Here is a 576716-nt window from a genome sequence, read left to right on the forward strand (position 1 = left end):
ATGTTACCACCCCTTGGCCTGAGGGAAGAAAGTGGTTACTAGAACCACATAGGAGAGAGTTCTGTTGAGCAACAACCTTGGATGGAAGGGCACAGCCAGCCTGAGGCCACCCTACAAAGAGATACCTGACCTCACCTTTCTCCCTCTGATCTCCCTGAAGGCTCCCCATTGGCCAAACCCAACAGGAAACCATTAGGCAAGGAAGTCAGTTTCCCTGACTCAGAGATTAGCCTCCCAGGGAAGGAAACAGGGTGGAAAAGAATGGAGAATTATGGCGAGGAGTGAATGAAAGGGATCCAGCAGACCTACATCAAGCTGGTATTCACCAGAGAGAGCTGCTGTGGGTCCAGGGAGGTTAGATTTACTCAGAAATAAATTCTGAAGTCCAACAGGTAGCTGCAAATTGTCTGTCCAAACCCCAAGATTCCTTAATACTTACCATCTAGTTTGGTTTTATCATCTTTTATCCACAAAACATCGATTTTGTAAGTAATTTTGAAGAAATTTCTTCCTTCATGCTCTAGTCTAAGACCTAAAAGTCAAAATGGTATAGTTTTTCCTAAGAACATGGTTTAAAATTTTCAATGAAGTAACCAATGCAACTTTCATCCCAAACCCACCCCCTCCAACAGATCCTTTACCAAATGACAGGGTATAGTAATTACTAGTTTTCTCATTAAAGTACTGAAAAATTTTAAAGAAAAAGAAACAATAATCTGCATTCTCATGGCACCCATCAAAAGAGCACCTTGGGGCTTCCCTGGTGGCGCAGTCGTTGAGAATCTGCCTGCTAATGCAGGGGACAGGGGTTCGAGCCCTGGTCTGGGAAGATCCCACATGCTGCGGAGCAACTAGGCCCATGAGCCACAACTACTGAGCCTGCGTGTCTGGAGCCTGTGCTCCGCAACAAGAGAGGCCGCGACAGTGAGAGGCCCACACACCGCGATGAAGAGTGGCCCGCACTTGCCACAACCAGAGAAAGCCCTCGCACAGAAACGAAGACCCAACACAGCCAAAAATAAATAAATAAATAAATAAATAAAATTAAAAAAAAAAAAAAAAGCACCTTGCAGCTTCGTATCCTTTCCATTCAAAGCACCTTTCCATCCTTTTATTAGCGATTCCTTTCATTATTGATTCAAGGTAGAGCAAGGTTTGTTTTATTCTGTTCTGTTTTCTCCAATTAAAAAACCTTAAGGGAAGATGTTTAGGTAACTGCCTAAGATCATGCAGTAGAACAAAGGTGGGAGATGGAAGAAATCTAGGAATCTAATTAATGTTTAACAGCAATAACATCTCAAACAGCAATTTCTGACTCTGAGGTCAGGAATAAGGGTAATAGAAGAGTTTCTACTGATTCAGAAAACAAACAGAATTATGTATAGCCAGAGAGCTCTTTGGTTATAGAGCTTGTATTATTTAAAATAGGCCAAGGTAAGCTGTGCTAATAAGCAATTCTAAAATCAGAGTGGTTAACATTTAGAATCTTTTTTTTTTTCTTGTTCTATAAACTCCATTGTCCATCCAACCACCACCTTCAGGAGCTTGATCCTGTCTCCTTTATCACCAGTGTCTTATTTTGTACTGACTCCCTCCCATCATCATTTAAACATGACCAATTCTCTCCCATCTTTAAGTCTAAATAAAATGACTCCATTGCAGTCCTTTGTCTTACCCACTCTCCTCCTTCTCCCACCATCCAACCTTCAGTCTCCATTTTATTTAATCTCTTGAAAGTATTTGATCCTTTTTAAAGCACCCCCTTCCCTTTGCTTTCATGATATTGAGCTCACCTGGTTTTCCTTCAACCCTTTCAGTTGTTCCTTCTTAGCCTCCATTATAGGTGCCTCCTTAAATGATAGTGTGTTCTGTCTGAGGCCCTCTTCTTTCACTCTACTCTCCTTGGGCAATCTTACTACTCACGTGGCTGCAAATTACCACCTGTGCTGATGGTCCCCAGTACATAACTATCTCAAGCTCCAATTCCCCTCTTGAGATTCAGACTCATGTATTCAACCATGTCCTGAATATCACTAACTGGTTGTCCCACTGGTACCTCAAGTTATTGTGATGATTGTGTACTCATTACTTTCCCCCAAACCTGCCCTTTCTTCTGTAGTCCCTGTCTCGATGGATGGCAGTACAATTCGCTTCAGTAGAAATCTGGATATCATACCCTCATCTCTAAGCTCCTTAAGGCAAGAATAGTGTCTATTTGTTCACCACTGTATATCAAGAACCCAGGACAATACTAGGCACATAGTAAGGATTCAATACATATTTAAGGAATAAATTAAGCACTCCTTATTCTCTTTTACTCCTTGCATTCAATAAATTACCAAGTCCTGTCAATTCTTCCTTTCAAACACTCCTTCAATCCTTATTATGGTCACTAACCTAGTTCAGTCCACTGTTATCTCTTTAATAACAGTCTTTTTTTCTTGTTTATTTTTTAATTGACAATTAGTTGATTTACAATGTTTCATATGTAAGCGAAGTGATTCAATTATACATATATATATTTTTTTCTTTTTCAGATTATTTTCTATTATAGGTTATTACAAGATATTGAATATAGTTCCCTATGCTATACAGTAGGTCCTTGTTGTTTATTTAGTTTATATGTAGTAGTGTGTATCTGTTAATACCAAATTCCTAATTTAATCCCTCCCCCCATTTCCCCTTTGGTAACCATAAGTTTGTTTTCTATGTCTGTAAAATAATAGTCTTTAAATTTATCTCTTTGCCTCCAGTCTTGCCCCCTATAGCAGAGACTGCTAATTATACCTAATATCCATACTCCCTTCTTCCTTTCCGTAGTAAATTGAGCACCATGCCTCCCAGCTGGAGACTGCATTTCCCAACTTCCCTGGCAGCTCCATATGGCCAAAACTACAGTGTCACCTCTGATGTAAGTTCTGGTCACTAGCCTGAGAATGAAAGTGACGTGTACACCTTCTGAACCACATCCTTCAAATAAAGTTGCTTGTCCTCTCCCTTTTCTTTCCTCTTTCTGCAGTCTGGATGGTAATGAGATGGTGGTGAGTTTGACCTTGCAGGAAAAAACCGCACAGTAAGGGATGATGGAGCCACAAGATAAAAGGAACATTTTCCTCCTGGACTGTTTGCCACCTCAAACGTTTATGTAAGAGAGAAGTAAATCTTTCCTGTGGAAGCCACTGTTGTTTTTCTTCTGTTATAACCACCAAACCAATACCCTAACTACTAATCCCTTCTCTCTCTCAGCCAGAATCCTTTTTCTGCAATCCAGCTAAACTGATCTTATTACATTGCAAATCTGATCAGATCATTGCCCCATTGCCTTATTTATTTTTGTAGCCTTCCGAGGGCTTAGTACATGATCCTGTTTATAGCAAGCATTCAATAATTTGATTGTTGATTGATAAATTATGACGCTCATTTTCTTTCTTTTTTTTCCCCCAAATAGGCTTTAGTCAATCCTTAGATCACACTGTGACAGATACCTGAAATACAAGCAACCAGAAACAAGGAACAATTCAGTTTCTTGAATTGAATTGTTCAATTCACTACTGCTTCCAACATATGATCAAGATTTAAACAGCAATAGAGAGAGCTAACCTGATCACATTTGTTTCTGTGAACATATGTCTGTGGTTCTGAGACTCTGTCCTTAGTGAAAGAAGCTCATTTTCTAGTAGTATCTAAATTATAAAAATTAGCTTTTAATTGTATGTGACATCCTATGTAATCAGTGGATGAGATGACAGCTTGAAGTTTCCTTGGCTTCTGAAATCACCCTAGATGGGCTTCACCCCCCAACTCCATTATCTGATGACCAGCCAGAGGACCAGTAATCTTTCTGATAATGAGGTTTATCCAGAAAGTATGGAATTCCCATGTGTGTCACTGGCCACTCTAAAGAAAGAGGGGAATATAAAAAGAAGAGGAGGAGAGAAAACAACACAGAAATCTGTTTAGTGAGAGGCAGTAGAAAGTCATTAGAAATGTATTCATACCGTACTTGTGACCACTACAGATTGTCATAAATATGGCTTTAGGTGTTATACTTCCGCTAGGAAGATCATCATTACAAATTTAGATTTCTATTCAGTTAATATTTGTTAGGCCCCTACTATGTGCCAAGAACTGTGCATGAGAAAATCTCAAAATATTTCAGAAGAACTTTTGTTTGTTTTCAAAACAAACTTCTATTTGTTTTGAAGCTCCACATGCCCTCCAGAGAGAGTTTCTAGACTACCTGACACTTGGCAGGATCTCCGAGAACAAGAGCATAGTTGAAGTTCCCCACATGAATCCTCCCAAGTTCTACTCAAACTCAACTCCTAGAATTGGGTCAAAATGGGGATGGTGTTAGAAACTCCATCAAGTTCAGAGTTGACTTCTCCCCTAATATGTATGTTTTTGAAAGCTTTGTTCATTTTCCACCTAGTATAGAGCAACTTAAATTTTATAACCATGAGTTGTCAGTGAAACTGTATCATAAATTGCCATCGATAATGCTGCTGTTTTTCACAAAGCACTCCATTATACTTGTCATCTGGAAATGAAAGCCACATTTTTGTGTGACACACAGAACAAATTGCACCAGACAAATAAAGGCACCTGGGCAACTGATGCCTTTAGCTGGGTTCCTGCCATTTCTCATTATTTTGTATTCATGTTCTGTTTTTGTTCTTTTTTTTTTTTATTTAAATTTTGCGCCTTAAAGAAATTAATTAATCTAGATGTTAAAAGGCAATGAGGATCATTTGAAATGCAAAGTGGCCTTGGTCACCGTGAAGTTTTCAAGTGATACAAGTTTTTGTTGTTTTTCCCACTGAGTGTAGTTCACAACACAGAGAACAAAGCCACAAGTTTTAAGGCAACGTAAATAATCTAAATTCACCAATTGCTAAAAAAAAAAAAAAAAAGCAGCAGTATGCTTTCAAAAAGTGATCTAAACCCCATTAAAGTTTTGAAAATACCTGTTGTCTTGAACAGAAGAAACACCTGAAGCCTTGAGGCAGAGTAGCTGTCCAAAGAAAAACACACATAAATATTTCATGTGGGAGGAATTTTTCAAGGTACATATCAGTTCTCCAAACCAGTGAGATAGCTCACATTCATCGCCAGCATAGGTCGTTTGAGTTCCATCTGGCAGAAGGGTGTCAGGTAAATTCTAAACATTACACACATCCTTGGTCAGCAAAAGCTCTATATTCTGAAAGACAATGAGATCTCCATGACTGTAAGATAAGAGAAATAATAATAGTAATAATAATAATAATAGCTGCCAACATGTCTTAAAGGCTTACTGTGTGCTAGGCTCTATATTAAGCACTTTATCTGGATTATACTATTTTTTATTTTATTTTATTATTTTTTTGGCTGCACCTTGTGGCTTGTGGGATCCTAGTTCCCCAGCAAGGGATCGAATCCGAACCCTTGTCAGTGAAAGAGCAGAGTCCTAACCACTGGACCACCAGGGAATGTCCATAAAAATTTTTTTAACATCAACCCTTTGAGATGGATGCTTTTGCCCTATATTACAGATGAAGAAATGGAGGCCTAGAGATGTTGTTAATGTTGTACAACTAGTAAGTGGTGAAGTAAAGATCTGAACGTGATTTTTTAAATTAATAGACTTTCTTGTAGGTTCACCACCATTCTGCTGTGGCAGGGCTGACGACCATGGGCATGTTGTAGGTGGGGCTGGCCGCTGACTAGTTGACTGCTAGGCCCTGCCTTGTGCAGTGGCTGCAGCCCACTTATGGGTGGGGCTGGGTCCCAGCACAGCTGGCTGCATGGCCTGGGGAGTCCTGGGGCTGATGCCAGCCTCCTGGTGGGCAGGACTGGGTCCCAGGGAGGTGTGCTTTGGGGCCCTGGCAGGGCTGAGGCTGGTGCTGGCCTGTTAGTGGGTGGGCAAGCCCCCAGGCTAATAGGCTAGAGGGAGGATTCCAAGATGGCACTTGCCAACACCAGTGTCCTCATGGTAATGAGCTCCCCAACGTGGCTGCTGCTAGTATCTATGTTCCCAGGATGAGTCCCAGTTGCCTTCTGCCTTTCTGGGATGCTCTTCAAGATTAGCAAGTGGGTCTGACCTAGGCTCCTTCCATATTACTGCCTCTGCACTGGGACTTGGTGCCTGTGAGATTTTGCGTGTGCCCTTTAAAAGCAGAGTTTTTGTTTCCTACAGCCCTCCAGCTCTCCTGTATGCAAGCCGCACTGGTCTTCAAGGCCAGCTATTCTGGGGGCTCATCTTCTCAATGCAGGACCCCTAGGTTGGAGAGTCTGATGTGGGACTTGGAGCCCTCACTCCTTGGGAGATTCCTCCCATTTGTGGGTCATCTCCCCAGGGGTGTGGATCTTGACTATACCATGTCTACATCCCTCCTACCATCTCATTGTGGTTCCTTCTTTATATCTTTAGTTGTAGAAACTCTTTTCTGCTAGTCTTCAGGTTGTTCTCATAGATAGTTGCTCTGTAACTAGTTGTAATTTGGGTGTGCCCATGGGAGGAGGTGAGCTCAAGGTCTTCCTACTCTGCCATCTTGGCCACACCTTCCCTAGAATGCAAGATTTGATGTATAGGTATTCTATTGCACTGCCTATGTGTCTTTAATAGTAAAAACAAAAACAAAAAGCAAAAGCTTTTGTTAGTCTTAAGGTTTTCACACTCAGTTGCTTTGATAAAGGAAAACTGGCCTAACCCATCCTGGTTTAGAGTACAGGGCTTTCAAATCTAGTATGGTCAAAGTTTCTTATGAACATCTTCAAAATTATGTTTAAAATATAATCTTAGACACTGTCTGTATTTACTTTGAAATAGGTGTTGCTGGGTTTGTGGCCAGAACTATTATATAGTAGACTCACTTATAATTTTTGTTTCTCTCCTTGAAGTAGAATTATCAGCAGCCTTTTAATTGTGGTCTGAAAGGCAGCCAAAAGAAAGTTGTATGTAAGTACAATATACATACAACTAGCCTTTAAATGACACCATTGATACCAATGATTACACAAAAAGCACTTGTTTTATGCAGGGCACTTGAAATAAGCCTGACTCTAAACCTACAACTTGAAAATAGAGGACACTTTATACAAACTTAGCAGCTCATTTTAAAGCAGTTACATTGCATTGATGTTAGTGTTCGTCATCATTTTTTTTAAAAAAGAAGCAGCTTTTGTTGTTTCTATTATATATGACCCTTCTCTCTTAAGGGAGGCAGTTATAATGAAGGTGTCCTACTCAATTCGCCTCTATATTCTGGCCTTTCCAGTTTGAGGATCACGGAATTGCCCTTCTTGGTAGTACTAAACTTTCCTTAGGAACTTGTTTTTTTAAAGAAGTGTTAAGTTCTTATACTATTAACTGGGAGAAGTCTCATTTCATCGTTTATGATTTTTATAGATTTTATTTTCTCTCGAAGACATTTTTAGAAGTTTGAAGGTTAATGGTTAAGTGGGAAGTCTTATTTTTCAAGATAACCCTTAAAATAAAATGGTTTATTAATTGATTTCCACCCAAAAAGACTTCACTAGTCTTAGAAATATATGGGTGTCACTGGCCGCTTGTAATTTTTTTAAAATATGTTAAATAAAATTAGAAGCTAAAGTGGTATCTTTGAGTGCTTGGTGCATAACCAGTGAAATCATGGCACAAAATGCTCTCTCAACTGCCAGGAACCCCAAAGTATTTGAAATAGGGTCTCAGGCAAGAAATGAAAGAAATGTGTTTAAGAAAAACTTTTGTTTTCCAACAACTATCAGCTAATTTAACAATGATTTTACATTTCAGCAGCTGCTGGGAAAGAGCACTAAAATAGCAGCTCCCACAGAGAGGGGTAAACAGCTTGCTTTGTAGACAGCAAGCTAGTGAAACAGGGCATCACTGTCCTATAGTGACAATGGATGCTGTGGTTCTTAGCTCTCTCCATGGCACCCTGACTTCAGCTTTACTTAGGATGCTGGAGATGGACAGGTGGTGTCAGGTCTGTGCTGAAAGAATTCTCAGGAGGCTCAGGGAAATAATTAAATTCACAATAAATTTGATTTAAGTTATTAAGTGGCCAAAAATGTACTTCCTGCCTATGGATGTTCTGAAGACTCGATAGGAATCTACCTTTCAACTTGTTCATGTAAGTTCACTTTCCTTCTGTGAGTAATAATTACAACAATCCTCATTAACATTTCTGGACTTACTCTTCACTAGATTCTGGGCTACTAGCACAGCCTGCATTATTTGTCATTCTTCATGCTCACAGGACTCTGGTGCTTTCATTATCTCCATTTACAAGTACGGAAAATGGTTTGGACCATTCCAGTTTCACACAGTGACTAAGCGGCAGAGGCCAGTGTTGAACCCGGGTCATCTAACTCTACAGCTCACCCTCTTAACCACTCTTTCACCATCCACTCCATTCGATAAAGGAAAAGGTATTCATCATCCTTACCAATTTTACCCATCAAATCATGCCAGTGCTCTATTCGTCACTAACTAACTAGCCATATCATATTCTCTAAGATCTTCTCTGCGCTCTATAAAATGTCTCGTTCTTGCCCTAGGCATAAACAATGGGAAGTGGGGAGGGGTGCAGAAAAAAAGGGTCTTCTCACCACTGAAGAGCTGATTAATTCACAATTAGCAAAGGGTAAAAGGTCCTTTTCTGAAACTTTTGCTTGGGGGCCTAGAATTAAAAGTTAGTCACTGAATCCTGTCTCTTTTTGGGGAGAAGAAGATCCATCACTGGACAAACGCTAACTTTCTAGGTCTCAAGTCTCTTTTCCACAGCTCAACTGAGACAATTCCCTGACGTGGAATTTAAGTGTGGAGCCTCTGCAGGCCATAAGTACATGTCTTTTGTGCTGACCTCAAAACTTGATTTTTTACTTTTTCAACTGTATATTATGAAAAACATTAAACATGCAGAGAAGATGAAAGTATTAAAAAAGAGTATAATGAACAGCCATTGACCCATCACCCAAATTCAACACCCATATACCTACTACATAGATATGAATATATTTTGGCATATTTGAATATATCTATTTATTTATCATGACCCTTCACTACTAAATGCTGCGGTGTACATCTTTAAGAATAAGAACATTCTCTTACATAATCACATACCATTAACACATCTAAGAAAATTAACAATGTTTCCCTAATATCATATTATACTCACTCCAAATTTGAATTTCTCCATTTGTCCCCAAATTGTTTTTTATGGCTGATTTTTAAAACCAGTATTAAGATAATATATGGGCATTGCATTTGGTTGTTGTATCACTTTAGAATTTTTTATTCTACAATAATCTTGCCCCATCCCTCTTGGTTTTTTTAAATAACACCAATATTTTGAAGACACCAAGAAGTTCTTGTAAATGTTCCACATTCTGTACATGTTTGATTGTTTACTCCTGGAGTCATTTTAACTTGTTCCTTTAGCTTTCATATTTCCTGTAAACTAAAAGTTTAAGGGCTCAAATAGATTTTGGTTCGACATTTCTGGCAAGAATACTTCATAGGTGATGTATTCATGCTTGGAGTACACAACATCAGGTATGTCATTCTTTCTGATCTAAGTTTGACCATTGGTTACGATGGTGACAGTGAGATTTCTCTTTTACAAAGCTATTTCTTTCTCTTTGAAATTAGAAAATTTGTGGGGTTATACTTTGGCACCATTAAAACATATTGTTCCACTACATCTTTTCACTTAAAGGCTTTATAATCAATTGATGATCCTTCCATTTACCATTTCACCTTCATTGATTGGCTTTCATTCTTCTGTGAAAAGCTTGAAATAACTATTTTTCTCTGTGTGGTTATGATACCAATTTGATAGCTTCATGTGTTTTCAATTTGGGGGTTTGATTTTAATTTTAGAGTTTTTCTTTTATAGTATTTTACTTTTTTATATTAAAAAAACTCTTATAGAGTTCAAAGTTTAAAGTATATGAAAAGGTGTATATCCAGAAAGCAAAGACTTGAACAGATAGTTGTATGTTTGTAACAGCATTATTCACAATAGTTAAAAGGTGGAAACAACCCAAGGATCCATTGATGAATGAATGCAGAAACAAAATGTGGTCCATACATACAACAGAATATTATTCAGCCTTAAAAAGGAAGGAAATTCTGACAAATGCTACAACTTAGATGAAATTTCAAGACATTGTGATAAGTGAAATAAGCCAGTCAGAAAAAGACAAATACTATATTAGTCCACCTATACACGGTATCTAAAGCAGAAAATTCATATAGAGAGAAAGTAAAATGATGGTTGCCAGGGACTGAGGGAAGGGGAGAAAAAAAAGTTGTTTAAATGGATATAGTTTCAGTTTTGCTAGGTGAAAAGAATTTTGGGAATTGAATGCGCAACAATGTGAATGTACTTAATACTGCTGTACTGTACACTTAAAAAGGATTAAGATAATGAATTTTATGTTATGTGTATTTTATCACAATTAAAAATTTTTAATTGAAAATAAAAGTATATGAAAAGAACCCAAGACAGGATGGCTTCACTGGTGAATTCTACCAACCATTTAAAGAAGAATGAATGCCAATCCTTCTCAAACTCTTCCAAAAAATTGAAGAGGAGGGAACAATTCATTTTATGAGGCCCAGTTCATTTTATGAAGCCAGCATTACCCTTATACCAAAGTCAGACAAGGATACTACAAGAGAAGAAAATTACAGGCCAATATCCCTGATGAAGATAGATGTAAAGTCCTCAACAAAATACCAGCAAACTGAGTTCAATAACACATTAAAAGTCCCACCCCATGATCAAGTGGGATTTTTCCCTGTGATACAAAAATTATTCAACATACACAAATCATCAAATATGATATACCACATTAAAAGAATGAAGGATAAAAATCATATGATCATCTTGATAGATGCAGAAAAAACATTGGACAAAATTCAATATCTGTTCATAAAAAAAAAAACTCTTTCTAAAGTAGGTATAGAAGAAATGTAACTCAATATAACACAAGCCATATATGACAAGCCCACCACTAACATCATATTCAACAATGAAAGCTGAAAGTTTTCCCTCTAAGATCAGAAACAAGACAAGGATGCCCACTCTTGCCACTTCTATTCAAGATAGTGCTGGAAGTCCTAGCCAGTAAAATCAGGCAAGAAATAGAAATAAAAGTCAACAACATCAGAAAGGAAGAAGTAAAATTATCTCTGTTTACAGATGATATGATCTTACATATGGAAAACCCTAAAGCCTCCATCAAGTAACTGTTAGAACTAATCAACAAATTCAGTAAAGGTCCAGGATACAAAATCAACATTTTAAAAAATCAACTGCATTTCTATACACTAACAATGAACTATCCAAAAAAGAAAGTAAGAAAACAATCCCATTTATATTAGCATCAAAAAGAGTAAACTACTTAGGAGTAAATTAAACCAAGGAGGTGAAAGATCTGTACACTGAAAATATAATCTTTGATAAAAGAAATTGAAGACACAAAGTAATTGAAAGTTATCCTGGGTTCATGAATTGGAAGAATATTGTTAAAATGTCCATTCTACCCAAAGAAATCTATAGATTCAATGCAATCTCTACCAAAATTTCAATGGTATTTTTCATAGAAATAGAAAAAATTATTCTATTGAATAAAATTCATATGGAACCACAGAAAACCCCAAGTAGCCAAAACAACCTTGAGTAAGAAGAAAAAACTGGAGACATCACACTTCCTGATTTCAAATTATATTACAAAGCTATAGGAATCAAGCCAATGTAGTATTGGCATAAAAACAGACACATAGACCAATGGAATAGAACAGAGAGCTCAGAAATAATTCCAAACATATAAGGTACATTAGTTTTCTACAAGGGCACAAATAATACAAAATGGAGGAAGGATAATCTCTTCAATAAAAAGTGCTGGGGAAACTGGATATCCACATGCAAAAGGATAAAATTGGACCTATATCTTACATCATACACAAAGATCAGCTCAAGTGGATGAGACTTAAATGTAAAAATTGATACCATCAAACTCCTAGAGGAAAACATAAAACAAAAATTCCTTGACATTCGACTTGGCAATGATTTGTTTTAGATATGACCTCAAAAGCAAAAATAAGCAGGTGGGATTCCATCAAACCAAAGAGCTTCCACACAGCAAAGAAAACAATCAACAAAAAGAAAAGGCAATCTATGGAATGCTAGAAAATATTAGATCGATGGAAACAATGGAAGTTACACGAAACTTCTACAGTAGAATCTCTGGAGGTTTTTATTTGCACTGTTTCTCAACTGGAAGAAAATTGTTCCTGCTGCTCCCTCTCCTACCCGAACACACCCTCACCCCCCCAACTCCCCCGCCACACATACACTATACACCTCAGTGTGGTAAAGAGAGTAGACTTTAGATTTTGATAACAAGTGCCATCAGTTCCTAATTGTTATTATTCTCTTTGTCAAGATCCCTATTTGTGTCTGATTTTTATACCTCCTAATAACATTGACAATATAACCTTAAGAAAACAACAAATGTTTGTATTCAAAACTAATGCATAGCGGACTTCCCTGGTGGTCCAGTGGCTAAGACTCTGTGCTCCCAATGCAGGGGGCCCGGGTTCGATCCCTGGTCAGGGAACTAGATCCCACATGCTAAGAGTTCACATGCTGCAACTAAAGATCCCGCATGCTGCAACTAAAGATCCCGCATGCCGCAACTAAGACCCAGTGCAGCCAAATAAATAAATAAATATTTTAAAAAACTAATGCATAAAGCCCCAAATACATAAAGCAAAAATGATAGAACTGAAAGGAGAAACAGATGAATCTATAACTATAGTTGGATATTTCAATACCCCTCCCTCAATGATTGATGAAATAGGAAACTTATACAGAATCACTTGAGTTGGAGCTAGCTAGGCAATTCTTATTAATGGTGACTACCATTTCTCTACTTAAGTTCTAGTTGCTTTGACTATCAATCCTATTCCTTCCCTGATGTCTGGCAATGGAGTATGCTTAAAGTGGCCTTTCAGCTTCTGATAGGTTAGGGACTTAGAAAAATGAGAGTATAAAAGTTGAATAACTAGCAGTCCAGGAGATTGAGGGTATTGAGATCATGTTAAACAATCAAACAGTTACTCTCACTGATACTTGTAGAATTTCCAGGAACTGCACTGATTTAAGAACATTTCAAGCAACCCCATCACCACCATGGGAGGGCCACGTAGGGCTACTGTGCTACAAGGACCTTAAAGGGCCTCTTGAAGAACTAGAGTTGCTCCCTCCCTCAATGTCCTGGTAATCCAGGAAATCCTGGAAAACCAAGGTTTCTAGAACCCCATCAAGAAATGAAAACCTTTGCCTTTCATCTTGCAGGAACTTACACAGTAGCAACAATGCCTGCAACCATACTGGAAGGATGTGCCCTAATGGAAGATCTGACTCTGTAATGATTAGGAAGTCTAAAAGCTCTCCTCTAAGTCACTCTGGCTCAAGTTCTTACATCTCAGAGCTATTCCAAATTTTTAGGAAATATAGAAAACTCATGATACATCTTCTCTTGTATCTGCTGATTAGAAAAGATCAAGTATTAGGCCTAGAAGAAATATGGTGAGAGTGTGTATGCTAGCATATGAGTCATCCAGCAAAGAACACCTGACCCATGGGTGCTATTCGGCAATGAGCATGCAGACGAACATCACAGCCATGGGTTCCCAACAGAATTGTTTACAAATTGTTACAAAGGCTGGCCTGAGTCCATGACATAGTCAACACTCAAGGCAGAGTAATTCATATGTTATACCAGCCATGAAGGGTTTTTGAGGAAAAGGGATAGAAATTACACAGGTCTGGCTATACCCTGGAAGATTAGTCCAAAACAGAGAGGACCTTGAAGGTGTAAGTGGGAAAGTTTCTTGACTATTTCTTAGAGACAAGTCTGATTCACTGGTTTCTAGTACGTGACTTATGCTCTGAAAACTCACTGTAGACCATTTTTGTAACTTGTTTGCATAAGTTTTCAAGCCTCGGATGTACTAACTTTCTTAAACGTCTTTGGAAGCAGAAATCAGGAGGCTGACACATTTCCTTAAACAGAATAAATGACTGGCCTTTATCACATTTAATCAAATAACTTTTAAGGTAAATACATAAACACAAAACTGAGTGAGTATGTAAAGATGTGAAACTGAGACTGGGGAAGGTCATCAGGGGCTGCTCAGACTTCTAAGCCATTGGGCTTCTTAGGTTTCCTTCTAAGAATGTGACTTTTCTAGAAAACGGTGAGATCCACACCTTCTACCACATAGCAAAGACCCCCCTTTTGGGTGAACTAGGAGGTTTAATTTTTCGGTTAAGCTTGGATAAATGAAAGGAGATTAAAGACCTCCTCAACTGTGAGGCAGAGCCCTTGTTCAGAATGGAACGTTATCACTGGCTGGGATGGACTGCCCTCCGAGTGCTACCTTCTCCCTTCGGAGATGTGCGAACCACAGTACATAGAGAGCAATAATAAAGCCTAGGAGATCTCCAACTAAGGAGGCTGGGAACACAGGGAGGAACTAAGAGCTTTTCACGGTATTTGAACCTAAACAACTAAGTTTGCCAGACCAGATTGTAATACCTGCTACCTCCCTCCCACAATAAAAGATTTTATGTTTTTCTATTGTTTGGTTCAAGTGTACACAAGTCTACAAAGTATGAAAAAAGGAGAAATCGAGGAAGGAAGCCAATACACCGATTTTGTCCAAAGGTTGTGTTTATACTCCACGCTTACTAGGTTTGGTGCTAAGAAAGAGTTTGCTAGCAGTCAGTCTGTGTTATACACGAGGCCGGAGCACTTCATTTTGGCCTTGGGAGATTAACCAGCCACTTGAATGCTGATTTAGTGCTTAAGGGACTAAAGACTTTAAAAGTCATGGGGCTGTAGCTTGCAGAGTTTTCAAAATAAATCTTCCAGGCTGTAATGCCAGGCAGTGCAGCTGCATATATTTTTAAAGGGCAAGGTCTGTATCCATCTCAAACAATTTCTATGAATTTCAAAGAACGTAAGACTTCGGTATCTTCAAATTATAGTATATTTACCTTCTGCAAACTCTCACCCCCCAAAGAAGCTATTTATTGGACATTTTTTAAGCCTATCACTTTAATGTGAATATATTTGCTTCATATCCCATTGGTACAGTGGACACAAATATCATAGTTGGTTATGGGGCAAGAAATTTGATTGAAAAATGACATTTAAGGAAATATTTGCTAATGATGTTGAAGTTAAAGATCATTCTCCTTTCACCTAAGAAACATTTCTGTTCTAGGCTTTGCTGACAGTAGGAGAAACCTAGTTAAAATCTCATTAAAGAACCATTCCAACATCACAGGGGCTTAAAAGAAAGACTTAACATATTAATTTGCAGAACAAAGCCAGCCCAAGCCTACAAACAATCTATTAGCACATTTGGCAATGCAGGGCTTTAACACCCAGTTATTCCTACAACCTCAGGAAGCCGGGGCCTTCTTGCAGGCTTCCCTCATCCTCACCCCTCCCCCAACTCCTTTGCACCTGGACCCTGGTTTTTGTGTGTGTTATGAAGAGGGTTATTTTGCCATGGAGGGAGGGGGACTTTCATGACTTCAAACATGGACATTAGATCAAGTTTTTATCTTCTCCCATAATCCTGTCTTTGATGTCACCAGACCGAAACCTCTCAGAATAGAAAGAGGGAGATGTGAAAAGAGACCTAGTTAATTTATATGTTTAAGTGCTGCTGCCCTAATTCGCTCGGGTAGCATTTTCATTGTCTTCTGCTTTGCATCCTAAAGGCAGGCTTACACCAGGCAATTATGAATGGCCCCTCTGAACAAATAATTGAAATTCACAAGTTGCGGAGTATGGTTAAACAATGTCTGGGCTGGAGGTGTGAGGTCATACATATTCCCTTGGGCATTATTAAAGTTACAGGCACTCTCCTTACAGGCTGAGTATTTGTCTTACATTAGCTTTAATGGCAACTAATCAGGTAAGCTACATGTGCTAAAGACTAAATCATTTCGGAGAGTCACTCTTTACAAAGCAATCAGGGATCTAAGGCTCCTCTGCTCTGTGAAAACAGCAAATTCTCCAGGAAACACGGGGTTCCAATATGGCTATCCAGTCTCAAAAACAGAAGTGAGTATAAAATGGATTGGATTCCTGAAAAGAAATCTTTTGAGGGTAAGAAAAAATGGTGACTTAAGGAAATAACTGAGAGTTCTACAATGCTACGAGTTCACTCTTTCTCTTCCACACAGCTAGGCTAGTGTCATCTACAAAGGAGGCTCAGGGTAAATATTCGATGACTAGTATATTTGCACATGTGCAAACTCACACACCCTTAGCTGACTAATTACAAATTAATTACTCCCAGCCAAATTCTACCCTCTGCTGTGTATGTCCAAATTGCGTATTATAGCAGCATGCTCTCCAAGAAAAAGATTGATACTGGCCTATAAAACATAATAGTATCTTGCATGATCACAGGTACTTGTTCTAAAGTAGGATTCAGCATAAGCCATCACAAGCAGCAGTTTTAGAATGGGCCTGTTCAGTGAACTTTTAAAGGCATCTCTTTTAAAGGAATCTCTTAGTAAGGTAACACTCATTTCTGAGGCTGTCCTTTATGCAAGACTCCAAATTAATGGCCCGTCCCACATCCTAGTGAAAAAACCAATGGATCGCAACAGAATGTTGTAATAAAAAAGTTGATGAAGAGTTTTGCCCTTCCTCCTATTTCCTCGTATCTATGGGCTACTGTGTGGTGTGAAAAGGAAAACATGTGAATTGGAAAGTATGTAATAATAGTATCTACTGCTGAAAATGGTGAGTCAAATTTCCTGGAGGACTCCAAATTCCATCAAATATACCTGTGCAAAAAACTCTCTAATTTTTTCTACCAAGTACAAGGAGATTTGTTGTGTTCTCCCAACAAGATTTCCTAAAGTTAAAAGTTAGAGCAATAAAAGAAGGAACTGTCCCCTCTTTCCAGAACCTTAGTTAATACTGTGATCTTCTCATACAAGATCCTGTTTCCTCTTTCTTCTACAAAGTGTTTTAATTGTCAAGGAAATCCCAGAATTAAAGATTGGGGATTGGACTTGTAGGAATTTATAGCTGTTTGTACAGATGTATGCAAATAGGTAAGCAAAAACAAACAGATACAGAGATAGATTATTCATTGCAGCATTGTTTGTAATCATAAATTGGAAATAATGTAAATAGGGACTGGTTAAATAATATCTAATTCCAATTTAAAATAAATATAAGCCACAAAACTCAAAACTCCCTGCAAACTGAAATCAAAATCCCAAAAGGCTTCAGCTCCACTTCCACTGCTATATTGGAACCAGCTATGTCACACCAGCTCGCAAGAGCCAGTTAAATTTTTAGGAATTTTGCAAGCCAATTGTTAACACCATTGGTAGGTTGAAATTAGACATGGTGGGAATATTTACACCACAGAAACTGGCAAATGCTACCAATCAGGGTTTGTGTTTTTCAGAGAGCCAGTTTATCAGAAATCACCTCTGATTTCTGCTCTCAACCCTGAACCCCACCCTGCCCTGTCAAGCACGCACCCAGAATACTATGAAGAACCTTTGGTCCTGAGTGGGATTTGTGGTGGTGGGTACTACAGAGGGTAAGAAGACAAGAATCTCTAACCAGAAATCAGTGAAGAAATACAGGGATAGGTGGTGTTTGTTGTTATTATCATTATTATTATTATTTATTATTATATCACTATTAGTTATTTCATTCTTGAAGATTTATACTGCAAAAATATTTCAAAAAAGCAAACCTATACATTATAGTATTATCTGTAAAAGCAGAAAGAATGAATTATGCATCCATTAAACAAAATTATTACTAAGCCTATAGAAATGTATAAAATGTGTATAGATTATGGTAAGCAGCAAACAGCAAAATACAAACATGGAATTTGTTATTTGACTGTGGGTTTATTTCAACTATGCAGAAACATGCACACATATGACAAAAACAGGAAGGAATGTATACAAACAAAAATAATTGTGTTACAGTGTTAGCATTAGAGGGAATTTTGAAAATTTTTCTAATATTATTGCCTTTACAAAATAAAACATAACAAAGCATTTCAACTAGTCTCATTATATTACATGGTTGTCGAACAATGAAGCAAAGTCAGGAGAAATATTAATAATGCTTAATGTTTATTAAGTGTTATGTGTGAAAGGTACTATTCTATATTCTTTATAAGAATTAGCTCATTTAATCCCCACAACCAACTACAGTCTAGCAACTGTTCTCACTACCATTTTACTGATGAGGAAACTGAGGCATATGGAGGTTTTGTAATTTTCCCAAGGATATACAGCCGAAAAAACACACAGAGTTCAAACCCAAGTCTTCTTGACCTTGGTACATTCTTGGCCTTTGTAAAATAGTTTTTATAAAACTCTTTAAGGATCAATAATCCTGTCTGGGACAAGAAAGATTCAGTCATAATGGCTTGTTTGTCTGTTTGTTTGCTTTCGAGAAATCTACTTTGGCCTGTGAGTAAATAGTACAAAACTAAAGGCAATTTGTAAGAGATGTGACAGGCACTCTCTTTTTTTTTAATTTTTATTTATTTATTTATTTATGGCTGCATTGGGTCTTTGTTTCTGTGCGAGGGCTTTCTCTCGTTGCGGCAAGCGGGGGCCACTCCTCATCGCGGTGCGCGGGCCTCTCACCATCGTGGCCTCTCTTGTTGTGGAGCACAGTCTCCAGACGCGCAGGCTCAGTAATTGTGGCTCACGGGCCTAGTTGCTCCGCAGCATGTGGGATCTTCCCAGACCAGGGCTCGAACCCGTGTCCCCTGCATTGGCAGGCAGATTCTCAACCAATGCACCACCAGGGAAGCCCGACAGGCACTCTCTTGAAGTAACCAGATCTGTAATGACTGAGGTATGGAGAGGCTTCCTCAACCTCCAGGCAAAGATGAGCTGCAACCAGGGTCTAGATTGTCCCCTAGATCTCTCCACTTCATGCTTCTTCTAGTAGCCAAAAGATATGTTGCACAGTTTAAATTTAAGATGTTGGCAAACATCTAACTTCTCTTTCCTCATGCTCATCATCTGCTAATGGGGACTAGTAGTATGCTATTTGTCCTACTGCCCACATTTGGCAGGAAGAGTAATGGACAATGGTTAGTCATTCAACAAACGTTTGTTAAGATCCCAAAGTATAGGAATTCTTAGAAAATGGGTGATATAAATATAAAGTATAATCCTTCTCATATGAAGCTATACAAACAATTTTGTTCGGTGAAATACCACTAATTTTACTCTGACCAGCACAAAGTACCAATTGTCCTGTTAAATATGATGTTCAAAATTCCTGGCCTTATGATCCAGCAATCCCAGTCCTGGGCATATATCTGGAGAAAACCATAATTCGAAAAGATACATGCACCCCAACGTTCACTGCAGCACTATTTACAATAGTCAAGACATGGAAGCAACCTAAATGTCCATCAACAGAGGAATGGATAAAGAAGATGTGGTATATATATATAATGGAATACTACTCAGCCATAAAAAAGAATGGAATAGGAGGGACCTTCAAGATGGCAGAGGAGTAAGACATGGAGATCACCTTCCTCCCCACAAATACATCAAAAATACATCTACATGTGGAACAACACCTACAGAACACCTACTGAACGCTGGCAGAAGACCTCAGACTTCCCAAAAGGGAACAGACGCCCTCAGGCGACCTACACGCAGAGGCGGGGCCAAATCCAAAGCTGAACCCCAGGAGCTGTGCGAACAAAGAAGAGAAAGGGAAATCTCTCCCAGCAGCCTCAGGAGCAGCAGATTAAATCTCCACAATCAACTTGATGTACACTGCATCTGTGGAAAACCTGAATAGACAATGAATCATCCCAAAATTGAGGCAGTAGATTTTTGGGAGCAACTGTAGACTTGGGGTTTGCTTTCTGCATCTAATCTACTTCTCCTTTTATGTTTATTTTAGTTTAGTATTTAGAGCTTATTATCACTGGTAGATTTGTTTATTGATTTGGTTGCTCTCTTCCTTTTTTTTTTAATATATATATTTTGTCCTTTTTCTCTTTTTGTAAGTGTGTATGTGTATGTTTCTTTGTGTGATTTTGTCTGTATAGCTTTGCTTTTACCATTTGTCCTGGGTTCTGTCTGTCCTTTTTTTTTTTTTAGTATAGTTTTTAGCACTTATTATCATTGGTGGATTTGTTTTTTGGTTTGGTTGCTCTCTTCTTCCTTTCTTTTTTTTTAATTACTTTTTTATATTTTTATTTTTAATAATATTTTTTATTTTTTGTTTAATAACTTTATTTTATTTTATTTTATTTTTCTTTCTTTCCTTTTTTTTTCCTTTTTCTTCTGAGCCGAGTGGCTGACAGGCTCTTGGTGCTCTGGCTGGGTGTCAGGCCTGAGCCTCTGAGGTGGGAGAGCTGAGTTCAGGACACTGGTCCACCAGAGACCTCCTGGCCTCACGTAATATCAAATGGCAAAAGCTCTCCCAGAGATCTCTATCTCAACGCTAAGACCCAGCTCTACTCAACAACCAGCAAGCTACAGTGCTGGACACCCTATGCCAAACAACAAGCAAGACAGGAACACAACCCTACCCATTAGCAGAGAGGCTGCCTAAAATCAAAATAAGGTCACAGACACCCCAAAACACACCATCGGACACTGTGCTGCCCACCAGAAAGACAAGATCCAGCCACAACCTCCAGAACATAGGCACCAGTCCACTCCACCAGGAAGCCTACACAACCCACTGAACCAACCCTACCCACTGGGGGCAGACACAAGAACAACGGGAACTATGAACCTGCAGCCTGCAGAAAGGAGACCCCAAACACAGTAAGTTAAGCAAAATGAGAAGACAGAGAAACACACAGCAGATGAAGGAGCAAGGTAAAACCCCACCAGATCAAACAAATGAAGAAGAAATAGGCAGTCTACTTGAAAAAGAATTCAGAGTAATGATAGTAAAAATGATCCAAAATCTTGGAAATAGAATGGAGAAAATACAAGAAATGTTTAACAAGGACCTAGAAGAACTAAAGAGCTAACAAATAATGATGAACAACACAATAAATGAAATTAAAAATTCTCTAGAAGGAATCAATAGCAGAATAACTGACACAGAAGAATGGATAAGTGACCTGGAAGATAAAATAGTGGAAATAACTACTGTAGAGCAGAATAAAGAGAAAAGAATGAAAAGAATTGAGGACAGTCTCAGAGACCTCTGGGACAACATTAAACACACCAACATTCGAATTATAGGGGTCCCAGGAGAAGAAGAGAAAGAGAAAGGGACTGAGAAAATATTTGAAAAGATTATAGTTGAAAACTTCCCTAATATGGGAAAGGAAAGAGTCAATCAAGTTCAGGAAGTACATAGAGTCCCATACAGGATAAATCCAAGGAGAAACATGCCAAGACACATATTAATCAAACTATCAAAAATTAAATACAAAGAAAAAATATTAAAAGCAGCAAGGGAAAAGCAACACATAACACATAAGGGAATCCCCATAAGGTTAACAGCTGATCTTTCAGCAGAAACTCTGCAAGCCAGAAGGGACATATTTAAAGGGATGAAAGGGAAAAACCTCCAACCAAGATTACTCTACCCAGCAAGGATCTCATTCAGATTTGATGGAGAAATCAAAAGCTTTACAGACAAGCTAAAGCTAAGAGAATTCAGCACCACCAAACCAGCTTTACAGCAAATGCTAAAGGAACTTCTCTAGGCAGGAAACACAAGAGAAGGAAAAGACCTACAATAACAAACCCAAAACAATTAAGAAAATGCTAATAGGAACATGCATATCGATAATTATCTTAAATGTAAATGTAAATGGATTAAATGCTCCAACCGAAAGACATAGACTGGCTGAATGGATACAAAAACAAGACCTGTATATATGCTGCCTACAAGAAACCTACTTCAGACCTAGGGACACATACAGAATGAAAGTGAGGGGATGGAAAAAGATATTCCATGCAAATGGAAATCAAAAGAAAGCTGGAGTAGAAATTCTCCTACCAGACAAAATAGACTTTAAAATAAAGACTATTACAAGACACAAAAAAGGACACTACATAATGGTCAAGGGATCAATACAAGAAGAAGATATAACATTTGTAAATATTTATGCACCCAACATAGGAGCACCTCAATACATAAGGCAAATACTAACAGCCATAAAAGGGGAAACTGACTGTAACACAATCATAGTAGGAGACTTTAACACCCCACTTTCACCAATGGACAGATCATCCAAAATGAAAATAAATAAGGAAACACAAGCTTTAAATGATACATTAAACAAGATGGACTTAATGGATATTTATAGGACATTCCATCCAAAAACAACAGAATACACTTTCTTCTCAAGTGCTCATGGAACATTCTCCAGGATAGATCATATCTTGGGTCACAAATCAAGCCTTGGTAAATTTAAGAAAATTGAAATTGTATCAAGTATCTTTTCCGACCACAACGCTATGAGACTAGATATCAGTTACAGAAAAGAAATTTGTAAAAATTACAAACACATGGAGGCTAAACAGTACACTACTAAATAACCAAGAGATCACTGAAGAAATCAAAGAGGAAATCAAAAACTACCTAGAAACAAATGACAATGAAAACACGACAACCCAAAACCTATGGGATGAAGCAAAAGCAGTTCTAAGAGGGAATTTTATAGCAATACAATCCTACCTCAAGAAACAAGAAACATCTTAAATAAACAACCTAACCTAACACCTAAAGTAATTAGAGAAAGAAGAAGAACAACAACAAAAAAGTGAAAGTTAGCAGAAGGAAAGAAATCATAAAGATCAGAGCAGAAATAAATGAAATAGAAACAAAGAAAACAATAGCAAAGATCAATAATACTAAAAGCTGGTTCTTTGAGAAGATAAACAAAATTGATAAACCATTAGCCAGACTCATCGAGAAAAAAAGGGAGAAGACTCAAATCAACAGAATTAGAAATGAAAAAGAAGTAACAACAGAAATACAAAGGATCATGAGCGATTACTACAAGCAACTATATGCCAATAAAATGGACAACCTACATTACAAAGCTATACTAATCAAGAGACTATGGTACTGGCACAAAAACAGAAATATAGATCAATGGAACAGGATAGAAAGCCCAGAGATAAACCCATGCACATATGGTCACCTTATCATTGATAAAGGAGGCAAGAATATACAATGGAGAAAAGACAGCCTCTTCAATAAGTGGTGCTGGGAAAACTGGACAGCTACATGTAAATGAATGAAATTAAACACTCCCTAACACCATACACAAAAATAAACTCAAAATGGATTAAAGACCTAAATGTAAGGCCAGACACTATAAAACTCTTAGAGGAAAACATAGAACACTCTATGACATAAATCACAGCAAGATCCTTTTTGACCCACCTCCTAGAGAAATGGAAATAAAAACAAAAATAAACACATGGGAGCTAATGAAATTTAAAAGCTTTTGCAAAGCAAAGGAAACCATAAACAAGACGAAAAGACAACCCTCAGAATGGGAGAAAATATTTGTAAATGAAGCAACTGACAAAGGATTAATCTCCAAAATATACACGCAGCTCATTGCAGCTCAATATCAAAATAACAAACAACCCAATCCAAAAATGGGCAGAAGACCTGAATAGACATTTCTCCAAAGAAGATATACAGATTGCCAACAAACACATGAAAGGATGCTCAACATCACTAATCATTAGAGAAATGCAAATCAAAACTACAATGAGGTATCACCTCACACCGGTCAGAATGGCCATCATCAAAAATTCTACAAACAATTAATGCTGCAGAGGGTGTGGAGAAAAGGGAACCCTCTTGCATTGTTGGTGGGAATGTAAATTGATACAGCCACTATGGAAAACAGTATGGAGGTTCCTCAAAAAACTAAAAATAGAACTACCATATGACCCAGCAATCCCACTACTGGGCATATACCCTGAGAAAACCATAATTCAAAAAGAGTCATGTACACAATGTTCACTGCAGCTCTATTTACAATAGCCAGGACATGGAAGCAACCTAAGTAAGTGTCCATTGACAGATGAATGCATAAAGAAGATGTGGCACATATGTACCATGGAATATTACTCAGCCATAAAAAGAAACTAAATTGAGTTATTTATAGTGAGGTGGATGGACCTAGAGTCTGTCATACAGAGTGAAGTAAGTCAGAAAGAGAAAAACAAACACCGTGTGCTAACACATATATATGGAATCTAAAAAAAAAAAAAAAGGTTCTGAAGAACCTAGGAGCAGGACAGGAATAAAGACACAGATGTAGAGAATGGACTTGAGGACACAGGGAGGGGTAAGAGTAAGCTGGGACAAAGTGAGAGAGTGGCATGGACATAGATACACTACCAAATGTAAAATAGATAGCTAGTGGGAAGCAGCCACATAGCACAGGGAGATCAGCTCGGTGCTTTGTGACCACCTAGAGGGGTGGGATAGGGAGGGTGGGAGGGAGACACAAGAGGGAGGAGAAATGGAGATATATGTGTATGTATAGCTAATTCATTTTGTTATACAGCAGAAACTAACACACCATTGTAAAGCAATTATACTCCAATAAAGATGCTAAAAAAAAAAAAAAAAAGAATGAAATAATGTCATTTGCAGCAACATGGATGGACCTAGAGATGATCATACTAAGTGAAGTAAGTCAGACAGAGAAAGACAAACATCATATGATATCACTTATATGTGGAATCTAATTAAAAATGGATACATACGAACTTATTTACAAAATAGAAGCAGACTTACAGATCTCGAAATCAAACTTATGGTTACCAAAGGGGAAACATGGGGGGAAGTGAAAAATTGGGAGATGGGGATTAGCATATACCCACTACTATATATAAAATAGATAACTAATAAGGACCTACTGTATAGCACAGGGAACTCTATTCAATATTCTGTAATAATCTATATGGGAAAAGAATCTGAAAAAGAATGTGAAAAAAAATGTGTATATTATGTACATATATATTTATGTATAACTGATTCACTTTGCTGTGTACCTCAAACTAATACAACATTGTAAATCAACTACACTCCAATTAAAAAATTTCTTTTAATTCCCAGGCTTTTTTCTTTAAAAATGTAGCATAGTAAAAGTATAAATAAGTGACTTTGTGCTAACATATTATGAAATGAATTAGAAAATATTATGATTGCATTACTTTCATTTTAAGATCAAAGGGATTTTCCCCCTTAGAGAAAGTCAATATTTGATTTTACAAATACCTTTAAATTGGAACGAAAAGTAATATTATTACAATAAAATTGTATTCAAGCATTATAAAATAAAGAGATTTTATAATTATCTGGTTGCATTTCATTGTCCGTTGAACTAGAAATTCAGGGTAAAAATCTTTCTCTTCAAAACATAGTTTCATTGAGTTCAAGTTGGTTTTTGCAAACAAGGCTTTTTCATTTTAAAAACTGTTAACCTGAATTGACCATCTTTGTAACTCTCCAGCTCCAAAATGCAAATAAATAGTCCTCTAGGTGCTCCTTGTGTATTGTTACAAAACCTACCTCCTTTTCACCTCTTTTATAGTCCCTTTTATGGCTATTAATTTTTAATTCTGGAGACATAGTCACTGTGTTTCTGGTTCTCTGGTGGGAGATAAATGTGACTTAGATCCTGTTTTATGTACGCTTGGGGTTGATGGTTCTGATTGTAACTATTCCTCAAGAGAAAAATTGCTGGTTTCCACAACCCCTTCCTGGCTGGTCATAAAACAAATATTAAATAATGACAATAAGCTATGAACCTCCTATAGTGCTCCAATTTTTAATTAAATGATTGCTGATGAAATATGGCTGATGGAAAAACAGAGTGTATAAAGAATTCACATGATGTACCCAATGTTTAGACCATACACATTGCTTGGGCCCTTGAGACCTACTAGTACATGTACAAAACGTCAACGACTATTTCTTGCGCCATATTTTTGTAACTTAAAAAATATGGTATGCTGATGGGAGCACAGAGGCTACCCAAGTGGTATTCTCTCAAAATTGGATTTCAGATTCCCAAACAGAACTGGTTTGGACACTTAAAATAAACAAAACCTATAAATCTGTTACATTTAATATTTTGTGTACCCCCCTCCCAACAGCCATTTAATGTGAGATTTGTGGAGGAGTAAAAAGCTTTTAAAACCTTCAGCTCTTCCATTATTTTTAGCAAAGACTCTACAGAAGAGAGCTGGAAGAGTGTTAAAACGCAAGTCGTCATGATACACTGGAGCTCATCTAAGTATACTCTTTTTTGTTTAATAGATTTATTTCATTTATTCATTTATTTATTTATTTTTGGCTGCGTTGGGTCTTTGTTGCTGCGCGCAATCTTTAGTTGTGGTGAGCAGGGTTACCCTTCGTTGTGGTGCGCAGGCTTCTCATTGCGGTGGCTTCTCTTGTTGCGGAGCACAGGCTCTAGGCGCGCGGGCTTCAGTAGTTGTGGCACGTGGGCTCAGTAGTTGTGGCTCGTGGGCTCTAGAGCGCAGGCTCAGTAGTTGTGGCTCATGGGCTTAGTTGCTCCGCAGCATGTGGGATCTTCCTGGACCAGGGCTCGAATCTGTGTCTCCTGCATTGGCAGGCGGATTCTTAACCACTGCACCACCAGGGAAGCCTAGTATACTCCATCTTAAGATAATCACTGATAATTTTGTTTACAGAAGTATCATCCACTCAGTGCTGTTATTGTCAGTCCACAGATTTTGGAAAGGTATCAGCTAAAGTATATAGGATCTGTCCTAAAATGCTGCAAGGAAAGATGTTTAAGTAAGTTTTAGGATCAAATAATGTGTGTGCATGAGCATAACCTTCTGCTGTCTCCCCTCCTACCCTCCTGCCAACACATATTAAGTCAAATACAAATACTTTCTACTTTTTCATGTATGTTTTAAAAATCTTTTTTTTTTTGGCAGCTCTGCGTGGCATGTGGGATCTTAGTTCCCTGATCAGGGATCTAACCTGTGCCCACTGGAAGTGCAGAGTTTTAACCACTGGACCGCCAGGGAAGTCCCATTTTAAAAAATCTTTTTAGGGAACTACTGTATGTGTCCTCATTCTTCCTAAACCCTCACAATTTATTCCTACTCCCAAAATTATGTTACATTTTTCCTTTGTAGCAGCAAAAACATTTATGAACATGAATACATATTTAAGAAATAAGCCAAAGATTTAACTAGGGATCCCTTTACCAATTGCTACAGTACTGAGTACTCATTTAGCTGATCCCAGATATGCACTTAGTCTGTATCTATATAACATCAACCAAATGATGTACATTCACCAGAGGCAAAGGCCTTTCAGATGGATTCAAATAAGTGATTTGTAAAGAAGCATCCAACATTGATCTGTTCAGAGCTGTGCTACATTAAATGATTGTGGGATTCAGTTATGAGAAGGGGGAAAATATGTGCTTTGACTAGCTCTATATCATCCTTTGCCAAGAAAGAGAAAGAAAAGAAAGAAAGAAAGGAAGGAAGGGAGGGAGGGAGGAAGGGAGGAGGGAAGAAGGAGGAAAACCTTTAAAATCTTATAATGAGGCAAAAGAGAGCTGGATTGGGATGGGGGAGGTGTCCAAAAATTGGTCCTGCTGATTTTTACTCCATTTACTAGCTGTGTCACCTTAGGAGAGTCAGTTCATTTTTCTGAAAATCAGTTTACTCCACTGAAAACAAGAATGATGTTACCCGTATTATAGGAAAGGGAATGAGAGTTACATATAATAGCTTTGGGAATCATATAACCACATAGTCAATTCAGTGCGTAATTCAACTTCTAAATATTTCTGTTACATCTCCCAGGTGAGAAGTGAGAAGCTTTGTATTCTCACTTTAGCTGAACTCTGTTTGTGATATGATGTTTCTTAAATCATGTCCTAAAGAGTTGGTGGCTTCAGTCAGATCTTCTATAGATCAGTGTTTCTCAAGCTCCAATGTCCAGACAAACCACTGGAGAGGTTGTTAAAAATGCAGGTCTGGGGCAGGCCTGAGATTGCTCGTTTAACCAGCTCCCAAGGAAGGCCGGTGTGTGCTAACCCCACTTGGTTCTTGATAACATTCGGGGCTGCTTCAACAGTTCCACACACTGAGCACACCTTATTTATTGGATCAGAGCACAGAGTTGTAAGTGCTGCTGCTGATGTCATTCGGGTTTTTTCCACGGTGATAAATACATCCTCTGGGAATGATTGCAGCCAACAAAGAGGACTGTAAACTGAACGACAGGGTGAAGCGAATAGGGGGCAGAGTGATGGAAGAATCTGCTGCTTCTTCTCCTTTTCTTGGCTGTCACTCATGATGAATAGCTCTATGCAGAAAGGTTGGACTCAAATGCAGTGATGACTTGCAATTAAACTCCCCATGCATTCTTTGCCATGCCCGTTATTAGCATACTGTCTATAATATGTACCATAATTACAGTCCATAATACATACCATATCAAGATGGAGACAGACTTTTATTTTGGGGGTTTGTGATAAACGTAAGAGTCTATCTCTCTTATTAGGGAATTTAATTTTATGTCTTAAAGTGTAAGTTTTGGCTTCATAACATTAAAATGAAGCAATATAAGAAATACAGATAACAAATTAGAATGAATAGTACAAAGACAAGCTTATCTTCACTAACATCATTTATACATTACAGTCTTCATTCTTTAACTAATCCATTCATCCAACAAATATTTTTGAGGCCCTACAACATAAAAGATATTGTTCTGAGCTCTAGGATAAAGCAGTAAACAAAATAAACTCCCTACCCTGATACAGCTTACAGTTTGTATAAACAAATACAACAGAACATGCCAGGTAGGGATAAATGGTATGGAAAAAAAAAAATAAAGCAAAGTAAGGAAGAAAGGGAAAGCATATGTAGGGGGGGGTTATTTTTTATGAGGGGCCGGGATGGGGCAGAGGAGACCTAAAGGAAGTGAGAACAAGATACATGGATACGTAGCTAAAGAGATAATGAGGCAGAAAGAATGAGAGGACTCAAGAAGAACTCCAAGATTTTTGCCCCAAGCAACTGCAAGAATCAGGTTGCCATTTTAATGAGGACCTTCTGTGGGCAAAAATGAACCAAGTATTAAAATATTCTGGGCACCATTCTTCTAAATTCAATTTTAAATTTAATTTTAAACTGATAGGGAAAAGAGAAGAAAGAGAAAATGGGCATTGTTGTATTTGAAAATTCGATAATAAGCAATCCTGTTTAAAATATATGCCAATGATTTTTTTTAGAATTGAAGGATACTATTTCATATAAGCTATTTTGTACATAACCACTAATTATTCTTTTAAATATACAAGACTTCTTTTTTAAAAAGTTTATCTAATTTGCATACACATAGTCCTATAATCTATTATATATATATTTTTTTAAACTAGGACTATGTATTTATTTCAGAACATCTGTTAATGAGCAATAATATATCAACAGGTCAAATCAATACATCAAAAAGTCAAAAAAGAAAGATCATCTCAAGAGATTTTTTTTTTTAAAGCTTCTGATAAAATTCAACACTAGGGAACTTCTGCTTCCAGGAATATGGAGTAAACATACTTTTCCCTATTTCTTCTGCTAAGTATAACTGAAAACTCTGGACATTGTATATTAAACAAACTTAAGAAGATTCTGAAAGATGGAGAGAAGAAGGCAAACTGGATAGGGATCCTGGGACCCAAGGAATGACATAGTGATGAATCCCCTGGGTTTTCTTTTTACGTCATACCAACCCAGATTTACAGCTGAAGAAGATGGTAAACCTGAAACATCAGTGGGCACAGACCCAAGGAAATCCCGACAAAACCTGCTCTTTTTAGCCAAAGGGCCAGGAAATGGACAATCTAGCAAGATGAAAACTTTTAGCTAATAACCACCCTACTCCAACCAAGCACCACAGAAAAGACTGTGACGCATCCCTACACTCAACAGCAAAGACTGAGTAGGAAGCCCAGATTTCCACCCTTGTAAAGTTATAACAAGACATCTCAACACCATGCCATGGTGGTATCAGAGAAGGCCAAATAAGGTGCTAGAACTTTCATCCCCACTGTCTGGTAACAAGGCCTCCCCCACGCCTTTGCTATGTCATTGGAGATGGTGGGGAGCCTGGGCTTCCACCCCCACCTGGTGGTAATGAGGACCTCCTTCTCTCCCCAGTGGGGTGATTCAGAAGACACTAGTAAAGAGTCAGGACTTTCACCACTGCCCAGCAGTAACAAGGCCACCTCCACAGTGGTGGCAGTGGAGACCACATGGGGAGCCAAAACTCCACCCCCCTCGTGGCAGTAACAAGAAATCTTGCCAACTCAGGTATCAACTGAGGCTGAGTGGAACTGGATTTCTACCTTCACCTGGTAGTAATGAGACAGTGATCCCTCCACTCTGATGGAGTAGTGTCAAAGAAAGCTAACTAAAACAGAAGTTGTAAATAAGATCCAGAGTCTTACAACATAATACAAAAATGTCCATGTTTCGACTAAAAATCATTCATCATACTGAGAACTAGGAAGATCTCAAACTGTATGAAAAGTCAATGAATAGATGACAACAGAGATAGGATTAGCTGACATATTTTAAAGCAGCTGTGATAAAATATTTCAACAAGTATTACAAACATGCTTGAAACAAATAAATAAAAAGCTTCAGCAAAGAAATAGAAGATATAAAGGAGACCCAAGTGGAAATTTTAGAAATGAAAATACAATAACTGAAGTAAAAAGCTCAGTGGATGGGCTCAGTAGCAGAATGGAGGAACAGAGCAGAAAAGAAATCAGTAGACAAAAAGACAGAACAATAAAATTGCCCTGAAGAACAGAGAGAAAACAAACTGGGAGGAAAAAAGGGAAAAGAACATAACCTCAGAGATCTGTGGGACTAAAATTAAAAGATCTAGTATCATGTCATCAGAGCTCTGAAAGAAGAGGGAAAAGAGGGAGGGGCTGAAAAAGTACCTGAAGAAATAATAGCTGAAAACTTCACAAATTTAGCAAGAGACATCAACCTACAGATTCAAGAATTTAAGTGAATGCCAAACAGGATAAACCCAAAGATATCCATACCAAGATGTGTCATAATTAAACTTCTGAAAACTAAAGATCAAAAACCACTTTTTTAAAAGCAGCCAGAGAGAGCTTCCCTGCTGGCACAGTGGTTGAGAATCTGCCTGCCAATGCAGGGGACACGGGTTCGAGCCCTGGTCTGGGAAGGTCCCACATGCCGTGGAGCAACTGGGCCCGTGAGCCACAACTACTGAGCCTGCACGACTGGAGCCTGTGCTCCACAACAAGAGAGGCCGCGATAGTGAGAGGCCCGCGCACCACGATGAAGAGTGGCCCCCGCTTGCCACAACTAGAGAAAGCCCTCGCACAGAAACAAAGACCCAACACAGCCAAAAATAAATAAATTAATTAAAAAAAAAGAAGCAGCCAGAGAAGAACAGCACCATATTTACAGGGGGAAAAAACAGAATTACAGCATATTTCCCATCAGAAACCATGGATGCCAGAAGAAAATTATAAGATATATTTTAGGTGCTGAAAGAAAAGAACTAACAATCCAGAAGCCTATGCCCAAAGGAAGTTCTCAAGAAGTTCTCTAAACAGAGAAAAAAATGATTAAAGAAGGAACCTTGGAATATCAGTAGGGAAAAAAGAAAAAGAGGCTTAGAAAAAATAAGCAACTTGTGAAGAGTTGTGTCAGGCCGGTTAATCTCAGAGAATATGGTTGCAACTATTTTTTAAAACAGTGTTTATTTATTACAAAAAGATTCTGTGGCTAGCAGTAAACAAAACAACAAAAAAAGAATAAATAAGATATTTGTGAGTTGATATGAATATTCCTAGATATATTAATTCTCAGATAAAGCGGAACAAAAAGGAGTTAAAAATATATATTTTGCTACATTTTGTGTAAAAATGAATGGGCAATATATTTTCCTAGTTTTAAAAAGGAAACAAAAAAGTATAAAACAGAAACTAATGAAAATGGGTACCTATAGGTGATAAGTGGGGATGGAGTAGAATGAATATGCAATAGAAACAGTTCTTGAGTATACCTGCTCATACAGTTTTGACTTTCGACCTATGTAAATGGTTTACACATTATTTAAAAATCAAATTAAATTGAAAAAGATTTTTTAAAATAGGAAGTCACTAATACTAAAAACAGAATTTGACCATATATAAAATTGATAATATAACCAAATAGAAGTAAGAATTAATTCAGTCAATTTTTATACATGGAACTCTGGCTGACAATCCTTAGTGAAATATATTCTAAGGGTGAAAATAATTACAAAGAAATTTTGAATTTGACTCAGTCGTTGCTGGTTGTGTTGGTAGAATAATTCTGTAACTTTCTGTGTATGTGTAAGATGGAGCAAATGAGTAAATGTTTTTCAAAACTAGGTTTCTTACTGTGGGAAAAGGGAGATACAGATATGGAATAAGGGAATGTGAGGGACCTTGTAATGATGGATTTGAATTTGCAATATTAATATAAATTGAGTTCCAGTAGCAATAAACATTCCTAGAGCCCAGAACTTGGTTTCTAAATACCTTCCACACAAATAGGAACTAGGGCTCCTTGGGGAAACGGTCAATCCCAGGTCTGAGTGAGCCTGGAAAGTCTCACACAAAAAAGGAAGGAAGTGTACCAAAACTTAAGGAGACAAGCAAAGAGAATAAAGGAGCCAACTGGCCTAATCTGGGATAACTTGAGCATCATAACCAATAATTTTTAAAATAATCATTTATATGATCCAGCAATCTCATTTCTGGGTATCTATCCAAAGGAAATGAAATTATTAACTTGAAGAGCTATCCGCACTCCCATGTTCATTGCAGCATCATTCACAATAGCCAAGGTATGGAAACAACATAAGTCCCTCAGTGGATGAATGGATAAAGAAAATGTGGTGTATATAGACAATGGAATATTATTCAGCCTTATAAAAGAAGGAAATCCTGTCATGTGCAACATCATGGATGAACCTGGAGGGCACGATGCTAAGTGAAATAAGCCAGACAGAGAAAGACAAATACTGCATGGTATGACCTAAATATGGAATCTAAAAGCTGAAAAAAAAAGTCAGAGTTGAAAAGTGTTTTTCAGAGGCTGGAGGCTGGGAGAAATAGGGAGAGGTTGGAAAAAGGGTACAAACTTCCAGGAATAAGATGAATAAGGTCTGAATATCTAAGGTATAACATGATAATTATAGTTGGTAATACTGTATTATATAATCAAAATTTGCTAAGAGAGTAGAATTTAAATGTTCTCACCAAAATTAAAAAGTTAAATATGTGAAGTGATAGTGGAAGTGTGTTAATTAACTCAGTGGGGGGAATCCTCTCACAGTGTGTACATGTATCAAATCATTGTGCTGTAGGGCTTCCCTGGTGGTGCAGTGGTTGAGAATCTGCCTGCCAATGCAGGGAACACGGGTTCGAGCCCTGGTCTGGGAAGATCCCACATGCCGCGGAGCAACTGGGCCCGTGAGCCACAACTACTGAGCCTGCGTGTCTGGAGCCTGTGCTCCGCAATAAGAGAGGCCGCGATAGTGAGAGGCCCGCGCACCGTGATGAAGAGTGGCCCCCACTTGCCGCAGCTGGAGAAAGCCCTTGCACAGAAACGAAGACCCAATAAATAAATAAATAAATAAAAATTTTTAAAAAAATCATTGTGCTGTACACTTTACATATCTTACAATTTTGTTTGTTAATTACACCTCAATAAAGCTGAAAAGCAGAATCTGTTAGTCTATGGTGATAAGCAAAAAGGAGAGATAAGAGGTGAAGAACTCCTTTAGAGAGAATGCCAACTAACAAATGTAGAAAGAAAGACAGAATTAGCAAACCCCTATTATGCACCCACCTACATAATAACTGAGTCACGCAAGGATCGTGAATGAATGCTACAATTTGGGAAAGGTTCTTGGGGAACAGGAGAGTCCTATAGTCTCAAAGTATCACCCTATAGAGTCCTTATTAATCATAAAGGAATATATACATATATATAGTGCACATCATCTTAATCACAACTGAGAAATCTCACGCATGTCACCTTAATCAAATTATTAAGTTTATCAAGCATTATTGATGATGGGACAAATTGGCATAATGGGCCTCCTCGTATGATATAATGGGAAGTGCATATCACCTCATGCTGCACTCTTATCAAAAATGTTTAACCCTAAGATAATCATGAGGAAATAATTTTACAAATCCAGATGGTAGGACATTCTGCTCTGGACTCCTCAAAACTATCAATAACATGAAAGACAAAAAGGCAGGGGCTTATTGTAATAAATTAAAACAGGACTCAAGAAACGTGACAACTAAAGGCTACACATAATCCTTCATTAGATACTGGATTTTTTTTAAGCTATATAGTTCACACTATATATTAGATAATATTATTGAATCTACCTTAAATATCTTGAGAGTGATAATGGCATAGTGATTATGAAGGAAAGCTCATGCTGATGTATTGAGGTGCACGGTCATGATATTTGCAATTTATATTTAAATGATTCAGGGAAAGAGAGAGAGAGCATGCAAATGTGGCAAAATGTTAACAGTTGATGAATATGGGATGAAGGGTGTGGAGGCGTCCTGATTACCTATCGCCGCATACCAAACAACTCCAAAACTTGCAGCTAAAAAAGTGGCCATTCATTATATTTCACATTTCTTGGATCAGGAATTTGAGAAGGGCTTGAATGGATAATTGTTCTGGCTTTTATGTGGCATTACCTGAAGTCACTCTGTGGCTTTCAGCTAATGAATGGGCTGTTACAGAGAATCCAAAACTTGCCTGCTTTCTCTTTGGGGATGAATGAGAGGCTGGATTTGGCTGAAATCCTCTTGCTCTCCGTGTAGACTCAAGGTCTCTCCACAGGATAGTTGAATTTACATGGTGGCTCAGGGCTTCAAGAAAACATACCAGAAATAGTCAGTCCTCCATAGAGAACAGACTTGTGGTTGCCCAGGGGGAGGAGGGATGGGGGAAGGATGGATTGGGAATTGGGATTAGCAGATGCAAACTGTTATATATAGAATGGATAAATAACAAGGTCCTACCGTATAGAACAGGGAACTATATTCAGTATCCTTTGATAAACCATAATGGAAAAGAATATGAAAAAGAATATATATATATACGTATAACTGAATCACTTTGCTGTACAGCAGAAATTAACACAACATTGTAAATCAACTATACTTCAATAAAATAAATTTTAAAAAAAGACATAGTCCTCTTAAAAGCTAGGTCCAGAACTGGTACTGGGAACTTCTGCAACTTTCTATTGCTCAAAGAAATCAGAATAGCTCAGATTCAAAGGAAGGGGAAAGAAATCCCATGTCTCAATGGGAAGAGTGTCAAATAACTTGTGCCCATTTCTAAGTCTTCTGTGATAGGTTTCTATAGTTTTGAATATTTTCAAAATCAAAAATTGAGGTGGGGTGGGGAAACCTTTAATGAATATATTTGGAAGATTTCTGTGAGTTTGTCCATACTCTAAAATCCTAGAATTTCCAGGTTGCTCTCCAAATAGAGTGTACCAGTGCGTTTACCTACCAAAAGTGTATGAGAGTGACAGTATTCTACACACTTTGTGGTAGTTTAAAACGTATTTACAATTTGACACTCATCCAAAGATGGAGTCTAAGTCTCCTAGTGAATGTGGGCCAGACTTAATGACTTGCTTCTAAAGAGTAGATTACAGCACAAGTGAGGATATGAGAGTTTCAAGACAAGGTCCTAAAAGGAAATGTAACTTCCACCTGGCTCTCTCTCCCCTGGGACATGTACTTTGGGAGCTTTGGACTGACATGTAAGAACCCTGGCTAGGAGGATGAGCAACTCTTTAGAGAGCCAACCCAGGACACATATACACCAGATTAAAAATACCCCAAACACAGTAAGAGCGTATAATAAATATTCTCAAATGTGTTATTACTTTAACATAAAAATATGAAAACAGGTGTTTACTTGGTATATTCCATTTTATTTTTATGTTAAATGAAAGCTCTTATTTAAACAAAACAAAAATAAGCCCACTTAACAGTAATTAGAAGTGATTAACAATAGGAGTAATTAAATAAATGTGTGAGAAAATGTAACAGAGTATTGCGGTGTTTCTTTTTTTTTCCCTCCAAGATCAGACCCCCTGCCCCTGATCCCATGGCCTTGGGTCATTCTTGCCTGAGGCGGGGGGGAGGGCGGGCGGGGGGGGGGGCCTTCCCCACCCTCTCTACTCCTGCCTCACACCCCCCTCCTCCGGAAGCCCTCCAGCAAGCCCTGCAGCGCCCTCTGATTGCTTCTCCTCCTACATGACGGTTTTCTCTGGTCTGTGAGTCCCAAAGCCTGCCAGAAACAATGGTTTTCAAAGCCCTAACTGCGGACTCCATTTCCTCCCGACCACACCTGGCACTGCCGGCCCAGGTGCCCCCACCCCCCAAAGATGCTCAGGGCTCCGGGTCATCTTTCTGGGCAGAGGCTCAGCTCCTTCCTGACCCATGTGACACTCCGGTGCAGGCAGGGCTTGCAAGTCCCTTCTCTAGACTCACCTTTGTGATGAGACGGGGACACTTGCCTTGGGTCACACAGCTTCACAAGGATATCAGGGAGGGGACGGTGCAATTAGCGTTCCTCCTGAGGATCATAATCCCGACAGCTAACATTTCCTGAGCACCTGCTATAAGCCACACCTACCACCTGACTCTATGAGGGAGGAGCTACTGGGGAGAGGAGAATTACAAGACCCAGCCTACCCAGAGCTGTAATGCCTGTATGTCTGTTTCTGTCTTTTTTCTTTCTTTTTTTTTGGCTGCGCTGCACGGGTTGCGGAATCTTAGCTTCCTGACCGCGGATTGAACCCACCCCTGCCCCCAACCCCCGCAGGGAAAGCGCTGAGTCCTAACCACTGGACCGCCAGGGAATTCCCTGTTTCTGTCTTTTGATACAGAAATTTAATTGGACTCTTTTTAAAAAACTTTTGATTGAATTTTTAAAAATTTAGATTATATTATTGAACATTCTTAAGATATATACATAAATTTTTAAAAGAACATAAATACAATAGGAAAAATAAAAGATATTACTTTAGTTAATTAAAAAATGATGAGACGTTTCTCTCTGTCCTATGATCCAGTAGGATATTTTTCGTCTTTCTGTTGCCTTTTCCAGTAACACTTCTCTGAACTGCCTGCAGTCTGTAAGATGTCCTTTTTTTCTTTTATGTGGTGGTAAAACTGAATACAGTCAAAAGTAAGATACACTTTGACTTGCAGTTCTTCTTTTATCAAAAAAGCAGATGCCTGGTATCAGTCAAACTAAATATCCTCCCAGCAAAAGCATTTGAACATGGAATACTTAGGCTTTTACTTACTAGCAACTGCAGCATTTAGACTTCCTCTGCACCGACAGGCTTATTATGGGGATCAGCTCATTGTCAGGTGCTTTGCATCTATAATTTCATCATTACAGGCTATCCATATCTATTTACATTGTCCATCATTTTTAAACACTCTGAAGCACATTAAATGTCATCATTAATTAAGCCTCTCTTTTTCAGAGCAAATGGTTTTAAAGCACAAAGCTAATTTGAACTTGTAAAATCAAAGGAAGGTCTGAAATAAAGTCACAGTTTTAGTAAAGAAATTAAAAAGGTCTTGTTTAACTCGGCTGCCTTTTTCTGGTGGCAATTTTTTCTAGTTCTGAGGCAGTCTTTTTCCATAAAAGAGTCAATTTTTTTCTTGCAACTGACACGTAATTTAAAAAAATCAGGTGACAAAACAATCAGTTTTTCCTTTACATGACTCTTTATGACCTCTTTAGAGATGTTCATTCTCAACGTATTTCCAAACGAGATACGGACTTTCTGCTTGTCTCGCACCTTGAAAATCTGAGTTTTACGCCAGGTCAACATTTTAACATCTTTTCTCAGCATCAGTGATGGCCATCTTGCAGGCATGTGTCTCAGGAAGCTAACTCCTTTCATTTCTATAAAGTCAAAAATCTCATTAAGTGCTTCTGCAGGTTTTGCAGAAAATGAAAAGTGACCCAAAGCTTTCATTATGAAAGTCTCAATATCACAGGTAAGCAAATCACACCTCTTTTTAGCAGTGCTGTGTCAGGGTGTGCATCTAACCGGTAAAATCTCTTCATTTTCTTCGGTAAGAAGTTTATAGGCTGAATGTAATTTGCCAAAATATACATTTGTGCTGACTGCCAAATACACAGATGGATGAGCAAAGTCTACAAATAAAGTTTGTATTTAGACATTACAAAATCTTTTACTTAATGTTCTCTGCAGTTTTATTAATATTCTTCACTGAAATTAAAAAAAGACAGTTTGAAACTTCATTTATCAAAGTACCTAAGAGCTAGGTGGAGTATATTTTTGCTATTGTGATTCAACATGTTCATCTAGAATTTACAATGATATTAGAACTTAGGCAAGGATTTGGGGGTTTTTGTTTACAGTTGCCTGGACAGTTGTCCCGACATTATTTATTGACTAATACATATTTTACCAAGTGTGCTGGCTTTGTGCTGTTTCAACTTAATGAAGTTAGATCTGTGAATTGTGCTTCTCATTACTCTTTTCCTCAACAAAAGAGTTAGCTTTTTAAGTCTTTCAGTTATTAAGCATTCAAAGATCTAGACTACACAGCTTTAAATCAGATTTTTGTAAAATTTATCAGAAGATCATGAAGCACATAGGACTTTGCCATGTTTCCTAAACTTTGGCACTTTTGCCATTTCGGTACTTATTAGCTCTGACTACAAAGGATTTGTAGAAGAAATAAAAGAATTTGATAAAAAAAAAATCAATTGTTGCACAGTCTGCCACGTAGTAGAAGCTCCATATTTACTAGCTCTTCCTTTTTTTTTTACTGATCCATACTTTTTACCAGATTTAGTAGCTTTATTGTATTTATTTACTTATTGGCTGCATTGGGTCTTCGTTGTTACGCACGGGCTTTCTCTAGTTGCGGCAAGCAAGGGCTACTCGTTGTTGCAGTGCACAGGCTTCTCATTGCGGTGGCTTCTCTTGTTGCGGAGCACGGGTTCTAGGCAGGCAGGCTTCAGTAGTTGTGGCACACAGGCTCAGTAGTTGTGGCGCACAGGCTCAGTAGTTGTGGCACACGGCCTTCGTTGCTCTGCGGCATGTGGGATCTTCCCAGACTAGGGCTCAAACCCGTGTCCCCTGCATTGGCAGGCAGATTCTTAACCACTGTGCCACAAGGGAAGTCCCACTGGTTCTTTTTACTTACTTGAATTTAGAGGAAAGATGTGGGATTTAGGGAACTTGAAAATGATGGTGAATGAGAAATTTTGGTTTATCTCTGGCATTTGATTTCTCTTTGTTTTGCATGATTATGGACACACCTAAGTTAAAGCTGGCTTGTTCATGAATGATAACCAAAAACCTTATTGTCAGTAAGAACAGATAGCTGTTGATGTGTTGGTTCAAGTGATGTAATTGCCACTCTCATCAAAGGAATTGCCTCTCATTAGATTTAGCCTCATTCTCGAATAAGACATCATCATAAATATGATATAGGATTCATTTCAAAAGATCAGACCTATTAAATCAGTACTGGAGACTGCTAGAAGATATAATTTTTAAGTACATTAAACACTCAAGCATATGACCCTCCTTCCCTCAGATATCTCTGAGAAAATGTAATTAAAATGTAGTCTGTTTTGCAGTATTTTTTTTTAAGGGAAAACTCATCAGATCTTTGCAACATTCGAATATTGCATACCTGAGTGTTTGACTTTATTCCACTGAATTCGACAATAAGTGCATAGTACTTATCTCTGCTTATAATGGAGAACCTGAAATGTGTGAAGACATGCTTCAAAAGATGAACAAAATGTAAATGCATCTTGTTTAAGGGAAAATAGACTATCTGCTAATTGCTTCAAGAATTGAGTGATTTGGAAGACCCCAGGAGAGGGTTCATTTCTCCAATTTGCATACACTTCGCTCATACTACCTGGCTTACTACAAATGCCTTGATGATGTGTGTGTGTGGAGTATTCCTCATCAACACCAGAGAATGAGAAGGATCCAGTGGCTCTGGGGACCAGAGAGCTTCTTCCTGCTAAAGAAGCCGTCCCTCCATGATACCCAGCCCTTAGGAGAGTACACTTCATGTTTGATAAATGATTTGGTTTTCTTCCAGTCCATTGTTACTATTATTGTTATTATTATTGCCCAAAATTAATTGGCTTAATTTTCATGGTGACTCCAATGAGCTTATTAGTTAATGTAACACTTTATACTTACGTAGAGATTCTCTTAATCTAATTTTTAAAAAGAGTAGAAAAATAAGTAATATTATTGTTTTTATTTCCTTTCAAAGCTTTTAACCCCTGGTGTGAATAATCGAGGACTCTTAAAACCACAAAAATCAAATGCAAAGGCGGGTTATAGCCTTTTATGAAAGTGGAGAGTATGAACTCCTTTGAGGGAGATGAACGGGGCTAGAAAGGAAAGGATGAGAAGGAAATAGGACAAAGAAGAGGATGGAAATGGTGAGAACACATCTGTAGAGAACAGGGACAAAGGAGAACTGCAGAGAAGGGAATAAAATGAAGATGGAGAAAAAATTAAAAGACAAGGGAATAAAATGGGGACAGAAATAGGATAAAACAGAAGAAAAGGGAGAAAAGTAAGTAAAAGAGGGGAAAAGATATAAAGGAAGAAAAGAAGGAACTAAAAAGGAAGAGCTATGTGACACATAACATAATATAATGTGGAGTGTGGATTATATTGTACCACTAAAAAAACAAAAACAAAAACGAACAACAAAAACCTCCTTATTTGCCACAATTTATACATAGACTAAAATGAAAAATCTGAAAATTTTAATGCATGATTCTTTGAACTTCATAAAACTGTGTCTTCCATACTGAGAATGTTAGCAGTGCTTGAGAGAATTAAAGTAGCTCTTTCCATAGGATACAAAAAATATTTTTAAACACTGCCTCAGAGTAGCAGCTTCTAGGTATATTTGAGAATAATCAAAATGTTAGGATATTTCATTTATCTTGAGTACATAACCATGATTTGAAACAGTATAAAGGGTTGAAAATCATGTCAAGGATAAAATGCACTTTAAAAATTAAAAGATTCATAAGGTTAACTTTCAGAGAAATCTGTTAAATATGAATGTAAAAATGAATAAAATATAAGGTCATAGGCAAATCATCCTGTTTTCATGAACCTTGATCATACAATAGAAGTTACATTTGCTACTGAAATGTGAATGAAGATGGAATTCAAGATAAGATATTAATCATAATTAGAATGACTATGACAGGTCTGTGGTGACAAATACTTAACAAGTAGTAAGAATGCTTATTCATAACAAACCTCTTAATTCATTAAATTCTTCATTAAAAGGGCAACCTCTTAATAAGTTCAACATAAAGTTGGTATAAGATGCTATTAGCATTTTCCCTCTTTTTATTTCCATTTTAGGGGTGTATTGTTAACAAATTGAGATAAATCATTTAAAACATATAATTACTTGGATATAGTCGCATAGTAATTCCCTAAGCGATTGTACGGTTATAAGTTGTCAGTGTGCATATTAATTTATCATACCCACCAGCCTCATCTTCATTGATTTGTAACTAGCTGTTAGAAAAACAGATTAAGAAGCACATGCTGCCCTTCTCTGAAAGTTTCATTGAGGCACAAGTAGGGCAAACACTGCTTTCCAATTAGAATCCTGCTGTTTGCCAGGACTTGACAATGACTAATTACAGTCCTAAATGACTTAATATGTTTGAATGCATGATTATTTATAAATACATTTTAAGATCTGCATAAAATAATCATTCCTGGTTTAAATATGAAAGGCTACTTTTTGTGCAAAGGGCAAAAAGACCTGTTGAACACCTGAGGTCAAAGGAAAAAAAAGATGTTTTAATGTCAAGGTTAGTGTTTGCTTAGGCAACCATTATCTTAAAAGGGAAAAAAAAAAAGAGTGAGTTGCTTAAATCTCAGCTTTACTGACTATAAAACTTACCAACATAGGATTTTTAGAGGAATTAACCGTTTTAAAAATATATAATTTCCTCCTTAGAATAGTTGTCAGAATTAAATAGTCAAACATGTATAGCTCTTTGACCAGTGCCTGGGACAGAGTAAGCACTCAATACATTTTAGTTTTTATTGTTATTCTGTACCTGAGTGCCAGTGGCAATCATTAACTACGTGGCACGTTCTGACAGTGTAAAGCTGGAGAAGAATTTGTGGATATATAACTGATTTTGTTTGAAACATTTTAGGGAATTTATTTGATTATCAATCATTCGTTGATCAGCTCCTATGAGTTGGGCACCATGCCAGGCATGGGAAATAAGATGGACACCATGCATGACCACTGAACTGGGTTCCATTGCACTGCAAGTCAAAGAGATGACGAAAATAGAGCAACGTAGAGTTATAAGTTGTTCTGTCAATAAATTACTTTTAAACTCTAAAATATTTGAAATATGTATAAGTGTAGAGAAACCATCATGTTTAACACCACGTTTGCACACCAAGGTTTTACAAATGTTAACTTTCCCTATATTTTTTGTATGCTTCTGAAGCAGACAGACCCAAGGTGGCCCCCACTGATTTCCCACTTCCTGCTGTCCATGTCTTTGTGTAATTCCCTTCCCTGGGTGTGAGCAGGACCTGTGGCTGGCTTCTAACAAATAGAATATGGCAATGGTGATGGACTAGGGCTCCCATGATTAGGTTACGTTACGTAAGACTCCGTTTTAGCAGACTGAGGTGAGGGATTCTTCCTGGGTGGATGAAGTCAGAAGTCATACTGAGGAAGCCCACATGGCAAGGGACTTCAATCAGCCTCTTGGATCTGAGAGCAACCTCTGGCCAACAGCTAGCAAAATGTTGGTGCCGTCAGTCAGACAGCCACAAGGAGATAAATTCTGGCAACACCAGGATAAGCGTTGAAGCAGATTTTTCCCCTTGAGCCTCCAAATGAGAACACAGCCCATCTGAGGCTTTGATTGCAGTCTTGTGAGACCTTCAACAGAGGACCCAGCGAGGTAAGCCATGATCAGACTCCTGACCTGTGGAAACTGTGACTTAGTAGATATGTGCTGTCTTAAGCCACTAAGTTTGTGGTAGTTTGTTACATAACAATAGAAAACCAATACAACTTCTAATGACATTACAAATGCCTCCAAAAATAATGTGGTTTTTAACTGGGCTACATATTGAAAAAAATTTAGAACTGCAGAAGTGTTGGTAAATCCTTCTTGCTTTTAAAAGGGGAAGGTTTAAATAATCTTCAGAGAAATGTATCAATATCATGAGAAAAGGCCCAATACCTTTCCAAGGAATCATTTAAGTGTTTAAGTTTTTACTGTGTCTTGCTGACATATTGTCATGCTCTCTAACTGACAGAGTTAAAACCCATTTTATTTATTCCAGAATTTTTTAAAGTCCACAGAACATAGCTATTTTCTAGTCTAGAAACTTCATACTCTAGAAATTATTAATCATTTTGTTCTCTAGGATTAAGAATTTTGATTATTTTAACATTTTATTTTCCTTTTCTTTATATTTCTCTATGATCTTTCCCATTTTTCTCTGAAAATTCCTTCTTCTCTTTGCTCTTTCAGATTCAGCCTTTATCCCTCTCCATTTTACTACTCTGGGCTGCAAACATTGACCTGGATGGACCACAGTAATGGGTGGCCTTTCCCAGTGATAGTCATTTCAATTTCTTTAACTCTTTTTTCTAATATTTCAGTCTTTAGGTGTTATCTATTGACATCCTACAGATTTTTATTCTCTTACACATCACTTACACACACACACATACACTTCTATCCCTCTATCCAAATACATTATACATAGATCTGTTTTTATTAAATATTCAACATTTACATGATCATAACTATGTAAATATTATTCACAGTGGAGTACATCAAACACTGTGTTTGCTTTCCTACCTCACATGCTTTTTTCCCCTAGACTTAATGATTGTCTCATCTTTTTTGTCCTTTTTTTTTTTATTTCTATGAGTCAATTACCAGTCATCCCCAAATTCTGTAAAGGAGAAAAAAATCTTTTGATATATTCAAATATGTCAGATATATAGAGTTTATCTCTTTTTCTTTCTGGGATATGTTCCTCCTGGAGCTCACTTTCCCTTGCTTCACTCTGGATTGCTGCTTTCCAGCTGCTTTCCAGCTGTCATTCTGGGAATCTTCTCTCACCAACATCCTGGGGATTCCTTTTACCCTTCTATGTCTTGTATCCCCTGTTTTTTGGATCGCATACTTTTTTGTTCTTGATTTGCTTTTTTTGTTTCGGTGGAATACATCCTCTAAGAGGTTTCTGAGAAAGGATGTATGAGAATAAATCTGGGGGGACATTAAATACCTGCAACCTTCTCATATGATGGATAGTTTTTCTAGGTATAGAAATTGTTTTGTTTTGTTTTGTTTTTTTGTTTTTGGGTTTTTTTGTATGTAATCTATTTTATTTTTTTTAATTTTTAGTTTTTATTGGAGTATAGCTTCTTTACAATATTGTATTAGTTTATACTGTACAGCAGAGTAAATCAGCTATATGTATACATATATCCCCTCTTTTTGGATTTCCTTCTCATTTAGGTCACCACAGAGCATTGAGTAGAGTTCCCTGTGCTATACAGTAGGTTCTCATTAGTTATCTATTTTATACATAGTATCAATAGCGTATACATGTCAATCCCAATCTCCCAATTCATCCCACCCCCTGCCTTTCCCCCTTGGTATCCATACATTTGTTCTCGACATCTGTGTCTCTATTTCTGCTTTGTAAATAAGATCGTCTATACCAATTTTTCAGTTTCCACATATATGCGTTAATATACGATATGTAATTTTATAAGCCTGAGCACATACGTTTCCTTTGTTTTATTATACTTTACCATTGTATTTAATTAACAGGAATATGCACAGTATACATAATATACTTCTACCGGTTTAATTATATCGATTCATGCAATTTGCTGTTCAACATCTGTGATTGGCTTTATGTGCATTGTTAGTTTGACTATTCAAAAATCATTGTGGTGCCCTCAGTGACACTAGCAAGTAATCAATGCAATCAGTTCACTAATGTGATTCAAATAGACATCAACTGGTCAAGAACTCAGAATTCAATCATTACAGAAGTCAAAACAAAGGTAAAGAAGAAAGGACAAATGGACTCATCACATAGACACAGCCTTAGTTATTCTGTGATATTGTTGGACATTTAAAGTCATATACTTACTTAAGACATTTAGGTGCTACTTCAGCACCTACTATATTATAATGGAACACATCTTATCTCAGCTATACTAAGTTTAATTAATCTAATTTTTATTAAGAATCCCACCCCCCCCTCCAGGCTTCTGCAAGACCCCACCTTAATTTTCTTATTTCCAGTATTTCTCAGGAGGATGGGAAAAACTTGCAACTATTCCAAGTTCACATTTAATCTCATTCAGTTTAACCCCTTTTGCAAATTAAAACCTTTCCATTTCATTTATTCACATATACAAATACCAAAAAAAAGAGATTTCTTAATGATTTAAGTATTGTCACTTAACATTAACTTTAAAATTCCCAAACTTTTTTCTTAATATGTCTGAAATGACAGACACAAATATCAATAAATACTTAGAGTAGTACCTTTCAAGCAACAAAGGTGTTTAGAATTTTACTGTCTTAAATTAACATACTGACATATGTTAAGCTCTAAAATCTCAATAAGGTAAATTGGCCTAATAGGTCAGGACAATTGAGGTTTAAAGTTAGGTAGGTTTTTGTTGTTTGTTTTTCCTAAGAAAACCAGCAATGTGGAGTTAAGGAAAAAAATGGACCAGGTATCTTAGGAGCTCATTAGGATATTTCAAAGAATCTCAAAACTATTTTACTCATGGCTTTGGAAACTATTCTTTTCTTCCTTCATAGAATAATTTCTTCAATCCCAAACTGAAGTTCTCACTGAATTTGACTGTGAGATTGTATAAATAAAATTTGATGAATTGCATTCAAAGAATAAGTTAAACATCAAAAGCTGCCTTTAAGAATGTTCATTTTAAAACAAAGGTGATTTGTAATCCCACAATACGCTATATCCTGCAAATTTACCTTTGTTAGAAAATGGCCCAAATTTGGCTGGGCACAGAGTGTAACTGTAAAGTGCTGCATTATTAAATCTAGTTACTTAGGGTTTAAACTTTATTGGCAATTTCTAGTAAACAAGAAAGCCTTCTATCTGGGATTCTGTCCTTTAGTTTAGGGAAACATAATTCAGTTAACAATTCGACCACAAGGTTGCATTCTTTGTTCTTTTCCTTTTTGCATGATTAGTTAAATCTCAGTTTTTACTTTCAAAGAGGAGAAGTTTTGGGTTTTGCAGCTTTGCTATGTGACTTCAAGAAGCTGAGGTAGAAATGATGAACATGTTTGGCTTCAGCTGAAGAGGAAGAACTCAGAGTTTATAAATGGCTCAGGTATTTCCAATAAATTGGAGGTCACCAGAAAAGATGTTAGGATAATAAATCTAGCCTCTAAGTATATACTCCCTTTATCCAGCGGGGAGCCTCCTGGGATCATTTGTCTGCTGTTCATTATCTTGTCTGCATTATTCAACAGCTCTGTTCCTGCTCAATGGGCTTCAGAGAGCTTTTAGCAGCTGCAGCAACCTCCAATTTTTACTTAAGTTCTCTTTCTCTTTGTAATAGCCAAAAAAAAAAAAAAAAAGCCAAAAAAAAAAAAAAAACCCTCAAAGAAAAGGAAAAGAAAGGAAACCTGTCTTTGATGCCCAAGACCTACTTATGTAATTGAACCCATGTCAAAACTGAGCTTATTTGTTTTACATTAACTGTATCAGTATTATAATGTAATATTTGGGAGGCCAAATGAGAAATCTTACATTTAAATACTAAAAATATGAGCGTTTAAAAAAAAATCCCAAACCATCTAAATGATATAATGAAAAGGAAAAAAATTTTTAATTTCTTAGAAATGCTAAGATTACGTTCCATTTTAAGAAAAATTGCCTTTTGTACATGACAAACCAAGAAAGTTTTAAAAATCACAAAAAAATCTACTACATGATTGGAAGAGAGAATATGCTGCGAAGAAAGAAAAGAGACAATTTACTAGCTTACTGAAGTAAAAACCTCCGCATTTGATTTGTTTCAATTAGGAGATACTTAGCTGCTTTCAGGTGAGTTGGTTTTCAGGAAGGCTGACATATGACCATGATCTGACTTAATAGGACTCTCTTGAAACTGACTACCCTAAAGCTATTATGGTAAAATAAAATATAGTATTATATTTATCAACCAGATGATGGATAAAGTCAAATAGTTTTTCCAGTGGCCAGAAGCAGGGAATCTACTTGAAAATAAAAATACATGATGACGAGAACTGCTCAAAATGGCCAGAAGGTATGGGCAGAGCAAGCATTAAACTCTTGAAGAAGCTAATGGAAGCACTTCAGGGACTTATCAAATGCTGACTATTTCACCTAAGTTATGTGAGATTCAGAAGACTTATGACTATTTTCTAATCAAGACTATGAAGAACCACTATGATCAATTTGTACTGGTCCCAACATCTAAAGGCTGAGAATAGAGAATATAACTGAGGTCTGAGGTGAATGGAAAGGTTATCAACAAAAAAACATTTAAAAATAAATCTAGCACATGTCATTCGTAAGGAATTATTTAATTATCCAACAATATGTGATTTGTAATTAAAACTACATGAACCATCCATTTTTCTATCAAGGCTGTGCTTTGGAGTCAGATGTGTTCAGGATGGGAGTGGGAGGAAGGATACTTGTGGACAAAATAAAGACATTTAAACTTGCTCCTGTGGCCCCAAGATCCTCTGATCTTCAGCAAGAGAATAGGTCTGCAGAGGTGACAGTCTATGTCCAGAATGGAATGTCTTGTTCTATGTATAGAAACAAGGGACTGCAATTTCCTAGCATTAGATCATCATATTAAAAACCAAGGGAGCTTTTCAGCACCACCATTTGATCAGATTAAGATTCTTAGTGCTGTACAAAACAGCTTGTTAGCCACCCAAAGTCTGAAAGCACCTCTAAAGTGGCATAGAAATGCTAAGTAGCCTCAGACACCTGGACAATGGCTGACATCGAGGAAAACCCAAAGACCTCCTCAATTACCAGGATATTTGTTACTGGGAAAAATCTAGATAGTAAGCTGACTCTGTGATTAGGAAGTATGTAAATAAGTGCCTGAAACTTGTATCCAAATCCTTGGTGTAGTTTTATCTGGGCCTCCCAAAGCACATTATATACCATGAAAGCAAATACGACTTTTGTCACTTGCCTTGTAAAATATAAGAATAGCGGCACAAGAAAACTGTAAAAGCTTTTATATGACTTTCAAAATTATTTTCTGAATTATTAAACATTCCATAGCTGAAGCTACTTCTTTAAACTACCAGAATTCATTATGTAAAAGTCACACTGGCTCTTGAGTAATAGATCCAATTTTGCATCTGCTTTATATATTAATTCCCTTTCTTAGACAAACTAGACAGTCGCTCTTGCAATTCAGTGGATTTGATTCTCATCATTACCACCCTTTGGTATGCAGTCAGCACAAAATGAAAGGTTTAAAATGGGACAGCTTTAAAGCAGCTCCAGTCTCACTAAGGGGGCACCCAGATTGATTTTGTGAAAATAAGTCCAATGTTTTGGACTTTTTTGTTTGTTTTGTTTTTAATTTCACAACTGCTAGAGTTAAGTCTCAGGTTTCTACTCTCAGGGAAAAGATAAATAATTAATCAGTATATTTTTTCGGCCGATTTCCATATTGTCTGCCAAGACAATTTATATAACAATAAGAAAAAAAATAGACTCTCCCTAATATGTCATTTATAACCAAAATCTCTTTTTAAAAACTTCCAATATGAGAGAAGTTCTATTAATCAATTATACATAATTCGGGAGAAAAGAAGGCAGTAGGTAGACTCAGCATTTAAGTAGAAACCAACCATATGATATTAAACTAAATTTTCAGTTTTGCAGATTTACAAACTGCTCTCCAATCTTCACCATTCCCTCTCTTTAAGAAGGTACCCTGGCTTCAGAGTAACTGGAAACATCTTTATTCAGTTGCAATATTCTTTATATCATATCTGACTATTATATCTGACTTCCAGATCAGTCCAAGAAAACCAAAGGGTCGTTTTTTTTGTTTTTTGTTTTTGAAGGGGCAGGGTGGGAAGGTGGGGAGGAGTCCTTGAGATGGTTCACGCTTCCCTTTATCTATTAACTTTGCCCAGATAGTTTTCTGTGTGTGGAACAAATTGTTGACAAAAACAGACATCACTATGTGTAGCCCAAAGCTCAAAGACTCTGGCATGAAGCACCGACTAAAGGCCCTGCTAAGTATGATTCAATTCCTGCCCGTATAGGAGGCTCATCCGTGAGACATAACTGTTTTTTAGAAGGGACTCAGGCACAGACATGGAGCATCTACCATGTTTAAACCTGGCATCAGCAAACTAGGCCTGTGAGCCAAATCCAGCATACTACCTATTAATTGTACAACACACGAGCTAAGAATGAGTTTTACATTTTTTTTATTCATTAATTAATTAATGTTTATTTATTTATTTATGGCTGCGTTAGGTCTTCGTTTCTGTGCGAGGGCTTTCTCTAGTTGCGGCGAGCGGGGGCCACTCTTCATCGCGGTGCGCGGGCCTCTCACTGTCGCGACCTCTCTTGTTGCGGAGCACAAGCTCCAGATGCGCAGGCTCAGTAATTGTGGCTCACGGGCTTAGTTGCTCCGCGGCATGTGGGATCTTCCCAGACCAGGGCTCGAACCCGTGTCCCCTGCATTGGCAGGCAGACTCTCAACCACTGCGCCACCAGGGAAGCCCGAGTTTTACATTTTTAAATAGTTAAAAAGAATTAAAAGAAAAATACTATTCATGACATACAAAATGATTTTAAAATTCTAATTTCAGTGTCCATAAATAACTTTTACTGGGACACAGCCATGCTCACTCATTCACATATTTTCTATGGCTGCTTTTAAGCAATGCCAGAGAAGAGTAACTGCTACAGATACCATTTGGCCTCCAAAGCCTAAAATATTTACTCTCTAGCTCTTTACAGAAAGAGGGGCTAGACCCTATGCTAGGGGTAACATGTACATTATTCAATTTAAACAACTATAGTTCTAAAACATTTTAGAAATTGAATTCATTCTTCACCATTGTTTAATCATTTGTATATTTTCATTTAAGGAAGTTTCTTCCTCTCAAAGAAATATATTGCCAATGTCAAAAGTTTTTTTAAATGTGTGATCGCTAGCACAAAGGTGAAAGTTTTTCCTTTATTTCTTGTCTTTTAAAAGGTTTCTCTCTTCTTTCCTTCTATCTCTTTATAAATTTTAGAAAATTGACCTTTATAATGGTTGGAAAATTCCACAACCCTTAAAAATGAATAGAAAAATACTAGCTTCTTCTCAGGCAGTGCCAAGAGTCCTGTAATGTATACACTTTCCCAAACAAGGCTGCAAACGTGGCCACTGAAGCAGCTGTGAAAATGGAAATGCAATCACAGAAGGAGTTATCAGCCTTAGGAATTGAGGTGCCTTCCACCACTTGACGTTCATTCTCAATGACCAAGTTCAGGCTTCTCGCCGTTATTGAGCAGCACTACAGAGCACCTCACATAAATGAGTGGGTTCTGGGCAGCCATGATGGTGTAAGTAGCATGCTTCACTTTTTCAAAAGACTTGGGTCAGCCAACAAAGCACTAAGCATTAAATTATTACTGACAGCAGCCACAAGCTATTAGAATGTACCCACCTCCATCTTTCAGATGTTTATCTTTGAGGAAACCACTCACAACTTTATTGCAGTCATAAAATCTGTTGTAGTAAAAATAAAAAGACATTTAACCTGTACCTACACACTGGAGCAAAGATCTGGCAGTATTAATTGCCTTCTCTCACACTTTCTTCACTTCTAAGTTATAAGGTAAGACTTGTGGAGAGTTCAAAATGGAGAAAGGTTGCTATGGAGTCAACAGGACAAGAGTCAGGGATGTATCAGATACTTGTCTCCCAAGAATATGGATGAAAATGAATAGGGAAAGTCGAGTTTTGTCCAGACATGGATGTTTCTGTGGCAAAGTGTTTATAGTAACCTCATGAATTATAAGATATAGAAATGTCTATAGCTTCTTTAGAATTTGACATTTCATTGTACAATATTAGAACCCAAAGGAATTTATATTTTATATATTCAGCTCTGTATTGAATGTCTAATATGTATCAGACATTGTGCCAAATAAATACATATGTGACTACCAGTTGTGTTCAGTGCTAATAAGGGAAGGATAGAGTACTCTGAGAGTCTAGTGAGAATGGTCTATGTCAGGCTAGGAGACAGGTAAGTGTCAGGCAAGCTTTCTCTGAGAAAAGGGCATTTAAACTGGAATGTGAAGGATGAGAAGATGCCATGCAGGGAAAATGTTCCATGACAAATGGCCAGTGGTAGGAAGGAGTGTAGTCCTTTCAAATTAGTGAACAGATCACTAAGGTTTAGAGATATATTCCATAAATTTTGATCCTATCAACACGAATGATGATTCCACTTCCCAGGCAGATTTACTGATTGAAATTGAGAGTTTAATTTTTAGAGGGAAAAAATGTGTTACGAGCTAAATTATCTAATTTGTAATTATGCACTAAGTTCACTAAATCATGTAGTTAGTGGGAAAATTAAAGTTCTGGAAAGTGCCTGACATGGAATCAATGAAATGGGTTCAATAACTGAATTTTCTCACTTTTCTGATATTATCCTAGTCATAACAAGAGATTGTAAGGTATGGGGATGGAAATTTGCTTCCTATCTGTGCCCACATTACCAGACTAAGATGCTTTGGTTCTGGAAACCATTTGCCCAGGAAAGTGTTCAAGAAGACCCGAGAATTCCAGCGCCATTTTGCAACCTTGTCTCCTATAAAACCACATATTATAAAAGACTCATTCCTCTCTTTTATGTAGAGATCCGACAAATAAATCACTAAGGAAAAGGCCAGAAATCCAATGGGACAAAAGTGGATAAGGGATTTAAACAAGAAATACTCTTGTTTAAGTATTTACAAGAGAGTAAATACAAGTATTTACTCTCCATGAAAGAAAGTCAAGTTAAAACTATATTGAGATATCATTTTCCATGACTCAATGAACAAAGATGAAAACATTTGATAATGTAGAGTCATGGCAAGGGTTTGGGGGGATTTCACATATACTGTTGATGGGAGGGTAAACTGGTACTGTCTATCTGTGGAGCAATTAGCAATATCTATCCAAATGAAAATTCACATACCTCTTGACTGAGTCTCCATTATAAAAATTTATCTTACACCTATCTTTCCACTTGTAAAAGAAAGCACATTTATGAAGATATTATTGTAGAATTGTTTGTAAAAGAAATAAAAAGTGGAAGCAGCCTAATTGTTCAAGAATTGGACTCTGGAAAATAAAATACACTATCTAGTCAGACAATGAAATATTATGCAGCCATTAAAACAATGAGGTAGATGTAGCCCTGTTTGTTGATGTGAAAAGACCATCAATATATAGTAAATAAAAAAAGCAAAGGGCAGTGTGTATATATGTGTGAAAAGACCATTAGTATATAGTAAATGAAGAAAACAAAGGACAGTGTGTATATATGTGTGTGTGTGTGTGTGTGTATAAACTCTAGTACCTCAGACCATAACTATATTTGGAGATAGGGTCTTTAAAGAGGTAATTAAGTGAAAATTAGCCCATTAGGGTAGGCCTTAATCCAATCTAACTGATGTTCTTATAAGAAGAGGAGGTCAGGACATAGAGAGAGACACCAGGAACACAAAGGCACAGAGGAAAAGCCATATGAGGATACGTGGCCGCCATCCACAAGCCAAGGAGAGAGGCCTCAGGAGAAACCAAACCTGCTGACACCTTAATCTTGGACTTCCAGCCTCCAGAACTGTAAGAAATGTTTCTGTTGTTTAAGCCACCCAGTCTATGGTATTTTGTTACTGCAGCCCTAGCAGACTAATACAACATATGTACGCATATATGCACATGGGACAGTTCTGGATGTCTCTTACAGTCGATAGTATTTATCTTCAGAGAGGGTAACTAGAGGTGTGAGGAGGAAAGGAGATTAACTTTGGTACTGCTTTAACTTTTACCATATACATCTGTGGTTAGTTTGAGAATTTCAGGGCTGATCAAGAAAAAGCCAGGACTAGGAGATGGTAGTATTGCACAACAAGTTTCATTGGGCAGCACTGGAACAAGCTTGCATGACAGAGGAAGCCCTCACAGCAGGAGACCTTCTAGAGACAGTGGCTCCACTACCCAGAAAAGAAAGAGAGCCAGAGAGTTCTCAGAGGAGAAGGGAATTGGAGAGGGGAGTCACATGTTTATGCAACACTGCCAAGCAGCAAAGTGGGGAGTCTTTGGGTCAGAGAGCTCCAAAGGGCAGCAGTGCTTTGGGGTCTTTTATAGCTACAAGGTGTGTCTTATTTATGGCTAACAGATGTTAGGTGCAGTTTTGTGGGGTATGCAAAGCAATTGGCTCTAAATGGCTAAAAATCTGTCTAATGGGGCTATATTTTTTTTTTTTAATTTATTTATTTATTTATTTATTTTTGGCTGTATTGGGTCTTCGTTTCTGTACGAGGGCTTCCTCTAGCTGTGGCAAGCGGGGGCCACTCTTCATCGCGGTGCGTGGGCCTCTCACTATCGTGGCCTCTCTTGTTGCGGAGCACAGGCTCCAGACGCGCAGGCTCAGTAGTTGTGGCTCATGGGCCTAGTTGCTCCGCGGCATGTGGGATCTTCCCGGACCAGGGCTCGAACCCGTGTCCCCTGCATTAGCAGGCAGATTCTCAACCACTGCGCCACCAGGGAAGCCCCTAATGGGGCTATATTTAAAGCAGATAGTAAAAATTAGAGTTTGGCATCAGTGGACTTTGAACTAATAGTCCTAGCCTGCTGCAAAGAAGTAAACAATATAGGGGCCAAGATACATGAGCCATCATTAACGCATTTATATATCATTGTCGTCATCATCATCATCATCAAGTATTTAATAGGAAAAAAAAAGAGATCTGTTCATGTAGAAGTTTCACTCTCTGAAGAGTAAACTATTAGGAGTTTTCACCTCTCGTCTTCTCCACTGGGAGACCTTAGACAAAAGATTCCTGCCATCCATCCATTAAACTTCCTCCCTTACTCTGAATCCTCTATGCCATGCCCTTTACCTAAAGCTGACAAGCTGGTGTGTTATGAACAGCAGAATTTTTATCTTTCCTGGGAATTCATTTTACATTTTCTAAAAATGAGTTGATACACATTTATTGGCAATATCGCAGAGCCAATATGTCTAGAGAAGAAAATGATATCTGAAATATTTGCTTTGTTCGAACAGAATGACTGTTTTCCCAAGTAGAAGAATTATCCCAATTAAGGCTTGGTGAGGAATGAGAAAAAGTGGAATCTTGCACAGTGTAATTTGACTAAATGACCTCTAAATTTACTAAAAAAAATCTATCCTGTAATCTAATGCCTGATGTGATACAGGTGGGTATTGTAAGAGTCCAAAATGAAAAAGATCAATGGTAGCCAATATAGTAAAGGTAGGAAATATTCACAGAATTTTTAGAACTTGAGCTGAACCTTGAAGGATGGACAGCATTTGTATAAGAAGCAGAAAAATTTGTAGGCAAGAGAAGCATAGAATCATAATGGCAAGCTCCCACTCCTGCCAGGGTAAACCTGGCAAAGGCATCAGCCCCAAGTGGTTCTGCCAAAGGTGAAGATCTAAGACCAGACATGTGGCCAAGACAAAGTTTTTACGCATAGAGGCCAAAGCAAAGAAATAGTGGGTGACGGATCACTTGGAGGGAAATCAGATTTAGTGTTAGAGGAACAGACAAACATTTCTGGTTGAAGAGATGGGGAGGCAAAGCCAGAAATAAAACAAACCCAATAGTCAGAAGGCAAAGGGATTAGCACAAGAGTTTGGAAAATGGAATGCTGGTCAGTTTAAGATAAAAAGTTCAAATGGAGGCAAGGAAAATCTGAGGGTGCAATAACTCCATTTTAATATAATGCTCTGGAACAGGGTCCCAAGAGTAAGGGGCTCTGTGGGGGTAAAATATAGCATTTCGCAATCAGATGAGGTCTTTAAGCAGTTGTTTTATAGAAGAGAAGCTGATGCCCAGAGAGGCTGGCTTGCCCAACATCATGTAACTTGTAGCTGATAAGTTAGCAGAGCAAAAATAAATAAGATGAAACCATTGTTTCGTTGTTTTTTGTTTGTTTTGAACATAATGAAAATTAGTTGAACTACAACTAGGGGTGTGTATAGGAAAATAGTAGGAAGAAAAGTGGTTCCTGATTTGGGAATTGTGAAAGATGGCAGAGAGCCGAGATATGATGTTATATGAAAATATCAATTACTTCAAGCCTGGAAGATGAAAATATCCGAAAGAACAGAGAGGAAGATGCAGATTTGATATTTGTTGTGTGTGTATTTTTATGTGTATATGCGTATTTTTGATGTGGCAGTGTGACACATTCTCTGCCAGAGACAAACTCCTGAAGAGGGAGGATGGGGAGGGTAGAGAATCCCTTAGTCTCTGTAAGCATTTCAATCATTTCATTGAAAAGATCATTAAGATTATACTGTGTTACTGTAACTGTATTATTATGATGTGTGTGCATGGGTATAAAATGAGTTGGTACTTTGTAAAGAACACATGAAAATATGAGCTGTAAGTGTATTTGTATTAAGATAGATGATATGACAGGAGTCTATCTGTAATGCCATATTGTTTCAATGTTAGAAAAATGAAGTAATTCTTATGAGAAGAGGCCCTTGAGGATATAATACATATATTTGCCCTAAGTAAAAAACGAGATTGTAATTGACATAGATAACTCAAGTTGTGGGGTTTTAAGGACAATATTGCTTTTTGGTGATAAAATGCATAGGGCAAGATTTGATTTATTTACTTATTTATTTATATTTATTATTATTTTTTTAAATGAGTTTGGTCTTTTATTTATTTTTTTAAATTATTTATTCATTTATTTATTTATTTTTGGCTGCGTTGGGTCTTTGTTGCTGCGCGCAGGCTTTCTCTAGTTGCGGTGAGCGGGGGCTACTCTTCATTGTGGTGCGCAGGCTTCTCACTGCGGTGGCTTCTCTTGTTGCAGAGCATGGGATCTAGGCGCACGGGCTTCAGCAGTTGTAGCTCGCAGGCTCTAGAGTGCAGGCTCAGTAGTTGTGGCGCACGGGCTTAGCTGCTCCGCGGCATGTGGAATCTTCCCGAACCAGGGCTCGAACCTGTGTCCCCTGCATTGGCAGGTGGATTCTTAACCACTGCGCCACCAGGGAAGCCCCAAGATTTGATTTAACCCTTTGGGACAAATAACACTGTCTTAGTCCTCAGTCTCTATAAGGTATTCAAAATTGTCTTTACTACTACAAGTACTACTTCTGTCCCTAGTGCTATTCCTAGAAATATATCCAGATATCTAGATATACAGTACATATAATTATATATATAATATATAGGCATATTGTTATCCAGAGATGACTGTCAAGTACTTTTTAAATGTTGACCCTGATAGGTGGTCCATATAGTGAGGTAACAATTGTACGAGTTTTTGAGCATTTGCTTAAGTAAGTTTTCTAAAATTAAGTTCAGAGTTTTTGTAGTGTGCAAACTTTAATAGATTGCAAAAATTTTTTTGAAGAATTTGCCTGCACTTCCCACCATCTACTTAAACAACATAACTTTGTGGTGCTTTTCAAGCATTTGCAAAGTAAATCAAAAGTTTGAAGGTTTTAGAAGTTTTAGAAGTATAAAACTGCTTTATCTGTGTATAAAGACCCAGAGAATCTATAGTTGACATGCCAATGAAATCGCAAAACTCCATAGGATTAATAAAATGTCAGCACTATTTGTAAATGTTCAGCAAATTATAATCAGCCCTGGAAGAGTCTAACATAGGAAATATGTGTCTTAACTCTGAGCCTTGTGACCACATGTGGCACATGCTTCTTATTTCACTGAACACAAATATGGCTTCTATAGGGAATTCCTTGGCGGTCCAGTGGTTAGGACTCGGCGCTTTCACTGCCGAGCTAAGTTCAATCCGTGGTCGGGGAACTAAGATCCCACAAGCTGCGCTGCACAGCCAAAAAAGAAAATTATGGCTTTTATAATTAAAGAAGACAACTTCGTATACATTTGGCAGTTTCAATCATTCACAATTCACAGGGACAGATTTCTGATTGAATCAGTATATATCATCTGAAATCTGCATTATTTAAAAAGTCAGAGTTCAGTTACTAGACTTATTAAGTGATAGAAGTGAGAAAAACAAGAATTCTTATTGTGTCTACAGCATACAAGGAAATAAATAAAATACGTTAACATTTCATTAATGACTGTTAAGATCTTTTGGATTCTGTTGTACTCTTAAAATTTCCAGTGTTTTCCCAAATGTATTGTCTCATTCTTTCAATAGTTTATTTTTATCGATCTAGAAAATAAGACTCAGTGGAGTTACGTGGCAAAGCTGGAACCAGAACCTATGCCTTCTCTTTGCAAACCAAATGTGTTATTCATCAAACTATGCTGATGTCCAAAAAATCAGGGCTCCCTCAAGTCTGTTTCTAGACGCACATTTTCACTTCCATCCAACGTGGATATTCAGGCCCTACACTCGAGTATGGCTGTGTCTATTCTGCTTGTTCATTGTCTCTTCTGACTCACTGAATTTTTAATATTTTAAATATGACCCTTGTTTCTAGCCAAACCTATTCAGGACCAAGTTTCTAAGATTATTAAGAAGACAGGGAATAAATGCATTCTGAAGATTAATTGCATAATATAAATATTAATCAGGTGACTGTTACTGATTTTTGTTTAATGAAAGAACTGTTGAATTACTGAATAAACATTGAACCTTAGCCACTGTTTAGATTTATTACACAGGAATTTTTTATTGAGAAGGCAATATAATAGCAAGATAAAGAAAACTTAATTTCCAAAATAGAAGGTAACTATTTTCATTGGACTTTACAGTTAGGCCTGTGATCATGTTTTAATATTATGCCTTACTCACTTTACATGGTAATAAATATTTCCTTATCTCTACATAGTTTTTCTAATCATATTTCAATGGCTGCATACTATGTTAATGTAAATAGTTTTGATTTTAACTATGACATTATCACTTTAGGATTAGATGTAATGGTAATAATGTTTTTGGCACACCTCATATATTTGAACTTATACAATGCAAGCCACTAAAAATATTTTTTCAGTTAGTTATTATTTTAATGATTTAGGCTCTTGAAAACATCGTAATCCTAAGGTGTGAACTAACTTAATTCAACTTGGAAAATGTGAAAATGTACCTTGAAGGTACAAATTACTTTCACAATAAATACCAAATGATTTTATCTAACATAAAATTTAAATATGTTATGTGCTTGTTTAGGGGATTTATCCATATATTATTTTTGTAGAAGATAAGGAAAAGATATCAACTTTGGTAAAATTAGAATATAGTGAATTTGGAATAAAAAGAAAGGAGTCCTGTTTATGACATTGTTATTATAATATGGTATAATAGTAACATATCTAAAAATACCATTTGGTTATTCATGCTATCATGGTTGTTTAATACTTTGCTGCCACCCCTGCTTCAGTTTCTACGGCGATGTGATTTCGTTTGCGGTCAAATCCCATGCGAGCACAATTTATTGAAGCAAATTTTCATCTCACCAAAGCAGAATGCATTCTGCCAACCCTGTTCATGCCAACGCAGATCATTTAGGATATAATTGGCTGCTACTGGCACTCGCACAAGCTGTGACATTTTCTATCAGCAATAGGGTAATAGCTGTAAAGCCAAGAAATCAATTACATGCTGCAGAAGATAACTTGATTTGGGAAGGAAGGAAATATAAAACAAGCCAGCTCTTTTCCATTTCAAACAGGTAGCGGGAAGCTACAATAATGGGCACCCTCCCCTCTTCTATAGAATACGAGGCGTCAGGGAAAGAGAAAACACTGACTTGAATAAGTCATGGTATGAAATCATTTGGAGTTTTCTGTTTAAAGAAGGCAAATAAAGAGAAACTTAAAGGGACTGAGAGACAACCTAATATTAAGGGAAGATGGAAAATGACATTGACTTGTAAAATATCAGTCAAATGACAAATCAAGGAGAAAGAAAATTAGAAGGTGAATGGAAGAAAAAGATATGAAAGGAATAAGGTAAAAAAGGAAAAAAATTATTGAAAAAGAAGATAAACCAGGGGCATACAGGAAAACACAAAGCTAAATTAAAAAACCAAGACATAAATAGATTATTTTAATATAGCTAGATTAATATTAATCTATCTATAGATTAATATTTAATATAAATAGATTATTATATAATATATAATTTTGCCTAGCTCATTAGCAAAACTTGAGGAAAATATTAATATCCAGTTTGGGCAAGTATGTAGAGAAACAGTCTTACACAATTTGTTGACTTATTGTTTTATTTATTTATAAATAAACTGTGGAGCTAATGGGTAAAAATTTATTAAAATATTCATACTCATTGACTCAAAAACTCCCTGTACTAGAAAGACATTTATACAAATATGAAAAGATATATGTACAAGGATATCCCCTGAAGGATTGTTTATGATCATGAAAAATCGGGGGAAAAAAACTAAATATGTGTGAGTAGCGTATTGGTTACATAAATTATTGTACATCCATATAGTGAAATACTATATATAAATATACAATAATTAAGAAAAGCTTATATTATTAGAATGTTCAATACATATTACATGAAAATGCCTATAGTATGAGCAGCTTTAGTAGTAGCAATTATAACAATAATAAAAATAACTGTAATAAAGTTAATATTCATTGAGAATTCATTTTGCATGTTGTATTAAGCCCTCTACTTTATGATGTAGGTAGTATTTCTATTTGCATTTAATGGATAGGAAGACGTGAGACTCAGAGGGTTTAAATAATTTGACCAAGGATGCCAGTAAGGACCAGACGTGGGATCTGAACCCAGATAAGCCTGGCTCCCAAATGCAGGCTCTTAGTCTGGATTCCCAAAATAATATGATCTAATTTTTTCCGGAAAAAAATAGCCTAGTAAATGCATTGGAAAAAATACAGAGTATTCATCAAATTGTTCACATCAGAGGAAATTATGAGGTTACATTACACTCCTTTTTATTTGTACAATGTTTGTAATTTTTATACTAACATTTATTGTTTATAACAAAAAGAAAAACAGTAAGATTAAAAAATTGCTTGCTTTCTGAAAGATAATTGCAAAATAACACTCTAAAATCACTGACAATGTCTTTAATCAATGTTCTCATAAGTTTCTAACCCTAATCAAGGATTCCCAAATGGCAGTCCATGAAGTGAACACATCACAATCTCCTAAGGAATATTTTATTGCACATACATATTCCTTGGCCCCAAATGCCCCATCCTACCCAGTTCAGTACATCTGGGATGGGGCTCTGGAATTCACATCTTTTAAAACTCCCCAGGTGATTCTGATACCCAGCCAGGTTTGTGAATCGCTGTCTAATCTAAGAGAATGTGATTTGTGTAGATCAAAAGAGGAAAGAGAGAAAGCGGACCATATGGTATGTTAACTCTCTCTAATTTCATTTTAGAGGTGGCTTCACAGAGAAAGGGTTTCTAAATCAGTACACATATGCCTCACGTATCTACAGGACTGAAAGTGTGCCAACAACTTTGTCCATTTGAAATATGACAATAACTCACATTTACTGTGGAGTAGGGGGAGATAATGTTTGAAAGGTTTTATAACTGAGTAATTAAAATGGCATGGCATTAGTGCAAAGATAGACATCTAGCCCAATGGAACGTAATAAAGAGCACAGAAACACATCCAGGCATGGGGGAGGCCTTAGCTTATTGTAGGAGTAGCCATAGATCAGTAGAAAGGATGGCATTGGGCAACGGGCTATCCATATGGGGGTAAAATAAGATTAACAATTAGCAGAATGCCTGGGGTTTACTGGGCATTCCAATTTTTCTTAAAAGAGTGATAGCTTTTTTTTTAAATCCCCCTGAGTTCTATTTCTCTAACTTCCTACGTCAATTGCCTTTATTAACTCTTCCTCCTCTTCCTCTTCCCATTTCCTTTATTTTTTTATGTTTATTTATTATTTATTTATTTTTCTTATTAGTCATCCATTTTATACACATCAGTGTATACATGTCAATCCCAATCTCCCAATTCATCACACTATTCCCTTTAAATGCTAGTGTTCCCCTGAGTTCTTTCCTTGGTTGCCTTCCATTTTCTTCACACACTCTGTGCCTCCTCCAGGTGAACTCGCCCATTCTCATGACTGGCTACCAAGGACAAAAATTCCACATCTATTATTTCCAGTGGAAGCTTCCATCCCGAATTTCAGACCCATATTTCCAATGCCCAAAGGAACTAAAAGACACCTTACACTTAACATACCAACTCAGTATCATCTCACTGCTTCTTCTTCTATAATTATCACCTAATTTAATTAAATCACCACCCAACCAGTCTCCCAAGGTAGAAAGAAATTTGTGAGTCATATTTCACTTTGCCTTCTCCCTGTCAACTGACTACCAAGTCCTATAGTTTATACCTCAAAAATATCAGGGGAGCTCCCTGGTGGCCTAGTGGTGTGGATTCCAGGCTTTCACCGCCGTGGCCCAGGTTCAGTCCCTGGTCGGGGAAGAAAAATATCGCTTGACGACTCTCCATCCCTACTACCCCTGTTTTAGTTCAAGTCCTCACCATTCTCACGTCTCCAATTGCAAGTCTCCTATCTAGTCTCTGTTTCTTCTGTCTCTCCCTGGTCCAGTTTATTCATCGTATTCCCTCGTAGACTGGTTTGCCTTAAAATAAAAGTAGTAAAAATGATAAAATAAAATCATTCTGTTACTCCTATTGCAGAAGTCTACATAATTAAACCCAGATTCGTTATCTGGCAAGTGACAATAATAACGGTAATACATCGAGTGCCTATTTTACATATGAGCCAAGTGAGGTCCCAAGAGAGTTAGTATCTTTCCCAAGGGGGCACAACTTACAGGTGGCAAAGCTGGGATTTCAATTTAGACTAAATCCAACCCTAAAGCCGTGCTCAATTCAAATGTCACTTCCCTGACCTAACTCATCTGTTTACAGATCTATCCTCCCAGTTAAGCTGTGAACTCCCCAAAGAGAGAACAGTGTTTTAGTCATCTTTTCATCCCCAGTGTCTAACACTGTGACTGGCACAGAATAGATGCTTAGAAAATGAATGAAGGGACAGAGAGAGGAAAAAGTAAGGAAAGCAGGAATTGAAAAAACTAGTGAGGTCGTTTTAAGAAGAATGCGATGCTGTTTTAAGATTCTGAAGAATTGTCATGTAGAAAAGGCTTTATCCCCCCTGTAGTAGGGATGCTTTAATCTGAACTCTGTGAATGAATTTAGGGAATGCACTTTTTCTAGGATGAAAGTCCATAACCTTCATAAATCTCACAAAGCTGTTTGTGACCCAAAATAAAAATATTTAGAACTATTCCTCCAGAGGAGAACCAATGAGCAGATGTTAGGAAGACTGGTTTCAGATCTCTGTAAAGAGGAAATTTATAACAAATCTTTACAGTAAAATGTCAAAAGCTCTGGATCAGTGGAAGCAATCAAGCAAAGGCCAGATAAACATGCCCAAAGGTACAGAGAAAGAAATCCATAGATTTCTGGCAGGCTGAAAGCTACGCTAGGAAAATTTCCACATTCATTCAACTTCTGTGATTCTGTAATGCTAAGATGCAATCCACAACAAATTTGTCTGTTTTTTTTTTTAACTTCACAAAAATTTGATTATTTTAGAACTATCACAGCATCTTTCTCAGTCTGTTGCTTTTCCATGCACTTACCTTTAACAATTATTTTTAGGTTTCATTGCATCTCTTAATAAACTCAAACAACTTAGATGTAAATGCTGTTGACATCTGCAGGCACTGGTAATTCCTACTTCTCACGTCAAATCTCCTTCTTTCTTTCTTTTTTTTTTTTTAATTTATTTATTTATGGCTGTGTTGGGTCTTCATTTCTGTGCGAGGGCTTTCTCTAGCTGTGGCAAGCGTGGGCCACTCTTCATCGCGGTGCGCGGGCCTCTCACTATCGCGGCCTCTCTTGTTGCGGAGCACAGGCTCCAGATGCGCAGGCTCAGTAGCTGTGGCGCACGGGCCCAGTTGCTCCGCGGCATGTGGGATCTTCCCAGACCAGGGCTCGAACTCGTGTCCCCTGCATCAGCAGGCAGACTCTCAACCACTGTGCCACCAGGGAAGCCCCTCCTTCTTTCTTGTTGGGTAGCCTGATTGCTCCTTTTTCGTATTCTTTTCTTCATAGATTATTGAGATTTTAGTTTACATTGTATAAAGTTTTGAAGCATGAAGCAAGGAAATAATTGTCCGGTAGACCTAATCCCCTCTAATGCCTGCATTACTGTATTGAGTATGGTTTTCTTTTCTTTTTTAAAAAAATTTATTTATTTTATTTTTGGCTGCATTGGGTCTTCATTGCTGTGCGCAGGCTTTCTCTAGTTGCGGCGAGTGGGGGCTACTCTTCATTGCAGTGCGTGGGCTTCTCATTGCGGTGGCTTCTCTGCGGTGGCTTCTCTTGTTGTGGAGCACAGGCTTTAGGTGCGCGGGCTTCAGGAGTTGTGGCTCTTGGGCTCTAGAGCGCAGGCTCAGTAGTTGTGGCGCACGGGCTTAGTTGCTCTGCGGCATGTGGGATCTTCCCGGACCAAGGCTCAGACCCGTGTCCCCTGAATCGGCAGGCGGATTCTTAACCACTGCGCCACCAGGGAAGCCCTGAGTATGGTTTCTGTTTCTCCTCAAAGACATATATTTATTCCATAATCACTGCTGATATAACAAAAACTCTCAAAAATTGCTATTCTCCGAAAGATAATATAACAAGAGTTTAATTTAATGCCGTGTAGGAGATTTTCTTAATAACTTTTCCTGATGTATATCTCATTATTTGCATCTCCAGGTGACTAAAAGGATGCTGTACATTTTAAAAGGGGTATTTGGGGACAAATGTGGGCATCATTGATAAAATGATAATAGTAAATATTCATGTCCTGAAGTGGTTGTATTCTACTTAGACACATAAGAAAAAAGTTTATAGTCTTTTATTAAGAGCAGCTCTCAGAGTCAAGATTAAATAAGTAATCCTTGTTTGGTAGTATATATTAAACTTTATATCCTTGTATTACCAAGGAATAAATTAAGACCTTTGCTCCACTATTTCATGTCGACTTTCATGACAATCCTTTCAAAAGGATAAATCAGGTGTAAAATGGATTAACCTTCTTGCTTCTCAGTGAGAGAAGCAAAGAGTGAGGCAAATGTAAATGACATTCGTTGTTTTTATTGACACAAGTCAAAGAATATGCATCAAAAATAACATCAACTATTAAGGTGTAAATTAGTACCCAAATCCGGTCAATATTTGCTGCCATCTGCTGGTCAAAAGAGAAAGCTGCAAGGAACAGACAAATGTGGGAATTGGATCAGACTTCTGCCACAGCACTTCCACAGAGCTGGCAGTAGTTAATTATCCAAAATTGTGCGTGTAAAAATACGGTGCACCCCGGCTTCACAGCGAGCCCCTTCTGAATGTCAGAGGGGAGATGAGCTACCTGCTCACAGATTAAGTATAAGTGTTTGTCCTGGTCCAAGTATCTGGTCACCTGCAGCTTCATTTCAAGCTACTTCCCCCGCACCTTTGATTGCCAATGAATAGAGTTCATTTCTTTTTTTTTCCTAATTGAGGTATAATTGACCTGTAACATTATATTAGTTGCAGGTGTACAACATGATTAGCTATAGAGTCCATTTCTTATTGTGTTGCATGACATTTCCTAAAATGTTGCCCCAAGGAAAATTGGCTTTTCTTAATCAGAGATTGCAAAATGAAGGTAAGATACAGATTACAAAATTTAGACATAGAATCTTATTAAAATGTGGGTGTTGATTTTATTTTATTTTATTTTTTAAAATAAATTATTTATTTATTTATTTTTGGCTGCGTTGGGCCTTCATTGCTGTGCGTGGGCTTTCTCTAGTTGCGGCGAGCGGGGGGCTACTCTTCATTGCGGTGCGCAGGCGTCTCATTGAGGTGGCTTCTCGTCGCGGAGCATGGGCTCTAGGCGCGCTGGAGGGTGTTGATTGTAAAATAAGGAAAATTCACATAAAAATCTGGATTGCTAAGTTCTTTTGCAAAATTCAAACATCAGACCAAACTGGACTCCATTCTCACATGGCCAGGCAGGCTCTGCTGTGCCCGTTAGATGAGATGTGTCTCCTGCCCAACACAGTTTCCATCACTTCCTGTTATCTCCGTGCATGGAGCCCAAGGGTAAGATGCTACTTACCATTCTTGCTCTCTCTCTATTTTTTTAAAGTAGAGACTTTTAACCTGTGTGAGGCATAGCCTGCTAGTTGCGTTCTCTACTCGTGCATTTTCCTCTTTTTTCATTAGTAATTCTCCCCTTTTTTGTTAGTAACTGATGTCTCTGTTATCAGGGATGGCATGGACCCAACTAAAAATTATATTTCCCCTCCTCCCTTGCAGAGAGTAATCACCAATGAGATATATGTGGAAGTTTATGGAATGGACTTCTGGGAATATTCTTTAAAAATGGCTGACAACTACAAAGAGATAACTTTTTTTAATCCTCTCTTTCCTTTTCCTGCATGCAGACATGATGGCAGGACCCTCAGCAGCTATTTTGGATTCTGAGCTGACATGAGGATGGAGGTCAAAGGTTCAACATGGTGAAGAAAAAAGAACAAACTTAAATCTCTGATAACCATGGCACTACCATCCCAGCTCTGGACTCTCTCCTGTAGACTTCTTTTACTAGAGAAAAATCAAACTTTACCTTGTTTAAGCTACTTCTTTGGATTTTCTGTTAAAAGCAACTAAACCTGACAATACCATAATTTTAATAAAACTGGGAGTATGAAAATTAGCTCAATAAAATTCTCTTCGGAAAACAGAGTTTGAGGTGGAGATTTACATACGGGAGTTTTACAGGAAGGCTCTTGGGAACAATCCCCACGAGGGAGTGAAGGTAAACAGGATTGGGCCGTGGCAGAAGCTGAGCTGCAGAGCAGCTGCAAGAGAGAGCTCAGCCGATTTTATGAGAATTTCTGGAGCTGAGATGGCCTTTCAGAAGTTTTCCTATGTCAAGACAAGGGGGCTGAGTCATTGTACCCCTGCATTAACAAATCACTGGATGTGGGCAGCTCCTGGACAGAAAGCATAAACTTTCAGGTGAGAGCTCTCTCCTGCCCAGGGCAATGCTCAGAGAAGGACTCAGCTGTGAGCCATCTGCAGTTATCAGAAGCTGAGGGAGTGAGTCTTGGTCCTGAAGGGAAGCAGGACAGTGCCCTATAACATCTCCTAGCTATATGCATATCAGGGTGTAATTCATGTATTTTAAGTTTTACATATTATTCCTATTATAATCATTTTCATTTCTCAATGAGTCAGAACTCAGAATATTCCTGGCCCTTCATTGTGTGATCTTGGATCAAACGCAGGTTTACACCATTACTAGGATTAGTGGCTGTGTACAACCAAGCTGAGTAATAAATTCAATGTGCTCTGTCCTTTGAGGTGAAGAGAATAATGGCTACAGGAGTGAATAAACAAAGATCATTCTAGTACTGTATTTGGAGGGGCAGGTATTCAGGGCAAATGGATACCAGTAATATGAAGCAACCAGGGACAAAGGAGCAGGTCTTTCCTCAAGGCAGGTGCCTTTCGTGTTGCCTCCCTGCAGTTTCCGTTAAGACCTTCCTAATCCTTGACATGTCCCTTACCTCCCATCAGTGATGACTGGCATGGCACCCCTCTGGCTTTCCTTGCAATGCTCTCAGCTGCTCTGCCATCCTGCTGCCCTAATGATTCTGGTATCAAGATAAAAATCACTATTGACTTTCATTAGTTTTGAGATCAGAGCTAACAGAAGTAGCTTGTCTTTTAAGCAAGGTGAGCTTGCCCACCAAATGGGTGTTGTACACAGATCCATATTAGTTCATTGATTTAAAATGAAGGCAATTGAATATATCCGTGCTTTCCCCTGATCCCACACAATGCCTTTTAATTGCTTGCATAGATTAATTTAGTGTCTTCTGTAATGCTGAAAGCAAACCTTTAAAGTAGGTCATTTAGGAAAATAGAAATTTAGAGATTGAGGAGGAAACTATGTCTGAGTTCATAGTGACTGAGTACCCAGTTTCTTAAATAGTACTGAAAAGGGAAATTTCAAAATTTCATATATTAAAATATATATATACAGACTGTATACATATAATTTAACCCTTTACAAAATTTGGGCTCCAGTAAGACTGAAAAATAAACTGAGTTGCTTTATACCAACCAGGTGCAAATGCTTTCTCCAATTGACATGGTGTTGAATGAAATTCTTGAGGAAGAAAATATCCATATTGGTTAAGATGTATTAAAATAATCATAATTCTGACAGCATGTTTTATCTTTATTAGTTCTTTTTAGGTACACATATAGAAATGTATGAAAGTTAACTGAGCAATGTGGACAAAGAATGTTGCCTGCCATCAAGGCATCAGCCAGTGCCGCAGCCAGGACGGTGCACCCTAAGGGGGATTCAGGATGGAGAAAAACAGGATACTGACCCTAGATAGTTAAGATGCACATCAAAGGAATAATTTCAATGAGCCCAGATTCTTGCATTTTCCTACACAGAGAAAAGCACTACAGTCATTAACTCGAGATGGCTGTTTGTTGTGATTAGCAGTAACCTTTTGATTTTTTTCTTCAAGCAAAAACTCCTATATATCCAGGCTCCTCCCTTACCTCTTTGGAACAGTTTCTCAGAGCAATCTGAGAGGCTGTCTCCTGGGCTATAGTCCTTGGTAAGGGCCCCAAGTAAAACATAACTCTCAATTTTTAGATTGTGCGTTTTCTTCATTCGACACTTTTGGTGACCAACGGAAGGACCCAGAGCAAATTTCTCTCCTTCACCTGAACCCTACGAGGATCTGGAGCCTTGGCACCAGCAGAGAGGCCTCTTGTGCCCGTTTGCCTACTTGGAGAGTTAGATGACTTTGGGTGAGCCTCTTCTGGGTCTTGGATGTCCTGTATTGGCTGATGATCCTAAGTTTTATTTGGTGGTGTTAAGGTCCTCTCTGGAGGAGTAGGTTTTCCTTGAAACTTAGTTTCAAGGAGTGGGTTATCCTTAGTTGAAAGACACTGGGAAGATTTTATTATATGCGTAGAGAATTCATTCTTACAAATAATTACTCAATTGGGAACTAAAGGAAATCTTGCCCTAAAAATGGCCAAATTGGGATTTTTTTTGACATTCCAAAATTAATTTGTGTGTGTGGGGGTGGTGTGTGTGTTTGCACAGCTAGAAAAAGCTGGCTTGGTAAAACATCTTCAGAATTCTGACCTTAAAAGAACAAAAACCCTTCTAGGGAGAACTTGCATTTCTCTCCCTGTGTCTTTGAGATGTAAATGTTCAACCTGATCTTAGGCTGTCTTTTCTGGGTTTTGAGAGCTTGGTCTCTGCCATCCAGAAGGTACGCATACAGCGTATATTTGACAGCCAGTCAAATAGACTGGGATTCTGAGCAGTCTTTTTGTCTGGCTGTGCCGACTCTCAAAGGCCTTTGTCACCTTAACTTTGATCATGTCCACCTGTACAACGAAGGCCTTTACTTTCCTGGACATTTTTGAGAGTAAACTTTCTAGATCTTGTGGAGGCTCATACTCTGCACTCGCTTGTGGAGGTGCCTCTTGAGTTTATTGATTTGAGGAGCTATTGAGATAATACTCATCAGTGGCCAGATGATGGATTCTTTAAAGAGGAGAAACTTCTAAATTGGTAAACTTTTAGAGAGCTCTCGTTATAAACAGCTGTTTTATTGGAACCTATAAAAAAAACAAATTAGAAGGTGGATAAATTATATATATATAAAACAGCTAACCTAAGAAATCGCTTTGTCTAAAACAAACAAAATGAACCAGTTTAGGAAGCCTGATTTGTGGTCTCAGCTTCATCTAATAAAAACATTAGGTTAATTAATGTTTAGTAGGTTGCTTAACAAAGAAATAAGAAAAAACTGAGGGGAAAGTCTAGCCGCTTCTTCCCAACAACGTGGAAATTTTAAAGGGAATCATCCCAAAAGGATAAGAAATCTTTAGATGGTCATTAAGAAATGGGATAAATAAAAATGGTTGTTAATGTGATTAAAACAAAGGTTTGATACAACACTACCTAAGGTTGGATGGGCCAAAGGGACCCCCTATTGGTCCCCAACATTAAATGGCCCCAAACAAATCCGTTCTATTTACCCCAGTTTAGATATATATAGATATAGATAGATAGATATAGATATATATAAAGTTTAAATACATAAACTTATATATACAAACATATAAAGTTTAGGAATTCCCTGGCGGTCCAGCGGTTAGGATTCCATACTCTCACTGTGGAGGGCCCAGGCTCAATCCCTGGTCAGGGAACTAAGACTCCGTAACTTGCGTGGCACGGCCAAAAAAATAAACAAATAAATAAAGTTTAAATATATAGAAAGTTTAAATATATGTGTGGGTGTTTGTTTGTTTATTTATAAAGCTGGAAGAAAATTACACTGAGATACCTGAGCAGCAATTGCTTAGGGCAACAGCTAGGCCAATTAATCAAGTTAAAAGATTGACAAAGGGGCCTGAGTCCTTTGGCTCAACCCCTCACTGGGGTCCCCAAACCCTATATACAAAAATAGGCAAAATCACGAGGGTATAAAAGAAAAACTTCTGGGACTCCTTTTAAGACCAAGGCTTGTTGATGGGGTCCTAAAGGAAACTAAACTTAATGGTATAAAAGTTGGTAGAACTGTGATGAAAGTTTATAAAAACTGGTATATTTAAATGGGCTTATATAAGATGGTTATATCTCTTTGCCTGATTATGTTGTGGGATAGACATTATGTCTCACTGGGAAATGCTTCCTCTGCCTGGTATTATAAGACAGGGCATATAAATCTGCCCCCCAGGCAATATTAATTATACTAAAGAAAACCAGTAGGGTTATCTGAGCCCACACAATATGAAATAAAAACTGGGAGCTAATATTCAGGGGCTAATAAAAACAATAATGGAGATTTTTGTTCTGGGTTTAACTTGTGCACTCAGAAAGAGGGTCTTTGTTGAATACCTTGTGCAGACTTTTGAAGGCATGATAAATTGAACTCTAAAGTTCTAGAACACAGAACTCTTGATTTTCAGTTTAGTTGGAAATCATCTCACTGATATAAAAAGGAAAATTAAAGAAAAGGTAGCTGGAAAAATCAATCTTTTAATATCGTTTAGGTGGCAGACGAGTTCTTTGGGGAATTAAAAGCAACTGTCTTTGTCTTGCAAATCTCTACATATCAGAAATGTAAATACAGTCCACAATGACCTGAGACTGAGCCTAATTAGCTCAATCAGGTAAAACCTGAAACCAAAGTGGGAAAAGAGGGGGCAAAAGGCCCTTTTAAACTCAAACCACTGTAAAGGCTCTCTTACCCAAAATCTAATTCATAGCCCCCTTAAGGATTTATCAAGGACGAATACAAATCTTAAAAGTCTTTTCCACAAATAGTAAAGCCTTAGTCATCTGAGTAAATAAATTTAACTTATTCCAACTGTTATTTATATACTAGTAATATTATATTATAATACCTGCTTTATAACCAAGTTTTAAAGTGAAGCTATGAGATCTCTAGTTATGTCTGTTTTTATGTCTGTGTGTACATTACACATATGGTATGTCTTTACCTCAGAATTGTATTATCAAAATTAAATTATAAAAGAGCTCTATTTAATTGACTTTAAAGTAAATGCTTGCAAATTAAATATTTCTAAATATATAAAATTAAACTGGCCAGAATGAATTTCAGGTTCACGTGGTCTAGGAAATATTCAGTATTAAATTAATATTTGGTATTAAAGCTAGCTTAAGCTTGTTGGTTTAATCAATACAGATATGTCTTACTTTTATTGTACCTAGGTTTACTGAAGGTCAATAAGTTCATATTATTTATGTTGCAGGGTTTGTCAACAAGAAAAATTAACTTGGTATGATGATATTTTCATAATTTATAAAATAGAGGTAAATGAGGTAGAAGTTTTCAGATGAACTCATTAGGAATAATTATGTTTGGGGTATGTTTATCTAAAATAGTTTCTCCAGATATTTTAGTAACTTAAAACTAATTTAGAGTTTTGCTAAATTTAGTTAAATGATGAGAATTCACTGAATATCTAAATCATTTCAAGTAAGATAAAATACTGGAACATTAATTGCTAAATGGGTCTAAGTTTGCCTAGTTTTGTCTTCTCGTGAGAGGGAAACTAAAGATGTTTGGGTTTATTAGACATATGTCTTATACCATATTGAAGAAAGAAATTATACAAGGAGAAGATTTATGTTTCTAGACGTTATGTAATATTCCTAAGTTTGCCAGTCAGGAAATACTGATATGACAAACAGTTCATAATTACTTGTTTTTTGATTTTCACTTGCTTCTTGGAGATTAAGGTTTTTAAGGGTTAAAATTGTAATATATGTTATTAAAGCTACTGGGATAATTAGGGAAACATTTCAGCATGCGAGGAAAGTGGGGTGTGTGTTTTCAGTAAAAGAAGGTATGAGGAATGGAAATGCATTTTGCTTAGGGAAAAGAAAGTGGTTTTGTCCTAAAGCTGGTTATTTCTAAATGGGAAAGAAAAATGAGAGATAAACTAATATAGATACAGAAAGTTGTGGAAGCTTTGTAGAAAGAGAGCCCTGAGAAAAGAGCTTTGTGCATGATCAGGCTGGGATTGGATTGAATTTAATTGGGTAAATGAATTTTGTTATTGAGGGTGAGCTGGTACAGGATTGGAGTTTGGTTTTCTCTCTATTAAGACCACAGAGTTTTCTTGGAATGTTGAGCTACTTTTAATAACAGATTGTGAGTTTCCTTGCCTTCTAAATGATCTGCATTTGCCTTAAAAACCTTTTATTTTCATTTTGGCTAAATGAATAAGTAATGTTTCACAGTGACCTATGATCCTATTTAACCAAGTGTTTTAAAACTGTTTGCTATGTAACAAACAACCCCCAAATGCAATGTCTTAAAAAATAATCATTATTATTACAGTTTTCAAAACACAAGGCTGAGAGGCAGCTTAACTAGGCCAGTCGGGATGACTGGGGCAAGCCCAATGACTTGGCACACCTCCATTCATTGCTTACCCTTTGGTAGCCTAGCCCAGGTGTGTTCTAATTGCAATGGCTGTGAGGGAGAGAGCAAGCCCAACTGTGCAAGTGCTTTTCCGGCTCTGCCTGTATCACACCTGCTAATATCTCACTGGCATAAGCAAGTTACACAATTGAACGTGGAGTCAAGGGTGGGGCTGAATATCCCATCCACAATGGGAAGGCCCAACAAAGTTAAATGACAAGCTGCATAGGTGGGTAAAATAATGGAGCCGATGTTGAAATTACTACAGAGGGAGACAGAAAATGAACATATATTATGAGAAGTAGTGATAACTACATAAGAAAAAATAAATAGTGTATGGAAATAATGTTAAGGTGGGGATAGGGGTGATGGAGGGTGCTACTTTTGATAGGATGGTCAAGGAAAACCGCTTTGATTAGGAGATTTTTGAGGAGAGACCTTAATGTGAAGAGGGCCCATTTAGGGAATTTGATGAATAGAGGCTAAAAGGAACAAAATTTAAAAATAATGAAATAAAGGAATAAGCAAACAAAAGTGAAAAGAAAACTCAGCTGGAAACTATGAACTTGTATTCCCATCAGCCCATATGGTTGCATGATCACTTTTATACATTTATTTCATGTGTTTTCAGGATTGAAAAGATCCATGAACTTCATTTGCTGCTCATGTTGTTTACAGGACCTCTAGTCTGATGATGAAATCAGTATTTCAGACTGAGGCAGTCACCACGTTTGTCTTTTTTTTTTCCCCCCCTGCAATATCCTTTATTTATCATTTTTGTCTTTCCCTCAACTTGCTTTTTTTCCCTTTCTAGTTTTATTGAGATATAATCGACATACAGCACTGTATAAGATTAAGGTGTACAGCATGATGATTTGACTTACCTACATCACGAAATGATGACCACAATAATTTAGTGAACTTCCATCATCTCATATAGATACAAAACAAAAGAAAAAGAAAAAACATTTTTTTCCTTGTGATGAGAACTCTTAGGATTTACTCTCTCAACAACTTTCATATATAATGTACAGCAGTGTTCATTATATCTATTATGTTGTACATTACAGCCCCAGTACTTATTTATCTTATAACTGGAAGTTTGTTCCTTTTGACCACCTTCATTCAATTCCCCCTCCCTCTGCGCCCATACCCCTGATTTGGGTAACCACAAATCTGATTCTTTTTCTGTAAGTTTGTTTGTTTGTTGAAGTATAATTGATCTACAATACTATGTTAGTTCCTGGTACACAAATAATGATTTGATATTTCTATACATTTCAAAATGATCACAATGATAAATCTAGTTACCATCTGTCACCATATAAAGATATTGTGTGATTATTGACTGTATTCCCCACACTGTACATTTCATCCCTGGGACTCATTTATTTCATAGCTGGAAGTTTTTACCTCTTAATTTCCCTCACTTATTTCACTCATCCCCTACCACCCACCCTCCCCTCTGGCAACCATCAGTTTGTTCTCTGTATTTATGACTTTGTTTCTGTTTTATTATGTTTGTTCATTTGTTTTATTTTGGGGGTTCCACATATAACTGAGATCATACAGTATTTGCCTCTGTCTCATTTATTTCACTAAGCATAATACCCTCCATGTCCATCCATGTTGTTGCAAATGGCAAGATTTCATTCTTTCTTATGGCTGAGTAGTATTCCTTTGTGTATATATATATACACACACACACATATATATATACACACACAGTGTCTTCTTTATCCATTTATCTATCAATGGGCACTTGATATGTGTATATCCGTGTCTTGGCTATTTGTGAATAATTCTGCAATGCATAGAGATGCATATATCTTTTTGAATTAGCATTTTTGTTTTCTTTGGAAAAATACCCAGAAGTGGAATTGCTGGATCATATGATAGTTCTATTTTTAATTTTTTGAGAAATACCCACACTGTTTTCCATAATATCTGCACCAATTTACATTCTTGCCAACAGTACTCAAGGGTTCCCTTTTCTCCACTCCTTGCCAACACTTGTTATTTTTTGTCTTTTTGGTGGTAGCCATTCTGACAGTGTGAGGTGATATCTCATTGTGGTTTTGATTTGCATTTTCCTGATGATTAATGATGTTGAGCATTTTTCTTGTATCTGTTGGCCATCTACCATGTTTGTCTTTTCATACCAAATGTATTAATGGATTTTATGTAACTAGGGAAAAAGTCAAATAGTTTGTATTGGGCATAGCCACTGAAAGATAAATTGGAATCCTATACCTAAATTTTTTGAACCTCCTCAAGACCAGCTCAAATGCTTGAAATAGTGAGTAGAATTAAAGCTTCCTGGCTTAGGAACTGCTCCATTAACAAAAAATGTTGGGGAAAAAACAAAGTCAAATTTGTATTCAATACCTTAAAATTGCAATCAATTACATTTCTTTTTTTAAAGATATGAATCTGCATGAAAAGTAAGAAAGTTTTTAGTATGTCATAATTAACATTCAAATGGGACCTCTCTGTTTCCTGGTGCGCGAGGAGAGGGGATTCAGAGCGCCGCTTAAAGGAGCTCCAGAGACAGGCGCAAGCCGCGGCCATCAGCGCAGACCCCAGAGACGGGCATGAGACACTAAGGCTGCTGCTGCCGCCACCAAGAAGCCTGTGTGCGAGCACAGGTCACTCTCCACACCGCCCCTCCCGGGAGCCTGTGCAGCCTGCCACTGCCAGGGTCCCATGATCCAGAGACGACTTCCCTGGGAGAATGCACGGCGTGCCTTAGGCTGGTGCAACGTCATGCCGGCCTCTGCCGCTGCAGGTTTGCCCCTCATCCGTACCCCTCCCTTACCGCCCCCCCCCCCAGGACTGAGCAAGCCAGAGCCCCCGAATCAGCTGCTTCTTTAACCCTGTCCTGTCTGAGCGAAGAACAGATGCCCTCAGGCGACCTACAAGCAGAGGTGGGTCCAAATCCAAAGCTGAACCCTGGGAGCTGTGCGAACAAAGAAGAGAAAGAGAAATCTCTCCCAGCAGCCTCAGGAGCAGCGGATTAAATCTCTACAATCAACTTGATGTACCATGCATCTGTGGAATACCTGAATAGACAACTAATCATCCCAAATTGAGGAGGTGGACTTTGGGAGCAACGATATATATATTTTTTTCCGTTTTTCTCTTTTTGTGAGTGTGTATGTTTCTGTGTGTGTTTTGTCTGTATAGCTTTGCTTTTACCATTTGTCCTAGGGTTCTGTCTGTCCATTTTTTTTTTTATTACTTAAAAACTTTTTTCTTAATAATTATTTTTATTTTAATAACTATTTTATTTTATTTTACTTTACTTTATTTTATCTTCTTTCTTTCTTTCTCTCTTTCCTCCCTTTTATTCTGAGCTGCGTGGAGGACAATCTCTTGATGCTCCAGCCAGGCGTCAGGGCTGTGCCTCTGAGATGTGAGAGCCAAGTTCAGGACACTGGTCCACAAGAGACCTCCCAGCTCCATGTAATATCAAACAGCGAAAATCTCCCAGAGACCTACAACTCAACGCCAAGACCCAGCTCCACTCAACGACCAGCAAGTGCTGGACACCCTATGCCAAACAAGTAGCAAGACAAGAACACAACCCCATCCATTAACACAGAGGCTGCCTAAAATCATAATAAAGCCACAGAGACCCCAAAACACACCACCAGACATGGACCTGCCCACCAGAAAGACAAGATCCAGCCTCATCCACCAGAACACAGGCACTAGTCCCCTCCACCAGGAAGCCTAAATAACCCATTGAACCAACCTTAGCCACTGGGAACAGACACCAAAAACAATGGGAATTATGAAACTGTAGCCTGCGAAAAGGAGACCCCAAACACAGTAAGTTAAGCAAAGTGAGAAGACAGAGAAACACACAGCAGATGAAGGAGCAAGGCAAAAACCCACCAGACCTAACAGATGAAGAGGAAATAGGCAGTCTACCTGAAAAAGAATTCACAATAATGATAGTAAAGATGATCCAAAATCTTGGAAATAGAATGGAGAAAATACAAGAAACATTTAACAAGGACCTAGAAGAACTAAAGAGCAAACAAACAGTGATGAGCAACACAATAAATGAAATTAAAAATTCTCTAGAAGGGATCAATAGCAGAATAACTGAGGCAGAAGAACGGATAAGTGACCTGGAAGATAAAATAGTGGAAATAACTACTGCAGAGCAGAATAAAGAAAAAAGAATGAAAAGAATTGAGGACAGTCTCAGAGACCTCTGGGACAACATTAAATGCACCAACATTCGAATTGTAGGGGTCCCAGAAGAAGGAGAGAAAAAGAAAGGGACTGAGAAAATATTTGAAGAGATTATAGTTGAAAACTTCCCTAATATGGGAAAGGAAATAGTTAATCAAGTCCAGGAGGCACAGAGAGTCCCATACAGGATAAATGCAAGGAGAAACACACCGAGACACATATTAAACAAACTATCAAAAAATTAAGTACAAAGAACAAATATTAAAAGCAGTAAGGGAACAACAACAAATAACACATAAGGAAATCCCCATAAGGTTAACAGCTGATCTTTCAGCAGAAACTCTGCAAGCCAGAAGGGAGTGGCAGGACATATTTAAAGTGATGAAGGAGAAAAGCCTACAACCAAGATTACTCTACCCAGCAAGGATCTCATTCAGATTTGGTGGAGAAATTAAAACCTTTACAGACAAGCAAAAGCTAAGAGAATTCAGCGCCACCAAACCAGCTTTACAACAAACGCTAAAGGAACTTCTCTAGGCAGGAAACACAAGAGAAGGAAAAGACCTACAATAATAAACCCAAAACAATTAAGAAAATGGTAACAGGAACATACATATGGATAATTACCTTAAATGTAAATGGATTAAATGCTCCAACCAAAAGACATAGACTGGCTGAATGGATACAAAAACAAGACCCATATATATGCTGTCTACAAGAGACCCACTTCAGATCTAGGGACACATACAGACTGAAAGTGAGGGATGGAAAAAGATATTCCATGCAAATGGAAATCAAAAGAAAGTTGGAGTAGAAATTCTCATATCAGACAAAATGGACTTTAAAACAAAGGCTATTACAAGAGACAAAGAAGGACACTACAAAATGATCAAGGGATCAATCCAAGAAGAAGATATAACAATTGTAAATATGTATGCACCCAACATAGGAGCACCTCAATACATAAGGCAAATGCTAACAGCCATAAAAGGGGAAATCGACAGTAACACAATCATAGTAGGGGACTTTAACACCCCACTTTCACCAATGGACAGATCATCCAAAATGCAAATAAATAAGGAAACACAAGCTTTTAATGATACATTAAACAAGATGGACTTAATTGATATTTATAGGACATTCCATCCAAAAACAACAGAATACACATTCTTCTCAGGTGCTCATGGAACATTCTCCAGGATAGATCATATCCTGGGTCACAAATCAAGCCTTGGTAAATTTAAGAAAATTGAAATCGTATCAAGTATCTTTTCCGACCACAATGCTATGAGACTAGATATCAATTACAGGAAAAAATCTGTAAGAAATACAAACACAGGGAGGTTAAACAACACACCTTAATAACCAAGAGATCACTGAAGAAATCAAAGAGGAAATAAAAAAATACCTAGAAACAAATGACAATGAAAACACGACGGCCCAAAACCTATGGGATGCAGCAAAAGCAGTTCTAAGAGGGAAGTTTATAGCAATACAATCCTACCTTAAGAAACAAGAAACATCTCAAATAAACAACCTAACCTTACAGCTAAAGCAATTAGAGAAAGAAGAACAAAAAAAACCCCAAAGTTAGCAGAAAGAAAGAAATCATAAAGATCAGATCAGAAATAAATGAAAAAGAAATGAAGGAAACGATAGCAAAGATCAATAATACTAAAAGCTGGTTCTTTGAAAAGATAAACAAAATTGATAAACCATTAGCCAGACTCATCAAGAAAAAAAGGGAGAAGACTCAAATCAATATAATTAGAAATGAAAAAGGAGAAGTAACAACTGACACTGCAGAAATACAAAGGATCATGAGAGATTACTACAAGCAACTATATGCCAATAAAATGGACAACCTGGAAGAAAGGGACAAATTCTTAGAAAAGCACAACCTTCCGAGACTGAACCAGGAAGAAATAGAAAATATGAACAGACCAATCACAAGCACTGAAATTGAAACTGTGATTAAAAATCTTCCAACAAACAAAAGCCCAGGAGCAGATGGTTTCACAGGCGAATTCTATCAAACATTTAAAGAAGAGCTAACACCTATCCTTCTCAAACTCTTCCAAAATATAGCAGAAGGAGGAACACTCCCAAACTCATTCTACGAGGCCACCATCACTCTGATACCAAAACCAGACAAAGATGTCACAAAGAAAGAAAACTACAGGCCAATATCACTGATGAACATAGATGCAAAAAACCTCAACAAAATACTAGCAAACAGAATCCAACAGCACATTAAAAGGATCATACACTATGATCAAGTTGAGTTTATCCCAGGAATGCAAGGCTTCTTCAATGTATGCAAATCAATCAACGTGATACACCATATTAACAAATTGAAGGAGAAAAACCATATGATCATCTCAATAGATACAAAGAAAGCTTTTGACAAAATTCAACACCCATTTATGATTAAAACCCTCCAGAAAGTAGGCATAGAGGGAACTTCCCTCAACATAATAAAGGCCATATATGACAAACCCACAGCCAACATTGTCCTCAATGGTGAAAAACTGAAACCATTTCCACTAAGATCAGGAACAAGACAAGGTTGCCCACTCTCACCACTATTATTCAACATAGTTTTGGAAGTTTTAGCCACAGCAATCGGAGAAGAAAAAGAAATAAAAGGAATCCAAATCAGAAAAGAAGAAGTAAAGCTGTCACTGTTTGCAGATGACATGATACTATACATAGAGAATCCTAAAGATGCCACCAGAAAACTACTAGAGCTAATCAATGAATTTGGTAAAGTAACAGGACACAAAATTAATGCACAGAAATCTCTTGTATTCCTATACACTAATGATGAAAAATCTGAAAGTGAAATTAAGAAAACACTCCCATTTACCACTGCAACTAAAAGAATAAAATATCTAGGAATGAACCTACCTAAGGAGACAAAAGACCTGTATGCAGAAAATTATAAGACACTGATGAAAGAAATTAAAGGTGATACAAATAGATGGAGAGATATACCATGCTCTTGGATTGGAAGAATCAACATTGTGAAAATGACTCTACTACCCAAAGCAATCTACAGATTCAATGCAATCCCTATCAAACTACCACTGGCATTTTTCACAGAACTAGAACAAAAAATTTCACAATTTGTATGGAAACACAAAAGACCCTGAATAGCCAAAGCAATCTTGAGAAAGAAAAATGGAGCTGGAGGAATCAGGCTCCCTGACTTCAGACTATACTACAAAGCTACAGTCATCAAGACAGTATGGTACTGGCACAGAAACAGAAATATAGATCAATGGAACAGGATAGAAAGCCCAGAGATAAACCCATGCACATATGGTCACCTTATCTTTGATAAAGGAGGCAAGAATATACAGTGGATAAAAGACAGCCTCTTCAATAAGTGGTGCTGGGAAAACTGGACAGCTACATGTAAAAGATTGAAATTAGAACACTCCTTAACAGCATACACAAAAATAAACTCAAAATGGATTAAAGACCTAAATGTAAGGCCAGACACTATCAAACTCTTAGAGGAAAACATAGGCAGAACACTCTATGACATAAATCACAGCAAGATCCTTTTTGACCCACCTCCTAGAGAAATGGAAATAAAAACAAAAATAAACAAATGGGACCTAATGAAACTTAAAAGCTTTTGCACAGCAAGGGAAACCATAAACAAGACCAAAAGACAACCCTCAGAATGGGAGAAAATATTTGCAAATGAAGCAACTGACAAAGGATTAATCTCCAAAATTTACAAGCAGCTCATGCAGCTCAACATTAAAAAAGCAAACAACACAATCCAAAAATGGGCAGAAGATCTAAATAGACGTTTCTCCAAAGAAGGTATACAGATTGCCAACAAACACATGAAAGGATGCTCAGCATCATTAATCATCAGAGAAATGCAAATCAAAACTACAATGAGATATCATCTCACACTGGTCTGAATGGCCATCATCAAAAAATCTACAAACAATAAATGCTGGAGAGGGTGTGGAGAAAAGGGAACCCTCTTGCACTGTTGGTGGGAATGTAAATTGATACAGCCACTATGGAGAACAGTATGGACGTTCCTTAAAAAATTAAAAATAGAACTACCATACAACCCAGCAATCCCACTACTGGGCATATACTCTGAGAAAACCATAATTCAAAGAGTCATGTACCAAAATGTTCATTGCAGCTCTATTTACAATAGCCAGGACATGGAAGCAACCAAAGTGTCCATCAACAGATGAATGGATAAAGAAGATGTGGCACATATATACAATGGAATATTACTCAGCCATAAAAAGGAATGAAACTGAGTTATTTGTAGCAAGGTGGATGGACCTAGAGACTGTCATACAGAGTGAAGTCAGAAAGAGAAAAACAAATACTGTATGCTAACACATATATATGGAATCTAAAAAAAAATAAAAAGTAAAAATGAAAAAAACCCCACAAAACATTCAAATGGGAGAAAAACCAATATGGTGGTTAAAAATATTGGGTGGGCCAAAAAGTGCCTTCAGTTTTTTAAGTAAAAATAAAAGACACATTTTTCATTTTCACTAAGAAATTTATTGAACAATGTAGTCACCCTTTTGTTCCACTACTTTCTGCCATTTTTCAGGCAACTTCATAATTCCATCTTCCCAAAAGTTTTTATCTTTTTGAGCAAAGATCTGTTCCAGGTGCCTTTTACAGTCTTCCATGGAATTGAAATTTTTCCATTAAGAGAATGTGTAAAGACCAAAATAAATGGAAATCCAAAGGTGCAATGTCTGGTGAATGTGGCAGATGAATCAGAACTTCCCAGCCAAGCTGTAACAGTTTTTGCCTGGTCATCAAAGAAACGTGTGGTCTTGCCTTATGCTGATGCAAGATTATGCATTTTCTGTTGACTAATTCTGGACACTTTTCGTCAAGTGCCACTTTCATTTTGTCTAATTAGGAGCAGTACTTGTTGGAATTAATCGTTTTTTGGGGGGGGAAGTAGTTCATAATAGAAGACTCCCTTCCAATCCCACCATATACACAACATCACTTTCTTTGGATGAAGACCGGCTTTCGGTGTGGTTGGTGGTGGTTCATTTGTCTTGCCCCACGATCTCTTCTGCTCCACATTATTGTACAGTATCCACTTTTCATTGCCCGTCGCAATTTGTTTTAAAAATGGAACATTTTCATTACATTTCAGTAGAGAATCCCAAGCGGAAATATGGTCAAGGAGGTTTTTTTTGCTTAACTTATGTGGAACCCAAACATCAGAGCAATTCACATAACCAAGCTGGTGCAAACGATTTTCAATACTTGATTTGGATATTTTGAGTATGTCGGCTATCTTCCCTGTGGTATAACATTGATTATTTTCAATTATTGTTTTGATTTGATCACTATCAACTTCAACTGGTCTACCTGACCATGGAACATCGATCAGTGAGAAATCTCCAGCGTGAAACTTCTCAAACCACTTTTGACACAGTTGATCAGTCACAGCACCTTCTCCATACACTGCACAAATCTTTTTTTTTGCATTTCAGTTGCATTTTTACCTTTCTTGAAATGATAAAGCATAGTAGGCTGAAAATGTTGTTTTTCTTCCATTTTCAATAGTAAAATGGCTACATAAAAATTCACCAATTTTGATGTCTTTTTATAAATGCACACAGATATGACAGCTGTAATATACAATCTAACAAAATTGTTTCAAATGAAGTTAAAGACAACTAAGTGCTACTAGAGCCATCTTATGGAAAAAACCGAAGGAACGTTTTGGCCCACCGAATATCATAAATAGTATAGATTTTAATTTTCTAATCCAAAGTTTAGTTGAAAATATTTTAGGACTTATTTTAGAAAGTACATAAAAATTAATTTATAATCACTCTCACCCACCTCCTAGAGAAATGGAAATAAAAACAAAAATAAACAAATGGAACCTAATGAAAATTAAAAGCTTTTGCAGACAAAGGAAACCATAAACAAGATGAAGAGACAACCCTCAGAATGGGAGAAAATATTTGCAAACAAAGCAGCTGACAAAGGATTAATCTCCAAAATATACGTGCAGCTCGATATCAAAAAAACAAACAACCCAATCCAAAAATGGGCAGAAGACCTAAATAGACATTTCTCCAAAGAAGATATACACATTTCCAACAAACACGTGAAAGGATGCTCAACATCACTAATCATTAGAGAAATGCAAATCAAAACTACAATGAGGTATCACCTCACACCAGTCAGAATGGCCATCATCAAAAAAATCTACAAACAATAAATGCTGGAGAGTGTGTGGAGAGAAGGGAACCCTCTTGCACTGTTGGTGGGAATGTAAATTGATACAGCCACTGTGGAGAACAGTATGCAGGTTCCTTAAAAAACTAAAAATAGAACTACCATATGACCCAGCAATCCCACTGCTGGACATATACTCTGAGAAAATCATAATTCAAAAAGAGTCATGTACCACAATGTTCATTGCAGTACTATTTACAATAGCCAGGACTTGGAAGCAACCTAAGTGTCCACTGACAGATGAATGGATAAAGAAGATGTGGCACATATATACAATGGAATACTACTCTGCCATAAAAAGAAACAAAACTGAGTTATTTGTAGTGAGGTGGATGGACCTAGAGTCTGTCATACAGAGTGAAGTAAGTCAGAAGAGAAAAAGAAATACCGTATGCTAACACATATATATGGAATCTAAAAAAAAAAGGTTCTGAAGAACCTAGGGGCAGGACAGGAACAAAGATGCAGACGTAGAGAATGGACGTGAGGACACAGGGAGGGGGAATGGTAAGCTGGGATGAAGTGAGAGAGTAACATGGACATATATACTCTACCAAATGTAAAATAGATAGCCAGTGGGAAGCAGCCGCATGAGCACAGGGAGATCAGCTCTGTGCTTTGTGACCACCTAGAGGGGTGGGATATGGAGGGTGAGAGGGAGACGCAAGAGGGAGGGGATATGGAGATATATGTATACATATAGCTGATTCACTTTGTTATACAGAAACTAACACAACATTGTAAAGCAATTATACTCCAATAAAGATGTTAAAAAATAAAAAATTTAAAAAATAAATAAATAAAAAGAAAATTTGTTTAAAATATTGATTACTTCAATTTGAAGATTAATTTGGAAGGATTTTATGTCAAAAATTCCACTAGATGGTGCTCTTTTAACTTCCTTAAAGGAAAACTGACGAAGTTTGAATTTGTAGCTGATGCCTGACTCAACTAATTTAACGGTAACAAAACCAAATTAGTGCATCTGACTCAGAATTCCCTTGGATATAAAAAGCACAGGATATAATCTAAGAACAGTATAATTGTGATAACTAATTGATGAAGACTACTTTCGTTAGCAGTGGAAAAATACCATGATTACTCTCAAGGAAGAGATTCTGGGAATATTATGTTGTGCTCTTTAGAAAAGAAGACTTTTTTTTTTCATAATTTATTTTATTTATTTATTTATTTATTTTTGGCTTCGTTGAGTCTTTGTTGCAGTGCGCGGGCTCCTCATTGTGGTGGCTTCTCTTGTTATGGAGCACAGGCTCTAGGCGTGCGGGCTTCAGTAGTTGCGGCTCGTGGGCTCAGTAGTTGTGGCACACGGGCTCTAGAGCACAGGCTCCGTAGTTGTGGCGTATGGACTTAATTACTCTGTGGCATGTGGGATCTTCCCGGACGAGGGCTCGAACCCGTGTCCCCTGCATTGGCAGGTGGATTCTTAACCACTGTGCCACCAGGGAAGCCCTAGAAAATAAGACTTTCTACAATGTGAACATTGGGAAATTTTAGACACTATCAGGTTTTACTTAATAAGTAATTGCTGAATTTATAAAATTTAATAAGTTTAATAAAAAACACACTACTGATATACATGAGGCTCAAATTTGCCAATAGCCTTTTTTAAATTAAAATCTATCCTCCATCTGTGACACTATGAGTGAATTATATATGTAATATAATATAACGCAAAAATGAATTGTATATATAGGAAGCACATACACTATCTCTACATGACACAGACAAGGTTACTTATTAAAATATTGGAGCATACTACAACTTCTATATCACATTCATGTGCGTGCATGTGTATGCAGACTGAGAGGCAAGGGAATTGTTTGCTCATAGCCCCACATACATGCCTATGCTGTTAGTAACAGCATATCTTATCAACATTGATAGAAGTACATAAACTTAGAAAACAGGTTTACATATAGTTTGTTAAATATCCATTTATAGGTTAACATATTTCCAGGCAAGTAGTTTTAAATAAAGAATGCCGAGACAAACTGTGATTAAAACAGCAAAAAATAGAATATGTGGAGGTGACTGGTTGGTTTATTTATGGATCAGTTAAGATTCTTACCAGGAATTATGTTACACTGTGATGGTAAAAGCATATACTAGAACAGGAAGCATTCATATACTGCAAAAGTACAAAAATAATGTGGACATTTGTTGAGTTGATGAACCCTCATTAACAATGAATCTTTATTTTAATATTGAAGCTGTGTGTGTTTAAGTAGTTGTTAAGTGTTGACATGAACTTAATTTTCTAAATAAAAGCATATTACTGGTAACATAAGGTTCGAGTGTGATAGTAACGCTTTTGTTATTAAAATCTATTCTATCAAAAAAACAAACAACCTAATCCAAAAATGAGCAGGACTTAAATAGACATTTCTCCAGAGAAGATATACAGATTGCCAACAAACACATGACAGGATGCTCCACATCACTAATCATTAGAGAAATGCAAATCAAAACCACAATGAGGTATCATCACCTCACACTGGTCAGAATGGCCATCATCAAAAAGTCTACGAACAATAAATGCTGGGGTGGGTATGGAGAAAAGGGAACCCTCTTGCACTGTTGGTGGGAATGTAAATTGATACAGCCACTATGGAGAACAGTATGGAGGTTCCTTTAAAAACTAAAAATAGAACTACCATACGACCCAGCAATCTCACTACTGGGCATACACCCTGAGAAAACCATAATTCAAAAAGAGTCATGTACCACAATGTTCATTGCAGCACTATTTACAATAGCCAGGACATGGAAGCAACCTAAGTGTCCACTGACAGATGAATGGATAAAGAAGATGTGGTACATATATACAATGGAATATTAGTCAGCCATAGAAAGAAACAAAATTGAGTTATTGGTAGTGAGGTGGATGGACCTAGAGTCTGTCATACAGAGTGAAGTAAGTCAGAAAGAGAAAAACAAATACCGTATACTAACATGTATATATGGAATCTAAAAAAAAAAAAGGTTCTGATGAACCTAGGGGCAGGACAGGAATAAAAATGCAGATGTAGAGAATGGACTTGAGGACACGGGGAGGGGGAAGGGTAAGCTGGGATGAAGTGAGAGAGTAGCATGGACATATATACACTACCAAATGTAAAATAGATAGCCAGTGGTAAGCAGCTGCATAGCACAGGGAGATCAGCTCAGTGCTTTGTGACCACCTAGAGGGGTGGGATAGGGAGGGTGGGAGGGAGACGCAAGAGGGAGGGGATATGGGGATATATGTATACATATAGCTGATTCACTTTGTTATAAAGCAGAAAGTAACACACCATTGTAAAGCAATTTTACTCCAATAAAGATGTTAAAAAAAAATGACTTCAGTTAGATATCTCTTAATAGGTGAATCAAAAGACCTTGCAAGTACTCACCAATAGCTAAATTTCATTGAGTTTTCTCAGTTTTTATCTTTCTTAACATCTCTACAATTTTGATATTGTTGACCACCTCTTCTTGCTATAAATCCTTCTTGGATTTCTTTGTCATCCCACTCCAAGCACACTGGTTCCTGTCCTAGGCTTCCTACCTCATGTCCATTTGGCTCTTCCCTAAATGAGAACGTTTCCTCACTGTTCTTTTCTTGGCCTGCTTTTCTTTCTTTACATTCCTTTACTCCTGTGTCATCTTCACATTGAATGTAGATAATTGCTTCTGTGTAGGAAGCTCTTAAGTGTTCATCTTTTGTCCTGGACTCTCACTGGGGTTTCATTCCTTAATTTCTAACTATTTCCAGACAAATTACACTGTGTCCTGGATATTTCCCCCTAGATTTCAAATCTCATGGAATCAAGCGGAAACTGAACTCCTTATCATCTCCTATAAAAGCAATGCCTCATTTTTATATTTCAGCTATTATGAATGACAAAATCTTGGAATTATTTTATTTATCTTATCCACTATAGTTAGTTTCCAAGGCTCATAAATTCTCCGTTTCATCCATGCCTTTCTATTCGTTTAAATTGCCGTGACCTAGTTGAGATCCATAGTTGCCACCTGCTTTAATCTCAGCAATGACGTCCTGGTGCTCTCTAACTCTGGACTGTCCCACCCCACTCCATCCTGGTCAGTGCCTCCTATCTGTATGTTTCAGGTTATTTGCATTAACAGATAGGTTGGGTAGAGTAGGCAAGACAGAGTGACAGCGACTGGCCTTAGAACTGCACACTGAGGTGGCTTAGGCTCTGGGAAAGGGCTTCACAGAAGCGGCAACACACACAGGGTCACACAGCCTCCAATGCAGCCAATGGTTCACAAAGGGAGGATAGAGAATAGAAGCAGGAAATCGAGATGGTGGTCAATATTCAGAAGTCCAGAGAGGCAAAGAATTCATATCTGGGAGGTCTTTCCAATCCTGTCTAAGGCTCAGGAATGGAGATGCTGCACTGAACAAAGGAGGGGAGTGGTATCATGTGCTATCATGTGGCCCCTGTGCACAGGACCATTAAGAGCAGACCCCAGCACTTCATCTGAGAAGCCTGTCTTCTGCACCTTCATCTTGACCCACGTCGCACTTCACTGCCTGACCTGTTCTTGACTAACCTTGATCCTTGGACTCATTACATATTTATAGACTGACAGTTGCTGCCAGTCCTGACACTTAATCTGATCTCTGGCCCTGAGTCTGGCTTCTTCCCTCACCCACAGTTTGCATTTACTCCCTTTGATGATACTGCTTTCCTCTCTCAGCCAAACATCTCCCTGGGCACAGACTCAGCTGCAGGCCCTGACTCAGCTCTCCGCAGAAAGAGATATATACAGAACTGTTAATTAGATATAAGATTGTTAGGTAATGAAAGAGAGAAAAGAGAGCTCTAAAGTATTTCGGAGGTAGTTATTCCAGGAAGTGGATATAACCCCAAGGATTGAGCGAGCAAAGGGACAGACTTGGAAACTTAAGAGGAGTCCTCGAGATGAAACACGGACCTCTGAGGAGGCTGTGTCTCCAAGTTGGGAGAAACATACTTAGGAGGAGGAACGATGAGGTTGTTTCTGATGTCTCTGAGATGGTGAGATGATACTGATTCTGCAAGTTGCGGAAAATGCAAGGCAGATTCAGGTGCTGCTGTTGGCTGAAGAAGGGTTGCTGGGGAGACAAAACAAAAGGAGGTAGCCGGGCAGCTTCATGGGGAGCAAGTCTCTTCTTCCCCTTCCAGCCCCTCTAGGGACCCCTTTTGGCAAAACCTAAATAGGAGCCAGCTGCCAATGCCCAATGTGGTTTGCAATGTGCCCCAGCATCATAGAGCTGCAAATTGAAGGGTAGGTTTGGAGATGATTGGCAATAATTCAATACCGGGCAGGTATGCCTTTTCTTCCTTCCACAAATATGTGAGTGTCTACCTTGTTCTAGGCACAGAGGATAGAACAATGAACAAAACAATAATAATATTTTCTCCTTGAGTAGCTTACATTATATTATATTATATTATATTATATTATATTATATTATATTATTACATTATAATGAGAAAAGATAGGTGGACAAAAAATAAGTTAAAACCATAGCATGTCAGGTGGTAAGTGCTCTGAGGAAAGGTAAAGCAGGGAAGGTGATAGGAGAGCTGAGGGGTGGGAAGGGCAGGTATCAAGGTTAACCAGGCTGTTCAAGGAAGGGCTGAGAAAATGACACAGAGTAAACAAAGATGGAGGGACTGAGTCACACAAATATGTGAGGAAAGAGCTTCTAAATAAGGGTAGGGTGGAGGGGAAGGCCGATTGTGTAGGGCCTTATCTGCCATCAGAAGGGGTGTGGCCATTATCATGGGGATATGGGCAGCATATTAGCAGCTTTGGAGCACAGAAGTTACATGATCTCATATGTTTTTTTTTTTTTTTTTTTAAATTTTATTTATTTATTTATTTATTCATTTATTTATGGCTGTGTTGGGTCTTTGTTTCTGTGTGAGGGCTTTCTCTAGTTGCGGCAAGTGGGGGCCACTCTTCATCGCGGTGCGCGGGCCTCTCACCATCGTGGCCTCTCTTGTTGCGGAGCACAGGCTCCAGACGCGCAGGCTCAGCAATTGTGGCTCACGGGCCTAGTCGCTCCGCGGCATGTGGGATCTTCCCAGACCAGGGCTCGAACCCGTGTCCCCTGCATTGGCAGGCAGATTCTCAACCACTGCGCCACCAGGGAAGCCCTCATATGTTTTTGAAGGATCCTTCTGGGTGCTCTTTTGAAATTAGATTCTCCTCCCTGGATTCATCTTGGCCCAGCCATCAGGAACCTAATTCTGGGTCTAGAGTCTGGCCTTCCAAATGCATCCTTTTTGTCTCTCTGTACCTGCCTTTCATAGTACTGCAGCGGGCGCCCAGCCGAGGTTCAGCTGCCTCTTCTCCTGGGCCTGCAACTTCACTCCACAATCACGGTCTCTGTTTTTTGTACCCTCTGAATAGCCTCTCCTCCAGTTGGTCTCGGTATATTAACCTACTTCTCTGGTGGTATGCTCAGCCTTGTGAGAGCTGGGGGTGGCTTCTTATCCAACATTTGTTCATTCTTTCAACAAATATGTATTGAAAACCTACTATGTGACAAGTACTCGTGTACTGAGGATAAGACAGTGAACTAGATACATCAGTGCCCTGTTCTAGAGGTAGCAGTGATGGAGGAGACAAAAATTTTAAAAACCTGTAAAGAAGATAATTTCAGAGAGTGATAAATGACATGAAGATAACAAGTTGGCTATGATAGAGTATGACCGGCTGGCTACTGGAGACTGAAAGGTCAGGGAAGGCCTCTGATTAGGCCTTAGATATTTGAGCAGAAACCTGAATGATAAGCAGTCAGCCATGTGAAAATCTGGTGTCAGCAAACACTGATGGGCGTCAGCATTTGGGAGTCCTCTTAATCTGGGAAGTGGTCTGTCATTTGAGATATTTAGAGCCAGAGGAATGTGCTTGAAAATCCCTTATCGTACATCTCTCTCTCTCTCTCTTTCTCTCTAGTATTTTATTGGGACCACAGAGTAATTGATATTTTAATGCTTTCTGATAAGGCATCACATTCAGATACTTTTCCTTCTCAAATATATGAACTAAAATATTACCTGCCATATCAGTAAACAAAGGATGTTGCAGCCATTAAGCCATCACATTACAGCCACCCAGGTGGTGAGCCCTGAGGGAACTCAGGATGGAGACAAAGGGGCTGTCCCCTGCCAAGTCCATCTAGCAGTCAGCTGCTGCAGCTATCCCCTGACGGTGCACCCTGAGGAAACTCAGGGTGAGAAAACACAGGATACTGACCCCAGATAGCTGAGGTGCATATCAAAGGAATGATTTTAGTGAGCCCAGACTCTTGCATCTTCCCATACATAGAAAAGTGCTAAATTCCTTAACTTGAGATAGTTACTTTTCTTTTATTAACAGTAATCTTTTGATGTTCTGACTACTTGGTCTTTTGTTGCAAAAACTCCTATATATACTGGCTCTCCCCCTTGCCTCTTTGGAACAGTTTCTTAGTATTATCTGAGATGCTGTGTCCCAGGTCTTGAAGTCTTCAGAATGTCTGTCGAATTCTTAACTTTTAGGTTGTGCACTTTTTTTTCAGTCAACAAATATTTTACCAAGTATCCTGTGTAGGGATATTAAAGCACCATGTGGAATCTCTTAACTCAGGCTCATCTGATCCTCAGGTGTATCCCTTATTGGACCCCAAATTAGCAGAGCGTTTTAAAATATTGTTTCAAGATAGTTATATTGATACATTCATAGAAAGTTGCAAAAATATTTCAAGGGGTTCCCACATGCCATTCACCCAGTGCTCCCCAAAGGTAACATCCTGCAATACCAAAACCAGGAAATAAATATATGGGTACCATTCATGGTACCAGTGCTTATTCAGATTTCACCAGTTATATGTGCCCTCATTTGTGTGTGTGTGTATAGTTTTATGCAATTGTATGTAATCACTACCACAATCAAGATGCAGAAGTGTTCCAAAAACATAAGGTCCTTTCCTTCTATCCATTTGTAGCCACACCTATCCCTCCACCCCATACCCAACCCTTGGCAACTTCTAATCTGTTCTCTATTTCTATAATTTTGTTATTTCAAGAATTTTTTATAAATGGAATCATAGTGTTCACTCAGCTTAATTCTCCTGAGATCCATCCAAGTTGTTGCATGTATCAATACTTTATTCCTTTCATTGCTGAGTAGTATTATTCCATGGCATGGGTGTACAACATAGTTTGTTTAACCATTCATCTGTAGGAAAACATTTGGGTTGTTTCCAGTTTTTGACCATCATGAATAAAGCTGCTATGAACATTCATGTACGAGTTTTTGTGTGAACATATATTTCCCTTTCTCTGGGATAAATGTCCAGGAGCATAATTGCTAGTTCAGATGGTAGGTGCATATTTATTTTATTATTATTTTTTAGAAACTGCTAAACTGTTTTCCAGAGTGACTATGCCATCTCACTTTCCCACCACTGATGCATAAATGATCCAGTTTCTCCACATCCTCACTAACATTTTGAGTCATCACTTATTCTTTTTATAGCCATTCTGATAGGTATGTAGTGGTAGATCATTTTTGGTTTTACCCATTTCCCCGATGGCTAATGATGTTGAGCATATTTTCATGTGCTTATCTGCCACCTGTATATCCTTTTCAGGAAATGTCTGTTCATGTCTTTTGGCTGACTTTTGAGAATTCACATATGTTTGTATATCAATTCTCCACCAAGATTGGGACCTTGCTTACAAACTTCAGTTGGCTGTAATTCTAGGAAGAGCAATTCATCCATGTGCATATGCAGTTTCCCGAAGCATCACAAAAGAATATCCACTATAATGACATTTCCAGTACACCCCTCTTCACCAGTTTAGAAGAATAAATTAAATTTACATCTTCCTTTTTTTTAATGTTCCAAGTATACAGCATATAGTTGAATGTAATGAAACTCAGTCTCCTTGGTTCAAAATCTCCAAAGCTGATTTGTTTTAGACTAAAAGCATTTCCATCAGTATGAGTAAGAGAAGTGTTATTATACTTGGTTCGTAGTTATCTTCTTACTTTATTTAGACAGATTTCTTATTTAGGGAAAAAGATACATGCTCACTGTAAAAAAAATTTTTTTAAGCTTGAAAGAACAGAGAAAATACATATTATCCAAAGTCTCATTGTCTAGGTAGAGATAATCACCGTTAACATTTGGTGAGCATACATCTAGATTTCTTTCTGTATATATATTCTCTGCATACTTAAAACACATCCACAATTTATATAATTGATATATTATTCTGCACCTTGTTTCTCATAAGTGTATATCACTGACTTCTTTCCATATTAGTATAGGTCTTCATCATTTTTAAAACTTGTATAGTAACTCATTGTGTGTGTGTTTACTTAACCATGTTCCCTATAACAGACATATAGATTGTTTCTAATTTTTTGCTATTATAAGCAATGCTTTAATGAATGTGCTTGTGGGATAGCTTGTTGAGTATTTATAATTATTTTCTTAGAGTAAATCTCAAGAAGTGGGATTGCTGAGCTAAGTCATATGCACATGTATGTGTACATATATATATGTCAGTTTGTATACGTTTACAAACTGCCTTTTAGAAAGATTGTGTTGATTTAAATTTTCACATACACTACCTGGGTAAGGTTCTTGTAAATTTCTCAATCTTTTCCTTGTGTCTCCCTTCTAACAAATTTCTCTCTTTTATTTTTTTCTTAAGGATTGGAACACATATATCCAAATAACTTTTGATCGTTTATAATTTTTAAACTGTTAACTGAGATAGGAGTGCAGGGCTTTATGAGGCTAGGTCAGGAAAAGTCCTGTAGAATGGCCATCTTCTAGACCTTTCCTCCAAGAAACCTTTCAGGAACGTGGTGTACTTCAATGGCTTTGTTATCTGAACATCTAGCTTAGTTCCACAATACTGACCTCACATGGGGAATGATAAGGTCAAGCAGCATGGCAATGACATTTACTTGTGGACAGAGGAATTACAATTAGGAGGAAAAAAAGATGTCCAAGATTACTACCAGTATACCCAAACTTCAAAGATAGAAAGCTGTAGCATGTAGACTAAACACAATATAGCAAGCCCTACTTACAAAGTTAGAGATTTATTGCACGGTTGGATGATATTGCAGTTTGGGGTCACTCAAACGCTTTTTTTTTTTTTTTTCGTTTGATCAAACAATGAAGTATAGCATTTTTATTAGTATCTGGAGGAAAAAAAACCTTCCACTGGCACATTCCCAAATTTGAAACTTCAACATCTTGGTAGTCCTTGGGCTTATTTTTCAAGGTTCAACAGATAATTGGTTTAATGGTTTAATAAGTATACCTATCTTTTATATGATGATATTAATATTCTTTTGCTTACAAACTTCCTCAGACGGATTAAGCAACAGGAGGACTGTACCTTTTAGTAATTAGGAAACGTGTTCATGATACAGCCCCTAACACTAGATAAGAATTCAGTTACAACATGTGTCTTCTTTTTTATTTCCAACAGTTTCTCAGAATTTTTCTCATTGTTCTCTTTAGCAAATAAAAGCTGATACTTCTGAAATTTCAGCAGCACACTCTCCCTCACCCAATTCCACAGTATTTTCATGGATTGTAGAAAACTAGTGTGAAGTGTTTGCAAGATACTTAAAGCATATTTTTGGAGTGAGTTCTAGAAGTTCCTGTACTTTAAACTTATGGTGCTAGATATAACAGTGGAATTTTCTAGCTACTGCATACCTGGCTTCTTATTAATAATAGCACAGTAGCAAAATACCTGATTATAGAAAGCTTTTCCTTTTTCTAGGCATTTTGGCTTCTATTAATTTCTCTGTTCAGGTGTTCTGAGGTGGATTTCCAATGTCATTAGCCAAATGAAAGAGGAGCAGGTGGGATGGTGGAGTGGAGTCAGCCAGAAGTAACGGGTTCCATCTGTTTCTGCAGAAAATTAGTTGTGTCACCTTGGACGAATCTCTAGCATTGCAGCTTCATGATCTTAAAGACCGAGAGATTGAATTGTGACATAATAAAGGCTCTTCAAATATGAGATTATATAAAAATAATTCATAAACTCATGTAAATATAAGATTTTACACTATATTTGCCAGGCATTCTACTTGCAAAGGAAAACCTTTAAACCTTAAAAAATCTGGATGACTATACACAAAATGCGCTAAAATGATACAAGAGTTAATAGAACTACACCCCTACATCTTAAATCCTTAAGAGGGTTATTAATTATAGTTCTCCAAACTTCACATCCAGCGTCTCTGTGACCTCAGGCCTTTGGCCCTATTTCTATATAAGACCAAACGCGGGGGTGGGAGTGGGTCTGAAAGCGCTCTAATTTTTGTTTAAGGTTAGCCATTCTGTGTAAGCTCAGGGGTATCTAAGTATTTTTTAGAAGGCGCTCCGCAGCTTCCGGACCAGTTGACTCTCTAAAGGATGAAAGGCGGCTCCGTCTACATAACTTGACCAAAAAAGAGCGTGATCTCAGATGCAGGGAAGGGGGCGTGGAATTACAACCCAGAGTTTACTCTTTACTTCCCTCCCTGGATTTGCAGCCCGGAAAGTTAAGACACCAACGGCGCGTCCTCGCCAAGCGCTCGGAGGACCGGGCGGGGCAGTTACAGGCACCGGGACACTCGGGGGGGTCGGACCCAGGAAGCCAGCAACGCCCGGGCTCTGCCTGTACCTGCGAACCTGTAATAATAAGTGGGTGCTCCCTGGGACCCCCTCGTGACGCCTCCAGCCTAACAGGGAAAAGTCTAGAATCGGACGCCTGCTTTACTTAGGTTTAGGACCTTACTCCCACCCCCCACCCCCGCGTGGGGGCGTGTCTCCTCGGTTAGGGGCGGGGCGTTCCTGGCCCGGAGTAACCGCTGCGACCCCTGGCGCCCAGTCCTCGTCTCCACTCCCGGCTCCGGACTGCCGGTGGGGGCGGGGTAGTAAAACGCCTGGCAACTCCAGGTACCCGTCCCGTTGCCAGGCGATGGGGGGAGGAGGAGGGGCTGAGGAGAAAGAGGAGCGGCGCTCGGCCCGACAGGGGCTCGCGTAGGAGAGGCGGCCGCGCAGCCGCCCTACCACTCTTCGGGGCCTGGCGCTCCGACCCAACCCTGGAGCCTGAGCTGCGCATGCGTCGCGCGAGCGGCCGCCTCCGCCTCTAGTAGGGTTCGCGGCGGCGCTGAGCGTCAGACTCCGCGGTCGGAGCCGCCCAGGAGCCGGGGAACCGAGCGGTCTCGTCAGAAGGGCGCGGGAGGGCAGGCGCAGGAAGAAGGAGCGCCGCGTCCACCGCGGCTGAGAAAAATGGTGTTCGAGTCGGTGGTCGTGGACGTGTTGAACCGGTTCTTGGGGGACTATGTGGTGAACTTGGACAAGTCCCAGCTCAATCTGGGCATCTGGGCAGGTAACGAGACCGCCGCTGCCCCTCCATCTCGCCTCCCTCCCGGGATTCCGTTGCCGGAGCCCGGCCCTGCCTTCGTAGGGCCTCGGGCCCCTCGCTGCCACCTGCCGCCGCCCTCGTTGGGGTCAGATTACATAGAACCGGGCGGCAGTTGCTGGGCCTCCGCCGGCAAGTTATTTTTTTGGCCGGAGGGGAGTGGGGTCTCGGGTGCGGGATGAAAAGGGCCCCCTTTTTCCGCTGAGGGGACCCGCAGTGGACTCCAGGGGTCTGGAGTTCACATTCCACAGAGGCGCCCTTTTCTGCCTCTCGCGGTCCGGTTTCAGCTGTGCTGGGCGAGGGGCGGCCACGAGACACACCTGGACTTGGTCTGGTCCCTGTCATTTTTCCCCCCTTGGGTTGCGACGGAGGCCCCGGGCAGCCCACGGAGTGTCGCACGCCGCCTCGCACGTGAAAGCAAGGCGCTGTGACCGAAGACGCCCTCTTCCTTCCTCGCCCAGTCTCCGGGTACCGCTAAACCGTGCTGGTTTCTCGGCTCCCCTTTCCGGCCTCACCACCTGGAGTCCCGGTGGCTCGCCTGGGTGCGGCTGATAACACAGAGCGAAAACTCCTGGGAAGAATTACTCGAACGGTTGGTTGTGTGTTTTCAATTCACGACCTGGCCCAGCAGGGTGTCACGCTTGTTAAGGCTTTGGGGTTTTGTGGATCACAGTGAGTTACTGAATTTTTTAAGAAACTAGGTGCGCTGTGCAGCATCTCAGACCTACAGAAGACGGGAATGAACCTGTCCTTAGGTTGCTGAGATGGTGAAGGACCGACGCTTTACTTTGTGTCCGTTTATTCTGGTGCGCTTCCTTATTTGGAGTTTCATTTTTAGTGCTTCCACTGTTTTTGTATTATACCTTTATCTATTTTAAATACCCATTAGAAATTAGATTCCTTTTCTTTATGAAATGCGTCTCCCAGGCCAAAGCTAGAGTTAATTTTTGTGTGTGAGTAGTATATTGTTTCTTTTTTTTTTTTAATTTTACTGTTCTTGAATATGCCCCTGCAGCCTTCTTCTAAAGTACTTATATATCTTAATATTTCTCCTTTATGAAATAGTGTAAGTAGATAATTTAGTTTGATAAAGAAAACCTCTTGTTACTACCGTTGGCATCTAGTACCTTGATAGAGAGTGGGACTACAAGAGCTAAGGACATAAATGCTAGCTCATCACTCTGACTAGTACCAGAAATTTGCAGATAGTTTAATCTGTGTTGCTTCTCATTTGCAAAATAAAAATGATAAAACTGGTCTCCACCTACCTCATTAGGAAGCCTTGAGAACATTGTGTGGTGCTTTGACCTATAGTGGAAAATGGCTTCTACATTCAAGGTGGAGGTTTGTGTGGAGTGTGATTTATCAACGGATTTGTTCATTTAAAATTTGCATACACTATATTCATTTTTGTGATGTACAGTTCTGTCAGTCTTGACAAATGCAGGGAAGCAAGTATCCACCACCACAATCCTGATACAGCAAAATTACACGAAGACCTCAAAATTTCCTCTGCTGCCCCTTTGTAGTCTCCCACCCAACCCCCATCCCTTCTCCTGGCAACCCCTGATCTGTTTCCATCCCTACAGTTTTGCCGTTTCTAGAGTGCCATATAAATGGAATTATGTGGTATGTAGCTTTTGGGGTCTGATTTCTTAATTTCACTCCTTTCACTTATACAAATGAATTTGAGAGGCATCCATGTGTTGCATGCATCAGTATTTCATTCCTATATTTTTGAGTAATATTTTATTGTATCCATGTCCTGTAAATGTTTATCCGTTCACCAGTTCAGGGACATTTCAGTTGTTGGTGATTATGAATAGAGCTACTATAAACATTCATGTATACGTTTTTGTGTGGACATAAATTTTTATTTCTTTTTGGGATTTCGAGGTTCCATGGTAAGGGAATACTTAATTTATATGAAACTGTGGAACTGCTTTTCAAGTGGCTATACCATTTTGCTATCTCACTAGCATTGTATGGGTGTTTAGTTGCTCTACACTCTCACTAGCACTTAGTATTGTCATTTAAAACACTTTTTTTTAGCTTTTCTAATAGGTAAATAGTGGTAAAGCATTGTGGTTTTAATTTGTATTTCCTTAGTGATTAAGGGTGTTGAGCATCTTTTCATGTTATTCCTTGCTGTTTGTATATTTCTGTTGGTGAAATGTCTGTTCAAATCTTACTCATTTTAAATTGGATTATTTTTCTGTTGAGATTTAATTCACATACCATTAAATTCACCCTTTTAAAATGTACAATTCAGTGTTTTAGTATAGCCACAAAATAGTGCAACTGTCACCACTATCTAATTCCGGAACATTTTCAACACTCCAAAAATAAATCTCATACCTATAAACAGTCAATACAGATTTATCCCCCCCCCCTTCCTCTGGCAACCACTAATCTACTTTCTGCCTTCTGTGGATTTGCCAATTCTGGATATTTCATTTAAATGGAATCACAGGGGCTTCCCTGGTGCCGCAGTGGTTAAGAATCCGCTTGCCAGTGCAGGGGACACGGGTTCGATCCCTGGTCTGGGAGGATCCCACACGCCACGGAGCAGTTAAGCCCGTGTGCCACAACTACTGAGCCTGCACTCTAGAGCTTGCGAGCCACAACTACTGAAGCCCACGCGCCTAGAGCCTGTGCTTTGCAGCAAGAGAAGCCACTGCAATGACAAGTCCACGCACCACAACGAAGAGTAGCCCCTGCTTCCCGCGAGTAGAGAAAGCCCACGCACAGCAACAAAGACCCAACGCAGCCAAAAATAAATAAATAAAATAAAAAAATAAGTAAGTGGAATCACAATATACATGGCCTCTTTTTCTGGCTTCCTTCCCTTAATCTTATATTTTCAAGGTTCGTTTATATTGTAGCGTGTATCAGTATTTCATTCTTTTTTGTGACTAATATTCCATTATATGGATATAACTCATTTTGTTTATCCATTCATCAGTTGATGGACATTTATTATTTTTCCTTTTATGAGTAATGCTGCTGTGAACATTCATGTACAAGTTTTTCGTGACCATATATTTTAAATGCTCTTGGATGTATACCTAGAAGTGGAATTTCTGAGTCATATGGTAACTTTTTTAGACTTTTTAAGGAACTTCCAAACTCTGTTCCAAAGTGTTTTCTTATTGTTGAGTATTGAAAGTTCTTTAAATATTATGGATACAAGTCCTTTGTAAGATAACGTGATTTAAAAATACTTTCTCCCAGTCTTTTCCAGGTCTGTCTTTTGCAAAATAAAAGTTTAAAATTTTGATCAATTCCAGTTTATCAAAAAATTTTTATGTCATGTTTTCTTAAAAATTAATTTATTTAGTTTTGGCTGTGTTGGGTCTTCATTGCAGTGCATGGGCTTCTCGTCGCGGTGGCTTCTCTTGTTATGGAGCACTGGCTCTAGGCGTGTGGGCTTCAGTAGTTGTGGCTCGAAGGCTGTAGAGCACAGGCTCAGCAGTTGTGGCACATGGGCTTAGTTGCTCCACAGCATGTGGGATCTTCCCAGACCAGGGCTCGAACCTGTGTCCTCTACATTGGCAGGCAGATTCTTAACCACTGCACCACCAGAGAAGTCCCAATGTCATGCTTTTTATGAGTCAGTTGTGTCTGTGAAATCTTTTCCTAACCCAAAGTCACAAAGATTTTCTCTTATGTTTTATTCCAGAAGTTTTATAATTTTATATTTTACCTTTTTGTAAATGTAAAATTTCTGATCCTTTTTTGTATAAAGTGCAGTATAGGTTGAAGGTTGGGGTTCCTTTGTTTGCATGTCGATACAAATGTCCAATTTTTCTAGCACGAGTTGCTTAAAAGAATATCCTTTCTCCATCGAATTATCTTTGAACGTTTGTAAAAAAATCAGTAGACTTTATATTTTGTGGGTTTATTTTTGAATTGTATCTGTTTCAATGATCTGTGTGTCCATCTGTTCACCTATACCATGCTTATCTTGATAACTGTCACTTTATAGTGTCTTGAACTCAGGTAGTGTGATCCCTCTAATTTTGGTGTTCACCACATTTTAAAAATAATGTGTCAGTGTTTTATGTATCAAAGTTGGTTACATTTTGTTAAATGAAGCTTTGAATAATAGCTAGAATTTAAAAAAATTCTTGGAGAATTTAAAAAGCAATAGTTTTTTGATAAACTTAGAGGATTAAAAAATTCTTTGAAAATTTCAATAATAGAAGCTAGATGCTACATAGGAAAAATGTTAAGATGATGGGCTTAATATTTTATGGTCTAATATCAGAAGGATCTATTAGTTTTAAATGTATGGTTTTGCTAGGTTTCTGTGTAATAATCCAGCCAATTTCACTATTGGCATATGAATAGTATGAATTAGTATACAGGAGTTAAATGGATGGTTTCATATCTAATAATGGAAAATTTGTTTCAGAGATGGCTCTTTGGAAATTAGAATTCATTTTTCCATAGAAACATTGTTATATATGAATGGAGTTTACAAAAACTAATTATAATGCAGCAGAACAGTGCTACTATACTGGGTCCTGTACAGTATGTAGACTGAGTGCCAGAAGCATCTATTTGTGGAAGGAGAAAGACGAATTGAGTTTTTTCTCAAACTCTTGGCAAATTCTGATGTTGGTAAAGTATACTTTTTATACAGTGTTATTTACACCCTTCCACCCTTCCTATGTATCATCTATTTAGGGAGGTGGTAGTATTGATACTTCATAGACTTCATCTGAAGTTCGCCTCCCTACTTTGCTAAACCATCTAGCATTTAATATTTCCTTCAAGAGCTAGGCTGCATCGGAATCAGTCATACATGCTTGTTAGAAATACAGATTTTTTTGGAACCACTTCCCAGATATTATAATTCATTTATCTAGAGTAGGACACCAAAAAAGTTTTTTTTTAAAACAAATGACCCAGGGGATTGTGATGTACAACTGGGTGCATTTGAAGAGCACTTTCAGGGCAAAAATACTAGAAATTCAGGGGCAGAAGTAATAGTAAGTGTGGCTTGTATGATAGAATTATCATTTGTAACATAGAGCGTACCTCTTAATGTTATAGTTTTCCTTCTCACTTCCTCTTTGTTTGCTCCAGAATTAACAGTACTTGGGCAAATTAAAAAATTTTGTTATGTCTGACATCTTTATGTAACATTAGAAACTCAGATTTCTTCTTCTTTTTCTTAAACTAACTTGCATATTCTGTTTTTGAAATGTTAATCTCTCAGTTTTCTCTTTATATATAGTCTTATATTCAGTGGCCTCTTAATGCATACCCCCAGTATAACAGTAACTCTATAGGAAGATGAAGATTCAGCCAGGGCACAGTTCCTGATTTTTAAGAAGTCATTCTTCTGTGATAGGAATATACTGGGAAACCAAACAAATGATTGTCTAGTGGAATTACCAATTAAATATTGGTTTTTCTTTTATGTTCTTGTTACCGAACCAAATTTCCGTCTGCTTGCTGGCATACAGTAAAGTCAATCTACTGACACCGGATTGTGGTAAAAGAAAGTGCAGCATTTATTGCAGGGCACCAAGCAAGGAGTCCAGGACGGCTAGTGCTTAAAAGACATGAACTCTCCAAAGGCTTTCAGGGAAAGGTTTATAAAGACAGGGTGAGGGAGGGATTTGTGGGGTATGTGAACAGCTCGTGGACATTCTTCTGATTGGTTGGTGGTGAGGTTATTGAGAGTCAGCATCATCAACCTGGAGGTTCCAACCAGTCTGGGGTCTCTGTGATTGTGGGCAGCATACAGTTAACTTTTTCCACCTGGTGGGGGTTTCTGTATCTGCAAAACAGCTCAAAGGACATGACTCAGAATATTATCTATAGCCCTTGAGGAGGAACTAAAAGTCCTTGACTTTGTTAATGGCTAACTATTATTATTTTGTCTTGCTTGACTGTTTTCCTTTCTTTCTGCATTTTCTCACTTCTCTGATTAAATTTATTCTTTGACTAAAGTTTTTCTACAGACAAAAGGCAGGCGGAGGACATGGGTGGGTGTCTATCCTGGGAAGGCCTCATAGGGTCCTGCTTGGTTACATTCTAAGATACTTTCATAAAACTTTAGAGTTGAAAGGGAACATTTTATTATGACAAGTAGTCAAACATACATCAGTGTTACAAGATTTTACAGTCTATATCCATATACCCACAATCTAGATTCTACCATTAATTGGATATTAACAGTTTTATTGAGGTATAATTGACATATAGTAAAATGCACATATTTAAAGTCTACAATTTGATAAATCTTAACATATGTGTTCACCTAGGAAATCATCATCATGATCAAGCTAATGAACATATCCATCATGCCCAAAAGTTTGCTTGCCCACACCCCCAGAGACATCCATTATTACTACTTTTTCTACCGTACATACCTCTATTTCTGGTATGCTGAGAGGTTCTGTTCAAGAATGTGTGTTGGATTTTGTAAAGTGATTTTTCTGCATCTACTGATATGATCATAGGATTTTTCTGTGAGCCATAGGATTGCATTGATTTTTGAATGTGAAACAAGGCTTTAATGCCTGGAATTAATCCCACTTCACCGTAGTCTTATTATTTTTATACATTTTTGGATTCAATTTTCTGATATTTTATTGAGGATTTTTGCATCTGTGTTCATGAAAGGTATTGGTCAATAGTTTTTCTTTCTTGTAATATTTTCATCTGGTTTTGGTATCAGGGTAATACTGACCTCATAGATGAGTTAGAAATGTTCATATGTTATCTGGAAGAGATTGTAAGGAATTAGTGTCATTTTTTCCTTAAATATTTGGTAGAACATTAGTGAAACCATCTGGGCATTATGCTTTCAGTTTTGAAAGATTATTATTGATTCAGTTTCTTTTATAGATATAGGCCTATTTAGATGATTTTCTCTTGTATGTATTTTTGTAGAGTGTATTTTTCAAGGAATTGGTACATTTCATCTAAGTTATAACATTTGTGGGTGTGTTTATAATATTTCTTTAGTAACCTTTTAATGTCCGTGGGATAAGTAGTGATGGCCCTTCCTTTCATTTCTGATATTAGTAATTTATGTCTTTTCTCTTTCTTCTTAGTTAACATGGCTAGAGAGTTACCAGTTTTATTGATCTTTTCAAAGAACCAGCTTTTGGTTTCATTGAAATGTCTATTGATTTTCTGTAGTGAACTACATTGACTTCTGCTCTAATTCTTATGATTTCTTTTCTTCTTACTTAGGATTTACTTTGCTCTTCTTTTTCTAGTTTCCTAAGGTGGAAGCTTAGATTATTGGTTTTAGATCTTTCTCCTTTTCTAGTATATGCATTCGATGGTATAAATTTCCGTCTAAGCCCTGCTTTTGCTGCAGGTCACAAATTTTGATAAGTCATATTTTCATTTGACTCAAAATATTTTATGAATTTCTTTTGAGTCTGCTTCTTTTACTTACGTGTTATTTAAAGCTAGTGTTTATTTAATCTTCAGATATTTGGGGATTTTCCATCTTTCTTCCAGAAATCATTACGATTTCTAGTTTAATTCCATTGTGTTCTGAAAGCAAACTTTGTATGACTTCTGTTCCTTTAAATTTGTTAAGGTATGTTTTATGGCCCAGAGTATGACTTATCTTGGTGAATGTTCTGTGTGAGCTTGAGAAGAATATGTAATCTGCTGCTGTTGGATGAAATGTTCTATAAATTTGTTATATCCCTTTATTTTTAATTTGTCTGTGTCTTTATATTTAGCATTGGTTTCTTGTCTTGCCATTTGTGACAACATGGTTGGACCTTGAGAGTATTTTGTTAACTGAAATAAGTCAGATGGAGACAGACAAATGCTATATTTCACTCATATGTGGAGTAAAAAAAACAAACAGGGACTTCCCTCACGGTCCAGTGGTTAGGACTGCTGCAGGGGGCATGGGTTCAATCCCTTGTGAGGGAACTAAGATCCCGCATGCTGTGTGGTGTGGCCAAAAAATTAAAAACAAACAAACAAAAACAAAACCAAAGTAAATGAAGAAACCAAACCAATCAAAAAACAAATATGTAGATACCGAGAATAGAGTAGTGGTTACCAGAGGGATAGGGGTTGGGGGGAGGACAAAATGGGTAGATGGGATCTACTGTGTGGTGATGACTGGAAACTAAATTTTTGGTGGTGAGCAAGCTGTCTTGTATACAAAAGGGGAAAAATAATTTGTACACATGAAACTTATATAATGTTACAAACCAATGTTACCTCAATAAAAAATAATTTAAAAATAATTTAAAAATAAAGTGGGTTTCTTGTAGACACCTTGTAGTTGGGTTTGTTTTTTTATCCATTCTATCATGTCTCTTTTAATTAGTATGTTCAGACCATTCACATTTAATTTAAAATGATTATTGATATAGTCGGGTTAATGGATTTATATTTATAATAGTTGTAACTCTTTTTGTTGCATGTCTGTCTTTGCTTTTTAAAATCTCCCCCTCGTTTTCTGCCTTTCTCTGGTTTTAATTGAGCATGTTATATGACTTAATTTTTTTCTTCTCTCCTAGCATATTAATTATACTTCTTTAGTGTTTTTTTCTTGTTGTTGTTGCCTTAAAATTGCAGTATACATTTAAAATTTAGAACTAATCCAGGTCCACTTTCAAATAATACTGTCCTGCTTCAGGGACAGTGGAGGTATCTTATAACAGTATTCCATTCCATTTCTTCTGCTCCTTCATAACATTGTTATTATTCATTTCACTTATCCATAAACTGTACTCAATGTACTGTTGCTATTATTATTTAGAACAATTTTCCATTAGACCTTTAAGAATAAGGAAAATAAAAGGCTTAATTTTACCTTAATTTATTCCTTCTCTAATGCTTTTGTAGGTCTGAGTTTCTGACCTCTATCATTTCCCTTCTCTCTGAAAACTTTTAACATTTCTTGCAAGGGAGGTCCACTGGCAACAAATTCTATCAGTTTTTGTTTGAGATAGACTGATTTCTCCTTCACCCCCATCCCCATTACAGATTGTGGTTAAATACATACAATATGAAATTTATTGTAACCATTTTTAAGTGTACAGTGGCATTAGGTATATTCTCATTGTTGTGTAACCATCACCACATCCATCTCCGGAACTCTTTTTGTCTTGCAAAACTGTGATACTGTACCCATTAAGCAGTAACTACACATTTTCCCTCCCCTCTGCCTTTGGCAACCACCATTCTATTTTGTGCCTCTATGAATTTGACTATTCTGTGTACCCCGTGTAAGTGGTATCATGCAATATTTGTTCTTTTGTGTCTGACATATTTCACTTAGCCTAATGTCTTCAAGGTTAATCTGTTATAGCTTATGTCAGAATTTCATTTTTAAGTGTGAATTATGTCCCATTGTATGTATATACCACATTTTGTTTCTCCATTCATCTGTCGGTGGACACAGTGGTTGTTTCCACATTTTAGCTATTGTGAATAATGCTGCTACAAACATGAGTGTACAAATGTCTCTTTGAGTCCCTGCTTTCAAATATTTTTGGTATATACCCACAAGTGAAATAGCTGGGTCATATGGTAATTAATTTTTTCAGGGACCACGATACTACTTTCCATAGCAGTCACACTGTTTTACATTCCCACCAGTGGTGCACAAGGGTTCCAGTTTCTCCACATCCTCAGCGAGTCATTACTTTGTTTTGTTGATAGTAGCCATCCTAATAGATGTGAGGAGCCATCTCATTGTCATTTTGATTTGCACTTCCATATTGATTAGTGATTTTGAACATCTTTTCTTGTGCTTATTAGCCATTTGTATATCTTCTTTAGAAAAATACGTGTTCAAGATCTTTGGCCATAAAGAATATACAAATCAATTTTCACTGCAAAGTAAAGGAGCTGTTACAGTGGAGGATTACTGGACTGAATGTCAATATTATGACATAGTATGAGTGTGTTTCATGTTTCGTAATTGCAATCATTGTTGCTTTTGTTGTGGTCATCCATGTACAATGCTTGGTGTCAGTCGATTTATCTCTTGTAAAAATAAAATACAGTGTGTGTGTGTGTGAAAAAAAAAAAAAAAAAGATCTTTGGCCATTCTTTAATTGGGTTGTTTGGTTTTTTGTTGTTGAGTTGTAGGAGCTCTTTATATATTCTGAATTAGATGTGTGACTTGTAGATATTTCCCCTGTTCCATGTGTTGCCTTTTCAATGTTGATAGTGTCCTATGATGCACAAAAGTTTTTAATTTTGATGAAGTCCAAATCTTCTATTTTTTGTTGTTGTTGCTTTTGGTGTCATGTCCAAGAAATCATTGCCAAATCGAGGTCATGCAACTTTTCACCTATGCTTTCTTTTAAGAATTTTATAGTTTTAGGTCTGACATTTAAGTCTTTGATCCATTTTGAGTTAATGTTTGGATATAGTGTTGAAAAGACAAATTCCAAATTGAATGATCTCAGTGGCCTTGTCAATAATCATTTAACTATATATGTGAGGGTTTATTTCTGGGCTTTCTATTCGATTGGTCTAAGTTTTGTGTTCCAGCACCATGCTGGGTTTTGTTTCGTTTTTTACTGAAATAGAGTTGATTTACAATATTGTGTGAGTTTCAGGTGTACAGCATTCTGAGTCATTTTTGCAGATTATATTCTGTTATAGGTTATTACAAGATAGTGGGTATAATTCCCTGTGCTATATAGTAAATCCTTGTTTCTTATCTATTTTGTATATAGCAGTTTGTATATCTTCATCCCATACCCGTAAATTGTCCCTCCTTCTGTCCCTCTCCCCTTTGGTAACCACAAGTTTGTTTTCTATGTCTGTGAACCTGTTTTGTATATACATTCATTTGTATTATTTTTTGGATTCCATATATAAGTGATATAGTATCATGTTTGTCTTTCTCTGACTTTTTTCACTAAGCGTAGTATTCTCTAGGTCCATCCTTGTTGCTGCAGATGGCCGTATTTCATTCTTTTTTATGGCTGAGTAATATTCCATTGTGTGTGTGTGTGTATGTATGTGTGTGTGTCACATCTTAATCCAGTCATCTATTGATGGGCATTTGGGTTGCTTCCGTGTCTTGGCTGTTGTAAATAGTGCTACTATGAACGTTGGGGTGCATGTATCTTTTTTGAATTAGTGTTTTCTTTTTTTCTGGCTATATACACAAGAGTGGAATTGCTGGATCATATGCTAGTTCTATTTTTAGTTTTTTAAGGGCCCTCCATACTGCTTTCCATTGTGACTGCACCAATTACATTCCCACCAACAGTGTATGAGGGTTCCCTTTTCTCCATATCCTCTCCAACATTGTTGTTTGTAGACTTTTGATGATAACCATTCTGACAGGTGTGAAGTGATATCTCTTTGTGGTTTTGATTTGCATTTCTCTAATAATTAGCAATATTGAGAATCTTTTCATGTGCCTATTAGCCGTCCATATGTTCTCTTTGGGAAAGTGTCTATTCAAGTCTTCCACCCATTTTTTTTTATTGGATTGTTTGTTTTTTTGATATTGAGTTGTATGAGCTGTTTGCATATTTTGGATATTAACCCCTTGTCAGTCACGTCATTTGCAAATATATTCTCCCATTCCATATGTTGTCTTTTTAGCAAGCACCATGTTGTTTTGATCACTGTGCTTTTGTTAGTACATTTTGAAATCAGGAAATGTGAGACTGCCAAGTTTCTTTTGAAGGTTGTTTTGACTGTTTGTGGGTCCTTTGAGATGCCGTATGAATTTAAAGATGAATTTTTCTATTTCTGCAAAAAACATTGGGATTTTAATGTGGATTACATTGAATCTGTAGGTTGCTTTGGGTAGTACTGATATCTTAACAATATTGTCTTCCAGTCTGTGAACATGGAACGTCTTTCCATTTATACGTGTTTTTACTTTATTTCAACAATGTTTTATAGGTTTTGGGGTATAAATCATTCTCCCCTCCCACCCCCTCCCCCCCATTAAGTTTATTACTAAACATTTTATTATTTTTGACGCTATTGTAAATGGAATTTTTTTTCTTAATTTCCATCTTGAATTGTTCATTGTTAGTGTATAGAAACAACTGATTTTTGTGTTTTGATTGTGTACCCAGCAACATGCTGAATACATTTATTCTAGCAGTTTTTTTGTGTGGAATATTTAAGTTTTTCTTCATATAAGATCATGCTGTCTGTCAACAGAGAGAATTTTACTTCTTCCTTTCCAATGTGGATGCCTTTTATTTATTCTTCTTGCCTAATTGCTCTGGCTATGACTTTCTGTGTTGAATAAAAGTGGCAAAAGTGGGCATCCTTATCTTGTTTCTGATGTTAGAGGAAAAGACATGTCTTTCACCAATGAGTATGATGTTCATTGTGGGCTTTTCATATATGGCCTTAATATATTGAGGAAGTTTCCTTTAATTTCTAACTTTTTGAGTGTTTTTATCATGAAAGAATGTTGAAATTTTTTTGAATGCATTTTCTTCATCAGTTGAGGTGATCTGTGTTTTTTCCTTCATTCTGTTAATGAGGTGTATCATGTTGATTGAATTTGTGTATTGAACCATCTTTCCATTCCTAGAGTGTTATACTGAGTAATGGTATATAATTCTTTTAGTGTACCATTGAATTTTGTTTGCTAGTATTTTGTTGAGGATTTTTGCCTCAGTATCCATGGGGGATATTGATCTGTAGTTTTCCTGTGGTATCTTTGTCTGGCTTTGGTATCAGATTAATGCTGACCTTGTATATTGAGTTTGGAAGTATTTCCTTCTCTTCAGTTTTTGGGAAGAATTTGAGGAGGATTGGTGTTCTCTTTTAAATGTTTGGTAGAAGAAACTATCTGATCCTGGGCTTTTGTTGTTGTTGTTGTGGGGAGGTTTTTGATTAATGATGAAATCTCGTTACTAATTATAGATCTGTTCAGATTATGCATTTCTTCATGATTCATTAGTGGTAGGGTGAATGTTTCTAGGAATTTATCCATTTTATCTAGGCTATCAAATTTGTTGACATACAGCTGTTCATAGTATTCTTACAATCCTTTTTATTTTTGTAAAATTGGTGGTACTATCCCCTTCTTCATTTCTCATTTTAGTTACAGTTGATTCTTGAACAACGCAGGGGTTAGGGGCATTGAACCCCCACACAGTCGAAAATCTGCATATAACTTTACAATTGGCCTTCCATATCTGTGGTTCACATTCTCGGATTCAGCTATCTATGGATCATGTAGTACTGAAGTACGTACTTATTGGAAAAAAATCCACATGTAAGTGGACCCACAAAATTCAAACCTGTGTTGTTCAAGGGTCAATTGTATTCGACTCCTCTCTCTTTTTCTTGGTCAAGCTAGCTAATGATTTATCAATTTTGTTGAACTTTTTTGTTTCTTGTAAGAGCTTTTGACTTAAAGTCTGTTTTGTCTAATATCAGTATAGCTATTTCTGCTCTCTTAGTTATTATTTGCATGGGAAATCTTTTTTAATCCTTTCACTTTCGAGCTATGTGTGGTTTCGAGCTTTTGGTTTCATCAATTTTCTCTTGGTTTTCTGTTCTTTGTTTTGCTTATGTCTGTTCTAAACTTTATTATTTCATTCCTTCTGGTAGCTTTGGGTGTAGTTAATCTTTTTCTGTTCTTTAAGATGCAAATTTAGGTTGTTGATTTGGGATTATGTCTTCCTTCTTAATGTAAACATTTACTGCTATAATTTGTCTCCCAGGACTGCTCTTGCTGCATCCCATAAATTTTGGTATGTTGTTTCCATTTTAATTTTTCTTAAATTGTTTTAAAATTTTTCTTGTGGTTTCTTCTTTGCTTCATTGCTTGAGTGTGTTAATTTTCATATATTTGTGGATTTTTTAGTTTTCCTTCTGCTGTTGATTTCTGGATTCATTCCACTCATTCCATCAGAAAACGTAACTTATATAATTTCAATCTTTTAAAATTTATTTAGATTCTTTTGTTGCCTAACATAGACCTATACTGGAAAATGTTCCCTGTGCACTTGAGGAAATGGTGTATTCTGTTGTTGGGTAAGGGTGGTCTGTATATATTTGTTAAGTTCAATTCATCTATTTTCTTGTTAACCTTCTGTCTGGTTGTTCCATTCATTACTGAAGTTGTGTATTGAAGCCGCCTACTAATACTGTAGAGCTGTCTATTTCTCTCTTCAATTATGTTAGTGTTTGCTTCATATGTTTTTTTTTTTTTTTAATTTATGTTTATTTATTTATGGCTGTGTTGGGTCTTCATTTCTGTGCGAGGGCTTTCTCTAGTTGTGGCAAGCGGGGGCCACTCTTCATCGCAGTGTGCAGGCCTCTCACCATCGCGGCCTCTCTTGTTGCGGAGCACAGGCTCCAGACGCGCAGGCTCAGTAATCGTGGCTCACGGGCCCAGTTGCTCCGCGGCATGTGGGATCTTCCCAGACCAGGGCTCGAACCCGTGTCCCCTGCATTAGCAGGCAGATTCTCAACCACTGCGCCACCAGGGAAGCCCCGCTTCATATGTTTTTGATTTCTGATGTTTGGTGCATATATGTTTATAACTTTTATATCTTCTTAGTGAATTGACCCTTTTATTGTCTTATAATGCCCTTTTTTGTTTCTTGTAACAGCTTTTGACTTAAAGTCAGTTTTGTCTAATATCAGTATAGTTATTTCTGCTCTCTTTTGCTTATTATTCTCAAGGGAAATCTTTTTTAATCCTTTCACTTGTGAGCTATGTGTGGCCTTAGACCAACATAGAGGGATCCTGTTTTTGTTTTTGTTTTTTTAAATCCCTCTGTCCATCTGTGTCTTTTGATTGGGAAGTTTAAACTGTTTACACTTAAAGCAATTACTGATAGGGAAGGATTTACTATTGCTGTTTTGTTAATTATTTTATGTTATGACTTTTTGTTTCTCTTTTTTTCTTATTGCTTTCTTTGTGTTCAATTTTTTTGTAGTGATGTGTTTTGATTCCCTTATTTCCTTTTGTGTATAGTCTATAGATATTTCCTTTGTGGTTTCACAGGGATTACATATAATATCTTAACATTATAACAGTATATTTTAAACTGATACTGGCTTAAATTCAATTGCATACAGTAACTTTACTCCTTTACAGCTTGCCTCCCCATCTTTGTTATTGATGTAAAAAAAAAAAAATGACATCTTTATATAGTATGTATCTAGTAACATAGCTTTATAACTTTTTAATCTTTTTGTCTTTTAAACCCTGTAAAAGAATAAAAAATGGAGTTAAAAAGTTGAACCGCAATAGTACTGGTTTTTATATTTGCCCATGTATCTTTGTTTATTGGAGAACTTTATATTTTTATATGGCTTCATGTTAGCACCTAGCATCCTTTCTTTTTAACTTGAAGGACTCCCTTTAAAACTTCTTGTAAGACAGCTCTGCTGGTAATGAACTCCCTCAGCTTTTGTTTATTGGAGAATATCTTAATTTTCCCCTCATTTTTTCTGGATATAATGCTCTTGATTGACAGTTTTTGTTTTTGTTTTAATTCAGCACTTTAAATATATTATTCCCCTGTTTTCTGGCTTGCGGTTTTTCTGCTGAGAAATCTACTGATAATCTTATTGAGGATCCTATGTACATGTCAAGTTGCTTTTCTCTTATTGCCTTTAATAGTCTCTCTTTGATTATTGTGTTTCTTGTTTGAGATTCTTGAATTTATATATCCATGTCTTTCTTCAAATTTGGGAGGTTTCTGGCTATTATTTCTTCAAATAAGCTCTCCACCCCTTTATCTGTCCTCCTTGTGGACTCCCATGATTAACGATATATTGACCCACGTAGTGATGTCCCATAAGTCCCTTAGCCTCTGTTCACTTTTCTTAATTTTTTTTTTGTTTTTACTCCTAACTGTATATTTTCAAATGACCTGTCTTCAAGTTTTCTGATTCATTCTTTTGCCTGTTCAAGTCTGCTTTTGATTTTCTCTAGTGAGTTTTCAATCCAGTTATTCCTTATATCTCTGTTGGTGTGTGTGTGTTTTCTACTGTCTTTCAAGACTTGTTGTAGTTGATCTCATGTACATACAACATTGAATAAGTTTAAGGTGTGCAACATGTTGGTTTGATACATTTATATATTGCAGTATGGTTGCCACCATAGCTTTAGCTGACACCTCTATCAATTCACATCAATATCGTTTCTTTTTTGTGGTGAGAACGTTTAAGATTTAGTTTCTCAGCAATTGTTGAAATATATAATACACTATTTTGACTATAGTCACCATGTGCTGCATTAGATCTCCATAACTTGATTATCATTGTTGCAGGTTTGTGTCCTTTAACAACATCTCCCCAATTCTCCCACATTCCAGTCCCTGGTAGCCACCATTCTACTCTGTTTCTACAAGTTTGGGTTTTTTAGATTCTTCACATAAATGATGTTGTACAGTGTTCATCTTTCTCTGTCTGGCTTATCTCACTAACCATAAGCCCCTCAGAGGGAGTCCATCCTTGTTGTTTCAAGTTTGTTTCTTACTCATGGCTTAATATTCCATTGTATATATGAACCACATCTTCTTTATCCATTCATCTTGATGACACGTAGGTTGTTTCCATATTTTGGCTATTGTGAATAATGCTGCAATAAACATGTGAGTGCAGAAATCTTTTTTCTTTAATCTTTTTATTTATTTGATTGTGCCAGGTCTTAGTTGCGGCAGGAGGGCTCCTTAGTTGTGGCTCACAGGCTGCTTAGTTGCGTCTCACTGGCTCCTTAGATGTGGCATGTGAACTCTTAGTTGCATATGCATGAGGGATCTAGTTCCCTGACCAGGGATCGAACCTTGGCCCCCTGCATTGGGAGCGCAGAGTCTTAACCACTGCGCCACCAGGGAAGTCCCGCAGAAATCTTTTTGCTATCCCATTTTCTTTGCCTTTGGATGTATATGAAGAAGTGGATTTTCTGGATCATATTCAAGATTTTTTCCTTTTATTTTCTGCAGTTTGATTATGGTATGCCTAGGTGTAGATTTTTTATTTCCCTGCTTGATATTTTCTGAGCTTCCTGGATCTGCAGTTTGGTGTCTTTATCATTAATTTCAGAAATTTCTCAGCCATTATTGCTCCAAATATATGTGTATATTTTTGCTCCTCTCTCCTTTTTTGCCTTCTGGTATTCCCATTATGCATACGTTACAGCTTTTATAATTGTCCTACAGTTCTTGGACATTCTGTTCCATTATTTTTATTTTACTTTATTTTTCTCTTTGCATTTCAGTTTGGAAGTTTATATTTACATATCCTCAAGCTTGCTGATTTTTTTTAAAGTATGTAAAATGGCTTAAACTTTATTTAAAATGTACATTTCAGAACTGTTCAGTGTTTTAAATTTATGAACAGACCCAGTGAAATAAGATAGAAATTATCACATAATCACTCACTTGTATTTTATTTTTATTTATTTTTTATTTTTAATTGATTTTTTCATTGAAGGAAAGATTTTTAAAATCCAATAGTGCTTTACAGTTATCAAAAGTTTCACACATACAATTTCATATAATCCCATAATAGCCATAATAATCTTTTTCCCCCCAACCCCTATATTGTTTCTTTCCCCTTCCCTCTCTCCACTGGTAACCACTAGTTTGTTCTCTGTACCTGTGAGTCTGCTTCTTATTTGTTTTATTCACTAGCTTGTTGTATTTTTTTTTGATTCCACATATAAGTGATATCATATAGTATTTGCCTTTCTCTGATTTATGTCACTTAGCATAATGCCTTCCAAGTCCATCCATGTTGCTGCAGATGGCAATATTTTATTCTTTTTTATGGCTAGGTATTATTCCATTGTATATATATACCACATCTTCTTAATCTATTCATCTGTTGATGGACACTTAAGTTGCTTCCATATCTTGGCAATTGTAAATGATGCTGCTATGAACACTGGGGTGCATGTATATTTTCTAATTAGTGTTTTGGGTTTTTTTCAGATATATACCCAAGGAGTGGAATTGCTGGGTCATCTGGTAGTTCTGTTTTCCATTTTTTGAGAAACCTTCATACTGTGTTCCACAGTGGCTGCACCAATTTACATTCCCACCAACAGTGTACAAGGGTTCCCTTTCCTCCATATCCTTGCCAACATTTGTCACTTGTCTTCTTTTTGATGATAGCCATTCTGACAGGTGTGAGGTGATATCTTATTGTGGTTTTGATTTGCATTTCCCTGATGATTAATGATGTTGAGCATGTTTTCATATGCCTGTTGGCCATCTGCTTGTCTTCTTTGGGAAAATGCCTATTCAGTTCTTTTGCCCATTTTTAATCTTTTTTTTTTTTTTTTGGTTTGTTTCCTTGTTTGTTTGTTTTGCCACACCATGCAGCATGCAGGATCTTAGTTCCCCAACCAGGGATTGAACCTGGGCCCCATGCAGTGGAAGCGTGGAGTCCCAACATCTGGACCACCAAGGAATTACCCGGGTTTTTTTTTTTGATGTTGAGTTGTATCAACTGGTAATATATGTTGGATGTTAACTCCTTATCGGTCATTTCATTTATAAATATTTTCTCCCATTCAGTAGGTTGTCTTTTTGTTTTGTTGATGGTTTCCTTTGCTGTGCAAAAGCTTTTAAGTTTAATTGGTTTTTTTTGGGGGGGGGGTTTGCTTTTGTTTCCTTTGCTTTAGAAGATGGATCCAAAAAATATTGCTGCAATTTATGTCAGAGTGTTCTGCCTATGTTTTCCTCTAGGAGTTTGATAGTATCCGGTCTTACATTTAGGTCTTTAATTCATTTTGAGTTTATTTTTGTATATAGTGTTAGAAAATGTTCTAATTTTATTCTTTTACATGTAGCTGTCCAGTTTTCTTAGCACCACTTGTTGAAGAGACTGTCTTTTCTTCATTGTATATTCTTGTTTTCTTTCTCTTAGATTAATTGACCATAAGTGTGTGGGTTTATTTCTGGGCTCTCCTCTTACCTTGATCAATGTGTCTGTTTTTGTGCCAGTACCAGTACTGTTTTGATTACTGTAGCTTTGTAGTATAGTTTGAAGTCAGGGAGTGTGATTACTCCAGCTCTGTTCTTCTTTCTCAAAATTGTTTTGGCTATTCAAGCTCTTTTGTGTTTCCATGAAAATTTTAAAATTATTTGTTCTAGTTCTGTGAAAAATGCCATTGGTATTTTGATAGGGATTGCATTGAATCTGTACTTTGCCTTGGGTAGTATGGTTGTTTTAACAGTATTAATTCTTTCAATCCGAGAACATGGTATATCTTTTCATCTGTTTGTGTCATCTTCAGTTTCTTTCATTCGTGTCTTATATAGTCTTCTGAATACAGGTCTTTTACCTCCTTGGGTAGATATATTCCTAGGTATTTTATTCTTTTTGATGCAATAGTAAATTGCATTGTTTCCTTAATTTCTCTTTGATACTTTGTTGTTAGTGTATAAAATTACAACAGCTTTCTGTATGTTAATTTTGTATCCTACAACTTTACTGGGTTCGTTGATGAGCTATAGTAGTTTTCTGGTGGTGTCTTAAAGATTTTCCATGTATAGTACCATGTTATCTGCAAACAGTGACAATTTTACTTCTTCCTTTCCAATTTGGATTCCTTTTATTTCTTTTTCTTCTCTGATTGCTGTGGCTAGGATTTCCAAACCTACATTGAGTAAATATGGCGAAGGTGAATGTCCTTGTCTTGTTCTTGATCTTAGAGGAAATGCTTTCAGCTTTTCAGCATTGAGTATGACGGTAGCTATGGGTTTGTAATCATATATTACAGACAAAATGGATGTTGAATTTTATCAAAAGTTTTTTCTGCATCTATTGAGATGATCATATGGTTTTTATTCTTCATTTTGTTAATGTGCTGTATCACACTGATTGTTTTGTGGGTATTGAAAACTCCTTGCATCCCTGGGATAAATCCCACTTGATCATGGTGTATGATCCTCTTAATGTATTGTTGGATTTGGTTTGCTGGTATTTTATTGAGAATTTCTGCATCTGTGGTCATCAGTGATATTGGCCTGTAATTTTCTTTTTTTATGGTATCTTTGGTTTTGGTATCAGGATGATGGTGGCCTCATAGAATGAGTTTCGAAGTGTTCCTTCCTCTGCAATTTTTTGGAGTAGTTTAAGAAGGATAGGTGTTAACTCTAAGTGTTTGGTAGAATTCACCTGTGGAGCCATCTGGTCCTGGACTTTTGTTTTTTGGGAGCTTTTTAATCACAGTTTCAATTTCAGTACTTGTACTTGGTCTGTTCATATTTTCTATTTCTTCCTGGTTCAGTCTTGGGAGATTGTACCTTTCTAAGAATTTGTCCATTTCTTGTAGGTTGTCCATTTTATTGGCATATAGTTGCTTGTAGTAGTCTCTTATGGTCCTTTGTACTTCTCTGGTGTCCATTATAACTTCTCCTTTCTCATTTCTAATTTTATTGATTTGAGTCCTCTCTTTTTTTCTTGATGAGTCTGGCTAAAGGTTTATCAATTTTGTTTAACTTTTCAAAGAATCAGCTTTTAGTTTTATTGTTCTTTTCTATTTTCTTGGTCTCTATTTCATTTATTTTTGCTCTGATCTTTATGATTTCTTTCCTTCTGCTAACTTTGAGTTTTGTTTGTTCTTTCTCTAGTTGCTTTAGGTGTAAGGTTAAGTTTTTTTAATTGAGATTTTTCCTGTTTCCCGAGGTAAGCTTGCATCACTATAAACTTCCCTCTTAGAACTGCTTTTGCTGTGTCCCATAGGTTTTGGATTGTTGGTTTTTTTTCATTTTCATTTGTCTCTAGGTATTTTTAAATTTCTTCTTTGATTTCTTCAATGATCCATTGGTTGTTTAGTAACATACTGATTAGCCCATGTATTTTTGTTTTTTGCAATTTTTTTCTTTCAGTTGTTTTCTCATCCCATAACGTTGTGGTTGGAAAAGATGCTTGATATGATTTCAGCTTTCTTAAATTTACTGAGACTTGCTTTGTGGCCCAGCATGTGATCTCTCCTGGAGAATGTTCTATGTGCACTTGAAAAGAATGTGTATTCTGCTGCTTTTGGACCGAATTCTCTATATGTATCAGTTAAGTTCAGGTAGTCTAGTCTGTCATTTAAGTCCAGTGTTACCTTATTGATTTCTGTCTGGATGATCTGTCCATTGATGTACATGCGGGTGTTAAAATCCCTTACTATTATCATGTTACTGTTGATTCCTCCTTTTACTTCTTTTCTTAATTTTTATTTTTATTTATATATATATTTTTGGCTGTGTTGGGTCTTCGTTTCTGTGCAACGGCTTTCTCTAGTTGCGCCAAGCGGGGGCCACTCTTCATCACGGTGCGCGGGCCTCTCACTGTCGCGGCCTCTCTTTGTTGCGGAGCACAAGCTCCAGACGCGCAGGCTCAGTGGTTGTGGCTCACGGGCCCAGTTGCTCCGCGGCATGTGGGATCTTCCCAGACCAGGGTTCGAACCCGTGTCCCCTGCATTGGCAGGCAGATTCTCAACCGCTGCGCCACCAGGGAAGCCCTCCTTTTACTTCTTTTAATGTTTGCCTTATATATTTAGGTGGTCTTGTCTTGGGTTCATGTATATTTACAATTGTATCTTTTTCTTGGTTTGATCCTTTGATCAGTATATAGTGTCCTATTTTGTTTTTTTATAACAATCTTTATTTTAAAGTCGATTTTGTGTGCTACAAGTATTACTAGTCGGGCTTTCTTTTGATTTTCATTTACATGGAATACCTTTTTTCATCCTCTCACTTTCAGTCTGTGTGTGTCTCTAGATCTGAAGTGAGTCTTTTGTAGACAGCGTATATACGGGTCTTGTTTCTGTATCCATTCAGCCACTCTCTGTCTTTTGGTTGGAGCATTTAGTCCATTTACATTTAAGGTAATTATTGATATGTATGTTCTTATTGTCATTTTGTTAATTGCTTTGAACTTATTTTTGTAGGTTCCCACTCTTTCTCCTCTTGTTCTCTTCTCTTGTGATTTGATGAATATCTTTGTGTTTGGGATTCCTTTTCTTTTTTGTGTGTATATCTGTTGTAGATTTTTGGTTTGTGGTTACCATGATGTTTTTATATAGCAATCTATACGAAACGTAATAGCCAAAAACTTCCCTAACATGAAAAAGGAAGCACTCACTGAAGTCCAGGAAGTGCAGAGAGTCCCATACATGATAAACCCAAGGAGGAACACACTGAGACACATAGTAGTCAAGCTGACAAAAGTTAAAGACAAAGAGAAAAATATTAAAAGCAACAAGGGAAAAGCAGCACATAACAAGGAAATCCCCATAAGGTTATCAGCTTATTTTTCAGCAGGAATTCTGCAGGCTAGAAGAGAGTGACACAATATATCCAAAGTGATGAAAGGGTAAAACCTATAATCAAGAATATTCTACCTAGCAAGGCTCTCCTTCTGATTTGATGGAGAGATGAAAAGCTTTACAAACAAGCAAAAGCTAAAAGAGTTCAGCACTACCAAACCAGCTTTACAACATATGTTAAAGGAACTTCTCTAGGTGAAAAAAAGAAAAGGCCACAATTCAAAGCAAGACTATTACTAAATGAACAGGCTCACAGGTAAAAGGCAAACATATAGTAAAGGTAGGAAATCATCCACACACAAAGCTACTAGTAGGGAGGTTAAAAGACAAAAGTAGCAAAATCATCTATACCCACAATAAGCAGTTAAGGGATACACAAAACAATTAGATACAAAATGTGATATCAAAAACAGTCATTGTGAGAGGAGGAGAGTACAAATGCAAGTTTTTAAAAATGCATTTGAGATCAGCAACTTAAAACAATTGCATATATATATATTAAAAAATACATATATATACACACACACACCCATATATATATATATATATATATATATATATATATATATAATGTATGTATATGCTGCGTTGGCCAAATATATATATTGGGTTGGCTAAAATGTTCGTTCGGGTTGTTCTGTACATCTTACGGAACAACCCAAATGAACATTTTGGCCAATCCAATATATATATATAGACTGCTATACAAAAACCTCATGGTAACCGGAAAAACCAAAAATCTAAAATCACTTGTACTTTAAATGGTACTACAAACATCTAAAGTTAGTTTTATATGGAAATATTAACTTCGTTGGACATTTTAATGTCATTATCTCTTAATCTTTTTTTTAGTGTCATGTATTTTTCATTTTGCTGCACTGTGAGCCCTTTTTTATTTGTTAAGAATATTTGGTAGAAATATTTCTATCAAATTTAATTTTTTTAACCAGTATGTGGAGATATTGTATAACATTATAGACTTCTTTAAAGATGTTTATAGAAGATACATTTTAATGTAAAATAATGTTTTACAGTATAGCACTTCTTTTCAGTTGTACTCAGTAATTCATTTGATGTCTGCATAGTATATTGATTCAAAAAAAAATTCAGAGCACAACGTATATTGAAGGCTGCCAGTACAAAGAATTATCCATAAATGAAAAGTTTATGCTCTACATTTGAACATTACAGTAGAAAAAACAATAAGTGATACTCCATGTACCTATATCATTCACTGATTGGTCACTACCACAATGGATCAATAAGTTTGTCTAATTGTACAGCTTACCTTTATTAGATGTTTACTGATGTTTATTTCTTGTTCTTTTCCCCAGACGTTATGTGAACATCTAGACAGCAGTTACTCATATTCAAATTATTGCTTAAAAGTGAAGGCATTCATTTTGTGTAGCAGAATTAAAACAGAGCAAGATATGACAACATTCCAGTATCTCTAGGAAATCCTTGTTAACCTCACATTAATGGATTAAAAATTTCTTTGTAATTGTTCATTACAAATATATTTAAATACAGTTCATTTTTTCCTATATTTTCTTACATCATGCTGTGTTGGTAAATTCATAATATTTGTATAATTTTGATGAAAATGTATTCATTAACAGTGAGCTACAACTGTAGAGGTCAGAACTTAATAGTAAATGATGTTTTGGTCAGACATACAAGCTTAGACTAAGTTGAAGGATGAAGGTGAGCCAACAATCATAGTTGGATTCTGTTTCTGTTATGTACATTTTTATGATTATTTTCCTTAATATGACATTTAGGAATGAAGTTTACCTAACTTGTTAAAATAAAAGTTATTTGAAAATTTCAATTTTATTTTTTAATAATCTTTTCTTTAGGAGCTGTGGCCCTGAAGAATCTTGAAATTAAAGAAAATGCCCTGGTAGGTTTTGACTATAAAAATTGTTGTATTAGTGAAGTTAGCTACATAGACTTCTTCCTGATTTACTTTAACATCTTAAATTATTTAAGTTTGAGAAAAATTTTAAAAAGTAATTTTTGTAAAATGTGAATTTTGCAAAATGGACTTTTAATCTCCATAAAAGTACAAACTGACAGTGTAATTTTCCCCATTAAAAATATTTCTAAAATTTATCTCTTCCTATATGGTTGCATTTTAGATTGTTAATTTACCTCTCCATTCATCTTCAGGTGTTTTTTGTCCTAATACCATTTTAATCATTTTTTACTGTAGAATACAGTGGCATGAATTACAGTGTTGTACAACTGTCATCAGTATGTATTTCTAAAACATTTTTGATACTCCAAGGGGAACCCTGTAACCAGTAAGAAATACCTAACTCCCCATTCCCTCTCTCCATATACCCTGCTAACTTCTACTTTCTGTCTGTCTTAATTTGCCTATTCCAGGTACCTCATATAAATAGAATAATGCTATGTTTGTCATTTTGTGTCTAGTTTACTTAGCATAATTCCTTCAGGGTTCATCCATGTTGTAGCATTTATCAGAAAATCACTCCTTTATCTGGCTGAATAATGTATGTATATGCCACATTTTGTCCATTTATCTGTTGATGGACACTTGCGTTGTTTCTGCCTTTTGTCTCTTGTGAATAATGCTACAATGAACATTAGCATACATGTCCCTTCAAGTTCTTACCTTCAGTTCCTGTGTGTAAATACTTAGGAGTGAAATTGCTGGATTATTTGGTAATTTTATGTTTAGCCTTTTCAGGAACTGCCACACTGTTTTCCATAGCAGTTGAACCGTTTTACACAGGCATGTAGATTTTGCAGTTTCGTTTCCAGTCCACTGCAATAAAGTGAATACTATCACAATAAAGCAAGTCACATGAATTTTTCGGTTTCCTAGTGCATATAAAAATTATATTTACTCATACTGTATTCTCAAAAATTAGTTTACATACCTCAATTAAAAAATAATGCTATTGGGAAAGTGGCGCTGATAGATTTGCTTAACACAGAATTGCCACAAACCTTCAATTGGTTAAAAACAAACAAACAAACAAAAAAAACCCCCCCCCCCCGCAGTATCTGGGAAGCGCAACAAAGCAAAGTACAATAAAATGAGGTATGCCTGAATTCCCACCAGCAATGCATGAGGGTTCTAATTTCTCCACATCCTTGACAACATTTATTTTCTGGTTTTTGATAGCAGCCATCCCAATGGGTATGAAGTGGTATATCGTTTTGGTTTTCCTTTGCACTTCTCTATGACTGGTGAGGCTGAGCATCTTTTTGTGTGCTTATTGGCCATTTTTATATGTTCTTTGGAGAAATGTCTATTGAAAAACATTGCTGATTTTTTTTTTTAATCAAGTTTTTTTTTTGGTTTAGTTTCGGTTCTTTATATATTTTGGATATTTCCCCTTATCAGAAGATATGATTTGCAAATACTTTCTCCCATTTTGTGGGTTGTCTCATGCCTCTGTTAACAGTGTTATGTACAAAATTTTTTTATGCAAAAAAATTTTAATTTTGATGAAATTGACTTCATCATTTTTTTATTGTTGTTGTTGCCTGTGCCTTTCATGTGATATCCAAGAAATCATTGCCCAGTCCAGTGTCCAGAAGATTTTACCTTTTGTTTTCTTCTAAGGTTTTATAGTTGTAGTTCTTATGTTAGGTATTTGGTTCATTCTGAGTTAATTTTTGTATATGGCATAAGATAAGGGTCCAACTGCATTCTTTTGCAAGTGGATATCCAGTTTTCCCAGCACCATTTATTGAAAAGGTTGTCCTTTCCCAATTGAATGGGGAGAAATTTATTTGAGGATATTTTTTGCAAAATGGAGTTTAATCTTCTTACAAATACAAACTGACAGTGGAATTTCCCACTTTCTTTTTCCTTTTTTCAAGCAGTGTAAAAGCTGTAGTGATTCTGGTATGGGTAACTTAGGGGTCAGTATTGCTGTAGAACTTTTTTGTAGTTATTTTAAGGTGATCAGTCTCTGAATTTTATGGATTTGAAGATAATATTGCAATTATGTATTTATAAATTTAAATAACTGTTGAGGGTAAAGAGAAGGTGTAATTTAACTTAAATCCCTTAAGTAATTTTGGGAAGAAACAAATAGTCATCTGTTTTGTTGAACTGTATATGTACTAATATTTTACATATGTGTATTTTTTGTAGAGTCAACTGGATGTACCGTTTAAAATTAAAGTTGGCCATATAGGTAAGCTGTCCTTATTATTTGAATGTCCTTCTTGTTGGACATGCAACCAGAATAATATGTCTAATATCTCTATAATGTGATATTTATGTTTCTGAGCATAAATTAAAAGCATTATGTGTTTTCATCTACGTAGAGCTTAGTTCTGTAACTTAAAAATGTTGTCCGTGAATCCCTTGTTCAGTACTGGTGAAATTATGCATATTGTTAAGTATTAAAATGAGTTGAGATCCAAAGCGTTAAATCTAATAGAGAGCATGATTGTCTCAGTTTCTTAGGTTTCTGACTAGTTATCCTTGCTGTATTCTGATTGGCCATGGATATGTGGTATAAGAAGTAGGGTCTCGATCATCCAGGCAGTATGGCTAGGAACCAATCAAAAACCTAGTTTCCACTCTGGAAGTTTTCTAGTTTCCTGGGGAAACACTGTGCTATCTTTCTTGTTTTGTATTATTTTTCCAGTTTTTGTAGTTTACATATTAAATGTATTGGTTGAACAGAAATAATTGATTCAAATATGATGTTTTAACATGTTTAATAAAGACATGTATGTTTGGTTTCTTAAATTATTTTGGTTTATTATTTTAACTTTGTTGTTTAAACTTTATTGGTTTAAGTATTGTGCAAGATGATAGTGTTATTATTTGTGACTTGGAAGCTTTTTTGTTATACAGATAATTTGTGTAGTAGAATTTATATAATGTTATTGCAGTGTTTTGGTATCACTTGGGGGACAAGGTATTCTGAAAGCTTATATAAATTACATGATGAATGTCTCCACAATTTTGTGCTCTTACAGTTGGTATTAGACTGTATGCCAAAGAAAGTTTTTATCATTTACATTTACATTGCTGAGACTCAAATTCTGTTTCCCTCCTTTCCCCCACCCCCACAATTTAAAGACTAGTATAGATAAGACAGGAAAAATGTCACCCACCTAATATATTTATCTCCACCTAATATATTTATTTTTGCAGATTTTTAAGTGATTGTTTACATGTGAACATTTTGACTTCCTATAATCATGGTATATGTATGATTTTATATTCTATTTTTAAGTTGATATTTAATAAAGATTGCTCATAATCCATGTTAATTAGACCTCCCTTATTTCTTAAGGTAGTGTAATAATCCATTGAATGCATATTTGGACAATGTAATCTTATATTTCTATTGGTACAAAAATATTACAGTAAACATTTTCACATACCTTTTGAAAATATTCTAAAAGTCATTGAATTTTATAACTATATTCATTGTAAATCAGTGTATATAAATTTAACATCAGTTCAAGAAAAATAAAAAATATATATATAAGAGCAGTAAATCGACCTGCTTTCATTTAGAACCTACCTTCTTTCCTTTCTCTCTCTTCTTTTTTGACCATGTTTAAAAATGATGATAAGGTAATTTTCAGTGTTAATATAAGGTGGTAGAAGGTACACTGCGCTAATACCTAATACATAAGATAATCTTGAGACTCATTTAAGGTGTCGTTTGCATATCTCTATCATAGAACCTGACATTCTTTAATATCATTATTTATTTTTTCTTCTAAACAGTAAGTTTTTTGAGAAGTGGATTTAATTTTAAAATTTTATTTTAATTTTATTGTATCCTCACTTAGCACAATACTTGGCATATAGTAGGAACACAGTTTGTTGAATGAAAGAGGTACACATTTCCAAATGAGTGGTACAGTAGTACAGCCAGTTTTATAAGAACATATTGTCAACCCCCTTGCCATTAATGGGGGTTGTTAATCTTACTGATCTTTCAAAGTTCTCCTCATTTAGCATGCAGAATTATATACATATCAAATATAAATACGTATTTTCAAAGTAATTGTTTTCATGTGGAAGATTTTTGAAATTACCTTCGTTTATATTTTTTCTGAATTTTCTAAATTTTCTATAAGAAGCCTGCACTTCATAAGGAGAGGAAAAAACAGTTTGGCTTTAAAAAGAAAAAAAAAAAACTGAATGGTAAAAATGGTACATTGTTTATGTGTTTCTTTGCATACTTAATGCTATTGTGGCACTGTTCTATGTCCTTTTATTCACTTACTTTTTTGGATTATTAATGTATGTGTGTATATGTGTATAAGCAGTCTGCTTGATACATTTATAAGTAAACTGTCAAATTCGTCACAGTTAGTTTTCCCAATTTGCTCACTTCATTTTGGTTATATTTTGGATAGTATGGAAATTGGAAATGGTCACTATCTTCTCTGATTTTAAAACTTAGAAAGTTATTCCTCTTTTAGAAATCAGATACTTTGTTTTTTTCTGAATTGACTTATTATGAAGAAATCTTTTTCTCAATTTGGGGTTTTTTAAAACATGGATTTTCGGGGTTATGTAATGCGACATGTCTAAGTATGTATTACTAACCAGTTAATGCAACACTGGTGTATTTAAGAAGTCTTTCCCTTCCCCAGTCATGACAACTATTTCTAAATCTAGAGATTCATACTTTGTAAAAAAATTTTAAAATATTGAAAAAAACTATTATAGAAATTTTGTAAATACATAAAACTAGAATTAATAGTATAATCAGCCCCTTGCATAGTATTTTTTAGTTCTAGAAATCTAATGCTTTTTAAAATACTTCGCTATTGGGTTGTAGTAAAATATTTCCATTAGTTGGAACGATTTTCTAATATTGCCTAGGATCCTTGATTATTACCATAGAAATTTGTTAGTACATACACTTATGATAATCATACTTATGTATATACTATATATATACCATGTAATATATATGTAAAATCTATATATAAAAAATACACATATAAAGTATGTAACCTACCTTTTTAAAGTATGAGAAAAATATTTCTTAGAGATTTTGAGTAAGAATTGGGGAAAATCAATATTATAATATCAAGGGTTGTTGATTAATGGAAGAATAATATTGGTATGTTTGTGGTACATATCACCAGAAATAGAAATTTGTAAATATTTAGAATATGGTTTAGTAGATTTTCCAACAATACTAGTACAAATAATTTCAAATCATCACTGTAAAGGCTTTTTGTTTATGGTTGTAAAATAGCTTTCTACAAAGTTAATGAGCTCATAAGGTCAAAGGCTACTTTGTTATCTCTTTTAATGCCTGACAGAAAATAAGCTGATAGTAAATCTAGGTTGAAAGAATAATATTTTTTGTCTTTTTTTTTTCATGTAGGTAATCTTAGTCTTATAATTCCATGGAAAAATCTTTATACCCAACCAGTTGAAGCTCTATTGGAAGACATTTATCTACTCATAGTGCCTTCTTCTAGTAAGTCAAATTTTAAACATTATCATTTCAGTTACTCTTTTTTGTGCATGGAAGAGTCTTTATATTTGATAATTATGTTTGTTCAAATAATTTTGGTGAGTTTTTGGAGATTTTTTTAATATTTAAATTTGGTATTTGATAATACAACATAAATTGGTTTTTACTCTAATTATTGCAGACTTTGAATTAGTGATTATTTTCCAGGATATTTTTTGGAATGAGTAAATTTAAGGTAATTAAGATTCTTCCTTTTTTATACTTCCTGTAGGAATAAAATATGATCCTTTAAAAGAAGAAAAACAACTCTTTGAAGCAAAGCAACAGGAACTGAAAAGGATAGAAGAAGCAAAACGAAAAGTAGCTGATCAAGGTAAAAACAAATAAGAATGGTAATAAGAAAAGTGGAAAAGACCTAAATATTTATCACATTTGAGTATTATTTTCTTCTGGAAGCACTGAGATTACTTTAAAAATATGACAGAATCTTATTACATGAGGAATTTTAATGTGGTTTCTATGTTTTATCATGTTTACAGAAATTTTACCTTATAGAAATTTATCTTAGTGCAAATAATATCCCTAGCTTATAAGAGTAAGTTTAGATTTTAACTATAGTAATTAATTTCATCAAGTATATTTTCTTACCTTTCTTGTCTTCTCTTTCTTATTCCAATTGTATCAATTCCTCACCTTTTGGAGTTACTTAGTCTCTTGATATATTTTCCCAAATCTGTTTACCTTCTGGCTCACATCCATTCCTATTCAGCCTAGACCAAAATGGTCCATTACTTCAATCCACTTCTTTTGTCAGTGACAGAGATGTCCTGCAGAAATCTAACCCCTTTCCACTTATGCTAGTGATAGTAATGGTGTCACCATCAACACCTACACTCTATACTCTGACTCTTAACTTCTCCTTCTAGTGAATCTTTCTCTTTGGCATATAAATATAATGTAGCCTCTCTTATCTTTAAACATAAAGTCATTTTCCTAACCTTGTCATCTGCTTACCTTATGCTCCTCTGTCCTTCATTTGATAGCTAAGCATCTTAAAAGAAATATATGTGTACTGATCAAAATATCCTTGCCATGCATTTATTTTTTTAAGTTAAAAAATGCAATAATAAACAGTTTACCTGCTGACAAACAGGTAAAAAAACATTAAAGGAGATTTAACACATTTCCTGGCAACACTTCTTGTAATTATGTTTTCCTCTCTGTTGTCATTCATTTCTCCCCCCATCCTCTTTTTAAAAAAAAATTTTTTTTGTTGTGGCATACATATAACAAAATTTACCATCTTAAGTACTTTTAAGTGTACAGTTCAGTGGTATTAAGTACATTTATTGTATTGCAACCATCACCACCATATCTCTTCATATCTCTTTCATCTTGTAAAATTGAGGCTTTACACCCAATAAACAATAACCCACCCATTCTTCCCCCCTTACCCCCAGACGCTGGCAACCACAATTCTACTTTTTGTTTCTATGATTTTGACTATTCTCAGTACTCATGTAAGTGGAATCATGTAGTATTCATGTTTTTTCAAGTGGTTCATTTCACTTAGCATTATGTCTTCAAGGTTCATCCATGTTGTAGCATATGTTGGAATTCCCTTTTTAAGGCTGAATAATATTCCGTTTTATGTGTATACCACATTTTGCTTATCCATTTATCCATCAGTGGACACTTGGGTTGCTTCTGTGCTTCAGCCATTGTGAATAATGCTGCTCTGAACATGGGAGTACAAATATCCCTTTGAGACACTGTTTTTAATTCTTTTGGGTATAGACCCAGATGTGGAGTTGCTGGATCATATGGTAATTCTACTCTATTTTTAATTTTTTGAGGAAATGCCATAATGTTTTCTACAGGGACTTGTTCCATTTTACAATCCCACAAGCAGTGCACAGGGGTTCCATTTCCTTCACATCCTCACCAACATCTGTTGTTTTCTATATTTTTGATAATAGGGTCCTAATGGGATGAAGTGGTATCTCGTGTAGTTTTGATTTGCATTTCTGTAAAAATTAGTATTTTAGCATCTTTTCATGTGCTTATTGACCATTTGTATGTTATCTTTGGAGAAATGTCTGTTCAAGTCTTTTGCCCATCATTTAATTGTTTTTTTTTGTTGTTATTGTTGAATAGTAGGAGTTCTTTATATAATTGGATGTTAATCCGTTATTAGATATATGATTTGCAAGTTATCTTCCATTCTCTGGGTAGCCTCTTTACTCTGTTGATAGCATCCTATGATGTACAAGATTTTAAAATTTTCATGAAGTCCAATTTGTCTACTTTTTCTTTTGTTTCTTGTGCCATTGGTGTCATATGCAAGAACTCCTGCCAAATCCAATTGGCATCTTCATTTACGGGCATTTAGGATCAGATTTCTTCCTCTGTCATGTTATCTAAGGCCGTCTGCTTTCCAGCTTCTAAATTTTTGAGGTTCTCTCTTATTCATTCTTTCTTCTACACTCTTTTTCTTTTGGTCTTGGAGATTTATCCATTTTTCCCCTTTACTTTTGTCTTTACTTTTACTGAGGAATAGAAAAATAGATGCAACTCATGTTTAATCAGAAGTCCCTCCTATTTATACTTAAATATAAAATATAAATAACCATGCTTAAATTACATCAGTTATACCTTACTGTTATCAGGTAGAAGTTTGAACTCTTCAACAGGATACATAAAAGCTCTTATGATTTGAATCCTGTCTACCTTTCCAGCCTCATTACTGGCCCCATCCCTTTCATATCTTCTCTGTTCTTTGTTCCAGCCATACTGACCTTTGTAGTTTACTGAATGTACCAACTTCTCTGTGATTATATCTCACTTCCGACTTTATCCAGTATACTTTTGATAGTTGTCAGCATTAGGATGATAGTTCAGGCTATAAGGTGTGAATGAGATTCCCTGCAGCAACAGTACAGCATGAGAAGAGAAACATTTCTAGGACTGAGCCTGCCATAAGGAAATCCAACATTTAAGGATTGTATAGAGGAGGAAAACAGCCAAAAAAAAAAAAAGAGAGATCAAGAAAGAGTGGTTAGATAAGGAGAAAGAAATTTGGAGATTATATCGCCATGGGAAAAGAGTGTTTTAGGAAGCAAAGAATATGTCAGATCCTGCTGAGATATCAGGTAAATTGAGGATTAAGAAATAATTATTTATGACATGGAGGTCATTGGTCATCTTAAAAAAAAGCTGTTTTGATTGAGTGATGATTGCAGAAAAGAAACTTCTATTTTTTCCATAGTTGTAAGGTCATTTGCTAAGAGTAAAGAGAGCAGTGGAAGGGTTGTTGGACCTTTGAAGAGTATCAAAAAGAATTTTGTAATAGTTATTCTGGAGAATGTGAACAAGTTGACCGGAGAAATGTAGTAAGGTTGCTGGTGAGTTGAAGTTGGTAATGATTAACTTACAGTAGCTGCAATCTGTTCGGTTGTAATTTTTCTCCTCCACTACTCACCTGGCAAGGCATACACATGATTATATAAAAAGTAGACTGTTGGTTTTATGCAGGGTTGGAGCTTTATTGACAGAGGAAAAGGAGAAAAAAGAGAGCACAGAGTTTAAAGTGTTGGTGAAATAATTTATTATGGAATCAGAGCCAGATAAGGAAGTCAGAAAGAAACTAGTGGATAGGGAAAGAAAGATTTAGCATTTAATTGACTGACTGAATAAATTTATAGAGCAGAGGATTTTATTAGGTAGTGGTGGGATTCATTCAACATTTAAAATAAAATGTTCTGTCTTCAAATAGTTTATATTCTACTTTCCACTTTTTAATTCTAAAGTCCTTTTCAATATATTCAAATATGTTCACTTATCTCTTGTTCACTCACACTTGTCTTTGATGTACATATGATATCTTCAACTTTTCTTTATCTGAGACCTTCTGGGTCAGCTGAATTAGGGAGTAGTAGGTCATTAGAGGAAAAGATAGACAATATGTATATACAGGTGGAATAGGACTAAAAATAGGAAAGGAGATCACCTTCATTGGCATTTTCAAGTGGGGGCAAAACGTTAGTAATTAGTGGTTATCACAGGCATATTAAAAAAGAAATTAGGAACCTCAATTCTTTATATTTCCCTGGAAAGTATTGAAGAGATAGTTAATGTCATTTTGGAAAATGAAACAAATGATGAACTTCCTTCATCCTTGCTTAAAAGGAGAGAGGGAAAGGATCTTATATCTTCCTATTTTGTATTCACTGGGGAAGGAGCATATTCAGCTCTTTTATACTTCTAACCACAGACAACTTATGATGATAGCATAAATTTTAGCAGAAATTCATTCTTTGCTACTGTTTCTGGCTCTTCTAATATAAGCCTATTATAATTCTTACCTAATAATCTTTATTGTTTTCTATGTCCTTATGTACTCAGGTATAGCTAACAGAAATTATAAAATTTGATCACAGTAAATTCTACATGTTTGGCTTTAGTTTGATTGGATAAGAAAGTGGCTTTTGAAAACTGTGTGCATTTAGTCACCTGTGAAAGTCTTTTGGTATGTAAGACTTATGGAAAGCAGGCTTTTAGTGTTCTGTTTACAAGTACAGATGTATTTCTTTAACAAGGTAACAGTTATGTTACGTCAATACGTGTATACACATAGAGTGTATTTTTCATTCAAATTAAAAATGGATATTTGCAATTGTAGAAAAACATCAGGTGGAGAAACAGGACACTTTTACAGAAAAATTAATTACTCAGATCATAAAAAATCTTCAAGTGAAAATTTCCAACATCCATATTCGCTATGAAGATGATGTAAGTATTTTAATAGGTGATAACGGTTTATATTTATTTATTTATTTTATTTTATTTTATTTTTATAAATTTATTTATTTATTTATTTTTGGATGTGTTGGGTCTTAGTTTCTGTGCAAGGGCTTTCTCCAGTTGCGGAGAGCGGGGGCCACTCTTCATCGCGGTGCACGGGCCTCTCACTGTCGCGGCCTCCCCCGTTGCGGAGCACAGGCTCCAGACGCGCAGGCTCAGTAGTTGTGGCTCACGGGCCTAGTCGCTCCGCGGCATGTGGGATCTTCCCGGATCGGGGCACGAACCCGTGTCCCCTGCATTGGCAGGCGGATTTCTAACCACTGCGCCACCAGGGAAGCCCGGTTTATATTTATTTTACTGTTTGTTGACACCTGCTCTGTAGTGGTCAACTTATGAGATGCTGGGAAGTGGAGGGATATAGAGCTGAAGATGACATTATGTTTATTTTTTTATTTTTATTTTTTTTAATTATTTTTTATTTTTTAATGCTATTCTTGTCTGCTTACATTCTTTTTATTTATGTATGTATGTATGTATGGTATGGCTGTGTTGGGTCTTCGTTTCTGTGCGAGGGCTTTCTCTAGTTGCGGCAAGCGGGGGCCACTCTTCATCGCGGTGCGCGGGCCTCTCACTATCGCGGCCTCTCGTTGCCGAGCACAGGCTCCAGACGCACAGGCTCAGTAATTGTGGCTCACGGGCCTAGTTGCTCCGTGGCATGTGGGATCTTCCCAGACCAGGGCTCGAACCCGCGTCCCCTGCATTGGCAGGCAGATTCTCAACCACTGCGCCACCAGGGAAGCCCTATCTTTATTTTTTATAATTATAGTTGTAATTTGCAGTCCTTAGTGCCTTGATTACACTTTCCTAAAATGTTCAAACATCAGATAATGAAGGTAAATGCCTTGCTTATATTATAATCACCTTTGATGGATGGCAGTTATGAATTTAGCAGTTATATATTTTTAAAATACTTTAAATTATACTGTGCTTACTTCCTGGAATGAGCAATGGTCTAGGAATCATTAGAGCTAGACTTAACTAATTGTTTGATGTCAACTATATCATGTATTCTCTCAAACACATAATCATTGGCTTCTCATAGTTCTATTGTGAGGGTCAATCACTTTTTTTATAAACTTCCTTTTTTGCAGACTGAAAAACATTATGCAGATGTATTATTATTGTACTACACTAATACATTGATACTTAATATTTAAATTAGTAATAGGAAAAATATAGGAATAAAAATTATTCCGGAAAGTTGGAAAATGTTTCTGAATGTTCAAAATAGCATACTTCCCAGAAAGTGAAGTTCTTCTATAATATGAATTTTATACAACTACTAAAAATCTGAGTAAAATTTACTCTGTTTTCCTCTTTAGGTCACAAATCGAGACAACCCACTGTCATTTGGTATTTCCCTTCAGAATCTCAGCATGCAGGTACTTTGTTTAAAAAGAAATTCAACCATATTTAATTTTGCAGTATAGTTAATTAAATTAGTAATTACTGTTAATATATGCCAGCATCAGGAGTAGGTATCTGTGTAGAAGTGGTACAGAAAGTGCATAGACTGGATTGGAACTGAGGGTAGGTAGTTTCACAGTTCAAAAAATGGTTGACAGTCAAATTTAGTTTCAAACGTGAGAGCCTATTATTATTTGCCAATTATGATATTTGATACTTATTTTCTTTAAAAATCCATTCTGAATTTTAAATGCATAAGTACAAAATAAAAGTACTGTTCATTTCAGAATCTTTGATAAGTCATGAAAAGCCTCAAAAACAGATCATTTTATCATCACTGTTATTAATAATCGTGGCATACTTTCTTCCTGTCTGATTTTTCAAATTGAGAAATTTTAAAAGTATAGGAGCACATAGAGAATTATGAAACATTTGCTCATATCCAGAAGGCATGATTGTTGAATTTGTCATTTAGATTAAGTTTTAAATACTTTTAAAGAATAAGCTGTTATGAATAAAGTGTAAATTCCTTTTGTATTCCACTCCACTCTTCTCTCCCACCCAAGAGATAAACATCCTAAGTTTTTAAACTTCATATAATATAGCCATTAAAACTGTGTAGTATTTGGTAGATTTTTAAAAGTTTACATAAATATGTTATGTGATTCTTCTGTAAGTTCCCTTTTTCTCTACACATTGTTTGTGACATATATTTATTGCCATGTGTAGTTCAGTTGATTCAGTTCAACTGCTCTATAGTATTTCATTACATTCTTTTATTTGTTATGTTCATTAAGTTTTTGTGTATGATTTGTTTTTAAAACTTGGATCCACCTCAAGCAGAAAGAGAAAAAAGAAAAGTCAAAAGTTATTCAATAAAGTTGGGTGAGGTAAACTGTCAAATGCTACTGTTAACGCTGAAAAATAAGGATGGAGAATTAGCCATTGGATTTGGCAATGTGAAGGTGATTGGTAACTGTGTCAGCAGTGGTTTTCACCACTGGTTTTGGAGGTCCTTGGAAACTTGTCCCCCAGCCCAGACATATTAAATTAGAAACTCAGGTTGGGACCCAGCAATCTAGTTTAAAAAGCCTTCCAGGTGATCCTAATTGTATGAAAACTTTGAGCAACACTGTTCTAGTCCATTTAGTTCTCTAGAAGAAAATGAAAACCATCTTTTTAACATAAGCATCGGATATCAGTTTATTCCCCTCAGTGACTTTTCATTGCTCTCAGAATAAAGTCCGTAGTTTTGCCTTAAAATAGTTTATAATCCCCTTGTAATCTGTCCCCAGGTAAGATACCAAATTTTACCTCTTTCCGTTTTGAATATGTTCTTTGGCCATATTGGGCTATTTCACTTCTTTGAACATGTCGTATATTCAAATATCTTCCTACCGTGAATCATATTCCCTACTGAATTTAGAATTGACAATTTCTATTAATGTGTCACTTATTAGGTTAGATATCACTTTCGCCATCACATCCCTGAGGTTGAGGCTCCCACCATGTTCTCCCAGAGTACTGTGTATTTAACCTCCATAATGGCACTTACCTGTTTGTAATTTGTTTACTAGTTTGCTTTTCCACCAAGCAATGAGATCCTTGAATGCAGAATATTCAGTTAATATTCTTTGACTGAATGTTTATTATTATTATTTTAAAAAATTTATTTATTTTATTTTTGGCTGAATTGGGTCTTCGTTGCTGCCTGCGGGTTTTTTTTTCTCTAGCTGCGGCGAGCGGGAGCTACTCTTCTTTGTGATGCGTGGGCTTCTCACTGTGGTGGCTTCTCTTGTTGTGGAGCACGGGCTCTAGGCACATGGGCTTTAGTAGTTGTGGCACATGGGCTCAGTAGTTGTGGCTTGTGGGCTCTAGAGCACAGGCTCAGTAGTTGTGGTGTGTGGGCTTAGTTGCTCTGCAGCATGTGGGATCTTCCCAGACCAGGGCTTGAACCTGTGTCCCCTGCATTGTCAGGCGGATTCTTAACCACTGCTCCACCAGGGAAGCCCCTGAATGTTATGTTTTCAAGGACATTTTAATGGAAACTTGGTCTAGGGCATGATAGATTCTATTTATCACTCTGCCATTTCACATGCAAGTGACAGTTTTTTACTGCTTTTTATTTTCCTTTTTAGACAACTGATCAATACTGGATTCCATGTTTACATGATGAAACTGAGAAACTATTTCGTAAGGTAAAATAAACAAATACGTTTTGTCAACCCATGGGCTTGACAAAACATACTTTTAATTAGGAAGGCAAATGATAATATATAGATAAGGATTTTTGTGAATTGTGTTTACTTGCTTAACTGTTATATGACCAATTATTTGAGATTCTGAAAAAAGCATATGTTAAAAAATCTTCGATGAAAATGAGGCTTGTAATAAAATTGATTTATTTTCAGTTAATCCTATTGGATAACCTTTTTGCCTATTGGAATGTGAAGTCTCAGATGTTTTATCTTGGTAATTATGATGAATCATTGGTGAGTAAGTTTTTTTGATATATGCATATACACTTTTGTTGGTATCATATTTTGCATAAGGTTTTATTCATTGTCATTTATCTGACATACTGTAGTCAGTTGTCCTTTTTTTCCTTAGGCAAAATCCATTAGCAGAATTTACAGAAATAGGTGAATATATATGTGTCTGTACAGAAACATATAAACACATGCCTTTTTTTATATAATTGACATGCAACATTTATTAGTTACATGTATGCAACATAATGTTTTGATATTTGTATATATTGCAAAATGTTCACCACGGTAAGTCTAGTTAACATCCATCACCATACATAGTTACACAGTTTTTTTTCTTGTGATGAGAACTTTTAAGATTTACCCTTAGCAACTTTCAGATATGCAATACGGTATTATTAACTACAGTCGCCATGTTGTACATTACATCCGCATGACATAATAATTATTTTATAACTGGAAGTTTGGACCTTTTGACTCCCTTCATCAATTTTGCCCATCCCCACTCCCCCCCTATGGCAACCACCAGTCTATGAGTTTGTATCTATGAGTTTGTCTTTTTTTCCTAAATTCCACATGAAGTGAGATAATACAGTATTTGTTTTTCTCTGAGCTATTTCATGGTCCATTTGTGTTGTCACAAATGACACAATTTCATTCTTTTTTATGGCTGAGTGATATTCCATTGTGTGTGTGTGTGTGTGTGTGTGTGTGTGTGTGTGTGTAAAACATTTTCTTCATTCACCTTTTGGAGGACATTTAGGTTGTTTCCGTATCTTGGCTATTATAAATAATGCTGCAGTGAACATGGTACAGATATGTTTTCAAGTTAGTGCTTTTGTTTTCTTCAGGAAAATACTCAGAAGTGGAACTGTTGGATCATATGGTAGTTCTGTTTTAATTTTTTGAGGCTCTGCTATATTGTTTTCCATGGTGTCTGCACCAATTTGCATCCCACCAACAGAGCAGAAGGGTTCTCTTTTCTTCACATGCTCACCAACATTTGTTATTTTTTGTCTTTTTGAAAATAGCCATTCTAACAAGTGTGAGGTGGTATCTCTTTGTGGTTTTGATTTGCATTTCTCTAATGATTAGTGTTGTTGAGCATCTTTTAATGTACCTGTTAGCCATCTGTATTTCTTCTTTGAAAAATGTCTTTTCAGGTATTCTGCCCATTTTTTAATTGGATTGTTTATTTTTTTGATTTTGAGTTATATGGGTTCATTATATATTTCAGATATTAACCCCTTATCAGGTATATGATTTGCATATATTTTCTTTCATTCATAAGGTTCCCTTTTCATGTAATTGGTGGTTTCCTTTGCTGTGCAGAAGCCTTTAATTTGGTGTAGTCATAATTGTTTATTTTTGCTTTTGTTGCCTTTGTTTTTGTTGTCCAATCCAAAAAATCATCACCAAAACTGATGTCAAGGAAATTACCACCTGTTTTCTTCTAGGGATTTTTATGGTTTCAGGTCTTATGTTCAAGTCTTTAATCCATTTTGAGTTATTTTCATTTATCATGTAAGATAGTAGTGCAATTTCATTCTTTTGCATATGGCTGTCAAGGTTTCCCAGCACCATTTTTTGAAGAGACTGTCCTTTCCCCATTGTATATTCTTGGCTCTTTGTTATAAATTAACTGACCATATATGCATGGGATTTCTGGGTTGTCTCTTCTATTCTGTTGATCTGTATCTGTTTTTATGCCAGTACCATATTGTTTTGATTACTAAAGCTTTGTAATATAGTTAGAAATCAGGGAGGATGATGCCTCCAGCTTTGTTCTTCTTTCTCAAGATTGCTTTGGCTATTCGGGTTCCTTTGTGGTTCCATACAAATTTTAGTATTGTTTTTTCTATTTCTGTGAAAAATGCAGTTGGTATTTTGATGGTGATTGCATTGAATCTGTAGATTGCTTTGGGTAATATGGACATTTTAACAATATTATTCAAATCCATGAGCATGGAATGTCTTTCCATCAATTAGTGTCCTTTTCATTTTCTTTCCTCAGTGCCTTATCATTTTCAGGGTACAAGTCTTTCACCATGGTGAAATTTATTGTTACATTTTGATGCAATTGTAAATGGAATTTTTTTCTTAATTTCTCTTTCTGATAGTTTGTTATTAGTGTATAGAAACACCTCAGTTTTCCATATATTGATTTTTATATCCTGCAACTTTATTTAATTCATTTAGTATTAGTTTTAACAGTTTTTGGCAGAGTCTTTAGGGTTTTCTATTTATATTATTATGTCATCTGCAAATAGTGACAGTTTTACTTCTTCCTTTCCAATTTGTATGCCTTTATTTTTCTTACCTAATTTCTCTGGCTAGGACTTCTAATACTGTGTTGAATAAAAGTGGTGAAAGTGGGCCTCTTTGTCTTGTTCCCGATATTAGAGGAGAAGCTTTCAGCTTTTCACTCTTGAGTATGATGATAGCTGTGGGCTTGTCATCTATGGCCTTCATTATGTTGAGATACGTTACCTCTGTATCCACTTTGTTGAGAGTTTTTTTCATAAATAGATGTTGAATTTTGTCAAATTTTGTGTATGTGCTTGTACACATATATATAAACACACATATCCTAAAACTTTCTAGAGCATTCTTATATAATAGTAGTTTAATGAGCTAGTGTCTAACCATTTTAATATTTTCTTAGCTAAGTTCTGCTAAGTTTGAGTTATTTTTTAAATTGCTTTTAGGCATTTTTCTTTTGCATATAATAGAATTTTGTAGAATAAAGGTATATTGGCATGAATATAAATAAAATCCATTTGTCTTTTAATAGGACAGCCTGAGGAATGGTATTGCTGATGAAAGTATTCCAGAAGGTTATGATTTTGGTAAGTACATTTCATAAAATAAATGTACAATTAAAGTAATCAGTATAAATTTTAAATGAATATTGTTGATGTCACTGTGATATTTCATATTAATTTTCCTACAAAATTAAATATATTTATAATATATATGCAGAAGCAAAACACTTTTCTGTATCATTTGTGTTGACGATTCTCAAATCTGTCACTTCAAGTTTGACTTATTTCTCCTTTACCCTACTGTTATTTCTGGCTGTTCCAGTCAGAGTCTGATGAAGAAAGAGAAACCACATAGTAATTTGAGCAGGGAAAGTATTTATGAAGAATTACTAAATATACCAGGGGATTAGAGTAACAAGGGATTGGCTAATAAAAAGTAAAGAGAACTCTAAAGAATATAAGAATAGTAGATAGAAGGAACAGCCCTTACCCTAGGACTTAGGTGGAGTGTCCAAAGAAGAGGGTCTACCTCCCTCAGCACTGAGATCTAGAACTTGTTGGAAAGGGCGTGGCCATGGGTCACTAGGAGGCAGGAAAGTCTGTGGTGCCCTGCCAGTTAAACCTATAAATTCGCATTCAGGAACTTTAGGGAAACAGACCCTTTAGGGAGCCTCATGGAGAGTTGTCTCCAGAAGGCACTCCACTCTTAAACTGCCTTAGCAGCGTACTGAGAGAATTTGCTGGCTGTTGGATGGTGCAAGCTGCCATGTACTGCAGGAGTCTGGTGCTGAAGAAATCTGTTGTGCTGGAGGACCTGGACACTGGAGAAGCCATTTTCTTTAGGAGCTGCATGTTGGAGAACCATGGCATTGCAGGAGTCTGCTGAATGAGCACATTAGAACCAGGAAGCATAACTCCTTGCTCCTGCAGTATCTCTCCCGTGTCCTCTGCTGATAAAGATTAACATTATGCTAGCTGGTAAAGAAAAAATATTTAAAGGACCCAAATCTAGGTTTTAGAGCAGTCAGGGAAGGGTGATCTGGAGGTTATGGGCAATCAGTTGATAACTGGCACACTTGCTGGAGGGGGAAGGATGAATGAAGGATTTCTTTTTGGTTTTGTTTTTTTATTTAAGGGGAGAGATAGCAGCTTGTTCATAGGCTAAGATTGGAATGATCCATAGAACATGAAAAATAAGAGAGAAGGGATTATTTCTGTATTGACATGGGTGAAAGGGGGTAGAATCTAGTGTACAAGTGGAGTGCTTTGCCACAGGTAGGAGCATGGTCAGTTTGTTTATAAGGTAGATTACAGTTATAGGAGAGAAGTCCGGGACTTCCCTGGTGGCGCAGTGGTTAGGAATCCGCCTGCCAACGCAGGGGACACGGGTTTGAGCCCTGGTCCGGGAGGATCCCACATTCCGCAGAGCAACTAAGCCCATGTGCCACAACTACTGAGCCTGCGCTCTAGAGCCCGCGGGCCACAACTGCTGAGCCCGTGTGCCTAGAACCCGTGCTCCGCAACAAGAGAAGCTACCACAATAAGAAGCCCACGCGTTGCAACGCAGAGTAGCCGCTGGCTCGCTGCAACTAAAGCCTGCATGCAGCTACGAAGACCCAACACAGCCAGAAAGAAAGAAAGAAAGGAAGGAAGGAAGGAAGGAAAGAAAGAAAGTCTGTCTTAGTGTTGGGTGAACAAGTAAATATGGTGGTTGGAGTTAATGGGATTTTTTTTCTTCTGAACTCTTTTTTTTTTTTTAAACTACCTGAGGAATTAGAGGTTTTCAGAGGGAGGAGGGGCTATGAGATAGCCATGTAGGGGAATGAGAGAGTGAATTGATGAGAACAGTATTATCAAAGTGCGGTTTAGACTAGCAACATCAGTATCACTTGGAAACATGTTAGAAATATAAATTCCAGGGCCCATCCCAGACATACTGAATCAGAACCTCTGAGAGTGAAGCTTAGCAATCTATTTTTAACAAGCTGTCCTAGTGATTCTGATGAATACTACAGTTTGAGAACCACTGGGTCAGAGTAGGGGTTGGCTAATTTTCTTTTTGCAAAGGGCCATGTAGTAAACAAACATTTTACATTTTATAGGTCATGTATAGTCTCTGTCACATATTTTTCTGTTTCTTTTAAACAACCCTTTAAAAGTATAAAAATCATTCCTAGCTCACTTGCTATACAAAAACAGGCTATGGTATAGGTTTGGCCTATCCCTGGACTAAAAGAATATTGTGTGATTAGTCAACAACATTAAGTACCTACTTGAGATTTATGACATTAACGTGAGACCAATCAGTGTGATTTTGTTTTTTCCCAACCACATACAGCTGCTTAGGTATTGATGTGGAGTGAATAGAGGTATGGAGTAAATAGAGTGGCTTTATTTAGAATTCGAGTTTTGCCTAGTAAGTACTGACAAAGTGAGAAGGGCAAAGGAGTTAAAGGGTGAATGCAAGGGAATGACTGAAATAACTGTCAACAAGGTAGGGAGAGAGCTGAGGACATGAAGCAGAAGTGAAAGACAGAGCAAAGATAGAGGATCAATGAATGGTAGTTCCCTTAAGACTTGAGGTTTGGTATTGGATTACTAGAGAGATAGGTGGTGGTGGTAGGAGAGTTGGATGCTTGAGCCTGAGTTTATTGAGAGGTTGAGGATATCGGTATGATAAGGTCTAGTGGATGAGGTGAGGGGGGAAGAGTCCAGGGAACTGAGCGGCTATGGTATTGGAACGATCATTTGTATATTGAAATAATCCAGAAATTAGAGTTGCCAGGAGCTAAAATCTGAGAGAGATGGGAGAGGGTGAAGCCCAGGGATGGATAAATTATTGTAACCAAGGAGGGTATAGTGGGTGGTATAGTCTTGTTTAACAAGAGTTAAAGCTGGAGGAGAGGAATAATTTTACTTTTCAAATACTGGTATTATTGCTTTATACATATACTTTCTAAACTTTCTCTTTCAATATCCTTCCATTTATGTACATATACATTTTTCTCATTTTTAACTGTATAGTATTCTGTTGTATAGAATAATGAATTTAACTGGTCCCCTATTGATGAATACCTTCTTGTTCTATTCAAATTTAAAGTATTTTTGAAATTAGTGCTATACCTCAGGGATGATTAAAACAAGAGGAATATATTATCTTTGTATACAAATTAGCTTATAATTTAGTGGTTGATCTCTTTCTAGATTCTGCTATTACTGGTCTCCCTCTGCATTATTCTTATTCTTTTTGGCACTAAATGCAAAGGGTTGAGAGAAATCCTAGATTATGGGTTGAGCCAAGAAGGTTATCTTGGATAAACTCTCATCTTATCTCCTCTCCTTTTTCAAGTTAAAAGTGGGGACAGATGGATACAGAGACACTGACCCGAAATTCAGGAATTATAATTATATAATGAAAGTCAGTGGCTAAATAAAATATTTTTCCCCTTAGCATTTCTAATGTATATTCATTCCTTAAAACTATACTTTTATTAAAATTGTCTTACTGGACTGTTTTGCCTTTTAGAGAGTGTTCCTGCTTGTAAGGGTTATTTTGTTTTGAGGGGGAGTTCAGTTAGCTTTTATTGTACTCATAAAAGACAATATGAATTATAGATAGGAAAAATATGAAAGACTCTTCAACACTAAGTGACAGTTCATATGATCAAGTCATAGCAGTATGGAAATCTGGGAGCTGTAGAAAGGGTATATAAGAAATGAAAATCAGCATTTTCAACTTGATTCCTTTAGCACTTTGAGACTCTTGAAAAAAACTCAATTTAATTTTTAAAAATCTGTGTTATTTTCCAGTATTTCGCCCCATATCTGCTAATGCCAAACTTCAGATGAATCGCGGATTGGATTTTGACTTTTCTGCCCCCAAAATAAGCCTGGATGTTGAGTTACATGACATAACAATTGAATTTAATAAACCACAGGTGATTTTTTTTAAATGAAATTTTAAATTGTGAGTTATAGTTTGATGAAAGGAGAGCTAAGATTTTAAGTGTTTTTCAAAAACTCATAATGGTGTATGATAACATTTCCTTTAAAAAGTCAATAATTTAACTTTTATCTTTGACAATTAAAAAATCTGAAACATTTAAGAACTTTAATTTTTTTCATTCTTCAGTATTTCAGTCTTATGGAACTTCTTGAATCGGTTGATGTGATGACGCAAAATCTACCATACAGGAAATTCAAACCTGATGTACCTCTCCACTACCATGCCAAAGAATGGTAATATGCCTTAAATTTTTTCAAATTGAAGTACAATCGACATATATTAGTTTCAGGCGTACGACATAATGATTCGATATTGGTATATATTGCAAAATGATCACCACAATAAGTCTAGTTAACATCCAATATCATGCATAGTTAACAAAATTATATTTTTTGTTATAAGAACTTATAAGATCTATTCTCTTAGCAACTTTCAAATATGCCATACAGTATTATTAACTGTCGTTGCCATGCTGTACATTATATCCCCATGACTTATGTATTTTATAACTGGAAGTTTTTTGGATCCCCTTCACCCATTTTGCCCATTCCCGACCCACTGCCTCTGGCTACCACCAGTCTATTCTTGGGATCTATGAGCTCATTTTTTTAAATTCAATATATAAGTGAGATCATACAGTATTTGTCTTTCTTTTTCTCTGTCTGACTTATTTCACTTAGCATAATGCCCTCAGTAGCCATTCATGTTGTCACAAATGGCAAGATTTTATTCCTTTTATGGTTGAATAACATTTCATTGTTTGTATATATATATACACACATTTTCTTGATCCATTCATCCATCAGTGGGCACTTGGTTGTTTCCATATCTTGGCTCTTGTAAATAATGCTGCAGTGAACGTGGGGGTGCATGTATCTTTTTGAATTAGTGTTTTCATTTTCTTCAGGTAAATACCCAGTGGAATTGCTCAATCTAAGTTTTTTAAGATTTAAAAAAATATGGTATAAAAGTGAATTTCTTGACTTTTTAAGATACTCTTTAAGGGCTGATAGAAACTATAATGTAATATTTGTCTTGAAACACTTGTAGTGGCATTTGCTTATTACATGAGTAAAACTGAGTTAAAGGATTCTTTATAATGAATTTACAACTGGAAATACTAGCATTCCATTCATTTACTGTATTTTTGGAATTATTAAGAAACCATATCCCAGTTTGTTTTCTAACCATGTCTTTTTTTTAGTTTTCAAACTTTGGTATCAGACATATTAAACCTATTATAAACCTGAAAGGTAGTCTATAAAGTGCAACCCCTTTTTAAGATTCAAAAGTCTTATTTTTCCAGTTATTAAGCTCTTGCCTAGTTTCTAGAAGTTGCAATTACTCTTTCAGTTGACTACTTTCATTACTATTCAGGTGGCTGAACTGCTAGTTGCCAATTAATACTTTAATAGGTTTTCTGTAGAACTATATTTATTGTAACAAAATTCAGTGATTTTGATTATTTTCATTTAGGAAAGAGATAAGACTAAATAGTGTATTATTATTATTATTTTTTAAATTAATTAATTAATTAATTTATGGCTGTGTTGGGTCTTCGTTTCTGTGCGAGGGCTTTCTCTAGTTGTGGAAAGCGGGGGCCACTCTTCATCGCGGTGCGTGGGCCTCTCACTATCGCGGCCTCTCTTGTTGCGGAGCACAGACTCCAGACGCGCAAGCTCAGTAATTGTGGCTCACGGGCCCAGCCGCTCCGCAGCATGTGGGATCTTCCCAGACCAGGGCTCAAACCCGTGTCGCCTGCATTGGCAGGCAGACTCTCAACCACTGCGCCACCAGGGAAGCCCCTAAATAGTGTATTATTAATTACTAATAGGGCTGGGAAGAAGCAAGTGCCCAGATAATATACCATTTTCATAGTCTCTGTATTATGTATGCTGTTAGAGTAGAAGCAATATCAGTTATATTTTATACTGTTGGTTTGAGGGTGTTTTAAGTGTAGGGTTTTTGTTTTTATTTTTTAACTAGGTGGGTTTATGCTATACGTGGTATTCTTGAAGTAAATGTTCAGCCCCACTTACGGATGTGGTCATGGAAGCATATAAGAGAACACAGGCAAAAAATGAAACAATATAAAGAACTGTATAAAAGAAAGCTAACAAGTAAGAAGCCATCTGGTGAACTTCTCAACTCTTTGGAGGTTAGCATTTAAAAAATTTGTTAAATATTTTGTACTACTTAACTCCTCAGTCTTTAGTGACTAACACTCCCTACTTACCTGTTCTAATTTGTACTGATCATTCTCTGTCTCTTTTACTTACTAGACTTTTTCATACTCCTTAACTTCAGTTGGATGTTACAAACCCTGGTGAAGTTTTCCTGTGTGCATTTGGAATTTGAGATTCTCCTCAATCTGGAGAGATTTGGGTTTATGCAAATAGTAACTTGAAGCCTCACATTATTATGACATTTACAAACCTCAAAAGCCTAGAAAATATTTGCTCCATTGATTCCAGTCTTCTCTGTGTTGGTTTCAAAGCCTTATGTTATGTCACCACTCCATATTTCCCTATGTTACCATCTAACTGTGCATTAATCAAATAAATGTCCTGTCTTCTATATGTATATGCTTATACTTATAGCCAAGTCTGCTCATGCATTCCATCTGCCTTTCTTCATCTCTATCTCAGTTTTACTCTTTCCTCAAGTTTTGCTTAAGTCCCATCTCTTGTATGAACTTTCCTGAATTTTTTGCTCAAACAGTGCTCTTTTTCCTCTTAATCCTTGTGGCATTTCTGGTCTTCACCAGCAACTTTACACTTAATTAGCCGTCTCCTGAGTTCTCTAAATATTAGTCTTAATCTTTTAGCATTACGGTATATTCTAGACGGGACTGTTTTACAGATGGATGAAGTACAGCTTAGGGAGTCTAAGAAGAGTTAGTCTCTCAAAATTAATGGAACCGTTATGAATCCAGGCCAATTTCCAAAAAACTCCCTAAGATTGAGTTTTATTTTTATTTTGAAGTAGAAGACTTTCTGAAGACCTAGGCTATTATGAATGCTTGGGTTTCTGCTTTGGTGGTTACAGATTTCCTTACCTAGTTTTGGATCTTAACCGTAACCCTCTAAGTCTATTGGACTGCAGAACCCTGAGTAAAGTTTTCCAGGTAATGGTTGGTCATCACTGTTTCTCTTTGGGACTAAAAGTGGTTTGAGCATGAAGCTCTCAAAAGTAATCATGGAAATAATGTATAGATATGATGAGAGATTGAGCTTATCTCAGTTTATTTCAGTAGCTATACTGAAATACTTGGAGAAGTATAAAATTTAAAAACAAGTTTTATGTGTATCTAGATCTACTTGATGTATCTTAATGATGACGTATGAAATGTGCATGTAATATGAAGGACTTAAAATTGTATTTTTAGTTGAAAGTGACACTGATGTGTTTACCCTTAACTGTAGTTAAAGCCCAAATAAAAGTCATTTTAAACAGTGCATGTATATTATCTTCTAATGCGTGCCTGTATATCTTGTAGTATTCTAACTCTTACATGCATGACATGTATGATTTCTTTGTTCAGAAAGTTGTTCCATCATTACTAATTTCCAAGCTGACATATATACAAGCATTGCTTTTCAGAATTTAACAGGAATATTATGTTGATGGGTGACCTGTTTTCTGCTTCCTATCTCTTCTTTAGTACAGCAATTTGATAGAGAATATATGAAAATTATTTATATAAAGTTATTTATGTAAACACTTTATTTGTATTTTTAGGAGTTGGAAAAGACTTTGGATGTATTTAATATAACTATAGCAAGACAACAGGCAGAAGTTGAGGTAATTCCGGATTGTCTTTCAATTAGTAAAAATAAATCTAGAATTTATACAGATTTGATAGATGTTGTGATGTTATTGGTATTGTGCTGTAATATACTATTTCCTAAAAAGGGTTCAAATTTGCTTATTTATATTATAAGAAAATTTGATGCACTGTTTTGCCACATGTATTTAAACCAGACAGGTTCTATGGGAAAAAAATTCTTTCTAACTAATTGGGCTTATCAAATACTGAGAGTTCATATGAAGGTGAAAGCCAATTTTTTTTCCCCCATTACCATTGCTTATAAGACAGTGGTGCTAAGTACCTGGTAATCCTAAATTCTGATGTTTGGCCAATGTTGTGGTTACTATGTTTTATTGTCAGTATGATTATTGTTTATACTTATTCACTAAAGTAGATAAGTTTTAGAAATATCCTGTTTCTTTAGATTACTAAATAAAGGATAATTTGTCATTTATTTGTAAATTTATTCATTTTAGATAAAGAAAGCTGGATACAGGATTTTCAGAGAAGGAGCACAAGAGTCAGAGGATAATAAAGGATGGTTTAGCTGGCTGTGGACTTGGTCAGAATCACGTACTAAACAACAACCAGATCTTAAACCTGGAAGTATGTCCATTTCATTTTATAGTAGTGCAGTTTATCATCAGGCTGTGGTAGTGTAGCTAACCATCAGGTGTGAAATTTAAGTTTTGCAGGAAATTTTCTCTTTCATTAAAATAGGCATTTTAAGTATATATACATATGATATATAATTCTTATTATCAGTAAAATTACTATTAAATATTGTAAATATATGTGTTAAATAAAAATCAAATAAAATAAATTTTTAAAATCTTAATAATGCTTGCAAAATAGCATTATGTCTAGAGGATTTAGTAAGTGCATATAGCACAGTCATAGATAAAATAAAAATTCCAAAAGGGTATAAACCACTGTGAATTTTTATCGAAATTATTTGTTGGAAAGATTTTTGCTTCCCAACAAAATGCTTAAGACCATGGAGGCTTAGGGGCTTAAGTTTACATTCTAGATCTATCGTTTATTAGCAGTGTGGCCCTGGCAAATTATTTAAGCTCTCTAAACCTCAATTTCATCATCTGTAATAAAATGTGGAGAAATGATATTAATATTACCTACTTTGTACGCTAAGTATGTTGCTTAGCACAATGCCATTAAGTGCCTAATACAGGTATCTATTTTGTGTGCTTAATACAAATATTTAGAAATTTATATTGCTAAATTTATGTATTTAGCAATTTATATTTTGGGAGAATAAACCTTCTAAAATTGGCAATGCCATCCTAGCATTCAGTGAATATAATTTCTTAAAAGTATTATAAAAAGAGAGTAAAATTTGCATTTAATTTATTAAAAGCAGCTAAATTTTGGGTCGGTTTTATCTTGTTACCAGTTAAGAACATAAAACACTTCTTTATGATTTTTAGGTCTTGAAGAAATGTTGACACCTGAAGAAAAAACTTTACTATATGAAGCAATTGGCTATAGTGAAACAGCAGTTGATCCAACCTTGCCAAAAACAGTAAAATGTTTTCTTGCCTTATACCTGAGCATTTAGTGATAGATATGCCTATTTTTAATCCTTTCATAAATATATGTTACTGAGTTGTTCTGTGATCTTTCTTTGAGTCTATAAATATTGCATTTATTTTAGTTTCCAAGGTAGGGATAAAAATTGTCCCCTACTTTTTAGTGTTATGTGGTGATCCTTTAATATACGAAGGGTTGTTTTTGAAGTATTTTTCTGGTTTTTGGAAAGAAAAACTATATAAATAGGAGTATTTGTTGTATTTATATATATATAGATATATATAGATATATATATACATATAGATAATTTTTTTCATTTTATTCCTCTGAATATACTCTAGTTTGAAGCCATGAAGTTTTTTGCTCACTTGAAAAGTATGTCTATTATTCTAAGAGAACAACAACAAAAATATGAACTGTTAGATATTGTAGTGGAAGAATTTAGCACTTTGATTGTGCAAAGACCAGGAGCACAAGCAGTTAAGTAAGTATTAATTTATTTTCTCTTATCTGTAAGAAAATATTTCACTGTGAGGTTGGAATTTAGTCATACAGTATTTTGTAAAGAGTACTGTGGTTTAATTTGTCCTTTTGTATTTTTAGAAAGGTAGTTTTTTTCATTAATATATATATTTTGGGATTGTTAAAATAACACATGTTCAGTAGAAAACTTCATGCCCAGAGACGCTAAAGAATAATACAAAAATGTCAGCAATCACACTATTGAAAAAGAAACAGCATTAACAATTTTGTTTTTATCTGGGAATGTCTTTATTTTATCTTCTGTTTTAAAAATAGCTTTATTGAGGTATAATGCACATACCATACAATGCACCCATTAAAGCGTACAATTCACTTTTTTGTCACACTGTATTGTATACCAAATCCACATGGTATATTTACAAGGTTGTACAACAGTTATCATTACCCAATTCCAGAACACTTTAACACCCCGAAAAGGAAACACTAATACCCATTAGCAGTCACTCCCCATTGCTCCCTCTCCCCAGTGTCTGGTAAAACTATTTTACTTTCTTTCTTTTTTAAAAAAAATTTACTTATTTATTTATTTTTGGCTGCATTGGGTCTTCGTTGCTGCGCACGCGGGCTTTCTCTAGCTACGGTGCGCGGGGGCTACTCTTTGTTGTGGTGTGTGGGCTTCTCATTGCGGTGGCTTCTCTTGTGGAGCATGGGCTCTAGGTGCACGGGCTTCAGTAGTTGTGGCTTGTGGGCTCTAGAGCGCAGGCTCAGTGGTTGTGGCACATGGACTTAGCTGCTCCGTGGTATGTGGGATCTTCCCAGACCAGGGATCAAACCCATGTCCCCTGCACTGGTGGGCAGATTCTTAACCACTGTGCCACCAGGGAAGTCCTACTAATTTACTTTCTATTTCTAAGAATTTGTCTGTTTGGGGCATTTCATATTAATGGAATCATATAATATGTGGCCTTTTCTGTCTGGCTTCTTTTACTAATAGGCATGATATTTTCAAGGTTCATCCATGGTATAGCATGAATTAGTGCTTCATTCTTTTTTATTGCCAAATAATATTTCATTGTATGGATATACCACATTTTGTTTGCCCATTCATCAGATGATGGATATTTTTGGTTTGTTTCTACTTTTTTGCTACTGTGAAAAATGCTGCTATGAAAATTAATGGACAGTATTTTGTATGGACAAGTTTCAAGTTTTCTTGGGTATATATACCTAGGAGTGGAATTGTTGCCTCAAATGGTAACTCTATATTTAACTTTTTGAGGAATTGACAGACTGTTTTCCAAAGCAGCTGCATCATTTTACATTCCCACCAGCATTGTGTGAGTTTTCCATTTAGCTACACCCTTGCCAACACTTCTCTGTCCTTTTGACTATAGCCATCCTAAATGAGTGTAAAGTAGTATCTCACTGTGGTTTTGATTTTCACTTCTCTGATGGCTAATGATGTTGAACATCTTTTCATGTATTTATTGGCTCTTTCTGTATAGTTGTTTTGAGAACTGTCTATTAAATTCCTTTGCCCATTTTTTTCTTTTATTTAATTTTTAGAAAATTATATTGAAGTATAGTTGATTTACAATGTTGTATTAATTTCTGTTGTACAGCAAAATGACTCAGTTATACATACATGTATTTTTCATATTCTTTTCCATTGTGGTTTATCACAGGATACTAAATACAGTTCCCTGTGCTATACAGTAGGACCTTGTTGTTTATGCTTTCTATATATAATAGTTTGCATCTACTAATCCTAAACTCCTCCCTACCCCTTGGTAACCACAGGTCTGTTCTCTATGTCTGTGAGTCTGTTTCTGTTTCATAGGTAAGTTCATTGGTGTCATCTTTTAGATTCCACATATAAGTGATATTGTGTGGTATTGTCTTTCTCTTTCTGACTTACCTCACTTAGTATGATAATCTTTGGGTCCATCCATGTTGCTGCAAATGGCATTATGTCATTCTTTTATATGGCTGAGTAATATTCCATTGTATATACGTACCACATCTTCTTTATCCATTCCTCTGTTGATGGACACTTAGGTTGTTTCCATGTCTTGGCTGTTGTAAATAGTGTTGCATTGAACATTGGGGTGCATGTATCTTTTCAAATTATAGTTTTCTCCAGATATATGCCCAGGAGTGGATTGCAGAATCATATGGCAACTCCAATTTTAGTTTTTTGAGGAACCCCCATACTGTTTTCCATAGTGGCTGTACCAATTTACATTCCCACCAACAGTATAGGAGGGTTCCCTTTTCTCCACACCCTTTCTAGCATTTGTTATTTGTAGACTTTCTAATGATGGCCATTCTGACTAGTGTGAGGTGCTACCTTGTAATTTTGACTTACATTTCTCTAATAATTAGTGATGTTGAGCATCTTTTCATCTGCCTGTTGGCCATCTGTATATCTTCTTTGGAGAAATGTCTACTTAGGTCTTCTGCCCATTTTTTGATTTACAGTGGTTTTGGTTTTTTTGTTGCTGTTGTTACTGAGTTGTATGAGCTGTTTGTATATTTTGGAAATTAAGCCCTTGTCAGTTGCATCATTTGCAAATATTTTCTCCCAGTCCATAGGTTGTCTTTCCATATTGTTTATGGTTTCCTTTGCTGTACAAAAGGTTGTAAGTTTGATTAGGTCCCATTCGTTTATTTTTGCTTTTATTTCTATTGCCTTGGGAGACTGACCTAAGAAAACATTGGTATGATTTATGTCAGAATGTTTTCCTATGTTCTCTTCTAGGAGTTTTATGGTGTCATGTCTTATATTTAAGTCTTTAAGCCATTTTGAGTTTATTTTTGTGTATGGTGTGAGAGTATGTTCCAAATTCATCGATTTACGTGCAGCTGTCCAAATTTTCCCAACACCATTTGCTAAGGAGACTGTCTTTTCTCCGTTGTATATTCTTCCCTCCTTTGTTGAAGATTAATTAACCATAGTTGTGTGAGTTTATTTCTGGGCTCTCTATTCTGTTCAATTGATCCATATGTCCTTGCGTCAGTATCACACTGTTTTGTTTACTGTAGCTTTGTAGTATTGTCTGAATTCTGGGAGGGTTATGCCTCCTGCTGTGTTCTTTTTCTTCAGGATTGCTTTGGCAATTCTGGGTCTTTTATGGTTCCATATAAAATTTAGGATTATTTGTTCTAGTTCTGTGAAAAATGTCATGGGTAATTTGATAAGGATCCCATTAAATCTGTAGATTGCTTTGGGTAGTATGGCCATTTTAACAATATTAATTCTTCCAGTCCAAGAGCATGGGATATCTTACCATTTCTTTGAATCATCTTCAGTTTCCTTTATTAATGTTTTGTACTTTTCAGCATATGAGTCATTAACCTCCTTTGTGAAGTTTATTCCTACGTATTTTATTTTTTGATGCTATTTTGTAAGGAATTGTTTGTTTACATTCCCCTTCTGATATTTCATTGTTAGTGTAAAGAAATGCAACCAATTTCTGTATGCTAATCTTGTATCCTGCTACCTTGCTGAATTCGTTTATCAGTTCTAGTAGTTTTTTTTTTGTAGAGTCTTTAGGGTTTTCTGTATATGGTATCATGTCACCTGCATATAATGACAACTTTACCTCTTCCCTACCAATTTGAATACCTTTTATTTCTTTTTCTTGTCTGATTGCTGTGGCTAGGACTTCCAGTACTATGTTGAAGAGCAGTGATAAGAGTGGGCATCCTTGTCTTGTTCTACATTTTAGCAGGAATACTTCTGAGTATTATATTGGCTGTGGGTTTGTCATAAATAGCTGTTATTATGTTGAGATATGTTCTCTCTATACCCACTTTGGTAAGAGTTTTTATCATGAATGGATGTTGAATTTTATTGAATGCTTTTTTGCATGTGTTGAGATGATACTGTGGTTTTTGTTTTTTCTTTTGTTGATGTGTATCAAATTGATTGATTTGTATTTGTTGAACCATCCTTGTGAACTTAGGATGAATCCCACTTGGTCGTGGTGTATGATCTTTTTTATGTATTGTTGAATTCAGTTTGCTAATATTTTGGTGAGAATTTTTGCATCTATATTCAACAAAGATATTGGCCTATAATTTTCTTTTTGGTAGTGTCTTTGTCTGTTTTTGGTATCAGGGTGATGTTGGCTTCACAGAATGTCTTTTGGAGTGTTACTTCCTCTTCAGTCTTTTGGAAGAGTTTGAGAAGGATTGGTATAAGTTCTTCTTTGTATGTTTGGTGGAATTCACCTGTGAAGCCATCTGGCCCTGGACTTCTGTTTGTAGGGAGTATTTTTCATTACAGATTCTGTTTCACTTCTAGTGATCAGTCTGTTCAAGTTATCTATTTTTTCTTGATTTCGTTTGGGTGGGCTGTATGTTTCTAGAAAGTTGTCCATTTCCTCTAGGTTGTCAAATTGGTTGGCATAGTATTCATAGTATTCTCTTATGGTTTTTTGTAATTCTGCAGTCTCAGTTGTGATTTCTTCTCTTTCATTTCTTATTTTGTTTATTTGGGTCTTGTCTCTTTTGTTCTTGGTGAGCCTGCTCAGAGGTGTGTCAATTTTGTTTACCCTTTCAAAGACCCAGCTCTTGGTTTTACTGATTTTTTTTCTATTGTTTTTTTAATTTCTATTTTATTTGTTTCCCCTCTTGTCTTTAATTGTCTCCTTCCTTCTGCTAACTTTAGGTAGAGTTTATTCTTCTTTTTCTGATTCTTTTAGGTGGTGGGTTAGGTTATTTGAGATTTTTCTTCTTTCTTAAAGAAGGCCTGTATTACTCTGAACTTCCCTCTAAGAACTGCTTTTGCTGCATCCCATAGATTTTGTTGGTTGTGTTTTCATTGTCCTTTGTCTCAAGGTGTATTTTAATTTCTTCTTTGATTTCATTGTTGACCCATTGGAGTTTTTAGTAGCATGTTGTTTAGTCTCCATGTAATTGTTTTTTTTCTCATTTCTTTTTCTGTGGTTGATTTCTAGTTTCATGCTGTGTGGTCATAATAGTTGTTGAGATAATTTCTATACTCTTGAATTTGTTGAGTCTTGTTTTGTGCCCTAGTATGTGGTCACTCCTAGAGAATGTTCCATGTGCACTTGAATGTGTATTCTGGTTTTTCTGGATGTAATGTCCTAAAAATATCAATTAAGTCTAACTGTTCTATTTTATCATTTAGGATCTCTGTTGGCTTATTGATTTTCTGTCTCAAAGATCTGTCCATTGATGTGAATGAGGTGTTAAAGTCTCCTACTACTATTGAATTCCCATCAGTTTCTCCCTTTATGTCTGTTAGTATTTGTTTTATGTATTTGGGTGCTCCTGTATTAGGTGCATATATATTGATGAGTGTAAAATCCTCTTCTTGTGTTGATCCTTTTATCATTATATAGTGTCCTTCTTTATCTTTCTTTATGGCATTTGTTTTAAAGTATATTTTGTCTGATTTGAGTATTGTGACCCTCACTTTTTTGTCATTTCCATTTGCATGAAATATGTTTTCCATCCCCTCACTTTCAATCTATGTGTGTCCTTTGCTCTAAGGTGGGTCTCTTGTAGGCAGCATATTGTAGGCTCTTGTTTTTTTGATTCAGTCTGCCACTCTTTGTCTTTTGATTAGAGCATTTAGGCCATTGCCATTTAAGGTAATTATTGATAGACATGTATTTATTGCCTTTTTAAACCTTGTTTTCCAGTTGATTCTGTGTTTCTTCTTTGTTCCTTTCTTTTTCTTTTTCTTTTTTTTTTTGGCCATGCCACACGGGTTGTGGGATCTTATTTCCCTGACCACAGATCGAACTCAGGCCCTTCTCAGTGAGAGCGCAGAGTCCTAACCACTGGACCACCGGGGAATTCCCCTGCTTTTCTTTTTTGTGGTTTGATGATTTCCTTTTATTTTATGCCTTTGTTTTCTTCTTTTAGGTTTTAGTGAATCTATTGCAGGTTTTTCGTTTGTGGTTACCCTGTTTTTTGAGTATTTTTACCCCTTGCTATATACGTGCTTTAGACTGATAGTCATATAGGCTCAAACACATTGTAAAAAAAACAAAAACAAAGAATCTACCTTTTCTTACTCTTCTCCCCCACATTTTATGATTTTGAAGTCCTCTTTTACTTCTTCATGTTTATCATTTTGCTGTTCATTGTGGTTATCATTGTTTTCACAAGATTGTTTTGATTTTTTAAGTAAAAAAATGTACTGGCTTATTTAAGTGATTTACTTGCCAGTTGTGATTTTCTCTTTCCTATAGATTCTTGCTTCTTTTCTGTTTAAAAAAGACCTGTCAGTGTTTCTTTTAAGATAGGTTTAGTATTGCTGTATTCTTTTAGTTTTTGCTTGTCTGAGAAATTCTTTATCTCTCCTTCTATTCTAAATGATAATCCTGCTGGGTAGAGTATTCTAGGTTGCATATTTTTTCCCTTTTAGGGTTTTGAATGTATCTTGCCATTCCCTTCTGGCCAAAAACATTTCTGTAGAGAAATCAGCCAATAGCCTAATGGGGATTCCCTTGTAATTAACTCTTAGTTTTTCTCTTGCTGCCTTTAGAATCCTCTCTTTATCTTTAACTTTTGACATTTTGATTATAATATGTCTTGGTGTAGGTCTGTTTGGGACTCTCTGTGCTTTCCTTTACCTGGATTTCTATTGCATTTTTTAGTTTTGGGAAGTTTTCGGCCATAATTGCTTCAAATACTTTTTCAGTCCCCTTGTCTCTTTCTTTGCCTTCTTGAATCCCTATTATTTGTAGATTTTATATTATCACATATATTGCTTTCATTTTTTTTTTCATTTGGCTTTCTGTCTGCTGTTCTGATTGGGTGATTTCCATTATTCTGTCTTCCAGATCACTTATTCATTCTTCTGCATTATTCATTCTCCTATTCATTGCCTTTAGTTCCCTTTTTGTCTCAGCAAATGAGTTTTCTAAGTTTTCTTGGCTCCTCCTTATATTTTCTAGTTCCTTTTTATAGTACTCTGCATTTCGATCAATAACCTTTCTTAATTCCTTCAGTATTTTCATTATCTCCTGTTTGAATTCAGTGTCTGTTAGACAGAAGATGTTTGTTTCATTGTTTGTTCTTTCAGGGGAATTCTCTTGATCTTTTAACTGGGAGTGTTTCCTCTGCTTCTTCATTTTACTTATATTTCTCTTACTCTGTGAGTTTCGGAGAAACAATTGTCTACTGTGGTCTTGGAGGGCTTTTTATATGTGTGAGCATCCCTGGGTAGCTTGTGTGGGTTTAATATATTTGGTGTGAGGGCTGTTTTTTTTTTTTGTTTTTTTTTTTTGAGGGCTGTTTTTAGTATGAATGCCTGTGGCCTCCTTTCTTCAGCATGTGCTGGCCGTTATCCCCTTAGTAGGGGGTGTGTAGATGCAGCTACTGGTGCCCGCTCCCAGGGCACTTGGTGGCAATGGCAGCTCGTGCGTGCCTACAGAGCCCATGATGGTGGCAGAGGCGGCTTGCAACCACTCCTGGAGCCTGCAAGAGTGGCAGCAGCAGCTCAGGATTGCTCCTGGAGCCCAGGAGGGCAGCAGCGGCAGCTTGCAACCTATCCTGGAGCCTTTAGCGCCTATTTTTAAAGACTACTAATCCCATTCATGAGGGCTCTGCCCTAATGGCCTAATCACCTCCCAAAAGTCCTACCTCCAAATAACCATCACATTAGGCATTAGAATTTTAACAAATGAAATTTGAGGGACACAGACATTCATAGCATAGTGTTTGTGTTAGTCCCCTGGCTCCAGGAAGCCACACCTGGAATATTGCCCACTGCTTTGCTAGGGAATGGGGATGATAGGCAGATAAACAGAAATGGCAGAGTGCTACCTTTCTGAAATTCAGCTGTCTTTTCCTTCTTTCATTTTTCCCTGGTTGCTGTAAGTTTTTTATTAAATTCCAGACTTGCAAGAAAGTTGATTCTGGGAGTTTTTGCTAGTTTAATTGTCATTTCAGTGGAGAAACTCGATTATTTGAGCACCTTTTTCTGTCACTTCCAAAGACAATACTTATCCAATAACTTTTTTTTTTTTTAAAGGCTTTATTATTTTAGAGCAGTTTGAGGTTTACAACAAAGTTTAGAGGGAGGTATAGACATTTCTCATATACCTTCTACCCCTACACATACAGAACCCCCCTGCAATTATCAATACACTCACCAGAATAGTACATTTTTACTAAAAATGAACCTACACTGGCATAATCACCCAAAGTCCATAGTTTACATCGTGGCGCACTCTTGTTGTACATTCTGTGGTATGGACAACATAGAATGACAAGTGTCCATTGTTACAGTATCACACACAGTATTTTCACTGCTCTAAAAATCCTCCATTCTGCTATTTGTTCCTTACTCACTCCCCCAAACACTGATTGTTTTACTGTGTTCATAGTTTTGCCTTTTTTAGAATGTCCTGTAGTTGAAATCATACAGTGTGTAGCCTGGCTTCTTTCACTTAGTGATATGCATTTAAGCTTCTTATATGTCTTTTCATGAATTGATAGCTCATGGTTTTTAGCACTTAATAACATTGCATTGTCTGGATGTACCACAGTTTGTTTATCCATTCACCTACTGAAGGACATCTTGGTTGCTTCTACGTTTTGGCAGTTATGAATATAGCTGCTGTAAACAGCTCTGTACAGGTTTTTTATGGACATAAGTTTTCAGCTCCTTTGGGTAAATATCAAGGAGCCGATTGCTGGATCACATGGTAAAAATATGCTTAATTTTGTAAGAAACCACCAAACTTTCTTCTAAAGTGACTGTACCATTTTGAATTCCCACCAGCATTGTATGAGAGTTCCTATTGCTCCATCTACATCCTTGTCATTACTTGGTGTTGTCATTATTCCAGATTTTGGCCATTCTAATATGTATGTAGTTGTATGTCACTGTTGTTTTAATTTTCATTTCCATGATGACATATGATGTAGAGCATCTTTTCATATGCTTATTTGTCAGTCTTATTTGGTGAGGTGTCTGTTAAGATCTTTAGCCCATTTTTTAATTGTGTTGTTTGTTTTCTTCTTGTTGAGTTTAAAGTGTTCTTTATATATTTTAGATAACAGGTCCTTATCAGATGTGTTGTTCGCAAATATTTTCTCCTATTCTGTGGCTTATTTTCTTATTCTCTTAGCGTTAATATCTACCATAATTGTTACTGTTTTCTATTTATTGCCCTTGTTCTTTGTTCCTATTTTTGTCTACCATGTCTTTTCTTCTTTTTGCAGTTTAATTGAACATTTTGTATGATTCCATTTTCTCTCTTCTCTTGGCACATCAGTCAAAATTTTTAAAACTTTTTTTAGTGGTTGCCCTAGAGCATTTAATATACTTTTTTGTTTGTTTTTTGTTTTATTTTAATTTTTTAAAAAATGTTTAATTTTTATTGGGGTATAGTTGATTTAAAATGTTGTGTTAGTTTCTGCTGTACAGCAAAGTGAAAAAGTTATACATACACATATACACTCTTTTAGATTCTTTTCCCGTATAGGTCATTACAGAGTATTGAGTAGAGTTCCCTCTGTTATTCAGTAGGTCTTCATTAGTTATCTATTTTATATGTAGTAGTATGTATAGCTTTTTTTTTTTTGCCTTTTTATTTAATTTTTTTTAACATCTTTATTGTGGAATGCCTTTTTTTTTTTAAACGTCTTTATTGGAGTATAATTGCTTTACAGTGGTCTGTTAGTTTCTGCTTTATAACGAAGTGAATCCGTTATACATATACATATGTCCCCGTATCTCTTCCCTCTTGTGTCTCCCTCCCTCCCACCCTCCCTATCTCACCCCTCTAGGTGGTCACAAAGCACCGAGCTGATCTTCCTGTGCTATGTGGCTGCTTCCCACTAGCTATCTATTTTACGTTTGGTAGTGTATATATGTCCATGCCACTCTCTCACTTAGCCCCAGCTTACCCTTCCCCCTCCCCGTATCCTCAAGTCCATTCTCTAGTAGGTCTGTGTCTTTATTCCCGTCTTGCCACTAGGTTCTTCATGACCTTTTTTTTTTTTTAGATTCCATATATATGTGTTAACATATGGTATTTGTTTTTCTTTTTCTGACTTACTTTGCTCTGTATGACAGATTCTAGGTCCATCTACCTCACTACAAATAACTCAATTTCGTTTTTTTTTTTTTTTTTTTTTTTTTTTTTACAACTGATCTAAGTCTGCTTTGAAGTAATACTATACTATTTCACAGGTAATGTGAGTACCCAATAATAACAAAATATTCTAATTCCTTTCTCTAATCCCTTGTGTCATTCCTGTTATTCAATACACTGTTAGATTATTAACAATGAACATACTAATAATCTGTTAGGACAATTAAATGTTTGCATTTTACCCTCACTTTCCTACTTCAGTGCTCTTTCTTTATGTAATCTGAGTTTCCAACTTACATTTATTTTCTTCTAAGTAACTACTTTTAATATTTCTTGAAAGGCAGGTCTGATGGCAACAATTTTTCTCGATTTTTGTTTGTCTGAGGAAGTCTTTATTTCTTCTTTACTTTTGGAGGGAGAGTTCACGGGGTACAGAATTCTAGTTTAGAGTTTTTTGCTCTTACACTTCAAAATATTTGTTATACTCTGTTCTTGCTAGTATGGTTTCTGAGAATGTGGAAGTAATTCTTATCTTTGCTTCTCTGTAAGTAAGGATTTTTTTCCCCTCTAGCTCTTTTTAGGATTTTTTTCTTTATATTTGATTCTCTATAGTTTGAAAATATGCCTAGGTGCAGTGGGTTTTTTTTGTTTTTTGTTTTGTTTATTTTGTGGGGTTTTTTGGGCATTTATTCTGCTTGATGTTCTCTGAGCTTTCTAAATCTGTTATTTAGTGTCTGATATTAATTTGGAGAAATTCTCAGTCATTATTGATTGAAATATTTCTTCTGTTCCTTTCTGTCTTCTCCTTCTGGTATTCCCATTACTTGTATGGTACACCTTTTGTAGTTATGCATGGATATTCTCTTCTGATTTTTTAGAAATGCTTTCTGTATTTTTATGATTTTTCTGATATATTCTCCAGCTCAGGGATTTCCTTAGCTGTGCAACTGTGCAGTCTCCTAATAAGCCTGTCAAAGTCATTCTTGTTACAGTGTTTTTTATCTTTAGCATTCAGTTTTGGTTCTTTCTTAGGATTTCCATCCCTCTGTTTACATTGTTCATCTGTTCTTGCAGATTGTCTACTTTATCTGTTAGACATATTAACCGTCAGACATATTAATTGTAGTTGCTTTAAATTTCTAGTCATGTAATTCCAGCATCCCTGCCATGTTTGGTTCTGATGCTTGCTCTGTCACTTCAAATTGTGTTTTTTGCCTTTTTGTATGCCTTGTTATTTTTTCCTGATAGCCCGACATTATATACTGGGTAAAAGGAAATAAGTCCTTAATAATTTGGTTATGAGATGTGGGAGAAAGGGGAGAGTTCTGTAGTCCTGTGATGAGCTCTCAGTCTTTGAATGAGCCTGTGCTTCTGGACTGTGAACTTAACAAGAGTTTCTCAGTTTTTTTCCCTACCCCCTTAGGGGGGATAGAATGGGTAGTGTGGGCTGGAGTTGGGTATTTCCCTCCCCCCATATGGAGTGGTAGACTTGACTGGAGTTGGATATTTCCCTTCTCTTGGTCATTTTGGCTCTGATAATACCCCATTAGGTAAGGCTCTAGTGAACTCGTTTCTCCAGAGGGCAGGCCTTGCTAAGAACAACAGAGTGCTCTGGCATATTTTTAAATGGTTCATCTTCCTCTCCACTTGCCTGAGGAGGGGATATTTCTCCAATATTTACTGTGGGAACCTGGTCGAATTCCTGGAGGTGTATCTCAGATTATTTGGGGGACTCCCCTGTGGCTGGGTCCCCTTAGAGTTTTTTATTTTAATTAATTTTTATTGGAGTTTAGTTGCTTTACAATATTGTGTTAGTTTCTGACGTACAGCAAAGTGAATCAGTTATACATATACATATATCCACTCTTTTAAAAATTTCCTTCCCATTTAGGTCACCACAGATCATTGAGTAGGGTTCCCTGTGCTAAACAGTAGGTTCTCATTAGTTATCTATTTTATACATAGTGGTGTATATATGTCAATCCTAATCTCCCAATTCGTCCCCCTTCTCCCCCCCCTCCCCCGCCTTGGTAACCGTAAAGTCTCTACATCTGTGACTCTATTTCTGCTTTGCCAATAAGTTCACCTGTACCCTTTTTCTAGACTCCACATATAAGTGATATTATGCAGTATTTGTTTTTGTCTTTCTGACTTACTTCACTCTGTATGACAATCTCTAGGTCCATCCACGTCTCTGCAAATGGCACTGTTTCATTCCTTTTTATGGCTGGGTAATATCCCATTGTATATATGTATCATGTCTTCTTTATCCATTCCTCTCTCAATGGACATTTAGGTCGCTTCTGTGTCCTTGCTATTGTAAATAGTGCTGTAGTGAACATCAGGGTGCACGCATCCTTTCGAATTATGGTTTTCTCTGGATATATGCCTAGGAGTGGGATTGCTGGGTCATATGGTAGCTCTATTTTTAGTTTTTTAAGGAACCTCCATACAGTTCTCCATAGTGGCCGTACCAATTTACATTCCCACCAGCAGTGTAGGAGGGTTGTCTTTCCTCCACACCCTCTCCAACATTTATTGTTTGTAGATTTTTTGATGATGGCCATTCTGCCCGGTGTCAGGTGATGCCTCATTGTAGTTCCCTCTGGAGTTTTTAACTCTCAGAGTTGTCCACACTAAGTCTCCAGCAATTCAATTACAGTTTAGGTTTTCCAACCTTGGCTCTAGTGTCCGTGGTGGTTTCCTTTTTGCAGATCTCTGCTCTGGTAAGCCATGACTCCCTGTCTGTCTTTTCAGTCTTAGGGGCAGCAGTTTGCCCTGTGTACTCCCCTCTCTTACATATCGAAGAAGAGTTGTTGATTTTTTGGTTTGTTCAGCTTTTTACTTGTTGTTAATATGGAGTGGTGACTTCAAACTCCTTTCATAGGGAACCAGAAACCCCTGACCCTTCAAAAGCTTCTTAATCTGGAAATCAACATGTGAATAGAGTTCTTTATGAATTAATCTACGTCAGTTTAGATCTAATAGTTGTATATTTTCTTCGGTGTGCATGGAATGGAGTAGCAAGAAATGCAAAGTGAAATTTTTTTTTTTTAATAAATTTATTTTTATTTTTGGCTGTGTTGGGTCTTCATTGCTATGTGCGGGCTTCCTTTAGTTGCGGGAAGTGGGGGCTGCTCTTCGTTGCAGTGTGGGGGCTTTTTGTTGCAGTGGCTTCTCACCAGAGCAGGGGCTCTAGGCGCACGGGCTTCAGTAGTTGTGGCTCGCGGGCTCAGTAGTTGTGGCTCGTGGGCTTAGTTGCTCTGCGGCATGTGGGATCTTCCCGGACCAGGGCTCGAACCTGTGTCCGCTGCATTGGCAGGTGGATTCTTAACCACTGCACCACCAGGGAAGTCCTAAAGTGAAATTGTTTTTATTTTTATTTTATTATTTTTAATTTGAAAAATACTTTAAAATTGTACTGATTGCTAATTTCTGTCCTATCTTTTTTCATGCAGATTTGAAACCAAAATAGGTTCATTTCATGTTACTGGCTTACCAGATAATTCAACAAAACCCCGCCTCCTGTCTTCATTGGATGATGCTGCATCACTCTTGCGAATTATATTTGAGATAAATCCATTAGATGAAACTGTTGCTCAAAGGTGTATCATAGAAGCTGAACCTTTAGAAATGCTATATGATGCAGTAAGCATTTTTGTAATTCCTAAGTTTTAATATATTTCAATTTGCCTTGAGTTTGTGCCTCATGTTAATGATGCTTATTTTAACAGAGAACAGTTAATAGTATAGTGGAATTCTTCAGACCTCCAAAAGAGGTAAATCTAGCACAGCTGACTTCAGTGACTTTGACAAAACTTGAAGAATTTCGTGATAAGACAGCAGCAGGTAAATGCCAGTATTAATGTTGGTGAATTAAGTGCTTATACTGAACTTTCAGTCATGTTGTGCTGATTTTAGTAAAGTATTTTTTGAGTTTATATTTCTAGACTAGATACAGTTTTAATTGAAGCTAATTTGGTACCTTTATATTTAAATTTAGGTATAATGATAATCATTCCTTACACTTAGAAAGGTCTAACCTATGTACCACATTCAAGTTAATTGCAAAATTTTTTTAGGATTTTTGAAATTCTGTTTATGACAGAAACTGGCCTGTCATTTTCCTTTCTTGTAATGACTTCCAGATTTTAGTATATTGGCCTCAGAAAATAAAAGTTCCATCCTTCTTTATTCTCTTGGAGAGTTTGTGTAAGATTGGTTTGTTCAGCCAATTGGTTTGTTGGGTCTCATTTCTTCTTTCAGTGTTTGGCATAATTTGGGTTTGGAGATTTCTTTGGGGAAGATTTTAAATTAGAGATTCCATTTTTAAAATATAGTTGACTATAGAGATGACCTCTGTGGTTTTTAATGCTTTGTAGTTTGTTGAGACTTGCTTTCTGACTCAATATATGGTAATTTTAAAAATATTCCACATATGTTTGAAAAGCATATCTTTTTAATATCTATACATATCCTTTAAGTCACATTTGTTTATCATGTACTTCAAATCTTTTGTATCCTTACTGGATTTCTTTTCCTTCTTGTTTCACCATATTCTAACAGTTATTTACCAAACTTTCAATTTGGATTTGTCTATTTCATGTAGATCTGTAATGTTCTTCTTTATAAAGTTTGGTGCTATATTAGGTACATGCAGAGATATTTTTTTCCCAATGAACCAAATCTTTTATCTGTATGAAGTTGTCAATATTTTTAGTCATGCTTCAATTTTTTAATATTTTTTCTTTTTTTGTTCTGATATTAGTATGGATATTCTAGGTTTCTTTTGGTTATAATTTGCCTGCTATATGATTTTTTATTCTTTTACTTACTTTTTCCCTCTATCTTTATTTTTAGATGTGTCATGTCAACAACATATAGTGAGATGTTTTTCAAGCTGTGATACTGACAGTCTTATATTTCTTGACCTTTCTTTCCTGACTTGGGATAAATTCTAGCATTACTTCCTCCACTCCCACCCTTGTACCGTTTGAAACTTAAATATTCTCTTTCTCTTTTTACTGTAGTAATTAAAACACAAATTTTTGTTGAGATAAAATTTAATAAAACATTTTACCTTCTCCCAGTCATTGCAAGGAACACTTTAGAACACTTGAACTCCTTTCACCATCCTCATTACTTACATGCTATTGTTATTTTTTTCTTGTTTTAACTTCATAGGACATTTTTTGTTTGTACAGTCAATGCTGGTTTATAATTACCTATATATCAACTACTTTCTTCGCTCTTCATTCCTATTTGAACTTAACACCTTTTATCTGGGATTATTTCTTTTCTTTCAGTAGTTCATTTATACATTTTTTTCTTTATTTAGAGTCTGCTGATGGCAAACTCTTTTGTTTGTTGTATTGTTTGGTTTTGGTCTGAAAGTAATTGTCCTCAGTTTTGAAAGATATTTTTTACTGGATATATAATTCAGAGTTGGTGATTATATTGTTCTTAGCACACTGAAGTGACCATTCATTCTACTGTCTTTTGGCTCCCATTACTGATGTTGAAAATTCACGTGTTGGTGTGTTTGCTGCTTCTTTGTAGATTATCTGTCCTTTTTCTTTTGCACTTAAGATGTTTTTATCTTTTATATTCTATAGGTTCAGTATGATATATCCAACTGTGGACCAATTTGAGGATTGGTAGATTTAATTATTTCTAGAAAATCCATCTGGAAAATTTCTAGACATTAACTCTTCAGATTTTTTTTCTCTTGATTCTCTTCTGGAACTCTGGCTAAATATATTTTAGCTTTTTTTACTCTGTCATTCTTCTTAACTTATATATTTTGTTTTCTTTCCATCTGTTTTTCCTCTGTTGCATGCTGGGTAATTTCCTTTAATTTATCTTCTGATTTTTACTGAATCCCTCTTCAGCTGTCTAATGTGCTTAATAATCTTCCCATTGAGTTTAATTTCAGTGATTATATTTTCATTTTAGGAATTCTGCTTTGTTATATTTAAAATCTGATTTTTTATTCTTTTTTTTTTTTTTTTTAAAGTGGTGATTATGTCTCTGGGCTGCTTCAACTTAATTAATTAATTTATTTTTGGCTGTGTTGGGTCCTCATTTCTGTGCGAGGGCTTTCCCCAGCTGTGGCAAGCGGGGGCCACTCCTCATCGCGGTGCGTGAGCCTCTCACTATCGCAGCCTCTCCCGTTGTGGAGAGCAGGCTCCAGACGCACGGGCTCAGCAGTTGTGGCCCACAGGCCCAGTTGCTCCGCGGCACGTGGGATCCTCCCGGACCAGGACGCGAACCCGTGTCCCCTGCATTGGCAGGCAGACTCTCAACCACTGCGCCACCAGGGAAGCCCTGATTTTTTATTCTTTATAGTTCTCTTTCCCATGGATATCTTCAAACTTGTCTTTTATTTCTTCAAACATATAAGCCCAGTTGACTCTTGAATAATGCGAGAGTTAATCTGTGTATAATTTACAGTGGGCCCTCTGTATCTGTAGTTCTTCCACATCCCTGGATTCAACCAACCAGACACCATGTAGTAATGTAAATATTTACTTTTGAAAAATATTCTTGTGTAAGTGGACTCACCTGTGTTGTTCAAGGGTCAACTGTATAGTTATTTTATATTGTCTCACCAGATAATTATCTCTTCAGTTCCATTATGTGAAGACTTTTGTGTTTTTCTTTCTCCTCTCTTTTATTTCTGCTGTTTCTTATATTCATGTTAACCTTTGTCTTTTTGTTGATTTTTGATTGTGAGCTGCTCATTTTTATTGGAAAATTATTTGGTAGAGTTCCCTGAAGTCTAGGATAAATGGACTTTCATTCAGGGAAGAATTTCATTTTTTCCTGCCAGGTATCTCGAGCATGTTGGTGGGGCCACTGTCTAAAGTCATTACTTGAGATATTTTGGAATGACAAAAGTTGTGCTACATATCCACTTGAGGACTGTATTGTGATTATGATTCACAGGGAGACTACCCCTTTTTCCCAGTTTTTTTCAGAGACATTCTTTGCATTCTCCTATGGGTAGGTTTTAGGGACAGGGAGGTTTAACTTCTGGATTACTCTTACTTTGAGTATGTACCTTTTAGATCCCAGATTTATGAAAAGAACTCCTGCTAGACTCCTCATTTTTGTCATCTGTTCCTTATACTCTGTGAGGCTATGGAAAGGAGTTCCAAAGTTTACCAAGTGCAGAAAATGGTCTCAGGATAAAATTTTTATGGCTCCCATTTAAATCTGTTAGGTTTTCTCTTTCAATTTGATTTTTGGCTTCATAGATCCTTACTTTCTTGCCTCCTCTTAGTGTTTTTAGTAGGTTTTGTTGTTGCTGTTTGTTTGTTTTGCTTTATATCCAACCATTTTTGTTGCTTTTAGTGGAAGAGTAGGTTTGCCTACCTATTTATTCATGTTACCAAGATTTAGAAATCTAGTTAAATGTTTTAGTATAAGTTCAAGACTTTATCTTAGTTAAAATTCATTTTGGTAGATTCATCCATTTTCATAGAAAGTTCTGGTTCCCTTTTCTGGTTTACATACAGTTTTATTGAAGATGATTTAATAATCCAGGATTTTCATTGTCTCAGAGTAATATAAAGATCAAGTATCATTGTTCAGTATGGTAGATGTAGCTGTATTAAGTTCATGAATTGGGAAGAATTATATAGATTCTAATATTTCATGTAACTTAATTTTTTTAGATGTGTATCTCCCCAGTTTTCCCAAATTGGGTTTATGGGTCAAAAACTTCTTTTTGAAGAAGTATTCCAGTTTTGTACTCAGTTATATTTAATGAGTATACACATTGACTAACAAATATCTTACTTTATAATGAAAATATTTTGCTCAAGGTTATTTTAAAATTAATACTAATTTCACATCATTTTAAGGTTGTGCTACCAATTCATGTGTTTAATGATTCTCTATTTCTTGAGTAATTTGTGAAAACAATTCATTGTATAGATTTAACTTTTATGCAGGTCTGCTGTATATTATTGAAACACAGAAAGTTCTTGATCTCAAAATTAATTTGAAGGCTTCATATATTATTATCCCACAAGATGGAATTTTTAGCCCTACATCAAATCTGCTTCTTTTGGATCTTGGTCATCTAAAGGTATATACTACTAATAATTATTTTATAATATGACACTTATGGTGTTTCTTTGTTTAAGATGTATTTTGGTTTTTAGACGTTTGATTTGGTATATTAATTTTTAGCTTAATAGCAGAAACTAGGATTTGAGAAATCTTCCCTTCTGGCAAGTAAAGTGAAGTTTCATTTAATTAGATAGTTTCCCTACATTTCTAATAGGAAAATGACCCATTGAGTGCTGAAGCTCAAGGGTGAACCTAAGAATTATATTTATAAAATTTGAGAGTAATGCTTGAGAAGTCTATTTCCTTTTCAATTTAAATTTATTACTTGGTCAATTAAAATGTGTAGAGTGGAAGGGAGTTCTGGAAGTAATCAAATATATATTCATCCTTCTGAAATTGTTTGTGTATATACTTTAGACATTGGCATTTTAATATTTCTATTAAATAATCCTAAAATTGAGAGATGATCTTCTTGCATTTTGCTTCTTATTCAATTATGTATGTTTTTCCCCTCAGTTTTGAGTAGAGAATACTTTGTTTTTCAGTGTTTCTAGATCTTTGCTGTTCAGTATGGTACCCACTGGCCACATGTATTTGTTTAAGTTGATTAAAATTTTTAAAAATTCAGTTCCTTAGTTACATTAGCCACATTCAAGTGTTTAATAGTAACAGATGACTAGTGGCTACCGTATTAGAACAGATGGAGAACAATTCCATCATCATAGAAAGTTCTGTTGGACAGCAGTACTCCAGATAGTGAAATGTAGAGGAATAACTCTAACAATTTAAAGACCCAGAAGGGATGGATAATATTGGAATGCTCTTTCTGGCTACCTAACAAATATGTGCCTTTCCTTGTTATTGACATTCTCCTTTATTCTATATATATATATATTTTTTTTTACTCTTCAGTTAGTAATTATGTAGACTGCTGGATTTACATTTATAATAAAATTTTATACAGATAATTATTCATATTTGAAATTGGTTATGGAATTGGTTCATGGGCAGTACGGTTTAGTGGAAACAGCCAGTGGAAAGGTATAGTGGTCAGAAGGGTATCTCTCTAGTTTTATGACCTGAGGCAATTTACTTAACCTTTTGCCTAAAATTTATTACCTTTCAAACAGATAATCAATTTTGACTGTCTACTTCACATGAACTATGTAAAATAAAGGGAAAAATGTTAAAATAAAAAATATATACACATACGTGTGTGTGTGTGTGTGTCTATATATATATATATATATATATATATATATAAATATGAATGAATAAGATCTTTATATACTACTGTGAAGTGATCTCCAGGATACTTGAGTGAAAACAGTAGTATGCATAGTATACCAAGCAAGGGGAAGTACAACTGTAACTTGCTTGGGGTTGCATAAATGGCAGAGCTGGAACTAAAATTCAGGTACACTAATATTTAATTGTGGACTCTCACTTCTTCTTATAAAGTTATCTGAATATCTGTCATTGTGCCATGGAAACATTTTGTAAGTTATATTTGTCTCTTAATTTTGTTTTTAATAAAAAGGCTTCTTAGCAGATTAAAAAAACTTTTAGATCTATTATTTACCAGGACTGGCTTTGTTCCCCTTTTTTAATAGAAATGACTGGAAAATATAACTTAATATGTAAAAATTTACTTTATATCTGGCCTTCTCACTATATATGTCATGGATAAAGACATTTCTAATAGTCTTATAATGTATGTCAGCTTGTGAGTTTATCTTCTCCTGTTAAATTTTTATATTATAGTCTGAAAGATAAAAAACTTTATATTTTCATTTTGACGTAATTTAAACTATTAACATTATCTTCAAGGTGACAAGTAAAATTCGTTCAGAATTACGAGATTTAAAACAAGGTGGGGCGAAACTTGAAGAGATAATGTGTAGAGCTTATGATTCCTTTGATATTCAGCTTACAAGCATACAGCTGCTTTACAGCAGAGTTGGTAAGTATACAGTGCATTATTTGTTGATTTGTTTTGCTGAAGTGATTAATTAGGTTTTTAGACAGTTTCTCTGAAGACTTTCATCCTAAATATGTTAGAACTTTTACCTTTTTGAATTAGAAGTGATAGTAGATATTTCCTAGGAACAGTATCTCAAGTAGGTGTTATTTTATCCCTCAAGAGACATTGTCAATGTCTAGAGACATTTTTTTGTTGTCACGAGTGGGGAGTTGGGGCACTACTAGCATCTAGTGAGTGGAGGTCAGGGATGCTACTAAACCTCATACAATATAGGCGAAAGCCACCCCCCAACAGACTTGGCCCAAATATCAGTAGTGCTGAGATTGAGAAATCCTGATCTATACCAGTGTTTTCCAACCTTTGGAAAAGGTTGGAAAGCACTGGCACATATTTAAAGTGATATTTGTATTACACAATGGGATAACCAGAAGAGGCTGCTCAAGGCTAGAGGCAGCCAGCTTAGGGGCTCTGAGAGCCCAGGCTGTAAACAGCTACACAAAGACTGAAGAAGGTCACTATCTTAGGAATACCTTTACCCTATTCACTTTGGTGTACAAATAAGCATCTCTGATCTGGATATAGTTTTTTAGATGAAGTGACCAAAGCCAGAAATTCACTTGTCAGGAGCCACTAACGTAGATAGAGAGCCCAGACTAGTTGAGCCCTCTTTCCACTGTCATATTGCTTCTGAATCTCCAGGGTGTTAGTGAACATTGAGATGTGTATATGGTCAAATTTTAATTATCTGAGCTAACTAATAGAAGGAGAAGCAATGAGATCCTAAAGTTATGATTATTAAAAATGTTAGTGTATATAGGACTGGAACATTTGATTTTTTTCTTTAACTATATTTGCTTTAAGAGTAATGAACTTGGTTTTTATTTTTATCATATTTCAGTTGGTGTAAAAGGAGCCCAGAAGTATAGTGGATGGGAAATGCAAATTGTTTATAGAAAAATCCATAAATTTATTTTCAAGGAATACATTACTATAGTTTGGTGTGTTTGATACATTTTGGTAACTGGTTTTCAAAGTCCATGAACCATACTTAATAGTTAAGATATTGAGATGCAAAAAAAAAAAAAAAAAGATATTGAGATGCTTTGTAAAAAATTGTTTTCAGTATTTCATTATTATTATCTGAAAGTTATTGGAATTCCTTGGAGTTGTTTTTGATAAGCATTAACTATTCTTAAATAATTAAATCTTTTGGGGGGCAGGGTTTTTTTGACATTGGGGTTACTTTATGTAATTGTGTCATAGACTTCCCTGATAAATACTGAAACACATGCTTCTAAATATCTTATTTTTTATCTGTAAATTGAGAAGTGAAGGAAATATTTCATTTATCTTGGTACTGTTGGAATTTTAAAAACTGTAATAAAGTCCATTTTACTACCTGTCTTCAGGAGTCTAAGCTTTCATTTGCTTCGTTTTCCTTGACTGAAGATTTAACTGACTCATGGTATTATTAGGTTCAAATGGAGTAATGTACATGAACCTGCTTTGTATTATATGGATCCCATTAATCTTGTTATAAATGTTAAAAGTTATTTCTTTCTAATATAGACATGTCTTTTAGAAAATCTGGACAATACAGAAAAACAAAAACATCATTCTTTATCCTACTGCTCACACATGAGCATTGTTGATATTTCAGTGGATATCCTTTTGGTGTTTTTTTCAATGTATGTGCCTATGAATGTATGGGATGTATTTTGTGTGGTGTTTGGGAGTGTTTGTGAATGCATTTTTAACATGATTTACATAGTTTTATATACTGACCTCCCTTTCATTTACCAGTAATATTTTGGGCACTTAAATTCATGATTTTTACTGGCTATCTAAAGTTCTAAGGCTATGCTGTCAGTTATTTAGCCATTCCTTTACTGAACATTTAGGCTTGTGACACTGCAGTGAATGTTGCCAGAGGGTCGCATGTTGGCAGACCTGGGTGACAATTTCAACCTTATCACTCACTAGCTTTTTGACCGTAAGCAAGCTGTAAATTCCTCTCAGTCTCATTTTTCTAAAATGGGATGTTATACATCATTGTGAGAATTAAATGAAAATTTAAACATTGCCTAGAACAGTGTCAGTTATAAATCTTAAATGTAACTTCTATTAGTTAATACTGAAGAACTGCACTTTTCCCTACCTTTTTCATTATTGCCTCAGAGCCATGTTTTTTGAGTAATGTATGGTTGGCATAGTGATTACCAAGGATGCACAGTAGATTTGAGTAAAACTATGTTGTTGTTAACATTTTAATAAACATTTTCCCTATTAAAACGTAGAGTCTTTGAAAGGGAAAAGAATTTACCTGCTGAGTATGTGTACCTGGGAATATGGCATTAAGATTATCTAGATGTAGGAAGATTTCCTCATACCATGCACTGTATGACTACGAAGTATTAATGGTAATGTTAGGTTTTGTATGTTTTTCAAATTACACATGTGTTAAACATGTACTGTTTTCTGTAATTAGGTGATAATTGGAAAGAAGCACGAAAACTCAATGTATCCACACAACATATCTTGGTACCTATGCACTTCAATGTGGAACTCTCTAAGGCCATGGTTTTCATGGATATAAGGATGCCCAAGTATGTATTACCTGTTTCATGTGATTGTAGATTTTCTTAGTAGTTATATAGCTAAGAAATACCATGTTTCATTGATTTTTTTGTAGTAAAATATATATAACAAAATTTACCATTTTTAAGTGTATCATTCAGTGACATTAAGTACATTCACATTTTTGTCCAACCACTCCACCATATCAGCTTCACAAACTGGAACTCTACCCACTGTTAAACAATAATACCCCACTCTCTCCTCCCCCAAGTCCATGGCAGTCATCATTCTGTGTTATGTCTCTATGAATTTGACTACTCTAGGTACCTCATATAAGTGGAATCATACAATATTTCTCCTTTTGTGCCTGGTTTATTTCACATAGCATAATGTCTTCATGTTGACCCATGTTGTAGTGTATGTCAGAATTTCATTTTTTTTAAGGCCTAATTCCATTGCATGTATATATCATATATTATTTATCCATTCATGGGTTAATGGATATTTGACTTGTAATAATGCTGCTGTGAACATCGGTATACAGATATCTATTGGAGTCCCTGCTTTAAATTTTGGGGGGTATATATCCAGAAGTGGAATTGCTGGATTATTCTATTTTTAATTTTTTGAGGAACTGTCCTGCTGTTTTCCATAGCAGTTGCACCATTTTATATTCCCATCAGCAATTCACAGGGGTTCCAATTCTCTTACCTCTTCACCAACACTTGTTATTTTCTCCTTTTCCAAAAAATAATAGCCATCCTAACAGGTGTGAAGTAGTTTTTAATTATAGTTTTGAATTGTATTTTCTAATGATTAGTGATGTTGAGCATATTTTCATGTTCTTATTGGCAATTTATATATTTCTTTAGAGAAATGTCTGTTCAAGTCCTTTGCCCACCTTTTAATTAGGTTGTTTGTGTTTTTTGTTGTTAAGTTGGAGATTTGTTTTGGTTTTTTAAAAAAAATTTTCCTGGATATTAACTTCTTACCAGATAAAATGATTTGCAAATATTTTCTTTCTTCTTGTGGATTGTCTTATTTATCACTCTTTTGATAGCATCCTTTGATGCACAAAAGCTATAAATTGTGATTAAGTTTAATTTATCTTTGTTGCCTGTGCTTTTGTTGTCATATCTAAGAAATTATTACCAAATCCAGTGTTTTTCCTGTATATTTTTTTCCAAAGAGTTTTATACTTTTAGTGCTTAGAAAACCTTTTTGAGTTAATTTTTGGATGTGATGTAAGGTAAGGATCCAGCTTTATTCTTTTGCATGTGGATGTGTAGTTTTTTTTCAGCACCATTTGTTAAAAAGACTGGCCTTTCCCTATTGAATAGTCTTGACACCCTTGTTGAAAATCATTTGACCATATATGTGACGGTTTATTTCTGGGCTTTCTGTTCTGTTCCCTTGGTCTCTGTGTCTGTCTTTATGCCAGTACCACAGTTTTGATTCCTGTAGCTTTGTAGTAACTTTTGAAATCAGGAAGCATGAGTCATCCAACATTAATCTTTTTCTACATTGATTGGGTGATTTGGGGTCCTTTGAGATTCCTTTTGAACTTTAAGATGGATATTTCTATTCTTAACAACAGTTGTCACTGAGATTTTGATATGGATTGCAATGAATCTGCAAATGTTTTCAGTAGTGACGTCTTAACATCAGGTCTTCCAATACATGAATACAAGATGTCTTTCCATTTACCTGTGTCTTTTTAAATTTCTTTCAGCATTATTTTGTAGTTTTCAGTGTATGTCTTTTTCTTCCTTGGTTAAGTTTATTCTTTTTGATACTATTATAAATGGAATTGTTTTCTTAATTTCTTTGTTGGTTAATAGAAACTCTATTGATTTTTCCAAGTTGATTTTGTATCCTGAAACTTTGATGAATTTGTTTATTAGTTCTAACATTTTTTGTGTGTGTGGAATTGTTATGATTTTCTACATATAAGACCACTTCATGTTAGAACGGAGGCAGTTTTACTTCATCCTTTCCAATTTGGATACCTTTTTTTTCTCTTTGTTGCCTAACTACTCTGGCTAGAATTTCCAATATTATGTTGAATACAAGTAATTTAAGTGGGCATCCTTTATTTTGATCACAGAGTAAAAGCTTCTAGTCTTTTGCATTGAGTGTGCTATGTGTGGTTTCTTTATATATGACCTTTATTATTTTGAGGTAGTGTCCTTCTATTTCTAGTTTTTGAGTGTTTTTATTATGGAAACATGTTGCATTTTCCAAATGCTTTTTCATCATTTGAGATGATCATGTGTTATTTTGTCCCTTCATTTTGTTAATGTGGTGTATTACATTGATATGTTTTCATATGTTGAACCATTCTTCCGTTCCAGGGTTAAATCCTACTGGGTCATGGTGTATAATCCTTTTAATATAATGTTGAATTTTGTTTCCTAGTGTTTTTTTGGAGATTTTTGCATCAGTGTTCATAAGGGATATTGGTCTGTAGTTTTCTTTTCTTGTAGTATCTTTGTCTGGTTTTGGTATCAGAGTAATTCTGTCCTTAAAATGAGTTAGGAAGTATTCCTTTCTATTTAGTTTCCAGGAAGAGTTTGAGAAAAATTTGTGTTACTTCTTTAAATGTTTGGTAGAATTCACTCGTGAAACCATCTGATCATAGGCTTTTATTTGTTGTGAGATTTTTGATTACTGATTCACTCTCCATATTAGTTATAGGTCTATCTAGATTTTCTGTTCCTTCAAAATTCAGTGTTGAAAGATGTGTGTTTCTAGGAATTTGTCCACTTTATTTAGGTTATCCAATTTGTTGGCATAAAATCCTTCCTATTTCTGTAGGATTGATAGTGATATCCCCACTATCATTTCTGATTTCAGTTGAGTCTTTTCTGTCTTTATCTCAATCTACCTAAAGGTTCTTCAGTTTTGTTCATCTTTTTGAAGAACAAACTCTTGTTGATTTTTTTTCAATTATTTTTCAATTCTCTATTTTCTCTCTCTCTGCTCTAATCTGTATTTCCTTACTTCTGCTAACTTTTGGTTTAGTTTGCTCCTTTTTTAGTTCTTTAAGGCATGAAGTTAGGTTGCTGATTTGAGATGTTTCTTTTTCAATATAAGTGTTTATAGCTATAAATTTCCCTCAGCACGGTTTTTGCTGTATGCTATAAATTTTGGTATGTTGTGTTTTCATTTTCACTTGTCTCAAGATATTTTTTTATTTCCGTGGTGATTTCTTCTTTGACTCATTAACAATAAATGTGTTAATTTCTACATATTTGTAATTTTACATTTTTCATTCTGCTGTTGATTTCCGGTTTCATTCCATTGTGATTAGAAAGGATGCTTTCTATTCAATCTTTAAAAAATTTTTGACTCTTGTTTTATGACCTAAAATTCGGTCTATCCTGGAGAATATTCTATGTGCATGTATGGAAAAATGTGTATTCTGCTGTTGATGGAGGAGTGTTTTGTTTATGTTTGTTGACAGTGTTGTTCTAGTCCTCTATTTCCTTATTGATCTTTTCTCTGGTTGTTCTATCAGTTATTGAAAGTGGGGTATTGAAGTTTCATGTTATTGTAGAGCTATTTCTTCCCTCAACTCTGTCAATATTTCATATATTTTTGAGCTCTGATGTTTGGTGCATATATGTTTCTAATTGTTATATCTTCCTGATGAAGTGACTTTTTATTAAATAATGTCTTTTGTCTCTTGTAACAGGTTTTGACCTACAGTCTGGTTTGACTGATACTGTAGCCATTCCTGCTTGCTTTTGGATATTATTGCATAGAATATCTTTCACTTTCAAACTATTTGTGTCCTTAGATCTAAAGTCAGTCTCTTGCAGACATCATATAGTTTGATCCGTTTTTTTTTTTAATTCATTCTGTCAATTTATATCTTTGTGAAGTTTAAACCATTATGTTTAAAATAAATAGTGATGTGGAACACATTAATTTTGTCATTTTGTCATTTACTTTCTGTATGTCTTATAGCTTTTTTGTCCCTTCTTTCCTCTGTTATGGCCTTCGTTTGTGTTTAGTTGATTTTTGTTTCTGACGTGTTTTGTTGCCCTTCTCTTTTCCACATATGCATGTTCTATAGATATTTTCTTTTTAGTTATCATGGAGATTACCTATAACGTTGTAAAGTTGACAATTTTTTAAAAATTGACACCAACTTAACTTTAATTGCATACAAAAACTCTACTATTTATTGCTCCACCCCCTCCATTTTATGTCATTGATGTCACAAATTATATCTCTATTATATATTGTACCCGTTAGGCCAGATTTATATTTTCATGCATTTGTCTTTTAAATCCTGTAGAAAATAAAAGGTGAAGTTACAATAAAAAATCATAATACTTGATTTTATATTTATCGTGTGTTTGCTTTTACCAAGATCTTTATGTTTTATTGTTAGCTGACTGATGCTTTGAGCCCAGTATCCTAAATATAGAAGTCTGTTAAATTAGACTAGACTATTTAGCTGATTTAGTCCTAAATAGTTTAAGACTGTAGCTAGCCCTTTCACCTTTTCTTTCCACCAGTAATTTTTCTCTCCCTTGCAAACATTCAAACCTCAGCCACAGATCTATTTTAAAATTTAAAGAAAGACACATCTAACAACTACCAAACAATCTAAGTGAAATTGTTACTAGAGAGGCAAGAAGAGAATGCTCATTTTTTTTTTTTTTTTTTTTTTTTGCCTTTCAAATTATAGGACTCAATTCTCTAGAAAACATTGTGCAGTTTACTCTCATTCTCTTAGACTTCCTCATTCAAGAATATCAAACTGGGACTCTGAGTGTCTTAAAGCAGAGGAATGCCAGGAATTTGGTTTGAGAAAGAGAGGAGGAAAGAAAACCATTCTATACATTTTGCTGTTGTTTACAATCAAGCATTAGGTATAGGTTAATTTTAGACATGCTTAGGTTCTTTGGCTTCCTTCCCAAGTGTCCTCCTGCCTATTTACTGTTGTCTGATATTTCTTTTAAAGTTTGTCAGTATGTGAGAAAGGACAAAGATGTATGTCATTTCCTGTTGCAAACATGGTTACGAATAGATTTTTTTTCAGCATTTTATACTTAAGTATGCTAGAATCTAGGATGTTACAGGGTACCAAAAAAAGAAGGTGATACTACTCTGAGAGAAGAAATGGCTAACTTCCCTTGCTTTAGATTGCTCTGTTAGTCTATGATTAGGGAGAATTTATGTCCTGTAATGTAGGGAATATGTATAGCCTAGCAGAAATTAAAGCAGTTGGTTAAAATGTCTATATATAGACAGATAATGGAATGCAAGAGTATGAGAGATTAATCCAGTGTAACAGTCAGCAAACTTTTTCTTTAAAGGGCCAGATATTAAATGTTTTAGGCTTGAAGTTGTATTGTCTGTCACAACTACTCAACTCTGCTATATGAGCATGAAAGCAGCTATAAACAGTACATAGTAAGTGGGCATGGCTGTATTCAAGTTAATACTTTATTTACAAAAATAAGCAGCAGGCTGGATTAATCCTTGGGCATATTTTGCCAAACTCTGGTTCAGTGCATTACAGCCAGACACAACCAGTAAAGGGAGAAGACACCAGGAAAGCCTTTTGTACTAGTATTCTTATGATACTAAAATGGCTATAAGTTAGGACCAGAAAATTGTGCCTAAAATAATCACAAGCAGAAACTATAATGATTTAGAAAGATGAAATCTGAGAAGCATTTGATTTCAGTTTTGTAAGTTGTGAGCAATATAAAGTGGATATGACATTATATAAAATCCTGGAACTCTACAAGTATCAGGCAACTTCCTTTGAAGTTTGAGCTTAAAAAGTTTAAGGCAGATAAAAGGAAATCCTCTGTTATTTGGTAGGTAGTATTTTGGCACCTGTCATCCTCAGGTTGTTAAGCTGGCGTATTTAAAGATACTGAAAAGAAGTTTAGGTACATTAATGAGACATCTATAATATGTACCTGTTAAATTAGGATGTATGGGATTAGTTACAAATATTTAGGTTACTAGAGGTAAAAGAAAGCTTATAATTTTCTCAGGAATTCAGGTATTTTTTAGCAGTCATTGTGTGTGATAGAAAAAGTAAGTTATAAAAATGCAGGGATAAAAATGGTGAACGAAAACTTATTCTCTCTTTGATGTCAGTCTCTTTTAAAATTATTATTACTTTTTAAAGACTTTCTTCATATTGCAACAGTTTTAGTGTCACAAAAAAGTTGATAGGAAGCTACAGAGATTGCCCGTACACCCCCTGCATCCACCCATGCATAGCCTTCCCATTAACAACATCCCCCACCTAGTGGTACATTTGTTAGAATTGATAAACCGACATTTACACATCATAATTACCCAAAGTCTATAGTTTACATTATGGTTCACTCTTGGTGGTGTACCTTGAATGGGTTTGGACAAATGCATGATATGTAGCCATCATTATAGTATCATATAGAGTTTATCATACAGAGTATTCTTACTGCCCTAGAAATCTTCTGTTCATCCCTCCCCTATCACACTCAAGCCCTAGCAAGCACTGATCTTTTTACTGTGTCCATAGTTTTGCCTTTTCCAGAATGTCATATAGTTGGAATTATAGAAGAGAAAGGTTTTCACATTGACATCTTTCACTTAGTAATATGCATTTAAGGTTTCTCCTGTCATTTCATGACTTGAGAGCTCATTTTTTTTTAGTGCTGAATAATATTCCATTATCTGATGTATCACAGTTTGTTTATCCATTACCTACTGCAGAACATCTTGGTTGCTTCCAAGTTTTGGCGATAAAATTAGAATATAAAATTTTTGTGGATAAACTTGATTCATATAAAATTATGAGTAAAGCTGTTATAAACATCCATGTGCAGGTGTTTGTGGGGACATAACTTTAAATTCCTTTGGGTAAATATCAAGGAGCACAATTGCTGGGTCGTATGGTAAGAGTATCTTTAGTTTTGTAACAAACTTCCAGACTGTCTTCCAAAGTGGCTATACCCTTTTGCATTTCAGTCATCAGTGATTGTGAGTTCCTGCTGCTCCACATCCTTGCCATTATTTGGTGTTGTCAGTATTCCTGATTTTGGTTATTATAGTAGGTGTGTAGTAGTGTCTCATTATTCTTATTTTGATTTTTGTTTCTCTGATTATATATAATGTGGAACATCTTTGCTTATTTGCTATCTATGTATCTTCTTTGATGAAGTGTCTCTTAAGATCGTTGGTCCATTTTTCAACCAGATTGTCTTATTATTGAGCTTTAAGTATTCTTTGAGAGCTCTACCCACCACCAACAGTACCTCCCATCAGGAAACTTGCACAAGCCTCTTAGATAGCCTCATCCACCAGAGCACAGACAGCAGAAGCAAGAAGAACTACAGTCCTGCAGCCTGTGGAACAAAAACCACATTCACAGAAAGATAGACAAGATGAAAAGTCAGAGGGCTATGTACCAGATGAAGGAACAAGATAAAACCCGAGAAAAATAACTAAATGAAATGGAGATAGGCAACCTTCCAGAAAAAGAATTCAGAATAATGATAGTGAAGATGATCCAAGACCTCAAAAAAAGAACGGAGGCAAAGGTCAAGAAGATGCAAGAAATGTTTAACAAAGACCTAGAAGAATTAAAGAACACCTAGAAGAATTAAAGAACAAACAGAGACGAACAGTACAATAACTGAAATGAAAAATACATTAGAAGGAATCAGTAGCAGAATAACTGAGGCAGAAGAACGGATAAGTGACCTGGAAGACAGAATGGTGGAATTCACTGCCATGGAACAGAATAAAGAAAAAAGAATGAAAAGAAATGAAGACAGCCTACAGCCTAAGAGACCTCTGGGACAACATTAAATGCAACAACATTCGCATTATACGGGTCCCAGAAAGAGAAGAGAGAAAGGACCTGAGAAAATATGAGAAGAGATTATAGTCAAAATCTTCCCTAACATGGGAAAGGAAATAGCCACCCAAGTCCAGGAAGCGCAGAGAGTCCCAGGCAGGATAAACCCAAGGAGAAACACGCCGAGACACATAGTAATCAAACTGACAAAAATTAAAGACAAAGAAAAATTATTGAAATCAACAAGGGAAAAATGACAAATAACATACAAGGGAACTCCCATAAGGTTAACAGCTGATTTCTCAGCAGAATCTCTACAAGCCAGAAGGGAGTGGCATGACATATTTAAAGTGATGAAAGGGAAGACCTACAACCAAGATTACTCTACCTGGCAAGGATGTCATTCAGATTCGATGGAGAAATCAAAAGCTTTACAAACAAGCAAAAGCTGAGAGAATTCAGTACCACCAAACCATCTCTACAACAAATGCTGAAGGAACTTCTCTAAGTGGGTAACACAAGAGAAGAAAAGGACCTACAAAAACAAACCCAAAACAATTAAGAAAATGGTCATAGGAACATACATACCGATAATTACCTTAAACGTGAATGGATTTAATGCTCCAACCAAAAGACACAGGCTTGCTGAATGGATACAAAAACAAGACCCATATATATGCTGTCTACAAGAGACTCACTTCAGACCTAGGGACACATACAGACTGAAAGGGGATGGAAAAAGATATTCCATGCAAATGGAAATCAAAAGAAAGCTGGAGTAGCTATACTCATATCAGATAAAATAGACTTTAAAATAAAGAATGTTACAAGAGACAAGGAAGGACACTACATAATGATCAAGGGATCAATCCAAGAAGAAGATATAACAATTATAAATATATATGCACCCAACATAGCACCTCAATACATGAGGCAACTGCTAATAGCTATAAAAGAGGAAATAGACAATAGCACCATAATAGTGGGGGACTTTAACACCTCACTTACACCGATGGACAGATCATCCAAACAGAAAATTAATAAGGAAACACAAGCTTTAAATGACACAATAGACCAGATCGATTTAATTGATATTTATAGGACATTCCATCCAAAAACAGCACATTACACTTTCTTCTCAAGTGTGCATGGAACATTCTCCAGGATAGATCATATCTTGGGTCACAAATCAAGCCTCAGTAAATTTAAGAAAATTGAAATCATATCAAGCATCTTTTCTGACCACAACACTATGAGATTAGAAATCAATTACAGGGGAAAAAACGTAAAAAACACAAACACATGGAGGCTAAAGAATACGTTACTAGATAACCAAGAGATCACTGCAGAAATCAAAGAGGAAATCAAAAAATACCTAGAGACAAATTACAATGAAAACACGATGATCCAAAACCTATGGGATGCAGCAAAAGCAGTTCTAACAGGGAAGTTTATAGCAATGCAAGTCTACCAAAAGAAACAAGGAAAATCTCAAATAAACAATCAAACCTTACGCCTAAAGGAACTAGAGAAAGAAGAACAAACAAAATCCAAAGTTAGCAGAAGGAAAGAAATCATAAAGATCAGAGCAGAAATAAACGAAATAGAAACAAAGAAAACAATTAGCAAAGATCAATAAAACTAAAAGCTGGTTCTTTGAGAAGATAAAACAAAATTGATAAACCCTTAGCCAGACTCATCAAGAAAAAGAGGGAGAGGACTCAAATCAATAAAATTAGAAATGAAAAAGGAGAAGTTACAACAGACACTGCAGAAATACAAAGCATCCTAAGAGACTACTACAAGCAACTCTGCCAATAAAATGGACAACCTGGAAGAAATGGATAAATTCTTAGAAAGGTATAACCTTCCAAGACTGAACCAGAAAGAAATAGAAAATATGAACAGACCAATCACAAGTAATGAAATTGAAACTGTGATTAAAAATCTTCCAACAAACAAAAGCCCAGGACCAGATGGCTTCACAGGTGAATTCTATCAACCATTTAGAGAAGAGCTAACACCCATCCTTCTAAATGCTTCCAAAAAATTGCAGAGGAAAGAACACTCCCAAACTCATTCTATGAGGCCACCATCACCCTGATACCAAAAAGCAGACAGAGATCCTAGAAAAAAAGAAAAGTACAGACCAATATCACTGATGAATATAGATGCAAAAATCCTCAACAAAATACTAGCAAACAGAATCCAACAACACATTAAAAGGATCACACACCATGATCAAGTGGGATTTATCCCAGAGATGCAAGGATTCTTCAGTATATGCAAATCAATCAATGTGATACACCATATTAACAAATGGAAGAATAAAAACCATATGATCATCTCAGTAGATGCAGAGAAAGCTTTTGACAAAATTCAACACCCATTTATGATAAAAACTCTTCAGAAAGTGGGCATAGAAGGAACCTACCTCAACATAATAAAGGCCATATATGACAAAACCACATCAAGCATCATTCTCAATGGTGAAAAACTGAAAGCATTTCCTCTAAGATCAGGAACGAGACAAGGATGTCCACTCTCACCACTATTATTCAACATAGTTTTGGAAGTCCTAGCCATGGCAATCAGAGAAGAAAAAGAAATAAAAGGAATACAAATTAGAAAAGAAGAAGTAAAACTGTCACTGTTTGCAGATGACATGATACTATACATAGAGAATCCTAAAGATGCCACCAGAAAACTACTAGAGCTAATCAATTAATTTGGTAATGTTGCAGGATACAAAATTAATGCACAGAAATCTCTTGCATTCCTATACACAAATGATGACAAATCTGAAAGAGAAATTCAGGAAACACTCCCATTTACCATTGCAAAAAAAAGAATAAAATACCTAGGAATAAACCTACCTAGGGAGACAAAAAACCTGTATGCAGAAAATTATAAGACACTGATGAAAGAAATTAAAGATGATTCAAACAGTTGGAGGGATATACCATGTTCTTGGATTGGAAGAATCAATATTGTGAAAATGACTATACTACCTAAAGTAATCTACAGACTCAATGCAATCCATATCAAATTACCAATGGCATTTTTTTCCAGGACTAGAACAAAAAATATTGAAATTTGTATGGAGACACAAAAAAACCCTGAATAGCCAAAGCAGTCTTGAGGGAAAAAAACGAAGCTGGAGGAATCAGACTCCCTGACATCAGACTATACTACAAAGCTACGGTAATCAAGACAATACGGTACTGGCACAAAAACAGAAATATAGATCAATGGAACAGGATAGAAAGCCCAGAGATAAACCCACGCCCTTATGGTCAACTAATCTATGACAAAGGAGGCAAGGATATACAGTGGAGAAAAGACAGTCTCTTCAATAAGTGGTGCTGGGAATACTGGACAGATACATGTAAAAGAATGAAATTAGAACACTCCCTAACACCATACACAAAAATAAACTCAAAATGGCTTAGAGACCTAAATGTAAGACTGGACATTATAAAACTCTTGGAGGAAAAAATAGGAAGAACACTCTTTGACATAAATCACAGCAAGATCTTTTTTGATCCACCTCCTAGAGTAAAGGAAATAAAACCAAAAAGAAACAAATGGGACCTAATGATACTTAAAAGCTTTTGCACAGCAGAGGACACCATAAAGAAGACGAAAAGACAACCCTCAGAGTGCGAGAAAATATTTGCAAATAAATCAACCGACAAAGGATTAATCTCCAAAATATATAAACAGCTCATTCAGCTCAATATTAAAAAACAACCCAATCCATAAATGGGCAGAAGACCTAAATAGACATTTCTCCAAAGAAGACATACAGATGGCTAAGAAGCACATGAAAAGCTGCTCAACATCACTAATTATTAGAGAAATGCAAATCAAAACTACAATGAGATATCTCCTCACACCAGTTAGAATGGGCATCATCAGAAAATCTACAAACAACAAATGCTGGAGAGGGTGTGGAGAAACGGGAACCCTCTTGCACTGTTGGTGGGAATGTAAATTGATACAGCCACTATGGAGGACAGTATGGAGGTTCCTTAAAAAACTAAAAATAGAATTACCATATGACCCAGCAATCCCACTACTGGGCATATACCCAGAGAAAACCATAATTCAGAAAGATACATGCACCCCAATGTTCATTGCAGCACTATTTACAATAGCCAGGTCATGGCAGCAAGCTAAATGGCCATGGACAGACAATTGGATAAAGAAGATGTGGTACATATATACAATGGAATATTACTCTGCCATTAAAAGGAATGAAATTGGGTCATTTGTAGAGACGTGGATGGATCTAGAGACTGTCATACAGAGTGAAGTAAGTCAGAAAGAGAAAAACAAATATCGTATATTAGCGCATATATGTGGAACCTAGAAGAATGGTACAGATGAACCGGTTTGCAGGGCTGAAGTAGAGACACAGATGTAGAGAACAAACATATGGACACCAAAGGGAGAAAGTGGCGGGGGGTGCGGGTGGTGGTGGGATGAATTGGGAAATTGGGAGTGACATGTATACACTGATGTGTATAAAATGGGTAACTAATAAGAACCTGTTGTATAAGCAAATAAATTTAAAAAAAATTTTTTTGAACTTTTTGGATAATAGTTCTGTATGAGTTCTATCTTTTGCAAATATTTTCTCCCACTCTGTGGCTTGTCTTCTAATTCTCTTGTCATTGTCTTTTGTAGAGCAGAAGTTTTTAATTTTTTTTGGCCCCGGCATGTGGGATCTTAGTTCCCTGACCAGGGATCAAACCTGTGCCCTTTGCAGTGGAAGCGTGGTGTCTTAACCACTGGACTGCCAGGGAAGTCCCAGAAGTTTTAAATTTTAATCAAATCCAGTTTATCAATTATTTTTTTCATAAATTGTGCCTTTGTGTTGTATCTAAAAAGTGATCATCTAAAAAGTATCTAAAAAGGTCATCTAGATTTTCTTTGATTTATCTTTTTGGAGTTTTATAGTATTGCATTTTAAATTTAGGTCTGTGATCCACTTTGTATTAGCTTTTGTGAAGGGTGTAAGGCCTGTCTGAATTAATTTTTGCATGTGGATATTCATTTATTACAGCACCATTTGTTGAAGAGAATGTCTTTGCTCCATTATTTTGCCTTAAGTCCTTTGTAAGCGATTCAGTAGACTATATTTATGGAGGTCTATATCTGCACTCTCTATTCTATTCCATTGTTCTCTTCCATTGATCTGTTTGTCTATTCTTTTGCCAATAGCACAGCATCTTGCTTAGTGTAGCTTTACAGTAGGTCTTGAGTCAGGGAATATCAACCCTCCAACCTTGCTCTTCTTCAGTATTATGTTGGCTATTCTGGGTCTTCTGCCCCTCCGTTTAAACTTTAGAATCAGTTTGTCAATATCCATTAAATAACTTGATGGGATTTTGATTGTGATTGCACTGAATCTATATAGATCAGTTTGGGATGAACTGACATCTTGACAGATTGAATCTTCCTACCCTTGAATGTGGAATATTTCTTCATTTATTTAGTTCTTTATTATCAGAGTTTTACGGTTTTCCTCATATAGATCTTGTATTTATTTTGTTAGATTTATACCTAAGTATTACTTTCTTGGGGTGCTAATGTAAATGGTATTATATTTTTAATTTTAGATTATACTTGTCCATTGTTGGTATATAAGAAAGTAATTCACTATTACATATTAACCTCATATCCTACAGCTTTGCTGTTTTGGCTTATTAGTTTCAGGAATTTTTTTCTAGATAATTTACATAGATGATCATGTCGTCTGTGGACAAAGAAAGTTTTATGTCTTCTTTACCAATCTGTATGCTTTTTATTTTCTTTTCTTGGCTTACTGCATTTAAGGACTTTCAGTGTGATGTTGAAATGGAGTGGTGAGAGGGAAATCTTTGTTTTGTCCCTAATCTTAGTGGGAAAATATTGAGTTTCTCACTATTAAGTATGATGTTAGTTGTAAGTTTTTCAAAGATATTCGTCATCAAGTTGAGGTAGTTCTTCTTTGTTCTAGTTTACTGTGAGTTCTTATGGTGAATGGGTGTTGGATTTTGTTACATTCATCTACTTATATGAGTGTGATTTTTCTTTCAGATCTGATTTTTAAACCTGGTTTTAAATATATAATCTCTCGGACAAGTTATTTGTACTTGCCAACCTTAGTTTCCTGATAGGAACCATGTACATATGGGAACTTATAAGAAACAGCAAGCAGAAATAGGTTGTCTGCCTCATAGGTGTGAGAATTATTTATGATAATGCATATCAAGTGCTTTCCTTAATGCCTGTCTGTAATAAACACTTCATAAATAGTAATTGTCAACTGGCATTGGCAAAATAGTAGAGGGATAGTAAACATAATAACAATAGAAAATAAGCCTTTGAAAAATAATGATGTTAGTTCAGCTAATGAGATTGGTTAATAAGGTAAAATGATGGGAATTTGACTGTAGATTGTGAGATAATTTGTCCCATGGACTGTGTAGATAATATTTAGTACTTAAAATCACATTTTATTATTCTTAGATAATTTAAGATGAACAGTCATCTTTTTATAATGATTTCTGTCTTTTTGAAACAGATTCAAGATTTTTGGAAACTTACCACTGGTTTCTTTACAAATCTCAGATAAAAAACTGCAAGGGATTTTGGAATTGATTGAAAGCATCCCAAAACCCCCACCTGCAACTGAAGTAAATGTCCCTGTCAAACCATTTCAGGTAATGTATTTTCAAAATTATTGAAAGCACGAATTAAAAAAGAAAATTCCACAAACAATATTTGTAACAGCCACAGAAATTTTGGGTAAAACAATTGAATTCATTGTGAATAGACTTTTAAAATTACATATTGAAAGACAGAATGATGAAATAGTAAAAGGTGAAAATGGTAAACAAAAGAATGAAATAATAAGTCTACCTTTCTTCACTTTTCCAGTCCCTCTCCTCAGTGGTTAACTACTGCTTCTCTAGTTTTTTGAAAATGTTTATAGCATATACTAATACACACACATACAGACATGCATGTCTCTGTGTGTATATGTATGTATGTGTTTATATATATTCTTATGTTCCTAAAATTTTCATAAATGGGATCATTATACTTATGGTTTTGAATCGGTATTTTTTTCACCATTATTATCATATATGTTATGTACCTTAGAGCTGTTTACCTATTAAGCACATACAGATCTGCCTTTTTCTTTCTTACGGTGATACAGTATTGAATTGTGTGAGTGTACCATCCTTTGCCTGATGTAAAGGCATCTTCTTCTGATCAGTGTTCATATTGTTATGACTATTTTTAGTTATAAAGAAAAAACACTGCTTTGAACTTCCTCGTTACATATATTTGAGTATATTTTTATCCATTGCATACATTTCTAGTAGTGGTATTGTTGAGTAAAATATGTGAATTTAATTTTTTTCAAATTTTTTTTTATTGGAGTATAATTGCTTTACAATGTTGTGTTAGTTAGTTTCTGCTGTACAATGAAGTGAGTCAGCTATGTGTACACATCTATCCCCTACCTCTTGGACCTCCCTTCCACCCCCACCCCCGTTCCACCCATCTAAGATGGTCGTGACAGAGCACCGAGCTGAGCTTCTGTGCTTTATAGCATGTTTCCACTAGCTATCTGTTTTACACGTGGTAGTGCATATATGTCATTCCTAATCTCCCAATTCATCCCACCCTCTCCTTCCCCCACTGTGTCCCCTTGTCCGTTCCCTACATCTGTGTCTCTATTCCTGCCCTGCAAATAGGTTCATCTGTACCATTTTTCTAGAGTACATATATATGCGTTAATATATGATATTTGGTTTTTTTCTTTCTGGCTTATTTCACTGTGTATGAGACTCCAGGTCCATCCACATCTCTACAGATGGGAACTCTCCTTCACTGTCAGTGGGAATGAAAATTGGTACAACCACTATGGAGAACAGTATGGAGGTTCCTTAAAAAACTAAAAATAGAACTACCATATAACTCAGCAGTCCCACTACTGGGCATATACCCTGAGAAAACCGTAATTCAAAGGGACACATGTACCCCAATGTTTATTGCAGCACTGTTTACAATAACCAGGACCTGGTAACAACCAAAATGTGCATTTTATATTTCAATGAACTTGGCCAAATTTCCTTTCTCAGTTGAGTACTAATATTTAGTCCCACAAACAGTAAATGTTGTTTCTCTGTTTCCCTGTTCTCATTAGTCTTGAGTATTAACGAATGTTAAAACTTATTCTATTAAATGAAAATTTTATCTTCTGGTTTTGGTTTACATTTCTTTATGAGTAAGATAGGACTTACTTTCCTAAATTTATTGGTTATTTGAATTTCTGCTTTTGAAAACTGCTGTTTATGTCTTTTATTGGGTTATGGTTTTCCAATTAAGGAAATTATCATTGTTTGTTATTACAGATACTTTCCCCCCAATTTGTTTTTTTATTTGGTACATTTATTTTTGCCATGCCGAAGCTTTTACTTTTTGCATAATCAAAATTACTCGATTTTTTCCTTCCTGACTTCTGTGTTTTGTACCTCTTATCAAGACAATTTCAAAATAAAATATCCATTCATGTTTTTCTCTTTTTTAAATTCTGATTTCTATTTTCTTGTTTAACTTTTCTTTTGAAATAATTTTAAACTTACAGAAATGTTGTAAAAATAGTGCAAAGAACTTTTTTCCTCAAAGCATTTGAGAGTAAGTTGCTGACATGTTGTGCCACTACATTGAACACTTGAGTGTTTTACAATATTTTCTCATAGTCTGTTGAGATTTTTATTTTCTTTTTAAAAAAATATTTATTTTTTCTTATTAGTTATCCATTTTATACACACATTGATTTGCGTATATTGAAGAATCCTTGCATCTCTGGGATAAATTCTACTTGATCATGGTGTATGATCCTTTTAATGTGTTGTTGGATTCTGTTTGCTAGTATTTTGTTGAGGATTTTTGCATCTATATTCATCAGTGATATTGGTCTGTAATTTTCTTTTTTTGTAGTATTTTGGTCTGGTTTTGGTATCAGGGTGATGGTGGCCTCATAGAATGGGTTTGGGAGTGTTCCTTCCTCTGCAATTTTTTGGAAGAGTTTTAGAAGGATGGGTGTTAGCTCTTCTCTAAATGTTTGATAGAATTCATCTGTGAAGCCATCTGGTCCTGGACTTTTGTTGGAAGATTTTTAATCACAGTTTCAATTTCATTACTTGTGATTGGTCTGTTCATATTTTCTATTTCTTTCTGGTTTAGTCTTGGAAGGTTATACCTTTCTAAGAATTTGTCCATTTCTTCCAGGTTGTCTATTTTATTGGCATAGAGTTGCTTGTAGCAGTCTCTAAGGACGGTTTGTATTTCTTTGGTGTCTGTTGTAACTTCTCCTTTTCATTTCTAATTTTATGGATTTGAGTCCTCTCCCTCTCTTTCTTGATGAGTCTGGCTAATGGTTTATCAATTTTGTTTATCTTCTCAAAGAACCAGCTTTTTGTTTTATTGATATTTGCTATTGTTTTCTTTGTTTCTGTTTCATTTATTTCTGCTCTGATCTTTATGATTTCTTTCCTTCTGCTAACTTTGGGTTTTATTTGTTCTTCTTTCTCTAGTTCCTTTAGGTGTAAGGTTAGATTGTTAATTTGAGATTTTTCTTGTTTCTTGATGTAGGCTTGTATAGCTATAAACTTCCCTCTTATAACTGCTTTTGCTGCATCCCCTAGGTTTTGGATCATCGTGTTTTCATTGTAATTTGTCTCTAGGTATTTTTTGATTTCCTCTTTAATATCTTCAGTGATCTCTTTGTTATTTAGTAACGTATTTTTTAGCCTCCTTGTGTTTGTGTTTTTTACGTTTTTTTCCCCTGTAATTGATTTCTAATCTCATAGCGTTGTGCTCAGAAAAGATGCTTGATATGATTTCAGTTTTCTTAAATTTACTGAGGCTTCATTTGTGACCCAAGATGTGATCTATCCTGGAGAATGTTCCGTGCACGCTTGAGAAGAAAGTGTAATCTGCTGTTTTGGATGGAATGTCCTATAAACATCAATTAAATTGATCTGGTCTGTTGTGTCACTTAAAGCTTGTGTTTCCGTATTAATTCTGTTTGGATGATCTGTCCATTGTTGTAAGTGAGGTGTTAAAGTCCCCCACTATTATTGTGTTACTGTCGATTTCCTCTTTTAGAGCTGTTAGGCATTGCCTTATGTATTGAGGTGGTTGTATGATGGGTGCATATATATTTATAATTGTTATATCTTCTTCTTGGATTGATCCCTTGATCATTATGTAGTGTCCTTCCTTGTCTCTTGTAACATTCTTTATTTTAAAGTCTGTTTTATCTGATATGAGTATTGCTACTCCAGCTTTCTTTTGTGTTCCATTTGCATGGAATATCTTTTTTCATCCCCTCACTTTCAGACTGTATGTGTCCCTAGGTCTGAAGTGGGTCTCTTGTAGACAGCATATATATGGGTCTTGTTTTTGTATCCATTCAGCAAGCCTGTGTCTTTTGGTTGGAGCATTTAATTCATTCACGTTTAAGGTAATTATCGATATGTGTGTTCCTATGACCATTTTCTTTATTGTTTTGGGTTTGTTTTTGTAGGTCATTTTCTTCTCTTGTGTTTCCCACTTAGAGAAGTTCCTTTAGCAGTTGTTGTAGAGATGGTTTGGTGGTGCTGAATTCTCTTAGCTTTTCCTTGTGTGTAAAGCTTTTGATTTCTCTGTCAAATCTGAATGAGATCTTTGCTGGGTAAAGTAATCTTGGTTGTAGGTTCTTACCTTTCATCACTTTAAGTATATCATGCCCCTCCCTTCTGGCTTGTAGAGATTCTGCTGAGAAATCAGCTGTTAACCTTATGGGAGTTCCCTTGTATGTTATTTGTCGTTTTTCCCTTGCTGCTTTCAGTAATTTTTCTTTGTCTTTAATTTTTGCCAATTTGATTACTATGTGTCTCGGCGTGTTTCTCTTTGGGTTTATCCTCCCTGCGACTCTCTGTGCTTCCTGGACTTGGGTGGCTATTTCCCTTCCCATGTTAGGGAAGTTTTTGACTATAATCTCTTCAGATATTTTCTCGGGTCCTTTCTCTCTCTCTTCTCCTTCTGGGACCCTATAATGCGAATGTTGTTGCGTTTAATGTTGTCCCAGAGGTCTCTTAGGCTGTCTTCATTTCTTTTCATTCTTTTTCTTTATTCTGTTCTGCAGCAGTGAATTCCACCATTCTGTCTTTCAGGTCACTTATCCATTCTTCTGCCTCAGTTATTCTGCTATTGATTCTTTCTAGTGTATTTTTCATTTCACTTATTGTATTGTTCATCTCTGTTTGTTTGTTCTTTAATTCCTCTAGATCTTTGTTAAACATTTCTTGCATCTTCTCGATCTTTGCCTCCATTCTTTTTCCGAGGTCCTGGATCATCTTCACTATGATTATTCTGAATTCTCTTTCTGGAAGATTGCCTATCTCCATTTCATTTAGTTGTTTTTCTGGGGTTTTATCTTGTTCCTTCATCTCGTACATAGCCCTCTTCCTTTTCATCTTGTCTCTCTTTGTGTGAATGTGGTTGTTGTTCCACAGGCTGCAGGATGGTAGTTCTTGCTTCTGCTGAGATTTTTATTTTCTTAACAGTCTTTTTGAAGAGCAGAGGTTTTAAGTTTTGATGAAATCCAGTTTATCAGTATTTTCTCTTATGGATGAAGCTTTTTATGTCATATCTCTGAAGTCTTTGCCAAACACGAGGTCAGAAAGATTTTCTCCTGTGTTTGATTCTAGAAATTTTCTAGTTTTAGGTTTTATATTAAGTTCTGTCAAACTTTTTGTGTTAATGTTTTAAAATGGTGTACCTGATGAGTGATCATTCTGTCTTTACATTTGTAATAGTGGCTATTTCCGTTTCACTTGTTGAAAAGACTGTCCTTCTCCGTTGGGTTGAGTCTGTTTCTGACTCTGTTCTTCTCCAAAGATTTTTGTGTCTCCTCCTTTGATCTGTGTCTATACTTTCACTGATAGCATACTATTTTATTTCTATATACATGGTAAGTCTTTATTTAATCCTCTTCTTCAAGATGTTAAGGAGAATTTCTGTGACAATCTTGAGTCTGCTTCTCCCACCAGCTTTATGCTATGCTGAGAGCACCTCTAAGTCCTTTTAGAGGTATATTGCCTTTTATACTTTTATTTATTTATTTTTCTTCTTAAGCTTTCTTTAAGTTTTAGAAAAAGTACTGTGTGACTGTTTATTTCTCCCTTAGTTATCAGCAGTGCCTGAGAGGACTCTTCCTTCCTCTCTGGGCTTAATCTCTCCTGTGTATCAAGAGAGTCTCAGGCACATGATCTGTACTAGATCATGTCCCTTTTTAAAATCAAATGCATATATAAAATTAGGCAGAGAATAACTATTTAATATATCTCCTTTTACTGAGTATCTATTATGTGCCTGGCCACACATTTGGCAAAGGATTTTTCTCTAATGGTATCAATTATTTATATACTCTAGATTTTTGCATATTTTATCTTTAATCCTTATCACAATTCAGCAAGTTAGATGTTACAGTCATTATTTTGCCCAGGAAAATAGACTCTTTTAAGAGGTTAAATATTATGCCTAAGATCATATAGTTTGTAAATAGCTTACTGAGCCAAATTTGAATTCAGGTTTCTTTTTTCTTTCCTCCCTTTTTAAAACAAATCTACAGCTGATGTTCTTCCTGCTATTATCATGCTGGTTTCTGTATAGATGCCTGCCTAATCTGAAGGTACTCTGCTTTCTCTTTTTTCCAAGTTTCCTAAGAAGGTTCAGTACCAAACAGTAGATCTTAAGTAAAAGTTTTGATTTAACTTGAAGTGGTTTTACAGGTCAGATCAAAAAAAAATTTTTAAACAAAGAATTGCCCCTACATGAATGCTTGTTTGGCTTGTCTCAAAAACAAAGTTTCAGACACAAACTTTTAACCCCTGAATATCTTTTGAAGCTGGATGTTCTTTTTCACTTTCTGCAATAGATGTTTTAAAAAAATTTCATTTCAGCTTTATTGAGGTATAATTGACAAATAAAACCGTAAAGTATTTAACATGTACACTGTGGTGATTTGATATATGTATACATTGTGAAAGGATTTCCCCTATCTAGTTAACTAACACATCCCAATACCTCACATAGTTATCTTTTTGTTTGTTTGTTTGTTTTGGTGTGAACATTTCACCATTTCATTTGATGAGCAAATTTCAATTACACAACATAGTGTTGTCAACTGTAGTCACTATGTTTTACACTAGATCCTGAGACCTTATTTATCTTATAGCTGAAAGTTTGTACCCTTTTACCAACTTCTCCCTATATTCCCCACCATCCTCCAGCCCCTGGAAACCACGTTTCTACTCTCTGTTTCTATGAGTTTGACTTTCTTTGTCTTTTAGATTCCACATGTAAGTGATTCCATGCAGCATTTGTTTTTCTCAGTCCAGCTTATTTCGCTTAGCATAGTGCTCTCAAGGTCCATCTATGTTGTCACAAATGGCAGGATTTCCTTCTTTCCCATGGCTGAACGATATTCCATTGTATACCTATACCACATCATTATCCATTCATCTGTTTGATGGACACTTAGGTTGTTTCCACATCTTGGCTATTGTGAATAACGCTGCATTGTACATGGGAGTGCAGATACCTATTCAATATCCTGTTTTCATTTCTTTGGGATAAACCAGGGACGTGAGATTGCTGGATCATATGGTAGTTTCTAGTTTTAATTTTTTTGTGGAACCTCCATACTGTTTTCCATAGTGGCTGCAGCAGTTTACACTCCCAGCAGTGGTGCATAAGAGTTCCCTTCTCTCCACATCCTCGCCATCACTTGTTATCTCATCTTTTTGGTGATAGCCATTTGATGATAGGTGTAAGGTGATACCTCCTTGTGGTTTTGATTTACATTTCTCTGAAAACTAGTGAGTTGAGTTCCTTTTCATGTACTTGTTGGCCATCTGTATGTCTTCTTTGGAAAAATGTCTATTCTGCCTGTTTTTAATTGAATGATTATTATTATCATTATCATTATTTTGCTGAGTTGTGTGAGTTCTTCATGTATTTGGGATATTAACCCTTTCTCACATATACGATGTGCAAATATTTTCTCCCATTCCGTATGTTACCTCTTCATTTTTGGTTGATGGTTTCCTTTCCTGTGCAGAAGCTTTTAATTAATTAATTAATTAATTTGTTTTTAAAATTTTTGTTGAAGTATAGTTGATTTACAATGTTGTGTTAATTTCTGCTGTACAGCAGAGAGGTTCAGTTATACATACATATATTCTTTTTCATATTCTTTTCCATTATGGTTTACCACAGTATATTGCATATAGTTCCCAGTAGGACCTTGTTGTTTATCCATCCTATATATAATAGTTTGCATCTGCTAATCCCAAACTCTCAATCCTTCCCTCACCCACCCCCTCCCCCTTGGCAACCACAAATCTATTCTCTATATCTGTGAGTCTGATTTGTTTCATAGATATGTTCATTTGTGTCATATTTGAGATTCCACTTATGTGATATCATGTGATATTTGTCTTTCTCTGACTTAGTTTACTTGGTATGATCATTTCTTGGTCCATCCATATTGCTGCAAATGGCATTATTTCATTCTTTTTTATGGCCGAGTAATATTGCATTGTATATATATCCACATCTTCTTTATCCGTTCATATGTTGATAGACATTTAAGTTGTTTTCATGTCTTGGCTGTTGTAAACAGTGCTTTTGTGAACATAGGGGTGCCTGTACCTTTTCAAATTATAGTTTTGTCTGGGTATATGCCCAGGAGTGGGATTGCTGGATCATATGATAACTCTATTTTTAGTTTTTTGAGGAATCTTCATACTGTTTTCCATAGTGGCTGCACCAATTTGCATTCCCACCAACAGTGTAGGAGTGGAAGCTTTTTAGCTCAATGTAGGCCTTTTTGTTCATTTTTGCTTTTATTGCCTTTGCTTTTGGTGCCAAATCAAAAAAATCATCTCCAAAACCTGTGTCATGGAGCTTACCACCTATGTTTTCTTCCAAGAGTTTTATAGTTTCAGGTCTTACATTCACATCTTTAATCCATTATGAGTTAATTTCTGTTTATGGTGTAAGGTAGTAGTCCATTTTCATTCTTCTGATGTGGCTGTTCAGCTTTACCAGCACCATTCATTGAAGAGACTATCATTTCCTCAATGTATATTCCTGGCTCCTTTGTCAAAAATTAAGTGACCATAGGTGTGTGGGTTTATTTCTGGGCTCTCTATCCTGTTCCACTGACGTATGTGTCTGTTTTTATGCCAGTACCATACTATCTTGATTAGTATAGCTTTGTAACATAGTTAGAAATCAGAGAGCATGATGCCTCCAACTTTGTTCTTTCCCAAGATTGCTTTGGCTGTTTGGGGTCTCTTGTGGTTCCATACAAACTTTAGGATTGTTTTTTCTATTTCTGTGAAAAATGTCATTGGAATATTGGTGGGAATTGCATTGAATCTGCATGTTGCTTTGGGTAGTATGGGCATTTTCATAGTATTAATTATTCCAATCCATGAGCACTGACTATCTTTCCGTGTATTTGTGTCCTCTTCAGTTTCTTTCATTAGTGTCTTATAGTTTTCAGTGTACAGGTCGTTCACCTCCTTGGTTAAGTTTATTTCTAGGTATTTTATTCTTTTTGATACAATTGTAAATGGTAAGTCTTTTGTAACCAGGTAGGACGTGACCTCCAACTTGTTTGCTTTTCTAAAATGGTTTTGACTAATTTTTTGCGTTCTCTGTAAATTTATGAATCACCTCTTCAATTTTTATAAGAAAATTCTGCTTGGATTTTGATTGGGATTATATTATAGATTTGGGGAGAATTGACATTTTAACTGTATTGAATTTTTCAGTTCACTAATATGATGTATCTCTTCATTTATTTAGGTCTTTTAAAGTTTTTTATCTTTGTTTTATAGTTTAAGCATACTTTTGCTACACATATTCTGCTATTGTTATGGACTGACTTGTGTCCTCCCAAAGTCCATATGTTGAAAGCTTAATGACTGTATTTGGAGATGGGGCCTTTAAAGAGGTGATTAACTTAATATGAGGCCGTTAGAATAGGCCCTTATCCAGTCTGACTGGCATCTTTATAAATAGGAAATTTGGACACAGAAAAAGACAGGAGAAATGCATATGCACAAAGGAAAGACCATGTGAGGGCAGAGCAAAAAGGTGGATATCTGCAAGCCTATGTGAGAGCCTCAGGTTAAACCAGTCATGTCTGCACCTTTTATTTTGGACTTTTTAGCCTCTAGAACTGTGAGAAAATAAATTTCTGTTGTTTAAGCCTCCCAGTCTGTGGCCTTTTGTTATGGCAGCCCTAGCAAACCAATACAGATTTTGGTACCAGAAAGTGAGGAATTCCTGTAACATATTTAAATATGGGGTAGTGGCTTTAGAATTGGATAATGGGTAGAGGCTGGAAGAGTTTTGAGGCAAGGTGATCCTTGCTATAAAGTAGCAAAGAATTTGACTGAAATGCTTTCTAATATTTTGTGGCAAGTAGGTCTTACAAGTGATGAACATGGATATTTAATTGAGGAGGTTTCTAAACAGAATGTTGAAGACACGGTCTTGTTTTTTCTAATTGCTAATAGTAAAATGGGAAAGGAGGGATACATTTTGAAGAAGAAATTGTTAAGCAAAAAGGAACCAGAACTTACAGATTTGGAAAATGCTCAGCCTATCCATATTGCAAAAAATGAGAAAGTGTGTTAATGGAGAGAACAGCAGGGTGTTACTGCACAAGCATTTGATAAAAAGACTAAGGTTTTGACTCATAGATTCAATCCATCATCTCAGCAGAAGCCAGGAATAGAGATGGGATTTCTGATCTTTTACATTAAAAAATATAAAACTAAAATATAAATTTAAAAATGGAAAAACCTGACCTTTGGACCATAAAATGGTCTGTCTTGGTGAATATTCCATGTGCATTTGAAAAGAATGTATTTTGTTGTTGCTGGGTTAAGTGTTCTATAAATGTCACTTAGTATAATTAGATTGGTAGTGTTGTTTCGGTCTTCTGTATCTTATTGACTTACTGTTTGTCAGTTAATGAGAGAGGAATATTGATGTCTCCAATTATAGTTGTGGATTTTTCCACTCGCCTTTCATTTTTGCCAGTTTTTACTTTATGTATTTTAAAGCTTTTTTTGTTGAGTATGTATGTGTTTAGGATTGTTACTTTGCCTTGCTAATCCTTTTTTACTTTGTAATATCTCTTACTATTCTTAGTGATATTCCTTTTTCTGAAGTCTATTGTATCTGATATTAATATGGTCACTCTGGCTTTCTTTTTTCTTTCTGTAGAATTCTATTTTCTAATTGTTTAAAATTTTAAATTGAGGTAAAATTCACATAACTTTAACAAAGTGTGCAATTCAATCGAATTTTGTTTTATTCACAATGATGTGTGACCTAATACTAAAACATTTCCATCATCCTAAAGAAAACCTTGCATCTGTTAAGTAATTATTCTCTATTCACCCTCCACTTCACAAGCCCCTAGCATCCACCAGTCTGCTTTATTTTTTTCTGTGGATTTACATATTCTGGATATTTCATATCAGTAGATTTATAAAATATGTAAACTTTTGTGTCTTCTTTCACTTAGCATGATCTTTTTGAGGTTCATCTGTCTTGTAGCATGTGTCAGTATTTCATTCCTGTATATGTATATACACACAGACATATAAATATATAAAATGGAATATTTTATATGGATATAAATATATAAAATGGAATATACACATGTAAAATGTGGCATATATGTGGCATAAATGCCACCTTTTATTTATACATTCATGCATTGATGGACATTTGGATTTTTTTCACCTTTTACCTATAACGAATAGTATTGCTATGGACATTTGTGCATATTTGTTTGCATACTTGTTTTATGCTCTTTTGGATGTATATATGTAAGAGTGTAATTGCAGGGTCATGTGATAATTCTATGTTTAATGTAAAGCTACCAGACTGGAGGAACCACTAAATTGTTCTCCACAGCAGCTGTATAATTTTACATTCCCACTAGCAATGTATGAGTGTTCCAGTTTATCAACATCCTCACCTGCAGTTGTTATTTTCCCTTTTTTGATTATAGCCATCCTAGTGGGTGTAAAGGGATATTGAATTGTGGTTCTGATTTGCAGTTCACTAACAACTGATAATGTTGAGCATCTTTTCAAATGCTTGCTGACCACTTTTTAAAAATCTTCCTTGGTGAAATGTTTTTTCCTGTCCTTTGTCCATATTTCAGTTGGATTGTTTTCCTTTTGTTGTTGAGTTATAAGTTTTTTACTGTGGATAATCACTGTTATCAGATATATGATTTGCTAACATTTTCTTTCATTCTGTGGGTTGCCATTTCCCTTTTTTAAAAAAATATTTATTTATTTTTATTTTGGCTACTCTGGGTCTTTGTTGCGGCACGCGGGATCTTCGTTTCAGCATGTGGGCTCTTAGTTGCGACATACATGTGGGATCTAGTTCCCCAACCAGGGATCAAACCCGGGCCCCCTGCACTGGCAGTGTGGAGTCTTACCCACTGGACCACCAGGAAAGTCCCTGCTATTTCCCTTTCTTGATAATATCCTTTGATGTGTAAAAGTTTTTAATTTTGAAGTCAATTTATTTTTTTTCTTTTGTTGCTTGGTGTCATATTTAAGAATCTATTTCCAAAAAAAAAAAAAAAAAAGAATCTATTTCCAAATTCAAGATCATATAGTTTTCTCCTCCTTTTCTTCTATAATTTCATGCTTTTAGCTCTTATATTTAAGTTGTTGATCCATTTTGAGTTAATTATTGTATACAGTGTGAGGTACAGTACCAAACATTCTTTTCATGTTGAAATATCAACTATGTTATATATCAAATGTCTCTGTGTCATTTGTTAAAGAGACTCTTCTTTCTTCATTGAGTGGACTTGGCACCATTATCAAAAATCATTTGGTCTTAGTTGTATAGATTTATATCTGTACTCTCGGTTCTATTCCATTGGTCAGTGAATATGTCAACATGTCAATATGCCAGTACCACAGTGTTTCAGTTACTGCAGCTTTGTACTAAGTTTTGATATTGGTAGATGTGAATCCTCTGATTTTGTCCTATATCATGATTGCTGTAGTTATTCAGGCACCTGCAATTTCATATGAATTTGTGGATTGGCTTTTCCATTTCTGCAAAAAAAAATGCAATTGGCATTTTGTTTGAGATCACACTGAATTTGTAGATCACTTTGGTTAGTGTTTCCATGTTAAAAATATTAAGTCTCCAAGTCCATTAACACAGGATGTCTTTCCATTCACTCACATCTTTGATATTTTTAGAAATTTGTTGTAATTTTCAGTGTACAAGTTTTTCAGTTCCTTGCTGTATATTTTTCCTAGATAATTTATTCTTTTTGATGCTGTTATAAATGGAATTATTTCCTAAATTTCCATTTTCGTTCATTGCTGGTACATCAAAACAACAGATTTTTATGTTAATCTGGTACCCTGCAACTTTGCTGAATTAATTTTTTAGCATTAGCAGTTTTTGTGGATTCTCTGGGATTTTCTTTATTTAGTATCATGTCATCTGAGAATAGATATAGTTTAATTTCTTTTCAATTTGGAAACCTTTATTACTTTTCCTTAAGTAATTGCTCTGGCTAGAACTTCAGTAAATACGGGATAGCATTAATAAAAGAGAGCGTCCTTGCCTCTTTTCCTGATCTTAGTGGGAAAGCTTTCAGTTTTTCACCACTGAGTATGATATTTAGCTTGGAGGTATTCATAAATGCTCATTACCATGTTGAGGAAGTTCTCCTCTACATGTATATTTTTCTGTGTTTTTATCATGAAATGGTGGTGAATTTTGTCAAATGTTTTTTCTGCCTCAGTTGGGATATCATCCGGGCTTTCATCTTTCACTCTATTAATGTGGTGTTTTATAGTAATTATTTTTTTATGTTGAGTTACCTTTGGTTTCCTAGAATAGATTCTATTTGGTTATGATATAATAACCCTTTTAACAGTCTTTTGGATTTGGTTACTAGTATTTTGTTAAGGATTTTTGCATCTATATTCATAAGTTATATTAGTCTATAACTTTTTTGTGTGCTGTATTTGCTTGGCTTTGTTATCAGGCCTGAGAGACTGGGTTAGGGATGTTCTCTTCCATTTATTTGAAAAAGAAGGTTTTAATTCTTCATTAAATGGTGGTAAACTTTGACACTGAAGCCTTATGACCTTTCTTGGTAGAGTTTTGGTTACTGATTCAGTCTCTTGTTATAAGTCTGTTCAGTGTTTGTTTTTGAGTCAGTTTAGGTAATTCGTGTCTTTCTAGGAATTTGTCTATTTCATCTAGGTTATCCAATTTGTGGGCCTACGATTTTTCATAGTATTCTTTACAGTCCTTTTTATTTCTGTAAATTTGGCTGCAGTGACTTCAATTTGATTTCTGATTTTAGTTAGTTATGTCTTTTCTTTTAGTCTCAGTCTAGCTGAAGGTTTGTCAGTTTTGTTGATTTTGTCAATTGTCAAGTTTTGATTTTGTTAATTCTGTTGTTTTTCTCTTCACTATTTCATTTATCTGCTCTAATCTTTATATTTCTTTACCTTTGCTAGCTTTGTGTTTAGGTCAATCATTTTCTAGCTCCTTGAAGGATAAAGTGAAGTTATTGATTTAAAAATCTGTCTTCTGTTTTAATGTATGCTTTTATAGCAGTAAATTTCCCTCTGAGCACTGATTTCAAAGTATCTCATATTTTTTCATATGATGTCATTTCATTTTCCTTTATCTCAAAGTATTTGTATATTTTCTTCGTATTTCTTCTTTGATCCATTGATTTTTTGAAAGTTTTCTTTAATTTCTGTATATTTGTGAATTTTCCACTTTCCCTTCTGTTGTTGATTTCTAGCTTGGATTGTGGTTGGAGAAGACACTTCATATGATTTCACTCTTTAAAAAAATTTTGACACTTGTTTTGTGGCCTGCCACATGGTCAACCCTAGAAAATGTTCTACATGTACTTAGGAAGAATGTATATTCTGCTGTTGTTGGCTGGATTGCTCTGTGTATGTCTGTTATGTCTAGTTGGTGTATGGTGTTGTTCAAGTTCTATATTTATTGATTGATCCTCTGACTAGATATTCTATTCTTTATTGAAAGTGGGCATAATTGAAGTTTCCAGCTATTAGTGTGGAACTTTCTGTTTCTCCTATTTTGTCATTGTTTTGTTAACATAATTTTGGGACTCTATTTTTTTGGTGTATATATGTTTATAATTGTTCTATCTTCCTAATGAACTATCCCTTTTGTTATGTATGATGACCTTTTTGTCTTTTGTTACAATTTTTTTTTAACGTCTTTGGTAGAAATTAGTATAACCACCTCTGTTGTGATTACTGTTTTCATAGAATATCTTTTTCCATCCTTTCACTGTATTTGGATCTAAAGGGAGTCTCTTGTAGACAGCGTATAGTTGGGTCATATTTTCTCTTATCCATTTTGCCTTTTGATTGGATGGTTCAGTCCATTGACATTTAAAGTAATTACTGATTATGAAAGACGTACTTCTGCCATTTTTCTATTTGTTTTCTGTGTATCTTATACTTTTTGTGTTACATTTTCTCTATTAATACCTTTCTTATTGCTTAATTGATTTTTTTTGGAGTGAATCATTTTGAATCCTTTCTAATTTCTCTGTATATACTTTTATTTCTCTTTATTTTTTTAAGATTTTATTTTTTGATGTGGACCATTTTTTAAAGTCTTTATTGAATTTATTACAATATTGCTTCTGTTTGATGTTTTGGTTTTTTGGCCACGAGGCATGTGGGATCTTAGCTCCCTGACCAGGGATCGAACCCACACCCCCTGCATTTGGAAGGCAAAGTCTTAACCACTGGACAACCAGGGAAATCCCAGTATATGCTTTTAGATATATATTTTTTATGGTTACTATGTCAATTACATTTAACATTCTAGATTTATAAAATTGTGTTTTGGATTGATACCAACTGAACCTCAGTAGCACACAAAAACTCTTTTCTGGGACTTTCCTGGCAGTCCAGTGGTTAAGACTTCACCTTCCAATGCAAGGGGTGCAGGTTTGATCCCTGGTTGGGGAGCTAAGATCTCACATGCCTTGTGGCCAGAAAACCAAAACATAAAACAGAAGCAATATTGTAACAAATTCAGTAAAGACTAAAAAAATGGTCCACATCAAAAAAAAAAACAAAACAGAAAACAAACAAAAATTTAAAAAAAAAAAACTCTTTTCTAGTACAGCTCTGTACTCCCCCCATTAAGGTGGTGTTGTCACAAGTTGCATCTTGTACATTGTGTGCTCAGTAATGTCATTATGTTTATTTTTATATGTTTTTCTTTAAAGTGTACAGGAAATAAAAAGAGTGGTTTTGAACTAAAAATACAATACCTCATTTATTTACCCATGTATTTATCTTTACTGAAGATTTCTTTTCCTTTATATAGCTTTGAGTCACTATCTAGTATTCTTTTCCTTCAACCTAAAAGGACTTGGGCATTTCTTGTTGGGCAAGTATAGTGGTGACACACTCCTTCTGCTGTTGTTTGTCTGGAAATATCTTAATTTTTCTTTCATTATGAAGGACAGTTTTGCCAGACATACAAATCTTGGCTGACTTTCCTTTCAGCATGTTAAATATGACTTTCCATTACCTTTTGACCTTCATGGTTTCTGCTGAGCAGTTAGCTGTTAATTAATTGATGAGTCCTAATATGTGGCAACTTGCTTCTCTTGCTTTCATTTTTCTTACTCTGTCTTTCAACTGTTTGATTATAATATGTTTTGGTGTTGATCTCTTTGAGTGTATGTTACTTTGAGGTCATTGAATTTGGATTTTTTAGATTCATGTCTTTCATCAAATTTGGGGACATTTTTGGCTGTTTTTTCCAAATAGTCTTTCTAGCGCTTTCTCTTTCTTGTCTTCTGCTGGGATTCACATAATGCATATATTGACTCACTTTGTGGTGTCCCACAGGTCCCTTAGGTTGTGTTCACTCTTCTTTATCTTTTTTTTTAATAATTTTGACTGATCTGTCTTCATGTTCACTGATTGTTCTGCTAGCTCAACTCTGCTATTGAAATTCTCTAATGAATTTTTCTTTCAGTTATTTTACTTTTCAGGTCTAGAATTTGTTTGATTTCTTTTTATAATTTCTACCTCTTTATTGATATTTTCCATTTGTTGTGATGTTATTTGCCTGGTTTCCTTTAGCTCTTTCTCAGTGGTTCTTTTTAGCTCTCTGAGCACGTTTAAGACAGTTAATTTAAAGTTTCTGGATTTTTTTTTTTCAGTAAGTCTAATGCCTGTGCTCATTCCTGAACTATTTCTGCTAATTTACTGTGTGCATGGGCCACACTTCATTTCTTTGCATGTGTTATTCTGCTGTTTTAACCAGATAGAGAAATTATGAGAAAATACAGACCTATATATTCATTAACGTAGATTCTAAAATACTTAGCAAATATTACAATCAAATAGTGTGATATTTTTAAAACATAATACACTAAAATACCAAATGCATTTATCCCAGGGCAGCAAAAATGGTTCACCAATCAATGTTATTAAGCACATTTCATTGAATAAAGGATAACAAATGTGTGATTATCTCAATAGAAAAGGAAAAAACATTGACAAAATCCAACAACCTTTCATGATAAAACTCCTAACAAACTGGGAATATAAGGAAGCCCCATCAGTCTAGGAAAAACCTATAGCTAATATCATGTTTAATTTGAAAAAGACTGAATGCTTTCCCTGTAATATCAAATAATAGTGCAGGATGGCCTTTCCTTTTTTTTTTTTTACTACTTCTATTCAAATTCATACTGAAGGTTCTAGCTTCTGCAGTAACTCAAGACAAATAAAGACAGGATGGAAATGAAAAAGTAAAACTATCTTTATTTACAGGTGACATGATCATTTATGCAGGAAGTCCTAAGGAATGTAGAAAAATACCACTAGTAATAGTGAATTTGTCAAGATTGCAGGTTATATCATCAATGTAAATAATAAGCTGTTTCTAAAAATGAAATTAAGAAAAATGTTCCATTCATAATAGCATTAAAAAGAGTTAAATACTTAGGAAAAATTTAACAAAAGAAATACAGGTCATTTATATCTAAAACTACAGAACATTTCTGAAAATAATTGATCATGACCTAAGTAAGTGGAGTGATGTACATAGTTAAGGATTGGAGGACTGACGGTATTAAAATGACAGTTCTCTCAAAACTGTATAGATTTCTCACAACCCCAATCAAAATACCAAATTTTTCTTCTGGAAGTTAACAAGCTTATTATAATGTATATATGGAAATGCAAAGGACATATATTAGCCCAAAAAATTTTGGATAAGAATAACATTGGAGGGTTTCTAATTCTTGATTTCAAGGCTTATTTTATAGCTACTTTATTCAAGAAAGTGTTGTATTGGCATAAGAATAGACATAAAGATAACTGAAGTAGAACAGAATCCAGAAATAAATTCACAATATAATATATGGTTAATATGTATTTTATTTCTTACAAAGGTACCAGTGCAACTAAATGGGGGTAGGATAGTCTTTTCAACAATGGTTCTAAAATAATTAGATTTCCATGTGGGGAAAAAAGTGAACATCAATCTGTACCATATACCATACATGGAATTTAACTTAAAATGGAACATAGACTTAAATGTAAATGCCCAAAGGTGTAAAGTTTCTTTAACAAAAAACATAGGAGAAAATCTTTGAACTCTTGTGGTGGGTAAAGATATCTTGGGATAAAAAAGCACAAACACAGAAGAAAAAAATAAATTACACTTCACAGAAATTAAAAATTTCTGCCTTTTGAAAGACATTGTTAATAATGAAAAAGGTTTACCATCCAAATGGGAAAAATACTTGGAACACATACAATTTACAGAAGACTTTATCCAAAATATAAAAGGAGACCAAGTATCCAATAAGAAATGGGCAAACAGACATATGAAAAGGTGTTCAATTTTATTACTCATCAGGAAGATACAAAACAAAATCTTTTTTTTTTTCCTTCCAAGATTTTTTTTTTTAAACTTTGGGTTTGTTTGTTTATTTATTTATTTATTTATTTATTTATTTATTTATTTATTTTTGCTGTGTTGGGTCTTCGTTTCTGTGCGAGGGCTTTCTCTAGTTGCGGCAAGTGGGGGCCACTCTTCATCGCGGTGCGCAGGCCTCTCACTGTCGTGGCCTCTCTTGTTGCGCAGCACAGGCTCCAGACGCGCAGGCTCAGTAACTGTGGCTCACGGGCCTAGTTGCTCCACAGCATGTGGGATCTTCCCAGACCAGGGCTCGAACCCGTGTCCCCTGCGTCGGCAGGCAGATTCTCAACCACTGCGCCACCAGGGAAGCCCCCAAATCATTTTTTAATGAATGTCATTGTAAAAACTTTCAGAACATTAAAAATTGAAATTGGAGCATTGTAGTTGTTACTTTTTGGAGGTATGCCTGGTGATTGAGGAGCATGAGGGAGGTTTCTGAGTTGCTGGTAATGTTCTGTTCCTGGATCTGGATTTTGGGTGCATGGGTGTGTTTTCTTTTTGAAATTTAGTTTATTTATACTTACAGTTCTGTACTCAGATGTAGTAGGTTATATTTCAGTAATAATGTTTCTCCCAAATGAATAGGATTCAGAGAAGGACAAACACAACCTATGAACCTATGACATGATGTGTAACTATTATGTTTGTGAAATTCTAATTAAAACTAGGGTGAAAATGCCAGTGAGATTGGCAACATTTAAAACGTCTGAAAGCACTAAGTATTAATGAGGAAATGGAGCCATACAAACTCTGATCTACTGCTGATATCATGTAATGCCTTGTAAACACTTGTGAAAACATGTTTGTAGCACTTACTAAGGTGAACATATGAAATTCCACTCTTTGATATATACACCATAGAAAATCTTGCATTTGAGCACCTATGTTCAAGGATTCCTATAGTGGCAAAGTGAATAAAAGCAAAAATCTGTAAACAACACAAATATTTAGCAACAGTGTAATGGACAAATAAGTAGTGGTTTATTCATCAATGTATAGCAGTGAGAATGGGTAAACTATCAATATGGATAAAATTTAAAGAATATTTTGTTGAAGAAGAACATCACAGGAAAATGTATGCAGTGTTATTGGTTTTTTCTAAGTTTAGAAAGGAACAGGTTAAACAATGTATTACTTAGAGAATCAGTCATAGGAGGTTAAAAACAAGTAAATAAATGAAAGTAAATCAATTTTAGGGAATATGATCAAGAAAGGAGCACATAAGATGCTTCTTGGTAAGGGTATAGTACTATTTTGTTTTTTGGCCTGGATGGAAGATTAGGGGTGTCTTTTATTATTATCATTTTCAACTGCATTATATGTGTTTCGTATGCTGTATTTTGCAGAACAGTAAAAAGTAAATTTACTAAAATATCTTTAAAAAGTTAAAAATGAAACTGCAAGCTCCCCAACTACAGAGGCTTTAAATTTTGAGACTTTTGGTTGTTTCTCATAGATGCCCTAGAGGTGGCTTCCCTTGTTTAGTAAGATGTTAAGATACATCTAAGATCTCTTCTTATGCAAAGTCTGTCAACAAGGAAATGATTATAACAGTTCTGCAATTTATATGTAGCCTTGAAATTGTAAAAGCACTTCTTTAAATCTACATTTTACAGATTAACTTTCTAATTCAGGCTGGATTCTTTTCCAGTTAATTCAGATTGAGGGGTGTGTGTGTGTGTGTGTGTGTGTGTGTGTGTGTGTGTGTTGTCAGAATTGTCTTAGAACTTATAATAAAAGTCTGTGTGCTAACTGACAGTGAATTAACTTTTCTTCCAGATTCAAAGATCCACTTCTTTGGGAACATCACAGATTTCACAGAAAAAGTTTCCTCTTTTGGAAATTCCATGTGTTGAAGATGGTAAAATGAAACTACTTTAGGAAATTTTCCTTGTTATAAATATATTATGAAAAAAATTCATTTTGAGACCACATAAAAAATTTCAGGCAATAGCAGATATTTGCATATTATCCAGAAAATTTCACTAAAATTCCTTTAAAACAGTATAATTTGGATGTTCCTTAAAGTTGCTTTTGCAGTGGGATTTTTTTGGTATATAAAAGTTGAACCCCATAATCACAAGGACCACTAGCAAGTTAATCATCTTTATCCTGTTGTGATCTAAGAGACCCCATGAAACTTTGTGTCTAATTTATAATGTGTTACTTAGCTTTTGGAGATCTTCATTATAGTAATTTTTTTTTTTTTACTTTTTACATTTCCTTTTTTGTTATTAAAGGGAAAAAAAATCAAGCCTTAATACCTACATTAACGTAGGAAAACTGGTAAATACTTTGTTGTGAAATATATGCTTTTTTGGCCACATTAGAAAGAAAAATAAATGTATTTTTCTATTTTTAAGACTTTAAAAATTGTAAATGTTAAATAACAGAAATTGCCATGTTGATCCTTAGTTTTCTAGAGAATGTTTTCCTTTCTGTGTAGTGACCAGGGTGGGTGGGGAGGGGGAGGAAATGTTGTTTGTGAGATCATCTACCCTAAAATTCAATTTTATGTTCTTAGGGATATACTTAGATGGTTTTAGTGTCCTTTAAACCTTCTTTTAATGGTTTTACTAGATTTTGGGTCCTTTTAAATAGCATGTTGTAAAAATTTACTATCATATATATATTCCTATATAGTCATACATATGTGAAGTACTGCTTGATCTTGGTTTCTCCATTCAAACTTTAGGACCTGCCTTCTGCTTTTAATATTGTAGAGTTTGTAACTAAGTCCTGTTTTGCTGTCCAGGTAGAGTGAGCATATTAGTGTGTTCCTTTGAGTATTCATCATGTGTGTAATAATTGGCATTGGCATTTGGTATGAAATTTTCTTTAGCAGTTTTTAGAATTGTGATTTTAAAGATGATGTTCATTAAGCTAAAGATTGTATTTTGTAATTTTCCATACATTTTGTCGTTAAGAATGTTATTTTTTCACATGTAATCTCTATATTCTTTTCTATTTATTTTCAACCTTACATTCAATTTTTTGAAATAGTGTTTTAGTGTTCATATTTATTTCAGAAAAATTATTAGAATGTTATTATTAAATCAGTCATTTTGATTATTGACTTAAATGTTCTATGGTATTTAGATTCAGATGAGGAGTTTTTTGATGCCCCATCTAGTCCCTTGGAAGAGCCTCTTCAACCTCCATCTAGAGTTAAAAGTCCTCAACAAAAAAAGCTTCAAAAGCCAGATTGTTCAAAAAATATGACTGAGTATAAAATAAGATTTGAAGTGCCAGAGGTATGCATTGTATGTACTATGGTAAAATTAACATGGCTTATTTAAATGGTCAGTCATTTCTACTATTCACAGCTCATTTATATAGTCTCATTACTAATAGACAGTGTTGTTTTCATCCTATTTAAGTTCAATCCAGATGTTACTTTGTGGTTCTCCCTCCCCTTTCTTTGAAGATTAATTTCCTTAATCAATAATTAAAGGTTTGGCCGCCCTCACCTTTTGAGAGGGGCCACATTCTGCCTGTGGAATGTGTATCTCTCTAAATAAATCCGCTTTCACTTACAAAAGAAGAATTAAGAGTTTAGATATATTGTTGTTATTCAGTATATATTTATTGAAAATAATTTGCACAATGTGTGTTTTGTATATGTGTGTGTATAAAATCTCTCCTAAATTTAAATACGTATCATTTATACCATATGTATACCTCACATATCTATATATAGCCACCATCCACATAAACATTTTTTTTGTTTTAGGTAGTCGTAGTTTCTTTTTTCTTTCTTTTCCAGGTTTTGATTCAGTTCTGTCACCTTGTTGGAGATTGTGAACTACCTGTGGTAGAAATTAATGTCTTGGGATTGGGCACAGACATTGAGCTTAGAACATTTGATTTGAAAGCAAATGCCTTTTTGAAAGAGGTCTGCTTAAAATGCCCAGAATATTTTGGTAAGAATCTCTGTTTTCAAAAACTAAATTAATTAATTTTACTGTTTGATTACCTTCTAGAGATAAATTCTCTAGGTGTTTAGTCAGTACATTTGGTAAAATATTATCAAAGAAATGTGTTAGTCTTCAACTTTCATATTATACTTCAGAATCTAAGGTGTAGACTAGAGAGAAAATGAAGATAATTTTTCTCATTAAGGAAAATGGTTTAATTTTAAGTCTACTTAACTGAATACTAAAATACTGAATAAGTTTCCTATTGATAGTGTAACAATTTACCATAAATTATTAAAGTTCTGTAGATCAGATGTCTGACACAAGTCTCAAGGTGAAAAAATCAAGCTGTCAACAGGACTTCTTTTTTGGAGGCTGTAGGGGAATATCTGTTTTCTTGCTCACTCAGGTATTGGCAGAATTTAGTTTTATATGGTTTAAGTCTGTTTTCTTGCTGCCTATAAGGTGAGGATTGGCCTTAGCTCCTACAGGCCTCTCTAGGTCCTTGCACAAATTTTTTTTTATATCCTAGAACCATTATGGGGTGTTAGATCCTTCTCATGCTGTAATCTCTCTAACCTTTTCTTCTACCTTTTTCTTCCACTCTGAAAAACTAAGGTAATTAGATTTGGTGCATCTGGACAATTGAGGATAATTTCCTCTTAATCTTAACCTTAATCACCTCTGTAATGTTACATTTACCATATGAAATAACATATTTTCAGGTTTAGGGGGATTAGAGCATGGACATCCTTGTGGGAGGGGTGTGTAAATATTCTGCCTACCACAAACAATTTATATTCCAAATTCTAACATATAAATTATATGATATCTTAGAAAATACTTCTGTTTGCTTTGGCAGGCTTTTAGAAGGGTTTTTTTTTTCCCCCCTCCTTTACATTTTGAGGTTTTTCCTTGAAACATAATTCTGAATGGTTCATCAATTCCATCAGAATATTAAGAAAAACTATTCACTTCCAATTGGGATGCTTTTTATTTCTTTTTCTTGCCTAATTGCTTTGGCTAGGACTTCGAATACTATGTTGAATAAAAGTGGCAAAGTCAGCATCCTTCTCTTCCTCCGATCTTAGAGGAAAAGCTTTCAGCTTTTCACTGTTGAGTAGTATATTAGCTGTGGGCTTGTCATAGATGGCCTTTATTATGTTGAGATACAGTCCCTCTGTTCCCACTTTGTAGAAAGCTTTTATATTAAATGGATGTTGAATTTTGTCAGATGTTTTTTCTGCATCTATTGAGATGATCATATGATTTTTATCCTTCATTTTGTTAACGTGGTGTATCATGTTGATTGATTTGTGGATGTTGAAATGCAACATCCTTGGAACAAATTCCACTAGATCTTGGTGTTTGAGCCTTTTAATATAGTATTGAATTTGGTTTGGTAATACTTTGTTGAGGATTTTTGCATCTGTATTCATCAGGAATATTGGCCTGTAATTTTCTTTTCTTGTGGTGTCCTTGTCTGGTTTTGGTATCAGGGTAATGCTGGCCTCGTAAAATGAGTTTGCAAATGTTTCCTCCTCTTCTATTTTTTTTGGGAAGAGTTTCAGAAGGATTGGTTATTAATTCTTTTTAAATGTTTGATAGAATTCACCAGTGAAGCCATCTATTCCTGGATTTTTTTTTTGTTGGGAGGTTTTGATTTGATCTCCTTAGGAGTTATTGCTCTATTCAGACTTCTTATTTGCTCATGATTCTGTCTTGGAAGGTTGTATGTTTCTAGAAATTTATCCATTTCTTCTAGGCTGTCCAATTAACATATAAAAATATCCATGCTAGTCTCTTATGATCCTTTAAATTTCTGTGGTATCATTTGTCACATCTCCTTTTTCATAGCTGATTATATTTATTTGAGCCCTCTCTCTTTTTCATGGTGAATCTAGCTAAAGGTTTGTCAATTTTGTCTTTTCAGAGAATCAGCTCTTTAGTTTCATTGATCTTTTCTGCTGTCTTTTGGTTTCTATTTCATTTATTTCTCCTCTCTTCTTTGTTACTTTTTACTTCTACTATCTTTGGGTTTTGTTCTTTTTTTCGCCTAATTTCTTGACGTGTAAAAAGTAAGGTTGTTTATTTGAGATTTTTCTTGTTTCTTAAAGTAGGCATCCATGATTTTCTCTTTTAGAACTGCTTTTGCTGCATCCTATAAATTTTGGTATGTTGTATTTCTATTTCCATTTGTCTCAAGGTATTTTTAAATTTCTCTTTTGAATTTATTAATTGACCCAATAGTGAAACTGTCACTATTGCAGAAGACATGATATTATACGTACAAAAACTCCAAAAACTCCACCAAAAAAACTGTTGGAACTAATCAACAAATTTGTTAAAGTTGCAGGATACAAAGTCAACATGCTAAAATCTGTTGCATTTTTGTACACTAATAACAAACTATCAGGAAAGAGAAATTAAGAAGACAACGCCATTTACAATTGAATCAAAAAGGACAAAATACCTAGGGATAAATTTAACTGAGGAGGTAAAAGACCTATCCACTGAAAGCTATAAGACATTGGTGAAAGGAATTGAAAAAAACACAAATAAACAGAAAGATATTCTGTGCCTCATGGATTGGAATAATTAATGCTGTTAAAATGTACATCCTACCTAAGGCAATTTACAGATTCCATGCAGTCTCTATGAAAATACCAGTGACATTTTTCAAAGAACTAGAACAAATAACTCTTACATTTGTGTGGAACCATGTGAGACCTGAATAGCCAAAACAATCTTGAGAAAGAACAAAGCTGGAGGCATCATGATCCCTGATTTCTAACTATATTACAAAGCAATAGTAATCAAAACAGTATGGTACTGGCATAAAAACAGACACATCAATTAGTGGAACAGGATAGAGACCCCAGAAATAAGCCCACATATCTGTGATCAATTAATTTATGACAAAGGAGCCAAGAATATACATTGAGGAGAGGATAACTTTTCAATAAATGATGCTGGTAAAACTGGACAGCCACATGCAAAAGAATGAAAATGGGCTACTGTCTTACACCATAAATAAAAATTGACTCTTAATGGATTAAAGATGTGAATGTAAGACCTAAAACCATAAAACTCCTAGAAGAATACATAAGCAGTAAGCTTCCTGACTTTGATCTTGGTGATGATTTTTTTGGTTCTGCTTCCCAAAAGGGAACAAAAGCAAAAATAAACAGATGCGACTACATCAAACTAAAAAGCTTCTGCGCAGCACAGGAAACCATCAACTAAATGAAAAGCCAGTCTATGAAATAGTTATATAATTGCAATTCGTATATCTGATATAAAGTGTTAATATCTAAAATAATATAAAAAACTCATACAACTCAATAGAGAAAAAAAAGAAAAAAATAGAAAGAGGATCTGAATAGGCATTTTTTCCAAACAGACGTACAACTAGCCAACAGGTTCATGAAAAGATGCTCAACTCACTAATCATCAGGGTAATGCAAATCAAAACCACGAGATATAATCTCTACCTGTTAGAATGGCTATTATCAAAAAGACAAGCAATAAAAAGTGTTGGTGAGGATGTGGGAAAAGGGAACCCTTGTGCTTTGTTGATGAGAATGTAAATTGGTGCAAACACTATGGAAAACAGTATTAAAGTTCCTCAAAAAGTTAAAAATAGAATTACCATCTGATCTGGCATTTCCACTTCTGAGTATTTATTTGAAGAAAGCAAAAACACTCACTTGATAAGATATGTGCACCCTCATGTTCATTGCTGCATTATTGACAATAGCCAAGATATGGAAACAACCTAAGTGTCTATTAATGGGTGAATGGATAAAGATGTGCTGTTGGGTTGGCCAAAAAATTCATTCGGGTTTTCCCATAAGAGCTTATGGAAAAACCCAAACGAAGTTTTTGGCCAACCCAATAGATACCATGGAATGCTACTCAGCCATAAAAAGGAATGAAATCTTGCCATTTGTGACAACATGAATGGACCTTGAAGGCATTATGCTAAGTGAAATAAGTCAGAGAAAGATAAATATGGTATGATCTCGCTTATATGTGGAATCTAAAATAAAAACAAAAACAACCAAGGTAGTACAGAGAACAGATTGGTCGTTGCCATAGGTAGGGGGGGGTAGGGCTGCAGAAAATGGGTGAAGGGGGTCCAAAGGCACAAACTTCCAGTTATAAAGTAAGTAAGTCATAGAGATGTAAAGTACAGCATGGTGACTGTAGTTAATAATACTGTTTTGCATATTTGAAAGTTGCTGAAAGAGCAAATCTTAAAAGTACTCATCACAAGAAGAAAAATTTCTAAGTAAGTGTGAGGACAGATGTTAACTAAACTTACTGTGGTGATCATTTCACAATGTATATTAATATGGAATCACGTTGTACACCTGAAACTAATATAATGTTTTGTCATTTATACCTCAATTAAAGCAAAAGACAAACTATTCATTAGTTTAATTTCATTATACTCCTTTTTAGCATAAGAACATTATTATATGTAGGGATGACATTAAAACTATTTTAATAGACTTTATTTTAGAGCAGTTTTTGATTCACTGCCCAGTTGAGCAGATGATAGAGATTTAACATATATCCCCTGCCCCTACACAGGCATAGCCTCTCACATTATAAATATTCTCCACCAGAGTGATACATTTGTTGCAGTTGATGAACCTACATTGACACATTACACCCAAATTCTATAGTTTACTTGGTTCAGCTTGGTGTTGTGCATTCTAAGGGTATTGGACAAATGTATAATGACATGTATCCAATGTTACAATATCGTACACAGTGTTTCACTGCCCTAAAAGCCCTCTGTGATCCATCTGTTCATCCTTTCCTGTCCTCCCTCAGTCCCTGGCAACCACTCATCTTTTTACTTTGTCCATAGTTTTCCCTTCTCCAGAATGTCATATAGTTGGAATTATATAGTATCTAGCTTTTCCAGACTGGCGTCTTTCAGTTACTAATATGTATTTAAGTTATCTCTATGTCTTTTCATGACTTGATAATTCATTTTTTCTTAGCACTTAATAATAGTACACTGTGTGATGTACCACAGTTTATCCATTCAGGTACCAGAGGATGTGTTGGTTGCTTCCAAGTTTTGCCAGTTCTGAGTAAAGGTGCAGTAAACATCCATCTGCAGGTTTTTGTGTGGACATAAGTTTTCAGTTTCTTTGGGTAAATACCAAGGGGCACAATTGTTGAGTCTAATATAAGTGTATGCTTAGTTTTATAAGAAGCTCTCAAACATTCTCCAAAGTGGCTGTACCTTTTAGCATCCTCATCAGTAATGAAGAGAGTTCCTGTTGCTCCACATCCTCACTAGTGTTTGGTGTCAATGGCCTGGATTTTGAGCATTCTAATAAGGTGTGTAGTGTATCTTATTGTTGTTTTAATTTCATTTCCTTGATGATAACGTGTAGAACATCTTTTCATATGTTTATTTGCTATCTGTATATCTTCTTTGGTGAGGTCTCTGTTAAATTCTTTGGCCTATTTTTTAAATTGTATTGTTTGTTTTCTCATTGAATTTAAAGAATTCTTTGTATATTTTGGATAACAGTCCTTTATCGTATGTGTCTTTTGCAAATATTTTCTTCCAGTCTGTGGCTTGTCTTTTCATTCTCTTATAGTCTTTTGCAGAGAAGAATTTTTATTTCTAATGAAGTCCAGTTTATTGATTCTTTCTTTCCTTGATCATGCCTTTGATGTTGTATCCTAAAAAGTCATTGCCAATCCAAGGATTTCTAGATATTCTCCCATATTCTTGAAATTTTATAATTTTGTATTATATATGTAGATGCATGGTCCATTTTGAGTTGATTTTTGTGAAGGGTGGTTTTTTGTGTGTGGATATCCATTTAGTCCATCAACATTTGTCGAAAAGACTGTCTTTCTCCATTGTATTGCTTTTGCTCTTTAGTCCAAGATCAATTGAGTATATTTAGAGAAGTCTATTTCTGGACTCTGTTGTGTTCTATTGATCTGTTTTGTCTGTTCTTTTACCAGTACCACAGTGCCTTGATTACTGTAACTTTATAGCAAGTTCTAAAATCAGGTAGTGTCAGTCCTTCACGTTTGTTCTTCTCCTTTAATATAGATCTTCCTCAACTTTCGATGGTATTATGTCACAGTAAACCATTGTAAGTTGAAAATATTCTAAGTTGAAATGCATTTAATTCCCCTGATTTACTGAACATCATAGCTTAGCCTAACATACTTTAAATATCCTCAGAACACTTATGTTAGCCTACAGTTGAGCAATATCATCTAACACAAAGCCTATTTTATCATGAAGTGATGAATATCTCATATAATTTATTGAATACTGTACTGAAAGTGAAAAACAGTATGGTTGTAAGGGTACAGTGGTTGTAAGTTTATCAGTTTTTTTTACCATCATGATACAAACCATCTTAAGTTGGGGACCGTCTGTATTGTCTTAGGTATTCTGGGTCTTTTGCCTCTCCTTATGAAGTTTAGAATCAATTTGTCAATATACATGAATTGGTTCCTGGAATTTTGATTGGTATTGCATTGAATCTATAGATCGGGTTGAGAATAACTGACATCTTGGCACTGTTGAGTCTTCCTATCCATGAACATGGATCATCTCTCCGTATATTTGGATTCTTGATTTCACTCATTAGACTTTTATACTTTTCCTCATAGAGGTCTTGTACATATTTTATTAGATTTTTTCCCTAAGAATTACATTATTGGGGTGCTAATGTAAATAAAAATTGTGTTTTTAATTTCAAATTCCACTTTGTCCTTTTTTGGTACATAGGAAAGCCGTTGACTTGTATCCTGCAACCTTACTATAATGACTTATAAGTTCGAGTTTTTTTGTTGTTGATTCTTTTAGATTTTGTGCATATGTGATCATGTAATCTGTGAACAGTTTCATGTCTTCCATCCCAGTCTGCATCCTAGTATGTACACCTTTTATTTCTTTTCTTCTCTTATTGTATTTGGTAAAACCTACATTACAATGTGAAAATGGGTGGTAAGAGGGGAAGGACATCCTTACCTTGTTCCTTAGTGTGAAAGCTTTGAGTTTCTCACCATTATGATGTTAGCTATAGGTTGTTTGAAGATACTCTTTATCAAGTTGAGGGAGTTCTCTTTTATTCCTCGTTTACTGAGAGCTTTTTTCATGAGTGGTTGTTGGATATTGTCAGATGCTTTTTCTGCATCAATTTATATGATCATGTGGTTTTTCTTCTTTAGCCTGTGGATGTGATGGATTATGTCAGTTGATTTTTGAATGTTGAACCAGCCTGTTATCTTGGGATAAATCCTACTTGGTCATGGTGCATAATTTTTTCCACACTGTTGGATTTAATTTGCTATTATTTTGTTGAAGATTTTTGCATCTGTGTTAATGAAAATTCCTGTCCTGTAGTTCTCTTCCCTTCTTCCCTTCTTCCTCCTTCTCCCCCTGCTTTTTTTTTTTTTTTTTTTTTTTTGGTCTGTGTGTGTGTGTGTCTGTGGTTTTGGTATTAGGGTAATTCAGGCTTCATAGAATGAGTTAGGAAGTATTTTCTTTCTCTATAGTCTGAAAGAGATTACACAGAATTGGTATAGTATCTTCCTTAAATGTTTGTTAACATTCACTAGTGAACCCATCTGGGCCTGGTGCTTTCTGTTTTGGAAGGGTATTAATTATTGACTTAATTTCTTTAATAGATATTCAGTTTGTTTATTCCTGTGTGAGTTTGACAGAGTATGTCTTTCAAGGAATTGTTCCATTTTATTAGGTTATCAAATTGGTGGGCAGAGTTGTTCATAGTATTTCTTTATTCTTTTCATGTGCATGATACCTATAGTGATGTCCTCTGTTTCATTTCTGATACTAGTAATTTGTGTTCTCTTTGTTTTTCCTAAGTTAGCCTGGTGAGATTTATAACTTTGTTGATATTTTTCAGAGAACCACTTTTGGTTTCTTTGATTTTCTCTAATGATTTCTTGCTTTAGGTTTCATTGATTTCTGATCTAATTTTTATTATTTCTTTACTTTTGTTTACTTTGGATTTGTTCTCTTCTTCTTTTTCTAGTTTCCTAAGATATGGAAGCATAGATTATTGATTTTAAATCTTCTTTTCTAATATATGCATTCAATGCTATGTTTCCCTCTAAGTGCAGCTTTCACTATAGCCCACAGATTTTGATTAGGTGTGTTGTCATTTTTATTCAGTTCCAAGTGTTTTTTAATTCTTCCTTCAAGATTTCTTTTTTGACTTATGTGTTACTTAGAAGTGTGTTGTTTATTCTCCAAATATTTTGGAATTTTCCAACTATTGTTCTGTTATTGATTTCTATTTTGATTCTGTTGTGGTCTGAAGGCAGATGTTGTATGATTTCTTTTTTTAAAATTTGCTAAGGTGTGTTCTGTGGCTGAGAATGTGGTTGATCTTGGTGAATATTCCATGTGAACTTAAGAAGAACGAACATTCTGCTCTTGTTGGATGAAGTAGTCTGTAGACATCCATTACATCCAGTTATTTGATGGTATTACTGAGTTCAACTATGTCCTTACTGATTTTTCATCTGCTGGATCTGTCCATTTCTGATAGAGGGGTGTGAAGTGTTCTAATATGGTAGTGGGTTCATTTATTTCTCTTTGCAGTATTATCATTTTTGCTTTCTATTGTTAGATAAGTACACCTTAAGGATTGTTGTGTTCTAATGGAGAATTGACCCCTTTATCATTATATAATGCCTTTCTTTATCCCTGATAACTTTTGCATGCTTTGAAGTCTGCTCTGTCTGAAAATTTATATAGCTATCTCTGCTTTCTTCTTATTAGTGTTAACATAATATATTTTTCAACATCTATTTACTTTCAATCTATACGTACTTTTATATTTAAAGTGGGTTTCTTGTAGACAGTGTATACTTGGGTCTTGTTTTTTTGATCCATTTTGGCAATTGTTGTCTTTTAATTGGTGCATTTAGACCATTGATGTTCCAAATGATCATTGATACAGTTGGCTAAACTAATTTTTTTCCAACTAAAAGTTAGTAGGGCTTTACTCTTATTTTTTAGACCACATAAATGTGTTCTATTTGCATGTGTATAAAAGTACTTTACTCTTAGCTGTCCTGGAATCGATATTCTTTTTTTTTTTTAATTTTTAAAAAATTATTTTTTGACTGCATTGCGCAGCTCATAGGATCTTAGTTCCCCGACCAGGGATCGAACCTGGACCCTGGCAGTGAAGCGCCGAATCCTAACTACTGGACCACCAGGGAATTCCTCCATGTTCTTTTGATGGTTGACTTTTTTTTTTTTTAATGTTTATAAGTTATTTAAGTTTTAAATGGAAGCTATCTTGTGAAATCTTTTGAACTCATTTAGGAATTTTTTTCCCCAGTGAATTGAGATACAGAAAATAAGGGAGTTAGAGAACTAAAGTAAAAATGAACTATCTGTGGGAATAAGAAAGGTAAGGAATATGCTTATGTACATCTCAAGAATTCGAGAAGGCCATCTTCTCTGGGAACTCATTCCCAGACAAAAGGTGTCAGTTAACTGGTATAATGAAAACTTCCCCTTTTTTCTGAGCCCTGAATTAAATGTGATCTTTGTATTTTGGGAAGCAGATTAAGTATTGTGGCCTGAAAACTTAATCATTGGATATGATTTATACATTTTAGTTCCATACTCTACACTTGTTCTGTAGCCTCTGAGAACTTGCATGTGGTGAATTGTGTTATGATTATCTCTTCCTGAAAAAATTATCATACGTGGAAGATACAGAGTTCTGCTTTATTATGCTTTTTACATCAAAGTTTGCTCTGGCAGTTGGAAAGAAAAGTAAACCAACTTGATAGTGTTCACCAGTAATCCAGAAGTATTATAGCAGTTGTTAATATTTATGTTTTTTATAATTTTTTGTTTTCCCAAGAGCAAAGGATAAGAAAACCCTTACACACATAATACAAGATATATAATTATCAGTGCACCTATTTTGTAATATATTTGCTTCTGTTTTCTTAGAAAGAGTAGGAAGAAGTGAATAGCACAATTTCTTACACAAAGTAAATGATCAGTAGATAGTTATTCAATGAATGAATAAATGAGTGAAAAAAGTGGAGACCTTCTTAAGGATTGAAATGTGATTAGCATCTACAGTAGAAAGCTAGCTTCATTGCTAATAAGCTTTTTTTTTTAAATTTTTATTTATTTATTTATTTATTTATTTATTTATTTATTTTTGGCTGTGTTGGGTCTCCGTTTCTGTGCGAGGGCTTTCTCTGGTTGCGGCAAGTGGGGGCCACTCTTCATCGCCGTGCGTGGGCCTCTCCCTATCGCAGCCTCTCTTGTTGTGGAGCACAGGCTCCAGACGCGCAGGCTCAGTGATGGTGGCTCACGGACCTAGTTGCTTCGCGGCATGTGGGATCTTCCCAGACCAGGGCTCGAACCCGTGTCCCCTGCATTGGCAGGCAGATTCTCAACCACTGCACCACCAGGGAAGCCCACTAATAAGCTTTTAAATCTGGAGGATTCTGTGGAAATGTGTTGCATTTTTTTCCTCAAGAGTAGTATGATTGGTTTGTAGTCCTTTCTTCCAGTATCTAGTTATTGATTTTGAACAGTTGTAAGTAATTTGCTGGTGATAGTTATAAAGACTTTACACAAAATACTATTCTACAGCGGTTTCCTCACTTATCTTCTTAGATTTTGAGCAGAAGCAACAATACAACTAGTAAAGACTGATAATATGGTAATAGAGTTTATTTTAATCTAAACTAATACAGAGAACAATTTAGTTTCTCATCGGTTACCTGATGCTTTTTCTCTACAATTAGGATTTTAGAGATTCTGGCAGTTTTCTTTCTAGCTATTTCTGTGCCTCAAGACTAGAATCTCTTCATGTCCTTTCATTGTTCCTAATAAACATTCTGTTTTTTCTTTAACTGATTGCTACTTTTTCTTACTTCAGTTCCTATCTAGGTTTAAAAGGGTTAGAATCTTCAGCATTGTGGCATAAGAGAAGGGAATTGTGAGATGAAATTACATTTTTAGAGTTTAAAATAAAGGAGGAAGGACCTGAGTTGAGTAATACAGAAATCAAGGCCGAGAATTGATATGATACAGGAAATCCTTCTTTTCCAATTCTATAATTATTAATATTGCCTGCATTTATTTTCCATTAGTTTTTCTATGAAAGAATAATTTTAGAAATTATTTTTAGATGAAAACAAGAAACCAATTTATTTGATTACAACACTGGATAACACAATGGAAGATCTGTTAACACTGGAATATGTGAAGGTAAGTGTGTGATTTATATGCTTGTTATGGTAAGCATACTGCTGAAATATTAAAATCAAGTTTTATAAGTTTAGCAATATTCAGTTTAATCTTCATTCTGATGTGATTGCTATAACTCCTAAAAGTTTAAGATTTTTTTGTTTTGTCATCCTCTGTTAGATACTTGTGATTTATAAACACTTCACATAGCAAGATAATAAGCAGCCCACATTCTAAGTAGAAACGGCCTGCAGTTTGGCTATCTCCCCCCCCATCAGGATGTCAACAAACTTTTCAATCTTGATGAAAAGTGGTATAGGATACAAGATGAGGCTTTCACTTGATTTCCCACCATTGTCTGAAGTTACCTAATTTTCCTGCTGTCAGTGACTCTATTCCTTTCCTATTGATTTATGATAACTATTTCATCATTTATTAAGTTTTTATGTGTACTGTGGTCTACATATGATTTAACCCTTGCTTTCATTGACCTGTTTTTATGTAAGTCCACGTTATTTTAATAATTACAGTACTTAATGCTAAATGAGAATTATATCACTTTTAAGACCATTTTTTACTATTATTGATATAGATATTTTAGTGTTTTGTTGTTTATGAATTAAACAGCTTTTATATTGTAAAAATGTTCCAAATCTAAAGATACCACAGAGTATTTGATACCTGGCGGACTGTTCCGTCAAAATTTTGTTTTAACATATGGGAAGATTTGGGAAGGATCTTAACAGTTGTCGCTGACTAAATGATTGTCCTCTACATGTGATAAAACCTAAATATCCACTCTTGATAATAAGCAAGATAGTATGTAACATTTATTGAATACTTAGCAAATTTGTTCTGGTGAAGCAGTCGTTTGTTTAAGTAATTATATGTATATAAATAGCTGGAAAAATTATATAAATGTGTGTTAGGACCATTATGTAATGATATATACATATGTCTTCCTATGATAATCGAACAGATTTGTTTTTTTCACTTTGTATAGGCTGAAAAGAATTTACCCATAACAATGTTGAAGGACACCTATAACAGTGTTGTGCAACTGATTAAGGTATAGGTGAATAATTTATTTTTTAATTAGATACTGTATTTCTAAGCAAATATATTATGAAAATTATTTTATAACTAGAACTGTAAGATCCTTGAGGATAAAAATTGAATATTATAAATTGTATCCTTTATACCACAAAGAATACAGACAAATATTTGTTGTATTACTAAAATCAGCTTTGTTCTTTAGGTGAATTTTTCCTCTTTGGACATTCATTTACATACTGAAGCACTTCTGAATACAATAAATTATTTTAATAATATCCTTACATATTTGGAGGAAAAACCAGCCCCAGTGCATATTGCAGAGACTGAAGACAAAGGAGAGTTTATTAAAAAAATACGTATGTTTCTTTAAAATTCAACATCAAATTTTTACTAAGTAGATCAATAAATTTTTGCTCTTGCGTTATTATTATAATATTGGTGTTAGAATTCTATTGCTAGATTAATATTTAGAAAGATTAATTATATACCAGGTTAATTTTAGAAAATAATAGTAAAGTGATTATTGCTGAAGAAAAGTGGCTTTTATTTATCTTATCATTCATTTTAGTTGAAGATTATACAGTAGAAGTATTTAGTGTAATTAAATTTTGTGCATTTAGTATTATTTAAATTAGAAAAATAGAACTAACAAAATTTGAATAATATGAGAGTATGTTTTTTAATCGGAGTGCTTTTTTAAGCAGTCAAAAGTTGCAAGTTTGATAATAACATGTATCACCCTGTAATCATTAAATCGCAAAAGATTTATGATTTTACAACTACAACTTCTTAGTTTCAAATGTTATTCTCATCTAAGAACTATTTTTGTTCTGTCTCTTTGCACTGGTTTGGCTTTGTTTTCATTGGATTTGATTTTCTTTAGCATTCCTAATTTAGTAGGTAATATATTGCTTGCTTTCAATTTGCAAATCACGTTTTCCTCTAGCGTTATCATTGTTGTGATATTTCAGTTACTTTATAAGTATAGTAAGGTAACTACTAAAAGTTTTGTCTTATGTTTTACAATATGGCTTTCTTTTTGCAGCTTTAAAATTATCCAAGAATGAAGATATTGTTACCTTACAGATTTTAGCAGAATTATCATGTTTACAGATCTTTATTCAAGATCAGAAACATAACATTTCAGAAATTAAGATTGAAGGTAATAAGATTTGAGGAAAAGTAAATTCAGAACTATTAAATGAAGGGAAAATAATTTAATAATTTTTTTTCCCTTAGGGCTTGATTCTGAGATGATTATGAGGCCATCAGCGACTGAAATAAATGCAAAGCTAAGGAATATAATTGTTCTGGATTCTGATATAACAGCTGTATACAAAAAGGTATGAATTTGTTTCTATTCATTAACATTATTAAATATAATTGTCCTTTAAGATTGTTCATAGGTATAAATTAAACAGTCATCGGATTTTAGCAGTGTGTCTTAGTAGGTCCATGGGTTTTGAAGTTAGGCATAATTAGGTTCTTATTTTAGCCCTGCTCTTCAGTAGTTGGGTGGCCTAATCTCAGAATCTGTTTATTTGTAAAATGATGATTAAGTATCTCATAAATGAAATTAGTACAAGTGATACTGCTGGAACTTAGTTGTGGAGTGCTTTTGTTGGGGGCGGGGTAGGGGAGTAGCAAATGCCTTATTTACTTTTTATCTTTTCACTATTTTGAGGTATTGTGAACCTTGTAATGCATTTCAGATTTCAGAGCAGAGGATATGAAGTCAGATTGAATAAACGAGATTTTTTTTTAAAGTTTATTTTCATGGATACTTACTAACATAGCATTATAATGTTAAGAGAGTCCTTTGAACTAGGTGGCTAGTGGTTGAAGGATAGGTCCTTTTGTTGTTACTGTGTGCAAGAGAGTAAGGTTCTTGGACTAGATACTGTTGTGGAGTTGGACAGGTAATTTTTAAACAATGGAGCATCTGGGTAAGGTGGTATATTTAAAGGAGTGAAGAGAATATCAAATAGTAGGATTAGAAAAGGCTGAGGTACTTGTTGAGTCAGGAAGTCAAAGTTCGGAATGTGACAGGAAGAAAGGAAGTAGGTGTATAGGCTTAATTAGCAGATAATACTGATGAGATACAGTGATGACCTGATTTTTATGTTAAATAAAAATTCGTATGCCTTATATTTTCTTACTGTGGTTCATTAGCATGAGGTAACAAGAGTCCCCAAAACATCAAAGGTACGTGGCTCATAGGAATAAAGAACAAGAAATTTTACAGAAGCCATGGTTTGATTTGCTTCCATTGCTTTTATTTGAAAAATTATAGTCTTAGAGCGTTTAGGAAGTAGATTGTCCATTTTATTTGTCCTATTTAGAAAGTAAAGCTAACATAAATAAATGAATCTACTAAAAGTCATACAAGTAGTTAGTAATGGAACTGATATTATAACCTAAGACATTTACTTTTTTTCTCTGTAATTTTATTTTTAATGCATCTTTAAGGTTAAAAATCTAACTTTAAAAAAGCTACAAAATGAAGTTTCTCACTTGTGTCTTCTTGTCCCACCCCGTTTTCCTTTCCATATTTCTTGACTTTGATTCCAATGTATATGATTTTTAAACAAACTACCTTCATAACTCTCCATATGTCAAGGAACCAAAGAGACATAATCTTTTTGCCCTGGATCAGAGCTTTGTAATTTCTGTTCCATGACACACTATTGTGCCCTGAGTGGGTTTTAAGTATAATATATTGAGCCCTTCAGCTTTCTGGGCAGCTGGATAAAGGACTAGAGTTCTCAGATTATTTGACTCTGTCCTGGAGCAGCATTCATTTATACTAGTATCATTGTACAGATACTATTATTTATGTGTGCCATAACCTGAAAAATATTCTAGCTGACCTGACATTCTCATGAAATAAAATATCACTGTAAATTATGAGTGTTTAAAAATTTATCCAGTTATTAAGCTTGTTAATTCTTGGTGGTAGGTACACCAGTATTTCTAACTGTTTTATACTTTTCTGTCTTTAGTATCTGGCTAATATTGGCTTCATAAAATGAATTTGGAGGTGTTTTCTCATCTATTTTCTGAAAGATTTATGTAGGATTGGTATATATTATGTCTTCCTTTAGTGTTTGATGGAACTCAGCAGTGAAGCTGTGTGGCTTTGAGGTTTTCTGTGGGGAAAAATTTTTAATTACTGTTCCATTTCTTTACTTGATGTAAGTCTAATCAGATTTTCTTGTTCTTCTTGAGTGAGATTTGGTAATGTGGGTCTTTTTTGGAATTTTTGCACATATGGTTTTGTTTCTATTGTTCTTACATATTTTTATTAAAAATTGAGATGATAACAAGCTATTATATAAATTGTATATCGTTGCTTTTTTTCCTCCTTACTCTTCATTGTAGTTTTTAACCTTATATGTTTGCATCCTTAAACAATATATTGCCCAGTTTTGTGGTATTTGGAAATACATGTTTTATTTTGAAATATAGCATATACACAAAAGCAAGTAATATAATGTCAAGAACAACAGTAAAACAAATACCTTTATACCCAACACTCAAACCAAGTAATAGAACATACCCCAGAAGTCACCAGTATGCCCTAATTTGACTTTATTGTACTGTCTCCTTGGAGAGTTAACTATGTACATTTTTTTGTATTTTTAATAAATGTTACCAACTATGTATGAATCCTTACATAACACGTTGTTTCATCTTTCAGTCCCCTTTTTAAAGGATATCATATTTTATATGTATTTCTTTAGCCTTGCATCTTATCATTCATTATATTTTTGAGGTGTATCCATGTTGATGTTTGTAGGTATAGTGCATTCATTTTTATTACCACTGGTTATTTATTCATTGTTCTGTTGATGGATATTTGGTTTCTACTTTTTTGTTTTTATGAATATTGCTTCTATAACTAGTCTTGTATCAATACATGTCTCCTGATATGTTCTTGGACGTATGTCATGCAAGCATTTTTCAGAGAATCTATTTCTAGTGACACATGTACTCCCAGGAGCAGTGGAAGAGAGATCTGGTATTTCATTTCAATGCCATTGCTTGGAATTGTCAGATATTACATTTTTTGAGGATCTGGAGTGTATAATATGGTGTTTTCAGTTTGTATTTTTCTTACCACTAACGAAATTGCACATCTTTTCATATACTTATAGACTATTTATGCTTGCTCTTCTATGAGATGCCTATTAGTTTAACTCAGGTGCCAGTAAACTTTTTCTGTGAATAGCCAGATTGTAAGTGTTTTAGGCTTTGTGGGCCATGAAGTTTTTGTTGCAACTATTCAACCCTGCTCTTGTAGTGTGAAAGCAGTCATTTGTGTAAATGAGTGATTTGGCTGTGTTCCAGTAAAATTTTATTTTATGGATAATAAAATGTAAATTTCATATAATTTGCATATGTCACAAAATATTATTTAGATATTTTTTTAACTACTTAAAAGTATGTAAACCATTTTTACCTAATCCTGCTGTTTGTGGTTTGCTGACACCTGGTTTAATTTATCAATTTTAGAGGAAGGAACGTTTATTTTTTTCTTTATTGATTTGTAGGAAATCATTTAATATTTTATACATTATTCCTTGCTTAGTTTGTGTTTCAAATAGTTACTCCCAGTTTGGTTATGGTGTCTTTTGATGAACAAAAGTTATTAATTTTAATGAAGTTGAATTTATCATTCTTTTCTTTTTTGGTTTGAGAATTTTGTCTTCTAAATCATTCCATCCCCTGAATTCATAAAGTTATTCCCCTATGTGACCTTCTAAAAGTTATATAATTTTGCCTTTCACTGTTAGGTCTTTCATCCTGCTTGGAATTGATTTTTTTATATGATTGAGGCTGGGGTCCAATTTCATTTATTTTCACACTGGGTTGTTTTTTCCTAATATCATTTATTTAAATAGCTATCCTTTTCTTACTTGTGTACAGTACTATATCTATTAAATATTAAGTGTAGATATATGGATAGATTTATTTCTGGGCTCTCTTTTGTGTTCCATTTGTTTACTTATCCTTGAATCAGTACCAAACATACATATAGTCCTTACTTGGTGCTGGATAGTGTTCTAAATGCTTTATAAATATTAAGTTATTTAATCTTCACAAATGCCATTTAGATCAGAATTTCATTTTCCAATATTATGGATAAAGAAACTGAAGCACATAAAGGTTTAACTTCTTGAGGTCACATATCTAGTAGAGCTTCATCTAACATCCTGGATGTAAAAATCAGGCATTCAGGCTCTGTAGTTTATGCTCTTAACAACTATTTTATACTGCCTTTCAATTCCAAACTGAATTATTGAGCTTAATTCTTAAGCTTTATAGTTCGTCTTCCATCTTGTTCGTTTTCTTCAATAATGTCTTGGCTGTTCCTGGACTTTTGTGTTTACATATATAAATATAAATTTTAGAATCTTTCACGGTCTACCAAAAAAAAATCCCATTGGTATTTTGCCTTTAAAAAGCAAGCAATTCTTTCTTTCTTTCTTCTTTTTTTTTTTTGGTAAAATAGCTTTTTTTTTTAAAAATACTTTATTTATTTATTTATTTATTTATTTATGGCTGTGTTGGGTCTCTTAGTTTTCGTGTGAGGGCTTTCTCTAGTTGCGGCAAGTGGGGGCCACTCTTCATCGCGGTGCGGAGGCCGCTCTTCATCGCGGTGCGCGGGCCTTTCACTATCGCGGCCCCTCCCGTTGCGGGGCACAGGCTCCAGACGCGCAGGCTCAGTAGTTGTGGCTCACGGGCCCAGTTGCTCCGTGGCATGTGGGATCTTCCCAGACCAGGGCTCGAACCCGTGTCCCCTGCATTAGCAGGCAGATTCTCAACCACTGCGCCACCAGGGAAGCCCGGTAAAATAGCTTTATCCTCTGTCAAAACACACTTTGAATGGAGGGGAGGAGAAGGAGGCAACACAGCCTAGCGCCACAGCTTATTTAGAAGAGGACATGAGATTTAAAAGCCTCACCCCACTGCTTGCCCAGCTGAGAAAGTGTCATGACCCTAACACCCACTTACAAATATCTCTTGTTACGTTAAAAGAAAAAAAAAATTTCCAGGGCCCGGCTGGCTTTACTCCTGCACAGAAAGGGTTAATCTTCAGAATTTGGTATCAGGGTCCCAGGATGGGGCTGGTAAGGAGAGGCAGATTGGGAAGAAGAGCGCCCTGAAAAACAGAGAGCGACAAGCCAGTGTGTAACTGGGGCCCTCCAAAACATCCAAAACAGAGAAGGGGAAGGGTGCCTGTCAGAGACAGAAACCAGTGCTGTCCCAGGGGTTGTCTCACTCCTGTCCCCAGTGTCAAATGTCCTGGAGTGATCTGTCCTTTCAGACACCCCTATGAGGTCCCAATATCAGGACCCATCCTTTCTTCTCAGTCCGAGCCCATTCAACTCACCACCCAGCTTTTAAGGTCCTAACAGGAAGCAGCCCCCTCCCCAAGTAAGAAGCGTGAGGAAGGCTGGAGATCCTTCCTGGGAGGAGGGTATTCCGGGGGTGGGCGACTTCTGGGGTCCCCCTTCAGTCCCTGACCAGGCGGTAAATGTGGTGGTGGACCCCCCGCTCACTGGTGGAGACCTCAAAGACGTAGGTGGTGCAGAGCAGCAGTTCCTGGGTGTCTCTGTCACCACTGGAGGATGGTGAAGTTCTCCAGGACACTGTTCATCATATAGCGCTCGGGTAGCTGCCAAAGCTTGTGCAGGAAATTCACCAGGTACTCTCACATGGGTGAGCGCAGCAGGCAGTACATGAACCTCCCGTCCTGCAGCTGGGCGTGCTCCGTCTCCACCTTCTCCACCACCTGCTTGCCAAAGAAGCAGATCTTCTTCTTTGGAACAGGTGGAACAGGAGGAACAGGTGAGGGTCATGTGCTCCAGGGTCTCGTACTGGCTGCTCACTCGATAGAAGCCACCACTGCTGCCGCCGGCCCCCACCTCCTCGCCACTTGGCACCCAGTTCAGGTCCTCCCAGAACTTGACCAGGAAGAAGGCGTCGGGGGCCCACAGTCATACAGCTCCCGCAGACCGCCCTTTTTCTCAGGGAATTTGTCATAGATCTGCCGGACATCCACACTCCCGAAGGGGGGCGCTCTGGGCCTGGGGCAGTGCTGGTTGAGGTGTACAAACGGGTGCCTCTGGTAAGAGTCAGCTGCATCCAGAGGTTCCACAAAGGCCAAGAACTCCACCAGCTGCAACCGAGCAGTGCCCAGAGCCCGAGCCTGCCAGGCTGGGGCTGGCTGATGGGGGCAGGTGTGGGCAAAGCAGGAGGTGAGAGGGCTTGGGGGTGCTCGTACCCTGGAAGGTCAGTAGATGGAGGAGTCAGTGACAAGGAGAACGGTGTCTGTGAGAATGGCTTCACATCTGGAACATTCCAGGGGGGCCCAGAACCCCCCAACCAAAACTGGAAAAGCTCTGGGGCCAGAGGACCGGCGGGACCAAGTTTGGCCTGCAGGGAAGGTGCTGAGATGAGCTGGGCTGAGGACATGGTGGCCATTGTCTGGAAAGCTTTGTCCTTGAAAACCTGGTCCTTGAGCTTGGACTGGATTTCCGTTGATTACCTTCAGGCCAAAACCTGGGTATGACTAGAGATCTGTTTGCGAGTTTGAGTCTTCCTCGTTCTCAGCTTGATGTAGCGAGCAGTCAGTTCATTCCGACCATATATCTTGCATTCATCAGGCAGGATGATTTTCCACCAGCCACAGGGTGGGTAGATGGCCAGGGCCTCCTGGAAGTTCGATGTCTGAACTCCAAACACCCTCTGTGTCTGGGCCCCTGTCTCCCAACGCCCCCTCACTGCCGCCAGTGCCCTCCTCGCTTCCTTCCTCACTTCCTGTCCAGCCGCTGCCATCGTCCAGAGGGGCCCCAGCCTGGGGTTCCCCCATCTGGGCCTCCCGGCCTGGGGCTGGGCACAATTATTTCTTTTTTTTTTTTTTTAACATCTTTATTGGAGTATAATTGCTTTACAATGGTGTGTTAGTTTCTGCTTTATAACAAAGTGAATCAGCTATACATATACATATATCCCCATATCCCCTCCCTCTTGCGTCTCCCTCCCACCCTCTCTATCCCCCCCACTAGGTGGTCACAAAGCACTGAGCTGATCTCCCTGTGCTATGTGGCTGCTTCCCAATAGCTATCTGTTTGACATTTGGTAGTGTATATATGTCCATGCCACTCTCTCACTTTGTCCCAGCTTACCCTTACCCCTCCCCGTGTCCTCAAGTCTGTTCTCTACATCTGAGTCTTTATTCCTGTCCTGCCCCTAGGTTCTTCAGAACCATGTTTTTTTTTAGATTCCATATATATGTGTTAGCATATGGTATTTGTTTTTCTCTTTCTGACTTACTTTACTCTGTATGACAGACTCTAGGTCCATCCACCTCACTACAAATAACTCAATTTTGTTTCTTTTTATGGCTGAGTAATATTCCATTGTATATATGTGCCACATCTTCTTTATCCATTCATCTGTCGATGGACACTTAGGTTGCTTCCAAGTCCTGGCTATTGTAAATAGAGCTGCAGTGAACATTGTGGTACATGACTCTTTTTGAATTATGGTTTTCTCAGGGTATATGTCCAGTAGTGGGATTGCTGGGTGGTATGGTAGTTCTATTTTTAGTTTTTTAAGGAACCTCTATACTGTTCTCCATAGTGGCTGTATCAATTTACATTCCCACCAACAGTGCAAGAGGGTTCCCTTTTCTCCACACCCTCTCCAGCATTTATTGTTTGTAGATTTTTTGATGATGGCCATTCTGACCCGTGGCACAGTTATTTCTTAATGTTATCAACCATCCAGTGAGTTCTCATATTTCCCTGACTGTCTCATAATTTTTTTCCTTTAGTTTGTTTAGATCAGGATCCAAAGGAGGTCCATACAGTACATTTTGATTAATATGCTTCTTAAGTCTGTTTTAATCTATAAGTTTCTATCTCTTTCTCTTCCTTGCCATTTGTTGCTATCCTATTTGTTTTGTAGAATTTTCCATCAGCTTTTGCTGATTGCGTTCTCATGGCATTTAACATGTTCCTCTATTCCCTGTATTTCCTGTAAATTGATAGTTAAATCTCATTCAGTGAGATTCAGGGGTTTTTTTGTTTTTTTTTTTTTACAGGGGTTGGGGAGGGCAAGAATACTTCATAGTTGGTGTTGTGTATTTTCAAAGGATGCACAGTATCTAGCTGTCTTTGTTTTTGTAATGTTAAAAACCATTATTTCATTAAGGATTGCAAAATGATAATATTCTGATTCAAACATTTCTTTATTAAATGGGAGTTTTCACCAGTCTTTATGCTGACATCTTCAAAATTTTGGCTACTTAAAAGTTTATTCCCTGGTAGATTCCGTAGGCAGGGCTCATAGTCATAAGAATAGTACTCCATGAGTGTCTATATGTTGTATTACATTTATATTTACGAATAATTTGGCTGGATTTTGATTCTTTAGCTTGCATTTTTTTTTCTAGATGATCTTAAACATGTTATTCTGTGTCTTCTGGCCTAGTGTTCAATCAAATTGCTGCTGATGATTCTAATGACAATTTCACTTTCTTTCTCCCAGAAGGACTTGGTAATTTTGCCTAGATACTCAGAGCTGATTGGAAGCTTTGTGTGGGCAGGACTTGGGACAGGTGGACATCACGGTAGATGGTCAGTCAGTAACGTAGTGATTTGATGGCCTCAAAACTTGAGTATCTAAAGTTTTTTTTTTTTTTTTCCCCTCAGGCCAGTCATTTTCCTTTTAGAAAAGTACTATAAGTATAGACCTGACAGTCTAGATTCAGGGAGCCAGTTGGTTGAAGAATGTGGGGACCTTACATTTCAATTTACAGATTTTTACTTAAAATACCCATTTTTCAGTATGGTGTTTTATTTACCCCTTATCTACACCTGTTGTCTCCTAGGCCACAACCTCTGTGCACTAAACACTGTCTTATGAAAATTTCTTCTCTTCTGTTGGGCTCAAGGGGGATAGTCACAGGTCACTCATGTGACTTATGGAAGATATTCTGTTTTTTATTGATTAATAGTATTGGGGATATTACAGTCTACCGTCCATTAATATTTTACTGCTTTATGTAGTATTGTGTATCTTAACAGTGCTATACTGTCAATTCCTACTTCTTGCCTTTCACAGTATTATTGTAATATATTTTACTTTTGTGTATGCTGAAAGTCCACAATATATACCTACCAATTGGGGTTTAGTCAATTTTCTTTAGAGCAATTAATTTTTTACAAGAGATGTATTTGCCTTCATTCTAACTATTTCCGGAACTCATTTCTTCATGTACCTTCAAAATTCTGTTATTTTTATTTCTACTTGAAGAACTTAATCATTTCTTATAATGCAAATCTGCAGGTTATGAATTATTTCATCTTTTGGCAGGGAGGAGGCATCAGAACTGGAAGAAAAAAAGGCTTTTATTTCACCTTCATTTTCTGAGTGATATTTTTGCTAGGTGTACATAATTTCTCATCTTTATCTGACTGCCTTGAGAATTTGTGTATGGCATGTCTAGGTATATGTAAGTATATTTTCATATTTGTCCTGTTCAGAGTTTTCTGAGCTTTCTGGATCTGTCTCAGTATTTTTTATATCTTTTCAAATAGTTCTGCTTCCACCTCTCTCGCTTCCTCACCTCCTCTTCCTCCTCTGCCTCCTCTCTATTCTTCTTCCTCTTGGGTTCCAAAAATTCTTATTAGATTCCTGTTAGATATTGTCCCATAACCTTTGGATCCTCTGTTCAACTCTTCCCATTCTTTTCTCATTATGTTTCGTTTGTGTAATTTCTTTTGACCTATTTTTGAGTTCACTGATTTTGTCCTTGGCTCCACTGAATATACTAATAAACCCACTGAAAGTATTCTTCATCTATTACCATGTTTTTTTAATCTTTAATATTTCCCTTTGAGTCTTTTTTCTGTTTTCCATTTCTCTGCTCATATTCTTCAGTCTGTTCATTCATATTTTCCATGTTTTCCACTAGAAGCACCTACCTTAGTAATCATAATAATTCAATTCTTGCTTTTTGGGTTGTTTCGTAACTAATGATTGACTGTCAGACATCATATATAGGATAATAGAGACAGAAGTGAATAGTATTTATGTCTGAAAGTGAGTGTGCCTCCTTTTTCTGCTAGCCTATTAGCATGGGGGATTGAATCCAATTTATGGAGAGCTGAACTGGGTTTGAGTTTTCTTGTTTAATATGATTCCCTTCAATATGCCACTGCTTCACATTCCTTCAGCTATATCTTGTGCTTAGGGTGGGGGATTTGGTGTTGGACTGCTGCTTCATACTATGCTGTTTACTTTTCCTCTACTCTTGTACTTCAGAAAGTTCTCTTTCCATACTCTTGGCTCTTTCCTTGATGTTTAGAGTCTACTGCTGCTTTTTCTTAGAGCTTGCCATCTTGATGGTATTTGGGGGTGGCGGTAGAGCGGGAAGATATTTTAGGTAGGCTTGTCAGTTGTCCTAGTTCAGGTTCAGTCTAGCCAGGTCTGTTTCTCCAGGTCTCAGAATTGGAGCATTCTTGGTGATCCTGTCCATCCCTCCCATGGCATTTGACTCAGATCTTTGGTAGCTCCTGTATGGGAGAGTATGCTTTTCTGCTCCAGTAGAAGGTGCTCGATAATGGTCTGGTCCCAGGACGGTTTCTTCCCCCAAGTGTAGAGGGAGTTTTATCTTTGCCTCTGGGGTATAGTATCTTCACCTGTGCTCTGACGGCAACAAGGTTACTGCCTTTCTGCTAGTTTCTTAAGGCTTCTGTTCTAAGAGAATAATTCTGATGGAACTTTGGGCCTTTTCTAGAGTGGAGGTTTCTCCTGTCTTTGAGGGTTGTACCAAGGAAAGCTTCCTCTGGTATTCCACTCTGGCCCCAGTCTCTCAGGAGCTCCCAGCAGAAAGCACACAATGAAGTGCTTGCAACTAAGTGTGAGCTCCTCTTGTGTCTGTGACTCCCAGGGATTTTGTATATCACATTATAAGTTCATAATCAACCTTTACCATTTTATCTGATTTCTTCTTACCTAGCTTCTATGGTATCTGACAGCTCTTTTCTCCTGCCCCTTACCACAGGTGAGCTGGTGCTTAAGGTTCTCTCTTGAAGATACCTTTTTTCTTTAGATTTTAGGCTGCTTAGTTGGCTTGTGACCTCAGATTTCTAATGGTTTTAAGAAAAGTTATGATTTTGTAGTTTATCTATTTTTGTTTTTCTTGTTCTTAAGGTTTGGAGCGACCATCTCTCCAGCATTCTACATCCTAGGCAGAAGCAGAATTCCTATAGACTTCTGTTTAGTCTCATCTTACGCCTCAACCTTCAGACAACTATCCTTGATTCCTGAGGTTTTTTTGTTCCATGGTTGGAATTCATTTACTTCTTGATGGTTCTTCAGCCCTCTGCCTTACTTCTAGCATTTAGAGGGTCAAGAAAGCTATAAACTAAGTTAGTGAGTGCTCTGTTTATCTTTCAGAATATTTTTGACATTTCACATCTGCTATTATCTCCACCATTTTTAACTGGTATTGCAGAGCTTGAGACATTATACTGCTGTAGGTAATTCTTGTTTGGCAATTGAGATGACTCTTGACAAACTAATAAGGAACAGAAGTATAGTGATAGGAGGAAACTCCTTGGAAGGATCTGGATAATTATTCACATATCTCAAATCAAGAAAATAGATTATATTAAGTTTTGACAGTGACTGAAAAATACATTTATATGGCAGTTCTCAGTACCCATGTGTACACACTAAATGAAATTGTGTATTCTGATTTTTTTTTTCTGTTTTTTTCCATTAAAAAAATCTTGTGTCAGACCTACTAAATTGATTCCATGGCCCATAAAGGGAGTTGCCACTACTGATTTGAAAAAACTTGCAGTGTAGATTCTAATAAAGAAGTTAGAATTGTTGTCTTATTTGTACTTGGCTTGACTACTTACAAGATTTTCCAGATATGTATGTATATTTTGCGTTTGCTTTATTTTTGTACTGAAGACATATCATTTCAAAAGTGGATTTTGACAATTAAATTTTCTCTCATTAAGGCTGTTTATATTACTGGAAAAGAAGTTTTCAGCTTCAAAATGATTTCTTATATGGGTGCAACTGCTGGTTCTGCGTACACAGATATGAATGTGTTTGACAGTCAAGTTAATTTAACTGTTGGTTGCATTGAAGTAGTTCTTGTCACAAAATTTCTGTATTCTGTATTGGTAAGTATATTAATCAGTTTTTTATTTATTCTTTCCTACTAGTTGGAAAGTGTTTGCTGTGCATGAAGCATAGATGAAGCATTCCTTACTTGATTTTTTTTTGTCCTGATTTTTCAAGATATTCTGGGTACCATATGTCATGACTGAAATGTATAGTATACTGTTTATATAACATCATTTTCACATGGGAATGTTCTAGCTAATTGAAATATGTATTTTAATAAACATTAAATATATGTATATTATATATCATATATATGTTATGTATATTAATTGAATTCTTTATTTTATACATGATTGGTTTGAGTGTTTTACCTGACTTCCAGCTCTAACTAAAAGTGCTAAATATATAATTGAAGTTTGGTTTGGTCATTAAGAAAATTATGTTTTCTATTGCATTCTAGTTCTGTGAATATTTGGGGCTTTGAGGGATTTAGATTTAATCCCTATATGACACTTCCCTGAGGTGTTTAAGTTCTGTTTCTGCCTTTCATAGTTTTTTTTTGCCCCCCTGTGTTTTTCCCTTGCTGTCAGCTGATGTTTTTTCCTGTGTCATACCTGTCTCTATGACTTCACTATTCATTCTTTTAACTAAATTGTGGTATATAAACTAGATAATCAGTTGATTCTAAATAAATAATGTTGCTGTTTTTCTGATCTTTTTAACTGAGGTTATCATGCAGTTTTTCCTATAGCCATAAAAACTTTTTTGTACATAAAAAGTAAAGATGAAAAAGTATTTCTTATTTAATTTTTTCTAATTTCTTTTTATAACTCAGAAGCATTATATCACTGAGCCCTGTTGTGATAGCTTTATACTCAAAAATTATTGAAAATAATTAAAACATGAAATTAATTAAACATGAAAATTAAGTATAATTCTAGGTGTATTTTATATCATTTAGTATTTTTCCCACATTTCAGGAATTAGAAAACTTTAGAGTTCTTGACGGACATATTTTTATTACTGTTTTATCTTACAAACGTAAATAAGCTCTCTGTCCATTGTGGTTGTGTAGGGAAATACAGTGTGATTGTTTAGCCATTAAGGAAAGTGAGATAAAAAGGGAAATAGATGCCAGTGAAACATTGGAGCATCCACATGTTGCTTTGGTCCAGGGACTAGATTTTTACTGTTTTACTGTGTTTCTGTATCTGTATCTTTGTGTTTCTCAACCTTTATTGCAGAAAATTATGGTTTAATATAGACAAGTCAGACTTTGAATAAATAATGCTTAGTTGTTCCAAGGGAAAATTTTTCTTATGGAGGTAAAATCAGAAATACCAATATACATTTAATAGTTTTATTCATTAATGGTAGCCTTAAGAATATAATTCTGTTTTCTTTATAGGCTTTTATAGATAATTTTCAAGCAGGTAAACAAGCCTTGGCTGAGGCAACTGTTCAGGCAGCAGAAATGGCTGCTACTGGTGTAAAAGAACTGGCACAAAGGAGTTCTAGAATGGCATTGGATGTTGACATCAAAGCCCCAGTTGTCGTTATCCCACAGTCTCCAGTTTCTGAAAATATTTTTGTTGCTGATTTTGGACTAATTACAATGAAAAATGCATTCCATGTGATAACAGAGAGTCAGATCAACCCCCCACCCATTATTGATTTGATAACGATAAAGCTGAGTGAAATGCGACTATACAGGTAAGCTTTTCACTAATATATTTATGTAGAATGCAATCTTTTTCTAACTTTTTACATTAAAGGCTTTGGTATCTTGAGTTTTCTGTTTAGAGTGGCACTTAATTTTGTTATAACTGTACTCAATTTTGTGATTTTCTTTTCCCCAAGTATTTTTTGGTGAGATCAATTATAGTCTTCTAGTTTTTAAAAACCTAGGAAGTATTGGAAAATTCCTCATTAGGTAATTAGGAATGCTGTAAAATTTGTTATCTGAGGAAGAATATTTGTACTTATTTGCAGTTCTTTATAAATTATAAGGTTATGGAAGACATGGGAGAATTTCTAATATATTTATTCACTCAGCAAATACAGCAGTACCCAAAATACTCTATCAGCTTTGTGCTGTGGATCTGAAACACTAATTAAAGACACACACACACACTAACACACACACAGTAGAGTACAATCTTATATATTCACTCTGCATAGGATTAGGAATTAGGGGAATAAGTGAATATCCAGATAGTTCCAGAACTTTTACTGTGCTATTTCTAATCACCTATTCTAGATTTAATGCCCTTTTCCTTTTACAACTTGGATTCATCACTACTTAAACTTGCTCTTTTCTTTCTTTCTGTAATTTTTTTCTTTGATCTCATTCTATTTATTTTTTTCCTTTTTATTTTTGCTGCTTCTCTTTGGCCTCTGGCAGGTCTGTCTCCCTCCTGCCATTCTTTCCATCAACTGAATATTTTTAGAACAGCTTTATTGAGATATAATTAGCATATAATAAATTGCATACTTTTAAAGTATACAGTTTGATATGTATACACTTAGGATAGTTTGAGTACAGCTGTGTTAATTCTTCCTTAAATATTTGGTAGAATTCACCAGTGAAGACACTGGGGCTGGTATTTGCTTGTGGGAGATTTTTAACTACAATTTCCATTTCTTTAGTAAACTTGGGACTACTCAAATTAATTATTTTTGAGTGATTGTTAATTTTTTTCAAGAAATGTGTCTATTTCACCTACATTGTAGAGTTTTATGACATAAAGTTCGTAATATTTTCTTCTTACTCATTAATATCTATATTGATGTTACCTCCCCCATTCTTGATATTTATAATTTATACCTTAATCAGTCTGGCTAGAGGTTTATCAGTTTTATTGATCTTTTTTTTTTCCTATGGGACAACTGGGTATCCATTATTTTTTTCCCTTCCAGTTTTATTGAGATATAATTAGCATACAGCACTGTATAAGTTTAAGCTGTAAACATAATGATTTGACTTACTTACATCATGAAATGATTACCACATAAGTTTAGTAAACATCCATCATCTTCTATAGATACAAAATTAAAAGAATAGAAAAAAAATTTTTTTTATGAGGAGAACTCTTAGGATTTACTCAGTTAACAATTTCCATATGTAACATACAAGAGTATTAATTATATTTATCATGTTGTACATTATATCCCTAGTACTTATGTATCTTATAACTGGTAGTTTATACCTTTTGACTACCTTCATCCAGTTCGCCCTCCTCCTACCCCTTGCCTCTGGTAACCACAAATCTTATTGCTTTTTCTATGAGTTAGTTTGTTTGTTTTAAAGCATAATTGACCTACAGAACTATGTTAGTTCCTGTAACATAACATAGTGATTCAATATTTCTGTACATTTCAAAATGATCACCATGGTAAGTCTCTACCATACAAAGATATTACATAGTTACTGTATTCTCCACGCTGTACATTTCATAGCCACGACTCATTTATCTTGTAACTGAAAGTTTGTACCTCTTAATCTCTCACACTTATTTCTCTCCTCCCCCCACCCCTCTCCCCTATGGCGAGCACCTGTTTGTTCTCTGTATCTATGACTGGTTTCTCTTTTGTCACATTTCTTCATTTGTTTTGTTATTTAAATTCCATATATAAGTGAAATCATATGGTATTTATCTTTCTCTGTCTGATTTATTTCACTTAACTTAATATCCTCTAGGCCCATCCATATTGTCACAAATGGCAGGATTTCATTCTTTTTTTGTGGCTGAGTAATATTTCACTCTGTGTGTGTGTGTGTGTGTATATATACACACATACATACATATACACATGCACCACATCTTCTTTATCCATTCAGCCACTGATGAACACTCAGATTGTTTCCATATCTTGGCTACTGTAAATAATGTGCAGTGAACTTATGGGTATGTATATATTTTCAAATTAGTGTTTTCATTTTCTTTGGATAAATACTCAGGAATGGGATTCCTGAACGGGGCCAGTTCCTGACAAAGCTGGCTGCGGTATTCAGGGTGTCCCAGAGTTAGTGTCATCCCTGAGGTGAGCAGGGCCAGATATTGGGGTGGTTGAGAGTCTCAAGGTGTCCTAGAGCTGGTGTTGGGCCACTGGTGGGCAGGGCTGGGGCCCAGTGGTCCCATGGCTGGTGTCTGCCCACTGTGGGAGTAAGGTCATGTCCTGGAAGGGGGGGCGTGCCGGCCTGCTGATGGTCAGAGCTGGGTCCTGTGGTCTCTTGCTGTAGACCCTGGTGGTCCTAGAGCTGGTGTCAGCCCACAGGTGGCAGGGCTGGGTCCTGGGGCGGCCAGGAGCTCAGGGGGTCATATGGGAGTTGGTCTGCTGGTGGGTGGAGCTGTGTCCATGCTCAGCTAAGCTACTTGGTGTGGGATGTCCCAGGACTGGTGCTACTGACTGGTGGGCTGGGGCGGGTCCCAGTGTTAATGAGCTAGAGGGAGGATTCCAAAATGTTGCTTGCCTGCAGCATTGTCCTCGTGGTTGAATGAGTATCCAGAAGTGGCTTCAGCCAGCGTCTGTGTCCCCAGCGTGAGTACCAGAAGCTTCCTGCTTCTCTGGGAGGCTCTCTAATATCAGCAAGTGGGTCTGACCCAGGCTCCTTTTAAATTACTGCTTCTTCCCTTGGTCTCAGAACATGTGAGATTTTGTGTGCACCCTCTAAGAGTAGAGTCTGTTTCCTACTGCCCTTTGACTCTCCCAAAAGTATGCCCCACTGGTCTTCAAAGCCAGTCAGTCTGGGAACTCTAGGCTGGGCAGCCTGATGAGGAGGGTTGTACCCCTCGTTCCTTGGGGAGAACTTCTGCAATTATAATTATCCTCCCATTTGTGGCCTGGGGATATGGTTCTTTACTATACCGTGTCTACACTCCTCCTACCTGTCTTGTTGTGTGGTTCCTTCTTTATATCTTTAGTTTTTAAATAGCTTCTTTTCTGCTGGTATTAAGTCATCCTCATTGATAGTTACTCTGTAAATAGTTGTAATTTTGGTGTGCCCCTGAGAGGAGGTGATCTTAGAGTCTTCCTATTCCTCTGTCTTGGCCATTCCCTGGTTATCCGTTCTTGACAGTTCAGTTTTATTGCTCTTAAAGCACCAGCTTTTGATTTTTTCTCTTTTTTTTCTGTTTTCTCTTTCATTGATATCTACTTTGATATTTATTATTCCTTCTGCTTACTTTGGGTTTAATTTTGCTCTTTTTCGAAGTTTCTTTAGGTGGTGGCTCAGATGATTGATTTGAACATTTCTAGTATAGGCATTTAGTACTAAAATTTTGGAGTTCTTCTCTGTAGCTCTGTCCTCTCTGGAATTTTACCATATGAACTCTAGCTGCCTTGGTTTCCCTGGACTCTCAGGTCTGTCTTCGAAACTCATGGACTTTACTGGTTATTTCTTGACTTATCCATCCCCGTGCTTTTCCATGACCTTTAAATTATCTCAAAACAATTGAAGTTGGAGCATTAGGGCTCATCTTGTTTTCCCTTGTGTCTCAGTAATCACTGTCCATTGCCTAATGTCCTGTGTTTTGAAAACAATTTTTTAATATATTTTGCATGTGTGTCTTTGTGGGGGGAGGGAGGACTTGTTTCAGGCAGGAGAGTAAATCTAGTTCATGATATTTCATCTTAGATGGAAGGAGAAATTTCCATCAATTGAATATTTGAGTATTTGTTAAGCATGTAATATATCCCAGGCACTGTGCTAGGAACATGAAGTATCATAGTGAGCAGTCTTTACAAGGGATGAATAAATAGTACCTCCCTCATTGGATTGTTGAGATAGGTACTATTTAATGAATTTTATGAGCTGATGCATAAAAACAGGCTCACATTTAGATTTTGGAAGGGTTGTAGAAAATAGATAAAAAGGAGACAAAACTGGAAGTTGAAAGAATGGTTTGCTAACTGTTGGAGTAATTCATGTAAGAATTAGATGTGACTCAGTCTAGGATAAGGAAGTGAGGTAGTAGAGGACTAACCAGGTGTGACAAATCTGAGTAGTAGAATTAAAGGTAACTGATTATTAAAGGGGTGTCACGGTTAAAAGAGAGTAGTTAAAATAGACTCCAGCTTGCAGGTTTGTAAAATTCAGCATTTGGTAATAATGCAGTTCAGCGAGATATGACAGAGCACTGCAGAAAAAAAAGTAGAGTGGAGATGTTAACAAGTTCTCTAATGGGCAAAGTAACTTGAAAATGGTTACGTGACTTTTATATGAAGATATCTAGAACCAGATCTGGAAAGCACCTGGATATAGTGTCTGGATTTTGGAAAGTGTTTGGATTTCTAGATTTGGGAGTCTTTAATAATATTTAGCTAGTTATAGAAGCCATCAAACTGAGTAAGATCACACAGAGAATTTGTAGAGTGGGACATGTGGGGCAGAATGCTGAGGAATGCCCATATTTAAGGAATGACAGATGAAAATCCCTCAAAAGAGGTTAAGATGGAGCAAGCAAAACGATGGAAAGGGAACCAGGAGAATGTATTGAAGTAGCGTTGAGGATCATGTTGATGTTGATAACCACGAATTAACAGTATATGATTTTTTTTCATATAGTACTTGATATTTGGTATTTGGAATCCAACAGTCTGTTGGATTCAGGCAAGACAGTTTTTAACAAGCAGGTGTGACTGAAGATAGTGAGACAGGATTTTAAATATTGAAAGTCATGTTGACAGATAATGGAGAGGGAAGAAATTGAAGATAAGAAGATACTGATGGACTAATGGAATATAGAGAGTGGTTTATAAACTGGAGATTCAGTAGTCTCAGAGTCTTCAAAAATGAACACTGACTAGTTATTGATAGATTATAGCAAGAATAGAAGGTGGTTAACCTGGATGGTGTTACTCTTAAAGGAGTAGAAGAGAGAGTGGATGAGCATCGTTCCAAATTAAGAAAAATGGTTTGTATCCCTCAACTCTGAGGTAGATAAAGAGTGTTGGAGAGAAATCAGACTTTAATAGAGCTTCATGGAAAGCCGGGTTTTGATTAAGATAAGAAATGAATGATACATTTAGTGAAGACATAGGAAAATGTAGAATGATTTGTTTAGCCAAGTCCAGGGATTTCAGAAATTACAGGGAAATATTGAAATAAAAGGCTTCTATTTTAATAATAGGCTATAGACATACAGTAATAATTTAAACCTTTAGGAGGCTCATTAACTTGGAGTTTAAACTGTGTAAAAGTCTGAATTTACTAAAAATAGAACATTTATGCGTCTATATTTAATCACATCTTGTTTGACTTCAAGAAATGATCTAGACACATCTTCTATTCAACATAGTATTGGAAGTCCTAGCCACAGCAGTCAGACAAGAAAAAGAAGTAAAAGGTATCCAGATCGGAAGGGAAGAGGTAAAGTTGTTATTATATGCAGATGATATGACACTATATATAGAAAAACCTAAAGGCTTCCACACAGAAACTACTAGAACTGATAAACGAATTCAGCAGGGTAGCAGGATACAAGATTAACATACAGAAGTCAGTTGCATTTCTTTACAACAACAATGAAATATCAGAAAGGGAATGTAAAAAAAAAATCCCTTTTAAAATTGCAGCCCCAAAAATAAAATACTTAAGAATAAACCTGACCAAGGAGATGAAAGACTTATATGCTGAGAACTATAAAATATTAATAAAGGTAATTGAAGATCATTTGAAGAAATGGAAAGATAACCCATGCTCTTGGATTGTTAAAATGACCGTACTACCTGAAGGAATCTACAGATTTAATGTGATCCTTATCAAATTGCCCATGACATTTTTCACAGAATTAGAACACACAATCCTAAAATTCATATGGAACCATAAAAGACCCAGAATGGCCAAAGCCTTCCTGAAGAAAAAGAACACAACAGGAGGCATAACCCACCCAGACTTCAGACAATACTACAAAGCTACAGTAATCAAAACAGCATGGTACTGGCACAAAAACAGACATATGGATCAATGGAACAGAATAGAGAGCCCAGAAATAAACCCACACACCTACGGTCAATTAATCTTTGGCAAAGGAGGCAAGAATATACAATGGGAAAAAGACAGTCTCTTTGGCAAGTGGTGCTGGGAAAGCTGGACAGCTGCATGTAAATCAGTGAAGTTAGAACACACGTTCTCACCATACACAAAAATAAACTCAAAATAGCTTAAAGACTTAAACATAAGACATGACACCATAAAACTCCTAGAAGAGAACATAGGCAAAACATTCTCTGACATAAATCATACCAATGTTTTCTTAGGTCTGTCTCCCAAGGCAATAGAAATAAAAACAAAAACAAATGGAACCTAATCAAACTTACAAGCTTTTGCACAGCAAAGGAAACCATAATCAAAATGAAAAGACAACCTACAGAATGGGAGAAGATATTTGCAAATGATGCGACTGACAAGGGCTTATTTTCCAAAATATACAAACAGCTCATACAACTCAACAACAACAAAAAACCCAATCCAAAAATGGGCAGAAGACCTAAATAGACTTCTCCAGTGAAGAAATACAGATCGCCAACAGGCACGTGAAAAGAAGCTCAACATCGCTAATTATTATTCCTTTTTTAATAAATTAATTTTATTTATTTACTTTTGGCTGTGTTGGGTCTTTGCTGCACACGAGCTTTCTCTAATTGTGGCGAGCGGGGGGCTACACTTCGTTGCATTGCGTGGGCTTCTCATTGCGGTGGCTTCTCTTGTTGCGGAGCACAGGCTCTAGGCATGCAGGCTTCAGTAGTTGTGGCACACGGGCTCGGTAGTTGTGGCTCGTGGGCTCTAGAGTGCAGGCTCAGTAGTTGTAGTGCACGGGCTTAGTTGCTCTGCGGCATGTGGGATCTTCCCGGACCAGGGCTTGAACCCATGTCCCTGCATTGGCAGGCGGATTCTTAACCACTGCGCCACCAGGGAAGCCCCAACATCACTAATGATTAGATAAATGCAAATCAAAACTACAGTGAGGTACCACCTCACAGCAATCAGAATGGCCATCATTCAAAAGTCTATAAGTAACAAATGCTGGAGAGAGTGTGGAGAAAAGGATACCCTCCTACACTGTCAGGAATGTAAGTTGGTGCAAACACTGTGGAAAACAGTGTGGAGGTTCCTCAGAAAATGAAAAACAGAACTACCAGATGATCCAGCAGTCCCACTCCTGGGCATATATCTGGACAAAACTATAATTCAAAAAGATACATGCATCCCTATGTTCATAGCAGCACTATTCACAATAGCCAAGACATGGAAACAACCTAAGTGTCCATTGACAGATGAATGGATAAAGAAGCTATGGTATATATATACAATGGAATACTACTCAGCCATAAAAAAGAATGAAAGAATGCCATTTGCAGCAACATGGATGCAACTCGAGATTATCATACTAAGTGAAGTAAGTCAGAAAGAGAAAGACAAATACCAAATGATGTTAGTTACATGTGGAATCTAAAATATGATACAAATGAACCTATCTATGAAACAGAAACAGAATCACGGACATAGAGAGCAGACTTGTGGTTGCCAAGGTGGGAGGGGGGTGGGGAGGGGTGGAGCGGGAGGTTGGGGTTAGCAGATGTAAGCTTTTATATGTATCAGTAGAATGGATAAGCAAGGTCCTACTGTAATGCAGAGAAAACTATATTCAATATCCTGTGATAAACCATAATGTAAAAGAATATATATAAAAAAAGAATGTATATATATGTATAACTGAATCACTTTGCTGTACAGCAGAAATTAACAGAACATTGTAATTCAACTATACTTCAATTTTTAAAAATTAAAAAAACAAAAAAAATGATATAGATATGAATTAGGTGTGAGTCTGTATTACAAATAGATTGTTTTTAAAAAGAGTTCACTAAATGTTTCTAGAGCATTAAATAACAATATATATTATTTTCTGTCCAAAAAAGAATTAATTTTTTATTGAAGAAATACATAAAATGGTATTGGGGATGAATGTAAAAGATTACTGATGATATGACCACCCAAAGATAACTACTGTTAATAATTTGGAATTTTTTTCTATTTTATTACATCTGTACATATATTTAAGTGAAATAAGAATTCTGTTGTGTATTTTGGGTTGTAATTTCCTCTTTTCCCTTAAAAATGTGCTATAAACATTTTTCCATATTATTTTGAGTGCATAATTTTTTCTAAATATTTTAATACCTAGTTTTTAAAAAATCCATCTGCCTGTTAAAAATTTAAGTTCTTTTTTATTGTTGTTTTAAATAGCAGTATAATGATGATTGATATCTTTGTTTCTCAATACTTATATGATTTTCTACTCATTTCTTTAGGATAATTCATTTCCTTCAGATGAATTCCTAGAAACATAATTACTCATTTATAGAGTAAACCAATTTTCCCTGAAATAATGTTATCGCAAAGGTGTTAATTGCAATATAAAATTTTAAATAGATGTTTATAATACTTCTTTCTATAAGGAAAGTTGTAAAACTTAATTAACCAAGGACCAGAAAGAAATCTTGAATAATTTTTCAGAGAATATTTTCCTACATCTAATATTATAAAGGTGTCAGTTTCTTATAAATTAATTTATACATTTAATGCACTGTTAATAAAAAATCACAACAGCAGTTCTTTTTAAAGCCTTTCAAAATTATTGTAAAGTTTTTCTGGAAATATAAATTGGGGGCAAGATGTAGCAAAGATTTTTTTTTTTTTAATTGAGATTGGGCATGGGAGAATCATAACATTAGAGGTACTACTAAAATATATTAAATTTCATTAAATACTACTAAAATATATTACAAAACTAAAATAAGTTAGTGAAACAGTAGAAAACTCAGCAGCTGACTGTGTGTGTACGTGTGTGTGCATCACCATTATTCATATATATTACAGTCAATCCCCATTATTCACGGATTCCATATTTGTGAATATTTCTGCTTGCTAAAACTTATTTGTAACCACAAAATCAATATTCATGGCACTTTTACAGTCATTTGTGGACATGCGTAGAGCTGCAAGAAATTTGGGTCTCCCAAGGCCTTTGTTCCCAGCTGAGGTGTTAAACAAGGTGACGCCCTGCCTTCTTATTTGAACTCTCATGCTGTAAACAGTGTCCTTTTTGTGTGCCATGTTTTTTGCATTTAGGGGCTTTTCCTTGGTGATTTTGCTGTTTAAAATGGCCCCAGAGCATAATGCCATTTTTAAGCATAAGAAAACTAAAGGCGAGTGAATTGTATATTATATGAATTATCTCAATAATGCTCTTAAAAAAACTATGGACAAATAACATATAAGTACCAGTCATATGGTAGAGAAGAACTTGCTAATTTAAGCACTGAAGAAAGAAGAAAAGTGATAAGGGAAAAATATCAATTGGCTTTGACTGTATAAAAGTATAAGTTTCTGAATATTAATTACCAAAACAAAATTACGGGAAACATAGCATATGGGGTAATGAGCAACATCTGTAATAAAGGATAAAAATCCTTAAATATTTTAAGACAGTAAGTAAAAGATAATTTGAAAAATTGATAAATAACATGACTAGATGATTCTTTACAGGAACAGTGATAGCTGGTGTATAGCTAATAGAAATGTTCAACCTCATTAGTATTCAAGGGAATGAAAATTAATACAGTGAAATGTTGTTTGCCTAATAAATTTGGCAAATCTTAATAATCAGTAATTCTCACTCTGGGTGCAGGGAGATGGATACTCTTATATGTTGTTATTTATATATTGATCCAATTTCTTGTATTTAGTTTGGCAAATAATTGAGGAGTACATGTCATATTGTTATCATCTGAGCCAAGTACTGGCAGTACATCAAAGAATAACATAAATATAGTCCCTACCCTCATGAATCTTTCATTCTAATTGAAACTACAGACAAGACAATGACCTATTAAATGTACTGGTTGGGCCAAAAGGTTCATCCAGGTTTTTCCGTAAGATGGCTCTAGTAGCACTTAGTTGTCTTTAACTTCATTCGAAACAGTTTCGTTGGATTGTATGTGACAGCTGTCGTATCAGCGTGCATTTAAAAAAAGACTTACCAAAGTTGGTGAATTTTTGTGTAGCCACTTTAATATTGAAGATGGAAGAAAAACAACATTTTTGGCATATTATGCTTTATTATTTCAAGAGAGGTAAAAACGCAGCTGAAACGCAAAACAAGATTTGTGCAGTGTATGGAGAAGGTGCTGTGACTGATCGAATGGATCAAAAGTGGTTTGTGAAGTTTCGTGCTGGAGATTTTTCACTGGAGGATGCTCTGTGGTCGGGTAGACCAGTTGAAGTTCATAGCGATCAAATGGAAACATTAATTGAGAACAGTCAACGTTATACCACGCAGGAGACAGCCAGCATACTCAAAATATCCATATCAAGCGTTGAAAATCATTTGCACCAGCTTGGTTATGTGAATCGCTTTGATGTTTGGGTTCCACATAAGTTAAGCAAAAAAAACCTTCTTGACCATATTTCCACATGTGATTCTCTACTGAAACGTAATGAAAACGTTCTGTTTTTAAAACAAATTGTGACAGGCGATGAAGAGGGGATACTATACAACAGTGTGGAACGGAAGAGATCATGGGGCAAGCGAAATGAACCGCCACCAGCCACACCAAAGGCCCGTCTTCACCCAGAGAAGGTGATGTTGTGTACATGGTGGGATTGGAAGGGAGTCCCCTATTATGAGCTCCTTCCCGAAAACCAAACAATTAATTCCAACAAGCACTGCTCCCAATTAGACCAACTGAAAGCAGCACTCGAAGGAAAGCGTCCAGAATTAGTCAACAGAAAATGCATAATCTTCCATCAGAATAACACAAGACCGCATGTTTCTTTGATGACCAGGCAAAAACTGTTAACGGCTTGCCTGGGAAGTTCTGATTCATCCACCGTATTCACCAGACAGTGCACCTTTGGATTTCCATTTATTTCAGTCTTTACAAAATTCTCCTAATGGAAAAAATTTTAATTCCCTGGAAGACTAGTACTGGTAAGGAAAGGTTTTTCCAGAGGAAGTAATCTTTTGACACAGCAGTTAATATTTCTTGAAATTAGTCCAGAGGAAGAAATTTACTCGAGATGTACAAAGATAATGAACCAAGTATTATTTATTACAGTGATGAATTGGAAACAGCATAACTTTTTAACAATATAAGGTTGACTTAATGACTTATGGCATAGCTATATATTTTCATATTCACCTGTTAAAATTGTATATGTAGTATCCGCTTAGAGCTTTTAGATTCCTTACCTTAGTACTATTAAGGGAGATTGCAAGGATGCATACATGCTAAGTATAATGTTACCCTATAGTTAATACATTCAGTGGTATGATGCTAGGAATTCTAGGAGATCCCTGATGACTCCCATATTTCTCTCCAATTGAATAAGTGATATGTAAATTCTACAGTCATAGCTTCATTCCCTAGTTGAAGAATTTGGGATTTGCTGCCAATTAAAATATAAATGTATTATTGAGGAGTACCACCTTGAGATTGTCATTTGAAGGTATAATGGGAGGCTTCTTTGGTCACATGTCACTTGAAAGGGGTTTGGTAACCTACTACTCTTTTCATCATTCCTGAGCATCAGTCCTACCCTTATAAGTACTTGGAAAGGCAAATATGGTTCAACTTAATATGAAATTGTCCATATTCAAGTATATTTGACCCATAGAAATAGGAATTTCATATGGTGCAAATTGGTTTCTTATGAAGTAAAGGGGATATGTGGTAATCTGCTAACATGTGTAAGTCAGTGACTTTAAATGTTATCATTGTTTTTTTAAAATTAATTAATTTATATATTTTGGGCTGCGTTGGGTCTTTGTTGCTGTACACGGGCTTCCTTCAGTTGCGGCGAGTGGGGGCTGCTGTTGCGGTGCGCGGGCTTCTCGTTGCAGTGGCTTCTCTTGTTGTGGAGCACGGGCTCTAGGCACGCAGGCTTCAGTAGTTGTGGCACGCAGGCTCAGTAGTTGTGGCTCGCAGGGTCTAGAGTGCAGGCTCAGTAGTTATAGAGCACAGGCTTAGTTGCTCCGTGGCATGTGGGATCTTCCCGGATCAGGGATCGAACCCATGTCCCCTGCATTGGCAGGTGGATTCTTAACCACTGCGCCACCAGGGAAGCCCCTAAATGTTTTCATAATAAGGTCTCGTATAATGTATGTTTATAGATTATGTAGAGATAATTCTCATTTTAAGAGTTTATTGTCCAACTTGTATATTTTTTTTTAATTTTTGAATTTTATTTTATTTTTTTATACAGCAGGTTCTTATTAGTTATCCATTTTATACATATTAGTGTATATATGTCAATCCCAATCTCCCAATTCATCACACCACCCCACCCCCCCTCCCCGCCACTTTCCCCCACTCCCCGCCACTTTCCCCCCCTTGGTGTCCATACGTTTGTTCTCCACATCTGTGTCTCAGTTTCTGCGCTGCAAACCGGTTCAACTTGTATATTTTTGGCGCTTTTTAACATACTGCAAAATCCTATTTAAAAAATTCATTTTTCTTCAACATGGAACACTTCACCTCAGAGAAAGTCACCCAGGTTTCTAGTATGTTTCTAGTGGGTGACTTTGAAAGTTGGGTGACTTTCATCTCTCATTTTACATGGAAAGCCTGTTCGATTTTATTTTTCTCTTCACACACACAAAAGTATTGATTTCTATTATTTGTATATAAAATGATTAATTTTTTAACTATCTGATTTTGTATGAAACTATTCAAAACAATTTTATTTTTTCTTATAGGTCTCAATTTATTAATGATGCATACCAGGAAGTACTGGATCTACTATTGCCACTAAATCTTGAGGTGATTGTTGAGCGAAATTTATCCTGGGAGTGGTACCAGGAAGTTCCTTGTTTTAATGTAAATGCTCAACTGAAGCCCATGGAGGTAACTTTTGGGTGCTTATTGATTCCTATTTTGTTTGTTAAAAAATATTGCTCGGGGACATAAGTCATTTTGTGTGTAGAAGTTATATATTAATTACCTTGGTCACAGATGAAATAATAGCATACAACCTAGAATGCATTGAATGTTCGTCATTCATTTATTCAACAAATATTTGAGTGCCTACTGAGTGTTAGACCCTGTGCCAGATATTGGAGATCCGGTGGCAAAGAAGTTGTGACATTATCTCTGGCTTCATGGAACTTACCAGTATAACGCAGGGGTTGGTGGTGGTGGTGGTCCAGAGGTGAGATAGACAGTAAAAAAGTACACAGGCACACAATTAAAATAGTTATAAATTATGGTAAATCTCATGAAGGAAACAAATATTAGACATGGTGCTGTAAGTAGTCAGTTAGATATTTTAATAAAGATCTTAGTGGAGAGGTCTAAGGCTTGAAATAATGATTTGGAAATCATCAGATTATAGATGGTATTTGAAGCTATGGGAATATATGAAGTAACGTAGCAAAGGTCCTAGAAGAATGGAGTGGTTGAAGATGAAAATGGCAAATGGTTAGTAATTTAGACATAACTTTACTTCCCTACTGGTTGATATTGTGTCACAGATCTCCAGTGTAACTATCCACAAGTTCATATTTTTACCTCTCAACTGGATGGAAGTCAAAACTGTATCACATGTTTTGCTAAAGTGACAGCAACACACACTCTTTCTGGAAGATTTCTTTAAGAAACCTACTTAACAGATTCTCTTCCCTCCCTTCACCCCCCCATTTCCCTTTCTATTTCTCCCCATAAAAATTATATTCAAAAAGAGAAAATCATTTTAAAAATTTCAGATTTTTAACTTAAAAATGTATTTAGAACTTAAAACATGATGATCTCAACTCAAGATCTTTAAACTCTGTATAAGATCATATGGACTCCTTAAATTATAGATGGGCAATATCTTCTTAAGATAAATAATTGAAGTCTCTTTGTATTGGTAAGACAACAGTTAGAAACTTATAAAACATAAGTAGCAGGTTCTACCTAGCATACTGGGCAAATCTTCTCCCCACTGGGCCCAGTCATTAGGCAGATTTGTGTGGGGCGGCTGGGACACCATTTTCCTTCACTCTTCTCCAGGGAAAATCCATGCAGAATGTTCAGATGATGTTGCAGACCTTCTGCAAATGTCCAGCTGCCTTCCAGGACAGATCAAATTGGGTCTTCCTCTGCAGTGATCTGTCTGAATAGTTAGCAGCTGTTGTGGCTCACCCCCAGGTTCACACATTGGAACCCTCTTGGACATCATCCTCTGCATCACAGAGAGGCTAGAATCGGTTACTCTAATGCATCCAGGCTAAGTGCTGCAGTTTGTGATTTTTGACTTGTCAGATGTTCGGTGGTAGCACACACAGCCAGTCCTGACATGTAGGAGCCACAGACCAGTATTCCTTGGATCCTTACAGTTCTTCCAGCTTCCTGCACTGAGCTGTTGGCAAGAGTGAAGAGTAATGATTAATATCAGTTATTTGGGGGGCATTCAATATACATGCACTAATTGAAAGACTATGGTTTAGAAGTTGTAATATTTAATTTCATTTTATTAATTTATATGAATATACTATTTTTGCAATACCTGCTACATAATAATCACAAAATAAGTGTCATGAATAAATGAAAATTTAAAAACAAAACATAAGTAGCAGGAATAAGGTACACATGGAGTTAATCTTAAAACACTAGATTAGTTTATCACTTTTGAAATGCAGTCAAAGGAAGCCCAATGCAAATAAAACTGTTAAATTTTGTGGAATTGAAGTCAGCTCCTTGAGGTTATTAGACATATCAATTTAAAACTCACAGATCTTTTTTTTTTTTTTTTAACTGAATTGCTGTTGTATTAGAGTTCTTCAGAGAAATAGAACCAATAGGATATGTGTGTGTGTGTGTGTGTATGTATGTATGTATGTATGTATGTATGTGTGTGTATACTCTTGGTCTGGATGCATTAGACTGACTTCTTGAAGACTCAGTTTTAACCTCTCCCTGACTCTGAAGTTGAGGTCCAGGGGGAGTCAAATATGTGGTCCCCTAAGGTGGACTGCAACAGCTGCTAACTCCTCGGGTGTCTCTTGATAGGGGAAGACTCAATTTCATTCTAGTGGATCTGCCCCAGAAGGCAGCTGGGCATTTGTAGGTGGTCTGCAGGACCGTGTGTGTGTGTGTGTGTGTGTGTGTGTGTGTGTATTTTATATATATATATATATATATATATATATATATATATATATAATATATATATATATATATATAACATCTAGAATAATAGTTGACTAAATCTCTACATACTATTACCTAGTCAGGTTGACATAAAATTAACCATCACAGCTTTCAAGACAGGTCTTATGCTGGTGGTTTTAGGCTAAACTTGCAACACATGGAGTTTTGAGCTAGTGTGTTGCATTCTTTAAGTGGACTTAAGCATGATACTTAATCATTTAAGCCTCACCTTCTTATAAAATCAGGATTATACTCTTTACATCTAGGACTTTTGTGAGGTTCAGCTAAAATAATTCATGTAAAACATACTGTAAAATATTTCCAATTGTATAAATTTATTATTTTTGATTATTCTATATTTGTAAATTGAGATGCTTACTAACCAAAAAAATACAAAGGTGCTACATGAATACTTGAAAATGAAAGTTCATTTTAACGGTTTAAAATTAGTAGGTTAATTGCTACATTCATAACAAAAAACGTTCATCATTCATAGCTTCATTGATGCTGACATTTAATTTCGTTCTGTATTTCACAAGGTACTGAAGATCACATGGTCATTTCAAAAATGGAATATTCAGTTAGTAGAATTATCTAATATGTTAAAAGTTGGTTTTGTAGAGGATTGAAATGAAAATTGTTTTTCTTGTATGAAAATTTTGACTGCATGAAATAGTAATGTTAAAATGAGCAAATCTTATTTTTTAACAGTTCATTCTTAGTCAAGAAGATATAACAACTATTTTTAAAACATTATACGGCAACATATGGTATGAAGAAGGTGATAGTGCCTCATGTGGAGTAATAAAAGATCAGTCTAGTGTTACTAGTGGTGCTACTAATGCTTCACACCATTCAGGAGGTATGTGCTTAACCTTAAATTAGTCCCCCTCCTGTTTTCTTCTTTCCTTCTCTCCTTCCTTTCATTCTTCCTAGTTCTAGGTTTGGGTAAAATAAGATTTATAAATCTTTTCTCTTTAGCTAATCTCATTCAGGTATTTCTGATTTGTCTGTTATTAGTCATTCTGTTGATTTTTTTTCTTTGAATCAAAATTCCAAGTCTTGTTGTGACAAAATTCCTTAGTATGTATTTATTCTTGTTATCCCAACTTCCCTAAGTCCTTATTTTCAATTTTTCTCTTCATCCCCTCCTTCTCCCTTATTCCTAGTGCAGCATATGTTCCAGATGGACTATTTTATATTAATATTAGGAGTTATCAAAATATTAGAGATGTCAAGAGAGGATGATCATTAGTAAATGATGGATTTCAACAAATAATTAGGAGGTGGATGGAATAGAGCAGAGGGAATTGTAACTCAGAAGAAGTCTGCATCCAATGTTGGATTTAATTTATTATGTAGAATCCTAACTAGGTGCTAAGTTCAGCACCAGCACATATAGAGAATTGGGTTAATTAGAACTGCTGAGATGATTTTGCTTCACTAGAATAAAGTTCTCTTCATTCTGGCATTTTGGGGAACCCCAAATCTACCTACCTCAAACTGAAATCTGCTAGTTCACAAGACCCACTCTTGCAAAGCACTAATATATTGCACAGCTTTTCCAGTCAGGGAGAATCCCAGCGAAGTAACAACCTACATTTGTAGCATTACCGGAATCCTCATTCTTACTAGCTAGAGTAACCAACCTAGTCCTTTATTGTTAAATATTAATGGTCAGATATAAAGAAAATCACAAGAAGCTAAGCCTGAAAGCAACCAAGATAAAGAGATAGTGTTTCCTGAATGAAACAGAAATAATTAAGGAAACAGAAGAGAATGGGAACAAACAGAAAACAAACTCTAATTCATAATCAGAGGATTTTGAGAATATAAGAACCGAATCCTACCTTCACTACCTTCTGCCTTCCCAAGATAAGAAAGAGTTCTTGGAAACCAAAAATATGATTGCCGAAATTTTGAAACAAAACAAATGCACAAAGCATGGGGTTAGCATGTAAGTACTGAGTTGGACTGTATGGTTAATGTACTCCTATGACACAGAGGAAAAATAAGCACAGAGATGGAAAGTGATATAAAACTTAAGAGTGATAGAGCTTTAGTTCAAAAGGTCCAATTTCCAGAATAATAAGTATTTTAGAAGAATGAACTGAGGAAATGGAAGAGAAGAATCTTTCAAAGAAAAAATAGAAAAAAACTCTCCAGAACTAAGTAAATATTGAAACAAAATCTTGGCTGTAAAGAATCTACGAAGTTTCAAGCTGATTGAAGACTCCCCATGCAAACACATGTTCATGAAATGTCAGAACAACAAAAGTAATATTTTTAGTTGAAGAAAAACCAGGCTGCCTATTAAGGCTTGGGGAAAAAGTGACTGGAATCAGATTTATCATGAATGAAACTGGATGGGATGGGATGGATGGAGGATAAAAGACAATGGAGTAATATAGCCAAATTTCTAAGGGAAGTTATTTTGAAGTTAGGATTCTATATATGGCCAAACCATCATCTAAATGTGAAAACAATAATTTTCAGATTTCCAGTGACTCAAAGTTTACTTTCTTTATACCCATTCCTAAAGAAATTACAGGTATACCTCATTTTATTGTGCTTCATTTTTTATTGTGCTTTTCAGATACTGCATTTTTTACAAATTGAAAGTGTGTAGCAACTCTGAGTCAAGAAGGTCTATCAGGTTCTCATTAGCTATCTATTTTATACATATTAGTGTATATATGTCAATCCCAGTCTCCCAGTTCATCCCACCCCCCCTTCCCCCCTTGGTGTCCATACATTTGTTCTCTACATCTGGGTCTCTATTTCTGCCTTGCAAACCAGTTCATCTGTACCATTTTTCTAGTTTCCCGATATATGTGTTAATATACGATATTTGTTTTTCTCTTTCTGACTTACTTCACTCTGTATGACAGTCTCTAGGTCCATCCACATCTCTATAAATGACCCAATTCCGTTCCTTTTTATGGCTGAGTAGTATTCCATTGTATATATGTACCACATCTTCTTTATCCATTCATCTGTTGATGGACATTTAGGTTGCTTCCATGACCTGGCTATTGTAAATAGTGCTACAATGAACCTTGGGGTGCATGCACGTGAAGAGATGCTCAACTTCACTAATTATTAGAGAAATGCAAATCAAAACTGCAGTGAGGTATTACCTCACACCAGTTAGAATGGGCATCATCAAAAAAATCTACAAACAATAAATGCTGGAGAGGGTGTGGAGAAAAGGGAACCCTCTTGCACTGTTGGTGGGAATGTAAATTGATACAGCCACTATGGAGAACAGTATGGAGGTTCCTCAAAGAACTAAAAATAGAATTACCATATGACCCAGCAATCCCACTACTGGGCATATACCCAGAGAAAACCATAATCCAAAAAGACACGTACAAGTTTTGTTTTTGTTTTTGTCTTTTTTAATAAAGGGATCAATTCACAAAGGAAATAAAAGAAATCTAAATGTGTATGTGCTAATAACAGAGCTTCAAAATATATGCAGCAAAAAGTGACAGAACTAAAGGAGGATATACACATATACAAAATCATAGTTGGATAGTTAACACACCACTCTTAGTTGATAGAATATAGACTAAAAAATCAGAAAGAATATAGAATATTTGAATACTGTTAAAAAACTTGACCTAATTGACATTAATATAATACTTCACTCAACAATTGCAGAATATACTTTTTTTAAAGGACTCCTGGAATATTCACAAAGATAGACCATTGGGGGGAGGGAGGGGCTAAAGTTTTCTGACCACATGGAATTAAGTTAGAAATCAATAGCAATTGGATGTCAAAAAAGCTTGAAATACTTGGACATTAAACAATTTCTAAATAGCTGATGGGTTAAAAAAGAAAAAGGGAAATCAAAATTATTTAAACTGAAAAATAATGAGCATAAAATGTCAAAATTTGTGGGATGCAACTAAAGCAGTGCTGAAAAATTTGTAGCTATAAAGGACTATACTGGAGTTAAAAATCAAAGATAAAATCTTCTACCTCAAGAAACTAGAAGAAGAGCAGATCAAACCCAAAATAAATAAAAGGAAGAGAGTAATACAGACAACAGTAGAAATCAGTGAAAGAGAAACAGATAAGCAGGAGAGAAAATTACCAAAGTCCAAAATTGTTTTCATTGGAAAGACTAATGAAATTGATAAATCCTTAGCAAGACTGATAGAAAACAAATTATCAATATCAGAATTAATTAGATTGCAGTAGTTCACTACCAGGACAGTAAGGGAATATTATAAATAATTTTGTGATAATAAATTCTAGAGCTTATATGAAGTGTAAAAATTTTTTGGAAAAAAGAATTACCAAAACTGACATAGGATGAAATAGAAAATCTGAGTAGCTCTGTATCTATTAAAAGAATTGAATTTCAGTGGTGAATTCTATTAAATATTTAAATAAGAAATAATACCAGTGTTAAACTCTTTGGAAAATAGAGGAGGGGGGAACACTTCCTTAGACATTTTATAAAGCAAGCATTACCCTGGTACCAAAAACTAAAATCAAAAACAAAACAGAAAAAGCCACTTCAAGAAAAGAATATTGCACACCAGTATCCCTCATGAACACAGGCATAAAAATTCTTAACAACATATTAGTATACTGAATCCAGCAATAAGGATATAGGATATTTCATCTTGGCCAACTGAGAATTATCCCAAAATGAAAAGTTGGTTTAACACTCAAAAATCAGTTAAGGTAACTCACCAAATTAATAGAGAAAGGAGAAGAAGTTATATCACCTCAATAGATGCAGGAAAAACATTTGATAAAATTCAGCACCTATTTGTGATTAAAAACTAGAAATGTCTAAAAAGGCATACTTAATGATGAAGTAGAAAGTTTTCCACCTAAAATAGGAACAAGGCAAGAATGTCCACATTCACCATTCCTGTTCAGCTGGTAGTCATTGACAGAGCAATACAGCCAAAGGAAGAATTTTTTTTTTTTTTAATATCTTCTCAGCCACACCACGTGGTATGTGGGATCTTAGTTCCCCAACCAGGGATCAAACCCACACCCCTTGCAGTGGAAGCACAGAGTCTTAACCACTGGACTGCCAGGGAAGTCCCCAAGAGAAGGATTAATAGGGCTACAGAGTAGAAAGAATTAAAAATGCCTTTTTTCTCAACATGACTGACTACACAGAAAACCCTAAGAAGTCTTCAACACATTCCTAGAATTAAATTAATTTAGCATTTTTAACAAGATACAGGGTTAATATGTAACAATTGAGAAATAGGACTTTAAAAACTATTTGCAATAGCATCAGAAAACATACTTAGGAAGAAATTTAACAAAATTATGCAAGACTGCTACACTGAAAGATACCAAATACTCATGAGAAAAACTAAATGACCTATATATGTGAAAATGTATGCCATGGTTGTGCATTGAAAAATCTCAGTATTGTTAAAATATCCATATTGTTTAAATGTCAGTTCTCACCGTATTGATTTATATATTCAACATAATCGCAAACTTTAATGGAAATTTAAAAATTACTTTAAAGGCTTATATAGAAATGCTAAGGATCAAGAATAGCCGTGTGTGTGTGTGTGTGTGTGTGTGTGTGTGTGTATGAAAGAAGAGCAAAGATTTACACTATCTCACAGTTTACAATAAATCTTCAATAATTAAGTTAGTATGTTATTGGCATAACATAGACAAATAGATTTGTAAAACAGAACAGAATGTCCAGAAGACATACAAGTAAACTGCTACTCAGCAAAGACTGGTCAATAGGGAAAAGATAAACTTTTAAACAAATGGTGCTGTCATAACTAGGTAAGTGTAGGAAAAATTGAACTTGTCCCTTCACACCATACACAAATTAATTTGAAATGGATGAAAGGCATATATTTGAAAGCTAAAACTTCTAAACTTCTAGAAGAAGGAACATGAAAGAATATCTTCATGGGATAGCCAAAGATTCCTTGGATAGATAAAAAAGCACTAACCATAAAGGAAAAACTTTATGAAGTAGAACTCGTCAAAATGTTAAACTTCTGCTCATCAAAAGATAGTGTCAGGGACTTCCCTTGTGGCACAGTGGTTAAGAATCTGCCTGCCAATGCAGGGGACACGGGTTCGAGCCCTGGTCTGGGAAGATCCCAGATGCTGCGGAGCAACTAAGCCCATGCACCACAACTACTGAGCCTGCACTCTAGAGCCCGCGAGCCACAACTACTGAGCCCATGCGCCACAACTAATGAAGGCCACGCCCCTAGAGCCTGCGATCCGCAACGAGAAGCCACCGCAATGAGAAGCCCGTGCACCGCAGCAAAGAGGAGCTCCCTCTCGCCACAGCTAGAGAAAGGCCGCTGCAGCAAGGAAGACCCAACGCAGCCAAAAAAATATTAATTAATTTTTAAAAAGGGGGGAAAAAATGATAGTATCAAGATTGTGAAAAATTGGGCTTCAGACTAGACGAAATATTCAAGATGCCTTTATCTGACCTTGTTCTTATACCTAGAATACAGAGCTCCTTGAAATTAGTAACTTTTTAAAAAACAAATGACCAAAAGATTTGGATACTTTAGAAAGGATAATAGGTTAAATGGACAGTAAGTACATGAAAAGGTGCTAACATAGTTATTTACCAAGAAGACTTCCGTTTACCAGACTAAAGTTTAAAAGACTTACAACACCAAATGTTGACGAGAATGTGAAACAGCTGAAACTCTCACATGTGGCTCTTAAGAAAGTGAAATAGTATAACTACTTTTGACAAGGTTAGGCAGTTCATGTATACCTACCCTATAACAAACAATTATAAGCCTAAGTATTTACCCCCACCGCACCCCAAAATAAGTGCATATATACACAAAATGACTTATTTAGGAATATTTACAACAGATTTATTCATAATAGCTTAAATCTGGAAATAACCCATATGTTCATCAGCACTAGGATGGATAAACTTTATTTTCATGCAATGCATTTTCAGAGTACATAAGAAAGAATGAGCTACTGACACATGCAGTAACATGGGTGAATCTCAGAAATATTAACTGAAAGAAACTAAACGTGAAAGAGTATGATATATCTTACTGCATTTATACAGAATTTAAGAACCAACAAAACTAATCTAAGATGATTGAAATTAGAATGGTAGGGAGGTTGGGATAGACTGGGAAAGTGGTGTAAGGGAACTTTGTGGAGTGATGTGAATGTTCAGTATCATTTTTTTTTTTTTAAAGATTGATTGATTGATTGCTATGTTGGGTCTTCGTTTCTGTGCGAGGGCTTTCTCTAGTTGCGGCAAGCGGGGGCCTCTTACTATCGTGGCCTCTCTTGTTGCAGAGCACAGGCTCCAGACGCGCAGGCTCAGTAGTTGTGGCTCACGGGCCTAGTTGCTCCGCAGCATGTGGGATCTTCCCAGACCAGGGCTCGAACCCGTGTCCCCTGCATTAGCAGGCAGATTCTCAACCACTGCGCCACCAGGGAAGCCCCAATGTTGAGTATCTTAATTGGAGTGTTGGTGACATGGATGTATATATTTATCAAATCTCGTTAAATGTTTCAGATAAGATCTATACATTTCACGGATGTAAATTTTACCTAAATTAAAAAATAAGTTACCTGGAATGGTGGTACTTGTCTCTGGAGTCTAGTATAATGAGAATTAGGAATTGCTATGTTTTTATTATATGTCCATTTAATATGTACCATGTATATATAATACCTTGTCCAAAAATATGAAATGTAGAAAAGATTGAATTTTGGATCCTTTTGTTTAGCGGAACAATTTTTTAAATGTCATCTAAAGTATCTTGTTTGGTTTTAGATTTTGAAGTAAAATTTAAATACCAAACACATATACCAGGTACTCTAGTATGCATTTTATGCATGCTGTTTTGCTTAATCTCCAAAACAAACCCAGTGGTTAGTTCTTTTATTCTCGTTTTACAAAAATTAAACCAAGAGTTTATTAAAAGTAAACCAAGAGTTTAATTAATACTCTCAGGTTATTATGTAAAGAATCCTAAGCCAGGAGTTAGTGAGTTCAACATCAGAATTTTTAAATCTTTTAAATTTTTTTGAAAAACATTATACCTACCCATTTATTTAATAATTATGTTAAATCTAGTTCAGGTCTGTTTTAATGAGTTCTACCATTCCTGACTTTCTTCTTTTGTCCAATAACTTTAATTTTTCCAAGGAACAACTGTAGTGACGGCTGCTGTGGTAGAAGTACATTCACATGCTTCCCAAGTTAAGACAACACTAAATATGAGTTTCAGAACTGATTATCTCACCATGGTACTGTATAGTCCAGATCCTAAACAGGTAAGCTGAAGAAAATAAAATATATTTTCTCTTGTTTCCTGTATTTTGGAATATCTGTTCCTCTGAGAAAAATTGTTGATCTTTTCACTTTAATAATAAAATAATTTTAACTATTTGCCTTTTAAAATGAGTTATCTTTCCTATAGCCAGTGATATGAAAAATAAAATTTTAAAGTTAATATTTTTCATACCTTTCATTATGAGCTCTTTGGAGATAGAGAATGTGGTATCTCATGTCTTAAAATATGTTATAAATTTGTGTTTTTGTGTAAAATTTGTATTGATTTCCTCTTCCACAGACTTCCTTTACAGATATTCGTGATCCTTCTCTGAAACTTGCTGAATTTAAGTTGGAGAATATTATAAGTACTTTAAAAATGTCTACAGATGACTCAACATTTTCTTCCTTCTCATTAAAAAACTGTATTTTAGATGACAAAAGGCCTCATGTCAAGAAGGCAACTCCTAGGTAATAGTGTTCTAAGTTTTTACTTGAGAAATGGTTGGTATATTTTACAGAACTTACTCCCAAAGTTGCATGTTCATTTTCTGGGTATTTACTAAAATCTTCAGAGCTTCCATGCAGTTGAGTCCATAGTTCTAAGCCAACATTTTAAATGCCCTGGTTATGTGCTGTTCTTGCTGAATGGTTGATTGATGGGTTGTATAGAAATAATCAGTGTAATTAAATCGGTTTTTAAATTAATCTGTATTATCTAAATTATTAATCCATGCAAATTGTAATGGGCAATATATGAAAAATTGAGAAAAAAATATGCTGAGATTCAAAATTCTGATAATTTCTTAAGGATATACTTCCTGGGGACTTCCCTGGTGGTCCAGTGGTTAAGACTCTGTGCTTCCACTGCAGGGGGTGCGGGTTCGTTCCCTGGTCAGGGAAGATCCCACATGCTGCAGGGTGCAGCCAAAAAAAATAAAAAATAAAAAAAAATAATAAAAAAAAAAGGATATACTTCCTAATTTATGAAACAGTTGAGCTCCCAAAGTCTGTAAGTTTATTATTTGGAGTACTTTGTGATCTTACTAAGAGAAATGACTTCAGAATGCTGGTTTGCTGTCAGTGAAAGGGATAAGAGGTCTTTGAGTTTCATTGGTGTGTTTGATTATTTGTAAGATACTCATAGGAATTGTTATTATTGTGTTTTTCAGAATGATAGGACTAACAGTTGGGTTTGACAAAAAGGACATGATGGATATAAGGTATAGGAGAGTCAGAGACGGTTGGGTGGCTGATTTAGTCCTTCAAGAAATGTATATTTGTGCAAGTGTGGAATTTCTGCTGACAGTTGCAAATGTCTTTCTTGAGGCCTACACTACAGGCACTGCTGTAGAAACCAGTGTTCAAACATGGCCTGCTAAAGAAGAAGGTTAGTTATTGGCTAAAACATTTAATATCTGTATTATTGAAGTGCTATAATAGCACTTACCTTGATTAGCCTTCTAGATGATGAGGTTAAGTGGATTAATAAGTTAAAAATCTTTATTTTTCAGAGGTAAAAGGATAACTTAAATGTGTTTTCTGATAAGATGTACAGTTTGCATATTTTTCAAGGTGTAAATATGTATTGGGTTCAAAAATTATGAGACCTATATTAAAATAAGTAATTGTACTTCTTTGAAGACAGTAATTTGAAAGAATTCGTTGGAAGAAAATGGAGAGAGAATAATGAAACAGCCAGTCCTTTTCATAATTAAAGATAGTATTTTAACTTTAAGTCCTCTTTTATTCTTGTTATATTCAATATTTATAATTTTCTATTATCTTTTACATATTTCATTCATTGTGGTATAGTAGAAAGAGTGTCAAGCTGAGAGTTAGAAACTAGATTTATTTCCAGCTCTGCCATTAAATAGTGGAGATTTTTCCCTACATTTTGAAATATTCTTATGGCTATACCTTCTTTAAATCTTATACCAAGAGAGTTGCAGTAAATTCCTTTGGGACCTAAGATTCTTTTATTTTACTTTTTACTTAGAGTGAAAATAACATTTTCCTGTAAATAATAATTTTTCATAAGTAATGTATATAAGAAAGATTTATAACTATTTTAAAATATTGTTTTTATTTCTATTTTAGTACTTGTACAACAATCAGAGAAGTGGGAGATTAATATTATTATTAAAAATCCTGAAATTGTGTTTGTGGCTGATATGACAAGAAATGATGCTCCTGCCTTAGTCATTACAACACAATGTGAGATTTGTTGGCAAGGTGACTTTGAAAATAATACAATGACCGCTGCCATTAAAGATCTCCAAGTGAGAGCATGCCCATTTCTTCCAGTCAAGAGAAAAGGAAAAATCACTACTGTGAGTTTACTATTTACTTATCAGCTTAATTGTAAACTATTTTGTATTTAGCGTATATCATTTAAGAAAGTGCCTACATACTTTCCAACCTTACTCTGTAAAATACCTTTCTTTCTGCTTGTAGAGCCTAATGTAGATTATTATACCAGCTTTGAAACTCTTTCATTTTTTCAGTTGTTCCTTATTGTTTTATGTGTTTGTGGAGATAGTCTCACGAAGAAGTTGCTTTCATCTAGACACTTCTCAGTGAAGACTTTACTCTGACTTTCTAACCATATCAATTCCACACTGCTTTTAGGCCTTTAAGACTTTCTACCAATTGTTTATTGTGCTGTTTCAGTTTTATTATTTTTAATTTTTTTCTCCCATCTAGACATTTTTGCTCAGACATGTTTTTTGCTTTTCTCCATATGGCTTATTTGTACCATCAGCCTTTTGTTTTGACATACTTCACATTTGTATTTTATTCTCTAATATCCTCTTGGCCTTCCTCCTCTTCATAACTGATTAAAATTCATTTCTTCAAAGACGTCTTTTCAAGTTAACTGTCTGACTCCTAGTACTCATATAAAACGCTTATAAAAATATTTGGGCTTCTACAGGAGTAATAGAAGTATAAATATTCTAAGTATTAACAACATAGAAATATAAGATGTAATTTTGTTAAAAGTAAATACCTATGTATTGGCTAGGATATAGGATAGACTGTTTCCCTAGTTTGCAAGGCTGATGGCTCACCTCTAAGCAAAGAGAAGAAGTAAAAAATGGAGGGCATACTGATTCTCTTTTAGGTTATACATAGATATTTTACATGTATTTTTTCTATTCACAGTCTTTTGGCTTGAATGTAGCTGTATGACCACCCTTACCTTCAAAAAAGGTTGGAGAATGTGGTCTCTTTTCTGAGCTATGTTATGCTCAGATGAAACTTCTGTTACTGTAGAAGAAAAGGAGAACAGATAACAGGTGGCGACTAGAGGGTCTTCTTACAGTCCACTCAAAGGTTTCTTCCTTTGTTCATACAAATAATCCATACTTGTCTTTTCTCACCCATAGAACATATTCACTTCTTCCTCAAGGGATAAAATCTCAGCTCAGAGTTCAAGATCTTTAGGTGACAGTTTTCTCTGTTGAGTCTGCATGTGACTTCTTTTGATCTGGCAATATATTAAGTACTAAACAAATAAGTTACCACTTTTCAACAGGCACACACTTCACCACTATCTACACAACCACTAGTATAACAGTGGTGTAAGGGCAGGATAATTGCAATTTAAAAACCCATTCAGAAAAAGAAAGAATGGGAAACACTTGGCAGTCATTGATTCATAACAATTATCATGTCCTGCTGAGTGGAACTGTGAAAACTTTAAGCTCCAGCAGTGGAGTAAATTCCTTGGATAGCACATGTTGGAGTCTTTGATTTTTTTTCTCTTGAAAGGACATTGTCCTCATTTTCTCACGTGGCTCTGGCTTTCCCCTCTGAGAGTTTTTTTTTTGTTTTTTTTTTTTTAATCGTTATCCACTGTAGACACATCTGAAGTGGCTGTTGTCTTTTTTCGGGAACTGCACTATTTTCACAGCTTACTTCCTGTTAAGTTTATTACTTGGAGATTGTTTTAGCAGTTTTAATAATAACAAGCTTTTGTTTGCCAGATATTGGTCTCTTTGGCAGTCCTTAATTCGTTAAACATTTAGTTTGCCATCTAGGTTGTTCCATTTGTAAGTAACCTTAATATCCAAAGCTACTATTTATTCACAGGGTGGTTTTTTTGGCTATAGAACTCTTCTTTTATTTACTAATCTGTCATCTGCCTATCCTCCCTTCATCCTGACTTAGTAAAGGCTACTTTAACAGTAGGTTTGGGGGAGGGGGATAGCCACATCTGTTATCTTTTTTTTTTTTTTTTTGTCTCCCGTGTCTGATCTTAACAAAAATTGCCAGAGAAAAAATAGCAGCCACAGTCTTATTTCTTGCTGAGTTTCCTATTTAGAGCTTGGCTCTCCTCAGTGTTTTCCCTTCTCTTATAGGCCTTTGCAAACAATAGAAAGAAGGAGCTAATACACATCAAGATTCTAGCCAGACCTGTCTAGCTAAAAGTTTAGGCTTTTTTGTTGTTGTTGTTGTTAAGAACATGGTCTGTCTTCCTAGGTACCACCAGTAGCAGTTTTACCAAATATTTTGCTCTAGCATTGTTAGAATTATCAGCTTTGTATTTTGATATGTTCCTTGTCTATCCAGTTGCTAAATCAGTCACAGATATTTTTTACTTTGTTGCAGTAGTGCCAATTTTTAGGTATGAAATTTTGTATTAAGATATTAATTAGGCTGCTGTAACAAGAGGTCCCCCCTCCAAAAGATAGCTAATGCATGGTAGAACTAAATATTCTTTCTAGAAACATGGAATAATGACTCAGTTTAATGGCTCTGGTGTAATGTAGGGGAACCAGGCTCTTTCCATCTTGTTCCACTATTCGTAGGCTGTAACTTAATCTGCTTGTTCAAAGATAGTTCACAATGTACCTACCTTGCAGGTTGCTGGGGGTGAGTGATGGTGGTAAGGAGAGAACATGAAGGCAAAAAGGGATGCCCATTCTAAGAGCACTGCCCAGAAGTTGCACATACCACTTCTGCTCACGTCCTTTTGGCCAGAATTTAGTGATATGTCAGCACACAGTTTTAAGGGAGCCCAGCAAAGGCAGTCTTTCTAAAGACCAAAATGTCACTTGCTTGATTCCCTTCATTATACATTTGTTTTCTGTTTTATTATTGTTGTTGTGTTGTTTTTGTATATTTTATTTGGGTTAAATTGCTGTAATTTTTCTAACTTCTTAATGGATGCTTAGATAATTGATATTCTGTCTTTTTTCTTCCCAGCATATGCCTTTTAAGAGAGTAATTTTTCCTCTAAGCACAGCTACTAGGGTTGATATGTTGTATTTTTATTATTCTGTTAAAAATACTTTCTCATTTTTATTTTTTATGCATGGATTAGAAGGGTTTTGCTTAATTTCCAAATATTTAGGGGTTTTCTGGTTGTCTTATTTATTTATTTATTTATTTATTTATTTATGGCTGTGTTAGGTCTTCGTTTCTGTGCGAGGGCTTTCTCTAGTTGCGGCAAGCGGGGGCCACTCTTCATCGCGGTGCACGGGCCTCTTCACTATCGCGGCCTCTCTTGTTGCGGAGCACAGGCTCCAGACGCGCAGGCTCAGTAATTGTGGCTCACGGGCCTAGTTGCTCCGTGGCATGTGGGATCTTCCCAGACCAGGGCTTGAACCCGTGTCCCCTGCATTAGCAGGCAGATTCTCAACCACTGCACCACCAGGGAAGCCCTCTGGTTGTCTTTTTATTGTTGATTTCTACCTTGATATCAGTGTGGTCTATTAACATATTCTGATTTTAATTCTTTGAAGTTTGTTGAGACTTATCTTATGGCCCAGGATATGGTTAATTTTGTTTTTATGAATATTGAGTGTACACTGGGGAAAAAGTGTGTTTTGTTGTTTGAGGAATAGCATTCTATTAAGATAGATTTTGTCCATAATATTGTTCAGATCTGCTATATTCTTAGAGCCTTTTTTTTCCCTGTCCGTTTTATCAGTTTATTGAAAGAGATCTATTAAAATCTATTTTCGTTGTGAATTTAGCTATTTTATGTTTAGTTTTGTCAATATTTGCTTTATACATTTTGAAGCTAGGTCATTTAAATGTGTACACATTCTGTATTAAATCTTGCTGGTAAATTTGACCATTTTATTAAAATGTCTTCTTTATCTCTGGAAATGATTTCTAAATTCTACTTACCTACTATTAGTATAACTATTCCAGCTTCTTTGTGGTATTTGCATGGTATATCTTTTCCTATCCTTTTACTTTTAACCTTTCAGTTTCCTTATGTTTAAGCTGTGGTATTTTGTAAGCAGCATATTTATTTGTTTTTCATAGTTGAGTCTTTTAATTAAGATATTTAGTGCATTTACACACTGTAACTACTGTACTGTAATTGGTTTTAAATCTGTGACCTACTGTTCATACTATTTGTTCCATATATTTTATGTTCTGTTTTTTTCTCTATATTGTTCTTTTTGGGGGATTAATAGGACTTTTAAATTTTTCTATTTTTCCCCTTTATTAGCTTATTAGTTATATATTCTTTTTCTGTTCTTGTAGTCATTATCCTGGATATTATAACATGCATTCTAGACTTAGTAAAGTCTAATATAAATATTATAAATATTTTTACCACTTTTAAAGCTTTTAGAATGCTTTAAATCCTGTTCTACCATTTTGTAATAGTAGTCATAGATTTTAATTCAATATATATTTAGAATCTACAGGGTATTTTTGTTTTTGTTGCAGTCAGTATTCATTTATATTTACCCACATATAATCTGTTTCTATTATTTTTTATTTCTTCCTACATCTCCATGTTTACATCTGGAATCATTTTCTTTCTTCCTGAAAAGCTCCTTTTATTTTATTTTATTTATTTTTTATTTTTTTGAAAAGCTCCTTTTAGTATTTATTTTAATGTGGTCTCTTGGTGGCAGATACTCTCAGTTTTTGTGTGGAAATGTCTTTATTTTGCCTTCTCTTTTGAAGGATAATTTTGCTGGATATAAAGTTTTAAATTGGTAGCTATGTACATTTAAAACTTTCATGGTATGTCTAGATGTGCTTTATATTTATTCTTTTGGAGCCTGTGGTACTTCTTGAATCTGTAGCTTTGTGTATTTCATAGGTTTAGAAAATTCTTGGTCATTATCTCATTAGATATTGCTTCTATGTCACATGTTCTCTCTCCTTCCCTTCTTTGACTTTCAATTTCTTGTTAGACATTTTAGTCATATTCCATATGTCGCTTAAGCGCATTTCTTTATTCTCCATTCATATTGTTCCATGTTTCACACTAGATGTTTTTTCCTAATTTTCCTAATTTTTTTTCTAATTCTGTCTTCTGTTTTGTCTAATGTGCTATTAAACATTATTATCAAGTTCTTAATTCCTAGTATTGCATTTTTAAGTTATATAATTTCTTTTTATAGACCCCTCTGTCATTCATTTTTTTTTACATATTAATCAAAATTACTTCAAAGTTCTTGATAATGCCAATAATTGAGTCATCTCTGTTTACTTCTGTTTTCTCTTTAGGTTTTGTTTCTTCATATATCAGATACTTTATTATTGAATGCCAGACAGTATAATGAAATGTTATAGAGGTTTCATTGATTATTTTCTTCCTGTAAGGAGGGTTTCACTTGCTCTTTGTTAGACATATAGACTGGGGACAATTTACCTTTATCTAGTAGGAATTAAACTTATTGGAGGCTGGGTTGCAGTTGTTGTAAAGCCTTGTTTACTCCTGGTTCATATCCACTAGTATATAGTATCTGTCTCAGCGTCCCATCTGACAGCCAGGAGTACTTACTAGGGCCCATATTAAAGCCCATTTTTGGCAGATTCTGAAATTGTTTTTTTTCTTTTCAGCCCCATTCTCCATATCATTCTGAAATTGCTGACCATTTCACTCTACTTAGCAATAGCCTTCTGCTTAGTGTGTGTGTGTGTGTGTGTGTGTGTGTGTGTGTGTGTGTGTCTCTAAAGAACTTCACAAATAACTAGAAGGTAAACTACCATGAAGTTGTGAGATAACTTCTCTGCTCCTGTGTTTTTCCTTGGGGACTTTGCAAGGTTGCCTTGGTAGCATGCCTATAGTTTCAAGCAGACTTTTTTTTAAATTGAAGCATAGTTACTGTACAATATTACATAAGTTACAGGTGTATAATATAGTGATTCACAATTTTTAAAGGTTATACTCCATTTATAGTTATTATAAATATTGGCTATATTCCCTGTGTTGTACAGTATATCCTTGTAGCTTATTTTATAACTCATAGTTTGTACCTCTTATTCCCCTACCCCTATATTGCCCTTCTCCCTGATTCCCTCTCCCCACTGGTAACCACTAGAATATGAGTCTGCTTCTTTTTTGTTATATTCACTAGTTTATTTTATTTTTTAGATTCTACATGTAAGTGATACCATACAGTCTTTGTCTTTCTCTGTGTGACTTATTTCACTTAGCATAATGCCCTCCAAGTCCATCCATGTTTCTGCAGATGGCAAATTTTTATTCTTTTACATGACAGAGTAGTAGTCCTGTGTGTGTGTGTGTATGTGTGTGTGTGTATGTGTGTGTGTATATATATATATATATATATATATACACACACACACACATATATATATATACACACACCACATCTTCTTGATCCATTCATCTGTTGATGGCCACTAAGGTTACTTCCATATCTTGGCAATTGTAAATAATACTGCTATGAACATTGAGGTCCATGTATCTTTTTGAATTTGTGTTTTTGGGTTTTTTGGCTATTACCCAGGAGTGGAATTGCTAGGTCATATGGTAGTTCTGTTTTCAGTTTTTTAAGAAACTTCCATACTGTCTTCCACAGTGGTTGCACTAATTTACATTCCCACCAACAGTGTACAAGGGTTCCCTTTTCTCCACATGCTCGCCAACATTTGTATTTTGTGTTCTTTTTGATGATAGCCATTCTAACAGGTGTGAGGTAATGCCTCAGTGTGGTTTTGATTTGCATTTCTCTGATGATTAGCTATGTTGATCATCTTTTCATGTGCCTGTTGGCCATCTGCATGTCCTCTTTGGAAAAATGTCTTTTCAGTTCTTCTGCCCATTTTTTAATCTGATTGTTTGGTTTTTTGATGTTGAGTTGTACGAGCTGTTTCTGTATTTTGGATATTAACCCTTTATTGGTCATATCACTTGCAAACATTTTCTCCCATTCGGTAGGTTGTCTTTTCATTTTGTCAATGGTTTCCTTTGCTGTGCAAAAGCTTTTAAGTTTAATTAGGTCCCATTTGTTTATTTTTGCTTTTATTTCCTTTGCTTCATGAGAGGGATCCTAAAAAATATTGTTGCAGTTTATGTCAAAGGTCTCTGCCTATGTTTTCTTCTAGGAGTTTTATAATATCATCTTACGTTTAGGTCTTTGGTGCATTTTGAGTTTATTTTTGTATATGGTGTTAGAGAAGGTTCCAATTTCATTCTTTTACATCAAGCAAACTTTTTTTTAACATGACTTTTCAACTTGTAGGTGGATTATTGCTTGGTCACAAGTTTCTTCCTTCACAGATGGAAATAGAAGTCTAAAAAAGGAGATCCTTAGCTGGACAACCATATAAGGGAAACATCTGTGATTGTTGGGAATTTTGAGAAGGATATTTATGGCCAGCTAGCTGTTTTGGCCACATACATTTTGATAAGTTGCAATTAGTTGAACTTTAATTGGTATCATAGTCATTTATGTTAGAAAATAATTTCTTTTTTTTTTTTTGAATTTTACTTTTTTTTTCTATACAGCAGGTTCTTATTAGTTATCTATTTTATACATATTAGTGTATACATGTCAGTCCCAATCTCCCAATTCATTACACCACCACCACCACCCCTCCGCCACTTTCCCCCCTTGGTGTCCATATGTTTGTTCTCTACATCTGTGTCTCTATTTCTGCCCTGCAAACCAGTTCATCTGTACCATTTTTCTAGGTTCCACATATATGCATTAATATACGATATTTGTTTTTCTCTTTCTGACTTACTTTGCTCTGTATGACAGTCTCTAGGTCCATCCACGTCTCTACAAATGACCCAATTTCGTTCCTTTTTATGGCTGAGTAAAATTCCATTGTATGTGTGTACCACATCTTCTTTATCCATTCATCTGTTAATGGGCATTTAGGTTGCTTCCATGACCTGGCTATTGTAAATAGTGCTGCAGTGAACCTTGGGGTGCATGCACATGAAAAGATGCTCAACATCACTAATTATTAGAGAAATGCAAATCAAAACTACAGTAAGGTATCACCTCACACTGGTCAGAGTGGACATCATCAAAAAGTCTACAAACAAATGCTAGAGAGGGTGTGGAGAAAAGGGAACCCTCTTGCACTGTTGATGGTAATTTAAATTGATATGGAGAACAGTATGAAGGTTCCTTAAAAAACTAAAAACAGAATTACCATATGACCCAGCAATCCCACTACTGGGCATATACCCAGAGAAAACCATAATTCAAAAAGACACATGCACATGTTTATTAAAGATTCACGAACTTTTAAAAAATGTATGTGGAGTGTGGTATATGAGCATTTTTTATTAGAATTTAATTTTCAAAGAATACATGACCCTAAATTTTTACAATTATTAACATATTTAATATCCTCATCTTTTCTACCTGTAGAGTATACATTTACTTATGTCTCTTTCACCTATTAGGATTTTATAATAATTTTTGAATAAATTCTTAAATCCTTTAGAATTGTTTTAAACCTTTTTGTAAAAAATCTGAATCATGATCCAGATATTTAATTTATTTTATGTCTACTGTAAATGGTTGTCAGCTTTTTTCATGAATTTATCTTATACTGTAACTTTTCTAAACTTGTTACCTGTACTAATATTTTTATGATGTTAGATTTACTAAAACTCATCTGCAAAAGTCACATTCTTGAATGGCAATAACGATTCATCCTCATTGTATTCCCATTGTTAAGTGAGGTAATATTACTATAGTTTTAATACTTGCTTATAATTTAAATATAAAACCTTTAGTGTGTTGAGAAATATTACATATCTAATTTTGAAATAATCTTAATCATGAATAACTGGAATTTTATTGAGCGCTTACTGCCATCTATTGAAAAAACTACAATAGGTTTTACTACTCTTATGATAAATTACATTGATAGTTTTTCCTGTGGCATACTAGCCTTACATTTATGGGTTAACCCTAAATTTGAGGATATTTTAACTTGTCCTTATATTCTGTTTGCTAATTAGGATTCTGTAATAGAAGACTATAACTGTTCTGGAGTAGTAGGTGAGGGAGACTTCTCAGTAGAAATGACATTTATGCTGATGCCTGGAGGATGATTAAGTACTAGCTAGTTAAACTGCAATAGAGGAGTCACAGGAGTGTGTTTCAGCACAAAGGGATAGCATATGCAGAGAACCTGGGTTTCAGAGAGTACAAGTTCCCATCCCACACCTACTCACATACCAGCATCCGTACCCTTATACTCTGCCTTTTTTGTTGTTATTGTTAGTATTTAGTGGTCCTAAGCTTGGAATAATCTTTCCCACCACCAAGATACTGTTGTAAAATAGGAAATTTATAGTCAGCTCTTGTAGGCTCTTAGATGTTAGATAGCCTAAGATTGCTTCTCTGAAGAGGAAACAGTATCCTCAGGAAAGGAATGCTTCAATAGTCTTAAAATCATTTAAGACTGGTAGCAGTATGGTGAGAGTTGAGGATAAGAAGGAGAAAAAAATGATAGAAACAGCAATAAAATCACAATGGATATAGTTGGAGGCAATAAAATAATACTAGTAGGAAAATAATTCCATTTTAAGAAATGTTTCCACATTATTAAATTGGTCTATATGGATTGTATTATGGAAAACTTGACCATTTAATGTAGTCTTGACATGAACGTGTTTACTGTTAAGGACCAGCTGCATTTTTAATCCTAAGTAGCTTAACTAGACTTGAAAATGTAGGAATTGGGTAAGAATCAAAGCATACCTTCATATTTATTTTGGGAAGGAGATATTTTAAAAAGCCAATTAAAAATTTCCAAGTGATAGAGAAATTTTATATGCATTTGTAATAGTATTTTTGTTTTTATTTTTTTGCCTTCTCTAAAATGAAGAAATAACACAAATTTTATGTTGAATATCTTAGATTATGTATTGTAATGTGGTTATAATTTCCTGTCCCTGGAGTTTAAAGAAATAATATACTTATTATTTAAGTCATGTACCAGTTGATCTTGCTGATTTATTAGAATAATGGTAGATGTTAATGTGCTTTTTTTGGAGAAATAGGTTTAGATGTCACTTTTTTTCTGATTTATTTTTCATCCTTAGCGTAGGCAGAATTGAAGATGGCCTCCAAGATTTCTACCCCCTGTAGCATGTGTCCAGTATGGTCTCCTCCCCTTGAATGTGGACAGGACCAGTGAATATAATTAGGTTACTAATTGCCTAACGTTGAGGTTAACAAAGAGAGATTCCAGATGGGCCTAACCTAATTTTAAAAATGGTGAAACATCAAAGAGATGCTTTCCTGCCGGCCTTGAAGGAGCTAACTGCCATGTATTCAATAAATAAGGCCACATGTCAGGAACCTATTAGGGACTAGTAGGAGTACAAAGTTATGCCTAGCCAAATGCTAGCAAGTAAATGGAAATCTCAGCCCTAGGGTCACAAAGAAATAAATTCTACCAGCAGCCTGAAGGAGTATGGGAACAGATCTTTTCCTAGTCAAGCCTCCAGATGAGAACTCAGCACACTGACATTTGATTTCAGTGAAATTCCTGACCCCTGAAAATGGGGAAATAATAAATTTATGTTGTTTTGAGCTACTAAATTTGTGGTGATTTGTTATACAGCAATAGGAAACAAATACAGATTTTTATATAGAAGTAATATGCTGTTGTAGCAATTATTTAAAATGTGGGAGCAGCTTTGGAACTGGGCAGTAAGCAGAGGTATGTAGAAACTAAAGGAATTTTGAAGAGAATGATAGAGAAAGCTTAAACAGTATCTTGGTAGAAATATGGTCATTAAGAATGCTGCCAGTGAGGGCTCAGAAGGAAGGTAAAAGATATGTTATTGGAAATAGGGGGATGGCTTGACATGTAGTGACAGAAGGCTTTGCAAAATTGAGTCTTGGACTTATGTGGAAAGCAAAACTTGTAAGTGACAAACATGGATATACAGTTAAGGAGATTTCCAAGCTGCCTGATTTGAAGGTGCTTCCTGGTTTCTTATTGTTATAGAAAAATGCTGGAGCAGAGAGATAAATTATGGGAAAAACAGTTAAACAGAAAGAACCAGGTCTTAATGACTTTGATAATTCTCAGTCTTCCAAATGGCATAAGATGCTACAAGTCAGAAGTGGCTGCCAGAAATATAGCATAGAGAAAAGAATATGTAATTGTATAACCTTTTGCTGAACCTCAGATTAAAAAATGAGTATTCAGTCACACAAAGGGCCCTTTCAAGAGATCAATGTATGTTTCACAGATCTTCTCAATCAAACCAGAAGGCCTCTAGGAATCATAAGGGTATCAACCCTTAGCCTTAAAATAAGAGCAGGAGCCCATCATTATCTAAAAAAGATCTACGAATGCAGCTTTTGTCTAATGGAATGAAACGTCATGAAATCTATAGAAGGCCCTCAGGGTTCTTGAGAATATTATTTTAGCAGAAACACTGCCAGTATGGACTGAGAGGGACAGAGAGTACAAAATGAAGAGAGATTCTTGGACCCCCCAGAATTCTACTGGCAGGAAGCAGGATGATAAAACTACTCAGCTGCAAATTTGTGCAACCTTTTATAAAAAAAAAGGAAGGATGACTCAGGGTGGAGTTGACGGCCACAGAGAATTGTTCCTAGACTTTGAAATCTAATCAAGAAATTTATTTATCTGGCTGGATTTCAGAACTTCTTTGGACTAGTGACTTCCTTCTACCTTGTATTTGAATTGGAATATCTGTAATTGTTATCCTATATCTGTCCCACCATCCTATGTTGGGAGTGGTGAGAGCAAGCAACTCATCTTAGTTTCAGTTTTAAGAGAAATTGTGCCCCAGCAGTTGTACTTAATAGATTACACCCAGGAACTTCATCAACATCTGGACCTGATTTAGATTTTAGACTTTGAGCTGATGAGAGAGATGAGATTTTAGAATTTTGAATTAATGAAAGATGTAGATGAACTGATTATGTGGTGAGATACAGATTTAGATGATGAGATTTTGGACTTTGGGCTATGATGGGAGGCGACTATTAGGAACTTTAGGAGGGGGACTTCCCTGGTGGTCCAGTGGTTAAGACTCCACGCTCCCAATGCAGGGGGCCCGGGTTGGATCCCTGGTCAGGGAACTAGATCCCGCATGCCGCAACAAAAGATCCCGCATGCCACAACTAAAAAAAAAAGATCCCGCATGCTGCAATGAAGATCCCGTGTGCCGCAACTAAGATCCGACGCAACCAAATAAGTAAATAAATAAATAAATATTAAAAAGGGAACCTTAGGAGGTGGTGAATATATTTTGCATTTGGGAGGAACGTGAGTCGCTAGGGGCTAGAGGACAGATTTATGCTTACCATAGTTAGGGAAAACTCAGTTAATTTATAATTATATTAAGAATTATTTAGTAAGTCTAATATATTTATAATTTTTTCTTCTCATCTTTTGTAGCTTGTCCTATATAGATTAATTCATTTTACTTCATTTTATAATGGAAAAAAATACCATGATAAAATTTTATTTTAGTAATTTAATCCGCAGTTGAATCCACAAATACAGAACGTGTGGATACAGAGGGCTGACTGTACTGTCTTTTTTTCTTGAGATAATGTTGGCTTATAACATTATATAAGTTTCATGTATGCAATATTATTTTTCTACTTCTGCATACACAACAGTATGCTCACCACCAAAAATTTAGTTTTCATCGGTCACCATACAGTTGACCCCTACCCGTTTTGTCCCCCACCCCTTCCCCTCTGTAACCTCTACTCTGTTCTCTATATCTACATGTTTGTTTTGTTTGGTTTGTTCATTCATATTGTTTGTTTTTTATTTTTTATATTACACATGTAAGTGAAATCATACAGTATTTGTCTTTCTCCATCTGACTCATTTCACTTAGTATAATACCCTCAAGGTCCATCCATATTGTTGCAGATGGCATAGTTTCACCTTTTTATGGCTGAGTAGTATTCCCTTATATGTATGTGTATATGTATACAAACATATACACACACCCCACATTTTCATTATCTTTTCATCTGTTGATGAGCACTTAGGTTGCTTCCATATCTTGGCTATTATAAATAATGCTGCAGAGATATGTTCAGTAGATTACTCCTTTCTGCCTGTGGACGCCGCCGAGTAAGCATCGTTGACGTCTCCCCCACCCCCTCCACTGCCGTCATGTCTAAGTCAGAGTCACCCAAAGAGCCCAAACAACTGCAGAAGCTCTTCATTGGAGGTTTGAGCTTTGAAACAACTGATGAGAGTCTGTGGAGCCATTTTGAGCAGTGGGGAACGCTCACAGATTGTGTGGTAATGAAGGATCCAAACACCAAGCACTCCAGAGGCTTCGGATTTGTCACATATGCCACTGTGGAGGAGGTGGATGCGGCCATGAATGTAAGGACACACAAGGTGGATGGAAGAGTTGTGGAACCAAAGAGGGCCGTCTCAAGAGAAGATTCTCAAAGACCTGGTGCCCACTTAACTGTGAAAAAGATTTTTGTTGGTGGCATTAAAGAAGACACTGAAGAACATCACCTAAGAGATTATTTTGAACAGTATGGGAAAATTGAAGTGATTGAAATCATGACTGACCGAGAGGCAGTGGCAAAAAGAGAGGCTTTGCTTTCGTAACCTTTGATGACCATGACTCTGTAGACAAGATTGTCTGTCATTCAGAAATACCACACTGTGAATGGCCACAACTGTGAAGTAAGGAAAGCCCTATCTAAGCAAGAGATGGCTAGTGCTTCATCCAGCCAAAGAGATCGAAGTGGTTCTGGAAACTTCGGTGGTGGTCGTGGAGGTGGTTTTGGTGGGAATGACAGCTTTGGTCGTGGAGGAAACTTCAGTGGCCAAGGTGGCTTTCGTGGCAGCCACGGTGGTGGTGGATATAGTGGCAGCAGGATGGCTATAATGGATTCGGTAATGATGGAAGCAATTTTGGAGGTGGTGGAAGCTACAATGATTTTGGCAGTTACAGCAATCAATCTTCAAATTTTGGACCCATGAAAGGAGGAAACTTTGGAGGCAGAAGTTCTGGCCCCTATGGTGGTGGAGGCCAATACTTTGCCAAACCCCGAAACCAAGGTGGCTGTGGTGGTTCCAGCAGCAGCAGTAGCTATAGCAGTGGCAGAAGGTTTTGATTACTGCCAGGAAACAAAGCTTAGCAGGAGAGGAGAGCCAGAGAAGTGACAGGGAAGCTACAGGGTACAACTGATTTGTGAACTCAGCCAGGCACAGTGGTGGCAGGGCCTAGCTGCTACAAAGAAGACATGTTTTAGACAATACTCATGTGTATGGGCAAAAAAACTCGAGGACTGTATTTGTGACTAATTGTATAACAGGTTATTTTAGTTTCTGTTCTGTGGAAAGTGTAAAGCATTCCAACAAAGGGTTTTTATGTAAATTTTTTTTTTTTTTTGCACCCATGCTGTTGATTGCTAAATGTAATAAGTCTGATCATGACGCTGAATAAATGTGTCTTTTAAAAAAAAATAATAGTAATAATGCTGCAACGAACATAGGGTGGCATATATCTTTTTGAATTAGTGCTTTTGTATTATTTGGTTAAATACCCAGCAGTGGAATAGCTGGATCATATGGTAGTTCTATTCTTAATTTTTTGAGGAATCTCTGTACTGTTTTCCACAGTAGCTACACCAATCTCACTGCTAGTGTATGAGGGTTCCCTTTCTTCCACATTCTTTCCAACACTTGCCTTTTTGATAATAGCCATTCTAACAGATATGAGGTGATATTTTATTGTGGTTTTGATTTGCATTTCCCTAATAATTAGAGATGTTGAACATCTTTTCATGTGCCTGTTGGCCATCTGTTTGCCTTCTTTGGAAAAAAGTCTGTTCAGCTCCTCTGCCCATTTTTTAAATTGGGTTGTTTGTTTTGCTGTTGTTGAACACTGTGCCATTTTATATATAGGACTTGAACATCCTTGGATTTTAGTATCTGCCATGGGTGAGGGGTAGGGGGCAGGGGACAGATGTGTATGTCCTGGAACCAATTCCCCAGGGATTCCAAGGAACTTCTGTAAAATAAAATACAGAATACAAGTTTTGTGGAATTTTCATGTATTTAAGCATATTTAAGAAATTCTTTTACTTATTGTATCAATAGTGTTGCTAATATTGTTAGTACTTTCTATTTTTTATGAATAATGAATAAGAGGATAATTAAGAAATGTTTTATTGATTCACTTGTTTTTTAAATAGTTATTTTTACTAACTTGTTTATTTAACATACTTATCTATTACTGGGAAAGTCTATAAATAAAAATATTTTAAGAACATGTTAATTTAATAGTATTGGGTTTTCTCTCACAGGTTTTGCAGCCTTGTGATTTGTTCTATCAAGCTACTCAGATAAGTACAGATCCACAAGTGATTGAATTATCAGTAAAATCCCTCACACTGAAGGTAAGTTACAATGTAGTCAGTGCCCTTTTGAAAAAATCAATAAAACTTAGAAATAAGCAATTATTATAGCAACTCTTTTAATTATTAAATAAGCAAAAAAAAGCTTTTTTTTTTTTTTAAATTTATTTATTTATGGCTGTGTTGGGTCTTCGTTTCTGTGCGAGGGCTTTCTCTAGTTGCAGCAAGCGGGGGCCACTCTTCATTGCGGTGCGCGGGCCTCTCACTATCGCGGCCTCTCTTGTTGCGGAGCACAGGCTCCAGACGCGCAGGCTCAGCAGTTGTGGCTCACGGGCCCAGTCACTCCGCGGCATGTGGGATCCTCCCAGACCAGGGCTCGAACCTGTGTCCCCCGCATCGGCAGGCAGATTCTCAACCACTGCGCCACCAGGGAAGCCCAAAGCTATTTTTGAAAATCTTTTTATGACACATAATTTTAAAATGATATTTAATATATATTTTATAATGAATGTTTTCATATATTTTGTTATTGGCAGTTGACTGCTTCTGTAGTTAACATCCTTATAGTATGTATAGTTGATCAGTTTGATATCGACATATAAATATTTTAACTATTAAAATTAGTTGTGATAATCAAAAAACTTTTTTGTAGGCAGCAAATTGTATCTACTATTTCTTGGTAGTAAGGTTAGTTCAATATTAATTCCTCTTGATCCTTTACAAATATATTTAATGTTTTTTGAAGTGTGTATTTTTGAAAGTGGTTTATGTAGATTTTTTTATTAAATTTTTCCCCTTAGGTTTCACCGGTTATCATAAATACTGTGATTACCATAACTTCAGCACTTTATACAGCTAAGGAAACCATCCCACAAGAAACTGCTTCTTCTACAGCACATTTATGGGAAAAGAAGGATACAAAGAATTTAAAAATGTGGTTTCTTGAAGAACCGAATGAAGTTGAAAAAATAGCTCCCACAACTGAATTGGTACCCAAAGGAGAAATAATAAGAATGAACATTGATTCTATTTTTCTAGTTCTTGGGGCTGGAATTGGTCATCGAACAGTACCTATGCTTTTGGCAAAATCACGTTTCTCAGGGGAAGGCAAAAACTGGAGTTCCCTAATAAATCTCCACTGTCAACTTGAGCTAGAAGTAAGCATATGTAGTATTTTTCCAGATTTTATAACAAATAATGCTATACATGGACTATTTGGGGACTCTTACTTAAACATTTAAATTAAATTTATCCTAAGTATGATGTTGGTTCACAAAACTATTGGAAGAAAATGTACAAATTTATGCCCTTGATATAGTTGTTTTTATGTGTATGTTACTTTTAGAGTACATGTCCATATTAAGTTTATATTTCAACTGATTTCATTCATCTTAAAGTTGATGATATTAATAGACAGTTGTTGAGTAGATGAAAAATTCTTAATTTTAAGAATTAAATTGAATATCCATTTTCCTTTAAAATGATAATAGACTATTTCTTAATCTCTTCTAAAATAGTAATATAAAGAATGAGAAAAATATGCCTTATACTTTTATATAATGCAGAATCTTTATACTGTAGTGCGACTCCACCAAGGTCTTTCAGATTTTTGTGAGAGTCCTTTAGTTATATGGAAGATATTTGCTTTGAACCAACATATATTTTGCTTCAGAATTTATCTACATAGAATCATCCCAGAGATATTTTGCTTTAAATTATTAATTGAGTTGATGTCAAGTAGAAACTAATCTGATACTCTACCTAAGTCAATAAATATGAAAATTTATAAGCTGCTATAACATTTGTGTTGATACAGAGTTATATACTAATAGAGGTGGAACTGACAGACTAGATTTCAAGTTTCCAAATTTTAGCTAAAATTATCTGTATTTTGCAGAGGATTTGATCTAGGATGTCCAAGAAATTCAGAGAATTCAAATAAGTGCATACTCATTGAATCATATGTTACTTGCCTCAAGGGCTTTCGAAAAGTCAGTGGAGGTAGACAGACATGTTTAAAAAATGTCAGTAGTGTTTGATAGATGAACACAGCTTTCGATGTTAAGCCCAGCCTGAAAGTCAAGGAAAGATACCTAAAAGAGAGTTTTTTTCTGGATTAAATTGTGAAGACTAGACCATGAAGTTAGCCAAGTGAGGAAAGCATGAGGAAACTAATGAATGGCATGTAGACGGTTTTCACATGGAAGAAATAGCACAGCCAAAAGGAATGCTGGTGGGAAACAGCATGGAAGATCATTTTAGAAAATACCAGAGTGCCTTATTTAAAAAATTAAATATTCTCTCTCTAGGTACATTATTACAACGAAATGTTTGGTGTGTGGGAGCCTTTGCTTGAACCCTTAGAAATTGATCAGACTGAGGATTTTAGACCATGGAATCTTGGAATCAAGGTATTTTTGAAGTCTGAAAATTTTTTTCAAATATTGAGGATGTCCACATCACACACACTTTAATTTTAATCACAACAGAGTTCAGGTATCTCATTATGAGCCTTTCCACATGCTTCCTTGTTTGACCTCTGAATGTAATTTTCAAACACAAGGCCATTGCCTCATGGGCTTCTAATACGAATAATTATGTAACTTTTATTATGCACTAGACATTGTTCTAAATAATCTACTTTTGCTTTAACTCTTACAACAAACCTCTGAAGAATATACAGTTTTAAACTTCATTTTAACATGTGATGGGACTGAAACTGTGGAAGTTAAAGGACTTCCATAAAGCAATAATACCTTTAAATTGGAAGAGGTGGAATTTAATACTGGCTTCAGAGTCCCCACACATAACCGTCATGTTAAAATATCGCTAGCATTTTCTTGAAGGTTGTTGTCTGTCCCAAGTTTTCTTTGATCTCTGAAGGGTGTATATAAAGAAGAAAATATATTATTATTTGTTTGAAATATAGTGTGAATTTATGTAATCATATGAATCGGGACCTTTAGATGGATGAAATTGTGCTTCTGAAGCAAGAGACTACAGCATTCCTAGCATATCTCCTCCCTAATAATGATTCAGTCAACCTGCAGACAAATGTTCAGTGGTTTAAAGCCAGTTAAAGGAACAGTAAAGGTGACTAGCTTGGCATATCCAGCTTTTTGTATTGAACCAGGACATTTGATTTTCCACATATTTCAGATAAAAGATTTGGATAAAGGAACTTCTTTGGCGGTTGTTAGGTCAGGATACACATAGGCAGTAGACCTGTGAGTTCTAAAAAGAGGTAGGTGGTATTGATTCACATGAGCCCTAGGTCCTGGCGGCACCGTTCTGCAACTATTGTTGGACTTTTAAAGTCCCTAGGTTTCTGTTCTTTATTTATAGCATTTATAGCACCAGTAGATTAAATGATTTTTCTTGCCCTGAATTTCCACATGCTATGATGTATGTGCTTCTAATTTTCATTCAGATGCTCCATGCATTTAGTAATTTTAAGGGTTTTTTTCCCTTCTAAATTGTGCCTGCCATTTTAGTATAACTGAGGAGGAGGAGAATTTTTCTTCCAATACTGCTTCTATCCAATGCGATCTTAGTTGGCTGATGTCCAAGTAATTCCAAGTAAGGCAGTGGAACTGATAAAATGTATTGCTCTCTCTAATGTTGTCATTGGAATTTGTCTAATGTTTGCTTTTCCTTTGCAAAATGAGTTATGTTGTGCTCCTAGAAACAAATTTTTCTCATATTTCTACAATTTATATTTTATTTTAGATGAAAAAGAAAGCCAAAAAGGCCATTGTTGAGTCAAGTACTGAAGAAGAAAATTACAAGGTACCAGAATATAAAACTATCATCACTTTCCATTCAAAAGACCAACTAAACATTACATTATCCAAATGTGGCCTTGTAATGTTAAATAATTTAGTCAAGGTAAGAAAAGTAACTTGAAACTTTAAACGTTGGTGTACTAGTCTGAGTTAACCCTTTTCTTCTATTGAACAAGAAGTTTTTTGTTAACTTAGTTATTTGTCATATGTCCATTAGTGTTCTGCTTGTCGTTTAGTTTTCTACACTTGCTTTTATTTATGATAATTCTTTCTTATTAGGCATTTACAGAAGCTGCCACTGGATCTTCAGCTGCCTTCATAAGGGATCTAGCACCATTTATGATTTTAAATTCTCTTGGACTTAGTATCTCTGTTTCACCAAGTGACTCTTTTAGTGTGCTCAGCGTACCTATGGCAAAATCATATGTATTGAAAAATGAGGAGAGTTTAAGTATGGATTATATCCGAACTAAGGACAATGATCATTTCAATGCAATGACCAGCCTAAGCAGCAAATTCTTCTTCATTCTTCTTAGTAAGTGATAAATTACCTTCCTGGGGCTTTAATTTCTTTTAAGTTACATTTTGTATCCCATTTTACTCATTTGTGGTATCTCACAGGTTTTTTATCTCCTTTCTAATATTTTGCAAATTTTATTATTTCCTTTGCAGGGCTTTGGTTGCTGTTGTCACTTTATCTTTGTATTTCAAATTCTGACTTTCTTTAGCCACTGCTTTATTTAAAGTATGGTAATTTACTACTTTATGTTTTGGAGAGGAAAATTATTAAATCTCATCCTCAGTCAGCATTTACAGACTATAGCTATAGGTGGTTGTTTTAATCACTTTTAGTATAACTCAGTAGAATTGCACCAGTTTTGCAACTGAACGAATTCAGAATAAGGTATGAATTCATGAAATGGCACAGGGTAATGGTTTTTGTGTTCTGCCTATTGAGGTAGAGGTTTTTTTCTTTTGTCCTTTATGTTTCCCAGAAGTTTTTCATTTTCATGAGAGGTGAAAGTAAATACATTTTTAAATTATCATAGTATGTAGTCATTGTGAAGTTAAATATTAAATAGTCCCAAAGCCTCACCGACACCACTTTCTGACACTCTGACATTTAAGTAGTTATGGAAGGGAGGATATTAGAAAGGTTAATTAGACATGGAGGAGGGGTACTAAAACTGATAGCTAATACTTTTTCCTAGTCAGGAAGTGATTCATAACAGTGGCTAGGTTTCAGGTGTTGTCCCAGCATTGTCCGTGAATTATTCTCATCAATTTTACCTCTGTTTGTTTTTAAACTAACATTTTTATGGGATAGTAGAGAAGAAGGTTATATAAATAGATAATTCACCCCAATGCAATATATGTATATATATATTAGATAAAACTGTAAAATTTTAATCAAATCTTAGATATCACAAAGTGTCACAGGTTGGTAGAAAAACTTTAAAACTGAAAAATTGCAGCTACTTGGTAGTTGCCAATGACTGCCTGAATGTATTAGGCTCTGGTTATTATGACAGCAAACCAGAGGACAGTGTTCTTGTATTTTCTAGTAATTTTTCTTATCAGTCAGTTATTTTTAAAAGGTTATATTGTTGTCTTAAGTTAGACTACTGAATGAGATTTCTTTTTCAATTAAAAACTTTTTGGGGGGCTTCCCTGGTGGCGCAGTGGTTGAGAATCTGCCTGCCAATGCAGGGGTCACAGGTTCGAGCCCTGGTCTGGGAAGATCCCACATGCCGCGGAGCAACTAGGTCCGTGAGCCACTACTACTGAGCCTGTGCGTCTGGAGCCTGTGCTCCGCAACAAGAGAGGCCACGATAGTGAGAGGCCCACGCGCCACGATGAAGAGTAGCCCCCGCTTGCTGCAACTAGAGAAAGCCCTCGCACAGAAATGAAGACCCAACACAGCCAAAAATTAATTAATTAATTAATTATTTAAAAAATGAACTTTTTTTGGTAAAATGCTTTGAAGGTTTTAAATGAATGATGTAGATATGTATTGTGGATTCTTAAAATATCCCTTTGTGTAGATTTCAGTGATAATTATTCATAAGTTTAAGAAAGCATCTGATGTTTCTGGTTTAAAATGTCTACTTAGAATTAATATATGATGAATTATAATAAAAACTTTCAAACATGTATATTTAATTTAGCACCTGCTAACCACTCTACTGCTGATAAAATCCCTTTAACAAAAGTGGGACGACGACTGTACACTGTAAGACACAGAGAGTCTGGAGTTGAAAGATCTATTGTTTGTCAAATTGATGCAGTGGAAGGAAGTAAGAAGGTAACAATTCGCTCCCCAGTGCAGGTACGGAATGATTCATTTTTTTGTGAGGTCATATTGCGTATATTTGTATGCTAATTAAAAAAAAAAACTAAAGCAAATTACTACCAAAAGAATACAATCTGTAATAGAAATATAGCTAATAGCAAAAAGAATAATCATTATCAGTAATTACTCTAATACGAACAGTTGTAGAATTTTGTTGAATGTACTTCTCGTAATTTTTACAGGAATATTTTGTAAATGTTTTCGGAATATTATTTTGTAAAAAAACAAAAACAAAAAAAATCAATATTTTGTTTTAGGTCTTTGTAGTATGTATTTATTCTTTCGTTTCAATTAGAGAATACAGTGAGAGAAATTTTGTACACCTTTATTGAGGTAAAATTGATGTACAATAAACTGCATATGTTTAAAGTTGATGAATTTTGACCAAAAATACACATATGAACCTTCATCACAATCAAAGTAATAAACATACTTATCACCCCAAAAAGTTTCCTCATTCCCTGTCTCCCCATTCCCATGCATCCACTTATATGTTCTTGTGGTACATTAGTTACACAATATAGAATTTTATGTAAATGAATGAAGTACAGAATGGAGTCTGGCTTCTTTCACTCAGGATAATTTTGTATGTATCAACTTTTGTGTATTAATGTTGTTGCATGCAGTTACATGTTGTTGAGTAGTAATCTATTCTATGTATATACCACATACCATTTTTAATGAATTTTTGTATGTGATATAAGGTGAGGGTTGAGGTTCATTTTTTTCCACTTGGCTATTCATTTGTTCTGACCAAGATTATCCTTTTTCCATTAAATTGCCTTGACACTTTTGTTAAAAATAAATTGACCATATCTCCATATCTGTGTGTGTGTATGTCTGAGGTCTCTAATCTGTTTCATTGATCTATTTATGTCAGTACCGCACTGTCTTGATTACTACTTTATCCTCAGTCTTGAAATCAGGTAGTACAAGTTGTACCACTTTGTTCTTTTTTAAAGTTGTTTTGGCTAGCCTAAGTCCTTTCCATTTCCATTTAAATTTTAGACTCAGGTTTTCAATTTTTATTTAGAAATTTTGATTAAATTGGCATTTTTAATATTAATTTTTGATTTTTTCTTGCTAGTAGAAATACATTTGGTTTTTGTATTAACTTGTATTATGCAACCTTACTAGATACATTTATTCTAGTAGCTTTTTTATAGATATAGTTACAATGTCTGCAGATAAAAATATTTTTACTTCTTCCTTTCCAATCTGATGTTTGTCTTATTTTCTTTTTTCTTGTTTATTGCACTGGGTAGAATCTCCAGTACAATTTGAATAGAAATTATGAAAGTGGATGTTTTTATCTTGTTCTCAGTCAGGAGAAAAGTATTCAGTCTTTGACCATTGAGTATATTTTGAGTTGTTTTTTTTGTTGTTGTTCATGATCCCTCTGTTCCTAGTTTACTGAGAGTTTTTAATCAGAAATGAATGTTGCATTTTGTCAAATGATTTTCTCTGTTTATCGAGAGGATCTTTTAAAAAAATTGTTAATATGGTGAATTACCTTGATTGATTTTTAATTATTGTATTAAATAATGATTGACTTTTAAATGTTAAATCAACCTTGCATTCCCAGGATAAACCTCATTTGATTTTGAAGTATTAACCTTTTAATATATTGTTGAATTGATTTGCTAAATTCATGTTTAGAATTTTTGCATTTATGTTCATGAGGGGTGTTGGTATAGAGTTTTCTTGTAATGTTTTTCTTAAGTTTTTATTAAACCACAGGTTCACTTTAAGGGCTATTCATATTATCTGTCACTTCTTGAGTGAGCTCTTCTAGTAATTTTGTGTCTTTAATGAAATTTGTCAGTGAACTATTTTTGCTTTTACTTCACTTTTATTTTCACAGGGTGTAGAAATTTAGATTGACAGTTATTTTTTCCATACTTTTAGGATGTCATTTCACTATTGACTGTATTACATTGTTTCTGACCAGAGTCTGCTGTTACTCTTAACCTTTGTTCTACGAAATGTGTGATTTTATTTTTATATACTTTTAAGATTCTTTTCCCTTTATTACTGGTTTTAAGAAATTTGGTTGAGATGAATCCTACATGTTTCTTGTACTTGAGTCTTTTAAGCTTCTTGAATCTGTGGTTTTATAGTTTTCATCAACTTTAGAAAAAAAATGTTGCCATTGTTTCTTCAAATATTTTTTTCTGTCTTCCCCCTCTCTTCTCTTCTTCAAGTAGGTATATATTAGAGTGTTTAAACTTATGCTGTCTAATGCTCTGTTCACTTTTTCTTTCAGCTTCCCCCGACCCCCATGTTTCTGTTTCGATAGTTTCTATTGTTATGTCTTTAAGTTCACTTTTCAATGTCTAATCTGTTCTTAATCTCATCCAATGTATTTTTATGTCTAGAAGTTCAACTTGCATTTTTATTTACATTTTCCATGTCTTTTTATATATCCTCAGTCTTTCCCCTAACTTTTGAACATATCAAGTATAGTTATATAAATGTTTTAATATCCTTGTCTACTAATTCTGTCATGTGTATCATTTCTTATTTGTTTCATTTTATTCATTTTTTTTAATGGGTCATTTTAAAATTCTTTTTGTGTGTCTAGTAATTTTTTTTACCACATGCTTAAAATTGTGAGTTTTACCTTGTCAGGTGCTTTAGATGTATTTGTATCCCTTTATGTATTCCTGAACTTAATTCTCCAACACAGTTATGTTAGTTGGAAAGTGATCCTTTCATTGCTTGTTTTAAAACTTTTTAGGTGAGACTCAAGCAGCCCGTAGCCTAGGGTTAATTTTGCCCCGCTAGTAAAGCACTGTAACCAATACCCTTTGTACTAAACAAGATTTTACCACTTTGGTCGGTGAGAAAAGGAACTGTGTGTCAGCACCAGAGATTGTTCTGCCTACAGCTTTTAGATGGATCTTTACTGAGCCTTAGATAGTGTACTCACGTGCATGTGCCAGACAGTACTGTACTGAAGTCTTGGGAACAGGGGGCACTCTTAAAGTCTCAGGAGTTCCCTCTCTGTAACTCTCACCTCTCCATGCAGCTATCTTCTCTCTCATATAATGCACTGTTAGAGTAAGCCTCATTGGCTTTCCCACATTCCTATATCTATCTCTTCAACTCAGACTGGACTCTTTTTGACTTCTCCTTCTCCACACAGTAATCCAGAAACTCTCCAGGCAGTAAGATGGGGTGACAATCTTAGGGCTTATCTTGGTGGAGTTTTCTTTCTTCCTCCCTCCCTCCCTTCCTTCCTTCCTTCCTTCCTTCCTTCCTCTCTCTTTCTCTCTCTCCTCTTCCCCCTTCTCTCCACCCTCTCTCCCCCCCTCTTTCCCCCCCCTCCCCCTCTCTCTCCCTCCCCTTTCTTTCTTTCTCTCCCTCTTTCTCTCTCTCTAGCCCTCCCTCCCTTCCCTTCCCTTCTCTTCCCTTCCCCTCCCCCTTCCCTTCCCCTCCCCCTTTCTTTCCTTCTTTCTTTCCCTCCCTCCCTCCCTCCTTTCCTTTCCTTCCTTTCCTTCCTTCCCTTCCTTCCTGTGCCACCTTTTTGTCCATTACTTCATGTGTATTTTTTTCCCCTGGTGTTTTGGTTGTTTATATTGGGAAGTTATATCTGGTCTATATTTTTCCATCAGGGCTGAAAACAGAGGTTCCTTCTCTTTCATTTTTGATTTACGATGAAGTGTATTAAAAGATGACAATTGGGCTGCTTCATTATTGTAGATTACTTTTGAATTTTATTAAATAGTAAAACATTAATGTTAAATTTCTTATAGGTACTTTTATAGAAATGAAAATATATGTCTCTTCTTTTAAATCGGTAGAGCAAACAGTTTATCTAGAAATAAAATATAGTGTAGTTAAGTTTATATATTTATCAATTCTTAGTTTGCACTCAGCATGTTTTATATTTTGGTATGATTTTTAAAATATAAAGATTTTAGTAAGATATAGAAATAATACAAGAAAATGGTGTTACTAACCAGTTTGTTTTTGTCTATCCCAAAGATAAATATAAACGGAGGTTTATCTGATAATGTGTGTTAATCAAAATAATGTTAATCTTTTACATCACTGTTGTATGCTACTCACTGGGTGAGCTATTCTCTGCACACTCTTTGATTCAATGAGTAGCATACAACAGTGATGTAAAAAGGTAGACATTTGCCAGCCAATGGCTTGTTTTTCACTTTTATCATATAGACATCTAAAACTTTGATGTAATATTTTTCCTATTAATTTTTTCTACTATTTTTGTCTAATGGAAAAGTTATTCCTTATATCAAAATCAAGAAGATGTTATTTTCTTCTAAGATTTTTAAAGTTTTGTTTTTGAGATTCCTTTTCTCTAAAACTGAAAACTTTCCTTGTAATTTTTAGCAAAGATAATTGCATGTTTGGATTTTATTTTCTAATTTATATGAGCAAGATAAATATTGCCTGATAATTCCTTTGCTGGGATATTTAGATGGAATATTTTTTAAATGTCTTTAGATTCTTAGATTAATGGTACTAAATGTTACTTTTCTTTCCCAGATTAGAAATCATTTTTCAATACCACTTTATGTTTATGGAGGGGACACCTTATTGGGAACGGCTTCACCTGGAAGTGAATTTAACATACCATTAGCATCTTACCGGTGATTTTTTTCTTTATCCTTTTGTTTGCCCTAAGGTTTCTTATAGACTTTTTAGTTTCTGATTTAGTAGTGATATCTATCTTTAAGTTATCAAACCATGATCAAATTTATCTTGTTAATATCTCATCTAACTTAAGTTTTGGCACTCTTAGAAGATTTTTTTAAAGAAATATTATTTAACTTAATGTATATAATGTATATCCTATAAATTATCTATGCTTTCACTAGTAAATATAAATTACATGCTTGCAATATAACTATCATGGCCATAGTCATATACATTTATGATTTTTAAAAAATTTCTAACTGAGCATGATTGGTGGCTTCTAGATTTATTTACACTATTATGAAGTGATTTTTACTTTTCTAGGGTTTTATGATAGAATATTTTAGAAATTTCTTTAGAAAATGTAAAATATTTTATCTTTTAATCTACATATTTATCTATTAATTGTTCATTGATAGAATTGTAATGTAAATAGAGATAGACAGTTGATCCTTCAACAACATGTGGGTTAGAGGTGCTGACGCCCATGCAGTCAAAAATACACATTCAGTTGTCCCTCGGTATCCATAGAGGATTGTTTCCAGGACCCACTGCAGATACCAGAATCCTTGGGTGCTCAAGTCCCATGGTCAGTCCTCCATACCTCTATTTCCACATCCATGGATTCAACCAACTGCTGGTCATCAAGTACTTTATTTGCTGAAAAATGTCTGCTTATGAATGGACCCGTATAGTTCAAACCCATGTTGTTCAAGGGTCAGCTGTATAGTACATCAGTCTTAAATATTTAAAGTAATTAGATTAAATTTGATATAAAATCTTTTATGTATTAAGAAAGGACTATTAAAATTGTAACAGTACTAATGATGGGCTAGTCACTTAATCATAGGCTTAATATTACAAACAAGTATTATTATTATTCAGGATATTTAATCTGGAATTGAAGATAATCTCTTTCAGGGAGATTAAACTCTCTTGGAGAATAAAAACTTCCTCAGAATAAGCATCATAGTTTGTTAAGTACCATTTCAAAACACACTCTAGACATGGACCTTTAGACCTATGCTACAGAAGGATGGAGGCAAAATTACAAGCAGTCCTAAAATATCCCTTACCTCTATTTATTCTGCCCCATACGTAGGAGTTCAAGATTGGGTCCCTAATGCTTAGAAGACAGCCTAGCAGTTTTAGGCACATATTTTCAGAGAGTAGACCTGCTCACTTTAATGAGTGTTTTATTGCCTAGACCTTCTAACCCTAATGAGTTTTATCGCTTAGTTCAGACTTGCTGAGGGAAAGAGTTATATTGTCTAGAGAACAACCACAAAATAGTTGTTTATAGTATCTGACCTTGTTCTAGAGAGTATTTGTTGTGAGTTATAAGACTAGATTAAAAAGTAGCATGTAAGATATGTTTAAAAGTTTCTGTGAGGAAATCCATTTTGTCCTTGGATAATAAAAGTTAATGGCATTCTGCTTTATTTTTAATAAATATTACTATATATTTTGTGATTCTGTCCATAGAAGAGAAAAGTTAGGTCATTAGAGTATCTTTACACTTTTTTGTTCAAGGCTAAATATTTGTTACATGGAAGTTAATCTATCTTAATTAGAGTTATTAATGACTGACTAGCTTGGATTTCACATTAGATATTCTTCTAATCAAACGCTTAGATATAGATACTTTTATATTTAAGATGTGAGGTCTTAAATTAACAAATGAGTATCATTCTGTAGAATTTAAGTGTACTTATTCTTAACTTTAATTCATTTAACAAGTATTTACCAAGTGTTTTGTTGTGTGGAAGGCACTACTGTAGGATACCAAGAGGAATTGGCATGGCTATTCCCCTTGGGAGATTGATATATTATATAAGTACAGAAAGTAGAAAACAATGGGTTGTTGAGAATCACAGAAAAAGTTATAGTTGTACAAAACTATGAAAAGGAAAGAAGGGATTAATGATTAACTCCTGAGAGACGTACATGAATTATAGTTAAAATATAATAATGTGGAGATGAGTGGGGAAGGGCAATCTTAAATGGAAGGAATTGCATAACAAAGATAAGGAGGCATGAATGCACAGGATTTGTACAGGTCTATAAGAGACTAGGGGTTTGACTGGAATGTAGTGTGCATGTTGGAATATGAAATTTGAAAGGTTAAGTCCACATTGGGATAGTTGCTCGCTCATTGTCTTGCCCCCATTTATATAAATTTTATCTTCATCTTTAATATCATCTATTTCTTTCTTCCTCTCTCAGAACATTTGGTGTTCTTCTGTTTTAAGACCATTTACTGCATCAGCTCTTCTCACTCAAAACCTCTTGCCATTGATCATCTGTCTCTCATGTTTTCTCTTCATTCATTTCTTAAACTTTCCTTTAACCTTGCATATTTCTCTAGTTCAGCTCTACCCTTCAGAAAGAAAGCTTTTGGGGAAAATTGTGACCTCTGGAAAACACTCTGCAGCCAGTCTAGAAAGAGTTAACCACACTCTTCATGCCCTTAGTCTGCAGTGTACATCTGGTGGTTTTTTGTTTTTTTTTTGGGTACCTATCACAGTGCAGTAGTTATCTTTAAACATTACATTTCCCATGTGATTGGTATCTCCTTAAGAGTAAAGAATGACTTACTCATTTGTGCATTTTCAGTTTTACCTTCTCATTGGTAAATAATAGTCCAATAAATGTCTTGACGGAAAAAAAATGAAAATTACAGAGAGAATGTAGAAGTAAAATAGGCTAAATCTGATAACTGATTTGACAGGTAACTATATCTATGTGTGTAAGGGGGGAATAAGGAAGAGTTAATATTATTTTATAGTCCAGAGTGCCAATAGCTGGAAGTTCCTGAAAAAAGGACACACAGAGAAGTGGGTGTGGAGGGTTCAGAGTTCAATCTAGCAATTTAAGGCACCATCCGACATCATTACAGAAATATGTAGTAGATATTTAAAATTTGGGGGACTAGAGCTTAAGAAAACAATCACAGCTAGAGATAGTATTGACAGTTGTCACACAGTAAAGGATAGTGTCACAATCATAGGTAATTAGTTTTACAAATATAAAAATACTTAAGTGTTTATACTTGGACACACCTTAGGTTTAAAAAAATTATTAAACCCAAAGTACAATTTGCAATGTAAACAAAGAATGTGATTTTTAAATATAAGGATTAATCATATGTGACACCTAATAATTTTATTACTGTCTTCTTACAACCACTTCTGCAACTATGCCCAACATTTCTGTAAAGCTAAGTATCTATTGAAAGCTTTCATATGATTAACCTTGAAAAGCTGGTGATTAATTTTTCAGTAGAAATATATTTTTGCTTCACAAACTCAATCATGGTATGTACTTGGGACCACATATCCAGGAAAGCCAACTTCTTTAAGTTAAGTGTATACGTCACAGCTGTATGTGTGTTTTTTGCATATATGACCTGTATGATTATGTATTTTCTGAGAGAAACCAGTTATTATCTTGTAAACATACTTTTAAGACAGCAAGTTTCTAAGAAAAATATTCTTCTCTTGGAAGCCAAATAACTTGATTGGTTTCCAGAAAGTTAAGATGGAAATTGGTATCTGTATGTCTATCTTACCTATCTCTAAGAAGAATGTGAAAATATAAAAATTTATTACAATAGTATGGAGGGAGATAATTTCATTGTTCTGAAGCTGTAATCAAACAATTAAACATATATTTTCTTTTAAAGCATTTTAAAGTGTATTGTTTAATCTTTTATGTAGATCACTCCTTTCCCTGAAGCCAGAAGATGAGGACTATCAAATGTGTGAAGGAATTGATTTTGAAGAAATTATAAAAAATGATGGCACTTTTCTCAAGAAGAAATGTAGATCTATAAACCCTTCCAAGAAGCCATTTATCATTAATATTGTCCCAGAAAAAGATAATTTGACATCTGTGCAAGTGTATTCAGAAGATGGTTGGGACTTACCATATATAATGCATTTGTGGCCACCTATTCTACTCCGAAATCTTCTTCCTTACAAAATTGCTTATTATATAGAGGTATTCTGGAATTTTTTAATGCCCTCCTGTCTTTGATTTTGTAGTTTTAGTTATTTAAAGTTATAAACAATAAAACAATGTTTTAAAATTCTAATAAAAATTATAGTACTGGTGAATAGACAGTACAGATATTCTTCAAATGGAAAAGAAATCATGTTATATGAAAGAAGATTAAAAAAATTTTTTTTCCACTGATTTACCTTAGAAATCTGGTTACTAAGTTGAATATAGTTCATATGCACAAATATGATATGCCATTTTAAAAATCATTTATGAAAGTAATAGATATTCCTGTAGAAAATTTCAGAAAATAAAGATTATTAATATTGTCTATAATCACATATTCTGAAGGTAGCACTTCTGATGAAGTTATTTCAGTTCTAAAATATATATTTATATTATATATATTTTTTTCAGTCTTTTCCATGCATGTATATTTCATGTATGTTTAAAAGATGGATACTAACTTTTCAAACATGTATGAGAATTAGTATTAAAATAATAGTACTAGACTTAAAACTTGCTACGTTATATTATTCTTGTGCTAATTTTCTAAAAGGATTTTATGCCCTATAAAGATGCTTTTTCTTTTAAATACTCTTTGTTTTAAGATATTACATCTGATTCCTTCCTGTTGCTATAACAGGAATCTCTTCATCTTAGGATTTTAAGTGAATATTCCATTTGCCATTGCTTGTCAAATATAAGAAAGTAGTTCTTCATTGTAGTATATTATTCGTTTTATTGCAGTTTGTTAATTATTAATTATTGAGATTTACTATATGTTTACACTTTTCTGTTGAATTTTTTTTCGGAGTGGGGGAGTGAACACATCTATGGTTTAAGAATATCTGTTTTCCATATGGTTGACAGATAACATAGTGGTTAAGAATTTACACTTTGCTGTCAGATAGATTTGAGATTGAATCCTACCTCTATCACTAACTAGCGCTATGTCTTTAGGTAAGCTACGTTATCTTTCTAAATCATTTGTCCTAGCCTATAAAAGGGAGATAGTAATAAAACTTTCATGATTGGGATATGGGGAAAATCAAATTAAATAATGTTTATAAAGGACTTAGCACAGTGCCTGACAGGCACATGATTCCCATTTATTTACCTCTCTAGCACCACCAGCACTACTCTTCTATTTTGTGGAACATGTCAAGTGTTGATAGCTTACATTGTTTTTGCTTTAAGTAATTTAAAATCTTAAGGTGAAGAGATTCCTATGTTATAACAGGAGGGAACCAGATTAGAGTTGCTGGATAAACAGGTGAAATACCCAGATGGACTGTCTATCTATGTTGCATTTTAATAGAACTTTTAACTTGATGCTTTTAGGGATCACATTCTGTTTGCTAGTTTCCAAAGGATATGATCACTTTTTAGAAAGACAGTTTAGCTGCGGTGTGGAGAAGGGCTTAGAGGAGATAAGAGCAGTTAGGAGACTCTTAAAGGGAGAGGTCACAGTGACATGAACTAAGGTAATGCAAGTGTGGGTGGAGAGAAATGAACAGTTTTGAGAGCTACGTAAGATGCAGTATAAACTGTGATTGGAAATGGGTTATGAGAGTTTGTTTAAAATCAAAAATGGGAGTTAGTAGGGATTGCTTATTTTGGATTACGTACATTTTTCATTATTTTGTAGTTTTCACAACTAAAATCACTGGTGGATAAGATTTTTGTTTTACTAATTATAGTGTTTTATAATCTTCATTAGTGCCAGCAGAATTCCACACTATATTATTTAATTTTATTTTCACAATAGTCCTTTGAAGTAGATCATTTAGACCATTTTACAAATACAGTAACTCAAATCTCAATTTACAGAAATTTACACAGTTGACAGAGTTAGAACTTGAACATAAGTCTTCTTTTTCTGACAGAGATATTTCAGAATCATTTGTATAGCATTTGGAATCATTAAGTAGAATATTTTGGCATATTATTCTGAAACATTAAAATTTTACTGTATTTTTTTTTATTATAGGGCATTGAACATAGAGTTTTTACTCTACATGAAGGCCGTTCAGCCCAGATTTGTACTGTACAGTTGGATAAAGCCAGGCTGCATTTAAAATTACTTGACTATCTTAATCATGATTGGAAAAGTGAATATCATATGAAACCTAATCAACAAGATATTAGTTTCATCAGTTTTACTTGTGTTACAGAAATAGAGAAGACTGATTTAGATATTGCTATCCATGTGACTTATAATACTGGCCAGACAGTTATGGCATTTCATAGTCCTTACTGGATGGTCAATAAAACTGGTCGAATGTTACAGTATAAAGCAGATGGAATTCATCGAAAGCATCCACCTAATTATAAAAAGCCAGTTCTCTTTTCTTTTCAGCCAAAGCATTTTTTTAATAACAATAAGGTATGTGAAGTTTTTTTGACTTTCATTCTTCTTTATCTACTTATCACTCCTTTTTGTGTGTTTAGAAGAATAAAATATTATGAAATAGGTAGAAATAACATTTGTGAAATATTTGAGGTTAAAAAGATTAGAATTTAGTCTTGGGAAGGGTTTAGTGCATTAACAGTATAATATTAGTTTAGGCTAAAAAGCAAAAAATATATCAACTTAGGTAGGAATTTTTAAAGGTACCTAAATACTAATATATTTGAAATATTTTTTTCTAGGTTCAGCTTATGGTAACTGATAGTGAATTGTCAGATCAGTTTTCAATTGATACTGTTGGTAGTCATGGAGCTGTTAAATGTAAGGGCCTGAAAATGGAATATCAAGTGAGTTCATTTTTTTTAAGCTCTACTGAGTACTTAATTTTTATAAGGATGTTATGATAATGGAATAGTTTTTGAAATGTTGCTATTTTTTTTCCCTGTAGGTTGGTGTCACTATAGATCTTAGCAGTTTTAACATTACCAGAATTGTCACATTTACACCCTTTTTTTTGCTTAAAAACAAAAGTAAATATCATATATCAGTGGCTGAAGAGGGAAGTGATAAATGGCTCTCTCTTGATTTGGAGCAGGTGGGTAGATGAATTTCAAAAAGGTACCTCTTTAGATTTTCATTTTTCCTTGAAGTTTGATACATGAAATCACTATGTAATGTTTTAACTCTCCACCCCCACCTCCCAATTTTGTTTCAGTTCCATGAACATTTGAGTATTTATTTGTATCAGAATAAACCAAGTAAATAATTTAATTATTAAAATCCAAACATTGTCATCTAGGAATGCGTTGCTTGATAAGAGAGGTAGACATTTAATAATTACTAACCAAATGTCGTTAAATACGGCAGTAGAAGACTGGGTAAAGTATAAATGCAGCAAAGAGAAAGAAATTATTTATTCTCTTTAGGAAGCTGTTAGAGATGCCTTTATAGGGTAGGTTAAGCTAATTATTTTAGGAAGACAGTAGTGTCTTAGGAATGAAATTTTGATTCTACTCTATCTGTAGCTATTAGGTCTCTGGGTAAGAGCTTTCCGAAAGACTGCCTGAGGTTAATAGAATACTTCTGAAGAAATTTTATTTTAAGTATGTTAGGATTATTAGAGAAGTGTTTGCTATTTTTATTCATTATGCCTTTTTGCTCTGAAACCATCTTTCTGGAATCATTATTCTTGACGTACATCCTTCGGCATTTCCTTTAGAGCTGATTTGGAGGTAAATACCATCAGTTTGTGTTTATCCATAAAAGTTTTAATCATCACCTTTCTTTTATGATACTTTTTCTTGATAATCAATTCTATTTTTTTTCAACATGTTGTAGCATTTATTATATTCTGGCTTCCATTTTTGTTGAAAATTCTGCTGTGATTCTGTCATTTCTCTGGAGGTTATCTTTCCTTTTTCTCTAGCTGCCTTCACAGTCTTCTCTCTGTCTTTGATGTTCTGCAGTCATACTGCTGTTTGTCTGCATGTGGGTTCCTTTGATATATCCTGCTTGAGATACTTTATTCCTAGACCTGTGGATTAATATATTTCATACCTTCTGTAAAATTGGCAGCTATTGTCTCTTTAAATACTACCTCTCCTCTATTCGTCCATTTCCTCTTTCTGGGTCTTTAATCGGATTTGTTCTAGACCTTCATATTCTTTCTTCCATATATCTTATTATCTTTTTTATATTTTCTATCTGTATAACTCTTTGCTTCATTCTGGATAAATTCTGCATATATATTTTTCATAGATTTTCACTTTTACTATATATATTATACAGTATATATATATATATATATATGCTATTTGAGCCTTCAACTGAGCTTTTTATTTGAATAATTATATTTCTCATTTCTAGAAGTTGTACCTTTTTTCATGTTTGCCTGTTCATTCATTCTTTCAACAATATTTATTGTGTACTCCTTATGTGCCTTGTGATACATCTTTTAACAAAACCACAAGTACCTGTCCTTGTGTAGTTTACATTTCAGTGGGAGTGTGGGGAAATCATTAAATGGATAATACCATAGTCAACTAGTAAAATACATAGTATGTTTAAAGGTGACAGGTCTAATAGGGAAAAAGGAAATAAGACAGGCTAAGAGGTGTTAAGAGTTCTAATGAGCAAGAAGTGGGCTATAATTTTACATAAGGTGGTCAAGGATAGGACTTACTGAGGTCACATTTGAACAAACTTGGAGAAAATGTGAGAGGTACACTTGTCAAGAGTTCAGCTGAGTTGGAGCTGAGCTGCCAGGTACAGGAATAGCTGATAAAGACAACAAGCCAAAATGAAAGTAACACTCAGGACTTTAATCACTTACTGCAATAGTATAAGTAAGAGGCTAAACTGAAGAAAGCACCACCTCCCCTTGTACCATTTTTCCTATGGAACAACATTAGTTAGGGGTGAGGTGGATCAGTGAGGGTAGTGTCATTGTCAGGGGAGCCATGAACAAATAGCTCTTACTTTTTTATGGATCTGGGGGTGGCAGAAAACAAAGGGGAAGGGCTAGGAATGGGAAAGTACTGAGCACCGAGTCAGAGTAGAGAAAAAGCATCTTCAAGTTCCGCCTCTCTCCTCGATAAAGAGGTCCTGCAGAGGTTCCTGAGGAAGGCCTCTGCCAAAGGCCCTGATAAAGAGGCCTCTGAACAAAGATGCCTGTAGTAGGAATGCAGATATTTGTAAGGGCATGGCTAGAAGTGGGGGCTGAGTTCTTGAGAATGCAGTGCACTGGCTGTGCACCTAGTCTGGTATGGGGAGGTCAGCTTTGCCCTGTGAGACCTGCCAGATAAAGGTAAAGCCTTTGTAATTACCAGTGGTCTGACCTGAAAAATTACACATAGGTTTTTAGCCAGGAGCTGGACCCCTCAGCAGTGTGGATATCTGGGGAAAGAGCATTAAAGACAAAGGATCAGCCAGGGTAGGTGCCCTAAAATGGGAGAATATTTGGCATGGTTGAGGGATAGCAAAAGAGGCCAATATTATTGGAGAGGGAAAAGTATTTAGAAGAGAACAAGGCATAACAGTGATAAAGAGTAATCATGCAGAACTTTGTGACACAGAACTTTGTGAATTACAAGGATTTTAATTTTTGCTCTGAGTGAAATGGACAGAGCTATTGGAGGGCTCTGAACAGTGATTAAACACAGTAGGCTCTCAATAAATATTTGTTGAATGAATATAGTTTTTTTTTGGCAGATGTTTCATATGTGCTCATTAAGTCTATGGATTCTTGGTTTGTTGGATGTACGGCTCTCTATATATCTAGGTGCCAAGATTATAACTGCAGCTTTGTTTTACTCTATATATTTTCTAGGTATATCTTTTTCCATACTTTTATTTACAGTAGTTCTGTGTCTTGATTTATATGTCAATTGCAGATAAGATTATTGGGTCTTCTCTTTTTAAAAACCTAATCTGTAGCTTGTCTTCCAACAGTTAGTTTATATTCACAGTAATTGCAATTACAAATGCATAACAACTTATTTTTTATTTTACTTTTTGTTGTCAACTTCAGCTTTTCTCTCTTTTGGTTTTGTTTTGTTTTTTTTAACATTTATTTATTTATTTTGGCTGCGCCAGATCTTAGTTGCAGCATGCGGGATCTTCGTTGCAGCATGTGGGCTTATAGTTGTGGCATGCAGACTTCTTAGTTGAGGCATGCATGTGGGATCTAGTTCCCCGACTAGGGATCGAACCCGGGCCCCCTGCATTGGGAGCCCAGAGCCTTCCTTACCCACTGGACCACCAGGGAAGTCCCTCAGCTTTTCTTAAGATAAATTTCTTTTGCTAATTTAAAATCTTCACATTTTAATTTTGGCTTACAGTAGTCAACCTTAACTTAAAATGCATATTTATGATTATTAGCTGTGTTGATTTGTAAGGAAGGCTTACAAATAAGCAAGGCTTGGGGTTTTCAGAGAGAACATCATTTTTAGTCTTCTCAGTTCCTCCTGGGAAATATGTTTGGATTAGTATTGCTACTGTTTTGACTCCCAGATAAGTTTCCACTGGGTTGCAAGAAGCCCCAAGTGGGAATTTTCTCAGCCTGTTATAGCCTTAACCATGTCCCATGTCTAGTTCCATTAATTACTTTTTATGGTTGAATAAAACTGACTTTATCAAGCTAAGGCACTTGACTCTAACATCTAGCTTCTTCTACAGTGCCCTCAGGTCATATGGTGATGATCGTGATGAGCACACGAGCAGTCTCATTGAATTATGTGAAGTTACCAGCCTGGTCAGAGTCGGATCACACTAAGACCTGATTTACATAATAGTTTACAGGCAAGGCTGGCTCTCCATTCCTGTTCTTTTAGCTCTTTTCTTTGTTTCCAGCTCCTGTTGTCTGGTCTTCTTTCTGAGTGCATTGACTGTCTCCTATTCCGTTAGTTTGGTTTCCAGATCACTGATGTCCAGGTTGTTTCTTAAGATTTTGAGCCTGTTTTCTACTCTGAACTTTAGACTTTAGATACTTCTCTTGGTTTTTGCTTTTGTTTTTGCTTTTTTAATCCTTATTTGACTTCCAGGACTCTGGATTTAATATATGTCCTGACTTGACATTTGTGTGTACTTTGACTACTGCTTAATTACTAAGTGATGCCCACAACCCAATTATAATTTTTAGTAACTGAACATTCCCCTGTTTTAAACTGATCACTTGGCTCAGTTTACTTACTTTTTTCCAACCCGTCTCTAGATCTGGACCACACTAACATCTCTTCACAGCACTCTATCAATAGCTCTTCAACTTACTACCCATTACTGTTTGTGTTCAAAGTGCCCCCAAGTGGCACCCCATCTTGAAGTCAACAGTTTATTGCTAAGCAGTCCAGTAACCAGAGCAGTGTTGAAAGAGGTTTAAGACTATTTTAAGTCTACTCTGATGGGTTTATTAAAATGATAAAGGTCTTTATGGTGAAATCAGTTTTACTTAAATAAATATATGTAATATATGTTTTAGTGTATCCCCTTTTGGCCTGAGGATGCTTCTAATAAACTTCTTATTCAAGTTGAAAGAAGTGAAGGCTCTCCCAAAAAGATACATTTTAACAAGCAAGAAAGTTGTATTTTATTGCGTCTGGATAATGAGGTAAGTGATTCTTTTGTGTGTGTGATTAGAGAAGCTAATATATACTTACTAATTTTTTTTTTATTAAATGATTTTTTTTCTTTGTTTCACCAAAAATGAACAAACATTTCTCTTTGCAAAGGGAAAAAGTTCTAAAAGGAAGCAAGAGACATAAAACAATTTAACTGTTATATGGAAAGTTAGAGCAGGGGTCCCCAACCTGGGGGCTGTGGACTGGTACTGGTCCTCAGCCTGTTAGGAACCGGGCCGCACTGCAGGAGGTGTCAGGCAAGCGAGCAAAGCTTCATGTTCCGCTCCCCATGGCTCGCATTACTGAACGAACTATCGCTCACATCACTGTCTGAACATTCCCTCCTCCCCCCCGCCGTTGGGGGACCGCTGAGTTAAAGTGCCTAGAATACTACAATATACCACATCTTGAATTTGACCCATCTGTATATGATAATTGAGAGTCATGGTTTTCCAGAAATGCAGTATAAAATCCTGAATTACTTTCCAAATCATCAAAAAATATATTAAGTTATGAATAGTTTTTATTATTAAATGTTATTGGTTAGTGTTCTTTGGAAAATGATCACATTAGAGAATATTTTCTTTTCCTTTTTTCTAGCTTGGAGGTATTATAGCAGAAGTTAATTTGGCTGAGCATTCTACAGTTATTACATTTTCAGATTATCGTGATGGAGCAGCTACATTCCTGTTAATAAATCACACCAAAAATGACATTGTTCAGTACAAGCAAAGGTGAGAAGATTATTACAAATACAGTATCCCCTGATTTTAGCAGAGTCTAGGTGATGAGACATTGACTTTATGATAATTTCCTAAGAGTATAAACACCGATAATGGCATTATGGCCATGTAAATCAATGTCCTCATTAAAAAAAAAAAAAAAGTATACTGAAGTATATAGGGTTAAAACTGACTTGAGATCTATAATTTACTTTTTTAAAAATTCCAACATAATTGACATATAACATATGAGTTTCAGGTGTCCAATATAATGATTCAATATTTGTATATATTGTAAAATCATCACCACTATAAGTCTAGTTAATATCCATCACCAAACACAGTTAAGATTTTTTTTCTTGTGATGAGAACTTTTAAGATTTACTCTCTTAGCAACTTTCACACATACAATAGAGTATTATTAACTATAGTCACCATGCTGTACCTCGCATCCCCATGATTTATACATTTTATAACTGGAAGTTTGTGCCTTTTGACCACCTTCACTCATTTCATCCACCCCAACCCTGCCTCTAGCAACTACCAATCTGTTCTCTGTATCTGTGTGTTTGTTTTTTTTGGTTGTTTTCTTTTTTCTTTTTTTGTTTTTTTTAGATTCCACATATAAGTGAGATGATACAGTCTCTGACTTGTTTCACATAGCATAATGCCATTAAGGTCCATCCATGTTGTCTCAAATGGCAAGATTTCTTTATGGCTGAATAATATTTCATTTTATATATACCACATTTTCTATATTCATTCATTCATCAGTGGATAGTTAGGTTGTTTCCATGTCTTGGTGATTATAAATAATGCTGCAGTGAAGATTCATATATTTTTTGAATTAGTGTTTTCATTTCCTTTGAACAGATAATCCAGCTGCTGGATCACATGTTCTGTTTTTAGATTTTTGAGAAACCTCCATATTATTTTCCATAGTGGCTTCACCAGTTTACATTCCCACCAACAATACACAAGGGTTCCCTTTTTCTCAACATCCTTGCCAACACTTATTTCTTTTCTTGTCTTTTTGATAATAAGCACTCTGACAGGTGTGAGGTGATGTCTTATTGTGGTTTTGATTTCCCTGATGATTAGTGATATAATTTACTTTTAAATACTTCAAAAACAGAAAAACCAGAAGAACTGAAGCAAGTATGACAAAAGCTTGATCATTGTGGAATCTGGTGAGGAAATTGTCAGGGTTTAGCATAAGAATTTTGTCTATTTTTGAAAAAAATTTTTTTTAATGAACATAATGTAAATATTGATTCTTCAGATTTTTTTCAAACAGTGGATACCTTTTTCTTGCTGAGGCATGTAGGAAAGGAGTGCTACATTTTTAAGCTTTTCTAAAGACCATATTTATGTCTTGATATTTCAAGACTACTCATTATATCATTTGTTTCAATATACTGTGATACCTTATCCTCTTAGTACCACTACAATTTATGTAACCTTCTGTTCCTCTACTTATGTGTCCCAGGTTGTCTTGAATTTATTTTGTCTACTTCTTTTAGTTTGTTTTCATGTCACTTATCAGTGGGCCCATATTTATCAGTGCATTTATGCTTTTTTTCCACTGCTAACTGTACACTTCGAATCATTGACTAAAATAGGCATTGATTGAGTGAGAACCCGAAGCTTGAGCTAGCAAATATCTAGAACTCCTCCTTGCCTATCAGTTCTCTCATTTGAGGAAGATGTTGAGAGAGAGTAGAGCCTGTTTTTTATGATTATCCATATTATAAAAATAATAAGTTGGTTGATTAAAACTGACAAAGGCAAACAGAAATGGTTTTTTCTTATTTGTCCTTCAATTCATGTACCTCAACTATCCTTTCCCAAAGAAACTGTCACAGAATTAAAACCTCCAGAAAATGATTTGGGTGACTATTTTCTCGATTCTCTCAAGGATAGTACATAACTGGTAACATTCTAAGATACACAGGAGCTAAGTTAATTCTTTACATACTGTGGATGATGTAGGGCATCGTAGCTTAATTCTCTGACATCTGGTTGAGCCTGGCTGAGTCTGAACTAGAGACTTCTCAGTCTTTTCTTTGGCCTTGGCTTTGCACTGTTCTTTATAGTACAGTTCAGATATAAAGTGTTTAGAAATTTTATCTACTGCATTGTTACAGTTGTAAAAGTAAGGGATAAGGGAGAAACTAGAATGTGATCCTGTGTAGAAATTCTGAAACTTAAAAATTACAGTCTTAATGGAAATTTATAAAATTAATACATAGATTAAAGCATTTGTCACATTGTGTTGTTATTTTCTTGTGAGGTTAAGACTTGTACACATATATAGTTAACATTCTGAGGACTCTGGTTACTTTTTATTTTCTTTGAATTTCCTGAGATAAATTTGAGATGAATTTTTTCATGAGGAATATTCTGCAGTGAACTAAATAGATTAAAATTTATATGAATTAAAGCATTTCTAAATATTTTTAAACCAAATTTATCTGATCAACATGGTTACATTTGATATTTTTTCATAGAAAAATAAGGAACATAGGGCTTTTGTTTCCTCTGCCTTCCCTTCCCTTGGCTTTTTTGCTGTTGTTAATATGGTTTTTAATTGTTTCCTACATATAAAAATAACAACTGTCCATTATTTTTTAAAATTCTGTAGGAAAACTGTGAAAAGAAAAACATAATCCCTGGAATCCCAACACTGTCAGCATTTTGATTCAGTTCTTTTTTACTATTGCTCTCTATCTGTTTATATTTCTGAACCTTTTGTTTTTAACAGCTATTGTGAGCATGTAAATTTGCTTCAAAAACACAATTTTCAATGAATGCATGATATTCCATCATTTAGATGCACTATAATCAAATGTTCCTCTATTGTTGAGAATTTATTTCCAATTTTATAATGTTAGAACCTGTTTGTCTTTTAATAAAAATGTTGAACCCATTTGTAATCCTTATAACAACTAATTTATGATTCTTTGCCATACTTTTTGGTAATATGGACTATTTTCTTCTAGGGATGATTTGGAAAATATACATTTTGTTCCTCTTGTAGATAATTACTTTTTGTGTTCTTGGAGATTTTGATGCATATTTTACTTTTATTTTATTTTATTTTATTTTATTTTATTTTATTTTACCGTGTCAGGTCTTAGTTGCGGTGCACAGGCTCTTTGTCGCGATGCGTGGGCTTTTCTCTAGTAGTGGCACACCAGCTCCAGAGTGTGCAACCTCAATTGTTGCGGCACACAGGCTCTCTAGTTGTGGCGCACAGGCTCTAGAGTGCATGGGCTCAGTAGTTGCAGTGTGCGGGCTTAGATGCCCCGCGGCATGTGGGATCCTAGTTCCCCGATCAGGGATCGAACCTGTGTCCCCTGCAGTGGAAGGCAGATTCCTAACCACTGGACCACCAGGGAAGTCTCGATTTTGATGCATTTAAAATTTTGAGAGTGAAACAGTTATCTGCTAATTCATCCATGAAAAATTTGGAGTAGTTTACATTTTCTTCAATTTCTCTTTCCAAATTCCCGGTTTCTTATCAATATAATTTGGAATTTTTGACCCAGATTAATATAAAATGGTTAGTTTTTCAAAAATATGTTCTTGAAGGTATTTGCATTGATTCATAGCATATTAACAACAAGTTAATTTATTTGATTGGTTTAGTTGTTTAATATTTCTACATCCTAGTTCTTAAAATTTTATTTTGAGTCCTCTCTGGCTTGGTTGGAACAAGTAAGGGTTTGTGGATAATATGTTACGCTATTGCTTATTTGAAAATGTCTTTCTCTTGCAAATTAACAATTTGACATAAAATTTTAAGTCATAACTTCTTGCCTCAAAATTGGAGCCATTGCTCCATTGTTTTCTGGCATTCAGTATTACAGAAAAGTGTAAGAACAGTCTTACTTTTATTTCTTCATGCGTAACTGTGATTGTCCTAGATGTTTATAGGCAGGTTTTCCTCTATTTTCTTAAAATTTGAACATTTTACAAAGATCTATCTAGGATGATATTCTGTTTCCATTAATTTAGTCTGATACCCAATGAAGTCTAATCTGCAGAGTCAGCTTCTTCAGCTCAGAAAAGTTATATTTTATTATTTCTTTGGTTTGTAACTTCTCCATTTTCTTTTGGGGAATCGTTTTATGAGTTGACTGAGTTTCTTAGATTTGTATCCCATGTCTTATGGTTTTTAGAAATAATTGAGCTGTATTGTCTTTGCCACAGTAAAACCAATACTTAGGAAAGGGTTACCAATTAAATTCTCTTAGATTTGGTATAGATAAGATAAAGTAAGTGGAATAATTTTCTTTTATAATTAATTTGTATTAAAACAAAAGTTGACAAAGTAGTTTCAGAAACCTGGAGATATTTATTTCCTAACTAGGACAAATATTTCCCTTGAAATATTCTCATTATTTTCTCAGAAAACCAACTTTTTTACTGTATAAGGAAAATTTTCAGTCTACTCTTAATTAGAACTATCACAAATCTCAATTAATGGACTCAGAATTAATGAAGTATTATTTTGGATTCTTTAAATAATCGTATACTTGCACTTACTTTAATGCATATTTTTACTATTTATGTCAGTTCCCTCTGTGAAATAGAAGATTCCCTCCCTCCTGGAAAAGCAGTTTTTTATACGTGGGCTGATCCAGTGGGCTCTAGAAAGCTGAAGTGGAGATGTGGAAAAAGCCACGGTGAAGTAACACAAAAGGATGTATGTACTGGATTGATTATTATGGTGTTCTCAGCAGTCTTTTATTTACTTATTTATTTTTTGAGTTACTCTCTTTCAGCCTTACTAGTTTTGAGGCCTCTTTTGTGTTTCCACTTCTTAAAAACTGCCAAAGATTTTTAAAGCAGTATTCAAACTTTAACTTAACCAAAAATGTTTAAAACTGGAAACAGTCTTATTTTGTCTGCCTTTTTATTTGCTTCTGTTATGTTATAAAGGGTAAACTTAGGTACTTTCGGCATTCAATTTATAAACCGATATAAATACATTCTTTGCATTGAAAGTCATCTCAAGTCAATTTAGCTTCTGTGAAGGACATTTAAGGATCTATTAATGAAAGAATTTATCTCTGGATGGCAAACTATTGTTTTTTATAATAATAAAGTTAGGTATAAACATTCTCCAGTAACATATTAAATGACTTGCAGAAATTGTTTTATTAAAGTTTTGTTGGTCTTTCAAAATTTATCTTAATTTGTTCCCTATTCCAGTGTCTTTTTTTCTTGCCACTAGTTATTATTTCTCTTATCAAATGAGTAAATGAATGAGTATTGAATTTTTATTAATTTTTATGACTTTTTGTAATCTTTTGAGATGATTATATATTATTTGGGCTTTGTCCTATTTGGTTGGTTTTTTAATATTAGACCAACCTTGTATTTTTGGAATTGACTTGCCAGTGTTTTAAGACTTTTGCTTGTATTCATGAGAGAAGTTGGCCTGTAACTTTCCTGCTTTGTAATGTCCTAACCAGATTTTGAGGTTAAGGTCATTCTAATACATGCTGGGAAATATCTACGATTTTCCTATTTTCTGGAAGAGCTTATGTAAGATTGGTATGATTTCTAGAATGTTTGGAATGTTTGCTAGAGCTCACCAGTGAAGCCAAGCCATCTTAACTAACCTGCAGTAGTCTTTGTAGGAAGGTTTTAAATTATGAATGCTATTTTATTATTATATGTAGAGCAATTCAGCTTTCTATTTCTACTTGTGTCATTTTGGTAAGAGGTTTTCTAAGAATGCTTTTATTTCATCTCTGTTTTCTAATATATTGATATAAATGTTTTCATAATATCCACCTTTTTATCTTTTAATATTTATGGGGATGATTCTCCTTTTCGTTCCTAGCATAGACTATTTGTACCTTCATTCCTTTTTTCCTGATAAGTTTTGCTGAGATTTTATTAGTTTAATTAGTTTCAGTTTAGTTTTGTCCATCAGAAAACCATCAATTTGCTCTTTTGATGATCTCTTTTATACATTTGTTTTCATTTTCACCTATTTCTGCTCTAATCTATATTATATTCTTTCACCTTTCTTCTGTTTTAATTTGATAATTTTCTTCTAAACTCTTGAAATAGATATTGTATTAGTCTGCTCAGGGTGCCATAACAAAATACCTTAGACTGGATGGCTTAAACAATGGAAATTTATTTCTAATGGTTCTGGAGGCTGGAAGCTTGAGATCAGAGTGCCAGCATGGTCAGGTTCTGGTGAACCTGGTGAGGCCTCTTCCTGGCTTGCAGATGACTGCCTTCTTGCTGTGTCCTCACATGGCAAAGAGAGAGTGAGTGAGCACTGTGGTGTCTCTTATAAGGAAACGAATACTGTTGGATCAGAACCCTATTTACACCTTCCCCCTCCCCCAGGATGTCATTTAACCTTAATAACCTCCATAAAGGCCCTATGTCCTAACACAGTCACATTGGAAGTTGAGACGTTAGCATATGAATTGGGGGAGGGGGCAAATGAGTTCATAGCAGATAACCTAGATCATTGTTTTTTAGATTTTCTTCACTTCTTATTTGAAGTCACTTAAAGTCACGAACTTCCCACCAAAAACAGTATTAACTTTATCTCACAAATTTGCCTGTGTTGTATATTACTTATTTTTTAGTTAAAAATATTTTCTAAATTTCATTGTGATTTATTTTTATATTTTGGCTTCATGGTTACTTAGGTTATCACTTTTCAGAAGTATTTTCTAGTTATGTTTGTTTATTTCTAACTTAATGCCACTGTGACTAGAGAACATATGCTGATTCAATTCGTTGGAATTTATTGAAATTGACTTTGTAGGCCAGCATGTGGTCAGTTTTTGTAAATATTTTATGTGTATTTGAAAAAAATATATATTCTGTAGTTGTTGGCTACAGTATTCTATGTGTTACCAGGTCCAAGCTCGCTCTGCTCGCCGCACGACAGGCCAGTAAATTGGGAGACGAGGTGTTTAGGCAAGGAATAACAACTTTATTCAGAAAGCCAGCAGACCGAGAAGATGGTGGACTAGTGGTCCAAAAAACCGTCTTGTTGGGGTCTGGATGCCAGTTTCTTTTATAGAACAGAGAGGGGGAGGAGGTAAGGAAGTAAAGTAGAAAGGCCATTTATATTGCAAAACATCTCACTTGGCCTGCATTGGGGAGGGAATGTGTTAGTTTCTTCTTTTCTGCAGCCATTCACAGGTGGGCGGGGTCAGATTCTCTCCCTGTGAGCCGAACAAAGGCACTTTAGTTTAAGGTTCAGGCAGAGAGGCAGGGTTCCCTGAGGCAGGCCATTACGCATGATTATAATAACAAAAGCAACAAAAAGCAAAGGTTAAAGTCAAAGAAAGAGATCCAACATGGAGTCAAAATTGGCTGTTCCCTGTTACATATATATATTGATTTATTCAAGTTTTGTTGAATTGTTTAAATCTATCTCATTAAATTTTTTGTTTGCTTGTTCTGTTACTTGAAGAGTGGTGTTTAAAATCATGGGCATTCCTTTTTTGGTTTTGTTAGTTTGGGCTCTTATATTCTGAACCTATGTGATTAGGTAGATACAAATTTAGAATCATTATGTCTTTTTGTTAAATTGATTCTTTTATCAGTATGTAGTATTGCAGTGCCCACCACAGTATCTTTTTAGGCTTAAACATTCAGACTTACAAAACTATCATAGGCCACAGTTTACAACTGCCTGCTTGGGTGGATACAGGCTAGGAAACACAGCATACCAGCAGGGAGCATCAGACAAGTTTAGGTGGTATTCTCTTTGGTCACTTCAAACAACAGCTTTGATGTGAAGGAAAACAAGGCTCACTGGGTGTGTTATGAGCCCCCCTTGACCTAGAAGCCCTACCCCACAGTAGCAGATATCTCTTATAACAACCCATGAGCATAGCTTGTAGGTTTTCTGCAAGGGACACAAAAAGATCATCACATTAAGAGAAGCCTAAAGCTTTAGCTTCCTACTATATTGCAACATTCATTCTTGACTTATTAAAACCTGCTGTAAATTAGTGCTTGTACCACCTTCCCAGTAATGTAAGGACTTTAGAACTCTTTAACTCCATTTACTCCTTCCGTCTTATGTAATATTGTTGTGTGTTTTATTTCTAAATAGGTTAACTCCCATAAGAAGTATTATTACTGCTTTCTACAATTAGTATTCCATTTAAATTAACCCACATATTTCTCCTTTTGCCACTTTTCATTTCTGCCTGCATCTCCATACTTCTGTTTGGGTTCATTTTTCTTCTCTTTACTATTTTTTTAGTGTGAGTTGTTGACTAAAAAATTATTCACAACCTAAAAGTTGAGAGTTATGTTTTATTGGGCGGGAACTTTTAGGACTTCAAGCCCAGGAGGCAGCATCTGAGTAACCCTGAGAGAACAGCTCCGAGGAGGCAATGGGGGAAGCCAGGTTATATAGAAGTTTTACAACAAGGGGCAGGTAGTCAGGAACATCAAAAGATTATTGTTCATTAAAGAAAACCAGATATCCCAAGTTAAGGAATTTAGCACTTTTCTGTGTATAGGAAGATGCAAGAGTCTGGGCTCACTGAAATCATTCCTTTGATACGCACCTCAGCTATCTTGGGCCAGTATCCTGTGTTTTCACATCCTGAGTTTCCTCAGGGCTCACCGTGGGGAGTGGCTGCAGTCTGATGGCTGCTAGATGGCAGGTATTCTTCCTGAGTTTCCTCAGGGCTCACCAGCTCACCATAGGCTGTGGCTGCAATCGCTGATGACTGTAATATCCTTTGTTTACTGATATGGCAGCCAGTATTCCATTTATCAGAGGCTACAGCTGATTAGTTTTCTATCAGTTTCATTCTGGACATGTCTTTATTTTGCCCTGTTTTTAGTGGAGTATTTCTGCTGGATATCAAATTTCAGGGTTGGCACCTCTTTTTTTCTGTTTATCTTTGGAATTCACCATTACGTAAATGTTAGACTTTTCACCGTGTCTCTTATGACTTTTATGTGTTGTTCTATATTGTGTCATCTTTTTCTCTCCTACCTTCAGTATGGATATTTTCTTCTGACCTATTCACTATACTTCTCTCACTGTGTCTAATCTGCTCTTAAAATCATCCATGGAGTTCTTAATTTTAATTATTGAAATGATCAGTTCTAAGATTTCTATTGTAGAAGTTTTTGTTCCAAAATTCTCTATCTTGTTACATAATTTCTTGAATGTTTTGATCATAACTACTTTAAAGCCTATCTGACAATTCCAGTATCTAGATTTCATATGGATATTTTTAAATTTTCTTTTTTTTCTTGGTTTTCACTCAAATCCATACTTTATGCATGTTTATTTTTGCCTGTGTGCTGGACATAGTATATGAAAAATTTTAAAGGTAATTCGAGGCTCCGTATGATGTTCCCTTTCTCTTAAGAACATGTGATTTTGCCTTTGTAAGGTAGCTAGTCTAGGGGGAGAGTACCTTAATGGGAATTGAAATTATTTGAACCTGGTCTTCAGTCCTTGTGAGGACTTGTGTATTTCCAGTTTACCCTGGCACCTAAAGTCTCGCCCTTTGGGGACTCAACTAAAAGCCTAAGCTGTTGACCATTCTTTTTGGTATGCCCTGCACTCCAGTTTTGGTCCTTCCAAACATGAGACTCCCAATTTTAATGTCTTTCTTAAGCTCTCAGTGTTTGCTTCTACTTTTAGAACTGGCAGTTGTGAACTCTGAATACAAAGTTCACTTTTATTGGCTTTCTTTCTCTCTCAGATCTTGGCCCCATTAATTCTCACTACCTTGGTACCTTTTCTGTGTTTTCAAACACATATTTTTCCTTTTTAGATTTTGTCCAGCTTTTGCTGTTAGGAAGAGTGTTGGTCCAAGACCACCTAGTCGTCAATTGCCAGAGCAGAAACCCATGGTATCGTTTTAAAATTAAGCTTGTTAGTATAGGGGAGTGTAATGGCATTTTGTGTATTGATGTTTTTTATCCAGAAAATTCACGGAATTCTCTTATTAATATTATTTGTTTTTTATTTTTCCATATGGACAATCATGACACTTAGAAATAATGAGAGTTTTGTTTTCTCCTTTTCAATCCTTTCATCTTTAATTTCTTTTTGCCTTACTGGACTGGCTAGCATCTCTATAAACTGTTTAATAAAACTGATATTAACACATGTCTTTGCCTTATTTCTGGTCTCAAGTTATATAACTTCAACATTTACCTTTAGTGGGATCTTTGCCAAAGTATGGTGTGTGTGTTTGGGGGGTTTGATAAGAGGTTAAAGAACTTCTCATCTAGTCTTTGTTTGCCAAAAATTTTTATTATGCCTGGATATTGAATTTTGTAAAATGTTTTCTCCCACATAAGTACTATTTTATTTGCATAACATTCCTTTCTTACTTCAGACACTCATCTTGGATCACTTTCCTTTTGCCAGTGTTTAATTCCTCCTATAGAATTTCCTTGAGTGAGTCTCTGTTGATGATGATATTTAGTAGTTTTCATTTGTCTTTAGGCATCTTTATTTCCTATACTTTTCTTCACTGAAGGATATTTTTGCTGAGTAAGGAATTCTGGGTTCTGAATTGTTTTCTCTTAGCATATTGATGGTATTTTTCCATTGTCTTTTCAATGTTGCTCTTGTGGAGTCCAGTGTTCTTTGAATGTATTTGAGAGGGCTGCCCATAATTGGCCTAACTTTATTTTTTAAATTCATGATTATTAGATTTATTCAGGAAAAAAGACTTCATTTTAATATAAAAAATAAAAATAATCAAATATTTGACCTGTTGATTAGTACTTTTGCATATTTATAGCATAATATTTATATCAAAATGATAGATCAGGTTTATAAAGGTAAATCTGTAATCCAGTGTAACATATTAGAAAAACTTCAGAATTATTTGGAAATTAGTTTATTTATATCTTAATGTAGTTTTAGTACTATGTATTTTATTTTAGAAAGTGTTATAAGTAACATGACTGTGGTAACAACTCATTTTTAATTTTAGTGGATTATAACATGAATGTGTACTATATATTATAATTTCCTGTTAATCAGTGTTCACTTAACTAGAAATTCATTGCTGACAGTTAATTATTAGAAGTTAATTATTGAAACTGAAGACCCTGATATCAGCACAATGCTTATATATAAAGGCTTCCTGCAGAATTAACCCTGTAGTAAATATTTGTGCTTTGTAGAGCATGCAACTGAGGTGTCAGATATTCTTTATCTTATTTATTTAGTTCAACCCTGCAAGGAAATACGAATTTCTGACTGAACAACTTTTAATGCATAACACATTGATTAGTCTTATAATAAATCAGAGAAAATAAAATTTTGTGTTATTGATTAGCCTAAAAAGGAAGACTATTTAATTAGATTTTACTATGGTATTAAAAGAACAGTTGGCCTGTCTTCCTGACTTCATAATGATTATGGCAGAACCTGTCATCAACTGATTTTAATTATGTAAACTTCCAAATGTTATACAATTATTAATTTATTTTGTTGAACCCTGGGAACGAGGTGCCATTACTATTCTCATTTTTCAAATGTGGAATCTAGATTTCGTGTTGGTTGTGACCAAACTCTAATTTTTTTTTTTTTTTTTGATGATTTTGTTTCAGGATATGATGGCACCTATAAATCTGGGGGAAAAGACCATTTATTTAGTTTCATTCTTTGAAGGCTTACAACGCATTATTTTATTCACTGAAGATCCAAGGGTATTTAAAGTGACATACGAAAGTGAGAAAGCAGAGTTAGCAGAGCAAGAAATTGTGTTGGCATTACAAGATGTTGGAATTTCTCTTGTCAACAATTATACAAAGCAAGAAGTAGCCTATATTGGCATTACAAGGTTAGATGCGTTAAAATTTGGATACATTTAAGTGATCAGTTCTTAATCATTAAGAGTGGTGATTGTAAAATCTAAAATGAGTTAGTTTAAATTTTCTGTTTTGACTATTCATTGATACTAATCTAAGGTAATGCTAATTTAAAAGTGCTTTGATGCTTTTTTTTTGCCTTTTGAGATAAAGACATACCAAAAATCAAATTTATTTCATCATGTTGTTGATTTTCCCAGCTCTCTAAAAATTAGATTTATTCAACTTCTCAAAGGTATATTTTCTTTCTTTAATATGTCATAAGGAAATGTTTAACTGTTCAGTACCGCCTACCACAGTGCAGGGTACACCACAAATCTAACCTTTTTCTATGAGTTTGTTTGTTTGTTTTTGAAGTACATTTGATTTGCAACACTATGTTAGTTCCTGGTACATAACATAGTGATTCAGTATTTCTGTTCATTACAGTGATCACAATTAAGTCTAGTTACCATGTGTCACCATACAAAGATATTATATTATTATTGATTATATTCCCCACACTGTACATTTCACTTTCTAATCACTTTCTACTTTGACCTTGGCACTTTAAGATCTAATAAGATAATACTGTATTTACCATTTCCCACATAAGTCATCACCAGTAAAACTCTTTTCTTTCCCTTTTGCACTTAATATTCCTGTTTATAAACACTTAAAATTAATTTATGTATATTACTGCCAAATTTGAGAGCGTTTCTGTATTGCAGTCTGTATAACAAGGATAATGTAGTTTTAATCCTTTACTTGAGTTAAACTCTCAAATAAATATATAAATTAAAGGTATATGATACAGATTTGACTTTGTTTTTCTATGTAAATTCATCTAGAAATGCCCCTGTCTTCTCCTTGAATGGTATCCATGCCATTTAAAAAGTCATATTGAAGGGAATTCCCTAGCAGTCCAGTGGTTAGGACTCTCTACTTCCTCTGCAGGGGGCACGGGTTCGATCCCTGGTTGGGGAACTAAGATCCTGCATGCCACTCGGCGTGGCCAAATGAATAAATAAATAAAAAGGCATATTAAAACTATTTTCTTAGAAATTTTTATTGTTCTCAAAAAAGTATGTTTATTACTTAAATAAAAATGTCAAATAGATAACAGATTTTAAGCCTGTGAAACCTGATGTGAGCTATCTCCTATGCTAAATGATGTGAATGCAAAGGGGATTAATACATGGTTTCTACTTTTCTGTTTATTAAGTGAACATAAATTTCAGAAGAAATAAATAGAATAAATAAAATTAAATAACTTACATACTTAAGTAAGCAAAACAAGTGAAGTAATTTTAGAATGTGGTTAGATTTTTAAATTCTGCATTTAAGTCTTATAGCAATTTTTTAGTAAATTAGATTTGTTCCATTCACACTCTCTCCTAGATTACTGTTTCACACTTTATCCCTTTTTAAACCCCCATTCTCTCTCAGCTCACTGCCTTGCATCTTACTTCACCGAGTAAATTGACACAATCAAAAGGGAACGTCCAAAGACCCACTGCCAATATCTCAGCTTCCTTTGCACCAATATTTTTTACCTATACATTACAGTGACACATTTCCTAGTTATCATAGATACATTGTATGTGCTCCTATTTAAACATATGTTTCTACTTTTGCACTATATTTCATTCACTCTTGCCTCTTGAGACATTGATCCAGCAATTCTCTTCTTTTTTTCTCCTACCTCAATAATTTTTGGCTCCCTATTGAATTGTTACAACCAGTGTAATTTCTTACAACTAAAAAAAATTCTCTTGAACCTACTTTTCCTGCTACCTACTGCCCATTTCTTTGCTTTACTTTATAGCCAAACTCCTTAGAAGTGTTATCTATTACAGAAGATATATTCACTATCTCCAATTCTTTTTTTACCCATTTTTTCTTTAACCATTCCGAACAGGTTTTTGCTTTCAGTATACCATGACACTGGTCTCGGTAAGATCACCAGAGACCTAAGTATTGCCAGGTCCAGTGTACAATTACCGGTCTTTGTATTGATTACATTTATAACATTTAACACAAATCCCTCCTTGATAACAGTGTCCTTGATGTTACATCCAGGATATCTCACCACCTTGGTTTCTCTTTCTGTTCCAACATTTCTTATTCTCACTTATTGGTTGCTTGTCTTTTTCTCAACTGCTTAATATTGAGTACCTTGAGGCTCTCAGACCTTAGTCCTCTTCTCTGTTTCAGTTTTGATTTCAAATACCATATATATGCCAAAAACTTCTAGAAATATATCTTCAGCCAGATTTTTTTCCTGAACTCCAGACTTATCTATCCAACAACTTACATAAAATCTTTACTCAGGTATCTAAGAGACTTCTTAAGCTTTGTAGTATGTAAAACCAAACTCCTGATCTCCTTCTACCAAAACCTGCTTTCCCACTGGAGTTAATGACAACTACATTCTTCCAGCTGCTCAGGCCAAAAACTTTGGAATCATCTTTGATTCCTTTCTTTATCTTACACCCCACATTCTAATCCATCTAAAAGTAGTGTTTTGGATCTAGCTTCAAAACACACGTAGAATCTGACCACTTTGTACTGCCTCACTCTTAGACCACCGAGGCAGAGCCATCACCATTTTTCTCCTGGCTTACTGCATTACATTCCTAACAAGTTTTCCTGTTCTAGTCTTCATCCCTTTTTTTTCTTTCTTCCCATTCCAACACACAGTACATTCTTAAACCTTAAGTCAGACTATGTGGCTGATTATCTTCACATAATCTTTCAGTGGGTCCTCATCTCAGAATAAAACTCAAAGTCTTTACAGTATCCCCAAGGCTTTACGTTATTTTGCCTCTCGTTATCTGTCTTACTTCATCTTCTACTCTTAATGTGTTCCAGGCATGCCAGCCTCCTTGCTCTTCTACCTGGACTACAGGCATGCTCTGCTTGGAGTCTTTGCTCTAGCCTGTCTCTCTACCTGAAATGCTGTTCTTCTCTTCTGTGCTGGATAACTCCCTCATCTTCTTTAAGACTGTTGAAATCTCGCCTTCTTAATGACACCTCTGGTGGCCACTCTATTCTGATGCTGCAACCCCTGCCACTTTGCATATCCCAGTACTCCACATCCAACTTACCCTGTCTACTTTTTCTTCTTTCAAAAGCATTTTCACCTCCTAATGTATTAAAATATGCTAATTTACTATTTATTGTCTATCACTCCTCAGGTAAAAGAAAGCTCCAATATGGCAGAAATGTTCACTGATAATCTCCCTGCCACCTAGAGTAGTGCCTAAATAGGAGTTTAATAAGTATTGGTTGAATGAATTCATGTTTTTAAACTTGTAATATGCTTGCTTACAACTAGGGATATTGCAAAAATTTACTGAAGGTTTTTCAGTAATGGTAATTCATGTAATAAACCAGTTAAAATGAAAATGTTTATAAATTAGTACCATGATTTTTGCTTTCATATATAAGTTCTGATGTGGTTTGGGAGACAAAGCCCAAGAAGAAGGCAAGATGGAAGCCAATGAGTGTAAAGCACACTGAGAAGTTAGAGAAAGAATTTAAGGAATATACTGAATCTTCACCATCAGAAGATAAGGTTATTGAGTTGGACACTAACATTCCGGTAATATTTTTAAGTACTGATATGAAGTTTTAATTTTTATCTGTTGTAATTAGATGAATCACAAGTTAGTTTTTCAGGAGAGACTAGTTTGTTTACAAAACAATGAATCCTATTATACATACTTTATATAGAATATTTTAAAGGGATAGTTCTCTGTATCAAGATTCAGACTTTCTTAAGCTGCTAATGATCTACTCCTTGGTTAACAAGAAGGCAATAAGTTGTTTAGTTTTATTTTTAAAGCTGTTAAACTGTTATCACTTTATTTTTTTGAGAAATTTTGGTAAAGTTATATAAAAAGTGATAAAACCAAGTTATAAGGATTATATGAATATTTTTGTGAATTGTATGGATATGGGGTATAAAGATCTCAGTCAAAATCTCATCAAATATTTAGCCTACTATTTAACATTATCTTTAAAGTTTTTTGATACAGATTTCTAATTTTAATCAATTAATAAATAAAGAGAAATTCCATGTTTGTGTGTGTGTGTGTGTGTGGGCATATTTTTCAGGTTCGCTTCACACCTAGTGGTACTAACATGAAAATTCTGCAGCCACATGTAATAGCTATAAGAAGAAATTACCTTCCAGCATTAAAAGTAGAATATAGCACATCTGCACATCAATCATCATTTAGAATTCAAATTTACAGAATACAGGTGAGTTTGAAAAGATAGTCAAATTATATTCTAAAGGAATATGGCAGTAAATGTGTTTGCATCGTCTGTTTTGTCTAGTACTTAAGTTTCATTGTTGGACTAGAGTTTTTGATTCCTTCTACTTCTTAAATTTTGTTATTCTAGTCAGGTTCTATAATTAACATATTAATATACTGACCTGTTGTTTGTTTTCTTAGATCCAAAACCAGATACATGGTGCTATATTTCCATTTGTGTTTTACCCCATTAAACCTCCTAAGTCGGTCACCATGGATTCAGGTTTGTTTGTATTTTTACATTGCCATAAAAATGGTTGTATTAGCTATTTGGTTTCTTTTACTATAAAAATATGAAGTGAAACCATTCTCAAGTTTAGTGTCTATAGGATTGGAAAATTAAACAGCTTGAAAAAAGACCAGGAAGTACTCAACTAACTTCAATAAAACTGAGTGAATACTGAAGAAAAGATTATTTAGAAATATATATATAATGTTTAGAGATATTAATTTTTAAAAAAGATTACTAATTTGTAAACCCCTAATTTAAAAGCCACTAGAACCTTTGAATAAAAAGATAAGACTCTGAGTCTGTTTTCACAAAGACTTCCTAATGATTCTAATGCATACTTCTGGTTTAAAATCACTAATTTAAAGGATCAGTTAACCTTAGAGTGAATACAGATAATTAAAAAGAACAATCCTGGAGTCTGAAATTAAGGTTGTGATAGATCTTACAAATATCAGTAATTTTAATTGATACTCATGATTTAGCAAATAATTTAGTTGTCCACTGTGATGTGTATTAAATTGCAAGAAAATGCTTATCTTTTGTTTAAAGCATCATTAATCATATTTATTAATCTCTACAGCACCAAAGCCCTTTACAGATGTCAGTATTGTCATGAGATCTGCAGGACATTCGCAGATATCACGTATTAAGTAAGTGTCTTAATACATTTATTGTGTGTGCATTTAATGTTTTAATTTAAATATGAGTTAATTGTACTCTTAAATAAATAAATTTCAGATGAGTCAAAGATTTAAGTGTAAAATATTAAATTATAAAGGTCATAGGAAAAATCAATTATTTCATAATCTTGGAGAGTCAGAAGGCTCCAAATGAATTATACCTAGGTATTAACAGTAGTCATTTCTGAATTGTGTATATTTTGTTATTTTCTTTTTTATTTGTTTTCTCTATTAAGTTGTCTATAATTACTGCATATTGTTTTAGAAACAAGAAAATAATATTTTCAATTCAGTCACCACCCAGTTCAAAAAATAGAACACTGACAGAAACATCCATCTATGTATCACTACCGTATTTCTTGTTTCCTCCACCCTATCACCAAGATAAATACTATTTTTATTCCCTTTTTAAAATACTGTTTTATTGTTTATGTGTACCTAAACATTATGCTTCTTACTTTGCCAAAATTTTTCCTAATTAAAAAAAATTTTTTTAACTGTAAATATATCCTGGGACTTGCTTTTTTCATTCAGATTTTTACTAGAATTTATTTTGTTGTATGTAGCTAGAGTTTATTTATTATAACTAGTATGTAATATTCTCTTGTGTGACTATATACCACGGTTTACTTACCGATTTCCTTTTTGTAGGCATTTTCATATTATGAGTTTGTTGCCATTATGAATAGTGTTGCCGTGACATTTTTTAATTCATTCACCTAAAAAGTTCTAAGTTTCGATGTTTTAATATTTATCTAATATTTTTTCCTATATAATTTTGTTAATGCAGTTAATCGATGATTTTAAAATGTTTTTTACCTTGTATTATAGGTATTTCAAAGTGTTGATCCAAGAAATGGATCTCAGGTTGGATCTTGGGTTTGTCTATGCTATATCAGAACTTATGACAGCAGCTGAAGTAACTGAAAAAACAGAGGTAAGACTTATAATAATATGATGGGAAGAATTAGGGAAAGAGGAGGACTTAAAAAAATGGTAACATTATACATTCTTAAATGTATTAAAATGGTTTTAAAAATTAAAATTTTTTTATTATGCTGCCATGGTTCTACATTGGCAGATAACACATTTTCAGATTATAGAAGTTGGAAGCAAGACAAATAACCTTTTTAAGATGACTTAGCAAATAGGAGGAAAGGTTTTAGGCCAGTAGTAGGGGGAAGAGGATAATCAGTCATGTTTACATCACTTTTTTCCTATTTTATTTTCCTGGGTTACTTTTGTGTTGATTAATAATTTAGAAATTTGGATATGACCAGGATATTTGATGAGAAAAGGGATAAGGCAAATAAAAGGTAAGATGTTCTTGCATATACCTACACACATATTCCATGTACTTTAAACCATCTTTAGATTACTTATAATACCTAGTACAATGTAAATGCTATGTTAATAGTTGCCAGGGTGTGGCAAATGGAAGTTTTGCTTTTTGGAACTTAATGGATTTTTTTTTTTTTTTTTTTTTTTTAATTTTCAATATACAGTTGGTTGAATCCACTGATGTGGAACCTTGTGGATACAGAAGGTCAACTGTATACTGAAACAGTGCTGGATACTTGTCCCCCTTTCTCCAAGGCTTATTATTGTTATTGGTTTATTTATTAGTTCAGTGACTGGCTGGATTATTTTATTGAAGTCTACCCCACCCCTACCCTTACCTTTCCCTGCATTGTTCAGCCTTTGATGTCACTCCTCAGGGAGGTGAAGATTTGGGACACCTACAGTTACCCTGGAATAAAAGTGGTTTTTACAGGGCTCTCTGCATTTCTTTCCATGATCACAGCCGCTAATTGCTGGATGATTGCTCTGGTTTTTTTCAGTAATGCCTTAGGGCATAAATTGCTCTACAGACTAATCCAGTCAAATTTGGCCTCCTTTGAAGGAAGTGATCTGAAGATAAGTGTTTGATATTTGTTCCAACCCCATCTCTTTCCCCAGTTCTTTCACAAAAACTAACAGGCCTACAGTTTAGCCTGTATCTTCACTGAATCAAGGATTTTCCTCCCAGTTGCCTTTCACCACAACATTCCCTGTTTCCTAGAGCACTCTTAGGCCTGAACTTTACATGTTGTTGTAAATGAAGTCAGTTTCTTTGGGAAGAGATTAGGAGCTATCCGTTTTAAAGTCTACTCCCACCCCCCCACCCCCGCCCAGGCAATATCTCTGGACCAGAGCTTTGGAGCTCTGGAGGTGGGCCAAGACCTCATTATTCTCAGTGGTGTCACACCCAAGTAGAGCCTTTGTTCTCTGAGTGGAGGCTGGGCAGAAGAGGGAAGCTCCTTCTTCCCATGTAGTTTAGCCTCAGCAGCTAGTAGCTGGGAGCAGGATGAGAAGTGCTGACCTCTGTTCCTCCCAAGAAGAAAGTCTTCCAGTTGGAGGTGGGGCAGAGAGGGAACTCTGAGTTCTTGGGTCCACCAGTCTAGATTGGAGTTCTGGCTTACTGAGTTGGGAGGGGGAACTGAGAGAATGGTCCTTTTTCAAATACCACAGACTCACTTTTCCTACCAAATTTTTATAGATTTTCTTGAATAGATGTTTTATTTGGTTATACCCTTAGGACCATTCATAGAGGCCTGAAAAGTTTGTTTTTTTAAAATAAATTTTACCAGTTTCACTGGAGAGCTAAAGAGCTCCTTACACTGTTATCCCAGAAGTGAATTTCTGGATATACTTTTAATAAGGTTATCATTTTGAAGTTTTTGTTAATCAGTTAAAATGTGAATGTTGGGCCATTTCTCAACACACAGAAGTACTAGATTTGTGAGCATTTGGAAAAGAAGTAGTGTTGATTATCAAGAATGAAAGCACTAATCACTTCATGAAAAATTACTTTCAGTGCCTTCCCTTTTTTGATTATATTAGTGACCTCTGTAGATGTCAGTAATGCATTTATCAAAAAGCTACAAGTACATTATGATTGTATTATTCCTAAGAAAGTGTTGATGGATTAGTGGCCTTTTGGAATAAAATCTATGGTCATGTGAAGAAAACCTTAGTGTCTTTTAATGCACTGGATGGAAACATATAAGATATGCTTATCAGCTTGTGAGTGACCGAACTTTCCTAACAGTAGAGATGTTAGTTTCCCTTCTAAAGCAGTAAGTTCCCAATCATGAGCAATGTTGAATCTGGATATTATGGGGGAGTATTCTGCAGCGTGTGAGCTATTAGCTTAATACTTATACAGAAATATCCCTTAAATTTTTAATATTTTATGTTCCTTTATAGGTTGAACTTTTTCATAAAGACATAGAAGCTTTCCAAGAAGAATATAAAATAGTTTCATTAGTAGATTCATCACAATTCAGTCTCTATGAATACTTTCATATATCTCCTATCAAGGTAGGGGAAAAATAAGTCATTTTTATTATCCTTGATAATCTAGGTAATAGCAGATTGATATGATCTCTTTGGGGAAATACAGCATTTAAATTAGGTTCTTTAATAGTATATAAATTCTATAACTTCACAATTACAAATATAAGTAAATAACAAAGGAATGATAACTTTAAAATTTTTATTTATTATTTATTCTTATAATAATTTTTTATCATGTGGAAATAATAGTGGAGCCACCTACAGTATGTGTTTATATGTTTACATCTAGACGTAACATTATGTTAACTTGCTATCCATTAAGGTGTTGAGTGACAATTTTCAAACTTTTGTGTATGATATTAGTATAAGTTTGAAATTAATTTATAAAGTAACCTTGATTTAAAAATTGAAGATTGAATGGAACTAAAAGTAAGTTCTTAACATAAAATTTCTTTTTTTTTTTTTTTTTAGAGAGGGGTTGTTTCTTCCTTTATTTATTTATTTATTTATTTATGGCTGTGTTGGGTCTTCGTTTCTGTGCGAGGGCTTTCTCTATTTGTGGCAAGCGGGGGCCACTCTTCATCGCGGTGCGCGGGCCTCTCACTATCGCGGCTTCTCTTATTGCGGAGCACAGGCTCCAGACGCGCAGGCTCAGTAATTGTGGCTCACGGGCCCAGCTGCTCCGCGGCATGTGGGATCTTCCCAGACCAGGGCTTGAACCCGTGTCCCCTGCATTGGCAGGCGGATTCTCAACCACTGCGCCACCAGGGAAGCCCACATAAAATTTCTATGAGTTAACTTACATAATACTTGAAGAAAATTCCTGTATAACTACTTATACTATATATAATACATATAATACAAAAGTGCTTTTTAACTAGCTTTACCATGCTAACTTAATTCTAATAGTTGAAACGTTCACTTTTGGAGATATTTGAGTTAATTTTCAACAGTTTCAACTTCTAGATTGTTAATGTTATTAAAAAATATATGAAGATTAATATTTTCCTAGATTTACAAAAGAATTGGATTGAACTAAATATCATACATTACATGGTTGAATTTAAATTTTTTACAGGGCTGTTTAGATTTTAAATTCTTTTAACATTCCAGTTATTAATTTTGATATAATCTAGGTAACTTTGAAATCTTATTTATGGTATAGTGAATTTAAGATGATATTGAATTTTAAGAGTTAAAACTGTCATTATGAAGAAAGTGCTTTAAATATTTCTCTCTTTATCTCTTTAGTTGCATTTAAGTGTTTCACTGAGTTCAGGTGGCAAAGAAGCTAAAGATTCAGAACAACCTGAAGGACTGATGGCAGTTCATTCTTTAAATCTTTTGCTGAAGAGTATTGGTGCCACTCTTACAGATGTACAAGATGTAGTTTTTAAGTATGTTTAATATTCAAATGTATAAATTGATGAAAAGTCCATTTTATATTTACATTAAAATTTTATAAGTGAAAAAGTATGTAAAGGACATTGCAGATCATAGGTTGAATATGGTTTTTTGCTGTTAAATGGAATATAATTTAAGTAACATATTGCCTGGTAACCCTTAACTGTTAAATAACAGAATAATTATTAAATAATTTCCTTAAGAAAGAGAGACAGAGGTCATGCAAGTTTGTGTGTTATATAAGGCCTTTTTGGCCTAGGGAAGGATTCCTAAGAAACTGTGTATACCCAAAGGTGTGATGTATGGTGCTTAAAAGATGTTGCTTTAAGGCCTGTGGGATCAAGACTCTTCAAAGCATATGTGACTAGAAGAAAATGAATGCCATGATAGCAGAAATGAAGGGATCAGTTTAAATGTTACAGTCAAAAATTTAATGTGAGTCATAATGTAAGCTATTAGACTATCTGACCAAAGAGACTGAGAGAGTCTGAGTGGAGACTTTAGATGAGCATGACCTTTGCAGATAGCACCTAGAGCTATTATTAAGAACAGTAGTAAGAATCAGTGAGTCTAATAAGACATAACTGTAAATCTAGATAAAAGTTAGGAAACAGTCAAATTAAAAAACACAAGTTTGAAGACATCAGAAATAGGATGAGATTTCTAATCTTGCTGCTGTCCTATCCGTAGCATAGAACTTCCCAATTAGTGGATCCAGGTGTATGCTGTGAATAGGTTATAAATAACCTGATGGTGATTCTTCAGCTGTCAGCTGATCAGGCAGGACCTGCAGCAGCTGAACCCTGGCCATTCTTGAGCAGCCTCTTCCATTTATCTCAGTGCGTCAGGCATTTCCTGTGTGGGCCATGATAGGACAGAATTGAGAAATATAGTTCATGTCCAGGCGTCAGACCCAAGGGGTCTCTAAATTGCCTGAATTATGTGAAAATATGTGTATATTGATGGCTTTTCTGAAGATAAGATCCATAGCTTTTATCAGATTCTTAAGAGAGTTCTTTGACCAGAATATGCAGAGATGTATATAGGAGTGGATTTTCTGACTGGTATGGGAAAATGTACTAAAAGGAATTTTTTTGGAGAAGAATTCTAAAGAAAATAAAACCATTCATTAATATTAAAAACATAATCTCCTTTTCTCTATATATTTATACATTTTTTTGTGTTTTTTTTTTTTCAGGCTTGCATTTTTTGAACTCAACTATCAGTTCCATACAACATCTGAACTACAGTCTGAAGTAATAAGACACTATTCAAAACAGGTTTGTCTGAGATTATTTTACAGAGGGACAGAGTGATAAAATGGTGAAGCCATATGTCTATAGAGGTATAATGATTTGGCCAGGAAGGGAATAGCCGTTTCAAAATTTTCAAACATGGTTTTTTCCCTCAGGATTGTAGAAAGGAGTTGAGCCCAACCACCATTTCAGTTTTTTGCCTTTCTACTTGTAGCCTTTGACAGAAATCTTTCCTGGATCAGTGTGGACTAGATGTAAATCTTTAAATAATAATTAGCTAAGTAATTCACCTCACTTACTTAAAAAAATAGGTCAAGGGAAACTATCAGTAAGTAACTGATAAACACAGGGTATTTTTAGTGTAATTAAGTTGTTTAGTTAGGTAGATATATTATTTTAGTGGATTTTTGTCCACCTCTGAAGACTCCTGTATTTTGTGGTATAGTTTATAGAGCATTGAGATAGCTGTTGTATGGTGGACAGATCACTGAGCGTGACTTAAGAGGTCTGGGTTTGGATCCCAGTTTTGCTGTTTACCCACCATAGCTCTGGGCATCATTTGACCTGTATGTTTCTCTAGTCTGTAAAATGGTGGCAATAATAATAACTGTCACACATAGTTGTAAAAGTATTTTGAATATTCTAAAACTTTATGTAAATAGGTCATATTATTTCTCATACTCTAACACCAAATTGCTTTTTAAAACTAAGACTACTGATGAATAAGGTGATATGGTTTAGGTTGAAATTAGTGGTGAGGGTGTTAGCCTGAAAAAAAACTGGATGTGTGTACTGAATATAAGGAAAAAAATATTAAGTCTGATAATCTGATTTGACTAATGTTTATATTTCATTTTTAGGCCATTAAGCAGATGTATGTACTCATACTTGGACTTGATGTTTTGGGAAATCCCTTTGGCTTGATTAGAGAATTTTCTGAAGGTGTAGAAGCATTTTTTTATGAGCCTTACCAGGTAAAATAGTTAATCTTGTGTTGTGCAATATATCACACTAATACTTTTGACTAAATAGTGCATCCCATTAGCAGACACAAATTACCATATATAAAATAGATAAACAACAAGGTCCCTACTGTATAGCACAGGGAACTATATTCAATATCCTGTAATAAACCATAATGGAACAGAATATGAAAAGTATATATATACATACATATACACACACTTGTGTATATGTATGTATAACTGAATCACTTTGCTATATACACTGGTAACTAAACATTGTAAATCCACTATACTTCAATTAAAAATGATAATAATAATAATCACCCCAGTTGTTAACTTGAGTTGTAGTTGTGAATGGATTTTTGGAAACACAACAAAAGGACATTATTTTGAAGCAAACAATGGTAAGAGGTTTTTGAGAAGTCTTGGGAGAAATATTTACCTTTTCCTTCAGAATTTAAACTTAAGACTTTACTAAGAAATACCAAATTTTAAGTGTTCTGTTGGAATATTAAAGGTGGATAAAATTTGTACTATAGTAGAAGGAAGATTCCCATGGACACACAGTCTTGCTTTGCACAGTGGTGTGGGACAGTAAAAATAACCATGCAAACTGACACTGTGTGAAACAATCTTAATAATCAATGGCAAAAATTTTGATTGTTCTCTGTCCCTTAAAAATTTCTGTCAAAACATTCAAAACTCTCCTACTTTCACTTTTAAACATAGAAGATAATGAAAAATAAAGTAAAACTAGTATTTACTTTGTACACTGTAATCTAAAATATTAAAAATATTAAGAATTAAAGTGTTTTTATTTCTTTTTTTAAAAAGTATATAGAGTAGTTTGTGGTTACCTTCTCATCATATAACTTATAATCCGAGTAAGCATCTTTTGTACACTTTGGTGAATAGTCATATTCCTTTCTAAGTTTGGATCAACTTCCAACATTTTATCCTTTGTACTTTGAATGTCATGAAATATCTGAGAATTATGTTAATGTGAAGTTTTCTTCTGATGTCACTTTCTCTGGGACATCTTTATTCTTTTTGTCACTATTACTTTCCTTGTATATACCAAAAAAAAAAAAATTTACCTTTAAAAGTAAGCATAGGGCTTCCCTGGTGGCGCAGTGGTTGAGAATCCGCCTGCCAGTGCAGAGGACACGGGTTCAAGCCCTGGTCTGGGAAGATCCCACGTGCCACAGAGCAACTGGGCCCGTGAGCCACAACTACTGAGCCTGCGCATCTGGAGCCTGTGCTCCGCAACAAGAGAGGCCGCGATAGTGAGAGGCCCACGCACCACAATGAAGAGTGGCCCCCGCTTGCCGCAACTGGAGAAAGCCCTCGCACAGAAACGAAGACCCAACGCAGCCAAAGATTAATTAATTAATTAATTAATTTTTTTTTTAAAGTAAGCATAACTTTATTATTATTCTTTTTTGACCCTTTAGGGAGCCATCCAGGGTCCTGAAGAGTTTGTGGAAGGAATGGCACTGGGACTGAAAGCACTAGTTGGTGGAGCTGTTGGTAAGAAACAGAATGCCTACCAAGAATGATTATGCTAGAAAGTAATGATATGTTTTGTTTTACTAAAGGTATTACAATTTTGCTAGGTGGATTAGCTGGTGCTGCCTCCAAAATCACCAGTGCTATGGCTAAAGGGGTAGCAGCTATGACTATGGATGAAGACTACCAACAGAAGAGAAGAGAAGCCATGAACAAGCAACCAGCTGGTCTTAGAGAAGGCATCACTCGTGGAGGAAAAGGATTAGTTTCTGTAAGAAATTTCCCATGGTTGTGAACATTTTAGGAATGTCTTTTAAAGCCACGATCTGTGAGTAAGGAAATAGACATAAAACTTTCATTCACTCAAATATTATTTGGATGTTGGTGGAGCAGTGGGTTGTGACATAATAAAAAATATGTCAGTAGCCTCCAGAAATATTCTGTTTAAATAAAATACTTAGGAAATATGTTAATTCTTATGGTATCTAGAAAGCAGATCTCTGCATTTCTTTTGTAAGCCAGACTTGGTTCTTCAAGGTATCGTGTCAAAGTATTGTAAATTTTCAATTGTGCTTTTCCTCTAGGGTTTTGTAAGTGGCATAACAGGAATTGTTACAAAACCGATCAAAGGCAAGTATAGTGATTCCTTTGGGTGATATATATTACTAAGGCTTTCATAAATTGATTCCATTTTTGTTCCTAATCCAGTTGTCTAAAACTCTGTCTTTTTTCTTTCCAGGAGCTCAAAAAGAAGGAGCGGCTGGTTTCTTTAAAGGTGTTGGGAAAGGTTTAGTTGGAGCAGTGACAAGGCCAACTGGAGGCATCATAGACATGGCTAGCAGTACATTTCAGGGAATAAAAAGGTAAATTCTCTTTGATGTAAAATATGAGTAAAATGCTTAAACCAAGAGAAATGAGATAAATCTCTTTGGCTTGAGGCACTTAATTATGACCCTGCAATAATGACAAGTTGCATATGATCTTCCTAATTGCTTTTGATACTTCTTAAATTGTTGGTATTGCAGCATTTCAGCTTTGTAGAGTTCTACTTTATTTGTCATTCATTCCCAGCAGCCTTGGCAGGGAAGGTTTGGCAAGTTAAGCTTTTCACTTACCTTGATTGAAATACATTACAATAATGTAATGCTATACATCAGTTATAAAATTAGCAAATATAATATTCTGTCTCCTTTTTTGAGAAATAAAGAATGGCATTTTAGATTCCCGGTTCAAACTCAGCTTGTGTTCACCCCTTCCTTTATGGTCTTATTTTGTTATGAAACTATTACATCCTTTCCCTCTATTTCTCTTCACTCGTGCAAATAATTTTAAACATGTTCTCTTTTCCTCCAAATTAAATTTAGCATAAGACTAAAATTTAGTAGTTGTGTTTTTGTTACCTCTATTATAGAAGTTTGTAACACATAAAACAATTGATTAAATTCATACTAATGAATTTAACTTAGAAACCTAACTTAGAAAATTGGTGGGTGGATATCTCCCTGACCTTTTTTCTTTTGTACTTTCTCTGGCTTTCTGCTCTATTGGAATAAGTATTGTCATTAAATTAGTTGCTCCTTTTAAGTCAGTATTTCATACTATGCCCATAATGGGGTGTTTCCAGTTTTAGTTTAGAGTTAAGTTTGGAAAAAAGGGTACAGTTTTTTCTACCTGTAACTTTAGTTTCACAAATATAATTATTGAGTCATAGTCATCAGAGAAGCTCAAAAGTCAATAAATCATAAGGAATTAACCATGACAATCAGACAAGAAAAGGAAATAAAAGGAAATCAAATTGGAAAAGAAGAAGTAAAACTGTCACTGTTTGCAGATGACATGATACTATACATAGAAAATCCAAAAGCTGCTATCAGAAAACTACTAGAGCTCATCAGTGAATTGGTTAAAGTTGCAGGATACAAAGTTAATACACAGAAATCTCTTGCATTCCTATACACTAACAATGAAAGATCAGAAAGAGAAATCAAGGAAACAATCCCATTTGCCAATGCATCAAAAAGAATAAAATACCTAGGAATAAACCTACCTAAGGAGGCAAACGACCTGTACTCTGAAAACTACATGACACCGATGAAAGAAATCAAAGATGACACAAACAGATGGAAAGATATACCATGTTCTTGGACTGGAAGAATCAATATTGTCAAAATGACTATACTACCCAAGGCAATCTACAGATTCAGTGCAATCCCTCTAAAGTCACTAATGGCACTTTTCACAGAATTAGAACAAAATATTTTACAATTTGTATGGGAACACAAAAGACCACAAGTAGCCAAAGCAATCCTGAGAAAGAAAAAAGGAGCTGGAGCAATCAGGCTCCCTGAGTTAAGTCTATACCACAAAGCTACGGTAATCAAAACGGTATGGTACTGGCACAAAAACAGAAATATAGATCAATGCAACAGTATAGAAAGTCCAGAGATAAACCCATGCACCTATGGTCACCCAGTCTATGACAAAGGAGGCAAGAATATACAATGGAGAAAAGACAGTCTCTTCAATAAGTGGTGCTGGGAAAACTGGACAGCTACAGGTAAACTAATGAAATTAGAACACTCCCTAACACCATACACAAAAGTAAACTCAAAATGGATTAAAGACCTAAATGTAAGGCCAGATACTATAAAACTCTAAGAGGAAAACATAGGCAGAACACTCTTTGACATAAACCTCAGCAAGATCTTTTTCGATCCACCTCCTAGAGTAATAAAAATAAAAATAAAAACAAAAATAAACAGAAATAATTAAACTTAAAAGCTTTTGCACAGCAAAAGAAACGATAAACAAAAAGACAACCCTCAGAATGGGAGAAAATATTTGCAAATGAAGCAACCGACAAGGGATTAATTTTCAAAATATACAAACAGCTCATGCAGCTCAGTATCAAAAAAACAATGCAATCAAAAAATGGGCAGAAGACCTAAATAGACATTTCTCCAAAGAAGACATACAGATGGCTAAAAAACACATGAAAAGATTCTCAGCATCACTAATTATTAGAGAAATACAAATCAAAAAACTACAGTGAGGTATCACCTCACACTGGTCAGAATGGCCATCATTAAAAAGTCTACAAACAGTAAATGCCAGAGAGGGTGTGGAGAAAAGGGAACCCTCCAACACTGTTGGTGGGAATGTAAATTAGTATAGCCACTATGGAGAACAGTATGGAGGTTCCTTAAAAAAACTAAAAATAAAGCTACCATATGATCTAGCAATCCCACTCCTGGGCATTTATCTGGAGAAAACCATAATTTGAAAAGATACATGCACCCCAGTGTTCATTGTAGCACTATTTACAATAGCCAGGACATGGAAGCAATCTAAATGTCCATCAACAGATGAATGGATAAAGAAGATGTGGTAATATATACAAAGGAATATCACTTAGCCATAGAAGAAATAATGCCATTTGCAGCAACATGGGTGGACCTAGAGATTGTCATACTGAGTGAAGTAAGTCAGACAAAGACAAATATGATAGTGCTTATATGTGGAATCTAAAAAAATGGTACAAATGAACTTAGCTACAAAACAGAAATAGAGTTACAGATGTAGAAATCAAACTTATGGTTGCCCAGGGGCAACGTGGGGGAGGGATAAATTGGGAAATTTGGATTAATGTATATACACTATTATATATAAAATAGATAATAATAAGGACCTAATTTATAGCACAGGGAACTCTACTCAATACTCTGTAATGGCCTGTATGGGAAAGGAATCTAAAAAAGAGTGGATATATGTATATGTGTAACTGATTCACTTTGCTGTACACCTGAAACTAAAACAACATTGTAAATCAACTATACCCCAATAAAAATTCATTAAAAAAAATTAAATGTCCTTCTTTGTGTCCAATAGGAATTTTTTTTTTTAAAGTCTAATTTTTTTCTGATTTTTGTATAGCCATTCCAGCTCTCTTTTGGTTATTATTTACATGGTATATCTTTTTCCATCCTTTTACTTTCAACTTATCTGTGTCTTTGACTCTGAAATGAGCCTCTTTTGGACAGCATATAGTTGGATCACATTTTTTTATCCATTCTGCCAATTTCTGCTTTTAATTGGAGATTGATCCATATGTATGTGTCTGTACATATGGATACATTACATTTACCTTTAAAGTTGAGAATGAGAGAAGGATGCTTGCAATCCCCTCATGTATTTCGCATTGTGCTGGAGGAGCTAATAATGCAATATAGTAGGAAATAGGAAAAGCAAAAGAAATTAAAAGTCTTAAACCAGAAAAGAAAAAGCAGTACTCATACGCTGATTCTCTGATTATTGTCTACAAAGAAAATCCAAGAGAATCTATAATCACACTTCTTTACAGTTCTACATTTGTCTAGAGAACTTATTATTTGTGTCAAAAGACAGAATTTAAAAAAGTGATGTAATAGTCTCATTTTATCCAAAAGAAGATCTTTTTTTTAGTAGTTTCATTTTAAAGTATACTTAGGAGTTTTTGAGTAGTTTTTAAAATCAAGTTATATGTTTTCCCTCTAGAGCTACAGAGACTTCTGATGAAGTGGAGAGTCTGCGACCCCCTAGGTTCTTTAATGAAGATGGAGTTATCAGACCTTACAGGTTGAGGGATGGTACTGGAAATCAAATGTTACAGGTGGGTGAAGAAATATCTTATGAATTAAGATTAATATAGTCAAGTCAGCTTTTTTTTAAAGTAGCTATATAATGCTTTAAATATATATTAGATTATTTGGGCTTTTATATGTTTTGCTTAATTCCATTTAAAGTTTCTTACATTTACTTAGGTTTTAAATGTACATTTATTTACTGTAAGATTTTTTTTTTTCTTTTTTACAGGCATCAAAAAGTTTGATATGAAAAGAGTTAATGCATGACTTTGCAAGTGAAAGCCAACAGTAGATTTTAGTCTTAAAATTTACAAACTACGTACAGCTGTTTCTGTATTTTGAATGCAAAGAAAAGCTTTTATATTGGTAACTTTTTGTATAGGATTTTTAGCACATCTGATCTTTTTATAGGATACTCTTAGTTCTGTACTGGATTTGCTAGATTTGTTGAAAGCCATTGTGCCTTATGTACCCTCACAGTTGATGGTACTTATTTACCCAGTTAGACCATTTCTATTTAGGGTGCTTCCTTCAAACCACTAACAGCTTTTATTCCAGATATAATCCTCATGTCCAGTTAGGCATGGATAAGGAAAAAAATCATGACCACTGCTATTGTGAATTCTTGGGTTCTCCTGCTTTTCTTTTGAAGATGCTCAAATGGCCATGACCCTCTTCCCGCTTTATGCTTGTGTGGTCTATTTAAAACCCTGTGGAATTGATAAGCAATTTACATGAAAACCAACATCTTTTAGTAAGGAAAATTAGCTTTTAGAGCAATAGTCAGTTTGAAGATAGAATATTTTATCTGTTTATATAACTTATGCTTTGAAAGTTGGACTTTTTAAAATCTGGATTATGCTGTAGATAACATACACAATAGGATATACCAATTTAAAGTCGTTTCTGTGGTTTAGATGTGAAATACTAAATTAAATCATTTAATTGAAAACAAGGAGTCTTGAAAATATTCATAGTAATAATAAATTGTACAGACTTGAAAATACTCATAGTACAGACTTGAAAGTATTCATAGTACTTGATATCTTTATGTTCACAGTATATACATAATTTTGCATTAAATGTACTTCCATAAACTATAAGTATTGTGTTAATGTGTGATATTTAGTTAAGTGGTTTTACATTGTGTTTAAAATGTTTTTAAAGCATCAGTATAATTGCATATTGGGATAGAACTGGCAATCTACTGAGAGACTGTCTTCTAAATGGCAGGTTGACAAACTCTACAATGACAGTATATCATTCTTTGGAAATGTTGCAGAAGTCACCTATAGTTATACAATTGAAACATACATATCTACTCAGCACCTGCCTTCCCTTATTAGAACACAGTTAACATATTACTAATTCATTTTAATAAACTGAATAGTTATCAAATCACCTTTCATAAAACTAAAAATATTTCTTGAGAAACTATTTTATAAACTTAGTAGGAAGTAAGGATGAGTAGTGAGGAGAGTTTAGACATACATCCGCATTATTAGAGAACAGATGATAAGAAAGCCATGACATACCAAAAGTTTTTCACAGCTGATAACTTGATTTCAGTAACAAGTAAATTTGTTCTACACTTTTTTCCATTGATTGTTTTCTAAAGCTCTAAAGTTTGGGATTTAAGATCATGACTATTGACTGTATTTTTAAACATGCCTGTTATTTTCATTAGGCCAGTTGTAGAATTAATTGCTAAAAGAGCTGTTTAAATGACTAAAATCTCACAATCCTTGTCAGCCATTACTTATTTTTCAGCAGGAGTATTAAACACAGTATTAGTCGGAATACCTATAGGAATTCACCAGATGCCTTAGGATGTTTGTGTTTGGCATTATTCTCTTACAGGTGTAAGAAGTGGGTTGTTGCTTTAGTGGTAATGGTGCTTTTTTTGAATCAAAACTTTACTATTAGCAAACACTTTAAAATATACAAGTACCAGTGCTGTGGCAAAGAAGTAGATGACATATAAGCAGTATTTCAAATCTCATCTGCCTAGATTTAATCTGATTTCATAATAATGCCCTTAGAAAATATTTAATACTTTCAAATGTTTGTCCTTTTGTTTTCTAATTTTCTAAAAAGGGTGCACTGTGTTCACTAAATTATATATGCCTATATATGATAATTAAATATGAGATACACTCTTTTATTGTGTACCTTTCTATCTAGAAAGTGGCACATAATTATAGTGCTTCCTAGTAGTCCATTAAAGCTGCCTACTAGAGAAATAGAATAATTCTAACATAGTCACAGAATAATTTACTGGTATCATCAAGCTGTTCTATACATTAAGTGTACCAACCAGTGGAGTTTAGTTAACTAGCCTATCAGGTTATGAAATATTATATCCATAATTACTGCCTCACTTAGAACTGAAGTCTTCTTCAAAATTATTGACTTCTTGAACATTTCATAATTTTACATGTTTTCCAAGCAATTTGCCATACTTAACTAACATTTGTGCTTCTTTTTTTCTTTACCATGCTTACAGAAAATTCAGGTCTACAGGGAGTGGATTATGACTCACAGTAGAAGTAGTGATGATGATAATGATGATGACGATGATTAGTCAGATCTGAAATGTTCAAATTCATATGTTCTTTGCCATTTTATTTGGAATGTTTCATTAACATGTTTTGTATGACTACTACCATAATGCCCATATGGAGTTAAAAGTACTTTTTCCTTTTAAATGTTTTTCTATGTACTTTCAAAAACAAAAATTTATGCATTATTTAAGCACGGAAAAATGTATTTTATAGCCAAAGTAGGGCATACCATATACTATAGCATTTGCTTTATGTGTTTTATAGCTTTGTAATAACAGTTTGTCTTTAAGATTTAAAGTTAGGCAATTTTTTTTTTAATGTTCACTAGTTTCATTTTAAATTATCTGTTTATTTGTTAGCAAAATGCTGTTTTTAATGTTCTCTGTAAATTTTCTGGGCTGTAATATAATGTAATTGAGTAATAAAAAAAAAAAAAGAGAAAGAATAGTAATAGCCAGTCAATATTTTATATTTATTTAGCATTTTAAAAGCATCTTTTGTCAAATTTCTTTTAATAATAATAAACTTATATAACTTGAAGCAATATGAATTTGTTGTTCTATTCCAAAATCATATAGGTTGAACTACTATTATAAGAAACATTCATGATTTGTCATAGAGGTTAGATAATGAAATAATATATAGTCTGAGAATGAAGAAAAATGTTCTTTGGTTCTTTTATTTCATTTTATTATGTACACATTTTGTGAAACAGTGAACAAAGTTGGTTTTACAATCATTATATTTACTTATTAGCTTACATATCCATGTGCTATATCCTTATTATAAAATGTTATGAATTAATTCAGGACAGAAGAATTTTTATAGTAAGCATAATTATATGTATTTCTTCTAGATAATATTGGGAAAATGTTATCTATGTTCCTGAAAGATGTATAAGCAAATCTGTTTTATGTTTTGTATACTGAAGGCTTTTTTTATTTCAAACTTAGATGAAACTTTTTGTTCTATTTTTCTAGTATATCAGATGTACTTAAAAAAAAAAAAAACTCGAAAAAGTTAATGACTGTTAATAGTATGATGTTTAATCCCTTATGACTGCTCTGCATTTGGATCAACAAAGGAGCATTTACCTTAATTTATGTTAAGCATTTTGCTTATAATGAGCTTATATTAGACTGTAGTAGATAATTGCCTTAATTGTTCAGCTTTTGGTTTAATTTATTCAGCCAATGACTTGAATCTCTTCTAATTCTTAGGTTTATCAAGATTTTATCTCTATAAATTATTATTCTCTATTTCTTAGAAAATGACTATTTCAGATTTTTAGTATTGAGCTTACAAAAAAAGAAGCTAAAAAATTTTGCTCTTGAAATTTCTACCTGCCTAGCATTGATTCAAATTAAGTAGAAATCCAGGTTGTGTATGCTAGGACTAAGAAATATGTGAATGTCAAAGAATTTAATTACTGTTTTCATCAAAATATAGTATTCTTATCTTTTTGGAGTAAGTAAATAAATTAAAACAGTGACCATTAAAATAGTCACTACTGGTATCAGAGACAATTTGTCTTTGTCTTGCATCCACTGCTCTCTCACCCTTGGTCAAAATCAAACAAAGTCTGCTGCTTCTACTGGAAGCTGGAAAGAACATAGTCTGTTGTTATGTATTGTGTATGCCTGAGAGAGGAAGGGTTTGGTAATTTCTTCATTGACTTCTTGATTCCAACTATGCTAAGCATGCGGCCTTTCTAAAGGAGAAAATGCTAACTGCTTGTTTGCAAGAAATTTACTGAGTACCCTGTGGTTGGTCTGTGACACTTAATTCTACGGTACAGGTTTCACAAAGGTCCTTATGAATTTATCTGGGAAAAGTTCTGGATATTTTAGCAGTGCCTTACCATTTTAATGAAAAGAAAATTGGAGGTAGAATTACATTTATTTAAAATCTCTTAAACAGTAAAAAGATTTAAAATAATATTCTAGTAACTAGTAAACTTTGTTCATGTGACCTTAGGGATTCATCCTTAAGTTTTTAGCCCTTAGAAGTGGCATACATTCTCTTAACAGTATAATTGGCCTTGTTCTTTCTGTTTCTGTTTTCCTGCCCCAGTGCAATAATCTTTTCAAGCTTCTCTGCTGACAGGTATTAATTATTTTTTCAGTTTAAAAAATGTATTTATTATGTTAATTTTATTTGAGAAAAATTTAAGCCTGAGGATTGCTCTGTGTTTTCTTGATGGAGATATAGGACTTGGACAAAAATATCTTCTTATTCCTCATCAAATATATAGAAAATTAGTTCAATTTTGGGATTTTAAATGAGATGAACAGTTCTTTTGTTTGTTTATTAGTGGCTCTGTAATTAATTAGAACTTTAAAAATGGGAGTATCCATCTAATAAAGTCTTGTGAGAAAGCTGAGTTTGAAAGATTGACTATGTAATACCACACCTTTCCATATCCTTTAACTTTATTTATATTCCAAATTTCTATGTGGTCATTGCCTATGTATAGAAAAAGGGATAAAGGGATGGAGTGTTCTTCTCTCTTCTTTTCTAAGGGAATAATCACTCATTCTCTGTTTTCCTTTATGTCTACTTGACACTTGAATAACATAGTGAAAACTGGCAGGAAGAAGAGTTTATAAAAATCCTAAAATTGTGAACACCTATCACCATGGATAAATAATCTGTTTATAAGAGCCTATAAATGAAATTAATTGATGCTCACATTGGTATAGATATAACAAAGTAAATCCAGAGTAATATTACTGACTTTCGATATTCCTTATTGAAAAGGAAGTTGGAATAAATTTCAATTTGCTTCTGCTTTTAAAATAATCAGAATTTTATAAATTTTACCTTTTGAAATTATTCAAAACATATCATTGATGCAGTGTTGAGTGTTGACTTTAAGGTCATGTTATGAAAATTAACAGATGGAGCCATTTTAGATCTGTGAGTAGGACATCAAAGTTCAACATGAAGTATGTGCTGCTGTATTTTACGTCCCAGGGTCATATACACTATAGAATGATGACTGCTGTGACAGCTACTATAGTAGTTTGTCTGATTTAAATCCCATGGTGAAATTTTGCATTATACTTTTCCTATAGTGATGGGAGGAGGACCAGAAACAACAATCCAACTGTTACTGAGTACTTTTCTACTGTATCTTCAAGCTACAGTTTTTTCTTTTATAGGTTTCCTTGCATATTTGTAATTTATTGTAGTAGTCCAAAATATTAAAGGTCCTATAGGGTCTAAATAAGATACACAAATTATTCATTTAAGTCAAATAATAATTATGATGGATATGTAAAAAGAATGTCAGTTTTATTTATTATCCTATCCCTACACCTTTGAAATAAATGGAGATCAATTAAAAATGTTTAGATTGTTAATGTAATCTTTAATTTCAGTAGATGAATATTCAGATTTATGAAGTGCAGTGAGTACAAGCCATACTATACAAAACCTTACAGAAAGGCCTGAATCAAAGAAGAATGAAACACATGATTTCAAATAACACAAACCGTGTTAGGGAGCTAATTAAAATAATTTATGATGGTCATATGTAGGAGTTTATGGCTTGGTTTGTTTTAATGTGGTAGACCCATTTTCATGTCTGTAATTATCTCTCAATCAGTATGATAAATTTATTTAACAATTATTTCATATCAACCAATATGTATATAGGAATAGTGTACCTCCAAATATCAGCTTTAAAATAAACATTTAATAATTTTGTAAAATTGGTTTTTAATGTAACCATCTTTATTGCATATACATATCCTACACAGTGAAATGGTAACAAAGATATCTACTCAATTTGCATTATGCTATTTCTTAGGGATCCTTAATTATTTGAGCATTCAAAATATAGTCATTGTGTTTTTATAAACAGATAATCAGGATAGTATATATAATTCTTAATTGGGAATGCTATGTTTTTATACTGTAAATTATTATATGTGAATAGTTTGTTAACTCTATTATGTCTACAAAGGTTTTTTGAATGTATTCAATAAAACTTGGAGTTTCTTTGAATTAAAAAATTTAGAGACTCGCACTCCATGGAAAAAGGTAAATCTCTCTTGCGAATCACTGGACTAACATTGATTCTCAATCTACAGTTTTAGTATTTTACAAAAGATGTGAAATTTTTAAAAACTTAAAGTAGATTATTTTCTACATTGTTAAAGTAATATATGCTCAGTAAAGAAAAATAGGAATAGAAAGGAAAAAATTTACCCTGTCTCCCCACCATTTATTACAGTGTATTTCATTTTAAAATTTTTATTCATGTAATTATGATTCAAATATATAAATTTATGTTATATATTTTTTATTTTATTGTAAATTTTTATAAATAGAATTACTGTTAACTTCTAAAGATTAAAAATGTGACCCATTCGGTCCCCAATGTGGGAAACCTGGTCTTTACTTCTGGAATACGTTATCACCAGCAGGACCTTTCTATGTTTTTATAGTTGATGTAGAAGCTTTTTCTTTTTGATTGAACATATTTTTACCTTTTGACTCTGCCTTTAAAAAAAAAAATTTACCCCTTAAATAAATCTTCTCCTCTTAAAATTCATTTGTGTATGTGCATGTATGTATAATCTTTGTGGGTTTCATTGTGTACAGATATTGACAGCTGGGTTGTCCCGTGGGGGTAGTATTTCTCAACCATTTCAGACATTTAAAAATTTTATCTGTGTTTTCTTTGACTCTCTTACATCTCTTACAAAGATATCATAGATGCCACTATATAAGTTGTAGAAGGGAGGCTGTTTTCGTTTGTTGTGTATTTCTTTTCTTTCAGAAATTACAGATGTTTATAATTAGCTTCAAATACTGCCTTAATAGCAATTGGAAGATAACTACCTTCAGCTGATGTGGTCTTTCCCTTTACTTCCGGAGGAGAATTACAACTGATCTGGGAAAAAACGGGCTTATCATAGGCAGTCAGATCACCAGAGTAGTGCTGAACATTCTTCCTGGCTTCATCTGAAATTTTGAGTAAGTGGACAAGAACTAGGAGATAAAGGCCCATTGGATTTCACTCTTCAATTTTAACTCTTCCTCTCCAGAAGCATACTTCTGAATGGGATGAGAAAACTGAAGAGAGCCAAATTCTGTTATCAAAGCAAATTAGAGTTAGCATCTCAGATAAAGCAGATGCCATGAAAAGATTACCTGTCCAATTTGGATACAATTCTCATACCTCATTTATTAGCTTACTAGAACTCTCTTGGAGAGTCTTTGGCACATCATTTTTGAAAGCATATACTTTTGAACATTTAGTAGTAAGTCCCACTAACTTTATTTTGGGCCAATGGACTAACTCACCCCACTTAGAACCTTCCAGAATTACATAAAAATAACTGTGTGAATAAGACCTTGAAATTGTGTCTTTTTCTGGAGGTGATGATTCCACTTAGGGGAGGTTCCAGTTTTCTCTTTGTCAAAAAAGTGTACAATGAATTTTTAAATTATTTTTTAATCCAGTAACTGAAATGAGACTAATTTGATTACTAAATCTTTTTCAAAACTTTGTCATCATTTCATCCCATAAATTTATAAATATATTATGGAAGGATAAATATTAAAGTAGCACATTTAACTTTAAAAGAAATAAAAATGTTAAGCTCAGATAGGTTCAACTTGAGTCTTTCTGCTTACCGAGGATGTGCAAATAGAGCTAAAAATCTGCAGTAAGTTTTAGTTTAAAATCTCTTTAGTCTTTATTTAGCTAAATGTGCTAAATTGTAACCTGGGATTCAACCCATGACTTCTCTACTGATACATGAGAGCCCTACCTTACAATGTTCCTTGGTTACTTTCAACAGCATATAGATTCTCAACATAACTTGAGCTTAGTAAAGTTCATTCATATTTTTTTTTAGTTTGTGCTCTAACAATAATATTGTTAGAAGACTTTATTATAGATTATGAAAAGTCTTCTTTATTAGCCAAATATCCTGTGAGAGAAAAGCTTGTTGTCTTGCCAAATGGAACAATTCATCTTCATAGAAAATTATATTGGAGGCCACTTTCATTCATCTAAAAACAAAATTTAGTGTCATCTATAAAAGGAAACACCATGTATAGTTTTTTGCCAGTTAAGAGTCTTTAGTTGTAAATTCAAATGAAACTGATATCCTGTCTGGTGATGATTCTGATGAACTGTATATCAGTGAAAATTTACCGCTAAAGAATCTTATAGGAAGCAGTATGGAGAAATGTACGTTTAGACATTTTGTGAACTTTGAGTCTGAGTTAGTTGTTTGTTAGTCTTACTGTCTTCCAAAGAGATAATTATCCCTGGGTATTATATGAAATTGAAGTATTACAAGAGATGTGACACAGCTTGTGAACTATCTGAATCCATATTCCAATGAGCTGTTAAAATGGGATCCCACTTCATCTACTGGAATATATGTATTTCTTCTATGCTAACTCATTTTGACAGTAAAAATACCTGGGGTGCAGTAATACCGTATGGCTCAGGGCCTGGATTCTGGAACCATGTAAACCTGAGTTCAGTACCAGCCTTTTCCTTTTACTAGCTTTATAGTCTTATTCTAGTCTGATCTCATATTCCAGACTATAAAATGAAGATAATTGTAGTACTAACAGTACTTTGGTATATAATACCAAGATAATAGTACCTTGATGGTGTTGCTAGGATTAAAAAGCAAGGTAATATATGTGATTATTAGTACAGTGTCTAATAGGAACTTACTGTGTTTTCATTATTCCAGATGAATAATAACCAGTGTATGCTGGTTCTGGTCATCATTATTCTGTATTCCTCATTTGTCTCCTCTTTGCCAAAATAAAAAACCATCATTAAATTTTGCCTTTTTTTTTTTTTCTTTTAAGGCTAATAGAATAGTTAGAACGTTTTTTTTTTTTTTTTTTTTTTTTTTTTTTTTTAAATTTATTTATTTATTTATTTATTTTTGGCTGCATTGGGTCTTCGTTGCTGTGCACGGGCTTTCTCTAGTTGCGGCAAGCGGGGGCCACTCTTCATCACGGTGCGCGGGCCTGTCACTGTCGCGGCCTCTCTGGTTGCGGAGCACAGGCTCCAGACGCGCAGGCTCAGTAGTTGTGGCTCACGGGCTTAGTTGCTCCGCGGCATGTGGGATCTTCCCGGACCAGGGCTCGAACCCGTGTCCCCTGCATTGGCAGGCGGGCTCTCAACCACTGCGCCACCAGGGAAGCCCAGTTAGAACGTTTTGACGGTTTCCACACATTAATTGGTAAGCGATAGAAACAATAAAACCTCAGTGATTTGGACTGCTCTGAATTATTTCAGTATTTTGAAAGAAATGTTACTCTTTTCAAGTTTATATAGTATCATGGGTCAGTAAATGTTCAATAGAGGTTCTGCTGGAACTACATTAGAGAGACTTTTGTAACTATCCACTTACAGTACTTCTGACCAACTTCTCTGGCTCTTCTTGTAGAATGTATTAGGTACGTTAATTAATGGTCTGCTGTTGTCAGTGCACATAATTATGTCATGAGCATAATTCTGTCCTTTCTCCAGACTGTTTTAGTTGAACCAGTTGGTGACAATTCACATCTCTTAAGATAATAGTTTCTTTTATTTGATTTTATGTCACAGTGTTATGCTCAGCTGTCCTGTGTAAGCTGTCAGCATAGTTTATACTTTGGCTGACTGTCAAAATAGCTTATTTGCATGGGAGGAGACAAAAGTATGGGGGAGGGATTAAACAAAGCCTTATTCCTCTTCAGATTTGATGACACAGTCAATGAGATTCAATTTTTTTAAAAAACCAATTTGCCTCACATAATAAGCTAAATACCAATTCTTCACTTGTGTTTATATTTGTTCTGCTATATATATGAAATCATTGAGCTTTCAGGTAATGAATTTCTACAATATTTGCCCATGAAGCTTAGTTGAATACCTTGTTTTTCCTGGCTATAGCCCTCAGATCTGTTATATTTAAAGTGAATTGATAAAACCTTTTTTATCCCTAAGCCTTAATCATATTACTCTAAGGAAGTTATACTTACTACATTTTTCTCTAAAGAGAAGATTACAAGTCATTTATTTATTTACTTCTTAAATAATTGAGAAATGGTCACATTTACATTTTAATTTGTTTACCTCCCTGAATTTTGTCGTTTTTAAAAGTACACTTAATTTTTTAGTATAATCCGTTGATAAACTTTTCATCTTTCCCCATTGTCTCCAAACTATTCAAATTAGCCAGTCTATAAAACCATTTATTCATTATCCAGTAGATTTTCTTGCTCGATAGCATTTTGTTCTTTATCTTTTTCATCTAGATGAATTTCATTTTCCTTTTATCACTCATGCTGCTATCTTAAAATATATATATATACCTCTATGAAACTCATCTTCCAAAAGAAACAGATATTGAACAGATTTTGTTTTCGTTTTTTGCTTAACTGTATTCTTATCTTTACCCAATTTTCTTAAATATATTTGCAATGAATATTAGTACCTTATATTGTTTGCGATTTAAAGTCTTCCGTGTTAGTGATTTGTTCCTATCATCTATCTTTTCATATTTTGCTTTGTTTTTTCAGAAATGTGTTTGTTATAGAACTGTGCTACTTCATAGCATTTAGATGGTTGGAAAGTGTTAGCAGTGTTTTCTGTATTACTATAGTTGTTAGGTGTGTTCTTTTTCTAAAGTACTGGGACTTATCTGGCAGGAAATACGGATATTAGTAGAGGATAACCCTGACACAACTGTCTTTCCAGTTCCTACTTTTTGTGTGTTTCTAACGTATAATCAATTTGGTTTGGATTTATTTATATCTAGTAAACTAAGGCTTACATACTCAACTTTTCTAATGCAAAAGGGACCCTTATCAATAACCATACATTTTGTTACCTGTAGGTTCTGACAATTATATATAACGAATACAGTTTCCTTTGTGTTTCTCTGTTTATTTCTTTAAGAAAGTTCTTAAGTGATGATGGATAATTCGTATATTCTTTTAATGAATAAGGCAAAAAATGCTTTTCCTTTAACACTATAGCATGTAAGTGAGGCTAACATGTCTATAGTACTGGCTATTGTACTTGATACTTCAGGCAAATTCGTTGATTTTTCTGCCTAGCTTTGGTCTTGATGCAAAGACTACATGTGATTCCTAGCCCTGGTTTTGCTAATTCTTCATTTATTTTAAAGGGTATCCCAAATTATTTTAGTAGAAACATTCATACCTATCTGATTGGGGTGGAGGAAGATAAGGTATTAATATTACACTATTTGAATGCTGTTAACCTAAAAAAATTAAGCCAGCCTGAGCAGCTTTAGCAGCCTTCCTCAGCAACATCCAGCATCCAGGGATACTGAAGACATTTTTGAGGTACCATGGAAACGTGTGACTGATACTATCATGGTGTAGTGCAAGGCACTGGAATTAGAAGTGAAGGAACCACTTTTTTGAGCCCAGTTTTGCAACTGACAATATGACCCCAAGCAAGTCACTTAAATGTAATCTTAACCTAATAATACAAGGTTGTTGTGAAGATTAGATGGGAAAGACACTTAAATGATCCTCAATTTCTTCATGTGTAAAAGGAAGAGATTAGTTTGGATGAACAATAATACTCCTTGAGGTCTAAAATTCCAGGTTTTCAAAATAATATAAATGATGTTTTGAAAAGTATAAAGCATCATATGTAGTGAATTTACAGAGTCAAGTAATTTGGCAGGAAATTGTGACCAAAGGCATGACATTTGTAGATTCTTTACAGCATGATGAAAGATGATGGCTGATAAGTTATCACATTCTCTCCCATCCTTCTACGGGATTTAATTCAAAGTTGTAGCTTCTCATTAATGCTGTTCTTATTCCATAGTCGCATGTTTTAATGGAGACTGACCAGCAAAATTTTGCTGTATATTGAGTTATCTTTGATGTTTATTTAAAGATTGACCATTCATGTTTCAAGTGTTGCATTTAAGGTTTTTGATGAACTCCAAAAAGCACTTCATGAATTACTTTTTTTTAGCTTTTATCTGATATAAGATGCTATTGTGACTATTAAAAGTGGTTTAATTTCTTAAATGTACAGATTAGATTGGGTCTGAAAAGTGGAAAGTGATGAAAGGCAGACTCAACTGTAATACACAGACTTAACATAATATTGAAATAGAAGTTAATTACTTAGAATTGAACCATTAGCTTTCAAGTTATTTGAAGATTGTAATCTATTAATGGGGTTTATAGACTCTTGTCTTCTAGTAGTAGCGATGTTCTTGAGGAAATCAACATTTGTATTCTATATTTTAAAACTTGGCTATATAGAACAAAAGAAAATAAATACTTTCAAGCTAATTTCTTTTCCAGTACCAAAAAACTGAAACAAAAGGATGTAAAGTTAAAAATAAAAGCTTCACTTCTAACCCCACCTCCACCGTTATCCTTCCCAAGCCCAGAGATAAATGCTATGAACAGATTTGGTGTGTTACCACGAACCCTTCCAGAAATTTTTTATGTTTATATAAATAAGTGTATGTGTATGTGTTTCAACTCCCCCGTTCATTCTTAGTAATTTATTTTCAGTTATATCTTGCCCATCTTTCTGTATCAGTACACACATATCTACCTTTTTTTTAAATAAATTTATTTATTTTGTTTATTTTTGACTGCATTGGGTCTTTGTTGCTGCACGTGGGCTTTCTCTAGTTGCGGCAAGTGGGGGCTACTCTTTGTTGCGGTGCGTGGGCTTCTCATTGCCGTGGCTTCTCTTGTTGCGGAGCACAGGCTCTAGGCACACGGGCTTCAGTAGTTGTGGCTCCGGGGCCCTAGAGCGCAGGCTCAGTAGTTGTGGCACACGGGCTTAGTTGCTCAGCAGCATGTGGGATCTTCCCAGAGCAGGGATAGAACCCGTGTCCCCTGCATTAGCAAGTGGATTCTTAACCACTGAGCCACCAGGGAAGTCCCAGATCTACCTTTTATTACCCTTGTAAGCAGGATTGTTTCTTTTTCATGCATAATGTCCCATTGTATGCCTATACTCTAATTAAACAGTCTCCTGTTTCTGAATATTTAGGTTTTTCGCATTTAACAGAATATAACCATGAAGATTCCTATAAGTATGTCTTTGCATACCTTTGCATAAGATAAATCATAGCAGTGGAATTGCTGGCTCAAAGGATACATTTATTTAACTTGAATTTTCTTGATTTTGAGTTAGATTGAACATTTTCTCATGTTTATTGTCAGATTTTGTGTTTTGCTAGACTACCTGTTCATATCCTTTATACATTTTCCTATAGATTTACTCATTTTTCTTCTATTGGTTTATTCATATTACTAGAATTCTGTGTGTTATGAAATTAGTTATATATCACTGTATTGACAGATATTTTCCCAATTTATCCTTTGATTTTTGTTTTATTTCTGTTTATTTGCTTACTGTTTTGCTATTCATTAGTGTTTAATTTCCACACTTAACTTTTTTTTTACTTTAAGTTTTATGGACCTTGTGTTTTATATTTAAGCCTTCACTTTGATTATTAAAATGTTATTTTATTCTAGTACTTCTGTAGTTTCATTTTGAATAGTTAAATCAGTGATCCATGTGGAATTAATTTGGTGTAAAGAGAGAAGTAGGAAAAAATAAGAGAGAGAAATAGGGATCTAGCTTTAGCCAGCAAGTTGCTTGAAGCACCATTTACTTGAAAATGCATGTTTTTGACCAATAATCTGAAATGCTGTCTTGATTTTATAAATTCCTATGTTTGGATATATAGGATTTTATAAAATCCTATTGCATTTTGGTCAGTTTCTGGAATCTGTATTCTTTCTATTGATATGTCTGTATATAATTTCCACTAGCATCAAACTGTTTCACGCCTGCAACTTTATAAATTGTATTAATATCTGCTAGGATAGTTCTCATTCTCTTTTCATAACTTACTGGATAATATCACTTTTTTTCTAGATAAATTTCATTATAATATTGTCAGATCACTTTTCCGCCTCCCCAAAACAAATTAACAAACATCATTTTGGGATCACATTGAGTGTGTATGTATAAAAATGGGGTGGGGGAATAACATCTTTATTATAATGAATTTTTATATTCAAGAATAAGACATGGATTTCCATTTTCAAATTTTCCGTTATTCCCCTCAGTAGACTGTTACAGCTTTTATCATACAAATTCTGCATGTTAAACTTATGTGTAAATATTTATCTTTATTACCCTTGTAAGCAGGATTGTTTTCCTTCCATTTTTCAAACTGATTATTGTGTTTATATAATAAAGTTACTGGATTTTGTGTACTTGAGTTTTCCAGATACTGTCATCTGAAAGTAATTTCTACTCTTCCTCTCCAATATTTGATGCTTCTTTCTCTTAATAATTTATCATTTCTTAAAACATGACCCATTTTACCTAGTTTTGCAAATTTATTTGCATAATTTATATGTTAACAATTTTTATTAATTTCTTCTGAATCTCTGGTTATGTCCCTTTTTCATTTGTAATTCAAGGAATTGGGGTTTAATTGCCCTACCCACTACAGTAAATAGTAAAGATACTCTTTCCTCAATATTATGATCTTTGAAGTTAGAAAATTCTTCCATGCAGTTAATTTGTATGTTTTATCCTGCTGTTGTTTTTTTTTAACTTCTGTCTCCCATAAAAAGTCTATTGTATCAGCCTTCTAAAGCAACCTTATTATGAAGTCACTTGTTAGTTTTCTTCTAAATTACATAATTTTAGTTTTTTGATATAGCCTCATGGAACACAATTTTCCAGAATCTTTATATTCTCTTCTGGAATTCCTTCAAGAGGTCTAACATTTTTGGCTAAATTTTTGATGTATCTTAGTCACAGTTACATTGCTTGCCTTTAAAAAATAATAGTCTAGCCTGCTATATATTTTAAATAGCCAGAGTAACTCCATCCTCAGAGCAAATGATATTGAGAACAGATTTTAAAAAGCCTATTTTGCTTATGTAGTTAACTTTATATTTTTTGAGACAAAGAATTGTTGATCATGTCATGGATAGTGTTTCAGCAGTCTTAAAGATAAATAAAGGCTATTGCATATGCTGGTCCTGGGGTTTCCTGTTTGTCCAGAAACGATCTGCTCCTTAATTTTGAATGAATTGTGAAATTGGCAAAGAAAAGCATGTTTGTAAGGCAGATAATGAAAATTCCAGGGAAGAGGCAAGGTGGGAGCTAATAGTAATTTATGTGATGCATATGTTTAAATATGTGTTAGTGTTTACATGTGTTTTTGTACAGGTATGATCAAATACTAATCTGTTTTCCAAGACAAAATGAATGTGATCGTTTAATAGTAACTTCAGTAGGTTCCACTTAAACTTTGTAAAATAACAGTATCTTCTAAAAATCTAGCATTAAACACTGGTATAGCTGCAATTGAGTAATCTTGAATAAAGCAGTACAAATAGGTGCTTTTAAAAAGGAAGCAGAAGTGATTTTGTGAATATTCAACTTTCTGACAGTATGTTTACTGTGTAAGTGCGCTAATGATTTGCCCCCTTGAAAAAGGTTTTTAGAGGATCAGTAAGGCATTACTTGTATGAGAATAGGATATTATCACTTTTCTCACTCTCATATTTTTTTTTTTAGGTCATGGAAAATGGAAGATTTGCAAAATACAAATATTTTACCCATGTCATGATCAATAAAACAGACATGTTAATGATAACCAAAAGGTAACTTTCTTTCTCTAATATAATTTGATAAGGGGTTAACTGATAGCCACTCATGAAGTGAAGCAGTTTTTATTCACATCTTGTTCCACATATTTAACACTGATTCATACTAATTATGGTTCTCTTGCTCTACAAGCCTCGTGCCTAAAACTTTGCACACATACAGATAAATGCATAACCATGCACAAACATGATTTTAAATTAAATATTTTAGTATTTGTTTCAACCAACTAAATGGATAGAGAAATTCCTGTAAAACTATCCTCTCAAGGGTAAGCAATACCATTCCTTCCCCCTCTCCGAAAAAGTATGCAATTTCAGGTTACCCCAAAAGTCAGTAGTCTTCTGGTGGTATCTAATCATTAGAATGTATAGAGATTCACTCACATAAGTAGATATACCACTGGAGACATTCGTTTTTTTGGGATACTCCCAACTACAGCCAAATCTCCAAATAAACCTGTAGACAGTAGAGGGATACATGTAAAAATACACAGTGGCATAGCCTCGGAGGGGCAAGTGTTTGCAGGAGGTATTATTATGAAACCACGGGAAAGAATAAGCAAGTGCAGTAGTAGGGTGGATTTTTCTGGATGACGGAGAGTGAAACTGTGGCTGAGGAGGAGAGATTATGGCTAAATAGAAAGGAGTGGCTAATTAAGCTGTGTGGTTTTGTTCACTGCCAAAAAGGTAAACTTATATAAGCATCTTGTTGGTTCAAGTTGACTATTGAACTTAGCAATCATTTTTAATGTTTTTAATCCTAATAATTTCTGAGCCCCAAATTTATAGCACTATCTTAATTTTCTTGTTTAAAAAGTAACATAAAATATACAAAACTCACACAGTATTAGAAGGTATAGATGTGAAAGCCAGTATTCATTCCATCTCAGATACCGGTCCCTCTTTTCCCCTTCCTAGAGGCAACTACTTTTGTATCTTTGAAATATTCTATGCCTATACAAGCAAACATGCTATCAAAGCATACATCTGCCTATAAAGGCATACACATACATATTTTAATGTAAATAGGAATCTATTATAACACCATCCTGTACCTTAATTTTTTGCTTAAGATCTATGTCTTAAAGAGTATTCCATGTCAGCATATGGAGATCTTTCTTAATTTGTAAATGACTTCCTGGTATTCATTCAGAAGTATGTGCTATAATGCACATCTAAGTTGTTTCTGAACTTTTATACTTACAGACATCAACAGTCATTTTTCTTCATAGCAGCATTCACTCATGTTTTATTAACCCTTCTCCCCATTGACTGAGGGAAGGATGACTCATCAGAGTTAAACAAGAGTCAGTTGCAAAGTTTATTATTTCCAGATCTTGCAACATGTGTTTTTTTTTTTGGCTGCGATGGTTCTTCGTTGCTGTGCATGGGCTTTCTCTAGTTGTGGCAAGCGGGGGCTACTCTTCATTGCGGTGCGCGGGCTTCTCATTGAGGTGGCTTCTCTTGTTGCGGAGCATGGGCTCTAGGCGCGTGGGCTTCAGTAGTTGTGGCTTGCGGGCTCTAGAGCACAGGCTCAGTAGTTGTGGCGCATGGACTTGCAACCACATGTAGTTGTTCCGCGGCATGTGGGATCTTCCCGGACCAGGGATCGAACCCGTGTCCCCTGCATTGGCAGGCGGATTCTTAACCACTGCGCCACCAGGGAAGTCCATTGCAACATTTTAGAAATTACTTTCTTCTCAACATAGTAGACCTCTTTAAATGAGGTCACATAAACCTTGACAGAGTAAGTGTAGTAAGCTTACTACATATCCATTGTAAGTTGTAATGATTGCACTAGTTGTAGTTGATTGAAAGATGATATTTATACTTAGGAGGTCCTTTCTTTCCAAATGTTGCACTTAAAGATAAAGGATCTTTTAACCAGGAGAGGGAGTACTAGGTGCCTGAAATAAGATTAGCCTTTCTTTGATTTTCACATGGTTGAAGATGTACTGGAAGACCAGTAGGTTTGTTCCAGCAGCCCCTATAATCCAAGATTGGTGAAAGAGGGGATCAGAGGCAGGAGATTGAGATGAAAGAGATAAATCTTAATTAGCTTTCTCCTTTTCCATTCTAGCCAGGTGCCAGCTGTTTCTTTAATTTAGTCCCTTAACTTAAAGTATATGTCACTTAAAGAAACCTCTGGTTGTACCTAGAATTGATGTTTCAACCAGAAAGAAGATTTGGGGAAGAAAGACCTTTGAAGGAAGAATTAAATAGAATTATTATAGACAGAATGAATTTTTATCTCTTGATTTCCTTCCTCAAAATGGGGGGAAAACAAGAATTAATTTTAAAAGCCTCTTTCTGATACAGATTGGTAAATATATTACATGGAGCCTTAGTATTAAAAGCATTTTGTTCTAAAGCATTAATTACATGAAGGTTCTCCAAAATATTGCTTGGTAGCTGGTTCTCTAAATTTTTCCTATTTCTTAAAAACATTCCTTATACATTTTACTTTATAAGTACTTTATGTTTTCTAATATAAGTATGTTGTGCTTGTACATTTCCCACTAAACGTTGCTACATAAATTTTGTTATGTTTTCATTCTCATTCAGTTCAAACTATTTTCTAATTTCCTTTGAGATTCTTTGACCCATGGATTTTTTTTTAGAAGTACGCTTTTTTTTTTTTTTAAATAAATTTCTTTATTTAATTTTATTTTTGGCTGCTTTGGGTCTTCGTTGCTGTGCACAGGCTTCCTCTAGTTGTGGTGAGCGGGGGCTACTCTTCGTTGCGGTGCACGGGCTTCTCGTTGCGGTGGCTTCTCTTGTTGCGGAGCACGGGCTCTAGCTGCACAGGCTTCAGTAGTTGTGGCTCGTGGGCTCTAGGGTGCAGCCTCAGTAGTTGTGGCACACGGGCTTAGTTGCTCCGCGGCATGTGGGATCTTCCCAGACCAGGGCTCGAACCCGTGTCCTCTGCATTGGCAGGTGAATTCTTAACCACTGCGCCACCAGGGAAGCCCTAGAAGTATGCTTTTAAGTAAGCATTTGGAAGTATTCTTGTTATCGTTCTGTTACTTGTTTTCTAGTTTAATTTCATTATGATCTGAGAACATACTTTGCATGATTTCAGTTCTGTTAAATTCATTAACGTTTCTTATAACCCAGAATATAGTCTCTCCTGGTGAATGTTCTATGTGCCCTTGCAAAGAATGTGTATCCTGCTATTATTATTATTATATTATTGGATATAAGTGCTTCAGTTTTTAAAGTGGCTTCTTTCTTTCTTTTTCTGAGTGGTGTGTTGTTTGTAACAAAAGGAACGTTTGGACAGCTTACATGTGAGTGGCAGTATAGTTTTGATGAGTTTACCAAAGAGCCATTCATTGTTCATGAGAGAAGGTTGCGCATTGAAGCAAAGGTATGTTGAATAGATTTTTTTGAAAACTTGGAACTGAAAACAACACATTAAAATAGTCTTTACTTTTGTAATGTTTCTCCCTCTTTTTTACATGTTGCTTGGTCTTTGTATGGTTTTTCTTTACACCTGCTGTCTTACTCAAGCTTAAAGAAAAGAAAGCTAGGCCAAGAAAAAATGTGCTACTTTATGTGCTCTTACATGGACCACAGCGTTCCTGGGCCCTCATTTTATACTCAGTAAAAGAACCGCAGATTTCCCACTGCTATCCAAGGCACCAAAGTGAGATATTTGTACACCTCAGAATCACTAGCAGTTGCCTACAGATTTTTTTTCCCTGAAAATCTCGCTGATGGACACTTGAAAAGTTCTCACTCTAACAGCCCATTATTGATAGTTCTTTCTCTCTTTATAGATATTATCTTCCTAATTCAGTTATAATCTTCTTGATTGCGGAGACCATTTCTCACTCTGATTTCTAGCAGCTAGAACAGTACGTGGTATTTGGATGTTGATATAAAATACAGCAAATTGCTAGTCATTTGGTAAATCATCAGAGTCTCTATAGCCATTGTAAGTTGTAATGATTGCACTAGGTACTGTAGGTGACACAGAGAAATATAAGATAATGTATTTGGCCTCACAGTATTTGACCAGACACCTATGTGAAAAGGGCCACTTTGGTACTGGCTATATTAATCAGAAATATGTGACTCAGCCCAAGTTAGTTTTGTTCACTGTTATTTTTGTTTGGTTTGATTTTGAGGGATTTAATTGGCTCATATAACTGAAAAATCCAAGTCTATATCTTGTAGCTTAATTATGCTCAAATGATGTCATTAGTATTTATTCTCACACCCTTCCTCTCCTCCTTCATTCTGTCCATCTTTGCTGCCCTCATCTCTAGGTTCTACTTTCTTCAGTGTTGTCTTCATTCTCAAGCAGGCTATCCTTTGGTGACACTATGGCCAGCAGAAGTTCCAGGCTCATATCCTACTAGCTCAGCAGAATGAAAGCTTCTCACTGGGTCTCACTGGGCCACCTTTGGTCACTTCCTTGTTCCTGAACCAGTCACTTTAGTCAGGAGCTGGAATGGGCCAGCTGGCCAGGTGAGGGTCACGGGATCACTGTGGTGCTACCGAGAAGGAAGGGTCAGCTCTATATGAAGTTTTGGGAGTGAAAGAGGGTGAAAAATAGTTACCCAAAGAAGATTCAAGAAACTGTTACTGGAAGAAGGGGCATTGGATGCAGACAGGCAGAAACAACAGATTTCTTCTAGACTAGCCTATAGAACAGAACTATCCCTAGGCCTTGTGCTTAACTAGTGAAGCCCATTTATCCAATCTTACCATTCATTCCAAAGACATGGGGCAGCTCTTAAGTAGACTGGATGTTAGTTTTTGAGGATCTTAGACCAACTTACCCATTGAGAATTTCTCTGATTCACTCAGAAAATGAAGAACCCTGTGGCCATATATGAAATGATGGATAATAGTAGCTGTTAGACTCTGCTGTAGCCCATATTGCATTTCCTGGCTTTTTTATCTCCAAGGATAAACTTCTTCTTACCTCCTTGATTTCTTCCCCTTTCACCTTTCCCTTGAGACCTTATATCAGCAATCATCCTTTTTTTTTTTAATAAAAGAATCTGATTTCTTCTGGAGTCTATATATGCATGGTTAGTTGAATTACTTATAGAAATTGTTAGACTAGTAAAATATTGCTTCTTCTATGTCCTTACCCATGGTTAATAGAAGTAATCACCACACTCCTCCTCGATAATCCTGTTCTTTCTATTTGTCCCTCTAATGCTTAACATCCACCATTAGGTAGTTCTCCTCCCACAAACACAACAGAATACCAAACAAGTTTAAAAAGTGGAGGACAATCGTATAGGATCTAAGACCCACCCTGATTTCTTTGATTCTGAAGCTACATTCTTGCTGGTTTAAAATGTCAGAAGTTACATATATAAACACATACATACACACACATACATACCTATACAACACATGTGTATATGTATGCACACATACATGTGTACATTATTTTTGAGCTGAATTTATCATGAGGCCATGGCCAGATATCAAGGACTATCTGAGACATTATTTGGAGAGGGAAAACAGTGGTACTGCTTCTAGATTGATCTCCTTCCCATCCTCTGCGTCAACCCTTGATGGCTTCTGCAACTGAAATCTCACCTAAAACTTTTTATCTTAGGTTTAGTGATAATGGATGGCTTAGAATTTAGTCTTTTTTTTTCCATTTATGTTTGATTCTTCTTGATTTCTCATTCTTGGCTTTTTTTTGGTGGCATTTCTTTATGGTATTTCTACAGCTAGATTCCCATGTTAATGAAGCTACTTATTCTATTTATAGGAGCGGGTGAAGTCTGTATTCCATGCCAAAGAGTTTGGAAAAATAATTAACTTCAAGACCCCAGAGGATGCAAGGGTAAATATAGTCAATCTTTTGCTTAAACAGATAGCAGCTTCTCATTTCAAAGCCATGTAAGTTGCATTATTCTTTAAGGTAGATAAGTTGTGTTTGTTTTTTAATTTTATGTTTGTGTTTTGACAGTTTTAATATATGTAACTAGATAATATTTCCCCCAAATTATTTTTTCATTAGATTGAATTCAACACACCTACTTGTCTTTGAAATCAAATTGTTCTCTTATTTTAAATCCTAACTGTAATACTTTGCCAAAAAAAGCCGACAAATGAAAGAAATTAATGCCCTCTAATGCTAATCTACCAGCTCCAGCAGGAAAAGTATAGCCCCACGTTGTTTATTTCTCTACTGTATAGCTATAGTGATTTTTTTTCTGTAATTACTGTAGCCTGGCACAAGGGGAAAAGAGCCACACCTGTGGTCAGAAAATCTGGGTTTAAATACTGGTTCTGTTCCTTCTTGACTATAGGACCTTGGGGAAGTCAGTTAACCTCAGCTTCCTCAAAATGTGAATTATGTGAACTGAAAAGCACTATACATACTTTAGGGATTATGGCAATTATAAGGATGTGCACTGTCAAGAAAAGGAAGACTATGAATTGATTATCTACCTCGTTGTTCACAACTAAGACATTATTCCTGACACTGAAGTATACTCACTGTGTCGTGAAACTTACAATAAGAACACATGGGTTCTTTACTGAATCCCTGAGCCTCCCGACCTCTCTGTGTTGGTCCTGGCTGGTTATGATTATTTACCAGTTCACTTCTCACATCTGGAGCTCAAACCAGAAACCTCTCCCACCCATACAAATGTACCTTGGACCATTTAGCATGTGCTGTGCAATTTTCTATCTAGACATTGTGATATAAGGTAACACTGACATATTAACAGCAGAAAACTGAAAGGAGGCCAAGTTACAAAGAAAGAGGGATAAAGTTACTAGACCCTCAATATGCATGTTGCCTGGAACAGGGAGACAGTAGAGCATGATGACAGCATGACTTTCAGGCCATCTTCTTTGTGCTGCTGAAGGACATTACCTTCAGTTTCTCTGTAATAAGTTTTCCATTTAATCTCTGTCACTGTGTTATTTTATCCCAGAAGGTTTCTTTTTAATCCTCCTGCTCTGCCAGAAACATCCAGAAAAGGCTACCGAGTCCATTTCTCTTTCTCTACTTATCTTAGAGCTATTTTTACTAGGTTCTTCTTAAGTAGAAAAGCACAAATATCTTTGCTTAAGCTTTTCATAATGGGATAACACCAGTATCACCTCCATGGCTTTTATTTGTCATGCAGGCCTAATGATAATAGACATTATTGACAGAAAGGTTTACAATTCATTTGCATTTTAATTTTGTGATTTCAGATCCTTTCAAATTAGAAAAATGTATCATAAAAGCACCTAATATGCTCAAGAATGTTGCTATGCTACTACCCACTGTAGAATTATATGTAATTATTCCTATTCAATCAGTAAATCCAATATATGGAATCGTGAGGGTTTGTGATACAGAATTGGCATAGGTTGAAAGGAATTCTACATAGATGATTTTCACACTATGCCAGAGTTATTCAATCCAGCTGTCAAATTACCCTTCTCTCTCAGGATACTTCATTTTACTTTGCTTATTCTGAAGATGAACATCTAAGTCCAAAGACCTTAGAAAAACATTATTACTACTGTTAAATCAAACCCAGTACCATTGTCCCTGAGTCATCTGGGCCATTTAAGTCAGTGAATGATCTCTCCTGCATAGAGAATTTAATTATTGGCTATAGCAGTATACTCCTAACTAAACTGGAAAGACAACTTCTAGATTTTCATTCATTATATTTTGTCATTGCAAGTTCACTGAAGTTAAGTAAATGTTGCTTCATTTCCCCACAACAGTGGATCCTCAGAAAGCTAGAAGAAGCAAGAGAACCTTCCCCAAGCCTCTGACAGAGACTGCTGCCTGAAGATACACAGCAATAAATCATTACAATTTCTACCTTGTACCTTCTAAAACCTGTTTGGGAAGTATAGTATAGAAGTAATTTCAAGTACTTTTAAAAAAAAATCAGAATCAAGTAAAACAGTTATGTGATTAAACTGTTTCAACTCTTTGGGGATCCATTTGGTTTTCTAACTTGAATCATGCATCTGGTTACAATTCTAATTACTTTATAAAGGAAATATTTCTTTTATGAATCTTAAATATTTGCTCCAGGTGATTCTCTGTAATGGTGGAGAAATGGCCCATATTTAGCCTAAATTTAATGGAGCTAAATGTAATGTTCCTAGTTCACATTTTACAGTTCTATCATGCTTACTTCAAGGTCCCTGAATGAGTGATGGGTAAATGATCAAATCAGACATTGCCTTAGTGGTATCAAGATAACCTTGGTGGTAGTTTCTTTAGAAACATGAAGTTCTTTTTACAGATAAATATTTTGGTATGATTTTCCTTATTTTTTTAAATAGAGAGTAGGTTTGAATTACTATATGAAGTACATAGCATGACTATGAAAAACAATCTTTTTTATTTTATATAATACAGATTGACTAATACCCCTTCAAGCCTCATCCTAAGAAAGGCTTGAAGAAATGAGTGTGCTACCCAAAAAGGGAAGGCCCCTCTCAGAACTTTCAAGCCTTAGAAATACTTCCTCAAGCCAACTCCTTGAGATCTACTTGGTTTACCAAGGTCATGTTTAATAGATTGCTGACCTTAAAGGAAAATTCCTTAGGCCTTAACAATACCAACTTCCTATTCACTGGTGGTATGAAATAAACAAAAGTCCCACCATCTTAATACGAGTTATGCTTCAGAACAGACAGCCCCTCTCTATATGCATGTCGGGTAAATGTATGTACCCTAAAGTCTAGCCCAGTAACCTGTCCTGTTGGCAATAGATTGAGAATTTCTGGTTTGCTTTCTCTACAATTATTCAAGTGAGAATCACTCTTTTAAGTGTATACTTGTCAGAACAAAAATCATGGGCTGCACATTAGTAAAGATGTCATGGAGGGTCTTTTCCTTGATTTTTGTCCAAGATCCTTGTACCTTGATATTAATGGACTTTTTCAAGTGAAAGGGGATGAATATATGATTGTGAACCATGAAGAGAATGATGCAGTGTCTTATTTAGTTATTGAATAATACAAAGTATTTGATGCATGTTGTGCGTACCGCCAAATTACTATAAACTGTTTTTAGAATTGGAGACTACATAAGTCAATGGTTGTGAAATTCTCCTCAGATTCCTTGCTTTGTTGTAAAAGCTAAAATAAACAGCATGCCAGACTGTAATTGTATTTCTTCCTGACGAAATCTTGCTACTAAATACTATTGATTTTCCTCTGATTACAAATCTCATTGTTTATTAATAATAGTTTCCTTCAGAATTTTTTTTCTTTGCTGAACATAAATTTAATCATGAGATGACAAATTTCAAATCTCATCATAGTGCATGCTCCCATGATGACCTTTGTTCAAAGTAACATGCACTTTTTCTCTGTTGCTGAGCTCTGTCAATTTTGCATACGTTAGAATTAAACCTAAGAGCAGAGGTAGTCAGAAAGCTTTTATCAGATTGTCCTCATCTGAAATGTTGTTTTACTGGAGTTCTAGTCAGTGCCATTAGCCAAGTACCTCATTACCTACTCCAGTTTCATGATTTTATTCTCAGAAAAATACAGACCCATAACTCTTTGGGTATCCCATAGTAAAAGGGAAAAGTCTAAAAGAGTAAGGATAGAAATTCTTCTGGTATCCTCTGGAGGCCAGGCGAAGTGGGTCTTGTAACTACTATACATGCAAAGCCAGTGTGCCTATCCTTCCCGTTCCCTTACCAATGAGAACCTAGAAATATCCTTCCTTATTCTTTCTCTACCCATCAATCATCTACCCACTAACACCTCCCATCAATTCCTGTTTCTAGAATGGAAAGACCCACAATTTCAAGAGCAGTAGTTTATCAATTGTCTTAGAAGATTTTCTTCATCTAAACGAAGAACATAAGTAGATCACTAGATGCGTCAGTCTTTTTAGCATAACATTTTACAATTTACAATTATGTGTTTGATTCTGTAGTCTTTTTCTTGGATATTACAGAGTCCATAATCTTATGGTATTTAAAAATAATCTACCCTGAATTATATTTAACTGTGTTTAGTGGCTCTCTGCTTGAGAATTGCAAAGTTGTCTTCGTTTTTTGGTAATTGCTATGGAAGATGTCCTGAGTATCCTGTCCTTTATCTCTTTGTATTGATATTATGTGTTAGCTATAGCCCTATACCCTTCATGTATCCTGATCTGTGATTATTGTATGAAGCTGAAGGCAGAGTGTCTGTTCCCTGCCAACTCTCCTCCAGAAAACTATGATCCCTAGACATAGCAACTTTTTTTTTTTTAAGAATCAATTTTATTTATTTATTTATTTTTGGCTGTGTTGGGTCTTCATTGCTGTGCGCGGGCTTTCTCTAGTTGTGGCGAGGTGGGACTACTCTTGGTTGCAGTGTGCAGACTTCTCATTGCGGTGGCTTCTCTTGTTGCGGAGCACGGGCTCTAGGCGCATGGGCTTCAGTAGTTGTGGCACACAGGTTCAGTAGTTGTGGCTCACAGGCTCTGGAGCGCAGGCTCAGTAGTTGTGGCGCATGGGCTTAGTTGCTCCGCGGCATGTGGGATCTTCCCAGACCAGGGATCGAACCCGTGTCCCCTGCATTGGCAGGCGGATTCTTAACCACTGCGCCACCAGGGAAGTCCCTAGACATAGCAACTTTGATTTCTGATACAATAAGAAGCTTGTGAGGGCTTCCCTGGTGGCACAGTGGTTGAGAGTCTGCCTGCCAATGCAGGGGATGTGGGTTCGAGCCCTGGTCTGGGAGGATCCCACATGCCGCGGAGCGGCTGGGCCCGTGGGCTACAATTGCTGAGCCTGCGCGTCTGGAGCCTGTGCTCCGCAGCAGGAGAGGCCGCAATGGTGAGAGGCCCGCGCACCGCGATGAGGAGTGGCCCCCGCTTGCCGCAGCTGGAGAAGGCCCTCGCACAGAAACGAAGACCCAACACAGCCATAAATAAATAAATTTAAAAAAAAAAAAAAAAAAAAAGAAGCTTGTGATTTCTTCACATTTACAAAATACTCTCTGAACCAAAGAGCATGTGCACTTCTGCAGTGGCTTCCCTATTACAGTATGTATGTTGGCTGCTTCTTTCCTGGTGTTAGCAGCAAGACCTTGGAATTTTTCCCAGGCTCAGTTTAGTACAGCTGAGTTATTTTCTGGTTCCTAAATAATCATGACTAGCTGTAGGAAGTCCTTCCCTGTCCCTCTCTCCTCCAGAATCCTAATCCATCCCCAAATTATCCTGTGGCCTCCAAATAAGAAAATCTTCTTAAACTTATTTATCATTTCTATAAAATTATCTCTCTCATTTTTTCCAATGGTAGTAGCAGTAATATAATACTATCCCAGTGAATATATACGCACCTAGCTCATCTCTTAGAAAGAGCCTGCAAAGTAGTATCCTATTCCTGTCTGGTAAAAAATAAAGACACTACTCTGTGCCGAATTTTATGAACCTTATTCAGTCATTGGTTACCAGTTTTAGTTGGTACTTCAGGCCAAGCCAAAGCCCCAGTATTAAAAAGGTTGGGACAAGGTACTGGGTTAGTTTGCCTGTAGGAACTGAAAGTGCACCGCATACACTGAAGGGAGAAGTAGCTGTTTGGAAATGGGTGTTTTCATGCCCCAGCCGACACAAGTCAGAGAAATCTGTTTGGGTTCTAGGGCCATTGCTTTTACCTTTTCTCAAGATCAGCTAAAATCCTCAAGGACAGTATTTTTCAAACTGTAGTTCTTAACCAATTAGTGAGCTGTAAAATCAGTTCAAGATCAGCATATTTTAAAAATAGAATAGAAAAGAAAAGAAGAGAGTTTTGCGTGTAACAAGGTTAAATATTGTTTCCTGAAATATCGTTTCAGTTAAATAATCTATACTGTGTGTACTGGGTCACAATATAAAACGTACTTTCTTATTGGGAATTGCAATTTGGGGGGTGGGGGGGGGTGGGGAGAAAACCCTTGGAAGCCAGTGCTGTAGGAGGCGTTTACCATCCAGTGACTGTTGAAACAATCTGGGCTGTGCCAAGCCTTACCTTACCTTAGATAAGAAGCAACAGATCCACTACTCAGGGAGTCTTTAAGTTGTGAGCACTGCCTTTTTCTTTTGAGTGAGAAGACAGGATAGCTCTTGTTTCGGAAATGTTTCCCTTTCCTGGTGTGTATCAGATACCCTTAGATACCTGTGTAATATGTCCCACTAGATATCAGTGGTCTAGAAAAAGCATAGACACGTTAGATCCACAAACAGCAAGCACCCAAAAAAGGTCATAGGATATCCTTTAACTACATATATTTCAATCTCTTGTGCACTAAGCATTCTACTAAGATGGGCACAGAAGTTCTCCTTTTAAGTACATTGAGTGTGCTCCATCTGCCTTCTGTCTGATTCACCATACAGGTGGCAAAGGCAAATGGGGAGCTTATTCATAGGTCACAATCTTTTAGGGCCAAAATACTTATTCTCTGGAGGGTGCTAAATAAATGCCAGTGCTGTTTAGCTGAAAATAATTGGATTTCCTAATTTCTGTAGGATTCAAGTAGAAAATACACATAACCTGATTCTTTTTGCAAGATTCAATACAAAATTTATTCACTCTGGTATTCTTTGGTGCTACCCAGTATCACTGATAGCTCCTTTGCATACTATAAATGAGGACCATCCACCCTCCTGCCCAATCCTTTGAAACATACTTTTGAAATTATACCTTACTGCTAATGCTATACCTAATCAAGCTAGCACTGATCAGTTAAAATTTTTAGGATTCTTATCATCTATATTTTTGATCATTGCCCAAAACAGCTATCAGTGCAGACCTTTTCTTATGCTTCTTTTCTTTCTACCACAGTTGGTGTAAAGCAGTACTTGTTTCAGGGCTATCCTAAAAGGCCAGCACAAGGACTGAGAAGATGCTGGATCCTACTCTTTTACAAACCTTCTTCATGTTTCCTTAATTGAAACCATTTTTACTTTATTTCCTCTTTTGTAAGGTAAATTGTTCAATGTCATTTTTTTTTTAAGTTTTGCTTTACAATTACAGATTAGTTCTTTTCTAAAAGCATTATGGCATTTCCAAAAAACTGATAATTCTGGTTACCCAATGAGCCATGTAAGAGATGAAACTTCAAATTTTATAGGTTGATATGAGTATATTTTTAAAGTTTTTATTACTTTATACAAATCCAAAGTTATTTGTATTATAGTTTAGCACCTGCTGTGATATCTGTCAACCTGAAAATCCCTGTCTGTCACTGAATACCATTCACATTCATTTAGTATTGCTCTGATACCTTTAATAATGGGTTGCTTCTAACGAAGTCCTTGTAATAAGAAACCCTGTAAGAGCAATATAATAAAAAGTCTAATAATCAGAAGTGTACTTAAGATAGATCCTGTTGGAAACCCCCAACATTTCTTCTAATGCCATCATACCACCAGCGTTCTATTGGCTACCCAAAAGTTTCCACTTTGGGAGCTGAAAAATGTTCAAGTAACAATGTAGACTACATTGAAATGTTCTCAATGTCAATAATTTTATACCCACACTCACAGACTATTAGAAATTGTATGTGGGACTTGTTGCAAGGTCAGGTTGTTGTAGACCTTTTAAAATGATCACCTCTATATGTGAATATGTGTATTACATATAAAATTGAATTTTTCAGGGAATGTGCACTTTAAAAATATTTCCTTACTAATTTTTGTATTGACCAAATAGTCTTTGCTCCTTTGGAATGCTTATTCTTTAGCAAAAATATGATTGTTGATGATGACAGTTCTTTAAATTTAAATGTCTGTTTCTGCATCAGTGCAATATTTCCTTCACTTTTGTGTTCCTTATACTTATGTCTGACCTGGTTGCCTGTTATACAGTCTCTGCCTTGATTCTGTGTGTTCTGGTAAAATAATTAATTTATAAACAGAAACGTTTACAGTGAAGTTCTTCCTCTTGAAATTGAACTTAGTCTTTTTTTCCACTGAAAATTGGTTGGCTATGCTCACCAATGACTTTTTTCTAAATAATAATTTCTTGCTATTGGTAGAATTGGATTGCTTGGTCACTGACTGCCCAGTTTAACTATGTGTAACTCTTTCAAATAAATTGAGTCAAATAAAGATTTCTGATCTTCAGTCTGCCTCTATCTTTAGTTACTGGATAGAACTAGAAACATTACCAATAAGCCTTCCCTTGCCTATCTAAACTCTGCCCTCTGTGGGTTCTTAATAAATGTAGATAACTAACAGATTGCCCAAGGTCCTAATTTTGCAGTCAAAGCTGACAGCATTCCAGCCTAGCATGATCAGTGCTGACCAAGAGGTTGAGTGGTAATATCCAGTAAATTCTTAAGCACCAAGACTGTGCCTCCCAACATCAGAAAACTTCAAATAGCTCATTTCCGAGGTAAGTAATGAGTATATTTTGAAAGAAGGGCTAGGAGAGAATTTTATACTTGCAGAATTAATATTAGCAGAGATAAGTAATATCTCTCTTCTAATATGGAGAGTTCAGCCTTTCCATGAGTTAAGAAAATATTATATTACTACCTTTTGTTAATTTATTCAACAGCCCTCTGCAATTAAAAGTGATTCAAAGCCATTTTCTTATATGCTTTGTCAGCCAAAGATAAAAATAATAACTCAATGCTAGAAAGTGCTTAAAAACAAAATTCCTCATTGTTTAATTCCTCTGGTTACTGAATCTCTTGAGCCCTTTTCACTTAATTGGATGATCTGAAGCAGTTCCTTACCTTTAGAGCATGGTGTCCACCCCCCACCCCAGCTCGTTTTGCTTTTTGTTTGTTACATTTCTAGATATCTTTGAGAGCTACTTCTCCATTCTTTGGTGTTTGTTTGTTTTTTGTTTTGGTGTTTTCATAGTCTATTGATTGATTTTTATTTTTTTATTAGAATATAGTTGATTTACAATATTATGTGAGTCTCAGGTATACAACATAGTAATTCAATTTTTTAAATTTTTATTTTATATTGAAGTATAGTTGATTTACAATGTTGTGTTTCAGGTATACAGCTAAGGTATTACAACACAGTAATTCAGTTTTTTTAATTTTTATTTTATATTGAAGTATAGGTGATTTACAATGTTGTGTTTCAGGTATACAGCTAAGGGATTCAGTTATACATATATCCATTCTTTCTCAGATTCTTTTCCCATATAGGTTATTACAGAATATTGAGTAGAGTTCTGTGTGCTATACAGCTGATCCTTGTTGATTATCTATTTTATATATAGTAGGGTGTATATGTCAATACCAAACTCCTAATTTATCCCTCCCTCCCACTTTACCCTTTGGTAACTAACCGTAGGTTTGTTTTCAAAGACTGTGAGTCTGTTTCCGTTTTGTAAATAAATTCACTTGTATCTTTTTTTCTTTTTTTTTAGATTCCACATACAAGTAATAGCAACTGATATTTGTCTTTCTCTGTCTGACTTAACTTCATTTAGTATGATAATCTTTAGGTCCATCTATGTTGCTGCAAATGGCATTGCTTCATTCTTTTTTTATGGCTGAGTAATATTCCATTGTATATATGTACCATATCTTCTTTATCCATTCCTCTGTCAGTGGAAATTTAGGTTGATTCCATGTCTTGGCTATTGTAAATAGTGCTGCTATGAACATTGGGGTGCATGTATCTTTTCAAATTATGGTTTTCTCTGGATATATGCCCAGGAGTAGGATTGCTGGATCCTATGGTAGTCCTATTTTTAGATTTTTAAGGAACCTCCATACAGTTCTCCATAGTGGTTGTACCAGTTTTACAGTCCCACCAACAATGTAGGAAGGTTCCCTTTTCTCCACACCCTCTCCAGCATTTATTGTTCAGAGACTTTTTGATGATGGCCATTCTGACCCGTGTGAGGTGATACCTCATTGTAGTTTTGATTTGCATTTCTCTAATAATTAGTGATGTTGAGCATCTTTTCATGTGTTTGTTGGCCATCTGTATGACATTTCTTTGGAGAAATGTCTGTTTAGATCTTTTGCCATTTTTTGATTGGGTTGTTTGTTTTTTGATATAGAGCTGCATGAGCTGTTTGTATATTTTGGAGATGAAGCCCTTGTTGGTCGCTTCGTTTGCAAATATTTTCTCCCATTCTGTAGGTTGACTTTTCATTTTGTTTGTGGTTTCCTTTGCTGTGCAAAGGCTTTTGAGTTTAGTTAGGTCCCATTTGTTTATTTTTGTTTTTATTTTCATTACTCTGGGAGGTGGATCGAAAAAGATCTTGCTGAGATTTATGTCAAAGATTGTTGTGCCTATGTTTTCCTCTAAGAGTTTTATAGTGTCTGGCCTTACATTTAGGTCTTTAATCCATTTTGAGTTTATTTTGTATGGTACTAGAGAATGTTCTAATTTCATTATTTTACACATAGCTGTCCAGTTTTCCCAGCACCACTTATTGAAAAGACTGTCTTTTCTCCATTGTATATTCTTGCCTCCTTTGTCGTAGATTGACCGTAGGTGCATCAGTTTATTTCTGGGCTTTCTATCCTGGTCCATTGATCTGATTTCTGTTTTTGTGCCAGTACCATACTGCTTTGATTAGTGTAGCTTTGCAGTATAGTCTGAAGTCAGGGAGTCTGAATCCTCCAGCTCCATATTTCTTTCTCAGGATTACTTTGGCTATTTGGGGTCTTTTGTGTTTCCATACAAATTAAAAAATTTTTGTTCTAGTTCTGTGAAAAATGCTATTGGTAATTTGATAGGGATTGCATTGAATCTGTAGATTGTCTTGGGTAGTATAGTCATTTTGACAATATTGATTCTTCCAATCTAAGAACATGGTGTATCTTTCCATCTGTTTGTAGCATCTTCGATTTCTTTCATCAGCGTCTTATAGTTTTCAGAGTACAGGTCTTTTGCCTCCTTAGGTAGGTTTATTTCTATGTATTTTATTCTTTTTGATGTGATGGTAAATGGGACTGTTTCCTTAATTTCTCTTTTTCTGCTCTTTCATTGTTAGTGTATAGGAATACAAAAGATTTCTGTGTATTAATTTTGTATCCTGCAACTTCACTGAATTCATTGATGAGTTCTAGTAGTTTTCTGGTAACATCTTTAGGATTTTCTATGTATAGTATCATGTCATCTGCAAACAGAGACAGATTTACTTCTTCTTTTCCAATTTGGATTCCTTTTATTTCTTTTTCTTCTATGATTGCTGTGCCTAGGACTTCCAAAACTATGTTGAATAAAAGTGGCAACAGTGGATATCCTTGTCTAGTTCCTGTCTTAGAGGAAATGCTTTCAGATTTTCACCGTTGAGAATGATGTTAGCTGTGGGCTTGGCTTATATGGTCTTTATTATGTTGAGGTAGGTTCCCTCTATGCCCACATTCTGGAGAGTTTTTATCATAAATGGGTGTTGAATTTTGTCAAAAGGTTTTTTTGCATCCACTGAAATGATCATATGGTTCTTATTTTTCAGTCTATTAATGTGGTATATAACACTGATTGATTTGTGGATAATGAAGAATCCTTGCATCCCTGGGATAAACCCCACTTGATCATGGTGTATGATCCTTTTAATGTATTGTTGGATTTGGTTTGCTAGTATTTTGCTGAGGATTTTTGCATCTATGTTCATCAGTGATATTGGCCTGTAATTTTCTTTTTTTGTGGTATCTTTGCTTGGTTTTGGTATGAAGGTGGTGGTGGCTTCATAGAGTGAGTTTGGGAGTGTTCCTCCCTCTGCAATTTTTTGGAAGAGTTTCAGAAGTGTAGGTGTTAACTCTTCTCTAAATGTTTGATAGAATTCACCTGTGAAGCCATCTGGTCCTGGACTTTTGTCTGTTGGAAGTTTTTTAAATCTCAGTTTCAATTTCAGTACTTGTGATTGGTCTGTTCATGTTTTCTATTTCTTCCTGGTTCAGTCTTGGAAGGTTGTACCTTTCTAAGAATTTGTCCATTTCTTCCAGGTTGGCCATTTTATTGGCATATTGTTGCTTGTTGTAGTCTCTTATGATCCTTTGTATTTCTGTAGTTTCAGTTGTAACTTCTTTTCATTTCTAATTTTATTGATTTGAGCCCTCTCCCTTTTTTTATGAGTCTGGCTAAAGGTTTATCAATTTCATTTATCTTTTTGAAGAACCAGCTTTTAGTTTCATTGACTTTTCTATTGTTTTCTTCTTTATTTCATTTATTTCTGCTCTGATCTTCATGGTTTCTTTCCTTCTACTAACTGTGGGTTCTGTTTGTTCTTCTTTCTCTAGTTGCTTTAGGTGTAAGGTTAGGTTGTTTGAGATTTTTCTTGTTTCCTGAGGTAAGATTTTATTGCTATAAACTTCCCTTTTAGAACTGCTTTTGCTACATCCCATAGGTTTTGTAGTGTCGTATTTTCATTGTCATTTGTCTTTAGGTATTTTTTGATTTCCTCTTTGATTTCTTCAGTGATCCATTGGTTGTTTAGTAACATATTGTTTAGCCTCCTCATGTTGGTGTTTTTTACAGTTTTTTTCTTGTGATTCATTTCTAATCTCATAGTGTTGTGGTCGAGAAAGATGCTTGATATTTCAGTTTTCTTAAATTTACTCAAGGCTTGCTGTGTGGCCCAGAATGTGATCTATCCTGGAGAATGTTCCATGTGCACTTGAGAAGAATGTGTATTCTGCTGCTTTTGGATGGAATGTTCTATAAATATCAATTAATCCCCTGGGTCTAATGTGTCATTTAAGGCCTGTGTTTCCTTATTGATTTTCTATCTGGATGATCTGTCCATTGATGTAAGTGGGGTGTTAAAGTCCCCCAGTTTTATTGTGTTACTGTTGATTTCTCCTTTTATGGCTGTTAGCATTTGCCTTATATATTGGGGTGCTCCTATGCTGGGTGCATATATATATTTACAAGTGTTAGATCTTCTTCTTGGATTGATCCCTTTATCATCATGCAGTGTCCTTCCTTGTCTCTTATAAATCTTCATTTTAAAGTCTATTTTGTCTGATATGAGTATTGCTACTCCAGCTTTCTTTTGATTTCCATTTGCATGGAATACCTTTATCCATCCCCTCGCTTTCAGTCTGTATATGTCCCTAGATCTAAAGTGGGTCTCTTGTGGACAGCATATATACAGGTCTTGTTTTCATGTCCATTCAGCCAGCCTGTGTCTTTTGGTTGGAGCATTTAATCCATTTTCCTTTAAAGTAATTATCATATGTATGTTCTTATTGCCATTTTGTTAATTGTTTTGGATTTGTTTTTGTAGGTCTTTTTTCTTCCCTTCCTCTTTTTTTCTCTTGTGATTTGATGACTATCTTTTGTGTTGTGTTTGGATTGCTTTTTCTTTTTTGTATGTGTATCTATTGTAGGTTTTTGGTTTGCTGTTCCCATGAGGTTTTGATATAGCAGTCTGTATATCAACAAGATTGTTTTAAGTTGCTCGTCTCTTAATATCAAATGCATTTCCAGTACCCTGCATTTGTACTCTCCTCAGGATTGCTGGTTTTGATAAATTTGTGTGTGAATGATTTCCTACGTTTACTGTATGTTTGCCTTTACCGGTGAGCTTTCCCATTCGTAATTTTCTTGTTTCTAGTTGTGGCCTTTTCTTTTCTGCCTAGAGAAGTTCCTTTAGCATTTGTTGTAAAGCTGGTTTGGTGGTGCTGAATTCTCTTAGCTTTTGATTGTCTGTAAAGCTTTTCATTTCTCTGTCAAATCTGAACAAGAGCCTTGCTGGGTAGATTAGTCATGGTTGTAGGTTTTTCCCTTGTATCACTTAAATATATAGTGCTACTCCCTTCTGGCCTGCAGAGTTTCTGCTGAAAAAATCAGCTGATAACTTTATGGGGATTCCCTTGTTTCTTATTTGTTGCTTTTCCCTTGTTGCTTTTAACATTTTCTCTTTGTCTTTAATTTTTGTCAGTTTTACTAATATATGTGTCTCGACATGTTCCTCCTTGGGTTTATCCTGTATGGTACTCTGCACTTCGTGGACTTGAGTGAGTGTTCCCTTTCCAATGTTAGGGAAGTTTTTAGTTATAATCTCTTCAAATATTTTCTCAGGTTCTTTCTCTCTCTCTTCTCTTCTGGGACCCCTGTAATGGGAATGTCGGTGTGTTTAATGTTGTCCCAGAAGTCTCTTAGACTGTCCTCATTTCTTTTCATTCTTCTTTCTTCATACTGTTCTGTGGCAGTGATTCCCACCACTCTTTCAGCTCACTTATTTGTTCTTCTGTCTCATTTATTCTGCTATTGATTCATCCTAGTGTATTTTTCATTTCAATTATTGTATTGTTCATCTGTTTGTTCTTTAAATCTTCTAGCTCTTTGTTAAACATTTCTTGTATCTTCTTGATCTGTGCCTCCATTCTTTTCCAAGATCTTGGGTCATCTTTACTATCATTACCTTGGATTGTTTTTCAAATAGATTGCCTATCTCCAATTCACTTAGTTGTTCTTCCGGGGTTTTATCTTGTTCATTTGTCTGGAATATGTTTCTCTGCCATTTCATTTTGTCTAACTTTCTGTGTTTTTGGTCTTCTTTCCTCAGGCTGCAGGATTGTAGTTCCTCTTGCTTCTGGTGTCTGCCCCGCAGTGGGTGACATTGATTTAGGGGCTTGTGCAGGCTTCCTGGTAGGAGGGACTGGCGCCTGCCCACTGGTGCATGGAGGTGGGTCTTGTCCCTCTGGTGGGCAGAAATGTGTCAAGGAGTGTGTTTAGAGGTGGCTGTGAGCTCAGTACAACTTTAGGCTGCCTGTCTGCTGATGGGTGGGGCTATGTCTCCCCCCCACGAGTGCTAGTTGTTTGGCCTGAGGCCTCCCAGCACTAGAGCCTGCAGGCTGTAGGGTGGGGCCACTTCTTGTTGCCAAAATGGTGACCTCTGGGAGAGCTCACACCAATCAATATTCCCTGGGTCCTTCACCACAGGTGTCCTTGCACAGAGAGAGCCACAATCAACCCCCACCTCTTCAGGAGACCCTCCAATACCCGCAGGTAGGTCTAGCCCAGGCTCCTATGAAGTCACTGCTTTGTGCTGGGTCCCAGTGCACGTGAAAACTTGTGTGCGCCCTCCAAGAGTGGTGGAGTCTCTGTTTCCCTCAGTCCTGTGGAGCTCCTGCACTCAAGCCCCACTGGCCTTCAAAGCTAGATGCTCTGGGGACTCCTCCTCCTGATGCCAGACCCTCAGGCTGGGGAGCCTGACGTGGGGCTCAGAACTCTCACTCCTGTGGGAGAACCTCTGTGATATAATTATTTTCCAGTTTGTGGGTCACCTACCCAGTGGGTATGGGGTTTGATTATATGGGGTGTGCAGGTGCGGTGACCCGTGTGTGCTCCCAGTAGGGCGGAGGCAGCAATCAGCCCCTGTTCATGGGTCTTCCAGTGACAGCAGTGGCCCCCATGCCCCCAGGATAGTGGGGGCAGCAATTGGCATCTGCTCCTGTGTCTCTTAGTGGTGGTGGCAGCCCATGCACTCCCGGAACAGCAGGGGCAGCAATTGGCACCTGCTTCCATGTCTCCCATTCTTTGTTTTCTTGTGCAAAATTGTCTTGGCTATTCCTGGACTGTTACTGTTCTAGATAAAATTTTAATATCATTGTCAGGTTCCACAAAAAGTTGCTTTTGCCTTCATTTCTTGAGTGAAGTTTAGCTTTTAAAGCTTAATATTACTATTGTAGAATCACTAGCTTCTTATAAGCATAATTTCTTTCTTTTCCAGCATAGATGTTCTTCTCTTCTTCAATAGCTTCACACTTGGAAGTGTTCCAACAGAATGAGAACCTGACTATCCTAAGTGGCTGATAAAGGCTTACTGCAGTTACAGGAATGCTGATTGTTCCATAACATATGTAACTAATCTGGGTACATTTTGTAGACTGGTGATAAAACACGTCACATCTTAAATCTCTGAATGATGTGCTTACGTGTGTATGTGTATTTATATGTGTGTACACACCTTCACATAAAAAGCAGAAACAAAACCATCTTGGGCCTTTGATTTGAAGCACTCTGCACTTCCCAGGTGATTCTGCTTCTGCTTTACTGAGCCAGCTACTAAGGGAACCTCAATGCGATGATGAATACACTTGCCTCAAAAAGGAGGATGAAGGGGAGCAGAATATGCCATCCCAAAATGGGCCTCTTTGACATAAGGATTATTTTGAGTGGATTATTTTTAAGAAACAGACAGAAGAAAAGCTCTAAAAATCTAGTAGAAGTTACTCATTTGTTAGAGACATTTACATTTATAAGAGAAATTTTTATTTGTAAGTGTGTCTTCTAATCTCTGCCAGGGAGAGAAGGATGACTGTAAATCACAAGAAACTTTTATCAGTGGAGAAGATACCCAACTTAAATCTGCGTAACAACCTTACTCTGTTTACTGTGTTTTTCCTAGTAACTTCCCATAACTGGCCTTCTCCACCTCCCAACATTTTTCTTGTGTCTTTAGCTGAAAAAGGAATTTAAGATGATGGCTTGGGCTATTTGGGGGAGTTAGTTTTCCAGGGTCTCCCCCATGTATACAGGAGGTATACATGTTATTCGTTTTCTATTTATTTTTCTCCTGTTAATCTGTCTTTTATTACAGGGGTGGGGTCTCAGCCAACAACCTAGAACGGTAGAGGGAAAATTTTTTTTCCTCACTGACAGTTTGGCGACCCGTGATGGGATCTGCTGAAACACTGTACTTCTTCTGGAGCCTGAAGATAGGAACCTGGAAAACTGGCAGAAGCCAGCAAAGGGTAAGAATTCTTACCAAAGTCACCTCTCTCGGATCTCTGTCTATAAGGCCCAGTAGAGAGAGGAAGGGGAAATTTCACCTTATTCTTTCCAAATTTAGATTCACAGAAGAAAATATTTGTGTGAATTAGTTCCTTGAGCATAAAGACTCTGGTAAAGATTTTGTTATAAGCACTCTTGTTTTCTGTTGATCCTTTCCCTTCCATAGATGGTCACTGTCTTACGTTGTCTCTGTCTTTTGTGTCATTTGTCATAAGGAGGAGAACCATAGGTCAGATAAGGTTTTCCTTTCATCTTGTTTTTTGTGTTGAGAGCTTGGCTTTTTGACTAGTAAGAAAACTCTCTAGTCATCACCAGCTGGAAGATGCTAGTATCAGCCTGTATCTGGCAGCCACTATAGGATGGCAATTCGAAACATATTCTCTTTGTCCCACTGTGCCAGCTCTCAGGGGAGTTTGTCTTAAGGGGTCCTGGTCCATAAGGGGCCTTTGGCGTCTCAACCTCTGTTGTCTTGTTAGTGGTGGAAAAGCCCCATTCCAGTAGTGTCTTGCCTGGTATTACAGATTAGCAGGTTTGTGACTGGAAGTGTTTCACGTTCTCACAGAAAATGTGAGAGATTGTTTTCAGTACACCATTCCTACCACCTGTGACAAAGAAGGTCTTTGCTTTCTTAGGCTAACTCTGGGAGTGAACTTTCTTGATATTATGAGAGTCAGGCTTTTGCACTGTCCTAGGGGACACCTCTTGCATCCACGGTTAAGCCATAAAAAGCCATATTGGTTTGAGTTGCTATTGAGATTAATATACCATTGAAGATCCTACTCATCAATGACAAGATGATGGATCTTTTGAACTGGAAAAACTTTTATAAAATTGGAAAAAAATTTTCCAATTGGAAACTTTTATAAAATTGAAAAAAAATTTTCATTCTAAGGAATTGTCTTATTAGTACCTATGGAAAGATCAAATTGAAAAGAGGACACAAAGGAGTATGGTGTCTAGCCTTAGGGACTCTTTTAACAAGGTAAAATTACAAAGCCCCTTTTGCCTGCACTTTCAGAAGATCCTACCAGATTTAGAGAAGAGTTAGAAAGATCAGTGGCCATTTACAACCTCACTTACAAGGACCTTGACTGGATGCTCAGGGGTATTCTTCCCACCCATAATTATACTGCAGTTATCAAAGAAGCCAGACAGCCCCCTAGTGGACCACCCCTCACCCCACTCCATCCCACCCCACCCCCAACCAAGGAAACAGATGACCAGAATTTCTCCCAGGCTCTCCCTCAAATGATCAGGAAATGGATCAGTGGAGGTTAGTGTTCAGAGGATGATACAATCAAGAGTGAACTGGTCCAAGGTTGAACTGTACACTCAAGGAGAGCATTCGCAGACCTTTGCTGAATGCTTTATACAGACTTTACAAAGGTAAATTGTACTAAACCCTAAAGCTCCAGAACATAGTAATGTTTTTATTTCCATCTCAGTTGGAATGGAAATCTTCTCCTTTGGTAAAAATGTGGGTGATTGTAGAGAGAAAAATGATGCTTCCATAAATAATATACTCTTGTGGATATCAGGTTCTAGTCCTGTTAACTGTCTGAAGTTTCATTATTTTCCTGTAAACTGGACTAGATCCTGAATTATCCTACTTTCCTCAAATAATCTGGCTACATCTCTTCAAACTAACGTTTCCAATTTTCTTCCAGTCTTTTGACTTGGAATCACTAAGAACAAACTGTATGAAGTTCCTAGAAATCTGATATGTCCTGATATAATATTACTTGTAATTCGTTATTATCTTAAAATGTATGTCACAGACATAACCATATTTCCTTGTCAATTGCATTATAACAAAGGCTCATTATATCTTTAACCATGGCTGTTTTTAAGTCTTTTGTCATTTATGAAAGTTATTGTTTTGCTTTTGCAAAAGTTATTTCCCAAAACCCTGCAAACTGAATGTGAATGGATTGACATAAAGTTCAGAGAAATGACCCCAGTGGCTCACGTTTAGATCATCTTTGTGCCTGTTGCTGTATGGGCCACTCAGGAAGTTTAACTGAACATCCGATGACATCAGACAAATTCAAATTGCAGAAGATGCTTCAACCCCAACATCTAGAAATCTGACTGGTGGCCTTCAGGACTCAGGCTGAGTTTATAATTTGACCCAACCACTAACTTTTGTTTTTCTCCTGTTTCCATAGACATGCCTCTATTAAATACCCAATTGCTTGCACCGTATAAGGCTAACTTTGGGACCCCACCTGCAACACCAGCTCCTGAAATGAGACACAACTGTTTAACTGAGCTGACCTAACCTCGAGATTAAGAGGTTGGTTCAATGAAATAATAGAGCACTCCTCTATCAACTTAGCTTCTAGACTGTGAAACTTCATTGAACTTTTTTTTAAATTAATTTATTATTTATTTATTTATTTACTTTGGCTGTGCTGGGTCTTCGTTGTGGCATGTGGACTTCTTAGTTGCGGCATGCATGTGGGATCTAGTTCCCCAACCAGGGATTGAACCTTGGCCCCCTGCATTGGGACGTTGCAGCATGGGGGATCTTAGTTGTGGCATGCAGGATCTTTAGTTGCGGCATGTGGGCTTCTTAGTTGTGGCATGTGGACTTCATAGTTGTGGCATGTGGACTTCATAGTTGTGGCATGCATGTGGGATCTAGCTCCCTGACCAGGGATTGAACCTGGACCCCCTGCATTGGGAGCATGGAGTCTTACCCACTGGACCACCAGGGAAGTCCCTCATTGAACTTTCAAAGACAGGACTGAACAGGAACAGAATATGCCACCCCAAAATTTGCTTCTTCAGTATAAGGATTACTTTGAGCTGATTATTGTTAGTTAGTTTAGTTACTTAGATTCTTTTCCCAAATAGGCCATCACAGAGTATTGAGTAGAGTTCCCTGTGCTATAGAGTAGGTTCCTATTAGTTATCTATTTTATATATAGTACTGTATATGTGTCAATGCCAATCTCCCAATTTAATCCCTCCCCCCCACTTGGTAACCATAAGTTTGTTTTCTACATCTGTGACTCTATTTCTGTTTTGTAAATAAGTTCATTTGTACCATTTTTTTAGATTCCACATATAAGCGATATTATATATTTGTCTTTCTCTTTCTGACTTACTTCACTTAGTATGACAATCTCTAGGTCCATCCATGTTGCTGCAAATGGCATTATTTCATTCTTTTTAATGGCTGAGTAATATTCCATTGTATATATGTACCACATCTTCTTTATCCATTCCTCTGTTGATGGACATTTAGGTTGCTTCCCTGTCTTGGCTATTGTAATTAGTGCTGCCACGAACATTGGGGTGCATGTGTCTTTTTGAATTATGGTTTTCTCCAGATAGATATATGCCCAGGAGTGGTATTGCTGGGTCATATGGTAACTATTTTTAGTTCTCTAAGGACTCTCCATACTGTTCTCCATAGTGGTTGTACCAATTTACATTCCCACCAACAGTGCAAGAGGGTTCCCTTGTCTCCACACCCTCTCCAGCATTTGTTGTTTGTAGATTTTTTGATGATGGCCTTTCTGACTGGTGTGAAGTGACACCTCATTGTAGTTAGTTTTGATTTAGCATCTGTTCATGTGCTTTTTGGTGATTATTTTTAAGAAACAACAGACACAGGAAAAGCTCTGAAAACCTATTGTAAGGGAAATTTACATTTATAAGGGAACTTTCCATTTTAAGTGTGTCTCCCTCTCTGTACCTAGAAGAGAAGGGTGACTCTAAATGACAAGAAACTCGTTTTCAATGGAGAAGGTGCCCAACTTAATTCTGCAAAACAACCTTACCCTTTTTTACTGTGCTTTACCTGTTAACCTCCCATAACTGACCTTCCCTCCTCCTCCATCTATCTATCTTTCTTGTGTCTTTAGCTGAAGAAGGTATTTAAGGTGATGGCTTGGGCCATTTCAGGGGAGTTAAACTCAGTTTTCCAGGGTAGCTCCCATGTATACAGGAGGTATAAATGGTGTTTGTTAGACTTCTGTTACTTTTCTCCTGTTAATCTTGTATTACAGGGGTGAGGTCTCAGCCAAGAACCTAGAAGGGTGGAGGGAAAATTATTTTTCCTCCCCTCTAAGGACATTTAGAAAGTTTGAGTTATTAACTATTAAAGTCACAGCATTCTCCTTTTTAGGAGCGTAACTATCAATTAACCGTGAGCTCAAGGAAACACAACATAATCCAATGCTAATGGGAAAATGGTATATTCTTAGCCGCCTCAGAAAGGCACAGCATACATGGTTCAAACAGCAAATCTGTGGTGGCCGTCAGACCTTTGGCAGGGCTTACATTACATTACATTTGTTAAACAAGCTGGGTTTTTAAACTTATTTCATAAGTTTATAAGACCTCGCCATTTACACTGGAATATATACACACACACACACACACACACACACACACACACATTTTTCACCGATACAACATATATACTATCTAGAGCCCACTTATCTTCTTATGTCAACTTTGGTTCCATAGTCATCAAATTGTGGCAAAACTAAATTAGAGGTACTGATACTGTCATTAATTTGACTCAGAAAGTTAACATAAAGAAGAACCAACTGTTTTTAAAAAAAAGGTCTCTGGTTGCATGTTAAAGGCATACTTCAGCATGAAGAGAGAAAAACACTCAATTACAAGATTTAGTTAAAAAAATGATAATCCTAGAGGTCTCAAAGCATGACCTATAAATTGAGCCCTCTGTTATGTGATTTTTTTAATGGCTATTCTTACGTACACTTCAATTAAAAAAAACAAAATCGTAAATCACAGTGGTTCTTAAAAATTCTATAAAATATCAAATTCAAAAATTACACAAAAATCTTACAGTCTAAAGTCAAGAAAAGAAATGTAAAAACAATTTGGGAATAAAGACTTTGAAAAAGTTTTGCTAAACTCAAATATCTTACAAGCTCCGCTCCATCACCCATCCCCATCACTGTAGCCGGCATGATGGACTTGGTGCCACCTCTGGGCTGGGCCGGGTGATGTCAGAAGCACTTACAAACAAAAACACTAGGAGCTTGCAAATCCGGTTTTCTGGCCTGGGTGAGAAGTGGGCAGCAGCTTTTTAAACTAGGTTGAATTCCCTCAGGTTTAGTTGTAGAATTGTGTCTTTCACAGCAGCAAACACAAAGCGGATATTCTCTGTGTCTGTAGCACATGTGAAGTGGGAATAGATGACTTTCTCTTTGTCAGGATTCTGATCTTGATAGAGCTTCAGGATAAAGTCTCTGGCAGCTTTGACATCTTGCTTTGGTCCTAGTCATGAGGGCAGTTAGTTAGAGGAATAAAAAAGAAAGATCCCAACTCACCACCAGGTCCTCCCAAACTCATTTTCAATGTACTCTTGTTCTTATTTGGAATCCTTCTTTGAGCCATCTTATCTCTAGACACTCATTTACCTGGGACACTACTTTTATTATACCTTATTATGAACCTGCAAAAGAGTATTTTAAAGTGTCCCCTGGTATCGAAAAATCATACTTTAAGATTTGTTGAAAAATAGTGACCTAATTTAATTTTCTGATTTGGACCACTTTTGAAGAGGTAATTCTTAAGTGAACTAGGAGAGCAAAGAGAAAGAATATGGGGACTAACATAACTGGTCACCCAAGTCTGACTCTAAAGCTTGAGAGCTGTATACTACATGGCAACGTGGTGAATAAAGGGAAAAAGGAGAGTGCTTAAACACTACTCCTCTAAATATCAATGTCAAACTTGGTAACGTTTCTGCACCAGAAATAATTAGCAATAGGGCATAAACTCTCCTGCCTTGGATAGGTCATATAGATAACTTCAGTGTCTGCCCTGTGTCTGGTAAAGGGGCTGCCACACTTCACCTTACACATCGGAAGTGCCAGGTGCTCTGACTGGCCCTGGAAGTGCAAAGGTGAGTCAGGCACAGTCTCTGCCCTCAGGATCTGACTGGGGTGAGAGCTGAAGGCCGAGAGAGAGCAAGGCAAGCCCAGGCCCCCAAGGGAGCATGAGGGGGGTGCACCTACAGTGGATGGGGGTGGACTTCCCAAAGGAGGAAGTGCCTGAGCTGGGTCTCAGAGAACAAAGTGGAGTTAGCAAAGGAGCTGGCAGTGTATTCCAGGCATTGGGAGAGGCGTGTGCGCAGGTGCTGAGGTGAAAACACACAGTGATTCAACTGGAGCTTCCATTCAGAGGTGGGGAATGGTGAGAAAGTCCATTAGAGGCAGATCAGGGAGGCCCCTATGAGCCATGCTGAGAACTCTGAACTGATGCCAGGGAGGCCAGGTCAGCAAGATGGACGCTTACTTACCGGTGTATTCTGGAAAATAGCTAATTAGATGAGAGTACATGATTTTCTCTTCCAAAAGATCCTTCTTGTTTAAAAACAAAATCACCGATGAGTTCAGAAACCAGGGGTAGGTGATGATGGTTTTAAATAAGGCTTTGCTTTCTTCCATGCGGTTCTAAGTGAAAAACAAGAGACTTAGGATAAATTAGAAAGAAAAGCAACGCTTTGGGAACAACATACCAAATCACTGGCTCCACCCATCTGTCCTCCTCTTCCCCAGCTGCCGTCTCCAGGTCGCTGTCCTTGCTTAGGCTGCTGAGCAAGTGGGGTCTCCGGCTGCTATTTCCCTGGTCCCCACCCTCTCATTAATCACCCCCTTCCGGATCTCCTCTCCTGTGGAACTAACGCTCCTGAGCACCTGCCCTGCACCATGCTTGACACGTGTGTAACACAGGCGAGCTCCCCAAGGGGAACAGGTCCCCATGTTACAGGTGAGCATACTATCGTTCACAGAATTTAAGTACTTTTCCAAGACTGTATAATAATAGTACAATCTAGTGGAAGCTATGTAGAAGGACAGTAATCATTTCTGGACATTAGACACTGGCAAGAAAATATTAAATGATCCTAATTTATGGAGAGCAGACAGGGCACATACAAATCTCATCTGGTGGCAAATAATTGTTCTAGCTAGCATTCCGCTCTCAAGTATTTCTAAGAGGAAAGAAACACTTTCCTTCCTTCCTTTAGACTGAGAAACACGAAAGCCCAGCGCACTGGCTCCAGAGGGACATGCCCTAAATTTCTATTCCTACAACTCCCAAACTCCTGGGCCCGCTAGCCTACTCACTACGTTTCTGGAGACCAATTCTGGAATTTACTACCAGAAAGGTAACATCTCACTTGTTTTTAAAGCTTCTTTAAAATTTATTATAATCTTATCAATAATGATCTCCAAGGAAATACAACATATGAAAAAACAATTCCTATACGGCATAGTGCGTGGATGCAACACACATCTACAACTAGGATGGAAAAGTCTGGAGTGGCAACCTAGGATTTTTTTCCCCAGATACCTAGGATTTTTCAGAGAGGAGAAAATATTTAATTTCTAGGCACATCAAGGTAAGGTACTTACCCCTTGCGCACCTGACTAATCCTTTGAGTTTCCCGAGAAATGTCCTAGGCAACTCCTGAGACAAATTTGGAGCTAATTTTTCATATTGGTAACTCAATACCTTTGCTTTTCAAAAAAAATCTCTCCACTGGAAGAGCTGGGCAGCTGCCAAGATTTCTATTCTTCTTTGCACAATGACACTAGTAAATGGGCTAATCCTCCACTAATAAGCTAATGTAACTGTGCTCCTCAGAGAAATGTCTGCTCTCAAGAAATACCAGATAGAATCTGTTCATAATTATTGCCTAATCCTGGAAAGAATTCTTTATTGATTTACTTTCATGCCCTACAAGCAAGAGAGATTTCTATTGTAAAAGGTCAAGAGGTCTTGTGCAAAGGGTAGGGGAAAAGACAATGGTTATCACACAGAAAATACCCCCAACCTCACAAAGAAGTGACTGGGATGGTTCTCCTCACTTTCCAGGCAGATCCAGCTAATGGAGTTCACCCAGCCAGCGTCATGGCAACTCTGCAGAGGACACTGAATGCCTGACTGGGGTGGATCAGCCCCAGCTGCCCTGAGCAAGTCCCTTCCAGGGGAAGCAAAGGGCAGATGCTATCCCAGGCGGGCCCAGGGCAGCTCCAAGCGTATGGCAACCACTCCCCATGCCAGCTCAGCTCGGGACCTCATTCGGGAGTGCCATGGGCCATGGAGGTTGGGAAGCCTGTTCTCAGATGAAGTTTATTAGAAATAGTGTTGTTCAACTTTGGCTGTATATTAACATCCCCAGGGGGCTTAGTGAAGATACCCCCAACTCAAAACCAGGAAATAGGAATCTCTACTATAGGGTCCTAAAGATTTTTTTTTTTTAAATATGCAGCCAAGGCTGAGACCCATGGCTTTGAGTGGCTCTACCCTTTGTAGTGCATTAGATTAGATCCCCAAGCTCAGGTCACACACAGCACCAATTAAATTAATCTCTGGGGTTGGCCCCAGCTGCCAGGTTTTTCTTTAAGGTCCCTTGGGGATTTTAGTGTACACCTAAGTTTAAGAACCAGGATTCTAGGTTAGTGATTCTCAAATTACCTGGGATCTTAAAGATCCTGATTTATTCGGTCTGGGTTGATTCAGAAGGTGTGCATTTCTAACAAGCACGCAGGTGACGCCTGTGCTGTTAGCCCACAGACTTCACTTTGCAGAGCGAGGCGATTTAACCTAAGGGATAGGGTCTAATGCCAGAGCTGGCTGGCTTCTTGCAAACTGCAGAAATAGGTTTCTGTCTTCCGCAGCTAACTGAATTCCTCACCCAGCATACCTCATTGTCACACTCAGCCAGGACCTGGTCGTATTCACTCAGAGCAACCAAAAAAATAATGGAGGTGACACTCTCAAAGCAGTGAATCCATTTCCGTCTTTCAGATCGTTGGCCACCAACATCCACCATCCTGTTCAACAGAAACATGTGACTCTTTGGGGGAAAGGACATGGAATTCACACTCTTTAGGGTCCTCAATAATTTTTAAGAATAAAAAGGGATCCTACGATTAAAATGTTTGAGCACTGCTGCTTTAGGCTATGAGGAACCACTGGATGTTTCCTAGCAGAGGAGGCACAGAATGTAAGTGAAGTTACTAAAGATGCGTGCCGAGGTCACTCAGGTGGAGCCTGCTTGGAGACACTGGTTAGGAAGCTGCTGCAATAGTCCAGGCAGAAAGCTCAAGCATCCACTTGGGCATTGCCCTAACCACCAGAGGGTGCCAGGACACCAGACACAAAAGAGTAGAAAGGCAGGCAGGCAGGCAGGCTTCAGGACCACTAGGCTTCCTTCCAGCCCTCGCCCTTCTTGTTTCACTGGCTCCTCCAGTTAATCTACAAATCCTTTCTGCGTTAGCTGGATGCCACCAGCTTATGGAAATGAGTCCAAGGGGCCTCTCTAGAGTAGAAAAGCATGTACTTCAAGAGTGCTGGGCCCTGTCTAAAGGGATGGCTGCTACACCACTGCAGCAACTGTAGCTGGACAAAGACGCAGGCTCGCTATTGGACCAGATCCTCCAGCTTTTCAAGAGAAACTATCCCCCAACTTACCAAGAGATAGCAAGTGTTTTAAGCAAAATAGCCCAATCTTTATAAATACTGGCTCAAAATTTTTTTTAAATGTCAAGTGGGCTAAAGAGAATACATCTGTGGACCAGATTCAGGTTCTGGAAGTTGCAAGCAGCAGTTGATTCTGAAAAGGTTTGGATAAATTTATGGGCACACAGGCATAGGGCATGTGCTTGCAGAGATGCAGAATATCAAGGGGCTCGATCAGAGGGCTCCCCCGACATGACAGTGCTCCAGAAGCACTGAGATGCAGTTGGGGTATAGACAGGACCTGGACACGGCCCGACTGTACTTATGCTGTCTCAACTAGACAAGCGTGTGTAACAATTACTAGGAGGAGCAAGGGAACTAACAGATATAAAAGTCCTTTGAAATCTGCAGTGATAAATCTTGGAGAAGAGAATAGAAGGGAAGAGAAATATTCAACAGTATCTTCAATCTGTGGGTTACAGAAATACACACCTGTGTGTGTGTGTGTGTGTGTCTGTGTATGTGTGTGTGTTTTACACATAAGAATCATTCCAGACATCAGTAGGGAGTCTCTTCTTCTCTAAGGGGAATAGAAAGGTGGTTTTCTCTCCACTGTAGGACTTAAGACCAACCACAATTCTAAATACCCTGTGATGGAGAGGGCCAATATTGCCCTAAGAGATGGAAGCCCTTTTAGCAGTAACACATTTAAGACTCCATTTGGGGACTTCCAAGCCTGGACAGATTCTTAACGGACTATGTCGGGGTGACAGACTTACCGAAAGATGATGTTTTCCAAATCAAATGGGTACTCAATGATGCCGGTTGTGGGCACTCGGACACGAAGCACGTCTTGCTGCGTTGGCACGAACGATGGCATGGCGATCCGGTCAATGTCAGTCAGGTAACTGATGTTAGAGAACAAGATGCTGAGAAGGGAGAAATGCCCCTCCAGGGAAGTCACCCCAACTCACAGTGACCCTACTCAGATTCACCAGTGACTTTCGTGAGAGCCAACACTCCAGCCCTCCTACAACTGTGTGGAGAGAATATGGATCAGAAGCCTTCGTGAGCCTTCTGGGGAATCTGCAGATCTCGCCTCTCTTCCTTCTGGTTCTCAGCTCCATCACTCTGGCCAGTGAGGGAGCCAGCGGGGCCACAGGAGGAGGAGGTTGGAACAGGCCCTCTGACATCTCACGTGTCCTCCTCTCTCCAAAGGTCCTTCTCCCTCCCACACGCCCTCATCCAAGAACATTACAGAATGTAGATGCTGTTCTTGGACACTTGGCTCAATGAGTTAGTCCAATGGGAAGTCCTCTCAAAATGAGAAAAAGTTCCTTGTTACACTGGGAAACTGAACACCTAAAATAACCCAAAACTTGTCTTGGATTATTTTTGGCCAAATATTAAAGCCCTAAGCTTAAGACATGTCACTTTTTCTGTGGTAAAACAAGAGGACACTACTTTTTTTTAATCTTAAGGCCTTTTAAAGAGGCACTTTTGCGTAAATAGCTGAGGCCCTGGCCAATGATGGCATTGGTGACTTGGAGCCCCCTGCAAACAGAGGTGGCCCCGCCTTCTCCCCCCCCAAGCCCCCCCCCCCACCCCTCACCTACCCCCTTACAGGCAGAGCTCACCTAGGTCTGCTGGCGCTGAACGTGTGGCATGAAGGGGAGCCAAGAGGTAACAGGCAAACCCTATTCCTGTGCAGCCCTCAGCGCAGGAAGCAAACCACTGGGTCAGCATTCTGTGACCCACACCCCCATGCACGGCCCCAGGGCTTATCGTCATGGACTTCCGTTTGTGATATTTTGATTTACACCTGTCTCGTTCCACCAGACTGTTTGTTCCTTCAGGGCAGAGAGCACCAGTTGTACCCGTAGCCCTTACCTCAGTGCCTGGCACACAGGAGACACACATCACATTTTTGTGAAATGAATGCCTGTCCAAATAAGCAGACAGTACCAGCAGAGTGGATGACAACCACTGACCTGGACCAAGGAAGTGCCCAAGTGCCTGGGGTCTCGCCAGTTCCAAAGGCAGGGCACTGTCCGGGTCTGTGAGTGCCGTTTTCTCTGTTGCAGCTCTGTCCACCACCCTGGCTACTCCCCACATTCTTCTCAGTGGACTTGCCCCAGTTTTCAGGGCTCCACTGAGTTCTACAGCAGGCCCAGTGGCTCTTTTCCAAGTTGATCTACATCAAGAGCCCCAGCCACTCCCCAGGGCCTTCACAGAAGCAAATGACACAGGCTGTCCCAGGGAAGGGCCAGGGATGCCTTGGCTGAGTTGGAACTGTCCCCGGCTCCCCAGCTGTCAGAGGCAGTCTGCCCTCCTCCTGGGGACACGGCCTTCCTTCCTGCGAGCTGTCTTCTATGCTGATCCAACCACGTACCAGGGCTTATTTTACTTCCTTTTCCTGCTTTGCTGCTGTGTTGGACCTAAATGTTCCTGTACTCAGATTTGGTTGTGCTAACCTGGATTAATGTCATTCAACACTCAGCCTGGGACAAATGCCAAAGGGAGGCTAGTGAAACTGAGGAGGCAAGATTCTGGTTTCCTTTCCTGCCCGCTGGCTTGTCCAGATGATGGGTGAATTACCCACCCACACCAGCTTGGAGGGCAATGACAGCACCTGAAGAGAAGGGGATGGGTCTGGGGAAAGGATTCCAGGGCCTTCAGAGGGCGGAAATGACACAGGGCAAGAGGGAAGGAGCTGAGTTGCAGAAGCAGGAATCCTCACCCCTTCAAGAAGGACCATGACAACTATTTGCCCAGTGATCTGGCTGATGGAGGCACTGCCTTGGGAAATTCTTAATAAAATCAAACCCTGTGATCTCCGTCGGAGAGTGTGCATGCAGAACACTTATTTCTTTTTATCTTAATGGATTACTGATTTAAAACTAGAGCCTTATGGATCCCAAATATAATGTGTAGGCAAACAAAGGGCTCCCGGACTGAGCTTTCTCCATGGCTGGGCCCGCAGAGCCTATCTCGCCCACTAGAGGGCAGCACCAGATCAGCCACTGACGGGTGTATTGCACTGCGCTTCCAAACTCTGATTTTAGATTTTAGGGCAATTGGACCTGCTGTCTACTGATCAGGAACCCAGGAGGCAGAGGGATATGGAGAGGGGGAAGTAGAAGCCAGAAGCAGATGCAGTCCTGGTTTAAATCAGATAGTTTCAGCACCCCAAATGAGATCAGTCCCACCAAGGGAAGCCCACATTTGACTTACCCTCTCACTGAAAAGGACAGAGGCTTAGAACTTGACGAGGAAAGGTACATATGGGCAGGGAGAGCTATCTGGGGCTCCACAGGGGGACTGAAGATTTCAGGAGGCGGGAAGAGAGGCACCCGAAATTAAGAGTGGGATACAGACGAGCAGAAGGGAGGTAGTGTGGCCCCCGGGTGCCGCATTTTAGCAAGTAGCTCATTTCTCCCCCCTTGAAGTGTGGCCATGCTTGCCTGAAAGCACCCTGGGTGGCCACAGCCTGGGGCTCTGTACTCACTATCTGGCAGAGTCTGACAGCTGGTATTCCCTCCTCCTGTCATAACATTCCTGGATTCCCGGGTCCTGCCAGAGCTGCTTGATGGCCTCCACCTGGTCCCTGGAGAGAGCGGAGACCTTGTCTACGTCCACTTCTCTGATCAGCTGGGCATTTTCCTGCTCAAAGGAAAAGAGAACCTTTCATTAGGCAAAGGAAAGGAAGCCAACACACTGATGACTTGGGGACTAGACTTGCCCTGGTCCGTGGATTAGGGAAGATGTCCCTAGATGCTAGGGTGTGGTGGGTGGTCTCTAGAAGAGCTGCTCACAGACAAGCCACTCAGTTGCAGCCTCACTGGGTGGAGATGATGTGGCTGCTTAACTCAGTGGAGAGCGCCAGAGAAGGCCCAAGACCTGTGGCCTTCGGTCCCAGCAGTACCCCGGGGGCCAGTCTCACCGGCATTCAACACCCAGTTGTGAACAGAGAAACACGGGAACAACTGATCATCATTGATTATCATCGTACTAACAAACATTACTTCCTCATTAACATGCAACTCATTTGAATACGTGCATAGCCAATGGAACAATTTAAAAGTAACATTATTGTTAGTGGCATACCAAGGGTGGGGTAAGCAGGTCCAGCCCAGTGCAGGAAATAAAGGCGTGCGTGGTCTTCAGAGCATTGAAAAATAACACCACCAACAATCACCAGTCGGCTTTCTTTCTCTTCCCTTTATTTTTTAAAAGATGTTTTAATAGACTTTACTTTTTAGAGCAGTTTTAAGTTAGAGCAAAACAGAGAGGAAAGTACAGAGAGTTCTCATACAGTCTGCTTTTTATTATCAGCATCACTAATAAAACTCTTTCCCACTGGGTGGACCACACCCAGCACAACCCTCACACCATGACACTGACTGCTCTAATATCATGTTTACTATTCCATCACTAAATTATTATTGCTCTAATACTACTGCTTTATTATTCCAGTAACTGTTAAGATCATTATTGCTGTAATTATTACTGTTATAGAAGTTATCATTTATTACCCACTTACTATATGCTCAGGGCTCTACATATATTATCTCATCAACAGAAGGCAAGCCAGAGGCCAGAAATCTTTCCAAACCTTAGCAAATAGAAATGATAAGACTGGCCTGTATCCGCAACACATCCCTGTGTTGGCCCCAGAGACTCAGCATCCCATCCCTGGCTGCAAGTTGCAGCAAACAAGAGAATCCTGCTGAGGGAGACAGGAGCCCAGCCTCGTCTTCCCTCTGCCATCTTGCTGTATCTCACAGCAATTACATCATGCACTGGCAGCTGTGAGTCAGCAAAGCATCCTTTGGCAGCTCTGATCTCCTGCACCCCTTGAAAAGTCACACTCTTATCTTGCATTTCTCATCATGAAACCCAACAGGAGGTTGGAGGAAAGGGAGCTCTTATAGATTCACTTGACTCAGGGAAAAACCAAGGGCTGTGATTCAATCAACACAACTTTGCCCTACATCCATCAAGAGGGAGTACAAACTCTTCCCCTAGACTGTGGGATCCTCAGGCAGGTAGAGGATCTTGGCAGGGTCTCAAACAAGGTCTAGGCAGGCTGGGTTAGTGGCAAGTGCCTGGGCGGGGAATCAGGACCCTGAATTCTAAGTAATTCTGTCGGGACTTTTAAGGAACCCAATAGGTTCCCTGCCTCAGCATCGTCATTTGTAAGAGGAGCCAGTGATTTTCAATGGGAACCTGATTTATAAAGTATCACACAAATGTAAGCAGAACTCGCCTTATTATTGCAATAGATGCCTAATAAATATTTCTTGTTTGCCAAAACAGGACACAGTGACAGCCCTTAAACCAGGATTTCTAATCCTGCCCAGTGGCACATTTTGTGTCATGTGCCCTATCGTTAGCCAGAGAGAACAATAAATGGAGAACATAGACAGTGTCTCAATGGAGCAAGAAGGCTGTCTCCCACTTCCTCCCCTCCTCTTGCCACTCTCCCACCTCCCAAATATGGTCAGATGGTCTCCACTGGAGGATGAGGATGACAGAGCTTCCCAGGATACCCCATTTGGCCACACCAGGCGTGGTGAGGGCGCTGACCTGGGCATAGCTCTAAATTATCTGTTTTCCCATCTTCGTGACAAGTCAGGAAATGCCACAAGGGCAGAGCCAATGTCTTACTTATCCTTACATCCCAGAACCTCGTGCAGTGCCTGGCAAATAACAGGTGCCCTCTATGGATGCAGGTGCCCAATAAACATCTGTGGTGCACATAAAACTGTATCTCTCTAACAGATGGATAACCACGGGGAAATAACAGTGAAAGAACACTAGAGCAGGATGACGGAAGCCTGTGCCGGGCACGGTGGGAACACAGAGGAGCTGGGAGACAGGAAAGCCTCCCTAGTGGAGGAAAGGCTCTGGTGACTCTTGGCCAATTGGTCTTAACCACTCTGCCCCTGGCGCAGTCAGCATCTTTGTTTTTTGGGGGCAGGCCTCTTGTGTTGCTTTCCTACACGTAACTGTTAAATTCAGCTTACCTGCTGAGAGGTAGCCCTGTGAGAATCATCAGCGATGTTGCAAATATTTCTACCTCTCCTCCTCACAAAGGCAATGAAGTACTGTACTCTGTGGTGAAGGAAACATAAGTGGAAGCAACGTCTGTCTCTTTTAGGAAGAAACTTTAAAGAACCAGTGAGTAATTCACCACCTTGCCTTTTGTCTACTGTGGTGATTATCATGGGATAAGACGGAGCCTCCATCAGCCAGGCTTCCTGAGCAACAATAATGAGCTAACACACCATACTGCATATGGAGCATGAGTGAGAAATCAACTTTTATTACGTAAGCTGCACTTTGGGGGAAGTTTGCTACTGCAGCATAACCCACTCTATCCTGACTGATACATGTTGCAATGGATAAACCCAGTGTTTGGCTCTTCCAGTAGATAGAAAAAGTGGATCCCAGTGAGATATTAGAGAGGAATACAGGCTTCTACATAGGCTTCTTGGGGGAGAAGTGGAATTTGGGGAAAAGACATAGACCTGGGATTTCAGGTAACCAGGGGAATTCAGCCAGGTGAGAAAAACATATTGTCTGTTCAGACCAGCGAGGGGATTTGGGCAGAATCTTGCTTGAAAGAAGAGGAGAACAGAGGCTCCTTAAAGAGCCCAACAATTGGGACTCTGGTTTGGAACAGACTAGACTTAAGGCGGCCGGAAGGATTCCAAGTCCAGAGGTCTCCTGTCCGTCTTTGGCTCCTCCTGGTTAGCTCTCCCACCTGTCTGGATCCATTTTTTTAAACCTCTTATTTTGAAATAATGTAAGACTTGGGAAAAGGTGGGGAACATGGTACAAAGAGTTCATCTCTGCCTTTCCAGATTGCCCAAATGTTCATAATTTCCTACCTTGCTTTATCATTCTCCCCACTCCCTCCACATGTGTTCAGACACACACCCATACCTGCACACATAACTCACACATATATATTTCTCTGGAAATATTTGAAGGGAAACTGCAGACACAATGCCTCTTTATCTCTAAAGACTTCAGTGTTATTTCCTAAAAACAGACATACAGAACTTCCCTGGTGGCGCATTGGTTAAGAATCCGCCTGCCAATGCAGGGGACACGGGTTCGAGCCCTGGTCCAGGAAGATCCCACATGCTGCAGAGCAACTAAGCCCGTGCACCACAACTACTGAGCCCGCGTGCCACAACTACTGAGCCCATGCGCCTAGAGCCCGTCCGTGCTCTGCAACAAGAGAAGCCACGGCAGTGAGAAGCCCGCGCACTGCAGGGAAGAGTAGCCCCTGCTCGCCGCAACTAGAGAAAGCCTGCGCACAGCAACGAAGACCCAACGCAGCCAAAAATAAATAAAATTTTTTTAAAAAACAGACATATATAATCATATATAAAGATCAAAATCAGGAAACTAACACTGACACAATATTGCAGTCTACTCCTCAGACCTATCCAAAGTTTGACAGTGGTCCCATAAAGGTCCTTTATCTGCCCAATCTAGGCTCACATACTGCATTTGGTTGTCACTTTAGTCTCCATCTACCTGGGAAGGCTCTGTAGTCAGAGGAGCCCTTTGTGTTACTCTGATCAAGAATGGCCTGACAAGGATGCGTTCTTTAGTCACGAGTCATCACAAGGATGGCTGGTGGAGAGAGTGGCACAGCCGAGGCCCCAGAGTATGTTCCAGGGGCAAATATTACAAAGGGCAGAGAGGAATGAGGAAGAGGGTGACCTGGTTTTTAAATAAATTGTATTGAAGTATGAGATGAATGACTTCTGCGCGTTAACAATGTGTGTTTTTAAAAGGTGGGGCTTTGTGCAGATTTCCCTCTGACTTGGCTAAATAGTTTCATACACAGAGTGTGAGCATTTTTATCGTTATGTTCAAACCACTTCTACAGTGCACACCGTCTGAGAGCAGGGAGCCCTTATATAAGGGGGAAAATTTTGTGTCAGGTAGTTGGGCTTTTTCATCTCCTGGAAAGAGAGAAGAAATGTTCTAAGAGGATCCGATTTAGGGAAATGTTATGATTTGGGCAGGGGACAGGCTGAGTCTGAGGGGGCTAACATCTAAGTGGAGAAATCCAGGAAGCAGATGAATAAAATATGTGTGTAGTTCACGGAAGGGTCCTCGGCTAGAGGAGCGCATTGAACTGAAACTGCCTAACTCATATATTCCTTTGAAAGGAGAAATCACAAAGCAGTAAATATTACTGGAGCAAATTCAGCAGATGCAGAAACACAAACAGTTTCTCAAACACTGAGCTCACATCTGGCTTTTCCTCTCTTCCTTTCTCAGACAAAAGCACCATTTTCACTGCTCTGAAGAAAGAAGAACACAGAAACCAGATGTCCTACATGTGTGTTTCACTCAGTAAGTCCCAGGGTGACAGTGGAAGGAGCTGCTTTTGAAGTGTCGCCTTGCTGGCTTCACACTTGGATCCCCGGCCGCCTGGGTGACAGTCGCTGTCGAGCCCAGCAAGCCCGTCTGGCTGGAATCCAGGGCCCAGTGGGCAGCCCCATTCTCCACCAGGTCCTCACAGGGGGAGCCCTACACCATTAACCGCCCAGCACTGCAGGACCCAGAGCCTTCTCACTGACTAGGGGAGACTTTCCCTAGTCAGAAGCCAGAGCTCCTGTTCTTTCATCAGATACTTAATCATTTTCGTTAAAACCTTTATTCATTAACATATTCTAGATAATAAAAGCCTAATTTAATGCTATTTCAAGTGTCTACTATCATATGCGGTACCTCAGAAGCTTTGTAAAAACAAACGAGATTAAAATAAAATATATGATTAAAAATGAAAGTTCCCCGTAACATAATATTTCTGACTTTCACACAATCACTCCTCCGTGTTTTAACATCTACATCAAGATCCAGAACTACACTACGTATTCTATCAAACTAAAATTAGGAAGTAAAATTTCAGTGCTCCATAACGATCAGCTTTGAAAGCATCTCAAAAATTGCATTATAAAGAAAATGCTGGTAAACTATGCTAGAGAAAGGAATGTTTTCTATAAAAAAACAAGGACCTTCTGCTTCTGGTAAAGGAAGACTAGGATATTTAGATCAACTCTTCCACTAAGGACAGCTAGATATGGTGGACAAAATATTTTCAAAAGTATGCTCAAGAATAATCAGGAAACTAATGAACAAGTAAGTAATTGCTGGGCCAGAGTGTAGGGTAGGATGGCATCCAAGGAGTTGAACCAGCATTTGGGAAACCTTTCTCCCTGGGGCTTCTGCTTGTTCTAGAAGGAGCAGTGTGAGGTTGAGCAGCTCCTTTTTCAATATTACAGGACGAGGGTGACTGGGCTCGAAGTTAGCAAGAGCAAAAGGCCCTTAGAAGCCCTCTGGCTCTGGGTTGGGATCCAAGGGGTAGCTCTTAGTGACTTGCAACTCCGCTCGGAATCACCACTATATCAGAAATTGAGTATCCCCAGACACCTGGCAGAAGAAAAGAAAATTTCTCTTTGAAGCTTGGAAGACTGCATCTTCCTCACCCTCGAATTATTTTTTCATGTGTGTCCAGCACACTAACAAAAAGAACCAAGCATAAGAAGATAAGACAACTCCAAAAAGAGGTGACAAGTAAAAAGATGCAAAAAGATATACCATGCAAACAGTAACCCAGAGGAAGGAGGAATCTATTATCATAAAAATAGACCTTAAGGTTTATTTGTTAATTATACCGCAGTAAAGCTGTGGGGAAAAAGTAGACTTTAAGGTTAAAAGTATAATTGGAGATAGAGATAGTTCAAATGACAAAAAGGTTCAGAAAGACATAACAGTTCTAAAGTTCTATGCAGCTAATAACATAGGCTTAAAATATAAATATAAGAAAAAAATCTCTAAGATCTAAATGGTGAAATGGACAAATCTTCATCTTACAGGAAACTGAAACGTACCTCTCTCAGTAACTGATAGAATAAACAAAAAATTCAGGAAAGATATACACAATTCAAACATCATAATCAGCAAATTGGACTTTATGGACACATGTAGAGCCCTATATTCAAAATAACTAGAATATATACTTTTTTCAAGCACACCAAGAATAGTTACAAAAATGACCATTAATTTGAGATTTCACATTTTAAAAAATTGGTTTTCCAGCTTCTTTTGATCATTTTCTAATTCCCATTTCTTTAGCAACTCTTGGCTCCAGCAGGGATGCCCTCTCTGTCAGCCACCATTGCCACCAGCCCACCCCACTCACTGTGCAGGCATTTGAATATTTAACCACTGGTCTAAAGCTACCTAGATTTCTCCTCATAGAAAGGCAATCTTCCACCACACTCAGAATGGGAAGTAAGCTTTTCTAACCCAATTCAAGATTCAAAAGAAATCTTTATTTCTACTCCAATCTTTGTCCTCCTCTTTCTCCTTATCTTTTCTCCAACAAAAATAAATAACAGAAATCACTGGCCACAAAGTGTTGGCATGAAAGGCCAAGTTACTTTATTTTTTCCTGTCAGTCAAAACTTCAGTGGGTTTAACTTAAAAGGCTCTTTCCAAAGAGTCCTGCCATAAATTACTTTGGCACAAACATCCAAAGCTACAATGAGTGTTAATAACGCAGCTGAGAGATGGAATCTTTGGTCTTACACTGTGTCAACTTGGCGAAGCTGTTAGGACATTTACCAGCACTCCCTTCCCTGTATGATTCTGGGTTAGGATCTGCTACAAGAGAAGTTTGAAAGGGATCTGGGAGTCAGGGGAGAAACAGCGGCCGTCGTGCTCTGAAGGTCAGAGCTCTGCTTTAGTACAAATGCACGCGCGCGCGCGCACGCACACACACACACACACACACACACACACACACACACACACTGTGACTGGTCTTCTGGTCAACCTCACTGATGGGGGGTGTGCAGCAGCTGGGCCTCAGCACCCCTAGCTCCCACTTGGACCTTCTCCTTCAGCTTCTCCACATCCTGGGGCAGACATACATGCAGGTCCACAGCAAAGGATGCCAGTTTCTGCTGCAAGTCACCTGCACTGCCAACACGGAGATGTGAGAGGCAGATACAGGTTCCAGTTAGTCCCTGTGGGGTCCATTTGCCTTCACGGGTTCCAGTCTGTCTCTGTAGGTTCCAGTTTGCCTTTGCTCTGGCTCCTTCACATCCAGCTTCTCTCCCCAACTACCAGCCCTGCTGCCCAAACACCAGATATGCAGAGGCAGTTCCAACGTCTTCTTCACGGCTCCAACAGCTACATACAGTGCAATCCCTACAACGAATCCATTATTCCACATCGCTTTGAGTGACTGACTTCCTGATCAAATCAGGAATCTTCCATGCTGGTCCATTCAATTCTATTTAGGGGCAAAATACCCTATAACCTTAGGTCTAGGTGATGGTAACAGTTTAGGCCTCAGTTGGGGTGACCGAAATGGACCCAAACTCAGCGAGGCACTGGCAGCCAGACTCAATCATCATTCAGGGCACAGTATCACATGCCTGCTCCATGCTAGATCCAGGCCTGCTTCTGGGAATATAAAGAGGACTGTGGCCCTGCCCTTGAGGGTTCCAAAATTACAGCTATGCCTTTTGGCAGGAACTACATCAGATCCACACACAAACGCTAAGAGATCAAAGAAAGGGAGACATTTCAATTGGGGATGAGTGAGAGGATGGGCTAAGATTTCCCACCAGAGGTGGCCTGATGTTTATAAAGAGAAGGGCTGTGTCCGCCCTTCGTGTACTCATGAATGTGGATTCCTGAGTGTGCTTGTTAAAGGCAGCACCGTGAAAGTGCAGGGACCAGACCAGTTCTTTGCTATATCACCTTTCACACAACATTCCTTCCCCTGAGATGCTTTGGAAAGCACCTGAACTCCCTCAGGTGCCAGGGTCCCGAATATATTCAAGGTATAGCCCACCCCCCGCTCTGCACCCCCCAGAATGTAATGAGTATATTGGTCCAATGGAAGCTGACTCTCAGAAAATCATTTGTTTTAGGTCCTTTTAACTGCATGTGCCCAGAGGTCACATATAACATGGTCATGTTACGCAGCAAGTTGGGATTTTCTGTCCCTATCACCATCTTCTTCCTCCCCCTCCCTCCTGTAGTTGAGAGTTTTTCTAGTTTTTTTTTTAGCACATCAAAATTGGGTTATGAGAGACTGTTCAAATTAGCAAGAGGAGAATCTGTCTCTTTTGTGCCTGTGCCTCTGTGCAGAATCTGCTGGGAGGACTGAAGCGTCTATGCCAGGACACACTCAGGTCCTTCCCACATAAAGCTGGGAATGACGGTGGCCAGAGCCCTGATGTTGGGAAGGCCAGGACTTATAGAGAAAGTCTGAGGGGCAGAAAAAGAAGAGAGACCAGAGGAGCAGGGCTGGGGATGGGTGGGGGGCTTCTAGACCAAAAGATACCCCTCAACCCTCCACCGCCCCCCTTGAAGGGAAAGTAATAAATGCTTTGCTCCCCCGTCGGCTTCCTGTAGCACCACAATCAGCTATAAGAAATCTTATTCTCTCTTTGGTATTGGACTCTGTCTGTGGCCCTTCCAGAAAATAAGGCATAATAAAGGCTTACAGATATAAAAAGCACTGGCAAGGTCTCAGTTCAAGAATGGGTTGGTTCCAAATATTTAATGTAAAGTTGGTTGTTGGGAGCTCAAAGCGTTTTCCCATTAAGACAAAGATTGCTCTGGGTCCACCAATCCTGTTTTATTTCCCTACCGGGCTCATAGGTTGGGCTACATTTCCCAGTCTCCCTTGCAGTCATGTAACTGAGTCCTGAGTGATGGAATCTGGGCTGACATGATGCACACCACTACCAGGGCTTTAAAACCTTCCCATGCAATCCTCCACTCTACCTTTTTTCATTTCTCAGCTGAAAGGACAGGATGATGAGGGCCAAGAGGAGGGGAGCCTCCAGGTGCAGGAGACCTGGATCCCTGAGGAACCATGTGGAGTAGAGCCTATCACTCACCAACTCCCATTGGATTGAGATAGATGTGGCCTAGAAATAAACAGTGATTTTGCTAAGCCACTGAAGTTTTGGTGTTGATTTATTTTAGCGGCTATCAAAGTTTACTTTACGCACCCATAAAGAGAGAGAAGAGAAGCAACGTGAGAATGGAGAAGTCCTGGGCTAGCTCCAAGAAACCCACGTGAACCAGCAGAGACAAACCAATGCAACGAAAGCACTGGCCACAGCCGGGGTACACGGCTTAGTGTGGATCATATTTGATTTTTTAAAAAGCCACTCATCTCTGGTCTCCTCATTTCTGCCATGCCCCCCATCCTACCTCCCAGTAGCTCTCTCTTCAAGGCCCCAGATTCTCAGACCCAAACTGTAGGACCACTTCCTATACACATACTTTCCAAGAGAACGTGAGCACCAAAACCTCCTGATCCCCCTTCTCTCCCATCAAACACTACAGGTCCTCCCGACAGGAGGCTGTTTGGCCTGGAGAGAATGGCTCTGAGCCGTTATTTTTCAGTGTCTTTCCTTTACCCGTACCTGAGCCCAAATGTGGTAATACTAGAGAGAACAGGCTAATGGCCCCAACTATCAGTACCTCGATTGACAAGCCACACAGGTTTATTTTACACTCCTTCCCAGTCCAATATGCATCGATGGTGGGGATGGGGAGGACTCTGCTCCACGCAGTTCTCCAGGGACCCAAGCTCCCTCCAGCAAGTGGCTCTGCCAGCTCCCAGGGCCCTCAAGTCCTGCACTGGATCACCTGCACCCAGTAGGCAGGTGGAGGAAGAGAACGTGGAGCAGTAGGCAGGATGTTTTATGGGCCAGGTCTGAACATGGTGGACACATGGTTCACGGACTAGAACTCGTCACAAGGGGCCATTTGACTGCAAAGGAGGCTGGGAAATGTGGTCCTCCTGGCGGACGGACACGAGATGTGGTCAACATATAGCACCGTCTCTGCCACTCACAGACTCCCAGTCTCTTCTCTTTGTCTCAGAGATCTCCAAGGTTTGCAAGGTGCCCATGTGTGCTTTTGCATAGACCAAGGTCAACGACGGGTGGGCCAGGTCCACCTCCCTGCCTGTTCTTGTAAATGAAGTTCTATTAGGACACAGTCACGCCCTGTCACCGTTGGGCTCATGTCACAGCTACAAAGGCTGCGTCAGGTTGTTACAACAGAGCCTGTATGGTCCACAAAGCTGACCATAAATACTTACTCGCTGACCCTTTACAGAAAATGTTTGCTGACTCTGGTATAGACAGATAATTTCTAAGTAAGTGCATCCAAGGAGGATTCTGCTGCAATCTCAACTTCCTCCTTCATCGAATCAGTGGCAACGTAACTATGAAGCACCCACTCTTTTTGCCAGGCCCAATGCTCAGTATGAGCCTGCAACTATGAAAAAAACTTTGTTTTTATACTCAAGTTTCCAGTCTTTATGGGAATGATGGTAATAGGCATATAGGACATGGAAAAAGAATCCTCTAAAAAAAACCATATTTAATTAGTGTAAAAGCAAGAGAATTCCACCTAAGTACATTTCCCCACCTCTTTAAAATTTTCCAAGGGCAAGCCCAGAACTAATTTGGATTGTGAACCTGCCCTGAGACTGCAAGCATACTGTAAAATTAAATGAAAACACCATCCAGTGGAAAAAGCTGGAATTGTTTCTGATTCAGACTCCTTTTCACAAAATTTAGAGAATGTTCCCATTTCTTTTTTTCCTTCATTACTTCCTTAAGCAGACCATTGTATTATGTCCCTGTTTCGCAAGGTGTCATATTACATTCTTTGTTTTTGTAAAGTCTGTGCTGTGTCAACCAGCCTGGGACCCAGACCAGATGTTTCCAGAAACCCTGAAATCCAAGACAAGCAGGCTGGCCCTGGAGTAGGTGCAAGGTCCCCATATTCTTCCTGGGCACTGTTGACATTCAAGAGAAGCCATCCGAGTAGGAGGCGGCCTCTTTAAGGCAACTCCAAAAAAAAAAAATCCTCCCTCCTACTCCTGTAAAACGGGTTTTCTATTCAAAGGCAAAGGGAAGGAAACGCTAGATTCAAGAGTTAATTCAGTAATACCAGCCAGGCAGGCACCTCCACGGCTGAGCTGAAGGACAAACATTAAGAAATGAAATTCTTCCCCTGACGTGGAGCCAGAGCTCTATCTGGACGTCTCTCTCTTTAAAGGCCATCTTAGGTCCAGGCATAATTCTAGAAATCCCTTCTGTGTGCCTCGGAGTGACTCAGACTCCACCCCACACCCCCAAACACACACCCAGACATGAACATTAGAAAGAGCAGAGAACACGGAAAATCAGTGTGATGAGGTGGTCTGGGGCCGACTAGAAGCTGCAGCTGGGCAGGAAGATACTGGTGTTCCGTGCCCCTCTGCCTCCTCAGGGCACCTGTCCCAGGGACAGCAGGATGCTGGGACTTCAGAATTCTCGTTCCCAGCAGGTCAGACTTTCCTGTCTCCACCCACAATCCTTCACGCTCACTGGTCCTGAGCCTTGGTTTACAAGATGGGATACACCAAGGCAAGGTGAGGGGTTCTTGTGGTCTCTAATCATTTCTGCCATGGGGCTTGCAGTCAGCCCAGCAAAATATAAAGTGTCAGCACAGTGCCCAGAGCCCAGTAAACTCCCGATAGATGGAAGTGATTGGGGCCTGGCCCTCACCCACTCCCTCGTGCCTTCCTAAGCGCCTGGGGCTCACGGGCTACCACGAAATCAGGAACACATACCATTGGTCCTCCTTACTCATGGATTCTATATTTGCAACTTCACCTACTTGCTAAAATTTGTAACCCCAAAATAAAAAATCACAGCCATTTACAGACGTGCATACAGCAGTGAGAATTCTGAATCGCTCAGTGCCCACGATCCCAACTGAGGGGGAACTCAGGCTCTGCCTTCTTGTTCAGCTCTTGTACAGTAATCAAGTGCCCTTTCCATGGTCCATTAGGTGTTAGGTTTCTTGTATTTTTATGCTTTTTGTGGGTGACTTCATTGTTTAGTGGGCCCCCAGCACAGTGCCAAAGTGCCTATCACAAGAGGCTGGGATGCACCCCGTGGAGAAAATACATGTTAGAGAAGCTTCGTTCAGGCAGGAAAGGACTCAGGATATAACTCCAGTTCATCCACCAATTAGGAGCTTTATTAGGATCAATTCATCTGACCCTGGGGCCTCAGTTTCCTCACTGGTAAAATGACCACAGAGAAGTGAGTGGGGGAGATCTTTTCAACATTAGCATTTAATGGTGCTAAAGGATGTATTCCTTCATCATTAGGTTTCATAAACATTGAGTCTTGTGGATGCCCTTCTTTCAAAGTGTAAAGGAAAACATATCCACCCTAATCGCTCTTTCTAACCCAGAAGCAGTCATCATAATTTCCAAGAGGATGAGTGAATTATACTTAGTTGAGGACATAAGGGATTGGCACCGTTAAAGAACTAGGAACACACAGCACAGAACCACAAAGGATGAGGGGCCGTTTCTGCTCCTGGCACCCAAGGTTAAGGCTATTCTGGGTTGGCCCTAAAAATCATCTACACGACCTATGCGTGATGAGCCCACCTCTCTCCTGTGTCTTACCTATCCCCAAAATAACCAGTAAGACAGCATCACAGGCGGGTACCTCCAAAAGATGATGTCACCCCAAACCAATTTCCCTCCCTTATCACATATTCATCAGTAATCCTGGGAGCTCTGGACCTCAGGTTATTCCATCTCAGATGGATTGTGCCAACATGGCCCAAAGCCACTCAGCTACCCATCCAAGCAATGACATGAGATTTCTTGCAGTAACCGGGTGAACAAGGAAACCCATTGGGGTCAATGCAAAGTGCCTTCTCCTCAAGCATCTCACAGTTATACAGACACTTAACCAAGTTCCATACTTCCCGTCAAAAACTCCCAACCCATAAATGAGCCGAGCACATGAAGGTGGTAGATATTCGTGTAAAAAACTGGATATGTTCTCTGAAGGTCAACTGAGTGGACTACACGCTTACTCTGTGCTAGGTGTCACGCTGGATCCCTCGGGGAGCGGATATAAATCGACAGATCCTAACTTAAGATTGAGTCACTGTCCAGTAAGAGACGAAGACCGCTGCACATCTAATCGCTGCACATCTAATCACAACACTGTTTGATCCAGAATCCCTTGGAAATATCCCTGTCCTGTCAGTGGGTGAGGGATCGACATCTAGTCAAGTAACAGTCTCAGATGAGGCCTCAGTACTATTTGCTGAAGTCACCTGCTCTTTGGACATGGGAAGCATATGGACGTGGCTTTAAGCAGCGACAAAGAATATCTGCACTCCAGACCCTGGTGGAGAATTTATCAGTAATCTCTCTGCTGTCTGACTCTTATCAAATGTTGAAACAAATGATATTTATGGATTTTTTTTCTGAAGTACACATAGTCCAGCTATGCCTTTGTCAGTATTTCCCAGAGGGCTATATTATACAGACCATGACTCTACAAAATGTTGTAGGTAACACACAAAGAAGTTCCTTGTCCAAATAAGTTTAGGACAAGGTCTGAAACAGTTACCCACTTTTTTTAACTTCAGGACTTCTCAGAAGTTGAGTGTGTGTGTGTGTGTGTGTGTGTGTGTGTTTGCACGCACGCACGTGCATCACATGCACTCTGATGGGGCAGGGATCTTGGTCTCTTTTTCTCATTGATGTACCCCAAGTGCTTGGAGCAGTGGCTGGCACATCAATATTGTTGGAATGAATAAACGAATGTTGTATGAAAATCACTGTATTTAGTCAATACTGACAGAATATATTAAATCAAAGAGCAATGTGTATTAACAGGATATGACAGTTCATGAAATTGTGTAACTGTGCACACCCAATTCTTAAACGTTTGATCACTGGAATGTTTCACCAGAACATTAAACATGAGAATGAGAATGCACATATGCATGTTAGGAAAAAAATTCCTGAAACTACAGCAGGGCTCCATCAACAAATGCAGCATTTAGTGACAACTTACTGAACATCAGCAGTGAAAAGTTTGTAGCAACAAATAGAACCACAACAAATAGAACAACATTGAGTAAAGATGCCCAAAACAGAGCACAGAACCTTTAATAGGCTCGTTTCATTACGAATTTCCAAAGAGATTTAGAATACACAACTTGCCAAACTCATGTCGTTGAAGTGGCAGCTGGGGACCCATTTTCTCATAGGGTCTTACCGGCTCAGACCCCAGCCAATTCCATGGCCTGTGAAAGTCAGAAGCTCTTCCACAATTTCTGCCAGTTCCCAGGGGTTGCATCTTCATGGTTCAGTATTTCTTCTCAGTTGCTCAGGCACAAAGCTCAGCCTCTCCATCCCTTCCACGGAGCACCCAACTGTTCACAACCTTGGCTTTCACAAGGCAGGGTCGCCCCAAGCAGCTTCCTGCCATCTCAGTGGCTCCACCCCCCACTTCCATCTCCACCTCCTCGGCCCACTCTCCTGCAGCTTTGTAGTTCAGGAGCTCCAAATTCTTCACCTTTTAAGAGTGATGTCCCCTTTCCACTAACACTCAGATGAAGGGGAGAAGAGCTCAGATTCTACTCCACCTTTACAAGCTCAATACTACTTTCGTGGACCCCCTTAGCTTGCGGGTGGTCCACCATCCAGCCTCCCTCCTTCTGGCTACAGTGGCTTTGGGGGAGCTATTCTGTGGATCTCGGCAGGTCTGCTGATTCAGGGATCCTGCTCTCCGGTGGCTCAGTGTCAGGCTGTTCACACTCGGCGGACACTGTCAGCCTTGAGCAGAAGTTAGACGACAGCAGTGGAGACAGGGTGGAAGGAACAGATGAAACTCTTTTATTTTGGTGGTAATGAGGTCATCAAGGATTTTCTTGGTAGTGAGACCCCAGGAGTTTCTGGGTTCCTATCCATCCTGAGACTGTTTCTTCAGGCCTCTCCTTGATTCCATGACCTCCAGGATAGCCTTTCCATAAACTCTTGGGCATGTGTAGGCCAGCTTGGTCCTGTTGCTCACAACCCAAGAACCTGACTCCGTCCCATCAGCAGAACAAAGGCTTTCTCTCTGATGTGAACAGTTAGGGTCTGCAATAGAAGACTTCCTTTTTTCATGCCACATCTATTAACATCTCCCTCTATTAATGTTATATTAAATTCAGTTTAGGAAATACCCTTGATGTTCTAGGCTTTATTTCTAAATCTATCCAAAGGCTGTGGACTTCAGCCATAGTATCTGTATTACTTTTCTACTGCTGCATGACAAACTGCCACAAACTTAGCAACTTAAAACAATCTCCTGTTACTATCTCACAGTTTCTGTGGGCCAGGAACCAGGCATATTGTAACTGAGTTTTCTGCTTAGGGTCTCACAAGGCTGAAATCAAGGTGTTTTGCTGGGCTGTGCTGTCATCTGGAGCTCAGGGTGCCCGTCCGAGTTCATTTAAGTTGTTGGAAGAATTTAGTTCCTCGTGATTACAGGACTGAGGTCCTAGTGTTCTTGATGGCTGTCCCCTGAAAGTCACTCTCAGCTCCTAGAGGCTGCCCTCAGGTCCCAGCCATGTGGTCCTCTCAGGACATGGCAGCTACTTCTTCAAGGCCAGCAGGAGAATCTCCCTGCCTCTAGGACTTCTTCTTCTTCTTTTTATTTATTTAGTTGTTTTATTTTAATTTTTATTTATTTATTTTTTTGGCTGCATTGGGTCTTAGCTGCAGCACGCAGGATCTTTGTTGAGGTGTGCAGGCTTCTTTCTAGCTGTGGCGAGCGCGTTTTCTCTTCTCTAGTTGTGGTGCGCATGCTCTAGGGTGCGTGGGCTCTGTAGTTTTGCAGCACGTGGGCTCTCTAGTTGAGGTGTGCGAGTTCAATAGTTGTGTCACGTGGCCTTCGTTGCCCTGTGGCAATGTGGGATCTTAGTTCCCTGACCAGGGATCGAACCTGCGTACCCTGCATTGGAAGGCAGATTCTTTATCACTGGACTACCAGGGAAGTCCCTAGGACTTCTTCTAATGGGCTGATTTGGTCAGGCCACCCAGGACAATCTTCCCTTTGATTAAGTTAAAGTCAACTGATTAGGGACATTATATCTAGGAAATCCCTTCCCCTCTGTCATATGATATAATCTAATCATGGAAGTGATGTTGATCATGGTCTTGCCTACGCTCAAGGGGAGGGGATTATGCAGGGTGAGTACACCAGGGGGTCCATCTTAGAATTCTGCCTACCACGTGGTCTTATTCACAGTTCTGGGAAGCGTAACTGCTGTTTACCTTTCCCTTGGCTTATAATAAGGGAGTTCCTATGATATCTCATATAGGGCTCTTGTTGGGGTTACGGGCTCTTACATCAGTTGGCATTTGCTGTATGCTGCCCCCCCATAAGAAATATATATTTTTAGAATTAAGAAACAAGAACACAGATAAACAACAAGGTCCTACTGTATAGCACAGGGAACTATATTCAAATATCTTATGATAACCCATAAGGGAAAAGAACCTGAAAAAGAACATATATATATGTTATATACAGCATATATATATGATATGTTCTATATCATATATAAAATATATATATGCTACATATATATATATATATATATATATATATATATTTGTACCTGAATCACTGTGCTCTACATCAGAAACTAACACAACGTTGTAAATCAACTATACTTCAATAATAAAAAAAAGAACAAAGAACAATTATGCTTCCTTGAGGGAATGGTAGGTTTTACCTTGTGGTCCACAGGAATCATATACATGAACCTGATTCTCTTTTCACTTTAGCTAGTGGGAAGCTCCGAAACAAATATGTAGCTCAGTCTATGTAACTCAGTAGAAGTTGATGAGTACTCATATCCTATAACATCTGTGTTCTGTTTTTCCCTCAGCCTCACTCTTCTTTCTTAATTCAAACTTTTTCTGGCACTGAGTTTTTTTTAAGGTGTATATTCTTATAAGTAGTTTCCAATGTGTTACATAAGGAAATAGGGCATGAATACAAATGAACTAACAAAATAACAATAGCTAGTATAAACCGAACCATTATTATGTGACCACCTTGTATAAGCATTATCTCATTTGATCATTACAACAAACCTATTAAATTAGATACTTTGAATATCCCAATTTAATATGGAAGGAAACTGAAGCTTAGAGAGGAGAAGAGACAGTGTTGGTAGAACAGCCAAGGAAGTCCAGCGTGCTTGATCCCAAAATCTATGCAGTTAACCACCACGCTCAACTAATTTACAACATTTACATTTTAAAGGGAGGAAGGAGTGGGTGTAGCAGTTGCCTGTGAAACCCTGCAGACTAGATAGAGATTATCGTAGGCACTGGGAGAGCCAGAAGAATGATTTCCTGCACCCCCTGCCTGCCAACTGTTCTTCTGCAACCTAAAATGAAGTTTCTTGGAATACAGACTTCAATAGCCGAGCCCTTCTCAAAAGAAAGGAGGAAAAAGGCCGTCAGAGGTGAAAGAAGAGCTTGGAAATAAGTAAGCTTCTCCCACAGTGAGTTGCAAACAAGTCTACGAGAGCATCTGACACCAAGCCTCCAGCATAACGCAACTGTTTCCACACAGAAGACTTTCAGGTATTCACCACGCAACTGAGGAATACAGCGGGTTCTTCTTAACACAGAATATGGAAGACGGAAGTTAGAAAGGCACATTTGGAAGGCCACCACCGGTGGCAGTCCACATAACCCTTCCTCTAAGAATATCATTTAGACAATAAAAATAAAATAAATAAAATGAAATCAGATAGATTGCTGGTGGTGGTTTATGTAAATATCAATACCAGTGTGATGTTTATAGAAAAAATAAGCTTCACTAATTAGTCTACATGCTCACCAAGGCCCATAAATAGCAGTGAGTAGGGAGAGTCTGGCCATCTGGTTCACTCCACTATGACTCATGGCACCACCTAGTGACAGCTTCTCTGATTGCACCTGCTGACAGTAGAGAGACTCTCCTCGGTGCCCGCTTTTACACTGCATCACAAAGTTTCAGCGAATCACATGGTCCGAATTTTTATCTTGGAGTCTGTCTCACAGTTAATAGCATCTGGATAAAGATCCAGACATTCTCACTCTTCGACAGGAAAGTTTAGTGAATAGGAGTGAGAGAGAGTTTGAGAGTTAGAGTTTAGTGGAAGGCACATCCTTGTTGCTACTTTTAAGGCTAGTAGAGTATTAACCACTTGGAGGGCAGTGCTCTATAAATTCAAATTTTATTGGTATGTCCTTTGAAGTGTATAAAAATTGAGAGAGGGGCTTCCCTGGTGACGCAGTGGTTGAGAATCTGCTTGCCAATGCAGGGGACACGGGTTCGAGCCCTGGTCTGGGAAGATCCCACATGCCGCGGAGCAACTAGGCCCATGAGCCACAATTACTGAGCCTGCGCGTCTGGAGCCTGTGCTCCGCAACAAGAGAGGCCGTGATAGTGAGAGGCCCGCGCACCGCGATGAAGAGTGGCCCCCACTTGCCGCAACTAGAGAAAGCCCTTGCACAGAAATGAAGACCCAACACAGCCATAAATAAATAAATAAATAAACCCAAAAGTTAAAAAAAAAAAAAAAAGAGTTCTGTGCACATAGTCTATGTGTGAGGATCCTTTTAAAAAAAAAAAAAATTGAGAGAGGTAAAGTTGTTTCCATTAGCCATGAGCAAATGACTGGTAACGGGACTGAGTCCAATTGCCCATCTTCTGAGTTGTCCATGTGACTTCCTCGATGCTCCAATTGCCAGCTCTGTGCGGCTGACAGGCAAGGTCCTACCAATGTGTGAAAAAGTGCCCAAGAGGACAGCCGGTCTCCTGGACATCCAAGGAGCTGCGTGAGGTTGTCCTACTCTCTGCACTGAATTTAACATCATGTTTCAGGCGCTCATGTTTTCCATTGGCGTGCCTTTCATTTCAAATGCATGTCCATCCGGACTACAGACACTCCACCCACCCGGCCACCCTGTAAACTCTCAAAATCATGCTCCAATGATGCTTTGCACCTAGTTCTGCAATAGTCCTCCCTCCATACTGAGCTTCTATTTCTGAAAATTAAAAAAAATTGCCACACAACTCCCAGAGAGTCATCCAAAACATTCCTTGCTCTGGGGTGTTCTTTCCCTTTTCTCCTTATTTCTTTTTCTTAGGGGGGGGCGGGGCGGTGTTTCACTTTTTCCATTCTTTTCAATGGCTTGAAAAACTCTTAAACACACCACAACAAATATTTGGGTCACAGCTTATTTTAATGATGTGCTTTCGAAATGGTGGTTTTAATCCTGGCTGCGTATGCGGTTGTTTTTTTCCTTGTGCAGTGAGAACCCACAGGCGTTTCTGCCCGGGAGCAGCGCTGGGAGAGCAGGGCATCCCACATTTCCCAAGGAGCCTCTTATCCTTGGCTCTGTGGAGTCCCTTCTAGCACCCCAACCCTGCACTCTTCAGAGTGTATGTCCTGGCCTCTCTCTAGATAGGACTGTGGGGTTGGAGTGACTGCCTCCGGGGGGCACCAGGCTGGCCCATATTGTCCTCTAGCAACCACCACCCACTTCCTGTAGGTGAAACCAGATCCAAGTAGATAGCTTTGAAGGGGGCAGAGGGGTCTCCCAGGAACTCCATGTGGCCTGAGGGGTATTTAGGAGCCGTGGGTGCTTTGTCTTGGTGGCACTTGTGACAGAGCAGAGTCGGGGGCTAGGGATGGGCTGACCACGTGTGCACGAGCCTGCAGTGTTTCCGATGGGTCATGGGCTGGTCAAAAGAGACCCCACCGCGACTACATACGGTTCACCTAAGTTCAGGATTTAATTAGCCCAGGTATCAAAGTTGCATCAGAAGATGATTATCAAATGAAAACAGGGGACAGCTAGCGAGGTGTGATTTTCAGATACACAACAAATACTCTTTTGGTCTAAGTATGCCCATATTTGAGAAGAACTTGTGCTAAAGTACCATTTCAATTTACTGTTGTATTGGGTTGGCCAAAAAGTTCGTTTGGGTTTTTCCATAACATCTTACTGAAAAACCCGAACGAACTTTTTGGCCAACCCAATATTTCACTGTAGTAAAGACACTAAAGAAATCTGGGCACTTCTGTATCTGGGACTGCTTATCAATTTGGGGGCTTTTCCCTGGCTTCTGAAGCAAATTTGGCATTAGCAAGGCTACCTCCTCGAGGGGAGAAAGCAGCAGTACGTGCCCATTTGCTTCTGAATGGGGTCTCTGCCCTACTTCCCCATGCTCCAGAAAGCCACTTATCTGTAGAACAAGCTGGGGAGGATCACCTTTTTCATCCCCTCACCCAAAATCGCCAGGCCACCTCCTCATGGGACTCTCTCTGTCACCAACATCCAGCAGCCCCCGCTGCCCCACACTAGCGCCCTCCACCCCTCGCACATGATAAGAAGGAATACGCTCGGGCTTCCCTGGTGGCGCAGTGGTTGAGAATCTGCCTGCCAATGCAGGGGACACGGGTTCGAGCCCTGGTCTGGGAAGATCCCACATGCCACGGAGCAACTAGGCCCGTGAGCCACAATTACTGAGCCTGTGCGTCTGGAGCTTGTGCTCCACAACAAGAGAGGCCGCGATAATGAGAGGCCCGCGCACCGCGATGAAGAGTGGCCCCCGCTTGGCGCAACTAGAGAAAGCCCTCGCACAGAAACGAAGACCCAACACAGCCATAAATAAATAAATAAACAAAAAAAAAAAAAAAGAAGGAATATGCTCAACAGTGTACTTAATGCCCCTGAACTGCGCACTTAGAGATGGTTATGGTGGTGAATTTCACGCTATGTATATTTCACCACAATTTTAGAAAAGAGAGTAAGGAAGAGAGGGGTCTTACTACAGGATGGCCTACAGCTCAGCACAAGCCTGCTGTGCCCCGGGCGCCCTCCTGCCTGCAGAATTCAGCCGAAGTGACATCTGGCCTCTCCTATTTGCCTCCACGTGCTCTTTCCTGCACCTGTGCACAAGCCCCCCGCCTTTCCTGCTTCCACGATGTGTCTCCCGGTGCCCTCTCCCCAGTGACGAGCCCTCACCACTCTCAGCCCTCCATCTGCAAGGTTCTGCCCGCAAACTCTTTCCTGGGCTCTCCCCCATCAATCCGACTTGCAGGGGAGGCTGGGCCATGATTTCTCCTGCTCTTTATGAAATATTAGCAACGCCTGATCCCTCAACAACTTTCATTTGTTTTTTTTTTTCCCAAATGTCAAATCAGCTTCTCGGTCGCCAAGCATAATAATGTGTCCTTATTCAACCCCAAACTCCCCCGACTTACAGGTACAAAGCTTTCTCACAACCCATGGGGCCCACAAAGTGCCTTTTTGTCCTCCTGGCATCTCACAGCTGCCCTCTGCCAGGCATTTCCATGCTCTGCCCCATCCCCCTACTTCACAGTGGCCGGAGCCAAGATGACCTGCCCACCAAGCTATCTGTGGTTCTGGGAGGCCACCAACGAGTCACGTGGGGAGCCCTCTGTAGCACCCACGTCTCTGTGCCAGGACTGCTCCTGGTACCCCTCCTGAACAAGCTCATTTTCTTCTCTGCTTTGGTTTCTCTCCCATGGTTCCCTACCCTACAGACCTGTCAGAAAGTTCTTCCCAACTCTAGTGAGTTGAATAGTATCTCCATCAAATTTCTGTCCACCTCAGAATGGGACCTTATTTGGAAATAGTACCTTTGCAGATGTAATTAAGAATCAAGATAAGATGATACTGGATTCGTATGGGCTCTATATCCAATGAGAGGACCTTGTAAGAGGCAGAAAAGGACACACTGAGACATAGGGAAGAAGGGGCAGGATTGGCCTGATGCATCTGCAAGCCAAGGAACAGCAGGATTGCAGGAAGCTAGGAGGAGGCATGGAACAGGTTCTCCCTCAGAGGTGCCAGAAGGAGCCCACCCTGCCGACTCCTTGATTTCCGACTGCTGGCTCTCTTTCCCTGGGCCTGGACTCAGCCAGGATGACCAGGCGGGCAGTTCTTTTTCTCCGCAAGCCCCCCGCACCCGGGTCTGGTGACTGGACTGCCGGTGATGGCGGGGTTCTCCTGCCGTGAAAGGCACTGTGGCTCTTGCCGTCAGCTCCCTCTTGAAAGAGCCGGATGCAATCTCTCTAGAGGTCCCTAACTTTGGTAAGGAAAGACTTGGCTCACCCTTTCTGCAGCCCCTCTCAGCATTTTAGGGTTCAGGGAGCAAGGGCAGCTTCAAACTTCCACCAGGATCCACAGATCCCCAAACGCCAAGTTCCTTCCCCAGATCTGCTGCCTTGGGCCTCCCCATTGGGCTCTGATGGCCTCTCCAGGAGACGGCTCCTCTCATGGGGGAGGACCCACTTGAGCTCCCTCCTGAGGGAACTCAACTGTGACTTCAGCCTCGCCCCCAGTCCACTGCCCCCTGGTGGCAACAACTCAAGGACATTAAAGAGCTTGGAGGTGGAAGCACAGGGTAAGAGTGTAGGGTTTGAAAAACCAAGCTCTTGATCCTTTGCTGCTAATACAAGACATGCCATTTCAGAATACAGAGTTGTATTGGCTCTCCTTTAGATTTTAGAGCAAATGGCAGTAGAACATGGAAATCATAAAACTCTCACACCAATGCAGAGACTCATTTGTCCTCTGGATGAGAAAAGATACTCTGGATCCTCACCGTAATCAGACACAGCCACAGAGCACGCAAAACAGCTGCCACAATGTGGGCAAAGCCAATAATTCTCCACTTCAGATACCCAAGACCCAGGATTGCTAATGAAAACGGTTTGGAATCCATTGATGTCATTTTAAAAAGAAAAAAAGGCTGCATTACATGCAGACCGGTCACTTCTAAGACAGATGCTGACCTTTGCTTTAGAAAATCTCTCTGTGTGGCACAGGACAGGACCATGGCCAAGGGATTAAATCTGAGAAAATGGACCTTTATCCTTAACCTTTAGTTTTTAACTCCAGCCAAATATTTCTGTCATTTAGAAAGTGTGATTAGCTTTTAGATAAGTTTTTTTTCCTTTAGCAAAGAACATATGTAGCTTCTTAATCAATATCAAAAGAAACTAGAAATGTCTCAAAAATGATTATTTGGTTTCCATTTCAGGAGGGGTAGTGGTAGAATAATGCCAAATTCAACAGGCCAATACTCCATGAGCCCTGAACAAGCCAGGAAATCTCAGGATCAGGGAGTACCTTGGAAGCCTGACAGAACCGGTCTAAGTGAATGACTACAATTCAGAAGAAATGCTGGAGTCGTTCTGGCTTCATGTGGGTAAAAATGCATGTGTGGATTCCTCTCTTTTATATAACTGCTTTTTATATCAGCGACGAGAAGAAACAAAACATATATAATTATATTGTCTTTCATCATTACCTATACAACTACCTTTACTGGAACTCTCTTTTGTGTGGATTTGAATTACTGTCTGGTGTCCCTACCTTTCTGCCTGAAAGAACATCCTTTAAAGGAAGGCCTGCTAGCCATGAATTCTGTTTTTGTTGTTGTTTTCTTTTTAAATCTGGGGATGTCTTTATTTCTCTTTCATTTTTTTAAACCAACTTTATACAGATATAATTCACATGCCGTGGACTTCCCTGGTGGCACAGTGGTTAAGAATCCGCCTGCCAATGAAGGCAACATGGGTTCAAGCCCTGGTCCGGGAAGATCCCACATGACGCAGAGCAACTAAGCCCGTGTGCCACAACTACTGAGCCTGCGCTCTAGAGCCCACAAGCCACAACTATTGAGCCCACGTGCCACAACTACTGAAGCCCATGTGCCTAGAGCCCGTGCTCTGCAACAAGAGAAGCCACCGCAATGAGAAGCCCGTGCAACGCAAGAGAGTAGCCCCTGCTCTCCACAAGTAAAGAAAGCCCATGTGCAGCAACGAAGACCCAATGCAGCCAAAAATAAATAAATAAATTTATTTTAAAAAATAAATAATCCACATGACGTACAATTCACCCACTGAAAATGTGCAATTCGATGGTTTTTTTGAATAGTCAAGAAGCTGTGCAACCACCCTCATAATCAATTTTAGAACATTTTTATCACTCCCAAAAAGAAGTCCCCAAAGATATGCTGAAGTATTAACCCCTGGTAACCAGCGAATGTGACATTATTTGGTTATATGATCTCTGCAGATGTAATCAAGTTAAGATGAGGTCATTAGGGTGGGCCCTAATACATATGACTAGTATCCTTATAAGAAGAGGGAAATTTGGACACTGACATACACAGAGAAGAGAATGCCATTGGAAGCCAGACACAGACATGGAGACAGAAATTGGAGTTATGCTGCCACATGTGAAGGAATGCCTGGGGCCACCAGAAGCAGGAAGAGACAAAGAAGGATCCTCTCCTAGAGTGTGTGGAGAAAGCCTGGCCCTACCAACACCTTGATTTTGGACTTAAATCTCCAGAACTGCAAGAGAATAAATTTCTTTTGTGCTCTGCCATCCAGTTTGTGGGCGTTTCTTTTGTTGTTGCTGTCGTTACAGCAGCCCTAGGACACTAATACACACTCACTCCCCATTCCCTCCAGACTTTCCCAGCTCTAGGCAATCAGCAAGGTACTCTCTGTCTCCATGGATTTGCCTATTCTGGAAGTCTTATACAAAGTAACCATACAATATGTGGTGTTTGCGACTGACTTCTTTTACTTAGCATAATGTTTTCAAGGTTCATCCATGTTGCAGCATGTATCAGCATTTCATCTCTTTTTATTGCCTAACAATATTCCATTGTATGAATACATCACATTTATCTATCATTTCATGGACATTTGAGTTTTTTACACTTTCTGGCTGTTTTAATAATGCTGCTATGAGCATTCATGAACATGTTTTTGTGTGGACCTGTGTCTTCATTTCTCTTGGATACAGACCTAGGAGTAGAAATGTGGGTAACTCTATGTTTAACTTTTTGAGGAACTGTCAAACTGTTTTCCAAAGCAGCTGCCCCAATTTTTAAATTCCCACCAATAATGTTGAGGGTTGCCTTCATTTCTGAATGACAGCTTTGATGGATACAGGATTTTAGGTTGACAGGCTTTTTTCTTTTCAGTACTTTGCACGCACAAGGGCCTTCTAGACCCCTTGGGGTGAGTGTGATCTCAGGGGGGTTATTCTTGGCTGTCTCTTTTCCATCTGCCATTTTGCTTGTTGCTACTAGTATCATTGACTTACCAGCACCCTCTTAACTGCTCACCACCAAGATTTCCATTGTTTTTGACAATGACCCTAGGCATGAACTTCTCTATGCTCTATTCTAAGTAAAGTCAGTCCTCTCTGGAGGAAATGTCATTTTCACATCCTGCCTCTCCTTTGGGATAGAATCCTGTGCCAGAGCTGGGGGTGGGGACAGTGGCTCACTTCTCCTGGAGTAAAACCTCTGCTCTAGTTGGGAACTGATCATCCTTGGTCTTCTTTTCTTGGCCCTCCTGACATGGAACCTCCACCCTACAAGCAGGCCTGGGAGGGGGCAACTGAGGTCCCAGTATCTTCAGTTTGTCACACCTGGGACAGAGCCCACGCCCCATGAGTAAGAGTGAGGAAAGGGAGCCCAGACCTCTCAACCATACTTGCCAGAGATGACAACTCCACACACAAGGCTGCAGAGGCTGAGATACATTGGCAGCATGCCCCTCCCGGAGCAAAACCACACCCCTGGGCTCTAGGAGCTTGGGGGGAAGACCAGGAGCTGCGTCTTGCATTTTCTCAGCCACACCCTGGGATAAAGCTTTCATCACATGGAGCAAGGGGAAGGGACATGAGAACAGGCCACGGCTCAAATGCTACCAACTCTCAATGTTTTTACTGAGATAGAGATTTTCTTGAATAAATGCTTCTATTTGCTGTATGCTTTTAGGACAATTTCCACAGACTTTAAATGGCTGTTACAATTTTCACCAGTTAAATGGTTTCACTGGAGAAAGGGTCTACCAAGCTCCTCACACCACCATTCTGAAAGCCTAAAATCCTCTTATAGTCAGACATGCAGAGGTCAATTGAGTTCTCTTTTTCACCACCATCTAGAACATCCTCCAAGGTCTGAAGTGGCTATTCTGTCTTTGTACCATGTTAGCTATGTGGGGTAGACATTCCCAGTCTTCAGAAATATTTCAGGCACTTCTCTCTTTCCAGGAATATGGAAAGATTATCTTTTCCTGCCCTCCTTGAAGTTGGGTGTGACTCTGCAATCCTCTTTGGCCAATGACATGTGAGATGTTTGTCACTTCCAAGAAGAATGGTTCTCTTGGAATTAATGGCTTAATTGCTGCTATATATTTCTCTGTCTTCTCTCTTCTGTTGCAACAAACCTTGGAGCAAAGGCATCATAAGATGGGGAAACCTCTGTTATCCTGGATCCTGAGTGATGATGGTATGAAGCAGAGCCTTCACTCCTCTGCTTGGACATGTGATGTGAGCAAGAAATAAATCTTGGATGTTCTAAGCCACTGAGGTTTGGGGATTGTTTCCTTCTCAGCACACCCTAGCCTATCCTGACTGATAGAAAGGCTATTCTTCTTAAAACTCCAATCACATGCAGTATATATTTTTCTGAATTTCAGAAGATTCTGGTTAAGGTCAATTTCATCCCTTGGCACATGTATGAAATCCAAGCTCCTTAGCCAGTCCACAAGGGCTGTGCCCTGCTAATCTGTTGGTCTGCCCTCCTCCGAGGATACACTACCTCCCCTTTCCTCTCCTGTTGTGTATAACTGCATGAGACTCCCACCCTGCTGCAAACCATCTGTTCCCACCCTTCCTTCACATGGTACCACCATCCATCCTCCCAGACTCAGTATGTGCCTTCTTCTATGGCTCAGGAGGGCTGGGAAGGGAAGATGGAGTGAAGAGAGAATGAACAAGATACTACACTCACATATAAGTTGTTGTGAAAGTGGGAGGGCCCCAAAATAGTCTCAAGATGACTGGTGTTTTTAAAAAACCAAAAACTTTCCAGACAAATTGTTTACAAGCATGTGTCAAAGTTTTCTTTCAAGCACTCTGCAAGGAAAGACTGACAACAAGAAAAAAAAAAGTCTGGTCAAAGATTATTAGGTCAGTCAGTCAGTTGGGTGGACAATGCTAACTTCCCAGAAGTTCTCAGTCATTTAGGAGTATCAGAGACTTGCTCAAGCATTTATCAGGAGTGTGAATTACTTCAGAGGAGGTTGAGAATTACATCATGCAGAAAGTTCTGCTGCAGACTTGGTTTGGAGAATTTTTCTTTTGCAGGAGGCTATAAAGAGACAGTCTTGGCTTGATTAGTTATGTTTCACTCATCAGTTTCCTCTACAGAATTCAAAGGCATTCCTGGATTTTGTTTTCATGCATTCAAACATTTACTGAATACCTGTCAGATGACTAGATGCTGATGTTATAAAGATAAAAAGAAAGTCTCTGCTCGTCAGGGAGTTCACAGCCTTTGCAGGGAGACAGATATGTCCACATAACTGTGTAAAAATCCCCAAAACTATGTTCAGGGGACCCCAGTATGTTCAGGGGATATGCAAGCCAAGCAGAAGAAGCAGGTTTATTTGGGCTTATAAGTGACGGCAGAGTAAGGTAAGAGTATGGAGTGGGCTTCAAGAAGAAATATTTATATTTTGGAGGACAGCAAGGAGTCACCAGCAGGCATCCAGACACTGTGGGGAGTGGAGAATGCTCAGGGGTACAGAATGGGCATGGCACCTTCAGGATGTCCAGTGAGCCTGTGTATGTGCGTGTGTGTGTCCGGGGTGGGAGGTGGTGGGGGACAGGGAGATGGGGGCTGGTAAGGGTAAGGAGGCTGGATTAAGTCCTGAGGACATGGTGGCACTAAATCATACTAGGAAGGGGCGTGCCTGGTCAGGTAACTTTGGATAGTATCTTCAATGAGAATAAACTGGAAAGAGAGGGAGGAGGCTGGGAGATAAATACAGGTGACTATAAAACACGTGTGAGAAATGATCAGGGTCTGGGCCCATCAAGTGGCCATGTCAACCATGTTGGCTATAGAATACTCTGCCATGGATTCAGTCAACAGCCATTTCCGTACAAAGAGCTTATAGGAGATTAAGTTATTTACACATCTACAAATATATCTGACTGATAAGACAGAAAGTGGCAAATGCCTAAGAAAGCTACAGCTAAAGTGCTACAGGGGAGATTGGTTCAAGATGGCGGAGTAGAAGGACGTGATCTCACTCCCTCTTGCGAGAGCACCGGAATCACAACTAACTGCTGAAGAATCGTCGACAGGAAGACACTGGAACTCACCAAAAAAGATACCCCATATCCAAAGACAAAGGAGAAGCCGCAGTGAGATGGTAGGAGGCGTGCAATCACAATAAAATCAAATCCCATAACTGCTGGATGGGTGACTCACAAACTGGAGAACACATACCACAGAAGTCCACCCACTGGAGTGAAGGTTCTGAGCCCCACGTCAGGCTTCCCAACCTGGGGGTCCGGCAACGGGAGGAGGAATTCCTAGAGAATCAGACTTTCAAAGCTAAGGGGATTTCATTGCAGGACTTTGAGAGGACTAAGGGAAACAGAGGCTCCACTCTTCGAGGGCACACACAAACTAGTGTGCTCATCAGGACCCAGGGGAAGGAGCAGTGACCCCATAGAAGACTGAACCAGACCTACCTGCTAGTGTTGGAGGGTCTCCTGCAGAGGCAGGGGGTGGCTGTGTCTCACCGTGAGGACAAGGACACTGGCAGCAGAAGTTCTGGGAAGTACTCCTTGGCGTGAGCCCTCCCAGAGTCTGCCATTAGCCCCACCAAAGAGCTCGGGTAGGCACAAGTGTTGGGTCGCCTCAGGCAAAACAACCAACAAGGAGGGAACCCAGCCCCACCCATCAGCAGACAAGTGGGTTAAAGTTTTACTGAGCTCTGCCCACCAGAGCAACACCCAGCTCTACCCACCACCAGTGCCTCCCATCAGGAAACTTGCACAAGCCTCTTAGATAGCCTCTTCCACCAGAGGGCAGACAGCAGAAGCAAGAAGAACTACAATCCTGCAGCCTGTGGAACAAAAACCACATTCACAGAAAGATAAACAAGATGAAGAGGCAGAAAGCTATGTACCAGATGAAGGAACAAGATAAAATCCCAGGAAAACAACTAAATGAAGTGGAGATAGGCAACCTGCCAGAAAAAGAATTCAGAATAATGATAGTGAAGATGACCCAGGACCTCAGAAAAAGAATGGAGGCAAAGGTCGAGAAGATGCAAGAAATGTTTAACAAAGACCTAGAAGAATTAAAGAACAAACAAACAGAGATGAACAATACAATAAGTGAAATGAAAAATACACTAGAAGGAATCAATAGCAGAATAACTGAGGCTGAAGAACGGATAAGTGACCTGGAAGACAGAATGGTGGAATTCACTGCTGTGGAACAGAATAAAGAAAAAAGAATGCAAAGAAATGAAGACAGCCTAAGAGACCTCTGGGACAACATTAAACGCAACAACATTCGCATTATAGGGGTCCCAGAAGGAGAAGAGAGAGAGAAAGGACCAGAGAAAATATTTGAAGAGATTATAGTCGAAAACTTCCCTAACATGGGAAAGGAAATAGTCACCCAAGTCCAGGAAGCACAGAGAGTCCCATACAGGATAAACCCAAGGAGAAACACGCCGAGACACACTGTAATCAAATTGGCAAAAATTAAAGACAAAGAAAAATTATTGAAAGCAGCAAGGGAAAAACGACAAATTACATACAAGGGAACTCCCATAAGGTTAACACCTGATTTCTCAGCAGAAACTCTGCAGGCCAGAAGGGAGTGGCAGGATATATTTAAAGTGATGAAAGGGAAGAAACTACAACCAAGATTACTCTACCCAGCAAGGATCTCATTCAGATTCGATGGAGAAATCAAAAGCTTTACAGACAAGCAAAAGCTAAGAGAATTCAGCACCACCAAACCAGCTCTACAACAAATGCTAATGGAACTTCTCTAAATAGGAAACACAAGAGAAGAAAAGGACCTAAAAACCAAACCCAAAACAATTAAGAAAATGGTAATAGGAACATACATATCGATAATTACCTTAAACGTGAATGGATTAAATGCTCCAGCCAAAAGATACAGGCTTGCTGAATGGATACAAAAACAAGACCCATATATATGCTGTCTACAAGAGACCCACTTCAGATCTAGGGACACATACAGAATGAAAGTGAGGGGATGGAAAAAGATATTCCATGCAAATGGAAATCAAAAGAAAGCTGGAGTAGCTATACTCATATCAGATAAAACAGATTTTAAAATAAAGTATGTTACAACAGACAGGGAAGGACACTACATAATGATCAAGGGATCAATCCAAGAAGAAGATACAACAATTATAAATATATATGCACCCAACATTGGAGCACCTCAATACATAAGGCAACTGCTAACAGATCTAAAAGAGGAAATTGACAGTAAGACAATAATAGTGGGGGACTTTAACACCTCACTTACACCAATGGACAGATCATCTAAACAGAAAATTAATAAGGAAACAGAAGCTTTAAATGACACAATAGACCAGATAGATTTAATTGATATTTATAGGACAGTCCATCCAAAAACAGCAGATTACACTTTCTTCTCAAGTGCGCACGGAACATTCTCCAGGAAAGATCACATCTTGGGTCACAAATCAAGCCTCAGTAAATTTAAGAAAATTGAAATCATATCCAGCATCTTTTCTGACCACAACGCTATGAGATTAGAAATCAATTACAGGGAAAAAAACGTAAAAAACACAAACACATGGAGGCTAAACAATACGTTACTAAATAACCAAGAGATCACTGAAGAAAGCAAAGAGGAAATCAAAAAATACCTAGAGACAAATGACAATGAAAACACGATGATCTAAAACCTATGGGATGCAGCAAAAGCAGTTCTAAGAGGGAAGTTTATAGCAATACAATCCTACCTAAAGAAACAAGAAAAATCTCAAGTAAACAATCTAACCTTACACCTAAAGGAACTACAGAAAGAAGAACAAACAAAACCCAAAGATAGTAGAAGGAAAGAAATCATGAAGATCAGAGCAGAAATAAATGAAATAGAAACAAAGAAAACAGTAGCAAAGATCAATAAAACTAACAGCTGGTTCTTTGAGAAGATAAACAAAACTGACAAACCATTAGCCAGACTCATCAAGAAGAAGAGGGAGAGGACTCAAATCAATAAAATTAGAAATGAAAAAGGAGAAGTTACAACAGACATCGCAGAAATACAAAGCATCCTAAGAGACTACTACAAGCAACTCTATGCAAAAAAAATGGACAACCTGGAAGAAATGGACAAATTCTTAGAAAGGTATAACCTTCCAAGACTGAACCAGCAAGAAATAGAAAATATGAACAGACAAATCACAAGTAATGAAATTGAAACTGTGATTTAAAATCTTCCAACAAATAAAAGTCCAGGACCAGATGGCTTCACAGGTGAATTCTATCAAACATTTAGAGAAGAGCTAACACCCATCCTTCTCAAACTCTTCCAAAAAATTGCAGTGGAAGGAAGGAACACTCCCAAACTCATTCTATGAGGCCACCATCACCCTGATACCAAAACCAGACAAAGATACTACAAAAAAAGAAAATTACAGACCAGTATCACTGATGAATATAGATGCAAAAATCCTCAACAAAATACTGGCAAACAGAGTCCAACAACACATTAAAAGGTTCACACAACATGATCAAGTGGGATTTATCCCAGGGATGCAAGGATTCTTCAATATACGCAAATCAATCAATGTGATACACCATATTAACAAACTGAAGAAGAAAAACCGTATGATCATCTCGATAGATGCAGAAAAAGCTTCTGACAAAATTCAACACCCATTTATCATAAAAACTCTCCAGAAAGTGGGCATAGACGGAAACTACCTCAACATAATAAAGGGCATATATGACAATCCCACAGCAAACATCATTCTCAATGGTGAAAAACTGAAAGCATTTCCTCTAAGATCAGGAACAAGACAAGGATGTCCACTCTCGCCACTATTATTCAACATAGTTTTGGAAGTCCTAGCCACGGCAATCAGAGAAGAAAAAGAAATAAAAGGAATACAAGCTGGAAAAGAAGAAGTAAAACTGTCACTGTTTGCAGATGACATGATACTATACATAGAGAATCCTAAAGATGCCATCAGAAAACTACTAGAGCTAATCAATGAATTTGGTAAAGTTGCAGGATGCAAAATTAATGCACAGAAATCTCTTGCATTCCTATACACTAATGATGAAATATCTGAAAGAGAAATTAAGGAAACACTCCCATTTACCACTGCAACAAAAAGAATAAAATATCTAGGAATAAACCTACCTAGGGAGACAAAAGACCTGTATGCAGAAAACTATAAGACACTGATGAAAGAAATTAAATATGATACAAACAGAAGGAGAGATATACCATGTTCTTGGATTGGAAGAATCAATATTGTGAAAATGACTATACTACCCAAAGCAATCTACAGATTCAGTGCAATCCCTATCAAAGTACCAATGGCATTTTTTACAGAACTAGAACAAAAAATATTAAAATTTGAATGGAGACAAAAAAGACCTCGAATAGCCAAAGCAGTCTTGAGGGAAAAAAAGGAGCTGGAGGAATCAGACTCCCTGACTTCAGACTATACTACAAAGCTATAGTAATCAAGACAGTATGGTACTGGCACAAAAACAGAAATATAGATCAATAGAACAGGATAGAAAGCCCAGAGATAAACCCACGCACCTATGGTCAACTAATCTATGACAAAGGAAGCAAGGATATACAATGGAGAAAAGACGGTCTCTTCAATAAGTGGTGCTGGGAAAACGGGACAGCTACATGTAAAAGAATGCAATTATAACACTTCCTAACACCATACACAAAAATAAACTCAAAATGGATTCGAGACCTAAATGTAAGACTGGACACTATAAAACTCTTAGAGGAAAACATAGGAAGAACACTCTTTGACATAAATCATAGCAAGATCTTTTTTTGATCGACCTCCTAGAGTAATGGAAATAAAAACAAAAATAAACTAATGGGACCTAGTGAAACTTACAAGCTTTTGCACAGTAAAGGAAACTACAAACAAGACGAAAAGACAACCCTCAGATGGGAGAAAATATTTGCAAATGAATCAACGGACAAAGGATTAATCTCCAAAATATATAAACAGCTCATTCAGCTCAATATTTAAAAAACAAACAACCCAATCAAAAAATGGGAAGAAGACCTAAATAGACATTTCTCCAAAGAAGACATACAGATGGCCAAGAAATACATGAAAAGCTGCTCAACATCACTAGTTATTAGAGAAACTGAAATCAAAACTACAATGAGGTATCACCTCACACCAGTTAGAATGGGCGTCATCAGAAAATCTACAAACAACAAATGCTGGAGAGGGTGTGGAGAAAAGGGAACCCTCTTGTACTGTTTGTGGGAATGTAAATTGGTACAGCCACTAAGGAGAACAGTATGGAGGTTCCTTAAAAAACTAAAAATCGAATTACCATATGACCCAGCAATCCCACTACTGGGATTCCCATATACCCAGAGGAAACCATAATTCAAAAGGACACATGTACTGCAATGTTCACTGCAGCATTATTTGTAATAGCCAGGACATAGAAGCAACCTACATGCCCATGGGCAGACGAATGGATAAAGAAGATGTGGGTATATATATATACAATGGAATATTACTCAGCCATAAACAGGAACGAAATTGGGTTATTTGTAGAGACGTGGTTGGATCTAGAGACTGTCATACAGAGTGAAGTAAGTCAGAAAGAGAAAAACAAATATTGTATATTAACGCATATATGTGGAACCTAGAAAAATGGTACAGATGAACCGGTTTTCAGGGCAGATATTAAGACACAGATGTAGAGAACAAACGTATGGACACCAAGGGGGGAAGTGGCAGGGGGTGATGGTGGTGTGATGAATTGGGAGATTGGGATTGACATATATACACTAATATGTATAAAATGGATAACTAATAAGAACCTGCTATATAAAAAAAATAAATAAAATTCAAAAATTCTAAATAAAAGTAAAATTGGTAAATAACTACATTAGTTTCAGGTACATAATGTTTTGGATATTTATATACACTAGAAAGTGATCACCACAATAAGTCTAGTCACCATGCAATTGATCCTTTTTGCCTAACCACCTTTCCCTCTGATAACTACCAATCTCTCCCTGTATCTGTGATTCATGCTTTTTTAAAAATAAATTTATTTATTTTATTTACTTAAAAAAAACAATAAAGTGCTACAGGGGTTCAGAAAGCACAGGCGATTGATACTAATTGGAGAGATCAGGAAAGGTTTCAAAGAGAAGGTAAGACTTGAGATGAGTTTTAAGAATGAAATAGGATAAATGCTGAGATGGGGAAAAAGGACAAGAAGTGTAACGGCATCATCGTGAGAAGTTGGAAATCTTAGAGGAAGAGCAGTCTAAGAAGGGGCCGTGGAGAGTCAGTTTGGTACAGACTGTTTGAGGTGTGAGGGTTGCATTTAAGGGGAGATGTTTGAAGGGAAGATGAGAGCATAGAACAGTTAAGGCTGGTCCTGTGCCTGGCAAATCAATCACTAAAGTCAAGTCACTCCTGAGTTAGGATGAACTGTCCATGCAGCCTGAACATTACACCACACCAGGTGTGTAAGGACTTGTAAAGGCAGAAAAAGGTCTCTGTTGTCAAGCATAATGGGAGGAGAAAGTACACACTCAGCAATTTATTATGAAAAGTACAGTTGACCCCCCGTTGAACAATGCAGGGGTGAGGGGCACTGACCCTCCTCAGAGTTAAAAATCTGCATGTAACTTATAGTCCGTGTATACGGTTCTTCGGTTCTTCCATGTACACAGTTCCTCCAGATCTGCAGTTCGGCATCCATGGATTCAACCAACCATGGATTCAACTAACCATGGATTGTGTTGTACCACAGAGTTTACTATTGAAAAAAATCCACCTATAAGTGGGCCAACACAGTTCAAACCCGTGTTGTTCAAGGGTCAACTGTATAAACAAATACATGAAAGGTAACGTGTGCCAACTGCATCAGTAAGTAGTAGTCTGGGTTATTTGGAGGTCTGTTTCCCCACGTGATCACCCCATTAACAAAATAATTACCAGTGATGCTCTAGCAGTTGGATCTGTCTTCTTCTGGCATTTGACAAAGTGCTGAATCTGGCAGTGGTTGTCCAAGTGAACTCACTCCATGTGGTTTAACATCAGCACTGTTGCCCAGCCCTCAAATTACTTATAGATAAAACACCCTTACAAATCTTTTCACTAGAGCTTCCACTGATGACTTGGAACACGGATGACAAGATATCAGTATTTTTCTGCTTTAAGATATTTTGATCATCATGGGAAAGTGTGTTAAGTGGAACCATGTTACTATCAGTTTCACAAAATCCTTCTCTGTTTAATGAATCTTCCATGGCACTACCTCAATCACAGTGATGGAGGACTGCATTTCTGGGCCCTTAATTTCCAGCAAGAAACATGGTACTGGAGGTTCTGGCCAAAACAGTTAGGCAATAAGAAGAAATAAAAGGCATCCAGATTGAAAGTAAAATTATTTATAGATGAGATAATCGTGCATGTAGCAAACTGTAAGGAATATACTAAAAAATTATTAGAACTAATAAATAAGTTCAGAAGGATGCAGGATACAAGACGGATATAAAAAGCAATTGTATTTTTATACACTAGTAATAATCATTTCAAAAATGAAATTAAAAAATAATTCCGTTTGCAATAGCATCAAAAAGAATAAAATACTTAAGAATAATTGTAATAAAAGAAGTACAATATTTGTACATCTAAAGCTACAAAAGACTGTTGAAAGAAATTGAAGATCTAAATGAATGGAAAAACATCTTATGTTCATGGATATGAGGACTTAATATTTTTAAGATGACAGTACTCTCCAAACTGATCTACATATTCAATACAATCCCTACCAAAGTCCCAGCTGCCTTTTGGGGGGGCAGAAATTGACAAGCTAATCCTAAAACTCATATGGAAGTGGAAGAGACCCAGAATAACCAAAATAATCTTGAAAAAGAAGAATAAAGTTGGAGGACTTACAGTTCCCAATTTCAAAACTTACTAAAAAGCTAGTGTAATCAAGACAGTGTGGTACTGGCACAAGGACAGACACCCAGATTAGTGCAGTAGATTGAGAGTCTAGAAATAAATCCTTATATTTAAGATCAATGAATTTTTTTTTACAAGGCTGCCAAGACAACTCAATGGGAAAAGAATACATAGGCTATTCGACAAATTGTGTTGGGACAACTGGATATTCACTGCAAGAGAATGAAGCTAGATCCTTCCTTATCTCACCCAATACACAAAAATGAACTAAAAATGGATCATCAATCCAAATATAAGAGCTAAAACTTTAAAACAGTTAGAAGAAAGCACAGGAGTAAATCTTTTTGACCTTTTTGGTGTCATATCTCAATGGGCTCTGAGATATGACACCAAAAGCAAAGAAAGAGGTAAACTGGACTATATAAAAATTTAAAACTTTAGTGCTTCAAAGGACACTATCAAGAAAATGAAAAAACAACCCATGTAATGGGACAAAATATTTATACATCATATATCTGATAAAAGACTTCTATTCAGAATAAAGAACCCTTAACAATTCAGTAATAAAAAGAGGAACAACTCAAAAAGTAGCCAAGGATTTGTATAGACATTTCTGCAAAGAAGATATACAAATAATTGATAAGCACATGAAAAGATGCTCAATATCATTAGTTCTCAGATAAATACAAACCCGAACCATAGAGATCCACTAGGTCTACTACCCACTAGGATTGCTATATTCAGAAAGACACAAAATAACAAGTGTTGACAAGAATGTAGGGAAATAGTAACCCTTATACATTGATGGTGGGATTGGAAAATCATGCAGCCACCTTGAAACACAGCTTGACATTTCCTCACCTAGTTAAATACAGAGTTACTCTATGACCCAGCAATTTCACTCCCAGGTATATACGCAAGAGAATCTAAGATATATGTCTACATAAAAACCTGCTGATGAATGTTCACTACAGCATTTTCCATAATAGCCAAAAAGTGGAAACAACCCAAATACCCATCAATTGATGAATGGATAAACAAAATGTGGTATATCCACACAACAGACTATTAATTCAACAATAAAAAGGAATGAGGTACTGATAAAACATGGATAAATCTTGAAAACGTTATGCTAAGTGAAAGAAGCTGGTCATCAAAGGTCAAATACTGTATGATTCCATCTATATGAAATGTCTAAATAGGCAAATCTATAGAGATAAAAAGTATGTTAGTTGTTGCCTAGGACTGGACAGTGGTGAGGGGAATGGGGGCACTGGTGACTGTTTAATGGGTATATGGTTTCTTTTATGGGAGACAAAAATTTTCTAAAAAACATTTAATTATACACTAAAGTGTATAATTTAGAGGCTGATTTGTTTAGTATGTGAAATATATGTCAATAAATGTGTACAATTTTTAAATGGTAGTTTAGAAAGAGGAGCCAGAAGAGAGAGAAGATACAGACATCTGGAATTCTGGACCATAGGAAAGACATTTGAAGCAATAACTAGACTGCTTAATGGTGAAGATACCTTAGTTATTTATGGACATTCCTCCTCCTTTCAGTTATTCAGATCTAAATTCAATGTGTGGGCACCCCAATGTTCATAGCAGCACTATTTACAACAGCCAAGTTATGGAAGCAACCTAAGTGTCCATCAACTGATGAATGGATAAAGAAGATGTGGTACACATATACAATGGAATACTACTCAGTCGTAAAAAAGAACAAAATAATGCCATTTGCAGCAACACGGATCTAGAGATTATCATACTAAGTGAAATAAGTCGACAAAGAAAGACAAATACTGTATGATATCACTTATATGTGGAATCTTTAAAAATACAACAAACTAGTGAATATAACAAAAAAGAAGCAGACTCACAGATACAGAGAACAAACTAGTGGTTACCAGTGGGGAGAGGGAAGGGGAAAGGGGCAATATAGGGGTAAGGAATTAAGAGGGACAAACAATTAGTTATAAAATAAGCTACAAAGATATACTGTACAATGCAGGGAATTTAGCCAATATTTTATAATAACTATAAATGGAGTATAACCTTTAAAAATTGTGACTCACTATATTGTACATGTGTAACTTCTATAATATTGTACAGCAACTATACTTCAATAAAAGAAAAAAATTTTTTAATAAAATGGACCAATTTAGTTTTAATTAATTAATTAAGGCATGGGTCAGAATGACTCCTCTACTTCAGTATAGGCATACCTCCTTTTATTATGCTTTGCTTTACTGTGCTTCACAGATACTGCATTTTTTATAAATTGAAAGTATGTGGCAATCTTGTGTCAAGCAAGTCCATGGGTGCCATTTTTCCAATAGCATTTGCTTACTTTGTGTCTCTGTGTCACATTTCAGCAATTCTCGCAATATTTCAAACTTTTTCATTATCATTATATTTGTTATATTGATCTGTGATCAGTGATCCAACTTGATGTTACTATTGTAATTGTTTCGGGGTGCCACGAATTGCACCCATATTAGACAGCAAACTTAACTGACACGTGTTGTATGTGTTCTGACTGCTCCACTTACTGGCCGTTCCACCATCTCTCTCCCTCTCCTCAGGCCTTTCTATTCCCTGAGATATAACAATATTGAAATTAGGCCTATTAATAACCCTACAATGGCCTCTAAGTGTCCAAGTGAAAGGAAGAGTCACACATCTCTCACTTTAAATCAAAAGCCAGAAATGATTAAGCTTAGTGAGGAAGGCAGGTCAAAAACTGAGACAGGCCAAGAGCTAGGTCTCTTGCGCCAAACACTTATTAGCCAAATTGTGAATGAAAGAAAAAGTACTTGAAGGAAATTAAAAGTGTTATCCAGTGAACACATGAGGGATAAGAAAGCAAAACAGCCATACTGCAAATATGGAGAAAGTTTGAGTGGTCTGGATAGAAGAACAAACCAGCCACAACATTCCCTTAAATCAAAGCCTAATCCAGAGGAGGCCCTCCCTAAGTCTCTTCAATTCTATGAAGGCTGAGAGAGTTGAGGAAGCTACAGAAGAACAGTTTAAAGCTAGCAGAGGTTGGTTCATGAGGTTTAAGGAAAGAAGCCATCTCCATAACATAAAAGTACAAGATGAAGCAGCATGTGCTGATATAGAGGCTACAGAAAGTTGTCCAGAAGATCTAGTTAAGATAATTAATGAAGGTGGCTACACTAAACAACAGATTTTCAGTGTTGACAAAACAGACTTCTATTGGAAGAAGATGCCATCTAGGACTTTTTAGCTAGAGAGGAGAAGTCAAAGCTTCAAAGCTTTAAAGCAGTGGTCCCCAACCTTTTTGGCACCAGGGACCAGTCATGGAAGACAATTTTTCCATGGACCGGGGAGCGGGAGGGTCTGGTTTCAGGATGATTCAATCACATTACATTTATTGTGCACTTTATTTCTATTATTATTACATTGTAATATATAATGAAATAATTATACAACTCACCATAATGCAGAATCAGTGGGAGCCCTGAGCTTGTTTTCACTTGCCACTCACTGATGGGGTTTTGATATGAGTCTGCAAGCAATTGATTTATTATGGTCTCTGTGCAGTCAAACCTCTCTGCTAATGATAACCTGGATTTGCAGCCACTCCCCAGCGCCAGCATCACCACCTCAGCTCCACCTCAGATCATCAGGCATTAGATTCTCATAAGGAGCACGCAACCTAGATCCCTGGCATGCGCAGTTCACAGTACGGTTTGCGCTCCTATGAGAATCTAATGTCACTGCTGATCTGACAGGAGGCGGAGCTCAGGCGGTAATGTGAGTGATGGGGAGCAGCTGTAAATACAGATGAAGCTTCGCTTGCTCACCCGCTGCTCACCTCCTAACAGGCCACGGACCAGTACCAGTCCATGGCCCGGTGGTTGGTGACCCCTGCTTTAAAGGACAGGTGGACTCTCTTGTTAGGGGCTAATACATCTGGTGACTTTAAGCTGAAGCCAACATTCATTTACCATTTTGAAAATCCTTGGGCCCTTAAGAATTATGCTCAATCTACTCTGCCTGTGCTCTATCAACAGAACAAAGCCTGGATGAGAGCACATCTGTGGATGGCATGGTTTACTGAATATTTCAAGCTCACTGTTTAGACGTACTGATCAGAAAAAGAGACTCCTTTCAAAATATTACTGCCCACTGACAATGAACCTGGTCCCCAAGAGCTCTGATAGAGATGTACAATGAGACAAATGTTGCTTTCATGCCTGCGAACACAACATTCATACTGCAGCCCATGGATCAAGGAATCATTTCATCATTCAAGTCTTCTTATGTAAGGCTATAGATGCTATAGTGATTCCTCTGATGGATCTGGGCAAAGTCAATTGAAAACTTTCTGGAAAGGATTCACCATTCTAGGTGCCATTAAGAACATTTGTGATTCATGAAAGAGGTCAAAATACCAACGTTAACAGGAGTTTGGAAGAAGTTGATTCCAACCCTTATGAATAACTTTTAGGGGTTCAAGACTTCAACAGAGGTAGGAATTGCAGATATGGTGGAAATAGCAAGACAGTGAGAATTAGAAGTGGAGCCTGAAGATGTGACTGAATTGCTGTAATCTCGTAATAAAACTTGAACAGATGATGAGCTGTTTCTTATGGATGAAGAAAGAAAGTGGTTTCTTTCTATTTTTTTTTTTAAGTCTTTATTGAATTTGTTACAATATTGCTTCTGTTTTATGGTTTTTTGTTGGTTTTTTTTTTTTTTTGGCTGGGAGGCATGTGGGATCTTAGCTCCCTGAATCCCTGAACAGGGATCGAACCCACACCCCCCGCACTAGAAGGTGAAGTCTTAACCACTGGACCACCAGGGAAGTCCCCAAAGAAAGTGGTTTCTTGAGATGGAATTTTCTTCTGGTAAAGACGCTGTGAAGATTGTTGAAATGACAACAAAGCATTTAGAAGAGCACATAAACTTAGGTGATAAAGCAGTGGCAGGGTTTGAGAGAACTGACTCCAATTTTGAAAGGAGTTCTACTGTGGGTAAAATGCTACCAAACAGCATTGCATGCTGTTCGTTCAGGAAAGGAGCAGTCAGTCAACACGGCAAACTTCACTGTTGCCTTATTTTACGGAACTGCCACAGCCACCTCAACTTTCAGCAGCCACCACTCTGATTAGTCAGCAGCCATCAACATCAAAGCAACACCCTCCACCAGCAAAAAGATGACTGGCTGAAGGATCAGATGACAGTTAGCATTTTTTTGGAAATAAGGTGTTTTTAAATTAAGGTATGTACATTTGTTTAGACATAATGCTATTGCACACTGAAGAGTATAGTGCAAACATAACTTTTATATGCACTGGGAAACCCCCAAATTTGTGTGACTCGCTTTATTGTGATATTCGCTGTATTGCAGTGGTTTGGAACCAAACTGCAGTATCTCTGAGGTATGCCAGTAGTTCTCAAGGTGTGCGTCATACCAGCAGCATCTGCATCACCTGGGAACTTGTCAGAAAATCAAATTCTCCTGCCCCGCCCCAATCTCCAAAATCAGAACCTCTGAAAGTAGGATCCAGCAATCCGTGTTATAATAATAATAATAATAATAAGTGCTCCAGGTGATTCTGAAGCACACCCAAGTTTGGGAAGTGCTTCTGTACTCCAGAAAGGTAGGAGTGCCATTTGCCCGAGAGCTGTTTGTGTTGATGAAAGCCCAGAGGCAAGGGAGCGACAACTCACCTGCATTGCTTATCATCACTGGGTGATGGAAAGTCATATTGTAATTATAAAAACGAAATGAGAAAAGGGTCTGACCTGGAAGATGAAGGACTGCTATAAACCCTCTTCTTCGGTGTAGCTCTGCAAGGCAATCTGCTCACCTCATAATCACCCATACCTACAGTCAGGTTTAGTTTTTATGAAGATAAGCAGAAATATGGTGCTCTCATTATGAAAACTTTGGTCACTAGAACCAGAATTTGAAAAGGCTTAGGTGGATGATATTTCTTGAAGTATTAAAGCAAAATGACAACAGTCATACTTACGTATGTATTTTGCATAACCTAAAACATATTCTGGGGCTGTGGCTCAGATCCTAGCTGTGGCTCTGATTCTTCAGTAAAAGAGGGGACAGAGTGGAGGAATCTGGCCTTGTGGGTAGTGAGTGGTCTGGCTCCAGTGGAAGGGCTGAGAATTGAGCGTGGGAACTTATTTTCCTTTTTGGCCCACCCCTTCTTCTGACTCCCAGCACTCGTCCTCGTTCTTTCCCTAGCACCCTCCCGAGGTCAGGATCAGGCTGAGATAAGCAGAGCATCTGGGGTACACAACTAAAGGGGATGTGACATGCTCTCTCAGGTCCCTGTACAACCCCTGTGGCCTAGGACTGTGTGGCTTCCCTTGTTCACTAGAGGCACCTGGAGGAGACACCCACATGGGCCCTGGAAGCCACTCAGCGCAACCAGGCAGGGGACGCTAGGGAACTGGGTACCCAGAGAGATCTAGAAGCAGGGTACAGGCTCCAGGGGGGCATGTTCTCTCAATCCCTTAAAATTCTTGCAGGAGCAGGTCAGAGTGGGGCCCTCTAGCTTGAGTCTTTGAGAATTAAATTGGTCTAGTAAAACTGCACATGACCAAGAAAAGAGATGCTCCCCACCTTAGAAGTAATTTGGGAAATGGGAATTCAAACAGCAGTGTAGCTTAGAAGGGTTGAAGCAGGGGGAGGGATGTGGTCAGAACGCTTTAGAAATTAAAGAATCTGTTCTGTCATGTAGCATTCAACTTCCTGGGGAAATGATTCAGATTTTAGATTTTCTAACATACTGAAATGGCTAAATTATACCAACCAAAATGTCTGCTTGTGGTACTTTAAAATAGCACAGAAAATAAGGATACTGAAAACTGGCATTGCCATCTCTAGTAAATGGAGAAAGTCTCTTGGAGAGCAGGAAACATCTTCTTCACCTCGGGGTGACCCCAGAGCTCAGCACGGCAGCTGGCTCATCCTTGCCTTTTGAATGAACAAAACCAGAATAACAGTTCACACACAGAATAATGAAGTTCACAGACAAAGAAATGGGTTTCAGACTCAGTAGAGACTTAGTTTAGATCAAAGGAAGAACCTTGTGAGCTCTCGTGTTGCTACACAGCAAGTAAGCTGCCTTAGATGAGTGAAAAAACTCCTCCCCCCCCCGCCCCCAAAAAATACTGAAATGTGGCAGTAGTAGCTAACTAGCCAAGAACAAATTCTTCTCACCTGCCATAGTACAGAGTTGTTGCAAGGAAACTTCTTAATTAGTTAGCCCTCTGTGCCACAGTGACTTGGAGATACCATGTTGAAGATGGCAGAAGCACGATAAGAATGTACCCTGGATCCCTGAGTCACTGCTTGCTGGAAAGCTACCTGATGGAGTACAGGAATAGTGTATGAACAAGATATAAACTTCTATTGTGTTGAGCCACTGAGATTTTGGGATTGCTTGTTACAGCAGCTAATATTACTTTCCCCAACTATGTAGCAAATGTGGCCAACAGGTTTTGACAAAGTGGGCACAAAGATATTTATTTCATTCTCTACAGATTACTACATGCTTAGAATATTTCATAATAAATAAGAAACCAGGATGCTCCACACCTTTAGGGACTCTGAGAAATCCACTGCAGGTCATAGTCTGAAAAAAGGAACCAAATGGGAAGGAAAAAGTATACACAAGGGACTTCAACTGTATTTAACGCTCTATTTCTTTAAAAACAAGTTGTTCTGAGATGACTTAGCCAAACACAAAAGGCTACTTGCTTTATTAAACAATTAAAAACCATATCCTTAATTAGTAGGCTTTCTTCCCAGAGAGGGTAACGTTTCGTGAAAGGAATGGAGAAGGTGCATGATACCAAGGAGACCCTGGACTTGCTCTACATGACTGGACCCAAGGCAACCAGGAGTGATGTCTGTGACACCTTCTGCATTAGGAAGTGCTCTGGGGTGGGGGGGTAGCACATCTACACTGCTCTTGGAATATTACTGTTCCCTTTGAAGGTGAGTAAATAAGGAAGGAATTTACTGTTTTTCCTTCCTTTGGTAAACAACGACATTTCAAATCATGATAGTGGAAAAATACTGTTTTTAAAACGGTTGACTTTTAGGAAACTTTTATGTAATCTGCCTGCACGGTCAAAGTATGAACACTGGCTGGGTTACTTTCCCCTTGATTGATTCATCTAAAGCCACAAGTACAAGAGTCAAGTTCTCACAGGACATAACATAAAGTTCTTTAACTACTTGTTACTAAGTCCCTTCAAGAAGAGCTTTACCCTAGAATGCCCTGCTTATTCAGAGCTCAGATCCATAAACGCTTAAGGACAGTCTAAACTCCTGAGATGTTCCTAAGCAGCCTCCGTGGCCCAGGAATAGGAATGGCTGTGAGAGAAGGGGAGGGGGTCTCCCATCGGAGAGGGCATCAACCACATCAGTTCCTTTGACCTCGCTGCTGGTGCTGGGAGGGTGTGCTTGGTCCATTTGCCTTCCATGATTTCACATTTGATATTGACAACATTCAGCCACAGTACCCACTCAAGGAAGTAAAACTTTGAAGCTCTCGGAGCTAAACCTACTGAACAACTGGCTTCCACCTCTGGCATCAGAGGCCTGCTTTTCCATTTAGCAAGCCGACAGAGAGCTCTGAGCAATGCCCAGGGCTATGGGCTGTGGGGAGCACAGAGCAGACAGTGCAGTAGCAGAGATGTCACCTGGATCTGCCAAAATAAAGAGGTACTAATTTGTATGGCAGGAATTCATGGGGACATTCTTTCTGCCACAGTAGGGAATCAGAGCTGTTTTCATGGAGGAAGTGACATTTGAACCAGACCTTACAGAAACAATCAATCTGTTCAGGAAAGGTCAAGGTTATTGAAAATCAGTAAAGTGCTTACTGTGAGTTGGGATTCATTCACATTTTATGCCACACTCATGGTATGCTTTGTGTTTTTAATGGAATATTTCAAGCAAACAGACAGGTATGAAGAAAAATATAGGCGGAGTTCACGTTTCCCCACAACTAGGGTGCCTGCCGGATGCTGGTGGGGGACCTTGACGCCCAAGGAGACGGGAGGAACCCCTGAGCGACTGGGTAGGACGAGGGGGGAGTGGAGGGGGAGGAGCAGTGGAGGCCAGACAGGACCGGTGCACCTGAGGGGTGGCTGGGGGTGGGGAGGGGCTCCCACGCCTGGAGGGACCCTCGGGGACGCAGAGGATCACGGGGAGCACGCCTAGCGTCCCCCCTGCCCAGCTGGCCCCGGGAAGCTTGCAGGGCTCCCCGGCCAGGTCCTCTGCCGTCCAAGGCTCCTTCCAGGCTTTATTGGTCCTAGGGGCATAGGAGGGAGGTGGGGGGGAGAAGAAGAGAGCCAGGCGGGAGGGGCCCTCTGGGACCAGAGGATCAGGGGAGGCGTGGCGGGTGTTCCCCCTCCAACTTGGGCCCCGGGAAGCCTGTTGGGCTCCCGGGCCTGGTCTTCCATTCTCTGGGGCCCCCTCTGGCCTCGTGGGTCCTAGGGGCTGGGAGCGAGGGAAGAGGGGGGAAGAGGAGGAGAGGCAGATGGTGTGGGGGGGGCGCCGCCAGGATTGGAGGGTCACAGAAAGCGCGGCAGGCGCTTCTCCCACCCATTCGGCCCCAGCAAGGCTGCTGGGCTGCCAGACTGGGTCCTGCACCCTCCAAGGCCCCCTCCAGGCAGCGTGGGTCCTAGGGGTGTAGGAGGGAGGGGGGGAGCCCTGTGGGATTGGAGGATCAGGGGAGGCACAGAGGGCGTTTCCCCCACCCACTCAGCCCGGGAAGCCTGCTAGGCTGCCAGGCTTGGTCCCCTGCCTTCTGGAGTCCCCTCTGGCCAGGTGGGTTCCACGGGCATAGGAGGGAGGGAGGGGGGGAGAAGAAGAAGAGAGGCCAACAGGGAGGGGCCCTCCGGGATCAGAGGATCAGAGGGGAACAGGCCTAGCATTTTCCCCGCCCACTCGGGGCCAGTGAGCCTGCTGGGGTCCTGAACCCGGTCCTCTGCCCTCCTGGGCCCCTCCTGCTGTGGCCCCTCCTGCTGCCTTGAGCCTAAGCCCCACCCCCCACCCCCCAGGGCCTTTTCCTGCCCTGTGGGTCCTAAGCATAGGCTCCACCTACCTCCTAAACTGGCCCCTGCCTAAGCCCTGCTCCCCACAGCCAAGGTCTTTTCTGGCTTTTTTTTTTCTTTTTCTCCTCTTTTTTACCATTGTGATTCTGTCTTACCTTCCAGTCATTGTTTCATCTATATTTTTATTTTTTATTCTTTCTAACATATCTGTTAGTTTTCTAATCTAATTTTATTCTTTACTCTTTGTTATTGTTCTGCTGCTTTTTTTTTTTCTTTTTCTTTCTGCCACCCCATGCAGATTGCAGGATCTCGATTCACGAGCTGGGGGTCAGGCCAGAGCTCCTGCAGTGGGAGCTCCGAGTCCAAACCACTGGACTAACAGAGAACCTCAGACCCCAGGGAATATTCGTGGAGTGAGGTCTCCCAGAGGTCCTCATCTCAGCACCAAGACCCAGATCTACCCAAGAGCCTACAAAGTCTAGCACTGGAAGCCTCAGGCAAAACAACCAGTAAAACAGGAACACAATCCCACCCATCAAAGAAAAAAAAAAGAAAATGAGATGACAAAAAAATATGTCACAGATGAAGGAGCAAGGTAAAAACCTACAAAACCAAGTAAATGAAGAGGAAATAGGCAACCTACCTGAAAAAGAATTCAGAGTAATGATAGTAAAGATGATCCAGAATCTCAGACATTGAATGAAGGCATGGATCAAGAAAATCCAAGAAATGTTTAACAAAGATCTAGAAGAACTAATGAACAAACAAACAGAGATGAACAACACAATAACTGAAATGAAAAATACACTAGAAGGAATCAATAACAGAATAACTGAGGCATAAGAATGAGTAAGTGGGCTGGAAGACAGAATGGTGGAAATAACTGCTGAGGAGCAGAGTAAAGAAAAAAGAATGAAAAGAATTAAAGACAATCTCAGAGACCTCTGGTACAACACTAAACACACTAACATTCGAATTATAGGGGTCCCAGAAGAATAAGAGAAAAAGAAAGGGTCTGAGAATATATTTGAAGAGATTATAGTGGAAAACTTCCCTAACATGGGAAAGGAAATAGTCACCCAAGTCCAGGAAGCACAGAGAGTCCCATATAGAACAAACGCTAGGAGAAATACACCAAGACACATATTAATCAAACTAACAAAAATTAAATTCAAAGAAAAAATATTAAAAGCAGCAAGGGAAAAGCGACAAATAACATACAAAGGAATCCCCATAAGGTTATCAGCTGATTTTTCAGCAGGAACTCTGCAGGCCAGAAGAGAGTGGCAGGATATACTTAAAGTGATGAAAGAGAAAAACCTACAACCAAGATTACTCTACCCAGCAAGGATCTCATTCAGATTTAACAGAGAAATCAAAAGCTTTTCAGACAAGCAAAAGCTAAGGGAATTCAGCACCACCAAACCAGCTTTATAACAAATGCCAAAGGAACTTCTCTAGGTGGGAAACAGAAAAGAAAAAGAGCCACAAAAACAAACTCAAAACAATTAAGAAAATGGTAATAGGAACATACATATCGATAATAACCTTGAATGTAAATGGATTAAATGCTCCAAACAAAAGAAACAGACTGGCTGAATGGACACAATAACAAGACCCATATATATGCTGTCTACATGAGACCCACTTTCAGACCTGGGGACATATGCAGACTGAAAGCGAAGGGATGGAAAAAGATATTCCATGCAAATGGAAATCAAAAGAAAGCTGGAGTAGCAATACTCAAAACAGATAAAATAGACTTTAAAATAAAGACTGTTACAATAGATAACTACAAGGACGCTACATAATGATCAAGGGATCAATCCAAGAAGAAGATATAACGATTATAAATATTTATGCACCCCACATAGGAGCACCTCAATACATAAGGCAAACGCTAACAACCATAAAAGGGGAAATCGACAATAACACAGTAATAGTAGGGGACTTTAACACCCCACTTACACCAATGGACAGATCATCCAAACAGAAAATAAATATGGAAACACAACCTTTAAATGACACAATAGACCAGATAGATTTAACTGATATTCATAGGACATTCCACCCAAACGTGGCAGAATACCCTTTCTTCTCAAGTGCACATGGAACATTATCCAGGAGAGATCACATCTTGGGCCACAAATCAACCCTCAGAAAATTTAAGAAAATTGAAATCGTATCAAGCATCTTTTCTGACCACAACGTTATGAGATTGGATATCAATTACAGGAAAAAAACTGTAAAAAACACAAATGCAAGGAGGCTAAACAGTGCACTACTAAATAACCAAGAGATCACTGAAGAAGTCAAAGAAGAAATTAAAAAAATACATAGAAACAAATGACAATGAAAACATGATGACACAAAACCTATGGTATGCAGCAAAAGCAGTTCTAAGAGGGAAGTTTATAGCAATTTAACCTCACCTCAAGAAACAAAAAAAATCTCTAATAAACAATCTAACCTTACACCTAAAGCAACTAGAGAAAGAAGAACAAAGAAAACCCAAAGTCAGTAGAAGGAAACAAATCATAAAGATCAGAGCAGAAATAAATGAAATAGAAATGAAGAAAAGAACAGCAAAGATCAATAAAACTAAAAGTTGGTTCTCTGAGAAGATAAACAAAATTGATAAACCTTTAGCCAGACTCATCAAGAAAAAAAGAAAGAAGACCCAAATCAGTAAAATTAGAAATGAAAAAGGAGAAAACACAACTGACACTGCAGAAATACAAAGGATTATAAGAGACTACTACAAACAACTATATGCCAATAAAATGGACAACCACAAAGAAATGGACAAATTCTTAAAAAGGGACAACCTTCTAAGACAGAACCAGGAAGAATTAGAAAATATAAACAGGGCTTCCCTGGTGGCGCAGTGGTTGAGAGTCTGCCTGCTAATGCAGGGGACACGGGTTCAAGCCCTGGTCTGGGAAGATCCCACATGCTGCGGAGCAACTAGGCCGGTGAGCCACAACTACTGAGCCTGCGCATCTGGAGCCTGTGCTCCGCAACAAGAGAGGCCACAATAGTGAGAGGCCCGCGCACCACGATGAAGAGTGGCCCCCACTTGCCGCAGCTAGAGAAAGCCCTCGCACAGAAACGAAGACCCAACACAGCCAAAAACAAACAAATAAATAAATTTATTAAAAGAAAATATAAATAGACCTATCACAAGTAATGAAATTGAAACTGTAATTAAAAATCTTCCAACAAACAAAAGTCCAGGACCAGATGGCTTCACAGGCGAATTCTATCAAACATTTAGAGAAGAGCTAACACCAATCCTTCCCAAACTCTTCCAAAAAACTGCAGAGGGAGAAACACTCCCAAATTCGTCCTACGAAGCCACTGTCACCCTGATACCAAAACCAGACAGAGACACCAGAAAAAGAGAAGATTACAGACCAATATCACTGATGAACATAGATGCAAATATCCTCAACAAAATACTAGCAAACAGAATCCAAGAGCACATTAAAAGGATCATACAGCATGATCAAGTGGCATTTATCCCAGGAATGCAAGGATTCTTCAATATACACAAATCAATCAATGTGACACACCATATTAACAAATTAAGGAATAAAAACCATATGATCATCTCAATAGATGCAGAAAAAGCTTCTGACAAAATTCAACACCTATTTATGACAAAAACTCTCCAGAAAATGGGCATAGAGGCAACCTACCTCAACATAATAAAGGTCATATAGGACAAACCCACAGCAAACATCATACTCAATGGTGAAAAACTGAAAGCATTTCCACTAAGATCAGGAAAACAAGACAAGGATGTCCACTCTCGCCACTCTTATTCAACATAGTTTTGGAAGTCCTAGCCACGGCAATCAGAGAAGAAAAAGAAATAAAAGGAATACAAATTGGAAAAGAGGAAGTAAAACTGTCACTGTTTGCAGATGACATGACACTATACATAGAAAATCCTAAAGATGGCACCAGAAAACTACTAGAACTAATCAATGAATTTGGTAAAGTTGCAGGATACAAAATTAATGCACAGAAATCTCTGGCATTCCTATACACTAACAACGAAAAATCAGAAAGAGAAATCAAGGAAACAATCCCATTTACCATCGCAACAATCCCATTTACCATTGCAAAAGAATAAAATACCTAGGAATAAACCTACCTAAGGAGGCAAAAGACTTGTACTTAGAAAACTAGAAAACACTGATGAAAGATATCAAAGATGACATAAACAGATGGAAAAATACACCATGTTTTTGGATTGGAAGAATCAATTGTGAAAATGACTACACTACCCAAGCAATCTACAGATTCAATGCAATGCCTATCAAACTACCAATGGCATTCTTCACAGAATTAGAACAAAAAATTTTACAATTCATATGGAAACACAAAAGACCCCAAATAGCCAAAGCAATCTTGAGAAAGAAAAATGGAGCTGGAGGAATCAGGCTACCTGACTTCAAACTATACTACAAAGCTACAGTAATCAAGACAACATGGTATTGACACAAAAACAGAAATATAGATCAATGGTACAGGATAGAAAACCCAGAGATAAACCCATGCACATATGGTCACCTTATCTTTGATAAAGAAGGCAAGAATGTATAATGGAGAAAAGACAGCCTCTTCAATAAGTGGTGCTGGGAAAACTGGACAGCTACAGGTAAAAGAATGAAATTAGAACACTACCTAACACCATACACAAAAATAAACTCAAAATGGATTAAAGAGCTAAATGTAAGACTAGACACTATAAAGCTCTTAGAGGAAAACACAGGAAAAACACTCTTTGACATAAACCACAGCAATATCTTTTTTGACCCACCTCCTAGAGTAATGAGAATAAAAACAAAAAAAAACAAATGGGACCTAATGAAACTTAAAAGCTTTTGCACAGCAAAGGAAACCATAAACAAGAGGAAAAGACAACCCTCAGAATGGGAGAAAATATTTGCAAATGAAGCAACGGACAAAGGATTAATCTCCAAAATATACATGGATCTCAATATTGAAAAAACAAACAACCCAATTAAAAAATGGGTAGAAGACCTAAATAGACATTTCACCAAAGAAGACATACCGGTGGCCAAGAAGCACATGAAAAGATGCTGAACATCACTGATTATTAGAGACATGCAAATCAAAACTACAATGAGGTATCACCTTACACCAGTCAGAATGGCCATCATCAAAAAATCTACAAACAATAAATGCTGGAAAGGGTGTGGAGAAAAGGGAACCCTTTTGCACTGTTGGTGGGAATGTAAATTGATACAGCCACTATGGAGAACAGTATGGAGGTTCCTTAAAAACTAAAAATACAACTACCTTATGACCTAGCAATCCCACTACTGGGCATATACCCTGAGAAAACCATAATTCAAAAGGACACATGTACCCCAATGTTCACTGCAGCAGTATTTACAATAGCCAGGACATGGAAACAACCTAAATGTCCAACGATAGATGAATGGATAAAGAGGATGTGGTACATATATACAATGGAATATTACTCAGCCATAAAAAGGAACGAAATTGGGTCATTTGTAGAGATGTGGATGGACCTAGAGTCTGTCACACAGAGTGAAGTAAGCCAGAAAAACAAATATTGTTATATTAATGCATATATGTGGAATCTAGAAAAATGGTACAGATGAACTTATTTGTAGGGCAGGAATAGAGACAAAGACAGAGAGAACGGACATGTGGACACAGGGCAGGAAGCAGAGGGTGGGACGAATAGGGAGATTAGGTTTGACATAAATACACTACCTTGTGTAAAATAGATAGCTAGCGGGAACCTGCTATATAGTACAGGGAGCTCAGCTCGGTGCTCTGTGATGACCTAGATTGCGGGGAAGGGGAGGAGGGAGGTCCGAGAGGGAGGGGATATAGGTATACATATAGCTGATTCACTTCATTGTACCGCAGAAACTAACACAACATTGTAAAGCAATTTTACTCCAATTAAATAAAAAGAATAATATAACAAATGTTTTTGTATCCACTCTCCTGCTTTGTCAAATCATAACATTGTATGGTTTTTGCTTTAGGTCTTAATATCACATTGAAGCTTCCTAGGTAGTCCTCTGCTTTGTATTCTTGTCTTTCTCTCCAGAGGTAACCGCTCTCTTGAAATGGCACTCATTTCTCTAATTTGGAATTTGTATCCTCTGCTTTTTACTTCCCCCTCCATGGCAGATGCCTTTCATGGACTATTTGCTCTTTCCCATGAACCTTAGAAGAGATCTCCACCCAGGACTCCACTGAGTGAGGTTGGCACGAATGATAGAGCATCCTGGCCTGTTCTCAAAGTCCAGCTCTTTCCAGAAGATCAGGTTAGACTTAGAACCTAAGACGTAGAGGGAAGAAAGAACTAGATCTGATGTACCCTTTGGCTCCTTATTTGTCCACAGTTGATCAGGGCCTGATGTGGACACTCAGAAATTGCACCTCTGCGGAGACAAAGACCATGCTAGACCAACAGTCAGAAATCCTGGTTTCAAACCAGAGCTCCTCCAGCTCCTAGCAATGTAACCACAGGCAGGACACTTAGCCTCTCCAAGTCCATTTATTTAACTTTAAAATGAATACACGACATGCCTGAGCTGCCAGCCTCCCAGGGCTGAGTCTGTGTGCCTTTGGTGTGCCTCCTCAGCACCTTGAACTTAGTGCTATTGTACATTTCACAACTGTATAATAACTGTTGACTTACTTGCCTTCTCCGCTCAACTGTGAACTTCTTGAGAGTAGGGACCATGTGCCTGACACATAATAGGTGCTCAATAAATATTGGATGAATTAAACTGATCAAACATAAATGTATTTACGCTCCAACATATTTATATGCATATATTTATGATCTATAAAGCATACAAAAAACTACCAGCTGTAATTCTCATTTGGCAACACTAATTAGCATAAATGATAACGGGAGCCAGTACCGCCCCATCCGAGCATTGAAACTTGGATTGCTGGACGTGGAAAGGCTCCTATGATGGTGACCGAGGCCTAAGCCTCTGAAGCTGGGCTGTTCAGGGTCAAATCCAGACACTGCCATTGATGTGTCATGGCAAATTACTTAACCTCTTTGTTTCTCAGTTTGTCATCGGTCAGTTAGCCCTAATGAAGACCAGCCGCACCAGGGCAAGGATTTAGGTCTATTTTATTCACCGATCTAACAACACACCATGAATAGGGCTGGGCCCATCACTGGAAGTCAGTATACAGTATAGTCAGTGAATGGATGGCTCCTAGGACCCACCTCCTAGGATCATCGTGGGGAGAATGTGATTTAACGTGGAAGAACTTAGCATGATGCCTGGCACGTAGTGAGCACAGAACACAGTCACACCTCTGTAAAATAATGGGTTTTGTTCTAGGGATTTTTTTGTAGGTGTGAAATGGTGTCTCTGTCTTTTTTATTAACAATATTGTGTTAGTTTCAGGTGTACAGCAAAATGATTCAGTTTATATATATATTTATATATATATTCTTTTTCAGATTCTTTTCCATTATAGGTTATTATAAGATATTGAATATAGTTCCCTGTGCTATACAGTTAATCCTTGTTGGTTATCTATTTTATATATAGTAGTGTATATCTGTTAATCCCATACTCCTAATTTATCCCTCCCCCACTTTTCCCCTTTGGTAACCATGTTTTCTGTGTCTGTAAAGCAATGGTTTTGATTACTAGTTCGTGGCTCTGAGGGAATGCCATAGTATCACTGAGTCTTGATGTTGGTCTCAAAGCCCCGAGATCTCCCCACACTGAGGTGCCGCGAGCTCAGCTTTTCCCACAGCGTAATGACCAATGTAAGAGGCACTGACGGGCCTGTCTGGTCCTCCTGGCTTTGTGTGGTACAGCTCCTAGGATCACATGATGAAGGACAGACCACAGGCCATAAGTGGATCCATCCTTCCACTCCTTCGCCTCCACCCTCCTCCCCATTCTATAAAGCTTCCTGGCCATACAAGTGTCCAGGACACTGGATAAGACATAGAAGAGTCCACAGACTGGTAAAGAAACGCTCACAGCTGTGAGGAATTACATGAGCAGAGTTTTCTGGCACCTTGGCCTGAAAAGAGGGGAGCAAATGTCAAGCATGTTCTAGATTGGAAAGAATAATAAGTAAAATGCTACTATGTGGGGAATTCCACAAACATATGGGAAACATAAGATGGTATTAAGGAAAGGGTAAGTAATTTAGCCACGTGGTTCCCCCCAAGCCCTTTTAGCCCTGCCACCTTTAAGCAGCCCTGTCAGACCACTGCTCTGTTAAATAACATTTGTATTGTTCCCTGATTTCAAAAGCTCATTCCATTTTTCATAATTATAAAAGTTCACTGTAAAATTCCAGAAAATACCAGAAGAATGATTAAGAAATATAAAAACTTCACCATCACCAGAGAAGTCCACTGTTAACATTTTGGTAAATCTCCTTCAGTATTTTATAATTTATATATTACTTTTTTAAAAAACAAACTCATGACTGTATTGCAGAGAACTGAATATTGTGTTTTCTCCATTTAGACTATGTACATCTTATGTTATTAAGTAGACTGAAAATTTTTGAATGTTTTTAGTCTGTTGTAAAGCAAAACAGGCATACAAAACGGGCTACATAACATATATGTGCATTTAAAAAGTAAGAATAAGGAAAATAAAATGAACATTCTGGAATATGATTCTTGCTGACTACATAGTATTTAACCCATGGATATGCCATAATTTAATCTTTCTCCTGTTAAATATTTAGGATCTATGCTCTTTGTGCCAATCTCTGATTATTTCTTTAGGATGAATTTTGGGGAGTGAACCTACACTGAGGGGAAGGGTATATAACCATTTTTTAATTCAAACTTTTTGTTTTGATATAATTGTAGATTCACATGTGGTTGTAAAAAAAAATAATACAGAGAGGTCCTGTGTATCCTTTATCCCGTTTCCTCCAACAACTAGGATATCAAGACTTATACAGTCAAGATATAGAACATCTCCATCATCACAAAGATCCCTCATGTTGGGAGTTCCCTGGTGTCCTGCTGGTTAGGATTCTGGGCTTTCACTGCCATGGCGAGGGTTCAATCCCTGGTCTGGGAACTGAGATCCCACAAGCCACGTGGCACGGCCAAAAAAAAAAAAAAAATCCCTCACGTTGTCCTTTTATAGCCACAACCACTTTCATCCTGGCCCCATCCCATCCTGATGACTATTAATCTTTTTTCCACTTCTTAAAAACAAAAATGAACGTATGGGACCTAATCAAACTTACAAGCTTTTGCCCAGCAAAGGAAACCATAAAATAATAAAAAGACAACCTACAGAATGGGAGAAAATATTTGCAAATGATCCAACTGACAAGGGCTTAATCTCCAAAATATACAAACAGCTCATAAAACTCAACAACAAAAAAATAAACAATGCAATCGAAAAATGGGCAGAAGAGTCTTCATAATAGACATTTCTCCAAAGAAAACATATAGATGGCCAGTAGGCACATGAAAAGATGCTCAACATCACTAATTATCAGAGAAATGCAAATCAAAACTACAATGAGGTACCACCTCACACCAGTCAGAATGGCCAACACTAAAAAGTCTACAAATAACAAATGCCAGAGAGGGTATGGAGAAAAGGGAACACTCCTGCACTGTTGGTGGGAGTGTAAGTTGGTGCAGCCACTATGGAAAACAGTATGGAGGTTCCTCAGAAAACTAAAAATAGAATTACCATATGATCTAGCAATCCCACTCCTGGACATATACCCAGACAAAACTATAATTCAAAAAAATATATGCACCCCTATGTTCATAGCAGCATTATTCACAATAGCCAAGACATGGAAACAACCTAAAAGTCCATTGACAGATGAATGATAAAGATGTGGTACATATATACAATGGAATACTACTCAGCCATAAAAAAGAATGAAATAATGTGACTTGCTGCAATATGGATGCAACTAGAGACTATCATACTAAGTGAAGTAAGTCAGAAAGAAAAAGACAAATACCATATGATATCACTTATATGTGGAATCTAAAATAAGGCACAAATGAACCTATCTACAAAACAGAAACATACAGACACAGAGAACAGACTTGTGGTTGCCAAGGGGGAGCGAGGGAGGGAGAGTGATGGACTGGGAATTTGAGGTTAGCAGATGCAAACTATTACATTTAGAATGGATAAACAACAAGGTCCTACTGTATAGCACAGGGAACTATATCCAATCTCCTGGGATAAACCATAATGGAAAAGAATATAAAAAAAGAATGTATACATGTGCATAACTGAGTCACTTTGCTGTACAATGGAAATTAGTACAACATTGTAAATCAACTATACTTCAATAAAAAAATGGAGAAGAATCTTTTTTCCATTTCTGTAAGTATGTCATTTCAAGAACACTATATAAGCAGAATCATACAGCATGTAACCTTTTAGGATTGGCTTTATTCACCCAGCATATCAACAGTTCCTTCCTATTTACTGCTGAGTAGTATTCCATGGTATAGATGCACCACAGTTTAACCACGCACCTGAGAAAGATATCTGGGTTGTTTCCAGTTTGGGGCTAGTACAAATAAAGTGGCTATGAACATTTGCATGAAGGCTTTTGTGTGAACATAGTTTTCATTTCTCTGGGATAAATGCCCAGGAGTGCAATTGCTGGGTTGTATAGTCATACTAATTTGTTTAAGACACTGCCAAACTGCTTTCCGGAGTAGCTGTACCATTTTACCTTCCCGCGAGCAGTGTGTGAGTGATCCAGTTTCTCCACATTTTCCCCAGCATTTGGTGTTGTCACTACTTTTTATTTTAACCATTCTGATGAGATATCTCACTGTGATTTTAATTTGCTCTTCCCTAACGGCTAATGATGTTGAACATCATTTCATGGGCTTATCTGTCATCTGTATGTCTTCAGTGAAATGTCTCTTTACGTCTTTTGTCTATTTTCTAATTGGATTGCTTATTTTTTTTTTTTTTTTTTTTAGTGCTGAGTTTTGAGAGTTTTTAAAACTTTCTAGTTCCAGTCTCTTGTCAGATACATGGTTCGAAAATATTCCCTCCCTGTTTGTAGGTTGTGTTTTCATCCTTTTAACATGCTGTTAAAGTCTACTTTCTCTTCGTTGCTCAGACTGTGTAATTTCTATTATTCTATCTTCTAGTTCATGGCGTCTTCCCCTGTCTCATCCATGCTGCTGTTGAGCCGATCATTGAGTATTTTGTTTTGGTTACTGTATTCTGTAGTTCTAAAATTTCCATTTGGTTCTTCTTTATATCTTTATTTTTTTGTTGTTGAATCTTTGTTTCTAGCATGTTCGTAATTGCTCATTGATGTATTTTGATCTTGGTTGCTTTAAAATCTTGTCATCATAATACTAACATCTCAGCCACCTTGGTGTTGACATATACTGTCTTCTTCATTCAGTTTGAGATCTTCTAGATACTTGGCATGATGAATGATTTTCAATTAACCTGGACATTTTGGATATTATATTATGAGACTCTGAATTCTGTTTTAATGGGTTCACCCTGCTCTGGCAATGGAGGTGGCCAGGGCTCCTTGATAATGCAGGGTAAGGATGGGAGTCCCAGCTCCCTCCTGACCTCCACTGACACTTCTCAGCTAGGAGAGACTCATTACTGATCCCCATGTGATCTCCACCTACACCACCGCTGGGAGGGGTGGCCTTGTTACTCTTTGTATTAACCACACCTTTCATTTTATTATACTTTGACATCTTAGGGCCTTAGGGCTGACCCGGGAGGAATGGCCCCTCCAGGGCTAGTCAATTCCTAGAGAAAATAAATCACTCCCCTGTGAGAGCAACTTTCATATACAAGCCAACAAATCCAGAGCCCAAACCTACGACCACCTCCTATACTGGGCTCTTATACACTGGGACTCTGTTCCTCTGCTCTAAGTACCCCAGGACCAGGTATCAGGCAACTCGGAACAACCCCTACACAGCCCAGCAGAAATTATTCAAACTAGCCAATCCTAAACCTACTTCCCCTGCCTCATCCATTCCTTTGCATGGAAACTCTTGCCAAATTTTCTCCTGCTCCTTCTTTCTCCTGACCCACCCCGGTGATTCCCTGTGTGGCCCTGCTTGGTGTGGTGTGCCTCCTGTTTCTAGGGAACTGTCATTATAAACTTCTCCCTTCATGAATCATTTCTGTTTCTGCATGTCTTGCCACACCTGATTAAAACAAATCTCAGCTACCCTGAAAACACGGCTGGGCAGTGATAAAAGTCCTGAATCTCCACTTGGTCTGTTCTGACATCAACCCAGTGGGAGAGGAAGGGCCCCTTGTTACCTCCCTGTGGGGATGTAAGTCCTGGCTTTCTCTGACACTGTCCCAGCCAAGGGGGGGCATGTTGTTACAGCCTGGTGAAGGTGGATGTCTCAGTTCCCCTCTGACCTTTTGCTGGCATGAGTGGGATGAACCACAGTTTTTTATGGTGTTTGGCTGGAGTAGAGTGGCTATTGCTTTGAAGTTTTCTGTCTTGTTAGGCTGACTTTTCCTGGTCTTTGGCTAGAGAGAGCAGCTTTGCTGGGGGCTTTTTCATCTGTGCCTGTTGCATTGCGAAGTTACTGCCATCTTCAGACCCAAGTCTGAAATATATGAGGCAATATGGAAACTCAGGGAACTCTCCACTTAGTTCTTCCTTGGGTCCTGAGGTCTCTGCTAGCCTTCCTTCTTCTCGCTGCCTTTTAGACTCTTCTTATATTTATTTTACACGTAACATCCAGGGCTTTAAGTTGTACTTAACAGGAGGAATAGGGAAAAATATGTCTACTACATTTTTCTAGAAGCAGAAGTCCCCATTTTTTTAATTAATTTTTTTAAAGTTATTTATTTTTGGCTGTGTTGGATCTTTGTTGCTGTGCGCAGGCTTTCTCTAGTTGCGGCAAGCGGGGGTTACTCTTCGTTGCAGTGCGCGGGCTTCTCATTGCGGTGGCTTCTCTTGTTGCGGAGCACAGGCTCTAGGCACGTGAGCTTCAGTAGTTGTGGCTCGCGGGCTCTACAGCGCAGGTTCAGTAGTTGTGGCGCACGGGCTTAGCTGCTCCGCAGCATGTGGGATCTTCCCAGACCAGGGCTCAAACCCGTGTCCCCTGCATCAGCAGGTGTATTCTTAACCACTGCACCACCAGGGAAGTCCCCCCATTAGTTTTTAATGCACAAACATGACAGGACCTGTTCTGAATGCCGGTTTTCATGGGTTAACCAACTGTTTCCATCAGGGTGTGATGAATACCAGTCCTCATGGGTTGATCCTCAAGGAGTTTTAGGGAGAGCAAAAGATGTAAAAGGCAAGGAGCCTGGATAGGAGGCACCCAATAAATGCTTTCATACCGAGTGAACCATTTCTGTACAATGATTTCAAAAGCTTCAACTGAACTTCCCACAGAAATATAGAGGAACTTGCTAAATGAAAATTGACTTTAGGAAATATGTCATGTTAATATCCCTCCCCGTTTCCCCATTCCTCTGGACAGGAGCTATGTGCTTGCATTGATTTCTAAAAATGTTCTGTGGAAACATAACAAATACCAAACTTGACTGAGTAAGTACACAAAGATATTTACATCCCACACAAGCCAGGACACCAGGATTCCAGGGCAGAAGGCAATGGACAGGGTGTGTATAAAATCAAGCATGCAGTCGCCTCTGGTGAGATGCTATCACCTCTCTACTCATTCTGGCCCCAAATTACCCATTCCAACGGCCTTCATCACCTACTTTTGTTAAGTTTCCATCTAAGAATTGAGAATTTAAACAACTCCCATCACAGCCAACTTAAGCTATGAGTAATGGAAACAAATCTTTTTCACCACCTTCCATCAGAAATTCTTTGCAAGGGCCCGTATAAACACTGTCATTTTTTAAAGGCCTTAAATATTTGATCACTTACTTGAGACTATACAAACCAGAGCTTCGTTTCACGAGGCCTGCTTTCACAGGGAAGCTGCTTCCCGTAGGCCTTCAGCTTGTGGGGCAACCTTGTCAAGACCACACAGAGCCCTCTTCTGAAGGCCAAAAGCAGAAATGGTTAAAGAGGAAAAAAATCTCCTGAGAAGACTCGTTACCATGACCAGGTTTGCAGCTTGTTCCTAACCAAAAGAAACAGCCTGCAAAAGTATGATCTCCCTCTGGCCTTTTTTAAAATGGGAAACAAGCCCACATTTAATCCAACTGACTGTGCGCTCTGCTGAGGAAGGCCATGGCGTTATTGGGTTATGGAGTTCAGGCAGTCTGTCTACTCAAAATTAATTCACTGGGTCATCTCAAGGGAAAAGTCCTCAATCATTTGTACTTGCCCTTGCCTAAACTGATGTAGATTTAAGGTATGGATCCAAACAGGGGAATCTCAAGTGGGAACCTCTCCCTGATAAGTAGGCTTCTGATAAATTGGTCATCACTAAGTAACCCATGTCTGCTCTTACAGAGAATAAGTCTGGCCAAGGATACACCTTAGTGGACAGACTAAATTTGAGGGCGTAAGTAGACCCAGCCAGATGAATAAAGAATACATATTTATGATAAGGCTCTTTTGAAAGTGTAGGCTGAAAAAGAAACTATTTTAACATTTGTATTTGCTATCTTGCAAACTCTTTAAGTAAACTTGGTGAAGCTTCTTTGAATAACAATATGAGTAATAAAAGCATGAACTACCCCAAAGCCAAGCCAAGTCTTGGTCACCTTTCCCCCTTTCTGGTTACATTTCGCACAGAGCTCCAGACCAGGGCTCGCAGTGCTATGTTGTAAATTACTAGTCTCCATGGCTGGCTCTCTCCTCCTCCTCTATCTCCCTGATGACTTAGGCAGGACTGAGTCGTAATTCATCTTTGTACTCTGAGGATACAGCAGTGTCTGAATAAAACTCGTGAAATGAATAAATGGATGTGTGAATGAATCAATGAATCAAGGAGGAATAAATTAGCAGATTTTGAGCCACACCTTGTTTGCTAATCAGAGATTCCCATATACGACAGAGCGACATGAACTGAGACTTGGTTTTCCAACAGGGAGAAAGAACTACAGCTATAGCAAGGCACCACCATTTTTGCCTTTTTTTAATATAAAAACTCACTTTATATAAAACAGCTCTATATGGATGTATGGCATGCTGGCAAAACAACATCCCTCCTTCCTTTCTTTTTTCCTTTGGCCTTGGATGAAAATAGCACTAACTGGCAGGAATGTAATGAGATGTTTAGGAATTATGTAATGCTAATAACTCTTAGGGAATTTAAAATTTTCTAGGAGCCATTAAAAATTTTTAAAGAGAGAAATTAATTTTAATGAAATATTTAAAAACTCAATACATTCAAAACATCATTTCAACACATAATCAATGTAAAAAATTAGAGATATTTTAATTTCTTATATTTATACTATCTTTGAAATCCAGTGTATATTTTACATTTACAGCACATCTTGATTCAAACTGGCTACATTTCAAGGACTCAGTAGCCACATGGGGCTAGTGGCTACCATATCGGACAGCAAAGAGTTAGAAACATGTTTTGTGCTCATTGGCAGCAACTCCCTCTTGTTTGGGTTTCTGATGTCACTCACTTCCTCCTCCCATCTCACAACTCTTAATCATTTACCCTGACATTATCAGAGTGGATACAGATGTGTCATTTGTTATGTCACCTGAACTATTTTTTGCAAGTGTATAGGGCACAAATTCGAAATGGAAAAAACAAACAAAAAACCCAAAGCAGCTTTTGCACCCATATCATAGTTGAAGAGCTGAAGGTCAGAGTCATGAGGTATCTATAGTCACAGGGCTAGTAGGTCTCAGGCTGTAACTAAAAGATAGGTCTTGGGACACTTGTTCCAGAGTGTCTATACTTCCATCTCACCATCTCTCTTAGAAATCAGAATACTTCATAGCAGGGAAAAACAGCTTGTTTGAGAGTTAAATAATGAAGAAAAAGAATTTCTTGTTTCAATATGCTTACCCAACTCCTACACAAAAGGCCACATGGCTTGCTGGGGTGAGAAAGAGGTTAGGTCTCAAAAGGAAGTTATTTCCCCAACTTGAAAGAGGTATTTGGTTCTCTTCCAAAGCCAGGAGAACCTTTTAAAAATAAATCAATTCCTCGTTTCAAGAACAACCATGTAGAGCATGAATGCTGGATCGAATGCCACGTCTGAGAAAATGTCACCATCAAAGCCAAATGTAGCAACTGAACTCTCCACACAGGATAAAATCTTATCGGAATTCATAAAAAACAGCTGTCTTTCCCTCTATTTTCCTTGAGTCTAACCTTATGTACTATTTCTTGTTTAAGTAAACATACAAAGCATTTACTCCCAAAGTCAGAAAAGCAGATTCTTTTTTTAAAAAAATTAATTTGGCTCCTCTCTGCCCAATTCTTACCTCTTCTATACCTCACTCTTATTCAGTGGGTTTAGCCATGTGAAAATTTTAAATGTTGAAAAGCTCTCTTGTTCTCTCTCTTTCTCTCTCCTCCACCTGTTGCTCTCTCGCTCTCCCCACCTTTCTCCTTTTTAATCTCTACCAGTACCACCATGATCGCAATCTCACCCTCCCCACCCAGTAAGAAAAGAAGGAAGATAGGTCCAGAAAATGCATTTAGCACTGCTAGGAATCCGAAGATGTGAATTTTATTCTTTAGTTTTTAAAAATGATTTGTGGTATCGGTGTGATAAATCTGAAACTATTTTGTTTACTGAAGAATAGAGTGGGGGGACTTCCCTGGCGGTCCAGTGGTTAAGACTTCACCTTCCAATGCAGGGGGTGCAGGTTCAATCCCTGGTCGGGGAGCTAGGGTCCCACATGCCTCGGGGCCGGGAAACCAAAACATAAAACAGAGGAAGTGCTGTAACAAACTCCGTAAAGACTTAAAAAAAATGGTCCACATCAAAAATCTTAAAAAAAAAAAAAAAAAAAAAGAATAGAGCAAATGAGTAAATATGCTGGTATTGTTGGGAATCAGAGTTGTTACTATGGAAGAAGAGAGATAAATACGAGCTGAGGTGAGGTGGGGAAAATGTGGTATTGGATTTCAATCAGAAACTAATGATTAACAAGTCTGAATGGATTTATATGTGCGTGTACATGTGCGTCTGTGTATACATGCTGCGTATGTGTGAACACCTATGTGTATGTGTGTGTATGTTTATGTTCTCCTGACTCTGTCCACTGAAGGGTGAGAAACATATGACAACCAAGTAGTGATGAGCTAACCTAGCATCCAGATCTTGGTTTCTGTAATTGGAACCAGGTCTCCTTAGGGAAATGGCTGTGTCCAAGAGGGAATAGGAGTAGCTTGAAGGGGTTCCTGGTGGCCAGTTTCCAACATCAAAACGAGTAATTATAATATATTGAAAGAAAAAGGAGTAAATGAGAATCTACTGAGGGGTTTTTGTGATAAAATATACATAACATTAAATTTACCAGATAAACTTTTTAAGTGTACAGTTCAGTGTCATCAAGTACATTCACCTTCTTGTCCAACCATCACCATCATCTACCTCCAGAACTTTCTCATCTTTGTAAACCAAAACTCTGTACCTATTAAACAATAACTCCTCATTTCCACCTTCCCCCGGCCCTGGCAACTACCATTCTATTTTCTGTCTCTATAAATTTGACTACCCCAGGTACCTCATATAAGGAAAATCATACAGTATTTGATTTTTTGCGTCATTTTACTCAGCATAACATGTTCAAGGTTCATCTATATTGTAGCACGTGTCAGAATTCCATTCCTTTTTAAGGCTGCATAATATCCCATTGTCTGTATATGTCACATTTCGTTTATCCACTCATCTGTGGACGGACATGTGTGTTGCTCCCACCTTTTGGCTATTGTGAATAATGCTGCCATGAACATACAAGTATGTGAGTCCCTGTTTCCAATTCTTTTGGGTGTATACCCTGAAGCGTAATTGCTGGGTCATATGATAATTGTTTAATTTTTTGATGCTTAATGAATCTTTAAAAAGAGGAAGAAGGAATACTTTCTCTACAGAAAATCACTAGTTAATAAGTGTAAGAAACACGGCCATTAAACATCATCATTTTGCATTCATCCATGGAAAGGACCTTACTGGCAAGGATTACCAGAGGATACTAATGGGTGGAGAACAGGATGTCCACACAGTGGCAAGTGTCACCCTTCAGATTACTTATTAATCTCAAGGCGAGAGATGCCTTCACAATGGCGAGATCTGACAGGGGCCATGTTATCCAAATGATCAAAACTTAGCATCAGGGGGAGAGAAGATGGCGGAAGAGTAAGACGCGGAGATCACCTTCCTTCCCACAGATACAGTAGAAATACATCTACACGTGGAACTGCTCCTACAGAACACCCACTGAGCGCTGACAGAAAACGTCCGACCTCTAAACAGGCAAGAAACTCCCCCCGTACTTGGGTAGGGCAAAAGAAAAAAGAAATAACAGAGACAAAAGAATAAGGACGGCACCTGCACCAGTGGGAGGGAGCTGTGAAGGAGGAAAGATTTCCACGCACTAGGAAGCCCCTTCGTGGGCAGAGACTGTGGGTGGCAGAGGGGGGGAAGCTTCGGAGCCGCGGAGGAGAGCACAGCCACAGGGGTGCAGAGGGCAAAGCGGAGAGATTCCTGCACAGAGGCTCGGCGCCGACCAGCACTCACCAGCCCGAGAGGCTTGTCTGCTCACCCGCCGGGGCGGGCGGGGCTGGGAGCTGAGGCTCGGGCTTCGGTCGGATCGCAGGGAGAGGACTGGGGTTGGCGGCGTGAACACAGCCTGAAGGGGTTAGTGCACCACAGCTAGCCGGGAGGGAGTCCGGGAAAAAGTCTGCAGCTGCCGAAGAGGCAAGAGACTTTTTCTTCCCTCTTTGTTTCCTGGTGCGCGAGGAGAGGGGATTCAGAGCGCCGCCTAAACGAACTCCAGAGACGGGCGCGAGCCGCGGCTAACAGCGCGGATCCCACAGCAACAGGGGCGCAGAGGGAAAAACGGAGAGACTCCCGCACAGAGGCTCGGCGCCGAGCAGCGCTCACCAGCCCGAGAGGCTTGTCTGCTCCCCCGCCGGGGCGGGCGGGGCTGGGAGCTGAGGCTCAGCTTCGGTTGGATTGCAGGGAGGGGACTGGGGCTGGCAGCGTGAACACAGCCTGAAGGGGTTAGCGCACCACAGCTGGCTGGGAGGGAGTCCGGGAAAAAGTCTGCAGCTGCCGAAGAGGCAAGAGACTTTTTCTTGCCTCTTGGTTTCACGGCGCGCAGGGAGAGGGGATTCAGAGTGCCACCTAAACAAGCTCTACAGACAGGCGTGAGCCGCAGCGATCAGCGCGGGCCCCAGAGACGGGCGTGAGACGCTGGGGCTGCTGCTGCCGCCTCCAAAAAGCCTGTGTGCGAGCACAGGTCACTCTCCACACCGCCCCTCCCGGGAGCCCGTGCAGCCCGCCACTGCCAGCGTCCCGTGATCCAGGGACAACTTCCCCGGGAGAACGCACTGCGCACCTCAGGCTGCTGCAACGTCACGCCGGCCTCTGACGCCGCAGGCTCGCCCCGCCTCCTCCGTACCCCTCCCTCCCCGCGGCCTGGGTGAGCCAGAGCCCCCGAAGCAGCTGCTCCTTTAACCCCGTCCTGTCTGGGCGGGGAACAGACGCCCTCAGGTGACCTACACGCAGAGGCGGGTCCAAATCCAAAGCTGATCCCCAGGAGCTGTGCGAACAGAGAAGAGAAGGGGAAATCTCTCCCAGCAGCCTCAGAAGCAGCGGATTAAAACTCCACAAACAACTTGATGTGCCTGCATCTGTTGAATACCTGAATAGACAACGAATCATCCCAAATTCAGGAGGTGGACTTTCAGAGCAGGATATATTAATTTTTCCCCTTTTCCTTTTTTTGGTGAGTGTATATGTATATGCTTCTGGGTGAGATTTTGTCTGTATAGCTCTGCTTTATAATAGCTTTATTTTACTTCACTATATTATAGCCTCTTTCCTTCTTTCTTTCTATTTTTTCTCCCTTTTATTCTGAGCCGTGTGGACGAAAGGCTCTTGGTGCTCCAGCCAGGCATCAGGGCTGTGCCTCTGAGGTGGGAGAGCCAACTTCAGGACACTGGTCCACAAGAGACCTACCAGCTCCACGTAATACCAAACGGCGAAAATCTCTCAGAGATCTCCATCTCAACATCAAGACCCAGCTTCACTCAACGACCAGCAAGCTACAGTGCTGGACACCCTATGCCAAACAACTAACTAGCAAGACAGGAACACAGCCCCATCCATTAGCAGAGAGGCTGCCTAAAATCATAATAAGGCCAGAGACACCCCAAAATACACCACCAGACGTGGACGTGCCCACCAGAAAGACAAGATCCAGCCTCATCCACCAGAACTCAGGCACTAGTTCCCTCCACCAGGAAACCTACACAACCCACTGAACCAACCTTAGCCACTGGGGACAGATACCAAAAACAACGGGAACTACGAACCTGCAGCCTGTGAAAAGGAGACCCCAAACATAGTAAGATAAGCAAAATGAGACGACAGAAAAACACACAGCAGATGAAGGAGCAGAGTCAAAACACACCAGATTTAACAAATGAAGAGGAAATAGGTAGTCTACCTGAAAAAGAATTCAGAATAATGATAGTAAGGATGATCCAAAATCTTGGAAATAGAACAGACAAAATGCAAGAAACATTTAACAAGGACGTAGAAGAACTAAAGAGGAACCAAGCAATGATGAAAAACACAATAAATGAAATTAAAAATACTCTAGATGGGATCAATAGCAGAATAACTGAGGCAGAAGAAAGGATAAGTGACCTGGAAGATAAAATGGTGGAAATAACTACTGCAGAGCAGGATAAAGAAAAAAGAATGAAAAGAACTGAGGACAGTCTCAGAGACCTCTGGGACAACATTAAACGCACCAACATTCGAATTATAGGGGTCCCAGAAGAAGAAGAGAAAAAGAAAGGGACTGAGAAAATATTTGAAGAGATTAGAGTTGAAAACTTCCCTAATATGGGAAAGGAAATAGTTAATCAAGTCCTGGAAGCACAGAGAGTCCCATACAGGATAAACCCAAGGAGAAACACGCCAAGACACATATTAATCAAACTGTCAAAAATTAAATATAAGGAAAACATATTAAAGGCAGCAAGGGAAAAACAGCAAATAACACACAAGGGAATCCCCATAAGGTTAACATCTGATCTTTCAGCAGAAACTCTGCAAGCCAGAAGGGAGTGGCAGGATATACTTAAAGTGATGAAGGAGAAAAACCTACAACCAAGATTACTCTACCCAGCAAGGATCTCATTCAGATGTGATGGAGAAATTAAAACCTTTACAGACAAGCAAAAGCTGAGAGAGTTCAGCACCACCAAACCAGCTTTACAACAAATGCTAAAGGAACTTCTCAAGGCAAGAAACGCAAGAGAAGGAAAACACCTACAATAACAAACCCAAAACATTTAAGAATATGGGAATAGGAACATACATATCGATATTTACCTTGAATGTAAATGGATTAAATGCTCCCACCAAAAGACACAGGCTGGCTGAATGGATACAAAAACAAGACCCATATATATGCTGTCTACAAGAGACCTACTTCAGACCTAGAGACACATATAGACTGAAAGTGAGGGGATGGAAAAAGATATTCCATGCAAATGGAAATCAAAAGAAAGCTGGAGTAGCAACTCTCATATCAGACAAAATAGACTTTAAAATAAAGACTATTACAAGAGACAAAGGACACTATATAATGATCAAGGGATCGATCCAAGAGGAAGGTATAACAATTGTAAATATTTATGCACCCAACATAGGAGCACCTCAATACATAAGGCAAATACTAACAGCCATAAAAGGGGAAATCGACAGCAACACAATCATAGTAGGGGACTTTAACACCCCACTTTCACCAATGGACAGATCATCCAAAATGAAAATAAATAAGGAAACACAAGCTTTAAATGATACATTAAACAAGATGGACTTAATTGATATTTATAGGACATTCCACCCAAAAACAACAGAATACACATTTTTCTCAAGGGCTCATGGAACATTCTCCAGGATAGATCATATCTTGGGTCACAAATCAAGCCTTGGTAAATTTAAGAAAATTGAAATCGTATCAAGTATCTTTTCCAACCACAACGCTATGAGACTAGATATCAATTACAGGAAAAGATCTGTAAAAAATACAAACACATGGAGGCTACACAATACACTGCTTAATAACGAAGTGATCACTGAAGAAATCAAAGGGGAAATCAAAAAATACCTAGAAACAAATGACAATGGAGATACGACGACCCAAAACCTATGGGACGCAGCAAAAGCAGTGCTAAGAGGGAAGTTTATAGCAATACAAGCCTACCTCAAGAAACAGGAAACATCTCGAATAAACAACCTAACCTTGCACCAAAAGCAATTAGAGAAAGAAGAACAAAAAAACCCCAAAGCCAGCAGAAGGAAAGAAATTATAAAGATCAGGTCAGAAATAAATGAAAAAGAAATGAAGGAAACAATAGCAAAAATCAATGAAACTAAAAGCTGGTTCTTTGAGAAGATAAACAAAATTGATAAACCATTAGCCAGACTCATCAAGAGAAAAAGGGAGAAGACTCAAATCAATAGAATTAGAAATGAAAAAGGAGAAGTAACCACTGACACTGCAGAAATACAAAAGATCATGAGAGATTACTACAAGCAACTCTATGCCAATAAAATGGACAACCTGGAAGAAATGGACAGATTCTTAGAAATGCACAAACTGCCGAGACTGAACCAGGAAGAAATAGAAAATATGAACAGACCAATCACAAGCACTGAAATTGAAACTGTGATTAAAAACCTTCCAACAAACAAAAGCCCAGGACCAGATGGCTTCACAGGTGAATTCTATCAAACATTTAGAGAAGAGCTAACACCTATCCTTCTCAAACTCTTCCAAAATATTGCAGAGGGAGGAACACTCCCAAACTCATTCTACGAGGCCACCATCACCCTGATACCAAAACCAGACACAGATGTCACAAAGAAAGAAAACTACAGGCCAATATCACTGATGAACATAGATGCAAAAATCCTCAACAAAATACTAGCAAACAGAATCCAACAGCACATTAAAAGGATCATACACCATGATCAAGTGGGGTTTATCCCAGGAATGCAAGGATTCTTCAATATACACAAATCAATCAATGTGATACACCATATTAACAAATTGAAGGAGAAAAACCATATGATCATCTCAATAGATGCAGAGAAAGCTTTCGACAAAATTCAACACCCATTTATGATAAAAGCCCTGCAGAAAGTAGGCATAGAGGGAACTTTCCTCAGCATAATAAAGGCCATATATGAGAAACCCACAGCCAACATTGTCCTCAATGGTGAAAAACTGAAACCATTTCCACTAAGATCAGGAACAAGACAAGGCTGCCCACTCTCACCACTATTATTCAACATAGTTTTGGAAGTGTTAGCCACAGCAATCAGAGAAGACAAAGAAATAAAAGGAATCCAAATCGGAAAAGAAGAAGTAAAGCTGTCACTATTTGCAGATGACATGATACTATACATAGAGAATCCTAAAGATGCTACCAGAAAACTCCTAGAGCTAATCAATGAATTTGGTAAAGTAGCAGGATACAAAATTAATGCACAGAAATCTCTTGCATTTCTATACACTAATGACGAAAAATCTGAAAGTGAAATTAAGAAAACACTCCCGTTTACCATTGCAACAAAAAGAATAAGATATCTAGGAATAAACCTACCTAAGGAGACAAAAGACCTGTATGCAGAAAATTATAAGACACTGATGAAAGAAATTAAAGATGATACAAATAGATGGAGAGATATACCATGTTCCTGGATTGGAAGAATCAACATTGTGAAAATGACTCTACTGCCCAAAGCAATCTACAGATTCAATGCAATCCCTATCAAACTACCACTGGCATTTTTCACAGAACTAGAACAAAACATTTCACAATTTGTATGGAAACACAAAAGACCCTGAATAGCCAAAGCAATCTTGAGAACGAAAAATGGAGCTGGGGGAATCAGGCTCCCTGACTTCAGACTATATTACAAAGCTACAGTAATCAAGACAGTTTGGTACTGGCACAAAAACAGAAATATAGATCAATGGAACAGGATAGAAAGCCCAGAGATAAACCCACACACATATGGTCACCTTATCTTTGATAAAGGAGGCAAGAATATACAGTGGAGAAAAGACAGCCTCTTCAATAAGTGGTGCTGGGAAAATTGGACAGGTACATGTAAAAGTATGAAATTAGAACACTCCCTGACACCATGCACAAAAATAAACTCAAAATGGATTAAAGACCTAAATGTAAGGCCAGACACTATCAAACTCTTAGAGGAAAATATAGGCAGAACACTCTATGACATACATCACAGCAAGATTCTTTTTGACCCAGCTCCCAGAGAAATGGAAATAAGAACACAAATAAACAAATGGGACCTAATGAAACTTAAAAGCTTTTGCACAGCAAAGGAAACCATAAACAAGACCAAAAGACAACCATCAGAATGGGAGAAAATATTTGCAAATGAAGCAACTGACAAAGGATTAATCTCCAAGATTTACAAGCAGCTCATGCAGCTCAATAACAAAAAAACGAACAACCCAATCCAAAAGTGGGCAGAAGACCTAAATAGACATTTCTCCAAAGAAGATATACAGATTGCCAACAGACACATGAAAGAATGCTCAACATCATTAATCATTAGAGAAATGCAAATCAAAACTACAATGAGATATCATCTCACACCGATCAGAATGGCCATCATCAAAAAATCTAGAAACAATAAATGCTGGAGAGGGTGTGGAGGAAAGGGAACACTCTTGCACTGTTGGTGGGAATGTAAATTGATACAGCCACTATGGAGAACAGTATGGAGGTTCCTTAAAAAACTACAAATAGAACTACCATACGACCCAGCAATCCCACTACTGGGCATATACCCTGAGAAAACCATAGTTCAAAAAGAGTCATGTACCAAAATGTTCATTGCAGCTCTATTTACAATAGCCAGGACATGGAAGCAACCTAAATGTCCATCGACAGATGAATGGATAAAGAAGATGTGGCACATATATACAATGGAATATTACTCAGCCATAAAAAGAAATGAAATGGAGGTATTTGTAATGAGGTGGATGGAGTTAGAGTCTGTCATACAGAGTGAAGTAAGTCAGAAAGAGAAAAACAAATATAGTATGCTAACACATATATACGGAATCTAAGGAAAAAAAAAAAAAAGCCATGAAGAACCTAGTGGCAAGACGGGAATAAAGACACAGACCTACTAGAGAATGGACTTGAGGATATGGGGAGGGGGTGGGGTGAGATGTGACAGGGTAAGAGAGTGTCATGGACATATATACACTACCAAATGTAAAATAGATAGCTAGTGGGAAGCAGCCGCATAGCACAGGGAGATCAGCTCGGTGCTTTGTGACCACCTAGAGGGGTGGGATGGGGAGGGTGGGAGGGAGGGAGATGCAAGAGGGAAGAGATATGGGAACATATTGTATGTGTATAACTGATTCACTTTGTTATAAAGCAGAAGCTAACACACCATTGTAAGGCAATTATACTTCAATAAAGATGTTTAAAAAAAAAAAAAAAACTTAGCATCAACAACAGTGGGACAAACTGGCATTAAGTGGCTGTTAAAGTGCCCAATGGGGAGGACACGTCACCACATAGTATTCTTTATTTTCTAATAACAATTTTATTGAGATACAATTCACATAGCATACACATATCATTTACAACTTGAAGTGCACAATTCAATAGTAATCTTTTAGTATATCCATAGAACTGTGCATCCATCACTACAATTTTTAGAATATTTTAACCACCCCCCAAAGAAACCATACACCCATTAGTAGTCACTCTCCATTTCCCCCAATTCCCCCACCCATGGGCAACCACAAATCTCTCTCTCTCTCTCTCTCTCTCTGGATTTGCCTATTCTGGAAATTTCATATGAATGGAATTCTATAAAATGTGGCTTTTTGTGACTGGCTTCTTTCATATAGCATAATGTTTTCATGCTTATTATAGCATGCATCAGTACTTCATTCCTTTTTATTGCCAAATAATATTCTGTTATATGGATATGCCACATTTTATTTATCCATTCATTTGTGTTGAACATTTGTGTTTTCTCTCCCTTTTTTCTCTATTAGAATAATGCTGCTATGAACATCTACTTACAGGTCTTTGTGTGAACATATGCTTTCAATTCTCTTGGGTATATACCTAAGAGAGGAATTGTTGGGTGATATGGAACTCTGTTTTAACCTTTTGAGGAGCTGCCTGACTATCTTCCAAGGTGGCTGCACCATTTTACAGCCAAAACGTTTAAATCTAATAAGAAAACAAAAATACAAATCCTGACTGTGGGACATTCTATAAGACAACTGGCCTAGACCCTTTAAACTGTCAGTGTCACTCAAGACAAAAATTAAAAGGTAGGGGAATGCTGTAATTTAAAGGAGAATAAGGATGATGGCTAAATGTAATGCTTGATTCCTTCCTGGATTAAGAAAGAGAGGCTATAAAGGACAGATTGGGGGCACATGGAGACATTTGAATATGCATTTTATATTGTATAATATTAAAGCTACAAAGTGAACTTCGCTGGGTGTGCTAATGCGATTGTGGTTATACAGGAGAATGCCCTGGTTCTGAGGAGACTCTGGTTGAAGTATTTAAGGGTGACATCTCGATGCCTGCAGCTGACTTTTACTTACATAAAGTAAGTGTGTGTGCGTGTGTGTGTGTGTGTATACACGTGGGAAAAAACTAGAGAGAGAGAGAGAGAGAGAGGGAGAGGGAAAGGGAGGGAGGGAGGGAAAGAAAGAGGCAGGGAGGGAGGGAACGAAAGAGGGAAAGTATCACAAAATATTAACAACTGGCAGTGAGTAAGAGTGTTCATTGTGCTATTCTTTCAACAATTTTCTAGTTGTGAAATCTTTTAAAAATTTCAGAGGAAAAGTTATTTGAAAAGCACAAGGTAAAATAATGCCCCAATCTATATAAAGCATGAACTGAAAAATAAAGAGAGAGAGTGCTTTTCAGACACCTCCTCCATTTAAGATCTTCACTTCTGACAAGGTGATGTTTCAAACCTCAGAACCTCACTTGAAGCCTCATGTTTAGATCCCTGCTAGACTGACATGAAACAGAACCCTACTGAGATTCTTTCCAGTCCTTCTAACCTGCCTTGGGCACATCACTTAAACTCTTTAGACTTCGCTTCTCTAAACTATCAAGAAACAGAAAAGATCTGGGTTGACCTAGAGGATACTTGACCATTCTTTCAAGCTCTGAAATTCTCTGACTCTATAATCATACTTCTTGAGTAGGATTCAGGATCAATCTCCCTTTGAATATATTCTCATTGGGTTGACATTTTAGGGCTTTTGCTTCACCAGAACTTTAGATGAAATGAGCACTTTATTTCAATATTAACCAAGAATGTTTAATCACATTTAAACAGATGAGCCTGAACACAGTAAGAATATCCCTCAGTCCTTATGCCAAAGCACACTGCTCTCGCATGGGTCCTGTTGCACATTTAGCTTCGGTTCCCAGTCGATGGCCTCTGGGCACCTCACCAAGGAGTGAGCCTCCACGACCCAAGACGCCCCTGGGACAGCCAGGCAGACAGAGATGGAATGTTCCCTTTGGCCTTTTCTATATCAGGCTCCTAGGATATAATTAGGAGGTAGCTCTCAGAGCAGACAGAAGTTAAGTTGAAAAGTGTCCACGTTAAGAAGAGGGAGAGAACAGAGGAGACATCTTGTCTGGAGATGCTCTAGGATTCAAAGATTACATGATAAGTGATGAATCAGTCCAGCCCTTGGGGGGTAGGGGAGATGGTCTCAGAACCAGCCAAAGTCAGCAAAGGGCCAAACTGTCTCCTTATTAGTGGAGTTGACTCTCAAGCTCCAAGATCACAGGGCACTAGACATTTTATCTCAAAAAAAAAGTTTATTTCTTAGGCAGGAGAGAATAGAACTTAAAAGAATCTTCCCAAGCTGACCATAACATTTTGAAATCCCAGAACGTCCTCACTTTGCTATTCTCCAGTTCTAAGATGGATCCTCCATGCCTCTACCATTCAGAAATTTAAAGATCCACCAGTCCAGTTCCCTCATTTTACAAACAAGAAAGCAGGTTTAAAGAGGCCAGTAACTTGGGGCTTCACTGGTGGTACAGTGGTTGAGAATCTGTCTGCCGATGCAGGGGACACGGGTTCGAGCCCTGGTCTGGGAAGACCCCACATGCCGTGGAGCAACTAAGCCCGTGTGCCACAACTACAGAGCCTGCGCGTCTGGAGCCTGTGCTCCGCAACAAGAGAGGCCATGACAGTGAGAGGTCTGTGCACTGCGATGACGAGTGGCCCCCGCTTGCCACAACTGGAGAAAGCCCTCGCACAGAAACGAAGACCCAACACAGCCAAAAAATAAATAAATAAATAAATAAATAATTAAAAATGAATATCTGCTTATAAAAAAAAAAAAAAAGAAGTGGATTAAAGTTTTACTGAGCTCTGACCACCACAGCAACAGTCAGCTCTACCCACCATCAGAGCCTCCCATCAAGCCTCTTAGATAGCCTCATCCACCAGAGGGCAGACAGCAGAAGCAAGAAAAACTACAATTCTGCAGCCTGTGGAACAAAAACCACGTTCACAGAAAGACAGACAAGATGAAAAGGCAGAGGGCTATATACCAGATGAAAGAACAAGATAAAACCCCAGAAAAACAACTAAATGAAGTGGAGATAGGCAACCTTCCAGAAAAAGAATTCAGAATAATGATAGTGAAGATGATCCAGGACCTTGGAATAAGAATGGAGGCAAAGATCGAGAAGATGCAAGAAATGTTTAACAAAGACCTAGAAGAATTAAAGAGCAAACAAACAGAGATGAACAATACAATAAGTGAAATGAAAACTACACTAGAAGGAATCAATAGCAGAATAACTGAGGCTGAAGAACGGATAAGTGACCTGGAAGACAGAATGGTGGAATTCACAGCTGCGGAACAGACTAAAGAAAAATGAATGAAAAGAAATGAAGACAGCCTGAGAGACCTCTGGGACAACATTAAACGCAACAACATTCGCATTATAGGGGTCCCAGAAGGAGAAGAGAGAGAGAAAGGACCAGAGAAAATATTTGAAGAGATTATAGTCGAAAAGTTCCCTAACATGGGAAAGGAAATAGCCACCCAAGTCCAGGAAGCGCAGAGAGTCCCATACAGGATAAACCCAAGGAGAAACACGCCGAGACACATAGTAATCAAATTGGCAAAAATAAAAGACAAAGAAAAATTATTGAAAGCAGCAAGGGAAAAATGACAAAAAACATACAAGGGAACTCCCATAAGGTTAACGTCTGATTTCTCAGCAGAAACTCTACAAGCCAGAAGGGAGTGGCATGATATACTTAAAGTGATGAAAGGGAGGAACCTAAAACCAAGATTACTCTATCCAGCAAGGATCTCATTCAGATTCGATGGAAAAATCAAAAGCTTTACAGACAAGCAAAAGCTAAGAGAATTCAGCACCACCAAACCAGCTCTACAAAAAATGCTACAGGAACTTCTCTAAGTGGGAAACACAAGAGAAGAAAAGGACCTCCAAAAACAAACCCCAAACAATTAAGAAAATGGTCATAGGAACATACATATCGATAATTACCTTAAACGTGAATGGATTAAATGCTCCAACCAAGAGACACAGGCTTGCTGAATGGATACAAAAACAAGACCCATCTATATGCTGTCTACAAGAGACCCACTTCAGACCTAGGGACACATACAGACTGAAAGTGAGGGGATGGAAAAAGATATTCCATGCAAATGGAAATCAAAAGAAAGCTGGAGTAGCTATACTCATATCAGATAAAATAGACTTTAAAATAAAGAATGTTACAAGAGACAAGGAAGGACACTACATAATGATCAAGGGATCAATCCAAGAAGAAGATATAACAATTATAAATATATATGCACCCAACATAGCAGCACCTCAATACATAAGGCAACTGCTAACAGCTATAAAAGAGGAAATTGACAGTAACACAATAATATGGGGGATTTTAACACCTCACTTACAACAATGGACAGATCATCCAAAATGCAAATAAATAAGGAAACAGAAGCTTTAAATGACACAATAGACCAGATAGATTTAATTGATATTTATAGGACAGTCCATCCAAAAACAGCAGATTACACTTTCTTCTCAAGGGCGCACGGAACATTCTCCAGGATAGATCACATCTTGGGTCACAAATCAAGCCTCAGTAAATTTAAGAAAATTGAAATCATATCCAGCATCTTTTCTGACCACAACGCTATGAGATTAGAAATCAATTACAGGGAAAAAAACGTAAAAAACACAAACACATGGAGGCTAAACAATACGTTACTAAATAACCAAGAGATCACTGAAGAAATCAAAGAGGAAATCAAAAAATACCTAGAGACAAATGACAATGAAAACACGACGATCCAAAACCTATGGGATGCAGCAAAAGCAGTTCTAAGAGGGAAGTTTATAGCTATACAAGCCTACCTAAAGAAACAAGAAAAATCTCAAGTAAACAATCTAACCTTACACCTAAAGGAACTAGAGAAAGAAGAACAAACAAAACCCAAAGTTAGCAGAAGGAAAGAAATCATAAAGATCAGAGCGGAAATAAATGAAATAGAAACAAAGAAAACAATAGCAAAGATCAATAAAATTAAAAGCTGGTTCTTTGAGAAGATAAACAAAATTGATAAGCCATTAGCCAGATTCATCAAGAAAAAGAGGGAGAGGACTCAAATCAATAAAATCAGAAATGAAAAAGGAGAAGTTACAACAGACACTGCAGAAATACAAAGCATCCTAAGAGACTAATACAAGCAACTCTATGCCAATAAAATGGACAACCTGGAAGAAATGGACAAATTCTTAGAAAGGTATAAACTTCCAAGACTGAACCAGCAAGAAATAGAAAATATGAACAGACCAATCACAAGTAATGAAATTGAAACTGTGATTTAAAATCTTCCAACAAACAGAAGTCCAGGACCAGATGGCTTCACAGGTGAATTCTATCAAACATTTAGAGAAGAGCTAACACCCATCCTTCTCAAACTCTTCCAAACAATTGCAGAGGAAGGAACACTCCCAAACTCATTCTATGAGGCCACCATCACCCTGATACCAAAACCAGACAAAGATACTACAAAAAAAGAAAATTACAGACCAGTATCACTGATGAATATAGATGCAAAAATCCTCAACAAAATACTGGCAAACAGAATCCAACAACACATTAAAAGGTTCACACAACATGATCAAGTGGGATTTATCCCAGGGATGCAAGGATTCTTCAATATACGCAAATCAATCAATGTGATACACCATATTAACAAACTGAAGAAGAAAAACCGTATGATCATCTCAATAGATGCAGAAAAAGCTTCTGACAAAATTCAACACCCATTTATCATAAAAACTCTCCAGAAAGTGGGCATAGACGGAACCTACCTCAACATAATAAAGGGCATATATGACAATCCCACAGCAAACATCATTCTCAATGGTGAAAAACTGAAAGCATTTCCTCTAAGATCAGGAACAAGACAAGGATGTCCACTCTCACCATTATTATTCAACATAGTTTTGGAAGTCCTAGCCACAGCAATCAGAGAAGAAAAAGAAATAAAAGGAATACAAATTGGAAAAGAAGAAGTAAAACTGTCACTGTTTGCAGATGACATGATACTATACATAGAGAATCCTAAAAATGCCACCAGAAAACTACGAGAGCTAATCAATGAATTTGGTAAAGTTGCAGGATACAAAATTAATGCACAGAAATCTCTTGCATTCCTATACACTAATGATGAAAAATCTGAAAGAGAAATTGTGGAAACACTCCCATTTACCACTGCAACAAAAAGAATAGAATACCTAGGAATAAACCTACCTAGGGAGACAAAAGACCTGTATGCAGAAAACTATAAGACACTGATGAAAGAAATTAAAGACTATACCAACAGATGGAGAGATACACCATGTTCTTGGATTGGAAGAATCAATATTGTGAAAATGACTATACTACCCAAAGCAATCTACAGATTCAATGGAGACACAAAAGACCCCGAAGAGCCAAAGCAGTCTTTAGGGAAAAAAACAGAGCTGGAGGAATCAGACTCCCTGACTTCAGACTATACTACAAACCTACAGTAATCAAGACAATATGGTACTGGCACAAAAACAGAAACATAGATCAATGGAACAAGATAGAAAGCCCAGAGATAAACTCACGCACCTATGGTCAACTAATCTATGACAAAGGAGGCAAAGATATACAGTGGAGAAAAGACAGTCTCTTCAATAAGTGGTGCTGGGAAAACTGGACAGCTACATGTAAAAGAATGAAATTAGAATACTCCCTAACACCATACACAAAAATAAACTCAAAATGGATTCGAGACCTAAATGTAAGACCGGACACTATAAAACTCTTAGAGGAAAACATAGAAAGAACACTCTTTGACATAAATCACAGCAAGATCTTTTTTGATCGACCTCCTAGAGTAATGGAAATAAAAACAAAAATAAACAAATGGGACATAATGAAACTTCAAAGCTTTTGCACAGCAAAGGAAACCATAAACAAGATGAAAAGACAACCTTCAGAATGGGAGAAAATATTTGCAAATGAACCAACGGACAAAGGATTAATCTCCAAAATATATAAACAGCTCATTCAGCTCAATATTAAAGAAACAAACAACCCAATTCAAAAATGGGCAGAAGACCTAAATAGACATTTCTCCAAAGAAGACATACAGATGGCCAAGAAGCACATGAAAAGATGCTGAACATCACTAATTATTAGAGAAATGCAAATCAAAACTACAATGAGGTATCACCTCACACCAGTTAGAATGGGCATCATCAGAAAATCTACAAACAACAAATGCTGGAGAGGGTGTGGAGAAAAGGGAAACCTCTTGCACTGTTGGTGGGAATGTAAATTGATACAGCCACTATGGAGAACAATATGGAGGTTCCTTAAATAACTAAAAATACAACTACCTTATGATCCAGCAATCTCACTACTGGGCATATACCCAGAGAAAACCATAATTCAAAAAGACACCTGCACCCCAATGTTCATTGCAGCACTATTTACAATAGCCAGGTCATGGAAGCAACCTAAATGCTCATCGACGGACGAATGGATAAAGAAGTTGTGGTACATATATACAATGGAATATTAGCCATAAAAAGGAACGAAATTGAGTCATTTGTTGAGACATGGATGGATCTAGAGACTGTCATACAGAGTGAAGTAAGTCAGAAAGAGAAAAACAAATATCGTATATTACCGCATGTATGTGGAACCTAGAAAAATGGTACAGATCAACCGGTTTGCAGGGCAGAAGTTGAGACACAGATGTAGAGAACAAACATATGGACACCAAGGGGGCAAAACCGCGGTGGGGTGGGGGTGGTGGTGTGCTGAATTGGGCGATTGGGATTGACATGTATACACTGATGTGTATAAAACTGATGACTGATTAAAAAAAAAAAAAAGAGGCCAGTAACTTGTCCAAGTTATCCAGCTAATTAGCCACAAAGGCACAGTTTCTTTGCTTCTTTGCTACCTAGAACAGACCTTACTCTTAGACCCCAAGAGTGGCAGTCAAAGTGTCCATAAAGTTGCACAGAAAACAGAAGATGCACGTTCTCTGTATGGGTCCCATGAGCCAGCTCACTGAAGGTGCTGGGAATCAGGGACCGCTCTTCACTGAGACAGAGAACTTGGAGGTGCAGCAAGTGTGTGTGCCTTTTGGGGGAGATGTTCACAGCCCTCTTCTTTCTGCTCCTGTGATTTTTCCAACTGAACTAAACCGAGCTCATGAGCAGATCTGGAAGTCTGAATAGACTGGAGTAAAGCGAGTTAAAACACATAACTGCACTTGAGATATAATCCAGGGAGAATATCAAAGCCAAAATGAGCCCCATTTACGCCACTATCAGAATATGTTCTTCAGATTTTATTTGATCTTTCCTGACTCTCTGGCACTGGTTCGAAGGTCATTGTTATGTTTTGATTGTTTCAATTTGCAAAATAAATTTGAAATCATCTCTGGCTTGTTTAGTTCTCTCATCTAGGGAAATAAAATTTAAAAATATATTCTCCAGGCAACCATTTCAAATCCACTTAACAGAAAGCTCTCCAATCCTTAAACTTCATCCAACAGATGTACTAACATCCTGATATTTCTGGTTTTTTTAAATTGCATGACCCCTTTGTATAAATACAGATAGAGATAAGACTGACAGTTGTGTAAGCTGGTTGGATTCCAGCCAGGGAACAAGGAATTAATGAGAGTGGCCAGGAACAGAGATTTCGAGACAGAGAACCCTCCTTTCACATCCTTTACTGCTTTCATAATTAACTGTAAGTGATGACCTAGGACCTCCCACTGCACATGGCCTTATATGACCATAGAGAAGCTCGAAGCATAGAGGTTAACAGCCTGGGAAGGTGCCTGGGTTCAGCTTCCAGCTCTGACACACAACACCTGCGTGATCTTGGGGACATCATTTAACCTCCATAAACCTCAGTTTCCAAATCTCTGAAGTGGGGGCAACGGACAGCACCTACGCTGAAGAATTGCTTAAGATAAAAGGGTAGATCTTCAATAAAACCTGGCACAGATTCACACTCATGTTAGTGTCCAGAAGTATATATAGTCCCCGCCCTTAGGGAGCTAACTAAGCACGGAAGAGAGGGCCTGTGACACATGCTATGACACTGGTGACACACCCGCCACTCTCCACGTGGAGGTATATCAGCAGAGTAACACTCCCGGCCTCTGCCCTTTCCTCTCTTCTATGCTGTTAGAGGCCTGCCCCTGTGGGTGAGGCCTGGGGTCTCCCAGAGCTAATGATGACCTTATGGGTCAGTCTATCACATTCTGGATTCAGTATTAGAAAGGTGACCTGCCTTAGTTATGGGCCACCTTCTCTATCCTTAGCTTTCGAAATAACAAACATGATACCTTGGTCATCATATGCCTATTTCTTTGTCTTATTTCTCAATTACTTTAGAACTTGGTTGTTGAAGAGGGTTATTTACTGAGTTTCTCTTCTAGCTCATCAACAAGCCATTCTTCCTACAGCATTTTTTTTTTTTTTTTTTTTTTTTTAGCCCTGTGGGATTCCAAAACAGCTGCCTGGTGATTCAGCTTGAAAAGAGTCATTACCATTGACCCAGCTCTCACAGCCGGAGTATGTTTGCAGTTCACCAAACACATCCCAAGGGCTGAACGTGCCCAGTCCCAAGCTTCTTGCAATGAATTTTGAGCCCCATGACTCTGCAAGGCTTCTTGATCATCCTGCAACTCAGAAGCATTATTGCCAACTGCCCAATATTTCTCAGAAAAAGAAAAACATGGTCGTGTAGACTCTCTGTTTTTCTGCCCATTGTCACAATCCCAAAGGTAAGGAGTGCAAAAATATATCATGTAAGAACAGCTCAGATCCTCTGAGATTGTGGATTTCACCCCCTGGACAAAGCTCACAGGCAGCTATGGATTCATGATATCTTCACACAGGGCTTTAATGTCACTTCACTAACAATTATTGAGCCCAGAGGGATGTAGAGATCCCCGGACACGATTCCCAATCTCAAAGAACTCCTAAATTAAAGCGGAAGAGGTGCATAAATAATTTTAATGCAATGTGTTATGGGTACACTGGAAAGAGTGCCTCACTCACCGCAGGGAGGATGGAAGGAGGAGGGCGTTAAAGAAACTACGGTACTGGATACCTTATTCAAGATGAATAAACCAAGTTAGCTATTTATGAGTGCAGAGGAAACGGCTGTCGGGATGAAAACCATGAGCCAACAAAGGGGCATGGGCTGCACTGGAAAACCCGGTCCACCAGGGAGAGCAGATGAGGCTGGAGGGTTTGTCAGAGACAAGGTCAGGAGAGGCCAGAATGTGGCCCTAAGCTCACCTGTGAGGGCTCCCAAAAACTCAGATTCCTTTGCCCCAGAAATTGGTTCTTCAGTGAATAGGCTTTTGGCAAACTGGCCTGCATGCATCTCAGTGCTGGAGCTACAAAGGTGTGCGAAAGCAGACATGTCCTTGGCCTTTATGGAGCTTCCATTCTAGTGGAGGCCAAGGAAGACTTGGCTAGACAAAGGGAGGAAGGGAGGGCAGAGAAGAGCATGTGCAAGGTCCTGGGCTTGAAGGAGCATCAGGATTACCGGGGCCAAGACAGAGCGGGTGACTCTGTTTGGAGCTGAAGGAGCGAACAGAAGAGCGGCCGAGACGCTGATGCCACAGCCAGCGTGCTTGTTAAAAAAAAAAGAAGGGGAAAAGCCTGTCTGGTCTGTATTATTGGATGGGTATGTTTTGTTTTTAATGCCAAAACTATGATGGAACAACTTGAGATTTCTGATACTGTCCACCTGGAATTCAAAAGGCAGATTTTTTTTTTTTTTTTTTTTTTTGGTACCACCTTTGTCTGAGAGCCTTTGAGGAGCTCAGAGGGAGCTGCGAGAGACAGCCCTGCCACGGCCTCCACCGCAGGAGAGAGAACCACTCAGAGAGGCACGTGGCATGCGCCCTGGGAGGGTTGCGGAGAGTCACCGTGAGGACATGGGGGCCACCAGGAGACCTTCACTCAGGGGATCCTGCTTCAAGGGAAAGCCAGGCAACATTAGATTCTTAAAGCCCTAGGATTCCAGACTGGTTGTCCATTTTAATTCCTCTTGGGTCCAGCTTTTCATCTAGAGAACACTTTTAGCTTGTACCATTCACTTTATCCATAAAACAAACACACATCAAGTGCCTACTATTGCTATGGGTTGAGTTTTCATCTCCAAGTTTCCTAGGTGGCAATGACTGTTAGGCATTATCAGCCATTCACATTAACCACTAGTGGCAGAAATACCACCCATCTGGAAGCAGGGATGCAGAACTATCATAAGCAGATTTTCATATCCAAATCAAGTGGAGGGAGGGGTGATTTATCACCTTTACTGACAGTGAGAAGGGTCATCTCTGGCCAAGTAGAAAAAAATAAAAATGAACCACTCTAACTACAATGGTGATAACTTGTCCCTGCTAGATAAGAAGGTGGAGAGCATGGTTTCCCGTGAAACAAAGTCCAGTGCCTGCGTTAGACTCAGATGTAGACAGCCAGAGCCACCAACTGCCTGGGCCAGCCTGGACATTTCTCTTTGAGGGAGGGAGTGAAGAAATCACCAGAAATCGCATCATTTTTACCAACTACAAATTGGCACTTGCCATCTATCTCTACAAGGATCAAATCGTGAGCTGCTACCGCTGCTCACCTTCAACACCCCTGAAAGGAGTTCAGGGCAGAGATCAGGAATGAGGCACTTTGTGTTCTGGGAAAAACTGGCAGAACAGGTCTTCAGATAAATATTTTCAGCAGATTTTATGAGCCCAATTCTTGCATCTCCTCATATCTAGAAAAGCACTATAATCCTTCATGATGACGTCTGTTCCTTGTGACTAGCAGCAGCCTTCTGCAAAAAGTGTGTGCTTGATTGCATGTATACCTCCCTTCACCAAAATCACATATATACTGACCTTCCCCCCTGCCTCTTTGGAGCAGCTTCTCAGAGCTATCTGAAATGCTGTCTTCTAGGCTATAGTCCTCAATTTGCCCCCAAATACAATTTAACTCACAGCTCTCATGTTGTGCATTTTTTTTTCAGTTGACAATTTAAGGAAGATTCTTCTCCAATCCTTTAACCTTGTCATTTAAAAAAAATTTAAGGAAATCAAGCAACTTGAAAGACACTGCATGAATTCTGCCTCATCTTTCTGTCCTTCTGACCCAAGATTTCTGTGAGGGATGTTCTTGTCCACAGATGCTTGTCCTCACGGTGAAATGTGAGAGTACATGCAGGAGATGCAGATGCCAGCATCTGCAGGAAGGAGGACCACTCATTCATTCATTCATGCACTCATTCGATTCATTCTTTTGAAACCTAAAAATTGGTATTATCCTTAGGAAGGGGGCAAGGACACATCTGCAAACCCTATATATTCTGGAACATGCATTACTCACTGTGAGTCTGCTATATGTGTCTTTCTGTTTCTTATTCTGGTACTTTCTACTGTGTCTGAAAAGAACTCCTGGATTATATGAAATAAAATAGCCTATGTTGACATACTATATGTAACACTGTACTGGGTGTAGTGTCTTATTAATGAAGAAGTTGATAAGACAAAGTGACAAAAAATAAAATTTTGCTGAAAAAAGAAACCTGTTTAGGACACAGCAAAATATAATTTTTTGCTTCTGAAGGTAGGTTACTCACATGTTTAAATTTTGTAATATCACAGGGAGCCAACACAGCCCTCACTTAAGGAAGGAAATACAAAGACTGAGAGCGTTGGTGATCGGCCCAAGGCTGTTGAGGATGTAAATGACAGGCAGGACAGGAATTCAATTTTATGTCAGCCATTGTCTCATTCTACTACACCAAGAACTAACTTGAACTTGGAAAGACTTCCTTGTAATTACTAACATTGTTAGGGCTCTACCTATGGACTGATGCAAATCATGATGATCATGCATGATAATAATGATACATGCATGATAATAATGATAAATGATGATTAAACCCCAAAGTGAAGCCTCCACACAGTTCAATAGGAAAGACATTCCATGTCAATACAAAGCAAAGATACAACAGGAGGGGGAAGAGTTTGGGGTCTTGGGGAGAATTGGTGGCCACTGGTCAATCATGATGGCCTCCCACAAATGCCATCATTCAACCACTGGAGCTCTCAGTGTAAATGAAAGGGAGAGAACTTTGAGGCATCTAAAATACAAAGTTATTCCTATCATCCTCAACCTTTTTGCAACTAGCTCCACCTTAACTATTGAAATGATTAAAAGACTAGATTAGTTGTGACTTGAAAAAAAAGAGAATCTAGAAAAATTAGTCAACTTTCTATTCTTTATACACTCACACACAAAAGCAAACAATTTTCTAACCAGATTTCATAAATGGCCAACTTAAATGTGCCCATATCTTTACTTCTAGTTACAGATAAAAAAATGCCAAAATATTTAAAATTTAATTTAGGGAAGATACAAAGCAATAGTAACAATGTGAAAGCTATTTTATGTCACTTTAGATCATATTTAATTAAATCTGACAGAGTTTTAAGTGTCAGAAATCAAGGTGAATAGAAGCCCAGAAATAAACCCACACACCTATGGCCAATTAATCTACAACAAAGGAGGCAAGAACATGCAATGGAGAAAAGACAGTCTCTTCAATAAGTGGTGCTGGGAAAACTGGACAGCTACATGTAAAAAAGAAAAATGAAATTAGAACACTCTCTAACACCAACACAAAAATAAACTCAAAATGGATTAAAGACCTAAATGTAAGGCCGGACACTATAAAACTCTTGGAGGAAAACATAAGCAGAACACTCTTTGACATAAATCTCAGCAGTATCTTTTTGGATCCACTTCCTAGAGTAATGAAAATAAAAACAAAAATAAACAAATGGGACCTAATTAAAATTAAGAGCTTTTGCACAGCAAAGGACACCATAAACAAACTGAAAAGCTAATGCACAGAATGGAAGAAAATATTCGCAAACTATGTGACCAACAAGAGATTTACCTCCAAAATATACAAACAGCTCATGCAGCTCAACAGCAAAAAAAAACAAACAAAAAAAACAATCAAAATTGGACAGAAGACCTTAATAGACATTTCTCCAAAGAAGACATACAGATGGCCAAAAAGCACATGAAAAGATGCTCAACATCACTAATTATTAGAGAAATGAAAATCAAAACTACAATGAGGTATCACCTCACATGGGTCAGAATGGCCATCATCAAACAGTCTACAAACAATAAATGCTGGAGAGGGTGTGGAGAAAAGGGAACCCTCCTATGCTGTTGGTGGGAATGTAATTTGGTGCAGTCACTATAGAGAACAGTATGAAGGTTCACCCGGAGAAAGCCATAATTTGCAAAGATATGTGCACCCCAATGTTCATTGCAGTACAACAGCCAGGACACGGAAGCAACCTAAATGTCCATCAACAGAGGAATGGATAAAGATGTGGTACATAAATACAATGGAATATTACTTAGCCCTAAAAAAGAACAAAATAATGCCATTTGCAGCAACATGGATGGACCTAGAGATTGTCATACTGAGTAAAGTAAGTCAGACAGAGAAAGGCAAATAACATGGTATCACTTATATGTGGAATCTAAAAAAGGGTACAAATGAACTTATTTACAAAACTGAAACAGACTCATAGACTTAGAAAACAAACTTACGGTAACCAAAGATGAAAGGTGTGGGGGAGGGATAAATTAGGAGGCTGGGATGAACATAGACACACTACTATATATAAAGTAAATAATCAACAAGGACCTACTGTATAGCACAGGGAACTCTACTCAATACTCTATAATAACCTATATGGGAAAAGAAAATAGGTATATGTATCTATTTCATATAGATATATGAAAAAGAATAGATATATGTATATGTATAACTGAATAACTTTACTGTATACCTGAAACCAACACAACATCGTAAATCCTCCAAATATAAAATAAAAATTAAAAGGAAAAAGAAATCACGGTGAAGTACACAAGATGCAATGTCTCAAAGCTCCCTGGAAACATCTGAGCTTCCAAAAAGAAGAGTCAATGAAAATTTAAAAAGCCAACTGTTCTGGCTTCTAATGTATATGGTTTTAACTCTGAAGGTGGGTTGACTGGTGAATACGCCCACTCACTCGCACATACACACCCACACATGCACACAGACACACAAACACAAACCTTTTAACTATTTGTTTCTGTTGGATTAGTTACTGTATCCCATTTGAGCTCCCACCTGAATAAAAAAAAAAAGTTCTTAATAGGGGATGCTTTCTAGAATGCTTTGCTAGGATAATACTGCAGAGTTTATTAACCAGTTAATAAGAAAATCTACCTCACAATTCAATAAAACCAGGTGAACTGATGATTCTCTTGGCAGGACTCCAAAACAAACCGGGGATTAATTTACCTCTTGGCACATGTTTATGGCATTCATTCATCAGTGAAGAAACTGGGTGATAAGAAAAGGCAGGGCTGAGAAGAGAGTAGCATTAACACACCTGTTACCTCTCTACCATCAGAAAATGAGAGTGCAGCTCTGCCATGAAAAGGAAGCAAATTGTGAAGGACTTCAGATCTAACAAGAATTTTCATGGATAAACAACAGTGTCCTACTGTATAGCACAGGGAACTGTATTCAGTATCCTGTGATAAACCATAATGGAAAAGAATATGAAAAAGTATATATATATTGGGTGGGCCAAAAAGTTCGTTCGGTTTTAAGTAGACATTTTTCATTTCGACGAAGAACTTTATTGAACAACGTATTCACTAACCGAATGAACTTTTTGGCCCACCCAATATATATATATATAACTGAGTCACTTTGCTGTACAGCAGAAATTAAATACAATGTTGCAAATCAACTGTATTTCAAAAAGACTTTTTTAAAAAAGAATTTTGCTAGCATCACCGACCATGATTCTAGCTTTTGTTAAAGAGTTTTGAATTGTGAGGATATTTCACGTGTTCCCCTTTGTATTTTAAGATAGCAACAAAGTTGCATGCAATTTAAGACTCAAGGAAAATACTTCACATGTTAGATGGATGGTAGGTTCATACCTAGTCGTGAGGTAAGGGAAGAAATTAACATTCCAATGATCAAATCAATCTCATCACTGGCCCCAAACCTTCCTCATCTCCCAATGCGTAGTGGGTGGTCAGATTTACTTGTGACGGTGATTAAGCAGAAAACCAGTTCTTTCTCATTTTTATCCTATTCTTTCCCATTTTCCAAACCCATTTTCCAAACTCTTACATTTCAAGCGCTGATTGAGCAACTGTTACTCTGAAGTCAACATTGATTAATCAGAGAACTATTAGCATAAATGGAAAAACTCCAGCCTAGGATTTTGATGGAGAATTTGTTGTTGTTATGACACTGGCTAGGACTCCAAGTTCTTAGTAAGGAGAAAAATGCACCACACGATTTTTAATATCCAATAGGACATGGGAAGAAAGAGCCTGAGTTTACCATGTGCCAGAGAACCAGTGACCCTGGGCTACAGCCAAAGTCTGAACATTGGCCTCCCTGTTCCCAGAGGCTCATGCAGAATATGACTTTTCAGATTGGATGAGGAAGTAGGACTGAAAAGTATATTTAAACAGATGTTTTTAAAATTAGAAAATAAGGGGGTCTTAACATATGTCAAACCCTGAGAAGCTCTTCTGTAAGGAGCCACATAAATTGACCATTTTCACTTAACTGTGCCTGATCTCCTCACATGCACCTTTAACAGACCCTTCTAGAACTTCAGCCTCTTACTTTCTGAAAATGAAAAGTTAAGCTGGAAGTGTTAAATATACACAGATACGAGACATGATCAAAGCTCTTTTTGGTGTTAGAAAATGTCTTCTCCTGCAATCCTAACCTGCAAATACCTGACTTTATTGCTTAAATGTGAAGTTGGATATTTGATGTTTACGTTTTATACCTAGTGAATTACCATCTCAATAAATAAAAATATCTATTAATGATGAGTGAAAATATGTAACTACTTAATTTCCTAATAATGTCTCTATTCACAAAATGAAATTGTAAGGTATGTTTATTACAAACAATATCTATACCTTGGGCATGTTATCAATATAACCTGCACCCCTGATTCTTTACTGATCAAAAAGAAACGATAACTTCAGTGGAGCAACAGCGGGAAAAGGAGGGTGAGAAGGCCCAGTAATGTGAACTCCAGAGAATGAAATGCAGCTCCTTCTTCCCCCCTGACCCCCACCCCATCCCTGGAAGTTCTCGCCATGATGCTGTGCTAGGCTCCTGCAAGACTCAAAGGAAAAGACACAGAATCTGCCCTGAATTCAAAAATGTCACCTGGAGATGCTGTCACGGCTACCATCACCTCATCTCACTAAGGCCTCCCCGCCCCCGCTACTGCTGAACTAAACAAACATCCTCAATGCTGGCCCCTCAGTTTACCTTTGGATAAAGATTGATTAGGTCATCCCATGCAAGAGATTACCAGAAGTCTCCCTCTCCTCTATGGAAAGGCTGATCAGAAAGTAGAATCTGAACTGAACGCCTCCAGATAATCTTAAGATACATATAGCAGTGGCTCTCAAACTTGGCTGCCTAATCAGAATCACCTGGGAAGCTTCTAAAAGTCAATCCAAAAGCTCGGGCTGCGTGCCAAGAATACTTAGCCCCGACTCTCCAGGGCTCTGGGCAGCAGCAGAAAAGCCTCCCAAGAGCTCCCAATGTGCAGCTGGGACTGAGGACCATTGTTTTGCATGTTCCTGATATATCCAGCAGTCAGGAGATGGGGGATCCCGCTCCAAGGGGCTGAAACTCAAGACACTACAGGGAACTGATGACAAAGACATCTGTGTACCTAAATGAAGGACCTGAAAAACTTGAAACAAAATCAGCAGAGACATTGTGAGTCAATTAAACCTCCCAAATTCAGCCATTCAAGAGCTGTAGGTGGCTACAGGGCCCAAGCCCACTGCCTCAAGAGTGACTTGGAATTCAGTAAAAGCTTCTCGCAGAAGAGAAAGATGCTTTTTGAAGGAAATTTCAGACCTCACACTTCTAGAAACACCGAATTCCAAATTAAGTACTTGAGGGGAATGGCAGGCAAAATACTCTTCTTACTGTTCAATTATTAACTCTCCTTTTTTAAGATGTTGTTTTTGTTTTTACGATGAGCCCTTGCAATTAAATGTGTGTACATTACATGCAAATACGATGTGACCCCAGTGTGGTGAAGAGCTCCTATAAGAAGGAGGGCAAGTAAGAAGCTGGGGTCAGCTACCGAAAGAACCTGTAGACCTTGTACTTTTTTTCTAGAGATCACTGAATACAGAACCAAACATTTTTGAAAAGTTAGGTAGGGCTGTCCTTTGCCCTTGGGAAATTCTGTACGTAAATCATCCAAGCCTATTCTGCAGAACCTTTAAGGGGATAAGATTTCCTTTACCACACTACAGACCTAGAGAGAGAATTTCTCAAGTTGGAGACACTACAAACAGTAAAATATATGAAGATCTCCATGAAATCATCACCAGGAAACATAAGATATAAGCTTAATTCAAATTTAGTAGTCCTGACACCGAGCAAATGCCTCTGTAGTATTTATTCAAGAAGTCATAAATTCTAATATGTGCTCATGACATTCTTGAGAGACACAAAAATTAAGGCTTATCAACAGAGTGAGTGAATACATATGAATAATTTCTTTAAAAAAAGTAGGCAATGTATAAGAAAATAATCTTCAACGCTAAATCTTAATTGAAAAAACATGTTGGTTAAAACATGGTTAAAAACTGAACGCTACTAAATTTCTGATAAATTTCCTTTCAAAAATAGCCTGTCAAGTAATAGGCAAAGATTTTCAACAACCTGGCTGACCAATAATCTTGCTAACATTTAAAATAAAACCCTCTAAAATCACTCTTAATTCCCTTCTACAGACTTTTAAGAAAGTGTCTAGCTCTGAAAAAAATCAAATAATGGAATAAGAAGCGAGGGAAGGACTGAAAAGAAAAGCTAATTAGGTTTGTTCATCCTTGACTTAACTAGTCAATTGTTTTAAATGAAGCAATACTTTGTAAAGAAGACATGGGCTTCGCTGGTGGTGCAGTGGTTAAGAATCCGCCTGCCAATGCAGGGGACACGGGTTTGAGCCCTGGTCCAGGAAGATCCCACATGCTGTGGAGAAACTAAGCCCATGCACCACAACTACTGAGCCTGCCCTCTAGAGCCCACGAGCCACAACTACTGAGCCCATGTGCCACAACTACTGAAGCCCGCGCGCCTAGAGCCCATGCTCCACAACGAGAAGCCACCGCAATGAGAAGCCTGCGCACCGCAACGAAGAGTAGCTCCTGCTCGCCGCAACTAGAGAAAGCCCATGCGCAGCAATGAAGACCCAATGCAGCCAAAAATAAATAAATAAAATAAGTAAATTTTTTTTAAAAGGAAGACATAGATCATGCTTCTTAAGTAATTACTTAAACTCCTACAGCACTAATCATTTTATCATTTTATGACCTAAGAAGGGTACTTTGTTATAGTTTCACATTTGGAATCAGGACTAGCCCACAGAGAAAATTATTCAGAAAATAATAAAGAAGAAATCGATCAAAATGACCTAAACAATCAACAGAAGAAACAATGAGTTCATTTTTGGCTTTTGAACTTGCCCCAATAATAACCTTCTATTTTCCAGTGCCATTTAATTTGTAAAGCACTTCCTTTTGCTCATGTTAGCTTATGAAGTAGACAGAGCATGTGCTGTCTGCATTTAAAAGACAAGAAAATTCAAGACCAGAGAGGTTACACGGCTTCCCCTAGGACTGAGTCAGCAAACTCCAGACCATGGACTAAATCCACTGTTGGCCTTTTTTTGTTTGGCCCGTGAGTTAAGAATAATTTTCACATTTTGCAAACAGAGTTTATAAGCAAGCCTCACTCATTCGTTTACGCATTACCCATGCCTGGTTTTGTACAACAGCAGAGCTGAGTAATTGCAACAGAGACTGTAGAGCCCTCAAAGCCGAAAATATTTCCTCTCTGGCCCTTTATAGAAAAAGTTTACTGACTCCCACCTGAGACCCACAGGTGAGCCATGAGCAGAGCCCAGGCTTGGGGGAACCAATCCAGTGATCTTTCTACTCAACCTTTTGCCTCTCCTTAAGCCATGTCACTATGTGGTTCATCCCTGGCATATGTTTGAGGGATAAGAGGAAGTTTATAAAGCATGAATGCAGGTACTTGAAGTAGAAAGAAGGAATTGAGAATGGAGCCAGAGACAGCAAATGAGGAGACAGAGGTACTACTGACTCATTTCCTAGTTTCACAGGTGTGTGAAAGGAGAGGAATTCTGCTCCTGGATGGACCATATCCAGAGTCTCACCCACACCTGATTTAGAGTATTTAAATGATGAGATTGGGGACCGTTTGAGTTGATATTTAGATCAGATTTGAGACTTGGAGTTGATGCTGTTTTTAGGGTTAAATCTTTGGGGGATGTTAGAATGGGGTGAATGTATTTTGCTTATAGGCTGGACATTCTTTGGGGGGTTGGGGCAGAGGGCAGACTGTACTGGGTTGAATAGTGTTGCCTTGAAATTCATGAAAACCCCAAATCTCAGAAAGTAACTTTATTGGGAAATAGGGTCTTTGTAGACATAATCAAGCTATGATGAGGTCATACTGGATTAGGATGGGCTCTAACCCAATGACTGCTGTCCTCATGGGAAGAGGGAGGTTTGGACACAGAGAGGAGAACACCATGTGAGCACAGAGATACAGAGGGGAGAGCTCTGTGGGAAGACAGAGTCAGGGACTGGATGGAAGCATCTACAAGCCAAAGGACACCAAGGATTGCCAGCAACCATCAGAAACCAGGAGAGCAGCATGGAACAGAGCCTCCCTCAGAGCCTCCGGGTGGAACCAAGCCCCTGATTTCACACTTCCAGGCTTCAGAACTGTGAAGGAAGAAATCTCTGTTTTAAGCCATCAGTTTGAAGTGCTTTGTTATGGCAGCTGGAGGAAACTAATGCAGATTAGTGGGCAAGGGGACATGGCCTTATGAGAAAGAATTCAGATCAAGAGACCACAAGAGAGTGGAGCAATGTCAAATCCCATAAAACCTTTTTGTTTGAAATATAAACTCAGAGTTCCTCTAGAAGACCTTGAGGGAAAACCAAACAAAAACCCAGGGACCTTGATTACTAAATCTGATCAGGTTTTTACAAACACATGTTGCCAAGATAAGCAGAACTGACTTATATTTGAGCCTTTTCTTCCCAATAGGCCTGTTTATGAATCCATCCCTAAATTCCAAGCTTTCCCCAGTCACCCCACTATGACTGGGGAAAAAAATGCCTTTTACAAAGGAGGAAAGTAGATTAACTAAAATTACCGCAAGGACGTTCCTGACATACCTCTTCTCTGAAATAATCCTAAATTTCCACAGATGACCTAATTTTTAAAATACTTTGTAAAGGGTGATTATTTTTTTAATTGCATGCATTCAAAAAGATATAAAGTATATACTCAAAACCAATGTGTAAAGGAATCAGAGTCACTTGTAGAATCACCCAGTGGCTCAGGACACCTCTCATATTACTTGGCATCAGATATACTAAAGACTAATTCCCACCACTAACACCCTCCCCCCTCCCGCCTGTCACACATGCACACACACATTTTTCAGCATAACACTGTTGAAGCTGTAGGCAAGCTATATTCCTTCATTTCCTCAAGACTGCAAGGAAATGGTGGTAAAGACACAAGGTTGCAGTCACACTGTAAAGGTACATCTAAAATTTGGTGCACGTTGAGTTTTCCTATGTAATCCAGTCACTGAGTAATAAAAAAAAAAATTAGATTGATTGCTCTGAAACTCTTTGTATAATGTACATGAACACAGATGCCACAAGTTCATGATAAAGTTGTCCCTGAGGTCCATACTTAAACCACTATTCTGGCATTTGAGCAGCTAAATTCTTTTTAATTGATCCACAAGAGAATAAGACAGAATTTTTCTCTTTATCATCATGTCATGTTGTAACTTGGTATCAATTATTTTAAAGAAACTCTATCATTTAGATTCTTAATGAACTTATACATAGTATTTTCCTATGGATTTACATTCCAATACACCATAGAAAATATTATTTGTCTCCTCCTCCCACCCTCCTGCCTCATTATTTTCCTATAGTCTTAAACAGATATGTATTTTAAATAACCCATGGTGACAGGAAAGCAAATGGCAACTTCATACCATTACTTTATGAGAGTCCTCTGCTAGTTGAAACACAAGCATTACCCTTCATAAATCATCACTTAGCTCCTAAGAAGGGCTAGCTCCCAAAACAAACAAACAAAGCCCACTGACTTCTTTGAGTAGTCTGCAGGGCATTTTCCTAAGACTGGGAATTCTTAGAAAGTTGGCCATTGTAAACCCAAGATCTCCACTGCTCCAATGAAGAAATTCACCAGGTATCTTAGCTGAAAGAGGAGATGTATATGTATGTCTTCCTTGTCTCAGCATCTGAAAAAAGTCACCAGAATGACTACCCACATTTCTGAATTGCTGTGCACTGGGCAGCACGACGCTACCACTATGCTAGAGCTTCTGCAGAAATAAGACTGCAGCGCTGTTCCTAAATTCATCACACTCCTCTGGAGTATCTCTACCCCAGAATCTGAGTTCAAGAGCTTCTTCTGGCCTCTGATGGAAGAAGCACGCAGTAAACCCTTTAGTTCAGATACATATGCTAACCAGAGGAGGAGAGCATGCATTCACAAATGGGTCCAACACTCTTAAGCATGTTACCTTATTCTGTTCACACACATACTGTATCCTCAGGGTATCCATGGCTCTGATCATGGCTTGCATGGCGGTGAATATGTTTTGGTACACTAGCTTCGTGAACCCCTTTCTGTCTTCGTCGTTGTAACCAGACCCATGGATGATTCTCATTTGCTTGATAAAGGTGCTTTTGCCACTTTCTCCAGTTCCTAATAAGAAAAAACAAGTGAAAAACGCAGTCAGCAGTCTTTAAAAAGGAACAGAGTGAGATAAGAAAGTACCTCCTGGCAGTGTTGGTCAATATCCGGATTAGTAAATTGATGGGGGTGGATTTGGAAAGGGCCTGCCGAACACTTATGCAAGTTTAGGCTGCAGGTAGTGCCATCCTAAACCCCTGGGCAGAGGGGTCCCCACCCTGGACCCTGTGCTTTAGAAGTCCACAAATATCACACACACACACACACACACACACACACACACACACACACACAATTTATTAAGGACACATGAGTGTCCATGTCACTTGGAGTAATCCTAAACATCAGCTCTTGTGACTCACACTGTTTAGGCCCCAGGGAACTGCTCCCCGACATCCCTTGCCCTATGACCTCGAAACAGTTGGCATCCGTGTCTGAAAGCCCCAAACATTCGAGGGTTTTCCCACTGCTAATACCAGCCATGGCAGCGATGGGGGCTGCTTCAGTGCAGGGAGGGTTTGAGCAGCAGAAACACCTGGATGTGAGAAAAGGCTAATGAACTTGTCAATTCCTTTCTTTCAAATACATGAATACAATGCATCCTCGCACAATGAAGCACCATCCCCAGCTGTACCAAATGTCTATATTCTTCCCCCTCCTCATATTCCAATTTGTAGTTCAGGAGGTCCTCCAAACTCACAACACTTGCACATGGCAGCCAAAGAACATTTTACAACATCAAACCATTCCTATTGCTCTTAAATTTGCATAGATGTCCAGATAATATGTGTGAAACATGATGCCAGGGCTTTACATTAATATTAGATTGAGATATTGTTTGAATAGACAGGAAAAGTTGCAGCGTGATAGATATTTGTGTGATGGAATTAAAATATTTTCTTTCTAATATTTTTTGTGATAAAGATAATTTATCTAAGAGATCCCATTACCATGTTTGGAACATAATATACTATATTTATGGTTCATTTTCAAATCCAAGTATTGCTTTAAAGAAGTTTTTTTAACAATTCAGGTTGATATGATCTCAGTAGGGCAAAGTTTCTTCAAATTGGAATTAATGAAAATGATCTCAGAACTAAAATGACTCAAGAAAAGTTGGATTCTTCAAATGGGTGAACTGCATATATACGAATATATATACAATACATATTCAATATACCTGTTATAAAAAAGTCATCTAACAGCATTTCTAATAAAACAACATGAATTGTATGAAAATCTTAATTAAAATAATATAATTCGTGATTTTACTATAAAGGCCAAAAATTATGAAATAGGAAATGATGGATTAATTATAAAATATTTTATTACATATCCACATCTCATTGACCCAACAGAATACCCAGACAGTGCAGTTATAGTTAAATTCAATCATCTTTGATACTTTGTTGGCTCTTAGTCATATTAAAAACCATAGTTGTACATATCTTTTTTGACGTTTTAGTTATAAAGAGATATTTGTCATGGTAAGAGGATAGAACATATTAATAATGGTTTGTTGGCTTGATTATTGCCTGTAACCATTTAGACTTATGGGATGTGGGTCTCCATCTGTACTCTTGCCGGGGGCCCTGCGAACATCAGGCCCCAGAGAAACATCTAGGAGACTCGATCAATTTTTCCAGGTGAATAATTGAGACAACTCTTAGCATCTGATAAGATCTTTCCTTGTAAGAAAAAAAAAAATGTTCCTTCAGGTTGATCTTTTCAAAACACAAACCTGCTTTTCTATGTGTCTCCCCATCCTCAGCTCAAAACCCTCAATGGCCTCCCCTCAGCTCAGGAAGAAAGACAAAACTCTACTGTGGCCAACAAGGCCGCGTGGTCTGGCCCCTCCGTCTTGGCCAGCCTTTTCTCACAACACGCTTTCCTCCTCCCTCTGCACTCGAGCCACACTGGCCTCCTTGTTGCAGCCTTGGCTCATGCTTCGCATGTTCCTGGGATGGTCTTCCTTCACCCTTCTCACTGCTGCTCTTCACCTGGCCTGGTCTGCCTGACGAGGTCAAGTCTCCATACTCTAGGTTCTCAGGGTACCACGAACTTCTGGTTGGAGCACCTGTTCCAGCTGCACTTTTGCACATTAATGTCATTCTTCCTTTGACATATACCTCCCCTACCAGCCTGTAAGTTTCATAAGGGGAGACAGGGGCCATATTTGTTTTTATTCACACTGCCTCCCCTTGGGCCAGGTATAATGCCTTACGCTTGGCACAAGCTTATTAAGCTTTTATAAAATTGTGATAAAACACAAACAGCAAAATTTACCATCTTCATTATTTGTAGGTATACAGTTCAGAAGTGTTAAGTATATTCACATTGTTGTGCAATCTCCAGAACCCTTTTCATCCTGCAGAACTGAAACTCCATACCCATTAAACAAATCCCTAGTCCTCCCTCCCCCCAGCCACCTTTCTACTTTCTTAGATAAGAATCTGACCACTCTGGGTACCTCATATAAGGGGAATCACACAGTATTTGTCTTTTTGTGACTGGCTTATATCACTTAGCATAATACCCTCAAGGTTCATTCATGTTGTAGCCTGGGACAGCATTTCCTTCTTCTTTTTTTAAAGACCCTGATTATTTATTTATTTATTTATTTTAATTTATTTATTTTTGTCTGCATTGGGTCTTTGCTGCATGCGGGCTTTCTCTAGTTGCAGCAAGCGGGGGCTACTCTTCATTGCATTGCGTGGGCTTCTCATTGCGGTGGCTTCTCTTGTTGCAGAGCACGGGCTCTAGGCGCGCGAGTTTCAGTAGTTGTGGCACGTGGGCTCAGTAGTAGTGGCTTGTGGGCTCTCGAGCGCAGGCTCAGTAGTTGTGGCGCACAGGCTTAGTTGCTCCACAGCATGTGGGATCTTCCCGGACCAGGGATCAAACCTGTGTCCCCTGCATTGGCAGGCGGATTCTTAACCACTGCACCACCAGGGAAGCCCTCCTTCCTTTTTAAATCTTGAATAATATTATTGAATTGAAAGTATTTTGAATACATGATAGTGATAAGGAATTCATCCAATCTCAGCTGCCTTCACTACCCACAAATAGGAAAAGAGGTGGCTCATCCTCTCTCAACCACCCAGTGTGCTATGTGGGTAGCAGTGACCTCAACCATGGCAGGAACCACCATGAAAATGGCCAAGCAGGAGCCTTATCCTGATTCTCTGTGACCCTTTCCTGGTTACTCCCCAGTCCTAATAATGGTGACTGTTAGACAGTCACACTGTGCCTGGTAATCTACATACATTATCTCCTTTGATCCTCACAACCAACCCACGAGGTATGAACTATTACCGCCATCTTTATCCTACAGATGAGAAACCTGGGGCTCATACTGTTCAGTGATCTCAGCAAGTGCACACTGTCAGCAAGAGAAAGAGGGGAGTTACTCAATCAGACTCTAATGCAGACTCTCCTATCAGAGAAGAACATCGGGATCATGACCAAATGGACTTAGTCCTACTGGTCTAATGAGGACAGACGGGAAGTTCACAGCCACACACTGAACCCTAAGCCCAGGCACACCCACCATCTTGCAGGTGCACACTGTTGGGGCATGAAGAAGAACCTCCCGACAGGTGAGTGTCCTCACAACCTCACAAGCCTCCCTGTTGCCTTACTTCTACCTCCAGAGACGGGAAAGGTGGACGCTGTCTTCCCAAGTCAGAGACAAGGAAACTGTGAGTCAGCAAACAGGGCAAAGCTGATGCAAATTCAGGGCTGCGGCTAGCAAGCGGGCTGCTAAAGCCTTAGGCTTCAAGGTTCAACACAAATAACACCCCCCGAAAGGAATTTTCTTCCCCTTCATCCCCCCAACAGTTAGGCTTGCCCCCTTTAAGCTCTCAAAGTGCCTGTGGACACCCCAGAGGGGCCCATCCCCTAACTGCTTGTTTGCAGATATGTCTCTTGCTACACCCTAAGTCCAGGAAGGGTAAGGCTTGGGAGTCACGCATTTGGGTACCACGAACACTGTGCCTGCCATATAGTCAGCTCTCAAAAAATGACTAAATGAAGGAATGAATAGAACAAACATGAGAAGTCAGTTTTCCCCCATTGGTCTTATATCGCACACAACTGCAGAAAAGTGAGATACGAATTGTCGAAAGATGATTGTGATGAGACCAGCTTCATGATGACTCTTGGCTGCCAAGACCTCGTGGGATAACTGAGGACCTGTGGGAAGACCCTATACGGTCAGAGCTTGGTCCGGAATCCTGAATCAGATTAGATCTCCGCTCTTGCAGAATCCTGGGGTTCCCTGCATCTCTTCTATGATGCTGCCACGTTTGCTTCTATTCCACACCGGCAAGGTTGACCTTGGGTCCAGTGCTACCTTATCCCAAGTGAAGGTTAATACTTCCACATTCTACACACCACGAAGCTGACGAGAACAGAGAGATTATGTAATTGTCATGAGGCACCTGGGATTTGGGCCCTCTTAAGCCAGAAAAATCACTCAAGACTCACCCCAAAGTTCTATACCAAGGTAGAGAATCTTTTGCATTATAAAGACCATTCACTTACAAAAGGTTAAAGCCAACCCCACCAGCAGCCCCAAACACAGAAACATGTTTAAAAAGTCATTGATTTTGCTTTTGGACATGGAAGATTTTGAAAAGAAAAGGTTAAAAATGATTTTAAAGATTAATAAAAAGATGACATAAATGTACTTGATCGATACCAATATTTTAAAATGTTCTTCAATTCTACTAATATACTGTGGTTATTTGAAGAATAAAAAACCAAACACAGGGCAAAAAAAGGACAGGTTAAAGGCAAAGAAGAAAGATTGAAAGACACACACCACCTGGGGCTGAGGGCAAGAGAGCAAAGAGACTCGGTGGGCTGGGGGTGGCGGTGAAGGATCCTCTCCCTCTCATTTAAGCCTCAACACAACCCAGTTAGTATCTTCTTTTTCCAGAAGGGAAACTGAATATCAAAAAGATTAGATAGTTTATTTAATCTCTGTCCAAGGTCAAAGTCTGTCCAAGGTGACTCAGCTTGGAAGTGTTTGTTGAGTCTTGGGTCTAAATCTGCGTCTCTGTTGGTACATGCACTTCCCATGATAACACCATGTGCTAGTTTTACACTGAGTGTTTCCCCAAATAAATGGCCAAGTCACACCCTTCTATCAGCTAAGCACTGTCTTCACCTGGTTCTGAGACTCCAACACTTGGAACTTTATCTTTAATTCTTCAGAGCTCTGCTCTAAATGAGACAGTTCCAACAGCAGATGGGGGCTGAGGTGGGAGAGGGGGTGGAAACACGAGAGGTAAGTCAGTCTCTGCAATGACAGCTGTGACCAGGACTAGAAGGACCAGTAAACTCAAGCTAAGGATCTGAGCTGAGTTTCTGTCTGGAGGATCTGTCCATTGATGTTAAGTGGGGTGTTAAAGTCCCCCACTACTATTTTGTTACTGTCAATTTCTCCTTTTATTATCTGTTAATATTTGCCTTATGTATTGAGGTGCTCCTATGTTGGGTGCATATATATTTACAATTGTTATATCTTCTTGGATTGATCCTTTGATCATTATGTAACAGTCTTTTTTTAAAAAATTATTTGTTTATTTATTTATTTTTGGCCGCGTTGGGTCTTTGTTGCTGCATGCGGGCTTTCTCTAGTTGTGGCGAGCAGGGGCTACTCTTCATTGCAGTGTGCAGGCTTCTCATTGCTGTGGCTTTTCTTGCTGCGGAGCACGGGCTCTAGGCGCACAGGCTTCCGTAGTTGTGGCACGTGGGCTCAGTAGTTGTGGTGCACAGGCTTAGTTGCTCCGCGGCATGTGGGATCTACCCGGACCAGAGATCGAACCCGTGTCCCCTGCATTGGCAGGCAGATTCTTAACCGCTGCGCCACCAGGGAAGTCCCAACAGTCTTTATTTTAAAGTCTATTTTGTCTGACATGAGTATTGCTACTCCAGCTTTCTTTTGATTTCCATTTGCATGGAATACCTTTTTCCATCCCCTCACTTTCAGTCTGTATGTGTCTCTAGATCTGAAGTGAGTCTCATGTAGGCAGCATATATACGGGTCTTGTTTTTGTATCCTCACTTCTTCTAAACAGAAACTCAACACTTAGACATTGAGCACAACTGTTCATTTATTCCACACAAAAGAAAAATCTAAATGATATGATTTTTAGAACGAAAATTATTGGTGATTGGAAGAATAGGTGACTTAGCTTTGACATCCCTCCTAACTGCGTATTAGAATGTGTGGTTTGGGCCAGTCAGTAGCACAGGTCCACTCTGCTTTGTTTCTTATCTCTTTGTGAGAACTTTCTCACTGACTCTTCCACAAAATCAACATGCTGGTGGACGGCACCTCCAAAGCCTCTGCAGATAGCGGGAGAACTGAGCCCTCACTCTGGGAGCAGCATTCTGGTTCACAGGGAGGGGGGAGCCGTGGCTTGGAAGGCGAACTTTGGTATCAAGTGACCAAGAGATTTAATCAGATGAGACAAAGGGGGACAGGGGAGGGAACCACAGGCCAGAAGGACTTTTGCTCCTGGACCCAATGCTATTAAAATACAGAGCAGGGCAAGGAGTAAAATTGCAATTCCATCTCTAGATTCTGTTCCAAATATAAATAAGGGAAATGCCTCTTCTCTTCCACTTAGTTTTTGCTTCACTGTTTTCATACTTGGGGGAAAAAAACCCAACGATGGGTTATAAGTACTTTAAAACTTTCGTTATCATTAAGAGCCTACTAGTTTCAGGTTCTTATTTATCATCATCCTACTACAAATGTGGTCTGTAATAAAATCAGGGGGTAACCTCTGAGCAAGGCACCCTGGCTGGTAACAGAGATTCCTCCGAGGGCCTGGTTCGCCTTCCCTGCTTTTGTGCCCGCTGACCTCCAGGCAGGAGACCAACCTGCTTCTCACTAAGGCTCTCGTACTCCCCTGAGTCTCTCACTGCAATGCTCTGCTGGGATCCTGTGCCTCCCCTCACCTTAAATGTGAGTTACTTCCTTTTCCAGCATACATGCTCAGTAAGTGGTTAATCCACACTTACGTAGCTTGCTACTCGGGCGTGGTTGGCACACATGGATAACCTGTGTTCTACTTAAGTGAAAGCTCACCTCCGCAGGCTTCCTGTGTCTGTGGGTGGTGGGTGTGCACTCTGCAGGGCTGGGAGCTTTCCTCCAGGACGCTTGTTCTTGGCATTCACTTACCAGTGTTTCTCCAAACTCCATTATTTCCGTACTTACCTTGCTATTTTTATCATATCCATGTACCATCTGCATGATTACATAATATTAAAAATTTTTTATTTAAATTATCTTCTTATGTAAGGAAACATGAATGTTATGAGTAAAAAAACCAGTATCATTTGCCATGGGTAATCAAATTAAATATTTGATTAATTAAATATTATCATAAGACTTTGGTGATATTCCAACTACAAACATCTGGTCTATCCCCCAGTGATCTGGGTATTTCATCTTGGAAAGGAAAGAGGACAATAATTGGTGTGTATTATGTGAAATGTACTCTTTTACTCTCCATCCTTAAAGGAGCTTTCCCCCACTTTCTCTTGAGAGGCTTCTGAAATTCTACCCATGAACCTCACACACATACAAAAAAACTGAGGGTTGAAACTGATGTAACTAAAAAGGGGTCAGAAAAATGTCTTAGCACTATAATTCTAAACTCTGAGATTTGAGAAAGCAGTCTGAGGTTCAAGTTTCAGCTTAACACTCAGAAAGACTCATGGGGGGAAAAAAAAGTTGCTTTTTAGGAGCCAGGAGAGAACAGAGAGGCCAAAGCAAAAAGGCCTTTCCAACTGATAGACCAAGCACATCTAAACAGAAAGCCAATTGTTCTAAAGTTTACCTACAATCTTTAGTCAAGACCGCCTCCCTGAGAGTCAAAGGGAGGAGCTGATAAAGCCTCTCAGACGGACAAAGCCAACTCCAATAGTCTGGGATGTTTTCTGAAACCATCTGGGAGAAGCCATTGTGTTTCAGCTCAGTTTTACAGAAGACGATGTATGTAAACAGAACAGAAATGGGGACACAATTCTGGACGTTGGTGTAAATGACTTATGAGACCAACGGGCAGAGGAGGGTATGGACACATTCTGATGTGACTGGCAGGTTGGCTCTATGGGGCCTTATTTCTCTTGTCTCCTCGTGTCTTTGGAGCCTAAGACAGAGCACATAGTAGGAGCCTAATAAATATCTGCGCTTCGGTATTCATTGACTAAGACAACAAGGATGATCACGGTTTGGGAAGGCAATAGGAAGAGGGTTTGCCTGGCCAAGATAGGACTCAGGACTAAATGGACGAGTCTGTTGAGTGACAAAGCAGCCTCACGGGAGCAGGCACACTGCCACTTGCCCTTTCCGATGAGGACATGGGGGCCCCGGGGCCAGCCAGCCACACAGGGAGGCTCAGGTTCTGTATCAGAGTTTCCTGGTCGTGGGGTGCATGAGTTAGGAAAATGCCTTTTGGAATCTTTAAGCAGGAGAGGTTCTTAGTAGCAAAGAGGGGGGCCCGGAGGAGAGTGCCTGGAGTTGGGGGCACTCTGCTTGGTCCCCTATAACTCACAGCTGACCTTGGGCAGCAGCCACCCCAGGTGGCGAGAGTTTCTGCACCTGTGAGTGTTGCAATCCTGGTACTTGTTATTCTAAAGATGCTGATTTATGAGAGAATCTGGCTAACATTGGGGAAAATTCCAAATGATCCCTTACTGCTATGGTGAGAATGTTTGTGTCCCCACGCCCCATAAGGCTGAGAACCTTATGCTCAAAGAGATGGCATTAGGAGGGCCTTTGGAAGGTGATTAGGTCATGAGAGTGGAGCCCTCATGAATGACATTAGTGCCCTTATAAAGAGAACCCAGAGAGCTCCCTTGCCCCTTCTACCATGAGGCCACCAGGAGACGTCTGCAGTCTGGAAACCAGCTCTCATCAGAACCCAACCTTAATGGCACCCAGATCTTCAACTTCCAGCCTCCAGACTGTGAGAAATACACACCTCTGTTGTGTATGAGCTACCCAGTCTGTGGTATTTCATAGCAGCCTAAACGAACTAAGACATCTACCCAAGTGCAATCCAATGGAGGGAGGGATACTCAATACAAATGCAGGTTCTTGGGCTCCTCCTCAGTTCCATTCTGACTCACCCTTGCAGGAGCCTGGCATTATGCATTTTAACCAGAGCTCCAAGGGTTTTGATGTACCCAGACCATGGACTGGTTGGGAAGCACTTCTCCAGGCTCTCCCAAGGGGAACCTCTACTAATGTAATCTACCTGGGACTGGAACACTCAAATTTTTACATCATGTTCAGCTTAGCCAATGGGTTTTTTTTTTTAATTTTATTTATTTATTTATTTATTTATCTATCTATCTATCTATCTATCTATCCATCCATCCATCCATCCATCCATGGCTGTGTTGGGTCTTCGTTTCCACGCGAGGTCTTTCCCCAGTTGTGGCAAGCGGGGGCCACTCCTCATCGCGGTGCGCGGGCCTCTCACTATCGCGGCCTCTCTTGTTGTGGAGCACAGGCTCCAGACGCGCAGGCTCAGTAATCGTGGCTCACGGGCCCAGCCGCTCCGCGGCATGTGGGATCCTCCCAGACCAGGGCTCGAACCCGCGTCCCCTGCACTGGCAGGCAGACTCTCAACCACTGCGCCACCAGGGAAGCCCCCTAGCCAATGGGTTTTTATACCAAGTTCCAATTTCATTTCTGCATGAATAAAATATCTCTGTGGGAGCTCTGTTTTTCAATTTCCAGAGCGGAAACATTTTGAAGGTGCCATAAAGATGCATGTATTCAAATCAGTCCTCCCCAATCCCCATATCACCATCACAATCATGTCATCTTCCCCAGCCTCTGCTCTTGCAAACAGAAAAGGTGCTATTTTTCACCATAAAAGGAGAAGTGGCAATGTCCTAGGCATCTTAGAACTGGAAACAACTGGACACAGAGTTCATGGCTGCTCTCTCAACAAAAGAGGTAAGTACAAGGTTTTTGAAACAAAACGGAAAAGCTGAAAGAACTTAAGTGATGAGGCTCAATACACAGCTTGAGATTTTTTTATTAAAAAAGAAGCCAACACTAAAACAATGGAGCAGAATTCAAGATGCTGTATCATATTTTATAGTCTTTTTGTTTCATTAATCTACAAAATCATTTGTATTGACTAACCAAGAAAAGCAGCAATGCCAAGTATTTCCTGCCACTTTCTGTCTTCGGGCCTCATTTTGATCAAGATGGTATTTTCAAGTCCAAACTTGATTTCTGAACAGTTCTTATATCAGGCAAAGCCAAAAGTTCATGTTAGGGCTTCCCTGGTGGTGCAGTGGATAAGAGTCTGCCTGCCAACGCAGGGGATACAGGTTCAATCCCCGGTCCAGGAAGATCCCACATGCCGCGGAGCAACTAAGCCCATGCGCCATAACTACTGAACCTGCGCTCTAGAGCCCGTGAGCCACAACTACTGAGCCCACGTGCCACAACTACTGAAGTCCGCGCGCCTAGAGCCCATGCTCTGGAATGGGAGAAGCCACTGCAATGAGAGGCCCGCTCACCGCAGCAAAGAGTGGCCCCCGCTTGCCGCAACTAGAGAGGGTCCGCGTGCAGCAACGAAGACCCAACACAGCCAAAAATAAATAAATAAATAATAAATAAATAAATATTTAAAAAATAAATAAATAAGATGCTGGGAATCCAAATAAATTCATTAAAAAAAAAAGTTCATGCTAACAACTTTCAATCACAAAGATTTTTTGAATAAATGTTTTTCTAATTTGAAGTATCAAACATAATGTACTTCTCATATTTGCCACAAGTGCATTTAAAAGTTCAAATGCAAGGAGACAGCAAGGCTACTTTTTACTCTAAATTAAGTTGAGCTATTTACCTACTCAACCAAATTTCTATAATTTGTTATAAATGTGGTATTCGTAAAAAATTCAATACAAATATTCAGCTTAGAATTAACTGCTTTATGTCAGGAAACAGTTGTCATTAATTGACATGCATCTCTTGTATGTAGTCAACATGATCCAGAGATCTTTGTTACTAGCCAAACATTCTAACTGACCCTTCCACAAAGAGTTACACAATTTTGCTTGTTCTGTGTCAATAGCTCGTCTGTATAAGTTTCCGGAAAAGTAACAAAATATACAGAATCTTAAGAAACAAATGCCTGTTAGTGACAAAACTCTATTTTGGAAAATGCTGAGGACATCAATTACTTTTCCCTAAAAATGAATAAACCACACAAAGGATAGGGAGGAACCTATTCAAATAATCTCTGTGGTTTACAGCTAAAATATTAGCAATCCCATTAGAAATACAACTCATTTCACTTATAAGGAGGGTCAAGAGATCACTTTCTGCTCTATGACTCTAACTCATAATTGTTTTATTTTTTAAAAAGACAAATTGTAAGCATTTTCATAAATGATTTTAGAATCTTCCACAGTTCACTGCTCTTCCTGAAAATTGACATTTCCCTCATTCTTACAGAAACGTTTACCAAGAAATCATACCACCAGGGCGCTGATAAGACTTTAGCCTCTCAACCTTTGAAAGGATATGAGAAGTCATATAACCCCAGAATGGTCAACACAGGGAGAAGTCTAAAGTCAGAACTTGTTCCTTCACAAGTTATGACTGTCTAAAAGCTTAATTTTTGCTCATGCTGAAAAAGAACAGGAGGAAGGATAGAGCAAAGACAAAAATTACTTAAAGGAAAAGAGTAAGCTCTAAAAAGATAGGATGGACTTAAAATCTTCAAACCTCAGTAAGGACAGGCAAGGAGACAAGATATTTATTTCGAAATACTAAAGCATCTTGCTGAAACACGGGGAGTATCTGACCCACCCTTCTATCCACCCTCCTCCACTCCAAAGATAAATTTAAATGAAAATAAGTTAAATTGTAGTTAAACAAAAGTAGACACTAGTGCAATTAAATGCAGGTTCAGGTTAAGAATGAAGCACAGAGAATTCCAAAACCGTGGGACTTTCAAAGTACCATGCGCTATCATCCACTTTGGATGGTTTTCAAAAAAATTGTTTTCTTGAAGTCCTTCTCACCATTCTGGCAGAATATGAAATTAGTTTTATTCAGATTTAAGTACAGTAAACCCCTCCGCCCCCATCCATGGTTTGAATTTCTGCAGTTTCAGTTACCTGTGGTCAACCGTGGTCTGAAAATATTAAATGGAAAATTCCAGAAATAAATAATTCTTAAGTTTTAAATTGCACACCCTTCTGAGTAGCATAATGAAAGTTTGCACCATCTCACTCTGTCCTGCCTGGGACGTGAGTCATCCCTTTATCCAGCATATCCCATCCATTAGGCACTTAGTAGCTATGTGGTTATCAGACTGACTGTCCAGTTATCACAGTGCTTGTGTTCAAGTCACCCTTTTTTACTTAATAATGGCCCCAAGGCGCAAGAGTAGCAAAGCTGACAATTTGGATATACCAATGAGAAGTCATAAAGCGCTTTCTTTAAGAGAAAAGGTAAAAATTCTCAACTTAATAAGAAAAGAAAAAAAAAAAACCCATATGCTGAGGTGGCTAAGATCTATGGAAAGAATGAATCTTCTATCTGTGAAGTTGTGAAGAAGGAAGAAGAAATCCATGCTAGTTTTGCTGTTGCATCTCAAACTGCAACAAGTTATGGCCACACTGTGATAAGTACTTAGTTAAGATAGAAAAGGCATTACATTTATACAATATTTTGAGAGAGGGACCACATTCACATAACTTTTATTATAGTATATTATTAGAATTGTTCTATTTTATTATTAGTTATGCTGTTAATCTCTTACTGTGCCTAATTTATAAGTTAAACTTTATCATAGGTACGTATGTATAGGAAAAAACATAGTGTATATATATATAGAGAGAGAGAAAGAGACAGACAGAGAGAATTCAGTACTATGTGTGGTTTCAGGTATCCACTGGAGGTCTTTTATATTTATCTATTGGGCTTCCCTGGTGGCACAGTGGTTGAGAATCTGCCTGCCAATGCAGGGGACACGGGTTCGAGCCCTGGCCTGGGAAGATCCCACATGCCGCGGAGCAACTAGGCCCGTGAGCCACAACTACTGAGCCTGCGCGTCTGGAGCCTATGCTCTGCAACAAGAGAGGCCGCGATAATGAGAGGCCCACGCACCGCGATGAAGAGTGGCCCCCACTTGCCACAACTAGAGAAAGCCCTCGCACAGAAACGAAGACCCAACACAGCCATACATACATAAATTTATATATATATATATTTATATATTTATGCATTTATTTGGCTGCACCGGGTCTTAGTTGCAGCACGTGGGATCTTCGTTGCCACGTGTGGGATCTTTAGTTGCGGCATGCAGACTCTTAGTTGCAGCATGTGGGATCTAGTTCCTGGACCAGGGATTGAACCCAGGCCCCCTACATTGGGAGTGCGGGGTCTTAACCACTGGACCACCAGGGAAGTCCCTCCACTGGAGGTCTTGGAATGTATCTGCCATGGATAAAGGGGGACTACTGTAGATATCCAAAAAGGTGTATGGTGTCTTTCAGCACCATTGTGATCAAAATATGTGAATTTACCCTTAAAGGTCCAGTTCAAGAACACATGGGTTAAGTAATACCAAGATATTGGCAACGTTGTATCAACCATGTAAAACTCAGGTCCTGTCATTTTTGCCTTCCTTTCTCTATCCCAGGAGGCCAGCTGGCTCCCAGGCCAACTCATCCATCTCATCACACTGTTCCACCATCGCTTTTACCATGAATCCCCCTGCATTCCCAGGTAGAAAGACTCATTCTCTTCTTCTTGTTCCTACTATATCTTTACATACAATTATTACTGCCTTGTCATGATGTTTATATGTCTTCCCATTAGTCCGTGATTTTCCTTAGATTAGGAACTCTCTTCTCTACCTTTGAACCCCAGCGCCTTGGACAACACCTGCCCTAGAGTAGGTGCTCACTAACTGTCTGAATATTTGAAGAATTCCCTAATACCACTTTACTTAGCATTCCTCAGCTAATCACCAAAAAACCTTGGACTCTTTCCTACCATTTAATTCCCAGGGGCCTTTCCTAATGTAAATGAAATATGTTCTCCTGCTTTAATTCTTCTCTCAGTCCCCAAAACAACAAACAATTTTGTGCCAACTCAGAAACTTGAGTTCTCATCAAATGGTCTTCATTATGGCTTCACCCCCTGAAAGAAAGAAGTTCCTTTTTTGGTGTACAGCTGTGAATCAAGTAACATCACAGTCTAATTCAGGATGTGCTTAGAGTCATTCCAGTCATTATTTATTCAGCATATATTGAGTGCCTGGGCTGGGCTCTGATTCTAGGGAATGAGTCTCCACCTCAGTGGGGAAGGCCAACTCCCTCATTTCCTTTCCTCCAGCCCAAGATCCATTTGAGCCTCAGTCTTCCCAGAACCATGAACTCCAGGATGGCTAAGACAAAAACATCTGGTCAAGAGTTTTTCAATATGTCTCTTACTGATATCCAAAAAAAAATACTTAAATATATATATATATGCATATATAATTTCCAAGTGACAACCTAATGATTCATGAGTAATACTAATCTCTAGTCCCACTCATCAAGATCTCTTTGGGGGAAGATGTCTGCAAAAACAGGCTAGACCCCTCTCTCCAGGGTGGGTTAAAATGACCAGGATGACCGTATCGTCATCTTTTTTTTTTTTTCTTGAAATATAGTTGGTTTACAATGTTGTGTTAATTTCTGCTGTACAGCAAAGTGATTCAGTTATACAAATATATATACATTCTTTTCTTCAATATTCTTTTCCATTATGGTTTATCACAGAATATTGAATATAGTTCCCTGTGCTATACAGTAGGACCTTGTTGTTTATCCATTCTATACATAATAGTTTGAGGATGACCACATCTTCTGATTGTCCAGGACCAGCCCTAGTTTATACCGGTTGTCCTGAGGTAATTATTAATAGTATCCTTTCTCATTCTCAAAAGTGTCCTGGTTTGGATAATAAAGTACATGGTCACTCTCAGTATAACTCTGCCATATTGGGGTTGTCAGAGACTTTACAGCCTCCTCTGGCATTACAACACTAATTTACTGCTTAAACATACAGCTTAAGATAAGAAAATCAATAACCAACCAGCTTTTTCTTTTCATAAACCTCCACCTTAACAACAACAAGAAAAAACAGTTTTTCAGTAAGACAACTGTGGGAGTTGCTAACATGTTTCTCATATGGGAAGGATGTACTCTTTGACTTTGCTGTAAAACCAGCTGAACAACATAACCCAAGTAGCTGCTTTGTTACAGACAGTGGGAAAATGTATGCAAAAGAGGTCATTTCAACTAAAAGAAATCTATATATGATAGCTATTATTTGTATTAATTATATCTCCAGTGACCCACCTATGGGAAAAAAAAAACTTTCCACTAAAATCCAGTTTGATGTCTCTTCTAAGGCTGTAATTAAACATATAAAAGAAATTCTGTTGTTACAAGGAAAAAAAGAGGCAAATAAGCTCTCTCTTTTTTGTTCCATCAACACTGCGATGCCTTTGCTGGGATAATAACTAAGGGATAGTCCTCCAAGGTGTGGGTAAGCAAAAGAGAATGAGAGAATGATTTGAGGATTATTTTCATTTTACCCCAATGATACAGACAAGTTCTCATAGTCTTTTCTTTGGAATGATGGAGAAAGCAGTATAGAAAAATAATTAAAGCCAAGCACTCCATTTGGGGTTGAGTATTTTTTCTTGGAGTAAAGGGACTATCCTTGTTGGAATCCGAAATTTGTAATATGCTAGAAAGCTGTTTGACCTTCGGCAAATTACTTAAACTCTCTGAACATCAGTTTCCTAATCAATTAAGTGGGCAGAATAATACTGTAATAGGCAAGAACAAATCTGATACCATATTAGATCTGTTCCTTTTCCTGTGCTTAGTCATGCTGGCTCTGCACCTTTTGTAAAAGAATGTTGCCTATAGCATGAAATATACAGGATAGCCTAGTCTCAGGGCTCTGACCTTTAAGAGTCCATTCATATAGAGATAAAAAGTTGCAGAACAGAGAATAACATTTGTCTTGTTGGAGGTTTACAGGAACATCCTGACCCGACCTACATGGACAGATGTGAGAACAAAGGATTCCAACACTAAGAAGTTTGCAACAACAAACCACATCCCTCCCTCACCTTGTCTTTAAAAACGCTTTGCTGGGACTTTCCTGGCGGTCCAATGGTTGAGAACTTCACCTTCCAATGCAGGGGGTGAGGGTTCGACCCCTGGTCGGGGAGCTAAGATCCCACATGCCTCGTGGCCAAGGGAACAACGCATAGAGCAGAGGCAGTGTTGAGGCAAATTCAATAAAGACTTTAAAAATGGCCACATCAAAAAAAAAATTCTTTAAAAAAATAAAAAATAAAATAAAATAAAAACGCTTTGCTGAAACCCTTTGAGGAGTTTGGGGCTTTTCAGGAATGAGCCACCTGTCTCCTTGCATGGCCCTGCAATAAACCTTTCTCTGCTCCAAACTGCGATGTTTTGGTTTGTTTGGCCTTACTATGCGTCGGGCACAAGATCTTATGTTCAGTAACAATACCATTCCTATCATCATTTGTTGTGAGAATTAAAATTGCTTTAATTCTAGAAAGCAGAATTCAAATATTAATTATTATGATGAGTGATAACCGTGGAAATAGAGAGGAAGAAGGAAATGTAATGGTTTGGAAGACTGAATGCATTTGCAAGAGAAGGTTAGAAGCAGGAATTATAACCTTTGAGACCAGGAACTTGGTGGCATTTCTAATAACAATGAGGAAGTTAGAAGTGGTGCGTGTATTTGTTTCCTAGGCTGCTGTAACAAAGTGCCACAAACTGGGTGGCTTAAAACAATAGACATTTATTCTCTCACCAGAGGCTCTGAAAGAGAATCTGTTCCTTGCTTCTCTCCTAGTTTCTGGTGGTGGCTGACAGTCCTTGATGCTACTTGGTCTGGAGCAGCCTAATTCCAATCTGTGCCTCTGTCTTCACATGGCCAGCATTCTTCTGTGTGTGTGTGTGTGTGTGTGTGTGTGTGTGTGTGTGTGTGTCCAAGTTTAACTCTCCTTATAAGGGCACCAGTCAGAATGGATTTGGGGCCCACCCTAATCCAGTGGGACCACATCTTGGCTTGATGACATCTGCAAAGACGCTATTTCCAAATCAGCTCACATTCATAGGTTCCAAATTCATCATGAATTGGGGGAGCACCCTGGTTAACCCAGTGCAGTGCCTGTTTGGGAAAGGTGGTCACAGGCTCCCACTCAGAGAAACTTGATATAATAATTACTGGTAGGATTTTACAGAAATGAAAAGACTAACAGGGGATTCCTCTATGTTTTCCAAACAGAGCAAACTTTTAATAATACTTCCAGTATGAAAGGGGAAAGGGCTCTTCATTCTTTCCACTTGTCTTAACCATCATTTGGACTGCTTGCAGGATCCTAAAGAATTTTCTCTTTACAGCTTTTCCCCTCCCACTTATTTTGTATGTGAAGCACCTTCCAAAACTCAACTTACTTTATTAGGTGTAACTGTGGGTGAGCAATTAAGTTTCTGCATCAGTGTGGCAACATCACTTTAATGTCATCAGCAACAACCCCAGAAGTTTAGAGTCAGGGATTGCATTCCCATTTTGTTGGGTCAGCACATTGTTCAGCTTTTTATTTTTAATCTGAACGTCTTTTGCTGGAGCACACATTCACTAGTTAGACACAAGTGTGCCCACAGTCTCTCCCTAGGTCCCACTGCCTTGTATCTGGTCCAGTCACACATTCATGGTACCCGCGGGAGACCTGGAAGCACAAGGTTGCCAGCCCTGATCTCCATGATCCCTAAGCCCTATGACCCTGAAACTGAGACAGGCTGGGACTTGGGACCCTTTACTGGAGTGCTGCCACCTCGACAAACGTCTCCTCCAGTTAACAGAATACAAAGAAACTGTAAGGAACTAAAAATAAACATGAATGCGCAGTTGGGACAAACTATGAACAATAAGATACAAAAAAGCCAAACCCCAGCTGCTACTTCTGAGGTGCCAGGAGCAAAAGCAAGGTACTGCGCATGATTCCTGCACACAGCACCCCCTAAGCCGCTCCTCTGGCCCGACCCATGGATCCACCCTTACACTCACCCCGTCTAAGGAACTAGTTCACCCCATCTCCAGGAGCGAGCAAGGGAACCTGTTACTGGTTTTCGCTCCCTCGAGCGGCAGCAGGAGCCCCAATAAAGCCTTGCCTGAATTCCTCTTGTGGCCTCTTCTCAATTTCTATTGATTCAAGAGTCCAAGAACCCAGGTCGGGCACCAAACTAGTCATATGACTTTACTCCATCTCACCCCAAATTCCCTTCCTTAACAATTAGGGGCTTTTCCCCTCGTTAACCAGTTGTTTTGTAATTATTCTCAGTTCAGCTTTTATCTCCCCAAAACTCGATTAAAAATAGCTTTGTATTTTGTATCCTCCCACAATACCCAGCCTCCCAATCTGCACAGAACAGACATTCCAGCGTGTGCTGGCTAAAAACAAAAGGGCCAGCAAAACAACATCCTGCAATTATTCTCATATTCCAGGGCTCGACACAGTGCTACCTTTAGAGTTGACAAAGGAGCTTCCAAACTTTAGAGGGCCTTGTTCTGGCCCTCTTTCATCTCTCCCCATCCAACGGTGCCATGAGGCCCCAGGGCCAAGGACACATACCCACTTTTAGTCCATGTCCTCTCCCCAGCTTCAAGGCCATGCTCAAGGTACTTGCGATCCTGGAAAGTGGCCCCCCACCCGCTTTCAGGGCCTACATAGGCCCTTCCCCAATCCATCCACTTGAGAGTGAGCATGACACAGGTGTGCACGTCCCTAGGCCTGAAAGGTAGCCAAGAGACAGACGTGTGTGAGGCCTTGTGGACAAAGCTTGGATGTGCTGGCCTGAGTGCATGCAGAGCCCTTTGCAGTGTGCTTGGGAGGTGGCGGTGACAAAGGGACACCAGCCAGGGGCTTCCATTTGTACTCCTGCTCAGGCCCTACAAATGTTAAGTGCCTCCCTGGCTTGACACACACATGGGGTCGAAGAGGTAAATATCCATAGATGGCAAATACTCTTATTTCTCACTTTTACTCAGGATATACTCTCCCAGCCTGGATATATTTTGGTATATAGTGATATCTACCCAGTACAGAAACATCTGACTTCTAGTTATTTGCTGAAAGGATGATAGACTAAAAGAGAGAGTACTTGTTTTCACCCAGGGTTTTTAAGAACTGAAGAAAACTTCAAAAGCAGGTAAGAATGGTTCATGCTATTTGCTGAGTATGCTAAGATTCTTCTGAGTTAGCCAGTGCTTCTGGACCAGCCATATCACCCAGAATAATTGGGAGTGATGTCATGGGATCACATTTAAATCAATATCCACCCTGAAATAACCATCATCATCCAGACACGTGCATTATCATAAAATGCATTCAAGTTAGGCACTACAGTGTGAAATCAATTTGACAATACTAATTAAAAGTGCATTTAAAGTATCTTCGAAGTAGCCATTACATCACACTTTATATATTCTCCTATAATCTAACCATTATCTACACTTTGAAATCCAAATGGAATCTAATGGGAGACGGAAATGAGGTGGCCTTGGCAGGACTTTTACCAGAGTCAGGTTGTCCACAGGAGAAACAAGATTAGTTATAGGCTACAGTGTGCGTATTAAAATGGTCACTTCCAGGACTTCCCTGGTGGTCCAGTGGTTAAGAATCCACCTTCCAATGCAAGGGACGCGGGTTCGATCCCTGGTCGGGGAACTAAGATCGCACATGCTGTGGGGCAACTAAGCCAGCACGCCACAACTAGAGAGCCCACATGCTGCAACTACAGAGCCCATGCGCTCTGGAGCCCACGTGCTGCAACTACTGAGCTCGGGCGCCACAAGTAGAGAGAAGCCCATGCGCCGCAACCAAGACCCGATGCAGCCAAAAATAAATAAGTAAATAAATATTTTAATAAATAAATAAAATAAAATGGTCAATTCCATACTCACTCTCATACACTGAAAATTTAGTTACATTAGGTCTCAAGATCAGACGTGAGATTTTCTCTTACTGGTATAATATTGTGGGCCTAATTCCTGCATTAAATCCTCTATGAAATTGAAAATTCAGTTCTGATTTTCCTGATGGAAACAGTGACTATTTCCAAGCAGTCTACTTAGTTTTCCCCTGCCCCTACCCCCATTTGAATATATATGGATGAATGTTTTTCCATGATAGAATGAAGAGGAAAAATTTCAACCTCTGGCAGATTAGCTAAGACTTTTCATTATACTTTTATGCAGAACTTTTATGCCTGCAAATCAGCAACCACCCAAATCAAGAGTCCTTGGCTCATGTTTTTGCACAGTTTGATGTACATCCTCTAGCTATTCTTTTCCTCCTCTCCCTCCTCATTCTTTTTCAAATTCTGAATCTTCTTGGGTTTCTGGAGGATACAATTTTCATTCATCTACTAAGTTTTTACAATTCAAATTCTGTCCTGCAGATAAGCAGGTTCTTTAAATTGCTTTATCCTGATTGTGACATCTGGTCAACCACCAGCTGGCATTAAACTCACCTTTTGTCCACCTCAGCCTGCCCTCTTCCCCCATGAAGTACAACTGTGGCAGACATAAGACTAGTCAAGAGATTAGTTCAATTGGGATCTCCTCAGACATATACACATGCTCACCCATTCACCCTTCCAAGTGACCCCAAATCACTAGGCCATCAGATTCTGAAGCTGTTTCCAAACTGAAGCTGCAGCCCTCTTTCATGGGACCCTCCCCTGTTCCTAAAGTCTGGTCGATTCCAGCCCCACAGGAGGAAATAATAGTAAAAAATGCATGAAAAGGATTATTCTCCTACCAGATCCGAGCAGCATCTTTAGGAAACAAGAAACAGAAAAAGGTGTTGGTGGCATGTTCTTTGTTTTTCTTAAAAGACAATCATTTTCATTTTCTTGGCATATTTGGTAGAAAATATGCACAACGATTTTAGAATGACAATATTTGCAGTACAGCCTTAATACAAAGAAACTGAAGCATTCAGCTATTCCCAAAAAGCTCTAATATAAAACAGAAAGAATCTATAATATCCAGATTCTAGAGGATTATTTATTTATGTGTTCGCTTTTTTTGGTTTATTTTTGTGGGGAGTTAGCGGTAAAAAGTGAAGGAACTGTAGAGGCTTTGAGAGACTGAGAGATGAGCAAATCTGAGAAAAAGATTTAGAAATGAAAATAAGCTAATTAATGAATATGGTAAAGTTGCAGGATACAAAATTAATGCACAGAAATCTCTTGCATTCCTATACACTAATGATGAAAAATCTGAAAGAGAAATTATGGAAACACTCCCATTTACCATTGCAACAAAAAGAATAAAATACCTAGGAATAAACCTACCTAGGGAGACAAAAGACCTGTATGCAGAAAACTATAAGACACTGATGAAAGAAATTAAAGATGATACCAACAGATGGAGAGATATACCATGTTCTTGGATTGGAAGAATCAACATTGTGAAAATGAGTATACTACCCAAAGCAATCTACAGATTCAATGCAATCCCTATCAAATTACCAATGGCATTTTTTACGGAGCTAGAACAAATCATCTTAAAATTTGTATGGAGACACAAAAGACCCCGAATAGCCAAAGCAGTCTTGAGGCAAAAAAATGGAGCTGGAGGAATCAGACTCCCTGACTTCAGACTATACTACAAAGCTACAGTAATCAAGACAATATGGTACTGGCACAAAAACAGAAACATAGATCAATGGAACAAGATAGAAAGCCCAGAGATTAACCCACGCACCTATGGTCAACTAATCTATGACAAAGGAGGCAAAGATATACAATGGAGAAAAGACAGTCTCTTCAATAAGTGGTGCTGGGAAAACTGGACAGCTACATGTAAAAGAATGAAATTAGAATACTCCCTAACACCATACACAAAAATAAACTCAAAATGGATTAGAGACCTAAATATAAGACTGGACACTATAAAACTCTTAGAGGAAAACATAGGAAGAACACTCTTTGACATAAATCACAGCAAGATCTTTTTTGATCCACCTCCTAGAGTAATGGAAATAAAAACAAAAATAAACAAGTGGGACCTAATGAAACTTCAAAGCTTTTGCACAGCAAAGGAAACCATAAACAAGATGAAAAGACAACCCTCAGAATGGGAGAAAATATTTGCAAATGAATCAACGGACAAAGGATTAATCTCCAAAATATATAAACAGCTCATTCAGCTCAATATCAAAGAAACAAACACCCCAATCCAAAAATGGGCAGAAGACCTAAATAGACATTTCTCCAAAGAAGACATACAGACGGCCACGAAGCACATGAAAAGATGCTCAACATCACTAATTATTAGAGAAATGCAAATCAAAACTACAATGAGGTATCACCTCACTCCTGTTAGAATGGGCATCATCAGAAAATCTACAAACAACAAATGCTGGAGAGGGTGTGGTGAAAAGGGAACCCTCTTGCACTGTTGGTGGGAATGTAAATTGATACAGCCACTATGGAGAACAATATGGAGGTTCCTTAAAAAACTAAAAATAGAATTACCATATGACCCAGCAATCCCACTACTGGGCATATACCCAGAGAAAACCGTAATTCAAAAAGACACATGCACCCCAATGTTCATTGCAGCACTATTTACAATAGCCAGGTCATGGAAGCAACCTAAATGCCCGTCGATAGACGAATGGATAAAGAAGATGTGGTACATATATACAATGGAATATTACTCAGCCATAAAAAGGAACGAAATTGAGTCATTTGTTGAGACGTGGATGGATCTAGAGACTGTCATACAGAGTGAAGTCAGAAAGAGAAAAACAAATATCGTATATTAATGCATGTATGCGGAACCTAGAAAAATGGTACAGATGAGCCAGTTTGCAGGGCAGAAGTTGAGACACAGATGTAGAGAATGGACATATGGACACCAAGGGGGGAAAACTGCGGTGGGGTGGGGATGGTGGTGTGCTGAATTGGGCGATTGGGATTGACATGTATACACTGATGTGTATAAAACTGATGCCTAATAAGAACCTGCAGTATAAAAAAACAAACAAAACAACTAATACTAAACTTTCATTGGGTTATTTGTATGGAAATATGTTAATATAAATGTTTCAGACATTACATGAAATTTCTAAAAATCTTATATTTGTATTTGTGTGGAAATATGTATGGAAATATGTTAATATAAATGTTTCAGACATTACATGAAATTTCTAAAAATCATATTTGTATTTGTATGGAAATATGTATGGAAATATGTTAATATAAATGTTTCAGACATTACATGAAATTTCTAAAAATCTTATATTTGTACTTGTATGGAAATATGTATGGAAATATGTTAATATAAATGTTTCAGACATTACATGAAATTTCTAAAAATCTTATATGTTCTGGTATGATGTTATAAGTAATAATCCTAGTTATTACTTTAAAATGTATATCTCAGAAATAACTAATTTTCTTGTCAACTGCATTATTATGAACTGTCATCAAATCTTTAACCGTGGTCATTTTTAAGTCTTTTGTCATTTACAGACAGTTCTGGGTGTACTCTGATGATTTTGCAAATATGTTCCTATAAAAGGGTTTCATCTTCAAGAAATACATGGAAAAGACTCTGACAAGTACAGGTTTCTGGTAACGGACTGTACTGCTGAACTGAATGAATAAGCATTTTCAGAACTCTAATGAAAAACTGATGAACTCATAAAAGTGCTAACAAAAGATCAAGATGAAAAAAAAAGTTAATTACATGGGACTGAGTGAACTGATGAGGATGAGTATAATTTTTGTGACTTTCTGTCTGAATTTAAAAAAAAAAAAAAAATTCCACTAGGACTCAGAGGCAAAGAATATACAAATCAATTTTCACTGCAAAGTAAAGGAGCTGTTACAGTGGAGGATTACTGGACTGAATGTCAATATTATGACATAGTATGAGTGTGTTTCATGTTTCGTAATTGCAATCATTGTTGCTTTTGTTGTGGTCATCCATGTACAATGCTTGGTGTCAGTCGATTTATCTCTTGTAAAAATAAAATACAGTGTGTGTGTGTGAAAAACAAAAAAAAACAAAAAAAAAACAAGTACTTCTCAGTCTTCCACAGGAAATCATGACCTTGATTTTTATGACAATCATTGCCCTGATTTTCTTTATGCCTGTATCATATATCTGTGTATCCCGAAATAATATTTTGTTTAGTTTTGAAAAAAAAAAAAAAGAAAAGAAATGAAAATAATGTGAGAAAAGATGCTCTGAGCATTTTTAGATTCTTAAAACCTTGGGTTTTGGCACAAAACAGAATTTGTTGATGAACCTTCCTAACTAGTGTTGAAAACTGACACTCTTCTTAGTCTTGTACTCCGAGGTATGATACAAGTTACATTAATTGGTAAATTAGGTTATCTTTTTTGTTATGGCATATTAGTTATAATAATTACTTTCTGCTCCTTTAAGAATTCCAAGATCACCTCACAAAGGATGATTACTCTCTGATACAATAAAGGAAACAAATCAAGACCCAATTCACTCAGCAAGTGGGCAGGAGCAATCTCTTCCAAAATGATCTACCATTGTAGCCCTACTTAGCCTTGATACATCAGAGAAACAAGAGCTAATTTAAAAATCATTATTATTTTACCTTAGTTGTTTTTTTTTTTTAATGCCTCAGACATTTTGGGTGCTTGTAACCAAATAAAATTAGTCTGGTTAAGCACTACCATGCCTGTAACAATGAGAGTCTAATTTATTTTCCATCTAGCATCAAGCAATGGAAACCTTGCCAGACAATGAAAACGAAACACTGTCATGCAGGCTAACAGGAGAAAAGCAAAAGCAACTCAACCAGTGTTTTCTAAAGGTTGCTGTCTGCTGTATCATTATGAAATTCAGATAAGGACCAACTCCCATTTACCTAGTGATGATGTGACCTTCTGGAAAAACACGTCCCAAGAAAAAAGGCCTATCAAGATCCCAAACTAACTTTATGGAAGCTAACAATTCTCATACGTCACTCAGAGGAGCTTCATAAATATTTATCATTGATGAAATGGTAAAATCCCAATTATTAGCCTTGCTCTTATTTCCCCTCCTCCAACCTAACTCTTGGATATGGCAAAGCTCCTTACTTTGTACCTCTAAGACCATGCAAGAGACAGAGACAGGGAGGGGGGAGGCTAGGACTGTTTATGGAGAAACTGTGTGTCCCAGGCACTACTCCTCCCATTTTCATAAATGGCATTTCAATAAACAGTTTTGGGACTAGATCTTAACCATAAGGGAAAAAATCAGATCTGTATGGCACATCAAAATCAATCCCAGATGAATTAAAGATTTATATACAAAAAATTTTTTAAATCAATGTATGTCAAGAAAGTAAACGTGAAAATTTGTCCAATATTGCATCAGGGAAATTCAGATTTTTAAATTATAAACAAAATGTAAAATACACCATGAAAAAAACATGAAAAACCAAAGGCTCTGCTAGGCAAAAACTGTTCTAACTTAACAAAGAATTTATATTCTTCATTGAAAGAGCTATTGCAAATCAATTTTTAAAAGACAACATCAATAGAAGAGAAAACATGGAAAGTACAAAAAGGCAATTCATAAAAAGAAAATACAAGTAGGCATATGAAAAATGTTTCGCCTCACTATAATGAAAGAGTACAAATGAAAACCATGAGATGCCGTATTTTGTCTATTAGAGGGGCAAATTTGAAAAAACTCCAGTGTTAGTGGGAATATAAAACAGACCCCCCCACTCCAATTTATTCCTACAGCACCTGTGCAGCAATATGAAGCAACATGACAGCTTGGATCAACTTCAAAATGTGTCATCATGTCATCCAATTCCTAGAAATTCCAATTCTAGGATTTCAGATGAAATTGTTGGACAAGTAGCCAAATATAAATATAATGGACAGTGATACAGCATTAAACACAATAGCAAAAAAAAAAACAAAAAACAAATGCGCAGTGGTAGGTGATGAAATCAATTAGTTATGGTGACTATACAATGGAAATATTATACAGCTAAGAAAATCAATGTAGATAGATACTTACTGACATGAAGTGATGTTTCTAGTACAGTGAATGAAAAAGTAATGCATAAAACTGGAGGGAGTACAGTAAAGGTGAAGAGGGCTCCCAGTGCTCAAATTCTAGGTCGGCCACTCACCTGCTGCCTAACCTTGAACCTCAATGACTGACTCTGGAAAATGGGAATGACAATAGTACATGCACTTAAACCAGTGCTTAGCCCATAGCAAACACTCAATGAGTGTCAGTGTTACTTTAAGGTGAAAGTGATCTGGATTATTCCTATGCTTGCATACACACATACACACACATACATATACTTCTAAGTCGGAATTATCGTCACCAAATGTTAATCACTGGGTAGTACAGATATAGTGTTTGTTTTTATTACTTACTCATAAAAAGTAAACAAAATTCTATCCACATTTGGTTATGAGCATCCATGTCTATCAGTTGTCAAAGTTTAAACCTAAGAGTTTGCTAAAAAAAATTTTTTTAAGTTTTAGTATCAGTTTTACCGTCATGAAGAGCAGGGACCCAGTCTGTTCTGTTTCCTCTCTATTCTCAATGTGAGGGCTTCATATCCTGTAGGCTATTCTAATATTAAAGTTAACGATTTATATTAATTTTAAACTGATACTATTAATGCATCACTGAAAAAACTTCAGACCCCCAAGATAACTGTGTCAGAACATTCCCTGACAAGACTTTTGGCTCAAAGGTCTATGTTTATAAAATGAAGAATTGAGCTGCATTATATTTTTTTCCTAAATTTTCAGAAAAAATATAAGAATCCTACTCTAAATTGCTCACAGACACGGAGCTTATTACCCTGTGCTGGAAGCCAAATTGGGATCTCATTTCGACTTTGACAAAGATAAAATCTTTTAGTTGAATTACATGTTTTTGTGGCTGATTTTTCTTTTTTAAAATGCAAATGTAAAAGTAGATAACTTTTTAATCCAACTAACTGGCAAAAATTAAAGTGAGATAATAAAATGTTGGTGAATGTCTGGGGAAGTTGAAATTTTCATGCGTGGCTGTTGGGAACAATAAATTAGTACAGATGCTTTGGAGAGACTTTGGCAGTATTTTTTTAAATTAATTAATTTATTTAATTTTGGCTGCATTGGGTCTTCGCTGCTGCATGCGGGTTTTCTCTAGTTGCAGCGAGCGGGGGCTACTCTTCATTGTGGCGTGTGGGCTTCTCATTGCGGTGGCTTCTCTTGTTGTGCAGCCCAGGCTCTAGGCGCATAGGCTTCAGTAGTTGTGGCATGCGGTCTCAGTAGTTGTGGCTCATGGGCTCTAGAGCGCAGGGTCAGTAGTTGGGGCGCACGGGCCTAGTTGCTCCGCGGCATGTGGGATCTTCCCAGACCAGGGCTCGAACCCGTGTGTCCTGCATTGGCAGGCAGATTCTTAACCACTGCTCCACCAGGGAAGTCCCAGCAGTATTTTTTAAAATAAAAATATACATATTCTAGATTGGTACTATACGATACTCTGCAATTATTTAATTTCTTAGGCATGATCACTGTATTGTGGTTATATAAGAGAATGACCTTGTTATTAGAAGATCTGTGCCGGAATACTTAGCAGTGAAGTCTAAAACTTTAAAGATTCAGATTAAAAAAAAACTTAAACACATATACATATATGTGTGTGTATATATTGGGTTGGCCAAAAAGTTTGTTCGGTTTTTCACGTACGATGGCTCTAGTAGCACTTAGCTGTCTTTAACTTCATTAGAAACAATTTTGTTAGACTGTATTGTGACAGCTGTCATATCAGCGTGCATTTTAAAAGAATTTATCAAAATTGGTGAATTTTTGTAGCCATTTTAATATTGAAGATGGAAGGAAACAAAGCAACATTTTCAGCATATTATGCTTTATTAGTTCAAGAAAGGTAAAAATGCAACTGAAATGCAAAAAAAGATTTGTGCAGTGTATGGAGAAGGTGCTGTGACTGATCAAGCGTGTCAAAAGTGGTTTGCAAAGTTTCGTGCTGGAAATTTCTTGCTGGACGATGCTCCATGGTCAGGTGAAGTTGATAGTGATCAAATCGAGACATAAATTGAGAACGATCAATGTTATACCACGCGGGAGATAGCCAACATACTCAAAATATCCAAATCAAGCACTGAAAATCATTTGCACCACTTGGTTATGTTAATCGCTTTGATGTTTGGGTTCCACATAAGTTAAAAGAAAAAAACCTTCTTGACCGTATTTCTGCATGCAATTCTCTATTTAAACGTAACGAGAACATTCTGTTTTTAAAACAAATTGTGACGGGCGATGAAAAGTGGATATTTTACAGTAATGTGGGAATGGAAGAAATCGTGGGGCAAGTGGAATGAACCAACACCAGCCATACCAAAGGCCGGTCTTCATCCAAAGAAGGTGATGTTGTGTATATGGTGGGATTGGAAGGGAGTTCTCTATTATGAGCTCCTTCCGGAAAACCCAACAATTAATTCCAACAAGTACTGCTCCCAATTAAACCAAATGAAAGTAGCACTCGATGAAAAGTGTCCAGAATTAGTCAACAGAAAATGCATAATCTTCCATCAGGATAACGCAAGACCACGTTTCTACCAGGCAAAAAACTGTTACGGCTTGGCTGGGAAGTTCTGATTCATCCTCTGTATTCACCAGACATTGCATCTTCGGATTTCCATTTATTTCAGTCTTTACACAATTCTCTTAACGGAAAAAATTTCAATTCCCTGGAAGGGTGTAAAAGGCACCTGCAACAGTTCTTTGCTCAAAAGATAAAAAGTTTTGGGAAGATGGAATTATGAACCCAAGGTAACAGTATTAGGAGGTGGGGCCTTTAGAATGTGCTTAGGTCATAAGGGTTCCACCCTCACAGGATTAGTGCCCTTATAAAAGAGACTCCAGAGAGTTAGATTTACCCCTTCTGCCATGTGAGGACACAGTGAAAAGATGTAGTCTACGAACCGGGAAGGAGGCCTTCACCAGATGCAGAATCTGCTGGCACCTTGATCTTGGACATTCCAGCCTCCAGAACAGTGAAAAATTTCTGTTGTTCATAAGCCACCCAGTCTGCAGTATTCTGTTATAGCAGCCTAAATGGACTGGTGTTGGGGGCAGGGGGGTGGTGGAGACGAGAAAGCGAATATAGTACAATTAAATAATTGGATATATTAGGTTTAAAAAAAAGCAGGTGATTATTGTATGCTCTTTCAGCTTTCCTACAGGTTTGAAAATTTTCAAAACAAAAGAGTTGGAGAAAAAAGTATCATCTCTTCACGTGCACAAGGCAACATGCAGCACTATTGTTTGTTAATGTGAAGAACTGAAAACTGCCCCCATGTCCAAAGAAATGTGTATTTGTTGGATGAAATGTTTCACAGCAATGAAAAGGAGTGCTCTTCATTCTACTCTAATGGGATCTAGTGTAGAGCCACAGAGATGGATCTTTTTTTTTTTCAAGTCTCTAAGTGCAGGCAACCCTCTTTTATTTTTTTTTCAATAACTTTTTTTAACATCTTTATTGGAATATAATTGCTTTACAAAGGTGTGTTAGTTTCTGCTTTATAACAAAGTGAATCAGCTATACATATACATATATCCCCATATCTCCTCTCTCTTGCGTCTCCCTCCCACCCTCCCTATCCCACCCCTCTAGGTGGTCACAAAGCACCAAGCTGATCTCCCTGTTCTATGCGGCTGCTTCCCACTAGCTATCATTTGGTAGTGTATATATGTCCACTCTCTTTGTCACAGCTTACCCTTCCCCCCCTCCCCGTGTCCTCAAGTCCATTCTCTACGTCTGTATCTTTATTCCTGTCCTGCCCCTTTTTTTTTCTAGATTCCATATATATGTGTTTGTTTTGGGTTTTTTTTTTAAGATTCCATATATATGTGTTAGCATACGGTATTTGTTTTTCTCCTTCTGACTTACTTCACTCTGTATGACAGTCTCTAGGTCCATCCACCTCACTACAAATAATTCAATTTCATTTCTTTTTATGGCTGAGTAATATTCCATTGTATATACAATATGTGCCACATCTTCTTTATCCATTCATCTGTCGATGGACACTTAGGTTGCTTCCATGTCCTGGCTATTGTAAATAGAGCTGCAATGAACATTGTGGTGCATGACTCTTTTTGAATTATGGTTTTCTCAGGATATATGCCCAGTAGTGGGATTGCTGGGTCATATGGTAGTTCCATTTTTAGTTTCTTAAGGAATCTCCATACTGTTCTCCATAGTGGCTGTATCGATTCACATTCCCACCAACAGTGCAAGAGGGTTCCCTTTTCTCCACACCCTCTCACATAGATGGATCTTATAAAGCAGTGCCGAGTGAAAGATAAATATATAAATCAAAGCAGGTTGCCAAATGAGTCTTACATACCATTTACTTGAACATTCATTTTTAAGTACACACAAAATGTGCTACTTCACAGTTGCATAGCTATGAAATATATGGAGAATTGATTCAAAGAATCATGGTGGCTACATCCAGATGGATGTTAATGGGAGACGGGGGTGGGTAATCACGAGGGAAAAGGAGGGGCCATGACAGAGCTTACAGATGACACTGATGAAAGCAATCCAATTCTGAGCACTACATCTGGGGAAGGTTTTATTTTTATTATTATTTTCTTAACCTAATGGATCAATGTTTTAGAAAGGAAGAAAATGCACTCATCATAAAACTAGATTGTTCCAGGCCACCACCAAAACATCACAATGCGTCTGCATTTGTGTTAGCAAATCCCAGAGAACCAGCTTTCCTCTTTCTTGCAGCCCAGGCCGGTCACCACCGTGTGCTCTAAGCTCCCCAACTTCTCGCTCCTAACCAGTCCCTGGTTTCTCAAATCAGAAGCTTGGGTGGAAATTGCCTCCTAAGTAACTAATATGCTACACACACATTCCACAGGTCCCTTTTCTTTTTCATTATGGGAATCAAGCAGGGTCTTCAAGGCCATGACCCTTTAACAGCCCTTCATTTTGACATGGGTTACAGCCAATGTAGAAATAAACCAACGGGATAGGGATGCCGCTTCCCCACAGCCCCTGCCCTGTGTCTGCGGGTGAGGAGGCACGCAATACATGCATATACTGAAGAAATGAACGAACGAAGAAGTGAATGAGAAAGAAAGGAGAAGGGAGAAAGAAAGAGGGAGAGAGGAAAAAAAGGATGATAGAAACAGAAAAAGAAGCAACCGACTCAGTGGGACTATGTGAGTTGAGAGAACCAGCCACAACCCCCAGACTTATTATAGCCGAGAGTATAATAATTCTGGCCCACTGGGAAAATAACCAGAACCCGATGTGTATCAATAAAATCACAGTGAAGTCAGAGAAGACCACCTTGGTCTTCCCAGTGTTTTCATGTACCAGGGCCAAGTACAGACATTTTGCTGAGCACTCTCACTCCATAATGACTCAAACAATGTTTCATTAAGAACAAAATATTGGTTAGTAGGGAATATGAATGGCCCACATTAGGGAGCCTTTCTGGCAGGGGATGAAACCGTCTTTTCAATGACTAACAAAAATATCATGGAAAAACAAGAGCAGGCCTGGAATAAATGGTACAAGTAAATGGTACAAAGAAGTCAGCCAAGTTTAAAACTGTTCTTCCTCCAGTGGAACAAGAGGTGCAGTGGTTAATAGATAATTATTTCATAGGAGAAAATGGCACCACAGAAAGGCAGGCTACCTTTCATTTTCATCACTCAATTAGACAATCCCTAATCAAGAATGAAGAGGGAAAAAGACACGTTCTCCAAAAACCCAGGGTATCATTTGCACAATATTTTTACATTAGCAATTAAAAATCACATATTTGAGGGGGGGAATCAGAGGGACCTTAGGGATTATTCTACCCAACCCCCTCATTTTGCCAATGAGCTCAGAAAGCTAAACGCCTTCCCTGACGCCTTATAACGATTTAGAACCGCAACATAGGAATCCGGCTCCAAGTCTCATAGTTTCCACATGGCACCAAATCATTCCTCCTTTATAATTCTTCAGCCTCTGAAATCTAAGTTTCCCAGTCTCTGAGGCTTCTGTTAGGAAACTAATTTTTTTTATTATTCTTAAGAAAATTAAGAGTATTTCAACCTAGATTGTATAGTTCATAATACGGAAGTGTTATTAATACTCTCAGGTGTGATCACGGTGTTTTGTTTTTGTAGAAGAATGTTCTTAATTAAGAAGCAGTAGAGATGCCATGCCATGATGTCTGCAACTAACTTTCAAATGGTTCAGCAAAACCGAATAGATAGATGTAGATAGGTAGACAGATAAATATAACAAAATGTTTAAAATTATTGAATTTAGATAGACGAGAAGGGGAGTTCATTATACCATGGCTTTGATGTTTTTATTTTTTTTAATGTTGCATAATAAAAATGAGGAAATGTAGATATTTTCAAAACTCATTATTTTAAAGCATTTCCAGTTTTAAGTAATAGACTTCGACTCTGTGCCAAGCTGCTCAGATACCTCATGTGACACAGCTAAGCAGGCCTTCCAGGGGAGGGGGTTTATGGAGTTCCCAGATAGTATGTCTAAACCTAATTACAGCAAAATCATGTCTAGAAAGTGTGTGTAGGGAGCGGTAGAAACCAGGTGAGGTTGTCCACTCGGTGTAGATGAGGAGACCTTGGACCCAGGTGTCACTGCTTGCTGCTCCTCCCATAAAAGGCTGGGGTGGGGATGGAGACTGGGGCCTGCCTTCTATAGAAAGGCAGAAGAAGCCTACAAAAAACAGAATTCAGACACTCACTACCTTTGTTTTCCTCTGTGTTCTAAAGCAGCAACTTCACAGCCTCTAAGCCCGTGTTGTATCTCCCCTAGGAAGTACCGTTAGTGAACATGGAAACCCTCCCCCGAGCATCTGAGCAGGTGGAGCTGAATATCTGGGTCTTGGCCGGTGCTGCCTGCCTTTGTTCTTTCTCTTATCTTTAAGCCTGATTTAAACTCTGTTGCTCTCACCACTTTCACATGAACCAGAAGAAATACTGTCTCTTGGGATTCTTGGCTATGACTCCACAAATTCCTCTGAGCCTCAACTCGTATTACTCCAAAGAACTCCCTCAGCCAGAATGATAATTCTCAACTGTTTAGTCTTCCCTCCCAAAGCTTTCACAAATACAAACTTAGATGATAATTTTTTCAGAGTTTTTACACAAAGATTTAAACAAGCTTCACAAGTGTCACTTTGTACCCATTATAATATATGGCATTGTTCCCTCTAGGCCTCTAAAGGCACCTCCACGCAGGGCTGACAATAAGGATGGGGCATGGCTAAGCTGATCACACCTGGTCTCATCCATCCCTTTCTGTTGGGTCAAAATACCTTCCCAGACTAGTTGAACAAACTTGTTTACTGCGATACAGAAATCCCTCTGTAGAGGCCAGGGATAAGAAATCTTTTAAAGGGGGGAAAGGGTTAGGGTGAATCAGAAAAAACACTATAACATGCCAAGCAAGTGATACCAATATTTCGCAGTTTAACAAATGTTCACCCATCAACAGAGGAAGGGATAAACAAAATGTGGTATCTACATACAATGGAATATTATTCAGCCTTAAAAAGGAAGGCAGTTTTGATACATGCTGCAACACAGACGAACCTTAAAAACATTATGCCAAGTGAAATAGGTCAAACACAAAAGGGAAAATATTATATGATTCCACTTATACAAGGTACCTAGCTAGAATAGCAAATTCATAGAAACAGAATGTAGAATAAAGGTTTCCAGGAGCTGGGTTAAGAGGAATGGAGAGTTATTGTTTAATGGGTACAGACTTTCTCTTTGGGATGATGAGAAAGTTCTGTAAATGGCTAGTGGTGATGGTTGCCCAATATTGTAAATGTACTTAATCACTGAGTTGTACATCTTAAAATGGTTTAGTAAATTTTGTTATATATATTTTATCACAATAAAAAATGGTGGTGCTCACTTCAGCAGCACATATACTAAAATTGAAACAATACAGGGAAGATTAGCAGGATGACACTCAAATTCGTGACGTATTCCATATTTTTCTAAAAATATTGAATCATTATGATGTACAGCTGAAACTAATATAATACTGTAAATCAACTACACTTCAATTTTTAAAAATGTTTTATAATAAGTGTTTCCTAACACTTAAGTCAATACTTAGCACAAAACTCAGAAAGCTAGGATGTGATTCCATTTTCCTTCAGCTAGCTAACTTATTACTACACTAACAAACATCAAATCTATATCTTATTTTCCTGTTGCCTAGTTTCTACCAGTCAAAAGGGGCCTTACAGAGGGGTCTTTCTTTCTTAGGAAATCTCTCCTCTTTTGCACTGCTTCATCCTTCACTTTGGGATAAAGCTCAAACGATGTATTGGGTACATACCTTTTGGCCAACCCAATATTATTGACTTTCTTTGGAGGATTTCAAAGCTTGATGGACTAGGACATTTTCAACCCACAGGCAAGATTTTAGCCACATGAATTACCCATGTATGTATTTAGAAATAATTCCCTCTAACATCCTATGAGTCTGTAGATGTTTCTGGAATAGCTGCTTATGGGATTTCGTTAGAAAACTTCAGCAGTTGTAAAAAAGTAAAATCATAGGCTAACACTATGTATTCAGAAAACTCAGAAACCACTGAGTTCAAATAATTGAACAAAATTCGACAATAGGATCTTGAGATCCAATAGCGTGAATGGCTTTGTGCTAGGGTCCTGAAGACACACCATCCCTTCTCTCAAGGACACTGTGTGAGTAGGCAAGGCATATAACAACGCATCATTTAAATAAATTTAGAAAGTAGTGTGTGATTAAGTGCCACATTGAATGGAACAGATAAGTGCTACGGAAAGTCTAGGGAGAAAGAAAGAGTAGAGTCTGAATAGTCCTAACAAGGATGGAGCGCCTAAAGTGAGTGAGGAATGAAGACTAGGAGCAAGGAAGCTACTTGAAGAACACAAATGAAGGGACAGAATCCAAAAGAATTGTCTCATATGAGGGAGGAGGAGGGCAAAGAAGGGAGCCACGAAGCTAGAGTAAGGCATTTATTCTAGGAAGTAGAAAGTAACAGGAAAAAGGGAGGCAGAAACCTACTGAGGTAGTGAAGAGGGAGTGGTTTGAATGATTGAAACATTCAAACACTAGCATCTGGAAAAAGTCCCAAGTGCTGGAAAACACCTATTAGCTACCAAGTTCTGCTGGAAATCTTACAACAAAAAATACCATATTTAAACAACAAGGTCCTACTGTATAGCACAGGGAACTATATTCAATATCCCGTGATAAACCAAAATGGGAAAGAATATAAAAAAAAATAGAATGTCTATATGCGTATAACGGAGTCACTCTGCTGTACAGCAGAGATTGGCACAGCACTGTAAATCAACTATAGTTCAATAAAAAAAAAAAATTTTTTTTAAATACCATACTTGTGTCTATTGGGTAGGTGGTGAGTTGAGAGGTGGTATCAAAATCTACACATGCTTATGACAGTGTGTTGTGCATATAAATATTTTTAAAAATGCCATACTTGTTTCATGCTTGATTCAACCTATATTTACAACCATTCTTGATATTAAAAGCTAAGTTTTTAAATTGTAAGACCAAATAACTTTATGTTTATAATTTTTGTTTTCTTTTTCAAAATGAAATTCCAATTAAGCCACCCCCACCCCCAGTATTTAGTATAAAATATCGGGACCCATTCTAATTAGGGTCACTTTAAGTAGTCTTTTTCCTAAATCGACCATTTTCAGATCATGGGGCCTCCTATAGGTCTTAACTAGTTTATTCCAGCCCCAGCCAGAGTTAGAGCCCAATACCAGATTACTAGGCTTCTGGGAGCAAACATTGGTAGCTGTTATCAAATGCCCACCAACCTCAGAGTCTCTATGAAACCAATCGGACATTTGGGTTGTTCACACAAATGCAGTTGCTCAGTGGCAAGGGATTAAAGTATCAAACTCTCACCAGATACTATTGCCCCGCAAATGTCAACCTAGGCACTAAAACCAAACAAGGAAGAGATTCATGGATCAAGGGGACACCATCCTCTCAACAATGGACTCTAATTAGATCCTTTATTCTCTTCAGAGCTCATGCTATATGTTATCATTAGGAGGGAGGCTCTGAATCAGTTTCCTTAGAATGTGAGTCTGTTTCCATGGTGACAGGAGTGTGCTCCTTTAAACCCCAGGGCAAATGAATGGAGCATTCAGTAAGTCAGGCAATTTCTGGGAATTTTCAAAGCCTCAGAACAGACAGATAATGGCTGTAAGTCTTACCAAACATTGATTTGTTTCATTTCTAAGTGCAGAGACCAATGACGGAGAAATATACAAGAACTGCATCCCAAACCAATATTGACCCTGGATCAAGTGTAAAATACGCCTGATTCTCAGAGGGGCTTATCTTGTCAAATGAAATTACACTGGCTTCACCCTGGCTGGCACTGACATTGTAATGGTCATGCACTCAGGCAGAACACAGCAACAGGAAAAAAATTTTTAACGAGATTTTTCCTATCAATCCAACTGAAGTGGTACTTTCTAAATAGCAAGGATGGTTAACCTCCTATTTTCAAATGGTGACGATGCGCTCAAGAATCTAAATAAATACTTTTTTAAAGTCTATATAATCCTTTCTTTTGTGAACTACCTATTAGACAATTTTCTATGGGGTGCAACTTTGGGTCTTGCCACTATATATGTTCACTTGTTAGAGTTCATGTAGAATTGCTTTAAAGAAAGACCAGCGCTACTTTTACAGACTCTTGGCGAAACTTGACTTGAAGTTGGATGGCCATGGATTAGGAAGAGTCTTGTCAGGAAGTACAATTTTCACAAAACAATGTTAAACCCATCCCTCAGCTCATTTGATCTGTTTATCTTTAAAATATGGATCTGCCCTTTTTCAACAACAGAAAACCCTCACCAGACAATATGCCTCAAAGTACCTTCCATCAGATCCTTATCAAACTCTTTTCTTGAGAAATGTCCGCAGATAATTGTTTGAAGGACACACCTTCAAACAACCAGGATTGTGGTTCTCAATCCTGGCCACACTTTGGAATCATCTGAAGAGTTTAAGATAGAAGATCGGTGCAAGGTGGGGTCCAGGCAGGATATTTTTAGAAAGCCCCCCTGGTGATTCTAAGGTGCAGCCCAGGTTGAAAACCACTGACACGCAGAGGCTGTCGGGATGGTTAGACCTAATGAGCTCACTTTTTAAAGCCTTATTACTACACAAGTTATACACGAATATATTATACATGAATATATCTTTCCTTATTTAAAAAATTAAAATATTACAGCTAAATCCTGCCTTGGCCACCTCCACTGCTCCCCCCCACAAACCCCAGACCCTTCTCAATGACGGGTGTTCTTCCAGAACGCTTTCTATTTATTTGCATACATATGTATTTTCACAGATATATTAGTGAATATACATATATATGAAAATACATGTACATTTCATTTTTCAAAATAATTTTTTAAATTAATTTATTTATTTCTTTTTGGCTGTGTTGGGTCTTCGTCGCTGCACGCGGGCTTTCTCTAGTTGCAGCGAGCAGGGGGGGCTACTCTTGGTCACGGTGCACGGGCTTCTCATTGCGGCGGCTGCTCTTTGCTGTGGAGCACGGGCTCTAGAGCGCAGGCTCAGTAGTTGTGGTGCACGGGCTTAGTTGGTCCGCAGCATGTGGGATCTTCCCGGACCAGGGCTTGAACCCGTGTCCCCTGCATTGGCAGGCAGATTCTTAACCACTGTGCCACCAGGGAAGTCCCTCAGAATAATTTTTAACATGTGTCATACCACACGTATTATTCTGCTGCTCTGTTTTCACTTAACAATGTGCCTTTGAGCTCTTTCCATGCGGTACTTCTCAGCCTCATTATTTGTAACTGGTGCACAGTAGGAACATGGCATAGTTATTTTTAGAAGCCATTCCTCTAAATCCATGCCATCCAATATGGTAGCCACTAGCTACAGATGGCTATCGAATACTTGAGTGAAGCTGGTATGAGCTGAGATGTGCCGTAAGTACAAAATACATGCCAGATTTTGAATACTTACTAAGAAAAAATATATATGTTATCTTGTTAATAATTTTTTAATCTTAATTGTATGTTGAAAGGAAAATATGTTGGATACATTGGATCAAATAACATATAACATGAAAATCAATTTCACCTGTTTTTACTTTTATTAATGCAATCATTAGAAAACATAAAATTACTTATGTGGCTCACATTATATTTTTATTGAATGGTTCTGTTTTAAAAGATGGGCATTTAGGATATTTGCCGTTCATCTGACATTACAAAGAAAGTGCCCCAGTAGCATTCTTAAACAGGAAGCAATTTTGCTCCCCTGGGCACATTTGGCAATGTCTGGACACATTTTTGGTTGTCACAACTGGGGTTGCCACTGGCATCTAGTGGGTAGAGGCCAGGGATACTGCTAAACATCCTACAATGCACAGGACAGCCTCCCAAAACAAAGAATCATCTGGCCCAAAATATCAGTAGTGCTAAGGCTGAAAAACCCAGTTATGCATGAATCCTTGTTCACATATGGGAGTGTTTCTCAAAGGTATACCTGAAGTCAAAACATTGCCTGTGCTTCTGAAACGTTGAAAGACACCACAAAACTGCCCTCCAGAGTGGATATGCCAGTCAACATATCTCATCAGCAGTGCGTGAAAATACTCAAATTAATCGTTAAAGAACAAACAAATAACCCAACCAAGAAAAGTTCAAAAGGCTTCAAAATGTTCACTCAGTATTGTAAGTTCTTACTCTCATCACTAGGAATGACAATACAACTCTAAGTCCCAGAGTTTTAAATAATATTTGGAGGTTTAACCTACTCCCACCCTTTTAAAAACTGTCTTCTTTGCTCTCAGAACATAATTCATTTGGGGTCCCAGCATAGTTAATTTATAACTAACTAAACAACTAACTAGTATATCTCTCTGCTTTTCAACTGTGGCTAAAATTTGAATCTTGGGAGAGTGAACTGCAAATCTCAAATACTTTGCTAATGTTTAAAAAATTACTTGTATTATCTTACACCCTCGTCCAGAGCCCTAGACCACTGTCTGTTTTCCCAGCAAATGTCACCCTTGGAATGACCTTCATGTATAGTAACTGATAATACAAGCCATGTGCCAGGACCAGGTGCTTGTTCTCCAATGTACCATATATTTTTTAGTTAGAGATGATCCTGCCAAACAAGGCCGCATGTAGAAATACATTACGGATCTTAATCTGTTAATGCAAACCCAGAGGTAACATTGATTTGAAATGCATTGTTCCTATACTTACATTTTACCTACTCTTTTTTAGAAAACAAGATTATTAACCTTCTCCAATTTTCAATTTCCATATTTACAAAAATGCAAACTGTAGCAAACATGGTTCATGTTCCAAGTTCTCCACATGACAAATGTAAGGTACCCTACAACCATAAAGCTTTTTAGGAGAACTGTGACTTACAAGCTTCCTCTGTTATGAGCTCCTCATAAAGAACTAATTTTAACTTTCTTCCTGGAGTGAACTTGAATCATGAATTAATTCTCAGTATGAGAGCACGCAAAATGAGACAAGTGCTAGAAACAATTACAATTAGTTCTGACTTATCACCATTTCTCCCCTACAGGTTTTAAAAAGTATGTTTTTGGGGGGCAGTTTTCAGAGTTAAAGTATTCAAACTGTGGCCAGCAAGCGCTGTGATGACTTTTACCATGTCTTGGTCTAAACTGATACTTATTGACTTTCATATTCGGGGCCTAAAAGATTCCAGATAATAAAAGAAAAAAGAAGGGGAGGAAGAGGAGAAAGACAGAGGAAAGGCTGTACTGGAAACTCCTTGAGGAAACGGCATCATCTTTCTTGTTTATCACTTCATCCACAGCTCCTAGCCCAGGTCTCGGCATAGCTAACATAACTCAAACACATGATTAAAGAATGCACACACTACTATATATAAAATAGATAACCCCGCGATGAAGAGAGGCCCCCGCTCGCCACAACTGGAGAAAGCCCTCGCACAGAAACGAAGACCCAACACAGCCAAAAAAAAATAAATAAATAAATTAATTAATTAATTATTTAAAAAAATAGATAACCAACAAGGACCTGTAGAGCACAGGGAACTATACTCAATATTTTGTAACAACCTATAAGAGAAAAAATCTGAAAAAGTATATATATGTGTATATAGATATGTGTATACACATATATATGTATAACTGAATCACTGTACACCTGAAACTAACACGATACTGTAAATCAACTATACTTTAATTAAAAAAAAAAGAATGCAAGATGGAGAAAAATAATTACCCAGGTTAAAAAAAAAAGCACACAGGTTAGACTAAAATACTGGTTCAGAAGCAGGAATGAGGATCTGGCCAAACTGGGAGTACTGGATAGGCTGGCGGGGGGTAAGCAGAGCCCCAGTCATTCTGAGGAGGCAACACTAACTGTGGGGGCGCAGCGGTGGGTGGGGATAGTCAAGTCTCTCAGAATCGGTCAGGGGGCCCTTTCTTGTTCTGCCACTGCTCACCCTTGGCAGCCTGCTCAGAGCAGACAGGGCTGCGCCCAGCAAACCCTTTTTGGCTGCCCGGTGGAGGCAGCAAAGATGCAATTTAGACATCAGAGTGGCCCTTCAGAAAGCCTTCATGGGATTCATTCGGTAAACAGAATGTCACACCACTTCTGAGAGCAGCAGAGCGCTCTGCTACTTGAGTCTCGTGGAACTTCACATCAGACAAGGTCGCCAGCGCCCAGGCAGTAAGGGCCTTCCATTCAGCCGAGCCTTGATGAGGAACCCAAGTCCCATATGCCCACTCTCATTTCGTTAAAGAGCTCTACTGCTCCAGACGCATCTTAAGCTGAATATCCAGCCTCCTGGATCTCTTTTGCCTGTTCTGTTATTTTTTTATTGGGGTAGAAAAAACAAAGTTTCTTCTCCACAGAAGGTGGATTGAACTTACTCATGCTATTAACGTCTTCTGAAACATGTCTCAGGCGTGCTCTTTTCTTGATCCTGGCAGTGAGGTGGTAACTAACAAGAGGGGCCAAGAGGATCATGGTCCTGTTAGCACAGTGGCATTGAGGTCACTGGCACTTGGGTGTCTAAAATGGCACAACTGGTAAATGGAAATACACACTGCCAGATGTGGCTGGTGCTTTAGCTGCTCCTCTCCCTTGCTGGAGGGGCCAGAATTGTCCTGCCCAACAGGTTTCTTGAGCAGCTACTACGCATCAGGTCCTGTGAAACAGCTGTGAATAAGATGGGGATGGTCCCTGCTCCCGAGGAGCTTAGAGAATGGCGAGGGAGAGACAACTCAAGAGAAGCCACTTCTTTAAGGGAGCCAAGTAAATATGTATGCCCTTCATTCTAAAACAATTTCCTCCTCAATTTTTAGTCACTTTATTGAGACATATCTACATACGATAAAGTTTACCCATCTAATGTGTACAATTCAATGGTTTTTAGTATATGTGCTGAGCTGTGCAATCATCACCATAATCTCATATTAGAACATTTTCATTAACCCAAAAAGAAACCTTATACCCATTAGCAGAGATTCCTCCATGCCAGTACCACGCCAGCCCAGGCAACACTAATCTACTTTCTGTTTCTAGAGATTTTGTTATTCAGAACATTTCAGGGTGGGATCATGTAACATGTGCTCTTTTGTGACTGGCTTCTTTCGATGAGCATAATGCTGTCTGAGGTTCATCAATGCTATAGCACGCATCAGTAGTTCATTCCTTTTTATTGCCAAATAACATTCTATTGTATGGATATGCCTATTTCATGTGTCCATTCTTCAGTTAATAGATTGGGTTGTTTCCACTTTTTGGCTATTATGAATAATACTGCTATGAACATTCATGTGCAAGTTTTTGAATGGGCCTAGGTTTTGATTCTCTTGGTTAGATACCTAGGAATAGACTTCCTGGGTCATATATTAGCTCCATGTTTATTTCTAAAGTGGCTGCATCTTTTTATATTCCCATTAGCAATGTACGAGTCCTCAAATTTTAATGTTTCTGAATATGGGTACAATTTATAATCCATGTGCATATTTAATATAGTGATCTTTTCCTTACTTTCTTTAAGAGCTGTTTGTTATTAAATTAATGGTGCACCTTAAATTAGTGGTATCCTAGAATAAGGGAAATATTGATATAGTGATAATTCACTGAGCCTCAACCAAGTACTAGGCACACCTTGTTTAATGCTCATTTACCCTGTAAATGAGGTATTACCTTAATTTGTAGATGAGGAAACTGAGGTTCAAAAATAGGCCATAATTCCACCATTAAAAAGTCTATAAATAACAAATGCTGGAGAGAGTGTGGAGAAAAGGGAACCCTCCTACACTGTTGGCGGGAATGTAAGTCGGTACAACCACTATGAAGAACAGGATGGAGGTTCTTCAAAAAATGAAAAACAGAGTTGCCATATTATCCAGCAATTCCATTCCTGGGCATATATCTGGACAAAACTATAATTCAGAAAGATACATGCACCCCTATGTTCATAGCACCACTATTCAATAATAGCCAAGACATGGAAACAACCTAAATGTCCATCGACAGATGAATGGATAAAGTAGATGTGATATCTATCTATCTATCTATCTATCTATCTATCTATCTATCTATCTCACAGTCATAAAAAAAGAATGAAATAATGCCATTTGCAGCAACATGGATGGACTTAGAGATTATCATACTAAGTGAAGTAAGTCAGAAAGATAAAGACAAACAGCATATGATATCACATATGTGGAATCTAAAATATAACACAAATGAACCTATCTATGAAACAGAAACAGACTCACAGACAGAGAACAGACTTGCGGTTGCCAAGGTCAGGGCGGTGAGGGATGGAATGGGAGTTTGGGGTTAGTAGATGAAAACTATTATATAAAGAATAGATAAACAACAAGGTCCTACTATATAGCACACAGAACTATACTGACTATCCTGTGATAAACCATAATGGAAAAGAGTATAAAAAAGAATGTGTATGTGTGTGTGTGTGTATCACTTTGCTGCACAGCAGAAATTAACACAACACTGTAAATCAACTATGCTTCAATTGAAAAAAAAAGGGGCTGGTCTTCCCTGGTGGCACAGTGGTTAACAATCCACCTGCCAATGCAGGGGACAAGGGTTCGAGCCCTGGTCCGGGAAGTTCCCACATGCCGCGGAGCAACGAAGCCCGTGCGCCACAACTACTGAGCCTGCGCTCTAGAGCCCGCAAGCCACAACTACTGAGCCCACGTGCCTAGAGCCCATGCTCCGCAACAAGAAAAACCAACGCAATGAGAAGCCCACGCACCGCCATGCAGAGTAGCCCCCGCTTGCCGCAACTGGAGACAGCACGCATGCAGCAAGGAAGACCCAACGCAGCCAAAAATAAATTAATTAATTAATTTTTTAAAAAAGAAAAAAAGGGCCATAATTATATAGCCTCTGCCACTGCACCGTGGTAGTATTAGCATTTGAACTTGGGTTGATTTTCTGCCAAAGTCCAATTTTCCTCTATACTTTCTCACTATTGTTCAAAGATGAGCAAGGGATAATATGTACTTTCTATGATTTCACAATCTCTGAGACAGATAAATACGTAAATTAATGAATACAAGACAGGCTGTGATAAGTACTCAGTAAAAGGAATTCTAAAAGTACTCTATGTGGCCAGAGATCAAATTTGACAGGAAATATTGGAAAGTATCTTGGGATAAGTGGTATTTAAGGTGGGTTTTGTTTGCCAGGTGTGGGTAGAACAACTTAAATCAATGCTCTAAGACTGTGCCATCCAATATGGTAGCCATCAGCCACATGCAGCTATTGAGCACTTGAAACATGACTAGTCCAAATTGGGAAGTGCTGTAAAAACACACTGGATTTCAAAGGCTTAGTATTTCAAAAAAAGAATGTGAAATATCTCATTAATAATGTTTATATTGAGTACACGTTAATAATATTTTGGACATACAGAGTTAAATATATATTATTACAATCAATTTCACCTATTTATCTTTTTACTTTTTTTTTTTTTTCCTATCTTTTTACTTTTAAAACTACGATTAACAGAACATTAAAATTATCTGGGTGGCTCATATTTTTATTGGACAGTGCAGCTCTAAGAAATAAAGATGGCAGAGAATATGCTGGGACCATCGATTGCTATCATTGAAAAATCCAAGAGGTATAACAAGAAACAAACTTGAGAAAGAAGGTGAAGGTCTAATTATTTAGGGCTCAGGTGCCCTGCAATGCCAAGCAGTTTGAACTCTGGATGTAACAGAGAGTCAAAGGTTTTGAAAGGGGAGTGAAAAAATCAGGTCTGTGCCTTAGAAGGTGGATGTTGGCAACCCTTAGTCAGTAGCATTGACAGAGGTGACAAGACCAAAAGCCACCCCCCAACTCTCCAAACTCATAAAAATGCTGGATCAAATGTAATGCCACAAAAATACACAGCCAAACTTGGAAAAGCAGGAAAAGGAATTCCCAGCTGCCATAAACAGAAGGAATTAAATATCAAAGCAATGGGTCAATAAGCTCAGGTGTGTTGGAACAGGACACAGGCCATTAGATCTGGGGGCTGAGGCTTTCACATCTGTGTGGGGAGAGGAGCCCAGGTCACTGCCCTGCACAAAAAGGGATGAGAAATTGAAACACACGCATAAAACTGGCACTAGAAAAAATCCTCCCAGTGGAGGCAAGGACCGAAGCTTGGACAAGGGAAGTCAGTAAAAAGATAAGGAGCCAGTGTAGGATCCTGTAAAGATAGAGTGCAGGAAAATCGGGAGATGGTGCTGCCTGGTGAGCTAAGTAAAGACAGTGTCAAGAAGGGGGGGGGGGGGGGGCCAGGGCTGCCAACTGCTGAGCAGGAGTGGAAACAGACAAAGATGAGACAGTGCTTTTGATTTGGTGATTGTAGGTTACCCCAGGCCTCAAAGAGAGAGTATCAGCACGGTGGCTGGAACAGGAAAAAGCAAGGGTAGCAAACACGACCTTCTCTGAACGTTTTAGAAGTGACTTGGAGAGACAGGCTGCTGGTCGCTTAAAGAGAGAAACAGATCAAAGGAATTTCTTTTTAGCAACAAGAGCCACACAGAGGAAGTCAGTCAGACAGAAGAGTGATTCTAAAGATCAAGGCAAGAAGAAGAATCAACGAAGGCGCAGGTTTAGAGGAGGATAATGACCAAAGATGGAGCCTTCGAAAAGGTAAAAGGTGCTGATGTCCACCAGAGGTTCAAAATGACACTCATTTAAGCCACGGAGCTATTCTGGAATGGGGAGCACAGCGGCTGAGGGCGTACAGCAAGGTTTGACGCTGTTGTTCTTGGATTGAGACAAGGAAGGTCCCAGGAACAGTGATGAGTGGCAGGGAGGGCCCGGCTGCCAGGGACTCCCATAAACACCATCTCAGGTGTGGCCCAAACACTGAGGTTACCCAGGGCTGCCCGAGCTAGGTGCAAAAAAGTGGTCACGGAACGCTGAAGAAGTGAAGCCTTGCTAAGAATCCAGACTGGGTATGGGAAAAAGTGAAACCAAAACTAGAGAGAAATAGCCGCATAGCACAGGGAGATCAGCTCGGTGCTTTGTGACCACCTAGAGGGGTGGGATAGGGAGGGTGGGAGGGAGGGAGACGCAAGAGGGAAGAGATATGGGAACATATGTATATGTATAACTGATTCACCTTGTTATAAAGCAGAAAGTAACACACCATTGTAAAGCAATTATACTCCAATAAAGATGTTAAAAAAAAAAAAACAAAAAAAAAACTAGAAAGACTGGGAGACTAAGCAGACACTGGGGTATAGAGATCAGGCCGCAAAATACAGCACAGGGCAAAGGCCAGTCTGTGCTGCTTCTATGTTATAAGCAGCTAATAGCCAAAGGAGGAAAAATACTCATTTTGCCATTTATATTTATCCTCAACAGTGGAGTCATTTGAGTAAATGGTAAGCATTATGTCAATTCCTAAATGGGAAAAGACACAGAAATATTAAAATATAGAACTGTTTTCCTTCAACGCTTTTGCTTTTCACTTCCATCATTCATTCATGTAATCATTCTGGTGTTCCTATAACATGCCAGTTTCTGGAGGATGAGAATATGAAGAATAGAATGCGCATTTTATTTAACCTGAAACCAAACCTTTATCCGGAGAATTTGAATTCAGTGAGTCTGAGGCCTGTCTTTATACACAAACCAAGAAAATAGTCATTGGTCCTTCCCTTCAGGAGCTGGAGGAGGGTCACAGATGGACTGAAGGAAGTCAGGAGTCCTTGCCTTTGATGCTAGGGTGTCACATTACAGGAGAATCTGTCTTCACTTGGAGCATATTTACACTGTGGGAATGTTGGCATTCTAGCAACTGAGGAGCAATTCAAAGAGGCCGCTGAGATCAAAGGACTTGGGGGAAGCCCTGAGCAGTGTGAACTGGAAAGCCTATGACAACTCAGAAGGTTAAGCAGAAAAATCAGGTCATTTGGAAAACTACAGCTGGTCTTCAATGGCAGTTAGTGATTTTTTTGGCCAGCGAGCGATAAGGAATTGAAAAAGGAACAGTCACAGTGACAACAAATGTTTCACAAGAAAAAAATATCAGCAGAAGAAATAGAGACCTAACTTGGAGGGAGGAGAGATTATAAAATGTGTCTGTAAAACTATTTAGACTGGGAAATAATATCCAAAAAAATTCAGACAAATCTTACATCTTCCTTCTATCTTGGATTAGTCTTACCTTTCGGACACTTCTCTCTTTCCCCCTCCCTTTCTTTCATAAAATGAAAACAAATATATACTTCTTAGTTCTACAGACTATGCAATGAGACACTAGTTCCGAGTACATTCCAAAAGATATCTTACAAGAGGCAGCTTTGCTTCAGTATGCAATAAACTGATCTGTGACCTGTGACCCACGGTTTTTAAAAATATTTATGTTAGAATCACAATCTGTAATTAAAAATGGAAATTAACTAGCTACAAATAAAAAATCAAATTGGTTTCAATTAGCCAAGGTAATGGAGTCTATCAGAGAAATTAAATATTTTAAAGCAGTAAATTAGCCTAAAAGGCATCCAGTGCCTTGCAAATCTTGCAAAAACCTGCTGCCTGTATGTCTCCTGGGGACTCTGTACATTTTAAAAACGAGGTCAGGCCAGGTCCAATTAGAAGGGTGAACACCGGATGCTTCTGAATGTTTTGGGGTCATAATTCAATGAGCTATAGCAATAATTTGCTAAATGTTCCATTGCTGGCTTCACAGAGATAATATTGCAGGTAGACTAGCACAGGTCTATAAGTGATTAGGAACTGCAGATATAAGCCATGAATAGTAAGCCCACAACACAGTTAGTGCTAAATGAATACTTAGTAATATTTAGTAATGTTATTTCAGCTAAAATTAGATTATAGGTTACTTTAATACCCTGCTTGAAAATTACTTTCCTCAAACCTTGAAAACTTCCAGAGAACAATCTAGGTTGAATCTTTCTGTATAAAGCATGTTGGGGATGCAGGAGAGGGGAGCATTAATAGTGAAGATCTAGGTTTCAGCTTCCACTGGGATATAATCAACCTATGCTCAAGGGGTTGAATGTCAGTAAGCTGGCTCCACTTCCCAGGGCATCTGCAGGCTCTGTGAGGGAGTGAAGTGGGAAGGAGGAAAGGCAAGGAATGAGCAGTAGCACGAGAAAGATCTTTCATCAAAACCTCTAAGAGACTTGGATGCTTGACGTCAGGTGGAGAACCACCATAGCTCAAGACAGTCAGTGGCCAAAAACAACTGGACTTCTTGTACCCTTTAGGTACCGCCATTTGTTTGTTTGTTTATTTTAACCTGTGTCTGCTTCTCTGTGGTCACTAGACCAGAGGTTGGGGGAAATTTGGGGGTTGGCATCCTATAGCTCTACCTCGGGGAAGAAGGGAATGCAGCACACAATCAGCTTAGCGAAACAGTGGAACTGCAAGAAACACAGGGGAGCAAGTTGGCACTGAATATAAACAAGGGTTTGGTGTAAAAACTAGTCTCAGCAACAGAATGATATACTTGACCTTATGGGTATTTAAGGTGTGAAGAAAAAGGCAAAGCAAGGTTGAAAGAAATCACAATTTTCTGTGCCTTACTTCTGAACGAAAGAACTTGTTTGGTAATTTCAGGTGAAATGAAGAGGTTCTTTTCCAGGTTGCCACAAATTTGGAAAGGTGGTTAAACGTACACAGGGGAACTACTGATAAGAATAATGGAAGAAAAAACATTTATACAATCTGGAATCCATATATTGTATCTACTGTTTTTTCTCTTAATTTGAATAGATGGGAACATAAGGATTAATGTACATATGTATTCTCCTCTCACTTTATAATGGGTGGTAACATAAGGATTCTCATCAGCTGACACTCTCAGGAATATTCATGAATCTTTGAGAATCTGATTACGTGCAATTAACAGCAGCCGTCACATCGGACAAGCTCTGATATATAAGCTCAGTAGCTTTTTGATTTACACTCAATCTCACACAGGCAGGCAGGCAGCCCTCCTCCACGTTGAAGCTATGCTATCTGCAACAATGGTCCATCCAACCTTGAGGCAGCAAAGGAAGAGAAGAAGAGCACGTAGGCTCTTACCTGCATTGCCCCAGAAGAGACTCTCTGCTCAAAGCACATGGCTCCAATATAACAGCAAGGGAGGAGGCAAAGCACAGAGGGGCACGAAAAATATTTGGTGAACACTAACTGATGTCTGCCACACACTCTTAACTTACTGAAGAAGCGTGAATCCACCAGACACATGCCCCACTGGGGGTAAAGTAAATAAGGTTACTAAGGAAACTTTAACTTCTCTAGAGGATAGTTTGAAATCACCAGTCTTAGCTAGAGACAAAACATAATGTTTGTGACAAGTTGCGAGAAGGTGATGATTTCACACTTCATGCCATTGCTCCACATTTAGGGTTGGGGCTTTGGCCCAGGCAAGGTACAGAAAGTAGCTGTTGGGGTCCCCTTTGACTTCAAATCTGGCTAGAATCCAAGTTTCTCAACTTCAAGTCCAATGTCATAAAAACTAGACATTGCTTCCTTCTAGAATATGGGGCTCCTACTGAAATATCAAAGTCGCCTGAACTTTCCACACGAAAAAAAATTAATTCCAGGTCTTACTTTAGAGTACTGTTAAGCAACCCTTGTTAATTAGAATCACCTGGAATGGTTGGTTGTTTTTGTTTTTGTTTTTTTTTAAACTAGCGATGTCTGTGCCCCAACTCAGGCCACTTGAGTTACAGTGTCTAGGGACAAGCCCAGGTAATGACTTTTTTTAAGTTACCTGGGTAATTCTAAGGGGCAATTAAGTCTGAGAATCTCTATTTTAGAAGAGAGCCACCCCATCCCCTAGAAATTACCAGTTGTTACTGGTTTTAAGGCTAGAAAGCTTTAAGAAGTAAAATTAATGCTTGGGACCCACCCCAGATAGTCTGATTTAACTGGTCAGAGTGGTGGGGAATGGACACTGGGATATTCCTCAGGTGATTTCACCGTAACGCCAAGCGTAAGTACTATTTATGGTACCACAGTCATCCCTAAACTGCCTTGTCACGCCAGAGATGGAGTGACTAAAATTGGGGAGGGGGAAGCAGCACCATGTGGTGCTATCCGTGGTGCTGAAATGGAACTGCAAGGAATTTTTAATCGGTAGCAGCAATGAACATTTATTTTAAATACGATAAAACAAAACCTTCTACTATTTCATATTTTTAACTGAGAGATATAAAAATTCTCCTAAGCACAGAACTACTGTTATGTGTATTTTCGGTTCTATGTTATGGTTTGTTAAGGGAGAGAGATTTTGAAAGAAAGAGGATGCTTTGTTATTTGTCCAGAGATCAGATAGGGCAAAGATCAAAATAATTATGACTGGTGCTCTTGGAAAATCTATATATTTTTATTTTTCAGCTATGATAGTGTCCTGAATATTTTTTAAAGTTTTAAATTATTAGAAGTTTTTAAAATATAAGATATTTTACTTCCCATCTAAAATTTGAAAGCATAAATGTTTACTGTTTTTATTTTTCTGCTTAAGAAGATGGAAGTGAAATAGTTTGAGAAACAACCTATTTTCACAGAGTAACATTCATCTTATACTATTTAATGATACTACCACTGAAGATTTCTAGTTGATGCATTTGTGAGCTTTATAAAAAAGGAATTAATATGGTGTTATAACCCCAATAACTAGATATGGCCTAGAGGTTAATGTTTCCCATCTTTCCCTCCACATTCCTTATATCATGACCACAACTGAATTGTCCAGTCTGTCATTTCTTATATTCTCCATGGTCTAAAAACCTATGCTCATCCCCTCAAACTTCTATGCTATATGTTCCATGACTCCATCCAATAACAACTCAGTAACAAAAGGGGTGGATGAACACTTTACACCTTCCCCAGTTTATGACTGTTCTCTGAAACACAGAAAATATTTTCCACAGTAAATTACATTATGAAGATATGAGCCTGATATGCTAACCTGAAAATGCCAAACATCTGAACCCCATCTTATCAGCAAACAGCTCGGAAACATGTGCCTCTTCTTTGCTAAATTCTAACCTTTCCCAAAAAGCAGTAGTATGTGCATGCACAAAATCTAATAAATCACACAGGACTTTCCTTTGGAGCAGTTACTTTCCTACTCCTCTATAAGTACTTGGAAACTAAGGGCCTTAGGCTAGACACCAAAGCACTTGCTAATATGATCCATGGGCTGTTTGAAGAGTCAGTGAGGGGAAAAATACCCCTCATCTTAAGTTAAAATCACTCAAGAACTCATTTTACTTATTACCAGGTTGTATAAGCTTGAACACCTGAATTTACTACTTTGGGAAAAAGAAGAGTATCTGCCCCATACTTTCTTAAACACTCTATACTTCAAAGAAAGAATTTCAGATAAATTCCATTTTCCCCTAAATGAAAGTTCAGAGCTTTGCCAATTTGGTTAGTATAGCAATAAAACAGAGTACAGTTCTCAGACCTTGAACACAGCTTACCCTTCATCTGTTCAGACATTTAAGGAGCGGGTCTGACAGTCACAAGCCTTTAGTGGATTCAAGTCAAGGCGTTTTTAACAACGCTCAAGTCCAACCATATTCCAATGGGGCCCTCCCCCCGCCAAGGCTGTCATCAGAGAAGACTTCTCTTTGCCAAAAGGGCTCTCAGGAGAGAGTTAGTTTACCATCAACACAATTAGAATCATTTTAGCATAGCCTCTTTTAAACTACTGGTATTCCCTATCTATAAATTAAACACTCTGGGAACCTGCCTATTTATTGACCACTTTCAAAGAGGGCTCTGTAGAATCCAGAAACAGAAAGACAGAAAAAGATTTTGAAGGAGGGTCTTTGGAATTTCTGGTCACACTATCAGAGCTCCAGGGGGCTGCTTTGATGGTGAACTCATAACTTCCTCAGGCTCCAACAGATCCCAGTACCCCAGTGTCTGGCTCAGCTGCTCACACAGCTCTGCAGTAAATTTGTTTTTCCCATTAAATGATCCAAAACTCTTGTTCTCCAAGGAGTCATGTTTTTTTATGGAAGTAAACAAAGAAATCATAAATACTCCTCTCTCACCATTAAGAGTTCATATCACTTTAATGTGAAGACACTCATCATCAGAACCCACAAACAGTAGACCAAGGGTGATGGAGTGAAACAATGAATGATCATGGCAATAAGATGAAGTCTTGCCTTGCTTTTATGTTGAGGACCTCTGGGACTGTCCTGCATCAGTGCCTCAGTGGTTTCAGTCTCTCACATAATTCCAGAAAACTGTATTATGTCTAGGGCCAATGACAGTTTTATATCACTTGAAAATCTTGTTTAGAACTTGTTCTACATTGTTTCCAATATGACTCAGCTGTTGGAATAAAAATAATGGTGAAAAGTATTAATCTATAATATGAAAAGAACAAGTTTGGTCACAAGTGCTACAATCTTAAATTATAGATTAGCACAGGCTACCTTAAAAGACAAAATTTTAAAAATTGAATGAGAATGAAAAAATTATGTTTGTGCAAGTATATCCAGATCCTCAGTTTGAACAGTAATGACTGTTTTTCCAACACTTATCTCACTTAAAACCTTACCCTCATTTAATGTTTCCCATATTGTAGTTTAGTTGAAATCCTCAAGTGCCTCATTTCTGCACAGATTTTGTCCTTATAAAGAAATAGGTTTCAAACACAAACAGGATTCATTACCAGAAAAGGGAATGGACCAGTTGGGTAAGAGGGGCAGAGACTACACGTCCATCTAAAATACTCCAGTACAACTAGAGATCCATCGTTTTCATAAATAATAAATCCTTCCAAATTGACTGTCATCTCAAAAAAAGCCTCATGGACCTACAGAACGCTGTGGCCCTTATCCCAGACTATAAAGTGACACCAGTCATGATGTCTGGGGCAATTGCCAGGTCACTGCTCCTGTCCTATTCCTTGGGCGTCCAGCCCTGGGAGGCTGGGAGTGTGATGCCGAGATGGGATAGGCTGTCTGTAACCAGGATCACTAAGATCCGGTCATTAGTCCCACCCTCTGCCACTCCTATAAAATTGGGATACCAGATTATGTGGCTAGTCCTCAGGCACCCTGAACAAATTAGAGGTCTTCACTCTAAGGCTGGGTACAGCCAGCTGAGTGCAAAGGAGCAGAGCAGGTGGAGCTGCCCACCGTCTTCAGGTGAGAATGCTTTGTGCCAACGTGAACCAGTTGCTCTCTCTCACATCCTGCAACCATTCCCCCAAACCCCAATGCTACTGGGCCTAGAAGCTCTAGGAAGCGGGGTGTCCCAAGCCCTCCTCTCCCCCAACAACAGAGGAGAACAAAGACTTGGAAGCAGAGACCAGCTGCTTGTTTCATGTCTGCTCTGTGACCTTGAGCACATTCTTTCAATTTCCCAAGAATCAAGTTTCTCCAGTTTTGTAAAGTGATGCTCGCTTTGCAAATTCAAAGGAACTCTTGATGCCTGCAGTCCCTGGTCTTGGGCTTGTCAAAGACCTATTATTCCTCCTTTTAGCCATTTATGGTTGTTTTGTACAGCAGGCAATGCTGAGTGGACCCCAAATTCTCCTCCAGATACTGATATTTTAATGACAGTCTCACAGAGAGATGCAAAAATGGGATTTAATAAGTTTCCCTTGGGTCTGCTGACTAATTTCTTTAGGTCAATAGCAAGTACTAGCTTGTTCAACTGCAAAGTGCTTGGACAGAAGTTACTGCTAGGAGTGGCCCATTGGCACTTCCTAGCTTGGACCATTCCTTGCTCCTGGCGATGTATTTCTGTCCTTCTCCACACATCTTGGGGATATACTGAAACCTAGTCATTTATTCATTCAAAATCTATTATGCACCTATTATCAATCAGGCCTTTTGGGATTTGGAATTTCCGTCTTCCTCTGGCAGATCAGAAATATCATGGGTCCACATATGGATTCTTTCAATTCTCATGTAATATATACCATATAACTAGAGTGACCATATGTACTGCTTTGCCCCGGGCAGTCCTAGTTTGTGCCTGTGGTGCCAGCATAGCTATTAACAGTGCCCGCATTCACTCTCAGACTGTCCCAGTTTGAATGATAAATTACGTCACCGCCAGATAAGTAGATCCACCTGCAGTTCTCGTAGGCTTCGTGTGGGGTGGGAGCAGGGGAGGAGAAGGACCCACATCACAGAGACCACAAGAAGCCTTAGTTTTCTGCTAGACCGGCACAGGCTGTGGGGGGAAACTATGAAGGCTGCTGTCACCTTTTAAGAAACATGTTTGGAATCATTTCTTTTCAGACGCAGCCACATAGAGAAGTTGAGAGCATAGACTCCACGGCCAGAGAAGCTGGCACTGCCACTTCCAGGCTATGTACACATGGGCAAGTTATATAACCTCTCTGTGCCTCAGTTTCCTCACGTGTAAAGTGAAGTTAATAACAGTACCTACTTCGTGAGGTCGTTGTAAATAACACGAGTCAATGGGCCTGTGCATACTAACTGCTGTAAGTGTTTTCTGCCACAGAGGATTGCCCTGGACCCAATCCTAGTCGCAGACAACTACACATTGGCCAAACATAAGGAAGGTCCACATTCAGAGGAGATTTGGTGCAAAAGACTTTGGTTTGGGTATTGACAAAATCAACCCAGTAAGATTCTCTCTTTTAGGAAATAAATGCTTGATGGACAAGGCAGGTCAATGAAGTTGAATCTCAAGTGACAGGAAGTTCTGTTCCCACAGTTTGGCCCAGTCACAGAATCCTTAGGCCCCAAGGTTCCTGAATCCCTGGAAAAAACAGCGCTGACCCCATACTCCTGTGTATGCTTGTTATAATCTCCCATCACCCAGTTTCATCTGTTAATGGATCTCTTCTGCCACCTTAAATTCACGGGGGACAGGCCAAGCTTAATTCAAAGAAGAAGAGGTGCAGGAAAAATCTGGGACCCCAGATGGATTTCATTTGTGAAATTGTCAATTCTACATCCTACTCTCTGATCACAACTTCAGATCAACTCAACTCCTTGAAGCTCATCTATACCTTGGTGTCCTTGAAGCCCTCACTGTGCCTCAAAGTATTTTTCCTCCTGGCTTCATTTTCTTTTCTACACAGCCTGGATCACGTGTCCTATCATTTTAATTCCCTTTCACCAGCACTTTACTTTCACCTTCCGGTGTTTCTCCACCCAGGGTACCCAAAGCTACCAACCCTCAATTAATCCCACTCTGTACGTGAGAGCCCCAAAGCAGCTACAGTATATTTGAGATGTGTGCTGCTATTCAGTTATAGTTTACAGTCTCAGCAGGCCCTCGGTGCTGCACTTTCCCTCCACTGTGGTCAGTCACTCACCCACTGTATTCCCACCTTCACCGCTGCCCTCTACAACTTGACCAATCTTTCCCGCTCCTCCTCAGCTCACGGGTTTGACATGTGTTTTGGTCTCACTGCATACAGAAGGATGCGTGGAGACGTCCCCGCAGCCCCACTGGTGCAAGGTTTAGGTGTCCTGGGGTAAGCAAGAGCTTTACCATGTCTCCAACTGCCCTAATTCCCAAACAAAGTAAGAGACAGCAAAGCCTTTGCTTTTTGAATCTGCTCAGGAAAAGGAGGCAAGGTCTTAAACACGGAGTTCAAGTTTGGAGGGGCAGGAAGAAAGAAAAGCGCCAAGGGAGATAGAAAGCATTAAATGTACTCCTGAGGTCATTAGCCCTCCAGCTAACAAGGCAGATAAATTGCAGGCAGCTGGGAAATGTGGACGCTTTGGCAACAACAACAAACACCACCATTGGAGGGATCTGGACTCCTCTGACTCCAGATTCCAAAACAAATGCTTTCTCTGTAAGTTCATGGAATTCCAGTAAACTTTTGTTTGGGATTTTAATTGTTTTTGCTTTATCTTCATGTTGATTGAGGAGGTGAAGATTTTTAAAAATCTTTTCATCATAGTTCTATGTGGCTCCAACTGACCCACTTCTTAAAATTTTTTTTTTACATTTTTTAATTGAAGAACAGTTGATTTACAATGTTGGGTTAGTTTCAGGTGTACAGCAAAGCGATTCAGTTATACATATACATATATCCATTCCTTTTCAGATTCTTTTCCCATATAGGTTATTATAAAATATTGAGTAGAGTTCCCTGTGCTATACAGTAGATCCTTGTTGTTTACCTATTTTATATATAGGAATGTGTATATGTTACTCCTAAATTCCTAATTTATCCCTCCCCTCCCACCTTTCCCCTTTGGTAACAATAAGTTCGTTTTCTCTGTCTGTGATTCTATTTCTGTTTTGTAAATAAGTTCATTTGTATCATTTTTTTAGATTCCACATGTAAGTGATATCATATGGTATTTGTCTTTCTCTGTCTGACTTACTTCACTTAGTATAGTAATCTCTAGGCCTACCCATGTTGCTGCAAACAGCATTATTTCATACCTTTTATGGCTGAGTAGTATTCCATTGTATATATGTACCCCATCTTCTTTATCCATTCATCTGTTGATGGACATGTAGGTTGCCTTCATGTCTTGGCTATTGTAAACAGTACCGCAATGAACATTGGGGTGCATGTATCCTTTTTTTTTAACTTTTTCTTTTATATTGGAGTATAGCCGATTAACAATGTTGTGATAGTTTCAGGTGCACAGCAAAGCGACTCAGCCATACATATACATGTATCCATTCTCCCCCAATTATGATTTCTCTGGGTATATGCCCAGGAGTTGGATTGAAGGATCATATGGTAGTTCTATTTTTAGTTTTTTAAGGAGCCTCCACACTGTTCTGCATAGTGGCTGTATCAATTTACATTCCCACCAACAGTGCAAGGGTTCCCTTTTCTCCACATCCTCTCCAGCATTTATTATTTGCAGACTTTTTGATGATGGCCATTCTGACTGGTGTGAGGTGATATCTCACTGTAGTTTTAATTTGCATTTCTAGCGATGTTGAACATCTTTTCATATGCCTTTTGGCCATCTGTATGTATTCTTTGGAGAAATGTCTGTTTAGGTTTTCTGCCCATTTTTTGATGGAGTTGTTTGGGGTTTTTTTTTTGATATTGAGCTGTATGAGCTGTTTGTATATTTTGGAGACTAATCCTTCTCAGTAGCATCAGTTGCAAATATTTTCTCCCATTCTGTAGGTTGTCTTTTTCTTTTGTTTATGGTTTCCTTTGCTTTGCAAAGGCTTTTAAGTTTAATTAGATCCCATTTGTTTATTTCTGTTTTTATTTCCATTATACTTGGAGATGGATCCAAAAAGATATTGCTGCGAGTTATGTCACAGAGCATTCTGCCGATGCTTTCCTTCAGAAGTTTTATAGTATCCAGTCTAACATTTACAATTTTGAGTTTATTTTTGTATGATATTAGAGAATGTTCTAATTTCATTCTTTTGCATGGAGCTGTCCAGTTTTCCCAGCACCACTTATTAAAGAGACTGTCTTTTCTCCATTGTATATTTTTGCCTCCTTTGTCATAGATTAATTGATTATAGATGTGTGGGCTTATTTCTGGGCTTTCTATCCTGTTCCATTGATCTATGCCTCTGTTTCTGTGCCACTATCATACTGTTTTGATGACTGCAGCTTTGTAGTATAGTCTGAAGTCACAGAGTATGATTCCTCCAGCTCCATTCTTCTTTCTCAAAATTGTTTTGGCTATTCAGGGACTTTTTGTGTTTCCATATAAGTTTTAAAATTATTTGTTCTAGTTCTGTGAAAAATGCCATTGGTAATTTGATACGGATTGCACTGAATCTGTAGACTGTCTTGAGAAGTATGGTCAACTGACACACTTCTGAGTATGGGTCTGGGAAGAGGCTGAACATCCTCACTACTGTGTCTACTGTCTAAAAAGGTTATGATGAGATCCTATTATCTCCTCTACATGCCTCCTGCCCCCTAACATCCCCCCCCGCACACACACAGATCCTTGGCTGTCCCATTAATTAATGTTTCTAAAACTTTTCTGTGCATACAAATCTCCTGGGATTCTTGTTAAAATGCAGATTCTGACTCATTATGTCTGTGTGAGAGGGCAGTCTGAGAGTCGGTATTTCTAACTTGTTCCCAGGTGACGCCAGTGCTGTTCTGGGGACCACTCCTTGAGTAGCAAGGCTCTACCCCTCTACCAGTAGACCCAAAGTGGGTCATCCAGGGGACAAACAAACAGGATGCTCCACTGATCCACAGGAAGTATTAGAATTCTATTTATGTTAATTTTACCTAAAATTTTAAATCTAAACAAACACAGGTACCCTTCATCTGTCAAATGGTCTCCCACCAGGATGAACGAAAGGAATCCTAAGAAAAGGGTGGAAATAAAATTCTGCAATTCAGACGGGGTTGTCAGAGGTGAACAACTTGTTCATTCCCATTCAGCTCACTGCCATATGCTGAAATGTGTATGTCACAGAATTTACAGAATGCATTAACTAGTTTCAATTAAACTAACCCTCACAAAATGTATGAGGCTTAAATAATGCCAAGAAACTGCTAATTAAAGATGCCATTAAGAATCTACATCTGCCAACCAAAAAGTTGGGCCAGAAATCCAAAATTATAATGAAGGTTATTTGGAATATGGACATACAGCCTTCTTTAATTATGATCTATATATATATATATATATATATATATATATATATATATATATATATATATATATATATATATATTATTTATTTATTTTTGGCTGTGTTGGGTCTTCATTGCTGCATGCGGGCTTTCTCTAGTTGCGGCGAGTGGCGGCTACTCTTCGTTGTGGTGCGCGGGCTTCTCATTGCGGTGGCTTTTCTTGTTGTGGAGCACAGGCTCGAGGCACACGGGCTTCAGTAGTTGTGGCTCGCGGGCTCTAGAGCACAGGCTCAGTAGTTGTGGCACATAGGCTTAGTTGGTCCGCGGTGTGTGGAATCTTCCCGGGCCAGGGCTCGAACCCGTGTTCCCTGCATTGGCAGGCAGATTCTTAACCACTGTGCCACCAGGGAAGTCCTTTAATTATGATCTTGAGAGTATATTGCATCTGGAAATAACAGGACTATGTGCATATGATTTTTAGGTAATAATTCCTACTCTGATGGGTACGTATGCAAGTATTATTTTTCTGATTAGGTGTACAATCAAGATTTGGAGACCACTGCTCTATACTATCAGCTGGCCTCCCCTGCACTATGGAATAAATATGCTGGCATCCTTGGCTAAACCCCACCCTCATCCTACCTTGTCTCTGGTGCTGTGATCCCCTCCACCCTTCACTCTAACCTATGTTTCAGATGAAGTAGCAGTAGGAAAAGCCAGTGATCCCAAACTCAAATGCCCACAACAGTCAGGAAGGGGTCACAAAATCATAAAGAGAGAAGAGTATTTTTAAAAACACATACACACACACACAAGCGTGATAATAAGTGGAAACTGACTCTAGGCCTTAGCATTAAGAAGTAATAAGGGGGCTTCCCTGGTGGCGCAGCGTTTGAGAATCTGCCTGCTAATGCAGGGGACACGGGTTCGAGCCCTGGTCTGGGAAGATCCCACATGCCGCGGAGCAACTAGGCCCGTGAGCCACAATTACTGAGCCTGCGCGTCTGGAGCCTGTGCTCCGCAAAAAGAGAGGCCGTGATAGTGAGAGGCCCACGCACCGCGATGAAGAGTGGCCCCCGCTTGCCACAACTAGAGAAAGCCCTCACACAGAAATGAAGACCCAACACAGCCAAAAATAAATAAATAAATTAAAAATAAAATAAAATAAAATAAAAATAACAAATGTTCAAGTATAATTGGTGTCTAAAAAAAAAAAAAGTAATAAGGATTAGTAGAGACTGTGGCAGCATGGAGAATGCATGCCTTCTATTCTTGCTATTCTTTGCCCATATGGGCATGCAGACCCAGAGTTGCCAGATTTTATGATATTTCAAGGGAAAAATACATCTCAAATTTTACTGGATATTACACAATGTTTAAACAGGTGCATGCACGTCCACATACATACACACACACACACACAGATATATACACACACTTAACTTGCCAAGACTTCAAGGCACATTTGGACCATGAGCCATTAATTTGTTCTACCCACTGTGTGTAGTATAAAACCTTTAACTGCAGTCATAATTCATTAATAAAATTAATCATAATTAATAAAATTAATCAAAGAGGCAGGGAAGGAAGAGCAAGTTTCATAAGTCATGAAGTCAGAGTCAACACAATGTTAAAATCTGTAAAGGGGAAGGAAAAGAGAAAGAAATGGCAAGAAAAGGAGATGAAGAGGCCAAGCTAATGAGAACGAAAGAGCAAAGGCAGTTTTCCTGCTTGCTTTCTCCTTTTTTTCCTCCTGGGGGTGTCAATAATTAATCAGTCTTGCTTTCCCAGAGTTGTAGGCCCACTATGCATGGCCTTGGGAAAGTGATCGTGTTCACTAACGGCCACGTCACCATTTCTTTCTGAATAAGACTACATTTCCCAGCATTCCTTGCAGTAGGTGTATCCATGTAAATGAGTTTTAGCCCATAGAATGTGAGCAGCTGGGCGTGGTCCAAGAACACACACACACACACACACACACGCACGCACGCACGCACACACACACACAAACACACACAGGCTCCTCACTCTTTTCCCCTCTTCCCTAACTGCATGAGGAGGCAGAGGTCTGGAGGAAGGTGGAGACATATGATCCACAGAGCTGAACTCACTTCTTACCATCACAGACCTACCGGGATTATGATGTGAGTGGGAAATAGACTTCCATTTTCTTCAGCTACTGAGATCTTGGTCTTGATCCTCCCCATTTCGAGTACATTCATCATGGCCTATATCCTCTTGCCCAGAATCTTATTCAGCTAAACATGCCATTTTCTCTGATCATTACTCCAATGGCATGATTCCAGTCCCCTGGCCTCTCATCTCTGAACATGCTCTACTTTACCTGTGTGACCCTCAAGGTAGTGACACAAAATGGAGTTGCTCATCTGAAGTGGGGTATGACCAGTGCAGAACAAACAGGATTATCACCTCTTTTTTCCCAGATAGTTTGCCCGAAATGATGGAGCTTGTGATGTCTATCCACTGAACCCTCTATTTTTTTTTTTACTGGTGCTTGTCTTCTGCTACATCTTCCCCATTTTATAATTCCAGATTTATCTCTTGGACTATCAGAGCTTTAAAGTCTCTATCACATTAGGGTTTGTTTTTTTTTTTATTGTTTTTCTTCAGTATTATCTACTTTGTATGTTTATGTGGATCCCTTTCGTTTTTGCCTTTCCAGCATCCATTCACCTTTCTTCTGATGATAGCACTTCTATTTCATTTACATGCAGGCTTAGTGGTACTAGCAATCAAGGAAGTCTGCTTTCTTCTGACCAACCTAGGGACTGAACATTCCTCAGGCTATACCAGCCCCTGTGCCCCTCTTAAATCAAGGACCTAAGAATTGAAAGAAATTCGAATAGATACATCTTAAAAGAAATGACTCAAATAGACCATCCATTAATTCCTATGACCCAGAATCCCAGAGCATCTTTTCCACAACTTGGGGAAACCAAAAACCCAATTAAAAAATGCGCCAAGAACTTGAATAGACATTTCCCCAAATAAGATATACAAATGGGCAACAAGCACATGAAAATTGGTGCTCAACATCATTAGTCATTAGGAAATGCAACTCAAAACCACAGTGAGATACCATTCATTCCCACTAGGATAGCTACAGTTTTTTTTTTTAAAAGGAAAAGTGAAATTAATAAGTATTGAGAAGGATGTGGAGAAATTGGAACCCTTCCAATATATATATTGTATATATATATTGTATATTGCTGATGGGAGTATAGAATGATTCAGTTGCTAAGGAAAACAGTTTGGCAGTTAAAAGTTAAATATACAGTTACTACACAACCCAGCAATTTCAATCCTAGGTTTACATCCAAAAGACTTGGAAACAGGTACTCAAGTAAAGACATGTACATGCATATTCATAGCAGCATTAGTCACAATAGCCAAAGTGTCAAGACAGTCCAAATGTCCATCAACAGACGAATGGATAAACAAACTGTGGTACATCCACACAATGGAATATTATTCAGCCACAAAAAGAAATGAAGGTGAGATGGGCTACAACATGGATGAACCTCAAAACCATTCTGGTAAGTGAAAGAAGCCAGATACAAAAGGTCACATATTATATGATTCCATTTATGTGAAATGCCCAGAACAGATTAATCCATAGAGCAGAACACAGATTGGTGGTTACCAGGGGAAGGGGGAACAGAGGTATGAGAAGCATCTCCTGAATAGGTACAAGGTTTCCTTTAGGGGTAATGAAAATGTTTTGGAACCAGACAAATTAGTGGTTGTACAACTTTGAAAATATACTACATGCCACTGAATTGTTCATTTTAAAATGGTTAATTTTACGTTATGTAAACTTCACCTCAAAAAACACACATACACATACAAATTTATCCTCTCACAATGCTAGAGGTCAGAAGTCCTAAAATCAAAAGGTTGACAAGTCTGCATTTCTTCTGGAGGCTCTAGAGAAGAATTCGTACCTTGCTGTTTCCAGCTTCCAGAGATTACTGCATTCCTTGACTTGTGGCCTCCTTCTGGCAATGGCATCCCTCTGACCTCTGCTTCTGTCATCACATCTCCTTCTCTGACTGACCCTGGTGCCTCCCTCTGTAAGGCCCCTGTGATGACATTGGACCCATCTGGATAATCTAGGCTACTCTCCCCATTTCAAGATCCTTAATCCATCTTAAAGTCCTTTTTGCCATGTAAGGTAACATACTGACAGGTTAGGGGATATATGTATATGTATAGCTGATTCACTTTGCTGTACAGCAGAAACTAACACAACACTGTAAAGCAACTATACTCCAATAAAAATTAACTTTAAAAAACCCATACTGACAAGTTTCAGGAATTAGGATATGAACAACTTTGGGAGGCCATTATTCTATCTATCACACTCCCTACCCCTTCAATGAATTCCTTTACTTGCTTAAGTTAGTGGGTGTCTGTTGCTTGTAACCACAGAACCTCAAACAATAAAATGCTTTCTATTTTTCATCATTGCATTTTGAATGAATGGGGAACATAAAGTAGCAAGCAGGAGTTGGTGATGTCTTGGCCATGACAGGAGAATGACTAAGGAAATATGTAAGAATTTTATGTTTGGTACAGTGCTTTCCCCAGGAACAAGGAAGCCAGACAAACAGATACTTAATGAGTGTCTGAGGGCTGAATGAAAAAAAGGATAAGAATAAAATATGGAAAGTTTAACTAAAGCATTTAATCAGAGGCCATAGAAGCAAGATAAGTCTGCACAGAGTCAGGAAAATGTATTAAATATAAAAACCCAAGTTAGAGCACTGTTTAGCACGTACAGCATGAAAGCTGGTAACCACCCTTCTTTATGGGGTGACAGCCTCCTACTGTCAAGCCTGAATCTGAGTCAGAGATCACCTCAGCCCCAGGAAGTCCTCTGTTGTCCCCAGACAGAATTAACAGCTTTCTCCATTCCACCAATGTACTGACACTGTGTTGCTCTGAGCTGTTAGAGGCATGGTTAGTTCTTCAAACTGGCTTCAATCTCCTCTCAGCCACTGCCTAAAAGTGCCCAGGAACACAGTGGGGGTTCGCATGTTAATCACATTAAGAAAAGCAAAATGAAAAAGAAAAAAAAAAGAAAGAAAGAAAAGCAAAATGGCAACAGGGCCAAAAAAGAGAGCTTTTGGAGGCAGCCTTCAAAGGTATCTTCATTTTTTTCCATTTTCATACAGATTGCAACATATTTGAAAAAAATCAAGTTTAGAATCACAGAACCCTTGGATGCCCCAGGAAACTATTTAGTTCAGTAACTTTTAGGGTGAGTTTACCAAAACCCGCCATTAGTTTTCACAGGTGCATTTCCCACAAGCCCTGCTGGCCCGATGAGCAAATAATTAATCGTGGGAACAGTCTAACTTTCTGATAGGCCAGGCCACTTTATTTCCCTGAGCCTTTTCAGAGCAAAGCTATTTGACTGCCTCTGCCTTACACTGCTAGTATTGCCAATTCATTCGACTTTGACCTAGAAATTTTATGTACGCAAAGTCAAGCGAGCTGGGTTTTTATTAGGAAGTCAAGGTTCCTGGAAGAGCAAAGAACACTCCTTGTTCAATGTATCATCTTGGTGTTCAGGCATTCCTTGCATATCATTCTCAAGAGCCATAGCATGGGTCAGCTCTGCCTTTATAGATATGTGTTTGTCGAAAGGGGAAGACGGTGTTTGTTCGTCCAGGGTGGAGAAAGCACTGAGGGCAGCTGGATATTGCCTTTTTCCTCTCTGCTTGGGTTATAACCTTCAGTCGGTACACATTGTATGAACTAGCTTACCTAAAGCAACACTGATGGTTGGAGTTGCCAGTGAAGGCATAGTCTCTAGGATTTTAATTAAGTGTGACCATCAGAGTTACTGCCTTCAGTACCAAGAACTTAACGTCCTAAAATGATGTTTTGCAACTTATGTCTTTTATAGTCAGGGAAACACTGAGTAAGAGTATAATCATGCCTTTCTCCTCCAAAATGATGAGAAAACCAATGCTTAAGAATAAGGAAACCAGTACAAGGTCAAGTTTAAACTCAGCCAAACTCCCCATCATTTTCCTAACCCTTGGTAGTCAGTAACTAAGCAATTTCTCCCTGCAAAATAAAGTTTCTGAGCTCTGGCTTTGCACTGAAGGAAACTGGTGTGTGCACATGGTTGAGGGAATACCCATAAGATCCCAACAAAACCAAAGTGATCTAAAGACACAGATGGCAAGCACAATTTCATGTTTTCTATGAGCCCTGAAACTGTCCCTCTTCTTTGCTGGAGAAATGACATGGCGACCAGATGTCCCACATTTTTCATGACAGCCTGATTTCACATGTTCTGTCCAACTGTCCCATAGGTCTACTGACAGTTGTCAGCTCATGTTCAAAGAACTAAGAAATTCCAGAACTTAAGTGGATCTTAAACTTTATCTTATTCACTTTTCTGATTAGAAAACCACAAAGCCAGGTATACAAATAAGTAAGAATGATATGTCGTACACCTTAAGCATATTTGAATGTAGTGATTTTTGAAATCACTCCTGCCACAGGTCAGGAGCGTGGACCACATGCCAGACCTGGCTTTGGGGTGAGAGATTCCACATTCCTCCCAGGGAATAGGAAACATGGGTCACAACCTAGAAGGAATCAGTAAACTTAGTTATCTCATATATAGCGATGGACAATGAATGACAACGTCAACCTGCTTTAGGAGATGTGCCTCACCCTCCAGGAAGGTAGATGTTGCAGTGAAATCCTGCACTTTCAGGATAATCACCCACTGTTTCCAAGGAGAACGGTACTGGTCATGCTCTTCCCATAGCCAGAGCTCTCCCTCTTACAGCAAATTGCTTCCTAACAATTTCAGCCGTTCTGGGTGAACTGATTACTGGTTGCTCCATCCTTGCGTTCGTTCAGATCTTTGATTATCTGATGAAGTGACAGGCAGATAAAAGTAGTAGATTAAAAGAAATAATAGACCTCTCTCTCTCTTTCTCTCTCTCTAAATCTGGGTACACCAGAGAGGCTAATCATGCAGGCTTTAGAACCAAATGTCTCTGGATTCAAATCCTGACCCCTCCCCCTTCCCTAGCTATGATCTTGGGGGACTCTTGGAAGCCTCCACTTGCTCATGTGTTAAGCAAACATAACTAGCAACATCTACCTCTACCTTAAGCTTGTTAGGGTGAGATGGCATAATCTGTAGAAAACACGTGGCACAGCGGTATATGATATAGTAGGCACAGTGCCTTGCTCTCTCTGATTGAATGCATCTCTGTAGTGGATCAGATTATTCCACTATCTGGTAATTCCTTTCCCTCACTCAAAAACTTTCAGTGACTCCACATTCCGAGAGGATAAGGTTCAATCTTCCTATCTGATATGCGAGGTCCTCTGACCTGCTTTCCAAGTAGATCTGCCACAAAGCCCTTCATGCACTCAGTGTTCCAGCTTCATGCGAACCACCCAAGTTTCTTTCTTTCTTTTTTTTTTTTAAATGAGATCCTAACTATTATAAATTTTATTTATTTATTTATTTATTTTTGGCTGTGTTGGGTCTTCGTTTCTGTGCGAGGGCTTTCTCTAGTTACGGCAAGCGGGGGCCACTCTTCATCGCGGTGCGCGGGTCTCTCACTATTGCGGCCTCTCTTGTTGCGGAGCACAGGCTCCAGACGCGCAGGCTCAGTAGTTGTGGCTCACGGGCCCAGTTGCTCCGCGGCATGTGGGATCTTCCCAGACCAGGGCTTGAACCCATGTCCCCTGCATTGGCAGGCAGATTCTCAACCACTGCGCCACCAGGGAAGCCCCACCCAAGTTTCTTGTTCCCATCCAACACTTTGCTCTCTCTGCCTGGGGTGCTTCAATCCATCCCCCAACATTTAAATGTGTGTGTGTGTGTGTGTGTGTGTGTGTGTGTGTGTGTGTGTGTGTGTGTGTTCATGTTTACTTGCATGGAATCTTAGCTTGTTTTTATCCATTGTCAAAAATTGGGAGATTTCACCCAAGAGCGGATTTCTACATTCTCATAAAACATAAGATTTGGCCACTTCGGGTCTACATTGTTGGGTGGAAACCACTGGGTTGGCCTGAGCAGTGGCCAAAACTTCAGGAGAGACAAACTTTCTCCAACTTACTCCTGTCACCACCACTCCCCATAGTGTCACACCAGCCTGATATACTCATTAGGTTATCGGCTTGGCGTTCCAAAGGCATTTGAATTTGCAATTCCTGATCTAAGCTTTACCCATCCTAAGCCCTTCATAAATTCTTCCTTGATTATTCGGTATTAGAAATAATTTTTCTTCCTCTTTTTCAACTCTCATAAGCTGTATTTGCTAAGGCATGTCCCTGCCATAACATTAACACTACAGTATATTGTAGTATAATACTTTGTACTTTTACTTTATTGCCCTTCCTGAAGTACAAGCCCTGTGAGACAGAACCCATGACTGGACTGTGCCTGGCTTAGCATTAGATACAAGCAGGTGTTTGATTAATAATTTTAATTGAACAAAAATCACAGAAGGTCCTACTGTATAGCACAGGGAAATATATTCAATATCCTCTGATAAACCATAAAGGAAAAGAATATGAAAAAGAATATATATATATATATACACATATATATATATATATAATTGAATCACTTTGCTGTACAGCAGAAATTAATACAACATTGTAAATCAATTATACTTCAATAAAAAAATTTTTTAAATCATGTATTTAATCATGAGAAAGTCCACATCTCACAAGGCACGCACACTTTTCTCCCTGGGCTGGGCTAAGTTTCAATCATCAATTATTCCTCCTAGGAAAAATTACTAGGGAGCTGGGGCAGGGAGATGGCAAGAAGTGGCGGGGGAAGGTAGGTCCATTAGGGAAGGAGAGAGAGTCACACATATAAGCCTGATGCCCAGTTTCAACTTTTGTCCTAGATTCATTTGCAGGAAAATATTCCTTAAACTCTTTAATAGCAGATGTGTTATAATTCTGTATCTGGTTAACACTTTATTTTGTTCTGTGTATTTTCAGAGATATGATTCCTGTAGAATCACAAAAAAACTATGAGGTCAAGGCAGTGTTATTGCCTCCAGTTACAGAGGTGGAAGCTGAAACTGTATTTTGTATGAACCAAATGCCCTCCCTAAAAGCTCCTAACTTCTGAAAGCTGAAAAGGTATGTAGACCTGCACAGGGCAGAGCAGTAAGTGCTTGAATCCATTCCTTAATATTTAAAAGAGTGTGTGTGTGTGTGTGTGTGTGTGTGTGTGTGTGTGAACTGATGGCAACATGTTGGTCTGCACCATCTAAGCTCTGATCAGGGCTGTCACAACACATCCTGCAAAGAATCACAATCACTCTCTTTTCTACAGATTCTCCTTTTCAACTGTGCTATTCAACTACACATTGGCAATACAGAGAAAAGGCAAAAGAAAACAAATCCAGGTCAAATATGTACGTAGTTTTAAAAGTTTGCTTAAAAGCCTATTTTTTTAAAAATAAATTTATTTACTTAGTTTTGGCTGTGTTGGGTCTTCGTTGCTGCGTGCGAGCTTTCTCTAGTTGCGGGGAGCGGGGGCTACTCTTCGTTGTGGTGCGCGGGCTTCTCATTGCGGTGGTTTCTCTTGTTGCGGAGCATGGGCTCTAGGCACTTGGGCTTCAGTAGTTGTGGTTCGCAGGCTCTAGCGCACAGGCTCAGTAGTTGTGGGTTACAGGCTTAGTTGCTCTGTGGCATGTTCGTGTCTCCATGGCATGTGGGACACAAACCTGTGTCCCCTACATTGGCAGGCGGATTCTTAACCACTGCACCACCAGGGAAGTCCCAAGCTTTTTTTTTTTTTTTTTAAACTCTTCCCTCCTAGTGAGCAAATGAGATGGTCTGATAATGCTAAAAGCATCTTATATTGTACAGTTGTTCACCATTCGCAAAGTACTTCCTAGAACTGCTTCCTTTTTGCCTAAAGCATCAGAATCTGAAAAGCTCATTCACAAGCAAGGCCTCATTTGCTGGAGTCTTCTCACAACGGGGTGGGTGGACAGGGGGTGAGATTACACCACTGCACATACTAAATAAATTGGAAACAGATACAGGGATAAAGAAATAATTCAGCAGCTACACGTTGGACCCTCAAAAGGGTCAGAATACAAGAACTCTGAGTTTAGAGACTGGGCAGGCCCATTCCTTGAATCTAGGCTGACGTTTTTCCAGATACTCAGTTCTTCTAGTTCCAGATGACGTGATGCCTGCCCTGCAGAAAAAGGCATGATCCGAGTTTCAGAAGTTCATCAGCACTCTCAGCCCTCTCTACATCAGCTCAGAGTAGCAGAAGGAAAAGGTATGTTTCCACGGACCATCCTACAACTCTGGTTTCCAGCTGGCCCTAAATAGGATAAGAACTAAAAATAAATCAAAACGTGTCTTACACCCAAAGTTTCAGGTGTCCATGGGTAGGCTGCTGGATTCTGAAGAACGTGAGCTGAGATGACATCAGTGCTCTAGAGCCAGTCGGTCTTGGTAAAACAACCTTCTTCCCTAGAATTTCCACCTTGAAAAGGGCCCCAACGCTCACTTTGAAAACTCAAGGCCTTGAAAAGGGTCCCACACTCACTTTGAAAACTCAAGACTTTATAAAAAGTGAAAGGAACTGAAGGACTTGTCAACTGCCATGAGAAACCCTCTCCTGAGTCCTAACCGAGTTTGTAACTAACAACCCTTGCTTAGAATGGAAGACACTGAGCTTGACCTTGGCCTGGACAGATTCATGCAAGTTTCCCATCAATGATGGTATCTTCCCTACCTGTGGGGAAGAACAGCAGCCTACACTCAGTAAGTCCATGCCCAGTGCAAACAACTCTGTTTTTATTTAAAGCAAGAAGATACTAATGTGTTCTCTATAAAAAAAAAAAAAAAAAATACCACAGGCCCTAGTGAACAGAAAATAAGCAACCAGCATTTTGTGTGTAAGTGTAGGGGATTAAACTAAGCCTCTGCCTGAAATACCCTTCCCCAGAATTTCCCCCACTCTTCAGTGCCCAGCTCAAATGCCACCCTTTGCAAGAAATCTCTGACCACTTCCAAACCACAACACTGTACACCCCTGGCTTGGCACGAGTTAGGCCCTATGATGTAGCTGCTCGCCATGTGTCATGCCCCCATTAGACTGGCTGCTACTGTGGCCACATCTTTTATATTTGTGTTCCCCAGATGAACATTTGTTAAATTAACATCTAGATTTATTCCTTGGTTTAGCTCACGAAGGATTTAAAGAGCTAAATGAATCAATTACAGATGGGACTGTGCCTTCTCTACCCCAAATGGGCCATCACAGCTCATGAGCAGAGTGACAAATGCCTTCAGTGATTCCTCTTAGCTCCTAACTCATATTAACATAACTACCATTTATGGAGGGCTTTCTACATCCACTGTGCTGAGTGCGACACACACACACACACACACACACACACACACACAAGCACGCACGCACACTCACACTCCTTGCAGAAGACGAAACCAGTAGCTATGTAACTTCCCTGAGCCTGAGATCGCACAGTTAGGAAGAGGCAGCAGTGGGATTCTTCCTCAAAGCCACTGCTTTTATCCAGCCCATCGTACGACTCCCTTCCGAACTGTTGTGCTCAAAGCAAACGCTGATTGTGAGATAATAAAACACTGTGTCTCTCATTTCCTTTCCACTTCCTGCTACTCTCAACTAACCCACGCTATCACTTGACAGGCATGTGAGTGTGATAAAGTAAATCTGGACAGCGCCACGAACAGGAAATGAATTTTACTGTGGCGAAATTCAAATAGCAACCATCTTGACAAGAGAAAGATAGGAAAGAAGCACTCAAGGCCTTCAGGGATGTTTTCAAAAGACAAGGGCCTCTTCGTGGACTGAGCTGATTTTTTTTTAAACAAAGACAAGATATGAGTCTTTTGGAAGATGGCCCAAGCACAGGACTTTGTTTATCTCCCAGGACAGGGAGAATGGAAATGGTACGTTGGGGTTCAGTCAGACCTTCAGGGAGGGAGGTGTTATGTCCCCTGCGGGCTGGGAGGCCATAAACGCATCACTCAGTGCACTGCATGAAAATGTCCAGCACCACTGATACTCCTGAACAGAAAAATGCAAAGCCACTTCATAGCCCTCTGTGTGATGACTTACTTGCTTCTCTCTGAATGCCAGTATGCCTAAGTTCATCCTTTACAGACAGTGTCACCAAGCAAATGTCATTCACTGCATCAAGTATAAACATAAACGTTGGGATCAATGAAAATATATCATTTTCTTGATGATTGAAATTAAGCTATGGTTCATCAAACTGATGATAAAAACTCTGGAAGGATGACAGTGTTTTACATTAATTTCTTTGTTTCTGGCCAAAGGGTGCTTATAACACCCTGATATTCATTGACTGTTTTTACTTAGGATTAGAAATAAAGACCTGACTGAGAAATCCAAAAGGCTCCCTTTTAACCAAGGTTCTTGCTCTCTTCTATGCCTCCTCCCCCCAGCATCCCATAGTGAGTGCTTCTGATGCTGCCGTGATTAAAAGAGAGGAAATGCTCCTTGGAATGTACTTCAGGTGGTAGCATCAGGGGAAGAAACAGGAATAAGAGATCAGAGTAATTCCAAAATACCTCAAAAGGGAGAAAAAGGAAGTCTGGCCATTTTATTATCTTGAAATAAGTCTTGAATTTCAATCCTGGTTGAATTTGTTGAAGGATGATTTGATAGCTATTGGCTGCGCTTCAAACAGCATTCCTCGGGACCTAATTCGACCCATCAGAACTGCCCTGACAAAGCTGACATCTTGCCCACGTTTACGTTCTTTCTAAAGATGTTGCCTTTGTACCACGTAACTTTTAATCCCACAGCCTGAACTTCTCTCGAGAATTGATGAACACATTTAGCAGAAATGGCTCTAAGTGGCCTTCAAATGGGCACAATATGACTTCAAAGACAAAACTGAGCTTTGAAAACAAAACCTACAGCATCATTACCCAATCGTGTTGATGAACTGGATGAACAGCCTCTACCTCAATTTAAGATTATTTTTATGACTCATCTTCAGTAAGTTCTTAAAATATTGGTTTTGCCTGGTGTTCCAGCCCCAGTGCCCCTTCTTGGTAGAATTTTGTCCACATATACAGAAAGATGAGATATTTGATAAAATTCTCCCTCTAACTTGCTCCAACAAATTTTTTTATTTTAAAAAAAAACTTTTTTTGAACACGCAGAACCTCTTTCCTTTTGTTAGCACTGAAACCTGGCTGATACATTACTTAGCCCATTTAGTCATCTTGTGTTAATTTGGAAAATATTTCATGAGGTTGGGCAAAGAACTCTATTACTTTTAGGGGCTGGACCACCTCAAAAGTTTGGAACTAATACAAGCATACTCCCGACTGAGCCATCTTTGTATCTTTACATCCTAGGACAGAATGGAGCACATCAGATAAGTATTTTTCAGTTGAATGAACAAATAGAAACCCTACTCATCATTCAAGATCTTCAAGATCCAGCTCAAAATCCACTCCCATGAAGACTTCTTTGGTCACCAAAGACTGTGGTGATTTCTGACCTCTTGTGTAGTTTATCACTTTATCTCTTTCGCTCTCACAGACAGTGTTTCCTGATCAATAGCACTGCTGAGCAAATGTAAGCTGTAAATTTGCCTCAAGTCCAGGAAACCAAAAAATTTCCTGGCATACGTTTGGAAGTTCCCATTGCTTCTGAGGCTCAAGGAATCTAAAAAGCAAGAAACAGGGATAAAAACCACTCTTTACAGAATTCTTACTAACTCCTGATCCAACCACAAATGGAATGCAGAACACCAACTGAGCTCCAGGCAAAGAGCCAAGAGGGCTCTGTCCTTTGGGCTGTCTACGCTTTGATTAGCTGCTTTAATGAGTAGTCTCCAGGCATCCCCTATTTAAGCGAAAAGCACCGTGGTGGGTACTAAGTCTGATTGATCAGTTCATTCAACACCATGATTCATATATATTTGTTGAGCACCTCTTTATGTCTAAATAATAAACCATGAGCCAGGGATATAAAAATGGGTAACACTGCCTCTGATCTCAAGGGGATCTCCCATTAGGGGAGACTGATATGAAAATACTTATTAAGCAATGTAAGAAAAGAAAACAGATGAACACATCAAGTACTAGAAGCATTCAGAGAAGAAAACTCACTCAGATGAGAGTGTCAGGATTTTTTTTTCCACAGAGTAATTAATATTAGAGTTAAGTCTTGCAAAATGAATAGGATTTTTAGCAGATGTCAAGTCAGGAAACGGTATTCTGGACAATGAAAACAGCACTGGCGATACAACTGCATGCCTGGAATAACCACCGCTATTAACATCTTGGTTTGAATTTATTCATTGTGTAATTAGGTCACTCAGGAAAATGAAGGCCCTGGAAGAGAAAGCCGTACGACAGAGAAATTTCAAGTAGGGAGGAGAAAGGCTAGACACATCTGCTGTGATACTGAGCATCCTTGTAAGCTCAGTGGGCAGCTCTCACTCCACACAAAGGGTGGTGAGCTGAATCCAGCTGAATGCAGGCTGAATCCAGCCACTGGATTTGCTCCGAGAGATAACCCTTCCTAATTCCCACAAAGGCACTGTACAGTCTAACTGCAGCTCTGCTGGTTAACAAAATTTGATGGCCATACAGAAGACAGAAGACAGTGGGGACAAAGACCACCAGTTTTATCACTGAGATAAGCCCAGCCCTGAGGACACAGCCTCTGCCAACCCCAGGGGGGCCTGCCCTGGTCTATCGTGGTCTATTTCCTGTAACGGTCAAGCAGGGATGTGTTGGTGTGTGGACCACCAGCTGACAGCTGCCACTGGGCCTCCTTCAATCTGAGCCATTTCTCCTGGTGACACATCCCTTCCATCATCCTCTGTCATACCGAGTAACATCAGGGATTAAGGTTACAGGTGTCCCTTTCCTGGGACATAGTGGCTGCTGACAGAAATAAAGCAAAGGGAAAATTTTAAACTAGCAAAACAAAAAGAGGTAACGGTAGAGTATGCATTTACACCATAAAGTATCTCAGTTTTAAAAGAGAGGTAACAACACTTCTCTTCCTGTTTTGTTTCAGATCCAGCTATAAATGGTCTGAAGGTCGTTGTTTGGAGGGCTTTTCACAATTCTCTAGTTAAAAAAAGTATTGGAGGCCCAGATTTGATTATGATGTCCAAACTCTGTATCTCCCTAATGGAGAGAAAGAAGAGGGAAAAGCTAGAGCACATCCCCCTTCATCACAATTTAAACCTGTAAAAATTAACGATGGTCAAGTCTCTGAGAACTCAAGTATTCTTACCAAGAGTTTCTGTCAATAAAATTGATTTTTTAAACATTTTTTCCCTTAGGAAAGTTTGAGAGCAATTGATTCCTCCTTTTGCTAATGCCTGGAGTACACAGGAATGTATGAGGGTTCTCTTTGATACAGCTAGGAAACTTGTGGCTTCCAATATCTCCTTCCCAGCCTGAAATGTACAAACTCTCTATGCTTGTCACATGACACCCAGAGTTGCTAAAACATACTCAAGCAATACCTCTTGAGAGACTCAGGGATTTCAGAGAGCAAGATGAGGAACCAAAGTGTGAAAAACATAGTATGAATGATGGCAAGATCTAGGGATCTTTGGCAAAAGAGAAGTCCAAGGAAGAATCTTTCTTACTCAAGGTTAATCAATCACTAACATCTGTGTTCACAGACAGAACCCTCATTTATTCTGATGGTACCAAACTCTTGGGCCCTGTACACTATATGTTTTAGAAATTAGTATTTCCAATATTTCCAAATGGGAAAACAACACATACTCCTGTAACAACAGGGCCTTACCCTACGTAGAAATAATTCTATGTCATTCTTAGGAGTAGGTAGCTCTGCACAAAGCAGAAACACGATGAAAATGAAGTGAGTTTACCCACAGCAATAAAAGAACTTCCTGATTAGTAATTAAACCCTAGTTGATCATGAAAGTAGCCTATAGCCACCTTAGGGACACAGAACAACACTGGCGCCGAACAGCAGAAGGCAGCTGTGCGTATACCCAATAGAAGCCCCGTGCCTGCCCCCTGTTTGGGAGATAATGATTCAGTGCTTTCCCGAGCCACTAAAGGGTCTTCTTTTTCTCAGTGACTCATCTATCAGGGCTTGTAAACTGATGGCCAACCAACTAAACCTAACCTTTTGGAGGATTCTGCTCAGTCCTCACTGTATTTTAGAATTACTTGATTCTGAGCATCTTTCAACAGGCTCCATGCTCTCTGGCTTGCCTTAGTCACTGTTGTCCCTCATTGTCCTCACACGTCTCACGCGTCTACCTTCCCTGCCTGCTCCTATTTATGTTTGAGTTTGGCCTCTCACCCCATTAATGGTACTGCCTGAACAAATAAACGAGCACTGCATTTGATTACTGGCTGCCCTAAGGCTTGAATTATGCTCACAGCCCTTTATAGTTCACAGATGTTCAAGTTTCCATTATTTAAGACATGGAAATCATCATCCATGCCAATTCCCTGAATCTCTCCATACTACAGACTAAATTTTTTTTCCAAGGTGGACAAAACAAATAGTAGTAGCTCATTCATGGTTCTCTGACCTCAAAGCAAATACAACTGCCAATGAGTTTCAACGAATGGTGTGAAAGGGAATCTTACAATTAATTAACCAACCAATTCTGTGCTTTGTGGAGGTCTTATTCTGTCCACTAGGATATTACTCATCAGTGCTTACAGCCGACCCCTGGGAGAGACCTGGTTATAACACAGATGCTGGATCTCTGTTTTCATTCTCACCAGCCTGCATCATTCTCCTCTCCAGAGAGGACCACCACCTTTTTGAACACCACCTTTGTTCCTTGTGTCATTCTCTTTCCCTTTTTTCTCCTGGAACCTTTGTATTTATGATCTCTTCCTTTACACTCTAGCTACACCCAGAACTTTCCCAATTGAAGAAACTTTATCAGGGCCAGCTGCATGGCATGTGAGCTGTGCGATTTGCCCAGCGCTTCCCTCTCAGAAGGGCCCTGGGCTTAGTTTAATGCTCTACTGTTGCCATCTTGACATTCTTCATCCTTTTTGCACAAGGGACTCTACATTTTTATTTTGTACCGGCCTGCAAATTATGTAACAAGTCTTGAACATCATTTCACCTGCCACCCAACTCATAAAGGCCCTCCATGTCCTGGATTATATTCGCTTGCTGCCAACTCTTTATTGCCTTTGTTAAAGTAGGGCGAACGGCCAGTCACGCCAGGCTCCTGACAAATCAGTGGCTGTCAAAGTTTGGCCCACAAAGCTCTTCTCACAGTCAGCAGGCTCACACTGATTTCTGTTTTATGGGCCCACTTATATTCTTCCATGAAGAATACAAATACAATGACATTTGTATTAAAATTAGGCATCACTTCTTACCGTTACGAAAGCAATGCCCCTCCTCCTGGCTACATCACTGTGACAGTTTTGGGGTATGGAAAATGGAGAGTGGGTAACGTGTGACATGGTTTGGTCTGATGACTGTAGTCTAAGAGCCACCGATGCAGACCACGAACCACACCTACCTGTGTTATCAGGAACGACCCCAGGTTCCTACAGTCCCAGGAAAACAGGAAGAACTCAAGTACTGGCCTGGGTCTGTGCTTCTTAAACTGGGAAAGAGAAACCCAAGGGCAGCCAGCAGTGTGCTGGGTTCACAAAGCCACAAAGGAAACATCTAGAAAGTCACTGTCTCTCACTGTAATTAATCTGAAATGTTATTTTTAATATGGGAATAAATGTTTTAGAGCTTAATGTAAAATCCCCATTCATTTTTGTAAATGTAAGACTTCAGAGATATTTCCTGCTGAGATACCTTGAACTTATGCCCAAGTGCCTGGGGTTCCTCCTTCATTCTCCTCTGCGGCTAAGAACACTTGGGTAAAAAAAAATTTGAGATGCTCTGTTCTGCTGGTGTCCAAAATCACAGTATGACAAGGTCTCATAGGATGATAGTCCCGTGCTTTGTATTTAGAAGAAAGCAAATATCTGATGGAAATAGATGTTCCCGAAATCCTATAAAATGGCAGAACTTCAAAGGTTGAGGTTGAGCTGCTCTCACTTTGGCGAAGCCCTAAGTAGAGGTTCCAAGTCAGCAGAGAAGGGTAGAATTCAGGGTGGATGCTATTGCTTACTCAGACAGTCACTAAGGTGAAACTGGTCACGTGGGCAACAGGACCAGCTGACCACCCTCATAAGTCCACATTTCCACAGATCCTGTTTGAAAACATGACAAGATAAACCCCATCTGGTTCTCCCTCATCACTAACCACCTGGCAGTCCTGTAGTTCTTACCAAGGAAGCAGAATGACATGAAGTAAAAACACTGGTGTAAGGTGAAAAGGTGATGGAAGAGGAGGCTGGAAATCCCAGAGAAACTTCACTTGGGCTAACTCAAAGAGGAAGATTAACACAGAAATCAGGTTAAGACTCACTCATGTTTCTCTCCTTTCATGTACCGGATCTCTGCATTTTAAGGCACAGAAAGTCCCTATCGTTTCCCCACTGGACTACCAGAGACCTTCATAAACTAGAGTCACTGTCAGAATTTTCTTTTCTTCCTTCTTTCTTTTTCAAGAAGAGTCTAAGCAAGAATGCTCACTGCAGGGAGTTCCCTGGTGGTCTAGCGGTTGGGATTTGGCTCTTTCACTGCTGTGGCCCGGGTTCAATCCCTGGTCAGGGAACTGAGATCCCACAAGCTGCATAGCCAAAAAAAAAAAAAAAAAAAGTGTTCACTGCACATGATAGTTACTGACTGCTGTGTGAATGCCAATTTGACCCTGGGACCTACACTGTGTCTGGCACAAAGAAATGATCAGTAAGTAAGGAAATTTTCAAGAGGCCAAGATCCCTGTTTTCTGGTGACTTGTCTCATACATTTTTGCATCACAGAGAAGGCTCAGAAAAGAACTGTGGCAGGAACATTGCCAAGAGAGTTGCTCTTTTGTTTGTCACTTATCATGGACCAGGATGAAATACAGCTGACAAAGACCCATCCAATGAGAAAAGAGGCCACTATCATGGGTCAGAAACCACACTGAGCTGGAAGCCAAGGACTCTTGGTTCTAGTTCTGATTCTTTACTAATTAGCAAGTTTCTTCTCGTGGTCCCTGTAACCTCAGCTTGAAATAATGAAGTTGAACTATACGATTTTTAAATTCCTTCCAAGTCCTCGGATCCTATTATAAGCAGCATTATTTTTCCATTACAAAACAAAACTAGACAGAAGACTATCCATTGGCAAAGAGCAAGTCTCGGTAAGTTTAATACACTCTGTTGAGAGACATCTCCCTTTCCTGTTAATGGTGTGGCGGGGTGGTGGCAGTGGGAGCCATTCAAACAATGAAGTAATTCAGGAAACGTTTGCCAGAGCAAGATGAGCTAGATTCTTTGGTGGGTGGGCAGCCGTGAAATGAAACAGAAACACTGTAAGTGCTTCATTATTCTCCGAAAAAGGAAGAAAACTATTCTCTCTTTTTAAGGCCTTGACCCAGGAGAAGGCAATATATCATTGATGTGGATAAATCACCAACAATTAAAAGCCATTGTTTTCTAACAAGGAAAAAAAAGGCTATCTCCAACCAAAAAATACATTCTGAGAAAGTAATTTTCCTGTTACCAGAATAAAAAAATCTCATTCTTACTAAATCTTTCTAGTACACATATGTACAAATCTCTTTGAAGTCAAGCAACATTTCTCCCTATAAACGCATTATGTTGGTTGTTATCTTTGGAACAACTAGTTAATAAATAGTATCCTGCGATGATAAAAAATCAGAATCTCAACCTCTTGAATTCTTTCTTCATTAATATGCATAGCCCCCTTCTTTTCAGGAGGTGGATGGCCATTATCATTAAAACAAGTATAATGAATATCAAAACTGAGATCTCTGTTTTCAGACGCTGTGTCTCCTGCATATTAGTATACCCACTGTATCTTAGCAAAGCTCCAAAGAGAATTGCTGCATAAATGCTGCCATCAAATGGGCTATAAAGGGCTTAATTAGTTAGAGTTCATGGAGGAGTCATTTTCTGAGTAGATGCTGAGAAAGGAAAAATGCTGTATGGCTCAAAAGCTTCAACTTCCCTAAGCCTTCTGTTTTGGATTAAATGTCTGTGTGTCCCTAAAATTCATATGTGGAATCTCTAACCCCCAATGTGACAGTTATTGGAGGTGGGGCATTTGACAGGTAATTAGGTTTAGACGAGGCCATGAGTGTGAAGCCCCCATGATGGGATTAGTGTCCTTCTAAGAAGAGACACCAGAATGTCCTCTCTCTGCTATGTGAGGATATAGCAAGAAGGCAGCCATCTGCAAACCAGGAAGAGGGTTCTCACCAGAACTCAACCATGCTGGCACCATGATCTTGGACTTCCCAGCCTCCAGAAGTCTGAGAAATAAATGTCCATTATTTCAGCCACCCAGACTATGGTGTTTTGTTATAGCAGCTCAAGCTAAAACCATTTCCTTTCCTTATCTGGAAAACAATGGATTTGCATGGAATTATTTGAGATTCTTTCAAAGTCAAAAGTCTATGATAATAAAAGAAAGGACAGGTTACCACCGAAGTAGAATAAGAGAATTTCAAATTAATCACTGGCTCATACAGACAGAGATATCAAGTGACATGCTGGGAAGGCACTAGTAAGAAATCAGAATAATAAGTGATTTACTGATGAATCCTAAAAACAGAAACCACTGTAAATCAATGAGCAGGGAGAGTGGCTTGACAGAAGCACTGTCTGAGGCAGAAGATTCAAGTAAGTATGTATGGGAGTTGATATGGCATAGTGAAGGTTCTTGAGGAGGGCACAGTGGGCCAAACTTGTTCAGACATATCTTAATGCAGATTAACATCATCTGAGCCTCACACACCTGAACGTGGTATAAAGAATGGCTGGCAAAACCAGAAGAAGGTTTCCTAGGGAGACCAACTCCAAAGACCCTCATGAAATTTTCTGACTGTTTAACGTCTCTCCAATGCCTGCTTCCTGTTCTATATTCAGTTCTTAGGGCTGCCATAACAAAATACCACACTGAGTGGCTTAAACAACTGGGTGAAATTTACTTCTCATGGTTCTGGAGGCTGGGAGGTCCTGGTCAATTTGGTTCCTGGCAAGAGCTCTCTTTCTACCTTGTAGATGGCTGCCTTCTCACTGTATCCTCACATGGGGGGGGGGGGGGAGAGAGAGAGACAGACAAACAGACAGACAGATGGAGAATAAGCTCTCTAGTGTCTCTTTATAAGGGCACTAATCTCACTGGACCGGGGCCCCACTCTCATGACCTCATCTACCTCTATTTAACCTCCCAAAGGCCCATCTCCTAATGCCATCCCACTGGGGATTATGGCTTCAACATATGAATTGGGTGTGGCAGGGGAGGGGGCACACAGCCATGCAGTCTATAACATGCTCCTCTACACTCACAAACTTAAAGCTAAAAAGGCCATTTATTCATTAGTGCCAATAACTATATGAGTTTGATCAAGTGCAGGCAACCAAATAAACTACTTGTGATACATAATTCTGTTATAATATTATAGACCAGAGCAAAGAAAAACAATAATCATCTATTGGAAATATTTGTGAGATGTAAGAAGATTGGACTCTTGCTTGTAATGGTACAGAGAGGATTAACATCTGAATGCCACCCATTCTCCCCCTCTCACTTGTGTTAAAAAGGATTCTGGTTTCACTCCCTAAGCATTTTCTCCTCCCTCATCCTTCAAGGATGATTTTGCCCTTGTCAAACTGGAGGCTTAATAATGCAGAATTAGGAGGAAAGGAGGAAAAAATAAGAAGTAAGTGGATAAAGACACACTCAGAACGAACCGCCTGGCTCAGGGCTTAGATCCAGTTACATTTGTTTTACTCTGCCTTATTCTCAAGTGTTTGTTTGTTTGTTTGTTTTCTCCTCAAGTGGTTTTAAGGCAGCTAGAAGACTGGGACTACAATGGTGGCTGTCAAGAACTAAGAAGGGTCTGGGATTTTACCCTACTTGCGAGTTAGCAAGTTAGCCTGCCACAGTTTTCACAGATGCTGGGAGGAGGCATGAAACTCCAGGGTCAGAGACAAAGGACTTTATTACAAAAAGCACTGAAAGAAGCATAAGCACCAGAATATTTGTATCAGTTCTTCTGCCCCAACATCCCAAGGGAGCTATGTGGACGGGCCCAGATGGATGCCTGAAAGCTCTGTGGTTTCATTACAGTTCATTACAGGAGAGGAACTCTGAGCTTAGGAAACCTGAATCTTTTTGAGTGGGCAGTAAGCAGGCCTGCCCTTTACTCTGGAGAAAGACACTATCTTCCAAGACCATTATACCAACATCCTTGAAAAGAAAGTCCAAGGAAAGGACAGTTAGTGCCTTGCTTCCAAGACATTCAGAAACAGGAGAGGTCCGTGAGAAATTACCTCCCAACAATGGCCATGGAGGTGGAAAACAGATTTCGGACAATGAATCTCCCTTGGCTTTAATGGTCCTCCTTTGTACTGCCCCCTTTCCAGCCCCTCTCTTGCACACACACGTGATCTCCAGAGAAAAAGAAGGAAGCAAAGCCAAGGCAATGAAAATTATAACTCATTTTTCTGCAATTGGTGGATTTTAGTAACTTGTCCTTCTTGATGTACCCACCACAGCCTGCTGCTGAAGTTAAAAATGGAAAAGACTATTTTGAGTAATCCAAACGGCATTTATCCTTTAGATTTCTACAGTGAGCTGCCATTGTGGACACAAATCTACTCAGAATGCTCTCATAATCTGGAAGTTTCTAAACTTCACGTGCCCCCAAAATGCAAAATACGAAGACCTACGATCAAGGCTACAACTTAAAAAACATCAACATAAGAAAAAGCTAGAGAGGAAACAACAGGTAATATTCTCACTGATAATAATATCAACAAAAGAGTTATTATTTAATGGACATAATAAACCAGAAGCTATGCTAAATATATATATATTTTTTAATTTTACAAATAAGAAAGTAAATAGAGTCCTAAAAAATCAAGTTACTCATTAAGGGTCATATAGACAGTAAGTGACAATTGGAGTATAGACGCCAAAAACTGAGTTCTTCCACAGTCTACCAATTTGCCTCTGACAGGAAAGAAAAAGTAAGATCATACTCATTCAAGAACCAAAATCAAAATCTTCACCAAAAGACCATGACTGGCAGGTAATCAAAGTGAGACAACCATGGAAAAGGTCTTCCCCCAAGATCCTGTTCCAGACATCATTCCTACCAACCTGGGATGGTAGGTAGCTCCAAACACCGTCCATATCTCCCAAATACCTCTACAAGAACTCTCATGTTCTTTGAGTCGGAAACCAGGCAAAATGGGAAATAAATAAATAAAACTAAAAAGCAAATACCAAAATCTAAAATGCAAACAAATACGAAGACACAGGGCAAAAGAAAGGAAGACAAAGACTCGCTCATTCATAAGCTAAACTTGTAGAATCTGAACTGGCTTCAGGAAAATTCTACCGTAATTTGGTATGTGCTGATGATTTGCCACTAAATTGTTCCCAATACTTTATCTTCCTTTCTGGTTGCCAAAGCAGCATCCTTAATAGTTTAATCCTGTTGTAAAACACACTGAAGATGAGAGGAATATATTCACTAGGGCTAGCAGCTGTTTCTCCCAGTGTGTGGAAAGAAACAGCAGCTAGAAGAGTGGTTAGTCAGTGAGAGTAGCAGAGAGGTTACTGCTGTACTTCCTGCTTGGAAATAGAGTGTATTAGTCACAGTAGGCTAGGCTCTGTTGCAGTAACAAACAAACAAAAAAAAAATCCCATAATCTCAGTGACTTGACACAATGAAATTTAGTTTTTACTCATGCATACAAAGTCTAACGCACGTGCTCATGGTTAAGCAGCTTTCCTCTAAGTGGTAACTCAGGTCACAAGGCACTGTTTATCTCGTAGCCATACGTTCTGCAACTAATGGCTTCAAAGATGACTATAGGAACTAAAGAGGATTGTGAATGGGAGGTTTTTTTATGGGCCAGATTTACTACTGCCAAATAGGTGATACTCGCCTAAGCAGAAAAAGAGAGAAAACTGTAAATAAATCTCCCTTAAGATGGATTTCCCTTTAATGACTTTAAAAAAATTATCTCCTAATGTCCCAATTAATACACAGAAATAGTGCGCAGCACATCCACCCACATTCCAATAACCAAAATGAGACATATGTCCCATCCACCTCATTGTCACTGTCACACAGGGGTCACCCACACTACTCCGGGTCCTCAGTTCTTGGGACATCTGGGTCAGAGGCCCACGTCTTTGTGTTTTCAGTGTATTTCCTCAATAAGTCCTGGGGCCCCAGGCAGCTCAGTTTTGACATTGTATCACATTCACATAAACACAGTGAGGCAACTAACACCTGTTTCATTTTCCAGTTCTTTCTCAACCTTTATAAAGTGCCAAAGGGGAGGTATATTAATTATCAAAATGTTCTCTCATCACTGTTCCTCTGAATATCTTCCACACAGAAAATGTTCTCTGAAATTCTCCTAAACTGAAACCTCCCTCCCAAAAAGCCCCCTGCCATACAGCCCATGGCTTTTCTCTGTCTTTCCTCTTCCCCACTTCAGTTCTGTATTATACCATCAACTTGGCCTGCCTTGCTTCTTTAGCATTCTCTCGGCATCATCCACTGCCTAGATGCTCCCAGGGAAAACTACTGGCTGACCTAGTAAAAAACGTCTTGTCCTCAAAGAAAGAGCCGGCGGTGGTAGATTGCAAATACTCCCACAATCGTAATTTACTGTAAATGCCAAAAGCACTTAAAGCAGCGGAAGCCAGCTTGCCTCCTAAATGGTCATAAACTTGGAAAGACCGGGGGGGGTGGGGGGTTAAAAGTCTAATTTAACCAAAAATCCACTTATATTTGTCAATCTTACTCTTCTCTGTACCCACAGTTCTTGGCACAGAGAAAGTTCTCTACTGTCTGTGGAATAAAGGCAAACGGATTTGTGGCTGAAACAAATGTGACTGGAGCACGATCGTCGAACCTTGACCCAGTAAGAAATGTGATGGCCGCTTGAGTCCATCAGTCTCCAAATTAGCCATCAACTTTTAGAGAACTCTCCCAGCACTTCTCAGAAATTATCCCAAGTTAATCGGGATGTCTGGAGAGAATGGTTTTTAAGCCATTAAAGGGAAATCAACCTTAAGAAACACTTATTTATGGTCTAGAATATGGCAAGTGCCTTCTCTCTTTGTCTCCTTATTTAAGTACCACTGACATGGCAAGGTCCTGACCAGTTCTCTTACCTCCAGGAAAACTTTCCCAAGCCCAGCCCTCAGGAAACAGCCCTTTTGGCTCTTCCTTCACCAAGCCCTCAGCATATGCTTCATCCAGCTGTAGATCACTCCATGTCTGTGTCCCCTCTCTAAGGAGACGGGACCCTCCGTCAGAGCAGGATGACCAAGAAGGAGCTGAGTCCACACTCTCCCTCAACCCAAGTCCCTTCACCAACCTGTTTATCGGTCATGCACAGTCTGTACTCAGAACACCCCCAAACTCAATGTTGGTGGTTGAAAATGATGTAAAATTATATATTATTATGTATAAATTATATATAAAAATTATTGCACATTATATATACCATTTTTACATATGTGTGTATATATATTTATTTAAATTATGAGTGAAGGATTTTATCATATCTAAGGCTTCATTTTGCATGCAAGCCCTCAAAGTACAACAGAATCATCAGTTTTGCTTTTGTTTTCATTTTTTAATCAGAGAGAGCTCAAAGTATAAAAGATAACGTGGAGTCAAAAGGAGAGAGCAAGATCTTCTCTTGTTTCAATGTAGTAACTCAGATATTTCCTCTCCTGGTCTTGGAACCAAGATAAGTTTGGTTTATGGTATAAATGTGAAATAAAGGATTAAAGGGTCTGTCTGAAATCTCATAGTTCTTGGCCACACGGTAAGACAAGACGGGGAGTGCCCATCTGTAGTATTCATGCTGGGATGTAAGTAAAGCATGTCAGGCCGTGTCAACCCAGACAATGGTTACCGTAAAATGTGTTGTGCAGTGTTCGTGGAATAGTCATGTAGAATGGAAACATAATTCATGCAAGAGATCAAGGACATCAACATCCTGAATTATTTGCAAGAGACTGGTCCATGAAGGTGACTCTTCCTAACTTCACATGGCTTGGTCATGGCCTACCCAGGGGTAGAACCATGAGTTATACTCAAAATATTTAACAATGCTTATGGCGTGGCATGGGCGCTGACCAATCAGAACAGATGCTGGTCCACTCTAGTGGCTGGAATGGAGCCAAGGAAGCTAATCTCTGTGTGAGGCATTACTTATTAGTTGCTAAGTACAGGGAGATGTGGAATATTCCAGAGGTGAGGCCCTGATGGCTAGGTTGACAGCATCAAGAGGACTGAGCACTCAGGCTAATGGCTATTTACCAATTGGTACAGGAATATTTCAATATTTAACACCTTGTACCGGTGTGCAGGCTCAGCATCTGATTATTATTGCTGGTTACAGCTCTTTCCCAAGCACAGAACCAAGACCTGCAGCAATAAAAGGAAAATACTTCTTTATCTAAGTCATGATCCCTGGCCCTGTCACGTGTATCACTATCCAGAGCTAAGCATCATCAAGGCCTCATCCTTATCCTGGGAAAAAAATTAGAGTCAGTGCCCAGATGAAACAATAACTCTACTTCCAGCTCTCTGTGTCACAGCAAAGTCCTCTCTCCAAACATCTAAGATGAAGAGGATAAATCTCTCTAGCCTCAATTTTAATCCTGATGTCTACATTCATATGTAAACATCACTCTGAAAATGTCTACAACCAAAACTACTGATTCCCTGTCCCCCTCCCTGCTGCCAAACCCATCTTCCTTTTACTCTCAGCCACCTCAGTAAATGGCATTGCCACTGGCTGGGTCGGTCAAGCCAAAAGCCCAGGGATCATCTGATTCTGTCCTTGGATACCCCTGGGCCATTGATTAACACTTCCAATCAACTCTACCTTCAACACACATATGAAACTAACCAATTCCGTCAACGTCCATCACTCCTATGCCAGGCAAGTCACCAGGACAGATCACCTCAACAATTGCATAGATTCCTGATTGGTCCTCCTGCTTCTACTCGTACCAAATACAGTCTACTCTCTGCCCAGAAGTCCAAGTGTTCTTTTTAAAAAGACAATCAAATCACCTCTCTCTCTGCTAATCGTTGCTCTCCCCGGGCCTCTCACAGCACGTAAATTGAAATCCAAAACGCTGCTGCCCAGCCCTGCTTCCTGCCATCCTCTCTCACTCAGCTCAGTGCCTTCAGCTCTGCCTCCAACCCGCTGAGCCCATTACCACCTCAGGCTGTCTCCCCCGCCTAGAACACTCTCACTCCCTGGTCCCTGTTCTCTGGGTCTTCATGCAGATTGTCCCATCTCTCAACCCAACCTCCCCTCAACGGTCACCTCCTCAGAGGAGTCCTCCTTTCAAAACTAGACCCACTGATCCCCCAGGTCTCCACTCTCTAACCCCTCATTCTGCTTTATTTTTCTTCATGGTACTTGCCTAACTTAAAATCGTCCTACGTATCTATTTATTGTCTCACTACAGTGTAAGCACCAAGAGGGCAGAGGCTTCAAATTGTTCTCTTCTCAGTCCCAGAGGCCTGGAACAGGACCTGGTTGACAGCAAGCTTCCAGACATTTGTCGGGAAAATATCAATAATTGACTTTTATTTTTTTTTTTTTTTACCCACTAAAGCACAGTTACTTTCTGAAAATCCTTCTTTGGTATGTATACACTATCTTGACATTACATTGCCTTTGTGAGTCTTAAGAATTCAACAGTGAAAAAAATTCTCTATGTTAGAATGCATTCTCCATGCTATTTAAGCAGGGAAGAAACAAGTCATCTCACAGTAAGCAGCTTAAGTGATACAGGTGTTTCTCATCATAGATTCCTAGAATTTCAGAGCAGAGGTTTTAGTGATCATCCATCACCATGGTCTCATTTTACAGGAGCTCCCAAGGGTTCAGAGCTGTGCTGTCTAATATTATGCACATATTAAGCGTTCAATGACCCCATATGGTAGCCACTAGCCATATGGGGTCATTGAACGCTTAATATGTGGATAATCTAAATTGAGATGTGCTGTAAGTGTAAAATATACACCAGGTTTCAAAGATTTAATATGAAAAAAAAATGTAAGATATCTTATTGATACATTTTATCAGCTACATGTTGAATGACTATATTTTGGCATATTAGATTAAAGAACAAAATATATATATATAATACATATATATTAGTAAAATTAATTTCACCTGTTTTTTACTTTTAAAAAAATGTGACTACTTGAAAATTGTAAATTATTGATACATGTGTGGCTCACATTTGCAATTCACATTCTATTCCATTACAGACCACTGGCGAGATTAGATGACTTGCCCAAAGTCTCCACTGCACTGTAATGGAAGACCCAGAATCACGTGCCAGACCTCTGCCTCCACTCCGACTTCCTTCCACTGCCTAGTCCAACCATGGGTGTCCTACAGTGATTCTTCAGGTGATTCTTTAGGGTGATTCAGGAGCAGGAGAGAAGAGCCATAAGAAAAGTAAGGAACCCCTGGAATCAAACTGCCTGGTCAATCAAATCCCAGCTTCACATCTAGTAGTGAGTGACTTTGGGAAACTCATTTAATCATTCTTTACCCTCAGTTTCCTCATCAGTAAAATGGAAAAAGTATACTGCATGCTTCAATAACTTGTAAGGATGAAACGAATTCACAGATATAAAACCCTTATAAATCATTTTTGACATATAAACAGTGTTATATAAGTTTACTGCCATTATTATTATTAAATGTTCATATGCTTTATAGTAAATTGAAGGCTAGAAAGTTTCTGGCTAATGACAAACAGTGTTAGTTCAGGAGTCATTTGAATGTATTTACTTGTTTGTTTATTTATTTTGTACACTACATCCCTGTGACTTATTTATCTTATGCCTGGAAGCTTATACCTTTGGACCCATTTCACCTACCCCCCACCAGGAGTCATTTTTATGTCAACAGATATTTCTACAATCAGAAGTTCCAGTTAGATTACCAATTCAATACATTTCTGTCCCTGACAAACCTGTTCTGATATCCTGAGATTAATGCACAGGTGAAGTCTCATGTTACTTGAAAATTCAAACACAGAGAACAAAGGAATATGAAGAATTCTATTTCTGTCACTTGTCACCCAGGCAAACAGCAACCAGCTACTATTTCCTCAGTTATGCTGGAGGCAGGCACTAAACACACACACACACACACAGTTTCTGCCCCGAGTGATCAAGGTAACACTTCCACTATGGCTGAAGAGTTACCACAGAAACTCAGAGCTGCTGAATCCAGCCTCTTCATTTTACCATTGAGGAGCCTCTACCCCTTTATGACTTGCCCAAGGTCACATTGCAAAATAGAAGCCATTCTGGGACCTACACCAAAGATTTCTGGCAATTATCCACAAGCATTTAGAGAACAACCAGCTTTTTCAGGTAGTCAAAAGTTGAAAAGTATTAAAGGGAAAAGCAATTCATTAAACAGGTGATTATCAAATGAAATAAGGAACTGTTTAGAATTCTGGAAAAAATACAAATCAGAAATAATATTTCTAATTATTGCTCTACCAGATGTCATAATATAAATTAAGGTATTCTTTGAGTTTTGTGAATCATAATAATTAAAAATAAAACCCTTTCTGTTTTGATCAGCATGATTCTCCTTAAAGCGCAAGATGACTTTCAACAGATTTTAGATGCTCAAAATGAACACTTTAAACAAATGAATATACTTTTGTTGGATAATAAGTTTTCTGGCCATTTTCTGGTTTGCACCAAGATATAATTACATTGTAGACAGAACTGGTTTAATTCTCCTAAGGGCAAATTCAGATTGCCTTGTAAGTTCAAATTCTCTGGTGATAGTTGTGGTGGTGGTGGTGGTGTGTGTGTATTTGTGTGTGTGTGTGTGTATGTGTACACACAAACTGGCTTCACTGGGGCCATGCCTAATTGATAGTCGCTACCTTTAGTGTCCAATCTTATCCTGATGAGCTTATGTCAAATAAACCAAAGCCGCCTCCTCATTTCTTCCACCAGTCTATCCTCAAACACAGACACTAATTAACTGAGGCAAGGCAGAAAGACTTCCTCATTACCCTAAATGAATGGTAATTTGAAAATGGTCGGGGAAAGTTCCAGCAGGTTCCTCACCCATCAGCTACCTGTAGTCAGTCTGCAATTCCACAGTGACAAATACAAAGGCAGAGAGAAGATATTACATGGGGTGGTGATTCAGTCAACTTTTAGACATTTTAGACCGAGAAGAAGCATTTAAACCCAAACACTTGCTTTGAAGGCTTACAGTTGGTAGAGTTTTGGGTAGGCTTATGGTTTGTGACAAGGGCTTTATATTTAAAGAACAGGATGAAATAGGGTGAATTAACTCATTCTTAAATAGCTTAATGTTTCCATTGAAAGGAAAGAAATGTATAAACAATATTAGACTGATAAGATATGTTCAAACACAGAATAGCAAAAGCAGAATGCAGACAAGCTTTAAGAAACAACCTGATAGCTCTCATCTCTTGAATCTGAGATCTAAGTTTTTCTTCTTTAAAGTTCAGTGACAGTAGGGACTTCCCTGGTGGTCCAATGGTAAAGAATCTGCCTTCCAATGCAGGGGATGCAGGTTCGATCCCTGGGGGGGGAATTAAGATCCCACATGCTGCGGGGCAGCTAAGCCCGCTCACCACAACTACTGAGCTCGCACGCCTCAACTAGAGAGCCCGTGTGCCACAAACTACAGAGCCCATGCGCCCTGCAGCCTGCGCGCCAGAACTAGAGAAGAGAAAACCCACACGCCAAAACTAGAGAGAAATCAGCACACTGCAACAAAGAGCCCGTGAGCGGAAATGAAAGATCGCACATGCCGCAACAAAGACCCAATGCAGCAAAATAAATAAATAAACTAATTAATTAATTATTTTTTTAAAAAGTTCAGTGACAGGGCTTCCCTGGTGGCACAGTGGTTGGGAGTCTGCCTGCCAATACAGGGGACACGGGTTCGAGCCCGGGTCTGGGAGGATCCCACATGCTGCGGAGCAACTAGGCCCATGAGCCACATTTACTGAGCCTGCGCGTCTGGAGCCTCTGCTCCGCAACAAGAGAGGCCGCAATAATGAGAAGCCAGCGCACCATGATGAAGAGTGGCCCCCACTTGCCGCAACACTTGCCGCAACTAGCGAAAGCCCTCACACAGAAACAAAGACCCAAAAGAGCCATAAATAAATAAATAAACAAACAACAACAACAAAAAAAGTCACAGCGAATATCTTAAAAAAAAAAAAAGTTCAATGACAGTAAAGGAATCAGAAATGATGGTCACAAGACAGACAGAAGAGCTTATAAAGTGTAGAATCTCAACACAAATTAGGTAGTGAAGAAACTAGTTGCCATTGCAGGTGGGAGTGGATACAGAATGCAATCAGTTAAAATGAGTTGATTAAAAAGGGTTTTTTTAATGGTAAAAATTGGAATAAAGGAATATGTGATGCTTTCAAGAAAATGTATGGCCTTGAAAACCTGTCCTGATTTTTAGGCTGAGACTGTAAATCTTCTTGGTTGGGTTGAACTTTGCAAGCCACAAAAGGGGAAGGAATAAGAAACAAATCAAGGGCTTCCCTGGTGGCACAGTGGTTAAGAATCTGCCTGCCAATGCAGGGGACACAGGTTCGGGCCCTGGTCCGGGAGGATTCCACGTGAGGCAGAGTGGCTAAGCCCATGCGCCGCAACCGCTGAGCTACTGAGCCTGCGCTCTAGAGCCCATGAGCCACAACTGCTGAGTCCCCATGCCACAACTACTGAAGCCCACGTGCCTGGAGCCCGTGCTCCCTAAGAAGGGAGGCCACTGCAATGAGAGGACTGCGCACCGCAACAAAGAGTAGCCCCTGCTCACCTCAACCAGAGAAAAGCCGGCGAACAGCAGTGAAGACCCAAGGCAGCCAAAAATAAAATAAATTAAATAAATTTAAAAAGAGAAAAAAAAAAGAAACGAATCAAATATACGGTAATAATACTCAAGTTAAATTTAAGAATAGGTATAGTAATCATGAGCAGCACTTAATTTTTTTGATGCTGTTAGTTAAAGCATTTAATCTGATACAAAGTAATCTGAATATTAAGAGTTGTGATTAATTTACAGGAGTGAATAGTATAGATGATTATTTGACTTGATTACACTTAGAAATAGTATTTTATTACATTTAGAGACAGTATTTGACTGTTGAAAAGAATAAAATTAATTTAATCTATAACGTCAGGTTTATGAGATCACTGGAGTCACTTAAATGCTTAGCTTTTTCTTGCCAGCTTTGTCAGGGCATTGATATATTTGAGGACACTAAGTTTTTTAAATGTGTTAATAGGTTTTTAAGTGTTTAAGGGAAATTTAATTATTTACTTCACTGAATTAATAAGTAGAGTTAACTTAGTAGTAAATTAAAAACTAATCAAAGAATTAAGTGGGGCTTCCCTGGTGGCGCAGTGGTTGAGAATCTGCCTGCCAATGCAGGGGACACGGGTTCGAGCCCTGGTCTGGGAGGATCCCACATGCCGTGGAGCAACTGGGCCCGTGAGCCACAACTACTGAGCCTGCGCGTCTGGAGCCTGTGCTCCGCAACAAGAGAGGCCGCGATAGTGAGAGGCCCGCGCACCGCGATGAAGAGTGGCCCCCGCTTGCCGCAACTAGAGAAAGCCCTCGCACAGAAACGAAGACCCAACGCAGCCAAAATTAAATTAATTAATTAATTAATTTAAAAAAAAAAACTAAAGCACTGGTAATATTTACCAATGGTTCTCATTCATTATTAAAAAAAAAAGAATTAAGTGAAAGGCATAGTTATTTTTATTAAAAAATTACGAGGTTTTTAAAAATTAAAATGGACATTGAAGGCTTAGGAAAACTAGGCTTTTACATTTCTCAACCTTGACAAACTCAATATCAAGTAAAACAGGCAGCTTCAAATGTTTACTTGCTTGCAAAAAAAAGCCCCTATCAAATATCTGAAAAGTCAACTGCAGAAAATACAAGTATGTCATATATCACTAGAATGTCCGGAGAATGAGAGACCCGGATATGGTATTGACTTCCAACCAGCCAAGATCCTCATCATGTTGGATATTAGACACCCCTCTCCCAAACATATTACACTCTGACTTTTCTGCCTTTGGATGCAAATCCATATGATTGGGAAAGAACCCCCAGATATATTGGGAGTTAAAAAGCTGAGTGCAAAACAGAATGTATAATATTTTATTAGCTAGGATACCAGTTTAGCTGCTATTGAAAAAGGGCCCCCCCATCATTCCTAGCTCAGGGCTAGTATGGCACCTTCATAGTATCAGGGATACAGGCCTTTTCTACCTTGTTGCTTTTTCATCCTCAACACCCAACTTCCATCTCATGGGGAAAAGATGGTTGCTGTAACTGCTACCACCAAATCAGCATTCTTCTCTAGAAGGGAAGGAGGCCCCTTTCCTTTTAAGGTCACAACTCAGAAATCGCCTATATGACTACAGTTTACATCCCATGGGCTATAAACTTAGTCAAATGACCACACACCTAGCAGAAGGCAAACTGAGAAATATAGTCTTTACCTCCGGGTCATGTGTCAAGATATTACCTTATTACAGAAGGAGGAAAGAAGATATACAGGAGACTGCTAGCAGTCTTTGCTACAAATATGCCACTCTTTAAGTTAAAAAATTTTTTAAAATATTCAGGGTATTCACTTTTGTGCATAAGAAAATATGAAAACTTAGGAAACAAATAAGACGCATGCAATAAATCCTTGGTTCCAGAACATCAGCCCACAATCCAGTGTCAGTATGTAACGAAGTTTTCATTAGTCCAAAAGTGGAAGTTTAATATGAACAAATAGTGAGTCATAAATGTATATTTATCCAATTTAAAGTATCGTCTATTAAGAATAAGCCCTTTCCACTATTTGAAGTTAAAATATCCTTTCATTTATGCAATTATATTGATACTAAATGGCAATACATTTTTTCATTCAGCAAATGTTTCTGGAAGAAGCAGGCACTATATAAGATCTTGAGGACTCACTGGCTCTAATAATCCCTACACTCAGCAGATATAGAGTCTAGCAGGGAAGATGAAGAGTACCATATTAGAAATAGAGTTTCAAACCATGATGACTACTATTTTAGAAAAGAAATACAGAATAGGCTATGGGAGGATATTCTGGGGGGACTTACTTTGGATCAGGGAGTCAGTGAAGGCTTCCAGGAGGAAGGGATATTTAAGATGCCTTCTGAAAATGAGTAGCAGTTAGCTAGAAGACTAGTAAGGACTCATGTTGAAGGCAGATGATTGGCATGTGCAGACATCTAAAAAGGAAGCATCTGGCCCACCAAAGGTCCTAAAAGGAGGCTCTACGGCCAGAAGTGAGTGATCACAGGGAATAATGGCAGAGGGGTGGCAGGGGATGGGTAGAAGGTCTCAGGGGCCGCGCATAGATTTTAGATTTGCATCCAAAGACAATAGGAAGACATAGAAAGGTTTTGAGCAGGAAAACAAGAATCCAATTTACATTTTTAAAAGGTCACTCTGGCTGCAGTGTGGAGAACAGACTCAGGGCTAGGGAGCAGTAGAGGATGTAGTAATCCAGAAGAGTTGGGGTAAATACAATGGCAAGAAGCGGACACAGTGGAGATTTGGGCCTCTTGAAGTAGATTTGGGTGAGATGTTGTTTCTGGGAGACAGAAACAGGACCATGATTCAGAACCAGGGCTCTGGAGTCAGACTCTCTGGGTTCGAACCCTGGTTCTACCCTGGCTGGTGAACCTTGCTTTGGAGCCTCAGTTTCCTCATCTGTAGAATGGGGAGGACAATAGTCACTGCACCTCCAAGCACAGAGAGAAATAAATGAGATCATTCATTTCAAGTGCCCAGAATGATGATGGGATGTACACATGTTAATGTTTTATTATTATTATTCCATTTCTAGTGTTAGGTATAGTAGAAGAAAGATCAAGAAAGACTCTCTGGATTCTGGTTTGAGCACCCGGGTGGTCAGGGGTACCATCTGTTGAGATAAGAGAGATGGGTGGAAACGCATGAATCAGGGAGAGGTAAAGTGAAGACTCTTCAGGTTGGTTCACTGTGCTCCATTTTGGACATGTTAAGAAAGGAGTTGTTAAATGTGTCTAATATCACCTTTTAAATTGCTTTTTAGAGGAATATACTAAAATATTTTTAACATTCTCACTTGGTAAATTTTTCAAATGGATAGTCCCATTTTGTTTACTTTCCCAAATTTTTAAAAACAAACTCAAAATTACAAAATCTGAAGACCACTGTTTTAAATAATACCAATTACAAAGATTTATATCAACAAACACAACATATTTATATGTGAAGCACATAATGTCTTGCCACTTCAAATATCCCCACTTAGCGCAATATCAGATGCTTACTTCTGCCAGCTGCACAGAAAGAGGTCATTTTCCTATGAAATTTGCTCAGGTTATGGTGTGGCTCTTAACACATCAAACTAGGTCTTAAGCGTCAGAGGATTTAAGTCATTGTAATGACTGATTCTTTTAGAGCTTCCAAATTTCATATTCATAAAATTAAGTGTGAGATGGGTCTCCAAAATCATGAAGTCTAACTCTTAAATACAGACAGAACTACTAGATGTTTACAAAAATTACATAAAGACCGAGATGAACTATGATTTTTTTTCAAATTATTTCAGAATAAAGCAATAGCGAAGAACAATTAGCAAATGTCTCAACTATTGTTCTGTTTACATATCAAAATCTTATCAAGTACCATTACTAGGAAAGAAGTACACAGAATATATTTTTCCAAATATCATTTCACTTCTAGGATCCAAGCTCAATTTTCTTATTCTGACACCACTAATCCAGGTATAAGCACATTCAAAATGAGTAATTAGCCCAGATCTTATACACGTAAAAAACAAACCAATTCTGGAATTTTCTAATTTGCCTTTCTTCAAGGCCCAAACCAGGTTTGTCTTCCTTCCATGAATGTTCCTACAGTGCCCCAAACAACAGAGACGTCCAGCTCCTGTAAGAAATTCACACTACTCATCTGGTATTTCATGGAAACCACTATAGAGACAGAGAAACACATATTTATTCAACCAGTGTTTAAGCTAGGCTCTGTGCTCAACATTGTGGGTTCAGTGGTGAACAAAGCCGCCATAGAGTTCAAGGTCTCATGTGAAACTCTTCCTAGACTCAACCAATTGCCTGGATGTGGCCCATCCAAAATTATTCAGACACTGGAGCAAACAGTAGCATTTATCGGTGCTCTCACAACATTTTGTTGCTCTAATTTTCTTCTTAAACTTCTTTATATATAAAAGGCCCACTAATCTAGGAAGCAACTCTTTTTAGAGTTTCATAGAATAAGATTACTTGAACTCAGTGGGCTGATGGCAATATAACAGAGGCTTCTTTTCCAATCTAATTTCAGCACTTAATCAGTTTTACGAAATTGAATTTTGTCAATAATTGGGACAGTTTTGCTTTGTTTTAAATGTGTACTATTAGAGGGAAAAGAGGAGAAAAACATAACCGTATATCCTTGATTTCAAGATTTATTGCCACACAAATTAACATTCTCAAGGTCAAGATGCCTTTGCATTGATGTGTATATTTCCTACAGTGTAGTAAATGAAAATCTGTTTTCAAATCAATGGCATATCTTAGAATGGATGTTGCCTTAGAAATGAGATTCAATATGAAGACTCGGTGACTTAATGAAAGAATGGGCTGGCAACTAAGAGACTGGACTCCTCACTATGGCTTACTGTCAGTTAGCTACGGCCTGCAAGCCCTGTGACATCTGCTGAGTCTCTCCAGTCCTCTGGACCTTTGCTACCCCATCCATAAAAGTTTGCACTTGTGTTTCTCAAACTCTGTGGTAAGGGACCAGTTTTTAAATTTTCCCATTCAGTTGCAGACTTGTTACATCAATGAAATAAAATAAAAATACCCTCTGATGCCACAGCAATGTTAAATTGCTATAAAAGTTTCTAGATGCTTATTCTTGATTTCTGTACTTGTCTTACATGCACACTGGCCCGGGACCCACAACTACTTTTTGAGTGGCATTGACTTGGACAAATAGGATTTAGACTGCTAGGTACATTAGATGATGATTCTGCAAATGATTTATCACCTTCATTTATCTCCTTTTGTTTAGTAATACAATTAGCTTATACTTCCCAATTACATAGTAGCTGAGCAACAGAAAAACATCCTGGGGATGAGTTACTCAAAATGAAGGTGCTATTCATGGCAGGTTCAAGACAGCAGTGGCAGAGTTAATCCATCTGTGGGTCACTGACAACTGACTGACCATACAAAAGATGCCTTTCAGACAAAATAATATAGATAAATGTTCTCTTTTCCTCTCATTCATTAAAAAAGTACAAAACATGAGAATGTATCAGTTACGTAGGAAAGAAAACAAAACTTGAGAACCAGGAATATTACCCTTTGGATGGAAATACCAGCCAATGTTCCATAGAGGGTGAACTTTCAAAGAGCAGACTGATTCATGGTGGCTCACGCTAAAATATGTTTCCTCCGCCCCACTTAGTCCAGAATGGAAAGGTAACTACTTAATGGTTATTGGCCATAAAACCATTGCAATCTATAGGAGCGCAACTTTTGGAGTTGTACCTCAAAGTGCAAGGGTCCACGCAAATGCACACACTGCTGCTTTTGTAAGGACTCTTGCCAAGGTAAGACATACATGCATGCGTGCCTGCTCTTCCTCTTTGCCCAGCAACCCGGCACCTGAGGACAAAGGCTAAACAATCGCTACAGATTACCCAGCTCACACTCTGAAGACCCTTCATCAAGTTGGAGAGGGAAAGACGGCTTCAACTTCAAGAAATAGAGCATCCGCTAGGCAGGTTGATCCCAGGGGCCTCCTAGATATCTGCTGTTAAGAGAAGGATATCTGCCTTAGAGCCTAGGGCAGCAAGCAGAGGCTGGCCAGTCCTGAGCTGCAGGCTAATGCTATAAAACAGGTTCTCCAACTTATGTATATCAGGGTCACCTGGAAGCCTTATTAAGATACAGCCTGCGGGCCCCACTCCAGAATTTGGTTCAGAAGGACATGATGGGGACTGAGACTGTATTTCCAACAAGTTCCCCGGGCTGCCACTGCTGGTCCTGGGAACACACTTTGAGAACCACTGGTATAAACCAGCTGATGACAGAATGGAAAAGACCTCAGAGGTCACCTGATCCAAGCCTTTCATTTTACAGGTGAGGATCCTGGGGTTCAAAAGGGAATGTCTTGCTCATGGTCATATACCCACTACTCAGGGGCTACGTCCACCAAAACAAAAACAAAACAAAACAAACCACTCAGGTCTCCAGGGCCTTAACGTGCTGTTCCCTTCAAGATTCTAAGTTATGGGACTTCCCTGGTGGCGCAGTGGTTAAGAATCCGCCTGCCAATGCGGGGGACGTGGGTTCGAGCCCTGGTCCGGGAAGATCCCACATGCCACGGAGCAACTAGGCCCGTGCACCACAAGTACTGAGCCCATGAGCCACAACTGCTGAGGCCCACACGCCTAGAGCCCATGCTCTGCAAAGGGAGAGGCCGCAGTGGTGAGGAGCCCACGCACCGCAGCAAGGAGTGGTCCCCGCTCGCCACAACTAGAGAAAGCCCGTGCGCAGCAACGAGGACCCAACGCAGACAAAAATAAATAAATTTAAAAAAAAAAAAAAAGATTCTAAGTTATGACCACACATCCGGTCCCTGCTCTCTGAGAAGGGGCACCAGCGGGGACTTCATGTTGTTGACTCTCCTATCTCCATACCCTTCTGGGAACTGCATGCTACTTCCATCAGTGACCTTGTAACCGAGCCCAGACGGGGTTGGCAGCACAATGGGAACGATTTCTTGCCTAGATTTTACACTCACAAAGGCTGGCTCCAGAGGGCATGCTCTCACCACTACACCTTCCTGCCTCTCCCCCCAGCTCTCTGGCAGTTGGGCACAATCAGATGGCCTGAGGTTTTGGAAAGTGACACAGAGCAGCAGGAGACGGTCACAGATGATTTGCGGCTCTCACGTGGAGGTAAGCATCCAGGGCACCCTCGGCGACCCTCAGCTCGGGGTGACGGGTCTCTGGCTGTGTGCTTGGCAGTCCGGTCTGACCCCAATGTCAAGACTACCTTGGATCCTGCCCTTTGGCTTAGCCTGCTCTCCAATCCCTATCAATTCTCTGAGCTTCCTGCTTCCCCGCCAACAAATTCTTCTTCGGCTTAAATGGTCTGCAACCAAGAACCCTGCCCAATGTGATAAGCCATTAATTTACCCAGCAGCCAACTGCTGCAATGAAAGCGGGGCTCTGCAGAGGGTCCTGCCGTGCTCTCCACTTTCAGAGCCCTGGGATTTCGGCTGGTACGCTTCTGATTCCTTGGGCAGTGTTTACAGCAGTGGCTGCCGCCCTTGCAGGGAGCTGGGCCCCAGGCCACCTGCATTCAGATTGGTGGCCGTGGAGAAGGGCCCCAGGAACGCCCTGGCACTTGCTTTCCCGCTTTTTACTATTTGATCCTTTTCATTTCATGAGATGCCCTGGTAAGGATCCTTCCAATGAAGTCCCTCTTTTGCCTGAATTTCAATCTCTGCCTTTAGGAACACAATAGCTTGGCTACACTGACTTGCTGACACCCCTCTGTATGCCGTCTCAATCCAGCCATCTCCCTCCCTGCAACCCCACACATGGGGTTTCTTACAAGGACACTTTTCTCTTGTGATTCACGTATCACAGAAAAGAAGAAAATAAAAAGGTGATACAGACCAGAAGCCATCTTTTTTTTTTTTTTTTTTTTTTAGCTTTTACGAAAAAGAAAACCTTTGAGGGCTAAGCCTTTTTTTTTACATTGTTTTTCGTCAAACTTCACTGGTAGATTTTTCCATTTTAAATCTGCTCACAGCATTACAGCCTCAAAATTTTCATCCTTTGACTCAGTGCTTTAGAGATGTGGTTCTTCAGGTGCTTAGATACTGGTGATTGATTTGAATTAGGGGACTTGATATCTTTGTTTCAAGTGGCTTAAACATCTTAGAAGAAAGGGTGCAGTTCTCTACTAAAAGTGATCAAGGCCCTGCAGTGAAATTACTTATTCCTGGACTGGGAAGAGTGGTACGAGGTGAGCCTGGAGCATGTAGTTATGCCAGAAGAAAGTGCTCCAAAAACGATGGGGGCGGGACACAGGAACCACTGCGCAAATCGGGTACCGTGCCTGGCACTCTGGATTGAACAAAGCCAAGAGGAAGGAACATGAGCATATTTACCATTTCGCTCCTTCTCCTCCTCACAAAGCAAGAAAATTCTGTCAGTTTCTACCGAGAAACCCATACTGTCTACGCCATTCCCTCTAATAGACTTCCAGCCCAGGAACATGACAGTGAGTTCTAAAATGGAATTTTGTTATAACCAATGCAATAAAGCTTCGGGGGACTCAGATTTTTCAACTTTTTTTTTTTTTTTTTTTAATTCTCACAACGAGCTTTATTTTATAAAGAAAAAGAATATCACTGTCTTCAAGGTCCTGCGCACAGCTCCCACCGCAAGTGCACGTGGAAACAAGGTGCTCCCTCACGCAGCTTTTGGGGATGTCCGGCTACAAACCATTCTTAGTGCCCACTGTTCTGAGCACTGAGCGTAGAAATAGCCGCCTCCTCTCCGCCCCAACGTCACAGGTGCAGTCAACTTTTTAGTGTAAGGAGAATAAGAGATTTTAAAGTTAGCTTAAGGTTCAGAAAACAGTAAGGCGAACTCAAGGTGAAACATTTTTGTTAAAGCACGACCAGGACAACTTACACAAAGTGCTAGAGACCTACAACTGGTCAACTAAAATGGAAATGACACCTCACTGGTGGCTAAAAATGCTCAAAAACAGTGTGATGCTAGCTGACACTTACTACTGCCAGACAGAGCCGAGAGAAGTTAGTCCACAATTAAAAAGGGTAGGGCTTCCCTGGTGGCGCAGTGGTTGAGAATCTGCCTGCTAATGCAGGGGACACGGGTTCGAGCCCTGGTCTGGGAAGATCCCACATGCCGCGGAGCAACTAGGCCCGTGAGCCACAACTGCTGAGCCTGTGTGTCTGGAGCCTGTGCTCCGCAACAAGAGAGGCCACGATAGTGAGAAGCCCGCGCACCGCGATGAAGAGTGGCCCCCGCTTGCCGCAACTAGAGAAAGCCCTCGCACAGAAACAAAGACCCAACACAGCCATAAATAAATAAATAATTTTTTTAAAAAATTTTTTTAAAAATTAAAAAAAGAAAGGGTAGAGCCAGGGTTTGAACCCAGGCAGTCGGGCCTAAGAACCTAGGTTTTAATCCCTATACCAGCATAAGTTAAATACCAATTCCCCAGTACACATTCCTTCCAGACAGTTCCAAGATGAGGTCTGCATCCAAAATTAAGCCATCAGAGTTGCTGGAGACCCTCAACCCAATTAACAAGCAACACTTTCCCAAGCCTCATTCCACACCAAAAACCAATAAAAGATCACATTTCTCCCCATTTAATTGCTATTGTCCAGACACTTTCTTCCTATACTGAGTGGTGCTCATGAGGGTTCTTATCAGAACTCTTTTGTCCTACTTTTATCTGAAGAACTGATAAGGAATTTCTTTCTACTAAATTCAGCTTATTTCCCCCCATCTCCTTCCACTGAGAGAGCACCAAGCTGACATCTTGCGAATACCAGCCCCAAACAGACAGCAATCTTTATCTTTCCCTGCGGACACTGACCCATGCTTTTATTAAGCACAAACGGGATACTGCCCCACTGAATGCACTTTGGAAACATCCTCAAATCATTTAGTTGCAACGGCATGCTTCCTTGTCAAAGAGTTGGTGGCCTTTCAGGTCATTCCATGCTCCACACAGGATCCTCAATTCCCATTTGCAAAACAGGGTTTTCACCTGTGGTATCCAGGCAGCAGATCATCTAATGCACCCATTATAGAGGCTCAGGTGATTTTTTTTTCCTCACTCAAACTGCATGACTTTAGACAAATCAGCATTCCCTGATTCCTTTATCTTTGGCGTGGCCTCCTCCTCCTCTATCTTAAGAAATGCAAGTGTGACCTGCTCCCTTACGGAGTAAAAGAAACCAGAGGTTTCAAAGTCCATCCTTGGGACTGTAGACAATTCCATGTGGTATGGAAACTTTCTAACAGTTTCTGAGTGAATAGCAGTGAGACGGTGTGCTAGTCACAGCTGGGCACGATGAAAAGGGGGATCCTGGAAGGTCAGACAGTGCTGAGAGGGGCAAGGGCCTGGCGGGTACAAAGAAGGATTCTAATCACCTGGATTAAGTATAACTTCCAGGGAAAACATACCTACAAACATTCCTACCCTAGTTTGAGCGTGAGTAAATCCAAGCATTTTACTGGGAACAGGCTTATCACCAACGCAGAATGGCTCAGCTTACTGCTTAATTTTCATTTGTCAAGCTCCTGTTATATTCCAGACACTGAACTTCACACACTGACACAGATCAGAGTATTTCACAATGAAAGAGGGTTCAGCCTGTCCTTGAAAAGAAAAAGTATGCAGCTAAAGCCAGGCCCGCCCCTAACCTCTGGGGGGCCCCTGGGCAAGAGGACAATGAGGGCCCACATAATTACTTTAAACTGCTATCCTCTAGCAGACTGTCACAGAATCCTCCTTCATTGACATATGCAGCTTTATTAACAACCTGGAATGCCAGGTACAATTACAATTCTCAGACCCCTCAGAGTTCTGGGCCAGGTATGAGAGGGCAGCCCCAGCCAATGGACGGAATTCCCACCCAGGCTCCATCTCTCCTCCAGGAAGGCCTCTTGGGCACACCTGTAGGCCCTCAGCCCACATTTCCAGGCTCTTCCACAATCCCAGTA

The 576716-nt window shown here is 37.7% G+C and overlaps 2 protein-coding genes, 1 non-coding gene and 3 pseudogenes across 7 annotated transcripts in view; 3 read left to right on the forward strand and 3 right to left on the reverse strand.

Annotated features, from left to right (window-relative positions):
* The first annotated feature begins 95253 nt into the window (after positions 1-95253).
* Positions 95254-353463, forward strand: VPS13A (vacuolar protein sorting 13 homolog A). 5 transcript variants are annotated; one of them, XM_059924955.1, is made up of 72 exons: positions 95254-95498; positions 119637-119680; positions 121916-121958; positions 125142-125237; positions 125506-125607; positions 129916-130025; positions 131420-131479; positions 133643-133702; positions 133916-133996; positions 136788-136842; positions 140569-140696; positions 140891-140997; positions 142751-142922; positions 144506-144568; positions 145052-145181; positions 146021-146115; positions 146465-146607; positions 160153-160342; positions 160429-160543; positions 164653-164789; positions 166604-166736; positions 169246-169363; positions 183731-183869; positions 204091-204172; positions 205411-205565; positions 206078-206234; positions 217430-217509; positions 218492-218557; positions 218747-218900; positions 219590-219706; positions 219784-219887; positions 231597-231764; positions 233117-233421; positions 246474-246621; positions 249619-249769; positions 257078-257205; positions 257505-257674; positions 258376-258593; positions 259304-259536; positions 274753-274845; positions 275604-275960; positions 277113-277214; positions 278533-278691; positions 278868-279123; positions 280757-280917; positions 285460-285563; positions 289329-289611; positions 291605-292000; positions 292267-292371; positions 292473-292619; positions 297000-297128; positions 297739-297872; positions 302442-302571; positions 309465-309697; positions 313158-313311; positions 313827-313973; positions 314171-314252; positions 314842-314911; positions 315773-315878; positions 318191-318304; positions 319532-319677; positions 320883-320964; positions 321801-321914; positions 323360-323435; positions 323522-323685; positions 323999-324044; positions 324154-324277; positions 327948-328062; positions 344201-344286; positions 347536-347659; positions 350036-350110; positions 352006-353463. In XM_059924955.1, exons 1-72 carry the CDS (start codon positions 95399-95401, stop codon positions 352054-352056), a joined length of 9522 nt encoding a protein of 3173 aa, XP_059780938.1. In that variant the 5' UTR covers positions 95254-95398; the 3' UTR covers positions 352057-353463. The 5 variants fall into 5 exon arrangements, 4 of the variants coding, with proteins under 4 accessions (XP_059780938.1, XP_059780939.1, XP_059780940.1 ...); XR_009503701.1 differs by lacking the exon at positions 347536-347659 and having other exon boundaries at positions 352006-352028; XM_059924956.1 differs by lacking the exon at positions 133916-133996.
* Positions 225064-226442, reverse strand: LOC132367865 (transcriptional enhancer factor TEF-4-like; annotated as a pseudogene).
* On the forward strand, positions 272591-273808 carry LOC132367866 (heterogeneous nuclear ribonucleoprotein A1-like; annotated as a pseudogene).
* Positions 353464-371147: 17684 nt separating the features above from the next.
* Positions 371148-576716, reverse strand: part of GNA14 (G protein subunit alpha 14) — a 208182-nt gene continuing 2613 nt past the window's right edge. Inside the window, exons 2-7 of the mRNA XM_059924961.1 lie at positions 475139-475323; positions 379926-380080; positions 377197-377325; positions 375660-375789; positions 373248-373401; positions 371148-372220 (exon numbers count right to left, since the gene is read on the reverse strand). Of these exons, the coding sequence (XP_059780944.1) occupies positions 372030-372220; positions 373248-373401; positions 375660-375789; positions 377197-377325; positions 379926-380080; positions 475139-475323 (944 nt within the window). The 3' untranslated portion in view covers positions 371148-372029. The remainder of the gene's footprint in view (positions 372221-373247; positions 373402-375659; positions 375790-377196; positions 377326-379925; positions 380081-475138; positions 475324-576716) is intronic.
* On the forward strand, positions 509421-509513 carry LOC132368262 (U6 spliceosomal RNA; annotated as a pseudogene).
* Positions 574437-574549, reverse strand: LOC132368287 (small nucleolar RNA SNORA43). The gene has a single exon (XR_009504027.1). It is a non-coding gene; the product is annotated as a small nucleolar RNA SNORA43 (small nucleolar RNA).

This window comes from Balaenoptera ricei, chromosome 6, assembly GCF_028023285.1.
Source record: "Balaenoptera ricei isolate mBalRic1 chromosome 6, mBalRic1.hap2, whole genome shotgun sequence".
NCBI classification, from domain to species: Eukaryota; Metazoa; Chordata; class Mammalia; order Artiodactyla; family Balaenopteridae; genus Balaenoptera; species Balaenoptera ricei.

Excerpts from the sequence above, each read along its gene's own strand:
- VPS13A (XM_059924955.1), top strand. The coding sequence starts at position 95,399 with ATGGTGTTCGAGTCGGTGGTCGTGGACGTGTTGAACCGGTTCTTGGGG. Across the intron at positions 285,564-289,328 it reads ATACCATTAGCATCTTACCG|ATCACTCCTTTCCCTGAAGC; the intron begins GTGATTTTTTTC and ends TCTTTTATGTAG. Across the intron at positions 323,686-323,998 it reads GAGGAAAAGGATTAGTTTCT|GGTTTTGTAAGTGGCATAAC; the intron begins GTAAGAAATTTC and ends CTTTTCCTCTAG.